At 37.5% G+C, this 559,309-nt stretch overlaps 6 protein-coding genes across 9 annotated transcripts; 5 read left to right on the top strand and 1 right to left on the bottom strand.

Annotated features, from left to right (window-relative positions):
* Window positions 1–64,188: 64,188 nt before the first annotated feature.
* Window positions 64,189–321,409, bottom strand: Dync2h1 (dynein cytoplasmic 2 heavy chain 1). 3 transcript variants are annotated; one of them, XM_074066819.1, is made up of 91 exons: window positions 321,051–321,409; window positions 320,503–320,631; window positions 317,838–318,008; window positions 317,231–317,366; window positions 315,466–315,584; window positions 314,830–314,974; window positions 309,770–310,002; window positions 309,192–309,326; window positions 308,984–309,097; window positions 308,761–308,872; window positions 308,012–308,136; window positions 306,692–306,867; window positions 303,957–304,152; window positions 300,113–300,208; window positions 297,213–297,365; window positions 296,478–296,576; window positions 295,310–295,449; window positions 294,967–295,195; window positions 293,823–293,950; window positions 289,404–289,519; window positions 288,666–288,793; window positions 285,553–285,702; window positions 284,396–284,601; window positions 283,479–283,634; window positions 283,271–283,385; window positions 282,563–282,733; window positions 280,577–280,959; window positions 279,185–279,317; window positions 278,968–279,085; window positions 276,248–276,360; window positions 275,416–275,535; window positions 272,483–272,633; window positions 270,438–270,640; window positions 268,983–269,165; window positions 267,893–268,075; window positions 266,017–266,240; window positions 265,230–265,345; window positions 264,135–264,334; window positions 263,076–263,340; window positions 261,095–261,302; window positions 259,462–259,591; window positions 258,007–258,162; window positions 255,571–255,830; window positions 254,276–254,522; window positions 252,680–252,831; window positions 250,485–250,629; window positions 249,610–249,712; window positions 248,806–248,973; window positions 243,631–243,761; window positions 242,220–242,468; window positions 235,128–235,236; window positions 230,381–230,494; window positions 229,521–229,663; window positions 226,792–226,873; window positions 225,465–225,619; window positions 223,150–223,287; window positions 219,366–219,479; window positions 218,641–218,801; window positions 217,414–217,537; window positions 216,549–216,670; window positions 212,249–212,335; window positions 210,816–210,942; window positions 207,704–207,845; window positions 206,148–206,257; window positions 203,752–203,772; window positions 202,279–202,377; window positions 201,438–201,561; window positions 196,478–196,641; window positions 193,731–193,850; window positions 193,034–193,168; window positions 190,710–190,853; window positions 187,091–187,180; window positions 170,563–170,628; window positions 168,906–168,956; window positions 167,961–168,038; window positions 166,263–166,394; window positions 165,306–165,378; window positions 156,468–156,628; window positions 154,896–155,021; window positions 151,397–151,507; window positions 149,693–149,848; window positions 145,665–145,740; window positions 138,928–139,136; window positions 135,179–135,283; window positions 112,624–112,740; window positions 105,408–105,617; window positions 86,417–86,506; window positions 76,420–76,529; window positions 75,037–75,118; window positions 72,500–72,616; window positions 64,189–64,700 (listed from the first exon to the last, which is right to left on the bottom strand). In XM_074066819.1, the coding sequence occupies exons 1-91, from the start codon at window positions 321,243–321,245 to the stop codon at window positions 64,542–64,544; spliced, it is 13,068 nt and encodes a 4,355-aa protein (XP_073922920.1). In that variant the 5' UTR covers window positions 321,246–321,409; the 3' UTR covers window positions 64,189–64,541. The 3 variants fall into 3 exon arrangements, with proteins under 3 accessions (XP_073922920.1, XP_073922921.1, XP_073922922.1); XM_074066820.1 differs by lacking the exon at window positions 320,503–320,631 and having other exon boundaries at window positions 64,190–64,700; XM_074066821.1 differs by lacking the exons at window positions 203,752–203,772; window positions 320,503–320,631 and having other exon boundaries at window positions 64,190–64,700.
* Window positions 321,410–338,014: 16,605 nt separating this feature from the next.
* Dcun1d5 (defective in cullin neddylation 1 domain containing 5) lies at window positions 338,015–375,233 on the top strand. Of its 2 annotated transcripts, XM_020168019.2 has the most exons (8): window positions 338,015–338,402; window positions 340,405–340,496; window positions 345,685–345,755; window positions 346,157–346,248; window positions 359,416–359,524; window positions 359,611–359,715; window positions 363,269–363,371; window positions 365,343–375,233. In XM_020168019.2, the coding sequence occupies exons 1-8, from the start codon at window positions 338,317–338,319 to the stop codon at window positions 365,396–365,398; spliced, it is 714 nt and encodes a 237-aa protein (XP_020023608.1). In that variant the 5' UTR covers window positions 338,015–338,316; the 3' UTR covers window positions 365,399–375,233. The 2 variants fall into 2 exon arrangements, with proteins under 2 accessions (XP_020023608.1, XP_020023609.1); XM_020168020.2 differs by lacking the exons at window positions 338,015–338,402; window positions 346,157–346,248 and having other exon boundaries at window positions 340,430–340,496.
* Window positions 375,234–436,492: 61,259 nt separating this feature from the next.
* On the top strand, window positions 436,493–447,940 carry Mmp13 (matrix metallopeptidase 13). The gene is made up of 10 exons (XM_020168071.2): window positions 436,493–436,638; window positions 436,727–436,968; window positions 437,563–437,711; window positions 437,881–438,006; window positions 440,003–440,164; window positions 441,569–441,686; window positions 442,632–442,765; window positions 443,703–443,862; window positions 445,837–445,940; window positions 446,638–447,940. Exons 1-10 carry the CDS (start codon window positions 436,519–436,521, stop codon window positions 446,736–446,738), a joined length of 1,416 nt encoding a protein of 471 aa, XP_020023660.1. The 5' UTR covers window positions 436,493–436,518; the 3' UTR covers window positions 446,739–447,940.
* A 43,081-nt stretch (window positions 447,941–491,021) lies between these two features.
* Mmp12 (matrix metallopeptidase 12) lies at window positions 491,022–501,062 on the top strand. Its single transcript, XM_020168074.2, has 10 exons — window positions 491,022–491,168; window positions 492,282–492,526; window positions 493,068–493,216; window positions 493,302–493,427; window positions 495,999–496,160; window positions 496,602–496,725; window positions 497,491–497,624; window positions 498,088–498,247; window positions 499,728–499,831; window positions 500,598–501,062. The coding sequence occupies exons 1-10, from the start codon at window positions 491,061–491,063 to the stop codon at window positions 500,696–500,698; spliced, it is 1,413 nt and encodes a 470-aa protein (XP_020023663.2). The 5' UTR covers window positions 491,022–491,060; the 3' UTR covers window positions 500,699–501,062.
* A 16,889-nt stretch (window positions 501,063–517,951) lies between these two features.
* LOC109689285 (stromelysin-1-like) lies at window positions 517,952–525,882 on the top strand. The gene is made up of 10 exons (XM_020168076.2): window positions 517,952–518,134; window positions 518,885–519,129; window positions 519,236–519,384; window positions 519,502–519,627; window positions 521,189–521,353; window positions 521,480–521,624; window positions 522,395–522,528; window positions 522,914–523,073; window positions 524,259–524,362; window positions 525,377–525,882. Exons 1-10 carry the CDS (start codon window positions 518,030–518,032, stop codon window positions 525,475–525,477), a joined length of 1,434 nt encoding a protein of 477 aa, XP_020023665.1. The 5' UTR covers window positions 517,952–518,029; the 3' UTR covers window positions 525,478–525,882.
* A 12,425-nt stretch (window positions 525,883–538,307) lies between these two features.
* On the top strand, window positions 538,308–547,558 carry Mmp1 (matrix metallopeptidase 1). Its single transcript, XM_020168077.2, has 10 exons — window positions 538,308–538,571; window positions 539,041–539,285; window positions 539,374–539,522; window positions 539,759–539,884; window positions 540,590–540,745; window positions 540,902–541,019; window positions 543,286–543,419; window positions 545,143–545,305; window positions 546,441–546,544; window positions 546,999–547,558. Exons 1-10 carry the CDS (start codon window positions 538,470–538,472, stop codon window positions 547,106–547,108), a joined length of 1,407 nt encoding a protein of 468 aa, XP_020023666.1. The 5' UTR covers window positions 538,308–538,469; the 3' UTR covers window positions 547,109–547,558.
* Window positions 547,559–559,309: the final 11,751 nt, after the last annotated feature.

Here is a 559,309-nt window from a genome sequence, read left to right on the forward strand (position 1 = left end):
TTTGTTCCCTTGGGGTTTTCATCTCCTTGTTAGTCCATTTGCTGCCTCTTTATTCACAGCTGTCTCTTTTGGTGGCGATACTAGTGCCCCACTCTAGCAGAAAGGATTCCGCTCCTCACTTACATATCTTTGCAAGTCATGGCTCAGGCCCTCAAACATTACCATAAGGACAATCCTGAAGCCTGTAGTACAAGGACTGCTCTCAGAATATTTTGCTGAGGATCCCTGTGTAGGCCAATCTTTATGCAGCAAGCACCCCTTATCTAACTTCTGGGGTCTCTAAGCAGCTCCATTTCCCCCAAGTGTAAGAACAATTTGGAGCTAGATTTTTCCCTACATAATTAAATGGAATTACAGGTGGTAAGAGTTTGTCATTGGGAACAGAAACGCTTACAACTTTTTAAAAAGTTTTCCGCATCTTCAAAAAATATTTTTTCAGTCTATTTTAGGCATTGCATGAGATATAAACTTATGGCCTAATTTTAGATGGAGTGTTTTGAGAGCCATTTCTAAAAACTAGTGTTCTGGGAATATATTTTTGAAAAAGCTAATATATGAAATATAGAGTTACTATATTCACCATAGAAATATTATTACCAAGCATAAAATAACACAGTTATTCTCAGTAACCCATATTAGATCAATGGTAGCAGACTATACACCTGTCCTCCACCCCCCAAAATGATTATGATTTGAAAAAATCAAATATGGAGCAATCACACTGAAGCTTATTTGCAATTCTAAATTCAAATACAAACTGTAGTCCCTATGGAATGAGGCAGTCCTTTCTGAATGAAGGACAGAAGTACATTGATAGGTTTGATGATGCACTCTGACTAACGTCTGGTAAAATGACTAACAAGTGTGAAGTCCCTTGGTCTAAAAGTTTAATTATTCCTTCATGTTTATGTCAAGACTCCGTAATTCCAGGAGGAAATAAAATTCAATTTCAAAAATAAACTTTGCAGTCTAATATGAAAGCAGGCAAGCTTTTCCGTTGTGTAGAAAAGGCTCTTTCTAAGCTACAGTGAAATTAAGTAGTTATCAAACCATTAACAGTCAAGGCAGGACATTGGTTGAACAAATACACAATGAGAACTCTTCTCTGTGGGACCCATCTCACTGGAAAGGGTCAAGAGTAAAGTCAAGAAAGGTGTGGTGAGTGCCTCATAATCCAGACCTGCTTAGGGAAGAGAACAGGAACACCCAACAGGAACAAGTAAGAAAATCTTCCTCAGAGACAGCATTTGAACTGGATATTAAGTCATTCCACGAAAGAATCAGAGAATCTTGGGCTTGGGGATCCAGAGGTAGCAAACTCAAATGCCAGACTGGTATCATAAATACTAAATGTGAGCCAAAGACAAAATTGCAGGTTGTTTGCCTTGCCTAAAGGAAAAACCCTGTTCTTATAACAACCAATTCCCAAAGGGAATACAAGCCCACTGCTACCATATTTTCTGATTTTTCCCCACGAAGAGTCAAATTTCAGATTTTTATGTGAACAAAGTCCATCCATTTTCTAGCCTCAGGTAGACCATCTGGGGCCATGACCTATATGCACTTGACACCTCCACTTTAAGATCACCCGGTTCAGTATTTGCTCATTTCAGAATCCTTGGGTCTCTCCCATGAGTTTTCCATCAAGTAGTCATCCACCTTCTGCTTTAACTCCTGCCCTGCCAAGGCAAGATGACAGTTGGAACTTTCTTGTATATGTCCCTAATTTTGACCTAGTTTTTCCCACTAACTTACAAAATTCTTCTACACAAGTGTGTTTTAATTTTTGGAAAACAGCCATTGTGTTCCTTATAAGTTTTGTCTCCCCTCTTCAATTTTTTCTCAACTATTATGACATTACATTTCTCTCCACCTTGTCACTCTAGATATGTTCAGAGCTCTGTTCTCCTCGAGGCATATACCTAGAACACAATAAAGTAATCTAGCTGAAGAAGGAATATAACCACTCTTCTTGTAGTTATTACAGATTTTATCAGTCAGGTATCAGTGCAGGAAACCAAAACCACCCTAGATGTTTTAGGTAGAAAGGGATTTATTTACATAATGCAATGTGTTCTAATTTCTCCAAACCCTCAGCAGCACTTGACATTGTCTACCCTTAGTTGTGAATATCGTATTTTTAAATATTTAAGTATGTTTCATGTAGATTTCACCATGGAAAGATAGATGAATACAATTCTTACTCTATCAACATTTTTTGTAGATATTAATCTGTGTTGAATTGATAATTTTGTTGCCATTACACAAGCAAAATAGTAACTCACTCCCTTTTAGCCACAGGAAACTGCCTTACCAACAGTTTTGCCCCATTCAAAGGGCAGTCCATGGCCAAGGCACACAAAGCTTAGTCCCCTTGTCCTAATTTGGGACAATGCTATTGTCACCTCAGAAACAAAGATCTCTCTAGCATTGACGGAGGCCTCAGTTTTGATAGTTTGAAGGTCACTTCCCCACCTGCCCAATCCTGTTACTGTAATATTTTTAGAGGTGTGTCTCCTCAGAGCACTCTCTAATAAGCTTTCTACAGTCTAAGAAACTCAACCTTTCTAGACTACAGTCCTGTGATGCATTAAAATGGTTATAATAAAATTTTCAGTTACTGTGAGTGGAAATTTGTCATTCTTTTAAATTCCCTTCTGGTTTAAAAAATGGGTAGAAAGTAGAAAGGACCTCCCCAGATAGGAACTGAAATTATTAGACAGCTATTTTCCTGACACCAAATGGTCACCAATCTCTCATGAACGGGTGGGGCAGTGGTGGAGGCAGTGGATGAGGTTTCTTAGTGCAGAAATGACAGAAATATTCATGGTAGAAGTAGCTGCTGCAAAGTTGATTTTCTAACATACAAATGGACAGTGGTGTAGCAAAATGTAGTTTGGGCAGCAGTGGTAATCTTTCTCATCAGATCACTTATGAGGTGTATTTTTCTAGGTAGTGTAGCCTTGAGCCTGATTCTGTAGCCCTCCACAAGTCTTTCTGGTCTACCCAGAAAGCTAAAATTCTTTTTTTATCTTATTTTATTTTATCATTTTTACATGTACTCACATGTGTATACACATGTGGAGGGCCACCTTCCCTCCCTCCCCTCCTCTGCTTGGGGGGCTGAACCTGTTCTGCCCTCTTGTTCTATTTTGTTGAAGAGAAAACCTTATAAGAGATATTAAGAAAGGCATAACGTTTTTGCTAGTTTGAGATTAAGATAGCTATACAGAGAGATTCCTAGCACTGCTTCCACACACTTGTGTATTGCAACCCACATTGGCTCATCTCTACCAGACCTCTTCACTATTTCCTGGTCCCCTTCCCAGAGTGGCCCCTGCCAGTTTAAGATTACTTTATTCTATTCGCTCCTCTACAGTGAGCATATCAACCACATTCAAGTTTTAGGTTTCCTTCCCTTTCCCTATTCCTCCCGTGTGCATTCTCCCCTTAGTGTGTGACCATGTCCAATAATATCACTGCATTTTAAAACTCTTTTTTAATTTTCAAAATTTTCAAGTCTGCAGAGTCAGTCAAAGTTGGCATCTGTCATTTGCAGCTAAATACCAGATCGATGCAGTCAGGACTGCAGTGTGTTAACTATGCAGAGCATGTTCCATTACACTCAATATAAGCACATGCCAAGAGCTCAATATACTGCAAGTGTACAATTTGTGATGACTGCGTAACTTACAAATCATGGCTTTGGCCATTGTGAGGAGTAACTAATAAATGGAACACACTAGGACAACAGCTTGTGCATAATAATCAAATAACACACATATCGCAAAATTATTGTTCTCTGAACATAGGATCTTCCATTCACACTAAATTGTCAATTTGCACAAAGTGCAGGAGTCAGGGGCTTGGACTGAACCAAAAGCAATGTTTTCTGTTTAATCAGTGATCCGCTACCAAGTCTTACTGTCAGTCTTTATCCCTTGTATTTGAAACTGTAAAAAAGAGCATTGGTCTCTCTTTACTCTGCAGCCATGGGCTGCAGCGTCACCAGATACCATGGAAGAGGTGCAGACGTCTTCCAAATGCATTCACATGGATGAATTTACACGCTTCCTATGTGCTTGGAGGCTCCAGAAAGAGCTTGACATTTTTAACATTTCATACTTAAGACAAAACTGGTTTAAAGATTTTTTTGCAGAAAAGTGTGCAAACCAAACATTTGGACGTTGTCTCTGATGACTCCCATCCTAGATTTCACTAAGAAAACCTTTTGTTTTCTAGAAAATGCTTCAAAAAAAAAATTTTTTTTTTTTTTTTTGCTTCTTGAGATCTGAATTTACACAGAGACAGTTTCTCAAGGTCGGGAAATCAATCTATACCATGAGTCTTGATCAGAAGGCACCATTCATCAGTCTTCATTTTCAGTTGTGTGACGAGGAAGACAATTTAAACAGGAAGAGCTCGTTTCCGAATGGAATCTGCCCATCTCCAGCACTCAAAGCTGAGGATCTGCGGAAAGAAGTGATTTAAGTGGTAACTCTGTTTGGGTGGAAATTTTCATAATCAGCTGCACTGAAGTGCACGCAAATATCCCTACACGTAATATTTTATGTGTATGATGGTGCATGCGCTTTGAATGTGCCATAATTATTTTCTCCAAACAAGCTCAGTTTTGAAATTATAAAATAATGGTGTATCCTGCTCTGCTTCCTGTATTTGGTGAGTGATTAGCCTGGGAGTTTTGGACTTGGTTGTCCAGCAAATGGTGTCAAGGCCATTTTATCAGCTGCCCAGAATGGAGACAAACCCATGATTTCCATTCCTCTAAGGCACATCCAACAACACTAAAGGAAGCATGTGACCTACATCTGTCCAACTTCTAGGTATGTCCTTCTTTGTTTTTTGGTTTTTTTCTGGTACTGGGAATTAAAGCCATGGTCTCGATCCTGCTAGGCAAGCCCTCTGCCACTCGAGAGAAACCGCAATCCTTTTGTTTGTGTTTTGTTTTTGAGATAAGGTCTCCCCGGTCTGGCCTGAACTCGTGCTCTTCCTGCCTCTTCCTCCCAAGTAACTAGGATTACAGCCTGTGCTACCTTACCCGACTCCAGGTACATCTTTATTAATTAAAAACTCAAATAGGAGCAAAAAGTGTAATTTTTCCTCTACAACATAGACATTAAGGTCCTTGATAACATCCTTGAATTACTGAATTAACCAACCTGAGCTCCAGCCTATCTCTGAACCCCAGGTTTTGTGAAAGCAGAGTTCAGCATTGCTTAAGCACTTGAAACCAAAAGCAAGTGAACTGACACACATAGCATGCTTCCAAATCTCTCACCAGGCCCTCTTCACTTCCCTGACTTTACAGTACCTACCATAAAATTCTTACCCTCCTATATTTTTATCCATTCAGAAAGGATATTTGACCATCTTCTGTTTCAGGCATTCTATTTCCTATAGGGTGTCACATTCAAGAGGACTCACTGTTCAGACAGAGGAGGGTTAGTTCCAGAGCAGGTTGGAGAAAAGTGGAGAGGATCCAAAGCAGTGTCTTAAATGCCCCTCGAACTTGTTTTATTGGACAGTGAAGGGATGATACCAAAGAAGATATTTGGTTGGGAAAATGGGAATCTGAGAAGGTACTCTCAGCCCCTCAAATTAGAAACTTCAAAATTGTAATTGACTTCTTCCTCCCCTTTAGTCTAAGTGCCCAAGCCAACACACACACACATACACTGTGTATATGTATGTACATATATATGCTGGTAACATGCATTACAATATATTACTATATATTACTATACCACACATTAATATAACACAATTAATATATGATAACATATTTTATGGATTATAGATCCTACTCACATGTGCTATCTGCCTTACCTTCCTTGCTGATCTCGTCTCCTGTCTACCTTCCTCCTCCATGAGGGTTAACCACACTAAATTATTGTTTACTATTAATTAGTCATGCTGGCACAAAATACATGTTGATTGAATGAAGGTTATTAAATAGCTGCCTATGCCCCAAAGCCCTGAGCCACAGCTATGACTTTCTGTGTGTAAAAGACATCCCACACAGTGTCTTCCTGGGAGCCGATCTTACTCACTACCTCAATTGCAGGTCCTGCTCTGTGGTGCCGTGGGTGTGTGGCAAATCTCGCTACTAGCTCAGTACAATTATCTGCTCACTGTGATAGGAAATAGAGAAGTGATACTTCCATTTTTAGGTGGAGAAATGGTTGTAATCAGAGGTTTCCAACTTCTGGTTGGGGCTTATCTAAAGATGTTAGGTAGAGGTGGTGGTTATTTTCCATCCAACAGTTGGAGACATACAAAAAATGGATCTTTCTCCTTTCTTTCTTGCTTGCTTGCTTTTTTCTCTTTCCTTCATGCTCTCCTTCATTCCTTCTTCCTACCTTTCTTCTCCCCGTCCCTTATTTCTGAGTTCTTATTTTGAAATTGGAACCAGGCACTGGTGTCTCACACCTATACTCCTAGTAACTTGGAAGGCTGAGATCAGGAGGATCCTGGTTCTAGGCTAGCCTGGGCAAATACTTTGTGAGACCTAGCTGGAAAATAACCAGAGCAAAAATGGACTAGAGGTAGGGCTCAAGTGGTAGAGTGCCTGCTTTGCAAGCATGAAACCCTAAGTTCAAACTCCAGTCTCATAAAAATGAAAGAAAAGGAAGGAAGGGAGGGAGGGAGGGAAGAAGAGAAGGAAGAAGGAAGGAAGGAAGGAATATCTTATCACCATTTTTCAATCTCAGATATTTCTAAAGAAGAACAGATAACAAATCCCCAGATACACAGCAGCATTACTCCATCTGTTCCTCTCAGACATTAGTATGCCTTGCAGACTTTTCATTATTATTCATTATTCTTGACCAGAGCTAACTCTCCCCTGCCCCTTCTCCTGCCCCTACCAATGCATGGAATTTGGAGAGGTGAGCAATTTAATTATGCTCTCTTTTGAAAATCTAATTTGAGGAATTATTTTTATGTTATCCCATTATGTGACTATAAAATGAACTTTAGAAACTAATAGGCTTGGGTGGACCCCATTTCCTCCATCCCTGGAAGGGGTGGGTGAGCTCAGCAAGAAAGCAGGTGGCTGATGGTGGCTTCTCCAAGGCAGAAGCAGACCGGAGGGCCAGGCGGTCCTTACAGAGGGAAAGAGCCTCTATCACAAGTTACTATGAATCAGATAAGGGCTTATAGTGCAATAACTAACTCACTTGCTTCCTTTCTAATCCATGACCCTCTTTTATGAAAAACAAAATCATAGGAGTCACCCTCCTTCCTGAATCTGACTAATTCCTACATCACACAGAGAGTAGGGGCAAGATGGATCTGAAGTAAGGTTCATCTGTTCACCTTCCCTATCACTCTCACCTCTTCAGTGCCACGGTAACAACAGTGCTCAGACTTGTACCTGTGACTCAGAAAAGAGGGTAAATCCTCTGTCCTTAATGACATGAACCAGTGGTATTAAATTCCTTAGTTTGTCAGAGGGCTAATTCTACATTCTTACAGTAGGCCTTATTTCTAACTACCCAGCTGCCACCATCCTCCTCCCAGAACTATCCTCTGCAATTCTGTTTTCTGTCTCTGTGACATCTTTCTCCAAATTTCTTCTGTCAGAAAACATGAAAGAATGCTTCTCCCAATATTCATTATCTTGTATTTTGTGATCAGAACCTTTCTCTCATGTTGAGGAAATAAAGGAGGAAATAGCTTTTGTACATTTCCTGAATAAGGAGTCTGCAAATTTTTAATTTAAGTGAAGATGGAGAATGTAAGAGTCATGCCGAGGGCTATTAAAGAATTGGAGTTCATGCTCCCCAGTAAGCCTTATCTGTAGGAAAAATGCATTTGGAAGAAAGAGTACTATTTACTATAGAGAGATCCACTGGAAATCATGACAGATAGAGCAGTTGATGGTGCTGGCCTGGTAAGTGATGAACAGAGTCAAGTCCCTTTGAGAGCAGAAGTACAAAACATGCTAATGTGATTACTTTTGGGAACAACCCCCACCCCCAGTGAAAATGCCTATCTTTACGTACAGTGCTGTTTCCACCTCCAGACGCCAAGAATTTCATCAGATTCTGTGTTGTGGTGTTATATGCAACTCCCCCCAACTAGCGCAGAAAGCCCTCTGGCCACTGCAGCTTCCAATCTTGGACCTCTGACATTGCAGCTCCTAGGTTACACTTTGCCAGCTGCTCATTTTAGCAGGAAGTGAATAGTACTCCAAATGCAATCTAATTCTGTTCACAGAAGCACAATGATGAAGCTTCTCTTGCCTCTTTCTGAGGAAGGCGAGAACCTCCTCTGGCCCAGGGACACCTGGAGGAAAGATGCAGCTGGGAGGTGCAAGCCTCAAGGAATTCAGAGAGACAGAAATAGTCAGCAAGCTCACTTCCTAAGAAGTTCTAGCTCCAAGAGCACAACTAGAACTGACAGCAAGCAGGCATCCCAGCTGCTGACACAAGTCATCCACTCTCCCGCTCAGCGTTCTCACCCTAGCACCCCCACTTCCTTGGCTTCCAGACTCCTCTGTAACTCAGATGGGCTTTATGTTTAACCTCCACCAAAGCCACACCATTGCCCCTCCCCACGTTCTCTCTCTTCCTTTCTCTCGTTTCCTGTCTCCCCCCTCCCACTAGAAAATGCACCATCTTCAAGTTCTAACTGTAATGTGCGTTGACCTTGCTGAGCCTTCTCCTGTCACTTCCTCTCCTCCCAGCGCTTCACCACACAACCTGGTTTAAGCAACTTTCCTCTTGGTTCTATAAATGCAGAGCAAATCACTTCCTATGTTGTTCGGGTGCATCGTTCTTACCTGAAATTTTTGTGGCCAAATATGTTTTGAAATTCATAATTTCTTATATTATGAGACAAACTTTGTAGTGGGCTTGCAGCAGCAACTTCTAGTCAAATACTTCCTTTGTGAAATACTGAAATATTCACATTGTTATTTAAACATATAGAGACTTATATTAGTTCAGGGCAGGTTTTATTACCAAGTATATTTAAAAAAAAACTGTCAGAGGGTTAGAGGTGTGGCTCAAGTGGAAGAGCACGAGCCTAGTAAGTATGAAGCCCTGAGTTCAAACTCCAAGACCACCAAAAATAAATAAAATGACTGTCATTTTTCAAAGCTTATTGGGTTTAAAATTTGCAGAGAAGGTGTTGTAGACCAGTTGTCTTGAGTGGTAAGATCACCTGACTCTTCCATTGGTATTGAATTCTTTGAAGATGACGCTCTGCTCATGATGTACCCTTTCTGCCTAGAACACTACAGATTCTCTAAAGACAAAAAAAGCCACGCTGAATTCAACACACACACATGATGACCACCACCGCCATCATGATTGGGGTAACTGAAATAGCTGATAATTCTAGACCCACATTTGTTTCTGGTAAGGTTGGTGAATCAGAGAACACCTTATACCTCTGTCTTGATCAAGTACTTGTCTGAGCTAACAATTCTCCAGTTACTTTTAATGAGATTTGGTGGTAGGGTTGGAGTTGAGACAGAAAATGGGATTCTCAAAAAATATTAAATAAAGGTCTACAAGTGTGGCTCAAGCATTAGAGCACTTGCAAGCAAGCATGAAGCCCCAAATGCACATCTCAGTACTGCCAAATAAAATTAAATATAAAGGTACAAATTAAAACCACTGGAATATACAATCAATCCATGATATATCTCTACAATTTTTTTTGCCACATTCTATATTCTACCTAAATTACATTTGGCAACCACAGTTTAGACAATAATTTCAAGTTTATAACTATGTCCCATTTCACTTCGTGCTTCTATAATGAGACAAAAATATCATTGGCAATGTATTGAATAATTTCTTCATCTAAATAGTGTTCCGATTAAAAAAGAAATTATTTCATCACCCATCTGTTGTTCTTCTGCCTTGTTTAATATACGTTATCTTAGCATTTCATTGAAGATATTGAATTTTTACCGCTTAAGAAATTTTCAAGGTCAATAAATGTTTAAATATTAGCCTTATTTATTCATCAGAGAAGATTTCATTAATATTTGAATGGTTTGGTGATGACAAAAATGATGCTAAACTTTTAATTAAATTCATCCTTTGGATTAACTAAAGTATAAACAAGAGGAGGAAGAAAAAGAATAAAGAATTCATAGATCTTCTTTTTATTATTTTATTATTATATGTGCATACAAGGCTTGAGTCATTTCTCCCCCCGGCCCCCACCCCCTCCCTTACCACCCACTCCGCCCCCTCCCTCTCCCCCGCCATCCCCTCAATACCCAGCAGAAACTATTTTGCCCTTATCTCTAATTTTCTTGTAGAGCAAGTATAACCGATAATAGGAAGGAACAAGGGTTTTTGTTAGTTGAGATAAGCATAGCTATACAGGGAGTTGACTCACATTGATTTCCTGTGCGTGGGTGTTACCTTCTAGATTAATTCTTTTTGATCTAATCTTTTCTCTAGTTCCTGGTCCCCTTTTCCTATTGGCCTCAGTTGCTTTTAAGGTATCTGCTTTAGTTTCTCTGCATTAAGGGCAACAAATGCTAGCTAATTTTTTAGGTGTCTTACTATCCTCACTCCTCCCTTGTGTGCTCTTGCTTTTATCATGTGCTCATAGTCCAATCCCATTGTTGTGTTTGCCCTTGATCTAATGTCCACATATGAGGGAGAACATATGATTTTTGGTTTTTTGGGCCAGGCTAACCTCACTCAGAATGATGCTCTCCAGTTCCATCCACTTACTTGCGAATGATAAGATTTAATTCCTCTTCATGGCTGCATAAAATTCCATTGTGTATAGATACCACATTTTCTTAATCCATTCGTCAGTGGTGGGGCATCTTGGCTGTTTCCATAACTTGGCTGTTGTGAATAGAGCTGCAATAAACATGGGTGTGCAGGTGCCTCTGGAGTAACCGTGTCACAGTCTTTTGGGTATATCCCCAAGAGTGGTATTGATGGATCAAATGGTAGATCAATGTATAGCTTTTTAAGTAGCCTCTAAATTTTTTTCCAGAGTAGTTGTACTAGTTTACATTCCCACCAGCAGTGTAAGAGGGTTCCTTTTTCCCCGCATCCTCGCCAACACCTGTTGCTGGTGATGTTGCTGATGATGGCTATTCTAACAGGGGTGAGGTGGAATCTTAGCATGGTTTTAATTTGCATTTCCTTTATTGCTAGAGATGGTGAGCATTTTTTCGTGTGTTTTTTGGCCATTTGAATTTCTTCTTTTGAGAACGTTGTGTTTAGTTCACTTACCCATTTCTTTATTGGTTCATTAGTTTTGGGAGAATTTAGTTTTTTAAGTTCCCTATATATTCTGGCTATCAGTCCTTTGTCTGATGTGTAGCTGGTAAATATTTTCTCCCACTCTGTGGGTGTTCTCTTCAGTTTAGAGACCATTTCTTTTGATGAACAGAAGCTTTTTAGCTTTATGAGGTCCCATTTATCTATGCTATCTCTTAGTTGCAGTGCTGCTGGGGTTTCATTGAGAAAGTTCTTACCTATATCTACTAACTCCAGAGTATTTCCTACTCTTTCCTATATCAACTTTAGAGTTTGGGGTCTGATATTAAGATCCTTGATCCATTTTGAGTTAATCTTGGTATAGGGTGATATACATGGATCTAGTTTCAGATTTTTGCAGACTGCTAACCAGTTTTCCCAGCAGTTTTTGTTGAAGAGGCTGCTATTTCTCCATCGTATATTTTTAGCTCCTTTGTCAAAGTTAAGTTGCTTATAGTTGTGTGGCTTCATATCTGGGTCCTCTATTCTGTTCCACTGGTCTTCATGTCTGTTTTTGTGCCAGTACCATGCTGTTTTTATTATTATTGCTTTGTAATATAGTTTGAAGTCAGGTATTGTGATACCTCCTGCATTGTTCTTTTGACTGAGTATTGCCTTGGCTATTCGTGGCCTTTGTGTTTCCATATAAATTTAACAGTAGATTTTTCAATCTCTTTAATGAATGTCATTGGAATTTTGATGGGAATTGCATTAAACATGTAGATTACTTTTGGGAGTATCGACATTTTTACTATGTTGATTCTACCAATCCATGAGCATGGGAGATCTCTCCACTTTCTATAGTCTTCCTCAATCTCTTTCTTCAGAGGCTTATAGTTTTCCTTGTAGAGGTCTTTCACATCTTTTGTTAGTTTTACACCTAGGTATTTGATTTTTTTTGAGGCTATTGTAAATGGAATTGTTTTCATACATTCTTTTTCAGTTTGCTCCTTGTTAGCGTATAGAAATGCTAATGATTTTTCTATGTTGATTTTATATCCTGCTACCTTGCTGTAGCTATTGATGATGTCTAGAAGCTTCTGAGTAGAGTTTTTTGGATCTTTAAGGTATAGGATCATGTCATCTGCAAATAGGGATATTTTGACAGTTTCTCTATCTATTTGTATTCCTTTTATTCCTTCTTCTTGCCTAATTGCTCTGGCTAGGAATTCCAGGACTATGTTGAATAGGAGTGGAGATAGTGGGCATCCTTGTATGGTTCCTGATTTTAGAAGGAATGGTTTCAAATTTTCTCTGTTAAGTATAATGCTGGCTGTAAGTTTGTCATATGTAGCTTTTATAATGTTGAGGTACTTTCCTTCTATTCCTAGTTTTCTTAGAGCTTTTATAATGAAATGATGTTGGATCTTATCAAAGGCTTTTTCTGCATCTATTGAGATGATCAAGTGGTTTTTGTCTTTGCTTCTGTTAATGTGGTTTATTACGTTTATTGATTTTCGTATGTTGAACCACAGCTGCATCCCTGGGATGAAGCCTACTTGGTCGTGGTGAATAATCTTTTTGATGTGTTGTTGAATTCAGTTTGCCATTATTTTGTTGAGGACTTTTGCGTCAATGTTCATTAAGGAGATTGGCCTATAGTTCTCCTTTTTGGAGGTGTCTTTGCCTGGTTTTGGGATAAGTGTAATACTGGCTTCATAAAATGTGTTAGGCAGTTTTCCTTCCCTTTCTATTTCATGAAACAGTTTAAGGAGGGTTGTTGTCAGTTCTTCTTTAAAGGTCTGATAGAATTCAGCAGAGACTCCATCAGGTCCCGGACTTTTCTTTTTGGGGAGACTCTTTTTTTTTTTCTTTTATTATTCATATGTGCATACAAGGCTTGGTTCATTTCTCCCCCCTGCCCCCACCCCCTCCCTTACCACCCACTCCACCCCCTCTCTCTCCCCCCACCCTCTCAATACCCAGCAGAAACTATTTTGCCCTTATTTCTAATTTTGTTGTAGAGAGAGTATAAGCAATAATAGGAAGGAACAAGGGTTTTTGCTGGTTGAGATAAGGATAGCTATACAGGGAGTTGACTCACATTGATTTCCTGTGTGTGGGTGTTACCTTCTAGGTTGGGGAGACTCTTGATTGCTGCTTCAATTTCATTTTGTGTTACAGATCTATTCAGGTGATTAATTTCCTCTTGGTTCAGTTTTGGTGATCATATGTATCTAGAAATCTGTCCATTTCTTTAAGATTTTCCAATTTATTTGAATATATGTTCTCAAAGTAGTTTCTGATGATTTCCTGGACTTCCATGTGTTTGTTGTTATCTCCCCTTTTGCATTCCTAATTCTACTAATTTGGGTTCTCTCCTCATTTTAGTCAGGTTTGCCAGGGGTCTATCAATCTTATTTATTTTTTCAAAGAACCAACTTTTTGTTTCATTAATTTTTGTATGGTTTTTTTGGCTTCTATTTTGTTGATTTCAGCTCTTATTTTTATTATTTCTCTCCTATTTGTTTTGGGATTTGCTTGTTCTTGTTTTTCTAGGAGTTTGAGATGTATCATTAGGTCATTGATTTCTGATCTTTCAGTCTTTTTAATATATGCACTCATGGCTATAAACTTTCCTCTCAGGACTGCCTTTGCTGTGTCCCATAGGTTCTGGTAGGTTGTGTTTTCATTTTCATTGACTTCCAGGAACTTTTTAATTTCCTCTTTTATTTCATCGATGATCCATTCTTCATTAAGTAATGAGTTATTCAGTTTCCAGCTGTTTGCATGTTTTTTTGTCTTTACTTTTGTTGTTGAGTTCTACTTTTACTGCATTGTGATCAGATAGTATGCATGGTAAAATTTCTATTTTCTTATATTTGCTGAGGCTTGCTTTGTGCCCTAGGATATGATCTATTTTGGAGAAAGTTCCATGGGCTGCTGAGAAGAATGTATATTGTGTAGAAGTTGGATGAAATGTTCTGTAGACATCAACTAGGTCCATTTGATCTATTGCATATTTTAGATCTTGAATTTCTTTATTGATTTTTTGTTTGGATGACCTATCTATTGATGATAATGGGGTGTTTAATGTCTCCCACAACTACTGTGTTGGAGTTAATATATGCTTTTAGGTCTTTCAGGGTTTTTGATGAAATTGGGTACATTGACATTGGATGCATACAGGTTGATGATTATTATTTCCTTTTGGTCTATTTCCCCTTTTATTAGTATGGACTGTCCTTCTTTATCTCATTTGATCAATGTAGGTTTGGAGTCTACTTTGTCAGAGATAAGTATTGCTGCTCCTGCCTGTTTTTGGGGGCCATTGGCTTGGTAAATCTTCTCCCAGCCTTTCATCCTAAGCCTATGCTTATTTCTGTCAGTGAGATGGGTCTCCTGTAAGCAGCAAATTGTTGGATCTTCCTTTTTTGATCCATTTTGTCAAGCGGTGCCTTTTGATGGGTGAATTAAGTCTGTTAACATTAAGCGTTAGTACTGATAGGTATGTGGTGATTCCTGTCATTTAGTTGTCTTAGTTGTTTGAAGGTTTGATTGTGTGTACCTAAGTTGAGGTTACTCTCTACTGTCTTGCTTTTTCTTTTCCTGTGATTTGGTACTGCCTGTCTTTTCATGGTCATGTTGGGTTTCACTTTCTGTGTGCAGAATCCCTTCCAGAATCTTTTGTAGTGGTGGCTTTGTGGTCACATATTGTTTTAGTTTCTACTTATCATGGAAGACTTTTATTGCTCCATTTATTTTGAATGATAGTTTTGCTGTGTAGAGTATCCTGGGGTTGAAGTTATTTTCATTCAGTGCCCAGAAGATCTCACCCCATGCTCTTCTTGCTTTTAATGTTTCTGTTGAGAAGTCTGCTGTGATTTTGATGGGTTTCCTTTGTATGTTACTTGTTTTTTCTCTCTTACAGCCTTCAATATTCTTTCCCTAGTTTCTGAACTTGTTGTTTTAATGATGATATGTCGTGGGGTAGTTCTATTTTGATCTGGTCTGTTTGATGTTCTGAAGGCCTCTTGCATCTGTATGGGAATATCTTTCTCTAGATTTGGGAAATTTTCTGTTATTATTTTGTTGAATATATTACACATTCCCTTCACTTGCACCTCTTCTCCTTCTTCGATGCCCATGATTCTCAAGTTTGGTCTTTTGATGGAGTCAGTGAGTTCTTGCATTTTCTTTTCACAGGTCTTGAGTTGTTTAATTAATAGTTCTTTGGTTTTTCCTTTTATTACCATTTCATCTTCAAGTTCTGAGTTCTGTCTTCTGTTTATTCTATTCTGCTGGATTGGCCTTCTGTTTTGTTTTGCAGTTCTGTTTTGTTCTTTTTTCTGAGGTTTTCCATATCCTGCATGGTTTCCTCTTTAATGTAGTCTATTTTTGTCCTGAGTTCATTTATATGTTTATTAATTGTGTTCTCTGTTTCACTTTGGTGTTTATACAGTTCTTCTATGGTTTCCTTTATTCCTCTTTTGCTTTTTCAAATTCTCTATTTTTGTTGTCTTGGAATTTCTTGAGTGTCTCCTGTACATTTTGGTTGACCCTATCCAGTATCATCTCTATAAAATTCTCATTGAGTACTTGTAGTATGTCTTCTTTTAAATTATTCTTGTGGGCTTCATTGGGTTCTTTAGCATATTTTATCTTCATTTTGTTGGAATCTGGATCTGAGTACCTGTTTTCCTCATTCCCCTCTGGTTCCTGTACTAATTTTTTGCTGTGAGGAAACTGGTTTCCCTGTTTTTTCTGTCTTTCTGTTATTGTCCTTGGTGTTGTTACTGTCCCTGTACTGTGTGCAATTAAGTATTTTCTAGCTTGTAATAATAACAATGGTGATATTTAGAATGGAAGGATGAGAGGAGATGGAAAGCCACAAGTTAAAGAAATGTGAAAAACAAATAAACAGAGAAGTAGGAAAAAACAAAACAAGGAATCAAACAAAAAAGTTTCAAAGGTATCAACAGGGAGCATTAGTACACTAATCGACAGTAAGCTGAACAGGCATTAGAGAGACATAGGATTGAAAATAAAAAATAAAAAGTATAAAGATAAGAATAAAAATAAAAAATAAGTAAATGAAAGAAATATATATATATATATATATATAAAATAAAACAAAATGAAAAATAGAAGGAAAAAAAAACCTCCAAGTTCAAATGCAATGAAGTTTCGGTCTTAATAATTTTTGTGTCCGTCTCAGTCTCCATTCCTGGAGATGGTGCCTCAGATGTTGTTCTGTAGTTGCTCAGCAAAGGGGACACATGAAGTAGAACAAAACTGCACACAAAAAAAAAACCCACCAAGTGTCCCCAGTTCAAATGCAATACACTTTCAGTAAGTTTTTCAGCATGCAGGTGTAAATCGGTTGTTCTCTCATCAAAGGTAGGGAGAAGAAGAAAAAAAAGAGTCTGGAGACAGTTCTGAGAATGGTATCTGCAGCTGTGGCTTGCCTGCCCGCTGCTGTCAACCGGCTGTTGCTTGTGGCGTTATTTATGCAGATCTCTGGGGTGAGCTAGCACTCACCTGGCCCTGCAGGCTTCGTTTACTCAGAGTTCTCCTGTGCGGGAGCCTCTGCTACAAGCTTTCCCCTTTCCAAGCACACTGGGGAGGTGACACTGCACCCACTTTCTCTGTCCTGCATGTTTATTTACAGCTCACATGGGAAGTGGGTCTTCCCTCCTCTCCTGTGGAGTTTTCCTCCCTCTGCCACTCTCACAAGCTTTCCTGCCCCTGGTTGATGGGCGTGCGCTCCTGCTCCCACCAGAGCCTCTCTGGCCTGCCTGGCTTGTTTATTGACAGTTCCAGGAAGGAGTCCCTTCCCCCAATCTTCCCCACCCTCTGTCCCACGTGTCTTTATTGTTCATATTGCTTATTACTCAGTTTCTCTTATTTTCCCCGGTGGGGATCAGTCTGTCCAGGGGGCTATGCGGCTCTGGCCGAGGGTTGTCTGTGGGGCTACCGCGGTACCACGAAGCTCACCTTGTCTGCGTCTTCCCAAGCCATCTGGGCGTGGGCAACTGGCAGCCCCGGGGCCGGGGGCCCTCCTGGTTTCTCCGTTTAACGTGAAGTGGAGATTCTCTGCGCCGGCTGGAGGTGTGGAGGGGTCAAAGTTTTGCCTCTTCCCAGTGATTATGCCTGCAAAGTGTGTCTCCAGCATCTCCAAGATTTCACTATAGGAGGCTCGCTTTCTGCTTCCTCCCTCTAGCCGCCATCTTGGAATCTCTGAATTTATAGGTCTTGACATTTCTAAATTCCATTTATGACTGAGTAAATTTGAATAATTCAGTGGGAGAGGGCAGCAAACACCACCAAATTAGAACAGTTTCCATTTGAGCCTTTTCTGACAGGGCAGATTGTAGAGCAAGATTTCTTTTTGCAATCTTTATGGAAATTGTCAAAGAGAATCACTCATAGTCCATGCTTGGCTAGCAAAATCAGCCTAATTAATCAGCATCCTTGTCATGTTGTCCGTTTCACATGTTAATAAATTAATAAATTAATTTTACATACTCAATAGAGCTTGGGACTGTTACAATCTTATAAAGTTCAAGTGGGTTTTTTATGACTTAGGAATCACTTTTTAATTTACACCAAAATGCTGTTTTGAGCAGTTTCATTTTTCTGTATCAGCTGAATATTCAAGTTTTTAGTTAAGTTCAATAAAAAAAAAATCAATGCTGGAAATGGATTCTATAAAATCACAAGCTCCACATCTCAGACCCACACTGCTCTAAAATGAGAGCAGGGTGTTTAAAACCACAAGAAGAAAGTTTATGATCCTGGGTGTGTCCCACGCTGAACTGGATGTAAAACATGACTTCCACTCTGAGAAACCTTTGTGTTTTTAAAGAAGACTATGACATTTATCTTGCTCAATTTTGTTTTGCTTTTAGATTTCTGTTTCTAGGATTTCAGAAAACCTTTGAGATAGGGAAAAATCTGTAAGATTGCAAAATCAGTGTTAGCTATTATTCAAGAAGTCATAACCTAAAGCTGTTGGACTTCCTGTTTACTCAAGAATGAGGAACTGCCTGTGAGGCCACATACAGTCATTTACCAATGAGGCCCACTACTACTCTTCAACTCCTGGGCCCCTAGGGGACCCATCCTGACCTGAGAACCTGAGACAGGAAGTAAATAAGCATAAGCGTGTCCTCTGCCCTCACTCATCAGCCCAGCCCACAGACAGTCTGACCAGGATCAGGGGTCCTAATGGGTCTTCACTCTCCTGAATTTCAATCCCACAGTGACTGGAAGGGAAAACACTGGATTACTTTTTCATGCTACTGTATGCACCTATTCACACACCACTCTCCCCTCCCATCCCCACCATGTACTCACCCTGGTTCACACACATGCACCCACACATCCATTCAAACACACATGTTCACCTCACACCTATCCTGCAGTGCTATGGACTTCTTTTCCAACTTTGTCTACTACTTAACGTGACCTCAGTGAGGAAGGCAAGCGAGGCACACAGAAGTTCCTTGTGGCAATTCAAGTAAGGACTTCCCACTCTCCTGGGCCTTTGCAAGGTTAGTACTGTTATGCAGACTTGGTAAATGCACAACTGGTAACTCTTATTGGCAGTTCTAATCATACTTGAACCTCAAATAAACTCACCACTCTCCCCCAACAATGTGCTCAGTTCTATACTTGGGTTTCTTGTTCCATTCCAAAAGTTATTTCCTCTTCCAGTCCATGATTGATTCATCAGCTACTCAGTGAGACTGAGAGCCCACCCATTCCTTGAGGGTCTCTTCCTTTGTGGACATGCATCCATGTTATCTTCTGAACTTTTATACATGTCACCTACAGCCTCTTTTGGCAGTCTGTGGCACTTGGTCAACTTTCTCAGTACCTGTCATCCTATACAAGAGGGCCCATGCCCGCCTAACCTCCCCTGGACCAGCCACAAGCCATCAAATCCTGAGACATAACACCTGCCCTTAATGGTGTAGTCAAAAGAGACTCTGCCACTTCTAATCTATGACTCTGTTTATTAATAACAAAGGATCTACAAGCTTCAGATGAACAAAAAGTTAGCAATTACAATCTCTTTTTTGTTCACAATTTTAAGAATGAGACAACAGAATTTTTTCTTTTTTTATTAGCATATATTAACTGTACAAAATAATGGGTCTCATTGTGACATTTTCATACATGTATATAATGTATTTAATCATATTCCTCTCCCTCATTACCCTCACTTGTTCCCTCTCCCCCTCCTGCTGGCTCCCTTCTTTCCCAATAATCCCTCTTCTACTTTCACATCTTTTTTAAAATCTAGATTCTGCATATGAGAGAAAATATGGTACTTATCTTTCTGAGCTTGGCTTATTTTGTTTAACGTGATGATATCCTGTTCCATTTTCTTGTAAACAACATGATTTCATTCTTCTTTATGACTGAATAATACTCCACTGTGCATATATATATATATATATATATAAAACACATATATATATATATATATATATATAAAACACATTTTCTTTATCCATTCATCTGTTGATGAGCACCTAGGCTGTTCCACAACTTGGCTGTTTTATTTTGGAGAATGTAAACATAATCCTCAGAACTTTAAACTTTGGAAAGTTGAAAATCCCAGCTGTCCTCCTTTGTCTCTTGCCCACACAGTTCCAACTTTCTTTTCTTTTAAAAATGTTACACTTCATTCATGTCATGACAGCCACCTAACAGTTGTCAGGGGAAGGGAGAGTCAGAAGTAGGGAGAGAAATCTGTAGAAGGTGAATTTCCCAGCAGACTTGCTCACCAGGACAAGAAGTGTGGCCTTCTGAGAGCAGCTGAATTCTGTGGTTTGTTCTTCACACTCCTCTGTGACATCATAATACAACAAGCATAGAATCTATGATTACAGTTGAAGTCAACTGCCAGCATCAGTATGGTGACAAGAAAGGCTAAGAGCACGGGACTTAAGAAGCACACGTAAGTCTACAGCAGTGGATAGAGAGGCAGGAGAGGCAGAGCCCCAGACTCAGGAAAAAAGGAAATCAGTGTAGTTTCATCAGCCCCCTCAAGCCAAATTATGCAAAGGAAGAAAATCTTTTTAAGTGTTATTGACAGAAATTAAATTAAGAGTCACAAATCTCTATGGTGTAGATTTTACTGGGAATATTCTTAGCCGGTGAAGATCCAAACAGAGACATTTAACACCCTTTTGCAGCCTTCATTAAGCACTTACTGAGTATAGGAATTATATTGCTATTTTAAGGAGATTTGTGCGATACCACAGTTTCATTTCTCAAGGAGTTTCTTCTGTTCAAGGCTATAGCACCCATGTCACTGCTATGTCTACATCAGCTGTTACATACTGAAGACCACTCTTGGCGGGTGGAAGAACCCATGTGGCAGCCTCATTTATTTATTGACGATGAATCACGCAAATGTCCCCTATACCAACTACACAAATAGGTTGTGGTGCTTCTCAGCCTCCCTTTCTAAAAGGAAGAGATACAAGCCTTTCCCATTATTGTGATGCAATGTGTTCCTAAACTATATACAAAAAATGACTTTCTGAAAGTCAAAAGGAACTTTATATGTATACAGATGTGTGTGCTGCATGGGGAAAGGGGATTATTCCCATGAAACAAACATAAAAGTCATAACGGCTTCTCACCTTTTGGAAATATCTTCAACATGTATTTCCATTATCTAGAAAATGTCTAAATTTTAATTTTATTCCTTTCTTTATAATTAATACAGTCAGTCGGTTTAATTCACTAAGCATCTAATCTAAGCTAAAAAGTCATGGCTACAGCTGACCTAACGGTGACCTTGATTAGGTTGTGTTTATAAGAACTGTGCTGTTTGAAGATTATGTCAGCACTTTAATTTACCCATTATTCACTTATTTTTATTAACCAGGAAAGGCATTGAAATATCCAGATCCCTGCTCAAACACTGCTAAATAAAGATGGCCAACCATGCTCACATGGTCACTTCATCAGATGATGAAGTGCTCATCACCTGACAACCAAAGTTTGGATTTTGGAAAAAAAAAAAAAGCAGTGTCATATCAATGTGCAATGTATAGTAGGTTTCAAAAGTGCCTATTGGGGATCAGGAAGTCACTCAGTAACCAACCATAAATTTGGCAGTTCAGTTCACAAGGCATCTGTATTTGCTGTTGAGGGGAATATTCAGGGAACTTTGGGTATTTTTACTTCAACAGGTTAAACCGCCTTCAGCCATGCATATTCTGAAAGGCAAGCACATACTTTCACCTCAGAACAAGATCAGAACTGTGTGTATGTGGGATATAGCTTCAAAATCATGTATTTATTTTAAAAAAGAAAAGAATAAATCCAAAGACTTGATCTAGTATGGAGTCCTCAAAAATGAATTGCTCAAAGTGTACCTGTTGTGAGGCATAGGCAAGAGGATTACAGTTTGAGATGGGTCAGGGCAAAAGCATAAGACCCTATCTGAAACATAAAAACAAGCAAAGGGCTTGGGGGCCTGACACAAGTGGTACAGCACTTGCCTAGCAAAGCACAATCCCCAGTATCACCACCAAAAAAAAAGCCTACCTGTTATTGGGTGCCTTCCTCACTAATCCATTGATTTTCAAGTGAAGAACTTTCAGGTGACCGGGATAGGTATTAGGGCAGTCAGTCAACATACCCAAACCTTAAGGACGCACATTCTAAAGGTGTCTTTGTTTGGTCATGGTATTATTCACATTGTCTAATTGATTCATAATCTTCAGATGACACTATAGAGGGTATATTTGTGTGTATTAAAAGGGGTTATATTTTAAGAACTGCTGAGGAATCCTTCACTACTCCTGTCATATAGTGAGCCTTTGGGATGCTTCTGAGTCCCATAAAATTTCCTATAGGCAAGTTTTAGACAACCCATTGCATAAAAGCAAAAATGACATGTTATTTGCCAAGCAATCTACTTTGAGGTTGGTCTTTTCCCAAGCTTAAGTAAAGAGATGACTGAAATGCAGAATCTTATCTGGGATTTGGCACAAGGAAGGATTTCAGGGCCTATGAGATGAAATAATCATCGAATAATAGATGCTTTGGTTACTTTAGACTGATGAGGTAGGACACTAATCTAGTGCACCCTAACAAAGCCACTCCCTGTGAGATGGGAGTGTGTCGGGAGTAGGGAGGCTCCATTGCATAAACGCTGAAACATCACCACTGTGTCATCGATATTTACATCTCTTTACTCCCAGCTCCTCTCGATTTTTCCCTTATTTTTAAAGTAGTAAATCTTACACCCCTTGCCCTTTCTTCTTATATAACACTCTAACCCTACATACCTTCATTCTTAAGATCCTCCCTCCTCCCAAGGCACAAATGCAGCCCAGTATCCCTTTCTACACTGCCACATTTCATCAGAGAAGTTCTCTCTGTGCTGTGCTCTGGGCAGGGTCCCCCCACTGTTCACCTAGCTGGGGGGTGGCACACATAAGCCACAGACCTGAACAAAGCAATCCTGACCCCAACCTCATTACCCAGCACGCCTGAGGCTGCACTAGTGCCACAGATGGTCTGGCTGCAAAGCCACAGACGCCAATCAGGTACACTGTCGGCAAATGTGTTCTTTGATCAGGTCCCTTTCAAGTGACATCTGCTTCTCTCTCCCTGTAGGTATAGATAATGATGCAAAACCTGCACATTTCCTGTCACATTTGGGGTCTAGCAGCATGCTCACAGAACTCAGTTCCCAGTGCGGGATGGGCCAGCTCACCCAGGCTGAGACCCAGAGGCAGGCAGCAGGCTTTCAAGTCTTATGACCTGTGTGCAGACACTTGGTCCGTGTGTGTGCGTGGAGCTGGAGCCTGAGAGGAGCTAGAATGAAGCAGAAAGAGACAGTGTCGTGGATTTGTATAAAGTACTTGGTACACATTTTTAGTTCTGACATAAATTATTTGAAACCCAGTTGTTCCACATCATCTCTAGCCTGTTTAAATGTTTCCTGCCCCACATGATCGTTTGTGATGCAACCCACTTGATCTTCATCCCACAGGCCCAAGCTCAGAATACCTGGTGTCTGCTGGTCGTGATAAACCTAACGGGCAACACCAGAGCCGTGGAAATAAGTTCCCCCTTCTCACGTATTTTCTTTAATACAGTAAATTCGCAACCCTGAAGGGCTAACACCTGGGCACCCGCAAAAAGGTGTAGCCCTACCACTCATTGAGCACCCTGTTGTCCCCAGACTTTCCCTCCACCTCCTGTCGGCACCAAGACCTTCTCTAGGATATGTGAGTAGTGTTTCTTCTGTTTCATGGATTTTGGTTTTACCTCCTCATTGTGTCTCTCCCAAAGAACACACCCAAAACCAACATACAGCATGGTCAGTGTTCTTTTAGAAAATGGTTGTGGTTGTCTTTGCTAATGTCAACTCTTGACAGAAAGACCTCAAAACAAATTGGGATCAGGGATGCAGGATCAGGGATTGTTGACTCTGATCACAGAGGCTAGCTTAGGGGATTAAGGAAAAAAATACATTGCTAATCTAGAAGGGAATCCAAAAGAAGATATCCTTCCTTACACTGTGAAAGACCAGGCAAAACTAATCTAAACCTGTAGAATCAGGGTGGGCTTTGCTGTTATACAGTGGGGGTGACCAAGGGGTGTGAAGGACTTCCTGGGTGACGGGAGTGTTCTCCATCTTGATTGGGTTGTGCTCGTGTGAATACATACAGCTCTCCAAAGTCATCAGATTGATTACCTAAGACCTGGCATCTCAATTTCTGCACGTTACTTTACAAGAAAAATAATGCAATGTGTAAGATTTATTAAGACTCTCTTCCCCTCCCATGTAAAGTGCAAAAAAGTAATTTTTCTCGGCTTTTCTTGTCCTCCCTGCATGACCCACTACCCACACTGTTATAGACTGACAATTTACCTCCTTAGCTTTTTGCATAACTTTGTCAGTCTATAATATGAATTGCTGGTATACTTTTTAGCTTCCCTCAGTAAATTGTAAACTTTATGCAATTTTTATCTTTCTTTCTTGTCAGTGCTGAGGTTTGAAGTCAGGGCCTTGTGCTCACTAGACAAGTGCTCTTACCACTTAAGCCATACCTCAGCTCTGAAGTGTAAGCTCTATGAGAGCTAAGACCATCTTTTTCCCCCAATGGTGATTTATAACTAGCACAGTGTCTGACAGACACCTAACAGACATGTGATAAACATTCGTTGAAAGGAAGGGAAGGGAAAGGAAAGAAGGAATGAAAGTCATGCCTGTCTTTTGCCTAGCTGCCATCTTTGTTCCTTATAGTAGCATAAAGATTTTCAGCCTACAGGGCCAAGTACTACCAAATGTTAAATATATCAAATGAGTACACTTGACATAATGAGTTATAGATAACAGGAAAACGCCATGCTCTGGAATCTTGTCAGAACAACACAGTCTTTAGGATTTTGTAGGAGGCCTTGGTTTTGGACTGATTGGGCCATAAACAACTAACAGTTAAGCAGTAGCCAAAGGAGTTGTTTTCTGGGCCTCCTTCCTGTTTTGCTATAAATGATGTCAGATCTCAATGTTGTTTGCTGTTTTCAGAACCTGTTCTTGTTCTAGTAGCTGCTTAAAGTTCACAAATCATTTTTGGTTTTTTCAAAAACTCTAGTAAGTTAAAGTGATCTAAAGAATTTTCTTAACACAATAACTATGTATTCATGGGTCTCAATATGATGTCTTGATATGTTTACAACATGGAATGATTAAATCAGGCTAGTTAAAAACCCATCAGCCATGTACTTACCATTGTTTTGTAGTGAAAGGATTTAAAATCTACTCTCTTAGCAATTTTGAAAAACACAAGATCATATCTCACTATCCAGATGAGATATGATACTAGTGAAGTACAGTGACTAACACAGTGTGCCACCGTGTGAATCTTCCAATGCAATTCTTCACAAAAGGCTTACAATACTAGGACTGTCTTGTAAACATTTTCATGTCAAAAACTTGCTAACTCTTTAGCTGTATAAATACAAATTTTTTAAAAAGACTTGAAAAATGTGTATTGTTTTGAGTCTCTTATGTTACTTTGAAGATTAGTCCATTATCAGATGTAAGACTTGCAAACACTTTTTCCCAGTTCATCAGCTCTGTGATGAACATTGTGTAATTTTCTTTCTTGTGCAGCAGCTTTTTATTTTGCTTTAATATCATTTGTCAATTTGTGCTTTTATTACCTGTGCCTTTGGGGTCAAATCTTAAAAAAAAAAAAAGATCATTGGCAAGATCAATGTCATATAGCTTTCCCCTAAGTTTTCTTCTTAGAATTTGACTTTGTCAGGTCTTATTGTTTAAGTCTATAATCCATTTTAGTTGATGTTTTGAGTACGGAATGAAATAGAGGTCTGATTTCACTCTTCAACATTTATTGAAGCAATTTTCCTTTTCTCAGTATGGATATTGTCAAAAATAAGTTGTCCATACATTTGTGGGTTCATTTTTGGGCCCTATTTTGTTCCATTCACTGATTCCTTTTGTATGTCATGCTTGACTATTTTAATTACTGTTTTGTGATATAGTGAAATTGAGTACTGTGATGCCTCCAGCTTTGATCTTTTTTATAATTACCTTGGCTTCATGTTTTTTGTTTGTTTTTGGTACATCTATGTTTCCATATGAGTTTTAGGATGATTCTTCATATTTCTATAAAAATGACCTTTCAGATAGATTATGTTCAATCTACAGGTCACTTTAAGTATTATGGACATTTCAATAATGCCATTCCAATCCATAAACACAGGATGTCTTTCCACAGGATGTCCTCAATTTTATTAATGTTTTCTAATTTTCAATATACAGGTCTTTTCACCTCCTTGGTTAAGTTGATTCCTAAGTATTGCCAATTATTGCATGGGCATTTTTGTTATTTGCAGTATGTGCTTATACAAGTACACTACGGCCTCCATGACAACTTGTGTATAAGGCTTTGTGTGGACATACGCATTCATTTCTACTGGGGGAAATAGCTAGCAGCAGAGCACATGATAGGCTTAGATTGAACTTTGTCCCAGAAAAGTCAAACTGTTTTCCAAAGTGGTTGTACTCTTTCCATCCCAACTAAAAATGCATGAATATTCAAGGCATTCCTCATTTTCAAAGCACTTTTTGGTCAGTCCTTCTAAATTATGATACTAGTGAGTGTCTAACAGTATCTCGTGATTTTAATTTGATTTTCTAAAATAACTGAGATGTCAAATACCTTTCCATGTGGTGTTTGCCATCTGTAAAGCTTAGTGGAGAGTCCATTCCAAAGCTTCTCTTCTTTAATTGTGTTGCTTTCATATTGAGATGCAATAGCTCATTATTTTAAGTCATTTGTTGTGGGAGACTGAGGCAATGGAAGAAGGCCTTGACATGAGCACGGTGGTGTCAAGGGCCTCTTGGCTGATAGCCATGGACCCAGTGAAGGGGAGGCAGGGATCAGTGAGGCTGCCTTGCAAGAAAAACAGGACACGCTGACCTGGGCAGGATAGTTTGTACTAATAACCAACATACCACAGCTTCTCTGTTCCTGCTGCCTACGTGACTGGATCCATGAGAGCTTAACCTGCATTTCACCCTGCTTCCTCACATTCTGTATAAATAAATACTCTTGGAGATGGAGGGGGCCGGCATCTCTCATCAGGAGCATTGGACCCACCCAATCCCAGCTTTTCTCTATGTCCGTCTTTGTGTCTTTTTCTTAATCCCTAGTCACTCCCAAGTCAGGTCAACGGACCCTCTCAAGCTGGATGAGAGAATTTGTCAGATTTATGTTTAAGTATTTTATCATAGAGAAAGGTTTCTTTTATAGCATGTCTTGTGAGGAGCAGAAATTTAAAGTTTTTATGAAGTTAAACTTAAAAGAAAAACATCTTAAGTTTAAGGTTTTAGTCCTTCTTATATGGTATTTTCCATATCCAGGACTACTAAGAACATCTCTTAACTTTTCTTTTAACTAGTTTTATGGTTTTCATACTTACATTTAGGTCTGGGATCAATTTCCAACTAACTTCTATGTCTGTAAGAGGTAAGGGCAAGGGTCACTTTTTCTCTGGATAATGGCTATCTAGTTCTCCCACATTTTTATTGAAATGATTTCTCTCCTGTCAAATTGCCTTACCAATTTTGTCAAAAATCTACTGGCTGTATATTTGTATGTCTATTTCTAGATCTGCAGTATGTTCCAATAGTCTATATATGCATTTTCTGTTAATGTCACATTTTCATTATTATAGCTTCATAATCTTAAAATCAGGTAATATGAGCTCCAGTATTTATAATTTGAAGTTGTTCTAAGGCCTTTCATTTTCTGTACAAGTTTAGGATGTTTTAAAAATTTCTATCAAAGCCTGCTGGCATTTTGATTCGAATTGCATTCTAAGAAACACGTTTGGAAATACTGGCATCTTAACGATATCAATTCTTTCAACCCATAAACATATTAATTGCTCCATTTATTTGGGTCTTTAACTGCCTTCAACATTTTATAGCATTAATGAAAGTGTCTTACACATATCTGGGTAGGTAAACTGTTAAATGGGGATAAAAACCCACAAGCTGTAAGGTGAGGGAGTGCATCATAGGAACATGATGGCCCTACCACCAGCAACATGTGTCAAACAGCTGGAGAGCATGGTGCAGTTAAGAAAAATAAATTGGATATTTGTTTTAAGCACATTTAAGCACTATTTTAAGCACTACTTAACCAAATAATGACTTAGACTATTACTAAGTGTAGTCTGGTCCCAAAACTGCTTTCTTATATTGTTCATGTTAGAATAGTGTTATTCAACCACTGGTTAGATTGGTTTGTTCATTAATTCATTTCAGGAATTGATTTTAAAATATTTTTGAATATAAGTTGATAACTTTATGACTTCTTCACACACTTACTTTAGAATTCACCATCACTCACCTTCCACCCCCTGTCCTTTTCTTCAAGTACTATATTGTAGTCATTTATATTAGTTTATAGTTTTCTGTGTAATTGGTCTTTCTTTCAAAGTAATTCACTCCAAATGGAATTCCTAATATATATGACACATTATAAGGCCTTCTTTAAAGGAGAATGGAATAGTTTTGTTCTTTAAACATGAAAAGTTCAAAAGAAGATCTATGGTACATTTTGTGTGATGAGTTTCCAACCATATAACTATAACTTAGATAAACTACTTGCCATCTGCTGTAATAAAATAGGGCTCAATCAGAATAATCTAAGACTCTTGATGTCAGTCCATGGAAAGGGTACTTCTATTCTCTCCTGTGATATGAGTATTTTCCTCTGTAGATTCCCCAGGATCAAATACAGCAATGGGTTGTAAGCAATTTCAAAGGTAAGGCTTGTATTCATGTTTTCCCATTCCAAACCATTTTTTGTCACTGTTGTTTAAGTTCTTTATCTGACCATTTCTTATGAAATAGAAGGTGACCCATCCATTTCTGGCACCTGATAAATTCTTATGTATGCAAGCATTAAGGGAACTTCTGTCTTAGCTATTTTACAAGACAAAGTCATAATTTTTTCTTTCTCAAAATCTCCCTCAGCTTTCTCAAGGTAACATTACCACTTTGCAACACCTGAAAGATATTGAAGGGGAAAGGAAAAGGGTCTTCACCAGCCCACCCATAATCCTCCCTGGTAAGAGGTTGAGCAAGTCCACAAAGATTTCCTTCAGAGTCCTCTGAGCTTGTGGCTATTAAGAGGCATATTTTGGTGATAAAACTGGTCAAGAGAGGAATACATCAAAAATAACCCCTCTGGAGCATACAAACCTTAGTTTTTTTCTTTTGACTATAATGCTAACAGGCATTAACTTTGCAAGAAGTTAAATCTCAGGTAGACTTGCCTCAGAATTCTTGCTCACACACCAAAGTGCTACATCACTTAGACACTGCCAAGTTCAAGAATGAGGTATATATTCTCCTAACTTTTTCTCCTATACCTACTAGAAATTTCTAGAACTCTAAATCCACTCAAATGTCACCTTATCCCATTTTGCACTCATTCATTCAATTAGCCTGCTCTACTAGGTACTTGGGGTTTAGAAACAAGTCATTTCCAACTCTGACATTCACATCCTAGTTGAAGAGTCAGTCTGATCAGAACTTAAGGCTTTGACCACAAGGTGTGGTGGTACATGCCGGTAATCTCAGCACTCAGGAGGATGAGGCAGGAGGATCTTGAATTCCAACCCAGCCTGGACTACATAGAGAGACTTTCTCAAAAAAATGATTTAAAACCAGATGGTCTAGGTTTAAATTTTTGTTCCATTACTCATTAGCTATGTGATCTTGGACAACTTACTGTTCAACAGGCCAAAGTGAGAAAAGCGTGTGAGGGAGATTGTTTTGGGATATGTCTCTGTATCCTATATTGCCAATGTAATAAGCCCTAGTTTCCTCATCTCTTCTATGGAGATAATAAAATCACCTGTAGCATGACCTTACAGTAAAGACAAAGGGTGATAATGTAGATGAAATGAACATACAGCATTGAAGGAGTGTTAGCTGTATGATGGTGTAATCAGGGCTAGATAGGTGTGGTTTCGGGTATATGACTGAGTCAAAGGTGATATTTGAACGCATCCACACACTTGGCAGGTAGACTAGAGCGGAAGGAGAAAATATTCTTGGTGGGATAATATTTTTTCTGGAATCTGGAAAAAGGGGATAAAAAAGGGGGCAGTTATTGAAGTTTGTAGATGAAGTCAGAAGCCAGAATAGGAGGGTGTGGAACATGGAAACAGGACTCTTTGCTTAGACAACAGAAAATATCAAAGGTTTCTAACTGCGAAAAGATTGTGATAAGAGAAAATTGAGGCAGGTGGCCATATGAAGGTTATAACAAGAATATAAAGAGGCCTGAACCAGAATGAGAAATGTAGTATCAGAGGGGGGCAACAGCGCTTGGGAGGAATGGCTCTGGACTGTTTGAGGGTGGGGATTTCTGGTGAGTCACCTGAATCTGCTAATGGTTGGGCAATAGTAGGCACTCAACAAAATATTGAAGGAAGAAACAATGAAAAATAAATGAAAAAATAACCAGAAATAATAACATATGTGGTGAACCATAACAAGGGCTAATTTAAAATTAAGACAGATAACTTCCTTCACACTAAAGACATAAAATTTTCTTCAGCAGTCAAGGTTTCAAGCATGTGTGCATTTGTGTGCACAGGTACATGTACACTAAATGCAGAATGATTTACCATTAGAGAACAGTCTCATGAATGGCAATTTAAAAAATTACATCTGTAGGCTGGATATCATGGTAAACATCAATAATCCCAGCACTTGGGAGGCAGAGGCAGGAGGATCTTGAGTTTGAGACGAGCTTGGGCTACATAGAGTTCCAGGTCAGATAGGGTTTGTAGCAAAACCCTGTCTCCAAACAAAACAAAACAGAACTTACCCCTAGATACTGTGTCTTCTAATGTCATAAAGAATATTTCACTACTGGAAGGCAGGTTAGAGAACAGTTCAGCTGAGAAAAAGCCTCTCCTCAAGAGCATCTGAGTGGAAGAACCAGATTCATCCTCCCTAGGGGCCTCAAAGAGCCAGAGTGGGCTGATCTGCAAGGGGCTCAGCTTTAAGCCAATGAGAGAGGAAAGGGGCTGGTGACCAGGATGGACAGCATCTATTTACCCCACCTGTAGCAAGTCTTCCTGAAAAGACAAATGCTTTGCTCTGAGACCTCCCAAAGAAGGGAGGTAACAAGAGTGGCAAAGAGAAAAATGCCTTAGAACTGGGTAAAAGGCCAGATGGTTCCTGAGATCAGGAACAAGAAAAATTCTTAGTTTTGAAAACCTGGTGATCTGAGGATGAAGTTCTTGTGGAATTAGACCTCATGGGCTTCATATGGAAACCTCTTCCTAAAGTCTTGAGTTTATACTTTTAATTTAGGAAAACCAGGATATCCAGTGTGACATCCACAATTGCCATAAAAGGAATCTGCGCCCTTTGCACCCAAGGGGTATTTGACCAAGAGGATATGACATGCTGGGGACAGACATGGTGAGTAGTCCAGCGAGACCTGTCGTTGCCAGGCCAGCGTCACGTTCTCTCTTTAGCATCCTTCTGGGTTCTGTGGACCAGACTCCCACACCAGTGGTTACGCCACCCCCATAGTAAGGCAGGCAAGCTGTCGTCAGCACTGGAGCAGCAGAAAAGACTGGGCATGCAGGCCCTGCCCTCCGATCGCTGAGTTGCCCTGTGCTGATGAGAAGCAGAATGTACGCTTTGAGTTGGAGTCAGAAACCCTGGACTCTGACCTGGTTCTGATCCAGCTGCATTCTAGAAACTGGCTTGAAACCATCCACAGAACATCTCTGAACCTCAGGGGCAAGCATTCAAAGTGGCCTCATGGATTTATGAAGAGAATCAAGTAATGGTAACAGCCGACCGTCCATAGAAAGCGCTCTGTGCCAGGCATCGTTCGAGGTGGTCGACTTAAGTCATTTGGTCCACGAAGAGTCCTCGCGTACAGGTTCTGCCAGTCAAGTATTCCTCATCTGAAAACACATCCCCAAATCTAAAATACCCAAATTCAAAACTGTTTGAACACCAACATGACTCCAGAAGTGGAAAATTCCATACCCAATGTCATGTGACAGGTGGCAGTCAAAATGACTAAAAATACTGTTAAAATGTATCTTTTGTTTATGAAACATAACAAATCTTGTATTTAGCCTTTGGTCCTATTTCCAAGATCATTGTGTGTACTCAAATATTCCAAATGTAAAAAAAATCTAAAACATTTCTCATTTCCTTCCTTCCATCTTTCTTTCCTCTCCCCTCCCCCTTCCCCTCTCCTTCTGTCTCTCCCTCTGTCTCTCTCTCCCTCTTGCTCACTTTCTTTCTTGTTTTGAACTCGGGGCCTTGTGCTTGCTAGGCAGATGCTCTGCCACTTGAGCTATGCCTCCTGTGTGGTGGGGATGACCGGCTTGGTGCACCATTATAGGGATCTAACTAATTTTTTGCCCAGGCTAGCCTCAAAACCATAATCCTTCCAATCTGGGCCTCTCACGTAGCCAGGAGTACAGGTGTGTGCTACCATGCCTGGCCTTCCTCAAGCATTTTCGATTAGGCATACTCAACTTGTATTATTATCTCCATATTACAGATAACCGGGAATATGGAGAATCAGTAACTTGTACAAAGTGACAAGCTGATAATGGGCAGAGCTGGGTTTAAATCCAGAGTGTCTGCTTTAAGTGTAGGTCTGACCACTGAAAAAACCACAAAATCCTATTCAATCCGTTTCTACAAACTGATTTGCAGGGAGCAGATGGGTGTTAAAAGACTGTCTATGAACCAACAAGCAGCAGTTCCCAGGGCACTGGAGAAGTGCTCCCACCCTGAGGGGATCCTGCACCCACGATCACAAGTGTGCCTGTCCTGTGGCATTTCCTGTTAGATAAAAGAAAGGAGACACTGCGAGAGCACTTCCCTGTAAAGCAGTCCTCGCAGAACAACCTCGGCACCTGAGTTTGCCTCATCGGCTCTTTTCTCAACTAGTTTTCCTGCAGTGGAAACAGAGCTTTCAAGCTGTGATTTAATATCTGCTTTCCGAGTAGATAGACAGTAGGCACTTCCATTTATGTGTTCTTCCGCACTGTGCAAGCTCCTTGTCTACAGTGGGCTCTCAGAAAATCAATTTGGAGGGAGGCTGAGAGAGGGCAATTCTTGAAAGTCTGGGAAGGCTTGACACAGAATCTGAAAGAAGCAAGGCAGGCCTTGGCAAGTTTATGGTCAGTCAAGACACACACAGCTGCTTTGTAAGTGGCTTACTAAGCAAAGCAAAAGTGGATGGTTGAATCTACACATACCTCAGTGGAGTCCTTTGTATTCGAGTAAAACTTGTTTTGATCGGAGTGTGTTTAATCAAGTGAAATACCACTGAGGAGTGACAGCTTCCTATGCTTAATCCGCATTTACTTTTTTGAGAAAGGCGATAGGTACACATGCAGGGGGTCACACGGTGTTCTCAGGAATACCTACGTGTACAAGTTTGTAGGTAAAGTTTGACTCAGAGTAGACGTGGATTTAATCAGATCAGGAACAAAGTATTTCTGTTTTCTCAAAAAAACACATCCTCACATGTACACCTTCCCCTACAGTGTAGGATGCAGGCATCAGCAGAGGCTGGAGGGGCGTGGGGTGTGATGGGTTCCCAGCTCGAAGTGTGATGAGCAGGAGGCTCAGTCTCATCCCTTGTCACATTATTTGAAACAATATTTCCCCAAAACCATGATTCCAAAAACCTCCATGGCAGCCTTGCCAATTCTGCTGAAAGAAAATGCCACGACACTTGCCGCCACAGTTTTTCTTGTCATCGCCACTGTCCACTGATGCTGGCCCAGTGACAGGGCTGAAGGAGTCTGTCTGTTAATCTGTCTGAATGTCAAGGAAAGCTGGGTTGAGTTCTTGACATGTGAATCTTCTGTCCAGAAGGCGTCCTGCTGGGCTCTGATGGATGCAGAATTTGCTGGCAGCTGAGCTGAGTTTTGACTGACTGTGCTGGTGTGTACACACCAGCTCCAGGAGATGGGGTATTGTCAGTCAGCCATCTCCGGGGAGCTGAGTTCTCATTTAAGCTTTTCTATTTAACAGGAAACTCAGCGTTTCTCTTGCACTCTAGAGTTTCAAATGAAGTTCAAATCAGATGTAATTTACAGTTTTATAAAGGCTATGTAATATTTTCTGTCTCTGTGAGTAGCTCAGAAATGGAATTGTCTTTAATGATTATAACTTCTCATTCTGAAACTTGCATTAATGTGTGCTTCCTAACAAGATCAAAACCTCTCTCCACCAGGCACATCCACAAGTTCATGCATACTTGGGTCCCAGGCATGGGGTGACCTCACTTTGGCTCATGTGACTTAGCTTCATGGGATTCACTGGAACACAAATGCACTCTTCACTTCCTTCCAAACAATCAGCAGTTAGGTTACAACAGGCTGTGATGAACGTGGGGCACGTGTGGAAATGCAAGCTGACGTGCCTAACTGTTCAGCAACAAGCATAGACTCCATTGAATGCTCTGGAAACTAACATTCTCTTCAAAGACCAAAAGTTGCAATTTGGCCCTGAAGACCAGAGGCATCTGACAGTCCACGTGTTTGATTATTTCTCTCTAGAATAACTCTGTTGTTTCAATAAGAAAGGTTAGGGGTGCCCTGTGGATTGTTTTTTTTTTTCAGCAAAGTCATGACATTTGTAGTGTTGGTAGTGTTTTAGATGCACTGGAATGAAGTGTCAATAACCCTTAACATAAACTGTACATCTGGATAGAACAACTTCTGTAGGAAAGACCTGCTAGAGGAGCACTAAACTCTGAACGAGGTGAGAGCAAAGAAGGATGTTTGTCCTGTGTGGGTTTTGTTTTAACTGTTTTGAACACATCTCAATATTTAAGTTTCTAGCTTTCCTGTTTTGGTATCTTTTTGGAGAAACAAGTAGACTTTCCTGGCATCTCCTAAAAGACAATAGCACCCCTCTCACCTTAACAGAGATGTCTTCATACAACAGCTGACATGAGAGGTCAAATATATATATAAACAAGAGAGTTCTGTTATAGTCTACTCAAAAAAATAAAAAACATACCAGTTAATGTAATAAAAAAAAAAGATTTAATTTATGTGAAATGTGAAGCAGCAGAGCCAATGACTACAGGAGGCAGCTACTGAGCTGAAATTAAGGGATGAGGTCAGGCTTGTTAGAACCCACTGGTCTAACCAAAACCAGTTCACAGGGTGTAATGGAGCAGTCACAAAACACACCACACCCAGAACGATTTGGTACAATGTTCTGCAGTCATTACTTTATAGTTACTAATAATTTATGAGCTGGGGGGTCCCTCATTTTTTATTTGCACCAATCTCCACAAATTATGGAACTGGTCCTGGATTAAATCATATGAAATTGTTCCAGTTTTTAGATCAAAATATTGAAATATGAGCAACTTCTCATGATTCAACCTGTAGAACTGGGGTCAGTACAGGGAGAAAGGTATATCTCCTTGTTAAGGGATCGATGAGCTGACTCCAGGAATATAAAGGAAACTGAGATCTGAAGCTAACAACTATTGAAACAGCCACCCTACCTGGAACAAACAGTGTTACTGCGCTGATGCCCATGAGAACACACGGGTGCCTTCACCCCATCTAGTTACTGGGTCTGCTTTATGTGTCCTGCTACCAGCAGAACTAACTGGAGCTGGAGCTTAGAAGGGGTCATTAGGTCTTAGAGGCAGGACCCTTGTGACTAGGACTAGGGCCATAGAAAGGAGAGCCAGGATTCATTTCCCCTTCTGTCATGTCATTTGAGGACACTGAGAAGATGGCCAGTACGCAGATCTTCACCAGACACCAAACCTGAAGGCAGGCACTTCCATCTTGGACTTCCCAAGTTCCAGAACTGTGAGAAATAAATTTCTGTTTATAAACCCAGGCTACGGTGCTACAGCAGCCTGAAATGCTAAGCTAGCTGAGTCACCAGCTTAATAAACATAAGACAAGGGGCCCAGTAAGGACAGGTGACCCCTGTGGAAGTCAATGAAGAGAAGGAATGTAAGTCCAGTAACAATGTAAAAAGGTCCTGAGGGTGTTACAAAGTATAAGAATCTCTGGGAAGTTTAAAAATATTTTAAAATTTTACTTTTTATTTATTTAGGTGCTTGAACTCAGGGCCTTCACCATAAGCCACTCCACCAGCCCAATTTCAAGATAGGGTCTCGTGAATTATTCGCCCGGGCTGGCTTCAAACCGTGATCCTCCTGATCTCTGCCTCCTGAGTAGCTAGGATTACAGGTGGGAGCAAAAGAGACAAGATGATTACAAAGTCAAATTATGAGCGGGCAAGAAGCCAGGGGATTAAGTCATAGTCCAAGTTTAGGCGCAAAGGGACATTCATTAAGTTTTCTTGGCATAGTTGGCTATTCGTCTGGAAAAATTCAGAATTAGATTCTATATCATATCCAAGTAATTTGAATTAAAGTTCTGCTTGTGCAGAATGAAAATGGTTTAATTTTTCTATTAATATGGTTGAGGAAGAGGTACTCTTAAAACAGGAAACCCGGGATCCATAAAAGAAAATATTAAAAGATTTTGCCTAATTAAAATTAAATTTTACATATGCAAAAGGCATTGGAAAAATCCAAAAGCAAAAGATTTTTTGGGAAGAAAATTAAAAACATAGTAGACAGAGGGTGATAGCACTAGCATACCAAGGAAAATCTAGTCAAATTCAGTATAAAAAAAATGTTAGAAACTAAAATGCACCAAAGAAAATGTAAATAACTAATAAATGAACGTGTGTTAAATATCTTATATTAAAACAAGAATGAATCATTGTTATCAGCTTATCTGCAACAGTTGAAAAGATTGATTACATCCCGTGCTAGGGAGTGTATAGGAAAATGGACTGCTTCAACTTCTGCTGCTGTTAGGGTGAATTGCTATTTTGTTTTTGTAAATTAATCTGAAAGCATCTGTTAAAATTAAATAGGCATACACAATTTGGTTAAGCAATTTTGGTTGTTATCTAATTTAAGTAAAAACAAAATCTACCTACAATGATATTTTATTGGGCATTGTTAGCAGCAAAAATCTGAGAGTGAAGAAAACCTGAATGTAACTAACATAAAATGGTAAATCATATTACATGTAGACTATAGGATATTATTTTGCAACTATAGAAATGAATGCACTAGTTTTGCATATAATAGTCTGTGAAGTGTCCATGATACATTTTTAACAGCTTTATTGATATATAATTCACACACCACAAAATCCACTTATTTAAAGCATACAGTTGAGTGGTTTTCAGCATATTCACAGACTTGTGCAGCCATCACCACTACTTTCAGAATATTTTCATCACCTAGAAGCCCTGTACCCAATAGCGGTCACTAAGCATTTCCCACCCTCTTACCACACCAAGCCCTGGGCGACCACTAACTTTCTTTACTGTGTTAGTCCATTCAACTACAACAAAATCCCATGGACTAGATGGTTTATAAAAAACAACAGAAAATTTTTTCTCACATTTTTGGAAATCCAAGATCAAGGCATTGGCAGTTTCAGTGTCTGGTGAGAGCCTACCTCCTGGTTCACAGATGGCATATCTTTGCTGTGTCCTCATGGGGCAAGAGGGGCAACAGAACTTTCTGGGACTTCTTTATTTGGACTCTAATCCTATTCATGAGAGCTTTGCCCTAATGACCCAGTCACCTCCTAAATCCTACCTCACCTTGGGGATTATGTGTCAACATATGAATATGGGGGAACCCAAATGCCCCAAATAGAACATATAGGTTTAATTCTGGACATTTTATTTAAATGAATCATGTATGGCATGTTATGATTTTCACTTTACATGTCCTCACGGTTCATCCACGTTGGTCATGTGTCAGTATTTGGTTCCATTTTATTGCTGAATGATATTCCATATTTTTTAAAACCCCATTCATCAACTGGTAGGAAACTAGGTTTTAATACCTTTTAACTATTATAAAGAGTACATCTATGAACATCTATGTAAAAGTTTTTATGTAAACATTTGCTTGTCATTTCTCTAGAATATTCACCTAGGACTAGAGTTACAGGGTCATAGAATATGACTCTATTTTGACATACCAAAGAATTGTCCAAAAGGGTTTCCAGAGGAGTAGCATCATGATTCATTTTTAAAAAATAAGTAATTGCATAGCTAATCAAACTTCATTTTTAGTGTTACAAATTTAAAAGCCATATAGAAAAAAGTGCATGTTGGTTTATGCATGTATCAATCTACATGTGTACTTACAATGCCAGGGAAAAAAGATGACTATCACACTGTCAACATAAATTATAGCAGGAAGGAAGTACGTCTGCGTGGTTTGGATTGTTGCAAGGGACATATGTCACTGATAAAGTTTATGGGAAGTCAGTGTTTTGGACTGGTCTCCAGTAGTGGGCCCCAGTTGCTAGGCCAAACCAGAGTGGAGTCACTTGTGCTAAGTGCCATGTCATCAAATGGGACATCAAAATAGGCCAGTTTTCATAAAAACAACAGTAAAGGTGATTTTAGCCAACTCAAGTCAGTATGACAAGGAAGTACTTTCTGTTTTAGCCTTATAAGGAGATGAACTTTGAAGCTACTTCTGTTCTGTTTCTGCCTGTGAAGCCAGTTTCCTCTGCTCAGCTTAACAGAATTTTCCTTCCATTTTGGATCTTATAGAATCAGGGGTAGCCCAATTCTGGTATTGCAAATAAAAGCCAATTAGCTCTTTTAATTTTTTGTAGTTTTGTCTTTTGACATGGCTTTTACAATGATAAAGGACGTTCACAATATATTTTTGAAGAAAAACACCTTGAAAAATTACCGGATACAGTTAGACATGTCGTATTGTCATCAGCTAAGCAAGATTCAACTGAACAATACAAAGTCATTAACTACAGTCAACGTGCTAGATCCTTGGAACTTTTTTATCTTATAACTGGAGTTTGTTCCCTTTGACTAACATCTCCCCACTTCCCTCACCCCCACCCTGCCAACCTCCATCCCACTCTCTGCTTCTGCGGTTGACTTTTAAGATTCCAAATACAAGTCCATACAGTACTGGTGTCTCTGCATTTGACTCATTTCACTTAGCGGAATGTCCTCCAGGTTAATCCATCCATGATGTCACAAGTGGCAAGATTTTATTTTTTAAAGGCTGAATATTCTGTTGTGTATATATATAACATTTTCTTTATCCTTCCCTTTATCCACAGACATGTTATTGGCTATTATGAATAGCACTAGAATAAACAAGGTAGCACTTCTATATCTTTGACTATAAACCAAGAAGTAGGATCACTGGATCACGTGGCAGGTCTATTTTCAGTTTCTTGAGGATCCTCTATACTGCTTTCCATAATGGCTGTACCAATGTACATTTCTCCCCAGCAGTGTGCAGGGCCCCTTTTCTCCACGTTCTCACCAACACTTGATATTTCTTGGCTTTTTCATAATAGTCATGTTAACAAGTAAGAGGCAATATCTTACTGTGGCTTTGATTTGCATTTCCCAGATGATTAATGATACTAAACATCTTTTTACTATACTTGTTGGCCATTCGTATGTGGTCTTTGGAAAAATGTCTACCCAAGCCCGTTACCCATTTCTTAATTGGGTTATTTGGTTTTGGGCTACTGATTTGTATGTGTTTCTTAAATGTTTGGGACATTAATCCATTATTGTAAATATGTCTGGGAATTATCTGTTTCTTTTGTTTTTATTTTGTTCTGTTTTGCTTTTTTTTTCTTTTTTGAGACAGGGTATTGCTATGTAGCCCAGGCTGGTCTTGAACCTGTGAGCCTTTTGTCTCCCTCTCCTAAGTGCTGGAATTACTGATGTGCACAACTGTACCTGACTTGATTGCTTCCTTTGTTGTGCACTAACTTTTTAGTTTAATATACTCTCACTGGCTTATTTTTGTTTTGATTGTTCTTCTCATGTTATATTAAAAAATATCACTGCCAAGACCAGTGTCAAAGAACCTTTTATGTTTTCTTCTAGGAGTTTTTCAATTTCAGGAGCTACATTTAAGTCTTCAGTCCATTTCAAGTTAGGTTTTCAGATAGTGTAAAGTAAGGGTCCAGTATCATTCTTCTGTGTGGATATCCAGTTTTACCAACCTATTTATTGAAGAGACTGTCCATTTCTCATTGTGTATCTCAGAGCCTTTGTAAACGGTTTACCATAAATGTGTGAGTCTATTTCTGGGCTTTGCATTCTGTTCCACTGGTTTATAGCCTTGTTTTCATGACAGTATCATACTTTCATCTCTATTATCACAGCTTCATCATACAGTTCAAAACGATAAAATGTGATGTCCCCATCTTCTTTCTCAATGTTTTTGCCTGTCCAGTGTCTTTTGTGGTTCCATGTGAATTTTAATATTGTTTTTATTCCTGCGAAAAGTGCCATTGGAGTTTTATTAGGTAGTACATTGAATCTGTAGATTGTTTTGGGAAGTAGAGATATTTTAAACATATTATTCCATTACATGAACATGGGTTATATTTCCACTTGTTTAAGTCTTCAAATTCTTTCATTGATGTTTTATATTTTTCAATTTTAGGTCTCTAACCTCTTGGTTAAATTCTGAGTATTTAATTTTATTTATTTACTTTTGGTGGTACTGGGGTTTGATCTCAGGACTTCACACTTGCTAGGCAGGCACTCCAGCACTTTTGCTCTGGTTATTTTGGAGACAAGGCCTTGCCTTTTGTTCAAGCTGGCTTCCCACCATCTCTGAGATGACAGGTATGTACTACTACGTCCAGTTTTTTGTTATTGTTAAGATGGGGATCTCACAAATTTTTCCTCCTGGTTTGGCTTGGAACTGTGATCCTCCCAATCTCAGCCTCCCATGTGCTTGGATGACAGGCATGTATCACTGTGCCCAATTATTGGTTGAGATGGGGTCTCACCAACTTTTTTTTTTTTTTTTTTTTTTTGTAATCCCAGGTCAGCCTTGTGATTCTTTCAATCTCAGACTTCCAAGTAGCTAGGATTACAGGCATGAGCTGCCAGGTCCCAGCTTTGATGGTATTGTAGGTGAGATTTGTATTTTTTTTGTCAACATATAGAATTGCTACTGATTTGCTTGTTGATCTATATCCCACAAGATTACTAAACTCATTTATTCTAACAGTTTTTTGGCCTATTTCTTAGAGTTTTCTATCTATAAGTGCATCTACTAACAGATAATTTAATCTTTCTGTTTTGAAGACTTTTTCCTTGCTAATTTCTGTCTGAATAGTGGTGAGAGTGGCTAACTTTGTCTTGTCTTAATAATAAAGGAAAATACTCGGTGTTTCTCCATTGAATAAGATGTTAGCTTTGGGCATGTCACACATGGTCTTTGTCAATACCAGATACGTTTCTTTTATACCTAATTTGCTTAGAGTTTTATTATGAAAGGATGCCAAGTTTGTCAAATGCTTTTCCTGCATCTTTTATGTGGGGGGAGGGTTGTCCTTTATTCGGTGTATTGATTTGCGTATGTTGAACCATCCTTGCATCCCAGGAATAAATTCCACTTAATCATGGTGTGTGATTCTTTGCATATGGTGTGGAATTCAACTTAATAGTTTTTTTTTTTTGAGAATTTTTACATCTGTGTTCATGAAGCTCATTAGACTGTGCCCTGATTGCTACAGATAGCAGGGTGATGTTGATCTTATAAAATGAGTTTGGAAATGTTCCTTCCTCTTCACCTTTCTTCCCTTTTTTTTGGAAGGATTTGAGAATTATTGGCATTGTTTGTTGAATACTGTGGAATTTGCCTCTGAAAACTGGTCCTGAGTTTTTCTTTGTTGGGAAGTTTATTGTTGAATCCCCTTACTCATTATTCTTCTTTTTCAGATTTTCTGTCTTCATGATTCAGTCTTAGTGGGTTGTATGTTTCTAGAATTTATCCATTTCTTCTAGGTTGTCCAGTTTCTTCAGTATTTAATTATAAACAGTAGCATTTTATGACCTTTCGTATTTCTGTGATACTAAGTGTAGTGTCCCTTTCATTTCGAGTCCTCCTTTTTCCCTTGGTTAATCTAGGCAAACATTTGTTATTTTACCTTTGCAAAAAAGCCAGCTCTTAATTTTACTGGTGTTTATTTTGTCTTTTCAGTCTTTATTATCTTTCTGTTCCAATCTTTATTCCATTCCTTTTGCTAACTGTAAGTTTAGTGTGTTCTTTTTCCCAAGTTTCTTATGAAGTTGTACATATGAAATCCATTTTCTTGGTGCTATAAATTTCCCTCTTTGAAATGCTTTTTCTGCATGTTAACAGTAAGATCTGAAAGCATCTAATTAACTTGATTAAATCCCATAACAAAGTATAAGTATTCCTTTAGGATCATAAAAAATCAAGAATCCAAAAAGATAAAATTTAAGTTTGGAGTTTAATCAAAATTACCAGGTGAGGTCTAGGGGCATGACTGAAATGGTAGAGCACCTACCTGGCGAGCACAAAGCCCTGAGTTCAAACTCTAGTACTGCCAAAAAAAGAAAAAAGGGAGAAAAAATTACCAAGCAAGTTTTTAAAAATCAGTCAGTTACAACTCAGAATTAAAAGTGACAGTAAGTAAAAGCTGTCGATCCACAGATCTAAAAAGCTCAATGAACCCTACACAAGAAACATAAGGAAACAAGATCAAGTCATATTATAATACAAGGGCCTCAAATCTTTATCTTTTGTTTGGTTTTGGTTTTTAAAGCATTTAATCTGTTGAAAGCAATAAGATGAAAAAGAACAAAACTGACTGGGAATTTTTAGTCATGTAGTCTAGACCGTGTTTTGGTTTTTCCCCCTTCTTTGCTATGGGCAGAATATTAAAGGCTCCTATTCATTGACTTTCCCATGAGCCTTTAGTTCGAGCCTGTGTAATGGAGCTCTAATAAGACTTTGCCATTCACATTTGTCTTTCGTTAAGATACTTCTTCAATCTTTGGAAGTGTTCTTGTTTTTTTTTTTTTTTTACTTCTGTGAAGTTTTCAAATCTTGTTTCTAAGTAAACTATGTATAGTTTTAGAATATTCAATACTACACAAAGGAAGTCTGAGATTTAATGAAACGCTCTGTGGCTGCTATTGGCACGCTATTAACAGTGCCATCAGTTGCTATCAGCACCTCCAGACCTCACACTCATTTGTAGTCTTGAGGTCCCTTCTTGATCTTCCATCTGACCCCTGTAAAGATAATTAATATGTTCATGTTTTGGTAAAGGAATCAATTAAAATGCAGTCATATTATTTGTCAGCTTGATTTTTTTCTATTCTTCTCAACTGTGATTTATTAGAGTAAACTCTAAACTTATATATGTTATTTCTTAGGACCATAATTGGGGGAAAAATTGGATGAAACAAAATATTTATTTTTCCACAAATTTAACTAAAATCACCTCTGTCTTTTATTATGCATTTGCAACTATATATACCAAGTATTAAAACCCTTTTTTATTCTCATTGCCATTAAAATCACTCATTAAGATTAGGCTACTTGATTGAAACTTGTGTTTCATTGTCTTTTACTTTGGATTGGGAATTTCACCGCCTCCATCCTGAGTCTCGTGCACTGTGATCGCCACAGTGTGGCCATCATTGTCATAGATTGCAGGCTAAAAAGGCCAAATAAAATTCAGACTTTGAGTGTAGTCATAGATTTCTTCTCATGTCTACCACAAGGCAGACAGCACAGCGTCATGCAAGATTTATGCCTGTTTCTTTTCCTATTTTGATGGAGGCTGGTAACAGAATTGTTTCATTTATAGAAGACGACAGCTGTCAACTTGATTTTCAAGGAGGAAATAATGAATGAAAAGTTCCAGAAGCCAACACTGCATAGTGCAAGGCACAAATGGGGATAGGTTTCCTATGAAACAGAAACAGAAGAGAAACACAGAGCTTAAGTGGGTGTGATGTCTGCTGGTTGAGCACTGGAAGTAAAGCACAGGAAAACCTGAGTTGAAGGGTTCCTCCATGGGGTGAAGGTGCCGGTCACACGAGGCCAGATCAGTCTGGGTTTGGTCCCAAGCCTTTCTGCAGTATGGGAAGATGGTGGTATCTCTGCTGCAGAGTGGAAGGAAAGATGGCCTTGAAAAGAAATGAAAGGTGGGTGAGCCATCTTTGGGGCTTGTTTTCTCTGTGGGATTCTGAGGTTGTCTCTGTGACCCTACAATATCAGTAACATGCAGGAATGAGAGGAGTGAAGCATTTCACTCCCTTACAGAGAATGGCCCGCAGATTCTTGTGCTGGAAATTATGTCAAACACACCCAGAGAAATGAGAAGGTTCTAGTAAACTCCACCAAATGGAACATGCCCCATGAAGAGAGATATCAGGCAGGTTTGGATCAGTCTTTCAAACAGTGCTAGAGTTTAGCTATTTCTGCATTTACAAATTCAGGTCTAATAAAGTTCTTCCTGGCTGATCATATCCATGTTATTAATGATAGCTGCCATTTATTGAATGCCTATCATTCCATGTACCAGGGAATGAATAACACATACTGTCTGCTACACTGGCTACAGCCCTGAAAACTGAGGATGGTTTTCTCCATACACCAGAGAAGGAAACTAGAGATAAAAAAGTAAAATAAGTGGTCCTGACTCACACTGACTTGTGACAAGGATTTTCATTCAGAAGCTTCCAACTCTACAAACTACACTTGTTGCTTTGAACCTGAAACCTAAATGTTGTAAGCATGTTTTAAAAGATTGTGTTTTTAAATTTCAACTTCTATTGGCTTTCTTTCAGTATTTTACAAGCCATGTTGAAATTGTCTTCGCTTGAACACGTGCTTTGTTACTATTTTGCACCTGTCGTCTCCTTCAGCCTGGACATTTCCTCTGCTCCCTTTACTTACGAGACATTAACATTTGTGAAGAAGACAGCCAATGAGTCACTTTTATGGCTGCTTCTTTTCATGCAGACATTCTCCTTTCAGAGCTTTTGTTCTCTCGAACTTTGAGGGGTTTTACAAGTGGCCAGTCAAGGATGCAATCAAATCATAAGTGTCAAGGAGATGCTAAAATTTGTGGGGAACTTCCCTGAACAGAAAGGCCTCCTACAGTAAGGGGAGAGTGAGGTGGAAGTTTTTGATAGTAGGTTCTCGCTCTCTTGCTCATTTCTCTTTCTCATACACTCACAACATCCTTTGAGGGGGGGTGTGTACCCATATGTATACATATACACGTACACACATGTATACACGTACATACACAGGATGGGGATGGATCAGCATGCACACACATTCAAATACTATTTTCAAAACGTATTAACAGGTCAATTGCTATTTTGGTGAAAGTGACATTGAGTCAGCATCAGAGCTGAGGTTAAAAAGAGGCTTAAAGGCAGTGCCAAGACATGGTTAACTGCTGCCTATTCATTCCCAAGTTCTCCAAGGATTGATTTTAATTTTTTCTTTCCATGAGCTCCAGGTCCACAGTCTCAAGAAAATTTCCATTGCTAGAGAAATCAGAAGAGAAAGGTTGAGCAACAGAGCTGGGCAGTGGGTCCTTCCCACTGGACGGTGGTGTGTCCTTACAGCTGGACAGTTAACTGGTCTCAAAGGTGGAACTTTTGGGTCCTGAGTTTGGACAAGGTGTTCAGCCTTCTTAAATCTTAGATTACTCCTTTGACTAACACCTGGCCTAAGCCCTCACAGGGTTAAGGTGATAGATGCGAGTGCACCGTACAAGTGATAATGCATTGTAACTTCCTCAGTTACCTGAACTAGCAATCAAAACCTCCTAGATACTGAAATAACTAACTTATAAATGTGTCCTTATGAGTGTCAGTTCTCTTAGCTATTTCAAAATTGTTTATAAACTTAGTAAGATTTTACCTTAAGATCATAGGTTTGAACTTATCCAATTTTACATTGTAAGTTAATCATATAATTTAATAAGCCTTATTTTATTTAACATTATAAATATATAAAATACCAGTTATTTACATTTAAAACTTTCTATGCATAACCTCAAATCTTCCCAGAGTTATTTAAATATGTGTGTGCTAGGGAAAATAGTCACATCTAGCTACCCAAGGTTGAGCTTGACCAGAGACCTGGCCCTGGCAAAAGCCTATACTGTAAGCATAAGACTCTTTCATCTTCTCTGTCACGTGCCAAGCCCTTTTCATTGTCACTATACCAAGAGCCTCAAAAGTGCCCTTGTCCATGGTTAGTTGTACCCATTATTTGCTTTATTACATACTCAAAAAAGTCAGTAATTCATTTCTTGGACATGATTGGATTTTTCATTACTTTGGCACCGAGGTAGTTACGTGTGTTTTCAGTATAACCCTAAAGACATTTGAGCTTGATATCTGAAGACATAAATTTTCTATTTAACAATGAAGATCAGCTGAAATTGATGTGTCAGTGTGATTTGTTGCTTACCACTGGAGAAAGCCAATGCTTGGAGGATAAGTTGTTGAGAAGGAAAATGATTTACTTGGAAAAGTAGCAAACCATAGATGATGGAGGCCTGGCCAGTGAAGACCATTCTAGCTTAGGGTCTGCAAGCACACAGCTTGCTAGACAGGGAGTTATGGGGAAGCAGATCACATAAGGGGGCACCAGGATGGTTAAAAATATTGGGTAGTTCACTGAAGGTCACTGCATGTTATGGGTTTTGTAAATTTAAAGACAAGTTACTGATTAGAAAGCCTTATGACTCAGGTCTTTTTAGTTCCTTTTCCCAGGAGTAGTAGTTTTACCTTGCTATAGAAAGGTGTATTTTCACCCTAGAACAAGGGAAGATAGCCAAAGGATACTTTTCCCCAGGTTCTGAGGGAGGAGAGGGGGAAAAGGAACTTTCCCTAGGGGAACAGGAGGAGAGGACCTTCACTGGAGAACAGCTGTTAACTCATTAGGTGGCCTCAGAGGTATTACCTACAGCAAAGCTAGTGGGAGACTAATAGTGTATGGCCCACCTGTGACTTCCAAAATTTGTGATTTTTTTTCCCAAAAAGATGTAGAAATTCATTGTGACAAAGAAGCCTGAGAATAATAGTTAAGCATTGCTGGTCAGTGTCATATGGTGAATAAATAGTATCTGAGTGGAAGACAAATTGGATCATGTCCTCATAAGACACCTGAAATCATCACAGAGGAATCCTAAAGAAACTACATCTCTCAAGACCTCTGCAAGAAGTCACCTTATCTTCCCGATACCTGAATTTGAATGTGCTTTACTTTAAATATAATTACATTCAAACATATGGCATATCTAAATCTGTAACTTGAATTTAAATTCTTTTTTTCTTTTATAACTTTTTTGTTTCCTTTTTTTTTAATTTCTTAAAACTGCTTTGTTTTTGAATTGTCACACATTAATAATACAAGGGGATTTCACTGTGCTAATTCCATACGTGAACACTGCACCTTGGACAAATGCACCCCCTATTATATTTCTGTTACCTTTCCTCCTTTTTCCTCCTTTTCTAGGCAGTGCTTAGTGGGTTCCATTAAGCTGTCTTCGTGTGTACACATGCAGTGCACTTCGACCCTCTTCACCTGTGGTTCAAGTGGTAGATTGTCTAGCAAAGTTAATGATTTTTTAAAAAATCGTTGGGTGCAGTGGCTCACGCCTGTAATCCTAGCTACTCAGGAGGCAGAGAACAGGAGGGTTGAGGTTTGAAACCAGCTAAGGAAAACAGTTTGAGAGACCCTATCTCCAAAACGCCCATCACCAAAAAAGAGCTGGTGGAGTGACTCAAGATGTAGGCCCTGAGTTCAAACCCCAATACTGCAAAAATAGATCAACTAAATGCCATGGAGAGTTTATTTAGTTTTCCCTCAGTAACAGGTAGATTCTTAAAATATGCAAGTGTGTATTACTCAGATAAAAACAAAGACCTTAGAACTGAGAAATCTTGTGCTTAAAAAAAAGAAAAAGCATGCACAGACAGGCAATTATATCTGAGATTTGGTGAGATTGCTAGAGATCAGGAGGTAAAGCCATCATTACTCAGAAGAGTGAGTAGAGTTGGTGACAAAATAGACATATGATAGCAAAGCCTGTGACTCCACTGTGCCTTCCGTGAACAACCGTATATTCTAAGCCTAGTGTAATCCTTGAAGGCTTTTGTGGCTTTCAGCTTTAAAAGCCCTGCTCCAACCATCTTCTCCCAAAATCTTTCCCACAGTGACATCCCCAGTGGGTTTGTACAAATCTTCCTACCTGGAAGTTAAAATTCTGAATAAAGCCCAATTTGTCTTAGAAACAAAACGGAAATTAATGGTATGGTATAGTTGGAAATCTGTTTGGTCTTTTCCCCAGGTTCCTGTCACAGAGCACCTGAATTCTTTCAAGCTACCTGAGCACATTTCAGATGACATGGAGTTTCTGCCAATGAAGTGACTTATGTTCTGGATACCTCAGGATGGGCTAGTCACCAGAAAACATGATTAGATGATTGGGGGCTCCAAATTTCAGCCCCATCTGCCAACCTCCAAGAAGGGAGTAGCTGAAGAACAAGCTTTAAAAAACTCTTGAACACTGTTTTGCAAGTTCTGCAGAACTCATGAAGGGACCAGGAGGATGGCACTCCCAGAGAGGGCATGGCAGCTCTGCTACACCCTTCTTCTCCATCTTTTTACCTGGCTGTTCATCACATGCTTTATCATATCCTTTAGAACGAACTGATAAAGGTAGTGTTTCTCTGAGTTCTGTGAGTCTCGAGTTAGCAAGTCGAACTTGAGAAGGGTGTAATGAGAATCCTGGATTGTAGTTGGTCTGTCAGAAGCACAGGTCACAGCCTGAGGCCTGTGATTAGTGTCTGAAGTTGGGGAGAAGGGCAGTGGGCCTTCTAGGAGACTGAGCTCTAAAACTGTGGAATCGGACACTATTTCTAGGTAGATAGTGTCAGAAGCGCATTAAATTGTAGTATACCTCATTGGTGCCAGGGAGACACCATTCTCAGTGTGTGGGTAGCCCTCATCCGCCAATCTGGCCACAGAAGTGTTCCCAGCTGACTGTGAGAATAGGAAAGAAAAACGTTTGATTTTTTTCTCTTTTCTTTAGAAATGGACTCTTACATTTTTTTAGAATCATGCCCCTATTACAGAGATATTGAAAAGGATGTGCAACTGAATTTTGGATTTGCATACAACTTTATCTGACTTAAAGGTACTATCTAGGGTCATTCCATTAAAAAAATCAAATTTTTAAATCTATAAGGAAAAATGTACATCTTATTGATCTTATTCTGGGAAAACATAAACCATAGGGGAAAGGCTGAAAATTTCTGCATTTGAGCTAAGCTTATTTGTTAAAAAATACAACATAAATGAAAAGACAAGCCGAAAACTGGACATATAATTGACAATGCAATCTACAAAATATACAGGTTATGTAATTCTTGACAATCAGAAAGAAAAGACTACTCCATAGAAAAATAGCATTCCACAGAAGAAAAGTCACGAATGGACAGTAAACACAAAAGTTGCTTAGCTTTATTTGAACTTAGGAAGTACAAATTAGATGAACCAGATTTTCAGAAGTGCTAGGTATTGATGAAAATAATGAGTATTCACATACACTGCTGTGGGAAATGGAGTTGGTTCAACCACATTAATAATTATAATAGTGAACTTAATGATTATAATAGCTAGGCAGTCTCTCAAGTGCCATTTATATCAATCCCTCAGAAAACAATTTAGTGTTATTTAATTAACAGCATTCCTAGTGCAGACTCAGTTGGAACTAGGTGTATACCCTAGAGGAAGTCTTATAAGCACATGTCAGGAGACTTTTTAGTATTAAAAAAGCCATAAAAGCTGCATGCTGGTGACTCACAGTTATAATCCTGGCTACTCAGAAGGCAGACATCAGGAGGATCACAGTTCAAAGACAGCCCAGGCAAAAAGTTCTAGAGACCCTATCTTGAAAAGCCCATCTCAAGAAAGGGTTGGTGGAGTGGCTCAAGTGGTAAAAGCACCTGCCTAGCAAGTGTGAAGCCCTGAGTTCAGAGCCAGTGCTGTTAAAAAAGAAAAAGCCACAACAATTCAAATGTCCATCAAAAGGAAACTGGACAAAATATGATGAATTCATATGTTCATAATGAAAAAGTGAGTCATAAAATGTATTCAGTAAATGATTTACATAAAGATTAAACTATAAATGTGGTGTGCCTACTTCAAGATTGGAAGCAAATATTTGTCAAGTACAGTCTGTTGTTTATAAGAGACTCACATTATTGACAGAAATAAACACCGGCTTAGGGTGAAAGGCTAAGAAGATTCACCAAGCCAATGTCCTCGAAAACAGAGGGGAGTAGCAACACTTATAACAGAGTATAAGTATAATACTTATAACAGCATATAAGTTTGACCAAATTTACATTGGTCAAATGAGACAAAGAAGGATACATCATACTAATAAAAGGGGCAATATATCAAAAGGAAATAACAATTATCAACCTATACAAGTCCAATGTCAGCATACCCAATTTCATCAAACATACAGTAATGGACTTAAAAGCAAATATAGACTCCAACACAGTGGTAGTGGGAGACATTAATACCCCCCATCATCAATAGCTAGGTCATCCAAACAAAAAATCAACAAAGAAATCCTAGAACTAAATGACACCACAGATCAAATGGACCTAACTGATGTCTATAGAACATTTCATCCAACAACAGCACAATATACATTCTTCTCAGCAGCCCATGGAATTTTCTCCAAAATAGATCATATCTTAGGACACAAAGCAAGCCTCAGCAAATATAAGAAAATAGAAATGACCCCCTGCATTCTATCTGATCATAATGCAATAAATGAGAACTGAACAACGAAAACAGCAAAAAAATACACAAATAATTGGAGGCTGAATAACACATTGCTCAATGATCAGTGGGTCATAGAAGAAATAAGAGAGGAAATCAAAAGGTTACTGGAAGTTAATGAAAATGAAAACATGACCTACCAGAACCTATGGGATACAACAAAGGCAGTCCTAAGGGGAAAGTATAAAGTCATGAGTGCATATATTAAAATAACAGAAAGATCTCAAATAAACCACCTAATGCTACATCTCAAACTCCTAGAAAAACAAGAACAAACAAAACCCAAAACAAGCAGAAGGACAGAAATAATAAAAAGAGCCAAAATCAATCAAATAGAGATTAAAAAAAATACAAAGAATCAATGAAATAAAGAGCTGATTTTTTTGAAAAAATAAACAAGACTGACAAGCCTCTGGCAAATCTGACTAAAATGAGGAGGGAAAAGACCTGTCAGTAAAATCAGAAACAAAAAAGAAGAGATAAAAGCAAATACCAAGGAAAAGCAGGGAATCATCAGAGACTACTTTGAGAACCTATATTCCAATAAATTGGAAAGTCCTGAAGAAATTGACAAATTTTGAGATACTTATGACCATCCAAAATGGAACCAAGAGGATATTAGCCACTTAAACAGGTGAAATTTCACATAATGAAATTGAAGCTGCAACTGAGTCCCCCAAAAAAGAAAAGCCCAGGACCTGATGGATTCTCCACTGAATTCTAGCAGACCTTTAAAGAACTAATACCAATATTTCTTAAACTTTTCCATGAAATAGGAAGGGAAGGAACACTGCTTAACTCATTCTATGAAGCTAGTATTACACTTAATGTCAAAACCAGACAAGAACACATCCAAAAAGGAGAACTACAGGCCAATCTCCTTAATGAACATTGATGCAAAAATCCTCACTAAAATAATGGCAAACGGAATCCAACAACCTATCAGAAAGATCATTCACCATGACCAAGTTGGCTTCATCCCAGGGATGCAGGGGTGGTTCAATGTATGCAAATCAATAAATGTAATACAGCACATTAACAGAAGCAAAGAGAAAAACCACTTGATCATCTTAATAGATGCAGAAAAAGCCTTGATAAGATTCAACACCATTTCATGATAAAAACTCTAAGAAAACTAGGAATAGAAGGAATGTACCTTAATTTTTTAAAAGGTGTATATGACAAACCTACAGCCAACACCATACTTAATAGAGAAAAACTGAAACCATTTCCCCTAAAATCAGGAACGAGACAAGGATGCCCACTATCTCCACTCCTATTCAACATAGTTCTAGAATTCCTACCCAGAGCAATAAGGCAAGAAGAAGAAATAAAAGGAATACAAATAGGAAAAGAAATAGTCAAAGTATCCCTGTGTGCAGACAACATGATCCTATACCTCAAAGACCCAAAAACACCACCCCAAAACTCCTAGACACCACAAACAGATTCATTAATGTAGCAGGATACAAAATCAACTTACAAAAATCAGTAGCCTTTGTATACACCAATAATGAACAAATTGAGAAAGAATACAGGAAAAACAATTCTATTTACAATCACCTCAAAAAAAATTAAATACCTAGGAATAAACTTAATTAAGGATGTAAACAACCTCTACAAGAAGAACTACAAACCACTGAAGAAAGAGATTGAGGGAGACTACAGAAGGTGGAGAGATCTCCCGTGCTCACGGATCGGTAGAATCAACATAGTAAAAATGGCTATACTATCAAAAGCAAACTACATGTTCAATGCAATTCCCATCAAAATCCCATTCATCACAGAGATTGAAAAATCTACCCTAAAGTTCATTTAGAAACACAAAAGACTGTGAATAGCCAAGGCAATACTGAGCCAAAAGAGCAATGCTGGAGGTATCACGATATCTGGCTTTAAACTATACTATAGAGACATAGCAATAAAAACAGCATGGTACTGGCACAAAAACATATGAAGACCAGTGGAACAGAACAGAGGACCTGGATATGAATCCACACAGCTACACCCACCTTATTTTTGACAAAAGCACCAAAAACATACAATGGAGAAAAGCCAGCCTCTTCAACAAATGTTGTTGGAAAAGTGACTATCTGCCTGCAGAAAACTGAAACTAGATCCATGTTTATCACCCTGTACTAGTATCAACTCAAAGTAGATTAAGGACCTTTATATCAGACCCGAAACTTTACAGTTAGTACACAAAAGAGCAGGGAATTCCCTGGAAACAATAGGTATAGGCAAGGACTTCCTCAGTAGATCTTCAGCAATCCAGCAACTAAGAGAAAGGATGGACAAATGGGACTACATGAAATTAAAAAGCTACTGCACAACAAAAGAAATGGTCTCTAAGTTGAAGAGACCACTCACAGAGTGGGAGAAAATACTTGCCAGCTATACATCAGACAAAGGACTGATAGCCAGAATATACAGCAAGCTCAAAAAACTAAGCTCCCCCAAAATCAATGAACCAATAAAGAAGTGGGCAAGTGAACTAAACAGAACCTTTTCAAAGGAATAAGTCCAAGTGGCCAAAAAACACGTGAAAAAATGCTCACCATTCCTGGCCATAAAGGAAATGCAAATCAAAGCCACACTAAGATTCCACTTCATCTACCATCAAGAACAGCAAAAAACTGAAACTAGATCCATGTATATCACCCTATACCAAGATTAACTCAAAATGGATCAAGGATCTTAATATCAGACCACAAACTTTTAAGTTGATACAAGAAAGAGTAGGAAATACTCTGGAGTTAGTAGGTATAGGTAAGAACTTTCTCAATGAAACCCCAGCAGCACAGCAACTAAGAGATAGCACAGATAAATGGGACCTCATAAAACTAAAAAGCTTCTGTTCATCAAAAGAAATGGTCTCTAAACTGAAGAGAACACCCACAGAGTGGGAGAAAATATTTGCCAACTATACATCAGACAAAGGACTGATAACCAGAATATACAGGGAACTTAAAAAACTAAATTCTCCCAAAACTAATGAACCAATAAAGAAATGGACACGTGAACTAAACAGAACTTTCTCAAAAGAAGAAGTTCAAATGGCCAGAAAACACATGAAAAAATGCTCACCATCTCTAGCAATAAAGGAAATGCAAATTAAAACCACGCTAAGATTCCACCTCACCCCTGTTAGAATAGCCATCATCAGCAACACCACCAACAACAGGTGTTGGCGAGGATGCTGGGAAAAAGGAACCTTCTTACACTGTTGGTGGGAATGTAAACTAGTACAACCACTCTGGAAAAACATTTGGAGGCTACTTAAAAAGCTAGACATCGATCTACCATTTGATCCAGCAATACCACTCTTGGGGATATACCCAAAAGACTGTGACACAGGTTACTCCAGAGGCACCTGCACACCCATGTTTATTGCGGCACTATTCACAATAACCAAGTTATGGAAACAGCCAAGATGCCCCAGCACTGACGAATGGATTAAGAAAATGTGGTATCTATACACAATGGAATTTTATGCAGCCATGAAGAAGAACGAAATGTTATCATTCGCTGGTAAATGGATGGAATTGGAGAACATCATTCTGAGTGAGGTTAGCCTGTCCCAAAAGACCAAAAATCGTATGTTCTCCCTCATATGTGGACATTAGATCAAGGGCAAACACAACAAGGGGATTGGACTTTGAGCACATGATAAACGCGAGAGCACACAAGGGAGGGGTGAGGATAGGTAAGACACCTAAAAAACTAGCTAGCATTTGTTGCCCTTAACGCAGAGAAACTAAAGCAGATACCTTAAAGCAACTGAGGCCAATAGGAAAAGGGGAACATGTACTAGAGAAAAGGTTAGATGAAAAAGAATTAACCTAGAAGGTAACACCCACGCACAGGAAATCAATGTGAGTCAATGCCCTGTATAGCTATCCTTATCTCAACCAGCAAAACCCCTTGTTCCTTTCTATTATTGCTTATACTCTCTCTACAACAAAATTAGAAATAAGGGCAAAATAGTTTCTGCTGGGTATTGAGGAAGGGGGAGAGGGAGGGGGTGGGGTGGGTGGTAAGGGAGGGGGTGGGGGCAGGGGGGAGAAATGAACCAAGCCTTGTATGCACATATGAATAATAAAAGAAAAAAAAAAAGAACAGCACCAACAACAAATGTTGGCGAGGATGCGGGGAAAAAGGAACCCTTGTACACTGCTGGTGGGAATGTAAGCTAGTACAACCCCTGTGGAAAACAATATGGAAGCTACTTAAAAATCTAAACACACAGATGTGCCATATGATCCAGCAATCCCACTCCTGGGGATATACCCAAAGGAATACGACTCAGGTTACTCCAGAGGCACCTGCACACCCACGTTTATTGTGGCACTATCCACAATAGCCAAGGAATAGCTGAGGAAACAGCCAAGATGCCCCACTGCCAACGAATGGATTAAGAAAATGTGGTATTTATACACAATGGAATTTTACTCAGCCACAAAGAAGAATGAAATCTTGTCATTCGCAAGTAAATGGATGGAACTGGAGAACATCATCTTAAGTGAAGTTAGCCAGGCTCAGAAGATCAAAAATTACATGTTCTCCCTCATATGTGGATTATAGACCTAAAATAAATGCAGTGATATTACTGGACACGGGTCACATGCTCACAAGCTAAAGGGAGAATGCACATGGGAGGAATAGGGAAAGGGAAGGAAACCTAAAACTTGAAAGTGTTTGTTGTGCCCACTGCAGAGGAGCTAATAAAGTAACCTTAAACTGGCAGAGGCCACTACGGGAAGGTGACGGGAAGTAGTGAAGAAGTCTGGTAGAGATGAACCAATGTGGGTTGCAATACACAAGTGCATGGAAGCAATGCTAGGAATCTCTATGTAGCTGTCCTTATCTCAAACTAGCAAAAATGTTATGTCTTTCTTATTATCGCATGTTTTCTCTTCAATAAAATCGGAGAACAAGAGGGCGGTACAGGTTCTGCCCAGAAGTGGGGTGAGGGGAACAACGGGAGGAGGTGGCCCAAAGAATGTGTACACATGTGAGTAAAGGTAAAAATGATAAAATAAAATTAAAAATTTGTCAAGTAGACAAAATATGGTTTAGGAATTTATTCATATTTAGAAAAACTATGAAGAAACCCTCAGGTGTTTTAGGGGTCTCCAGAAAAATAGTACCAGTGGATATACACAGATGCTTAAGAGATTTATTATGGGAATTGGCTCATGCAATTTTAGAGGCCAAGCAATCCCACGATATGCTGTCTGTAAGCTGGAGAACCAGAGAACCAGTGTTGTTCAATCTGAGGCTAAGAACTGAGGGCCAAGGATAGATTAGTGAGTTCTGGAATCCAAAGACAGGAGAGTCAAGGATGCTCCAGTGTTCTAGGGAGGACAAGATGAATATTCCAGCTCAAGAAAAAGATTTTGCCCTCCCTCTGCCTTTTTGTTCATTCTGAGCCCTCAACAGATTGGACAAGGTCCTCCCACACTAGTGAGGCATGCTCTTCTCACTCAGTTTATGGTCTCAAATGCCGATCTCTTCTGGAAAGACCCCCACAGACACACCCAGAGTGATAATACCAGCTATCTGGACATCCCTTAACTCACTCAATTGACACAACAATGTCCATCACACCATGGGGACTAGACAAGACTAAGTCAGGGTAAATGTTGGTTCTGGGTAGAGGGTAGGAAAGGGGATGCTGAAAATATATCTGCAAGTTTACATGGCATTGGCAAAGTTCTCTCTCTTAAGCTACAGGATAGGAACAAGCATGAATCCTATTATCCTTTATCCTGTGCACACACGCACACACACGCACACACACACACACGCACATGCGCGCGCGCACACCTGTCTGTTTGAAATGCTTCATAGTGTTCTTTATGAGAAATGTGAGTGGTAAAAAGTGGTTTTGATTTGATAATTTCTCTTACGCAGTGAAGAATGAGACTGTCTGAGAGATGCTAGGGTCCCCTATGCGTGCTGAGAGCCCTCTGTTGGGGTGAAGGAGGCTTGGTTGAGAGCTAAGTTCACAATTCAAAGCATCTTCCCTGTATTCTCTAAGTTTAACAGAAGTGACTCTTCAAGGAAAACATACAGTGTAACATATGTTGACTGTCATTTCAGTTCATCTTAGCTTCTTCCCAGAAGCTGTGCTATAGCAAATATTTGTCAAGATGAAGAATTGATCAGCATGTGGTTCTGAAATATCCCTGCTCATCCAGCACGCTCTGCTCCAGGATGATAGGTGTTAGAGAATCCAGGTTGCTGTCTTTGTTCTTCCGTGGGTGTGTGGGATAAGAGTTTTTCCTTTCTAACCACTACCAATTTATTAGCTGAAAAAAATCACTTAACCTCTGTCTCAGTTTTCTCATTAGCTAAATGGACTAGTGATGGTAAATCACTTGGGGCAATGCCTTGTTTGCTGCATCATCATTTTGTTATTATTGGTCTTATACAATCTATTGGGTTTTGAACAGAATATTGCAATAGGCGCCATTGTGTTAAATTGTAGTTCATTCTATGAAAACAAAGTGAAACTTTATCACCAGAAATGTAATCATAACTAGGCCAGGTAATGCAAAGCTGAGAATATAATTAAATCTAAGCTTACATTTTTATTTCTACATGGTAAGTTAATACTTACGATCTTTTGAAATCTTAGCATTTAAATTCATATCTAATTTCAAGATGACAATGTAACAATATCTTAAATTTAAAATGTATAGATCATATAAAGTTATCATAGGGCATTTCATTTGTCTTCAAATCACAACTTGAAGTGGGAATTACTTATATTTTTTAGATGAAGAAGAGCTCAGATCAACATATCTCAGTAAAAGTGAGTTTCAGGCTCACAAGAGCTGACTCACCACTTTTCTGATCCTTACAGATATGGAACTTTAAAACTGCAATATTTCTGATGGTGGATAAATGCCAAAGTATAAACGCCATATTTGCTTTTCATTTAAAAGAATCTTACCAAATGTCTTTTATGTACAAATGCCAATGAACCCTCATTTGAGGTTATAAAAAGTTGAATGAAATTAACTTCAATAGTAGGTCATTTTACAAATGCATTATAAAGTTTGCAAATAAATGCTGAAGATAATTATCTTATAATATGAACAGGTAATATTACACCCTGTTTATGTTTATATGTTTATTTATTCTGGGTGGGGGTACACTGTGGCATTTACAAAAGTTCTTATAATATATCGTACTTGAATTCACCCCCTCCACCATTCTTCTCCTTTCCCCTCCATCCCCATTCCTGGAATAGTTTGGACAGGTCTCCTTTGTTCATTCGGATTCACGTATAAGAGTATTTGCACTGTAGTCACCCTCCCACCTCTTGCCCCTCCCACTGCTACAATCATCCCTCCCTCCCATGCAGGACCTGTTCTGCCCTTCTGTTTTCCAATTTTGCAAATGAAAAAAAATGACATTTTTGTTTAAGATTGCTACACAGGGATGTTTCCATGTATATATGTATTACAACCCAAACTGGTTCACCACTATTTTTTTTCTACCTTAGTCCCCTTCTTATAGTGGTTTCCACAGATTTAAAAATTCTATATTCATTCTTGTATAGAGAGTACATTAAACATCCTCACCTGCTTAACTTCCTTCTTTTACCCTCCCTCTCTCATATGTGACCTCCCCTTAGCGTGATCTGTTTTTCATAACATTGCTGTATTTGAATTTGGTCTATATTCTACATACGAGAGAAAACATGTAGCTTTTGGTCTTCTGAACCTAACTTCACTTAAGATGATGTTCTCCAGTTCTTTTTAAACTTTTAAAAACTAGTGTTTTGTTTGGATTATGAAACTAATACTTGTTTTCATCATGACATTTTTTTAAATGTAAAAATATAACCCAAGTAAAAATAAATTGGTGTTCTACCCAGAACAAAATCATTTAAATAAATTAAAATGAAAGATTTATAGTTTGATGGTATGTATTACATTATATGAAATATTTTCTTTTTCACTAACATTATAAACATTTTCTTAAGGATCATATTGAGAGCAAATATAGTCGATCTAAGAAATGTTTATCCAGAGACACAAAATCAACATGACAGTCATGGACAGTGAGGAAGGCTTGCCTAAATGCCTTCCAGGGCTGAGATAGTGTTTTTGATCACTACAGCTGAAGCCAAGACCACGTTTCCTGCCACCCTTTAAAGTTATTATAAGGAAAGCTCCCATAAGCAGGTGTACATACATAATGAAAGTTGTTCTTCAGGAATCTCCACCAAGCAACCAGGAGTAGGCTTATTTTGGAGAGATCTCTGAGGTCGTCTGAGCGATCAGTGATCTGTGGGTACTTCCTTAAACCCTTGCAGCTCTCTTGGATCTGTCTGTAAGGTGTAAGTGCCCTGGGGAAGGAGATATGTCATGCTTGGCTTCTGATAAGTGCAGTCCCAAATGTGCACGTGGTGGTTCTTGAGAGACAGTTTTGTTTACAATTGTTTCCTCCCCCACCAAGCAGGACCTGCCTCAGTCAAAGGGCATAGGTTCAAAGTCCTTCCAATTTAGGGTTCCTAAGCTGTGTTTGAATATTTAGGTCTAGCCCTTGTTTTTGGAGTGACTGTGGACAATTCTATTTGTCGATATCATCACCAGCTAATATTTTGTGACCCTAAGCGGGGATGAAAATCTCCCTATACAAATGAATTCCAGAGCCACATGGTCCAGAGGAGGCATCTACCAAGTCTGAGAGACTCAGATCCGAAATGGCAGTGTCCATGTTCTAGGTAATAGAGGAAGAGAGAGAGAAAAAAAGGTATATGGACCATGACTTGTAAAGAAGGATCATGGAAACTGCAGTAGGATGTCTGTGTTCACATTCTTTGGTACAAAAATGAGTCACATGGCCACACTTGAACATAAAGGAGATGAGCGACTGCAGTCCTTATTCTGAATGTGCATTGGTCAAGCTGAGCACTGTAGTACTATGGTAGCGTGAGAGAACGAGAGTCGAGAGACAAGCAGTCTCTTTCAAGGAAAGGACTGTGCTTTAAATACAGTGGCAGCAACCTTAAAATCACAAGACAGCAGCCACAGCACTGTTAGGGATACTATGACGAGCTGAGCCAGCAGTGGGTTGGATAAATTTCTATTTAATAATAATTTATTACAATTAGAAATGAAGCTAACTTTAAAAAAATAGGTGTTAGCTTAAATAAATCATCAAATTTTGTGTTAGGCTATATAATTTCATTGCATTATTTTTCTATGTTTTATGTACCTTCATTGCCTTGTGATGTTCTCATAAATCCCAATGTTTATTCCTTATCCTTATTTTTCTAACCAATAAGTAATCCACTTACAAAAACCTGAGAAACTGAAGATCTAGTCATGTTGAATCACAATGCATTTGACCTTGTTGTCTCCACTTTTACTTGGCTTTTATTGCCTTAATCACTTCTGAAAGGGTGTATAGGAGTGGAAAAGTGGGGAAGGGTAATTTAGGCACAGCCCTATCGACTATAAATGGTTGTAACTTATTTTTCCCTTTTCTTTTGTAAAGAAAAGCTGACCATGTATATATGCATGGAAAATACCAGTGATTGTCAATAAGCTTACTTTTCCTTTCCCTCAGCCTGGCTTTATTTTTTTCTGTCCTTCCACAATAACTTAATTATTGGGATGCCTTCAGTTTTCAGTGAGAAACTGCAGTCTGGAAGGGCTTCAGATGTACTATGGAGAATGTCGTTCCAGTTTTTAGGCACGATGGTACGCTTCTATTTCTTAAACCATGGATGTCCCGATTGCCCAGCATGAAATCCACTTCACATGGGACTTCCTTTAACTGATTTTTCTTCTAACTGAAGTGGTAGTTTGCAAGGCACTGTAAATCATGTCGGAAGGCACGACTGTAAAGTAAGAGTCAATCAAACAAAAACTCATCAGATCATCTCAAAGGTCCTTTTGTTTTCTTCACAGTGATTGCATGGAGACATGGTCTACTAAGGCTAGTCCCCTTGCTCAGATTTTTGGAAGTTCTCTTTCAGATTTCCTTATTCTTTGAGTAGAATCTTCACTTGTCCTCAATGATGAAATACACTCATTCTCTGAAGTTCAGTTTGATTTTTGGTGAACAGTCTAAAGTCATTTGGAAACAAATTAAAGATTAAGTCATCTAAAAATAATTTCTAGTCATTGATTAAACAAAAGTGTATTAAGCTCCAAGATAAGTTAATACCATAAACAAAAGCATAAATATACTTCCTGGTCTCAAGATACCTAATGTGTTAGCAGCTCAAAAATAAGGAGGAGATGATTTTGGTTTTGTTTTTATTTTTTTAAATTGTTGTGCTGGGTTGGGGTACATTGTGGCATTTTCAAAAGTTCTTACAATGTATCAGATATATCATGCTTGAATTCACCCCTCCACCATTCTCCTTTATCCCCTCCCTTCCATCCCCCACCTCCCCATTCCTGGAATAGTTTCAGGGACGATTTTCTTGAGTTCAACATTCCTCATGGTGGAGTACTTTGTATTATGTGTATCACTGAGAGATAAGCCTTACACTTTGTGCACTCTGTCCTCGTCTTCAGGACAGACTCCTTTGGGTCCTTTATTATTCTCTAAAATGGGTGGGTAAATGATAAATCATCCCAAATTTATTTTGGCCAAATTAAAATGAGTTGATTAAGTTGAGTAGAAGTAAAATGGAAGAAGCTGTTTCAAATGAATGGAATGAGTTTTGTTCTTATTTTCTTGCATTAATCTTTATCTTCTGGGAATTGTAGGAAAAAAATCTCAAACTCAAACAAAATCCCCAAAGAATTGTTGTTTAGGAACATTTAGTGCAAAGCTAAACTTCATCTGTCCTTGAACTCTTGGGTGAAAAGGCTGTAAAACTTGAAAGAAGAATGGAGTGTTGGTGGTAGGAAGCATGTGAGTGCTAATATTTTCTTTCCCAAGAATATATTTTTTCTGTTTTTGCCTTTTCAGCTCTTTTGCCAACTCTCTGCACTGGGTAGAACCTCTCAACAACACTGAGTAGAGAGATGAGCTTAGTTTTGTTCTTCATTTTAAAGTGAATGTTTTTTCACTGGTTTATTGTAGATTTAAAAATAGAGATCCATTATTGTGGTTTCCTTCAATTCCTGGTTTGCAAAGATTTTTGAGAGGTACCATATTGTCAATTAAGATGAATACACTGCTATTCTATATTTTGTGTTGTTCCATGGCATCATCTATGGTTTGGAAGCCCTAAAATTATTGTTTCTGTTTCAAAGTCTCTAATAGTGTATCTTTCTGAAGATTTGAGAGGCTCTTTAAAGCTCCTATTCATCAAAAAAAAATAAACAAAACAATAAAAATAAACTCCTTTTGTTTTTGGTTATATATTTTGCCACAATATTAAAGACCATGGACTCTGTGTACAACAAATACATGTGAGTGGTGCCTCTGAGGAGGAAAAGATTAAACTCCTCCAAAAGGAAATGGGAAGAACGTCTACTGAATTTGGCATGATCTCAGATATTTGAAATTTGAAAAACAAAAATCCAAAGCAAACATGACAATAAAATTTGACTATTTGGAGAGGCTGATAAATGTGTTTATCTTTATAACTTGCATTTTCAAAGGAAATCTTTAAAAAAGGAAATAAGTTAGTCTATTCATAATTCTTTATGTGCATTTTCTTTCAATGTACTGTTGCCTCAATTAAAAAGTACAGTAAGCTAAGAGAAAAGGTGGTATGGCAATATTACTATGAGGTAAAGTATTGCAGTGAAGAGAATATTTTTTGTCTCATTGTCCTATTGCCATTTAAAGCACCTGAGTAGAAAGAGTGCATTGTTCATCTTTGTATTCCTGGGATCTGGCTGCTATCATTTTGCTGCATGAGAGCTATATACAGGTTCCTCTTATCCATGGTATCACTTTTGGTCTCAGTTTACTTGCAGACAACTGAGGCTTAAAAATATCCAATGGAAAATTTCAGAAATAATTCATAAGTTTTAAATTATATTATGTTTTGGGTACCATGATAAATCCTCACATAGTCCCACTATGTCCACCCCAGGATATGAATGAGCCACTTGTCCGGTATTTCCACGCCACACAGACCACCCACCCATTAATCACTTAGTAGCTATCTTAGTGATCAGAATGACTGTCATGATATCACAGTGCCTGTGGTCACGTAACTGTTATTCACTTACTAAGGGTGTGCCAACACACAAGCAGTGATGGCAATTTAGAAAGGTTTTGCAGAAGTTACAAACTGCTTTAAGTTAAAAAGTGAAAGTACAGTAAGATATTTTGAAAGAAAGTAAGAGATACCATTTACCCTAATTTTAATTGTAGTATATCATGACTCTATTAAGCTCTTACTATGTCTAATTTATAAATTTTTTTCACAAGCATATATATATGTGTGTAGTAAATATAGGGTTCAAAACTGTGCAGTTCTTTTATCACGGGGGGGTGTCTTAGAACATATCCCCCATTAATAAGGAAGACTACTGTAATTCAAAAGTATAGGGTTTAAAGACATAAGCTTCTTAACCTTAAGCAAATCTGCCTCTGTGATGGATTGAAATCCTTTGCTGGGTGTGAATGTGGCAAAGACTTAGGGCCTCCAGCTGACCACACTTCAGCTCTAACGACACCTCTCCCAGTTCATTCCTTTCTAACTGAATTCCCATAGGATCTTGTTACCTGTATTTCCTAAATCACTTAGCACATAGTGGGGTAGTTTTATGTCTGTCCCTTTGGTAAAAGTATTCATTCAACAAAAATTTGCTCTGACGCCATGTGTTCAGCACCGTTACAGGAAATAAGGACATGGCAGCGAGTACGGCCAGGATTTGTTTTAGGAGTCCTAACATCTCCACTGCTTAGCACCCATATCTGAAACAGGCCTGATAAATATGTGTTCACTGAGTAAAGCTAATTAATACTTGCTGAATGCCTAGTGTGTTCGTAGCAATGTACTGTATCTTGAATCCAAATTCACGCTTTGATACGTGCTCTGCAATAATGCACAGAATCCTTTAAGCATTCCATTAGAATACTCAATATAGCCAGGGCACTGTAGAACAAAAGGGCTTCTCTGCTGGTCAGTAGGTTGGTGGAGTAAAAAGGCACTGTACTATTTCCTATTTCTTTAGGATTACCTTAGATGCTATTCTTGATTTAATCTTTTAAAAATATTTTTCCTTTCATTTCATCATTTATTTATCCTCTAAATTTATAACCTCAATGACATGACTCATTTGTTATAAATACCTAAGAGACACAGGCATCAGTGCTTAGAACTTATTTCTTGTAAGTGTATAGCCAGAGCTAACTGTATAGGCTATAGGGATGCCCATCTGTCAGGGATGGTGTTTTTGGTTTCTCTGATTCCAGATAGTCTTGCAGAGCTGAAATACAAGCTCTACAACTACAAAAAGCTGATTTAAGAAAACAACCAGAATTTATGCTTCCATTACTTTCCATCTGAATTATTCTTTGATACCTTAAAATATTAGCTATCATATTAATATTTAATGCATCATATTAACATATCATGAATAAATAATTTAAAAATATATATTAAGTGTTTAAAAAGAGTGGGTGTATATGTATTTTAAACAATGGAAGACTGAAAAATTAATAATCTTATATTTTATTAAATAATTACACAATGGTATCCAAAAATAGTACTGATTCCTTAAATACAGCATTTAAACCTCTTACTTAAACAAATATTTAAGCCAAGAAAAAGTAAGATTCTCATAGAAAATTTAATGCTATCAAAGGAATACCATTTTAATATTAACTCCATTAAGTTGTTGTTTTAACAGGTGTACAGTGCTGCTATTACCTGTTAGAATAACCCAGGGAGAACAATACAGGATAACCACATGGTAGTATGTGAACTAACATTTCAACTGTAGACTGACTCCATATTACATTTCAACTGTAGACTGACTCCATATTTTAAAAAGCTTAAACAGTAACTGTCACTTCTGCTAAGGCGTCCTTTGCTGTGGTTGGTCTACTGATTTTTCAGAAACAGAGCCGCCCCACACTGGATCCACTGGTCTTGGCTGGCCCCACATGGCACATCAATGTTGGTCACCACACGTTCCCGTTCAGCGCTCGTGTAAACGGGCAGAGAGATGCACTCATCAGAGGAGTAGGGACCGTATGCACCCTGTATAAAAAAAAGTTTTAAAATACTGCAATATACTGTTCAGAAGCAGTTATCATTAGATAACTAAAGAAACAAACATGAAACCTTCCAACTGCTGTTTTATTTAATATTTTATTAGGAAACATTTTAAATAAAGGTTACACAAACCCAGTCTTCCTACTGGATCACTCATGCTCAACTGTGTTTCCTTTATAAACTTCCCTTAGCACCAAATTATAAATTTTCATCTATAAATACATATATCTAGAAATGAAATATAAAAAACATAAAATTTTCCTAATATCAAATATCCTGACTGCCTTATCCCATTATTTTAAGGTTTTTGGTTAGAATCATAATTCAAAAACACAGCCTGTACCTTCCAGTTTGTCACCTCGTGAGTCTTTTAGATCTAGAGCTGTTTTCCTCTTTTCTTAGTAATTCTTGTGACAAAACTAAGCACAGCGTCTCCCATGTTCTGGCTTTTTTGGTTACACGCCCATGGTGGAATAGCCCTCTTCTCTGTACTCCTAATAAACTAGACCTAGGGTGAGCTGAAATTCTTGGAAACACACCGCATAGGCGGTATGACAAACTTCCACCAGGACACATATGATGTGTGATCGTATCTGTTTGGATATTAGAAGCTAATGATTATTATATGCTAATGATGCACCCACAGTTGTAAAGGCTAAGTATTTTAGTATATACACAAAGAGAAAATAATCTTCCTTGTAACTCAAAAATCAGTTTAGGAAACAAAATACACATACAACAAATATCTCAATATAGTTTTTGGAAAAGTGTGTACTTTCAAAAATCAAACATCACTCCTCTGGGATACGTTAATCTAAGAAGGGTTCATGGAGACAGTGAATCCTGAGTGGGGCTGCAAAATGAGAAGGGGTACGGACTGCAATAAAGAGAATTCTCAACCAGCATATCCTCGCTGACTTCTCTTCCCTCTCAAGGATGCTCAACTGGCAAAGCTTTAGGATCCAGAAATTACTGTAATTGTCACAGCTCCTTAGCCAATTCTAAGGACAGCCACCTAGTGCAGGCTTTCTTCTGGTGCTGCTGCTACATTATTTAGCAAAAGCAGGCAAATAGCCCATATTTGTTGACTGAAGTGATCCGAATCTGTGAATGCTTATTTTTAATGTCAGAAAAGGTCTTAAATTATCTCCCTCTGCCACCTGATACTTGTTTTGCTTCCCAGTTCTTTGATCAAAAATGAAACAGAAACTTCATAGTGAAATGCCTTGCTTGCTGCTCCTTACTACTCAGGAGATCATTCCTGTCACTTCATAGTACCGTCAATAAAATTGCCTTTTAAACAAGAAAGCAGCAATAATGCAAAGTCCCCTCTGCACATTTACTATCAGTTACTAGGCTTTGGATCTGTTTCCAAACCTTCTTGGACTCTTAAGCTTTGCTTGTTTTAAAGTGAGGTGAGGCTGGTGGAGTGGCTCAAGCATGAAGCCCTGAGTTCAAACTCCAGCACCAAAAAAAAAAAAAAAAAAGAGAGAGGACAAATCTTTCTCACCTAACCTATGGCGTTTTAAGAGATTTTGGGAATGCCAAGCAAAATGCCTTAAGTGGTAAAAGTTATTGCTTCTGGGAAAAAAAAAATTAAGAGCACAAAACAAATACTGTTAACTATTCGGTCAATTTCAGTCACCATAAGTAAACAGTCAAAGTGGAAGCAGACCAGGTGTTTCTGGCATTCTCATGCATAGCGCAGATTATTAAAATTCTTCTGACCCAGTTCCCTCTTCAAGATGTTTATCAAACATTAGGCCCTGCTGGCTAAAATATTTAAATAAAATTAACTAGTAACAAATACACTGGGCTCAACCAATGCTAAAGGTATGTTAAATTAATACTACAAATATTTCACATTAATAGTACATGTAAACAAAGTATTGCGTAACTAAAGCTTAATAACTAACAACTGTGTGTGGTTACACTAAAGTGGCTAATGTCATAAACTATGCTTTTAGAAAATAAACTGGTCCACTTGGCTCAGTTCAATAATGAAGCTACAATGTGACATTTTATCTGGTTGGGCCAATTAGATTTTAATAGGTAAATTTTTTATGGGTAAGCATGATGCATAATTTTTCTGCTTTATAATGTCTCCAAGAAAATTTTGAATGTCTTACAACAAAAAACTTTCCCAAACCCCAGGGAAAGTGATTTAAAAGCACATGTGAGCTACAAGTAGAAAGCAATATGCTAATTATTTGAAAGCAGGCAACACATATGACAAAGGAAATATTGTGATATTAGACAGAACTTGACCAACAAACCAAAGAAAACAACAAAATAAATAAGCCACAAAACAAAAAGTATTAAATATTTGGGCCGTTTCAACTCACCTTCATTAAAATAAAATATATATGAAGATAAAAAAAATTTCCTCTCAGTTTACCATAGTCTAACTTGTTCTAAAAATGTTTTCTGAGTATTTGAGTCAAGTGAACAAACGGTTTTTTTAAATGAAAAGACTGGAAGAAACAACTGAAGCTTACTGTATGTCTAAGTGCATATATTTAATAGTGCAAAATAAGTATCTTGAGACAAAGCAACTTGCCACAAATGAGTACTTTGTGTTTTTTTATTTATTCACTTATTCATATGTGCATACATGGTTTGAGCCATCTCTACCCCTCTGCCCCCGCTCCCTCCCTTTCCCCCCGTCCTCCTTCACTTCCAGGCAGAACCTGTTCTGCCCTCACAAATGAGTACTTTGAAAGACATTCTAAGTGTAGCTACTTTTAAAAATATATTCTGGCAGATGCTTTGCTCATTTCAACAATATAATTATTATAAGTTCATAAAAAAACAGAGTGTATATAAGGTAGAGCATGTTTGTGTAGCATGTATGTTCTAATACACATGAAGATATTTTAGTATCTATAAAATATAAGGTAGTGACTTTCTGTGAGTGGCTTGTGGAATCTTTTTATAGTCATATTTTCCCTGAGAATGAAGTTTTCTTGTAGAGTTGTCAAATAGGATGACTACTGTCTAGTCCCTTGGTTGATGGTCAGGCTGGTTTGACTGTTACTGGGGGCTGACAAACCCTAAGTACCATTCTTTCCTGGAAAAAAAGCAAAGGCCAACTGACTTCCTGCAGAATGCCAGGACAAATGATCTACACCATAAAGCAGCATTTTCCAAACTGTATTATGTGGCCTACTCGATCCTGATGGAGTGTGGGGTGTAGGTACATGAGAAGTTTGGTAATTTAGGGGACTTCTCAGTTTTTAATTTCCAAGGGAAGAGAATACTGTAGCTATCAAATGTGTTTGCTGAACAATTTTTTGCTGAGAATTAGCATAGAGTAATGCTGCATACAAATATGTTGGGAAATGCCTTGGACAAAGATGGTTTTTATAGTAAAATCCTGAGGAATATCTCAGTTAGGATTTAGTATTAGTTTGACCAAGAATGCTGAGCCATAGCTGGAACACTTAATCTGCATCATGCCAGTGGCTCATGTCTATGATCCCAGCTACATGGGAGGTAGAGATCAGAAGGATCCTGGTTACAGGCCAGCCTGGGCAAAAAGTGAGATCCTACCTCAAAACCAGATCAAACAGAGGTGTAGGTGTGTCTCAAGCAGCAGAGTGCCTGCCTAGCATGGGCAAGGTCTTGAATTCAAACCCTAGTATCACCATAAAAAAATCTGCATTATGAATCAATGAAGGTATAAATGAATGGCTTGAGCACAGGTTGTAATACTCTTAGCATACAGATGAGGGTGAACAAAAACACTAGAAAATAGTTCAGCAGCATTTTATTTCCAGTTTTCCTTGAAGGCATAATTCCAGTTGTGTTCCTTCACCACATTACACAGAAGTGGTAAGAAAACTTCCTCTTCCCTCTGCCCCAATTAAATTCTTAGAACTGGTTGTTGGTATCCTTTTGTTAAGTACTGCACATATTCTAACAATGTCAAAGAAGTTCTTCAATCTTTACAACCCAAAATATTGCTCTTTGAAAACATGGAGGCACTGCTACTATGAAGCACTATTGTATAAATGAGTGAGTTAGTGGGCAAGTTTCTGGTGGAATGAAGCCATCTGAGGTGTTTTGGTTTCAGATAATGTGTAATTTGTGAAAAAAAACCTGCATCTGGCCTAAAAGGTTAGTCCCCAAAGTTGTGAACTATATTCTAGGCTCTCTGCAACACAGTAGCTGTAGGAGTGAAGGCAAAAGCCACTCTTACTGGCTAACATAAATTAATGATGATGCTTCCTTTGATTTTATGCTGGTTCGGCCCCACTTACAAAAAATATGTCAAAATGTTGATGCTCCTTTTCCACTCCACATTCTATAAAACTTATTAAAGATAGCCACATCTGCCCTAATAGAAGGTGATGAGCATAATAGTTTAGACTGGGTTGGCAAGCTTTATAAAAAGCTAGAGTCAATACGTTAGGATTCCTGGGCCACACAGTCTCCCAACATAACCACTTTGTGGTGTAGCCTCAGAGCAGCCAGATACAATATGGGCGTGGCTGTTTTCCAAATAAAAGTTTATTTGTGGACATGGAAATTAGAATTTCATATAATATTCATGTGATAAAATGATATGAGTTTCTCCACCTTTTAAAAATGTAAAACCTATGCAATGTTTATGGGCTATTCAAAAACAGGAGGTAAACTAGATCTGATGATTAGGCCATGGTTTCTAAGCCCTGGTTGAAATTGTTAGGGTGGCTTTGGATTAAGGTAACAGTTCAGGAGAGACAGACCTGAATTTGAGTCTAATTTGCCTACCTATTAACTATGTGATCTTGGGTAATCAATATGATCTTTTAAAAAAGGAGATAACAATTCCTGCTTCAAAATTTCTGCAATGCTTAAATAGCTTATATTTTAAACCCCTCACACAGTGCTTGGTCATAATCAGTGCAAATAAATGCTGAGTATTACTATTTAAATAGTAATGTGTTCACAAATATTGTTGTGACTGATAACAAATCACTTACAATTCTACCAAGCTCATAGGACTGTTGTGAAAGGCGAGTATAATTGTATTTCACGCTGTGCCAATCTCCTATCCACCCTCTCCCTGCTAGATTGGTTTTCCCAAACTGCAGATTATATCAGGCTCCTATTATAAATTCTTACTGGTTTTATGCAGGCCACAATGTGGTCTAAATTCTTTGTCACAGCTACTCAGTGGGGCATACTTGGTCTTGGCCTTTTCTGATCACATCCCTACCAGTCTTCCATATACTCTAGAGGCACTACACCTGCTGTTCCCAAAATAACCTTTCTTTCCTGTCTCTAGGCCTTTACATCTACTGCCCCTTCTATCTAGAATACCTGGTCTCCTACCTTTTTGTTGAATTTGTCCTTGAACTGTCATTACTTGCATTTCAAGTCACAGTTCAAGAGCTGCTTCCACCTCTTGCTGAGGTCATCTGATTTCCCCTAGCTGCTCACACACGGCAGATTTGCTCCCTCATTTTAAATTTATTTAAATCTGGTATGTAACAATTCAGCAAGTATTTAATGACTGAAAGCACCCATAAACTATAATGTAATACATGAAGTAAGACAGTTATTATTCTATACTAGAGGGGGTGAGCTTGCTCAAAACTTGCTATGTGAATATATGGAATTTTCACATGAAATGCTCTGTACTATTAAAGAATCCCAAATAAAAAAGCAAAGGATCATATTGGCAATAGGGTATTAGACTTGGGCTGTGAGACACAGTGTTGGTTTTTCATATACACAGGAACTTGCCCGTCATCACCATGGTCCTATAGCACCCTTACAGCTTCCATTTTTAAGTGAGGACACAGGCTGAGGTTGGTGCCTTTGCCCATATGTCCTACTTCATAATTTGGGGAGCTGAGGTTGGAGCTGAGGTCTGTGTTTGGAATATGAGCAGTATGTGTCAAATTCTTACTACAGAGGAAACAGTCCCAAGCAGGACTGCATGAAAAGAGGAAGACGGGAGAAGCACAAGAAAATCATTCTGGTGCAGGTCATGCAATAGCACAAAAGCCTAGGGGGGAGACCCTTATATAAAAGTAGGAAAACATTTATATTCCCTTTTAGCCAGTCTTTATAGGCATAAACTCAATTAATTTTGAGTCTCTACATGAGATATTTTTCAAGTTATTTTTAGCTTTTTATTTCAATCCTGATTTTTTTTTTTTCCAGCAGTACTGGGGTTTGAACTCAGGGCATCATAGTTGCTAGATAGGCACTCTACCACTTGAGTCACTCCGCCAGCCAATTTTTTATTTTTCAGGTCAGTTCTTCCATTTTTGCCTGAGGCCAGCTCAGACAGCAATCCTCCTATGGAAGACCTTCCACGGAGCTGGAACCATGCCCACCTTACTAGTTGAGATGGGGTCTTGCTAACTTTTTTCCCCAGGGTTGGCCTCAACTGTGGCCCTCCTCATCCCTGCCTTCTGAGTAGTTGGGGTTACAGAACGGGGCCACTGCACCCAGCCCTCAATCCTGATACTTAAGTATGAAGAATACAACTGAATGGAAATGATACAGAAGGTGCAATCTTGCAAAGGTGTCACTTCTGAACCTTGTCAGGCATGGGGTGCTTCTCCGGGTCATCTTCTTCTAGCTTATTCTAGTCATTCGCCAAGCTCCATTTTTATTGCTGGGGTTTCTCCTTCAGTGAACCAGTGAGTACTTTTCAATATTTTTATTTCCCCATCAAAGCTAGTAGGTGGATTTCAATTTTATCTGACAGAGAATTAGCACTTCACATAATTTGGATTCAGCAGACTTCATCCAGGTCATATATGACTTCATATGATAGAGCTAAAACCCTTGGCAAACTCGAACCTTAGCTTTTGGGCATGAATTTCAGTTTTTGTCACAAACCTAAGATCGAACGCACACAGTCTGTAATTTTTTAACTTTGGGGTACCAAATTTCCTGAAGGAATTAATAGGAAAACTTAAATATTCTTACAACATCTTTCTTCATCTGTCAGTCACTCTAAATTAGGAGAAAATGAATCTGAGCTGGGTGGAAAATAGGAGGCCTCACAGTAATGTAGTTCTTTTAAGTCAAGGATGCAATTCTAACCCTCTAAGGAGTTATTGCTACAGCTTTATGGTTTAAATATTTAGATGCTTTTGATTTTTAAAGTAAATGATAACTAGAAAATTAAGTGCATTATTTCTCAATGAGAATTCATTTTTCTTGGAGTGAGCAATACATACTTTTTCTTCTTATTAGATACAGGATTATAGTCTATTCACACAGTCTCATTTGCACTCTTAAACTTCACAGTTAAGGTTACACGCTTCATCTGTGATACATTTATTTTAAAGGCAAATGGATGCCTCTAACTTCCATTGTTGAAGGTTCTTTCAACAACTGAAGGTTTTATTCCTCATCTGCCTATCAGATATGATGTAATATGAAGCCCCAGACATGTGCCAAATTTTGGGAAGCCCTGTGACACGTGGGCATGTCTTTACTCATGTGAACACAGGAAGAATATCTGCCTTGCACAGCAGCTTTGGAAGCAAATGAAGCACCTCGCACAGTGTTGAAAGTACATGGAACACAACATGTGTTGTTAATATTTTCTTAGTAGGTTATATTTTCATAAATTAAAATTGTTATTTCCAAACAAAATGGCTTTAAAATGTCCTAAACATCTTAAAAATTATAAAAGTAAAACATTTTGACTGTAAAATCATTTGGGTAAGATTAGAAAACAAGCAAAAAATACATAGGCCAAGAATATCTCATTAAAAAAAAGAATGTAAGTACACTGATGAAATAAACTGTTCCTGTTAAAAATGCATTACCTGTGGAATCCAGCCCATAAAACAAGGCAGAACTGTTGACACACTAGGAGAATCATGCTGATTTTCAGAAAGCTGATTCCCATCAAAAGTACATCCTTCCAGCAATAAGCCACTGATCTGTCATGGAAACAGACAAATCATTAACATATGTATAATTCTGAAATGGCCAGGAGTTAGCTTATTCTAAGTAAGATCAAAGGTGACATGTTCTACTTCGGCTCTGTATTCCACACTATGAAAACAGATTATGGCAGCTTATTGGAGAATAAAGAAGGTAAGATTTGGACCAGTAATTCATGGTGAAGTTTCTTTAGACTGAGTTGTCATTTGTAGCTATTATTTTAAGAAAAAAACCACAAATGTCATCAGTTATATAACCACAAGTGCCTTGTCATTTGATTAATAGAAATATAATGGCAAATCCCAAAATAGTTATGCTTTCTTCATGAAGAGGAGATTAAAAGAAGAGCAACGTGCTAAAAAAAAAAAAAAAAAGAAGAAGAGAGCAACATGCTCCCTGGTTGGATTCTGCGTCATCTTTTAAAGAATGGGACAAAGCTCAAGAAGTTTAATGAGAAAAAAGTATCTCACTCTAAGGCATCACTGATGGAGACATTCTGAAAATGAAAACAGTTCTTTTGGTAATACTACCTTTGTATATTTTAATAGTCTTTCTTTGACTTCCTAGAAGTCAAAGGCATGCAAAGGCATGAGATGTAGACTCTGTATTCTACGTTAATAGCTCTTCCAAAACTCTGCCTTCATAGCCACATCTATATTCCCAGTTTGTACTTGATAAACAATATAACCAATTATAAATATTATATAGTGCCTTCAAGTTTTACCATACTGTATGTGGTCTGACTTATGATGGTTCAGCTTATAAATTTTCAGCTTTAGTGCAAAAATGATCCATACTTTAAATTCTGTTTCCTCAGGGTAGCAGTGTGTGGTAGGACGCTTGTGTATGGGTGAGTAGCAGGCTGCAGCTCCCAGCCAGCCACATGATCACAGAATCAACAACTGATATGCCACAGCGTACAGTGTTGATAAGCAATGATGGTCAGGAGGTAAGGTATACTGATGCATTTTTTACTGAATTTTGACTTATGAGTTTATTGGCACACAACCCCACTGTAAGTTGGACATCTGTAAACTACGGACTTTAAGGTCTTAAGCACTGTAAGATGGAAGAGTTAAGATCATCTTCAGCCAGATTTTATACAGGAAATGGTTTAAGTACTAGGAGAAAATATCTTAATAGTTTCAAATAACAATTTCATTAATTCTAAAGGTGACTAGTGCACAGAAAAATAAGCAACTCAAAGTGAAGGAGCTGGGATAAAAACAGAAGAAGTACTTACATCAGATTCCTTCTACTATACGCAGATGTACTACGAAGAGTGCTTTGAGAGTTCTGAAGTATTTTGGCATTAGAAAATTTAAGTTAATGTTTAGAGAGGCATGCTAATCTCAGTGCTAGAAACTCTCCAGATAAAGCAATTCTTACAAGGCCTCTTGTAGAGATTCCATCAATTCTTAAGCTTTAGTAGAATAGTGTGAATAGAAATTTGCAAAATAGACTCCACTGATGCTACTACGACTTGTTATGTCACGTACAGTCTGTTTTGTTTGTGATATAATGTATCACGTCATTTTCTATAGGTGAGTAGCATCTCAGTATCACTATCAAAGGGTTCCTCCATTCTCCCAGTTTGCAATGCTTGCCACTTTTATCATGTCAGTTTCCATTCAGGTTTCTCTACTGTAGTACATTACCCTCTGTCTTTCATAATATTGATAACATACTGCCTCAAATACTGCAGCTTAATAATAACCATAGTACCATGGTAGGTTACAAAATATGGCCAAATTCCTCTCGTCTTACTGTGCACTCTTTGGCATGCAAAAGCTGGGTTTCTTTTCCACCCCTCAAATTTAGATTGGGCTTGTGACTGACTTTGAGATAGAATGTGGTAGAAACACTTTAAGCAACTTCTAAAGCTTTCTCTTCTAAAACTTCTACAGCTTTTCTCAAGAATGCTACAGAGATGGCCCAGAAGGAAGCTCTTTAAGTCTACTGCAGTATGAAGTGAGATCCCTCCAGGCCACAGCACTGACCTGCCACGGGAGGGAGGCCCATGTGCGCCTTCCGGTCTAGGTGACCTAGCTGAGTATACATGCAGGGTCTGGGTAGAGTTTTTATTAAAATTGCATTAAAATTTTAAAATTGATTTTGGAAAGTCTGGTATCTTTTAAAGTAGACACACCATATACACGAACATGATTAACCTTTCTCTATTCAGTTCCTTCTTATTTTTTCTTCTCAAATTACCTATGTGGTCAGGATTTTTAAATATCATACAACTGACTTTATTTTAATTGGTAGGGTTCACATTTTGAGTTACAGTTGTCATGTTAAATCTTAGCATATTTAGATTGTACCACCTACATGGCATGTAATACTGAGACAGGCATTTCAGAATCTCTTAGCTGGTGACACATTCTGAACTCAGATGGACACCTAAAGTCGCTACCTTAATTTGCAGCTTTGCTTCCTGAAGTCGTCCTTTCCATGAGGCTACAAATTTCAGACTATCCACAGAATGACCCATTGCCCTATAAAAGTAAAGTGTCAAATGTTACAAAGAAACAGTTCTTGGGGGATGTGGCTCCAGGGTAGAGCTAGTGCCTAGCATGCAAGAGGCCCTGGGTTCAATCCACAAAACAAAAATCCTCAAATTAAAATGAGAAAAACAAAAATATATTCACGTTTATTTTAAATTGAAATATTTAGAATGTACAAATAACCTGTATTAAATTATGCATACTATGTAGTTTGAAAAGTGAACTGCTCAAATGCTACAAATGTCTTTAAGTAGATGGCCTGTAGCCTTTACACTCTCCATTTTGACCATGATCCTAAAGAATAAGCACATAAGTGCTCGGTAAGCTGGGCTGGCACAGTGGCTCAAGTGACAGAGCACCTGTCTAGCAAGTGTGGGCCCTGATCAAATCCCAGTGCCACCAAAAAAAAAAAAAAAAAAATGCTATTAGCTGAGCCAAAACACTGATGTTCTTATATACTAATATCCTGCAGTGATATGACCTGACATAATTTTTCTCAGTTTTATTGGTAGTATCTCTTTCATTACATTCTTGTTAAAAGTTATGGTCTATATACAACATGGTTGCCTGCCTCTGGTGCTGAAAGGAACTTGACTTAGCCATCAGATACAGCCCTCCACTAAGAAGCGCAGCCAGCACTGTACAATACATTTTCTATAGAAATAAAGATGTCTCGATGCAGTCCAAAGCCATGCTAGCATGACTTGAGAAATTGAACTTTTGTTCTTTGGTGGTACTGGGGTCTGAACTCAGGGCCATGAACTTGCTAGGCAACCACTATACCACTTTGAACCATGCCTATGCCTTTTATTGTTATTGTTGTTAACAGTGATTTTACAAATAGGATCTTGCTTTTACCCAGGGCTGGCCTTGATCCTTGACCCTCCTACAGATGCCTCGCACATAGTTAGGATTACAGGTACCCACCCCATAGCAAGTTTTTTGTTGAGATGAGGGTCCTGAAAACTTTTTGCCTGGGCTGGCCTGGAACTGCAATCCTCCTAATCTCTACCTCCTGTAAAGTATTACTCATATTTAGCTCTAATTCATTTAAATTTAAATGGCTCCATATAACCTCTGGCTACCATTTTAAATAGCACATATCTAGATAAATAACCAAACTTTAAAAATTACACTTCATCTTTATCAATTCTAACAAAATATAGTCAAATGCAGTGTTTTCTAAACTAAAAGTTAAGTGTGGTATTAAAATATTGTGAATAGCATAACTATTTAGAGCTCAAACTTCCTGAGAAAGCAGTCACCTTCAGGAGTAGCCCATCATCACTTACCTTGCAGTTTCCTGGCGAAGGGCATTAAGAAATGTGTCTGGATGGAAGAGCTCTGACAGGTCAAGTGTATCAGACAGCAGAGCCTGCTTCTCAGCTTTTTCTACCCAGTTCTAGAGGAAGAGGGAGAAAACAAACATTCAACACACATACCCTCTTAAAAACAAATCAATTAAGGAATTGTTAGCATATACCACTGGCACTCAGAGTTAAGCACTTAGTTTTCAAATGCTCTGAAATAGTGTCTGGAAAAAGACAGGATTTCCATTTTATACTGGAAAGCCCGACATAGTAATCTGGCATAATACCCACCCCTCATAAGTTTCCTTGTACAACCTTTTGCTGGTTAAAATCTCCATATACGATGTCTGAAATGTGAAAAGTAATTTCACTTGTAGCCTTTCCTTTGGGGCTGCATTGCCAGTGATGACTAATCTCTCACCCTCACTGGCGCTCCAGGCCTAGCTCAGGAGTGCTCAGATCCTCAGCCCTGGGAATGAAACTGAATTAGGGTTCCAAATATAGTATAGAGCAGAGGGTCATGTCCAAGAAGAAAAAATTCTTTGTCATCTTCTACTTATCTGCCAGCATAGAAATCAGCTCAAACTCCATTTGGAGCAATACACACCAATGTAAGTATTTTAAAAGTTGCCACTTGGAACAAATAACAAAAACAAAGTTTTGTGCAACACTTATTTTATGCTATGCAGCCCTACAAGTTACCAACAAGGAAATGGAGGCATAGGAAGGTGGAAGGTTTTGCTCAAGGACAAAGAGTTAGGAGGTGTTAAAGCCAGGAAAGAAACTCGGGTTACCCTAAGTGGTTTGTTTCTCTATTGTAATTCCTGCAGATGCCAATATGCTTTAATAGACAGATGGTATGCTGGTGATTTCTGAATCAGTCTTATTTCAGCTGGTACACAGAGACGTACTACAGTAATTCAGCTATTAAACACTTACAAAACTTTCATTTACTCAGTAATTCATTTTGCACAATTTAAAGAATCCAGAAAGAACTGTGCTTACTTAATTTATTATTGTTAGAGAAAGGATGTGTTTAGTGAGCTGTAACAGCCTGTCATCCAGTTAAGCATTTGCATCTCTCAGCCAGGAGAAATTGAAATCTTCAAAGCTGCCATGATTGCATTAATATCTTAATGCATTTGACTGGTACTCAAATCCTACGGAAAATACATTTTTATATCCTTCTTATGATGGATAATGCTCATTTTATTGGTATAAAAGATTTTTAAAAAGATATCCTTTAAAAAGTATAGTTCTTTCTCTTGCATGTTATCCTTTATAATAACATTTCACAAAATATTCTCAGTTGAATAAATTATATATACCAAATATTTTACTCCCTATCTTTTATTAGCTAAACAGTCAGGTTATTCCTAAATGACATTCCACGGAGATAAGGAAAAAATATTTAATGCTAGCTGTAATACAGAATTTATTAATTCAAATTATATTCATTCATTTAGAAGTATTTACTGAAGGTGAGGAGCCTATTCTATATACCTAGGGGAGAAGAGACATCACAAATGACTGAAAAAAGGTAGTAAGTGCAAAGCCATGTAAGAAATGAATAGTATTAGAGTTTGAGTCCTAAATGACCCAATTATATAGAATTTTGAAGAAAATTCTATAATGCTACCTGAAGAATATTATATCTAATATATTTAGTTGTAATATAATCAGGTATCACTTTTTTTGTGGTACTGAAGTTTGAACTTGGGACCTCACACTTGCTAGGCAGGTGCTTCTCCACTTGAGCAACTCCACCAGCCCTTTTTTGTAATGGCTTTTTCGAGATCAGTCTTGTGAATTATTTGCTGTGGGGAGGGGGGCTGGTTTGGAACAGCAATCCTCCTGATCTCTGCCTTCTGAATAGCTAGGATTACAGGTGTGAGCCACTGGTACGCACCATTATCTTTACATAGGCCATAGTTCAGAAAATAAATACATCACCTCTATCTTTTTTCTTATTTTTTGCCAGTACTGGGGCTTGAACTCAGGCCTCGAACTCAGGGACTCATGCTTGCTAGGCAGGCACTCTCCCATTTGAGTCCTGACAGTCCCACCTCTATCTTTTTTAAAACCAATTACTCAAATGTTCTCCAACTCTTTTTATATATTAAAACTAAGATCTTTAAGGAGATGTAAGTTAGAATATAAGTAATGAAATTGGTTAAATGTAAAAGATTATGTGCCTTTGATTTTATTATAGTAATCAACTGTGGAAACAGAATCAGAAACAAGAAATCAGGGTAAACTTAAATATACCAGTTATATCCCACAGGGAAAAAAATCCCAGTGTATACACACACACACACACACACACACTTATGAAGTACACATCCAGTCCAAAGAAGAACATGTGCTTAGTGCTTAGTCTCAGATCATAAGAAGTAAACTCGGAGTTCAGTTGCATAAAGGTAGCATCATTGGAGAATGAAAAAATTCTTCAATAAATGGTGTTGGGGAAAAATTGCTGTCAGAAAAAAATCCAAACCTCACTTTAACTTACAGCTGAACTCCTTAACATTAATTGTAGAATGACTCCACTGGGAATAATAATTTCCCCACCAATCAAGTAATAATTAGTGGGGAAGAAAACATTATATGGCAAAAGAAAAAGGAGATTAGGTAGTTGATTACAGAATTGACGGAATTTGTTTAAAAAGAAAGGAAACCGGTGGCTCACGCCTGTAATCCTAGCTACTCAGAAGGCAGAGAGGAGGAGGATCACTGATCAAAGCCAGCCCCAGGCAAAAAGACCCTATCTTGAAAAAATCCATTACGAAACAGGACTGATAGAGAGGCTCAGGTGGTAGAGCGCCTGCCTAGCAAGCATCAGGCCCTGAGTTCAAACCCCAGTATCACTAAAGGAACATTTTCAGTACATCTGGCCTATTTATGATTATCTTTGTTCCCAGGCATTAATAAACTGATGCAATTTTATTCTTTTAATGCACTGTGTTTCTTGAAAAAAGTGTTTAATGAAAAAAACTCACTTAGACAACCATTCTTCTCAATTATTTAGTATAACTTTAGAGGTTTAGGGAACTGAGAATAAATTCATGCAGAACTAAAATCTACATTACCCAGAATAAAAATAAGTACCTCAGTCATAGTTTTGACTGGAGTAAACAAAACATTCAAAGTTATCAGCAAGTTACAACCAGTTTCTCAAACCACTGGATGACTAGATGGTAAGAAACTGCAGCTCATCAGCAAGGTAGATCACCAAGAATTACATGGGAACCAAAGCCTCAGAATCACAAAGACAGGTCCCTCCTCTGAGGAATGGCAGGGATACTAGAGATACTGCCATTGCTTAAGTCTAAATTTCTCCTGCGTCCAAACTTTCGTTTATGTGACTCACATCTTGTGCTAACTATTGTTAGGAGAAAACAGAAGAAACTGTTTTCTTTCAAAATTTGGAATTCAAAATAGAGTTGAACTAGTTTCCTAGACATGTAGTCATTTTAAACTACATGATCGTTAAAATAATTTCCTGCCCCATGTACTTCATATTCATGTCACTTTGCCTACTAACTTTAGAGTTGTTTTAATAATGTGTACTGAACACATTAATATAAATACTCTGTCCATTAATGTGCTCCTAATCAGTTACATTGAATTTGCTTCTTCACTGCAACTCTCAAAATTTAATTGAACAAAAGTCAAAAACAATACATTAATCTCTACCTTTTTGATATCTTACGAGGTTCACAGGTTGTCTAAAAAAGCTTTCTTTTGGTTAGTGTCAACACAATGTATGTTTTCCCACTACTTTACTTTCATAGGTCTTGCTTTTATCAAGATGGACAAATTTTCCCTTTTAGTTGTTGACCTTAAAATATTTATTAACTTTTAAAAGTGCTACTTAATGTTTTAATATTTAGGAAAAAGTGAGCTTGTACATTGCTATATTTTTTGTGATACTTGTCCCTCTGCCTGAAACTCTCTTCTACCAGATGTCTGTGTGTGTCATTAATCCCTTACCTCTTCAGGTCGCAATTCAGATACCTGAAATGTCTTTCCTGATTCTACCAGTTTTAGCACAACAAATTTAGCTTTATATTTAGAGAGCTACATGCTATTAATAGGTATTAAGAAAAAAGGGGGAAAATACTACATGGTCAAGTCAAAGGTTATATTTTCTCCCCCTGGAAAAATTTTCCTAAGTAAGGACTTTTCTGAGGCTCTGTTAGTAAATCTTCAAACAAATATAAATGTTCATTCCTCCAATTTTTTAGGAAATTAATCTCAACCAAAGAACTCTGAAGAAAGACTAGTATTATACCTGTAAAGCGATTCTGGTGTTCCAGGCATTTCTCACTTCCACCAGGTTATGCTCAAAGCTGCGTATACTACAAAAATGCCCTACTGTGGAGTTCTTGCAGTGCAATTCCTCTTCTAGGGCACAGATGTCTTATTTTGACATGGGACTTTGTTATGGTATTTTAACCTTATTGTAAATTCCCTACAAAGATTCTAACCACTGTGTAGAATGCTAGGATTAGCAGATCTGGAATCATAGAAAAATGGGTGATATTTTCCTGTGGGATATCTTTTTAGAGATCTTTAAGTTAAATAGGAAATTTTTCCCACACTAATTTATGAACAGAGCATAATTTTGATAAATGGTATTGTGGAAAAATGAACACAGACATCCACTCCAGTGGAAAGCACAGCTCCAATAAGCTCCTTCCTTTGCTCCCTATTCTCCTTAAACTTAACTTGATGTGGAACAATTAAGATGTTATTTTCTTCCTTATTTAACATTTGTCATAGTAAGCACAGAACCTACCCCCACTGAGATGAAAAGAACATTTTCCAAAAGCGACCTGCTTGCTGGTCTAATTTTTTAAGATCTTGACTACTTTTTGGTTAGGGATTAACGGTTGGTTCCTCATATTATTTAGCTTGAATTTTTTAAGATGTACAAAGGAGCTGATGGAGACTTTAAGCCTCCAGAATTGTTTCAAATGAACTAATATTTGCTATGCACAAGTTTTGTTATGCTATGTCCAAATTAATGGACATGGGCTTGTCTAGCTGGAAATATACTGTACCTTATCTTTTAAAAGGGAACTCTTACTCTTCTCTCTACCACTGAGTAGACTACTGGAAGTCCAGCTGAACATACAGTGTCTGTGTCTGGGTTTCTAGACTCAATGTTCAACACAAGAATGTACTTTTTTCAATAGAACCTTGTGATGCTTTTCTAGCACCTTATAGAGAATCTGGGGAGAAAAGCTTCATTATTTATGTTTTTATTGACCATCTCCCCTGACTTTTCCAAAGACGGAAATGAATTAAGTTGGTGCTAATCCCAGATAGGATTAATGCAGAAACTAAACCACTGTAACAGTTACTGGAAATGGCACACAGTACTTAATTTTTGATAGTGGTAAATCAGGAATTCACATTATCTACCCTACTTATAGGTTCTTTCTTAAGGATTTATTATAATTTGTTTTATGAACAGTCAAAACTACATGACATATAAGACATTGAATGTCTTGTTATATGCTAATAAATTATGTTCAAAGAAATGTAAGAAAAGTCTCTAAATGGCAAAGAAAAAAAATGGCTAGATGAACCAAGGAAAGCCTTGAAACACTATTTTACAAATACAAGTACCAACAAGACAGGCATTACTAACAGTCACTAGTTAATGGCAGCAAAAATAGTGTGTTTGCTAGAATTTGTAGATAATCTTTAAGAAACTAAATGAGCTGAAATATTCACCACATTTTCTGCTGTAAAGATCCTCTTACTATGCTACTACCAGAAGTGCTCATGTTGGTGTGGATGTGATGAAGCCTGCAGTGCAGACAGGAATTCGGGAAAGACTTTGCTATCTTGAGAGCCAAGTATGCTGCTGTGCCATTGTATTTCTAGAGCCAAGATAGATTGTCTGCAGACAGTGCAAACAGCTCTGAGATTGCATCCACAAAGCCACAGACCACCAGAGATTACTGTTTAGTATTCAAAATGCACAAGACAGCTGCCCACAGCAAACACTTGTCAGCTGATAGTGCCGGCCAATTACTGTTCTATATAAAGTTTGACTTTGAAAATTCTGTTGGTGGTAATCAAAAAAGCTTGACTATGTATTAATCCTACATTTCAGGATTTTGTTCAAAATATTTTTGATGCAGTTCTAATATTTTTATCTATAATATTCAATATAACATGCTAAAGAGCATCATGGCAAACATGCTAGAAACTGGGTGCTTGAATATTAATTTAAAACAAAAGATGAGAAGGAGCAGCTCCTCGGAACCCAGGAGGGAGTATGGGCTGATAGTTACACTACGGAAAATTCGGCTTCCTTGTGTTATGACGGGGAGAAGCTAGGAAGAAGCCAACTGGGAGAAGGGACACTTTCGCATTCCGATACATAGTACCCAACTTAGACCTAGTTCTTACGAAATGCAGGCCACTGAAAGAGGACCAATTTGGAATGAAGGAACAGGTGCTATCACTAAATGCTGGTAGCATGTAGTACTTATGTTACCTGCTTGTGTAATGTTACCTTTCTTTTATTGCCTAAATTTTCCCAGACTTCAAGGATCCCAACAGCAGATGAAAAGATTCTGTCATAAGGCAAAGTGACAGGATTTGGTGGTATATCAGTATATCAGCCATTGGTTTGAGTCAGGCCAAGAGATTAGGTGAATTTAAAGGAGACAACACTATAAATCTTAGATATGAAACCTAAGCAACAGGTCAGTTTTAAAAATAAGCATCAAAGCTTGCCATTAGCACCTAGCACTTTTAATTAGCAATAAGTAGTAGAATATTGGATCAGCTTAACATACTCAAGCCTAACTGGGTTATGGGGGTGAAGTCTCTCTGTACATCCTGGCTTTATGAAAGTCAATGCAGAAGCTAGGATGGAGCAAAACTTGCAATCGTAAGGTCAAGAACCCAATTATGAGACGTTAATACTAGGAAAAAGGAACCAAGGCAAATACTGATAAGGTAAGATTTATAAACCTGATAGAGAACACAATAGAATTCAGAGTGATCACTATGGAAGAATCAGAATATATTGCTTCTGAGTTATGCTACAAGCCAAAGAAAAAACAAAGAGTGGAAATTAGAAACCAGAGAAACTCTCAGAAGATGTTTTAGTAGGAAAGTTATTAATCCATTCATTTGCTAATGCTTTTGTTCATTCATTTACCAGTGTACTAGGTATAGGAAATATAGTAGACTTTAAAAAGAAAAAAACCTTGCTCTAAAAGATCTTACAGAGACTGCCTTCAAGACTCTTTGGCTGAGATCCTTGGGTACCTGAGGTTCTCTCTCTAAGTTACCAGCCTTCAGAGGAGAGTCTTAAAACTTAAGACTCTGTGTTGCAGTCAAAATGACCCCTCTAAAGCATCATGTGACTTCCTTTACAATTGGTACCTTTTGCCCTTAATATCAAATACAATTCTTTAATATATATCATGATTTTGCCCTTTATTAGTTACTTTTGCATTGCTATGACAATTTAAAAGAGGAAAGTTTGTTTTGGCTCATGGTTTCAGAGGGTATCATCCATGATATGAAGAGGGCATGGTGGAGCAGAGCATATCAGAGCAGCCAGGAATTAGAGAAAGGGGAATGTAGGAAGACACCAGGGCCATGTATAGCCCTAAGGACACACCCTCATTGGCTTACTTCCTTCAATGAGGCCCCACCTCTTACCTTTCACTACCTCCCAGTAATGTCAGAGCCCTCACCATCAAATTGTCCCTGGAAATGTCAGAGATATGCTTTACATCTCCTAGGCATTTCTTGATCTAATCAAGTTGACAGTTAAAATTAATCTTTACATCCTTCCTGTTCTCTGAACAAGCTCTGTCTTTCATGTGGCACATTCTTTTCTTTCTTACTTTCCTTCTAAGTTCTCAGTTAAGCATCAGTCCCCTGACCCCCTCTAGGTTCAGTCCTATGGCTGTGTTCTCCTTTCTCACTCTTATTGTTTATTCAGTTCTGTTTCTGATAAGCTGTAAGGACAAGATGTAGATCTGTTTTGTTTACCACTCAACATTCGCCAACCTCACTATTTGGCACCAAATAGTGCCAAATAGTTGATAAAGTTTTACTATTTGATAAACGTTGATAAAAGTTTTACTTGCTACAATGAATGAATGCAAGAACTATACACTCCCTGAGGCAGGACCTAACTACTGTACGTCCAGTACTTCATACAGGGCTTGGAATGTAGTAGATGCTCACGGTATTTTTGAATGAATGAATAAATGCAATGCTTGACCCTGTAAGTCTACCTTAGTTATGTGAAGCCCCTATAATGAACCAGCTCTACACGACACTCTCAGTAGCTTGTTCTCCACCACCGGCTATTACACCCCAGAATACAAGGCACTGGGATCTGAGGCTCTGGCTGGATCTGGGCTCAAGCTGCTGTATACCTGTTCAGATTCAATCTGATCATTCGCTGCCATAGAAACCACCGCTGCCGTTTCCATGGAACCCTGCAAACAGACTCAAATCCTGCTTATTCTCTCTGCCTATTCAGGCACCATTCCTTTCTAGTCCTGCTCCAACCCTTGTAAACTGCTCTGGATATATAGCTGTGAAACTGGACAAATAGAAAGTAAATACCAAACATTAAAGCTCATTTTCTATATTTACAATTGATAAAAGCATTGAGCCAAGGAAAAAATTAATACAAAATTATCCCTAAGAGATGGTAGAAATGAGAAATAATTTATATTCCCTGATTAGAAGGATAGAAAATAAACTCTACTCAAGCCTAGAAGTTATCTTGAGAGTTAGGAATGTATTTTTTTTCATTACAATTAAGGCTAAATGCCTATAAAACTTTCAAGAAATCAACAGAGGAAAAGTGTTCAGTTGCTGGCCGGTATTTGTTGCAAACATATTCCCCATCGTTTAAGAAAATCTAAAGCGAACAATACTGAAAATATGTGAAGGGGTGGACTATCACAGCTATGTAATTATAAAAATCCTTGAGAGCATTCCCATACTTTTCTAAGATTATTGATGGAATATTGTCCCCCCTCCTTCCTCATTTATTGAAAATGTCTAGAAATAACCACAGCAGATAGAAAAATGAGCAATTCAAAGTCCCTCCCTGGTTCTTGTCCACTGTTAATTTTAACCTCATTTTCCATTCTAGTAGTCTGTTCTCCAATGATCCTACAACCCAGAGAAGTGGTTGTTACAATAGAAGCCAAACACACAGATGGATTCAGATGGGTTCTGATGCATTCGAAGGGTCTGAGATGAAAGCAGATGGAGTCACGTTCACAGGATTAGGGAGGATTCTTAACTATGTAGGTGATTTTTCTTTAGAGTAGAACAAAGGCAAGAGTAGCTTCAGACAAATTTCTAGATGCGAGAAAAGGGTAGGAATTTGCATGTGCTCCGTTGCATGGCTTGAATTTTCTGTGAGACAGTTAGGTATGGTTGTTGTCAATGAGTGTACATCTTAGGGGTTCAATAAAGTTAAATACTGAACGTATGAGAAAATGTTAGTGTGGTGAGCAAAGTCAGTACAAAGGCAAAAAGACAATGGAAAAACACACGGCAAAAGAGGAACCTTGCACACAATAATGACCTCCAGGGAAACACTCTTACACGAGTCACAGTTATGAACTGGTTTCAGTTAGTATCTGTAGGACCCATCTATATTAAAATTGTTGACAAATGATAAAAAGTGCAAAGAAAGAATATACTTTTTCTTTTTTGGAGGTGCTGGGGTTTGAACTGAGGGCTTCACACATGGTAGGCAGGTTGCTTTTACTGCTTGAGCCACTCCGCCAGCCCCAAGAATATACTTTTTAAAAAGACTCCTATGCAAAAATCACAAATGGTAGACTACAAACTGGATATATGGTATTTTATGTATGGAATCATGTCATTCTCATCAGCAAGGCTATTTCCATACGTATGTCTATAATATGATAGTCATATCACACTAAAAAATTACTAGTCTTACCTGTATTGCAAGGGCACGAGCTACAAGACCTCTAAGGTACTGCAAGGGGTCTTCTGGGCCTTCCCACCTGCTCTGCCATGTGAGAGGACACTGCAATTTAAGTTCACATATACAATATTAAATACAAAAGACTTCAACGTTATTGGGAGAGATAAAGAAATCTTGGTCTCTACAGAATTTCTTTCAACTATGCATAAAACAACATAATGGTCAGTATAATAGTAAAAAAGTATATTGAAATATATGATACAAAAGAAATAAAAAAAGAGTAAGTACCCTAAATAAAAACTAATAAATAAAAAACAAAGCCACTCTAACAATAGTTGCTTTATAGAAGTTATCGTCTATAAAGAAAAGACTTACTAACTGGTATTCTCTATTAATGCATACTTCCTTACTTCACAAGTATTCTATAAGTACATATCTATTATAATATACCTTTTCTGTGAGAGTTTCTGGATTTTTCATGTATTTTATAAATATCAGTAAACTTCATATCTTTTCTGAAGTGTGGTAATGAGAATATCAACTTAATACACTCAATCACTGTCTAATTATATATCCTAGCCCATAGTAGTTTCCAAACTATATCAATAATGCACAGAAAATTGGAATTATATAATATCCAAACTTAGAGAAAAGTGCCCTAAAAAACACCAAATCTATTTTGGATAAGTTTATAAGAGCCAAGAATCATGAGCACCAGAATGACAAGCTGAACTAACACAGATGGGTGATTTTAATGAATTTCAATAAACAACCTAATAATGCAATTCAAGGAATTAGGAAATAAACCAAGCCCAAATCTAGAAGAAATAGAAAATATCATACAGAAATAAATGAAATAGACTTAATATGAATGAACAAAGCAGTGTAAATATTTTGAAAAGATAAAGTTAGATTAACTAAAACTCAATCAGATGAAAAAGACAGTACAACTGATATCGCAGAAATGCAAAGAATTATTATGAATATCTCTATGCCAACAAACTGAAAAATCCTAAAAGAAATAGCTAAACTTCTGCACACATGCAATCTCCCAAACTTGAGCCATGAATAGACTAATGGCAATTAATGAGACTGAACCAGTAATATAAAATCTGACAAAAGCTCAGCACTGGCTTTACCCAACTTTTAAAGAAGGCTGTGGTTGAAGATGTAGCTCAGGGGTAGAGTGTTTGCCTGGAACACATGAGGCTCTGGATTTAAGCACTAGCACTGCAAATAAACATTAATACCAGTTCTCCTCAACTATTCCAACATATGAAAAGGGAGGAAACCCTTCCAAGGTCACCTTCCAAAGTCAGTAGTACCACTACCACAACCAGAGAAAGACACAACAAAAAAACTATGAACCAATATCACCGAAGGCCAAAATACTAGCAAAGTGAGACCAACAGTACATCATAAAGTTTATATACCATTTATCCAAATGATACAAACATGGTTTAACATATGCACATAAGTAATATGTTACAGCAACAGAATTAAGAAAAACCAAATGATTATCTCAATAGGTACAAAGAGAACATTCAGTAAAACTCAATATACCTTTCATAATAAAAATTATCAACAAATTAGATATAAAAGGAATATATGTCAACACAATAAGAGTTATATATAACAAACAACATACTGAAAGGGAAAAAGTTAAAATTTTCCTTTAGGATCAGGAGTGAGACTTGGATGTCCACTTCCACTACTTTTATTCCAGACAGTATTGAAAGACATAGCCATAGCAATAAAGCAAGAAAAAGAAATAAGGATAATCTGAACAGGAAAGGAGAAAGTTAAATTATCCTAGCAGACCACATTTTATATACAGAAAAACCTAAATACTCCATAAAAAAACTGTTCAGCTAATTTAATAAGGTTGCAAGATACAAAATCAACATAGAAATCAATAGCATTTTTATACAGCACTAACAAACTTGCTGAAAAGCATGAAGGCAATTCCACTCATAATAGCTGCAAATAAATAAAGTACAGGGGAATAAATTTAACCAAGAAGTGAAAGACCTCTACAAAGATAATTATAAAACATGGATGAAAGAAATTGAAGATTCCATAATTCCATAATTGAGTAGTGATTTCATTACCAAATGACAGAGGTGAAATTGCCATTTAAATAAGAAATTTACAAAATCAAAAAGAATGGGTATTTTAAAATGTCCATAATGCTTAATGATTTATAGATTCAATGTAATGCTCATGAAATTACTAGTTGTATTCTGCACAGAAACAGAGGAAAAAAGAGCAATCTTTAGAAAAGAAAAAGTTCAAGGCATTATAATACCTGATCTGAAAATATACTACAAAGTTATAGTAATCAAAACAGTGCGGTAACAGCATAAAAAATGACCAATGGAAGGGAATAGTGATTCCATCAATAAATCCATGCACCTACAGTCAGCTGATTTTCAACAAAGGTGCCAAAAACACACTGGAGAAAGGACAGTCTCTTTAATAAATGGTGCTGAGAAAGTTGGATATCCATATATACAGAAAAACAAAACCTTTATCTCTGACCATATATTAAAAATCACCTCAAAATGGATCAAAGACTTAAATATAAGACGTGAAACTATGGAACGAGTAGAAGCAAACATACAGGGGACATTTTACGAGATCAGTATAGGCAATATTTTTTGTTTATTTATGTTTTGGGGGTCTTACTAAAAACAGACAAACTGGATTATTTCAAACTAAGAAGCTTTAGCACAGCAAAGAACCTTAATAAAGAGTAAAGTAGCAACCTGCAGGATGAGTGAAAACTATTCATCCAACCAGGGACCGATATCCAGAATATACAAGAAACTCAAAAAGATTCAACAGTAAAAAGTCAATCTGACTAAAAAGTGGGCAAATGACCTGAAGACATTTCTCAAAAGAAGATATGTGCATGGCCAACAAGTAAGAGAAAATGGGAACCTGCTGGTGGAAACGTAAATTAGTACAGCCAGTATGGAGAATGGCATGGCTCCTGAAAAAGCTAAAAACATAATACATGATCCAGCAATCCCACTCCTGTGTATATCCAAAGGAAATGAAATCAATATATCAGCATCATCTGTACTCTGTTCAATGCAGTACTGTTAACAACAGTCAAGATATGGAACCGACTGAGGTATGTTTACTAATGGACAAATGGATAAAGAAAATGTGTGCATAGATACATGTGATATTATTTAGCCATAAAAATGGACCATAAGTTCTAATGGTCCACAGCACATAGGATTATTTTTTATATATTTTACAAAAACTAGAAAAGAAGAGTTTGAAAGTTCCCAACACAAAGAAATTGTGTTTAAGGAGACAGAAATGCTAATTATATTCATTTTATTATGCAGTTAGACAAGTATTGTGTTATTGCACTGTGCCCACAAAATATGTAAAATTATATCAATCTAAAAAAAACTCATTGGGAAAACATGAGAAATGACTAGTCTATTCTTTCTGCTATGCCAACATGGTATACTGGATAATTCAGCCTTACTGAATATACAGACTGTGTGTACTCTTCATTCTTCCTATCTTCAAGATCTGGTAAGGAGAGTCCCTGATAAATGTTTATTGTTGCAACCTTTCTTTTATCCAAAACTTGCCTCCTCCCCACTCTCAGACATGCTGAAAAACACAGCTGGAGCATTAAGCGTGGTGAGCATGCATTTACCCAATGACTAATGATTTCTTTGTCCCAGATTTCCATGCAGGCAGTGAGCTATTTCACTCTCAATCCTATACTGGTTTGGATGATAAATTACATAGTCCTTGTAGTTAATTTTAAAAATTTGACTAAATTCACATAATTTAGAGTTGTAGTTAATTTTGTGACTGAATATTGAAGTCGTTAGTATTAAAATTTAAGTTAGCACAGAATCAATAAGGCAATGAAACAATTAGATGGACAGCCAAAATAATGCTGGTGGGAAAAGTAATGCTGTACACTGAAATAGTAAAGATGCATTGAGAGAAGAGAAGTGCCTGGTGGATAGGGTGGTTAATTTTGTACATCACCTTGACTGACCACAGGGTGTTCAGATTAAACATTACATCTGGGTTTGTTTGTGAGGGTATTTACAGACACAATTAGCATTTGAATTGGTGAACAACACATGTTATGTATGTATATATAAATAATGGTTTTTCTAAAGACAACGTTAATAAAGATGATAAATTTGGCTCAAACTGTGTATGTTTTTAAATCTACCTAGCATTGCTATGGACTGAATTCCCACACCATTCATATGTTGAAATATTAATCACCTTTGGGAATTAAATAGGTCATGAGAGTGGAGCCCTTATGGCAGGAGTCCTTATGGCCTTATATACAGGAGAGTGTACGTTTTTTCTCTCTGCTTCCATTTTGTGACAATACAAAGAGAAAATGAGGCATCTGCTAACCAAGAGGCGTGCTTGAGCCTCACACCAGCTCTGCCAGCACCTTGACCACAGACTTCCTCAGCTCCAGACTGTGACAATTTCTGTTGCTGGAGCCACTCAGCCTATGGTATTCATCTGCTGTATACTATACTTGTACATTGAGACACAAAAATATGTAAGAGTAAAGATTAGCTCTGGAGATAGAGATGTCTATCAAATATGTCCAAAAAGTAAAATGATAATCTGTAAATTTTCTTTAATGAAATCTAAACATACATTCAATGTGTATTGTCTTCTGTGGATTTTTATCAAGATAACATTCAATCTATTTATATACCTAAATAGTTTAAAAATTTGTAGATAAACCCTATATTACATTAATTTAGTCCAGTATCATGATGCCATACTTAAATGTAGGTGAACACATACATGCAGGCATCTTGGGCTTGAAATAATTCATTGATATTTTATCAGATTTTAACTGAGTACACATCAAGACCAGAGGGGTTTGCATCAAAATTTGATCTACAAACATAAAGCTAATAATGAGTTTTCAGTTCCATAGTTTACTATTCTAACCATGTAAAATGAGCCACTGCAATAAAATAAAACTAACACATTAATGAGTTTTAGATAGAATTTAAGCTATTAGGGATTAATTCAAAATGGCATAATACTTTATCAGTAATTTCTCAGCTCAGCATAGTATGAAGTGGTTAGTAACAGAAAGCAGAACACGATGAACCAATTCCTAGGACAGACTTAGTAATTTCTGGGCAATTCATTGGCTTCAGGTAAGACAAGAATACGAGTTCAAGGCCCATTAATTTGTCATAAACTTGATACTAAATAACTGAGCTATTAGCTGAAGCATAAATGAAATTACTAGTTTAGGTTGTGTTTATGTGTATGTATGTTTAAAAATAATGCATTATATTCTTAGAAGCTATATTAAAAGTTTGATAAACCAGTCCTAAATTAAATACACATTCAGATGGGGCAAGAAGTTTTTTAACTTGTATAGGATAAACTCAAAATATAACCAGAAATTGACAGTATGTTTGTCCTCCAAATTTTTCCAGTTTCTCTTCATAATCCATGTATACACTTTCAGAACAGATGCTACACAGAAAGTCATGATTATACAGAAAGGAATGAAAAAAAAAAAAACCCAGTCTAGCAGAAGAGATTTTAACATTGAAGACATCCTGAAATTATATAGTTGAGCTCTGTATGTACATGAATAGGCATGTTTTAAAATAGTACATCCCTTTCTTTCAATTTTTAAAGTGTCAGTGATCCACAATAGCCAAATTATGGACTCAACCTGTGTTTCGATCAATAGATGAATGGACAAAGACAATGTGCTATAATGTACACAAGGGAGTTTTATGGGCTGACCATTAAAACAACTGCAATTATGTCATTTACTGGGAAATGGACAGAACTGGATATCATCCAGTTAAGTGAAATAAGCCAAAGCCACAAAGATAAGTATCATGTTTTCTGTCATTTGTGAAAGCTAGGGGGAAATAAAACAAGGTCATGAAAATAAAAGCACACTACCAGGGAAGGGGAAAGGAAAAGGAGGAGGGGAGATAAAGTAATAAGGGGTAAATATGATCAAAGTATATTCATGTGTGAAAATATGCTGAATCCCCCCTTACAATGTACAACTTAATATGTGACTATAAAAAGAAATGTCAGTGATGTGGAGACTTGTTTTGATAAGACTTAGGATCCGTTTGCAGTTTTGCAATATTGTTTGGGAGTCCCTGATTTAAAAAATTAAGAAGCCATTTAGTATTGTCAACCAGTATGTTAGGATGTTGGCTTTGAAAAGGAGTCAATTAAGATATATTTTAAAAAAGCAATACAACCTATTAATATCTTCTAAAATGGAATTGTCCTGTAGTGATTATTTAGTGGGAATGATAAAGCAATTTGGCACAGTTTCTTCTCAATCTTGTTGTATCTTCTTAGTTATTATTTAAAGCCTTATTCTAACATGTAAAAGAATGAAAGTATTTATGTTTCATTAACAAAGTATATGCACTGTGCCTTTTTTATTAAAAAAGAGTAAGCTTCAGAATATCTCCAGAAACTGCAAAGAAAATGAAAGTCATAATTCTCCTTAGGAAAACTCGTACCCTCATCATGTCAGATACTTTGAAGAAAATGTCAAGTACTAATATATTTCCTAAATTACATTCAATTATATAACATAAAACATGTCACATTCAAATGTAATAAAATTTCTTATTCTGAAATGAGGTAGTAGTGAATTTTTCAATTTTGTTAAAACTCATTAGAAAATAAATGGCAGTTTTACTGATCTTGTTTTTGTGAAAGTCAAACTAGTCTGAATTTCAAACACTCTAAACTATCTCCAAAAATACTACGAAACAATTTAAACATGCCTTGCAAAACACATTTTCATTCTCTGAAAGCATTTTAACAAGTTCATTTTCACACAAATAATGAAAATGTCAAAGGTAGTGGTATGTCCTGATCCTCTATTCAAGGTGTAATATAACACTCTTAATAAATTACATGTTGAGATTATCATCTATATCCTACAGAAACACATTTTAATGAAGAATTAAGCCATCTGGTTCTGCTGCTATGCCAAATAGGGAAATACTTACCAGATCATAACAGTTCCAGAAAAGGAAAAAATATTACGAAGAATTAACAATTTATGACCCCGTTCTAAAGTACTTTAGACTTAATCAAATAATTTCAAATAAGTAAGCCCTATGAGTGCTTTATCTTCCAAACTGTCTATGGTAAGCTTCGTTATATTATATTCATAGGTAATGACTGAATTACTCATCTCTTTCAGTTGTTCATGGCAAAGATCACACAAATGGTTACTGGTAGAAGAAAAAAAGAAACCAAGTATGTGGTGTGTGGGTGGGGGATGGCGAGTTACAGCCTTTCCATGACTCTTAAAGAAAACATAAGGCGCTGGGTGTCAGGGAGAGGTAAGCGGCAGGGGAGTGTAACCGCAGACAGCTGAGAATGGGTGAAATCCAGAAATACTGAGCTTTAGATATGTAAAAGAAACAACAGACCCTAATATCACACACGAGGATGATGTTAAGGAAGGGAGAGAATCTCCCTCAGCAAAAAGGAAAGCCCCTGAGCTCTACAGGTGCAGTCTGTCACTCTGCACAGACAGACTTAGACTAGCGATCTAAGGTCCTTGTAGCAAGTAGACCCTGGAGAAGGAAGGCCTGCATTGCCTAGCTCACTCACTGCTGCAATGGTGAGGGATCTCTTAGGAGCAGTCTTCCACTCAAACCCTTCAGACAAATACAGCAGAAGACCCTTGGTGGTACCGGGATTTGAAATCGGGACTTCACACTTGCTAGGCAGGTGCTCTACTACTTAAGCCACTCCTGTTTGCTCTGGTTAATTTGGAGACTGGGTTTTACTTTCATCCAGAGAGAATCTGGATCCCTATCCTCCTATCCTAAGCTTCCCGCCATAGCTGGGATGGCAGGCATGTGCTACCACACCAGGTTTCCCATTGAAATGGGTGTCTCATGAACTTAATTTTTTCCATGCTCGGGCTTAAAACTGCAATCCTTCCCATCTCAGTCTCCCAAGTAGCTAGACTTACAAGCGTGAGCCATGGGATCTGGCAAGCCCCTGCATTTTTATATTCCTGAACCCCAAAGAGCTCCCCATCTCCACTGGCTAGGTGAGTGATTGCCCCAGGAATCCATGTGGGTCTAGGAAACTGGTTGTGACCTGGATGCAGATTCACAGACACGGTCTACTTTGTGAGAAGCGAGGACCACACCGCATGAGAAAGCAGAGGGGTTACAGCTGTGAACTGCTGTCAAGAGGAGGAGAGGATCAAGACAAGACTAGTGGGGTCTGGGACAGAGACCAGCACAGCCAGGACACACTCTGCCAGCACACTTTGCTTCAGTCTCAGGGCCCCAGAGACATGGTGGAAGCCCAGCCTGCTCAGGCATCTCCCATGTGCACACGCACTGTCACAGTGACGCTGGCACAAGGCTCAGTGGCTAGGAACAATTTGAGGGTGATTTCACTGCACTGCTGACCTGATAAAGGAAAACACTTGCAGGAATTCAGCCCAGCAGTATTCTTACTAAAAACTGCCCATCAGGAAAGGCAGGGTGGGGTCAGCCTGTAAATAGCCTAAACTGTCTGCACTGGACAGAGAAAACAAACTGCAAAAAGACAAACCTTACATCTCCTCAGGAAGGAAGACGGAAGAAATATTGACTGCTATTTCTTTCCCTGTTTTTCTTTGGCTGGGGGAGGGAAGTTACTGGGATTTGAACTCACGTCCTCTTGCTTGCTAGGTAGGCAATCTACCACTTGAGCCATGCCCATAGCCTATTTTTCAGATAGGGGCCATCTTCAACTGTGATTCTCTTGCCTATGCCCCCTGTGTAGTTGTCGGTGTCTCACTAACTTTCTGCCTGTGCTGTCCTCAAACTGTGATCCTCCTGCTGTCCAACCTCTGCAGTAGCTACAATTATAGGCATGAACCACCATGCCTGATCCATTTTTCTTCTGAGATTATTTCATTTTGCTTTTTTCCTCAGTATTCCATATACTTTTTCTGTCTTTCCTATTTTGCTTCTTTTTCATTTCTCCATCTTTTCTTTTTATTGAATAATTATTAAAACTTTTGCCTTTAAAATTTTTTAAACTTCTAGTTTATCCCATAGGTATCTAGCTCCTTTTTTTTCTATCCTTATTGGGGGTAAAGTTGATGTTGCCAATTTTGTTTTACTACATTTAAAACTCAGCTTGTTTTTGTACCGTTATTGTTGCTGTTTGCTTTCTTTCTTCTGAATGGGAGTGAGGATTTACCTCTCAAGAGAAGACTGCCCACTAAGAAGACCCTCATGTAAAAACTGGATCCATCCCAACAGATGCACAAATTGAGATGTGGGAACAAGAAATATGGAAATGCAAAGCAGTATGACTCCTCCTAAAGTTCTTAACTCCTCAATTACTAACTCCAAAGATACACAAATAGTTAAAATGCCAAATAATTAAAAAATATAGCTTTACAAATAATCAGTGACCTCAATGGGGATTTAAATAAACAGATGAATGAAACATGGAAAAGAGTTCAAGACTTGGAGAAGACATTCAGCAACTTGCATGGAATATTTAGAAGAGAGTCTGATATTCAGAATAAAAGAACAAGGAAACAGAATTCTTGGGGATGAAAACTCAACAAATCAAATGAAAAACTCAGTGGAAAACACTGCCTTTACAATAGATCAAAGAAAAAAGAATATCACGAATTAAAAACATGGTTGAGGAATTACTACATTCAGACAGCAAAAAAGAAAAAAAAATAGGAATCATGACCACACTTTCAAGAATTCTGGAACACAAGCGAGAGACCAAAGCTAAGTAAGGGTGTATGGGGTAGAAGGACTGAGATCAGAGCTAAGGATGTATGGGGTAGAAGCACTGAGATCAGAGCTAAGGATGTATGGGGTAGAAGCACTGAGATCAGAGCTAAGGATGTATGGGGTAGAAGCACTGAGATCAGAGCTAAGGATGTATGGGGTAGAAGGACTGAGATAAGAGGTAAGGATGTATAGGGTAGAAGCACTGAGATAAGAGGTAAGGATGTATGGGGTAGAAGGACTGAGATAAGAGGTAAGGATGTATGGGGTAGTAGGACTGAGATCAAAGCTAAGGATGTATGGGGTAGAAGCACTGAGATCAAAGCTAAGGGTGTATGGGGTAGAAGGACTGAGATAAGAGGTAAGGGTGTATGGGGTAGAAGGACTGAGATCAGAGCTAAGGATGTATGGGGTAGAAGGACTGAGATCAGAGCTAAGGGTGTATGGGGTAGAAGGACTGAGATCACAGCTAAGGATGTATGGGGTAGAAGGACTGAGATCAGAGCTAAGGGTGTATGGGGTAGAAGCACTGAGATCAAAGCTAAGGGTGTATGGGGTAGAAGGACTGAGACAAAAGCTAAGGGTGTATGGGGTAGAAGGACTGAGATCACAGCTAAGGGTGTGTGGGGTAGAAGGACTGAGACCAAAGCTAAGGGTGTATGGGGTAGAAGCACTGAGATCAGAACTAAGGATGTATGGGGTAGAAGCACTGAGATCAGAGCTAAGGGTGTATGGGGTAGAAGCACTGAGATCACAGCTAAGGATGTATGGGGTAGAAGGACTGAGATCACAGCTAAGGGTGTATGGGGTAGAAGGACTGAGATCAGAGCTAAGGGTGTATGGGGTAGAAGCACTGAGATCAGAGCTAAGGATGTATGGGGTAGAAGCACTGAGATCAGAGCTAAGGATGTATGTGGTAGAAGGACTGAGATCACAGCTAAGGATGTATGGGGTAGAAGCACTGAGATCACAGCTAAGGATGTATGGGGTAGAAGGACTGAGATCACAGCTAAGGATGTATGGGATAGAAGGACTGAGATCACAGCTAAGGGTGTATGGGGTAGAAGCACTGAGATCAGAGCTAAGGATGTATGGGGTAGAAGCACTGAGATCAGAGCTAAGGGTGTATGGGGTAGTAGCACTGAGATCAGAGCTAAGGATGTATGGGGTAGAAGCACTGAGATCAGAGCTAAGGATGTATGGGGTAGAAGCACTGAGATCAGAGCTAAGGATGTATGGGGTAGAAGCACTGAGATCAGAGCGAAGGGTGTATGGGGTAGAAGCACTGAGACCAGAGCGAAGGAAGCTTACAAAACCTACTCCATGAAGTCACAGCAGGATGTTTCCCACATTAGGGAAAGAAGGACATCCAAGTATGTGAGGCATTGGACCCCAAATCCTCACTCTAGAAAAGAACTTCTCCATGTCACATTATAATTAGTTAAGATGCTAAGAGTATAGAACAAAGAAAGAATACTGGAAGCATCAGGAGAGAAGCTTTGACTAACAAAGGCAAACATCACAATTAAATCCCCAAAACCTGAAAAGCTAAGAGGCAGAAAAGCATGGAATGATATATTTCAAGACCTGGGAGTAAAGAACAACCAGCCAAGATGAATATACTCAGCAAAGTTACTCTTTAAACACGCACAGGAAAGTAATGTGAGTCAACTCCCTGTGTAGCTATCCTGATCTCAACCAGCAAAAACACTGTTCCTTCCTGTTATTGCTTTATACTCTCTCTTCAACAAAACTAGAGATAAGGGCAAAATAGTTTCTGCCTGGTAGTGAGGGGTTGGGGGGGAAAGGGAGGGAGCGGGGGTGAGGGAGGTGAGAGAGGGAGCAGGGGAAAGGGGGGAGAAATGACCCAAGCCTTGTATGCACATATGAATAATAAAACAATAAAAAAATAAATAAATATATAAAAAAATTTTAAAAAGTCAAAAAAAAAATAGATAAAAATTGAGAACCAGTAAAGAATCAGACATGTTTAATTCACTAAACCAGCAAGTCCCCAAAATGCATCAGGGAGAAATAAATGAAAGGATATTTAAGCCAAATCAACCAGGTGTCTGTTGGGGAACATTAGAGAATTAGCACATACTTAGGTCTGATGAGTAGAAGTCAAGGAAAAATCAGAAGAGATACCACTGGACATAAAGAGAAAGGTCCACACATAACAGCAATGGTTGCTTTCAGTATCCACTCTCATCAACAGATAGATCATCCAGACAAAAAATTACCACAGAAATGTCAGAGTTAAACCATATCATACATCAAATGGGCTTAATAGACATCTTTAGAATAGTCCATTCGACAGCTGAGAAATACACATTCTTCTCAGAATTCTATGGAATTTCTCCAAAATAGATCACATTTCAGGCCATAAAACAAGTCTCAACAGGTATCAAAAAAAAAAAAAAAGCTGACATAATTTCTTGTATGTTGTCAGATGATAGTGGAATAAATCTAAGAATCCACAGTAAAAGAAACTACAGAAAATACACAAACACAGAGATTTAACAACACACTTTAAATGAACAGTGTCACTGAAGAAACTGGAAGGAGGAATGACAATTTCCTTAATCAAGTGAAAATGAAAACACAACCTAGCAGAAACTATAGGATACAGCTAAGGGAGTTCTAAGAGGAAAGACTGCAGCTATGAGAACACACATAAAAAAATCAGATCTCAAATAATCTAATGATGTGCCTCAATGTCTTAGAAAGTTAGAATAAGCCAAACCCAAAACTAGTAGAAGGAATGAAATTATAAAGATCAGAATTGAAGTTAATGAAATTATAACAAAAAAAAAATGCAGAGGATTAATCAAACAAAAAGTTGGCTCCCTGAAAAGAAACAAGACTGACAAACCCTTACCTCAAACTAATCAAAAGTCAGAGAAAAGACACCTATCAATAAAATTTTGAAGACAGAAAGGAAAATACTATAACAAATATTACTGAACTCTAGAGGATCATGGAAAATGTTTTGAAAATTATACTCCAGTAAACTGAAAATCCAAAATAAATGGATAAATTTCTAGACACATGAACTACCAAAATTGCAACAAGAAGATATAAAAAAATTAAACAGGGCCTGGGCATGACTCAAGTGGTAAAGATACTGCCTATCAAATGCAAGGCCCTGAATTAAAAGCTCATTACTGTCAAAAAGGAAAAAAAAACCAAACAACAAAAAAACCCCAAAGAGATCTACAATGAATAATGAGATTAAAGCAATAATAAAGTTCCCTAACAAAATCTCAAGAATGGATGATTTCACTGCTGAATCCAACCAGACCTTTAAAGAAGAACTAGCACCAAGGCTCTTTAGGCTATCCCATGAAATGGAAAAGGAAGAAATTCTTCCAAATTCATCCTATGAAACCAGAATTGCCACGATACCAAAACTGGTTGAGGACACAATGATGAGAAAACTATAGACTAATTTCCTTGATGAACACAAACACAAAAATCCTCAAAATATTTGCAAACCCAATTCAAAAACACTTTTAAAAGGATTATACACCAAGTTGATTTCATGCCAAGAAGACAAGGATAGTTCAACATATGCAAATCAATAAAAGTTACACAGAACATAAAGAATCAGGGACAAAAATGACACAATCATCTCAATAGATGATTCAACATCCCTTTATGAAAAAAGCCCTGAATAAACTAGGAATAGAGGACAAAACCTCAACACAGTTAAGCCTATATATGAAAAACCAGTAGCAAACATTATGAGCAGAAAAAATGAAAGTATTTTCTCTAAAATCACAGAAAAGGATGTCAACTGTGACTGCTCTTATTCAATATAGTGCTTGAAATCTTAGCCAGAGCAATAAAGCAAGAGAAAGAAATAAAAAGATACAAATAGGAAGAAAAGAAGTAAAATTAACTCTGTTTAAAGATGATATGTTCCTATACTTGGAAGACTAAATTTTCTACCAGAAAACTCTTAGATCTAATACATACTTTCAGAAAAGTGGTAGGGAAAAAAAAATCAACATAAAATGCACCAATAATGAACATGTTGAAAAGAAGTAAAAAAAAAATCCAATTCTCAGTATCAGAAAAAAAAAAAGATCTTAGGCATAAACTTAATGAAAGATGCTAAAGACCTCTAGAATGACTAAAGAAATTGTAGAAAACACGAGAAGATGGAAAGAGCCCCCATGTTCATGGATTGGAAGAATTGATATTATTAAAATGGCTGTGTTATGAAAAGTGATCTTTCAATTCAATGCAATCCCCATCAAAATCCTAATGATATTCTTCATAGAAATATAAGAAATAATCCTAACCCAAAAAATACCCAAATAGCCAAAGCAATCCTGAACAAAAACAGCAAGACTGGAGGTGTAATATCTCACTTTATGCTACAGAGCCATAGAAACAAAAACAGACGGTTAGACCAATGGAATAGAAGGTCCAGAAACAAGCGCACACAGCTACAGCCACGCGATTCTTGACAAAAGTACCACAAACATACATTGGAAGAAAGCTTGTTTAGCGAGTGGTCCTGGGAAAACTAGATATCCTCTGTGGAAGACTGAAACCAGATTCCTCCTTCTCACACTGTGCAATAGTCCAAGGGATCAAATACTTCAATGTAAAACCTCAAACTTGATACGACTAAAGAAAAGCATTCAAGCCTGGCTCAAAAGACCAAAAATCGTATGTTCTCCCTCATATGTGGACATTAGATCAAGGGCAAACACAACAAGGGGATTGGACTATGAGCACATGATAAAAGCGAGAGCACACAAGGGAGGGGTGAGGATAGGTAAGACACCTAAAAAAACTAGCTAGCATTTGTTGCCCTTAATGCAGAGAAACTAAAGCAGATACCTTAAAGCAACTGAGGCCAATAGGAAAAGGGGACCAGGAACTAGAGAAAAGGTTAGATCAAAAAGAATTAACCTAGAAGGTAACACCCACGCACAGGAAATCAATGTGAGTCAATGCCCTGTATAGCTATCCTTATCTCAACCAGCAAAAACCCTTGTTCCTTCCTGTTATTGCTTATACTCTCTCTTCAACAAAATTAGAAGTAAGGGCAAAATAGTTTCTGCTGGGTATTGAGGGGGGGAGCGGGAGGGGGTGGAGTGGGTGGTAAGGGAGGGGGTGGGGGCAGGGGGGAGAAATAAACCAAGCCTTGTATGCACATATGAATAATAAAAGAAAAATGAAAAAATAAAAATAAAAAAATAAAGAAAAGCATTCAAGACCTGGATATAGGCAATGTTCTTGAATAAGAATCTATTACCTCAGGAAATATCAAGAATTGATAAGTAAGATTACATTAAATTAGAAAGTTTCTTCACAGTAAAAGCAACAATCCTAAGAGTGAGGAGACAGCCTACAGAATGGAGAACGTCTTGGACAACTGTTCATATTGTGGAGTTTAATATCCAGGATATATAAAGAATTCAAAACAAACACAAAAGAACAAGTAACCCAATCAATAAATGGACAAATGAATAAACATTTCAAATGGAGTACAAATGGCTAATAAATACATGAAAAAATGTTCAACATCTTTATTCATCAGGGAAATGCAAATCAAAATTACATGGAGTTTCCATCTAACCCTAGTCAGAATGGCTATTATCAAGAAAAACAAATGTTGGTGACGATGTAGGGAAAACTTATACAAAGCTAGTGGGAAGGTAAACTTGTCCAGCCACTAAAGAAATCAATGTGGAGGTTCCTCAAACAATTAAAATTAAACTACTATATGATCAACTATACCATTCCTCAATTAAAAGTAAACTACTATATGATCAACTATACCATTCCTCAAAAAATTAAAAGTAAACTACTATATGATCAACTATACCATTTCTTTTGTTTTGTTTTGTTGTATTTTATTTTTTATTTATTTTTTTTCCTTTTTCTTTTATTATTCATATGTGCATACAAGGCTTGGTTCATTTCTCCCACCTGCCCCCACCCCCTCCCTTACCACCCACTCCACCCCCTCCCTCTCCCCCTCCCTCAATACCCAGCAGAAACTATTTTGCCCTTATTTCTAATTTTGTTGTAGAGAGAGTATAAGCAATAATAGGAAGGAACAAGGGTTTTTGCTGGTTGAGATAAGGATAACTATACAGGGCATTGACTCACATTGATTTCCTGTGCATGTGTTCTGACCGAAGAATCAGTCAGCTTATTGCAGAGTTGCCTGCATGCCCATCCTTATTGCTGGCATATTCACATTAGTGAACTTATGGAATCAGTCTAGGTGTCCATCAATAGGTGAATGGATAAGGAAAATGTAGAGTATTTTTAAGCCACCAAGAAGAATGAAATATATAATTTGCAGGAAATCATCATGTTAAATGAAGTAAGCCAGTCTCCAAAAGACAACTACCATGTATCTTCTCTCATGTGGAATTTAGGCAGAAAAAATAAAAAGGACATGAAAATAAAAGGGTAGCAGGGATATGGAAGGGCAAAAAGGGGAAACAGGGGGAGGATGGAAGAGGGTCACAGGGGGTTTAATAGCTAAAGCACATTATATGCGTGTATGGAAAAGTCTTACTGAAACCCATTACTTTGTACAATTAATATATGCTAATGACATTGTCAACAGAGAGGAAAAAAAAAGATACATCCTTAGGGTCATGAATAATAAATGCCAAAAAGTGGTCTATGTCACATGAGGAACAGAAACAGGGGAAGAAAGATCAAGATTCTTCCAAAAATCATAGGAATCTAAAGACATTTTTGACTGGTTACTATTACTCAGATGAATATTCTATAAACTACACAATGTCCCTACTTCCATAAACTCATTTTGCAATATTCCTACATAAATGCTGCAAAAGCTGTTCTGTACATAATGAAATTGTGCAGCAACAGCAACAAAGACAACATTCATAAGCAATTTTCTATGTGCCAAGCACTTTATCCAGAATTTAATTCTCAAGACAATATCAAGAAGTAGGTTTCCCTGTTATCCTCATGTTGAAAATGAGAAAAGCAGTTTAGAGCTGTCTCGGTAACTGCCACAGGGTTCAAAGCAAAGTGATGAATTAGGATTCAAACAGGTCCACATGTTCCTGAGGTCATTTTCTACACAAAACATCATTATTGGTACAGCATTTAATCCAACCTCCTTTCTTTGGCTCTGAAGGCTGCTTATAATCTGATTCAATTTTGTTGTAATTCTTTGTGTGCTAGTCCCACTGGACTTACCTACTGTTCCCTTCTACACAGTCTTGTTCTTGTGTCATCATTTTTTCCTTTCTTGAATTCACTAGCAATTATTCTATACTATCCATTTGCATATAAAATTTTCAAGAAATACATTGTGAAGAATATTTCTCTTTTACCATGGCAACAATATCTGTCCAGATTCAAACGCTGACTCTTCGTTTGCAGAGTGACTCTGGTTATTAACACCTGATCCTCTGGTTCCTCAAGGTTAAACAGTGGTAGCATTAGCAGTACTGCTCATGTGTCTTGGTAATTAAGCACACTGAGTAATACATAGTTCTCTCATACTGTGAAGCAGCAGCTGGGGAGAGAGGAGGCAGCCCTTAAGGAAGCACAGTGGCTGCTGGTGCATCAGCGTCTTTAGGAGCCTTAGAAATGACACTTCTCCAGCTTGGGGGAAGGTGGTAGAGGAACAGAAGTTTCCTGAATCAGGCCACATGAATAAGAGTTTGGATAACAAAGAAGAAACCACATACTGAGGACCAAAGACAGGAAAACACAGGGGAAGCATAAAAGAGTAAATGGACATCTGAAATACACTAAAAAAGACAGCACAACCAGTTTGCAGTACCACCCTGCTGGGAGGGAAAGACTACCAGAAGTAGATTCTCCACTCGCTCAAAAAAGTGAAAGGACCGTTAGACCAATGGATGTGCAATACACAACGTGGAAATTTAAATATGAAAAACCAGGCAATGTCTCAGCTCCAAACTCCCACAACATCAACATCTGAATCCAAGGATAATGAATTGGCTAAAATGTTGAAGAGAGAATTAAAAGTTCTCAGAAAGTTTTCTTTCTCACTCATTCCTTCTCGGTGCCAAGAATCTGACAATATTTGAAAATTTCACTTCAAATTAAAGTCGAATTACAGTAAGTGGTACAATATAGTACTACAGTATTCTGATAAGTATTGATTAAAAGATACTAGCGTATATACAAAAAAGCTATTTAAATTCAGTAAACACCATAGAAGTGAGATTCTTTTCCAAGATAAATGAAAAAGATGCAGGAGGAATTCTTCCTATAGATATGGAAAAGCACTGGATATCTTCTTCATGTTAGTCTTTTAAGAACATCTTATATATTTTGCTATCTTTTTTATTCATATGTAAAGGAGTTTAGGTTGACTATCAGAAATTTTTTATACTTAGTGCCAATAGCAAGAAAGAAATATGAAACTCTTAATTCTTAGTCCTAGTGAAATCTTTTCCATATAAACTTCTATAATGTTTATATTCTCCAAAGAACCAAAAAACCACTGCAGGACATCCCTTATTTTTTTGTTTCTGTCCAACTGATCTGAACTACATGGATTTCACTGTTCTCTAAAATGGTCTAATTATTTACCAGAATTGTTGATTTTCCCTTCTTCTGCTGAATATATCCTGAATTTCTGTTGAGTGATCATATTTCTCTTAATCTCCATATATGTGTTAAAAATGAAGAGAAACCCATCTCCAGCTTCTAGAATAGGCATTTGGGTGAAGCCCTAGTCAGTAAGAACTTTGCACATCTGCCTGAAGAATTAGTACAGACACAGGCACAATACACATCCCAATTGGTTTGGATAGAAGGGAATTCTGAGATTTTCCCTTAAGATACTAGGAACCAGTGTTATTTCTGCTGAAGTTGGAATTCAGATGGTGTAAGACTTGGGCTGGGAAGATACCAACATGTACAGAAGACCTGCCCGAAAGTGCAATCAAAATAGATTTCATTACATAAGCAATGGAAAGATAGCCAGATAGCATAAGCTGAAACCTTAAAGACAATTATAAGGTCCTGCATCTAATTAATGTTAGCTATCACCAGACTTACCTCAGTCAATTAATTGCTATATGGCTCCTGCCAATTTGACTGGTGTTCTGTTACTATTAATTACAAGATTCTTGACAAATGTATGCATGGAGGAAGAACCTCTTAAATAGTGGAATAAAAACACAAAGTTACCATTGGCTTACCTTTTGGTTTAACAAAGCACTTGCCAGTTTTTGTACTTCTGAACTCAGTAAGGTAGTTCCTCTGATGACTTTGCTGAGTGCAGCAAGAGACTGATGGACACTCTGTACTAAGCGAATGGCATTAAACTGTTCAAGAATGATGAATGATAAGATTGGAGATCCTTGTCTGTCATTAGGAGGAGACACTTTCTGATGAATCAGGTTTGAATTCTAGAAGAAAAATGTCATATTTACTAAAAACACATGTCACTGACATAATAAAATACACCAGAATTTATTAAAACCTTTCATTGTTCTATTTTTTAAAATGGTTTTGAAATACTCTTTTTTATGAATAGCCAAAATTATGAAGTCTGCGAATACAAAGAAAGGGAATTCCTCCTCCCCCATCCTAGAGTAGTTTCAACAGGACTTACTGTTCCATTTTCATGCAGAAGTACATAGTACTTCACCATATTCGCCCTCCTTTACCCTTTCCTTATGTCCTCCCCTCCCACTGTACCAACCTCCAGAAAGGACCTGTTTTACTTTCTTGCCCTTCATTTTTGAAAAAAAAGACATTTTTGTTTAAGATAGTTCTACAGGGAGTTTCAATATGACATTTCCATGTATATATGTATTATATTCCAAATTGGTTTGTCCCCTCCTTTCTACCTTAGTCCCCTTCTTATGATTTCAAAAGATTTAAATATTCTATACTGATTCTTGTATAGAAAATACATCAACCATATTCACCTTCTTTCTTCTTTTACACTCTTTCTCCTGTTAGTGCCTTCCCCATGTACTTCATTGGTTAGGTGTCTGTTCATATTCAGTGGGACTTGTGCCTTGGTGTTGTACCTGTACATGCACTGTGCTTAAATCAATCTAGCCCTGCTCCATGGCACTTCCTTGTGCCTTTTCCCCATCCTGTGGTTTTTAACAGTTTTCAGTATGTTTCATTGTATCTTGTTTCTACAAAGATGTGATGTATATCATTATTCATTTTCTTTCCTTTCCTGCTCCCTTAGACTCCTCTACCAGTCCCATGTTTGGATACATTCTCTGTACATATTTTTATGTATATATAATATTGTTTGTATTTGTATTGGGCCAATATTCCACATATGAGAGAAAATATGCAGCCTTTAACTTTCTGAACCCAGCTAACTTCATTAAGATGATGTTCTCCAATTCCATCCATTTACCTGCAAACAACAAAGTTTCATTCTTCTTTATGGCTGAATAAAATTTCACTGTATATAAATACCACATTTTCTTAATCTCATTCATCAGTAGTGGGTCATCTTGGCTATTTCCACAGCTTAGCTATTGTGAATAGCACTGCAATAAACATGGGCATGCAGGTGCCATTATTCCTGCATGCCCATGTTTATTTCTGACTCACATTCCTTTGGGTATATCCTAGGAAAGGTATTTGTGTATCATATGCCAGTTCTATTTTTAATTTTTTGAGGAGCCTCCCCACTGTTTTGCATAGTGGTTATACTAACTTCCATTCCCACCAGCCATGTAGGAGGGTTCCTTTTTCCCACCATGTCCTCATCAACATTCGTTGTTGTTTGTGTTTTTGATGGTAGCCATTCTAACAGGACTGAGGTGGAATCTTAATGTGATTTTGATTTGCATTTCTTTCATGGCCACAGATATTGAGCATTTCTTCACGTGGGTTTTTTTTGGTTTGTTTGTTTGTTTGTTTTTGCCATTTGGACTTCTTTCTTAGAAAAAGCTCTATTCAGTTCATTTGGTTCTCTTCATTAGATCACTGATTCTTTGTGATGTCAGTTTTTGGAGCTCCCTATATATTCAGCTTATTAATCCTTTGTCAGATGGATAGCTGGCAAAGATTTTCTCCCATTCAGTGAGCATCCTCTTCAATTTAGTGACCATATCTGCTGTTGTGCAGAAGCTTTTTAATTTCATGTAGGGCTATTTGTCCATCCTTTCTCTTAGTTGCTAAACCTTTGGAGTTCTATTTAGGAAGTCATTGCCTATACCTATTAGTTCCAGAGTATTCCCTCTTTCCTGCACTAGTTGTAAACTTTCAGTTCTTATATTAAGTTCCTTAATCCATGTTGAGTTGATATCTACACAGAGTGAAAGACATGAATTTAGTTTCAATTTCCTGCAAACAGATAGCCAGTTTTTCCAGCAACCTTTGTTGAAGAGGTTGTCTTTTCACCTTCATATGTTTTGGGCCCATTTGTCAAAAATCAGGTGGGTGTAGCTGTGTAGATTCATACTGGGTTTTTTAATTCTGTTCCATTGGTTTTTCATGTCTGTTTTTGTATCGGTACCATGCTGTTTTTATTGCTATGGCTCTGTAGTATAGTTTGAATACTGGTACTATGATACCTCCAGCATTGCTCTTTTTGCTCAGTATAACCTTGGCTATTCATGATCTTTTTGTACTTCCATATGAACTTTATGGTTGGTTTTCCAATCTCTGTGATGAATGTCACTGTAATTTTTATGGGGATTGCATTGAACATGTTTATAGCTTTTGGCAATATAGCCATTTTCACAATATTGATTCTGCCGATCCTTGAGCATGGGAGATCTATCCGTCTTCTGAAGTCTTCGATTTCTTTCTTCAGTGGTGTAGTTTTCATTGTAGAGGTATTTCATTTCCTTTTCAACTTCTATTTCTAGCAGGACTAGATACTGCTGAATACAACTAAAACAGTTGAATGTAAGCATCTTCTTAAATGCATCCAAATGCAACCATGGGCCGAGAAGGAATAAACATTCAAAAAATTAAGAATTTGGTTTTTTTAATCTTTGTCTTCATTAACTGCATCCTGAGTACATAGATTTCCTATTTACCTCACAGTAAATAAGTATGTTGGCCCTAGATCATTTCTGGAGCAGCCAGATGAAAGCCCTATCAATTCACCTACCCAAAAGCCAGATATTCCTGTTGCCAAGATACAAGAGATAGAGGAAGAAGGAGGCAGCTGTCCTTTTTCCCTACAAAGAGGCTCTCCTAGAAAATGTAACATAATGTGCTTGGATTCTAACAAAGTATGTAAATGTGTTTTATGTAAACAAATTTATTCCATGGGTCAGGTGACCTAGAGAGGATTCCAAACTTTAGCATTTTATTGCTTTCAATCTATAGATAACTAAAGAGACAAGGCATTATTGTCTATAGTATCCTGGTATTTCATATAGGGATATATCCATTGGTCCCTCGCTCAGAGAGAGAATGGACTAAATGTTCCATTAATGAAATGATCAATTTTAAAGATATTTTAATTTTAAAAATGTAAGAAAGTTCTACTCCTGTTAACTATTTCTGCCCTCTGGATTAGGTTTTAATTTTATTTAACTTCAATGAATTCTTTTGAAATTAAGCTATTCTGAGTCTATAAGCTTGACTGATACATGAATCTACTAACCGGCATGGACAAATAAATAGTTTGTTCAACTTCTGTTCAGAAAAAGCCCATCATCTCTTTTTTGCTCAATAAATTCTATCAGCCAAAAAGATGGCTTTAGATGCATCTGTTTTGAGTAATTTAAATGAGAATTAACAGGAGTGCTGGTGCTACATGGAGTAGACATAAATTGGCAAAATGTTAGTAATTCACAGTAATTCTCACCTACAGCCAGGTACTAAAAGTTGCTCTGTGGTAGCTCTTATGTAATAAAAATTTTAAAGCAAGGACTGACCTTTCAAATGCATGCATGCAGAATATTTAATGAGAATAGATTCTTTGTGTATTATACCTTTCAGTATTTTTGCTTTACAAATCACTCTTTTGCAAACTTACTGGGTTTTGGGATATGAGGGAAGAGAACACAAAAATGAGACACTTTACTGTGCATTTGATAAATGATATAAAAACAAATGAGTTAATAGTTAGCACAAAGTACTGTTAAAAGTTAGAGTTACATATTTGTATTATATAGTTTCCTAAAAAAATTAATCACTAAAAATATAAAGACATAGTCTTAACATTCAAGCATGAAAATCTAAATTAATGAAAGATCTTGAATATGGAAATATTATAAATACTACTAGAAGCTGGTATACCAAGCAAAAATTCACAAAACTTTAAAGAAGTAAGAATAAGGTGTAGTACATATGTTCACATTCTGACTTTTTATTAGATCCTTTGAATAGTCTGTGAAGATTAATTCTAACTTTGAAATCTTTTGGCTCTTCTCCCACTTTATAGTCACACTGCCACAATACTCAGGGAAGTCTCCAGCACCTTGCTCTTAGAACATAACTTCCTAATTCATTTTCAGGTCTCTAATAGCTTAACCTAATAGACAATTTACAACATTATCAATTTTGCTATTATAAAACACAAATCATTTCCTATCACCTCACTGCCCCCTTATTAATTTTTTCCCATCCCTACTACCTAAAACATAAAGTGTAACCTCTGCAGTATGTTAATACCTTTCCAAAATGGTCCTGATAACTTTTGTGACTCCAGTTAGATTACAGTAACAAACATAAGCACACTTTCTTCCTCCCTGGAATACTGGTCCACCTGTTTTTGACTAGAGAATTCCTTACTCAATGAGTAACCTCCAAAACTCGGCTTCCTTAACTTTCTTCTGGGCTCCCAAAGAATACTGTAACACCTTTACTTTCTGTGTGTTATTATAATTGCTAACATAATCTCTAATATTAATCACTAGCACCTAGCATAGTGTCTTTCATATAGTGGTCCCTCAATCCATACTGATAGATGAAGGATAAAAATTTCCTTTTGCCATGATAAAGAAAAAAGTCCAAAAGTGATTCAACTAAGGTTCAGAAACTACTTACTCAGAAACGATTAGAATATGCATGACTTATTTTCATCAAAATTAATTTATTTTCATTGTTGAAGTACAGTTTTTCTTTTGAAGTTTAGCTAGCAACTAACCATAACCCGATAAAAACTCTGAAACTTGAATGTAGCATTAAGTTCTTCCAATTAAACATTTACAAAATTCTTAAACTTTCTCAAAATAAAAGAATTCCTACCATTCAAGTGCCACACCTTAACTTGTCCAGTTGGAAACACAACTTTAATGGAAATTGTTACTTAAGTTAGAAGTTGTTTTTACAGAATGCGGGGACTTGACCTGGCCCTTACTGGTTTAGCACAGACTGGAGCAGGTGCAGATGCCCTATCTGGAATAAAGACCAAAGCCTTCAATGCCTAAATGACATCACAGGTGAACAAGCAACAAGAGCCGCCAAGAAACAAGGGACCTCCCTGTAGAACTAATGTAAACAAATAAAAATGGTTTGTTTTTCAAAAACAGAACAGGAAGGTAAAACAGGTCCCGTCTGGAGGTTGGTACCAGTGGAGGAAGGGGTGGAGGATATAAGGAAAGGTGTAGGAGGGTGAATATGGTGTACTCATGTGTGAAAATGGAAAAATGACACCTGTTGAAACTATTCCAGGAATGGGGGAGGGGAGATAATGAGAATGACGGGGTGAATTCCACTATGATAAGAACTTTTGCAAATGTTACAATGTACTTCTAGTACAACAATAATATAATAATAAATGAAAGCTAATACCATGATAAAAACAAAACAAAAAAGAGCTGCAACAAAATCACTGAACTCACCTAAAACTCAAAAAAAAGTGCTAGAAACTGATAAGGTAGAAGTGAGCATGGGAAAGCTGTTAGATAATATAGAACAGCTATTCTAAGGAAACAGGCTTGAAGAAATCACTGAGAAAGTTTTCGATACTCTGCCACATAAATTTAACAAAAAGAAGGAAGCAATCGAAAAACCAAACGGATATCCTTGAGCTGAAAAACACACTCAGCAAAATTAAAAACAGAAAAGAAGGCATCAAGAGCAGGATAGATCGAACACAAGAAACATCCAAAGCAAAGTGTTCTGGTAATCTTTGAAACAACAGGATTCTATGTAGCCCATAGCAAGGAGAGAAAGTGCCACAAAATTAATCCTTCAGAAGGTATTACACTAAGAGAAGTAGTTCCATCAAGCTTCCTAAATCTATGGTAAAAATATTTTTAAACATATTTAAACAGCAGGAAGTTTTTATATTTATCACTGATGCAGTATCAGAAAAATAGTAACAGATTATTATCTACATTCCAAATGAGGGTTTGGGGAAAGGGAGAGAAGTAATTGGAGTTTCTATTCCTGGGTTGTATCCTGGGAGACAAAAAATTTACATATAAGTCCTTGAAGTCAATTCACGGTGGCCTTTGTGTACTAGAAAAAAATTGTCAGAATTACAAAGAAGGTACGTATGGGTGGGAGTGGAAGGCAGCAATAAAACCAGACAGACCTAAAGAAAGAAGCAGGTGGGGCAAGGAAGATTATACACTACACATCCCAGGAAAGTTCACATGAAGGGGAGTCACTTTAGGAAGTGTCAAAAAGTCTTGAAGAATGTAGCACAGAGGAAAGTTAGTACAAGGCCACATACTAATGTGAGCTCTTCCTTGTAAAACACGTGACTGGATTTCTTGAAAAAAATAAAGATAGAAGTTGTGTTTCAAGGCCAGATTCAATGTATGATAAAAACAATAAAGGCAGTGTAAATTCAGAAGTAGAAACAGAAGATCACAAGGGAATAAGGCAACAAAACTATGTAATAGTCTTTGATCTCTTCCAAACACTGGAAGTTGGGTCAAACTAGTTCTCTTATATTTCAGAAAGACAGAAAGTTGCCAAAATACCCTCTGATTGTACACTATGTCTCTAGAATGTAAGAAGATATCTTTGCCACAAGTAATTAGGGTTACTTTAATCACTGGCTTGCAAATCATTCACCTTGCATCTTGTTATCTAAGTGGACACTGGCAGTAACAGTGTATTATTCTCAGAGCAAACAGCTGCATTACAATGACATACCCCTATTGATACACACATGTGGATGCACATGCTTGTACATGGTTACAATTCTGAGAACTTCATGGGCTTGGAAAATCATCAGAAAATTTAAAACAGCCAATGTCCTTTGTTGAAAGTTGGGAACTGGGCTCTAATACAGTAATAACAAGTTCCATCTTGAGAAAATGAGTATTACCAAACAATAAGGACAGAAGAGCAAAGAAAACTGACTTCACTGTAAATCTGTATGAAGAATGACTGCAGGCCAGGACTTCCTAGTTAGGAATTTGTGCAATGTGATTACTTGAGTGGCTCAGGCAGAAGAGCAGAGCATAGGTTAGGAAGCTGGAGAAAAGAAGAGAGCCGCAGTACTTCACTACTAACCTGGTTTAGTTTCTTCCAGAGGTTGAGGACAGGAGAAAGTTCATTAGACCAGATTTCTCTATCAAACTTGCAACCAGCTGTTACTGAGCGTCCCAATATCCTTAACTGTGAAATAACCTGAAAGAAGACAGTAAGTGGAAATAAATGAAAATAACACCCTAAAGACTGAAATGGCACAAAAACAAACTTGACATTTATTTCATAAAAATAAACATCAAATATAAACAAGTTTTAGCCCTATTATCTCTATATAGTTGGCTCTGTATTTTACTGATTTATTTAAGTAGGTAAAAAAACAAAAACAACCCCAAATTATGTAAAGTTGAGGGAGACCATTAAAGAAATTACACTCTATCATGGCTTCTATTATAAAAGCTGCTTCTTTCTGCAGAAAGTACTCGTTATCTATTATTGATAATCTCTTGTATCTATTTGTTCACTTTTGAAATCCATATTGTTTTTTCAGTTGGATTTAAATCCAATAATTTCAAATACTCAGTGATAATTTTTTTCTTTGCAGCATTACTGGGATTTGTCAGGGCCAAGCACTTGCTAGGCAGGAGCCCTATGGGAGCCATGCTCACAGCTCTCACAAAGATAGTTTCTCTAAAATAGAAAATGACAAGATAGTAAACAGCATATAAACACTGTAAAATATAGCAATTTTAAGTAATTTCTGGTTAAAAAAGTATTCATAAATCTGTTTTAATTCCCTAGATTAATTTTAAGTTATTTCAATGTTTTCTCCACAGACCAGGCTCCAATGAGTGAAATATCAGTAAATTAATTGAATTAAGTAAATTAATTAACACAAAGCAAGATAAATATTCCTAGTTACTTTCACTTCTGTAACTTCATTATTAGTTTATCATTATTCTCATCAAAATCAGTCCCTTACAGTTTCTTTTCTAAGATAGTGTTTAATGGCTCCCATTTTAAGAACATCAATTAAGCTCCTTAATCATGTGCTAAAAATATTCAGGATATTACTGGGTGTGCTAAATACTGGATCACAGATCTTATGGTATGTGTGTGTATAAAATCAGTGAGGCATCCATTGATCATTGAAATATTTCAACTACATATTAAGATTGTCTTATCTCACTGCTTATCTAACAAACAAATGAGTTAAAAAACCCAGGTGCACGTTTTTCTAAGGTATTAAACCTCAATATGTGCAGTATTTTGACTACTTTTTTGTTTTATCTTTTTGAGAGATGGAAGTTGGTTTTTCTTTTTAGCATATTGGGATACATATTTCATATTTTGTTAAATTCTCATATTAGTAAAGTTTGTATCTTTCAGCATGGATGTACTTCTTAAACATCTACAGTTAAATTCAGAAAATTCTTAGAGAGCTTTTGATTGATTTTCTCATGTTAAAAAACTGTGGCAATTCTGTGTTTGATTTTCTTTGTTTTTCTGATAAATTATTTTCATTTGCTCTAGCTGAACTCTGCAACAGCATCTAATTTATCAGCTTTGCTACACTACAGAACATCATTAGTTGGTAGTCAGAAGATGTGCTGTTTTAACGTTGGTAACATTTGCTATCACTTATTTGTGTTTTAAATTTGTCAAACATGACAGAAAGCAAGACTGCAAAGAGAATTGTAAAGGAAAAAAAGCACAGATACTTTTTATACATGATGCTAAAAACAATTTTCGGAATAAATTGATACCAACCCAAAAAAGGTCATGTTTTCTGTCCTAGAAAAATACTTGGTGCTTACATTCTATGTAAGCATTGTGATCTTCAATGAACAGAGGGCAATAAAAAATGATTTCAAATATATATTATTACTAGTGAGGAACAGAGTTTCAACAATGGACCTGCATTTGTTTCCACAAATTCTAACATACTTATCTTTCCATAGAGTATTGATGCCTTTTTTATTAATCATATTTTAAGCTAGTTAACATACTTTTTCAGTAAGACTGCGTTAAAGTGGTGTCAAGTGGATAGCGTTACATTATTTACAAGGTCTACCCACTCTTACCAGTTTGCATCATGCCAGGGGCACTTTGGGGAAGATTTTAATTCCTATTTCACCTATCCTTATTTCAGAGAGCAATGAGGGACAGCTCAGAAATACCTGTGCCTCTCCTGAGCTGCTAGTCTGTTTTTATCACAAGATGTGCGGTGGTCTGTGTGTGGCTGAGTGTCCCCAGGGGTCTGTTAGGACTAAAGGCCTGGTCCTCAGGATAGTGCTGTTGGGAGGTAGCAGAACCTCTGGAAGGTATCACCCAGTGGGAAATCCTTAGGTCACTGGGGGGATGAGGAAATTCACAGTGACACGTGGTTTCTCATGAAACCCCTGGACTTTTTACAAGAGGATTGTAAAAAGGAGCAATTCCATTTTCTCTCTGTTGCCATCTGAGATACGACCAACTGCTTCTCCATGCATTCCCACTGTGAGATGCAGGCATCCATTGCCCTACCCAGAGTCTAAACTGACAGGACTCACCCCCATCTAGTCTTGGACTTTGAGGCCCTCCCTCCTGTGACCTAAATAAGTTTTTTTCTTTGTAAAGGTAGTTGCCTCTGGCTTTTTGTTATAGTAACAGAAAGCTGATTAGCACATACTAAATTTTGTACATAATTATAATTTCCTTTGGATATTATGAAGTACAAAGAATACTTTTCAATGTAATGCTACCAACCTGACAGAACTTCAGAGAACACTTTTTGGTTGATTGGTTTTGTCTTCTTTCAGCATAAAGTGTTGCAGTCCCTCTTTTCCCACCCTAGGTTTCTCTTTGGCTGATTTCCTCAACTACTGATTATTTTGGAATGAGAGGAAGTATAAATACTCATTCCCATGAGAAAATTGATTGCTAAAGAAATTATCTTCCTTTTTGCTACAGACTAAATGTCTAGAGAACATTTCAAAATTATGAATAAGCAACACTATCAATAAAAATACTGTAAAAGGTTACAACCAGGTACCAAAATAACTAAGGAAAACCATTAGAGACTAGAGTCAAAGAGGAAAAAAATGAAAAGATAAAATAATAGATTTTTTTAAAGCTTAAGAAAATGGGAAGGTTTTATATATACCTAAATAGAGTTCTGTGAGAATTGATAAAATGAAAGCTTCTTTGAAAAGAAATTTTAAAAAGTTAGTGAGAGACAATATTCCCCATATTCAGAAAGTTCACAGCCACTTAGGGTGACTGAATCATCTGTCACAAAAATGAAAATTAAGAATGCAGAGGAAAAAGACTAGAAGAAGCTAAGAGGAGCCATGTGTCATCACAAAGAAACAGCTACAAACTGTCAGCTACTTCCTAACAGCAATAATGGAAGACAAAACAGGGAAAAGGACTTTCAATCACAAATTGTTAAGCTAGCAAAATCATTTTCTCAGAAAAAATAAAATAAGGATATTTTGAGGCCAAACTGAAAGAGATTAAGCAATGCCCAGGAGAAAATGGATAAAACCCTCAACTATGTTACTTCTAGGGCACTTCTTTTGGGACTCCCCCCAACTCTGGGGGTGCTACTCTCCCACTTTATAATCTCAATAAATTCTTCTGCTTTAAACAAGAAATCTAGCATTATGTGGGACACTTCGATATGCCTTTTGGGGCAATTCAAACTAGAAAACTCAGAACACAATCAACAAGCACCATCTAACAATGTATTATGCACCCAATAACTGGAAAACACCTTCTTTCAAGCACACAGGGAACTTTTAACCATGCTAACAACTGAGCCAAATTACAAATTACAAATATGAGAACACACATGAAAGTAAGAAAAAAGAATTACATCAGACTTAAAAAAAAAAAAAGCCGAGGTTGGTTCACCAAAAAACTAATAAAATTAAGAGATTTATAACCAGATTGAGTTAAAAAAAGAGCTAGCTGATGGATAAAATACAAGACGAGGCAGGAGGATTACAGGTTCAAGGCCAGCCAGGGCACAGTTAGCTCTCAAAAAGCAGAAGCAAAATGAGGAGGGCGTGACTCATGTGGTAGAGCCCGTGCCGATTAACTTAAGGCTCTAGGTTCAACCCCCAGTAGAAAAAAGTGGGGCAAAGTTTCATTTTGAAATTCTAATTTTAAAGGGATATAAGTACAGAAATAGAAAAAAAAAAAAACCCTAAAAGACAGTATGAGACATTCTGAACTTTATCCTGTAAAAAGTTGCAAATTCAGCCACTGCAGAAATCAGTAGGAATATATAAACCAGTAAGACAGTCTAAAGAATAGAAAAACTAAGTGGGCCAATAATATTTTGTTCAAAATATTAAATTACAAGTTAAAAATTGTTTTTCTAGAAGAAAATTCCTACAGTTCACCAGTAGTTCTCATGTAAGTCCTATTAAAAGTGTGGCATGATCATTCTCTCCTGCTTGCTCTTAGTTTTTTAGAGACTAGAAAATGATTTTCCAAATCATGTTATAAAGTCTACTAAAAACTTGAAGCCATAGAAAACACAAATTCAAAGAGCAGTCTTCTGAACACATATGGAAACAAGGAATGAGTGTGCAGCGATGTTAAGAAGTACATACATGATGGCGTTTTATGTCTGTCTGGTTAACCACAGAAACTGTAAGTCAAACTCACCACATAAGTTAAGGAGAAAAACTGTATAATCCCTGGCAAAAAACTGTCAGCTAATTTAATAAATTCTTTACAAACTAAGGCTAGCAAACTTAGCAAAGATGCAGAGGTCATTTGACATGTGCTGCCTTCCTGCAGTCACATCTTTGCAATGTAATATTGCTCTTCCACATCAAGAGACCTATTTCTCCAACACTTTGAATCTCTCCTGGTCTTGTGACTAGCTTTGACTAATAGAATCTGAAAAGAGTGATGCGCAATTTACATGGGCTTAGACTTCAAGAGTTCATCTCTTGCTTTGGACCCCTGAGATATCATGCTAGATGAAAGGCCATGTAACTGAGAACCAAGTGAACCCAGCCCATAGCCAGCACCATCTGAAACATGAACCATCCACACCAGACCACTCTCTAAATGAAGGTAGGCCTGAGTGTGAGATCAGGTGAATGCTGAGAGGAACAATTCAGAATGCCCAGAATCATCACAAAATTATAAAGCACTGTTATTTCAAGTCATTGTTTTGGGATGATTTACTATGCAGCAAAAACTCAGGGAAGCACCAGAAATATGTGGAAGCCAAGCCTCTTTAACCTGTGCTATAGCCTGAATGTCTGTGCCCTCCCCCTTCATATCCTGAAGCCTTAACTCCCAGTGTGGCTGTATTTGAAAATGGGGCCTTTAGCAAAGTAATTAAGGTTAGAGGTGATAAAGATAGGGCCCTGATCACATAGGACTGGAGAGTCGTTGTAAGAAGGGACACTAGAGAGCTAGCTCACTCTTGTTCTGTCTGTACACATACACTGAGGAAGGACCTAGAGAAAAAGGCAGGTACGCCCAAGCTAGGACCTTTAAATTCAGTGCAAAAGAAGGGTGCCAGCTATCACTACTTTTATTCAACTGTGATCTAGCTCCCCAAGAAAACAAGTAGAGACAATTCAAAGTTCAAGGATAATAAAGGTAAAAAAGCAAAATAATTTTTCTCAGAAAGAATTATAGTTTGTAGAGAAGAGAATGTATAATATTTTATTATTATACATATATTGATACTACACATTTCTTTCCTTGAAATGAACAGAAATTCATTAAGCAATGTCATAAATTCAGTCCGAGGATCCTTTTGTCAGTGATTATTTGTGAGCCCTGGAGTTTACTTAGTCAATACACTCATCACCCCTCAGCATTTTCATGTTCCTTGGAGGTGCTTGCCCAGGTATGGTATGTTTATCCAGTTACCCAACACACCAGGATGTAAGGCACCACATGAAACCTCCCCATATACTCAAAAAATGAAATCATATATAAGCATGTTAAAGTGACACAGGACATAGAAGAACATTCAGATGTTTATCTCTAACATTAATACATTCAGGATAAAGGGGGAAGCTTTCTCATGCCCTTTAATAAAAATATTTATGGCAGTGACACACAAGACAAATTGTAGGTTATACTAGTGATTTGTGAGATGAGATTTCACTCAAGATCAAAAGTGAAACAAACAGGCAATTTACCATGTGAAGAAATCACATCATTGTTTTTCAGGTCAATATCGTATTAAAAGCCTGAAAAATAAATCTCAGGATATCTACTAGCTTGTTCAGTTTTACTAAAAATGAACCTCTCTTCGAAAGATGTTTAAATTTTCATACGTAAGCTAGTGAATATATCAGTTTTCAAATACTGAAATATATTATTGGGAATAACAGGCTAAACATATCATTATATAAATCATACATATTAATGTTTTATATATAATTCTGGTTAATACTAAGTAACTGAGACCTGATATTAAGCTGAGTTATATGAACTGTTTCATCTGCCTAGGGAGGTATAATTAGTGGCTCTAATGGTCTTATTTGCTGAGAGTAAAATCATATTCTTGTTATTTATGAAAGAACAAATAAATGGATTATATAATTGTATATTTTGAGTGTATATATGCATGTGTATTTGCATATACACCCAAATACAAACACGAGATTCTTATCTCTCCTAATACTTTGTATTGTTTTAAAAATATTTATTGTACATTGTACTGAAAAACATTTTGGCAGTTCATTAAAAAATTAAACATGCCTGTCATATGGTCCTACCATTTCTACTACTAGGTATTTTCTGAATATTTTATGTTCATACAATGATGCAACATGTTAAAAATGGAGCTGGCAAGAATAGCTCAAGCAGTACAGCTCCTGTCAAGGAAGTGTGAAGTCCCCACTTCACACCCTGGTACTTCCAAAAGAAAAAAAAAAGCTAAAATGTTCACAACAGCTTAATTTTAAGAGCCCCACTGGAAGTGATCGAAGTATGTTTCAAAGAGTGAATGAATAAACAAATTGTGGTACATCCATCCGATGAAATACTGCTTAGCAATAAAAAGGAACTGATTCCTGATACACATAAGAACGTAGACGAATCTTACAACAATTATGCTGAATGAGATGGAAGACAACCGTATAATCTTTTTATATAAGTCTATAATGTACAAACTAATTTGTACTTATCGAAAGGAAATCAGCAGTTTCCTAGGTATAAGGGAGAAGGGACAAGATAAAGGGGTTATGAAGAGACAAGGCAAACTTTAAGGACAGAACGGGAATATATTTGCTCACTACCTTGACATGGCGATGTCAAGTGTACACAAAGGTCAAACCTTGCCACAGCACACACTCTACACATGCTGTTTACTAAATGTCAGAATAACCTCAATAAAGCTGTGAAAAGGGGGAATAATTATTAAAACAATGTTAGATAACTTACAGAACTACCAGGAAAGTTAAAAGGTTGCTTAGAGCTAGTTAAAATATTAGTTATTTTGGTAGGACAAAAAAGTAAAAGTTGATGCTGTGACTGTTATGGTTTATGTGGAAAGTATCCTCCAAAAGGCTCATGTCTTGAAGACTTGGTCTCCAGCTACTGGATCAATCCTTGAGAGGTGACTGAATCATGAGTGTGCTAACTTCATGAGTTGCTTAATCAACTGATTAGTTCACACTGAACAGGCTACTAGGTAGGGCCTGATCGGAGGGGATAGGTCACTAGGGACATGTCTTTGAAGGCTATGGCTTGTCTTAGCCCTGCAGCTCTGCTCCATTACACCCTATATTTCAAAAAATCAATTTACCAGGAACTGGTGACTTTCTAATAATTAATGAAAAGCCATTTGAGTCAGGATAACTGCAGCGGCTGAGCGTGAGGAACCACAGCTGCTGTGTTCATAAAAGCCATTCAAAGCAATGTTGCTAAAATTATCATACTAGCAATTAACCCCCCGAACACTACATTTTAAGAATAAATACATTTTAAGAATTTTCCTATAAAATTGCTATCAATTCTAAGATAATCTAATAACATTCTAAAACTTCAGAGCATGCTTAGAAAAAAATATGCTGTCAGTACTTAAAGAAAAACATGGAGCGCTTATGGAAAAACACATAAAACTTCTATAGAACTAAAGCTACTTTGTACCTTTGATCAGTAACACCTGCTTCCCAACACCTGCTACCGTTTTTGAGCAACAGCACTACCTAATCCAATTGCTTTCTAACTTAGCTCTTTGCTTTAATTACTGCTCTCCTGTTGTCCAGTCTCTACCAGCTATGCATTGCCAGTGACCCAGTTATCTCCATAGTTCACAGGGCTCACTGTTATCCAACACTTCATCCTAGCTAGCTCCCATCCTGATACCTATCCACAGTCCCTCCCCTCACCATGCTTCAGCCACATCTGCTTACTGTCTTTCCAATCAAAAAAGCATAAATGGTTTATAAAATATGGAAGGATGTTTAGTCTCATTAGTAATCAAAAACACTATTCAAGGAGGAGCTACCTGATCGGCAAAAAAAAAAAAAAAAAATGGCATCCAAATTTCCAAATATAATGGAATGAAGAGGCTGTGGATGTTATACACTGGTGGCATGAGATTAAGGTATTCAACCAATAAAAACAATTTCTAAGTATAAGCTCTAGAGAAACTCATACACATATGTATCAAGAAATATATCCACAAATTCCATATAACACTGTTATAAGAGCAGTTAAGTCTGGAATAAATTAAATATCAACAGAAAAATAGCTAAACAAGTTCTGTAATATTTACACAATGAAATATTGCACAGTAATAGCAAATATGGAACTATATCCAAAACAAAAACATGAATATTCTTAGAAAAGCAAAGTTAGAGGAAAAAAGCAAGATCCAGAACATCCCATGCTATATATGGTTTTACAAAGTTCAGAAAATAAGGAAAACAAAACATGTGAGTGTGTGTGTGTGAGAGAGAGAGAGAGACAAAGTATATAATACATTTCATAAAATATAAAACTATTAAAAAAAACAGAAATAGCATGGTTGCTCCTGTGTATAAAAGCAGAGTAATAAAAAAATCATATATGCTGATCCAAGATATGATAATACCTTAGTTCTTGGGTAAAGTTGGTTCATTGGGTTTTACCAAGTCATCATGCTTCTAATGTTTTAGTTATATATACTAATATATTAATGTTACAATTATTTCAGATATATCAAATGAATTTTGAAAACAATAAAAAGGCATTAATTAGTCGTCTAGAAAAAAACAAAGCAGATTAAGGGAAATACAAGACACTGAGTGTTGAAGCGTATGCCGTCATATATAAATGCTCAAAAGAAGGTGTGTCTGTTTTGGTGATATTCGGGGACCTGGCGTGAGGAATAGACTAGCCACATGGAGGGCCAGGGTGTGAGCGTCAGGATGAAGGTTGTGGAGCAGGAAGGGTCTCGGGCAGAAGCTCAAGGGCAGTGTGACCAGTGTGCTGCACAGGGTGAGCTAGGGAAAGAGGGTCAGATGCAGGCCATGAGGGCACACAGCCCATGCACGTGGGATCTTGCAGACCTCTACAGTGAATTCGTTAGTTGACTTAGATGGATGTGACTGGAGGAAAACAGCTACTTCTATGACCATCTCCAGAACATGAAAATGCCCATCTTTCTGTTAGAAGATCTAATTTCCTGACAGAGTTGGACTGACCTAAGGAAGTCTTTGCCCAGAGGTCAACTCCTCCTTGCCTGTTTCTAAAATCTCTCTGGAAAAGTTTAAAGTGCTTATGTAAACACGAATTCAAAGCACAGTTAACTTTTTTTTTTACTATATCATCCATGATACTGACTAGATCAGAATGTAGGAAGTATTTGCACCAAAATTTCATTGTGATTATCTCAGATTTCTCCAGAGATTCATCAATTTCTAAACAAGTCAGCGAATTATTTTGCTGGAGACTCTTCTAAAAATTATACTTTACCATTTCCCTGAACTTATTAAGTCCACAAATCACAGCACAAAACAGCTGAAGTGTAAAGTCTTAAATAAGATATTCAATAATATGGCATTTCTTTTTTGTAGCCACGGAACCAAATGACAGATTCAGTTCAAGTGAAACACTATTTTTTTGTATGTTTCAAATGAAAGAGCAAAATTAACAGCTCTCAAGTTCCAGAAATTCCTAAGGTTAAGGCACTCATTTGAGGAGGAAAAAAAGCTTTAAAGAACCAAGTCCATGGAAATAACCTGAGATGGTATGAATTTAATAATTCAAAAAACCTTCTTGAGTGCTTACCAGTTTATACCATTGGTACTCACTTAACACTGTAACAAGTTTAAATAAATTATTTTAAAGATGTGTCCTACCAGTACAATACCTGGATAAGTTATTTTTTTAAATTTCTGAATCTACAGTAAAAAGAAAAATGTGACAACTTTTTGACAAGATTGATGAAAAGAATTTGACATGCAAATTTAGTGTCACTTAGAATGCACACACAGAAAGAAAAACAAAACACTGTATTTGGAAAAACAAGACTCTGAAGTCCCACTTCCATCAAGGCTAATTTCAAGGACCTGGGATGGTATCTAAGAACCTATCTTTTGGACAAACTTCTCAGGCCATACTGATGTAAGTGGCCAACATCACCACACAGAGATATTGCTCGAGGTTTAACTTAGCTGGACAGGGAATCATGACAGATTAAGGATTACGTCAAACAACCTACACCTGCAATTGTGGGTTGAGAATTTAAAAAGACCCAAAACCAAGCAGGAGTCATTATACTTATATCTGAAAAAGCAGACTTCAAATAAAAAATAGTTCAAAGAGATAAAGAAGCTCACTGCATATTGATAAAGGGGACAATCCATAATAGAACATAACAATTACAAGCATATATACATCAAATCTCCATGTACCCAATTTCATTAAACAAGCACCACTGGACAGAAGAGCACAGATAGAACCCAACACCTTAATACCCCACTCTCATCAATGGATAGATCACCCAGCTGAAAAACCAATAAGAAAACGTCTAATTTGCATGTTCTAATACTATAGAACAAATGCACATAACAGACATCTACAGAATATTCTAACTAATAGCCACAGAACATACATTCTTCTTAGCAGTTCATAGAACTTCATCCAAAACAGATCATAGTTTAGTACATAAAGCCAGTCTTCATAAATACAAGAAAACTGCAATAGCATTCTGAATGTCATCAAATCACAATGGAATAAAACTGGAAATCAACAGCAAGAGAAACTACAGAAAATATTCAACACATGGAGACTGAACAACTTACTTTTGAATGATCAGTGTTTCACTGAAGAAGTAAGTGGGCAAATCAAAAAATCATAGAATCAAATAAAAATGAAGACAAATTACTAGACCCTTTAGGACACAGCAAAGGTGGTGCTAATAGGAAAGTTTATAACTATGAGTGCCTACATTAAAAAAAAATCAGAAATCAACAATAAATTAACAAAGCACTTCAAACTTTTAGAAAAGAGCAAGATAACCTAAAAGCAGTAGATGGGAAGAAATGATAAAGATCAGGGCAGAAATTAGTAAAACAGAGACCAAGAGAACCACACAAAGAATAAATGCAATGAAGATAAAGAAGACTGACAAATTCTTTAACCAAACTAACCAAAAGAAAGAGAGAGAAGACTCAAATTAATTAAACCAGAGATGCCAAAAGGGACATCACAACAAATACTATTGAAATTCAGAGCATCATTACAAAATACATTGAAAACAAGTAATCGAATAAACTAGAAAATCTAGAAGAAATGGTTAATGGCTAGATCAATATGACCAACCAAAATACAACTAAGAGGATATAAACCACATAAATAATCTATAACAAGCACTAACATTAAAGAATAGAGTCTCACATAACAACAAAGAAGCCCACGACCAGATGGATTCACTGCTGAATTCCATCAGACCTTTAAAGAATTGACACCAATACTCCTCAAACTGCTCCATAAAATAGAAAGGGAAGGAACACTGCCAAACTCATTCTATAAAGCAGTATTATCTTCATGCCCAAACTGGGTAAGGACAGCACAAAAAAAGAAAATTAAAGACTGATTTCTGTGATGAACATAGGTGTAAAAACTCTCAAATACTTTCAAACCAAATTCAACAACACATTAAAAAGATCTTTGCACCATGAAGTTGGTTGCATTCCAGAGATGCAAGAGTGGTTCAACATACACAAATCAATAAGCATAATACAGCTACATAGAATCAAGGAAAATCACAAGATCATCTCAATACATGCAAAAAAGGCTTCAACAAAATTCAACATAACAGCCTTGAAGAAACCAGGAATAGAGAGAATATTCCTCAATATAATAAAGCTAGATGTGGTAAACCTATAGACAACAACATATTAAACAGGGAAAATCTGAAACCATTTCCTCGAAAGTCAGGATGGAGACAAGAGTACCCACTCTCTCCACTCTATTCAATACAGTGTTTTAATTCTTAAAACAGTAAGGCAAGAGAAAGAAATAAGAGGGATAGGAAAGGAAGAAGTCAAATTGCCTCTATTTACAGATGATATGATCCTATACTTTAAAGAACCAAAAGACTTCACCAAAATACTTTTAGAACTGATTAATACTTTTGGCAACAGAGCAGGATATGAAGTCAACATACAAAAATCAGTTCTTTTCTTACACCAACAAATAGACTGAGAAACAAAAGAGAAAAACAATCCCATTCACAATAGCCTTAAAAATTAAATACTTAGGAATAAGTCTAACTAAGGAGGTGAAAGACCACTACAATGCAAATCATTAAACTTTGAAAAAATAAATTAAAGAAAATACTAGATGGAAAGATATTCTATGTTTATGGGTCACCAGAATATTGTAAAAATGGTTATATTACTGAAAGCAATCTACAGATTCAATGCAATAACCCATTAAAATTCCCATGCAATTTTTCACAGACATAGAAAAATCAATCCTAAAAACTCATATGGAAGCACAAAAGATCCCAAATAGCCAAAGCAATTCTGAGCAAAAGAGAAATGCTGGAGATATCACTATCCCTGACTTCAAACTATACTACAGAGCCATAGTAACAAAACAACATGGTACTCACACAAAAACAGGCATGTATATCCATGGATCCATAAATAAAATCATACAGCTACGGCCTTCTGATTTTTGACAAAGGAGCCAAAAACACATACTGGAAAAAACTTCAACATATGGTGTTGAGTAAACTGGATATCCTCATGTAAAAGACTGAAACTAGACCTCTCTCACTCTGCACAAAAGTCAATTCAAAATGGATCAATGATCTTAATGTAAGATCTAAAAATTTGAAACTACTATAGGAAAAGATAGGGGAAGTACTTGAAGATTGCCTGTTGCACAGGCAACAAATTTCTGAATAGGACATCAAATGCTCAGAAACTAAGAGCAAGAATTGACAAATGGGACTGCATCAAATTGAAAAGCTTCTGCACAGCAAAGAAACAATCACTAGAATCTAGAGAAACATACAGAATAGGTGAAAATCTCTGCCAGTTATTCATAGGATAAAGGGTTAATATCCAGAACATATAAAGAGGTACAAAAATTAAACACCAAAATAATAATCCAAAATTATATGGGCAAATGAGCTAAACAGACAGTTCTCAAAAGAAGTACCACTAGCCAATAAATATAGGAAGAAATGTTCCACATTCTTAGTTATAAAGGAAGTGTAAATCAAAATGACACTGAGATTCAATTTCATCCCAATCAGAATGGCAATCATTAAGAAAACTAACAACAAATGTTCCTGAGGATGTAGCGGCAAAAGGAACCCTTATACACACTGGAGGGCCTTTAAATTAGTGTAACTACTCTGGAAATACATATGCAGTTTCTCAAGAAATTAAAACTAAAACTACCATATGATCCAGCTCTACCACTCCTGGGACATAAGTCTGCCTACAATAGAGATACTGACCATAATTACTGCAGCACTATTCATAACAGCCAAAGTATGAGTTTGCAATATATATATATATATATATATATATATATACACATATACATATATATACACATATACATACACACAATAGAATATTATCCAGCCACAAAGAATGAAATAATGCCATTTTGAGGAAAAACTCATCATCTTGGGCAAAGTAAGCCAGACTGAGAAAGACAAAAATTGATTGTCTCTCTCATATATGTAATCTACACCTGCACACAAAAAAACCCAATAACATGAACATAAAACAGGGACTAGCTGATGAGGTGAATCAGTTTGTGGGAAGAATGACAAAAGCAGAGGATGGTGGGAGGGGTTGAGTGATTGAAGTATTTTATATACATGTATGAGAAAAGTGAAACCTGTTAAATTATTGGATAAAAAGTGGGGAGAAAGTATAAACAAGAGCGATAAAGAGGGTGAATTTAATCAAAGTACATTATGTGCCTGTATGGAAATATCACAATGCGATGCTTTTGTATAATTAATAAACACTAAACGAATTTTTAAAGAGGGAAAAAAAAGAGAAAAAAATTATAAAAAGATTCCAGTACAACTTTTATGATGACATGCAGACAAACCTAGGAAAGAGAAGTAGAAAGCAACAGAGTGATTTAGGTTTCCTGCTAAGATTTTAAATGAAGTGATTCCATAAAGAACTGCAGCATCCAGGCAGCAGCTGGGCACAGGGATGAGCTCACAGCTATTCAGCACAGAGCTTCAGAGCAGCCAAGTAGACAACTGTGTTCCTTTGACTGTTGTACTCTAGCTCTAAGTTTTCACCAACACATTGAAGGCTTTGTATTCCTTACAAATTCTGTATATTTTATGTCCAATTTCTGGTTGGGATTTTAAATTCCTAAACTTTATAAATATTATGAACTTTCTGTATCGTTCATATCTTCATACTCACTTGCTTTACAACAATAATTTGTTTTTTATGCCACTCCTTTGTTCTTAGCAAAGTCAATCAACAATTCCAGCAACTCCCTGATCTCCATCAGCATCAAAAGCCAGTGAAGCTCTACCTTCTGAATATTCTAGCCAACTAGTAATTAAATGGTTCTTGTAATATAGCCTAGAATCCACAAGTATAAGCTATCATAAATTAAATATATTCAGGTAACAAAATGTTCAAATCAGCAAGGAATACAAATCTACCTAGTCTTTTAGTGATACTTATTAACTACTACTGAAAAGTGGTAATTACATTAAATGTCAAATTGTCTATTTTGTACAAATTTTTATTTGTGTATAAAAATTTTTAGTCTACTGGAAAGAAGTTCAATGAGCTGAAGGGTCACTGACAAGAGAGATTAAAAGATTTCAAAGGCAACTGACTTACAATATTTCCTTTAAGATTCTTTAGATTTTCTTAATTTTGAATTTTTTTGTATTTATTTCTTATCCATAGTACCTCCCTATCTGTAAAATACATTAAAACATATATTTGTAATTAAAATTTGACCTTAGCTCCTAGGTCAACCAGTGATAAATGTATAAAAACAGTATTTTAATAAGTACTCTTGTCTGCTGAGTATCTTTTTTTTTCTTCTCCCTATACCAAGATTTCTTAACAGAAGAAAGCTCCAAATGGAGGATTTATCTTTATTCTATGAATGTGTCATAAATGCATGAACTAGTATTCAGTAACAACTAAATTCTAGTTAAGTAACTTACTAAAAATATGATCTGGGAAAAAATAAGAACATTCTTGAGCCTCAACTTTTTCAAATATAACATGGGTTTGATAAAACACCATAGTCATAATTACTCTGAGTGTGAAATGAGATAAAGACTATTATAGAGAGCACAGAAAGTATCAAAACCACCACCTACAACATCATAAACACAGACATACTATATATATCCTAAATAACTACATGTAGAAAATCTCAGTTTTAACAGAGATCTAAGTAAAAAAACTTGACTGATATGGCTTAGTTGTAATAAATGATGACTGGACGGGTAATAATACTTCGTATAAATCTAATGATATAAGATTTATAACACTGAGGTAAAAGCAGAGAAACTCCATCTATAGGCTCCAGTTTTAAAAAAGCAATTTTTCAGTTACATACTTTTCTTCTTGGCTAACCTCCTAATCAAGAACTGTTTTCTCCCCTCCAAACTTCTTATTTTTCTCCCTCATTCCTAGATCATAATTTTCCCATAGCTTCTAGCTTCTCCATACTTCTACTCTGAAATCTAGTATAAGCCTGTAATTGAAACATACCATATAAACCAGGACAGGGATGTGGTGAAAGGGATCAAGAACCGAGTAGTCATTAAAGAGACAGGGAAGATATGTCATAGGCCTTCTGTCAACCTCCAAGTTGTCTTTCTTTCTTAAAAGAAAATGTCAACATTGACCTAAGGAAATAAATTATAAAACGTCAAAAGATGTTTTAAAAATGCACCATTGGATGCAAAAACAAAGAACTGTCTTGGCAGAATAAGTGAAAAGCAAAATGCTTCTTGAAAACATTTTCCAGAGAAGGTATCTGATCTTCAGCGTCCTCATATGCACAGAAACTGTGGCCAACATATGCTGCCAGACTGAGCTGGAAAAATGATTCCAAATTTCTCAAGGCAAGTAATTAAGGACACTTGGCTTTGCTGGAGGATCCTCTGCTGCTTCTGATGTTGCAGAGAAGATCTCCAAAAAACAATCCCCTTTCTACAGATTACTGCACTGTTCACAGAAAATCTTCCCATTCTGCAGTTTTCCATGTCTTTGTTTTACCATCAGTAAGTGAGACTATGGATCAAAAATTTTCTCTGCCTTGATTTAAAAAATTTGCTAACCTATCTTCAAAATATTTAAATTGATGGACCTGAAATAGTTAATGTGTTCTAAAGTTTATCAAGGAACTTTTGCTAACATAAGAGTTATTAATTGTAGGCACTTTATAATGACAATATATTAAAAGCTGATACACAGTTTGAATTAATGAAAAGAAAAAGAAAGTACCAACTGATATTTTGGTAATTCAAAGAGAAGACGTCATTACGTGCAATTACTAGAAAGACTGAAAACCAAAGTGTATGTTTCACAGTCACAGCTGATGCTCTGTTCTGCACATCAGGGAAGGACAGCACTGGTTTCCCAGCGTGTTCTTCCTGTCCTCCTTGACCAGTACAATCCCCCACTGTCGTGCTTGACACACAGTTACCAACTTGACAGATGAGATCAGACTGTGTGCCTCAGAAATTAAGAGGTGGAAATTCTTTTTAAATTATTCCAAACCCATTTAAACTATTAAATGAATAAAGATATTACCAAAGCTAAAGTCTCCCTATATTCAAGCCTTTTGCTAAGAGCCCACTTCACCCCATTTTCTTTCTAAGAAACACGCTGTAACTTTTTTAACCTGGAGAATGTGCTGTCACTGCATGATTTTTAACAAATGAAAACAGAAAAAGGAAAAACAAATTAAAAATAGGTAAAAATACAAATGTTAAATGAAGCTATACTATTGAATTAAAAGAAACCTCCTAGAGTTGAGCTTATCAGAGGTTTTTCAACTTAATTCCTTTAAAAGAGAAATAGGAATTTCCATATGAGATTAAATCTAAATTTCCATAGTCTATTAATGATTATGGTAAAATAATTTTCCGTTAGCTTTATTTAGTGAAATTTTTGACAGATAAGGTATAATCCACAAGAATTAAAGTCCACGCTTAGAAACAAAGGTCATAAATCAAACCTGAACAAATATTTAATAACTGGAATAATCTCCTGTATCTATCCTAACAGACTGTAATGGAACAAAATTAGAAACCAATATCAAGGAAATCCACAAAAATACCCAAACTCACAGAGATTGAACAACACACTTTTGAATGATGAATGGGTCACTGAAGAAATTAGGAAAGAAATTAAGAAATTCCTAGATGCAAATGAAAATGAAGACACAACTTACCAGAACCTATGGGACATAGCAAAGCCTGTCATAAGAGGGAAGTTTCTAGCCATGAGTGCCCTCTTCAGAAAACTAGAACAACTGCAGATAAATAATCTGATGACATATCTCAAACTATTAGAAAAAGAAGAGCAAGCCAACCCCAAGAGTAATATACAGAAAGAAATTACAAAACCAGAGCAAAAACAATACAATAGAATCAATAAAACAAAAAGTTGGTTCTTTGAAAAAATAAATTAACTAAAAGAAGAAAGGTGGAGACCTGAATTAATAAAATCAGAGATGAAAAGGGACCATTACAACAGACACCAATGAAATTCAAATGATAATATGGTAATACTTTAAAAACCTATACTCCTACAAATTGGAAAATGAGGAAAAAATAGGTAAATTTCTTGACACATGACTCACCAAATTGAACCAAGAAATCACTAAAAACTTAAAGAGATAATATAACAAGCAATGAGACTGAAGCAGTTATAAAGAACCTCCCAACAAAGAAAAGTCCTGCTACATTCACTGCTGAATTCTACCAGACCTTTACAGAAGAACTAACACCCGTACTTCTCAAACTGTTCCACAAAGTACAAAGGGAAGGAATGCTATCAAACACATTCTAGAAGCCAGTATTACCCTAATACCAAAGCCAGGTAAAGATGCATTAAAAAAAAAAGAAAGAAAGAAAGTTATAAGCCAATATCCCTGATGAACACAGATGCAAAAATCCTCAATAAAATTCTTGCTAAAAGACTCCAACAGCACATTAGAAAGATCATACACAATGATCAGGTAGGTTTCATTCCAGGGATGCAAGGATGGTACAAATACTCAAATTAATAATCATAATGCAACACATAAACAGAATACACAAAAAGCTTTTGACAAAATTCAACATCCTTTCATGATAAAAGCTCTGAAGAAACTAGGAATAGAAGGCACATTCCTTGACATTATAAAGGCTATGTATGACAAACTATCGCCAACATCATACTAACTGGAGAAAACTGATACCATTTCCTCTAAAATCAAGAATGAGGCAAGGGTGTCCACTCTCCCCACTCTTATTCAACATAGTGTTAGAATTCCCAGTCAGAGCATTAAGTCAGGAGAAAGAAATCCAAGGGATTCAAATAGGGAAGGAAGAAGTCAATGTGTCCCTTTTTCCAGATGATGTGACCTATACTTCAAAGACCCTAAGAACTCAACTCAAAACTCTCAGATCCCATAAATACTTTCAGCAAAAGTAGCAGGATACAAAATCAATACACAAAGATCAGTAGCATTTCTATACACAAATAATGAACGCTCTGGGAGAGAAATTAAGAAAACAGTATCACTCACAATACCTTCAAAAAAATTAAAATACCTAGGAATAAATTTAACCAAGGAGGTAACAAAACTATACAATGAAAATGACATGTTGCTAAAGAAATAAATGAAGACATCAGAAGATGGAAGGACATCCCATGCTCATTCTGCTCATGATTGGCAGAATCAATACTGTGAAAATGACTACACTACCAAAAGGAATCTGTATGTTCAATCCATTCCCTATCAAAATTCCAATGACATTCTTCACCAAGATAGAAACGTCAATCTTAAAGTTCACATGGAAGCACAAAAAACTTCTAATAACCAAAGCAATCCTGAGCCAAAAAAGAAATGCTGTAGATATCCCAATACCTGACTTCAAACTATACACGGAGCCATAATAATAAAAACAGCATGGTACTGTTTTTATTGACGAAGACCAATGGAATAGAAGTCACACAAACCCATGCAACTATAGCCATCTGATTTTTGACAAAGGTTCCCAAAATATGTGTTGGAGAAAAGGCAGCCTCTTCAACAAATGGTGCTGGGAAAATTTCCACCTGAGAAGACTGAAACTAGACCCAAGTTTCTTACCCTATCCTAGCACCAATTCAAAATGCACTAAAGATCTTAATGTAGGTCTGATATAGGAAAAAATAGGGAACACAGTGGACCACAAAGACATAGATAGTAACTTCATGAATAGAACTCCAATAGCTCAGCAATTAAGAGAAAGTACTGACAAAAGGGACTGCATAAAACTAAAAAGTTTCTTCATAGCAAAGGAAACAGTCACCAAACTGAAGAGACAGCCTACACAATAGGAGAAAATATTTGCCAGCTAAACATCTGACAAGGGATTAATAACCAGAATACACAGGAACTCAAAAAACTAATCGCTCAAAGAATCAACCCACTGAATAAATGGACAAATGAAATGAACAGACAATACACAAAGGAAGACATAAAAATGGCCAATGAACATAAGAAATGCTCAACATCTTTGGCCAAAAGAAAATGCAAATCAAAACGACATTGAGATTCCACCTCATCCCAGTCGGAATGACAATCATCAATAACATAAATGACAACAAATGCTGGCAAGAATGTGGGGAAAAAGGAACACTTCTGCACTGTTGGTGAGGATGTAAATTAGTGTAACCACTATGGAAAGCAATATGAAAGTCCCTCACAAAACTAAAATTAGAACTGCCTTAGGCTCCAGTGACATCTCTCCAAGGCATATATCCAAAGGAACATGCTTCAGGATATGAGAGAGCCACTTGCACACCCATGTTTATTGCAGCACTATTTACAATAGCCAAGCTTTAGAAGCAGCCCAGATGCCCCACAACTGATGAATGGATTAAGAAAATGTGGTGTATATATATATATATATATATATAAACACAATAGAGTTTTATCCAGTCATAAAGAAGAACAAAATTATGTTGTTTGCAGATAAATGGATGGGACTGGAGAATTTCCTGTTAAGTGAAGTAAGCCAGGTTTAAAAGGTCAAAGGTTGCATATTTTTCCTCATATATGGAAGCTAAACCTATAAGTTAAATGTATATATAGATACATATATGATCATTTATATAGTGAGAGAGAACAAAATTGTATTTGTGAATCTGTCTGAGGAGACTACAGGAGGTGGAAAAGGGAAGGAAAATGTTAGAGGATGAAAAATACTGAAACTCATCTATATATGAATATAATATAATGTCTGTACTGTAAGCTGTTGAGTATTGGGGGAGCATTGGTGATAACGAATGAGTAAGTAATGGGGGTATTTTATTAAAGCACAATATATACAGGCCTGAAGTACCAAGGTGAAACTGCCTTGGACTGTCAATATACTGTTTAAAAAAAAAAAAAAGGGCAGGAGGATAATAGGTCTTTTCTCGGGTGATTACCAGTGGGAGGTAGGTGGGCATAAGGAAAGGGTGAATGAGGATAAATACAGTGGATGCATTTTGTGTTCATATATGAAAACAGAAGAAGGAAACCTGTTGAAATTGTTCTGGGGGGAATAGAACGATAGAATGATGGAGGGTAAATCTGAGATACACTATAAGCACATACGCATTCCCCTATACAAATATTACATGCCAATAAATTTCTTAAAATAAAATTTAACGCTGTAGATTTAAATAGGAAAATATAATCTAACTAGAATGCCTGTAAATAGCAAAAGTACGCAGTTGAGGCTGTAAGAGTTATCTGCATATAGATGCCACAGTGAACCTCATGTGATGGTCCATAATTCCCCACACACAATATTTAGCTCCAGCACAAGGTGAAGAGGACCACATCTTTACTTACACAGCCTCAACTCTAGTTCTGCCTCTGTCTCTATGATCTTGGTTGTGTTATATCATATGTAACTCTATGTCTCACTTTCCTTGCCTGTTAAAAGTGAAAAAGTAATAGTTCTTACCTTACCTCATAGAGTCTATGCAGAGTATATAAATTCCTAGGCATATAGCATTTAGAACACTTTCTCATACACAATGAGAAGTCAATAAATGTTTGTTTCTCTTAATCATTTGGTATCAATCATTCTAGGTATCAAAAGAACCTAGAAAAGCGTTTTTGCTGGGTATTGTGGTGTGGATATAGTGTCTCCAGCTCGTGGTGCTACTGAGATGTGATGGACCATGAGGGTGCCAGCTTTCTCAGTTGATTAACCCACTGAAGAGTTCCTAGCTAACTGAGCTGTTAGAAAATGCAGCCCAGTTGGATGAAGTAGGTCTCTGAGGGTCTTTGAAGGGTACCTTGTCCCCTGCCCTTTTCTCTTGCTTTCTATTTCCAGGCTGCAGAAATAGAAAGTGAGCAGATTTCCTCCACCCTGATCTTCTGCCATGATGCTTCTGCCTTGCCACAGGCCTAAAAGCAAGGGAGCCAGTTGAGAATGGACTGAAACCTCTAAAACCATGACTCGAAATAAACCTTTCCTCTTTTAAGTTGACTTGCTTGGATATCTGTCCCAGTGATGGAAAGCTGACTAGCACTATAGATAACAGTTCTCAGTTTCAGTGATTTGAAAATTCTTGCTTTCCATAATATTCAATCATGAGTAAATTAACATTAAAAGTATCTTATAAGCTAATATACAAAGGTAGATTACATACCTATATCTGGCACCTGTCCTATAAATACTGAATTTAGTGACATATTCAACTGTATAAGTTAATCACAAGAAAATATAACAGGAACAAAAAAAGTACATTTTAAATGACATTGAAAGTATTTGATATTATTTTACTAATTTTAGTAAATACCTTAAAACTATTCGACACCTTTAAAACTTAAGGTACAATTGGGTGGAATGTGTTGGCTAAATGAAACAGAAGTTTTAAACTTAAAATTGTTTCTGTGAGAAGTAACATTTCTCCAAAAGAAATGCAGATATCTTCTTCGGTACCTGTGAGCTGACCATGCGCTGAGATGAGCGAGCAATGTTAGCAGGGAGACCAAAGAAACTAGGTTTATCATCCTCTGGAAGTTCTTCAATGACAGCACGATAGTCCTAAACACAAAGAGGCAAAAAAGTTTCCATCAGAAATTAAATTTACCACCAACAAAATCAGGAAGAATAGATATTATAAAGTATTAAATTATTAGGTATTCATATTTTATATTTTCTCAATAAATCTCACTGTCCTTTAACTCAGTTTTCTATAGGAAATATTCTACAGTTGACATTTCTCTGTGAATTAATTATTTTATACTCTATTTTCTTATCCCAGCTCTCACATTGAAGGGACCTGAACTGATCAAAACAAGCACATCTCAGGAGCTGTGCCTGCTATATATAAGATACTGTTTTAGATGTTTTTAGAAAATCTCTGAAACTTCTTTTCCCACAACTTATGGAAGACCAGTCTTCAGAGTTCAGCTCTACTTGTGTAGAATGAAGACAAATATTCTAGCAATCTATTCTCAAAACTTAAGAGTAAACCTAGCCATGCATCAGTGGCTCACACCTGAACTTCTATCCATTTGGGAGGCTGAGATCAGAAGGATCTGGTTCCAGGCCAACCTGGGCAAACAGTATGCAAGATCCCATTGCCAAAATAGCCAGAGCAAAATGGTCTGGAGGTATGACTCAAGTGGTAGAGTGCCTACTTTGCAAGCACAAAGCCCTGAGTTCAAACCCCAGTCCCACCAAAAGTAACAAACAAAAAACCACTTATAGAAACCCTGTAAACCTATGGGATACACTCTGGTATTCAAAAACTGCTTGTAAATCACTCTATCCTAAAGCAGTTCCACACTTAGTCTTCAGTTTGCTTGTGAGCTGTGATGAAATACGTTGGTAATCCTACCATGTCATCCTAAGACTCACTCTAAGCATTGTAGAAGCTTGCCTTGTTGGAAAGTCATCTGAACACTTGTCCACTCGTGCCTTTAGAAAAGTAAGCTAGGAAGATTTACTTATTTTGGCCCAAAGGAAATTCTTCTGTTTGTTTTCATAAAGAGATAGCTATTTTAGTTTGCCCTGAGCTGTGTTTGCCAGGTAGGGGGCGGAGATCATCCTATGACTTCCCTTCATCCTTGGCAGCTGTCACAGAAGTATTTTCCAGGACACAGGTGACTCCAGGAAGCCCAGGGCCTGTAAATGTGTCTTATTTTGGAAAGACAAGACATGGTGTCCTTTGAAATTCTTCTGTTCCTTAAGCTCAACAATTGTAAATTCCATGTTCATTCACAATGGATAGCAGTCTATGCATAATGGGTACGTGAACATGTACAAATCACATGGGTTCATTTTTTCCCCCACCCTGGAAAGCCAGCATCCTCCTCCTATCTGATTGTCATAAATCCTATAAAGTTAAAACTATTACCTCTTGGGTTCCTGGTTCATTTAAAAATACCTGTGAATTCTTATCTAAATTGGTTGGAGTCTTCTATCTGCCTAGAACATTACACTGACATGTTGACTAAAAATCTGACAGCCACATATCCAGACTAACTTATCTTCACTTGGCAACAAAAGGAGAGTTACTATATGATATCATTTATGTAACCAGCACAAAAATAAGCAAAATTAATCTAGGCTATTAGAAATCAGTGTACTATTCCCTTTGTGTGTGGGGGTGGGGCAGGGTAGGTAACAACTAGAAGGGAACAGAAGAAAGGCCTCTGGGGAGCTAATAATGTTCCATTTCTTGATTCTGTGCTGGTTATACTCATGTTCACTGATCAAGAATTCACCACACTTACAGTTATCATGTTCATATGTCTGCATCAATTTAAACTTTAAATAAGAGAGGAAAGACTTGTCAGGGTGCACTACCTTAAAATATTGAATAAATAAATGTGATATGGTGTTTTATTATCCACTCTCAGATTCTCCTAATAGAAAGAAAACTCTGCACATACATCCACAATGCTTAAGTAGATGTGCAGTGTATATTATTGAGTAAATGGGCAAATAAAAGACATTTAAAAGAAAAAATAGATGTGGCAGTCATTAACAAAAGATATTCAAAAAGAATAATACATTTAACATTGATTTTCAAACTCGAGTTTGTGACAACAAAGAATTATCTTTCTTGTGATTGAAGCAAGAACTACCTCAAAATATTCTGGGGAGAAAAAGCACAAAAAGAGAGACTACAGAATCATATATATACATATATGTCTTTGTAATACATGAAGAAATATAATACTTGATATAAGGCTGGAGACGGTGGTACATGCCTGCAATCCCAGCTACTCAAGGGACAGATTGAGACAATCACTTCAAGGCTACCATGCAAAAAGTTAGCAAGACCCCTTCTCAACAAATAACCTGGGTGTGGTGGTGTGTGCCTGTAACTCCAAATGTGTGGGAGGCACTGGCAGGCAGATCAATGTCCAAGGACAGCCTGGGCAAAAACAAGAGACCCTATCTGAAAGAGAACTAAAGCAAAAAGAGCCAGGGATATGGCTCAAGTCTTAGAGCTCCTGCCTAGCAAATATGAGGCACTGAGTTCAAACCATAATCGTGCCAAAAAAATTTGATGTAATAAAATATTTGGGCATTTACAGAAATATAGGTTTATGATAAACTGGAATTAAAATCGTTGGGCTATGTTTAATACTATTTTCTGGAGAAGATGGCTGCATGCATTCCAAGAGCCTTTCATGTGGTGCCTTGAAGCAAAACTGCAGCTTGCTAAAGGAGACACAAATGTTACAGACAGGTAAAGTGAATTCCTTTGATACTTTTAGACCTATTTTAGATTTATAGGCCAGAAAGCAAAGATGGTATTTGTTAAGGAATGTCTGACTTCTTTTGTATTCTGGGATGCATCAGAGCATGCTCACGCCTATTAGGAAGTGGTATATCCACCCATTCCAGTTTTTCACTGTAGCCCTACATTCTTTGAGTTACTGCAAGATTTACTGACACACTAGCCTATTGACCCTATGATCAATCAGTCTTCAATACATACCCAAGAGTTCACAGGGCTCTAAACTTTACTACAGTTTAGAGAATCAGGCCATATAGTGACAAAACAAATAATATGTACTGTGAATAATTACTTATACTTTTCAAAAGTAATAATCTAACGGTGCTAAGAATTGATTCAAGAATTCACAATACCTGACTTCAAACTATATTAAACAGCAGTAACAATAAAAACTGCATGGTACTGGCACAAAAACAGACATGAAGACCAGTGGAACAGAATAGAGGACCCAGATATGAAGCCACACAACTATAACCAACTTGTCTTTGACAAAGGAGCAAAAAATATACAATGGAGAAAAAGCAGCCTCTTCAACAAAAACTGCTGGGAACGGAGTGGGTGGTAAGGGAGGGGGTGGGGGCAGGGGGGAGAAATGACCCAAGCATTGTATGCACATATGAGTAATAAAAAAATAAAAAATAAAAAATAAAAGAAAGACTGAGAAGAGATGGGAAAGAAGGCCATCAAGAGAACACTTAGAAGACAATATGCAACAAGCATTTGTACTTACAATCTTAGCCATGGGAGAAAAATAAAATAAGCACAAAACATCAGAATATAGTATGTAAACTGTGTTAAGTTAGACCTTGAATAGCACTGTTTTTGCTGAGAAAAATGTGCTGTGGGAAAATAAAATAAGAACACCCCCCCAAAAAAAAAAAAGAATTCATCTGATACAAGTAACAGATTGAAAAGTATTAATTTTACCTACCAAAATGCTGCAGGATTTCGGTAGAGATATGGAATATGGAAAAATACTTTTCTTATTCCTTTGGTTTAATACATCAATTACTGAAGAATTAAAAAACTGTTTCAGGTATGATTGAAGAACTCTAAGGTCAAAATAGTTATCTATACGTCCTCCATAAATAGCATTTTCAAGTAAGCCATGTACAAATTCCCACTGTACATCTTTGGCACCTATAATTTAAAAAAATATTAATATCATTTTAAAATGTTAACTAAATTACTGGATATAGTAACATTTATAGATAAACCAATATATTTAATACAACTAAAATATTTCTTTAAATGATCAATATTAACAGTAGCTAATATTTAAGCAAGTAAAAATTTCCAAATATTTTATGCTTATAAACTCAGTTTTTGCAAACACACGAAAAGTACTAATCAGAGAAGTAAACAAATGGAGAAGCTGAGGTATAAGTGAGTCACCTAAATGAGGAAAATCACATAGTCCCATGGATCTGTATTGGAAATGACGTATTCTTAATACAGAATCATCCTCTTTTTTTTCTGCCACACAATACTACTTACTTAAACTGGAAACTCCTTAAAAGAACCTGTCCAAAACAGTGTGTGGTATTGAACGAATGAGCAGAGGAATGTCCTATTCCTCCCTATTGGGTTTAATGAAACATTCAGTTCATAAAATTGTCTAAATGATTAAAAGTAGGGAAACCCTACAAAGCACTTTCACACAATAGCCTTCTATGTGGTATGATTTACATAGTCAACCGTCCATTTTCTAGTCTAATGGAAGAGAAATTATTATAGAAACACAATGGGCTGGCAGAGTGGCTCAAGTGGTAGAGCACCTTCCTAGCAAACTTGAGGCACTGTGTTCAACTTCCCATACTGCCAAAAAGAGGGGGGAGGGAGGGATGACAGGGTATGTATGTGAGTGGCAGGGTGCTTGTCTAGAATGTGCAAGGCCTTGGGGAGGGGAAGGGTTGATCCTCAGCACCACAAAAACAAAACCCCCACACAATGGTTTTGTTTATGATATGGTCTTATATTGCAATAGAGACATTCTCATATTCACAATTCAGTGATAACGTTGAAGTATGAGAACTCCCAGACCTCCATAAATATAGGAAACACATGACTATATTTAAACTAGCTAGTTAACTTTTTGTTAGAATTGCTTCTTCAGTTCTATTTCATCTCTATAAAATTCAGAGAGCCACAAAAATTGATAGCAATGCCTTAGCACATTATATTGAGATTTATATTGTCTCTGGCAGGATAAGGGTGCCTATACTGTAGAGGAATAGTTAAAATTGCTTCCTGCCTCTATCTTAATCAACAGTAACTAAGTAGAGGACTCCAGCAATATTCAGTTTTCTCAGTCTACCTTGATATTTGTGAAATGGAAGGTAAGAAATAGATATGCAAGTCACTGGTAAGTAGTTCACCAAGAAATACAGAAACATAAATGCACCTTTTGATTTATAAAATAGAAGTGGCCATCATGTTTTATGGAAATTTTATAAGAAAATCTTATTTTTTCTTATACTTATTGTTCTCAAAACAAATTTCATGTTATTCGAGACAAAAGAGACTGAGCAGAATTCAAATTATCATAACAATAATAAAGACCACAATGCTTCACCCAGACCTTAAGTGCAGAAGTGTCAAAGGCCTGTGTGGCTTTTCCCATCTAAACCCCACAACAACTGGGCAAGCTGAGATAAAGCCTACTGTTACTTCTATTTTACAAACCTGAAGCTGAGATTTAAAGTTAAGAAACTTTCTCTAGGTTACACAGCTATTAATCTCTTTATCGATTGCCTTGATAGAATTTTTTTCCTTTTTTGAACTTAATTCTACAGATAAGGAAATTTTATAATCTTAAGATTATACAATTAGAATTTTACCATGAGATTCACTATCATTTTAGAGCATCTGACTTTTATTTACAAATCAACAGTGTGATAAATATAAAAATCACAGGATTCAATCACAACCTAAAAACACCATGATAAATTGTCCAAACTCTGTGCTTTTGTTCCCTCATCTGTAAAATAGTGCTAGTAATACTTGTCACTTGGTGGTACTATACAAGTCTAAAAAATGTTCAAGAGCATTTTGGAAAATTACCAAGTTTCTATGCGGGTATACTATTAAGGTATATCCTTCAAAAAATGTCAAAATGAACATTAAAAGCAAGAACTCAGGGAAGCCAGGCATGCAGCAACCCTTGCATGAGCTGGAGGAGTGCTGGGTCTTAAGTAGACGGGAGTTGGAGGAGGTGCTCTTGGAATGGTGGCGATTATCTTTTCAAATTTCAGACCAGATAGGTTCAGTTTCTGAAAATCTGTGTGAAGCGTACATGTATGTACATATTTCTGATGTATGATTCAAAAGTTTTTAGTTAAAACTCACTTGGAATATTATTTGGTATTAAATATTAGTGGTGAACAAATGCAAATCCTATAACCTAGGATTCCACTCCTACATGTACACTCCACAGAATGTATCCATACATTCATACAAAGCTACAGTGTATTACTCAAACCCCAAACTGAAAACTGTCCTGTCCACCAGCACTGAGACTGGACTACAACTACATGCAGCTGTGTGGAATGAACTAGCACACACAGGGTTAGCTAGAAGAACCTATTCCCTGAAGCACATATGCCGTAGGATTCCAGTTTTACAACAAGCAGGAGAAACTTAGCTATACAGTTACGTATTTGAAGTCTGCTTCAGGAGCAGCACTACATGAAGTGTAATCTGGCTACTGGAAATGTTCTATTTAGATCAGGATACTGGCTACATGGGTATGTTCATTTAACTGTAATCTTATGATATAAATCACACACACACACACACACACACACACACACACACACACATATTACACTTCATTTAAGAGAGTTTGTAACCTTCCATATAAAAATTCAAATGGGACTTGGTCATATTCTAGGTGTCCATCCTTACCATTTTGCAAACACAAGCTGCAGAATAGTTTCTAATACCTGTGATAGACTAGATACTGTTACAGCTGTTAAAGATACAGACAGTAAACAAGACAAACACCTTGCTTAATGTAGATTACAGAGTAGATTAATGTAGATTTCAATGTAGTGGGAAAAGAAACAAAATAATAAAACAAATAAATATGTCAGGTAGTACTAATGCATTAAAACAACAAAAACAAAGAGGATGAATAAAAGATTAATTTTAGTTCAGTGCTAAGAAAAAGCCTTCTGAAGAGGAGCCTGAGATGCAAATGACAGGATGAGGAAAGCACGTAATGACTTGAGAGAAGAGCATGTCAAAAGACAAAAGGACCATGCTGTTTTTTATTGTTATTGCTTTGTAATATAGTTTGAAGTCAGGTATTGTGATACCTCCTGCATTGTTCTTTTGACTGAGTATTGCCTTGGCTATTCGTGGCCTCTTGTGTTTCCATATAAATTTCACAGTAGATTTTTCAATCTCTTTAATGAATGTCATTGGAATTTTGATGGGAATTGCATTAAACATGTAGATTACTTTGGGGAGTATCGACATTTTTACTATGTTGATTCTACCAATCCATGAGCATGGGAGATCTCTCCACTTTCTATAGTCTTCCTCAATCTCTTTCTTCAGAAGTGTATAGTTTTCCTTGTAGAGGTCTTTCACAGCTTTTGTTAGGTTTACACCTAGGTATTTGATTTTTTTTGAGGCTATTGTAAATGGAATTGTTTTCATACATTCTTTTTCCGTTTGCTCATTGTTAGTGTATAGAAATGCTAACGATTTTTCTATGTTGATTTTATATCCTGCTACCTTGCTATAGCTATTGATGATGTCTAGAAGCTTCTGAGTAGAGTTTTTTGGGTCTTTAAGATATAGGATCATGTCGTCTGCAAATAGGGATATTTTGACAGTTTCTTTACCTATTTGTATTCCTTTTATTCCTTCTTCTTGCCTAATTGCTCTGGCTAGGAATTCCAGTACTATGTTGAATAGGAGTGGAGATAGTGGGAATCCTTGTCTGGTTCCTGATTTTAGAGGGAATGGTTTTAATTTTTCTCCGTTAAGTATAATGCTGGCTGTAGGTTTGTCATATATAGCTTTTATAATGTTGAGGAACTTTCCTTCAAAAAACTGAAACTAGATCCATGTATATCACCCTATACCAAGATTAACTCAAAATGGATCAAGACCCCAAACTCTTAAGTTGATACAAGAAAGAGTAGGAAATACTCTGGAGTTAGTAGGTATAGGTAAGAACTTTCTCAATGAATATCAGACCCCAAACTCTTAAGTTGATACAAGAAAGAGTAGGAAATACTCTGGAGTTAGTAGGTATAGGTAAGAACTTTCTCAATGAAACCCCAGCAGCATAGCAACTAAGAGATAGCATAGATAAATGGGACCTCATAAAACTAAAAAGCTTCTGTTCATCAAAAGAAATGGTCTCTAAACTGAAGAGAACACCCACAGAGTGGGAGAAAATACTTGCCAATTATACATCAGACAAAGGACTGATAACCAGAATATACAGGGAACTTAAAAAACTAAATTCTCCCAAAACTAATGAACCAATAAAGAAATGGGCATGTGAACTAAACAGAACTTTCTCAAAAGAAGAAATTCAAATGGCCAGAAAACACATGAAAAAATGCTCACCATCTCTAGCAATAAAGGAAATGCAAATTAAAACCACACTAAGATTCCACCTCACCCCTGTTAGAATAGCCATCATCAGCAACACCACCAACAACAGGTGTTGGCGAGGATGCGGGGAAAAAGGAACCCTCTTACACTGTTGGTGGGAATGTAGACTAGCACAACCACTCTGGAAAAAAATTTGGAGGCTACTTGAAAAGCTGGACATCGATCTACCATTTGATCCAGCAATACCACTCTTGGGGATATACCCAAAAGACTGTTACTCCAGAGGCACCTGCACATCCATGTTTATTGCGGCACTATTCACAATAGCCAAGTTATGGAAACAGCCAAGATGCCCCAGCACTGACGAATGGATTAAGAAAATGTGGTATCTATACACAATGGAATTTTATGCAGCCATGAAGAAGAACGAAATGTTATCATTTGCTGGTAAATGGATGGAATTGGAGAACATCATTCTGAGTGAGGTTAGCCTGGCTCAAAAGACCAAAAATCGTATGTTCTCCCTCATATGTGGACATTAGATCAAGGGCAAACACAACAAGGGGATTGTACTATGAGCACATGATAAAAGCGAGAGCACACAAGGGAGGGGTGAGGATAGGTAAGACACCTAAAAAACTAGCTAGCATTTGTTGCCCTTAATGCAGAGAAACTAAAGCAGATACCTTAAAGCAACTGAGGCCAATAGGAAAAGGGGACCAGGAACTAGAGAAAAGGTTAGATCAAAAAGAATTAACCTAGAAAGTAACACCCTCGCACAGGAAATCAATGTGAGTCAATGCACTGTATAGCTATCCTTATCTCAACCAGCAAAACCCCTTGTTCCTTCCTATTATTGCTTATACTCTCTCTACAACAAAATTAGAGATAAGGGCAAAATAGTTTCTGCGGGGTATTGAGGGGGGGAGTGGGAGGGGGTGGGGTGGGTGGTAAGGGAGGGGGTGGGGGCAGGGGGGAGAAATGAACCAAGCCTTGTATGCACATATGAATAATAAAAGAAAAATGAAAAAAAAAAAAAAAAAAGACAAAAGGAAGGGCACCTGCTAAAGCCTACAGGTAATAAGTGCAGCCATAGAGGAAAAAAAGCCAACAAATGTGGCTATAGGTTTTAAAGAGAAAAACTATATGCTTTTGTGTACTTTTCTATTAGATAAATTAGTGTGCAGTAAGGAGAATGTCTGAATGGGTACCTAAGTAGAAAGAAGAACAGGGAAGAAGTTACAATGTATACTACTAAGGCTTTCAGGAAGTTGAAAAGAAGTGAACAGAATCACAATGCAATTTGGAAATGGAAAGGACAGAAATTACCAAAGCACTGGGTGTTTAAGTAAGAGGAAAAGAAAACAGGGTGGTTACAGGCTTTGAACTTGGAGAAGTGATATGAATGTGATGCCGTGCACTGAAGCGGGACAGACTCAGGAAGAGTGCTTGGGAGGTGGCAGGGTTGGAAGAGGGTGTAGACAGAGTTCTCTTTGTGACATTTTTAAAACTAAGATTTCTACCTATCTACTCTATTCTGTAATCCATCGTTGGTATAAACTTTAGTGTCCCCTTGCCTGAGCCCTGTACAGTAAGCCTTGGGGATTAGACTCCTACTGACTTGAAGGATGCAAAGATCAAATTATATGGTTTTATTTGCTGCACTATTTCAGTGTATCTGTACTCTAGTTCTTAATAGTCTTAAGACTCTAGAAATCCTTGGCACTGACTTTAGAGAACTATACTCCTGAATTTTAACAGTTCCCTTAAAAGAGACCTAAATAATTCAGCTGAAGTCTGAGCCTTTTGTAAGTCACAAAGTGATGATGAGGTCTTTCTAGCTTTCTGCTTCCTGAGAGCTACAGATCAACCAGAAATGTGACGAGTGTTTATCACAACCAATGACCATAAGAGGCAATACAGGAACCCTCAGGTAACAGATGTGGCAGTCAGGATATTAAAAAGCAAGAAGAAAAAAATCAAACTTGTGATAGGAACTTAAGACATTCTTGAAATAACACATTGTCAATAACACCGCAAGTCACAGCTATTGTTAACACGGAGATGGAAATTCCCATTGTTAGGACTCACCATCAAAGAGCCTGTCAATGATGTTGTACCCAGCCCGAAGATCTGATAAAGAAAACTCATAAAATTTGGTCCAACCCTATCAAAAGAAATACAAAATGTAGTAAAGATTAAGCTGTGTTCAAAGACATATGTATACATCACTATCCTCATAATTTTAAGGAAAATGTTCAATATACACTAAAAACATAACTTCTGAGACTTTTTAATAAAATCAATATATATTTAAAATAGTAAATTAAAAAAATCTACTGACCTCTGAAGCATGAAGAGTACTTTATGATATCATATTTACTTTTACCATTTATATACATATGCATATATATATTGCAATAATTATAGAGAGCAGGTTTCTTATTCTACATACTGTGTGCACATTAACATATTTCCTGATTTTATGCCGTATAGCTATAAATTTTACCTGTAAAATATGGCAAAGAAAAAGAGTTCCAAAAGCATTTAAAACTTATTTTCTATATATTCATGCATATTGAATCCAGAAAACATTCCTATAACTAAGAGCTAAAGTGTTTATGTAAAAGAAGATTCATAGTGTTCTACATTGTATATAGAATAATATGAAACAAAAACAATTTTTATGGACATACATTAATTATAAGAAATTATGTAATAAAATAAATTCAAACTAAAATGTTTTAGACTTGGATAGTATTAGTATTTAGGAATACAAATTTCATACATTCATCATTCAAAAACTTTCTGAAACATTTACTACAGGTGAGGCTCTGGGAACATAAGAATAAACGCAGTGTAAACATTCTCTGCTTTCATGTAGCTTTCAGTCAAATGTAGGGATGCATGAGGTGGAGACAATCACTCCAATACATGCATGACTACAAACTTAGTACTTCTGATAGACAGAAATATACTTGGTATATATAAGAATGAGATATGACCCAATCTAAGAGGTGAGGAAAGCCGCCCTGATGGGGAGGTGAGTAGAACAGAAAGACAAAAGAAAACAGAATTAAGAACTTGTTAGGAAAAAATTAACAAGTTGTATTGGATTGTAATGGATGGTGAAGATACCAGAAGGAGAGCTGTTAAAAGAATGATCCCTAAACTTATACTAACCCTGTGTACTCAATGAGTGTTGGCTATTCACTGATAAGAATACCAAATGAAAATAAAGTCTGAGAAGGAATGATGACATCAAACAATGAAAGTTTTACAATATTTTTAATTTTTTTGCAGGGGTGCAGGTTTGTTTTTTTTTTTTTGACATGCCAGGGATTGAACCCAAGATCTCACACATTCTTGGGAAGTACTCTATCACTGAGCCGCACCTCTGCCCAAGAAAATTTTAAAGCAAAGTACACTCAGCAAAAACTTTTTTCTGTTGCAAGCACTGTTTGGTCAATGACAATATGTGCTCACATGAAGCCTGTATTCTAGGACTTGATCCAGAGTAGAAGGATTTTCAATCATTTTTGAGCTATCCAAATAACTCAAAATAGCTCAAAATTTTCTATGTCAAATGAGTCATTGGATATACACACTCAGACCTTAAAGAAATGATCTGAGCTACACCTGTACAGGGCAAGAGAATTTGAATAATTATCTTAAAAAGATTAACATTATGAACATTTTGAAATCAAAAGAGATTTAAATCTCTAAGTTACAAAATGTTTAGGAATTAAAGATCTTTAAGGGGTATGTTCCCACCAGCAGTAAATTTTCTAAAATATTTCAACCAAACTTTCTACAAACTTAGTCTTAATAACATTTATTAATCACTCTATTAGACCATGTTTGTGAAAAAAAATTTTTTTTAAAGATCTACTTTACTTTAAAAATGAATACATTAAAATCCCCAAATGAGAAGATTGCTGCTATCAATATTATTTAATATATACATAATGACATGGTCTCAATTCTATATTCTATCTACTTTTACCTCTAATTTTATGATTTTTATGAGAGAGACTGTGTGGAAAAAGTGACAATCTCAACTTTTTTGTGTGGGAAAGTGAACTGATTTGTCTTCTGTGACAAACAACTTGGCAATATTAATGAATTCCAAAAGATTATATATATAATCTCTCTCTCTATATATATATATATAGAGAGAGAGAGAGAGAGATACACACATTTAGGACATTACACATTTAGGAATTAGCTAGTATTCATTGCAACAGTTTCTCATAGTAGCAAAGGTTGAAAAGAATGTAACTTAAAAATATGTACATCAATATAACATAATATAAACATTTATAAATACACATTAAGAAGAAATACACTTGATTTGTAAGATATGCTCTTTCAAAAAGCTGCAGAACTCTGTCATATGATGATATGAGTTACAAAGAACACAAATGCATACATAATCAAAAAATGTTTTCATATTTATACAGTATTTCTGAAGGACAGTCAAAAAACTGCAGTGGTAACCCTTCAAACAGAATCTAGGTGACAGGAGATAAGAAGGGAGAATAATTTTTTAGTGCAAAACTTTACAGCTTTTAAATTTAAACTATATGCATGTATCAATGCATAATGAAATTTACTTTTTAAATATGACTCTTATCAATAAAGTTATATCATCATCATTATTCCTCATCTATCAATTAGTACTAATTGCTACATTTGGCCAAGGGCCAATGTCAGAGAAGTTAGGAGAAGGTAGAAATGGCCATTTCAGAACGAATTCCTGAAAAAGTTGACAATACTAAAGTTCGTTTTCTTTAGTAAAATGAAATTAATAAGTATACATTCCCCATTAGTGTAGTATGCAAATTACATGAAGAAATGTAATATGATTATTATTTACTATGTCTTCTATTGGGCAAAATATTTATTGACAGGGTATATGCCAGACACTGTATTAAGAACTTCCAAATATACACTATTTCATTTCATTCCATCAACAAATGTAAATATTATCATAATTCCCATTCTATAGTCAAGGAAACCAATGTTTATTGGAGTTATAGTGGTTTTTATGAGATCACACAGCTAGGAAATTCTAACCAGAACTCAAACCCAAGTCTGTCTAACTCTAGAACCTATTCTCTTATTTTGACTTGTAACAAAGTAGAGAAAGAAGATAATGGGTGGGAGGGGGCCCAGCAGAAGTGGGCAAAGTTGGAAAAACAAGCATGGGAAAAATGTGAAGATGGGAGTGTGATATAATTTGTGGCTGAGGTAGGCACACAGCAAGAATTGAGCATTAGTACCAACTGTGACTGCCAGGAAAGTGCAACTTACTCTAATATTAGTTCACAGCTAGAGCTTATGGGAGAGGGCTTGGTGGAAATCAAAATCTTGAGAAACCAATCATGACTGACGAGTAGAGGACACTTACGATGAGGGGCTTGAGAGGAGGCTGAAGAGATGAGCAGATCTTTTCTCTAACCTTGGTAAGAAATTTGCGTAACTTCCCCCAAGTATAATAAAAATCCTTTTAATGAATTTTCAGCCAAGTAATGGAATAATCAAACTCACAGAAAGGTAGTTCTGACAGCTGAATGCAAAAAAAATAAGGATGAGCAGCTCAAAGGCAAGCTCAGAGAAGTACTACAGGTGGGAGTAGATGAGGCTTGGGAAAAAACAGGTTAGAGTAGTACATGGATTTGAATTATATTTTCAAAGTAGATTGGTACTTGACAATGGATTGAGTAGAGACCTTAACAGAAATATATAAAGAAAAACTCCTAGGATTCTACCCTGAGAAAGTAGGTGGGTATCAATGCCTTTTACTGGGAATATACTAAAGGAAAAATAGGTTTGGGGATTCAGCTTTTGAAGTTTGAGATGTCTGTGAGATATAAATCATAAGAGTGATATCTAACACTCATTGAGTGTTTATGATGGGTCACAGATTGTTCTTAATACTTTAATTCAATGAGATGTGAAGTAGATAAGTATGTACAATCTAGAAGATTATCACAAAAGGTTAAATTTATGAACCAGGAGCCAAGTTATAACATTGTAGCTATTTACACTAAATTGTAAAAATATTGTAATAAAACACACAGTTGAGGCCATATCCAAAACATGTTCTTAATTACCTGTGGAATGTAATTTCTTCTTTCTTGACATGCAGCGTGAAACCAAGCAAAACTAAACAAAGCCTGAGCTCGATGGATATTGTCCTTCTTGCTAATTTGCTCAGGAGTCCAAGACTCATAAGTGCGCATTAAATTCTTTTTCAAACCTGGAGGTGACTGAAAAAAGAAAGGAATATATTTTCTATTGCCTAAAAGATTACAAATGAAATGAATCCATATTTAACATATTTGAGAACATGTTTTAATAAAGAAAGGTTTTTACCACTTGTCAAGTTTAACTTAAATTATTTTGTTACTTTGAAATATAAAAACTATAAAACTAAGTTTTAAACACCTTACATCTAGCAGTTCATTTCAATTACAAATCTAGAATATTTTTCAAAATAAAGTCTATTTAACTAATGGTATTCAAAATAACCAAGTAAGTTTTTTATTTTCTGATGGTTGACTGACAGAAAATCACTCTTTGCAATACTAATGTTATAGTGATTATTATAGGGCAAGTACTTTTGAGTTTAAAATACCAGATATCCCTCACAAGTTGCTCCTTGACTAAAACATACAGGTTATATACAATGTAAATTAATTTTCCTTTGACATTAGTCCTCTAAAGCTGAAACGGTTATTTCTGATATTGTTAGGCAACTAAACACAAATACCAACTCAGGAAATAAAAGTTTATATTGAATTAGCATTCAGTCAAAAATACTCATTCACATGAACCAGATCTGTTATGTGTGTGTGTGTGTGTGTGTGTGTATTGTGTATTATATATGTAAAATATCAAAATGATAAAAGAATTCCAATACTTAGAAAAATAGCACAATAAATCCCCCTTCAAAGAGAATTCTAATGTAAAAACAAAAGTCAGATTATTAATATGGATATGTCTGCCTAATTTAGCTTATTTTAAAAGTACAATCTTTCTTCCAAAATAGGATTCCTACACAAGTACAATACTAGTTGGTAGTTTAAGAATACTTACAAAGGCCAGACAATCCTTTTTGCTTACTGAATAGGCTTTTTCATTAGTATTTCTTAATTACCTTTTTGTTCTAAATAAATATACATTATCATATAAATAAGTATCTGTTAAATTTATCATTTTAAAATGAAATGTTGTTTATTGATCATTTACAAAAACTGATCACCACGATTTAATAAAGCATGACATTAATAAGAAATTAAGCAACCACACCACAATCTTGAAGAGATATATCCTCACCTATGTGTACAGTACTATTTATAAAGCCCATCAATGGATGAAAAAAGAAAATGTGATATATATATATATATACAATGTAATATTATTCCAGCTTTAAAAAGTGAAATCATGTCATATGCTAAGACATGGGTGAACCTTGGGGTTATTCTACTAAGTGAAATCAGCCAGTCACAAAAGATAAACACTGCATGATTCTACTAAACGAGATACCTAAAGGAGTCAAACCTTCAGCAGTAGAGAGCAGAATGGTGGCTGTCATGGGTTAGGGGGAAGGAGAGACTGGGAATTATTTAATGGGAATCTACTTTTGGGTATGCACCTGACTGTGTCATCTGATGTTATGTATATTACACCTCATCTAAGTATCACAGGAAGTTTTTATAGGTTTTGTATAATAGACAATATTTACAAAGTTTTAGAAGGCATGGATAGATTACTGCTGTCAAGCAACTAGTGTCCCAAGTTGTAAATCTTCCTACCTCATATGTTATCTTCAAACTTGACTGTAGTAAAATAGGAGTAAAGTTGGGATGAACTTCTGCAGTGAGCCAAAGACGAAAGGTATCTTTAGGTTGAAGAGTATTCAATTCCTTACAAAAACAATACAAGTCTACTTAAATATATACACATTTCCCTTTTAACAATTATTAATAATCAAATTTTCTTACTAAAATTTGTGACATTCTAATAGTTATTAGTGTTCTGATGATACTTCCTTTAACTTTCTATCTTCCATCTTACTAGTTTAGTATAATGAACGCAGGATAAAAGTCCTTGAGATCTGTTGAACAATGTAGTACATACATTCAACCCTCTGGTCTAGACACATAAACCTAAATGGTAAAACTACAGTTACCATTTTAGTGTAATGGATAAGAAGTTGGACCTGGAGCTGGTTCCACTCGGTTAAAATCCAACATTTGTCATTTATTTGCTGTATGACCTTGGTCTTTTTTTTTGACCTTGGTCTTTATGACTTACACTGTCTCTAAGCAAGGATAATAATTGTAAATACATAAGATTGTATAAAATCCCTAAAAACAACCCTTGGTATGCCATAAATACAAAATAATTGTTAGTTAATTATAATGGCAACACCTAAACTACTAGCCATCTTGAGGCCTTTGGGGTCTCATTGTTTCAATTCATGCTTCAACAGAGTTATTGATAACAGTATCAATTCCCTTACTGACAACTTTTAGTACTACAGCCTGCAACATCAATCAATACTTCGCCATGCAAGTTCACCATTCCCCTCATATCAGACGCGCTCATCCAGGTATGCCCTTGTTTTCACACACCCCTTCTGCTAATCACTCTCTCGATACCTGACAGCTCTTACTCATCTATCATAACACAACTGTGATGGGTTTTGGGACAGCATCTTGTCCAGCTCTTCACCTCCACAATTTCAGGAAATCACCCATGCCATTTTGTAAATTCTCCTTTGTAGTATGCATCATTACTACAATACAGTTATTGATTATGTGGTGTGTCTCTTCCAACTATTTCTAGAAAACAGATACAAATTCTGTATGACAACAGCTCCTGGCCCAATTCCTGGTTTGTGTTTTTTTTTTTTCTGTAATCAGCAAGTGTGTGTAAATTGAATAAATGAAAAAAAAATAGCTGACAGCATTAAAAGACAGTGAAGATTAAAAAATATTTTAATATACTATGACATTTTCATTGTTATTATGTAAAATGTAGAGGTAAAAAGACAAAAAAAGGAAAAAACTGGACATAAAAACACCATGCTTCTTAAAATTGTGAATGATAAAATGTATTTCTGTTCCATAATTTTAAAATATAAAATTCATAGAAAAATTTGCCTTGGTATAGCACATCTAAACAAAAGACAAGATAAAACAATAAATTTGTGATTTGGTTGGTTTACAATAAATTTTTAAGTTTATATACAATAATGCATCCAAAGTTTCCAAGAGAAAAATTAAATAATCATTTTTAAACTTTAATACAATCTACCCTACATGCTTCAAAAAATCCTAATTAAGATTTTCTTCCAAGGTATTAACACACTTATATTTTACATACATTAGTAGCTATCAGTGAACTATTTAGAACAGAAAGTAGGATTCAAATATTTACCAAGTAATTAACCGGTTGCTATATTTTAAGGCATATATGATTCATCACACAAGAATTTTATATTTTTATATATTAGTGACTTTTACAATAGAATTATATGCATATATTATTGTAGTAGAATTATATAATATTTACATATACTTCAGTTCCAAAATCTATGTCTTCTTGTGATTACAAATAATAAAAGATCATGGTCCATTCACTCAGTCATTAGCTCGTTCAAAGATTTATTGATTACCTATTTTGTGCAAGGGTTGCATTTGTCCATTTATTAAGACTGCACAAATTTAAACCTCACAAACTTAACCCTTGAGGGCTATCCTCAATCTACTCTATTCTCTTTGTTTCTATTATTTTGATATGGTATACAACTTCTGCCAGGTTAATTCAATCATTTAGTTACCAACCCCTGCTAAGGACCTCCTCTGGCTCTCTAAGTCCCAGGCTAAAATTCCAAACTCGGCAGCATCCCTAGGGTATCCCTAACCTAGCCCCTTCCAAATCACCTGACTCCCCATCCCCTCACCCTTTTTTTGACAAAATGATCAGTTTTTTTTTTCTTCATTGTTGTGATGGATGAGGATACATTGTGATATTTACGTGGGTTCTTACAATGTATCAAATATACATGAATTTACCTCTTCTACCATTCTCCTTCATCCCCCTCTTCTGATTCCTGGAATAGTTTCAACAGGTATCACTTTCCCATTTACGTGCATGTGTACACATTTTTTGTACTGTCACCCTCCTACCACCTTTCCTCATCGTTCCCCCACTCCCACTGGTGCCAGCCCTCCCTCCTGGGCAGGACTTGTTCGCTCTCCTGTTCTCCAATTTTATAGAAGGAAAAAGAGAAAAGATAAAATGAAAGACATGACATTTTAGCTTGTTTGAGATAAAGGTATCTACACAGGGGGAGTTTCCTTGTGATATTTCCATGTATATATGTATTATAATAAGCCCAATTGGTTTATCTTCTCCAACTTTTTTCATTCTACCTTAGTCCCTTTCTTATGGTACTTTCAATGGGTTTAAGATTTCTATGTTCATTCTTGTATAGAGAGTATATCAGTTCTATTCAAAAGTTCTTATTTTCCCTACCCCTCCTGTGCGTGACCTCCCCTTAAACCTGACTGCATCTGTCCACACTTCCTTGCCTGCCCTGCAGGACCCTCAAGCACACCCCTTCCTTCTCGAGCATGCACATTTCCAACACTTGTGCTGCTAGAATTAGCCATCATACCCTTTCTTTGTCTAACTAGCTAAATTCCATTCAGTCTTCAAAGACCATCTTCTCTTAGGAGAATCTCTACCCAAGACTAAATTATTTTTCTTAAATGAAAAGAACAGCCTTAAACCCAGATTTGCATTCAAAACCTATTCAGTGATTTGTTTTGTCTTAAGGTTATTTTTTTTCCTGGAGATGTTTTGGTTAAATGAGAGGGTTTCACATCTTAGCCTCTTTAGCACCTACAAAGTTCTGCCATTTCCTCTGACTCCCCTTCCCTTACAAAAAAAACAGAACATGAGCATAAAGGTAAATAGTGGTACAAATCTGTCAATCCTTTAAAGCATCCTTATTATCCTTCTGGAAAAATTCTCTAAGTGTCCCTGTCAATCTTGATTAATAATATCTTGACTTTCCCTATGCAACCCTACAAAGACAAATTCTTATAAAGTTCCTATTTAAAGACCCAATTTGTTTGGTACAAATGTACTTACTTCAGAAGAAAATTATTTTAAAATTATTTCTTATCAAATATTAATTTTAAAAAAATCATTAAGTAGTGCATGATATTTGAATACTGATGCTCCTTCGTGATTACTGAATGATATAGCAGATGTATTTGTATGCTTATCTGAATCTACCTTTTCCAGAACTGGAAGCCAGGATACCACCAGATGCAAATTCTTCAAACACAGCCAATCTCCATTTCGGGCACATTCTTTTAGCATTTGAATTGCTAGATCAGCTTGACCTTGACCCATGGCAACCTACAAAAATAAAAAATAAAATTAAAAACACCGTATCTGCCAAATGTTCTTATATAACCTTTCTCTAATGCAGCCATTTAATGTTAATAATCTCTAAACCTCTGTAACTGGCTGTAATAATAAGTTTGAAAAACAGCCAAACTAGGAATTAGTCATCTTTTCCAAGGACATTAAATAACTAAAAGTTAATATGCATAGCATAATCTTCCTGTCAAAGTTACTGCTAACAGATACAACAGGTAGAAAGGGCTCCTGGCCTTAAGGCTGCTCACTGATAACTGAATATTTTACTAATGAACATATAAACCTCTGCCAATGGATGAATGAAAAGTTCTAGTCAGTGAAAAACCTGCACAACTGAGCCTAAATGCGCTGCTGTTTTGCTATCTTCTATTTATATTATTCCATGTAAAATTCTTGCTTTTCAGGTTTTAGTTGCTATGAAGTATTTGAGTTTTAAAATCAGTAATTAAGTTTCTAATGAAAAAGATTTATTCACTTGCCAAAAACTAAGACAAAACTAATTTTCAAACACAGATGCAAGTTAACTTTTAAAAAGGAGGCACTCAATCAGAACAACAAAAAGCTCCTCAGGAAGAAGTACAGTTTTACATAGGATAAATTTAATTCAGAATGTTTATGTGTTTCTCTCACTTTAGATCAAGAAATTACAGGTAAATATTACTGTACTTTATTGTAAAAGCATCCAAATAAAGTTTTAAAGTCAGGACTGGAGGTATGGCTAAAGCAGTAGAGTACCTGCCTTGCAAGTGTGGAGGCTTGAGTCCAAAACCCCAGTACCACCAAAAAAAAAAAAAAGTAAAGTTTTAAAGTCATTCTCAAAAGTTAAGCATAAATATTAGTTTCCTATTGCTGCTCTAACAACCTACCACAAACGTAGTGCCTTAAGTTATCTGAGACTTCTGGAGGTCAGAATCTAAAATCTAAAATCAAGGTGTCTGAGTTTAAAAATTAAGGTAGTTCTACACACTCACTTTCTTTCTGGAAGCTCAAAGAGAAAATCTTCCCCTTCCCTTTCTCAGGTTCTGGAAGCCACTTAGTTCCTTTTTGGCAACTACTCCATCTTCAAAACCAGTAATGTAACAATGTAACATCTTCTCTCCTCCCTGATCTCTACTGCCCTCTTCACAACTCTTACCTTCAGTGTGGTGCCCCTCCCCACCCAGCCGCCTTATAAACAGGCTTGAGATTATACTGGGTCCACCTGGACAATCCCAGATAATGTTCTTATCTCTAGATTCTTAATTACATCTGGAAAGTTCCTTTTGCCATGTATAAGACAACATATTCACAAGTTGTGGGAATCAGGACAGATACACTTTTTAGGGCATTTATTTGGCCTACCACACAAAAATGCCCATTTCACTAATGGGATCTAGTGTGGCAGCAACATCAGGGGCAAAGAGTGGGGCAATGTGCACCCACCTGGTGATAGCACTCTGCGCTTCTTTCAGCAGTAGCAAGTTCTTGAAGTTCCTGAGAAGGATCTGCTCCCGGGGAAATAATGATCAAAATGGGTTCAATTTCTAGTGTCTCTTTGTATAAACGTTTGAGATTTAGAGGAAGTGGGGACAACTCTTTCAGTCCTAAAACATACAGTAAAGAAATTTAAAAATATAAAGCACCATACATCATTAAAAAGTTTACTGAAATAATTACATGATACATAACAGACAATACCTGGGTAAGTTATAATGTCACATATTACAATTTTTCACTGTAAAATCATCCACATACTAACAACTAATGCTTAAGGACACAGGCATTTTTATAAAGGCTTTCCATGTCTAGTATCTTCTGATCATTACAATGCTAACAGGTATATCCCAACTGACACATTTAACAGCTAGAGAAATACACAGCCAGCATCATGGTCTCGATATACAATTCTCTTCGTACAAGGGAAGACTGAACCCATTCGTCTGTACAATTCATTAATTTACAGGACAGCTGTGCCATGTATATGGGGACTCAGACTCCAAATTATCTGGGAAAACAACTTGGCTGTTACAATATAAAATAGGTATTTACTTCTTACACTGAGTGGCCCTGTGCAAATCACTAAAAGGCACAATGCCTCAGTTTCCTCAATAGTAAAGCAGAGGTAAAACAATCCACAAGACCCTCTGGGGTTAAAATAAGCCATAACAATTATAACAAATTCTACTTATTCTCCATCTACTGTATGCTAAGCACTGTATCAAAGAGCTTATTTACCTGCTGTCTAAACCATAAACAACCCTGAAAGACAAATGTTATGCTCACTTTATGTATAAGAAAACTAATCCTCCCACTAAATGTTTTGCCAAAGGGTGCCCAGCTGCTAGTTGTAAGCTGTATTCAAACACAATTCATCTGTGCTTTTTCCACTCTGCAATTACAAAGTACTAGTCAAATAACAAATCATAACTTTCCTATTATATTGAAATCTCTTCTGCTAAAACTTGAATGCTTCCACTATTAACATTGTTAATGAAAAGCTGGAATCAGCCCATTTCAATTAAAAGTTCAAGTATACTTGTTTGAATTAAGCTAAAAATGTAACACAAAAGTTGAAAAACAAAGGGAGGATTAGGAGAATGCAATGTCCAACAGGTGACTACACAGGCAAGATAGGGCTTTGCCGTGTCTGTCCTCAAAAAGAGAAATGACAGACAAGACTACACCTTAGAAAGACATTCTTTAAAATAGGAACTCAAATGCTATCAAAATAAGCCAAGAAGGCATTTCTAGGAGTGAAAAGTCACATTTCACATCTGAAATACCCTCTTCTCTTCACAATAGCAACCTGTAGTGATAAGTAAGAATTTTCAGACAGAACTATTCCTGTGACCAGGTGAAATTTACCCCCACCCGCCACTTAAAATTGGTGAATTGCTTCTAGAGGCATATTTTATGAACCTTATTTTGAACTAATTTCAAATTGCTAACAATCATGTAGTTTGGGGAGAATAAAAAAGAAATCTTTCCAGCAAGGGGGAAAGATTGACCAAACAATGTATATACATATGAATAAATAAACCAAAAAAAAAAAAAAGTGAAACACAAGTTAAAAGAAAGAGAAAAAAGTTCTTGCAAAAAAAGAGAAAAGAAACCTTTCATACTTGTAGCAATGTAAAATGCTTATTTGGCACATGCTGGTAATCCCAGCTACTTGGGAGGCAGAGACAGAAGAACCAATGGTTTGAGGCCACCTGGGCAAAGTCAGTGAGCGCCTATCTCAAAAACAAACAAAATGACTGGGGTGTGGCTCAAGTTATAGAGCTGTTACCTAGCAAATCTGAGACCCTGGGTTCAATTACCAGTACCAAAAAAAAAAAAAAAAAAAAAAATATATATATATATATATATATATATATATATATATACACACACATATATATATATTTCTTTACTCATGAACTCAATAAACATTTCAGGGCAATTAAATATATGTGGCAGCAGTAGAAAATTAATATACATTTCCTTATGTCTTTCCTTCCTCAGAGACACAAACTTCAAAAGACAGGTTAACAACTGAAGCCAGATGCACATGACAAGAATGAACAAGAACCTGAACAAAAGAGGCAGAAAACCCTCAAACTAGGAGAGTTGCAGTTCAAAAAAATAAATAAGTAAATAAATAAACCCCTTTTGATACAGAACCATAAAGGTCTCTGGTTCCTGTGCAACACCTGTGGGAATATTATCTCTTGATATTTTGATAACTCAATCCACATAATATAACATCCTTTTCATCTATTAAGTCACAATTAAATAGAGTAGCCACAATGTTTGCACTGGGCAACACTTTTTAAAACACATTAGTAGTAAAATGTAGAGATTAATGAGTACGTAGTTTTGCTTCATAGGGTTATCTTAAACTGGCATGCCTAATATTTTGAGGATCGATCTATTAACTTTGATCTTCATATCATATCTGCTTTCATAAACACTTTTATAAGCTACTATTTTAAGGTTTATAGATTATAAAAAGGATTAGTAAAACTTAGTAAGAACCATTTGAATGATGCTTGAGAAATTATATTTGAAATCAAATCTCTATAATTAGATTAAAAAGAGATGTGTTTATCGTTTGCTACCAATTTGAAATTTTAAAATTGATGCACATAATAAAAACTCCAATTTTACATAAAAACTTTTATTTATAAAACTACATGGCCAAACACAAAGTCATTCATTTTGCCTAGAAATAGTATGGTTTAAGAAGTATATTAAACTTTCAAAATAATGGCAAATCGAATTCAGCAACACATCAAAAAGATTATTCACCACGACCAGGTAGGCTTCATCCCAGGGATGCAGGGGTGGTTCAACATACGAAAATCAATAAACGTAATAAACCACATTAACAGAAGCAAAGACAAAAACCACTTGATCATCTCAATAGATGCAGAAAAAGCCTTTGATAAGATCCAACATCATTTCATGATAAAAGCTCTAAGAAAACTAGGAATAGAAGGAAAGTTCCTCAACATTATAAAAGCTATATATGACAAACCTACAGCCAGCATTATACTTAACGAAGAAAAATTAAAACCATTCCCTCTAAAATCAGGAACCAGACAAGGATGCCCACTATCTCCACTCCTATTCAACATAGTACTGGAATTCCTAGCCAGAGCAATTAGGCAAGAAGAAGGAATAAAAGGAATACAAATAGGTAAAGAAACTGTCAAAATATCCCTATTTGCAGACGACATGATCCTATACCTTAAAGACCCAAAAAACTCTACTCAGAAGCTTCTAGACATCAATAGCTATAGCAAGGTAGCAGGATATAAAATCAACATAGAAAAATCATTAGCATTTCTATACACTAACAATGAGCAAACGGAAAAAGAATGTATGAAAACAATTCCATTTACAATAGCCTCAAAAAAAATCAAATACCTAGGTGTAAACCTAACAAAAGATGTGAAAGACCTCTACAAGGAAAACTATACACTTCTGAAGAAAGAGATTGAGGAAGACTATAGAAAGTGGAGAGATCTCCCATGCTCATGGATTGGTAGAATCAACATAGTAAAAATGTCGATACTCCCCAAAGTAATCTACATGTTTAATGCAATTCCCATCAAAATTCCAATGACATTCATTAAAGAGATTGAAAAATCTACTGTGAAATTTATATGGAAACACAAGAGGCCACGAATAGCCAAGGCAATACTCAGTCAAAAGAACAATGCAGGAGGTATCACAATACCTGACTTCAAACTATATTACAAAGCAATAACAATAAAAACAGCATGGTACTGGCACAAAAACAGACATGAAGACCAGTGGAACAGAATAGAGGATCCAGATATGATGCCACACAACTATGAGCAACTTATCTTTGACAAAGGAGCTAAAAATATACGATGGAGAAATAGCAGCCTCTTCAACAAAAACTGCTGGGAAAACTGGTTAGCGGTCTGCAAAAAACTGAAACTAGATCCATGTATATCACCCTATACCAAGATTAACTCAAAATGGATCAAGGATCTTAATATCAGACCCCAAACTCTTAAGTTGATACAAGAAAGAGTAGGAAATACTCTGGAGTTAGTAGGTATAGGTAAGAACTTTCTCAATGAAACCCCAGCAGCACAGCAACTAAGAGATAGCATAGATAAATGGGACCTCATAAAACTAAAAAGCTTCTGTTCATCAAAAGAAATGGTCTCTAAACTGAAGAGAATACCCACAGAGTGGGAGAAAATATTTGCCAATTATACATCAGACAAAGGACTGATAACCAGAATATACAGGGAACTTAAAAAAACTAAATTCTCCCAAAACTAATGAACCAATAAAGAAATGGGCATGTGAACTAAACAGAACTTTCTCAAAAGAAGAAATTCAAATGGCCAGAAAACACATGAAAAAATGCTCACCATCTCTAGCAATAAAGGAAATGCAAATTAAAACCACACTAAGATTCCACCTCACCCCTGTTAGAATAGCCATCATCAGCAACACCACCAACAACAGGTGTTGGCGAGGATGCGGGGAAAAAGGAACACTCTTACACTGTTGGTGGGAATGTAGACTAGTACAACCACTCTGGAAAAAAATGTGGAGGCTACTTAAAAAGCTGGACATCGATCTACCATTTGATCCAGCAATACCACTCTTGGGGATATACCCAAAAGACTGTTACTCCAGAGGCACCTGCACACCCATGTTTATTGCAGCACTATTCACAATAGCCAAGTTATGGAAACAGCCAAGATGTCCCACCACTGACGAATGGATTAAGAAAATGTGGTATCTATACACAATGGAATTTTATGCAGCCATGAAGAAGAACGAAATGTTATCATTCGCTGGTAAATGGATGGAATTGGAGAACATCATTCTGAGTGAGGTTAGCCTGGCTCAAAAGACCAAAAATCGTATGTTCTCCCTCATATGTGGACATTAGATCAAGGGCAAACACAACAAGGGGATTGTACTATGAGCACATGATAAAAGCGAGAGCACACAAGGGAGGGGTGAGGACAGGTAAGACACCTAAAAAACTAGCTAGCATTTGTTGCCCTTAACGCAGAGAAACTAAAGCAGATACCTTAAAAGCAACTGAGGCCAATAGGAAAAGGGGACCAGGTACTAGAGAAAAGGTTAGATCAAAAAGAATTAACCTAGAAGGTAACACACACTCACAGGAAATCAATGTGAGTCAATGCCCTGTATAGCTATCCTTATCTCAACCAGCAAAACCCCTTGTTCCTTCCTATTATTGCTTATACTCTCTCTACAACAAAATTAGAGATAAGGGCAAAATAGTTTCTGCTGGGTATTGAGGGGGGGGAGCGGGAGGGGGTGGAGTGGGTGGTAAGGGAGGGGGTGGGGGCAGGGGGGAGAAATGAACCAAGCCTTGTATGCACATATGAATAATAAAAGAAAAATGAAAAAAAAAATAAAATAAAAAAAATAAACTTTCAAAGCATCTGAATATAAATTTGAATATCATGAGGTTTTCAGTTAATGCTGTTAAATCTTATATGTCATCTGACCTAAAGATAAAATAGTATCATTAACAGAGTTATTCCCAAGGCTTGGTAGACGGTCAAACTCAAGATCCTCCTGCCTCTACCTCCTATATACTGGGATTAAAGACGTGTACCACCCCACCTGGCTCCCTAGGATTTTTGATGGTGAAATTGAGAGGGAAAATTTTTTTCCCCTTTAATCACGAGCTTTGATGTATAATCGGGGATGTCAGCAGCCTTATCTACCAGAATATGTATAAACTCTTGAGGCTGAGGACAACATACAGGTAGAAATTAAGATGAAATTCTACAAAGCAACATGAAAGACAGAGAAGGACAGACAAAGGGAAAGGGAGAAACAGACAAATGTGGGCAAGGTTAGAAAGAGAGAAACTACAAGTCTTCCTCATCTAAGAGTCTGAGTCCATGAGGTTGGTTGGCCCAGAGGCCAGCCTTACTCCTTTCTTTCTGAATACTGGTTTCCTCAAATAAAAAAATCGCTTTTTCATTTAAGTAAGTTTTACACAGGTTACCTGCCACTTGCAAACAAGAGTTTGGAAGATAAACATTCTGCCAAACGTGAGTAAACAGTATCTGGTAGATAAATAGTCTATCAAAAACAAATAAACAGGGACATTTCTTCACCATATGTAAGGAAAGAAAATCAGAGTATTTCTAGACCCATTCCATATACCAATCAGCGACACCCAACTGACCAGTCTGAAAGCACATGTATATGCATGTGTACATTCTGCTGGAGGGTGAGGCAGAGACAAACATTACATGAAACACTGGGTTGATAATGTTATGTGTTGAATTATGTCCTCCAATAAAAGTATGTAAAAGTTCTAACCCTAGAACCTCAGAATGTGACCTTACAGAAATAAGGCCATCGCAGATGTAATTAGTTAGCTATACTTGAACAGAGTGGGCTCTTAATGCAATACGACTAGTGTCCTTATAAAAATACAGCCATGTAAAGAAAACACATAGGGAGAATGCCACACAACAAGGAAGGCACAGATTTGAGTTATGTACTTGCAAGCCAAGGAGCATGAAAGATGGCCAGCAAAATTTCAGAATATAGGAGGAGGCAGGCCAGGAATCCCCAACAGGCATCAGAGGACGTGTGAGCTTGCCAACACCTGGATTTCAGACTTCAAACCACCAGAAGTTTGACAATAAATTTCTGTTGTTCTAAGCCAGCTGGCTTGTGAGCTTTATTATGGCAACCACAGGAGGCTGATACAGTAGGTTCCAGTGGAGATGGGTGCATGCATAGCATAACCTCATTTAAAGCTTAAGGAAGCTTCTGTGTTAGCACTTGACAACAGTATCTCTGAAACTCAGAATAAATCTGACTCATGTCAAGTTTTGATTCATGTTAAAAACATGTGCTTTAGAGTTGCATTTGAACTCCATCATTTATTAGCTGTGGATCATGTTTCCTCACCTTTAAAAAGGACATAAAATTACCACCTACCTTGTAGGACTGCTGTAAAGATCATAGGAGCTGATGCATAGATGGTACTCAAAGGAGTCTCTGGCACTTAGTGAGAGCTATTTAAGTCTCATGTTGACATTATTGTTATGAACATTCAAGTTTCAATGAAAAAAATGTGTTGACTAGGATAAAATTGGTCATCTGAAGTTAAAAGAGAATTTCTCTAAATAATACACTGATATATGCAATTATAATAGCTTTACATACCAACAAGGGGATGATTATTCGGTACTGCAAAGTTTTTCAATAATTATGGAAGGCCTTTATTTATTTACGTATTGTTTTAGTGGTTCTTAGGTTTGAACTCAGGGTCTCATGCTTTCTAGGCAGGCACCCTGCCGCTTGAGCCACTCCACCAGTGCTATTTTATTTGTGTGTTGGGTATTTTTGACATAGTGTCTTGATTTTTGCTCAGGTTGGGCCTGAACAGTGATCCTCCAGATCTCTGCCTCCTGTAGGATTACAGATGTGAGCCACTGGCACTTGGCTAGAAGGCCTATTTTTTTCAATTTCATGAAACTCTGTGCTAGCTTGTTTATATGAGAAATTCTAATTTATAGAAAATGTGCACTTGATGCTAATATTACTTGATTATAACATATGTGACAGCTGAGAAAGTTTTGATATAAAATTTCACATACATAAAAAGTTAATAGAAATGAAGGATTTCTACAAAAAAAAAAAAATGTCACCACACTATTGTAACTATGCCAGGCTTTTCATCTCTAACATAATTCTGAAACTTCCTCTAACTTAAGAATAGTAGAGATCCGTTATTTTTGGATGATTCTGGACTTGAAGTAAAATTGATTTTCTACTCTTTCCCAATAGTTTTTCCCAAACTTTTCTCATAAAAACAAATTACTTCAGATGGGTATAACTTTCAGTTCTTCAAGGACTTAACAAAACTATACTATGAAAGTAATGATCTAAAAGGCAGACAAATTTCCAACTTTTTGGTTTAGATATGTCAAAAATTACTAATTTTGGAGACTTAATTTCCTAATTCTATGGTGTCTGTGAACACATTTTACTTTGTCTAAACTTTCCACTGAAATGTGAATACAATAGTGCTTACTGTTAGGTCCCTGGCATTCTTGGGGCAAGTGGAGGGTCCTGAGGCAAACACCAAAGCCAGATCCCCCCTGATTTATGAACGCTTCCAAAACTCTCCAGCTTGTTTCCCTGCTTGCAAAACCACAGGAATTTCCCATTTCTCAACTAGCTATGCATGTCAACCCGTTCCATCTGGTGATCACAGATAAAAGGAGGCCAGCAGCCCGGCTGCTCTCTGGGAGGAACACTCTCCCTCCCTCACAGTGTGGCTCCTCCTATAAAGCCCCCTATCCATTCCAGCTGAGCTGCTGCCTCTGAACCCGAGAGTCAGCCCATCAGTCTGTGCTTCTAATAAATCTTTCTTTTCTACACGTGGTGTGGTCTGTGTTCGGCAGTTCCTTACACTTACACAGTACAAATTTGACACAAATAGTTGATTATATTCTTTATAATCCTCATCAAGGACAATACACAGAATATTTTCACAATAAAATAATTTTAAGATATCAAACACATTTACTAAATATAGGATGTCAATTATGAATTGAATTGAATTCAACATTATACATAGCTATGTAAAATAGAATTATTTTTCTAAACCAGACAGAGATTGTAAGATAAGTAGAATGAATAAAAGAAGATAGTAAAACATTCTTAAACTAAGGTCAGCATAAAATAAAAGCCAGTATTTCAGGTTGTCTAGCTCTTAAAAAGTATTGCACTTACCCAGCGTTTTACAGGCAAACAGAGTCATGGCACTCTGCAATCTGTCGGGTCTTAGAGCCTGCACTACAAGAACCTTAAAATAAAGAATGTTTTTAAATAATAAATTAACAATAGTTAATTTTAACTAATTAAACAAATGTTTATAAAAATGTGTGAACTTATTGTTCCATAGTATTTAAAATCCTTCAAATTGTCATAATAGGTATATACCAAGACATCTCTTTCATTTCCAAAATTTACTGAAACCCACTTGCTTCCTTTATCTAACATCAAAAGTAAACATATGATTAACTATGTCTTCAAGGCTAACTGGCAGGTGAAAATGTTACTTCTGGCAATAACAAACAGAAGCCCAGGAATCCTGCCTAAATTCTTCAAATCATTATTTTAGATATTTTAGAAATATCTATGATATTTCTAAGAAGCTTAAATTTTCATTCTTAGATGCTTCACTTTTTTCTTATTTTTTAAACACACTTGGTAAAATAGAATTCACTTTACATGAAGACAGAGGACAGATTGCACAGCTAACAGTTTAGAGAAGAGATGAGTAGGAGGGTCAGTTCCTGGAGAGTTCTCCCACTCTAGCCTCTTGCCTCATCAAAAAAGTTAAGTGAACCTACCCTTTCCTCAAAAATAGGACTTTTCTGTAGATATAACCAGGAAAATGAATAAAGAGTCTCTGTATCTTAGTTGCCTTCTAACAGACATTTTTCCTACTGCAGGATGCCATTTGGAGCAAACACAGAGAGAATAAGAAATGCTGCAGTGGGAGACCCTACTCAAAAATGTTGCCAGTGATCTGCCTGAATTTCATGACAACAGCAGAAAGCCCTTTCTCCATATGGCACTATACATTGCCATAATGCCCAAAAGGCAAAGCTTTCATTTAAATGCATTCTGAATGACAAAAAAAACCACTAAAATCTTTTGCATCTGGATAACAGTAAATTTTACCTGCTGAAATAAGGAAACTTTCTTTACAAGACTAGATGGAAACTCTTGTTCACAGGTTGAATTGTGATAATAAGTACGCCATAGAGCTACATCTTCAAAACAGAGGGTCTGATAAAGACTGGGGAGAGCAATCTAAGAAAATAAAAAATAACAAACATAATGAACTACAAGTGAATATACACACATGTATATGTTTTAATCCAATCTAAAAAACAATTATTAACAGATACTTATTACTTGTTTTCTACTTTGTGTTGGCTTGTCTAATCATTTCTACATCAGAAACAGCATGGTAGACATATCCAGTGTTAAGCCCAGTATTAAATAAAACATTTCCAAAATAGTACTAATTCAGTTGTTACTCATTAAAGACATCTTTACATAAAAATATTTGTATCTAGCTATCTCCATTTTGAGGAGAAAAATGCTGTCATTAAAAGCAACTGCAAATTTTAATGATTGCCACAAATGAAATTGCAAATATATGTCAAATTTGATATCGGTATCAAGGACTCTATTTGACATAACTTTGGTCAGACTCTGTTGAGCTCTTTTGGTTAGCTTCAACCTTAGGCTTCACGTCCTTCCTTGTAGATCCCAGTTTTAGAAGAAACTTGCTAAATCAGTTTAGCAAGAACCCCACCCTCAGAATGCCATCAAATTCCTTATCCCCAGCCCTTCGTATCCAATCACCCTCGTCAGCCTTTGGCGAGAATACTGCTAAATGGAATTCTCCTTTGCCTCAGTGTTTCCTTTTGCTACCTTTCCATCCAGTGACCCCCATCCTGCTCCTTGACTATGAACTACCACTTGTTCGTGCCGTATTTGGAACTGAGCCCAATTCGATACTGAGATCTCTTTTCCCCAAACTGCAACAGTTATTTTTTAAAAAAAATTTATCTTTACAGATTTAGTTGCTGTCTAGTTTTGTATTTTTTTGTAACAAGAGCAATTCCTTAACCAAGCATGTCTTCTACTAAGCCATATCCCTTTATGCCTCTATTTGGAACATGTTGCTTCTTTTGTCTCTAAATGTTCTAACCCACTTTGCTACCTCATGAATATCTACTCAGCATTCAATATCTACCTTAAACAATATCACCTCTCAGAGGTTTCCCAAACATACTCATTCCCTCTACCTCATGTTCCATCCTCCAAAACTTTCTCCAGGAGTGGGCAATACAATCAGAAATGTAAATCTGTACAGATGGAAAATTTTCACTGAAAACAACTGCTAGCTATTCTTATTGAATTCACCAGAGGTTACTTTAATACTATAATAGTTGTGAAGAAAAGTGGGAGAATGGAGGGAAGAAAAGAAACATAGACAGATAAATAGATAGACTTTGGGGAAAATATGTTTGTCTTTTATCTCCTGTAAAAACAATACTCTGGCCTAAGTTGAGAGAAAGAGAAAATAACTGGAAGACCAACTCTTTGAAGGCATGGTATTTCATGAATGAGAATTAATAAATTAAATATTGACTAAAGAACAAATCACAATAAATCCTTGGTGTTTTATAACTGAGAGATTTTGTATGCTATCAACAACAACAAAAAAAACCCAACACTTAAGAGAAAAAGAACAAGAAAAAAAAACCCAACACTTAACATGAATAGACAATGCCTACAAAATGTCAGCTGACTTGACCAAACTATACTAAAATTAAAATGTCCCTCAAAGCAGGAAAGGAATACCTTTAATGTTGCCACTGCCCAGCTTCTTTCTTGGTCTATCCAAGATGGAAGTTGATCACGTATTCTTTGTTGAGAGTCCTTTAAATAAAGGTAATTATTTTCCTTAATATTTGGTAAAATTCAGACTTTAAAAATAGCAATTGACCAGCAATTTTAGGAATATTATTTTTTAAAAATAATCATTCAACATAATAATTCTTTGTACTTTATGAGCCAGTGGGATAAAAGTCTATATAACATAGGTATGGAGAGAATCACTTAGACTAAGTGTGGCATTAATTTTCACTGTGCCTAATCTTTCATGAAACTTTAGAGCAGCTTAAATGTCATAAAAAAACTACCATAAAAGTTACATTGTTTTTAATTACATCTTGCTTTGCAGATACAATCTAGGTTCTGGTTTATATTTTCAGTGTACTTATTTGGAGGATATTATCTATTATTCAACTAGAAAATTACTAAAGGAAAATCTGTGAATTTGAATAAAGTTATTAAAAGGTTTAAAAGGTAATTTTTTTGGCAGTACTGGAGTTTAAACTTGAGGTCTTGTGCTTGTTAGGGAAGTGCTACACCACTTGAGTTATGCTTCTAATTGTAAAAAGTAATTTTTTAAACTTAAATTTTGCTAGTTATAATACAAGGTTTTATTTTCATAAGGATTATAAAATTTTTCTTGGAATAAAATACATATACTGAGATAAAAACAAGCTATATTAATTTCTTAGTAGTTAGCATTATTCTCAAAAGAATATGTTTTCAATATTGAATATTAAATATATCTAGTATTAAATCCATTTTTAGTAGGGCAGCAGTGGCCAGGACACACTTCTCTAATAAAAGTATAAATTTCAATAATAATTTTAAACTCCTCTGAAGCAAATTATATTTCATGAAGCCAGGCAACTGTTTTCTCTGAGAATGAAGTAAGATTTTACTTTAACTTACAGCTTTCCGCAACATGTCTCCTACAACCATGCCCGTAAAAGTATCCCATTCCTGTTGAATAAAAATGTGGGGAACACAAAACACACAAAATACCAACCAGTCAATAAAAGTGTTTTCTCTTCCCTGTGAGATGGCTTACAATGTACCTAAGAACATGGGAGAGGAACTCCTTCCCACTTCTTCTAGGACATTAACAGCTCATAAGAATCAGTTCATAGACCAATACAAGACATTTATGTAATCTACTAGGAGTAACTTCATTAAAACAAAGCTCTAACTACATTACATATGTTAGACTCAACATCTAAAACTTCCATGTTGTTCTTTCATATGCTATATCTCACTCACATGAAAGCAGTAAGGTATACCAAAAATTTAAAAAATGTGTATGTCAGGTAAAATTAAGAAAAATATTTCCATTAACTTATCTTTTCTTACTGAGTGAAGTAAGACTTCCATTAATCCTTTTTAGCCACAGAATCAAGACTGATCAAGTTTAATAGAATCTATTGCTTTCTGTCCTAGGATTTCCCCAAATTAGATAATAATAGGAACTACCACAAACATAAAAATCCGAGAACAGTATGCAATAACTACCAAGGAAATATACTTCCTTCTTCCATCTATCCTGACCAGCTGCTCTTTCTATTAGAATTATGCAACCACACATAGGTAAAATAGGGATGATTACTACTAAAATATATGTGACTCTCCCAATGATAATTTATGGTCCAAGAGGAAAAAATAAGGAATATAAGACCTTATATTACATGAGACACACAGATCATTTAAAAAATTATATAGGAGAAAAGAAATAAAAGGAGCTAACTTTAAAAATACATGAGCAACTACACAAGTGAGTCAGAATATGTGGATTAAGGAAAAACAAAAAAGAACATAGATTTGTGGATGGCCTATGTTCTTTCTAACTATTTGAATGAGGGAACCCAGAAAACATTGAAACCTGATCAAGTACAGTTAAGGCTGCACTGCCATGGACTCATGGCTACTGAATTCTAACCTATGACAATCACACAATGATGAGAAAAATCACTTGCAAAAAAAATATTTTTATATTAGAAGCAGACCAGAGATCAATTAGTTAGCTCCAGGTCAAATGAGGTTCTTTTTGAAGTTTCAGAGGGATTTATATGGCAGACCAGAAATGAAATCATGGATAAAGAAGATAAGTTATAATACATGAAGAGATTAACATAACACTATAGTTTCAGGAAGCTTCTGAGAACTACCTACCCTCTTGTTTCACCTGCTGACTCCTGACAGACAGAGGAGGTCATAAAAATGTACTTGTCTACCATATTGTCTCACACATTTTCCATTTATTACTTCTACTGATTAGACCAGGAAAATAAAAAGACTGACTTTTCTTGGGTCCTGAGTTAAAGGGCCTGGGCTCAGAGAAATGGAGGCAGCTAAACTACTTAGAATTATTTTCTTGCCATTGATATGAAATGAGATCACCAACAGGAGAATAGAACTGGAAAATGGTATCTTACCCTAAATTTCTAACTTAGTAAAAAGGACTAAGAAGTTGATACACAATTTCTAGTCTAAAAAATTCTCTAATCTAACTAAAAATCTACCCTTATCAAATTTATATGTAACTCTAAAATTTTCATCCCTCAATTCAACTTACATTTTCTTGAAAAAGCTCAGGATGCATGCCTCGAACAAAATGCAAAGCAAACATCAACTGGTCAGCCTGCAAAAAAATAACAGATGTCATCTTGCCTTTTCTAGGCAGGCTCTATACCACTGTGCCATGACCCCAGACCTCATCTTGCCTTTTCTAAATTTATGTTTTAGAAAAGCATAGTCCTTAAATATTGGTTTATAGAAGTCTATATTGTCTTTAAATTACCTACTTTTATCAATATAAGAAATGACTATTAAAACTACATCTACATAGAATTAACAATTCCAAGTTAGGAGTGGAGGGATAGAATAAGTGATATTTTTTAGAGAAAAAGCCAATGGTGAAACAGGATATATAATAAAATAAAACACTAAGTTACTTAGCCAGCTAAGATTCAGTTGTGAGCTTTCAATGAGTCATTACTAACAAGGTCAACAGCATATATTAGCAATCTTCAATTTATCATTGTGTAGGTTTAAACATACAGGTGACTACATGCAATTATCATAACTACAGTGTTTTCTCCTTCCTAGTATTGACTAAATTCCTAAATTAAACAGGCAACTGTAGTGAATTCTTTATTTTCCCCCTTAATAAGAAGCCCTATCAACTAAGTCCAAATAGTAAATAATTCTATCAATGTGTTATTCCTTACAGAATAAAAGCAAATTTAAAGCATGACTAACTAATTAGTTAAGACAGAAAAAATTACCAAATGACCCAACATCTTACAGGAAAAAAACAAAAGCAGAACCAAAAATGGGTATATCAAGAGATAAGTATAGTAATCAGAATTAACATTCTGCCTGTGGAATACCACAATTACCAACTTGTAGGGAACACAGAAAATTAGCAATTGGCCTCTCGGTTTCAACAATATGGATGATGGAATACCAAAATGGCAGTATTAAAACTAGCTGTGGATGCCATGAAGGAAAACAGCAGTTACGATAGTCTAGAGGTACGCCTTACCAGAGACGCTATAATAAGGGATATTAAAAATGAAATCTCTATTTAAAACTCAGGTCCTATGAGAGTTAGCACTATAAGGAAAACTATGATAGCCATGATTTCAGGAGATAACAAATTCACCTGGAATCTAGGCGAAAGACAAGTGTCCTATGAACAATTTAACATTATACTCAGGCTTAGCATAGACTTAAGGATAAATTTTAATTATGGGATTGAGAAGAAAACTCTTTAACTAACAGAATCCATACAGGTTCCACTGTTCCACACTAAGAGTTTAGGTAAGCCTCCCTTAGGTAGGGACTCCCATAACCTAGAACACTGATTCCAAGTCCACCAAGAGATAAAGATTTAATGAGATAAAATGTCAATGAAATTCAAGGTCCAAATTTATCAACATGAGAAAATAATCTGCCATGAGCAAGCATCAATAGATATATCAAAGAAGAAAAATAAAACCCCAAGAATTTCAGATAATAGAACAATCTGAAAGAGACTCTCTAGCAAGTATTATTAAATAGTTAAGGATGTAGGAAGCAACAACCATACGGCAGAAGTAAATAACATTTCAAAAATAGCAGATTAGAGAAAGAGAAGACTACTACTGGAAAAAAGCACACTTATTGAAATTAGACCCAGATGAAGAAAAAAAATTAGTAAAATATAAGCAAGATGAAAGAAAAAACTAAAGAAATTACCCGTTAAGATAAAACTGAAGTTAAAAAAAATTGAATAAAAAACCCATACATATGAAAATTTTTATACACATTTTGCATAATGATATAAGCACAGATAAATTTGCAAAGGATAAAACCAAAATTTTAATATTGGGTATATAACTTTTGGGGGAAGGGGTGACTTAAGTTGGAATGGGGACAAGAAAGGAGACTCTTTCCTTAAATACACAAATAACTTGTAACTTAAAATTTAAGTGGACTAATTTAAAAGAAATATATTAAGGCCAAGTACTTTATAAAATATCCAGAATTAATGATAGAGAATTAAAATTCTAACATATTGCTGGCAAGAATAAAGTTGATGTAATAATTCTTGGAGATAAGCCTCTACATGCCCCAAAATCAAGAAATTACACTTCTAAGAATTTATGTAAAGGGATCATGCATATGTTCCTAGCTAAGAACTAAGGGCATTCATTGAAGGCAGTGTTTATAATGTGGGAAAGCTGAAATGACCTAATGTACAAAGTCTATCATATGCTTTTTTCCAGCATGTATCATGAGATGTTGGAGGTTCCCTACTGCATCAGCAAGGGGAAGGCCAGTCTAGGACCTTTAGTCGACAGAAAAAACATGCACTGCAATTGCCTTCACCTAGTTTAATTAGAAAAACAAGAGTTCTGGCTAACCTGGTGGAAGCTATCAAGACCAAATACAATGATACACGTGGTGAGATCTTCCATCACTGGGGAACTGATTCTGGGTGCAAAATATGTCACTTACATTGCCAAGCTGGAAAAGCCAAAAGCTAAAGAACTTGCTAGTTTTCAAGTTGTGAAAAGACACAAAGGAGCCTAAGATGTACATTACTACATGATAGAAGGCAATCTGAAAAGGCTGTATACTACACAATCCCTATTAAATGGCATTTCAGAAAAGGCTAATCTGTAGTAAAAGGATCATTGGTTGCCAGGGGTTGAGGAGGGTAGGGAAGGATGAAAAGGTAGAGTGTCAAGGATTTTTTAGGGCAGTGAAACCACTCTGTAGGAAAATATAATGGTGGGCACATGAATTTATATTTGTCGAAACCCATAGATCATACAACCAAAGTGGACTTTAATAAAACTATGGATTTCAGTTGATGATGATGCATCCATCATCAGGTTTGTTGAGAGTAACAAATGTACCACTCTAGTGAAGAACTCTGACAGCAGGAGGATGTGCTCTACATGGGGGAACAGAGTATATGGGAAATCTACATCTGCTGCTTAATTTTGTTTTGAACATAAAACTTCTTTTAAAAAGTCTTTTAAAAATTCATTCACAACAATAACATGCCAATGAGTGCAAAATATGTAAATAACCCCCCAAAATATGAAAATTACAAGTAATTGTGGGTTTTTTTTTTAAAGTTACCACTAACTACCATGTAAAAGAAAAGTACCACATGATTTAGTGTCCTATAAAAAGCAAGGCATATCTTTTCGGGAGATGTATAGTATTCCTCGATATTAGAAGATGAGAATTCTGGTATTTTATTTACCCATAGGTTAAATATAATGATTAAGATAAATAAGACAACAAATGTATTACTTTGAAGTCTTTATCATTCAATTACATATTTAATTTTTTTAACAGATATGTACACACAAAGTTACACATATTTTATTTTAGTCATTTCCTCAGGGTCTTGAAATTGCTAGGCAAGTGTTCTACCTCTTGAGCCAGCCATATTCCCAGCCATCACTTCTTCCTTTGAACTGAGAAAAAATAATGCAGTTTCCTAGTGTTAATGGAGAGAAGGAAAGCCTCTGCCAGTCTATGATCCTCAGGTTACCACTGGACTCTGTAAGCCAATTGCTAATTATTACTGAGATCAAACTCCAAAACGTTGCCAAAAATTGGCATATAACATGGCCAATAAATGAGAATGGGTATTTACCATTCTCCTCGTTTTCTGGTCACAGAAGACAACCTGACCTTAGGGATAAATATGCAATTATAGTGTTATCAATCACATTATATCACTCCACAGGTAGTGACACAGTGCTGCCACCCGACCTAAGCTACGCCAGCTACAATCTCCTTCCATGCTGGAAATAGCAGAAGAAAGTTCCTTCACCATCTTTCTGGTTGCCTAGCTGTAACAATGAATCCCTTTAGTCATAGTATTTAAAAATTATGTTTTAAGGAAGATCAATGATTCCAGTATAAAACTAAAAGCACAATTTACAGAGAGAGAGAGCACATATGTATAAGCACATGGGCACATTCTTTCCAACTAATGTATTAGAAGTAAAGTTACAAATGAATGAATCTATCTTAAGGATTATTAATTATCAATATTCAAAACTGAGCAAATATTTTGGTGTGCCTAAATCATTGATCTACTTTCCTTATCAGGTTAGAAAATTCAATCATTTTAGTTTAATGTCATATATGTCATTATAGTTGAGTTCTACAAAACAATATTTTAATAGTAAGGGAATATATAATAAGCAACATCTCAACTCATCATCTAGGTGATGAACCAGTGGATAAACCAAAGAGAAAGCCACTGTGTGGTATAAGTCAGTCACACCTCCCAGAGCATTGCATGCAATGATCTAGTAAATATGCAGAGTAAACTATTAAGACCAGGATTAATGTGATATAAATTTTATGTATATCAAGGTCACAATGGTTGCATCCTATTAATAAAAAAATCTTCAGCAACAAGCAGAATGCAGTATCCTCTAACTCTGAGTAGAGGAAGGGGCTTAGCGCTAAATCTTAGTTTCCCCCTCTATATAAAAGGGATGTTGTAGGCATTAAATGGCAATGCGTAGGAAGCACTTATCAAAAGGTAAAAGACAGTAATTTCCTTTGATATTAAAACATTTTCGAGTAGGAAGAAAGACATAGTGATATACAGTAAACTGATATATAATGTTAGAAAGGAAATTACTTCAAAAATACTCCATAAATCCTGTGATTGTCAAAGAGGCTAAAAACCAGCAGAAAATGTAAGTAATTCATTCCTTTTATTTCCATCCCACAGTATTCATATTTGAAAGCATGTTCAATGAAAAGTATAAAGTAGATTTTAACGTAGGAAGAAAAGCCCTGCTTTAATCTCAAAGTTATAATATACCATAGATCTTGAACCCTCACATTTGGCCTTGAAGCTAAGGCATACAGTTTAATGGGAAATTCCATGCACATTCAATTATGCTTTAAGGGGAAAAGGCTAGATATAATACTAAAAGTTTCAAAGTCATCTAAGCAGAAGAACATTACCTAAATTTATAAAGATTTACTCTAACAACAACAGGTTATAAAGACAGAGAACTTCTACATTTTTAATATAAGAAAACACATTTTAATAGGAAACATGTCATAATCAAGATTAAATTATTTATACAATAAACATTATCATGAAATGTTAAAATACTTTTTAAAAATTTTTTTATTCATTTATTCACATGTACATACATTATTTGAGCCATTCCTTTCCTCTGCCCCCCTCCCCCTCCCCCTTCCCCTCTACCATCTCCCCTCTCTTCCAGGCAGGCCCTGTTCTGCCCTTCTCTAATTTTGTTGAAGAGAAGACATAAGCATAATAAGAATGACAAAGCATTTTTACTAGTTGAGATAAGGACAGCTATACAGAGAGATTCCTAGCATTGTTTCCATGTGTAAATGTGCTACAACCCAAGTTGATTCATCTCTACCTGACCTTTTCCTAGTTCCTGATCCACTTCCCATACTGACCTCTGTCGCTTTAAGGTTTCTGTATTAGCTCCTCTGCAGTGGGGACATTAAACGATTTCATGTTTTGGGTTTTCTACCTATCCTCATACCTCCCATATGTGCTCTCCCCTTGTCATGTGACAAAGTCCCACAACATTGCTGTATTTGCCCTAGATCTAAAATCTGCATACGATTTTTAGTCTTCTAAGCCTGGTTAACCTCACTCAAAATGATGTTCTCCAGTACCATCCATTCATTTGTGAATGATAAGATTTCATTCTTTTTCATGGCTGAGTAAAAATTCCATTGTGTATAAATACCACATTTTCTTAACCGATTCGTCAATAGTGGGGCATCTTGGCTGTTTCCATAACTTGGCTATTGTGAATAGCACTGCAATAAACATGGCTGTGCGGGTGCCTCTGGAGTAACTTGAGTCGCATTCCTTTGGGTATAACCCTAGGAGTGGGATTGCTGGATCATATGGCACATCTGTGTGTTTAGATTTTTAAGTAGCCTCCATATTGTTTTCCAGAGTGGTTACACTAGCTTGAATTCCCAACAGCAGTGTACGAGCATTCATTTTCCCCTGCATTCTCACCAACACCTGTGGGTGTTTTTTTTTTTTCCCATTTTTTAAAATTGTTTTATTATTCATATGTGCACACAATGCTTGGGTCATTTCTCCCCCCTGCCCCTACCCCCTCCCTTACCACCCACTCCACCCCCTCCCTCTCCCCCCTACCCTCTCAATACCTGGCAGAAACTATTTTGCCCTTATCTCTAATTTTGTTGAAGAGAGAGTATAAGCAATAATAGGAAGGAACAAGTGTTTTTGCTGGTTGAGATAAAGATGGCTATACAGGGAGTTGACTCACATTAATTTCCTGTGCGTGTGTGTTACCTTCTAGGCTAATTCTTCTTGATCTAACCTTTTCTCTAGTTCCTGGTCCCCTTTTCCTATTGGCCTCAGTAGCTTTTAAGGTTATCTGCTTTAGTTTCTCTGCGTTAAGGGCAACAAATGCTAGCTAATTTTTTAGGTGTCTTACCTATCCTCACACCTCCCTTGTGTGCTCTCACTTATATCATGTGCTCAAAGTCCAATCCCATTGTTGTGTTTGCCCTTGATCTAATGTCCACATATGAGGGGGAACATATGATTTTTGGTCTTTTGGGCCAGGCTAACCTCACTCAGAATGATGTTCTCCAATTCCATCCATTTACCAGCAAATGATAACATTTCGTTCTTCTTCATGGCTGCATAAAATTCTATTGTGTATAGATACCACATTTCCTTGATCCATTTGTCAGTAGTGGGGCATCTTGGCTGTTTCCATAACTTGGCTATTGAGAATAGTGCTGCAGTAAACATGGGTGTGCAGGTGCCTCTGGAGTAACCTGTGTCACATTCTTTTGGGTATATCCCCAAGAGTGGTATTGCTGGATCAAATGGTAGATCAATGTTTAGCTTTTTAAGTAGCCTCCAAATTTTTTTCCAGAGTGGTTGTACTAGTCTACATTCCCACCAACAGTGTAAGAGGGTTCCTTTTTCCCCGCATCCTCGCCAACACCTGTTGGTGGTGGTGTTGCTAATGATGGCTATTCTAACAGGGGTGAGGTGGAATCTTAGTGTGTTTTTAATTTGCATTTCCTTTATTGCTAGAGATAGTGAGCATTTTTTCATGTGTTTTTTGGCCATTTGAACTTCTTCTTTTGAGAAAGTTCTGTTTAGTTCACTTGCCCATTTCTTTATTGGTTCACTAATTTTGAGAGAGTTTAGTTTTTTAAGTTCCCTGTATATTCTGGTTATCAATACTTTGATGAATAGCTGGCAAATATTTTCTCCCACTCTGTGGGTGTTCTCTTCAGTTTAGAGACCATTTCTTTTGTTGTGCAGAAGCTTTTTAATTTTATGAAGTCCCATTTGTCCATCCTTTCTCTTCGTTGCTGAGCTGCTGGGGTTCTATTGAGGAAGTCCTTGCCTATACCTATTACTTACAGAGTGTTTCCTGCTCTTTCCTGTAATAACTTAGGAGTTTTGGGCCTGATATTAAGGTCCTTGATCCATTTTGAGTTGGTAATAGTATAGGGTGATAAACATGGATCTAGTTTCAGTTTTTTGCAGATGGATAACCACTTTTCCCAGCAACATTTGTTGAAGAGGCTGTCTTTTCTCCATCATATATTTTTGGCACCTTTGTCAAAAATAAGGTGGGCATAGCTGTGTGGATTCATATCCAGGTCCTCTAATCTGTTCCACTGGTCTTCATGTCTGTTTTCGTGCCAGTACCATGCTGTTTTTATTGCTATTGTTTTGTAATATAGTTTGAAGTCAGGTATTGTGATACCTCCAGCATTGCTCTTTTTGCTGAGTATTGCCTTGGCTATTCGCAGTCTCTTGTGTTTCCAAATGAACTTTAGGGTAGATTTTTCAATGTCTGTGATGAAAGTTATTGGGATTTTGACGGGAATTGCATTAAACATGTAGATTGTTTTTGGTAGTATAGTCATTTTTATATTTTGATTCTACCAAACAATGAGCATGGGAGACCTCTCCACCTTCTGTAGTCTTCCTCAATCTCTTTCTTCAGGGGTTTGCAGTCCTCCTTGTAGAGGCCATTCATATCCTTTGTTAAGTTTACTCCTAAGTATTTGATTTTGTTTGAGGCTATTGAAAATGGAATTATTTCCATTTATTCATTCTCAGTTTGTTCACTATTGGTGTATAGAAAAGTTAACCATTTTTGTAAGTTGATTTTGTATCCTGCCACCTTGCTGTAGCTGTTTATGGTGTCTAGAAGTTTTGGGGTCAAGTTTTTTGGGTCTTTAGGTATAAGATCATATCATCGGCAAATACGGATATTTTGACAGTTTCTTTACCTATTTGTATTCCTTTTATTTCTTCTTCTTGCCTAATTTCTCTGGTTAGGAATTCCAGGACTATGTTGAATAGTAGTAGGGATAGTGGGCACCCTTGTCTCATTCCTGATTTTAGAGGAAATGGTTTCAGTTTTTCACCATTAAAAATGATGTTGGCTGTAGATTTGTCATATATAGCCATTACAATGCTGACGTACTTTCCTTCTATTCCTAGTTTTCTTAGAGCATTTATCAAGAAGTGGTGTTGGATCTTGTTGAAGGCTTTTTCTGCATCTACTGAGATGATCAAGTGGCTTTTGTCTTTGCTTCTATTAATGCGGTGTATTATATTTATAGATTTGCATAAGTTGAACCACCCCTGCATCCCTGGGATGAAGAATTCAGTTTGCCATTATTTTATTGAGGATTTTTGCATGAATGTTCATCAAGGAGATTGGCCTATAGTTCTCCTTTTTGGAGGTCTCTTTGTCTGTTTTGGGGATGAGTGTAATACTGGCTTCATAAATGAGTTAGACAGTGTTCCTTCCCTTTCTATTTCGTGGAACAGTTTAAGGAGGGTTGGTATTAGTTCTTCTTTAAAGCTTGAATAGAATTCAGCAGAGAATCCATCAGGTCCTAGACATTTCTTGTTTGGGAGAGTGTTTATTGCTGCTTCAATTTCATTTTGTGTTATAGATCTATTCAGCTGATGAATATCCTCTGGGTTCAATTTTGGATGGTCATAAGTATCTAGAAATCTTTCCATTTCTTCAACATTTTCAAATTTATTAGAATATAGGTTCTCAAATAGTCTTTGTTGATTTCTTGGATTTCTGTGGTCTTTGTTGTTATCTCCCCTTTTGTATTTCTGATTTTACTGATTTGGGTTTTTTCTCTCCTCATTTTAGTCAGATTTGCCAGGGGTCTGTCAATCTTATTTATTTTTTCAAAGAACCAGCTTTTTGTTTCATTGATTCTTTATAAGGTCTTTTTTGTTTCTATTCATCAATTTCAGCCCTTATTTTTATTATTCCCCTCCTGCTTGTTTTGGGATTTGCTTGTTCTTGTTTTTCTAGGAATTTGAGATGTAGCTTTAGGTCATTGATTTGAGATCTGTCTGTCCTTTTAATATATGCACTCATGCCTATAAACTTTCCTCTTAGGCCTGCCTGTGTCCCATAGGTCCTGGTAGGTTGTGTTTTCATTTTCATTCACTTCCAGGAACCTTTCAATTTCCTCTTTTATTTCATCAATGACCCACTGATCATTGAGTGATATGTTGTTCAGCTTCCAACTGTTTGCATGCTTTTTACTATTGTTTTTGTTGTTAATTTCTAGTTTTAATGCACTGTGATCAGATAGAATACATGGGATTATTTCTATTTTCTTATATTTGCTGAGGCTTGCTTTGTATCCTAAGATATGATCAATTTTGGAGAAGGTTCCATGGGCTGCTGAGAAGAATGTATATTGTGCAGAAGTTGAATGAAATATTCTGTAGACATCAGCTAGGTCCATTTGATCTATGGTGTGATTTAGTTCTAGAATTTCTTTATTGATTTTTTGTTTGGATGACCTATCTATTGGTGATAGGGGGGTATTAAAGTCTCCCACAACCACTGTGTTGGAGTCTGTATATGCTTTTAGGTCCTTCAGAGTATGTTTGATGAAATTGGGTGCACTGACATTGGGTGCATATAGGTTGATAATTGTTATTTCCTTTTGGTGCATTTCCCCTTTTATTAGTATGGAATGTCCTTCTTTATCTCGTTTGATCAATGTATGTTTAAAGTCTATTTTGTCTGAGATAAGTACTGCTACTCCTGCCTGTTTTCAGAGGCTATTGGCTTGGTAAATCATCTTCCAGCCTTTCGCCTTAAGCCAGTGCCTGTTTCTGTCAATGAGATGGGTCTCCTGTAAGCAACAGATTGTTGGGTCTTCCTTTTTAATCCAGTTTGCCAAATGGTGTGTTTCAATGGGGGAATTAAGTCCATTAACATTCAGTGTTAGCATTGACAGATATGTGGTGATTTCTGTCATTTAGTTGATTTTGTTGTTTAAGGGTTTGATTGTGTGTAGCTGAATCAATGTTACTCTCTACTTTCTTGCTTTTTCTTCTCCTGTGGTTTGGTACTGCCTGTACTTTCATGGTTTTGTTTGCTTTCATTTTCTGTGCACAGAATTCCTTGAAGAATCTTTTCTAGTGGTGGCTTGATGGTCATATATTGTTTTAGTTTCTGCTTATCATGGAAGACTTTTATTGCTTCATCTATTTTGAATGCTAGTTTTGCTGGGTAGAGTATCCTAGGGTTGAAGTTATTTTCATTCAGTGTCTGGAATACCTCATTCCATGCTCTTCTTGCTTTTAAGGTTTCTGTTCAGAACTCTGCTGTGATTTTGATGGGTTTACCTTTGTATGTTATTTGTTTTTTCTCGCTTATGGCATTCAATATTCTTTCTCTATTCTCTGTTCTTGTTGTTTTAATGATAACATGGCATGGAGTAGTTCTATTTTGGTCAAGTCTGTTTGGTGTCCCAGAGGCTTCCTGTACCTGAATGGGCATAGTTTTCTCTAGATTTGGGAAATTTTGTGTTATTGTTTTGTTGAACATATTACAAATTCCTTTTGCTTGCACCTCTTCTCCTTCTTCAATGCCCATGAATCTCAGGTTTAATTTATCTCCCTATTTATAGTGTTCTCTATTTCACTTTGGTGTTTATCTAAGGCTCCTATGAGTTCATTTATTTGTTTTTGTGTTTTCTCATATTCTTTGTTTTTGTTGTCTTGGAATTTCTTGAGTGCCTCTGTACATTTTGTTAACCATGTCTAGTATTATCTCTATGAAATTTTCAGTGATTACTTATCTTCTTTAAGGGTGTTCTTGTGGACACTGTTGGGCTCCTTGTCATAATTTATCTTTGTTTTTTTGGAGTCCAGAACTGGGTACCCATTTCCTTCATTTCCCTCTGAATCCTGTATTAGATTATTTTTTGGGGTAGGGAATGGTTTCCATCCCTTTTTATTCTTCCCATCATTCCTGTTGGTATTGTGTAACTGTTCTTGATAGGCTAGTTGGTGGTTTCAGTCACCTATTTTCTTTGCCTTGGTTAAATTTTATTTTGTGGCTGTATTGGGTTTTTAGCTAATTGTGTATGTGCTGTTTCTGTCCCTGGTTTCAGTGTAATTTAGTATTAATTAATTCACAGTGATAAAACAAAAAAACCAAAAACAAAAAAAAAACTCCAAGTTCAGGATCAATAGAATTTCAGTCTTAGTTTAAGTTCGGTGTTACTCCTCCAGTATCCACTCCTGGTGTTGGTATTTAAGCAGAAAGTCTGTCTTAGTCTTGCCAGGTGGTTGGCCTCTGTGTACTGTTGTTTTTTTCTCCTTCTGTTTTTCAGCAGCTGTTGCTTGGTCAGCTTCTCCCGCAGTGAGGTGTGACAGCTCTGCAGTCTACTAGTTGTCCTGCTTTGGAGCTGGCTATCTCTGTGCTTGTTTAATAGGGGCTTGTGTCTTTGCCTTGCCCCCTTTCCCTGAGGCAAGGGCAAGGTCAGTGATCCTTCAGCCAGCTGCTGCTGTCAGCATGTTGTGATGGTTCACTGTGCTGCAAAGCCATCTGACTGTGGGTGCCCAGGGACTGGGCCTTGTAGTCTACCGCCTTCGCACCTCCCTACTTCAGGCAGCGACCTATCACCTGCCCACTGTCAGCCCTCCTGCCTTTGTTTACTGACGGTTTTGTGAGTCTGGCTCCTTGCTCCTCCCCCCTTCTCTGGTGTGCTTTCAGCAACCCCCCCACCCCTCTGCTGTGCACTGGTTCTCAGTGCCATTGTTTATTCAGTTTTATTCAGTTTTACTCATTTATTTTTGCAGGTGGGATCAGTCTGTCTAGGAGGGTCGTGCTGGTGTATCTCAGGGCTGGCTGAGGGATATGGCATGACACTTGGCGCTCATCTGTTTGGTCTGCTAGAGGTCTCCCAAGCACGTCTGGAGCCAGAGGCCACGGGCAGTGGTGGCGGCGATGGCGACAGCAGCATGGAGGTGGCAGCAGCATGGAGGTGGCAGCCCGCCTGTTCTCTCAGTGTGTCGTGGCGTGGAGAAGCCTTCCATGGGCTAGGGGTTGAGGGTTCCAAAGGTCCAACTCTCCCTGTGCTTCACCTCCACCAAGCGGGGCTCCAGCGTCCCAGCAAGGCCCCTGATTCACAGAGTTCGCGCTGTCTGCACCTGTGTCCCAGTCGCCATTTTCGGTCCTCCTCAGTAATACTTTATCTTAAAGCAATATCCACCTGCTGTTACTCAATGAGCAAATTCATTTGGAAAGGGAAGCGAGGTGAGTGATATAGAAAATATTTGAGGGATCTGCATGAAAAATTTATCCTCATAGCCCACACATCCTTTCCATACCATTTCAGTTCTCCTTGAGATAATATTTCCTAAAGAGGAAAGACAAAAATGGTTCTCCCAATCCTCCCTTCCAGCCCTCTTGGATACACTTCCTCATCATAGTTGGAAACAATCCAACAACAGTTTCCATTATTTTTATCTATTCCAAACAAAAACTGAAGACATGATAAGCAAAGGCACTCACCTGTACACAGCTTTATAATAAGCCTAAGTTTGGGGACCTGAACATGTGACTGACCCTGTAATTGTCTAAAATACTTAGGGAGCCGAAATAAAAACTTTCTATCTTTTGAAGAAAAATGAATGTCATAGCTACTAATCTAAATGAAATTGCTAGGCAGTTTTCTCTATTTGGTTTAGTTTACTAAAAAAGACTAAGATTCTGCTACAAAACAAGTCAACTAATTTTCTGTTCCATGTCAACTTGTTTCAGCTCAGTGTGACCTGCATACTAATAACACTAGTCTGTCTCTATGTCAAGAGTCTATTGTTGTCATATTGCTGTCACCAACACAACAGCACAATCAGCAGGAGGCAGTTTAATGGTATACTGATTGCTAAAAGCCCAAAAGCCTTTCAGAAAATGTGAAATTGGTTCCATCCTCAGTAAGGTGATAGTGCTGAATCTTAAGAAATATATCTCCATTGCTTTATGATTAATGTGCTTTCTGAATCTTTACTCACTACAGAAACTATGGAAGGCTGAATTCATGTAGCATAGGTTTAATATTGTTCAAACAAATGATTTTATAAAACAGAGATTCCACCATCAATTAAAAACATGTGTAAGCCACAAATATTTTTGTGATTTTTCAATTGTTACAATAGAGGGGTATTAGACAAAGAAAAACCCTAACTGACCACTAAAATATTAAGGAAGTTAAGCTTCTCAACCTCTATTCCTGGTGTAACAAAATACGGCCTTTAACCTAACTGAAATGTATTTTTGAAAGATAATGTAACTTCAAAGAAATTGCCCTCACTATATTTTATTGATATGTTAAATCATCAGGGCATTAAATACTTATCCTTCCATAATTATATTAGAAAATATATGACATAGGATTTCAATCACACCAGAAAAGATTTTGTATTACTAAAAATAAGAATACATAAACTGAAATACATGTATTCATTCAAAATAAGCAGGAAACTAATAAGAAAAGCTAATAATCTTTAGATGAATAAGAAGGAAATGTTTATTATCTTTAGAGATAAAACATTTTTGAAGAATAATATTTATTATATACCCACTTTCCAAAAGGATCTGGGATAGCTAAACGTGACAGTTTCATGAACCGCAGCCTATTTTAATGTAGAGCTCTTAGGAAAGAGAATTAAAAAGCATTGAATATGTTACTGATTTTGACCAAAATTGACTTTTTGTGGCTTATTATATTCACTAGAAAATAAAAAAGATTAAAACTACATTTTTTAGAATCTACTCACAAATTTAATAATCTAGAAACAAATTTTTAAAAAAGTAAATCCAATGATTAAAAATATATAGAAACAATGATTACAATAAAGTAGACTTGTGCCACAAAAAGCAAAAGCTTACTTCTTAAAATACCAAGAAAATAAATAACTATGGCAAGAAAAGGAAGGAAGATTTAAAAAAAAAAAAACTTTAAAAACAATAAAGAAAAGATATAAAACTGATACTTTTTACAAAACTGAAGTTTGATAAAAATTAAAAAGATGATAAGATCCAGGGTTGGTAAGTATGCAAGGAAGGAGGTACCTTTACCATTTACTCTGGGGTGGGAATATTAATTGGATAAAATTTTTGCAGGAGACAATCTGATAATATTCAACAAGATTTAGAACATATAATCATTGGACCAGCAAATACTCTTCTACCCAGAAATCTACTAAGTAGAAATAACTCAACTCACTTCAACATGTACATAAAGATGAATGCACTGTATAGGATATTCGCTGCAGTCATTAATAATGACAAGAAAACATATATGTACATTAGATTATGTACATGTATATAAATAATCATAAATATAACCTAATGTCTACTATCAGCACTGCATATAAAGTTGTATAATAGGTTGAACAACAATAACCTGTAAACCCAAAATCCCAAATCATCCAAAATCCAAACTTTTTGAGCACCAATGACTGCACAAGTTGAAAATTCCACAACTGACCTCATGTGACAAGTCATAGTCAAAAGTAGGTATACTAAAAATATTGCATAAAAATTACTTTTGGGCTACATGTACAAGGTGAATATGAAATATAGATGAACTTCATGTTCAAACTTGGGTTCCATCCCAAGATACCTCATTATGTATGCAAATATCCCAAAATACTAAAAAATCCAAAGTTGGAAAGGTTTGTGGTCCAAAGCACTTTAGATAAGGACACTCAGCCTGTGTACCCATATTATGGAATACCACACAACCATTAAAAGAATGTTAATATATTTATATTCATGGAAGGTCTTTAAGACCTATTACAACAAAAGAGAAGTACAGAACAAAATACACAATAAAGAAGACTTCAAAACCTCTATCTGTGCACTTATGTATACAAACAGGAGAGAAGAAGTGGACTCTCAGAAATCAAACTTAATCAAATTAGTTTAATGAAGGAGTAGTCAGAGGACGGGGGAAATGAATCTTTAAGGTTTTGCCTATTTTAGTTCCATAAACTTTAAAATTTCTGAAAATATTTCTAAGTTTTATTTATTTACTAAAAAATCTTCAATAATTACATGAGATAATATACTATACAAATGCTGAGGATACCATGAGATCTATAACTGATGAGACAGTACCAAAATAAAGGCTATCCTCACATCCAAGACAATTAATTTTAGTGTCAAAATGGCTTTGAGATCATTTGCTTACAATTCCCCACTTTATACATGTTAAAATGGAGGCCTGAAAGGTAAGTTTTAGAATCATAGTTAGCTAATTATAAGACCTTTAAAAGAAAAATATAAAACCACAGTTCTCACTAATGGAATTCTACAGAAATGCTCAACTATAATTATTTGAACTCCCAATAACAACCCTTGTCAAAATAATAAAATGTATTTTGAAGGATGTATTCTTCCTGAAATAAAGATCCTCAAAAACCATTAAAAATCACTATCCCTTTTCTAAAAATATATATTAATTACATTTCAAGATTTGTTAAGTTGTATAATTGAACTACAATACTATTCTCATCCTTAGTTGGTGACGTTTATGAAGCTCTTCTTAAGCTACACACAGACTGATTAGAAAAAAAATGGCCTGTGTTTTCTATAATGTTTTAAAAAATTCTAAAATACTGCTCACTGCCTGATCCACTTCTACATCAAATTGTGATCCTAAGTCAGAAGCAGGCATTAGCTTGCCTCATAATTCTAGCAATTGAAAATAATCTTGTCTCCCAAGCCAGTGGACCTGAGCAATATTTAGAAACGGTTTTGAGTGTCACAAGTGAGGGATGGGAGACAGACTGCTACTGGGATCAGCTGGCAGAGGCCAGGGATGCTGCTGAACACTGAAATGCACAGAACAGCCCCACCCCCAACAAAAAATTACTTGATTCAAAATGTCAGTAATGCTGAGAATGAGAAAACCAGGCTAGACAAAAGCTACAAAATCTACTGCTACTCTCTCTTTCAGTGACTACTGGAGTGCTCCGAGCTAAGGAGCCAATCCAGGGTTTTTTCTTTCCCCTCTTCACTTGTGGATTTTGAGACCACTATATACTAGACTGCTCTAAGACATTCCAGTTAATAATGAATCTTAATCTAGGAAAGTATCAAAAATGCCCATTGCAACACCTTCTGAGTAAGTAAATAGTTATATACCTGTAAACACTTAAGAAATCAGGGATCAAGTAGTATTTTATATCTAAAAAATAAAATGCTTCTTACCTTAAATAGACATCGGCATATATATTCATATACCATATGTTTTAATAAGTTGATAAGAGACTGTATCCTCTGTTCTGTATTTTCAGAATCCTGTAGATTACAATTTGAAAATTAAGAGCCCATTAAGAAATTTCTAAATATATAAAGGAATTTAATAGTTTAATCATTCATATATTATTCCTCCAGACTCAACGCTAATTCTGGCATAAATATATTTAACCATAAAACCCAAGAGACTAAATAAAAAAGTGAATTACAATTGTACACTAATACAACATAAAAAAAACTGTTTTTCTTTCTTTTTCTTTTTGAGGGCAGTACTAGGGTTTGAACTCAGGGCCACACTACTGATGTATTTTTCTTAAATGTATAAAATTAAGCTTTTAATAAATGAAAATCACAATCAAATATCCAATAATATTAGTTCAATTTCACCATACCACGTTGATTCCTCCAGCATTCAATGTAGGTCAAGGCTACTGAAATTGCTAATATGTATTATAATTAATTACCAACCAAGCCCTAAAACAGTATGACCAGAATCACCCTATGTTTCTCAACCTCAATAGGAAAACCTAAACAATCTTAAAGAATGGATAAGAATTGACAATGGTTGTGAAACTGGTAACCTCACATACCCCTTTACTTTTTCAGTTGATTTGGTACTTCTATTGTATGAGATTGCCATGACTTGGAAAGACGGCATTAATGGCTATTTCCCTTGATTAAGAAAAATTGCTGAGGATAGAAATGGAGGCAGGGAAGGTTGTACAGGCTGCATTGGAAGCACACATATCCTGCAAAGTTCAGTTCTGTTATAATAATTAGACTAATTGGCTTGCTTCCTTGTGCTTATAACCAAGAAAGAAAGAAAAAAAAAAAAAACCCTAGGAAGTTAATTTTAATGATTCAGAAAAACACATCCAGGATTAGCAGGGAAATGTATGCTATGTATGGTACAAAGCATAATAAACATGTACTCAGATGCATCAAAACTGGCTTCTGGCCTTATTAGTAGCATGTTCTAAGCAGCAAAGTTGAACATTCACATTTCAGATAATAAATACTCCTCCTCATGTGAGTTTAAGAAAGATCACATGTGAATCTGGGACTGATATTCAATAAGATATGTTCTACTACAAAGCAGAGTACAGTTTCTATAAAATCCAGTAGATTTTCAAAATATTTGAACACTAGCATTTTTCCCTATACATTTAATATTGTATTACCTTTTAAATTAAATTCAAATGTACACACAATTACACACACACACACACGGATCAATGTTTTTTATAGCCATACAATCTATTGGTAGTGAAGAGAGTATGAATTACTAGCTTTTCTAAAACAAAGGACAGTCAATGTACTTATTCAGTTTATTTGAACTTTTAAACTACTTACCAGTTCTTATACGATAGCTTATAGTTACTGACCTTCCAATATTTATTTTTTGACCAAAAAATAAAGAGTAATGAAAAATACTTATCATCATACATTTTCTAAACTTGTAAGAAATTTTGGTACAAAAGCATAAGCATGAATTGTCTTTAATTTTATTGGTTGAAATAGGATCAATCAGATATAATGTAACTCTCAAAGACTTTATCCTATTCTGTATGGTTTTGTAAAAATCATATACTTCACCAGCACAATATTTTAAATGATTTGATTAAATTTAATGTTTCAAATTTTATAATATTTTTTAAAAACTAAGACCAACAACTATTTATTTTTCAGCATTTCCTACCACCTTGAAATAGTGTTTGTCCAAAGAAAAAAACATACACTGAGGGAATGCCTATCTGCCATGACTGCCTTGGCTGAGCAGACGATGCTTTGCTAACAAAACCTGGCTCCAAAGCAGAAGCTACTTATTAGAAACAATTTTAATTCAAATCTGAGTTTAAGAACAACATCAAATGATATGCTTTAGTGGAAAAGACATTAGTAAAAATCGAATTGTTATTTACAATCAAGTAAAGGGCTTCTAAGACAATTTGCTGATGAGAACACTACACAGTACACATCAATGAAAACAAGGGTGTTTCTTCTTTGTTCTCTGCTGTACACCCTCCCCCCAAGAATCCAGAAAACTGTCTGGCACATCGTGGTGAAAGAATAACCTTTCCTCAGAAAAACAGATTTAAGTAAACCTACTTTGCTCCCTAACTGAACTATAAAGAAAAGTTTATGGTCTTTCAAAAATAATTTTTTAAAATATTAGAATCATACCAATTACAAAAACTATGAATAATAATTTTTGATAAAATTGGAATTACAAAAATGTTTTTGAGATAAACTAAAAAGGCAGATACTTAAAAAATATAACAAAGGCTTAAGGTTCTTACTATATAAGGATCTTCTAAAACTTCATTTTTAACATATTAATAACATAAAAAAAACCTAAGGATTAAAAAACTAAGCCAGGAGCCGGTGGCTTAGTCTGTAATCCCAACTACTTGAGAGGCAGAGATCTGGAGGTTCACGGTTCAAAGACAGCAGAGGTAAATATTTTGTGAGACCTTATTTCAAAATTACCCAACACAAAACAGGGCTGGCAGAGTGGTTCAAGTGATAGAGCATCTACAAAGCAAGCCTGAAGCCCTGAGTTCAAACCCCCCAGTATCACACACACACACACACACACACACACAAAGTAGTCCACCGAAGAAAAAAGACAAATATCAAATAAAATATTTGTCTTACTTGATATTTACAAGTAATCAAAGACTTTCAGAAACAATGAAATGTTTTTCAATTGCTTAATAGGAAAATTATTAAAATATACATATCAGTTGTGATTATGATGCAGAGGGAAAAGGTACTCATATCTATTAACACAAAACTAACGTATATTTCTGAAGGATAGCTAACACCATCTGCCCCTCCCTCGCCCTCTTCAGAGGTCCTAGCTGAGCTCCCACGCAGTGAAAGAGAAACAAACCATCCCTGCTGTATCCTAACCCAATTTCTGGCACAATTGTAAGAAAATGGTTTGAATCTGCTTGTTTTGGTGGTAATATTATATTCAGCAGAGACAACTAAAACAATGTCCAGATGGGAGGTTAAAGTGTGATATAACAACACCATCTCTTAAAACTATCAGGCAGGATTCCATTCATTGACATGGAAATTGTTCACAATATACTGATGTGTTTCTTAATTACAGCATGACACCTTTTGGCTAATACGGTATTTTATTGTACCCTTCCTGCAATCAAAATACAAACTTGCAAAGGCAATTTACACTCCTCTGCCTTCATTATCTAGAACAAAACTTGGCATATATTACGGCCTCAAAAAACAAGGATATATCTCAGAAATTGGGTTATGTACATAATTTCTCACCTTTATGCCTTTAGGAACCATAGGGGTTTTGTGATCATGTATTACCTATTAATTTACTGTTAGAACATAAATTGTTTCAAAAGACTATCCCATTGAAAAAGTTTGTTAAGAATTTAAGATGAAAAAGAAACTGATTTCTTTTAAATATAGTTTAAAGTGTTGCATGTGGACTTCCAAAGCATAATTCTAAGTTTTCTCAGGAAATTACTATCTTAAATTAAGTACCTGAGTAAAGTGAGCTAATTCAGCTGCAGGGTAGCCAACGGCTTACCTGTTTGTTCTGCAGAGCTCGTTGGAAAATCCGGAGAAATGAAGCCAAACTAAAACGGTACATATTATTAATTTTGGATAAGTCAGAGATAATGAAATACATCTTGCTGGCACTCTCAGCCAGAGGGAGAAAGGCATCCCGCTCCTGTGGATCAGTGGAGGACAGAGGGAAACACCTTAGTACTAGTGTTGTACTACCACCTACAGACGACTATGCACATTGCAAGCCACAGCCCTACTTTTCTGCACACACCAACAAATCAAGATGACAAATCAAAAAAGACCCTGTAACTCAAAGAAATAGCATCCTTATTTTTATGAAGCTAAAGGCAATATATGTCTTAGTCCATTAATGGACTACTATAACAAAATACACAATAAACTGGTTCTACTGATAAATAATACAAATTTATTTCTGTCAGTTCTAAAAGCTAGCAAGTTAGATTAAGGCATCCACAGATTTGGAGTTTAGTGGGGCCCATTTCCTGGATAATAGAAATTGCTGATTCTTGCTGTGTCTTTACACAGTGGAAGATACAAACAAGCCCTCTCAGCCTTCTTTTATAAAGGCACTAATCCCATTTCAGGGGGATTCACCCTCATGACCTAATCACTTCGCAAAGGCCCCACCTCTTAATATAATATGCTGGGGATGAGGTTTCTACGTACAGCTGCAGGGGAGGGAGTTACATAAACATTCAGACTAAAGAAATGTATCTCAAATACCTTCCTCCTCCGATGATGATAGAGCTAGAAGTAGTCCACAGGTTGGTCTTAATGAGGACTAAGAATTTTTGGGCAAAGAGGGTAAGCAGTTGGGATCAGAGAATTGTCGTGCAGTTCTACATTTCAAAAGAGAATCAGCACAGGTAATGTAAAAAGGCATGGACTACTAGGCCATCGTGAAGTAAAGGTCAAGCTATGCAATCAGGTTCTGGGACTGGTACTAATGAGAACACTGTGGCAACAAGAGGTAGAGAAGACGATGTAACAGTTGTGCACATTAGGATGATAAAGCACCCAGCACTGTTTATGGGAAGTGATGATTATCGGGCTTTCCATCTGACTGTGGTAAAGAGTGACAGAAATGGGACAATCATAGGATTAAACAGCCTCTAGGTTCTGAGTGGAACTAAGACAGTTCTCCATATTGTTATGATCAAAGCACTACAATTACCAATTGATAAACTTATGCCTGTGGTTTATCAATGTCTGTTAAGTAAGAGAAGGTACAGAAAGTTCAAAATTCTTTTTGCAGAAAATTACAATCATGACATCTGCAATGTCATGAAAGCAGCAAACAATAAGTGAAAAATTTGAATGAGAACTGAAAAGCACTGGGGAAAAAAGGAAGGAGGGAGGAAGGAGGGAGAGAGGGAGAGAAGGAGGGAGGGAGGAAGGAAGGATGGAAGGAAGGAGAGTAGATAGGTAAGTAGGTAGGTTGGTTCCATGAGTGGTGCTATAATTTGGATTCAAATTTCCCTCAAAGGTCTGTGTGTTAAAGGCTTGGATTCTAGCTCAAGGTGCTATTAGGTGGTGTTAGGAACGAGATGGGGCTAGTAGGAGGTCACTGGGGAGTGCCTTAGAAGGCCAGTGCTCTCTTCCTCTTCTCCTCTCTCTTACCCTCCCCCACCCACACACCCCAGACATGACTTGAGCAGTTTCACCTCACACCACAGCCATGATGTACTGCTTCACCACAGGCCCAAGTGACCTTTACCTTGGACTGAATAATCTAAAACTATGAGGCAAACTAAACCTTTTCTTAGGTATTTGTGACAGTGATAGAAAGCTGATTAACATGAAGGACAAAGATGCTCTCTAGTCTTCATCCTCAAAAAAATTTTTTTTGTGGTACTGGGGCTTGAACTCAGGGCCTTCACCTTGAACCACTCTACCAGTCCTTTTTTTGTCCAGTCCTATTTTTGTGAAGAGTTTTTCAAGATAAGGTCTCTCGTATATTTGCCTAGGCTGGCTTCGAACCATGATCCTCCTGATCTCTGCCTCCTGAGTAGCTAGGATTACAGGCGTGAGCCACCAGTGCCCAGTTTCTCATTCTCAATTTTAGTAAAGAATTACAGCACTGCCTTAGATATCACTGTGCCACCGGGGTGCAATGATCAGCAGTCTGTCTTCGTGGGCCCCACACCCTGACTTCTTCTTGTAGTAAGATTCAGACCCAAGGCTGTGGTGGTTTTGAATGGCTTCCTTTTCTTGACACAATCTTTTCTCCTGAAGATGTGGTTCTACATTTTCTATTATACTGACACATGAGTGTTTCTTTTTAAAATCTGACATAAAATCACAATAAAAGGAAGTAATTACTTGATCAAGGAAAATCTGGAGTTTGTAAGATTCTTTAAGTGAGTCTTGAATAAGTGCACTGCTTGCTTTTGTCTGATTCAAAGATTCAATTAAATCCTTATTTTCCAAAATATTGCCTTGAGATGTAGCAAGTGTCTGTAAGAAAATTTAAAAAATAATATGAACATTATTATACATATTAAAATAATCACTTAAAGGAAGCCCACATTATACATATCACTAATTTGATGACTTTTATGGGAACTTACATTATTTTAAAGGAATTTCAATATTTTTTGGCCTTCCTATATCAAATGACATAACACATGTTACATGATATTATATCATTATCAAAACATTATTACAACATTATCAAAATATCAGTATATTAATTTTATCAATCTAATAAAAACCACATAAAATTTATAGATTCAACCATAATTTCATGCTAACTTTTAATGCATTTTGATATTCTGAGTATATAATATAAAATAATAACAGAATAAAGAAATTATTAGTTCAAATTATCTTATTTAAATATAACTCCTTTTATCTTATATTCTAAAAGATATCTCCTTGTTTTCTGTTTGAATGTCTTTGAAAAAAAACCAAAACCATTCTAAAGGTACTACTAATTTTTTAAAAAGACACTAAGTTTTATATTTATTAAAGATAAAAAGTAATGTGGAAAATCATATTCTGAATTGTATAATTTTACCTCTAGAAGAGATTCCTCAAGCTTGGCAAGCTGTATTTTCTTATCTTCTTCCTGCTGTAATAATTTTGTTTTCTGTTCCTCCAAATCAGGTTTTTCATGTTGAATGGTTAAAGCCAAAAGCTTAAAAAAAAAAGATAATTCTAGCACTAAAGTTAAAACAAAACAAAACAAAAACTTCCTATGAACAGGCTTTGTATTTCAGCAGACCTTACAAGTATTCTCACACTATGTTACTTATTTGATTCTTCTAATAAAACTTGAGAAACCTTCACAATTATATCTGATTAAAAAGATAAAATGAATAAGATGATTAATAAAATGTTCACTGTTACAGGATAGCTATAAGAAATTACATGACTTAACATGCCAATATGGAATATTTAGCTCCAAAGATAGGTTAAATATATTAAAAATATGGACCTAGTATTATCTATTGGCAAGTATTCATTTTAAAACAAAAAAAGGATTACTTAAAATATTACATTAAGCTAGGGTTTGAACTAAGGGCCTCACACTTGTTAGGCAGGTGCTCTACCACTTGAGCCACTCAACCACCCAGTTTTTGGATTGGTTATTTCCAAAATAAGGTCTTTTAAACTACTTTGCCTGGGTTGGCATTGAACCATGATCCTCCTGATCTCTGCCTCCCAAGTAGCTAGGATTACAGGCATGGACCACTGGCACCAGCTTGAACTGTACAATTTGAACTAATAAATTATATAATATGAATTGCATGTGTTAAGGCTAAAAGGCTCTGACTATCAATTTACTGACTTTGAAAATTAAAATAGGGACTGACACTGATATAAAACATGTAACTCAGAATCTGCTGTATAAGCCTATTCCTGTAGTTCTCACTAACATGAATCCTACATAGCTCCTTTGAGAAATTCCTGTTGGAGAGCTTTCAGATGGAAGGAGCAAATTTGCCATCTCTGCCATGTTTTGAGTCACTGTTCATTTTTTTTATTTATAAGAAGCATCATCAAGTCAATCAAATGATATTCATAAATATTTACTCAGTGACTCTTATGGTACAGCAAGAATGGTTCTAAAAATTACAATAAAGTAATAATTGCAGCAAATATACTTGTAATCATATAAAGTAAAAGAGGAAAATCTATTGTTAGATGTGTTTTAAAAAAAAAAGGATGACAAGTGGCCAAAAAACACATGAAAAAATGCTCACCATCCCTGGCCAAAAAGGACATGCAAATCAAAACCACACTAAGATTCTACCTCACCCCTGTTAGAAAAGCCATCATTAAGAACACCGCCAACAACAGGTGTTGGCGAGGATGTGGGGAAAAAGGAGCCCTTGTTCACTACTGGTGGGAATATAAGCTAGTATAACCACTTTGGAATACAATATGGAGGCTCCTTAAAAAAGTAAACATAGATCTGCCATATGATCCAGCAATCCAACTCCTGGGGATATACCCAAAGAAATGCGACACAGGTTGCTCCAGAGGCACCTGCACACCCATGTTTATTGCAGTGCTATTCACAATAGCCAAGTTATGGAGACAGCCCAGATGCCCCACCACTGACAAATGGATCAAGAAAATGTATTTATACACAATGGAATTTTACTCAGCCACAAAGAAGAATGAAATTTTGTCATTCACAAGTAAATGGACGGAAATAGAGAACATCATCTTAAGCAAAGTTAGCCAGGCTCAGAAGGCCAAAAATCACATGTTCTCCCTTATACGCAGATTTTAGAACCGAAACAAATGCAGTAATATTATTGGACACAGGTCACACACTAAGGGGAGAACACGCATGGGAGAAATAGGGAAAGGAAAGGAAACCTAAAATTTGAATGTAGTTGATGTGCTCACTGTTGAGGAGCAAATAAAATAATCTTAAATTGGCAGAGGCCACTATGGGAAGGAGGCCAGGAAGTAGTGAAGAGGTCTGGTAGAGATGAACCAATGGGGGTTGCAATACACAAGTGCATGGAAGCAACACTAGGAATCTCTCTGTACAGCTATCTGTATCTCAAACTAGCAAAAAAGCTATGTGTTTCTCATTATCTCTTATGTTTTCTCTTCAACATAATCAGAGAAGATGATGGAACAGGTTCTGCCCAGAAGGGGGAGGGAAGGGTGGAGGTGGCACAAACAATGTATACATGTGTAAGTAAATGTAAAAACAATAAAATGAGAAAAGAAAAATAAATAAATAAATTTTAAAAAGGATGATACTCAAAAAACCAACTGGCAGTATAGCCTTCAAGAGAAAAAAAATGAGTAAATATGTAAGTAAAAGTCTAGACATGAAAAATCATTTTTAAATTCATGTAATAATTCTAAATTGTGATGAGCAACATACAGATAAATTGAATTCAAAGCTGCATAGGTTCTAGTGATTTAAAAAAATAACAGCTCAGGAAACAAAGACCATCAACTATCTGAATATGTTGCTTAGCTTCGATTTCCACAAACTTCACTTTTCTCAATTTAAAATAAAAAAGATCTTAATCTCTATGAAACATGCATCTCTCAAATCCTAGGACAGAAATAGACTTTAATTAGTTACATTAAGAAGCAGTTTGACGTTACCATCAAGTCTTACAAGTGTGAGATGATAAATGAAGTAAGACAGAATGCTTTGCTTCCTATTATATTTTCAAAATCATAAGCTTAGATACTGATCAGCTTTAAAAATATATTCACAGTAAAAATGTCTAATCCACCTACAAGGCTACAGTGGTTCTAAGGTAAATGTTTGTGTTCATGTACCTGGCCCCGTAATCCACTTCTTGTTGTAGTAAAGTTAACCTCAGTAACGATGGAAGCTGCGTCGGGTGGAATAAAGGGGTTTGGGTTTCTCGTTGACAGAAAGAGGCGAAATTCTTCATTGTAGTCGATAATTTTGTCACCTATCTGCACCACATATCGTGGTCCTATTCAGAAAAAACACACATGCAATTAGCCTTAATGTGCTGTATGTTGCTACATGATCTTTAGAAATATGACTTTAAGTACTTCTAAATGTATTATGGGCTTTTTAATACAGTCCAAAAGACTAGAAAAGTTAGGCTGCCCAAGATACACTGGACAGAATGCTTTACTGACAAGACTTACATAAGCAAGGACAGACAATATTCATTAAGATGATCCTGGGACACTGAAGCATCAATATCTACTGATATTCACTATGGGTTTAATATTAACTAGATGTTTCAAATTCCAAATTTTTCTGAAAGAGTTGATTAGAGATGACAAAAGAGACACTATCAATCATGTATTATCCTTTATTTCCAAATTCATTCTCTGAAGGGTATTTATTGTACTAGTATTTAAGATATAACACTTGATGGCAAAAACCTAGGAATATAAAAATATAAGTAATTGCAAAGATATCCATCATGAGCAAAATGAAAAGATGATCTACAGTATGGGAAAAATATTTTCAAACCATTTATCCAAAGACTTAACATCCAAAATTTATACAGAATTCATACAACTTAAGAGCAGAAAACCAAATAAGCCAATCAAAAAAAAAAATGAACAAAGGACTAGACCAGACATTTCTCAAAAGAGGACACAAAAGTGACCAGCAAGTATATGAAAAGAGGTTCAACATGACTAAACATTAGGGAAATGAAGATAAAACTACTACATCATCTCATGTCTATGAGGGAGACGGCAAACCTTGGTGAGGGTATGGAGAAAAAGGAACCACTGGTGGGAATGTAGATTGGTAGTCTACCAATCTATTGGAAAATATTATGAAGGGTCCTAAAAAATTAAAAATAGAACTCTCATATGACCAGCAATTGTTCTTCTGGGTATATGATCCCCCCCACCCAAAAATGAAATCTCCATGTCTAAAACGTTGCCTAAGTTGGTTCATGTGTTAAAGGCTTATTAAAGCTGATGGGCTTTTGAGAAGTGACTGGATCATGAAGCCTGTGACCTCATCAGTGGATTAATCCACTGATGGATTCATAATTTGATGGCATTACTGGGATGTAGTACAAACTAAAAGGTGGGCCTACTGAAGGAAGCCAGTCACTGGTGGCAGAAAAAGTAACTGATACAAATAGTCCATAAAGTTATTATAACATTGTGATAACAGAACTTAAGATATGAGGCACTTTGAGATACAAAGGACATTTAATAATGATAAAAAAATTTAAAGGAAAATAATACATCTCTAAACTTGTATGGATGTAATAATGCAACTTCAAAATATTTAAAGCAAAAATTGACAGAACCCAGAGAAAAACAGACAAATTCAAAATCATAAAGTTTTTAAGATATTTATCTCAAGACATGATGGAGCAAATGGGAAAAAAACAGTAATGATATGAAGATGTGAACATCACAGTGGAGTTAACTTTTATGTTCTGAACACAAACCCTACACTGTACTTTAGAGCAGGAAGACAGAATAACTGGGCTCAAGCACAAGAGTTGGTTGCCTGTTCTCACTGGACTTAATAGGAAGTCCCAACTTACATGTCTATTGCTTGTTTTCTGAACCTGAATCCTGTTCAGCTATTTTGTTGTATTTTATTTTGGTCAACATGTATAACAGATGTGGACATTTAGGATGCTGTTATATATGGATATGTTAATTGGATACATTCTCTGTGATGCCTTTGGTGACTTTTGTAACAAGGAGTCAAGGATTCAGAAAAGATCAGCCTATAAGATATGCCTAAATCCTGCCAATATTTACAGTTGAAAGAAATGAACCAAGCTAGATATGGTACTACACAATTTTTGCCCCAATTACTTGGGAAGTGGAGGTAGGAGGATCACATTTCAAGGACAGACTGACAACATCTGAAAAGCAAACTAAAAGTAAAAAGGACTAAGGGTGTGGTTCAAATAGTAGAGCACTTGCCTGGTAGGTGAGAAGCCATGAGTTCAATCCCCAGAACTGCAAGTTAATCAGTTAATTAATTAATAATAAATTAACCATGCCAGAAAGTGAAAAGGCACCTGTACTTTCACACCAAGCGTGCACAGCACAACTGTATCTGTTTGGATTTTGACATGAATGCTGTTTGAAGGTTTACTGTGACCCCTAAAACTTAAACCAGGCAGTTGCCCACAATTGTTTCCACAATACTCAATGGAGCAATGACTAAAAAACTTGCTACCATAACTGACACTGGTATGCAGACTGGGATATTGGTAATGATTACTAAATCATTGCATTTGTTATATGCAACACACCTTTACAGGTCCAAATTCTTCAGAAGTATATCATCAACTGAATTAGATAAACGCAAATACCACAGAAACTGCCAAATTCCTTTCCGTTATATGGGCATATTTTGACAATGGTGTCCATTAACTGTTCATACTGTTATATACCATTCAGGCACCGCTAACTCAAAACTAATGGTATTTAAATGAAGACAACCCTGCTACCCAAATGAATAAAACGGACACGCCCAAAGAGTTTTCCAAAGCTCATTAAAGATAAACTGTTGAAAGAGAACAGCCTCTTGGTCTGCAAGCAGCCACATATTCCATAGTGAAAACAGCCTCTCTGATCAACAAGCATGTGGCTAAGCTTGAATAGCAGCTCCTATAAGAGGCCACTTTGGAAGTAATCCACACAGTCATAAATCAGCCTTTGCCTTTGGTCTCTATATCGTTCATATGCACATAATTATAAATATCTGTAAATAATCCCACAGATTAGCAAAACCAATGCAATGTTATAGCCATCTACTAGCCACAGATAAAATTTCTGGCAATAGATACCATTGGATATTTTGAACAATGAACTGACTTACAAGTAGTGCACTTGCTACAAAGTATATTACTCTGAGACCGACTAAAATATACCAGTACAGAGACTCTTGGGTCACAACTACTAAACCAGATTAGGGTTTCTCAGTCTCAATGCTACTGACAATTTGTGTTGGAAAAATCATTTTTGTGGGGAGAGGTCCTGGGCATTTTACGATGTCCCCAGAACAAATCCCCTCCACACCAGTTGTGACAAACAAAAACTCAGCAGACATTTGCCAAGTCTCTCAGAGGATAAAATAGCTCCTGAAAGAAAAGCTTTGGTCTAGTATTCATCAGGCAATTGGGTACCCTGACCCAACTGGAAGACCAGAGACATGCCCACATGGAGGGTCAGCTACTGGAAATGGACAGAAGAAGCACAATTTATGCTGGTTTATGCCACACATACATACTTCTATCAGAAATATGTGCCTAACAAGAAGCATCTTGACTACAAGAGTCAACCAAGAATGTTCCGCTATCATCTCTACTACAACTTCAGGTTCATACTCAAATCCAACATGAAAATAACCATAGAGAAATAGAATACTAAAAAACAAAAAACTCTTGAGCTGGGTATGTGTTACATGCCTGTAGTCTTCCCATCGAACGGTGAGGGCAGGAAGATAGGGAGTATAAGGGTAGCCTGGGCTACAAAGTGAGACAATGCCTCAAAAAATAAACAAAAATCCCCACCCCTTGATATTTACCATTGGTAAAACTTAAAAGCATTTGCCAACACCACCAGCCTCTCCCTAGCAACTTCTAAGCAGGGAGCTGGTCTGAGGGTCTTTACCAAGTGCAAACGGCCACATTACCTTCTGTCTGAGCTGCTCTCCTAGACACACAGTAATAAGGAAGTTTAAAAAATGAGAATCTGGAGGAACAACTACACCTTGTTGTTCTTTTGATCCAAACATAGTTGAAGGGATGCTTGAGCAGTATAAGTTAATGGAAGAGACTGCATTCTAGCCTAGCATTTGTCTCTACTTTGACCTCAGTAAGTAGAAAGGCAGTTGACGTTTCACACATTAAGGACACAAGGACATAAAAGAACTGGGACACAGACTATTTTTTGTGGTTCTAGGATCACCAACCTCTCGCCGCAGAGATAATGTCTGAGAACAAAATGGCAGATATTACCCTGTGGAAAAGGGTAATCAAGTCCACCCAAAAGGAGAAAATAGACTAAAGAGGAGAGGTGAAAAAGTACAGTAACGGTAGGGACTGACTCAGCATGAACAAACGGCCTCGCACAGTTATCTTCAACACTGTTCCTAACATGAACATGGCATGATGCAGAATTTATCACTCTTACTAATGCAACTTCAAAGAACCTTGTCAACCTCCCACTCTCAGAGAAGACAACAGATACTGCTCAAACCTAGCACCAACCAGAATTTATTGCAACTTATATTTGATGAGCCCTCCAGGACCAGAAGAAAGAATGAAAAGGAGTAAATCCAGATGGTCTCAAAGGTTCATTCCCACTCATTGAAGAGGCACAGTAAGAAGCTAGCTCAACAGATCTGTTGATGTTTGCTCCAACAGAACAACAGAGTGAGACCAGAGATAGCTCTGGGAGGCAACTCCTTTCTAGCAAGGTCATGGTCCTAATTAGAAAGCTTCTGTTACAGATATTCCTTTCCTTTACCAATAAATATGTTAAAAAGGTTAATGTTAAAGAGACAATGTCCTCTCAAGTTCTTTGCAGAACACACTAGCTGCTGCCAGGCCCATCATACCAGCCTTTGAGATAACAGATGATCAAAGCAGAGCACATGCTTGGCTACTTCTCTGCTCTGCCCTAATAATTCCAACACTCTGTTAATGAAGAGTGAAGCCCTTCTGCAACCTCCCAAAGGACAATTGCAAGCTCGAAGCTGGCTTCATAACGTTGGAAATCTTAAAAGTAGGCACTCTCTGGAAGCTTGAATATTTACCTTGAGCGACCAGATCTCGTCTTAAGAGTGGATAAAGAACAGGTTCAACACCATCCACCTCTTGTATAATAAGGGTTTTCCCAAAACGTACTGCCAGCTCAAGAGCTGTGATAAAGTTGCTATCCTATGAGAAAAAAAAAAAAAATACATATTAGTTCCTTTATTATCTCAATATTTACAAAAGTCTTTAATAGGAATAATATGAATATTTAAAATGTAATATGCATGGTAATAATGCAAATTATTCATGATCTTTTTTTAGTTATAAATAATTGGTTATGGGCTGGGCAAAGTGGCTTATGTCTATAATTCCAGCTACTCTAGATGCAGAGACCGGGAGAGGCTATCAATTTGAGACCAGCACAGGCAAAAAGTTAGAGACGCTCATCTCAACAAATTAGCTGAGTGTGGTGGTACATAACTGTAATGGCAGCTATGCAAGAGGTATAGGTAGGAGGACTGAGTCTATAATTGTGTCAAAATCAGAACTTAATTAAATGCTTATTTAATTGCTTCTCTAACCTATTAGAGTGTCATCTCCAAAATAAGAGGAACAATGACTACTCTACTCACTACTAAATTCCCAGGGCTTAGATCATTACATAGCACCAAATAAAAGCTCTTATCCTATATGAGGGAAGTTACAGTGCTCAGTCATGAATATATGTTTTCTGACTATAGACCCACAGTTACTTTCACCATAAGATGCTGTTTGTAGTTGGGGTCTAAATTATAATTACGTAATACACAGGCAGAAGGCATGGCTCAAGCACAAGGCCCTGAGTTCAAACCCCAATGCTGCCAAATAATAGTAAATAAATAAATAATAAGCAATACACACCTGCTGATTAATAACTTCCAAACGTGATTCTTTCAAATGTGCCTTCAACCATTCTGTGGCTTGGGAAGAGGGGTCTATAAGAAATGGGCACACTCGACTCTAGTTAAACAAGAAAAGGAAAGGTATGTTTTCTAAGGTCTCATATAAATAGAAATAAATTTGTAACAATCATGAATTGATTACTACATGAGCTTTTCTTTCTGGCTTTGCAGAACACAAATATACAACTATAAGGAGAAAAGAAAGGTACAGTTTATATCTGTACCAGAAGCCACTCTAGTGAGTTTTCAATGCATAGGAATTAATAGTAAGTAATTAAATTTCATCACAGTAATGTAAGCATAGTCCTATTTCCTACAAAATAGCCCCAAAAGTACATACTAACAATACGCTAAGCAAGTGCTCCAGTCCCATACTCATGCCATTTGCAATACTCTCTGGCTTTTAAAATAATCTATCAGTTTATTTCCTAACTTTATGTATCCTTTGGTTGAATAAAACATAAAAACCTTATAAAAGATATATGAGTTAATCACAGAAATACTGCTGAGGTAATCATCAGTATACTTTATATTTTAAGGCATTAATTTCTTCTAAAGCAATACATATCTACTATTACAAAAGGAATATCCTAGAGAAGAAAATTGCATAGGTTGTAGGTTCAGCTCTGGCTAACTAAAAGCCAAATCCATTCTTAACTAGTAATGACTAGTTCCATTTAACTAGTAATGACTATACCAGTTAAACTCTAGAGCAAACAGGAAATAGTTCATGTACAATGCACTTAGCAGACCAAAGAAAGCCACGGTCTATGTATAAAATACACATCACATGTGAATAAGTTTAGAAGTATGGAGTAATCATCACTACCTAGTAAATCTAATTTAAACAAATATTGAACTAAGTATTCTTAAACTTTCCCACCTACTTGAAAATGTAATTGTATGCTATAGGAATATGAAAATCAGAGCAAAATGCAACTTAGAATTGGGGTACATCTAATAAGAACACGTGATTTCCATGGCACATCAGGAGGGAGAGAGATGGCAGGGATTATGTGCCCTGCAGATGAACAGCTTTTTATCATTAATACTATTTAGCACTGCCAGCAATGGTGATGACAAAGACATGCCTGGCTTTAAGATAGCTTGATTATAGCTTTAAAATCCTCTACAGACAAGGAACTCATTTTTCTTTGCTTCCAAAGTGAGCTACTCTCTCACATGACATATCTCCCACCATGACACCACTGCGTGATCTTCACCCAGCATCTATTTCTCAAGGTTTCGCTTCCTGCTCCAACATATAAAGGTACTATTTTTAACAAAACGACATGGTTAGTAGATGGTCTCCTATGTGTTACCATTGGTTTTAGTTCTAATTTTGTTAGCATTCAATAGTAAGTACTTTACAATTCTACTAAATTTTTCCTAACTAGAAAATAATTACTTTAAAACATGAAAGAGTTCTTACCCGTGATTTCAAATCAATGATCTGATGCAGTTTAAAAAAAAAGAAGAAGAAGAAGAAAGTGGCCATGTTTTAAAACCTCTTATTTTTAGCAAGGAAAGTATGTCTAACAAATTGAAAGGAACTTACAAGTTTGTTTTTATCTCTCTTCTGTAGAGAGATTTAGGTAAAATTTCTAAGGTACATTTTATCTCTGTTGTTCCTTGATAAAGAAGTTACATTTAACAAATTATAATTGGTTTTAAAATGTGGAACTTTCATTCATTTACTCATTCTTGCCTTCATCCACTCATTCCTCTACCATATGTTAGATAACAAGCACAGTAATACAGTACGAGGGGTACAGAAATAAAGAAGATACATTCCCTTACCCTCAGTGACTTCACATCCAATAAAGAAGCAAAAATGAAAATTCCATTGTCAAGAATTGTACACAATGCTACAGAAGGATGACAGGTGTAGTCAGGAAGGGCCATTAGGTAACAATTCAAGTCAAAGTAAGCCAAGGAAGGTAGCGAGGCAAAGAAGGGAGAAAGTATTTGGGGCAAAACCACTGCCGTGGTGAGGCAAGCAACGGGAGTATTTGGAAAACTTCCCAGTGCAGACAGCTGGATTTAAAAAGCGCAGGCAAATGCAGTGGCACAAGTAATGTGCATTCTGTCTCATCGTGCAGAGCCTGCTAAACTGTGTCTAAGAGTAACGGTATCTTCATCCGATAGGCAACAGGAAGTCACCGAAACACTTACATGAAGCAATGTTATGATCAATGTTTTAGAAAGATCATTCCAATAGCAGTAAAGGAAGTGATACTGGGGGAGGACAGCATAATAACATATTTGTCTAGGCACAAAATGATGAAGTCACAAATGAAGCCACTGGGCAGTGAATGTAGTTAAACAGGATGAATTCTTGAAATATTTGAGAATGTATTTGCTATGACTAGCTGAACAATGTACTGAAAACGTAAAGAGGCAGAATGAATCACAGATTTGTAACACACATGACTGGGCCAAGACTGTGATAGCCCCAGTGATAGAGAATAAAAGAGAGACTGATGGAGGGAGTGGGAGAGGAAGAGAAAAGTGTTTTATAGTGTTTTGTAGAGAGGAGCGTCACCCTGTCTGCCCCACTTAATGTATTTCTAATGGGGTTATCAGTCATCTGAACTGTACCCAAGGGATAAGCAGTGACCCACGCTAGCTAATCAGAATCCTTTTGGAAGACTCACATATATGCTGGGGGTTGGGGAGGAGAGAATGACATGCGTTTAATCCGTAAACATTAACTCTGATTATAGTGACCCTGGGGTCACTAACAGCCAGTACCAAAGAAGGGTACAGACAACCTAGCTGAGAATGAATCTGTCTGTTAAGATGGAGAGAGAGATGTGCTGGTGATATCATTTGAATTCTGGAGGTAGCCCCAACTTGTGGACATCTCAATTACATAAAAGTATAAATCACTTTTTTTTTTCTTTTTTTGCTTAAATGTACTGTAATTGGCCAAATATTCTTGACTTTAAAAATGTCATACTTAGTTAAATACAGTTAAAGCTGAATTGCCTAGGCGGAAATATTTAACAGGTAGTTTGAATTATAGGTCAGGAACTCAGAAGAGAGGTCCAAGGCTAGAGATATATCATACCTATTTTAATTCTTCTTTCTTTGTGTGTGGGCAAAGACTGTAGGGAATTTTTGGAAAGAGATGACTTTTAAGGCATTTAGAACAGTTTATAGTTTTATTTCTATTTTTAATATCTACAAATGTTATAAGAACAAAAAAACTTTATAAACAAAGCTAAAGCCTACCTTTTGATTAGCTAGGGAGAGTTACATTAATGAGAACAAGACAAAACAAATGAGGCTCAGCGTGCACACACCTAGGAGACACATTTGCTGCCGATAAGGCTAAGAAAACACTCCATTTGAAAGAACAATTTCCCAAAATATACATATTACCATACTGATAACCAAAACTTATGTTCTCCTTGTATAATTTTATTTTTCAAATTAAAATATACTTATGAAGTTTTATATATATACATATATATATGTATATATATAAAACTTCATAAATATATTTATATACTCTAGATGAAGGAAGTATATAACCAAATGAACCAGGTGTCTGTAAAAAACTTCTATTACTATGAGGAAGTTTATTCTAGAATATTTTGCCATCAACAAAATGGCTTATTAGTTTATATTTATATTAAGGTAAAAAAAATTATATTGAAATGTATACATTCAGTAAAATACCCATTCATAAATGGATTTTAATCAGCAAACTATTTCCCTTTCATGTAACTAAGAACAGCTGTGAAAGCCTCAGAATTTCAAGAACGTATTTCCTGCAGCGAACTTCCCAACAGACATTTCTGAGACGAGTAAATGAACTACCTGCAGTATAACAAGGGCATTTTCTATGGAAAGGTCATCTGACGGCAGGCCTTCACTTTTCCATATCAACTGCTCACTTTCAGTGCAAAGAAATCTCCTCAGATCAAATTCTGAAAAGTGAGAGATAGCATAGCACTTCACTACAATGATCTAGACTGGGCAAAGGGATGAGAATAAAGTTGTTTAAATACACTGAAGCAAAAGTCTATGACAATTCTTAATTTGAAATCCATTCATCCACATATAGCACCCAAACCCAAGAGGAAAAGTGTTTTAAAAAGTGTTAAGATGAGGACTGGAGGCATGGCTCAAGTGGTAGAGCACCTGCCTAGCAAGTGAAAGCTCCTGAGTTCAAACTCCAGCTCCACCAAAAAAAAAAAAAAAAAGTGCTAAGATGATATACACATATCTGAAATACCAAGGCAAAACCCCCTTGAGCTATCAATATTCACTTAAAAAAGATGGAGACAAAGGTAAAACAGTTCCTATCCAGAGATGGGTCCAAATGGGAGGGGGGAGACCATAAAGAAAGGGTGAAGGAGGTTGAAAATGTTGGATGTATTTTGAATCATGTTTGAAATAAAACATGAAACCTGTTGAAATTGTTCTAAGAAGGTTCTGAGAAGGAGGAGAGGGAGAACAACAGAGGGGGTGAATCTAATTAAGATATATTGTGAGCACATATGTAAATGTCACAATATATACCCCCTGTACAACTATTACACACTAATTTAAAAAAATAAAGTGCTAAGAGCCAGGCATGGGTGGCTCGTGCCTACAATCCTAGCTATTTGGGAGACTGAGACTGGGAGGACTGTGGTTCAAGACCAGCCCAGACAAAAAATTCTCAAGCCTCCATCTCAACCAATATTTGAGCACAGTAGCACATTCCTGTCATCCTAAGCTATGCAGGAGGCTGAGATCGGGAAGAACTTGAATCTGGCCAGCCCAGGTAAAAATGTTTGTGAGGTCCCATCTCAACAGAAAAATGCTGGGTGTGACAGCATGCTTCTGTCATCTCAGCTGTGGTGAGAAGTGTAAAATAGGAGGATCGAGGTCCAGGCTGACCTGGGCAAAAAGTGACACCTTATCTCCAAAATAACAGAGCAAAAAGGGCTGGTATTAGGGTGCCTGCCTAGCAAGTATAAAGCCCTCAGTTCAAACCCCAGTACCACAAAAAAAAAAAAGAAAAAGTAAGAAGAACTCAAATCATATTTTTTCTCAGTGAATATTTAATAACCATAATAATTTTGTGAAAACCACAAATTCACAAGAAATTTTAGAGTCCCTGCATCATATTTTATGATATAAAATTATTGTAAAAAGTTAAATTTTTAGCTATATTAATGAAATATTAAAAATAATTCAGGAGTCTCAGTTTATTGTAGTAGTTTGAGAATGATTAAAACGTTTGTGAAATCTGGCAAATCTAAAGTAGTTATCATCTCCTTATAACCCCAGAAAACTTTTCCCATTTAGAGAAAGTACAATAACACAGGTCACAGTGTATTTTTGGTACACTGAAATTTAAAGTTCACAAATAACTGAATACAAACTTTCAAGGCCAGCTGACTTGGTCCATTCTTCCAAACAGCTTTTTCTGAGAGACTCGGGAGCAGCAGAAAGATAAGTAATAAATGCAGCAGCGAGTTGAGCTCTTTTAGGAAGAGTAGCTAACTCCTCTGATATCTCTGCAACCTGGAAAAAGAGAGATGGCTATGGATATGTTCTATGGAAGAAATAACAGCTTCACAGGGTTTTGTCTATGAAAAAAACTTAATAACTCCTAGCCAGGCATCAGTGCTCACAGCTGTAATCCTAGCTACTTGGGAAGCTGAGATTGGGAGGATCTCAGTTCCAGGCCAGCCTGAGCAAAACACTTCATGAGACCCCATCTCAACAGGAAAAAGCTGGGCATAGTGGCACATGCTTGTCATCTCAGCAAAAGTGGGAAGCTTAAAATGGGCAGATCACAGGCCACACTGGCCTAAGCAAAAGCCAAGACCCATTTCCAAAATTACCTGAGCAAAAAGGGATGGGGGTGTGGCTCAAGAGGCAAAACGCTTGCTTAGCAAGCCTGAAACACTGCATTCAAACCCAGTAATAACCCCTTATCTTAAATACAATGGTCAAAATTTTAAAATATCAATAAGAATCTGGCATGGCGTGATTTTTTAAATATGAAAAGAATGAAATCCTGATACATTTATAGAAATAAACATATATTCCTAAGGACTGTAAAGAATGCAGAGTTTTCATTGTGCCCACAGTTAAATGTGAATTTGTATCACTTTGTAAAATAACATCAAAACACAGTGTATGAGCAAAGGCACAAAACAAAACTAACGCTTGGAGATCACAGGAAACTTCATTGTGGGTAAACTGTAAAATGGAGCAGAACAAGTAGCGATATAGAAGAACAAAGAGAGAGGCAGAGGATTGGAGGTTGACTGTGAGAGGCTTTCTTTGCAACGCAGATTCTGTGAACCTGTGGCACAAGCCATAGGTCTAAGAAGCCATGATAAATATAATCAGGATGGGTTTTAAAAGCCTAACTCAGCTGACAACAGAAGGATAGGATACACAGTGGAGTTGTAGTGTTAAAGAAGGATAAAATTATGCTCTTTACAGGTAAATGCTTTGAACTGGAGAACATCTTGTTAAGTGAAGTAAGCCAGGCTCAAAAAGTCAAAGATTGAATGTTTTCCCGAAGCTAAACTTGTAAGTTAAATGTATAGGTAGATACACACAATCAGACAGATAGACACACACATACATACATATATGCATACATACAGTGAGAGAGGACAAAATTATATTAGTGAGTGTGTTTGAGGGGACTACGGGAGACAGGAGAGGGAAAGAAAATGTTAGAGAATGAAAAATATTGAAACGGCCCATCTATATATGAATAGAAGATAATGCACTGTACAGTAAGCTGCTAGGTATTAGGGAGGCATAGTGACAGAGAAAGAGGGATTAGTTTGACTAAAGCATGATATATACAGTCCTGAAGTACCAAGGGGAAATCCCTTTGGATCGTCAATATATACTTTAAAAGAAAACACAGGAGGGTAAAACAAATCTTTTCCACTGGCAGGTGAGTACCACTGGCAGGTGGGTGGATACAAGGAAAGGGGGAATGAGGATAAATATGGTGGATGTATTTTGTATCCATATATAAAAACAGAAGAATCAAATCTGTTAAAATTATTTTAAGAAGTGGGGAGGAGGGAAAAGGGAGAATGATGGAGGGGGTGAAACTAACAAAGATATAAGCACCTATGTAAACATCACAATGTACCCCTTGTACAACTATTATATGCTTATAAAATTTTTTAGAATAAGTAAAAAAAGAGGATCAGCTAAGAGGGAGACAGGTGGGAAGACTCCAGGTGAGAGAGAGAAAGACGGCACTAAAACTGGAAGGCAAGTAAGAGCATGTGTGATGGACATGATGCTGAAGCAGAAGAGTCTACCACAGCCCACATGGGTTTAGTTTTAGAAGAAACATGACACCAGTGAATCACCCATTAAAGGAGATTTAGAAGGAGAAAAGAAAACAAGTTAATGTTGACATGTTAGATTTGGGTTCCTAAGTGGCAACTCCTCTGCACAAATGTCTAAAGTGTAGCTGGAAATATTAATGTTAAACTTTGGTCGTCATCATCATGATTGAAGTGACACTAAGACCAGATGAGATAAAGATGACCCCTGCTCTGCTTCAAAAAAAAAAGATGGAAAAAGGAGTTGAAGAAGACAATAATGAAGATAACCAACATTATTGGGTAAGAAGATGATAAACATTTCTTTTTTTAAATTTTTTTTAGTGATTAATTTCCACTTCCTTTATTGTAAAAATCGGCTTACTTTAGAGGTTTGTAAGTAAACTATAGTCTTTTTTTTTTTTAACCTCTTTGACACCTTGGCTGGCTTTGCCAAATATTTTTTTTTTCTTTTATTCATATGTGCATACAATGTTTGGGTCATTTCTCCCCACTTCCCCCCACCCCCTCCCTTACCTACCCCACCCCCTCCCTCTGCCCCGCTAACCCCTCGCTAGATGATAAACATTTCAATAATGAAATGGTCAACAGTAGGCAGAGTACAGTGGCTCATACCTATAAACCCAGCTACTTGGAAGGTGAAGATCAGGAGGATCATCATTTGAGGCCAGCACAGGCAAAAAATTAGCAAGACCCCACCTCAAACAACAAGTTGGGTGTGGTGGCATATATCTATAATCTCAGTTATATGGGAGGCACAGGTAGGAGCATCATGGCCAGAGGTCAACCTGGCAAAAACATGAGACTATCTGAAAAATAACTAAACCAAAAAAGAAAGGAGGTGTGAGTCAAGTGGTAGAATGCCCTGAGTTCAAACCACATACCACCAAAGGCAAAACAAAACAAATTTAAATAATTTTAAAAATTAACAGGCCAACAGTGTTGAACCCTGTTTTGGTGAAGCTGAATTTTAAAAAATCTCTAAGGAGTGCTAAGCTTCCACTGGGTCATTTTCAACCTTGCTGTCCTCAATAGCCACTAAAAGGGGAAGAGGCTGCTTTGGGAAAACCCATCCATGTAACCCACTCATGTGCTGACCACGGGTACCTGGACCATCTGTCTACACCCCTCCTTTGTGCCCCCCATCGGAGGCTCCACACACCTGTGCTTTCCACCTCTTGTGTTCTCTGTCCAGCTGGTGAATTAAGACCTCTGCAGCTTTGATGGTTTCTTGTGCTTTGCTTACTTCTGCTTCCAGCTTCGCAGCTTCTGAAGTCCTACTCTGAAATCTTTGAAAACATTACATTGTCATTAAAAACAAAAATGATTTCAGAGCTATTAAATAAAATTATCCTTGGGTAGCTAAGTATTCTTTTATGCTAGAACGTCACACATCATATGTGTGTGTTAAATATCAGTAATAAAACAGACAAATGTATCAACACACTTATTTAAAGAAAGTCACTGTCTACCTCAAGACTTGACAGGACCAACACACCCTACTCAATACAGCATTCAGGCCCTGTCCCAAGACCGCGCCAATATATCTTTCCAGTTTTCTTTCTCTCTAGGCCAATCCAGCAAAACTACATGTCAACATCTGAAATTTTTTATGCTATCAGAAAATACCCTATCCTCATCTCCTGTGCTTATCCAGATGCTCCACTTGCCCAGAATCCCCCAACCACTCCATTCGCCCCAGCTCACCCCTCAGCCTCATCTGCTCAAGTATCTACTACCAAAACCATAAATTCCAAAATTCACCTCAAATATCCAGTCCATTACATATAATCTCTCTTCAGTGTCCACTTGCTAGAGTTTATCTCTTTAAACTGTTCTTCTTGAAAAGTACTTGTACAATTTTATTAGGCAGTCAACCAATGTATAAGCACTTATAATGTGACCAGAATTGTAACATCCCAAAATAGCATCTTATTTAATCCTCATACCAATGGTTCATTTATTCTTCAGCACTCCAACTTCTCACAAATTTAAAGGAAGATCTGCCCACATTTATAGTAATTCCTATATCGATATTTTCTAACCTGTACTAAAAGTAGTGGCAATCAGAGAGCCAAAGATGCATGAAAGGTTTGAGGATGAGTCATATTCAGAAATTATCCTTAAGCTCAAGCAAGCATAATATTTGCATGAGGAGAATTTTTAGACAGCAAGCAGAAAAAATTCTAATGGAGAGAACTTGTTTTAATGTGCTAGGAGCCCTGGGAAGATTACAGGCTGGGGTAAATCGTGACAGCATCATCTGACATAAAGGAGCCTAAAGGCTTAAAAACAAAGTGGACCCATCAAATGTAAATGGTCCTAGAATTACCTACTGGCTCAACTCCGCAGCCTCAACTTCTCGTGAGGACTTGGGACATACAGAGTGGTAGCTATACAAACCAAGACAGAAGGAGTTTTATTCTCACCAAAAATTTTCTCTAAGCAGAAATGCCTGCTATGTCATTAGACAGCCTTGCCGCCTTTAGAGTGATATATTACAAGAAGTAGAAATAATGAACTAAGACTTTCAAAATTTTAAAAATCATGAGGTATGTTTCAAATATCCAAAATGCATTTCAAAACTTAACTTACTTCTCTTTGAGTTCTGACACTTTTTGGCCAACAGAATTAAGAAGCTCCTCTAGTTTCCTTTTTCTGTCTTCAGTTTTCTTCAAATTCCTAGAATACAACCTCAGTGTTATAAAAGTCATTCTAGTTTAGATCTCAACAGCAAAACAAAGCAGCACTTTAAAATGTAAACTTGTAGTAATATGTGACATTGAAAACCACCAACAGTTCAACACTAGAGCACTTTTGCTTACAACTGAAATTGAGAAGCAATGCCAAAATTAAAATGCGTTCTTTGATCCAACCATATCACTTTTAGGAATCTAAATTTAAAAAATGCTTGTGCATGTGGACAGCTGGATAAATACAGACAATTAAGCTGGTGGCTCACACCTGTACCCCTAGCTACTTGGGAAGCTGAGGTCAGGAGGCTTGCAATTCAAGGCCAGCTCACTCAAAAAGTCCATGAGACCCCATCTCAACCAATAGGTAGGCACAGTGATATACACTTGTCATCCCAAACCATATGAGAGGTTGAGATTGAGAGGATCACAGTTCCTGCCCAGCCCAGGCAAGAAAGTCTGCAAGATCTCATCTCAATGGAAAAAGCTGGCGTGGCAGCCTGCGCCTGTCATCCTAGTCACAGTGACAGAAAGCGTAAGATGGGAGGATCATGGTCCAGGCCAGCCTGGGCAAAAAGTGAGACCTTAGCTCCAAAACAGCCAGAGCAAAATGGGCTAGAGGAGTGGTTCAAATAGTACAGCAGTGCCTCACAAGCACCAACACTGAGTTCAAACCCTAGTACTGCCAAAAAAAAAAAAAAAAGGAAGATTAAACATATTCATTTATATCTCTCCTTTCCAAAACCTTATTAAAATGAAAACAAGAAATTCCATCCCTGGGTTTGAGTCCCAGCACCACAAAAAATAAACAAATGAATAACAAAAAAGACAATTTTGTAGCTTGTAGAAAAGTATTAGTTTCTCAAAACAGAAAGCCACCATAACACTTATCAAATCATTAATTCTGCAGCTCTCCATAGACAGACAGATAGATAAATGATAGCTAGACAGATAGATGTAGCCAGACAGACAAATAGAGTTACACACATATGCTATACATCAAGGACAAAGAGAAAAGTGTGCCAAAGGAGAAGTTTCAATACAATCTGAAGAGTTAAGATACCTGACACACCAAGACACATAAAATCAAAAGCTAAGCATCTGCTGGAAGAGGTCATAAAAGAAGCAGAATTCCAAACACTCAGAAAATACAAATAATAGCCATCTCTGATGGTAACAATAAAGCCAAATGCACACATTTCATTGTTAATATTATTAAGAGTTTGACCTCAAATTCCCTCCTCCACTGAAAACACACTTTTTCTTAAAGCAACTCCAAATGTAGCAAGTTCAGTTTACATCCAGCCAACTCCATCCACCTCTACCATACCCTATGCAGATAATATGAGGATTCTTTTAGAGAAAAATAAAGGACACCCACACTCTGAAAATACCTAGTTGATCTACACTTGACCACATCCAGTGAAGCTCAACAGCCAAGGAGTGTAGAGCTGCCTGTCAGATTTCCAGTGCTTCATGATTAATGAGCAACCTACAGCCAGGATCAGTTATGACAAGAAGCTTCCTAACTTGAAGGAAAACAAAACAAATATGGAATGGATTACAGAGGGAATTATCAAGGACAGGAGCAGAAGTAAAATTAAAAAAAAAAAAACAACTGTACCATCCTGAGAGAGAGAACATACTTCATGTAAGAAATAAGTAGCTGGTGTTACTGTTACTTTTTGTAAAAAGAAAGTGAAATTCAAAAAAAAATAGAACTTTGGAAAATAAAACTAAAAAAGATAAAATAAAGTAGTATAAAAGTAGGAAAAGACATGAGACAGATGTGGAAACAGCAAGGCTGCTGTGTCCTGCTGGGTTTGTGCAGGGCACTTGAAACCGTTGGCTCAAGGTCTTCTCAGAAGCAGAGCCCTTGCCTGTTTTGCACAAAAGGTGCTTTAATTGCTAGCAGAACCCTGAGATAATTAGAGCAGATACAAGAACATATTAAAAGACTGGTCACGTATTCCAACGAAAGACTAATTTAAGTTTCTGATAAAGAAAATGAAGACAACCCTTCTACCTATAATTTTCTTTTCAAGTATACCAAAAAATTTACTCGGGTGTGCACTCCTCCCACACCCAGGTTGGGTGTCACCTAATTGTGACAGGTAAGAAGAAAGAGGGCGATGGATCATATCCTGGGACTCTTCTTAGAAAGACATCATTGTTCTTAAAAAGAAGTCTCTCCTTAAAGGTTAACAGGAAAGAAGGAATGTTTAGCTTAAGCTATACATCATCTTGTCTGAATAGAACCCTAGTAGTCATTTGCAAACAAACTAAGAATGTCAAAAGGTGAACAAAGAACTATATCCTTGAAGGCATCATAGGAGATCATAACTAACCACCCTCTCAAACCAACCCTCTTCAGAACTTGCTGTTGGTAATATAGTATTGTTGCTTTACTTCTTAAAGCCATTTTTAGTGATGATTTTACTAATCTGCAGCCAAAAGTATCACAAATGATGCAAGAGAGAGAAAGAAACTATGAAAGGAATGATGCAATAAACTTTCCCAGAATTGACACATGAGTTTCTAAACATAGAGTGGACAGTGTCTAGGTACCACCAAGAACTGTAAGATTCCACAATGCCAGAAACAAAGGGGTGGGTAGAGATGATTAGAGTTGGGTGGGATGTAAGCTGGACGTGTTGCATTTTGAGATGGTTTTCACAAATAACTCTACTTTCAACTGAGGAGTAAATCTGAGGTCAAACTCTTTATAATACAAAATTTTCCAAAGAGAAAAGCATAAGGGTAACCTTCAAAACACTGGGCATTAGACTATTTCAAGAGGAGTGCTGGGCTCTCAAAGAGAGCAGAGCAGGTGTCTGAAACTTCATTGCAGGAAATCCACTGGAGGTGGTGTTCAAATACAGTGTGCAAAGCTTCACACACATACACACACACACACACACACACACTTACTGAGTCAGTAAGTCTGAGTAGAGCTCAAAACTCTCCACTTTGAGCAAATTACTGATGTTGCTGGCTAGGGACCACTCTGAATAAATAGAACAAGCCCTTCAAAATCATTATATAAAACCCACCCCAATTGCTGACCACATATGATGAGGTAATATAGGTACTTTTAGACAGACAAGATCTCCAAATATTTTCCATGCCAAATATTCTTTTCCAGGAAGCTACTGTGGAGTATGCATTATAGAAAAATGAGGAACTAAACTAAGAAAAACAAAAATTCGTAATAATAAAAGAATACAATGCAGAAAAGAGAGGAAGGTAAGTCCTAGAACAACGGTGAAGAGAAATCCCTAGGTAACAGCTCTAAGCAGCCTAGAGAACAACCAATCCAGATTGGAAGGGCAGACAAAAGAATTACTTCAGATTGGAAGAGAAAGACACATGGCTCTAGGCGGGGATAATGCTAAGAAAAAAACAAATAAAACACCAAGTATATTTTAGGATTCTAACAGAGAGACTACAGATAAATTCATTATATGTAAACAGAAAAAGATAATCAATTGAAAAATTAATTACTACTATTAAAAATAACAAAAAGATGTAAAGAAAGGAAATATAATCATGAAACATGATATATCTCAGCTATGAAAATATGTGGTCAAAATTTAAAAAATTTTTTTTATAATTTAACCCAAAAATGTCATGCAATTGTATTAAGAGCATTAAAAAGCTAAGAGAGCTTACATCTTTGGCCAGAATATGATGCTACAGGTCATGTCACAAATCGAACAGTCAAGCACACAACAAACCTCCTGGTAAAACGTAACATTGACTTGGTGACAATAGCAAAGTGGATGGATATCTAAGCTCCAAGAGTCACTGGTTAAACCCTCCTCCTGCCTGCCCAGACACTGCTTGGAAAATACATGCTATGCACTTCCTGGAACTTAGACGCTGAAAACATAGAGATAAGCCCTAAATTCCACAATGCTCTTTCTGTACTTCAGTATTATTCCTTTATAAAACTTTGGCTCTTCTCTGAAGGAACTTCTACCAACTTGTCCTTCCAACAGCAAACGACAGAGAGAAGAGAGATGGTGCTGCAGACCATCTTCTAACTGCTTTTTTTGATGTTTTTTATCTTTTAATTTTCAGTTTTATATTGTCAGCTGCCTTGTAAAAATAGACACAAGATAAATGCTAAACACTAACAGTAAAACTCGCTCATCAACAAATGGCAGTGTTAGGCTTGTCTGAATTTTACGCGTACTTACGATTCTAACCCCGCCTGTTCCGTTTCCAGAGGCTGAATTCGCTCCAGGACGTGGGAATATTGAACGTTGGCCTTAACCCAGGCGGCCAGCGGGGCAGCCGCAGTACTGGCCCGCTTAGCATTCTGGAAAATTCACTCCGCATTATCCAGTGACCTGACTTAACTTCACATGCGTGCAATGTTAATTCATCATATTTTATTTATGGATTTCTTTACAAATTCAGCTTAGTAAATTTAATGGTTTGCAGCTAAAATAAAAACATAGTAGACTACCATTCTGATGAAAAGAACTATATAAGAACTCTTTTTGCTTAAAAATCTTTTAGCCCCACATAGAATCTTTAGCATAAAATATTTTCTCGACATAATTTCTCTATTAGTCCCACGTATAAAGAACACATGTGCCATTCACAGCAATAATGAAACGTCAATTCTTTTTATCCGATACAGTGATACACTTTGATTAAATAAGCGCAATTTTGAAGCCGTTGAATTGGAGTCCAAGAAGACATACAAAATATTTTAAAGAAGGGATCTAAAATACCAGAATGGTGGAATTTAAGCTGTTCAGTAAAGCCTGATACAGCTGGCCTACACGAGGCACCTACTACTGTATGACAAGCACACAGGGAAGAAGCATACCAGAGGAGGTGGGAATTTAACACTGGCAGCACACACTAAGATTCAAACACCATTGCTGGGGACTCTAGATTACCTAGTTCCCCACTGAATACCTACCACTTACTTCTTGCTTAATCTTCACTTTGAGGCTATCTAAACAATTGACAATGACAAGTCACCCTATATTAAAAAGTGGAATACTACAGCATAGAAAAGAGAATTTATGGTATAGCTGTTAAAATTACCTTTGGATCAAAAGAAGCTTTATTTTTAAAAAGAAGCTCTTCAACACTCTCCCTTATTTCCTTTGGAATATTTCTAGCATCAAAGGTTGCTATGTCTTCTCTCACACCTCTTTTGGCAAGGAAACTAAAATTGAGGCAAATTAATTCAAATAAGAGTAATTAGAAGTTGATATCTCTAAAAAAACAAATTAAACGGTATGATATAATAATATTTTAATCACTTAACAAAAATAGAATACTAAAATTTTTAAGCTTCTAGTAACTATCATTTTTATAGAGAAGAAAGATCATTCTTAAAAGATGCAAAACAGTTTATTCAAATTCCTATGAATAAGCTAGAGCAAGAAGTGAAATGTTAGAATCACAATCTTTTCAGTGGGACTGGGGTTTGAACTCAGGGCTTTATGCTTACAAAGCAGGTGTGCTATCACTTGAGCCACACCTCCAGTTGGAATCACAATCTTTTCATTCCATCTACATCTTTACTTGTGAACTACTGGGTTCCCATATATATTCCCTCATCTTAAATGTCCTCACCTATTTTCAGATATAAAGAAAGGACTTGCCCAGCACCAGTGGCTCACACCTGTGAGCTATCAGGAGGCAAAGATCAAGAGGACCGAGGTTCAAAGCCAGCCCAGACAAATAGTTTGTGAGACCCTATCTTGAAAAACCCATCACAAAAAAGGGTTGGTGGAGTGGCTCAAGGTTTGGCCTTTACTTCAAACAAACAAACAAAAAAAAACAAAGCAATTACTCATTACTATCACCCTAAGTACCAACAGAGAACTCAATAATCACAAAAGCCATACTAATACCAACATTATAATGAGCCTGCATGGCTGTTTGGTGAACACTCACTCTTGTCTATCTCCAGCTCTCTCTCTTCTCCCTCCTCACCCCAAGAGCAAGAGTACGACTCTGAAAATAGTAACTCTATTTTCTTCATCAGTAAATCACAGTAAAATCACACTGCTCTCCTACTATGTAAGGATCAAATAGAATATAAAATTTGGTAATTCTTAAAATTTTTAAGGCTTTCCTTTCCTCCTCTTTTGTCACTATTAACAATCACGTACATTTTGATAAGTGATTACATAGAAATTTCAGGGCAAAGTGTGTAACCTATATTTAAATAAATGTCAGCTAAGAAATGATAACTACTAAAATATGAAAGAAAGTATGATTTATTACTGAACTAACATTTTAGACACATTCAAAACTAACCTTTTCATGCTCACCCAAGATGTATCAAAGATCCCCATCAACCTTAAAACTCCTTCAAGAATATCTCGGATGACATCAGGCGGCATCCGTAAGGAACGAATTTCTGAAAGAGACTCTGGCTTGATGTTTCCAACAGCTAGTTTAGCTTCATTAACTAAAGGCTGAAAAAGAGAAAAAAGCCAGCTTACTTTCAAAATATATGTTTTTTATCATCAATTACTCTTTACAAATGCGCTAGAATTTATGGTCATTTTACTCAAGGGACTATAATTGCTAATGCCCTCAAAACACCAAAATCCTTTAACACAAAAAGCAAAAAGACCTCTTGTCACATAAGTGCAACATTCCAATTTGGCAAATCAAATTTATTTTGAGACAAACTGCCATTTTCAAGCGGCTCTTTATATTTTAGAACTACTTGGGAAATTTAGTCAAGTCTAGAGAAAAAGACCTTAACAGTTTACCAATAATATATTTTTCCTTCCCCAAAAAACAACAAAGCTTACAGAAAACAAAGATTGCTTTTGGTTACCATCAGTTAATTCACTTATTTTCCCTACCAGGCTTTCTTGCTTGCTTCTCTTTTGTAAGTAATATTCTGATTGAAAGCCACATTTGATAAAACTGTTAGAAAGTAAGTTGAGCTACAAATAAAGTTTAAACTCCTATGCACAACTAGTAGTCAAAAATGGAGATAGGTCTTAAAATGTCTTTTTTTAACTTACTTGCACTTCTTTTAACTCATCATCAATTTTGTTTTTTCTTTCTTCAATTTTAACAACTTCTTCTGCTATTCTGAGCTTCAGTCTTTCGAGCTCTGTCTTCTGCTCACTAGCATCCTGCAGGAAATATACTCAATATTTAGAAGCATGATAGTAACATATAATTTACTTTAAAATAGCTTTTCTTTTTCATTTTTTCCAATATTAATTTTGAATCTCTGACGTGAGAGTTCCCAGAGCTGGAAACCAGCTTAATCTATACTTAACTACCAGAAAGATAGTTAATTTCAATTTGTAATTTTTCCATTAAAGAAAGCAATAAAAGCTTATTATATAAAGTTTAAACAAGTCAGAAAAGCATACCTGTTTAAATGATTACAACAATACCCATGTAAGAGTTGAAACAACGCAGAAAGTTCAGTACTGGTGTGCTCACTTTATAAATGCCTTCTATAATTAGAGACTAACAACTCTTACAAACTAACTTGTAGGTTAAAAGCTTGTGTTTCTAGACTTCTATCTCAGACATAAACTAATTGATGGTAAGCACCTGGAGGAAAAAGTAAAGATTCAAAGAATACTAAATGACATAATATCATCTTAGGACCCTTCGCTCATGAATGCAAACATCAAGGGCATTAGACCCCACATACATGCAAAACATCTGCATATTATAAACATACCTGTGAGGTTTATTTCTGCTAACTGAAAATCAGAGAAGAAATTTATTAAAACTCTTTCAAGAGTCCTTATCATAGTGTTCTCCACCATATTATAATCACTAGGGAAGACTTAAAAACTGCTAATGAATGACATCCTCACAAAGATATTGATATACTTGATCTGAGTCCAACAAGGGTGCAGAAATTATTTCAGCTTTTATGTATTTAATCTGCACTTTCTTTTTCCTTAGGTTTTTTACTAAGCTAAAATTGCAAGCTTTCCAAGCTGCAGTTTGGGGGTGAATACAACTGTACTTGGGAGGTGGAGATAAGCAAAAGTTAGTGAGACATTATCTCGAAAACAAAGTGGGCACGCAAAAGCTTGAGGTCTTATCTGAAAAGCAAACTAAAAGCAAAAAGACTGAGAGTGTAGCTCTAGTGGAGAGTGCTTGCCTAGCAAGAGGGAGACCCTGAGTTCAAGTTCCGGTACTGCCAAAAAAAAGTTGCCATTTGGTATTTAAACTGTATCTACGGATAGTACTTTTTGGAAAATACCAAACAGAACATAAATTTATAATTTAGCAAAATATTACCCATGAGACACAGTTACTCTTTTTCTGAGTCTCTGCTAGGTAATGTAATTAGCCAGTCTTAGAGCTATCCTTCTTAGAATGACTCAGTGAAGAGCAGCACGGCACTCAATGTGCTCGCACTAATGTAAACCAGGCCTGAGAGTATTCAAGGCACACAGAAGGCTGAGTCTTTGCCTTATAGAAACACAGTTATCAACACTGTTGGCCTTTATGTAGCTCTTACTTTTTTCTTATTTAAGTTACGGCTTTAAGGTACATGATAGACCATAAACAACGGTCTTTTAAATAATAAACATTGGTCTTTTAAACAATAAAACTGGCTTACTGTTTAAATAAATATTTATATTAACTAAGTTCCTAGAGAAAAAATTATGCTAAAGTTGTATTATATAAAAATTATGTCTTATGTCTGATTTATTACCTACCAAGTCAGGTAACCACAAGTCTGATTTCTATCATCACAGTTTGCCTATCCTACAATTACATGAAAGGAAATCACAGAGTATGTAGTATGATGCTTCTGAGATTCATCACATTGTTTTCATTTTTTCCTAGCTGACAAGGTAAAACTGAGATTGCTGAGTTACGTGGTAATACATCTAACTTTGTAAGAAACTGCCAAGCCTCTGAAAGGGGGTGCATCACTGTGCAATTCCACCAGCAACAGGAGCATGTTCCTGATGCCCTACCCCTGCCTGGCCTCTCAGTTCCACTGAGGTTTTGTCTTACACTCCCTTCAGGGCTGCTGATACTGGCCCTACAATTTCGTTCTTTGTGAAGTATCCAGTCAAATCTTTTGCCCATTGTTAAGATGGACTTTTTGTTTTACTATTGTTGAGTTGTAACACTTTTTATATATTCTAGATACAAGTCCTTTATCACACACACACATACACACACACACACACACACACGCACGTATACATTTATAGATAGATATGTCTATCTATACATGTATAGCTAGATATCTAGCTATATGTTGTAAATATTTTCTCCAAGTCTGTGTTGCTTGCCTTTTCATTTCAAAATTTACTTAAAAGAGCATAAAATTTTAATTTAAAATGTTTACTAGCATATATTAATTATACAAAGGGGCTTCATTGTGAAGCCCCTTTTCACATATGCTTATAATGTACTCTGATCAAATTCACCATCTTTATTATTCTTTCATATCACCTCCCATCCTCTCCCCCTCTTTTTTTTTAACAGTTTTAGTAGGCTTAATGAAGCCTAATTTTTTACTTTGTTACTTTTTTCTATTTGGTATCACACATAAGTCTTTGCCTCACCCAAATCACAGAGTTTCTCCTGTGTTTTCTGCTAAGTGTGATAATTTAACATTATGTACTTAGACCTATGATCCATACCAAGTGAACACTTGTCTAGAGTTTTTCCACTCTACACAGATACTCAATTATCAGCATCGTTTTGGAAGAAGACTGCCCTTCCCTTGCGCTTGGTATTGTGTGTATAGGCCTCCTGGATGACATGTTGTCCCAGTGATCGCTACACCTAACGCCACACCAACATCACCCCACCTTATCTACACAGCTGTGTGGAGAATCTAAGTTTTCCAACTTTGATATTTTTAAAAGACTTTGTGACATTTAATTTTAAATTGAGATACATACATTAGTCTGATGAATATTAAACTTAATTTAAATAAGAGTCATTACACTAGTAACCAGTCATCAGCATGGACATGGGTAATGATACTTGAGACATACCCAAGGAGATAGAAATGGCAGAACCTAACAACTCGGTGCATGGATGGGATGGTGGAACCAAAGTCTAACATCATTTATAAGCTGCCTGGAGCACAGCTACACTGTAGTGCCATACCTGAAGAAAAAAATGAGGTTACTTTCAAACCTATTTCGAATTGCAATGCCTATGTAGTACTTCTAAAATGGTTTCACAGATAGCTGGATAAAGAAGGGATCTAAGCTAAAGGACAAAAGAGAGAGAGATGGATTTTTGGACAGTGATATGTTCTCAGTAGAACAAAGCAAAGTAATGGACAAAAGCACATGGACAAAAGCAGCAGGCATAAAAGAATACCTGGGCAAAGAACTCAGAGCAATCTCCTTTGAAAGAGGTCAACAAATGAAAGGTAACGGTTAGAAAGGGATATGATTGAGTTATAAAATACCATGAATGTCTTAAAACAGTAAGTAAAGACTTGTTTCGTAAGTCTTGTGTTAAAAGAAGAAAAAACTGTCAAAGTCTGAGAGAATTTTAAGAAAAATAAAAGTTAATACCAACTTAACTGCCAGAACATGAACAAATAAAATCAGTTACAGACAGATCCACAGCAATTTAAAATATGAGAAGGGCTTAGATGTGTAAGCATACAGTCAATTGAGAGCACTGAGTCAAGACTCCATAAAAGCTCAAGTACACAATACTACAAATCTGACTAGGCAATAGTTTTAAATCCCTGTGAGCAAAGGCAGTGTTCTTCCCAGGTAGATGGCCAGGGAGACATGCTTTCCCCATCTCTTGTACATTTGCACTCGCCATAAGCATTACCTGCATTGATATGGTGATCTCCTGAAGGGCAGCATCGGCTTCATCCTGCTTGGTTTTAAGTAAGATGCTTTGTTCTCCAGCTTTTCTGTTCAGTTCATCCACAAGGGCTTTGGCTTCATTTAGTTTAGACACACCAGCCTATGTCAATAAAATATTGGTTGGCAATACAGAAAAGAAATTTACACACACATGCACAAACACAAGAGAGAGTAAATATAGTCCTATAAGAAAGAACTGAGCAAATATGTAATTGGCTACATTAAAAACAGTAGTAAGGAAACTTTTTCTTATTGCTAATTAAAATGATTTATTAAACATAAAACCCATTTAAGATGTAGCAAAAGACTTCACAAAGGTTTTAAGGAAAAACAAATTTTAAAACACTGCAGTAATACTAAGCAGTTAATATTTATTTGATAGCTTAAACACTGGGCTACATACTTTTATTGTGTGGGGGGACTGGGGTTTGAACTTGGGGCTTTGCACTTGCTAGGCAGGTACTCTACCACTTGAGACAACCATCTAGCCCTTTGGATCTGGTTCTTTTTGAGATAGGGTCTCATTTTTTTTGCCTGGGCAAGACTGGACTATGATCTTCCTATTTATGCTTCCCACAGTAGCTACGATGATAGGTGTGAGCCACCAAATTCAGCTTTTTCTGGTGAGATGGGTCTCATGAACCTTTTTCCCATCTTGCTGGAATTGTAATCCTCCTGATCTCAGCCTCCCAAGTAGCTAGGATTACAGGCGTGAGCCATATACTCTGTATACACTGTGGTAGATAGGAAAGAAAAGAGAAACCAAAGAAAAACTCAGTAAACCATTTCCAATTTTTAGTCCCCCTGGGCAAAAAGAGTCAAGGGTCACTCTTTTTTGTAGTAGACATGACTTGGTTTTGTCCATCTCACATATGGTTCTGGTGAACCCTCATTCAAAATTCCTTCTTGCTCTCAGGAGGGTATTTGATGCTGTGGTACCATATCCCATTGCCCAAGCACAATCCAATGACTGGACATGAAAAGAATTCCTTCTCTTCTATAACATATATTAGGTGTTACTCACCTAACAAATCAGAAAGAAATGCAAAGAGCATTTACTGAGCACCTAGTAGAAGACAGGTATCAGGCTAGGTTCTTCACTTAGGATTTTACCTAATATACTCACGCACAGCTACCATTGACCCAATTAAACTGAAACTCAGGAAGTTTAAGTAATTTACTCAAAGTAAACTGAGTAAATGCAGAACTCAATCAGGAAATTAAGTCCTCTTAAAATAATGTATAGTTAGTGGTTTAACATAACTGAAAGTAAATCATTAGAAAGAAGAATGAAAAGAATCTTGTCGAGTAAGTTGGATCCCAGTTCATTACCCTACAGCAAGAATTCAGAACCATGAGAGGGAACAAATGTTCCCTAACAACTTTGGAGGCTGGCGTTCTTGCCATCGCCTTTAAGTGAAAGCTCCGTGCTTAGAGAAATACAGGAAGAAAACTGTTTGGACTACACTAAGTGGAGTGGAATCCATAAAAGTAGTACTTTATAATTTCAACCTCAAATATAATTTCCATATTTCTTTTAAAGCATAATTTTAACTTCATAATATCCAAGATTTATAATAATCTTTAAACAGAGATTAGTCAATTTCTAAAAATGCTTTGCTGTGAAAAAGACTCTTGAAGTCAACCACTGAAGCTATCAAAAACAATGCACAGTATCCACTAAAGAAAGGCATAATTAGGAGGCTGGGTGGGGGTGGTTCATGCCTATAATCCCAACTACTCAGAAGGTGGAAATAGAAGGACTGAAGTTTGAGGTGAGCCCAGGCAAAAAATTACCAAGACCCCCATCTCAACCAACAAGCCAGGAGGGATGTTATTACACTGTAAACCCAGCTACCTGGGAGGCTATAGGTTGAAGAAAGATGGTCTGAGTCTGGCCCCTGACAAAAACTCAAGACCCTATCTAGAAAAAAAAAAAGTAAAGCAATAAAGGGCTGGGGTGTGGCTCAAGTGGTAGAGCACCTGCCTAGTAAGCACAAAGCCCTGAGTTCAAACCCAGTACCACCAAATTTTTTTTAAAGGGATACTCGTTGAATTAAAAAAAAAAACTACTATAATCTAGTAGACAATATAGATAAGGAAGTGGAATTGTCTTCCAAGGCTTTCAACACAGCACATTATTTATTTATACTAAATATATGTCACAAGCAACATGGCATTGTGATTTATATAATCCTTTCCTACAGATAATAAAATAATTCAAGATAAAATAATTTTGAAATAATCATAAAGGTTATCAGATTACCAACACTGTACCTGTAAATGACTCTGTCTTTTTAACAATTCCTTCTTCTTGCTGCTACTAATGGCAGAATATACATGCAGAAAGGTCATGTATCGGCTTGGTGTGGCCCCATATGCTTTACAGGACTCGTGGATTAACAAAAATGACTTTAGAAAGTCAGGATCGACTAGACAAAAGCAAAAAATAGACCACTTTGTACGGATAATTCATCAAGAATTAGACAATCTTAACTCTCCTTATTTTCTATCAGATACTCCCACTCTATATAATTATAAATATGAGGTCACTGTGTCTTAAATGTGTGTTCACAGCTTCTCTTCTCTGACGGCTCTGAATGGTACAATTTCAGTGGTCTCTATCCTTCCAGTGCTGGACATTACCCCTGAGCATTTTTACTGCTGCAAGAAAGATAAATCTACATGTTGTCATGACATATACATTAATTAGGACTACATTACACATAACCAAAAAGTGTGCACAATAAAAGCTCCTCAAATAGAAGAGAGCCCAAACCAAATAATGCCTCTCATTCCCAAGTGATAAAGTGGGAAGCAAGACTTCAAAAAACAAAAAGTTCACATGAGATTCAATATATCCATGAGCAAGCACATTAGCGTCTGCTCACTGACTCAGTTTCCCTCTGGGTTCCCTCCTGCAGTGAAACGGAATTAACTTCTAACGAGTTTCCCAAGCCACAAGTAAGAGAAACATCCTTCACTCCTCCTTCTTTCTCTTCCTGCTACAGTCGTGGCACAATCAACTTACTATCCCCTCTTTTTTCTTGTTTTGCTTTCTTTTTTTTTAAGACACAGTCTCACAGGCTGTCCTCAAATTCAACTTCCCAAGTACTGGAATTACAGGCACTTACCACCACCTGGTCCTTCTCTATTGTGACCTCTACCTTGGTTCAGACCTTTATTGTATCCCTCTTAGGTTATAGAAATAGACTCCTAAAGTGGTCTAGTTGCCCCCAGGTTATCTCCATATGAGTCTATTTCCCAATAACTGAAGAGAGGGATGGGCCCAGAGATTCCAGCTTCTAAAACAAGACTCTATTTACATCTCTGTTACAATCTTACTAATGCCAGATCACTCACAAGTTAGAATCCAAAGTCAGCCTAAGGTGGAAGGGTCTTCATTACCTGGCCCTGCCAACCTTTTCCTTTTCATCCAGTATTCATGCATCCTGTGCTTCAGCCCTTTAGGTTATCTGTAGTTCCATTTAAATGCCTGTATTACTTCTCTAAGCCTTTTCCGTGCTATTCATTAAAGCACTAGGAAAACAGCAATGACTTCATAAGTAAAAATTAAATAAAATCAATTTCATCAGAATACTACCTGAATTTTTTTTTTCTTCCTTTCTTTTTTTGTCACTACCTTTTTCTTCACTCTCTGTTTCACAAAGCAACATTTCAGGTATCTAAAACACAGAGAACATTTCTTCAAACTCAAATTAAAGCTGGGAGTGTAGCACAGTAAAACAGTACTTGCCTAGCATGCACATGGCACTGGGTTCAAAAAAATTAAAAACTCAAATCAGTATGAAAAGGTTTAAATAAATCCAGTATCGAAGGTTAAGAACTTTTAACAGAAAAAAGACAGTATCTACTGCACAATCAGAAGAGTACCTAAAACTTCCCAATCCACACCTGCCTACCTTCCTGGATCTGTGCACCCTTCTTCTACCTCATTTCATATTATTACAGATGACTCTTCCATTCTCCCAGAAAAAGCCCATCCTTGTGTTTTCCAGTGTGCCCTAAACCCATTTGCTATCTGCTTCTCAATACTACTGCTCAAGCAATTTTTCTGTCTTTCCTGCATATTTTTTTTCTTTGCTACTAAATCATTTCCAGAAACACATACACCATAATCAGCTAAAAAAAAAAAAAAAAAAAAGTAAAATATTTTTGTCCTACTTCCTACAGGTACCATTTGTCTCTTTATACAAAATTCCTCAAGAGTTGATCATATTCAGTGTCTGAAATTCTTTCTTTTCTCTTCTTTTCTGACACGTACTGCAGTATGACTTTCCTTCCACTAGTTGTGACTGCTTTATCATAGTCACCAATAGCTAACAGCCATGTTGCTAAATCCACTGGTCAACTGCCAGCCCTCCTCTCCTTTCACATGCTGTAGCTCATGGTTCTTTCCTCCTCACAAAGGCTGTCTTCCCTCAGCTTCTAGAATACCATGTTTTCTGCTTTCCCTCTTATTTCCCAGTAGCTTCTTCTCAGCCTCCTGTGCTGGTTCTTCCTCTCCATCCTTCCAACTTCTTTTGGTGATACTGAGATCTAAACTCACAGCTTTGCACTTGTTGGACAGGTGCTCTACAACTTGAGCCACACCTTCAGCCCTTCTTCCTTTGGTTATTCTTGGATATTGGGTCCCACTTTTTGACCAGGCAGGCTTGGACAGCAGCCCTCCGTCGCTGAGATGATAGGTACACAAAACTGCACCCAGATATTGGTTGAAATGGAGTCTTGCTAACTTTTTGCCTGAGCTGGCCAGAACTGCATCCTCCTGATCTTGGCCTCCCAGGTAGCTAGGATTATAGGTATGAGCCAAGGGGCCAGGGTCATCCTCCCAACTTCGTAATGTTGTAGTGCCTCAGGGTCCAGTCCTGGGATCTCTGCTGTCTTCTGTCTACACGCACTCCCTATTCATATTCGTTCTCAGGCTTTAAATACCACCTATATGCTGACAATTCTCCTTTTTTTCTGTATGTCTGAACCCTGGAACTCCAGATCCATACATCCAGATTCCTTTTCAATCTTGTAACTTGGTAATACATCTAAACCTGAACTCCTCATGTTCTCCTCTATGAGATATCCCTATTTCACAGCCTTCCCTGCCTGAGTTGATGGTCATTTCATCCTTCCAATTGTTCAAGCCAAAATACTTGGAAGCATTTCTGCCTCCTCGCTTTCTCTCACACTTTACTACAATCTGCCAGCAAATCCTGTTGTTTCTCTTGCAAAACATACACGCAATTCCACCACTCCTCAACACCTTCCTGCTAAACCCAGATCCCAAGCTACGCTTTCCACTTACTTGGGTTATTGCAGTAGTTTATAACTGCTTCTACCCTTGCCTCCTACAGGCAGATTCCAACACAGGAATCAGGGCAATTCCACTAAAACATGAGTCAGAAGTTTTTCTGTTTTTTGTTTTTGCTTTGATTTTTTGCTCAAAAGTTAAGTTCAAAGGAAAAGCTCAAGTCCTTATAATGGCTTCTCAAGCTCCACCCTAACTGGTCCTCCTGGCTTCCCTTCCTTTCCCCCTCCCCCTCCACTGCCTGTGGAGAGACCCCTGCCTGCACTGAGAATCATCAGTCTTCACTGAGCAAGGCTTGTGACAAGAACATAAAAACCCATAATCTACCCCCTCTGCATCCCTCAGCATGCAAAGCAGTGCTATCTATGTACTAAGCAACTCATGATTACTTTCCTTCATCAGTACCGCCATTTCCATAATCTCTGGAGACTACTAAAATACCTTTTCTCTCCTATATCTACTTACTGAAATCTAGCGAAAACACAATCTCATCTGTAAAACCTTGCCATGTTTCTGTACTTGTTTTACAGAAAAGTAAAGAAGATAAATATCATTCAAAGGACAATGTTGAAAATTGTTATTTATTCAAATAAAGTGAAGGAGGAGGCTTCTACTGAAGAGGGTGCTAGGAATTCACAGTTTAAATTCATCTCCCTCCAAGCACAGCATAGCAATGATGGATTTTTTTAAAAGATTTAGAATTCAAACTTTTCAATTGAAAAATTTTTTTATCCTAGGGTAGCCTCTTCTTGGCTAGTAAATTAAAGGCATATAATTTTAAAGTATGATAATTGCCTTTGGTCCTTAATTAAGAACAATCCTTGACCTAAAATTCTAAACTAAACTATCAAAAATAAAAAGAAAATGGAGACATGTTCAAACAGAAGTGTTCAGTGCCACAATTAAACTAATGTTAAAGTTAACATCAATGAGAAATTATAAAAATCACTGACTTCAAAAATAAAATGTGCTCAAACTTTCCATTGTTCATATTTAAATGTTAAACTTACTTTCTTCATACTGCTATCTGACCAACCCTCCATCCACAACACCTGGCATTTCTTATGCAAAGCTGGATTACTCTCACAGTTTATTATGAAGTTTAAATTTGCAGAATCCATAATCAAGACAATATGTAAATTTTGTTGAATTCCTAAAAAATATATAAGAAAATTATAAACAAAAAAAATTACAATAACAACAGAAACAAGAAATCTATATAGGGTCTGATTTAATAAGTTCAAATTTTTTTGAAATGGAATAATAGGAGCTACTTACTAAAAAAAGCAAATTAGGATGATTTTTATATTGGTTAAAAAAATACTTGCATATATGTGTATTTGTGTGTGCATGCTAAGAAAAGAGTCAGAAGGACATCCATGAAGGATATACTTGTAGCATCTTCTAGATGGTGTGACTACTGCCCTATCTTTTACTTATTTCTATTTTTTTCCACAGTGCACATAAAACAGCTTTTGTAATACTAAAAGATTATTTAGTACTTTTTTAATAATTACAAAGTCTGGCACGATCTAAATAGTTCAATAGTTTCTACAATAGGAGATACTAAAGTAGCACTAATTTTGTCACACTGAAAATAAAGGAAGCAAGGCAAATACTCCAAAGAATGTCTCCCCACTTTCATCATGCCCCTTTGCTAAAATTTTGCGAAGGTATTTTTATTACAGGCTACTTATGTGTTACTTTATAAAAGTATCAAAAAAAGAAAAAAGAAAAAGGTATAAATTACCAAATGTATCCATAATTTAAGATACCTTTGCAATCCAATGAGAAAATAAGGCATGTTAAGGTGGCATTTATTGCACTTGAATTAGAACTTAGATTCAGTAATGAATTCTGTATCACCTACTATATGTGAAGTAATTGAAGACTGGCCCAAAGAAACCATCTTGGGAAGCTTGATCTTTAAGAGGCAACAGCAAGGGCTCTAATTCTTCAAGAGTATAGAGTCCTGGAACTTCACCTGCAGAAAAATATTACATTTCTTCTTTATTTTAGCTGCAATATGCTAATTCAAAACACTTTTTATGCTTTTCAATTTTTGTATTAGTCTGCCCCTATTTGATCTTCCCTTCCAAAAATATACAAAGCTATGCCCTCTGCATGACTCCAAATGTCCATCTACAGCTTCATGTAATGAAATTCAAAGCAAGCTGTCCACCATCTAGCTGTCTGCCGCCTTTATAGCTCTACTTCCCATCCTCCCTGATGCAAGCTGTGTTTTAGCCTTGATGAGCTTCTTTGGGTCCACAAATACAATGAAAAACTCTCATCTGCTACAACGCGCACCCACATTCCTGTGACCCTACCTTCTCCCTATTTTACTGCTTCCTCTTCAAAGCACAACTGTGCCAACTACCATGCCCAAGAGCCTTTGCAAACTATACATGTGCTGAGTAAAGCACACTTTTTCTTTCACTGGAGCGAGCTTTTTTCTCTCACTCCCTTGTTACTACCAAACCTAACTGGGCCTAGCTGGGGGCGACCAGAGATTCAGAAAAGACACAGGATAGACAGACAGAAAGTTGGGACCAGGTGTGTTGGGTGCTCAGGTGGAGACACACAACCCCATTGCTTCTTTTCTCTATTCTCTTCATTTTACTCTGCCTCTTTTCTCTGTCTTTATTCTTTAAGGCCTTACTCCTTTACTGCTCTTTAAACCCTTGCTTCTAAAGTCTTTCCTTAAAACCTTGCTTTTAAACTCTTCTGTTCTTTAAAGTCTCTTTCCTTTGAGTCACTCTGTCCAATGTTTTCTCTTAGCTGTTCTTTAGCATAAGCTCTCTTAAAGTCTTTGCCCCAGGCTTGCACAGTCCCATGTTCTTTCTTTAGCTTTCTGAAAGCCTTGGTGCTCAGACTTGCATTGTCCCGTGATCTCTTTAGCTTTTCTCTAGCTTAGCTTTTCTAAAGCCTATGTATGAAGTTCTCGGTGTAGACCCACACTGTCCCTTGTTCTCTCTTTAGCTTTCTTAAAGTCTCGGCCCGCAGACTTGCTAGCAATTCCCCTTTAGCAATTCTCCTTCAGCCATTCTTTTTCCCCCTTCAGCAATTCTTTTCCCTTCAGCAATCCTTTTCCCTTCAGCAATTATTTTCCCTTCAGCAATTCTTTTCCCTTCCAAAAGCCTCCCACACCAAACAGCCAAAAGCCAAAAGCAAAAGCCTCAAAGTGAAAGCCCCTAAAGCAAAAAGCAAAAACCTCAGGTCCTCCTTCAGTGAGTCTTTTATATCCAGTGGTAGATACAGTGGAGCAGCAGTTCTCAGGGAGGGGCGTGATATTGTAACAGGAGAATTCCTGCCTCTCTGAACATAAACAACTTAAGAGAAGCAGCTGATCTGCATTTTCCTCTTCTGTGGCTGGGGCTGTGCCAATCTTGGCCTACAGATAAACACCTTAGGAAAAGTAGTTGAGCTGCATCTCACCTTGCTTATGTCCAGTTCTCATAGGCTTCTCATAATCCACTCTCCACATTTCACGAAAAATCCAAGTATGTCACTGTTTTCCATTTATTATAACTAATGAATTCCTTTCCTCTCCACCTCAATTTACTCTGAATTCCCAATGCACAAATATTTCATAACATACAAAATTAAACCATGAAGAATTCTTAGCAATGTATCTTGAACATAAGTATTTGTTAAATGAATACACAAGTGAACTTGTTTTAGAAATCAGGGAACCTATTCCATGGCCTGCTATACTGCAGCTAAATGATAAGCAACAGATCATAATTGATAAAGACGACCAGCATTTGATAGAGGACCTCGACCATGCTTTATTTACCACATAGATCCAGTATTTAAAGTTGGCGCCACACATAAAAGGTACTTAATATTTGTTAAATCAACATATTTATAAGTCACAAGGAACTATAATAGTAAGTGAAAATTCTTTTGCTGTGCATCCAAAGCATTGCATTCCTGTAGGACTCAACTAAGAGGCACCAGAATACTTCAGCCCTTAAATGCTTTCTCTCTCTCTCTCTCTCTCTCTCTCTCACACACACACACACACACACACACACACACACACACACAGAAACACCTGCTTTGTATGTCTTCTTTAAATGTTCCTCATAACACCATATTTTTGATCTTTTAAATTTAGCAAAGAATGACAGCTCTACTTACATTTTATACTTTAGGAATAACAATTTGAAATAGAAAAACAGATAAATACTTAGTGAATCCTTTCTCTGAAAACAAACTACCAAAATTTAAACTTTACTTCTGGTGTCTTGCAGTTGTGAATTGATAATAAAGACTGTTGTATCTTGAAACAATAATGACTGGATTAATGCTTATCTGAGTATTATCTTTTTCTCTCTCTCACAAACACATACAAACACACACCGCGTAAACAAAACACAGCTGTGCGTCAGTTTATACCAGCCAAAAGAAAAGGTCTCCATCTAGTGATGTTAAGCAATATGCAGGAGTGTACTCCCTAAAAAGATGAAGCCAGGCATGGTGGCACATGTCTGTTAACACGAGCACTGGGGAGCCTAGGCAGGAACATGAGAGGTTCAGGCCAGCCTGAGCCATGTAGCAAAACCCTGCCCCCTGCCCCCACAAAGAAATCAAAAGCCATTATTCTTTTATAAAATCACAAACACTTTAAGTCTGCTCAAGAGTACCATGTTCACCAAGCCATCACCTCTCTACTCTCACAAAAATTGACCTACCACCTGTCTAGAGAGTCTTGGTCTCATTGGGCACATAGATAATACATATTATAAATTAATTTTAACTGAAGTTATAAAATTGTGAAAAACTATTTTACCTCAGGGTCCAGAAAAACAAGTATTTATTAAAAGCTGAGTTGAGGCTAGATGCAATAGCTTTCGCCAGTAATCCGGATAATCAGAAGGTGGAGATTGGGAGGATCGCAGTTCAAGGACAGCCAGCACAAAAAGTTAGCAAGCCCCACATCTCAACCAAAAGCCATGAGTGGTGGTACACACCTGTGATCCCAGCTACAGGGGAGAGGTATAGTTAGGGGAGATCCCATAGCTACAGAGTGCTGAGGCCAGCCCAGGCAAAAGCATGAGACCCTATCCAAAAAAAAGAAAAATTCAAAAAGGAGTGAGGTGTGACTGAAGTAGTAGAACACTTGCCTAATAAGTGCGAGAGCAAGGCTGAGTTCTAAAATGCTAAACATCAGCTTCATGTAACTTTGTCTGTGGGTCTTTCCAATAGAAACCTGAAACTAATTTCAAACTAAGTTTATTTTATATATAAATAACAAAATAATCTTGGCCAAAGTTTAAAGCTAAGCTACCCTGTATCAACTGTAGCAACAGAAATTACTCATTATAAAAAGATTCTAAAATGCTTCACATTTCTCCAGAAAAGGCATAAATAAAGGAATTTATACATATCTGCCCCAGGAAAACAAGCAATAGTTCAGGTGACACCATAAACGAGAAGAGAGTATCATGTGGGGGTGTGGGGGGGAGCCAGCAGAAGTGTAGGCAAAGCACAAGCACTGCTCAACAGTCAGGTGAGGGTTCTTAGCTCCCACTGCAAAGAGTGAGCCAGGAAGTCTAAGCAACCAAGTGCAGCCCCTAGCGGCATGAGTAGATGTTCTAGGCTGGTAGCAAAGAACTGGTTTTAATTTTTTTTATTTCTCCAGGACATTCAAATGTACAGTTAGGGAGGAGTGCTGGGGAACAGAAACACATCTAATGATTGGTGTCTTATCTCAGGGAAAACAAGTCAGGAATGTAAAATGAAAGAGTGGTTTTCAAGCAATAAAAATCTTGAAAAAATAAAACAGTAAACATTTCTACAACCTACAAAATTCCATACATATAAAATGGAATTGTAGCCATAAATTTCTAGAAAGTATTTATTTTAATATGGTTCTCTTTTAAAGATATTCCTCTAGTACATAAACACACAATTAAAGTTCCTTTTTACCTTAAGAATAGTTTTAATATCTCTTTTAAAAGGTGAGGTTAGTTACAAGTTGTAAGTAGCAGTGGATTCATCCTAATCAACTAAAGAAACAGAATGTGCATCGTTCCAAGTTTTTTAGTATAGGTATGTTTTAAATACACATGAAATGTGGGCACCAAAGTATAGAATTCTATGGAAATTTACATATCTGGGATATATTTGTATTCACATATCCATACTATGACCATAACATAATTACACAATCATTCCACACTGCTGATAAAGGTTCTACCAAATTTTTGTGATTAGAGATTGTACTACATATATATTGGTTTTTTTATTTCTGAGGGTTAAACTCCTACAGATAACAGAATGCTGTGTCAAAAGGTATGGTACATTTTTGGCTAAGAACTGGTTTATAGCTTTCCAGATAATAGCCCGTTGAAAGCATATGAGAGTACTGATTTTCCTGTACATTCACTAATATTCAATAACTCTATATAATTCCTAAATTCTTGGTTTTATAAAAATGGAGCTTCTCAATTCTGTAGCTATAAGCATGTTTAACCAACCACATCCCCTTAAGAAAGAACTATGTCCAAAGGTCTCTGAAACACAGGTGAACTTCTTACAAGAAAATTTTACTTGAGTAGTTTTTATATTATTACTATTTTTTCCTTGAGTACAAACCATTCACTTGCCTGAAGACAAAAGGCTATTGATCATCTCCAAAAATGTAGGGTGTACAAACTGGTAATCCTCAAGAAGTAAAACCACCTGCTGTGCTTCAATTCCTGCAAGATGCAGCACCTGCAAAAACAGAACATATTTACTGGTTCTCTTTACATATACTGGGGACAGTTAGAAATTATAAGTCTCTATGTAAAGTATGTCACAGTCATTTATTTATTTATTTGTCTGTTTACATGTTTATTTAACTTTGAGTAATCAAAAATTAATCAGGGAGATTCCAAGATGGAAGGAATTCCAAGATTCCAAGAGGGAGGAAGCAGAAAGCATGCTTCCTAAAGAACAGTCTTGGAGAGACTCTGGAGATACACCTTACATGAAAAAATGACCGAGAAGAGGCAAAACTCCAACTCCTCTGACTCCTCCACACCACCAGCCCACGCATAGCATCCCCACTCCACAGTAAACGGAGAAACCAGGAGGGCTCCTGCACCTCCAGATGTCAGCCCACCAGCTTGAGAGACGCAGACACCAGGTGAGCTAAGCGACATGCAGTACTCCCACAAACAACCCTGGACCAGATCAGCATAGCCCCTGGACAGACTGACCCCCGCCCAGGAAAAAAAGAGGAAAAAACCAAACTGAATAAACAACAAGAAGAAAAAAGACACATAGGAAAGAGGGTGGGGTGCCCTGAGCGCAAAGGGGGTGGAGGGGAAATCCCTCATGGAACTTTAAACAAACAAGCTGGGCTGGAGAAGGCAGGAGCGATGGCGCCTGCCCAGCAACCTTGGAGCGGGAAAGCTTTTACAATTGGCAGTGTGAGGAAAACTCCACTGGAGAGGGGAGAAGGGACACTTACCACGTGAACTGTAAATAAACATGCCAGCCAGAGAAGGCATGTGTACTGCCACCTCCCCCAGTGTGCTTGGAAAGGGGAAAGCTTGTAACAGTGGCAGTCGTGCCCAGGAGAACTCTAAATGAATAAAGCCTGAGTGGCCAGGTGAGTGTTAAGCTCCTTCCTGAGGTCTGCAATCAATAAAGCCTCCAGCAACAGCAGGCTGACTGCAGAGGGCAGGTGAGCTGCAGCCTCAGATAGCCATCACAGAACTGACTCCAGACCCTTTTTTTTTTTCTTTTTTCCTTTTCTCTTACTTTGATGAGACAACAACTGAACTACACCTGCATGCTGAAAGACTTACTGAAACTGTATTGCATTTGAACTTGGGATATTGTGTTGTGTTTTGTTTTTTTATTTGTTTGTTTTGTTTTTTTTGGGTTTTTATCCCCTTTGATGAGACGACAGAACTACTTCTGAGACACCATCTCCAGAATTGGAGGCTGAGGGACAAAAACCAAACTTATTAAGACTGAAACTTTACTGCATTTGAAATTGGGGATTTTTTTTTTAATCCTCTCCATGTCTCTCTAATGCTTGTTTAGCTTACTGTTGATTAGTACACTATCTCTTCCTGTTTATTTCTTTGACACTGGTTTTCTTCTTTTTGTTGTTTGTTTTACTTGTTTGTTTTTCCCTTTTTCTTTACCTTCTTTGCTTTCGCTCTCCTCTCACCCTTTCATTCTAGATATCACCATTGTTACTATTACAAGCTAGAAAATACTTAATTGCACACAGTACAGGGACAGTAACAACAACAAAGGCAATGATGGAAAGATGGAAAAAACAGGGAAACCAGTTTCCCCCCAGCAATAAATTAGTACAGGAACCAGAGGGAAATGAAGAAAACAAATACTCAGATCCAGACTCCAACAAAACGAAGATAAACTATGACAAAGAACCCAATGAAGCCAACAAGAACAACTTGAAAGAAGAAATCCTACAAGCAATCAATAAGAATTTTATAGAGATGATACAGGATATGGTCAACCAAAATGTGCAGGAGACACTCAAGAAATTCTAACACAACAAAAACAGAGAATTTGAGAAAGCACAAGAAAAATAAAAGAAACTATAGAAGCACTGTATAAACACCAAAGTAAAGCAAAAAACACGATAAATAAAGAGATAAATGAACTCAGGACGAAAATAGACAATACTAATACTAATAAAAGGGGAAACAGACCAAAAGGAAGTAACAGTTATCAACCTATATGTACCCAATGTCAACACACCCAATTTCATCAAACATACCCTGAAGGACCTAAAAGCATATACTAACTCTAACACAGTGGTTGTGGGAGACTTTAAACACCCCACTATCATCAATAGATAGGACAACCAAACAAAAAATCAATAAAGAAATGCTAGATCTAAAACATACCATAGATCAAATGGACATACTTGATGTCTACAGAACATTTCATCCAACTTCTACACAATATACATTATTAGCCCATGCACCCTTCTGCAAAATAGATCATATCCTAGGGCACAAAGCAAGCCTCAGCAAATATAAGAAAATAGAAATTATACCATGCATTCTATCTGATTACAATGCAATAAAACTAGAACTCAAGAACAAAAATAAAGACAAAAACATGCAAACAGCGGGAAAATGAATAACTCACTGCTTAATGAACAATGGGTCATTGATGAAATAAAAGAGGAAATTAAAAAGTTCCTGGAAGTCAATGAAAATGAAAACACAACCTACCGGAACCTATGGGACACAACAAAGGCAGTCCTGAGAGGAAAGTTTATAGCCATGAGTGCATATATTAAAAAGACTGAAAGATCTCAAATCAGTGACCTAATGCTACATCTCAAACTCCTAGAAAAACAAGAACAAGCAAATCCCAAAACAAATAGAAGGAGAGAAATAATAAAAATAAGAGCTGAAATCAATGAAATAGAAACCAAAAAAACCATACAAACAATTAATGATACAAAAAGCTGGTTCTTTGAAAAAATAAACAAGATTGATAGACCCCTGGCAAACCTGACTAAAATGAAGAGAGAAAAAACCCAAATTAATAAATTAAGGAAAGCAAAAGGGGAGATAACAACAAACACCATGGAAGTCCAGGAAATCATCAGAGACTACTTTGAGAACCTATATTCAAATAAATTCGAAAATCTTAAAGAAATGGACAGATTTCTAGACTTATGATCATCCAAAACTGAACCAAGAGGACATTAATCACCTGAATAGATCTATAACACAAAATGAAATTGAAGCAGCAATCAAGAGTCTCCCAAAAAAGAAAAGTCCAGGTCCTGATGGATTCTCTGCTGAATTCTATCAGACCTTTAAAGAAGAACTGATACCAGCCCTCCTTAAACTGTTCCACGAAATAGAAAGGGAAGGAAAACTGCCTAACACATTTTATGAAGCCAATATTACACTTATCCCAAAACAGGGAAAGACACCTCCAAAAAGGATAACTGTAGGCCAATCTCCTTAATCAACACGGATGCAAAAATCCTAAATAAAATAATGGCAAACTGAATTAAACAACACATCAAACAGATCATTCACCACAACCAAGCAGGCTTCATCCCAGGAATGCAGGGGTGGTTCAACATACGAAAATCAATAAATGTAATAAACCACATTAACAGAAGCAAAGACAAAAACCACTTGATCATCTCAATGATGCAGAAAAAGCCTTTGATAAGATCCAACACCATTTCATGATAAAAGCTCTAAGAAAACTAGGAATAGAAGGAAAGTACCTCAACATTATAAAAGCTATAAATGACAAACCAACAGCCAGCATTATATTTAACAGTGAAAAACTAAAACCATTCCCTCTAAAATCAGGAATGAGACAAGGATACCCACTGTCTCCACTCCTATTCAACATAGTACTGGAATTCCTAGCCAGAGCAATTAGGCAAGAAGAACAAATAAAAGGAATACAAATAGGTAAAGAAACTGTCAAAATATCCCTATTTGCAGATGACATGATCCTATATCTTAAAGACCCAAAAAATTTTACTCAAAGCTCCTAGACACCATCAATAGCTATAGCAAGGTAGCAGGATATAAAATCAACATAGAAAAATCATTAGCATTTCTATACACTAATAATGAGCAAACTGACAAAGAATGTATGAAAACAATTCCATATACAATAGCCTCAAAAAAAAATCAAATACCTAGGTGTAAACCTAACAAAAGATGTGAATGACTTCTACAAGGAAAACTATACACTTATGAAGAAAGAGATTGAGGAAGACTATAGAAAGTGGAGAGATCTCCCATGCTCATGGATTGGTAGAATCTACATAGTAAAAATGTCTATACTCCCAAAAGTAATCTACATGTTTAACGCAATTCCCATCAAAATCCCAATGACATTCATCAAAGAGATTGAAAAATCTACCATTAAATTTATATGGAAACACAAGAGGCCATTAATAGCCAAGGCAATACACAATAAAAGAACAACGCTGGAGGTATCACAATACTTGACTTCAAACTATATTACAAAGCAATAACAATAAAAACAGCATGGTACTGGCACAAAAACAGACATGAAGACCAGTGGAACAGAATAGAGGACCCGGATATGAAGCCACACAACTATAACCAACTTGTCTTTAACAAAGGCACTAAAAATATACAATGGAGAAAAGACAGCCTCTTCAACAAAAACTGCTGGGAAAACTGGTTAGCAATCTGCAAAAAACTGAAACTCGATCCATGTATATCACCCTATACCAAGATTAACTCAAAATGGATCAAGGATCTTAATATCAGACCACAAACTCTACAGTTGGTACAGGAAAGAGTAGGAAATACTCTGGAATTAATAGGTATAGGCAAGAACTTTCTCAATGGAACCCCAGCAGCTCAGCAACTAAGAGATAGCATAGATAAATGGGACCTCATAAAGCTAAAAAGCTTCTGTTCATCAAAAGAAATGGTCTCTAAACTGAAGAGAACACACACAGAGTGGGAGAGCCTGCTACACATCAGACAAAAGACTGATAACCAGAACTCAAAAAACTAAATTCTCCCAAAAATAATGAACCAATAAAGAAATGGGCAAGAAGAACGAAATGTTATCATTCGCTGGTAAATGGATGGAATTGGAGAACATCATTCTGAGTGAGGTTAGCCTGGCTCAAAAGACCAAAAATCGTATGTTCTCCCTCATATGTGGACATTAGATCAAGGGCAAACACAACAATGGGATTGGACTATGAGCACATGATAAAAGCGAGAGCACACAAGGGAGGGGTGAGGATAGGTAAGACACCTAAAAAACTAGCTAGCATTCGTTGCCCTTAATGCAGAGAAACTAAAGCAGATACCTTAAAGCAACTGAGGCCAATAGGAAAAGGGGACCAGGAACTAGAGAAAAGGTTAGATCAAAAAGAATTAACCTAGAAGGTAACACCCACGCACAGGAAATCAATGTGAGTCAATGCCCTGTATAGCTATCCTTATCTCAACCAGCAAAACCCCTTGTTCCTTCCTATTATTGCTTATACTCCCTCTACAACAAAATTAGAGATAAGGGCAAAATAGTTTCTGCTGGGTATTGAGGGGGGGAGCGGGAGGGGGTGGAGTGGGTGGTAAGGGAGGGGGTGGGGGCAGGGGGGAGAAATGAACCAAGCCTTGTATGCACATATGAATAATAAAAGAAAAATGAAAAAAAAAAAGAAATGGGCAAGTGAACTAAACACAACTTTCTCAAAAGAAGAAACTCAAATGGCCAAAAAACACATGAAAAAATGCTCACCATCTCTAGCAATAAAGGAAATGCAAATTAAAACCACACTAAGATTCCACCTCACCCGTTAGAACAGCCATCATTAGCAACATCACTAACAACAGGTGTTGGTGAGGCTGTGGGGAAAAAGGAACCCTGTTACACTGTTGGTGGGAATGTAAACTAGTACAACCACTCTGGAAAAAAATTTGGAGGCTACTTAAAAAGCTAAACATTGATCTACCATATGATCCAGCAATACCACTCTTGGGGATATACCCAAAAGAATGTGACACAGGTTACTCCAGAGGCACCTGCACACCCATGTTTATTGCGGCACTATTCACAATAGCCAAGTTATGGAAACAGCCAAGATGCCCCACCACTGACGAATGGATTAAGAAAATGTGGTATCTATACACAATGGAATTTTATGCAGCCATGAAGAAGAACGAAATGTTATCATTTGCTGGAAAATGAATGGAATTGGAGAACATCATTCTGAGTGAGGTTAGCCTGGCCCAAAAGACCAAAAATCGTACGCTCTCCCTCATGTGGACATTAGATCAAGGGCAAACACAACAAGGGGATTGGATTTTGATCACATGATAAAACACACAAGGAAGGTATGAGGATAGGTAAAACACCTAAAAACTAGATAGCATTTGTTGCCCTCAACGCAGAGAAACTAAAGGAGATACTTTAAAGCAACTGAGGCCAATAGGAGAAGGAGACCAGGAACTAGAGAAAAGGTTAACTCGAGAAGAATTAACCTAGAAGGTAACACACACGCACAGGAAAGCAATGTGAGTCAACTCCCTGTATAGCTATCCTTATCTCAAATAGCAAAAACCCTTGGTCGTTCCTATTATTGCTTATACTATCTCTTCAACAAAACTAGAGATAAAGGCAAAATAGTTTCTGCCTGGTAGTGAGGGGTTGGGGGGAGGGGTAAGGGAGGGAGCAGGACGGGGGGATAAGCGAGGGGTAGAGGGGAAGGGGAAGGGGGTAGAAATGACCCAAACATTGCATGCACATATGAATATAATAAAAAAAGAATAAATAAATAAATAAAACTTTAGCCATGTAGATGGGAAAGTACATCGAATTCATGAATAAATACTTTAGAGAAACTAGTTATTTTAATGCTAGTGCATTTAAACAAAAACTAGGAGATCACTTTTATACTTTTAGATACACCCACATATTTCCTATATGAATTCTACCCTTTTGTTCATCACTCATGCCCATCTAACATCCTATAATCTGGGCTTCCTGGAACCCAGAACTCCTCATAGGCATCTCTTGCCTATCTATAGATAAAAATGTGATTTTTCTAATAATTATGAGAATAATAGTCATCAAAATTAAAATGAGGACTACATCGTATGCCTGAGATTTAAAGGTTTTCAAAATATTTAAGCTAATAATTAACACGATTTTCAACAAAATAAAGCAAAAGACTGTACAGAACTCACATGTTTGAGATCATTTTTGAACTGCTTCAATTCGTAGCCTCTGGAAATCTTTGGGGAAAACAGCACTGCCCCATGCATGTGGCTGACTAGAGAAGTGACCGTGCGGCGGCCAACACCGCTGCGTCCTGCCAGCAGCAGTGAACCCCCAGGGAAGCTGAGCACTCTGTCCACCCTGGACATGTATTCCAGGACCTCTTGGAAAAGCAAGATGTCCAAGTTCTGATTATCTCGCCCATAGTGAATAAGACCCTTGTTAAAGACACAAAGAACAGTTTACAGTTAAGTTAAAGCCACTACACAATGACAATGTTACTTATTTAGAGTAAAAAGTTACATTTTTTAAATACATTCAAGAAAAGGGGTGAAATGACTGCATGTCATCTCACATCCATATTTTGCTCATCTAATAACCCAGTTTTGTAGGCACTCTCTAAGGGAAAACTCATTTGATGTCAACAGGTTCAAGGGTGCAAAGAGATCCGTTACCTTTCGATATTAATATTACCAATAAAAAGGAGAAGGCAGGTTAATTTCAGTAGCTTCAAAAAGCCCTCAAATTTGCTTGGTCATTACAAATCAGTAAGTGGAAGAGACCATGAAACAGTTTCAAAACTCTAGAAACCTAGTACCTAAAATGTCTTTTGTGAACTCTTGTTCTTTTGTACTGCTTGGGAATGAATCAAGATCCCACACAGGTACTACACCAGGCCAGGAATTGCACTGAGTACAGGAAGACAGAAAAGATAATTACATTTCTCATACTTAAACTTTTAACTTTCCCAAACTTTGAAATACCCTTCCAGTTAGGTCAGTCAGTTTACTAGACCATGAAAGACTTCCTGACAGAATATCTGCACTAACTTTCAACATAAATATTAATTTTAAAGCAATCATATGCAACATTGCTTCTTTATTACAACTAAATCAAAAGCAAGAAAGAGGGAGGGAGAAGGGAGGGAGGGAAGGAGGGAGGAGAGGAGGGAGGAAGAAAGGAAAGAAGAAAGAAGAACAAGAGAGGGAGAAACTGCAGGCAGTGCTACTCAAGTTCCTGTGGACCCGGGCATAAACAAGCTTTGGGAGCCTGTTAGGAGCCTGTTAGGAATTCGATTCTCTGATCTCACCGGGAGAGTCTGGCACTGGAGATGGGACCCAGGATTCTGCATCTTTTCTACTTCTCCATTAATATTTCCAACAACAAATGCCTTCCTTCAAAATGCCTTGGAAATTTGACATGTATTAGTATATGTGCATCTTGTCCTGTCTGCCACAATGGACTAAACTCAAAAAGAGCAGAACCAGTTTTGTCTACTCTAAGGTCTTTCACCTCCATGCTCTCGAAGTGTTTCCAATGGTCATCTGTAAATTACTCTAATCACACTCGGATCTCGTCCAGTCGTGGCTCCCAGCTTACCTTTTTAATAACGTTCTTGAGGCCTGAGGAGCTGAGCTTCCCTAGTGGTTTCCCATGTGGAGGTAACGACTGTCCTGGAGCTGTCCACGCTCCTAGGTTGTGCCGTGCTCCCCACGTGACATAGAAGCTATCTGGAGAGTAAAAGGTGACACAATCCGTTAACATAATGTTTTGAAGAGATCATTAAGACTCGAACTCGCACTGTGAAATCTACCTGAGGACTGGCTAAGTGAATCCTTTTCCCTATTCCGCCCCACGTATCTCTCTTCCGTTGAACTGACTTCTTTCTACATTTCCCCTACTATTCTCCCCTACTATTTCTCCCATTTTCCCTTCTCCATAATCTCCACATGAAATTTGTAAATTAAAAATAACTTACATAAAATTGACAAATAAAACAATCTCAAAATTCCCCTCATGGAAGGACATAGATTTATTACTACCATCAAGGGCCCTGACTTTTAAAATAAAATTAATAACCAAATTTATAATTAAAAAACAAAAATTTCCCTACAGCAATATTCACAATATTCACATGCAAGAAAAATCCAGTTACCACTCTGTTGACACTTTCCCCTCCCAACTTCTGTTGAACACATGCTCAGTTCTACCACTGACCAAAACAACAACCACGAGAGCCGAGTGACTTCGCACTTCTCTCCTTCCATTCCCACTCATATTTCTCACACTATTTTCTATCTGTAGAGACCAGTGTACTAAAAATCCTACCTGTGAATAGCAATGAGGCTCTAATCTCCAAAACCAAACCTTTGCATCCGTAACCTCAACAGGACCTTTTGCACCAACTCCTTGAAGCTTTTGTTCCCCTCCAACTATGTGGCCCTACTCATCAACCCCTTTTAGGTTTCTGCTTATCCCTCATCAATCCCTTATCTATTGATGTGCCCCTATATATTAATGTATCTACTGATGAATCTATTGAATCAGCCTTTCACTTAATTCTAAAGAGTTCCCTCTAGCTTTCTTTTCCTGTAGATTAAATTACCAGGCATTTATATACCCTAAAATCCCTCAGTACTTACTTCTAAGCCAGTCTCCCAAGCTCTAGTCTAGCCCCATGTTTTCAACTGCATAACAGACATGGAATTCACATATTCATTCACTCACATCTACTGAACACATTTAAATATTGTACTTTCTATTTGATGTAAGTAGTGACTGAGACAAAAATGATTCCTACTCTCATAGATGAGAGACTATATGAAGATTTCCAAAAGATGCTCAAAAGGCTTGCAAATATTCAAGCCTAATACCATAAATATTTTAAATAACTAGCATTATCATCGTGACTGCATTACCTTCACATCTCCTTGTTTCTCACATAGAGTACTCCATACCTCCTACTTTACATCCCTGCTGGAAGGCCTCAAGCATGTCCTAATTGCTAGTGAACTGACATGTGCCACTCCAATATCACACACAACTTCCTAGGGGGACCTCTGCAACTATCCACTGACAGTTCAGTCTCCATTTTCCGCACTGACAGCATTATCTCCCTTGTCCTCTACACTGCACACCAACTTTCTCAAGCCTTTGCTCCTTTGCTCATTCCCTTTTCCCTTGTCTGGAATATCCCTCCCCTCTTCTTCACTTAATATATTCATCCTTTATAACCCACTTTGACCACTTATAATTGCTCAAAAAATCCAAAATTTAGGTGTAAATCTAACAAAACACATATAGGACGTTTATGCCAAAAATTACATAGCATCAATGAAAAAAGGGCAAAGAGAGTCTAAATAAGTTTATGATATACTATGTTTATGAATTAGAAGACTTCAAAGTAATCAATTCTCCCAAACTCATATCAGATTTAATGCAGTACCTATCAAAATCCCAGCTGCACTATTATAGTTAAAGCAATTTTCAGAAACAAGTATAAAACAGGGAATCAGTGTACCCAAATTTGAGATTTATTATATAGTAGCTGTAGAAATAAAGACAGCATTGTACTGGTGAAAGGACAGACACATATATCAGTGGGACAGAACACAGAACCCAAAAAGAGATCTACATTACTAATTTTTGTTTTTTTGAGACAGGATCCCAGCATGTAGCCCAGGATGGTCTCACACTTGTCATCCTCCTGCCTCAGCCTCCCAAGTACTGGGATTACAGCTGTGCACCAACAAATAGGCAATACACTATTGATTTTTGATAAAGATGCAAAAGAAATTCAGGCAGAAAGCTTTTTTCATAAATGGTGCTGAAGTAAGTGAACATCAATAGGCAAAATAAAAAAAAAAGGAAAAAAAAACTTTGACTCAAGTTTCACTCCTTATACAGAAATTAACTCAAAATAGACCAGTGATTCAAAGTGAAAACATAAAAATATGAAACTTTCAGGAGAAAACCTTTAGGATATAGCACTACGTGAAAAGACCTTAAACTTGACACTAAAACATCCTGAAAAGGAAAAAGTGATAGGTTGGACTCAGCAAAATTAAAGGCCTTTTATCTGTGAAAGATTCCATAAGAGGATGAAGAGATGGCTACAGAATGGGAGAATGTACTTCACAAACCATATGTCTAACAAAAGACTGATATCTACAATCTATAAATATTCTCAAACTCAACAGTAAAAAAAAAATCCAATTAGAGAATGGGCAAGAAGAAGTTATTTCACCAAAGAGGATATAAGTACATCAAGTAAGTACAAGAAAGGATGTTCAATGTCACTAGTCACTCAGCAAAATGCAAATTAAAGCCACAACAACATATCATTATACATAGCCATCACAATGACTAGAATAAAAAACAGGACAACAGCAAATGCCAGCAAGGACATGGAGCCACTGGGTCACTCACATCTTGCTGGCACGAATGTGAGATGCACAGCTGCTCTAGACGCAGCCTGGTAGTAACTTTACACACCGAGCACACAATTGCCATGCAACCCTGCACCCACACTCCTGAGCATATATCCCAGAGGAACATAGCGTGAGTGCACGGAACAGCCTGTGTATGAACATCTGGAACAGTTTTACTTCAGACAGCCCAAAACTGGAAACACCCGAACGTCCTCAACAGGCAACACTTCGAGGATTGAGGGCACACCCACAGCACGGATGATCCATGTACTCAACAGCACAATGGAACAGACTATGGAGACACACAAGCACATGCATCCCCAGAGAACTCAAACTTTGTTTAATTGAAAATAACTGTGTTGAATGACAAAACGAAAAAAAAGAACAGGTGAGTGGTTTCCAGCGGTTGGAAAGGAAGGGGGTGTAGCTACAAAAGAGGAACATGGTGAATTGTTGAGGTGACCTAATGTTCTACACATTAACTGTCAATATCCAGGTTGTGATGTAATGAGTTTACAACACAAACTCATTACAACACAACCATCAATAACATTTTAATTGTTAAATGTTTGAGTGTAACTTCCTCAAAAAAGAATTAGTGTCTATCTCTTCTGCAGCCCTAGAATCTAGCATTTATCCCAACAACATTCAAAATTATATTAATTAAAACATTTCATGCTCTGTTATAATTACTAGTTTAACCATCTGCTTACAGCATCTTCATGGCATCTAAACACACCAGCAATAATTATGTTTACAAGCAAGATTTTCAAGGTTGGGTACAATGGCTCCCACCTGTACTTGGGAGATGGGACTAGGGGGAACACAGTATGAATCCAGCCTAGGCAAAAATGTTAGAGAACAAGCCAGGCATGATTAATTCTTATAATTCTTATAATCCCAGTTACTTGGAAGGCATAGATAGGAAGACTGTGATCTGAGCCCTATCTGAAAAATAATGAAACAAAAGGAAAATGGATTTGGGGGTGGGCACGGCTCAAATGGTAGTGCACTTACAAGGCTCTGAGTTCAAACCCTAAACAAAATTCCTACCTGTTTCTGTCATTAGATTGCAAGCTTCTCAAGGAGAGTAATAATCTAGTTTATTTTCTGTGTGTCCAAGAATTAAATCTTTAAGATAAACCAACCTTTCACTACGTGAAAATCCTGTGTATCCAGACCACCATGTGACATCTGTACTTCTAAAGGACACACCCCAGAGCTGGGGACAACGCTCACTTGACAGCGCCTGCCCAGCATGTCCAGCCCTGGCTTGATCCCTTGCACCTCAGAGAGGAAAAATTAAACAGCTCACATTATTTATTGATTCTCATCACACAGAGAACTCTGAAAGAACCAAACTGCAGAGAATTGAGACTTCCAATAAAGTGTCGAGGCCCCCTGTGCTCAAGTTTGTAAGAAAAGACCCGGCTGACGTAAGGTTTCAGGCTGAGAAAGAGGGCAGTGGTGAGGGCCACAGCCTCTGCACACAAAGCCATGAGAGCCACGGGGCCTCCCTCAAATCCCAGCCACCTCTGAACCATGACTGCCTCTTAACTCTCCTGAGCCCGCTTCCCACGTCCACGCCTCAGGAAGTGCCTGGGAAATCCCTCTGCCAATCTCAACAGCCTTCCACCCAGTACCTCCTTGGCTCTAGGACCAGGATCACATCACATGCAACGTGTGACAGGAAGTGTTTTGAAGCCTAGCTTGACAGTCTGAACGAAGGAACACATCTTGTAACCTGAGAGCAGCGCCATCAGGAAACGTTTCTACATTGAGGCCTTCTTTTAGCTGAGGCCCGCTCACCATGATTTTCTGTTGCATGCACCACTCCCATACCTACTTTCAACACGCAAATTGCTTAGTAAGCAGTACTAATTCTAAATGCAGCATAGCTGCTTTGATTGAACACTATGCTCTGCTTACCATGAAAGTGGATGGTGCTGGTAATAAGAAAATGTAACAAGTTCTGGGCTAATGACATTTTGGGTAATGACAGGAAAAAGAATGGTCATTACCATTAAGGAAAAAGTCATCATAATCAAACATGGACTTTCTCAATGATCTTTGTTTCATTAGTGAAAATCATTCAGGAAAAATAACTTTGTATTGCAAATGTAAAACAGTAGGCCTGAATCTCTCTTGTTAAGAAAATCATGACTGTCATTATATTTTGTTTAGAACATAATTATGGAGATTTGACAAAAACAACTTGTGTAAAAATTAACATTAAAATTATCCACCATTTTATTTGTTTAAACATGAAATCATCCTACAGGTAAGAAAAGTAATTTCACCTTCTGATAACCATAAAGTGTTTACATACAGTCTCCTGTATTACCTGCCATGTTGTCTAATATATCTGAGCCCCAATCTCCCTGAAGCACCGATGTCAAGATGCTGTCAAACAAATGAAGTTCCTTGGCACCAACGATTTTGTCACGGAATAAGCGCCGGGCTTCATACGCCACAATTTCCAGCACATAATCTAATGGGTGGTTTGAGGATCCTGAGAAAGGCAAAAGTTTCTTCAATCATAGTAAAATTCAAATAATTTGAAATGGTCTATTGAACATAGCATTAGAAAGCAACGAAGAACAAGAATCTACATACCATTATTTTGCATCAGATAAAAAGAAGCAATGGAAAAAGAAGTTAAAATTCATTCTGTTAATATGCTAATATGTATTTTTGATTAAAGGCTACATTATGCACTATCATCTCTACTTGGTCAATAAAAATATAATTTCCAACAAGCATATTAAACATGGTTTGGCTACTAAGAACAATGATTTCATCTTTCCCAAAAATCAAGTTTTAATAGTCATAAACATAAAAAGCTTGGAAGAAGAAATATAATATCCTTTTAATAGTAATATTTAAAAGTAATATTTAAATTTAATATCAATATTATAATTTTTAATTTGTCTCTGTTTTATTATTTTTTTTTTTGGTGGCACTGGCTTTGAACTTATGGCCTCACGCTTGCTAGGCAGGCACTCTTACCGTGTGAGCCACTCTGCCAGCCCCACAATATTTAGATATTATCATTACTGTTCAATACTCATTTAATGTATCTATCATAAACATACTACATGGCATAAGTGCACACACACACAAACACAGACACACCAGCAAAATTTACCTCCTTCTAAATCATATCTGAATAAGCCAAGAACCCACTGGGTGAGAATGCATGGCGTAAAGAAATAGTGACTATAATCATCAACCGTAAATTTAGCCCGCACCTGAAAGAGAAAATGTAGAAAGAAACAGTCTGTCTACTTTTGCACACATAATCATACTATAAAGTTCTCTGGTACCTTAGACTTACGCAGCAGTACCCATTTCGTTCCAGTACCCGAGGGTGGAATCTGATTCAACAGAACTGACTGTGTTAGTTATCCTGTGTATTCTACCCTATCCATTTTGAATATTATCCTAGGAAGGATACTATGTTTGAATAGACTGCCAAAGATTGTCTGTTACAAAAAAGAAACAAGTTTAAATAGACCACTAAAGAAATTCAAGAAAAAAAGCTAACCTGAGCCTTATAAAATAATGCCTGCAATTCCAAGGCATGTTCACATCTAGGTAAAACCCACTTCTAACAGTGAGAGCCTCAGCTCTGTCTTAGGTTCAAGAAGTCACTGAACAAAGCAAAGACCCTGCCCCTCCCACTCCAGGAGCACAGCCATTACTCTTCTTGTGATCTTGGTCATTTACCACCTGAATTACATGTTTAAAAAGTGACTTCTTGCTGTCTAACTTACCCTTCCCTACTTCTACCCCAGGATTACAAAACACACTTTCCACAAACCCTTCCATAACTTGTGCACACTGTTCCCTTCACCTAAGATCTCTCCTCCTTACGCACATCCTGTCATTGCCTCATCAGCTGTGCTGCAGTAACAGTGGAGGAAGCAGAGCCCAGACATCAACACCAGACAGAACCACAGGTGGTCCTGAAGATGACACCAACCAACAGGCATGGCAACTGCAACATAAGCGCACACCTACCTGCTCATACACCTGCACCATGGATCCTGCCAGGAGGTAGATTTTTGATGAAGAGCCCCAAATAGAATGATTTTTTAGGTTTTTATGCAGAACTGCTTCCAGATATGCTCCGTAAATTGTTTGTAATTGCTCTCTTTCTGGGTAACTAAAAAAGGCACAGAACAAAGAAGAAAACTGAAGTATTCTAAACCATTACTTAATGCTAAGTTACAGCAGTGTGGGCTGTGCTGCTCTGAGGCTTGCCCAGGGGCTAGGATGAGGTCCACCACCCCTGCTCACTTTAGATAAATCAGAGCCCTCAGTGTCCACCGTCAAACACTGGCAGGCCTAGTAGATGATCCCAACAAAATTATTAAAGAACTGTTTAAAAAAAACACTAATCTTAGAAAATGCCAATAGGGAAATTTTACTTAAGAAAAAGCATTTAAGTGTAGCATGCACAGAGGGCACCAATCCAATTCAGAACTATAAAAAGAGACTAACAAAACAACAAAAAATCAACCTGCTTCTCCCAAAGCAAACTTTATCTCAATGCAGCTTAACTGGGGCAGTAACATTTCAGAAAGAAGAATGTTCACAGGTGAGGTACAATTAGCATGAAAGCATAAAAGCAAGGTTTAGAAGATAAAGGCATCACAGAGGAGACAATCGAGTCCCCAGAACAATCATGAATCACAGAGATGGACGGATGTATTAGAGCCCATGCCATCAACATTAAAATGGCCTAGCACTCGCTTGTTTACATTTAAATTCTCATAAAACTTAATATTTTTATCAAATACATTAAAACATTTAAATCTAAACGAACTCAGGGTCTTATACTTGCTAGGCAAGCCCTCTACCACTTGAGCTACACCCCTGCCCTTTGCCATTTTTATATAGTCAAAGGAAATGAACTTGTGTGTCAAAGAGACATCTGTACTCTCATGTTCACTACAGTACTGTTCACAACAGCCAAAAAACAGAAATGACCTAAGTCAACTGATGATGAAATAAAGAAAATGTTGTACATACATATAATAGAATCCATAAAAAAATGAAATCCTAGCATTTCCAACAACATGAATGGAACAGGAGATTAGGTTAAATGAAATAAGCCAAGCACAGAAGTCCATGCATAATCTTCTTGTATGCAGCATCTAAGAAAGCCGACTTCAGAGAAGTGACAGTAGAATGGTGGTGACCAGAGGTTGGGGAGAACAGAGAGGATAGATGGAAAAAGGATGACTAATGGGTACCAAGTTACAGCTAGACAGGAGCAAGAAGTTCTGGTGTACAACTGCACCGTAGGGTGATTATAGATGATAGCAAGGTACCGTAAGCTTCAGAACCCTAAAAGAGCATTTAGAGTGTTTTTACCATAAAGAAATAGAACCATCATAAACAAACAAAAATGTCTTTTAAAAAATGAAGGACAGGAAGGTAAAACAAATCCTGTCCAGGGAATGGTACCAGTAGGAGGGGTGAGAGCATAAAAAAAGGGGTGAAGGAGGGCAAATATTGTAGAAGTATTATATATTCATGTACGAAAATAGTACAATGAGACCTGTGGAAACTGTGCTAAGAACGGGGGAGGGGAGATAAAGGAAAAAGATGGAGGGGGTGACTCTAACTAACATATACTGTAAACACTTTTGTAAATGTCACTGTGTATCCCTGGTACAACTATAATATGCTAATAAATAACTAAAAGAAAAAAATTTAAAAATAATAAAATCTATTCTGAGTCTCACAAAAAAGGAATAATACACTTTTGAAAAGATACATGCATAACCCAATTTAAACATTATATAAACATGCATCTACCAAAACATTACATGGTACCTCGTTAATGTGCAGAATTTTTATGTTTTTATGTATCAATCCAAAATAAAATTGAAAAATAAAATTAAAATACACCATTTTAATTGCTATACTGGTATTTTAGAACAGACTATTCAAAAAGTTCCTTCATTTCCTTACATGTTTCTAATACACAAGATGCTTTGATGAAAGCCTGTCTCATCCTAACTTACTACCTATAGCTTGGATAGGGCAGAGAAAAAAAAGTCAGAGCTTAAGTTTGACCATTTTTATATTCTGCTGTTTGAAGACTATAAACAGATATTGAAGGATATCATTAATGGGTACCTTTAATAAGAGGCAATTACATACAATGTTTCTCCCAATTAAAGAAAGCACACTCAGATACATACTCTACAGCACACAGACGGACAATGGAGGTAAATCTAGTGGTGAGCTTGTGTCTTCCCAGTCTTCCTCCAGCTGACATGGATGCCACAATTTGAATGTTTTCTAGACCAACCCATTCCAAATTTTCATCATAAAATCCTTGATACGTCAATACCTATTTTAAGATAAATGTTCTTAATAGCACAGAAGTTGTTGTGTAGACATAGATTTTCATTTCTTTTGGGTACATACCTAGAAATGGAACTACAGTCATGTGGTCAAATTTAACCATACTTAATGACCAGCTGTTTACCAAGCTGGCTGCACATTTTACATTCCCAGCAGCAGTGTAGGAGGGCTCTGATTTCTCTACACCCTCACCAACAAGCTATCATTGTCTTTATAGGCACAGCCGTCCTAGTGCATGTGAACTGATACCTGATTGTGGTTTTTTTGTTGTTGTTGTTGTTGTTTTGCGGTACTGGGGCTTGAACTCAGGACCTACACAGTGCGCCACTCCACCAGCCCTTTTGGAGATAGGATCTCATGAACTATTTGCTTGGGCTGGCTTCGTACCACGATCCTCCTGATCTCTGCGTCCTGAGTAGCTAGGATTGTAGTTTTGATTTGCAGTTCCTTGATGACTAATAATGCTGGATACCTTTTCATGTGTCTAGATATCTTTGGAGAAATGTTAGTTCAAATCTTTTGGCCATTATTAAGTTGAGTTATTTGTCTTTTTAAAAAATATGTCTTCTTAAATACTTTAGATTTCCTAGCCATAATAAGATTTTTTGCCTAAATTTCAATTATTTCCAAGTGGTAATCATCATCTTCTACCTAACTCAAGAGTTTAATATAGAAATGTATTTCAAATTCTTATACCACTGAAAAAAAAATATTGTTCAAATCTACATTTCAGTTGAATTATTCTCATTTTTAAGTGCTTTTCTCTCCATTAAACATTAAAATCCAGATCCTATTATAAACCTACTAGCAATTATCAAAAAAAGTATAAGGAAAATGTTTTGCATTTTTTCTATAACTAGTTTATCATTCTGCAGTTACAGGACAAACTAAATTAGGACTCATAAAAAAATATAATGAGCTCTAAAAATACAGCTTCTAATGGGATGTAAATAACTTGAAGAAAAAATCTTCCACACTGAGTAAGAAAGTATAATTTTTGAATCTTTACATAGGCAAAAAAAGAGACTAATGGCTAAAGCAGCCAAGAAAGGGGATGACTGAGCTCAACTACCACCAGATGGAGCAAACCTAAACAGATTGTGCAAAACCTTCCAACTCCAGCACCATCCACAGCTTCTGATTCTCTCCATGTCTCAGGAAAAAGGAATAGGTAGAGAGGTAGAGAAAAGGACTTACTCTTCTGGTCATATATTATTCTGTATGGAACACTAGCTTCTAAAGGAAAGAAGACCAACAAATGCAAGCTTGAGAAAGACTGAAATGTCTCCATAATTTAATTCCTTTCCATGACACAAGTTGGAGACAACACTGGCCCCAAAGAAGGACAGCAGATTTGTTATCTGTGAGAAAAGCTGATGGAATTAAATTGTTTCCAATTACATGCAAACACATCAAGTGATAAGACCTACCTGCTGTAGGAAAGCTACCAAGGTACTGGTCCCCCATTTATCAAGCTTGGGTAGGTTGATATCTTTTAAGTACAAAACAAGTCTTTCACAGTCTTTTGGTCTATACACCCGACCTGTGTTAGTACTGATCACCATGCAAGTCTGGCTCAATTTCTGCAGGAGGTGTCGAGAAGTAGTCTGTGCACTACAGTGAACCGTGGCAATCTGAGTGGACCGGAGCTGAGAAAAGGCATACCTGAGCAGCATCCTAGAAAAGATGCATGACGTTCCATTTTAAAATGCAACCAAGGAAATACTCTTGGTACTCAATACAGAATTTCTATCTTATAAATATTTCAGCTTCTAAATCATGTATGATAATGATGGTTAAGAGGAAAATGACAAATATGGTTATGGTTTCTACATTATCAAGGTAACTTTCTGACTTTGTTTTTTTGGTTGTTTTTGAATTACTGGGAATTGAACCCAGGGTCTCCCACATGCTAAGCAGGCACAATACCACTTGAGCCATACTGCCAGCTCTTTTGTTTATACTTTGGTTTTGAGAGAGTCTTGGCAACTTTGCCCAGGTTGCTCCTGAACTCCTGATCCTCCTGCCTCTGCCTCTCAAGTAACTGGGATTATAGGCATGCACCACTATACCTAGCTTTCTAACTTTTAGATTGAAGAAACAAATTCATATGTAAAGATATTGTCTGGACACTTTTCAGCAAAATAAATAAAAAGAGTTGTCAAAGTAATTTAGTATGACAAAGTATATACAGACTATAACAACTGTTTTGCCATAGTTGGAAAACTTTACTTCTCCTAGGTTAAATATGTGCACAAAACTAAAATTTTACAAAATTTTTAATCAACTGTTCTCCTAACAGAAATGTAAAGCTAATAATTCACAGCATCTTTATTTCCAGGAACTACATTCTATAGACACTAAAAATAGATTGCATTGAATTAGAAGGTATTTTAAATACAGAGGTAACTTCAACATTCACATTTTATAACAAAAGTGATTTGTGAGTGTCTAGGTATTCAATTTTTATTGTGACCAAATGCACAGACTCTTTAAAAGTAGCTTCTCAGACTGTTTTCTTTTCACCGAAAAATCACATAACCTAGAAAGAAAAGTACATACCCCTTGCCATACTCATTATTTTTAAAAGTAGTGACAAGGAAATGTTTTCTCCATGAGAACATGAGTGCTATTTTAACCAAAAGAAATGTATCAATAGTTGTCAACTCATTGGGGAAGTGGGACATAAGTTAACATCATGAACCTCTATCAACATTTTCCTTACCCTTTGCCACACCCTTCGGGTCCTACGAGAATAAACGGTTGTTTAGTGTCAGAATTTAACCAAGGTTTGAAATAGTCTAGCCCACGCTGCATGTCAGGAGTCTGAATGACTGGAAGTGTTTGGCCATTGCTGAAATCATCAGCAGTCAAGTTTTCTGGCTTCTTCAGCACATAGGATTCTAACTGTCCTCTCCTTGAGTCGTAGTAGGTGTCCATGGGTTTCTGAGGGTCTGGAGGAGATTGCCGTGCCCAGTTAAAAACCTTAAGAGGGAAAAGCTATAATGAGTTTTTAAATATTCCAAACAGTATGTGAAATTTTTTAATTCTTCAAGGTGTATATCCCTAAAGTGAATCACCTCAGCCCCTCCCAAATAAATTGCTTAATAAACAAAGTAGAATTTTCTCCTTAAATGATCATTTAGACAAATAAAAGTTTATATGAAGATGCCAACTTGGTAGAAATTTATACACCATGATTTAAAACCATATTCAGCTTTCAGGGAGTGCTCATAAACTTAGTATTTAGTAGGTCACTAATTGTTGAGTATAGGAATCCTAAAGCCCTTCGATTCCAGCAGAGTTACCACCACTGCCCTTGTGTTAGTCTTCTATTAACATTGAAAGCTACTATTTGTTTTTTTTTTTCATTTTTCTTTTATTATTCATATGTGCATACAAGGCTTGGTTCATTTCTCCCCCCTGCCCCCGCCCCCTCCCTTACCACCCACTCCGCCCCCTCCCTCTCCCCCCCCCAATACCCAGCAGAAACTATTTTGCCCTTATTTCTAATTTTGTTATAGAGAGAGTATAAGCAATAATAGGAAGGAACAAGGGGTTTTGCTGGTTGAGATAAGGATAGCTATACAGGGCATTGACTCACATTGATTTCCTGTGCGTGGGTGTTACCTTCTAGGTTAATTCTTTTTGATCTAACCTTTTCTCTAGTACCTGTTCCCCTTTTCCTATTGGCCTCAGTTGCTTTAAGGTATCTGCTTTAGTTTCTCTGCATTAAGGGCAACAAATGCTAGCTAGTTTTTTAGGTGTCTTACCTATCCTCACCCCTCCCTTGTGTGCTCTCGCTTTTATCATGTGCTCATAGTCCAATCCCCTTGTTGTGTTTGCCCTTGATCTAATGTCCGCATATGAGGGAGAACATACGAGTTTTGGTTTTTTGAGCCAGGCTAACCTCACTCAGAATGATGTTCTCCAATTCCATCCATTTACCAGCGAATGATAACATTTCGTTCTTCTTCATGGCTGCATAAAATTCCATTGTGTATAGATACCACATTTTCTTAATCCATTCGTCAGTGGTGGGGCATCTTGGCTGTTTCCATAACTTGACTATTGTGAATAGTGCCGCGATAAACATGGATGTGCAGGTGCCTCTGGAGTAACAGTCTTTTGGGTATATCCCCAAGAGTGGTATTGCTGGATCAAATGGTAGATCGATGTCCAGCTTTTTAAGTAGCCTCCAAATTTTTTTCCAGAGTGGTTGTACTAGTCTACATTCCCACCAACAGTGTAAGAGGGTTCCTTTTTCCCCACATCCTCGCCAACACCTGTTGTTGGTGGTGTTGCTGATGATGGCTATTCTAACAGGGGTGAGGTGGAATCTTAGTGTGGTTTTAATTTGCATTTCCTTTATTGCTACTATTTGTAAGATAAAAACAGCTTTAGTTCCCCTTATCTGAACTTTGGCAAGAGAGTGCCTGCTATAAAACATTCTATAGGATGGTGCTAAGTGAGAACAGTGAGAAGCATCTGGTGCAGGGACCACAGAAATCCATGAAGGAAATCAGAAGAGGAAAAGCAGCAAGTGAGACTGTTAAAGCAGCAGCCAAATGGCAAAAGAAGCTGGAACACAACGCTGGAGCCATGCTAAAGAATTACATGCTCAATCCTTTCCACAGAAGCCAGAAAGGAGAAAACCCCTCATGGTGTAGGATTCAGCTATAAAAACAATTGGCTCAAATATAATCTTCACATATATTAAAGAAAAGATTCACTAACTATTAATCCATTCTAGTATTCCTAATTGCTAATACTGTTATGTTTAAAAGGATGAAAAAAATATCATTCTGAGATTCAAAATAAATAATTATATTATTCAAATAGTTTAGTAGGTTCACAAATGTATAATGTATATTTTATGTTCTAAATGTTATCCTATTAAAATAGTGTTTTATAAAAAATTATGAATATCATCAAATGTCATCAATTAGCTCAAAGGAGAAGAGTATATATATACACGTATATTGTATATCTATATACATATATATATATACACATACACTATTACACTCTATTGAATGCATAAATTCAAATTTTAAAAGTTCTATGCCTTATAACTACAAATCACTGTATTTTGGTAGTCAAGGGGGTCACAAAAAGCTAAAGAAAACTGTGATTAAATCAGGTTGAAAATATGCATTACCTCCTTGGTGAATTCCAGGCGTGATTTCATATTCAGATTTCCACCAAGTCCCCTTATGAGATTAATGATAAATTGGTCATGATCTTTGCATCCATGGAGATGGGATAAACCATTCATCACAGTCCCAACCAAACTTGTTTCTACTACATAGTCATTCTGTTGATTAAAATCCATGGAACAGACAGACAAGGGGCAAATATTAACCAGTAAATCTAGAACAAGTTGATATTCACATATCTTTTCAAAAACTACCTTTAAATTTATCCCTCTAATCATATTATTGAAAGTTTGGATTTTATTCAACTTACGTATATCCTCTGAAAATAAAAAAAAAAATTACATATTTTGTGCTTGAGCATTGGTTCAAAAAGAATAGTTGTTCATTTCTTCTTGCTGATAAAAGGAAATTAAAAGCAAGAGCCAAACTGAAGGCCATGGGGAACTCAGGCATAAGTGAGAAATGACTTGGAGCTCTATCAATAAACAGAATTTTTATTCATTTTTATTTTATTTTTTATTATATTATTCTTGTAGTGGTGGTACATTGTGACATTTACAAAAGGTTTTTACATATATTATAGTTGAATTTACCCCCTCCATCATTCTTCTTTACCCCCCCATTCCTAGAATAGTTTCAGCGTGTCTTATTTTTCATTTTCATATAGAAGCACATATTTCCACTGCCTTCAGCCTTCTTCACCCTTTCTTTATAACCTCACTGTCCCACTGGTACCATTTCCCAGACAGGACCTGAACAAACATAATTTTTAAGTGAAACTTTTGGACTAAAGTTATATAGATGATTTTGATCTGTAGATCTCCAGGCCCTGGTATCATGATGATCTTTTTACATGACATTTTCCTCCATTAGATAAACCCTGCGCAAGGAAAGGAACTATCTTACTAATCTTCAGTTCTCAAAATCTCTCTGGCATTATGTTTGACATACATTAGATACTCAATTCATTTTTGTTGATCAAATGTTTCAAACATGGGCTGGAGGCATGGCTCAAGTGCTAGAGCACCTGCCTAACAAGAGCGAAGCCCTGAGTTCATACTCTAGTACCAACAGAAAAACAAAAATGAATGTTTCAAACATGACTGTAAATAATTCACTATCTTTTCCACTTGGTATTAGCTTAACACTGCATTAAACAGTATACTTGTCTGTATTTATTAACACAGTAAAATGTGACAGCAAGATGGTTTTGCCAGTGAAAAACACAAAGACATTCAAATATTCAAGATTTTTTGGATAAGCCTGGAGAGGTATTGTAGATAGGAAAATGAAAGTGTTTTAAGACTAATGTCATAAAAAGTTATGCCAAAAGATACACAGGGACAGCAATGAGGATGTCTACTTCTCGCCGTGCCACCAGGTTCTCTACCGCTGGGCAGGAATATGTAAGCCTCACTTATGTTCCTCACCTCAGTGAAATACTATGGTCAACTTACCTGCTTTAGAACCCACTGTAAAGCCTTTTCAAAATAATCTCCAACCCAAGTTTCAAGATTATCTCTGTATTTAGCAGGCTGATTCCTCAACCAAGATCTTATCAGAGAATTAAGATCCGTTTCTTCATCACTGAAACAGATAACCAGAAACATATAAATTATTTAGGAAAGAAATTATCAATTTACTTTCAAAAACTTCTGCTTCAATAAACATTATTCCACACATGTATTTTCACCTGGTAGTACACAAGAGTTGGCGCTGCTTCCTTCTGTATGTATATGCATGTGTAACAGTATGTATAGCACTCCTTTCATTTTAAAAGTCCACACTGGGCCTATTACATAGCAAGTGTGCAAGCACGTGCTGAAGGAATGAATGAAACCTAACACTAAGGCACAACGTGCACACAAAGTATTCATATTTACATAAAATCATATATATTCATTATGCCTCTCATAACCAACACCAGCTTCTCTACCAATTTTACAATTCCTATGAAGTGATATGTCATTTTTTTCTGTTAAATATCCATGGCACTCTTACTTATTGCTTATTTCATTTATATTATGTATTGTATTATAATTATTGCTGTATTTATTTTATCTCTTCTACTTCAAGGTATATTCCAAAAAGATAAGCCATCCATAAATGCTAGTTTTACTCCTAAATTAATGTCATACACATAATATATATTCAAAAAACTTTTAAAGATTTAACTGTAAACTTACCTTTAGTCTAGTTTTCCTATAAGATTATAAGAATAAATTGAATAAATGATAAACTGTATATAAATGCTGCCATGAAACTATAAGCCCAAAGTTATACCATTTTGAATAACTACTGGCTCGTAATGTCAATTGAAGTTCATGACTAAGTCAATGTAAAAGTTTCCTACAATACTGTCAAAGAAGGATCCAAATAATTTCAAAACAATCTGAACTGAAGTGATTACACTGCCATGTGTCATATGCTACCTAAAATAGTTCGAATATACTACCTAACATAGCTTCAAATAGTCCTAAAACAGTTGAGTCCTTTACATAGGCTGCTAAGTAACAATTTCTAAACATAAACTCAAAAATCAAAATAAAACTTTCTTATTTATACCAAACTATTTACTCATTTTGGGAAAACTAGTTTGTGTCCATGCTCTGGTATGTGATAAATAAAATTAGATTGTTGCTCATTTTTGCTCCTTAAACCTCTTCTAAATACACTGGAGAAGAAAATAGTAAAGAAGCCTTCAATTAATAAAATGTACAGGTTAGACTACAGGATCTGTTAAACCTGGCTGAGCCCTAAAATTCTATGAATTTAAGATTCTATAACTAATGTTTTACAAACATTTTTAAATGTTTGTAAAAAAAAAAAAAAGACAAATATTTGCTGTCTCATTTAAATAAACAAAAATATTATTTGGTAGTTGCAATATGACTCAACTGCTGAAATAACTCAAGTACAATAAAACAGGAGCTCTCTGAATGAACTAAAACCTAACAAAAAAGAAAGTTAATCGTAAGCGGGCAAAATAAATATTTATTCATTATTCACATACATTATATTTATCTTAACTATAAAACCAAAATAATAATTGAAGAATCTCCCAATACATGTAAATGCCCTGTGACTTACCTAAGAAATATCATTCCCATTCTAGACACAGTGGCTGGCGAGGCACAACTCAAATCATGAGTTTCAAATACAAAGTTAACATTGGGGCCAAACTGAATCCTTTCTCCACTGGGCATAGTGAGCAGTCGATTATCATCCAGGACAGAATTCAGAGATTCAATCCACTCAGGATCAATGTCACCATCACAGATTATCCACGAGGTGACATCTATTTCCAAATCACAACAGTGGACAAAGAGAGAAGGCAGAGAGACAGAAATTTAAACATAAGAAATAAACTATCTCTTATTATTTAGAACTGATTCCCACCCAAATACAAAGGACAAAAAGTTGAGCAAGTTGAAATTTTTCATATCAATTTGTCCTGGAAATGTGCTACAGAACCCATGGGCAATTCTGGTTCACCTGGCTCAGTTATACACCATCTGATGATGCCTTACTTATCTAGAAACACACAAAACTGGTAATCTCCATTTAAAAATGTGGTGTGTAAAACCCATGTATTTCTTTTTTTTTTTTTTGCAGTTGGTTTTTGTTGTTGTTTTCAGGCAGGGTCTCAGTATGAAGCTCAGACTGGTCTCAAACTCATGATTCCCCCTACTTCAGTTTCTTGAGTATGAGATTACAGGCCTCTATCATCAAGCCTGCAGACTTGGGTATTTCTATTCTAATAAGATACCTATAAAATATTCTTCACATCTTTATTTTCTACCATGTCATGAGAATATATGTCACATGCTTGCTATGTGATACCTGTATCAGAAAATAAAAAAAAACTAATTTTCAGTGCTCTTATATGAAAAATAAAACATTGCTTTTTTTTTTTTTTTTAATGTATAGAAAAGACGACCTCGCCAGGCTCACGCCTGTAGTCCTAACTACTCAGGATGCAGAGATCAGGAGAACCGGAGTTCAGAGCCAGCCCAGGCAAATAGTTTGAGAGACCCTGTCTTGAAAATTCCCATCACCAAAATAGGGCTGGGCAGAGTAATTCAAACAGTAAGAGCACCTGCCTAGCAAGTATATGGCCCTGAGTTCAAACCCCAGTGCCACCAAAAAAAAAAGAAAGCAAGCCCTCAAAGGGGAAAAGTAGTGTCCAGAATGTACATAGAGTCTTCTTAGGAACAAACATGTTATTCCTTCCTGGAATGAAAAGTGGTTCACATTGTATTGGTGCAGTTGAAACAATTCAAAGAGGAAAATGCTACCAACAAAAGTTTGAGAAATAAGTGAAGGTGATATCTGATCTTTACTTAATGTTATATTGTATAGAAAATGAAGGAACTACATTGAAAATTCCTTCCAATGTCTTTAATGTTCTTAATGTTTCACTCACTGCCTGAGAAAAACAATTATTAATGAAATTATGATCCAGCAAAAAGTAAGACCCTCCTCTGATTCCAGCCAAAAATCTGTTAAAACCAACTAAAAAGAAATGTAGACCAGAAAATATTTTACCACTTAAATTTTCAAAATTCTTCAGAATATATTCAAACTAGAAACACTATTTGAATACACCAATTAAATTGCAAGATTTAATTCTAATACCAATTAAGCAATGAGCCAAAGATTATATACTACTCAGTAAATTAGTTGTGAATTACAATTTAATCAAGTTACTCTGAGTTCCAATCATATTAAAAGTTGTTATAGAGTGTAATTCAAAATGATAGCATAAGTTGGGCACAGCGGCACACCACTATAATCCCAGCACTCTCAGAATGCTGAGGCAGGAAGATTACAAGTTTGAAGCCAGCCCGGGCTACAAGGTAAGGTCCTATCTCCAACTATCTCAAGCAAACAGAAAAAGGAGAAAGAAAAGAAAAAAGATAGCATGTCTTAGTAAAATGTCAAAAGAAAATTATTATGAGGCAATTTTATAGCCATGCATAAGCCTTGATGAGAACAGAATTATAAGGCAGATTCTGTTATTCTTTGAGAATTATTATGTAAAACAATGAATTACACAGTAGAGACCAACCTTGAGGTTCCCGAACTACTTGGCGAGCACTGTTTGTTAAAACACCATCGGACCACTCTCTGGTATCCATGTCAATATGGCCTAATAACTGATGTCTAGACATGGCTTTCGGATTCATGGTATATGTTTTTACTACTTTGCCAGTTTTACAAAGTGCTGCCCGTAACATCCTCCAAAGGGTGGATTTGCCTGCACCACTTGGACCAACAATAACGACTCCCATCCTCTGGCGTAGTTGTTCATACAGTTCTAAAGCCTTTTTAATCTGATAGAAGAGAAATGGTCATGTGTGATTTGTAACATTCAGCTCTGCCCAGTTCTGCTTTCATTCTGTAACAAGTGTTGCATCTCAAACACATAAATTAAGACTGATTTCTTCAGTGGAATATAAAGTAGATTTAATAGAATAATAGCTAGACAAATCTCAACATATTTACAATGTGATCCTTAAATTATTTGTTTAAAAGAAACACGAGATGCTTTCCACAGACCTGACAATATGTCCATTATTTTCAGGGCTAGTGAAGTGACTAGTATTTTCTTTACTCATTAATTCATTTGAATACAATACATTATGCTACACTCGCTTTTCATTTATTCATATATATTCTATTCTCTTCAATAAAATTCTTAGGGAAAAGTGTTCATTTGAATAATTATGTATACTATATAAAGAAACCCACTAAAAACAACTAAGAAATTATTAAAGTGAAACTAAATCATGTGCAAATAATTAGCAAAAGTATATGGATTATCAAAAGACAGATCTATTACAGCCCAGATAGTGTGATGGGCACCAGAAATAAAAATGGTGAACAAAAAAATCAACTTGGCTGCTGTCTTTCAAGGAGATTATTATCTGATGGGAGAGAATCAATACTCATCAAATGCACAGACAGTAAACAAGCATATATGGTAGAGTGAAGCATATATGGCGTGAAGGAAGAGTACCTACTCAAGACTTGACAATCAAGAAAGGTTTCTCTGAGCAAGTAAGATGAAAGGTGAAAGGTGAATGGAAAAGGTATTAATATCTCATAACATAATCTCGAGAGTTACCTGGTTGGGTATGATTTCGTAATTGACCTCCTCAAAGACTTGGTTTAACGCCGCACTGAGCTCATCATATTCTACCTCTTTAAACTCAATTCCAGGGAAGACATCTTTAATCAGGGCATCAAACCGGATGCAATCAGCAAACGTAAACTTTGACATTGTATTAAGCCTCAATGCTTGCACCACTATATGACTTTCATTAGCTACAGAAAAAGTTGCATTTAAATTATTTGTACCAATTTAATGATAAGAAAAAGCTTTTAAGTACTCTATAGACTTATATGCATCATTAATTATTAAATGATATGTTAGAAACATTAAAAGACATATTAAATCATAGTAACTGGCAAGCTTACCTTACTATCTTTAAATGCTAAAACATGTCACTAAGTAGAATTATGAAATCTGTCTATACAATGTGAACCCTACAATGCCCAGACTTCAGCTAATGGTAACAGTTATTGTCACTTATCTTTACATAATACTTTACCTGTCAAACTATACGATGCAATCCTTAAATAATTCTATAAAGTAGGTGAGAAAGTATTACTAGTGCTGCTCCAGTCATACAGAGGAAAACAGTAAGTCTCCGAAGACTCAAATGACTTGTCTGAGAAGCACAGCAGAAAGTACTATAACTGAGTGATAAGGTGATGGAAATTTTTTCTCTGATAGGGTCTCACTATTTAGCCCAGGCTAGTATCAAATACAAGCTCCTCCTACCTCAGCCTCCCAAACACTGGGATTGCAGGTTTCGCCTTGACTCCTGGCACCACTAGGTGATTCTAACAGACTAATAGTAAGCCTAAGAACAAGTCCATTAGACTATTCCTTTATATATTACAACTATTTTATATTTAATGCACATTCAAAAGTTATTATAGCATGTTAACTATAGAGAAAATCTGGATTAAATATAAGCTATACTTAAAAACAATATAATAATAGCTGTGACAAATGTAAGATGCTAACATCATGCAGAACTGGGGGCAAGGTATACAGAAATCATCTATACCATATCTACAACTTTCCCATAAATGAGACTATTCTAAAGTAAAGTTTATATTAAAAAATTGTAACTGGAATAACCAGTCATACCATTCTTCTTAGTGCCATTTTTCTTCAACTGTCTAAGAAGATTTCCACTTCCTCTCAGAACAGTCTTCAAAGCTCTCAGTCCCCAGTCATAATGCTGCTGAGGGGTCAAAAGCTCCCTGAAGTTAAGACATGGAAATCTTAATGCACCAAATCCCTTTTATCCAAAGAAATAAGAATATAACTACTGATACATAAATCAATTTCCTATTGATTTATATAAGGAAGCCAATCCACAAAATGATCACTCAAGTAAGCTGTTGAAGACAGAAGGCTCTCAGGAACCAGGATAAGCCTATAATGAATGAGCAAATTATCCTAATGGAAATATGAAATGGCAATTACTTCTTACTTACATTTACTATTATATATTATTCCTAATGTCTTTGATCAATCCGTCTTGCTCTCCATCTCTGACACTAGTTCCCTATTACCTCTTAAGTGATATAAAAGTCAATCTCTATTACTAGAAGACATATAAAAAACTGCAAAAGATTTCCCCCAAAGAGCAATAACCTTTGAGTGGTCAATTTAATAAGAATCACTTAACTAGAGCATTCCAATATAAATGTTTTGATGAAAAACATGATCAAATTAATAATTTAGAAAAATGAGTAGTTTTGATTCAAATGTTTTTATTATTCAAGGTAAAGTCTTTCAATATTCACACCTTAAATACAATAAAATCATTCACATAGAAATCACTGCATAAATTGTGAAAATGATCACTAGTAATCATAATCAATCATTGGAAACAAAATATAAAAATATTTGAAACAGGAAAATTCACCTAGATAGGTTGAAAATAGATACCAACTTCCTGCCCAACTCCTTGGCATCTTTAAAGCCTTCTGAATAGAGGATAACTTCTGCAATCAGTTCATTGTCTGGACGAGACATAGCTACTGGCCTGAAGAGCTGTTTAAGATTATCAGGCAGTTTCTGTCTTCCTCCATAACCTTTTCCAGCAGGATTCATAGTGATAAAAATTCCAGAATTAGAATTTATTTCTACCTGAAATATTAAATTAAAATATAGGCATCAAAAGTTTGAAATTATAAATACATATATTGCCAAGAGAAATATGATTATGACATATATCATAAGAAATAAGTCTTATGTCTTAGCAAAAAGTAACCTCTAATGTGCTAACCATCGCCATAGCTTACATAGTATACAGCAGAGTTCCTTCATAATCAGTATTTCTAGGCCTAAGTTTAAGGGAGGGCAACTAATTGAAATGTCCATTCACTCATCCAGTATGTATTTACTAAAAGCCAGTTTTATGCTAGATACTTTGCTAAGCACACAGAGATACCTTTGCGCTAAAGCTAGTGGCATGCATGCCCTTCTGGAGCATGGATCCAGTCTATGTACTGTTACAAAAGCTATCATAGTGGGATGAAGGTCAGGTCAGGGAAGAATAGAACATCATGAGAGCACCCGGTAGGAGCATTTTCACAACACTTAGCAGCTGTGAAATGAAGACACAATTAGTAGGTAGAGACATCTAGAGTAGTAAAACCAAGAAATCTGCCTAAAAAAAAGAGCGCAAGAGAAAGCAGGAGACGGAAGAAAAGATGAATCGAGGAAAGATTTGTTTGTTTTAGTTATTATAAAGATGGAAAATATATGATTCATTTAAAAGCCAATAAGGAATCAGTAGAAGAAGGAAGGTTGAAGTTATAGCACAAAGTGTCTAAGAGAAGTCCGGGAGAGGAGATTCCAAAGCATAGATGGAAAGATTCCTACTGTTTGGGAGAAAAGAAAGAAAATGTGGTAGAATGACCCAAACATTGTATGCACATATAATAAAATAAAAATTTAAAAATAAATAAATAAAAGTTGGGATCTGTAACTGAAAAAAAAAAAAAGAAAATGTAGTAGAAAGTAAAATTTGATAGTAGAGATGGAATTGTCACTGAATCAAGTCTTTTTTCTTTGTTCAGAGCTCTATCATATGCATAACATATTACATAGGTAAATCTGGTCTTTCTTGGGCTATCCAAACAAATTAGTATTGTGAAAATGTGATTATGGATAATGGGAGTTTCACAGTTCTTATAACTTTTCATGTGCTCTCCATTATATATATAGAGAGAGAGAGAATGTGTGTGTGTGTGTGTGTGTGTGTGTGTGTACACAAGAAGGGAGAAGTTTACTAACAAATAAGTTCACACTCCATGGGAGGACAGAAGGATGAGTGCTTATATATAACTGAAGACAACAGAAGTAATTATCTATGTAGCACTCATATAGAATAGTGACTAAAAACACAAACCTGAATTCACCTCCCAGCTTCACTACTTTTATCATCAAGTCTTGGTTTCTTCACCTACAAACTAAAAACTGAATAATAATAGTATCTACCTCAAAAGGTTGTAGTGAGAATAAGACAACACATTAAAGTACTATATGCACAGTGTCAGCTCAGATAAAATAACGATATAATATGTAATTTAATTATGTAAATGCTATTATAACTGAATTATTTAAAGTTAAAAGTTTAGAGGTGATTATGAAAGTTTGATCACAAAGGATAAGACACCTCGGAGACATTTCATGGGTAAAAAGATGTACCACATTCATCACAATGTAAAATAAACCTAGAATGGTGCTCAGGGATTAGCGACAACAGGTCTTATGGTTCCTAGTACAGTCTCTACCTCTTTGCCAAGCAGTTCACACACAGTTCTATGATTCTTCAAAGCGTCTTGGATTGTCTGGATTTGCATAGATACTGCTGACAAGACAGATTCTTCCAGTCTGTTGAATTCATCAAAACAACCCCAGGCCCCACACTTCACCAAACCAACAAATATTCGCCCCATTGACTTCACATCGATGCCCTTAAAAAAAACAAAAATAATGTTCACTAAAAATGATTAAAATCTCCAGTGATAATTTAATATTTCATGTCTTTATTGATGAAGTATTTATTTCATCACATCCCTCTTTTTTCTTTTAAAATAGGATTAAGCCAGGTATGTACCACATGCTTGTAATCCCAGCACTTAAAACTGGGGAGGTACAGGCACAAGGATTACCAGTTCCAGGCCAGCTTGAAATACATAGTGAGACCCTGTCTCAAGTCCCCAATAAATAAATAAATAAATAAAAAGGCAGGAGAGAGGATGGTATTATATAGTTACTCTTTCAAAATTCAGGGTAGTTTCAAGGAATAAAGTAATTCATGTGAAAGTGTTCTCAGAAGTACATAAAACCAGGGCTGGGGATATAGCACAGTCATAGAGCACTTTACATGCAGTGCCCTGGGTTCCATCCCTAGCACAGCACAAACAAAAAGTATAGCATACTAAACAAATATAAGGTTTCATTTTAGCTATTCTTTAAGCCAAAATAAAATCTTACACAAAATGTTTTAAAAACAGAAACTTCAAATGAATTTAGAATTTTTTCCTTTTTTATTTAATACTGTCCTTACTAAGAATATTTTTCTCCAATGTAACATTAAATCTTAATTTTGCATTCAAAATTATTTTTTCACAATGATTCTCCTTAGAAAAGTCTTAGAAGTACAACATACTTCTCTATATTTAAGTTTTCAATTAAAACAAATTCAGTCTCCAAATGATTTAAAAGTAGCGATTTTTAAAACTGTGCATAGTGGTACATGTCATCACAAACTGAAGATAAATAAAAGAGTGATTTCAAAATAGAGCATTTCCTATGTCAGTAAATAGCCAAACATTCATTTAGCACAGTATTATGTACTTTGGTGATTGGGTACTCTACCTCATCACAATTAAAAACCAAAACTTGTCTCCCAAGAAGTCCGCCTAAAGCCTTTACTGATTCGGTTTTCCCAGTTCCGGCTGGTCCGTAAGGGTTTCCCCCAAGCCCCATCTTCATGGCTTGAGTGAGCGTCAGGTAGCACTTGTCTGTCAGTGGAGTGTAAACCAGCTTGGGAGCATTGCCCTGCACAGGGGAAACACACTGTCAGAGCACTCACCTTCTCATGACAGTAAGAGCATCACACAGGGTGGGATTCTAGCTAAAAAGCTAAAAATGGGGCTGGAGGCATGGCTCAAGTGCATAGCAAGCACTTACTCCTGAGTTCAAACCCCAGTACCACCAAAAAAAGAAGGCTAAAAATGCATAAAGCATGTTAAATTTTTTAACATAGAAAAACATTCAAAATTTTTCTTAATGAAATTTCTAAAGCACAAATAGGACTCAAGTTAGTATAGGCTCAAGCATATATTTCATTGTTCCCTGAATTACCACACCATTAGGTTTCCAAATAGCCTCTCTGTTTGTTTGATAATGGCACAAAGATAGACTTCTAAGACAAATAAATACAAAACTGCACTTTACAACATATTTCAGTTCATATTTTAAAATTCATATAAATAATTTCCTGAGATCTCAAAGCATAATCAATTTTTAAAATTCCATATGAAACTAATTTATTAAATAATTCTCAAAATTTCTACTAAACTATAGGGCAAATACAGCAATCATTTACAGGATATTTCCTCAATTTAAGTATACAGATTTGAGTTTCAAAACACATTTCTTTTTTGAAAGAGCCACCGGCAGCTCTCCTGACATATGCTAATTAACAAGACTGTTAAATGCATTCTGATGACTGATCCACCTTGATAGAAAAAGGCAGAGAAGATACAGCTGGATTCGTTCAGACCAAAGCACATGAAGTAAGTTTTATGTTCAAAAATACCTTTACTTTGCAAACTGAAAACATTTATCAGACACATCTCAGCATATTTATAACTGCAGTAATGTTGGTCTTATATAAGGAGGCACGAAGTAAGTTGCTTCTAGTGAGGTTGCCTATTCAGTTCTCCTTGAATATAAATTTCAAATTCTAAACAACTGTCACACACAATGCATGATTTTAAAAAACTCAGTAACACACTGATAATATTTCAACATTTTTATAAATAGAATGATGCTTTATTTCTTCTTACATATACCTTTTAAATTCTGGTGAAAAAGAAAGTAATGCAAAACAAGATATTGAAGTTACTACTGAAATAAAAATAATTATTTTTTGAATAGCAAATTTCCTTTAAATAATTTATAACTAAAAAAAATTAAACATTTCTGCCATAAACCATATCTGGTGCTGGCGGAGTGGCTCAAGTTGTAGAATGCCTGTCAAGCAAGCATGAGACCCTGAGTTCAAGCCCCATTACCACCCAAAAAAAGGAAAAAAAAAAATCTTACCTGGTACTCGTAAGTATACTGAAGTTCAGAATCCACCATTTGAACATAACATGAGTCACTTTTCATGTAAAATCTAACTTGTTTTTTCCAAGCCCAATCATCAGTTGTATGAACTTGAACTTGGTTTAACTGCTTTACCACATCAATATTATGAATAATGTGAAGAATGAGTGCTTTAAGTTTAAGCTCCAGAATGCCCGATTCTGCACACAAATAAACAGGAAAAAATGTTAGCCTGTGACTTATGTACTTCTTGATTATGTGTATAGTTGATATCTGAAAGAACTTAAATGGTAATTTCATGACATATCTGAAGAGTATGGTAAAACAAATCACGTAAGCCAAAAAATATCAGTAAGAAATAAGAAAAAGTCGTAAATTCAGTAGAAAAGGCGTTCTGGATTCTTACTCAAGGAGTTAAACACACTCCACCTTGTTCTCCCTATAAATGCAGATTTACAAAAACCAAGACAACATGCATGGAACTGCTATTTACAAGTCTAAAAAGTAAAAGGTATGCAAACTGGAGAAGAGGAACAGAATTAAAATTGTCTGCAGCCAGTAGCAAATTTGACTGTTTCCCTAGTCCTGTGGTCAGAAACTCAGATTGGGGGAGAGCTCTCCAGGAGAGGCCTCTAGCCTCTCAGGTTGAGCAGCAGGAAGGGCCTCCTGCTATGTTATAGCACTGGCAGCTAGGACCCAGAAGTACCTTAAATTCTGAGAGAAGGGAACCTTCCTCTGAAATCAGAGGAATGGTGATCCCAAGAGAGAAGGACAAACTCCAATTGTGCTTTTTTCTCTGTTCTCTCCTCAGTTGTCCCAGTAATTGGACACAGTCAAAAAAATGTGCAAGAGAGTAAGATACACAAAAGTCCAACTTTCTGGCCAAAGGACCAAAAAGAAAGCATATGGGGAACAAAAAATTGTAGGAAGATGATGGAGAAGGAAGAATTTGGAAAAATTATCCCATAAATGTGTTTATTAACTCCAGGGCTCACCTCCAAGATGGATGTGATCTCATTCTATTAGTAAACCAAAGACTTCGAGAACTGCTCATGTGTGGCACACATATGGGACACATTCAAATAGCAGTGCAAAGGTATAAAAACAGAAACTAACACTTGAACCACGAACATAGAATCTGTGAATGAACCCAGTAAGATAACTTGATGAAACAAACAAACAAAAAATCAGCTTCTCCAGAGGATTTAAATAAGACCAGATCCTCATAACACAATATCCATGATGTCTAAGACACAATTCAAAAATAAAAAACCTGCAAAGAACCAAGAAAATAACTAGTGCTATAACTTCAGAAATAAAGATATTCTCCAATGAAGGATGTGAAGTCCCAGCCTGCAAACCTACTCTACAAGAAACATGAAAGGAAGTTCTTTAGACAGAAAAAAGATGGTGCCAGAAGGAAACTTGAAATATCAGGAAGGAAGGAAGGAGAGGAAGAAGGAAAGGAGGGATAGAGCAAGGTAAGAAGGGAGGGATGGAGCGAGGTAGGGAGGGAGGGAAGGAGGGAGACAGTGAGGGAGGGAAGGAAGGAGAGAAGGAGGTAGGGAAAGAGGGAGAGAGGGAGATACAGAAGTGGGAGGGAGGGAGTGAGGGAGGGAGGGAAGGGCAACAGAAATGTTAAACATTTAGGTATGTATAATAGATTACTCTTGTCCTCTGAGTCTTCTAGAATATGTTTGACGGCTAAAGGCAAAAAGTATAATCACATGGAGTTTTAGAGTCTGCAGACATAATATGAAGATAACTACAAAAATAAAAAAGGGAGGGCAAGGAAACCTATGTAGGGTAAAGTTTCTTCATCCCATTAAACGTTGGGCATTGTTGATTCTACATACAATATAAAAGGGATATATTTATACATGTTTATATATATGTGTATATTCATATGGTAATCACCAAAGCAGATAGACAGACAGATGGATACACAACAGAGTCAGGAACACAATAGATGAATTAAGACAGAATGCCAAAATAGTTCAAATAATCCCAAAGCTGGCAGAAAAGCGAACACCCTTCCATACCAGTATTCCCTGGATCTTCAGAACTTGCATCGATGCTGGTACAGTACTCTAATTTATTCACCAGCTGTGTTTCGATCTGATGCAGACTATGATCTTTGATGGCGTTTTCTATATCTTCAGTGAATTTAATCTGCTCTGCCAAGCATAATATCTATTAAATAAAGAGAAAATTTACTTTAAAGAGTGAGTTTACTTGGAAATATTCTATAAACTTAGGGAAAGACACCTTTCCCAAGTTGCCAGCTGCATGCTGGATGGCTCGTACCTGAGTGTCACAGTGGTGTCTCAAATACTAGCAAAGCAATGCAGTTACAGAAAAACCACTGTTGTGCAGCCCGGCCAACTTAAGAACTCATCTCATGCTACACTCTGCTACAGGCATAACTTTTAGTCCTGGAATTCAGCCTTTGTATTTTCATCTTTCGACTTTCCTCCTAAATTCCTTGTTTTCAACCAATAGGATGCAAAGATACGAAAATACAATGCATCCTATTTAACAAAAAGGCAGACTTCTAGCATTTCAAAATAAAGTCTACAATATCAAAATTCCAATTTTCTTAAATTAAGATGTCTTAATCTTTTCATCTAATACCCAGAAACAAAAACTAACTATAGATTAAAGTAGATACCTTGATATAAAACCTGAAATATTAACACTGTTTAAGAGGTTTTCGGTAACAGTCTGGTATAACAAGGCTACTGATATAAAGCAAATTACACATTTTGAAAGCATATGTCAAAATAGTTCCATAGAGTCCTTACATGAACAAGGAAAACCAACATCCTTCTTTACACTACTGACACGATCCCCCACAACTTATAAAAACACCACATCTGTCGCCCATTTGCTTGTGGTACAGCTGTTTTTCTGATTTCATCAGATATCTCTACTATCAGATTAACTCGGTTTTCCACACACAAGTGGCTAACACTATAGCAGACCAACAGTTGTCTTGCTCTAACTTGAAGCATCCTATAACACATTAAAAGTCATTTTGTGGAAGAGAAAGCCAATTATTAACTCCTTTCTGGGCAAAGTTATCTTCCCCTCTAGAGAGTATAGAAATCATCAGCTTCTTTAATCAGGGTATATGGTTAAGCATATCAGCAGATCTAAGTCTGCTTTTTGAAAAAGACCTTGCTCTTTAATTTTCACGTGAAAATGTTCATATACTCCCTCCAAACCTAGTAAGTGGATTTTAGTTCAGGCGTTATTACTGAGTTTCTTAATGCACATCAATAATCTCAATCTGTAACAGTCTGCTATATCATTTTTGTGAGAGGCTAACAAAAGTGATAGTCAGGACACAGTCTTGGATTCTCAAGTCACATTACCATTAAGGCATCAATATCATTGACCTAAAGTGTAATGGTCACCAAGGGCACTCTGCAAACATTTTAGAATAAAATTTAAGTATGACTATCCTCTCGTGTCAAAATGTCTCAAGCAGAGAATAGCTGAAAAAGGCAGCATTAAGCCAACCTGTCTCAGATTCTTTCCACGTCACCAGGCAGCCTCCTTCCCAGGGCCTTCTCTACATTACTCCAGGTCCTTATAGAAAGGTATCTGAACTATCAGCACATAATAGCCTGTACTGGGTATCCACATAACTAATTATACTACTCAACCTCTTTATGTTCTCGAGACACACTTGTCATGGCATTGATCTGCTAGTAAACTAGAATTCTTTGTGTGGTACATAATGAACTAGTTATAGCTTTAAGAATTCACATGTTTAATTGACTTTTTTTCTGTGGTGCCGGAAATTGAACCCAGGGCTTTGTACATGCAAGGCAAATACTCTAATGCTTGAACCATGCCTCTAGCCCTTTACTTGATTTCTGAAGAACCTAGAAATAATTTTTAGGCTCAAATCCAGAAACTTCCTCTAGCCTATGTCTACTAGTATATCTCCTTTCCTTAACCCAATTATTATGCAACTTTCACTTGTGTGGATTTTTCTACATCATGTCTTTCATTCTAAGTCAATTTAAATCCTATCTGGAAGATGACTGGGAATCAGTTTAGAGGTAACAAAGCAGCTTGACTCTCAATCTGCAGTGCACTCATGATTCATAAATGATACTTTTACTTTTCTCTAGGAACTTAAGATTTTTTAAACACATTTTGGGTTGCCTCAAAATGCTAAAAAATATAAAAGACATGTAAGACACAATGGCTCAAATCTAAAACGCCCCATGCTTCATACTTAACCCCTCATACTTTGAGAAAACAACACAGAGAACCTGCTCCAACAGCAACTAAGCATCTTAATCTGAAAAGCAAGTAACTGTGCAAGCTGTTGAGTAGATTCTCCCGAGGACTCACAGCACATGCCAGTGCCTGCCTTCCACAGCCCCTGAGAACTGAAGTTCCTAATCACATACACCTATAGCACTCCTCTTGCCCGAATCCTAAATAAAACAGGGTATTTTACACAAATCTCACTAGTAACATGTGTTGACAAGGCCTAGAACAAGCACCCAGCGTACCAGGGATGAGCTGCGGGCCTCTCTATCCCCTCATGTGATCTCGCTTCCAGACTCCCTGCCAGTGCCCCAGTGCTGTGAGACTTCAGACTTCTGCCACTCCAGCCTCTCAGATGATCCCACAAGAGGGGTGGAGGCGGAGGTGGAGGTTGCTGTGCTTCCTTGATAGCAATGGACTAGTCACCTGGAACCAGGAAGCTACCACAGGCCTGCCTCCCTCCTTTCACCCCATTCCCCATGGCTCTGGTTGCTTCCCTCTCAGTCTGCCTTTCTTGGAAGTACCTGACTAGCAAACAGCTGAAGGAACAGAGATACAGAAGCTGAGCATTTGCCCATACGGAAGAGAGGACAGAGCTGCCCATTATCTGAGTCTCCCGACCGGCAGGTAAGGGATCTTCCCATAGCACCATGCCTGCCTGTGTTGCAAACATGAGCTCCCTTACCTGCGAAGGGAACAGAGACGGGTCCACAGCACCTTCTGAGCTTTGCCCAGCCGTAACACATTCCATCAGCAACTGTTTCAAAGTCTGCTTCATTTCCAAGGCCAAATCATTCAACCAAGCCTGAAAATAATATTTACAAATCATAAAATAACCATCTATTGACCTACATATTCTTTTATTTCAGAAGGTTAATATTTCATATTGGCTCTCATACTTTGCAATTGCTAATAGTTCAAAAGACTCTCCCCATCTCCAAAACAACCAGAACAAAATGGAATGGAGGGTAGTTCAAGAGGTAAAGCACTTGCTTTACAAATGTGAAGCCCTGAGTTCAAACCCTAGTTCCACCAAAAAGAAAAAACACTGAGACAGGTGCAGTAGCTCATGCCTGTAATTCCAGTTACTCGAAAGTTGTATATCAGAATAATCACCATTCAAGGCCAGCCCAGGGAAAAAGTTAACAAGACCCCATCTTAACAAATAAGCCACTCATGGCAATTCACATCTATTATCCCAGCTATGTGGGACTGAAGTCTGAGGCCAGCCTTGAGCAAAAAAGCAAGACTCCTTTTGAAAAACAGCCTAAAGGTAAAAAGGGCTGGCCATGTGGCTCAAGAGGTACAGCTCTTGCCTACAAATTGGAGTCCTGAATTCAAACTCCAGTACTGCTAGGGAAAAGAAATCAAAATACTCTGAACCTAACAACTATTTTTGAAGAGATAAGAGAACTAAAATACCTATATTAACCAACTGTACTTACAAATTGACTAAATTGTGTTTGACACAAATTTCATAGTTAATTCATTTTCGTACTTATAAAAGAATTACTTACCTCTACATTATTTGATAGAAGAACTTTGTTTTTAAAAGGTACAACTTCTCCCTCTAAAGATTTCATTGCAGTTATGTGTTTTGATTCCTCATCAAAGCACACACTGTTGATACCTGTTACAAAAAGCAACAATTAAATGCAAAAGGATTAAAGGGTAATTATTAGACATCATCACACACAATACTTACTGTATACCACACAGGATATATTATAATGCAAAGAATTATAATGTATATCACAAATGTGTGTACTATTCCTAGTATTTAAATGCTCTATTATAGGGGAAAAAGAACTTTCTTCATTTTGGGGAGGTTTGCTTTTTGTGGTGCTGGTATTGAACCCCTGGGCCTTGTGCATACCAGGCAAGGGCTCTATCACTAAACCTCATCCCCAACCCAGTCCATATTCTCATCTGTATCTGGTCAGCATGATGGTTTCCCAATGCCCACAGTGTATTCATTCATTTTTTATTTACTGCTGAGTAGTACTCCAGTATTCGACTCTGCCACAATTCATCCGTTAATATGCTGATGAGTTCACCTGTTGGGTCTTAGGATTATTTCCAGTTTGGGGTTTACATGAACAAAGTCCTTGTGAACATTCATATAAATCCTTTTGTGGGCATATATTTTTATTTATATTATGTAAATACCTGGTGGTAGTAAGTGTACATTTACTTTATAAGAAACTGCCAAGTCATTTTCAAAAGAAATTATAACATTTTATACTACCACCAAGAATTTGTCAGGAAAGTTTTTACTAAACAGTATGAGAATTAATGAATAAATAAGCAAACATACAAATCTAAATAAATAGTAAAGCTATCAGTTAATCATGTCATATGTAGTTAGATTTTAATAAATATTTTAAGTCAATAATAAGACTATCCATCAAGAAAGAGTGCATTAGAGCTTTATTAAAGTTCTAGAAATGACAGAAACTAATCTATAGTAATACAGATCAGATCAATGCTTGCCTGGGACAGAGTAGAGTGGAATGGTGACTGCAAAGCAGCAAGGGATCCCCTGGACCCATGGAAATGTTTTGTACCTTAGTTGGAGTGTAGTTACACAGGTGTATATTTTTGACAAAAATCATCAAACTATATACTAAAACTATAAGCTCTGCTACATGTAAATTGTATGCCAATAAAATTTATCTTCTATTAGCAAAAAACTTTCCTAGAAAAGATATATACATGATCCTTACAGATAATATTTAGATATGAGACAAAAAGGTAAGAGGAAAGGGGGTGGATAGGTAAGACTTCCTCACGCTGGATGTCAGCGGTTCATGTCTGTAATCTTAGCTACTTAGAAGGAAGAAATCAGGAAGATCATGGTTCGAAGCCAGCCCAGGCAAATAGTTCAAGAGACCCTATTATGAAAATACTCAACACAAAAGTCTGGTGGAGCGGGTCAAGTGGTAGAATACCTGCCTAGGAAGCATGAGACCCTGAGTTCAAGCCCCAGTACCACAAAACAAAAAAACAAAAAAGAACTTTCCCCCAAATTTGCATATCACTTTATTACTTTATATCATATAAAAAAAACTTGCACATATGACCTACTTTTGACTCAAAAATAAACTAAAAGTTATTTGCAATATAAACAGGGAAACTAGATTTTCAGAGAAATAACTAACTAAATAACCAAAAGAGAGTTTGAATGCAAGCCTTCTGATTCCAGAGCTCTCTCCACTACTCCCATAGCCCAAATCATAGCTCTAGTTACAAGCATCCTGAAGCCTCAGATACAGAAGGGTCAGCAAATATATCTGTAAAGGACTAGAGAGTGAAAATTCTGTATTTGATGGGCCACATGGTTTGTGTGTCAATTACTCAACTGAACCCATAACACAAAAGCAACTATAGACAATAGGTAATATGTAATAGGTAATGGGCATGGCTATGTTCCAATAAAACTTTATTTAAAAAACATACTTGATATATTTTAAGAACTTTTGTAAATGCCACAATGTACCCCCACCCAGCACAACAATAAAAAAAAAATAGTGAGACAGATTTGACCAAGGTAGTCAAATTTGATCCCTGATTATAAGTGAAGATATGTATATATATATATATATATATATATATATATATTTACTTTTTAAGGTTAATTTGAAAAAACACAGCTCTTTTCCAAACAAATGAAATACTTTGAGGAAAAAAAATGATTACTTTTTAACAAATCCATTGCATTTGCCATAAATACCCAAATAAGTGACTCAGCAACATTGAGCCATATGACACTAACTACACTTTTCCCAAGGAATCTCTCCTATTCCCATATCTTAGTTATTTCTTTACAGGTAACTCCCAATCTCCATCCTTACTTCAGGGCTCTGTGCACTGTCTTTCATCATTGAGATCGTGAACTCAACACTGAAAGCATCGCTCTCCTGTACTTCCACCAAGTCTCGGCACAGCTGATTCCCTCGGTCTGCCCACCTTTCTCCTCTGACCTAGATATTCTTCAGATCTCACCTTAGTCATTTTCCCCATGCTGCCCCAGAACTGAGCTAAACTCCTTCTTAGACATACATATAGCACCACATACTATGTCACCACAAGAACCAGCAAACTGTATTTATTAACATGCATCAACTTACTGCCGTGTATCCTCCATGAAACTCTAAGTACTGAGTGTACGAACTGTATTTTACCCAATAGCCAAACATTATGCCTGGCAGACTGCTAAGTGAGAACTGAATCCTACCAGCAAAGAGCTTCTTAAGGTGAGACTGGATCACTGATGGGTTAGTAGACTGGCCAAGGATTTCTAGTAAGTCATCATCACCAATAAAATAAAACCTTGGGAATGCTGACCTTTTTTCCTAAAAAAAAGAAAAAAAAAGTTTTCTCTCTTGCAAATAATTAGGATGAGTACTTTATAATTTATTATAAATTATTAAAAAAAAAAAAAAAAAACCTGCCTCCAAAAATTCATTTAATGATTTCTGGCATCTTTGAAGCTGATCAAGTATTGTCAGCAGAGCATTTCTGATTCCTGCATGAGTAGTTAATGTTGTAACTCGATTATCTTTCTTGATGTCAGTCATTATTGATCTACAAAAGAAAAATTATTTTTGCATATATGTTAACTAAGACATTTATTTTTTTCATCTGCTTCAAACACACTAAGGTAACACTATCATTAATAACAATTCATTATGATTCCAATAAATCATGCTAAAATTAATAATTTTCATTCTTCCCTTATTACAAATTCTCTTACTTTATTCAATCACTAAACACATATTAAGTCCAATCTCTCAGAGCTAGTGGGTCAATGATAGAGAAAGACATTAAATAATGTCTTAAAATATTTAAATAAAAGTACAATAAATGCAAAGAAGGAAATGTATCACAGTAGCTACTAGGGTAACCCATCCTTAAAGACTTTTTTTGAGGAAGTAATTTAGGCTAAGATATAAAAGACAGCTAAAAAGGAAAGGTCAGTAAGGAGAGGGAAACAGTTTCTGGTTATGATCCTGGAAAGAGCTACATGGAGTCACTACAGGACAGGACAACAGCAAGAGGAGAAGCTGAAGACACAGACAGGAAGCAGAACACGTTTCATCTTGAGAGCAGTGGGAACCATCTGGAAGGTTTTCTTACAGGAGTAAAATAAGGAAGTGATGAGACTGTACTTATGAATGGTTGTTCTATCTGGTGAAGAGCTTATTCTAGAAGACAAGAGCAAGTAAGAAGGTTCACACAGAAGTCCACACGAGAGATAAACTCCTTTAGAATTGAACTATAGAAGAAAAGGTGTAAGAGGTGTTCAGTTCCAAATATACTAAGTAGGTTAGAATCAACAAAATGTGGTAACCCAATGGAGTGAGAAATACAAATATACCCAATTTGCTTCTGCATTTGGCAATTCATTGGTAGCGTATATTGAGATAAGAATCAGAGAAAGATCTGTGTAAAAGGCTTGGGGGTTAGCTCAAGAATTTCATTTTGTAGGTGTGTTCAGTAGATCTGGAGCTCAGAAGAGACATAAGGGCCACACATACAAGTTGAGAAAACCTCAGCAAACAGAAAAGAGTTTGCTCCGACAGCAGTTAAGATTTCCTGAAGAGAGGATACGGGATAAGAAAACGACTGCAGTCTAAGGCCTGGAGAATGTCCACATCAAAATCTCTCCTGAGGTCTAAAGAGAAGGAAATCTCCTGAAATAGACCCTTACAGAAGGATCCACCAGAGAAAGAGACTGAATGCACAATGATACCAGTAACGTAAATGCAGTTACTTGTATTAAGCACGTCTCAGTATGAAAAAAATACGCCGTGTGTGTCCATGTCCTACGTAGCTGTACTGACCTAAAATCTTCATCAACTCTGTTGAAGCGTGTCTGTTCTTTTGGTAATGCTCCGCGGCCAAATATGGGTTCCAAATACACCCATTTCCTCTGAATATGATTTAAATTTTGCAGGTACTCATCTAATTCTGCAAGTTTTCTTTCCCAAATTGACACTTTATCTTCAAATCCTTTATAATATGGAGAATCCTTTAGTGATTGAAGAAGGCATCTATTATCTCCAACCTGATTTACTACATCTTTCCAGTCTTTAATCAGCTTGATATTTCGATTTTGGCTGTCTTCATAGTCAATCAATGTAAACACTGCTCCAACTCCCCAAAGATCAAGTTCACGTAAAGCTTCTCTGATTGTAACTTCACCTTGTGCTCGGCTATTTAAATCCTATTTAATACAGAATATGTTTAACACAGAATATTGACACTTACTATTTCAAAATCAATTACATGTAAATAAATATACTTTATAAGGAAATAGAGATATATGTATTTTTTTGTGGTACTGCGGTTTGAACTCAGGGCTTTGCACTTGAGAAGCAGGTACTCTACTGCTTGAACCACACCTCCAGCCCTTTTTGCTGTGGTTTGTTTTGGAGATAGGGTCTTGCTTTTTTCCCAGACTGGCCTGGACCACGATTCTCCTATTTTAAGCTTCCCACCACTACTGGAATGGCAGGTGTGTGCTATCACACCCAGCCAAAAAAATATTTTATCTGACATTTCACCATAATAGACAAAGTTAAGTAGATGTATTTTATATATAATCCATGAAAATAACTGGCTATTATATCATAGAATGTCAGATGCTAAGCATTCATGTTCACATGATCAAAGTAGTACAAACTTCTGTTTTATGCTTTTCACTTTTACAAAAGAAAAAGAGAAAATTCAAGCATTTGTCACAGCAGACAAAACTAATCTGGCTTATTTATAGTTTTACAGACAAAAATGCCAAGATTTGAGAGAACACAACTATAGAAACGTCACAGACATCTAACTGAAAATTCTCAGACACTAGAGTGATTAGTGATCAGCTAGAGTTACCTCCTACAGTAGTCACGTTTTTCAGTTTCTCAGAATTATCAAGCATGTTCTAGGGTTGTTTAAGGTTTACATTTTGGATAGGAAATAAAACAATATGGCATTCATTTATAATGAATGGCCAAAACACACCATACAAAGTCTGCCACTCATGACAGAATTGTGAAAAGGTTTATTTTTACCTGAGATTTTTTCTAAACCTGATTGGTAAGCTAGTTATTGGATCAGCTCTCAGGAATTTTGTATTCTATCTGTAACATACCAAAATGATGTAAAATGCATTTTATGTAAAATGATTTACATTTGTTAGTTTGGTTTTTTTTTAATTAAAGATGGTTCCCTTCTTAGAGAAAGGATTTTTTTATTTCACATTTTTTCTCTTTAAGAAGGGATTTAGAGCTGGGTGTGGTGGTTCAAGCTTGTAATCCTAGCTACTTGGAAGTGAAGATCAGGAGGACTGTACTTCAAGGCTGGCCCGGGCAAAAAGTCCATGAGACACCCCCCATCTCAACCAGTGCATGGGTGCAGTGACTGGCACCTGTCATCCCACCTACACAGGGAAGCACAAATAGGAGGATCACAGTCCAGACCAGCCTCAGCAAAGAGCAAAGCTCCTGCTCAAAAATCACCAATGCAAAAGGGGCCAGTAGAGTGGCTCAAGTGGTACAGCACCTGCCTAGCAAGCTCACAGCCCTGAGTTCAAACCCCAATACTGTTCCCCCCACAAAAAAAAAGTGGTTTATATTATTGTTTCTATAATCCAAACACAGTGACAGATTAATCCCCATACATTACCAATAGAAGAATAATGGAACATTGTTACTATTTTACAGGAGGAAAAATATTTTACTTGCTGCTTTATTGAAAGAACAGACTATGAAAGCAATTGTATATTAACAATTGTATAGTAACAAAGATTTATGAGATATTTATCAAAGTAGTCTTACTTTAAGATCAGAAGCTTTGGCTACAATTGCATCAGCTACTTTGAGCAGATCACCAAACAATAATTTCTCTAGACTAGTCCCTCTAGGAAGGCCAAGTAGACGAAAAAGGTCAAGCCAGTGATCTGGAGAAAGATGTTCCCCTCTTACATATTTCAAGATAGGAATTACGATCTGTGGGAAAAAAAAAAAAAAGAAGCAAAGGGCATATGTACACACATATGCACACACTTGAAAATAGAAATTATTATTTATTTTCATTATAATAATAAATAATTTACTAATAATGTAAGTAAATTTGAAATAACTATTATTTCAATTTTTAATTACTCTATTATCTTATTTAACAATCTTGAAATCATATTCTTAAACAGAATTGTATAAAACTTTTTATTAAACATTACTATACATACATGTAAATTTCCTTCTGTGGTTTCACATGACAGAACATTTTTATTGTTATTTTAGGATATGACCCATGTTATATAAATACTCTATAATTTTAACTATAACTTTCTTAATAACAACTTCTTTCCAATTGGTAGCAGAAACCTATCTATAAATTCTATGGTTTATTTTATATTTCCTATTTTTCATTTAATAGAGTAACTAAAAAATATACAACTTAAAATTATGATTGACACTAAATAATAAAACGATAAATTAAAGCTCCAAACATTTTTAATTAGCAGAGTAAATAAAACATCTTACTTTATATCTGTCAACTTCTGATTGCAATTTCACTGTCATAACTGAATGTTCTTCAATCTTCCTTAATCTATCATGCCAGTTCATCAAAAATTCCTCAAACAGGTAAGTCTTAGTCCTATAAAATAATAAGAACATACCTTAAAGTTCACACCCTCCAAAAAAAAACCTACCAAATTATAAGAATCTAAATATTGTTTTTTAATCAAACCGAAAAGTAATCCAATCTTCTTTGGCCATTTCCTGAAACCCTTGCTGGAACTCTTCATAAAGGGCCCAAATTTGCGCACAGCTCTCAATGTCTTTGGAGATGTCATATGCCAGAGAGAAAGAAGGCTCCTCTAGTCCAAAATGGTGGCAGTCATCACTACGGAAATAAATACAGAGACATTAAATTTAAAAAGCAATACTATTAAATATCAAGTTATTCAACTAAATTCTCTGTGTATGTGTTTATTAGTGGAGATACAGTAGGAGGCGGCCTACTTTGCATGAGAATTTTGCTTTACTTATAAAAATGGGCATTTTTTTCAAAAGAGTTGGTAGTATATAGAGAGATATTTTATGTTCACTATGTATCACATATAGCATATACAAATTTTATGATTTTATAGATCTTTGGATTAATCTGAGATTAGTCTTCTCAGTTGAACATAATACATTCCTAATCTAATCAATATAATGACATTTATAAGTATGGTATCAAAACATCCCTCAGCTATGAAAGAAATTACATTATAGATACATTTACTTAAATAGACAAAACGCACTCAAATCTAATACTTTATGAAAGATAAACCAACACTCCAGGTTTTTCTTTGAAGTCTTATTCTATTACTTATTTCGTTACATTTATTTTTTTCAAAGATGCATTAAAAGTATGTTTTCCAAATTTTTTATATATTCCATTTTTAAAAACAATGATATCACAAAAAATGAATATTCTAATCTCTTAATTTCACCTGTAAGTAAATTTAAATTTCTATTCTATTTTAAACCCTTTCTTGAAATTTGCTTCATCTTGATATCCTTATATAAGCCAAACAAAACTCCTAAGAAAGCAGAAAGCAAAGATATACTATTTGTATTTTAAAAACTTCCATGATCAGCTTTAAAGATAAAACATACACCAGCTTTTTTCTTATGACTTCAAGATCATCAAACTCAATTTTTTTCTCCTTTATTGACTTTGCACATTTATCAAGAGTATCAGGTTGGCCAGTTTCAATGGCATCATCACCAGGTTTCAGTTGGTCCCAGCGAGCTTTAAATTTTTCCAGTTCTTGATAATAGATCTGAAGACGTGATTTCACATTTCCTTTCATCACTTCAATCTATAAACCAACAGAGTTTAAGTAATTTAGCAGAGTAAAACTACACTTTAATATTTTTATTTCCAATATTTTCTGCTTATAGTGAAAACAATCAACACTAACTTTAAAAATGATTGTTTTTATGTTAACTACTGACTTCAAGTAATAAAATAATTCAATGACTTAAAATTAGAACATAAGTTTACAATAATGAGATAATCCTCAACCATCATCATTATGCAAATCATTCCTGTGATTAACAGCACCAATTTCAACTATCAACAAAGGTGATATATTTAAAATAAGATGTCCAAAGACTGCTTGTTATTCTACCTGAGTATATAGATGCTTATTAAAGAAGACATCTCACTGTCTTCCATGCAGCCACTGGGCATAAGACTACCTCAACAGGCTGTATCTTTAAAAGACAGATGGTATCCCCGTTCCCTCTCCCTCTTCCCCTTCCTTTTCCCCACTGGATAGCAAGTGAATATGGTAGCAAAACATCTTGAAAGTATGCCAGAAGTGATGGAAAATTAAATTGAAGAAACCTGAGTCCCAGACAAAATTATAGAGTAAAAGCATCATTTCAGTTTGCAATCTAACTTGAGAAATTTAAGCTATAACTCTGAGGATCTCCAATAGACAAACTGATATCTTAATAAATTTAGTATTTAGAAATATATGATTTTAAGAAAATAACTTAAAGTATATATAATAGATAAACAATTCATAAAACTGAAAATAAGATTGCATTTAAAAGGGTCTATTTTCTTCTGAGTATGGTAGAAAGTAAAGGCAAACCATGTGAAACAAGTATTATTTAAAATACTATAAAGTACTGAGGGAGGTCAAGTTCAATAGCAACATTAAATTCTCATAAACCTAGGATATAATGGAATAAATGTAAGCAAAAATTTAAGGGAGTTTTACCAAGTTTCCACTTTAGTAAAATGACTAAAATGTTCTTACCTGATCTTTAATCATGAGTTGGTGACTTTCCATCATTAATTCAAATTTATCCCACTTGGCCTTCAGATTACTAATTGTTTCTAAACCTCCACCTGCCACAGTTCGTAAAAGTCTATTTTTATCTTCAGCTTCTTGAAATAAGGGCAAAATCTAAAGATTAAAAAAAATACAGTAAATTATTTAATCAAATCTTTCAAGATTTCATTCATTTTAATTCGTGTTTCATGATTTGCTTTTTTAAAAATCAAGATTTTTGCTTTTAAGTAATTTGTTAATTCCTATATGTAAACTTTCTGAGACTTACTTATTATTATGCACAAGCTCACCTAAGGCACAATAACATCAGAAGCTAAGAAGAATAGTAAAAATAATAATAGGAGATTGAGTGAAACAATAAATCCATCAGGACAATAGCCATAGCTGTTCGAAGTAAAATTCTCAGTATAAACATTCCATTAATAATCAAATCCTATAAAGATCTATGATTATATGTTCTAAGAGATCTATGATTAGTTATTATCTAAGAACATGGATTAAACAAATTATGCTACTTCATACAAAACAGAAAGTCATAGAAAAATTGCTTAGGAAATAGAGAACTTAACAAGTGAAATCAAACTTCTGCATCCAGGGTTTCTAACTGGAATGCCCTAAAAATGTGTATAGTAAGCAGTTTGTTAAAACAGTCTGGACACAGGCTGATATATGCCAAACTCCTTGAATTTTTTCTTTTAAAGACTGTAAAACAAAACTGCCCTATAAACAATGTATGTACTTTTACTATTCAACCAATCAATAAAATCCATTGAAAGATATTTAAATATCACCATGCATATAAAACAGACAACAAAAGAAATTCAAATGTATCTTAATGATCCATAAACATGATCAGTTAGTTTCATCTGAGAAACAGAGGACATGTTGCCCAAGGAGAATCCATTAGAAGAAAAGTAGAGTAAGATTTTAATCTTTTACCTATGAACCAAACTTAGGCTGGCCTATAAAGACATTACAACAGTTTTCCAGTCTAGCTGCCTCCAGTACTAGCCTCAAATACACATCAACAGAGACATATCAAAACGATTCTGTGACATCTTGCTGCATAAAATGCAGCAATGCCTCCCCAAGGCCCACTGAGCACAGCCTAAGATTCTTAATATGACTCATATGAAGTAGAGTCTGCCTTGATTTTTCCATTTCATACATTACCTTTTATAATATCTAATGGCTTGCTATTCCCAGCAAACAATACCTATTTCCCCTCTTAGCTTTCGTCATGTTATACTTTTATGTCTTTGCTCCTGCCTCTTTCTTTCAGTCTGCTTTACTGCCTTTTCCTAGGCTTAAATTTTGCCAGGCTCAACCTAGGTCCTATACCCTTCATTGTTTGTTATCTACCAGAGGGTTTAAGCCAATCACATTGCTTAAATATCATGGCTATGAAGGTAACTTTCAAGTTTGTGTCTCTAGTCCTTACCTTTGCTCTAAATTCCATATTCCTCATTCAATGTCTACCAGACAGCCCAATACCCACCTTTTCCAACCTCTAGTTCCTCCTTTAGTCATCCCCATCTCAGATAGTGGCACCAATACCTCCTCAGCTGCCCAAACCAAAATCCTGGAGACATTTTGATCTCTTTTTCTCTAACCTTCTCTGCCTAATGCATCAGAAGAGACTCTTGGTTTTAACTGTAAAACAGTACATCAGTCTCTCCAGTTCTATCCACCTCTACTGGTACTACATGGTACAAACTTCCATCATCATTCCTGTATCATCTCACAATAGCCTACAAACTGGCCTCCGCTCCACTTTTGTCTCACCCTAATCAATCCACAGAGCAGCCAGAGTCATCATTTCAAAATATAAGCCACATGTGCAACTTCTTTCCTTAAAACCATCTAAAGGCTTTCTCTTATACTTAGAAATAAGTAATAGAAACTCCTTCTAAGTGTCCCAAAGTAACTTAATAATCTGCCCTTGCCTACCCTTCCAATTTCCTATGGTAGCATATTATGCTTTTTTTCTTCTCTTTTTCTTGGGGGGGGAGACAGTCTTGGGGTTTGAACTCAGGGCTTTGCACTTGCTAGACAGGCAATCTACTACTTGAGCCACACCTCCAGCCGAATATCATGCTCTCTTGATAACTATGCTTGCTTGATAGATTTATAGCCATTCATTTCTTGAGCACAACAAGCTCCTTCTCTACCTTTAGGTCTTTGCACTTGCTATTCATTCCTTTCAAAATAGTCTATCCCCAAATCTTAGAATGTCTGTCTGTCTCCTTATCTTTAGGTCTCAGTTCAAATGTCATCTCTTAGAAAGTCTCCTATGATTACCCACCCTAAATGGTACATTCTTTAGTCCAACATATTCCCTCGTTTTCTAACTCTTTTTATCTCCTCTCCTTTCTCTCTCTCTGAAATGAATGAGTGAATGCTTCTGTGCTTTTGCTAACTGCCATAACTTATAATCATTCTCCTCTTTAATGGTACTAGATAGGTACCATACTTTATTCACCTTGAAACCCTCTTGTACACTTTGAAGCCTATCACATAAAAAATTATAATTCCTTTCACTAGACGGTATATTATTTTTTACCTTTAAACTCTCTTTACAACTTTAAGTCTATCACACAGATACATAAAAGTTTATGTACTGATTTAAATTATTCTTCCTTCTTGCTATAAACATAATGAAAATCATTCATGGTATCTTTTATAAAACTTTGCCTTGCTTATTCTCAGTTCTAATGTTCTGGGTACCGTTTTCATGAATCTTTACCAGTCTTTCATCTTTCATCTTTCAGCTATATTCATAATTCAGCTTTAACTTCATTCTTGGGCATCCTAACATTATAATTGTGAAGGTAACTCTTATTCTAGTAGGTCACGTCATAAAACAGACTGCAAATACTTCTGAGAACAAGACAAAGCATTCTTGTTACTGTTTTATCATACCAATATAGCATCAAGTCCAATCAGAAATTGACCAGTTAGACCAAATTATATGGACCTTGTAATGTTGAGATTATACATTTCTTAATAATCACATAAAATACCTAATTTAAACACCTACAGTACAGTAAAATAATAATGTTACTTTGTGATCTTACCTCTGGCTTCCGTCCTTGCAGCTTACTATACCGTAAATTTGCATCACCAATCTCTTCCACAGATTGAGGCATAACTATTAAGACTTCCATAGCCTCAGTAACAAATGTATCAATTTCATGTATGTGAGCTGATAGGTAACATTGAAATAAAAAACACTATTACCACCAAAACATATTCAACTACATAATTGCTAAATCAAGAAGTGACAGAAGTAACCATTACATAAAATACACTACATTCTAAATTATTATTTGTTTTGATACAACAAAATTTCTAAATGTGGACTAAGTAAAACAAACTTCTTCCCCTGGTAGTTGGGTTGTTTCATATTGTACTTAAAATTTTTGAAAAACAAATTATAAATTTATTCATTCTCAGTAAACTTTACTAAACATTAGAAAGTCCCTCAGTGTTTTAAATAAAATGTTAAATATCTCAATTTATCATTTGAAGAGTTGAGGAGAAATACATTATGCCAGAATTATGTACATTCTTAATATGCAACAAACTGATACTAGCTCAGACTCCAAGTAAAAATGTCTCCAATTTTTATATCTCTTAAGGAGGAATGAAAGCTTTCCTATCTTAAAATTATTTAGAGCAAATTTCACTTAATACTGTTTTCTAGTTCAATTCTAATTTTTAATCATGATTGAGATTCATATTTTTATAACAATCAAAGAGCATGCCACTACATACAAAGTGAGGGAAAAAGCAAACTTAAAAGGTATCCTTACTCTGGATGGACTTCTTCAATGAGAGAACAAGCATATCAAATAACTTCTGGATGAGATCATCAATCACAGTCTTCACAGGGCTGCAGTTAATATTTAAGCAATCCACCTTGACAGCACTGAAAAATGCCAATGGACATACTTGACATAAAAAACACTATGAGGGGGAAAAATTCTCATTATATTAAAACGATTTTGTATAATACATTTCAATATGTGAAGTCAAAAGTATTACCATAATCTTTAAACATATTTAGATTTTAAATTTTTTTATTTATTCACATGTGCATACGTTGCTTGGGTCATTTCTCCACCCTGCCCCCCCCCCACTTTTTCCCCGCTCCCCCTGCCGCCTCAGTTCCAGGCAGGTTCTGGGTCCTGTTCTGCCCTTATCACTAATTTTGTTGAAGAAATGATATAAGCATAATAAAACAAAGCATTTTTGCTAGTTAAGGATAGCTATACAGAGAGATTTCTACTATTGCTTTCATGTACCCATGTGTTATGACCCATGTTTTAAATTTATTTTAGCAAATTACCTTATACACACTTTTTTGAAGTTTGCCATTGAAGATTTCATATACAATTAATGATTTTTTTTTTTGGACAGGGTCTTATGTAGCCAAAGCTGACCTTGAACTCATGATACTCCTGTCTCATCCTCCTGAGTACTGGGGATTATAGATGTGTGCCACCATGCTAAGTTTATAGCTCTAATTTTTAATCATCCGGTGTATCAATTTTAAAAAATAGCAGCACATTATGAATTATTAAAGAATCAACAGAATATATTTAAACATTTACATGGTCTAGTTTTCAGAGTATATAATATACTTAGATATTTATCAAATAAATGTATTAGTCTATAGACAAAATATAAATAATAGTGATAAGGAAAAGAAAACAAATATAGATAGAAAATGAGTATAGATTATTAAGGCAATAAAACAATAAAACTATGAAATATCATTTTATGCTTATAAAATTATCAAAAATGTAACTAATGGCTACTTTGTATCTTCAATTGGAGGCAAACCAAGAACTCTCAAAATTGTTGATCAATGTAAAAAAATTTAAGCTTTGTGAAAAGTAACTTGTATTATTATATAGTTTTAAAATAAGCATATTTTTTGTCTTAAAAACTCTACTTTAGAACTTGAATCTTTGGTTTGGTTTTGTTTCATCCTGTGATAAGGTCTCACTTTGTAGCCCAGGCTGGCCTTGCTCTCCTGATCCTCCTGCCTGCAGCCCTGAGTGTTGGATTATGGGCATGTGCCATATCATCACCTACCTTTAGTTTTTATCCTATGGAAATTTCAAGTCAGACTCCAAGATTTATATACAAGTATCTTCATCAAAGCATTAATTATAAGAGTGAAGACTTATAAAAAGCTAAGTACAGAATGGCTAAATAAATTACACATCTAGATAATTAAAAATCACATTTTCAAAGAGTAGAAAACACCATAAATACTAAAAAAAAAAAAATTGTTAAATAGAAATAGAAGGTTACAGTGTGACTTAAATTTTATAAGTATGGGGCTTGTCCCCCAAAGTCTCATGGGTTGGGAGCTTGATCAGCAGGTGGTGCTATGACAAGTGGTAGATGCAACCTTTAAAAGGTGCAGCCTGGTGAGAGGTAGTTAGCTCAACTGAGGTAGGGAGGAAAATCTACCCTCAGGAAGCACTAACGCTGGTCTCAGGGAGTGAGTTAGCTCTTAAGAAAATAGGCTATTATAAAGAAGCAAACCTTTCATCTCTCCATGTGACATTCCCCCCTGTCCACTCCTCCATTCCTGCCTCTGTGACACCCTCCTCCACGAGGTCCTCACCAGGGCTGAGCCAAGGCCAGCACCATACCTTGAAACACCAAAACTGTAAGCTAAATAAACCTCTCTTCTGTCTACTTCACCCAGCCTCACGTGTTCTGTACAGCAATGGAAAAAGGACTACTGCAAGGAAGTAGTATATCCAAAACATCAAGTATTAATGCCACTTATCCTAGTAATTTCCAAAATTTTAAAAAGCTAAAACAAGCATACTACTTTAGTAATCAGAAAAAAGGCATGAAGTTTGAAGACTAATTCTTTGCTCAGTGTTCTAAATGTAAATTGTGATGTTCTAAACAAAGAGTCAAATTAGACTCACTCTTCTGGAAAAAGTCTTGCATTTATCTTAAATTATACAAAATTGAAAAAAAATCTGGAAATTTTTGTCATAACCATTACTTAGAAAACAACTGCCCTTTTCAAAAAATAGAGCCAGGTGAAATACTTAGAAAACAAGTTATATGTGGTAAGTTCTTATGAGTTTATAAGTGAAATATTATTTTTTGGAGTTTTATTCATTCATTCTTAATCACATACTACCTGTAGAGGTCTAAGCTACAGTTCTTAACTACCAAGAGATTTATGAACTGATTTGCCTAATAAATGAAGTTATATGATTTCTAAAATCCTGACATGTAGAATAATGATTTCTGGTTACTGATACATGAAGATAAATGATTTTGGGAAACATAAAAAATTACATCATAGTGTATTTTGCTAATATATTAATATAAAGTAGCATAACTACAGTAAAGAACTTACAATCACTGACTATAGAAATATTGAGTTGTATGGTGGGATAAAGAGAGCCTACAGGCAGATAGGCTAGTATGTCAGTCATCTAGAAGACTAGTAACAAGTCATTGAATTAGGTTGTTGGTACCAAAAATGCAGAGAATGCATTTTTTGTTTTGTTTTGAGAGAGTCTTACTGTGTAGCTCAGGCTGGCATCTAACTCAGGATTCTTCTGCCTCATCCTCCTTTCATTTGAAAATATTGGTTATATGCAACCAAGGTTCCTTTCAGTCAAGGATAGAATGACTAACCCCAAAATTACCCCCTACTCATCTGAAATATATCACTAGAACAGTCTTACAGTATACCTCTAAACCCTGCCAATAAAATAAATGTGTGTGTGTGACTGGGTTAGGCATGTGTGTAGTAGCCTAGATGAACACATGCTGATTCATTAGCAAGAAACAGCAAAACAGAAAATGGAATGTGGGGCAGGCATTCTTTTTTTGTATTGTTTAACCTTGGCAAGGAAATGTAAATAGGAAGGCTGTCCACAGTAAGGGATAAACAATAGTGGAGGTTACAGCAGAAATTCTTGAGCAGTCAAGGAGCAACATAAAGTTAAAGATGGAGAATCTAAGACAGGACCACAAAGGGAAGAAAAGCCCCGTATGCAAGCATTACAAAAGGACTATTCCTTAAACCTAATGCCATGACCTCAATTCCCAAGCCAAAACACTCAAGTCACTGTCTCCAATAATTATGACCGATTAGTCCTTCATAATTCTGCCTCCTTAGTTAGGCATGCTGCTTCACACCTACGAGCCAAGCACTCAGGAGGATGGGGCAGAAGAATCCTGAGTTCGATGCCAGCCTGAGCTACACAGTCAGACTCTCTCAAAACAGAACAAACAAAAAATGCATCGGCCCCATTTTCAGTACCCACAACCTAATTCAAGGACTTGTTACTAGTCTTCTAGATGACTAACATACTAACCTATCTCCTGCAGGCTCTCTTTATTACACCATACAACTCAGTATTTCCAAAATGACCTTCTAAATGTACCTCAGTGTACTTGCCTTAGTCATTAAGTATACTTGTCTTAAGTATATTTACTCTACAGAGTAAGCAGCTTGATCTCGTGTTCTCTCTTCTTTATCTTTGTACTTTCACAGCACAAGGTTTCATTGCTATAAATGCTTACCAAATATTTATTAAAAGAGTAAGTTAATTAGTGAAAGCGATGTCATCTTTTGTGGGTAATACATGCACTATCACACAAGTGCTTTCATGGAACTTATTGTTGAGGATAGTCCTAGGGTAGGAATTCCAGGCAGCAAGGGGGATATATGCTCAAGAAGCTAGGTTACAAGGTGCTGGCCCCTCAGAGGCTTTGGTCCACTTAGAGCAATACTAGATGCAAGAGCACTACATTGCATGCCTCGCCGGGCACTCTGAAAGAAAGCGGCGTGGTGTGACAGCAGAGTTAAATATCACGAGATTTACATTTTCTAGTATGCTTTTGCCAGTAGCTTCTTTTTTTTTTTTTTTTTAATGTTGAAATTGTTGGGTTTTTTTTGCCAGTAGCTTCTGACCACAGACTGTGCTGACGCATATCAAGCGTTAGCTCCCCATCCCAGACCTGAGCAGATGCCTCTTCCCCCAGAGTATTCCACCTAACTACAACCTGGCCAACAGAGGCTCTAGAAGAGAAACATCTTTCACCCTCTGCAATGCCCTACCCAGATGGTACTTCAAAGGTCACAGCTGAGTTAATTTCAATACCACTAAGTAGAAAGTATCCTACTATCGATGTCAGAAATTAATGTGGTACCTAAGTAGTACAATAACCAATACCTTGGAAGTCGCTCTACTTCCTTCCCTTTTATTTTTAGTGCTTTAAAGTTTTTCTCCCAGTCATGGACTGTAAAAAGATGTTTTTCCACCAGAGCTTCCATGTCAACTTGCCCAATTACGATCCACTCCTATTTAAAGAATGAAAAACAAATTAAAGAAATAGAACTGATAAACTGGTATTTAAAATTTAGGATCCAGCTAGTGGACCAAAAAAGAGAAATTATGGGGTACTCATGTAAATGCCAATTTAAATAAGTAAAATGTAATCATTACTGCATAACCAAAAGAATGAACAGGAAAAAATTTAATATGACAATGTAGCAAATATAATCTTCTTTAAGGAGATAATACACTCTTTGGATTTTCTTCTCAAATTAGATGTTTATAAATTACAAACACAGAATCACTTTAACAAAGACAAAACTTACTATATATTAGGATCTAGGAGTGTCCAGATTTACCCCATAGTCTAGAAATCTCAAATGCAGAAGCATACAATAGCAGTTAAGGAGCTGAACAAATTTTCAGCACAGGACTCAGGATCAATACAAATGAGAAGTGGATTACTGCTTATATTTGGATTAGTTGGTATAATGCACCTAGTCATAAAATAAGTAATCATTTCTACATACTACATTTTAACCAATGACAAACCACATATATTACAGTCACTACACCATACAGCCCAAGTGGATCATTGGCCACATACACCAACTAGGTTTCTATAAACACATACCACAATATTCTCGCAAACACAAAATTCCCTCAGTTGACACATTTCTCAGAACGCACACAAGTTGTTGACATGACTATCCTTAAATCACTCAATTTCATTAGTATTTGAACATTCCACTTCAAAATACATCTTCTTAGGACAATTAAAATTGACACAAGAGTCATGTCACATTCCAAGTTGTCACATCATTTTAAAATAAAGCTCATTCATCTTCACAAAATAGTTAAAAAACAAAACAATTTAATTTTTTTCATTTTCAGCATAAATCTAAATTGTATAAAAATCTATAAATCAGGCTCTCTGGTTTGCCATATTTTAATCTTATTAACTATTAATTTGTATGTTTAATGTTAATTCAATCAATCAAGTGAAATTTTATGATAGGATAAAAAATTATACATTCTGTACCTTATGCTGATGTAAAACAGCTGACAATCTTCTAAACAGATCTTCTGCTTTGCTGTAAATAGTCAGAAATCCACTTGCATTTCTATCAATCATAATAGAAAAAATAGATTCATCTCCTGCCTCACCCACTCCCTTGAACTGGTTGGGAATGCTGATGAATCGCTTCATTTCCCTGTAATATTTAGCCCGGATCTCTTCAAAAGGAGGCCTAAACTGTAACCGTCCTTGTCTGAAAATAAAATATAAATTTAACTTTATAATGTAAATATGTATGTATTTTAACTTAAAACACAAGTATTAGAATGGTAAACTGGAAATTAAGCTGGGTTTGAAAGCCCCTCACTTGTATGTCAGGTCTATGTTGATCTCGGGCAGGTTCTCGTTGAGGGCTTCCAGGCCCATCTGGTACTGGTGCTCCAGGGCCTTGTATAGCTGGTGGTTCCAGTGCTGCTTCCATGCGTGCATGTCACTTGCCTTGAAGCCCTGAGGCATTACATTCACATTGTTTATGTAAGAGTTAGAGGGCACAATAGAGTTTTCACTCAATACTTTCATATCACATAAGGTACAATTTGTTTTAAATATGTTAAAACACGCAAGCCCTAGATGCCGTTTTTAGCAAGAAATTTTATAGTGACATATATGAAAATATCTAACCTCATTCTTTTTCTTTTTCTAATCTCATTCTTATAGATAATACATAAAAGCATCACCAAAATGAAAAAAATCAAGCTAATATTAAATGGATTTTTATATTTAGCCTTTACTTTAGAATGCAATGCCAAGCAATGGTTTACCTAAGACCATTTTCAAGAACTCTCATATAGTATACCTCTTCTCTTACCTTCTAGCCCTTAAAAAATCCACTGGATTTTTAAAAACAGAGAAATTTAAAATATTCCAAGGCTCAGAATAGTTTACATACTTTTGCTTCCACAAATATATCATCAATTCTAGTACTTTGGGGGTTTTTTTCTTAAAACTCTAAAAACTGAAAAATACATAAGATGGCTACTATCCCATTATCACTCGCCATGTAGCAGGCTCTGTGCTGCCACATCATCTCTCAAATCTAAAAGTAAATACACTGAAATTCTACCCAAAGGAGGAAAAAATTGTGGCATGAGGGTTATTTCTGTCATTAGGCTCTGCCTAAATTGAACTCTGTGCTCTACAGATGTTACAATCACCTAAAAGCAAATTAACAAGTGACAGATATTTAAGCACCAAGTTAAAAAACTATAAACTCTGACTTGAGGGACTTAATTTTTCATAAGACAATAAAAGCTTTATACAGTTAATATAAATTCATTGTCAATTTATAGCATTTATATATGATTTAGTCAAAGAATTCCAAATTTATTAGGATTTATCAATAAAGAATTAAAGACAAACTATAATGAACAAAAGAATGAAAGATAACCTGTAATGAACACCTCCATCAATATGCACATTCACATTCTGAAAACATGACATTTCAAATTATCAACACAAAGTCAAATGTACTCTACCTGTGCCTCTACGCTTGCTAAACCAGTTCTCAACTCTTGTAATCCATCTTTCCAACGCTGTTGCTGCCGAAGCAGATCAATATTCATAAGAATGACCACCTATTAAAAGTTAAAGCATGATAATCTCAAATTATTGCTAGAAAAATAGCAACTGTTCAGTGAGAGGCACCCCCTTAGCCAGGTGATCCAGTACCACTCAACCTATGAAGGTGTCAACACTTGTCTGAGAAGAGAAAGACACCACTTCTATATTTCTGCCAAAACTGCAAGAGAAAAAGATCATATAAACCAAACTGACCAGTACTCATCAAAAGTATTAAGGTCAGAGATAGAGGTGTGGATCAACTAGTGGAGTGCTTGAGGCCCCAAGTTCAAATCTCAGTACCACAAACAAAAAAAGACAGAGAAAAGTATCAAGGTCATCAAAAGCAAGAAAATACTAAGAAGAGACTAAAGAGATTCACAACTAAACACAAAGTAAGAAACTGGATTATGTCATGCAAAAGAAAAAGGGTGCCTTTTCTACTGGAAATTAAATTCCTGGTTTTGATTATCATTCCATGGGTATAGGAGTAGTTAACATCAGGGAAAGCTGAGTGAATGGTAAATGTGAACTCCATACTATTTCTGCAGCATTAAGACTCAAATTATTTCAAAATAGGACTTTTTATTATATCCTAATTACTTTTTTATATTACTATTCATGGCAATCTCAACTTTATAAACAAAACACACCTTTTCACAAAACGTGGTATGCCGTTTTCTCAGTTTTCTATTTTCAGTGGCAAGTCGTTCCGCGGCATTTTGGAGTTTCAGGATGTAACCTTCTAATTCTTTAGGATTATCCCAAGTAATCTGTGACCTTCCTCCACTTCCTGCTTTTGAATTCTATGATACAAAAAACTCCATTCACTATTTAGATTCAATTTTTTTCCAAAATATTTAATTCCATACAAGTCCAATTATCCCCAACAGACCTATAATAAGAAAAGCATATAATAATTTTCCATTTTATAAAAGATAAAGCCGTCTGGTCAAAATCCAGTACCTCTGTGTCTTCCAGTTTCTCCCTCTTACAACTAAAAAAACCTGAACATAATGCAGCGAGCACAGGAAGACAAAAAAGGTAGAACAAAAAGGACAGACAGTCCAGAAACCTCAAGAATTAAGGAACCACATGCACAGGTTTCCTTCTCATCTCCTGTATGTCATAGAGAAGCCTCCAATATGGAACCACTAATAAGCACAAGCCAAAAATGTTCCCCTTAGCCAGAGAATTAGGAAAACAGCAGCCTAACCTGAGTATCTTTTAGCAATATCCACTCAATTGCAGCCAAACACCAAAGCAAAAACCACCTCTCTCTGCACTTTCAGTGAAAAGAAGTGCAGAGCTGATCTTCCGCCCTCACTTGCAAGGCAAGCAATGCTCCAATTCCCCTGCTTTATATTATAAATGGGGCTGAACAGGGAGCAGAGCTCCCACCTCCACTTCCCAGCCACAGAACAGTGTGAACAAGTCCACTGCTCCACCTCCCTAGAGTCCAGCCAAGCCTGCACCCCTGCCTGAAGACAGTGAGATACAGTACAAATTGATTCCTCACCTTCACAGGTAATCTGTAGGGAAAAAACTTCTACTCTTTCCACTCATCACTTATTAGCAATGAAAGTATAAATCAGTGTTCCAGGATAATACTTGCAGGTCCAGCAGAAAGAGGAAATTAAACACTCACCCTGCCTCATACTGTACCTCAGCAGAATGAGTATTACTCAGGTATCATAATATGATTTCTAAAACGACCATGATGTAGTTGAAAATCATTCATGTTACTAAAAACTAGCAAAATCAAAATGTGAATAAGAAAAGGCAATCAACAGACACCAGTATTGACAGAAATTAGATGTTGGGATTATCTGACAAGGATTTTAAGATAGCCATCATAAAAACTCTTCAAAAAGTGATTACAAGTTCTCTCCAAACTAGTAAGAGAAAAAGAAAAAAGAAAATTTCCAGGGGTAGTAAAGAATAATAAAATACAAAATAGAATGCATACAACTGAAAAATACAATACAGAAATAAAAACTTGCAAGCTGGACTCAATAGTAGAACTATGAGAAAACAGAATCAGTAAATTTGAGGGGAAATCAAGAGAATTTATCCAACATGAAAAACTGAGAATACAGAAAAAAATGAACAGAATCTCAAGGCTCTCTGAGGAAAAAAGGGCCAATATACACATTATTGACTTCCTAAAAGGGAGAAGAAACTGAAGTAGATATTCAAAGAAACAGTGAAAATATCTCAAATTTGGCAAAAGACATAAGCCTACAGATTTAAGAATCTGAGTGAACCCCAAAAAAGATAAACTTAAAAATATCTCATGGTAAGCCACACAAACTTCTGAAAACTAAAGACAAAAATTTTTGAAATCTTGAAAGCGGCCAAAGAGAAACACAATGCTTTACTTTAAAAGAGCCATAAATTTGAATTCCAGTGGGTTTCTCATCTCAAACCATGGAGGCCACAGAAGTAAAAGAACCTTTTAAAGTGCTCAAAGAAAAACACATCTGTATGTTTCAGAAATGAAAGGAGATAAAAACATTATCAGACCAAGGGAAGTTAAAACAACTTGTCATCTACTCTTAAAGGGTGTCTAAAGGAAATTCTGGACACGAAAAGGAAATGATAACAAGAGAAGCAAGGAACTCCAGGAAGGGATAAGTAGTAACACACATCCTGCATACATATGTGTGCACACCTGAATAACATGGCTCACGCCAAGCACTTTCTCTCCTTCAAGGAGCCTGTGTGCTCAGCCCCCCGCATTCACCGGAGCATTGACTGTCTGATGACCTCATGTAGGTAGCATGACAACATTTCACATTTACAATTCGCTGCTGAGGTAATTAAACATGCCAAGTGTGACTCCACTGAGAGAGGACTTCTGGACGCTTAAGCCTCATTTCTTGGAACTTCAACCCATGCACCTTTCCGCATACTGGTTTTGCTTTGTACACTAACTGAATAAGTCATGGCTTTGAGTATGACTAAGTTCTGAGTATTCTGAGTAAAACTATACACTAAGTCCTGTGACTCCTCCTGGTGGCTCACAGGATGTGCGAGTGGTCTTCAGGACCCTGAATACAACTGGTAATCCACTTTCAAATAAAAGAACAAACGGGTACATTCCTCCTCTCATTTTTTCAATTATTTCATGTCTATAAAAACTAAAAATTTAACCACATAGTAATACACAGTTTAAAAGCTATTTTAAATTTTCCTAATTTCACATGTGCAGATATTTAAATAAGCAGACAAAGAGCAAATAAGCCTTAAATCACAAAATCTGGAGATGGCAGAAAAGTGCTAATGACCCTCATAAACAAGAATCTCAAACTCAGCAGCATATAAATTGTACACTATCTATATTAATGTAATTAATCAAAATAAATGCCAAGATACAATTTTTTAAATCTATAACTGGAAAAATATTACTCGTTAAGAGTGAAGGATGGCATTGAGAAGCAAAAGAAAGTCTAGGTCAGTGGCTATGGTGAGCACAGAGGTGTCCTGAGACACTAAGAAATAATGACTTCACATGTAAAATCTAATTATAAAGAATAAAAAGCCCACTTACCTTAATTATCTGTTCAAATGCTAAGGCAGATTGTAACATCATTGGCCTCTGACTCTGAATCATTTGTTGGTCGATAGAGTTGTAAAAATGTGCCACCTACAGAGTAAAAGTCCAATTGGCAACAATTGAAAATAAAAACAGACTGTTCTCAAATTTCAAGTTTCTTCACTTTGAGTTGTTTGAATGGAAATAATAACTTTTCTCAACGCTAAGATTAAACAGAAAAAGGTTTTCATCTCCAATATGAGATTTATTAATAGATATACATAATCAACACAAATACGTTGAGTTCCCACAATTTGTCAAGTCATATCCTGATGCTCATTAAACAAAGATAACGAAACCTAGTCCCTGAAATCAGGAAGCTTACAGCCACATAAGGAAAAAGGAACCCAATGAGCATGTGAAGTGCTTAAAAGAGAACTGAGTTCCCAACTCCTGAACCTCTGGAAAACTGCTCCTTCCTTTTTCAGTACATACCACAGTGATTTATCCATTCCCACACCAAAACTTATTTGAGGTGTCTTTAACTCTTCTCACACATCCCACATCAGCAAAACATATCTTGAACCCCACTTCACCTTACCACCTCTCTCAATCCCACTCTACCGCCTGCACTTCATTCCTTGGCAACACCAGCGAAAGTCTCGTATTTAGTCTCCCTGCTCCCAATCATGGGCTCCAGGAGTCTACCCAAAACAGCCAGAGTGACAGAGTTCTTTTCTAAGACGCATGAAAATGTACTTTATTTGGTGAAGAATAACCAATAACTTATTCAAGATCACCTATGTAGGCCCAGGATGGGGATAGATACATCTCAGCATTAAGCATGAGCAAGGTTGGGCTCAATCCCCAGCACCAGAAAACAAAGTGATACAAAAAAGCCCAGAAAAGCACAATGAGAAAAGCTAGAAGCAACAGAATACATACTATCACAGCAACCTGGCCACACTGCTATTTCTCCAACATTCTATTTCATACTCGCTACTCTAGCTAAATACCCGCTCATAAGTAAAGGGTTATAAAAATAGATTTTCCCAATTGTTTTTCCAAGGGTAAATACAAATAACATCTGCCCATTCATTTGCTGAGCCCCTATTGTGACAGACTAAATACTTAGGGTATAGCAGTGGGCAAGCCTCTCGACTTTTGATTAGGCAATTGCTCCAACTGAAATGACTGCTCTCTTGAGAGAATACAAGAATACTCATCTAGATGCCCATCAAACATCAATCCTCTGTAAGACTTATCTGCTACTACTTCTAGGAAAATTTCCACCTCTATGTTCTCACAGAACTTTGACCATCTAGAATGTAGCATTTATAATACATTAAACATTGTATCTGTTTGTTCACATTAACTGCCATCACTATATGGACTGTAATTAAATAAATATGGCTTTAGAGACAGAAAAACTTGGTATAAAATACTATCTGCAGCCAGGTGCCAGTGGTTCACACCTATAATCCTGGTTACTTGGGAGGCTGAGATCAGGAGGATCATGGTTTAGGGCCAGATCATGGTTTAGAGACCACATCTTCAAAATAAGCAGAGCAAAAATAGACTGGAGGTATAGCTCAAGTGGAAGAGCACCTGCTTTGCAAGTATGAAGCCCAGAGTTCAAATCCCAACCCGCCCCCCAAAAAATCCTAGATACATAACTTACTAGTTACTTGACTAGTAACTAGTCACACATGTGATCCCCGATTAGAACAGCAGCAAAATGGAAGAGCAAATGAAATATAGTAATTCCCCTTGATACACAACGGATATGTCCCAAGACCTCTGGTAGATGCAGACAATAGTGAGCCATATAAGTTAATGTCTTTTCTATCTTAATTAAGCATTTATCAGGTATCATGGCTATAGTTTTTGCAGTTTGATGACTGCAAAACTAGCACCAATTTCTTTTTCCTTATTTGCAATTTTTAAATAGAAGATTCATTCTTCACTGTGCATCTTCCCAACTTCAACACAATTTTGTTCTTTCCTTACTAAGGTGAGAATGTCCACCTTTTCACTTAAAGGGAATACTTTACAGCATATCTGAATTGCCAGCATAACTATTCTTGTACTTTGGGACCATTTTTAAGTAAAATAAAAGTTACTTGAACACAGCACTGGATTGTGCTTGTGTATCACAATAATCAGATCTGATAACTAGATGTCTACTGCAGGCTGGTAGCACATACAGCATGAATACACCAGATAAAAAAATGATTCACATTCCAGGCAGGAAAGAGTGGGATGGAATAAGATTTCAGCATGCTACTCACAACAATATGCAACTTAAAACTCACAAATTATTTATTTCTGGAATTTAGCAGTTAACATTTTCAAAATGCAGTTGACTACAGGTAAGTGAAACCAGAGGAAGTCAAACTGCAGATGGGGGAGAGGAGCATAACTACAGTAATATAAATAAGACATCTACCATGAAGCCTGACATTCAATGACTCAATGTTTAGTTTATTCTCTCCCCTAACCAGTATTCCAACTGTAGCTGATTTATAGCCCAGAAGATACCTGGCAATGTCTAGATAGCTATTGGGGGCAGAAGTGCTGGTCCAAACTATCAAAAGCACTGAGGTAGGACTGTGCCAGACTGACAATGGCTAGCAGAGTAGGTGCTCAATGAATATTTGTTGAATCAAAGAATAAATAAAAGGCCAAGTATACTATTCCTTCCTTCTATGAGGAATGCTATTCTTGCCCTCTAACATCTTATAATTCAGTGAAAGAAAAGATTAAAAAAATCCAATACAATATGATGTGTTAGAACAGTGATTTTCAGACCGTACACGCATATGGAATGGTCAACTAAAAGAAGACACAACAGAGAAAGTGACTTTAAGGTTGGGAATTAAGCAATGACACTGAATGGTCTAATCACACAGCATGGATTTCAGTGCCTGGAGACATGCTGAGAGAAAAGTCAATTATCATGTATCAAGATATAGGGCTGCAGTTTGGAACTTAAATGTCCCTCCCTATATGTGAAAGGCTTGGTTTCCAGGAAGACTCTATAAGAAGCAGTGAAACCTTTAAGAGGTGAGGCTCAGTTGGAGGTCTTCAGGATTTTGGGGATGGGCCCTTGAAGAGGACTGTGTGACCCCTCACCCACTCCCAGAGTAAGGTAAGTGGTTTACCTTACCACATGCTCCCACATGACAGGCTCCCTTGCCACAAGCCCAAAAGAAATGCAGCAACAGGTCATGGCTGGAACTTTCAAACCTGTGCCAAAATACATTTCTCTTATAAGGTGATTATCTCAAGTATTTGTTATAGTGACAGAAAGCTGATTAACAAACAGAGGATACAAGATAAGAGGAGAGGTTAGGCAGTGAAAGCCAAAACAGGCTGCTTAGCTGGGACAAGATTAAGGAGAGCCTTATGTGCGATGCTTAGGGTACAGACAATAGGAAATGACATGGAGGCACTGTGAAAATAGCTTCAAATTAGAGAGAGGAAGTGACTAGAAACAAATACCAATCCATCTCTATGAATCTGCCCCAGGGAAACAGGTAGAGGACTCTTTAATTAGATCCTTTAAAACCTTTGCAAGTAACATGAAAGAAAGAAAGAGGAAAAAAGAAATAATAATATTCTATTTTTCCAAATGATTTTAGAATGAAAAGCAGCAACAATATCTTAAAATAATAAATTCCTATACAAGTCTTACAAAACAAATTTTATAATGTAGTCATTTAGCAGACTGTAATTCCACAAGGTGATGATCTATTCTATTAGTCTAAAAAAGAACAAAAGTAGAAAACAAAGTGCTCAATATATTCTAGTTTAATTTAAGGAACACAAGACTGTTTTCAAAAATATAAATTCATACTTGTTTAAGAATAATTGCTTGCTTGCAGAATTTCTGTGCAATGTTCGCAACTTGCTGTATTTTGGCAGGAATAACGAAGCCAAGGGCAGACAGCTGCCGAACTTCTCTCAGAAGGATCACCAAACGATCTGAGTAATGCACTTTCAGTGACCCATCATTAGGGTCCAATTCCATAATTCGACTATTAGCCTCAATACTGCAAAAATGAACATTTTAAGTTTCATGTTTTCACTCTTCTGACAATACTTTTTACAACTTCTCTATAAATCTAAAATTAAAGTAAAAAACATTTTAACTGAATTTTAAGTTACAGGGTTTTTTCACAAACATGATTTACACCCAGATTTTAGAAATAAACTGCAATATCCAAGATACATCATCATATAAATAGTTCAATCAGTTTTAAAGTCAGAAAAGCAAATCTCTTAACTGTCAACCAAGACTCAAAATTGAAATACTGCCATAAAGGAAGGTTGTGATTCATTTTCTAAAGATACCTAGATTTTTTTTTTAACTAGTCTACTTGTTTCTTTCATACTTTTCTTAAAAGGTCAACGATTTTTAAATATCCAAATAAGCCTGGGATGTAGCTCAGTGGAACAGTGCTTACCTAGCACAAACATTCAAGGCCGTGGATGTAGTCCCCAGAACAAAGGGGAAAAAAATAACTTCTCTAAAATATTTAATCTAAATGGTAAAAGTAGAGATACTCAAATGTTTCATTCTTCTACCTTTTATTTCACTACCTTAAAAAGAGGGGAGATTTGTCATTTTTCTGTTTCTTGTAAAGGCTATTCTAATAGCTAATATTACTTTGGAGTACACAAATTAGCATGAGATGTAAAATGTCTGCCTTAATTAAGCATCAGGCTTTCACCACATTCCTTTTAGGACTGGGTTAATAAAATGTTCATTCTTTCAAATCACTTTCATAATTAAAAGGACTCAAGTCTTAGAAAGTAACTGACTAAAAACTGGGCTCAGTAGCATGTAGCTGTTATCCCAGCTGTGTGAGAGGTTGAGACTGGGAGGATCACAGTTCCAGGCCAGCCCAGACAAAAAGCAAGATTCTGTCTCAACAGAAAATACTAGCCATGGTGTCGTACCTGTCATGCCAGCTAATGCAGAAAGCATAAATAGGAGGATCATGGTCCAGACTGGCTGAGACAAAAATCAAGACCCTATCTCAAAAATAACCAAAGCAAAAAGGACTGGAGGTGGGGCTCAAGTGGTAGAGTGCCTGCCTCACAAGAGTGAAGCACTGAATTCAAATCCTAGTGCAGTTAAAAACAAACAAACAAAAAGAAGTGACTGAAAAGCAAAAAACAAAGAAAAAATCTATTCAACCTATTTAAGAACACACATAATGAAGTATAATATACTGTAAAATGCTTTAAAAAGACAATTGAGCCCAAACTTTGCTATGTATACACAAAACCTGTCAGAAAACCACAATGCTGACTCTTTTTGCCTTTATTCAGGATTTATCTTCAAAGTTAGTTTATACATGCCACCATTTCCAAAAATGTGCTCAAAAATGCACTGATGATTCCATGAGACAATAACAGGTTTTAACCAGGTAAAGGCAGGAAGGAGCTTTCATTGCCAAATGGGAAACACTGGCTTAAACAGACTCAGCCCTGGATGTGCTACAGTGATGAAGTGTTCCAAAAATGTTCCAAAATTACTTGGTTAAAGCAATCTTTTTTATTTATTTATTTTTTTGGCCTGGAGCATCTCTCATGTTTTAGGCTCAAAGTAGGAAGAGAAAGAGTTAAATGGCATGAGTTACAATCACTATGCCACAAAATCTTTTGGTTCCTCTATTATTTTTCCCGGGTCAAAATTCTAGAAAAGAAAACAAGAATCACTCATTCAATTTAAGAAGCACCACTTGTGGCCTAATGAGTCTTTGCAGCAGTATAAAGCAATGAAAAAACAACACTTTATATTATGGACAAAGTGACCTTTAAAGAGTCATGCTTGGGTACGGTAGTATATTTCTGTGGTCCCAGTTACTCAGGAGGCTGAGGCAGGAGGACCACAAACCTCAAGCCATCCTGAGCAACACAGGGAGACCCTGAATCTTACAGGAAAAATCAAAACAATGGGCTGGCAGTGTTGCTCAGTGGCAAAGTGGATGCCTCAGAACTCTGATTTTGGTCTCCAGCACAAAAAAAAAGACATGGTAGGTTTCTAAAAACACAAATAATAATAAGCTGGAGAAAGTTAATCCTAAGTACAAAGAAAATGTGACTTTTTCTAGACTATTAATTTTGAATCCCATTAGAATAACATTATCCAATCAGTACATTCAGTAAAGCTCAACACATAAATCATTCACCAATGGCTTAGTATTTGGGGTACCATGAAAAATACTCCATGTCAGAGAGTTTAAAATTAATATAATCTGAGTGTGTGTGCACACTCAATATTAATGTAAAAAAAGTAGAAAAACATATATGAATATGAGTAACAAATAACCATGAGAGAGGGAAAGCCTAATTTCCAGGTGGGAATCTGCAAGTCCAGGAAATAGACAGTAGAATCCAGTTGGAAACAAGCCATTAACCTCACTAGTCATCAGTTTCCAATCTAATGAAGTAAAGTTCATGCTCAGCTGACAAACAAGCAAAATGCAAAGGAGGACCAGCAAGTTTGGAGAGAGGAAACAGATGATTAATCCCATCTTGCACTTGGTTTTGCATTTCACAATTTCCTTTATTTATACTTACCACAAACCAGATTTGGAATCAGACACACCTGACTGAATATCCCTGGACCAGTCATCAAATTGTTCTTGTTCATACAACTTAAATTGGTCTAAGAGATCTTCAGCACTTCGATGGAAAGATCGAAATCCTAGCAGGTCAGACAAAAGAGCCTCTGCAATCTTGATAGTATCATCTACCTTAAAAAGTCAAATTACAAGGATATGCATTATTTAAGTCCTAACAAAAGTAGCATAAAATAAGGAGACCCATTCTCTTTTCATCTCTGCACAGTAAAATAGATGATTTTTCCATGAACATAAGGCTATCAATCCCTGCTCTACTTCTGAGTTATAAAAACCTAAGAATCACAAAAACACAAGAGCATTACTGCCCAAACAGCACACAGTATAAAGGATAAAATAAAGTCAGGTCTCAAAATACTTGTGCCCCACTGATATTCAGAGGAAACTGCCCAGAGCTTCAGCAATACTACTAAACAGATACAGCAATAATATCGGCCCTGAACTAGTTACTCAGATTAATAGCAAAAATAGTAAGTAGGCCAATTTGAATATCAAGAGAGAACAGTGCCTTTCTTCCATAACTTCACAAAGAGCACTGTAGTACTCTAAACAGAATGAGGCAAAATATTGCAATAAATAAAACATCAAAAATACAAATGAATAACCACTATTAAAAATGCTAGGTTTTATAATATTCTATACTTTCTTGCCCTTAGTTACAGACTATCTTCAATTAAAATTTATTATAAGAAGTCAAAGGCAAGGCACTGCACATACTAATAGTAGGCCCATAAAAGTCTTAGGTCAACTTTAATAATATTAAAATAATAGTCCTTTAAATCTATAAATTTCTGTCACTGCCTCAGACAATGCTACAATTACCTTTCACCTTTCCTTTAATTTTTCAACCTAAAGTGATATGGTTATATAAACATACTTAGGGCAGTAGTGTGCATACCTAGCAAGTGCAAAACCCTGAGTTCAAACCCCAGTATGGCCAATAAATAAATAAACATACATGCAGACAGACTTTATAACTACCAACATTTTGCAATTATGTTTCTTCTTGCAGCTTAAAGGACACTTCCTTCTTGAGTAAGTTTTTAAAGGCACTAGCCTAGAATAACTGGAATGATAAATGATTTGACAAGTATCTCTATATAAGGAATGGCTAGAATCGTTAGACTTTGCACACTTTTTCAGAAAATTAGTGGAAAACAGAATATTTTTGCTACAGTTTTAGAGTGCCCACCACATGCCTTAATTTTTTGCATCTTGAATAATTAGTATTCTTCGACTTTTATTTTTAAAAAAATACCTTCAATTCCAACTGCCGAACCCAAACAATATTGTTCACAACTTCTGAAAGATTTTTGCCAGAAAGTGGTCCAGATGCATCACCAGGAGTTCCTCGACACCGATTCTCAAAGTCTAATCGAAAATCTATACAATGGAAATCAAATAAATGATTACAAAGATGTGTCAAAGACTGCCCAAATGTCTTCCATTACCAAGCACCATGCAAAATATTGTGGGTGGAAAACTTAGTAAGAGTCAGTCCTGACCCTCAAGAACCTTACCATATATCAAGTCAGACAGAGAAGAAAATAACCTACTAATTCAAATAGTATGTCATTTATAACAGAAACAAATTAATATTTGGCATAAAAATGTCAGAATATGTATTCTTTTTTATTGGCAGTACTGAGTTTTGAACTCAAGGCCTTACACTTGCTAGGCAGGAGCTCTATCAGTCCTTTTTGCTTTGAGTTATTTTTGAGGTAGAGTTTCACATTCATGCCTGAGTCAGGCATATTTATGCTTCCTGCGTAGCTAGAATGACAGGCAGGTCAGCCCTGATATGGGGGTCTTGCTAACTTTTTGCCCCAGCTGGCCTTGAGCCACCATCCTCCCCATCTCCACCACCCTAATAGCAGGGATTACAGGCCTAAGCCACCACCCCCAGTCTAAAATGCCTATTTTTAATCCTAAATGATATGAAACAAAGAAAAAATAACTTACAAAAATATTTTCTCAAGCAAACACTCTAATCTCTGATAAACTTACCTTTAACTGAGTCCACAAGTCTTGCCAATAAAGTTTCTCTTTCCAAAATCAATTCTTTGCTTATAGTTGGACGCTTAACCAACTCTTTGTATTTCAGAAATGCTTGAAGAAGCTAATGTAAAATAAAACATGTTCATCTCAATTGGTTGACTTAGTACATGCATATGTGTCTCCTAAAATAGCTTAAGAGAAATATTAAAAGTGAAATATTTCAATATTTTACCTGCTGTGGACTGTCTTGAATTTCTGAAATATAATTTTTCAATTTTAATGCTATTTTTTGTTCAGCAGGTGCAATAATTTTTTCATATTGAGACACTGCAGCTTTCCATAAAGGCTAAACAAATAAACAACATTATAGGGCTTTAATATTTTTGAAATGTACCTTTAAAACAGGAAAGTACAAAGACACAAACACATGTATACTTGACCTCAGTATATGGGTTATATTGCACAGGATTCAGGCCAGTAAAAGGTTCAAATACTCGAGACAGGCCTTTGACTTTCTCTTCACTGGAAGGTAGGAAATGGAGAAGCTTCTCATGAATTGTCCTCACAGCCAAGACCTAGAACACAAAACAATAAATAGCAAAATTCACTTAAATCAAAAAATCTGAATAGGCCTTAAAACATAAACATAACAGGCAAGAATTTTCCTAAACTAGATTCTCTAGTGAATAAAACAAAATTATAATCCTGAGATTACTACTTGTCAGTAATCAAGCTGATGTCAAAGACATAATTCTATCATCATACCACCATTCGGGTGCTCAAGCATAGCAAAAATACAGGAGGTTTAGATACCTTTAAACTCTGTTTAAGGCTCATTTAAGAAATTCTTAAGGGCCTATCCTTAATTTAGTAACAACTGCTGAGTTCCACTAGGGGCATGCCATAAATTATCTCACAGAATCCTTAACTTCTCGTCTCTCCCCAAACTGCAATTTTTTCAGACTTAATAGTGTTTTCAGTTATAAAATACATTCACAAACAGGTGAAGACCTGATACCTCCTCAAGGCGTTTGCCAAGTTTGTCAAGTGTTTCTGGGAAATATTTCTCATTTTTCCATGGATGAGGAACATAGCGCTGCCACACCTGGCCTGTTAGATGACTACAGACCATCACCCACTGTTCACAAACTGAGATACCAGCTCTCAGACTCTCTTTCACAACATAGTAAGGATCTTCCCAGAGGTTAAAAGTTCCCAGCTTTCTCTGAACAAACCTTCCAAATGAACCACCTAATAAAACATAAAGCAAAGATTTTAATGTCTTCTTACAGGATTATAAAGTATAAACTTACAACAATTAAAATAGTATACAAATTACCAAACTAAGGATCTATGAAATATCATGTGCATACTTGAAGACTATCACTATCCATGTATTTTTTAAATACATGGATACACATTAGTAATCTATTTAGTACAAATAGATAAATACAAATACAAATTAAATACAAATTAGTAATTTATTTAGTAATTAAATACACACATACACATTAGTTTGCATTTTTGCATCTTTCAAGATGTTGCATAGAAGTACACACACAATTTTTCAAGGTTCATGGCTTATTGCATGGAGCATTATGTAAATAATTCCCAATTGCTATTTTTTTCCTCATATTACAAACAATGCTGTGATAAACACCATTGTACATATATCTTTATACTTACCTGATATTCTTTAGGATAATAATAAAAAGGATATTTTCTGGGTCAAAAACCTAATAGTAACAAATAATCCAATATATTTTTCATAATTTTTCAGTTCACTTAAAAATAAAATACAAATTAATATATGCATGAATATTAAAGCTATATAAATGTAGCTCTATTAATGGTCAAGGAATTTGACACATACAATCTAAACCAGCTATACACAAAGATCCATGTAGGAGCCAGACAGGAGGTGGAACTCAAGAGCCAGGAGCAGGCAGTCCTGATCACAATGTAAGAGGTGTTCCTTCACCACATAAATTAAGACTCCTGGACAATTTCTCTAGACTGAGAAACAATAACCAGAGAGATAATTCCAGCCCAATGAGACCAGGAGGAGATAAACACTTTATTCAAGACTTGACAAGAATTTGCTTATGACTTTAAGAAAAGAGAATTATTAAAAATAGCAAAAGTGGAGGATCCAAGATGGCGACTAGAATGCAAAAGCAGACAGCAAGAGCTCCGTAAATCAAAAATTTTGCTGAGACACTGGAGCCACATTTGGAAGAAAAAAGGCACCAAGAGGAATCAGGGCTTCCATACCCTGGACCCTCAGAAGGTACAAAGCTTCTCTGCACATTACACTGAGAAAACAGGAGGGCTCCTGGGCTGCCAGACCCCAGCTCCAAACCTGCTTGGGAAACATGCAGCAGACCACCAGGTGAACAAATAAGCATCATGTAGTGTTCCCTCAGCCACCCCTGAGATAAACCAGCATAGCCCCCTGGACAGACTGACCCCCTACCCTGCAAAAAAAAAAAAAAAAAACCTAAATAATAAACAAGGAACTGTAAAGGAACATGCAGCAGAGGGGGTGGGGTGCTCTAAGCACACCGGAGAAGCGGGGAGGTGCAAGGAGTTATCTCCACGCAAACTTACAGTAAACAAGGGGTGGAAGGGCAGACACCAGACAGAGGTCCCGTAATAAGCTGCTGCCTGAAATAGGGCAGATAGCGGTCCACAAAGCTCATCTCCTGAGCCAGTGAGCAACATCTGAAGTCAAACAATGTGCAAAACTGAAACACAATCAGCAACCAGCATAACACACTAACAACAGGGAGCTAGAGGACAGATCTCTGACCTTGCCCCAGAGGAAGGGGGCAAGGCAAAAAGAGAATGGCTGGTGAACCATGGAGCTGATCTCTGGAACCTGAGGACAAGCCACACCCACTGAGGGAGGAGCTGACTAAGCAGCTGCAGCTTAGTCAGCTCCTCTTAAGGAGGGGTGGGGGAGACCAGAGAGTCTCCACAACCACCTGGTGAGACTAAGACAGAGCTTCTGCTTAAATACCAACACCAAGACTGGATGCTGAAGGTGTAACACCAGAACTACTAAAATGAAATTCTATTCTTCCTGAACCTGAAATTTTTTTATGTGTTCATTTGCTTGTTTTGTTCCCTATTTGTTTGTCCACCACCTCTCCCTATTGATTTCTTTGTTTTTTTTTTTTTCTCTTGCTTTCTTTGTTTTGTTAGTTTTACTACTGTATGTCAGCTAATACTAAATTACCTACAGACCAGGGACAGAAACAGCACCAAGTGGAGCGATGGGAAGACGAAAAAAGGATGGAAACCATTCTCCCCCAAAAAATAAATACAGGATTTAGAGGAAAATGAAGAAAACGAATACCCAGTTCCAGACTCTAACAAAACAAAGATAAACTATGCCACAGAACCCAATGAAGCCCACAAGACCACACTGAAAGAAGAAATCCTGCAAGTAATCACCGAGAATTTCATGGAGATGTTACTAGACATGGTCAACCAAAATGTAAAAGAGGCACTCAAGAAATTCCAAGACAACAAAAAAAAAGAATATGAGAAGACACAAAAACAAATAAATGAACTCATAGGAGCCCTAAATAAACACCAAAGTGAAACAGAGAACACCATAAATAGAGAGATAAATGAAGGACAAAAACGGACATGTTAAAGAGGAAGTGACTCATGACATGGAAAACCTCAGAAAAAAAGAGTGAAACAGAAATACAAAAGACAATGGAAGGCCACTCCAGCAGACTAGAACAAGCAGAAGACAGAATCTCAGAACCTGAAGATAAAATTGAAATTAAAGGAAAAACTGAAGAACTATTACTCAAACAACTCAAAACCTGTGAAAGGAATATGCAAGAACTCACTGACAACATCAAAAGACAAACCTGAGACTCATGGGTATTGAAGAAGGAGAAGAGGTGCAAGCAAAAGGAATTTGTAATATATTCAACAAAATAGTAACAGAAATTTCCCAAATCTAGAGAAAACTATGCCCATTCAGGTATAGGAAGCCTCCATGACACCAAATAGACTTGACCAAAATAGAACTATCCCATTCCATGTTATCATTAAAACAACAAGCACAGAGAACAGAGAAAGAATATGGAAGGCTGTAAGAGAGAAAAAATAAATACCATACAAAGGTAAACCCGTCAAAATCACAGATTTCTCAATGGAAACCTTAAAAGCAAGAAGAGCATGGAGTGAGGTATTCCGGGCACTGAATGAAAATAATTTCAACCCTAAGATGCTCTACCCAGAAAAACTATCATTCAAAATAGATGCAGCAATAAGACATGAAGATCAGTGGAACAGAATAGAGGACCCAGATATGAATCCACACAGCTTTGCCCACCTTATTTTTGACAAAGGCCCAAAAACATATGATGGAGAAAAGACAGCCTCTTCAACAAATGTTGCTGGGAAAAGTGGTTATCCATCTGCAAAAAACTGAAACTAGATCCATGTTTATCACCCTATACTATTACCAACTCAAAATGGATCAAGGACCTTAATATCAGGCCCAAAACTCCTAAGTTATTACAGGAAAGAGCAGGAAACACTCTATAAGTAATAGGTATAGGCAAGGACTTCCTCAATAGAACCCCAGCAGCTCAGCAACGAAGAGAAAGGATGGACAAATGGGACTTCATAAAATTAAAAAGCTTCTGCACAACAAAAGAAATGGTCTCTAAACTGAAGAGAACACCCACAGAGTGGGAGAAAATATTTGCCAGCTATTCATCAAAGTATTGATAACCAGAATATACAGGGAACTTAAAAATAACTAAACTCTCCCAAAATCAATGAACCAATAAAGAAATGGCAGCTGAACTAAACAGAACTTTCTCAAAAGAAGCAATTCAAATGGCCAAAAACACATGAAAAAATGCTCACCATCTCTGACCATAAAGGAAATGCAAATCAAAACTACACTAAGATTCCACCTCACCCGTTAGAATAGCCATCATCAAAAAACACCAACAACAGTTGTTGACAAGTATGTGGGGAAAAAGGAACCCTCGTACACTACTGGTAGGAATGGAAGCTAGTGCAACCACTCTGGAAAAGAATATGGAGGCTTCTTAAAAATCTAAACACAGATCTGCCATATGATCCAGCAATCCTACTCCTGGGGATATACCCAAAGGAATGCAACACAGGTTACTCCAGAGGCACCTGCACACCCATGTTTAGCAGCGCTATTCACAACAGCCAAATTATGGAAATAGCCAAGATGCCCCACTACAGACAAATGGATTAAGAAAATGTGGGACTTATAAAAACAATGGAGTTTTACTCAGCTATGAAGAATAATGAAATATTATTCTCAAGTAAATGGATGGAACTGGAGAACATCATTCTGAGCTAGGTTAGCCAGGCTCAGAAGACCAAGAATCATATGTTCTCTCTCATATGCAGACTTTAGATCTAGGGCAAATACAGCAATGTTGTTGAACTTGGATCACATGCTAAGGGGAGAGCACACACGGGAGGAATGGGGATAGGTAGGATACCCAAAACATGAAAGTGTCTGATATCTCCACTGCAGAGGAGCTAATACAGAAACCTTAAAGCAACAGAGGTCATTATGGGAAGGGGATCAAGAACTAGTTAAGAGGTCAGGTACAGATGAATCAATTCAGGTTGTAACACACCTGTGCATGGAAGCAATGCTAGGAATCTCTCTTATAGCTATCCTTAGCTCAACTAGCAAAAATGCTGCGTCTTTCTTATTACTATTTGTCTTCTCTTCAACTAAATTAGAGAAAAGGGCAGAACAAGTTCTGCCTGGAACCAAGGGGTGGTGCAGGGGCAGGGGGTGAAATGGCCCAAACAATGTATGCACATGTGAATAAATTAATAAAAATGAATGAAAAAAAATAAATGAATAAATGAATAAAAATGAATGAATAAAAAATTAATAATAAAAAAGATCCATGTAGGTAATTCTACTTGATTTGTTTAACGATTCTTTATGATTATCAATTACCACATTAAGGTGCATTCTAAGTAAGAACTTGCAGGAAAGCAAGTAAACAACATAAAGTCAGGCTTGAGATATTGCAGTACCTATGATGTCTAAGAGATGCAGCATCCGAGACTCGGGGTAGGGGTCGTGCTCTGTTTGCCTCCACACATCATCCACCACATCCCGAGTTGTCTCCACCAGGTCAACAACCTCCAGTAAAGACAGACTGTCCAAGTTATAAAATTCCTAAAGCCAAAAAGCAATCAACATTAGACATAATTATATCTATACTTTAAGTCAAAACGTTTCCAGACTTTTTCAACTGCTGTAACTCTGTTATTTCCCATATTATCTCTCTTCCTTTTTCTATTAGAAAATTACTTCATACAAAAACCCTCTAAAAATATAAGAGCTAATTTGAGTAATATGTTAAGAACATATTACCTCTACATGGTTAAACCTCTGTTAATATGTTAAGATTGTCTTTTTTACTAGGTCCCTGCAGAAAAGTAAATTTGTCTTTGAGAAAAATTATTTCAAAGTGATCAGAATTTAACTTTAATGCTTTAGATTTCTAAGTTTTACCCATTTTAAATGCACATCTTAAGAAACCTTTGCTACATATGAAGTTATATTTTGTTCACAATCAAGTAGACTTAAAACAGAAAAATGTAGTGAAAACTGAATCCTAAAGTACTTTTACAAGCATGAAATATAACTATGTTAGAATCACATACCCTTGCAATTGTTTCAAATAATTCTTTAAAATAACTAGCTCTTTCTTTATTAATCTGTTTACTGCCACGGTGAACTTGTTCTATCCAAAACTGGAACTCATCACTTGGTGTAAGAATACCTGTAAAAGTGAAGAGGAAACCAAAAAAACAAAAAAAAAAAAGCTATGAATGGACAACAAAAAGCTGGGAGGTTATTTGATTTGCTTCTTTTTTTTTTCCTTTTTAGTTTTTTTGGTGGTACTGGGGTTTGAACTCAGGGTCTTACATTTGCTAGGCAGATGCTCTAACACTTGAGCCATTCCACTAGCCCTTGGTTCATTTCTTAATTCTGATTATGTCACATACATACACATTTCCTATGCTCTTGAAGATATACAGAAAATAAATTTCACGCCCTCTATGGTCAAGGAGTTCTTACTTACATCTACTAGAAACACTAGCAGCCCAAATTTATACTTAAGTTTGTTGCTCAGTGTGATTCCTGTCTGCTTTTGTAAGCCATTCCTATTGATAGTTATTTTGTGTCTTGTATCTGAGAGTTTGCTCTTAGATTTCATCCTTTCTTCCAAACAAAACTAATTATAATTTAATCAATAAATGTTTTAATATAATTTCAAAATATAAATGAAATAGTTTTACTTTTAAATTTGCTTTTAAAAAACTGGATAATTTCTACTGGCTTAATCATATATTAGAAATAAACACACTACTCTTATTAGGGCCATGAATTGTCAATTAGTATCTAGTTCATTATTTAAGCAAAATATAAAACTACATCCAATATTTAAATAATATTATTTGCATACTATTCAGCGCATATTGATTGCTCATGTGAACAGTAATTTATGTACAGCCACGATAAAATTATAATTGGCTTCAGATAAAATACATTTGAAAATAAAAGTTAAAGGTCTATTACCTTTGCAAGGTATACAATCAGTCTGTATTATTCACATACTCTGTATTAGAGCTGCAAAAATTTTGGTCTCTTGACATGTATATAAGATGAGGTCACACAAAGTAATATTCTCATTCTGTAAACAAAGGTCCTTTTTGCAGACTAGTCAGTGGCCTATTTTTCACATTTTTAAGCTTTGTGTCGATGTCACTATTTACAATGACCCCAAGCATAGTGCTAGAGTGCTACCTAGCATTCCTAAACCCAAGGAGGTTCTGATGTTCCTCACTGAGAAAATACGCGTCAGGTGAGCTTCACTCAGCCACCTCTGTACACCTGCGCTGTTGCTCATAAAGAAATGTTAATCACAATATTTATTAATGGAAGTGTCTTTAACAGAATCACACACGAAACAAGGTTATGTACGGACAAGGTGAACAAATGTTGTAACCAGGACCTCAACAGGACCCTTTCCCTGTATTTCCCCCGGAAGCAATAGTCAGCGCTCACTAATTCAGAGCTCTTCATAGGACTTTATCGGATGTAACTACCGCAAATATGAGAATCAACTATACTTTCGTTTCCATAAGTTACACAGCATTAGAAAAAATATTTTCCTCTTCTCCAAATTATACAAATCTTTTCATTGAAAAACAAAAAGCTTATTGGGCTGGGCAAGCATGGCAAAAAAAAAAAGCTCATACTCAGAGAAGTTACAAAGGCATAGAAAGAAATTCCTGAACAACTACATTAATTTACTAATGTACTAATGAAATAATCATTTTGTACTTTATTAAGCTACAGATGATTATGAAACTACTTTGATAAGTGCCATGTGAACATAAAACATTACATATTGTTATATACCTCTTGTGTCATCTTCCTTAAGTTTCAACTTTGATAAGTTAGTGTCTGATCTTCGTAGAACTACACCCAATCCGGCCTCCAGTTCACTCAAAAGATTCTGAAGTTTGGGATCAAAGTTTCTGCTCCATTCCTGATCCTAAATAAAATCAGAAAACAACAACCACTCAGCAAGTACGGCCAACAAAATTTGCTGCCCAAAACCCTGCCCAAAGAACTAAGTCCACAAGCCTGTTTCCCTGAAAGCCGCCCCACTTCCCGCCCTCACTACCCACCAATCTCCATTTCTCAACAGGGTGAAAAGTCCTGTGAACAGTGAGAACTTCATAAAAACCATTTGTCACCACTCTGTGCCAGCTGATGTCGATTGCGTTTTATACCTTTCTCCAATTCTTCTATTTGTCAACAACACTTAACTTTAAAATTAGAAGTTAAGAAAAGTTTGATAACCCCAGCGTTGAAAACCATAAAAGAGAACGATTTCAATCAAAAAACTAAACCCCTAATTACATTAACAGTAAATTAAGTAATCTTATGTTTCTGGCTAAACATCTGCAAATATCGAGGTTAAAAATCAGTAAGTTAATACAAACGCAGCTACTCTGCTCACCTTTAACAGCATGGGCGCAAACACCTGGCGCACTGCTTGGTAAAGGGAGTTGATGGGTGACTCCAGCATAGATGAAACGAGAATGTTTTTATGCAGATTCTCATCCGTAATTACTTCAGGTCGCAGCTTGAAAAACACCAGTACTTTATCTTTTGTGTCACCAAAATCAATCTAAATTGATAAACATGATTTTTAACATCAGATACACAAAATTTAAAATTTGAAAGACATGTTGCACCACTGTAATTATACACCCTGGAAAAAGTAGTTGGTCTAAGAATAAACGTATTAAAGCCAATCTGTCTTCACTACTTAAGAATACCTGGGCTTCAAAATGGATTCTCACTTAGAAGGGATATCATAAAGCTGTCTTGATAAGGAATTCATGAGGGTAAACACTGCTAACTGTCTCACTCCAGCCAAATTCAGTAATCTATAGCAAAGCTGAATTACCTGTCACACAATGATGAGTACTTCTCTACTACCCCCAGAAACTCTGTAACAAAGAGGTTAATTGCCCTACAACTGGAAAAAAAAGCACCTTAAAAGATCCTTTCTAAATTTTATGTATACTCAAAATTGCCAAAATGAACTTGTCTTTCTCCTAACACTATTTTTACTTTCACCAAAATTTTTTCCTTAAAGAGTTTGAGCAACAAACATTTTTATTAAATTGTCATATAAATTCTTTAAAATTGAAACCAAGCCAGGCATGATAATTCAAGCCTTTAATCCCAGGACCATGAAAGGTGAGACAGAAGATCTGAGTTGAAGGCCTGCCTTAAACATAGCAATACCCTGTCTTAAAACAACAACAACAAAAATAAACACAAGAAAAAAAATAAAATTGGAACCAGATGAACTTAATTGAAATTCACTGAAGTCATCTTGCTTGAAATAGTTCCATTCATAGAAATCAGTTTATTAGCCAAAAGTAGACTATTCAAAGGAAGTTTTTGTATTATAGACACATTTTCAGTTATTCTCATTTCTTTTTCCAGGAAGAGAAGTCTATGCACTAAAAAGTTTGTAAACAAGACTATGGTTATGTATGAGGAACACCTCATGAATAAGTGAGTTTCATGTCATTTGTCTTTTATCTTAATTATTATAATTTGTAGCCACTAGGAAAGAAGTGACATTTCTCCAACTCTTATATTTCATGACATGAGAATTTTATGAAATTCAAATATCAGTCATGCCCATAAATAAAGTTTTATTAGGACACAGCCACACTTGTTTACTTATATGGCTTAATCACGTAGTGCCTTCTCACTACAAAGGCAGAGTAGTAATTGTAAACAAAGACCTCTGGCCTGCAAAGCCTAAAATATTATCTGGCCCCTTACAGAAAGTTCACCGACTGTTGTCCTAAAGCACAAAACAGATCAGACCTATAGCAGATACACAGTAAGCACTTGTTGAAGGCTGGGAGCAGTAGCTCAAACTTGTAATCCCAGATACTCAAGATGAGAAGTTAGGGAGGATGGAAGTTTGAGGTCAGCCTGGGCTAAAAGTTAGGGAGAACCCATCTCAGTAATCCCAGGGGAGTGGAGCATCCCTGGAGGCATAGGTAGGAGTACTGCAGTCTGAGGCTGGCCAGACAAAAACATGAGACCCTGTCTGAAAAATAAAGCAGAAAAAGGCTTGGGGTGTGGCTCAAGTGGTAGAGTGCCTGTGTAGCACTGCAAGCAAGGCCCTGAGTTCAAACCCTAATACCATCAAAAGAAATAATAAACAAGTATGAGTTCACTTATTAACTTATTAAATCATGCTGACTCTCAGACATCTAAAGTAGACCTTAAAACATTACAAAATACTTTCAAATATGACTACAAACTTGTAGTGTGGTGGGTGACTAAAACTAATAGCTATATTGTTGAGTTCTACAAGGATTAGCTTGAACTTAAAAACCAAAAAAAGTTACAGCTTCGACTTCAAATACACAAACCAAGATACATTTTCACAAATCTAAACCCCTCTTCCCACCTTTCCCCCTGGGTTCTTTGTGTTTGAACTTCCAGGAACATTTACAACAGTGTGCCCTGATTCTACCATTTGTCCAGCTTGTGTCTCCTACCTACCCTACTGCAGGGGCAATGTGGGAGGCAGAAGCAGAGGCTGCATTCTGAATCATACTCTTAGAGAACAGGACAGCCACACTTGGGATCTGACCCTTGTGCCTTGGATGTCCTCAGCCATAATAGCTCCAATCTTACAGTGCTGTGGAGATTAAATGCACAAATCTATAACGTTCTTATAACAACGTCTGACAGTGTAGAGTGAAAATAAACATTAGTGATGACTATCTATCCTTTCTTAATCTCTGTAAACCTACTGGGTCTGGCAAAGAGCCTTTCACATACTGAGCTCGCAGTTTCCCGAGTAGAACGGAGTGACCCCAAGAATAACGATTGCTGCTGAATGGGTCAGCCATCCCGAATGCCTGCTGAGTGTCAAATCCCCTGCTAGACTTGGAGATCAGTGTGCGCACACGAGGAAACATGTCGGTTCTCATCTATCTACTGAACCCTTTCAAATGCGCCAGGCGATTTTCTCTTGCTTTCCTTTGAGGTTTCTCTACCTGAGTCCTGGTGGCAAATGCGACCGTGTTTTAAAGCAATCCTGCCAGTGGAGGGAGCAGCGGAAGAAATAAAATACATACAGGGGGAACATCACAGAAGAATTCGGACTTCATTACGGAATCCGTCACGTCGTTCTGAGTCCTAATGAATCTTTCCCTCAGGCAGTTGCTAAAATCAGTGCAGAGCCCAAACCATTCACCACAATTTGTCTCAAAAGGAGAAGAAACGGGGAGAGAGGGAAAAAATTAAAATAAGCTCTCCATACTTATAAACTATATGGGGTCTTAAAAAATAATAAAAATAATTAGGAAATAAGGGGTGGGCGGCCCAACCGTACTCCCAGGTACTCAGGAATCCGAGCTACTGGGACAGGAGGGTCGCTTAGGTCTGGGAGTTCGAGGCCAGCCTGGGCAACATAGCAACACCCAGGCTCCAAGGAGAACAAGTAAATAAAATGATAAAAATAACAATAAACCTCGATGGCCGCCTCCATCCCGACGCGCGGACGGCGCGGACGGCCCGCGCGAGCGCAGAACCGGCGGGGCGAGGCCAGGCGGGGGCGCAGCGGCCCAGGCCCGGGAGGCTCGAGGGGGCCCGGCGCCCCGGAGGAGGAGCTCAGCGACCGTACCGTGTTGGAAAAGGAGAGGCCGGCGTCGGATCGCTGCACCCGCAGCAGCGTCTGGTTCCCGTCGTCCAAGAAGTTGTTGATTTCGAGACTGTGGTACAGCAGCGGCTGCTCCCAGAGCTCCGCCATCAGTCCGAAGTAGTTCTGCGTCGTGGTGAAGATGAAGAGCTTGCGAACGTCCCCGGGTCCGCCCGCCATGATCTCGCGGACAGGGAGAGGAGAGGGGAGGGCGGGAACGACCAAAGAGAGACCGGGGGAATAGCGGAGCTCGGCTCAGACTCAGCGCGGCCCACTTGGCCGCAGCGCTTCGCGGTTGCCAGGGGCGGTCGCTATGGCGACCGAGCGTTTCCGCAGCGGCGCGAGGCTGGCGTATTGTCCCGGGCACGCGCACGCAAAGCTCACTCGGCCTGGGGGGCACGCGGCCGGCGCAAGCGGGCACGCGCACGCAGAGCTCTCTGCAATCTAGCTGCTTGGAGCTGTTTGGTGGCTCTTTTCCGGTCATCAATGATACTTTAACAACCTTCCTCTGCTGGTTAACTTCTCCATGCTGTTTTGATGTTTTTAATCTTTTATTAATTTGAGGAAATTTTTATAACTATTACCCTAACACAAATATGTTCTAACCCAAAGATACAGCAGCATGGGTTGTTTTATTTAGTAACAAGCACTGCCAAATACTGAAGAAAGACAGAAATGAACACAGTTTTCACATTTTCCTCCCCATAGCATCTCTAAAAAACCATTGAACTGCTGATCGTTAACGATTTGTCATTCTTGCACGTAAAAAAAAAAAAAGTCTTCCACGAAAACCCACGGCTAGTTTAGATTACATCTCAATCGTATGAGTTTTCCGTTAGGCAACCATTAGACTTCAAAGCAGCAGAAATGCTTTATGGTATTCCATTTCTTCATCCAGAATATTGAAATGCCTTGTAGCCCGGGTTCGAGATTTGATAAAATTAATAAAATTGACTCCTTCATCAAGGACACTTCACGGACATTCTTCGATTCAAGGGACTCTTCTCCAGGGAAGAATAGAGAACCCTAGTGCACTTCGGAAACCTAGCCTTGAGTTGTGTCAAGGCGCCAGCTGTTTTCACCACTCTACTTGATTTCCCCGGCTGCATAACAAGTCACTAAAACTTAGTGGCTGAAACATCCACTTATTAGCTAATAGTCGTACAGGTCCGGGGACAGGTGCTGAGTGTCTGGGTTCTCTGCTAAGCGGCTCACAGGCTTCAATCAAGATGTTGGGCAGCCTGCACTCTTATCTGGAGCACACTCTTGTAGCTGAGGCAGTTGTAAAAGTGAGATCCCCATCTCCTTGCTGGCTCAGCTGGGGCCACTCAGCCATTAGAGGCCACCTATATTCTCTGCCTCCATCTTCAGAGCCAACAATAGAGAGCTTTCTCACACATCAAATCTCCCTTGTGCTTCCCATCTTTTTGACAGAAAGGATCCAGTTCCTTTTGAGGGCTCACCTGATTAGTTCAGGCAGGAGATAATCTCCTTTTTCACTAATGAAAAGTAAACCGATTAGTAAACTAAGCATGAGAGTGGTGGCCCATCATAGTCACAAGTTTCTCTCACACTGAAGGTTAGGAGGTTATACAAGGTGTGTACACCAGGGAACAGGAACTTTGGGGTCCTCTTCAGATCCATGAAGGGGCCAGATGGAACAAAATGGCAAGGAAGGACAAGTCGGCTCTTTCTTCTTGACCAGGAACCTATCTTCTCCTGCTCTCCAGGCAGAACTCCAGGATTTGGGATTTCAGACTTCCAGATTTACACTAGCATCCCCCTAGGTTCTAGGGTTTTCAGCCTAGGACTGAGAGTTACACCATTGGTTCCCCTGATACCCAGGGCTTCAGACTCAGGCTGAATTACACCATTGACTTCTCTGTTCTTCAGTTTGCAGATGGCATATTGTGGGACTACTTGACCTCCATAATTGTGTAAGCCAATTCTCGTTTTAAAAATCTCATACATCTCTGTATGTGTCCTATTGGTTCCGTTTCTCTGAAGAACACTGACTAATACATTTTTCATATTGAGGTAATAATCAGCAGTTTCTATTCTTAGACGGTGCTGGCTGCAGAACATGAAAGCTTGTCATTCAAGAACCTTAGCTGGAACGCACTCTACAACATGGTTTCTGCAAATTTCTATAATGAGAATAGTGAAGTATATACTTGCTGTGGTCTGAATGTTTGTGTCCCCTCAAATTCCTATGTTGCAACTTAGTCCCCAAATGTGATAATGTGAAGAAATTGAACTTTGTGAGGTAATTTGGTTATGAGGGCAAGGATTAATGCCCATATACCCCATATAAAAGAGACCCAAGGGACTCGTTTGCCTCTTCTGTTGTGTGAGCACACACAGTAAGCAACATCTATGAGTAATGAACCCTTGCCAGAAGCCAGATCTGCTGGCACCTTCATCATGGACTTCCCAGCCTCCACAACTGTGAGCAGTAAATTTTCATTTTTCATAAAACCCAGTCTAATGTATTTCATTACAGCATCCCAAACAGACTAAGACTGTGCTTTAATACAAAATTTAATGTTCAATTCAAATACTTAAATATATTTATCTCTGTACATTTTGTCAGTCTCCCTGTAGAGTCAAAAGGATTTTATTTCTTGTAACTGTTTTCCTAAGTCAGTGAATAGTTGTTACCATGACTCTTGGGTCTAGTAAGGAAGCGATTGCAGTCAATTGTGCAGAAAAGATAATGAGAGAGAGGAAGGAGATGTGTAAGCAAGTGAGTTAGCATTTACTGGTTTGTAGCATTAGCTGAAGATAACTTTTACATCTGCATCCCTACTATCCCCTCACCAACTAATCCTGAACATAATTGAGAAGTGGAAGAGTAGGACAGAAACGCAAAACTATGAGCAAGTGTTTTCCTTCTATATCTCACAGTTAATCTAAAATACACTTAATGGCAAGTATTGCAGAAGTATAGCAAAGATTGTATTTTTAAACTTCTCTTTTAAAATAAAAACATGAGTTTTGGGATAAATATAAAAAAGTATAGCTTTGTGATGCTGTATACTTCATGGTAAAATTTTCTCCTTTTTTTTTTAGTTTTTTTAGCACTAGTGAGTATTGAACCCAGAGCTTCATGTTTGGTAGGTAAGCACTCTATCACTTGAGTTATGTCTCCAGTCCTTTTGTTTTGTTTTTCCAAGACAGTGCCTTCCTCACTTTGCCTGAGCTGGCATTGAACTTGTGATCCTCCTGCCTCTGCCTCCTAATTTTTGGTTATAGTTATTTATATATGAGTTCTCTTAAGTCTGTTTTTTTTTTTTTTGTGGTGGTACTGGGGTTTAAACTCAAGGCTTTGGTGCTTCTTAGGCTGGTACTCAACACTTGAGCCACATCCCCACCCTCACACATCACTCTCCTTCATGTTTTATTGGCCAACCAAGTCACATAAATATGCAGGTAAGTTCAACCATATCTCATGTACAAAATTAGAGGTAGCTATAGAATATCTGAGACCAGTTCTAATGATTGTCACATCTCAAATTAATTTAAAAAAAAAAAAAGACTGCTTCCACTAAGTAAAAGAAGCCATGCTTCCTTTTTCCTCTGCCACAGTAACCAATAATGTTCCAGACAGCTGTTTTAATGACAAAGAATGGGGCCTAAACTGACCCTTTCCAGGTAGTGTGACCAAGAAAGATAATTCTGTTTTCTTAAACAACTGAGGTATTAGTGGTTTTGCTGCTCTGGCCTAATGTAACCCATCAAAACTGCTGGCACTTACAGCTCAGCCACAGGCCTGCCTACCTCATTGTCTTATACCTAGGCCACTTCACTAACTTACATGATCCATGGGCCTCATAGACTTGGGAGTTTGTAAAGCTGCCTTGTGTAATACCACCTAAATAAAGTTTGCTGATTACATGATTATATGATAATCATGTTTTTGATAAAGATATTACTTTAAGTTTGTCTTTTAGGTAATCTTGTCTTTTAGTTTTGCTACCAAAACTACTCTGCTAAGGCCCTTAGCCTAAAAAGTTTCAAAACCTATAGATAGGTACTCTTTTCCCCTATGTGATTCACTAGTTATACTTTTAGAGAATTTAATGCTGCTTTCTTTACTATGTCATGATCTAGCTAGCAGGAAACAGTCTGGCTTTGATTTAAAACTGAATGCCCTTTCATGTCACTTTAAAAATACATCCCCATTGATGGAAAGTGCTAAAGCTTTCTTTACACCATGGCAACTATTAATAAAAATGTTCACATAAGTAGTTATTTTGAGTCTTCATTTGTATTTCCATTTTTATTTATATAAAATGATTGCTGAATAACATGCAATTAAATCAGACCCTTCTGCTTCATAGCCTGGCATCTTTTTTGGATAAATTCTGTGATAAAATAACCCTCTGACATCACAGCCTATTGCTATGAAAATAGAACATCAAAAATTGTCAGTGTCAACTTGCTCAGTAGGGTAGCTCAGGATGAATTTAAAGGAAAAGAGGCCACATTTCAGCTCCCGTTTTTTAATCATTGGCCTGGCACCGTTAATTCCTAATGGAATCTAATCAGATGTGAAATTTACACCATTAAGTAACATTTACTGAATCCACTGGAAATAATTCCTACCATGTATTTCATCTTCTTGTCGGGAATGAGCTGTGGAGTCCATGAAAACATATTTGGGGGAGGCTTTCACTAGAGGAAAGAAAGATATAAGATCTCCAAGCAATACATTCTTCTCATCAGGTTCAACTGAGGCTTCTGGAAGCTCAGCAATTTAGAAACTAAAAAGATAACTTATCTGAGCTTCTTGCTGGGGAAACTCTGGAAGCAAGTGATTGCCTGAAGGCTCATACAATCAAAGTCTTTTATAGTCCAGGCACATGGTTTCTTTTATAATGTAATTTTTTTTTAAAACTGAGGCTTACTGATGTATTTGCTTTTTCATATTCCAGCTCTTTCCTATGTATAATGCTCAAGAGTTATTTGCTTCCCCATGCACATATCTCTCTCAAACTGATGGTCATCTTGATGCTAACTGAAACAATAGTTTTATTATGGCAAGGTTTAGCCTGATCCTTGCTCAAAGACTGTGTCACTTGTTATTTAAACCAAGAGATACTTTCACGCCTTTGACACTTAAAACTTCTTTTTTTTTTTTTTTTAGGTTGGACACAGTGGCTCAAGCCTGTAATCTTAGCTACTTTGAAGGCAAAGATCAGGGGATGGTGGTTCAAGGAAACGCAAGACCCAATATTGACCAAGAAGCCAGGCATTATAGTGCATGTCTGTGATCCCAGCTATGCAGGAGGCATGAGTAGGAGGACTGAAGTTGGAGGCGAGCCCAGGCAAAAAGCTCTCCAGACCCCATTCCAACCAATAAAAGCTGGGCACGGTGGTGCATGTCCATCATTCCCGCTATGTAGAAGCACAAATAGGAGTATGGCAATCCAGGCGTAAAGCGAGCCCCTACCTCTAAACTAACCATTTCAAAAAGGGCGGCGGCATGGCTCAAGTGGTAGAGCACCTGCCTAAAAAGCATGAGACCCTGAGTTCAACCCCCACTACTATCATTGCTTAGGTCTGGGAAATGTCACCCAAGGTCTCTAATCCTCAAAGACTTTTGAGGCTCTACAATTTTTTCATATCCTTCCATCCTTTCTAGAAAATCAGCCAGTTCTCATATAAGTTCATCTCTTGCAATGTCTTGCTATAGGCAGACACTGAATATTTTCCCAGGGCACACTAGGGCTCTCCAGCTAACTATTCTCCTAATCTGTTCTCTGCTGCCTGCAAGATGACTACTAACTCCACACAACATAGTTTATGTTTCTGTACGACAGCATTCTTTCTTCCAAGCACCAACAGTTGTAGTCATGTGATAAGCCATTACTTCCATCCAACCAAGATTTCTAGTTCTCCTTGTTCTTGGCAAATAATATGATTCATTTCCATGTGACTTCCTTTGACATTAAAAAGTATGTAGCAGTAATGTGTATGCACTCATCGGGAAATTTAATTTTTTTTGAGACATCTCACTACATAGCCAAGGCTGGCCTCAAATTCTCAATCCTCCTGCCTCAGCCTCCTGAGTACTGGGATTACACGCATGTATCATACCACACCTGGCTGAGGAAGTTCAATTTCCCTCTGGAGGTTTGATCATTTTAGTCTATGAAATAAACTGACAATAGAAGATTAACAGCAAATAAAAAGTGTACACATTTATTAATATGGAAACCTGGGAGCTGTACACAACTTATGAGACTCAAAGAATGAGCTAGATGGTTGAAGCTTAAATAATGTTTTGAACTATGGAAACAAATAGGGACTTGAGGCTGCAGAGGAGGAGGTGGCAAGTTATGGAAATATGAGGGAAAAAAATGCACCAACCAATAGTTGTGATATTAGGCAGATAAAGTCTCACAGGTAATATCTTCAGAAGACTATATGACATGTCTGGGTTGATCCAGGTAAGGCAGAAAAGATGAAACACCAGACACAACCTATTTGCAAGCTCTGTGTACTTTTATAAAGACACAAACCTCCCCCACAAGAGGACATCTTTCAGACCTGTTCCTGTATCTGCAGCCCCTGTCAGTGACCATCTCAAAACATGCTATAGAATTGTGTTGGGGGCATGACCTATTTTGATCTCCATCATGCAGAAACCTTAAAAAAAGCAATGTATACCTTACCATAGTTCTCACTGCCATGCATAATCATGAAAGTATAAGTCATGATGAAGTTTTTATCAGCCTAGCTCCAGAAGTAACTCTAATGACTACAGTGTTCTTGATAACCTGCCACAGAAAAGAAATGTGTCTCCCAAAATACACATTAGAAACTTAATCCCAATGTAACAGTGGAGCTTAATAAGAGATTGTTAGGTTATTAGGGTTCTGCTGTTGTGAATGAATTAACATTGTTACACTACAGTGGTTTAGTTATGCAAGAGTGGGTTTGTTAAAAAAAATACATAATGAACCTGGGGGCCAGGCATGATTGTACATGCCTATAGTTCCAGCCATGTGGGAGGCAAAAGTAGGAGGATCATGGCCCAAGGCCAGCCAGGCAAAAGCAAAAGACCCTCTCTGAGAAAAAAACTAAAAATAAAAGGACTGGGGGCCATGGCAAGTGGTAGAAGGCATGAGATCCTAAATTTAGGCCCTAGTACAATGACAACAACAAAAAGTTAGTTCAGTCCCCTCTGGCTCCCATGTGTGTGCTCTCCCCCTTCTGCCTTCTACCACAGCATGAAGGCTCCCACCAGATATAAGCCCCTCCATCTCAGACTTCCTAGCCTCCAAAACTGTAAGAAACAAATCTCTATAAATTACAGTGTGAGTATTCTGCTTCAGCATTAATAGTGAACTAAAACTAGTTGAAATTGAGATTTTGGTGTGGTTTATTGTTGTAACATAGCCTAGCCCTGATAGAAAAAGGCTAGGCATAGCCAATACTATGGTTTTTTAAAAAAATCACAAAAATTCAGTGGCTTAACCTAAGGATTTTATTTCTCCTTCACTTGACAGTCCAATGAACTGGTATTGGTAAACAGTCTTCCATGTGATAACTCAGGAACCTTCCTCTTTCGTTTTTCAGCTCTACCATCCCCAAGGACTACAGAATTCTCCCCTGGGTTATGTGAATCTAGTTGGATGACAGGGATTTTATGGCAATTCTTGAATGCAAGGGAGGGTGAGAAACATAATCCTACAGTGTATCCCAGAACAGGACAGATGTTTAGTCAACACATAGCACTCTCTGACACAGGGTACTTTACAGCCTGGTGCTCCATGGGATGAACCTTCAGGTCAGTCAGGCCTCAGTTGCTTTTTAGAAGTATGAAGAGCTGGCTTCATAAGCACGCCGCCTGTGCAGTTTCCTAGGGCCTCAGGCTCAGAAAGACCTTGCCCTTGGATTGTTTTGTTCTCACAACGCACTCATCTTTGAACAGGGGCTCTGCATTTTTGTTTTTCTCTGAGTCTCAAATTATGCAGTTGGATCTAAATGTAGGTTATAGCAGGATTGCAGAGGAAAGCCCTGGCTGCATGCAAAATGTGGAAGAGTTCAATGCAGATTGTCTAAGAATTCCCTGCTTGCTTAACCTGTAGAGATAATATCTTGAAAGAATTTTCCCTGTTTTTTTTTTTTGCACATTCTTGTTCACAACCATTATAGTCAGTGTCATTTTTATTGCCTCAGGGAGAATTACGACTATAAAATTTAAAATGTAGAGAAATAAGGTTGGTTTAGTTTTTTACTTCAAAAATATGTTCTTGGAGTCTCTTAATATTTTTAAAAGTGCTAGAGAAAGCCAAAACTTTTGATTCACATGAGCCGTGTTTTCTTTAGGTATAAGAAGGCTCTTGTAAATTAAAAGTCTAGGCCCTGAAAGAAACAAGAGCATAAAGTTTATGCTATAAAAATTAAAGCTCATCTTAACTAGGTGAGGGGTTCAAGAGTTAGACAGGCCTGGAACTTGAAAGGGGTCTCTGTAAGGCTAGAGATGAGGGAAGCAGACCTCTGGAGAACACATGAATTGGCATTAAGAGACACTGAACCCACTGTCAGTGCCAGCAATCAGAGCAAGGTGCCTAGTGAGTGGCAGATTACTTGCACATCATTAGCTGCCTTCCTAGGCACCAGCACCTCTGCTGCCTTTGCTGAAAGTCAAGTGAACCAATCTAAAGATCCCTGAAACTTATGATAGAATTGCTGAGCTTCAAAAAAGGTGGTAATGATATGTCAGGGAAAGCCCCATTACCATAATGTGGGTGGAGATGGAAAACAGAACAGCTCTCAATGTTCGCTCAACTCCTTTTGCAACTCCTTCTTTCTATTCTGTATATACTTTAAATAAATACCTTTGGTAGATTACAATTTGTTTTTGTTTGATATACCCTAAAGACCCTAACTGGTACATAACTGTGTGCCCCTTGGCAGTTTAGATAACAGCCATTTATTTTCTTTTTTCAACTTTCCAATGCTTTGATATCCCAGATAAAGCAGATAGTTACCTTACAGATAGCAAAACTAAGTCACAATAAGGCTAAATGTTGTACCAACATTGTTAAAAAGGCAAACCCATGAGGTTCAGTGGCTCATGTCTATAATCCTAGCTACTTGGGAGTCAAAAATCAGGTGGATTGTGGTTCAAGGTCAGCTCAGGCAAAAAAAATTGTGAGACCTCATCTCAACCAATAGCTTTGCACAATGGCATGCACTTGTCATCCCAGCTATGCAGGAGGCTGAAATTGGGAGGATCACAGTTCCAGGCCAGCTTGGGGAAAAAAAGCTCTCAAGACCCCATCACAACAGAAAAAGATGGGGGTGGTGGCACACATCTGTCATCCCAGCTATGGCAGGAAACATAAAATAGGAAGATTACAGTCCAGGCTGGCCGAGGCAAAAAAAAAAAAAAAATGAGATCCCATCTCAAAAATAACCAAAGGAAAAAAAAAGACTGAAGGTAGAGTGCCTGCCTAGGAAGCTCAAAGTCCTGAGTTCAAACCCTCGTACCACCACCACAAAAAAAAGGGAATCCATCAGTCCAATAGTTGTTCTCATCTTAAGAAAACTTTCTACTATGCCACCTTTCCAATAGCATGTTTGAGAAGTATGCAGTGTAATAAAAGTACAACACCCATCTAGCAAAGACCAGTTGTGAAAACACTTGAAGAACACACCTAACACAACCTGGATTCACTTTTTTTGTTTACTCTGTGCATTTATATATATTTTTTTCATTTATTCATATGTCATTACAATGTTTGGGTCATTTCTCGCCCCTACCCCCAACTACCTTCCTCTTTCCTCCTCCCCCCTCCTGGGCAGAAACTGGAATTTCTAATTTTGTTGAAGAGAGAGTATAAACCATAATAAGAAGGACAAAGCATTTTTGCTAGTTAAGATAAACATAGCTATACAGGGAGATTCCCAGCATTGCTTTCATGTACATATGTGTTACATTCTAAGTTGATTCTTCTCGAACTGATCTTTTCTCTAGTTCCTGGTCCCTTTCTCCTATTGGCCTTTGTCACTTTAAAGTTTCTGCATTAGTTCCTTTGCATTGAGGACATCAAATACTATCATGTTTTTGGATTTCTTGCCTATCCTCATACCTCCCTTGTGTGTGCTTGCTTTATCATGTGACCAAAGTCCAATCACCTTGCTGTATTTGCCCTTGATCTAAAGTCCACATTTGAGGGGAAACATTCGATTTTTGGTCTTCTGAGCCTGGCTAACCTCGCTCGGGATGATGTTCTCCAGTTCCATCCATTTACTTGCGAATGGTAAGATTTCATTCTTCTTCATGGCTGAGTAGAATTCCATTGTGTATAAATCTGGATTCACTTTTGATCTTCTTGACTACCTCATCCACACAGAGAGAGAGTTCTCTGCAGCATGTCACCAAATGATGCCCCTGACAGTAACTTTGGTTGTGCAAACTGCTTTTCTTCACTGGGGCACCTGTCTGCGTACTGGAAGGTAAATCAGGACTACTACTTGATATGACTTCCCTCTCAAGCATTTGCTGGTCTGAAGTTGGGATTCCTGACGAACAGGGCATTACTTTCTACCTATGATCCTAACCCTAGAATTTTATGAATTCTGACCTTCCCAAAGGCATCCAATGTAGGTGGCTCTCCTTGACTTACTCTTTCTTCCAGTACCTCATTATTTACTAAATTTCATTTTTTTTGTTCACAGTTTCTTTTTAAATGGTTCTTAACATTTTACATTTTCAGGAAATCTGCAGAAAGTTCCCATCATCCCCTTAATAGTCTCTCTTACTATTAATATCTTACATTATTATAGTACACTTGCTATAATTAATGAACTAATATTAACTAGTTCATTAGTAGTAGTATTTTTGTTTTGTTTTTGTGTTTGAGACAGGGTCTTACTATGTAGCCCAAGCTGGCCTCAAACTCATAATCCTCCTTCCTTAGCTTCCCTACAGCTGGTACTATAGACACGCATCATTATACCCAGCTTGGACTCCTATTTTTTGTGGTACTGGGGTTTGAGCTCAGGGCCTCATGCCTGCTAGGCAGGCACTCTACCACTTGAGCCACTCTTCCAGACCTTTTTTTGTGTTGAGTGTTTTCAAGATAGGGTTTCACAAACTATTTGCCCCGGCTTGCCTTAAACCTCGATCCCCCTGATCTCTGCCTCCCTAGTAGCTAGAATTATAGGTGTGAGCCATCGGTGCCCACTGGACTCCATTTTTTTGATAGGGAATGGCTAGGTTCTAGAAGAACATTGAATTGTGAGATATTGTGACCATGTTTGGAAAATACCATCTGATATATAAAGTTTAAGCAGAAACCAACCTCTGCTTTTCCCTACTGCTGTTTAAAACTGTTTGTGAATCCATTCTTCCCTGTAGAACCCTTTCTTCTCAGTAGAATCTCATACTGTAGTAGTCTGTATTTGGTGTCCCTCTCTGCAGGAACGTCACCTGAGAAAGGAAAGGGAACAAAAGGATCCCCAATAAGAGAGAAGGTAGGAAAATCTTAACTCAGCTTCCCAATTTCCATGACAAAAAGCATTTGAGAGGTTTCACAAAAAGAGAAACTCACAGGTTGAAGTTTAGCAAGGATTTATTTAGAAAAGCAGTATGAAAATGGGAGAAATAAATAAGGAAAAAGAAGGACATGCAGAAGATAGGAGCAGAGGTTCAAAAAGGCATTCTTTGCTTCAGGTATATACATACCATCCAAGCTGGGGATTCCAGCCTGAAACCCAATCTAGACTCTTGGTCACCTCGCAACCATCATTTTGCTAGGTTCCTGTTTTTGCTATTACTCCAACATGGATAAAATGGACTTAGGATGAATCTTACTGGGTCAAGAAGCCTAGTGTGGGTTTATTATTATCCAAAACATGGAGACAGTAGGTATAACATTTAGGGCATTCCTTACTGGTGGAAAAATCCAATCATTAGACTTGCCTTCTGTTATGGGTCTTCTTAATTATTCAAGGAGATTGCAACTTAATATCTGAAAGAGCTTACTACTTTTGGTGATTTTCAGCTTTATGTCCTGGTTCTGCCTTAATTCCTAAACATGGCTTAATTCTAGCTAGCTATATATAGACAGATATACATATCCTTATCTATCTATCTATCTATCTATCTATCTATCTATCTATCTATCTATCTATCTTGCCTCAGTATTATACATTCCTTCCCTGGTAACCTCAGTTGTAGCTATTTGACTTTAACAGGAATGATGTATGTCACTTCAGGACAGAGCTGTTAACAGCCAGCATTGGGTTCACTGTATTTTCTTTTGCCTCTGTCACGTGACAAGCAATGTTCCAGATCATAGTTGCTCTCCATCTGGGTCCCAGAGTGAACCACACTCACAAGGCAGCTCCAGTGGATGTGGCCTTGCACACTGCTGTAGGACGGATGGGCTAAGTGGCAGGGGTATGTAGTTCTACACCTCTGCACCTCTCTAAAACACTAATTCTTATGTGCGTTAATGAAACACCAAAACAGAATTTCTTGATTTGCCATCTTACTTCTGAAGTTTCTTTCACAGTCAACTTTCTCTGGGCTTGTATATATGGAAATATTTCATAAAACTTTGACTTACAATGTTGTTTTGAAAATCAACATTAATGTGTGCAAAGGTGAGCATTCATTCGTACAGATCCAGGACCACAACTTGTGGTATCCCACAAATCCTTTAAAATCTGTGTTGCTTTTCTGGTAAGTGTTAAAAAATCCTATTTCTAAAGAGGTGCTAGGGAAAAAAAAATCTATGTATAGAATGTATAAATCAACACGTCTTAGGGCACTATTTTTGTCCACCTTGATACAGATGTAACTATTTTTAAAGCTCTTTTTCATGGCTTTGTTCCATAGTCCCCCAAAGCCAAGAGATGTGTGTTATGACTAAAATGCCAAATAGATGACAGAATTATGTCTCAGTCCTTTTGCCAATTTCCCTATTCAGCGTAAGTATTATGTCCACTGTTATTATAGACAGATCATATTTAGTTGCGAAGGTTTTTTTTAAACATCTTTTTATGTAATAGTAGAATAAGATGGAGGATAAAGATAGGTATGTGCTTTTCCTAAAGTTACTGTCTTCTTTGGATCTCAAACCAAGACACATGATTCTGCATCACTAAATACTTCTTCCCTGCCTTTCCTTCTCATTACTTTCATTTAAAAATATTTAGTTTAGGCTGGCCTTGTGCCAGTAATCCTAACTACTTGGGAGGTAGAGATTGGGAAGACTACAGTTCCAGGCCAGACAAGCAAAAAGTTCACAAGACCCCACTTTAACCAACAAAGCTGGGTATTGTGGCATGTGCCTGTCATCCCAGCCACATGGGGAAGCACTAAGAGGAGGACTGTGGTCCAGGCCAGCCAGGCCATAAAACGAGACCCTATCTCAAAAATAACCAATGGCTGGTACAGTGGCTTAAGCAGTAGAGTACCTGACTAGCAAGCAGAAGGTCCTGAGTTCAGCACTTTGTACTACAGAATTTTTTTTTTGGTACACAACAAAGAACTATAGTACTCTGTCATAGTTTATTTCTCCATTATAGGTACTTTTGGATGAAAACCCTGGATTACTGATGTGCTGGTAAGAAACAGAAAAAATTAAAGCCATACAACTAGGCATTTCTATATTGCTTATTGGTAGAGGGGCCACTTTCAGGAGAGTAATTGCAATGATGGAGAGATGACTTTGAGAATGGAGATATGGTGGTGGCAGCAGGTACTCAACAGACAAGGTAAATGAAGAGGCAGATGATATGAATGGTCTACTCCTTTGCTATCACTGACAAGCATAGGGTATTGATCCTATTCTTTATTCACAAAATTCTCTTAGGCAACATATGTGTCCCCTTCCAGGTTTAGTTCCATGAATTCAGGAATCATATCTTCCCTTTTATGTCCTTAAAACTCACCACAGTTTCTGGTTTAAGTGGTCATTCAATGTTATTTGAACAAGAGTGAATGAATACTATATGTAAATATACTTTTATCTTTTTTTTTTTTTTTTTAGAGAATTCAGTGTATGCAAGTAGGCTCCTGTGTAATCATCACATTCAGCTCAATGCCCAAAATTTCCAGGTGTGGTGGGGTCTTCTTTAGGTAATTCCATATGGCCCAAGGATCTATGAACTAAGGAAATTATCTGCTCCCCACTCTTACCCAATTTATAATGGTGGACACAGGGCATGAAAATTACAATAAGAATTCCCATTTAGAAAAGAATGGAAGATGTGCAGTAGCCCTGGTCTGTAACAATGCTGGTATTCTACTAGACAGACATTGTGAGGCCTTGAGTCTGTTCTGTGGAAGAACATCCCTTGAACTTTGTCCTCTGAGTCATTTGTCTCCATCTTTTAGGTTTTATTCCTTTTCCTTGGTCCTTTTTGGGAAAGGGGGCTGTTCAGCTTTTGCAGCTAATTTATTGAAGGAATAAACTTGACCCTTTCTAAGAGTGTTTTGTCATTATCATCTGTTTATTTTGTGCCTTCTTTTGGTTTGTATCTCTCACATAAAGTTTATTGAGTAATAATGTTCATTTAATTAGGGGCATCCATTTCTAACATACAATTCATTGTATGACAAATATATGTACTACCACCTTAATCAAGACATAAAATATGTCTATTATCCAAAAAGCACCCTTGTACTTCCTTGCAGTCAGTCTTCTCCCACAACTCCACACCCTTACCAGCCCCAAGTTGTCACTGTTACCTGTCACTATAGATAAGCTTTACATGTTCTAGAATTTCATCAACTATCCAGCTTGTTTTAAAAATTACAATTATCCCATGTCATAGTATTGTGTGTATTGTTTGAATTGAAACTCAAATAAGTACCATATAGGAAACGATTGGGTACAGGGCTCTAGCTCAGTGGTAGAGGGCTTGCCTAGCGTTCCAAGCCCTGTAAAGAAAATGAATGACACATCCCTTAAATATCTTCTAAATTTCTTTTCCCTCCTCTCTTCCTAGTAATTTGTTGCAGATTCTTGGTCATTTGTCCCATAGATTTTCTGATAGTCTAGATTTTGTGTGTTTAAATTACTCCTCAGTCCTCTCCTTTCTGTAAATAGTTCTATAGACTTGATCTGATTGAGATTGGAGTTTTGGGGCCCATGCATTTTTAACTGAGTTGAAGGATTACAGGTTTTAACATTATTCTGGTTGTAACAGAATTTAGCTACATATGCAAAATAGTGAAATTTATTGGCTCACATAACTGAAAATTTCAGGGTATATCATGAATGTGAGACTCAGCACATAATCATGTCTTAGCCCTTCTTTTTACGTCTTTCTTGAGTAGCATCCTCAATTTTATTTTTTTCCATTTTTATTAGGATACACTTGTTGTACATGGGGGATTCACTGTGACAACTCTCAATAGCTTTACATTATACATTGGTTGGATCACCCACACCCTACCCCCGAACCCCTTCCTGCCCCACTTAAAGCAACTGCAAGAGGTTTCATCCTTCTGTTTCTTTCCATTCTGCTTTGATTCTGGTCTTTCTGAGTTTTGGCTTCGTTCCCCACACCTTCTCAGATCAAGTCTATTGAAAATAAATGGCTCAATTTCATGTCACTAGCACTAATTGGCCTGGCTTGGGCCAAGCATTCATCCTGAATCAATTAATAGCGCTAAGGAAATATGACTGGCTAGATTAGGGTGCCATGAAACAGGCAGTCTCACCAGAACCACACTGATTGTTCATGAATTTAAAGAAACTTGAAGGTGGGTGGTCGTGGCTCACGCCTGTAATGCTAGTTACTCAGGAGGCAGAAATCAGGAGGATCGCAGTTACAAGTCAGCCCCCAGTAAACACTTTGCAAGACCCTATCTTGAAAAAACCCATCACAAAAAAAGACTGGTGGAGTTACTCAGGAGGCAGAAATCAGGAGGATCGCGGTTACAAGTCAGCCCCCAGTAAACACTTTGCAAGACCCTATCTTGAAAAAACCCATCACAAAAAAAGACTGGTGGAAAGACTCAAAGTGTAGGCCCCTAGTTCAAACCCTAGTAAGGCAAAATAAAGAAACCTGAAGTCTACCATCACAGTTGGTTTACAGAGATTAACTTACTTTTCAAATATATTTACTAATCACCTCTTGCTAGATAATTTTACATATAATCACCCTCCCCCTTTTTTTGGTGGGACTGGGGTTTGAACTCAGAGATTCATGCTTGCAAAGCAGGTGCTTTACTTCTTGAGCCACATCGTCGGGCCATTTTGTTCTGGTTATATTTTGGAGATGGGGTCTCGCAAACTATTTTCCTGGGCTGACCTCCAACCGCGACATTTTTTATCTCAGTCTCCCAAGTAGCTGGGATTACAGGCAGGAGCACTGGCGCCCGGCTAACTAGGCCTTATTTATAAACATCATTTCCACTGAAATGGACTAGAGTGATCACAGTGTTCTCGGTAGTAAAGACTGGGGAGAGATCCTCAAAATTGAGCGAATGCCCCTGCCTCCTATCCGAGAATGAGCTCTGTAGAAATAAAAATGGTAGTGCTTACGTTTCAATACTGAAGAAAGTAATAAGCAGAGGAAGGGGACGACGGAGAAGCGGGGTGAAGAAATGGGAAGCCGACCTTCCGCCCATAAGGAAGACCCACCTGCAGGCCACCGGGTGACCGTACGGTTACGGGGTGGGAATTTACAATGAAGAGCTCAGAAGTGAGCCATTACCGGCCATTGCAGAGGACTGGTGGTTTCATAGAACATTTCTTGGTGGCGATTATTAGCATCAGGGTTTCATAAGAAAGGTAAGAACACTCTGGAGCGGACACCAAGTTTTGTTAGCGGTCAACAAATTCGGTTTCTACTTAGGTAGCGATGAGCGGGCATCGCTCCCTCTGGCCGGAAGCATGCAGAGGGACGACAGGGGCCACGCCCCTTGGCGCCCGGCCCCGCGCGTGCGTCACTTCCGGTCCCGGGAATGCACATCCGGGTCAAGTGAGCCTCCTGCGCTCCGTGACTAGTGGAGGTGCCGCGCTGTCCGCCTTATTTCCTCCTGGTGAGAGGTGGCCGCGGCGTCCACCGGCAAAGAGCTACCGGTGTCCCAGGCAGAGGGGACCTGGGGACGGGCAGTGGCGGTGCCACGCTGCTGTGGGCTGGCGACTTTGCCGCTCCGCTTGCTGCTGTCTCTGAGGAGCGGTGGCCGCGCCGCGCTGAGGGGCCTCCCCCAGACGGCCACCCCGTTCCCCGGCTGCCCTGCCCACCCTGCCGGGGAGGGTGGAAGATGCCAGTGAAGAAGAAGAGAAAATCCTCCGGGGTGGCAGCGGCAGTAGCGGAAGACGGAGGCCTCAAAAAGTGTAAAATCTCCAGGTACCCCCCTCCCCCGCCCCAAACACTTTCGGTCTTCCCTTTCGGACCTCGTGTTTGCCGGTGCGCTTGGGGAAGAGCGGGAGTCGCCCCGCGTCCCAGCTGCGTGCCTGGGGGGGGGAAGAAAGACTCATGCACGACTAAATTGCAGTCTTCCCCTCCTCCTGCCAACCTCTGCCCCCTCAATCGCCTCTCGCCTTCTTTCCAGACCTAGAAGTGAGGGTAGGACCTACGAGAGGGGTCACTGCTAGAATCTCTTTGTAGCGTGTAAAGGAAGGAGCAGAGCTTGAGGAATCTTTTACCATTGCCCGGGGCACCGTGGAAAGGAAGACCTTGCTAGATGGCCTCCAGAGTTAGTGTTTGGAGTGGCCCAACCTGGACGGTCTCGGCAGGAGACATTTTGCATTGCTGGAGCTCGTTTGCTGGAAGTATTGTGGCTCCAACCTGTGCCAGTTCCCTGCATGCTTTTGTGTTTCTAGCGTTCAAGACGCTGTTCACGCTCAGTATGACTATTCATAATTTTGGAGCTGTTGTAATCTGCATTCCCTTGGAGAAAAAGCAGATAGAACTGTATTGAAATAGTTCTTTGATGCCCTTGTAGCGTATCATTCAGGCATTACAGAAACGTATGCTACAGAAAGTCATCGCAATTCAGGTGTGAAAGCTGTGCCTCTCCCCCATCTCCTGTGGTTGTCTTTGTATCAGTGGCTGACACCTTAGATGCTACTGTTAAAACAAGACAGTAGCCACCATTATAATAGAGCTCTCCTTAAACACAGATCTGTGGCTTAAACTGTGACTTGTATAGCCTATGTCTTCCTCTTTGTAATTCAGTTTTTTCCTTCATTACTGTGTTTTGGCCAAAGGAACACTTCTGGGCTATTAATGTGATAGTTTCTTATGTCTCTTGGTAGCTAACATTCTAATTTGATTACTAGCTCATGTTTTTATGAAACATAGGCAAAATAGGTTTTTGATTTCTCTTTTTGCCATCATTTTGGTTTTTTGAGTCACGGGCTCACTAAATAGATCAGGCTGGCCTCCAACACAAAATCCTCCCATCTCTAACCTCCCAAGTGCTGGTATTACAGGCATGTACTAGCACACCTGGCACTTTCTGCCATCTTAGGTTTATAATGTATCAAAATGAAATATTTAAGCTAAGCACATTAAAATAGCTGAGCAGGCAGTATTAGAATGCAGGTGATTCCTTGCTCTAGCCATTTAAAATTTAAATATGGCATCTTTACATTATGCAATTGCAGAAATTCCAGAGTTTTCCTACATTTTGTGATAGTCTAATTATATGAGTTCTTCAAAAAAATGTTCTCTGAAGTCCATTAAATCTTAGAGGCCATTTTTGAACTTCCCAGCTTTTAATAATTTTATGGAAAAACATCTGGAGTTAAATAGCTTTGATTCAATTATTTGGGCTATTACTAATTATTAACTTTTAGGAATTTTGGTGTGTTTTTTGATATATTAATCTGTGGAGTTTAATATACCTTTTAGGTGCCAAGTCACCATTTATCGTTAAAAATCTATTTAAATTTGATATGTGTTACATAAACAACTCTTACTATATCATTTTATTTTGAAATATTAAGTATCAGTATACTTTGTAAGATTTTCTTTTCAAATGTATACAATTATATGAAAAACCCACACAATTTCCATGCAAATCAATAGCAGAATCACAAAGATTTATACTTTCCCAGTTCTGCTTTGAGACATAGTCTGTGTAGTCTTAAAATCTGGGGAAATAAATTTTAGTTGATGTTTTGGAATATGATGGCAAAGAAAGTAGCATTTGGATTTTGTTAGTCAGAAATTTGTATGTATAAACTATTTTTTCAAATTGCAACTACTTAACTCCATTTTTTTCTTGTAATGCCAACTTAAGAAAAATACTGTTTCATATGAATTGTAATAACTCTTGTTGGACTTAGTTTTTCACTAAGAGTTGAGACTTGATAAATATCTTAGGCATTGTGTGTTTTCTAAGCTATTGCAGATCCCAACCCCCTGCTAGACTAATAAGTGGAGAAGAAGATTTTTCAAGAAAGAAGTGCCTGGCTTGGTTTTATGAGTATGCAGGTAATAAAATTAATTTAAGATATCTGTCAGATACTTTAAAAAAGTTTGTTTATTTAACTATTTATTGCAGACCTGCTGTATCTTAGTGCTGTGTGCTGGGATCAGAGTCAGGACTAAGGATTGTGGAAAGGGTTAAGAATTCATTGCCATTTCAGGCTGATATTTCTTTAAATATAGGTTCAGTATATATTTAGTAGAGGGGAAAACTCATTTACTGTTAGTATATAAATAGTCACTAACATGTACATCCATTGGCTGATGTACTATTCTAGAAAACAAAAGTATATAAGACATTTTTCTATTCAGCATTCTTTGTCTTAAATTTTCTGAAGCAGAACATAATATATTCTGAATCTTTTGAGGAGACATCGCAAAAGATTTAAACCTCAGCTATATCATTGCACACACTTTTACCCTTTAATGATACTAATAAGAAAGTCAGTAGATTGGTCTTAATACAGGGTGGTAAATATTAGATTAGGAAAGGGACATTAAAAATTTATAGGAGTAATATGTAACCCTGCCTTGAAAGTGTCAGGGCAGCCTTTTTGGAGGCGCTAACTAACCTGAGTTAAATCCTTTAAGTGGAAAAGCTCAAGGTGACGCCATATATACCATAGAGGTAAAAGTCAATGCCAGCTGAGACTGAAGCCAGATGAGATTGAAGACTAAGTAAATACATGGAAAAGGATGTTTCGTATTTATTAATAACTTTTACATAAGTATATATTACAATTTTTTCCCCTTAGAATAGTTTTGGTCTTTTAGAGTTACTGATTTTAAGATAACTGTTTTCTTTTCCCTCTTTTCCTTACCTGCCTTCCAGTTTTTATTTTTTGGTTTTCCTCTTTTGTCACTCTCAAAGTTTTTGCTTAAACTAAAAGCATATGTAGTTATTACCTTATATTTAGGTAGGCTAACTGTATAGAAAGTTACATTGCTTTGAAAAGGGGACAGCAACTTTGCTGTTGTGATGAACTGAGTGATCCCAAAAGTATAATTTGGAAATTGTTTAGTAGCAGAACAGATTCTTTCTAGACCAGGAAAAGAAATTGCTATTACTAGCATCCCAAGACAACCACTAACCCAATTTAAATGAAGAGAATTCATTTTCTTACTGACCTCTATTTAAAATGTTGACCCATTATTCAAAATGCCAATTTTACTTGTATGCATGATGTAGAATCAAAAGGTCACTCATTATTTCACTTACAGAAGTTACTAGCTACTATAAAAATAACTAGTACATTATTTTTTTTCTTTCATGTTTGTTTTAGCCTCCTGAGAACTTTTTCTGGGTGTTGTATGATTCAAATTAGTTAAGCATTTCTTTCCTGCATCAGCATTTTGATAGCCAGCATAATAATTGCTGTCATTATTCGAGAATCCTGCTAGGTATATCATTTTTTTCTTATGAGTGTTCTCTTATATAGATGGTGTCACCCTAATTTTATGAATGAGAAAATTGAGGCTTAGATTAAGTAATTTTCCCAAGGCCATACAATCACAATAGCCAGGATTCAAATCCCACCCCACCCCCCAACAACTGTTACCCTAGAGACCATGCTTTTAATTACTGCAGTCCTATAAAGTGTATTTTTATATGTACATGACTGTACATATATGTACCTGACTCTTTGGTAACTAATTTTCACTTCTGCACAAAAAAAATACTAATAAGTACATTTGGGGTTATCTTCTGTCATTCATTCAGTGATTCAGTTAATAAATATTTAGTGCTTGTTTGTGAGTCAGGCTAAGTGCTTGAGATATAATAGTGAAGAAGTCAAACCTGATCCCTGCCTTCAGGAAACTTGCTTCTAGTAAGGAAACAGTTAGTAAATAGGTATGTAGGCAAGGTAACTACAGATTGTGGAGAGTTACATGGTAAATAGATGGTTCAGGAATAGAGAGTAAGAAAGAGTTGGATGGATTTTCAGATAGAGTGATTAGGAAAGGACTCTCTGGAGAGACTTGGGCAGAAACCCTCTTAATAGGGAGAAAGCAGTTGTTTACCAAATAAACAGTAACTTTTCTGTCTTATAATGGGGGTCTCTCTCATTAAAACGAGACAGTATTTGAGTGCAGTGAAGATGATACATGTACAGCCCCCTCAGCACAGTACCTGGCATGTGGTCAGAATTCAGTTAATGTTATTTATTAGAATAGCATTACCGCATTGGATATACAAATTGTGTCTTTTCTGTGTTCCAAAATTTACTACTATTATGTAGCTCATGGTGAAGGTGCTGTGTCATTTTGGGATTTGTTTTCCTAGCACCTGTTACGACTTGCATGGTATTAGGCCCTCAACTTATAATTGGGAACATTTCTTCATGGTTTAAAAAAAAAAAAAATCAAGAAGTTGTCTTCCTCTGGTTTTGAAACAATTCTATTATAGACCACGTGATAAACCTGATAGTTTTCCCCTTTCACGAGACCTGTTATTCTTGAGTGATATTTAATTAATAGAGTTGTCCTTCTTTACTTACGGGAGATTGGTTCCAGGATAACCAAACCACAGATAGCAGAATCTGTGGGGCTAAAGTCTCTGATTTAAAATGTTGTAGAACTTGCAAATAATGTACACACATGTTCCTGTAGGCTTTAAATTGTCTTAGGTTATTTATAATACCTAACACAGTGTGAATGCTTTGTAAATATTTGTTTAATGATGAGAGAAATAGCCTGTACATGTTCAGTACAGATGGAGTTTTTTTCCTTCAAATATTTTTGATTAAGATCTATGGATGCAGAGCTTACGGATATGGAAAGTCAATTATATACTGGGCCTATGCTAAAGAAAAACAAGTGAAAGGCAACTTGTGAAGTCTTCAAAAGCATTTAAAATAAAGTTAGAATTGCATAGTTCAACTATAGAGTGCACTAGTGGGGTGAGCTAAACCATTTCTATGACTGCTTTATTTGAGTGGAAAACTGATTGCCTGACAGAATTAGTTTTAAATTCAGTTCCATGGATTTTACCCAGGGAGCAGTTTTATGGGAAGGGTTTGGTTCAAAAAGAATAACATTGTGTGTTAGGGAAAGAACTTTGGGCCATTCTTTACACTCATAACTGTTACTGTTTGCATCCTTTTGGGAAAGTCACTTATTTTTAAAGACCGTATCGATATTAGGTCTTTTATATATATATATTTTTTAATTGAGATGTGTTTTAATCAAATTTTAATCACTAATTAGGTTAATCCCCCAGTTTCTAGGGGGGGTGACTTTGTGTGATGGGAACTGATATTTCTTGACATAACCCTTAAGTTTTCTCTTCTAATTGCTGATGACAATTTTGAGGGCAAGTCTGATTATTGCATCAAAAAATTTTAGTATATTTATATCAAAAAAATTAAGATAGTCTTATTATGCTTTAAAAAAAATCTTGTTTTCATATATTAAATTTTTTAATCTAATTTTTATTTTCTTAAATCACATATGAGTGCATGTTCAGTTATGTATTTTTAAAAACTTACTGATTTTGTATGCTTTTTCTTTTATTAATATTTTAAAATTTTTTGTGTATTAACAGATAGTAGTTATACAGGGGGGATGCTACACATGTGCTTACAATATATCTTAGTTTCACCCCCTCCATTATTCTGTCTTATCCCTCCTCTTACTCCCTCCTTAGAACAGTTTCAACAGATTGCATTGTTCTGTTTTCATGCACAAATACAAAATGCACCCACCATATCTGCCCTCTTTCACTCTTTTCCCTGTACCCTCCCACTTATGCCTGCTCCAGGATAGGACCTGTTTTAACTTCCTCTCCATTTTTAAAGTGTATATTGATTGTTCAAAGGGATTTTACCTTCATATGTCATATATGTATGTATCGTGCTTTTTGTTTTTTATTTACTCATTTATTTTGGTGCTGAGATTAAAACAAGGGCCTTATGCATGCTAAGCACACTATGATTGAGATATATCCCCAGCCCATATTGTATGCTTTACAAATTTAACACATGCTAATTAAAACCATTTTCTAAATATGTAATGTTAGGTGTCATCTTTTAACACCTAATGCACCATTAGTACTTATTTAAACTTGACATTTACTATTTTACACAAAAATTTTTTTTTAAAGTTTTGGTTTTCTAATGTATAAACATCATCTTGGCAGCCTGGGTCTCATGTCAGGCAGCAAGAATGTATTCATCACCTGGCTGCATTCTTCTGTTAAGAAAAAAGCTGAATATCAGCCTCATGTTGTGCTTGTAACATACTCATAGCACTATAAAATCCACTTGAGCAGGGTCTAGTCTATCACTTACAAGGATGGAGTATTTTTAGTCATTCAGAAAAGAAAATAAAGGCTTCTCTTGACTAATTTAAAAATATTTCAAGACTTATATTTTCATAGTGGTAAACACATTTCTATGATATTTTATGTCATAAAATCCGTTTTAGTCTTATCCAGGCACAAAAGAGGCTTAGTCTTATCAAGCCACAAAAATATGTAATTACTAAATTGGGACTCTGATAGCAAAAAAACATGAGAATTGTATTGATTTATATTTAGTAATAGGGAGTAAAATAAGGAAAAGGTTAATTCTTGGGCAAGTGATAGACTTAGGTAATTGAGAGTCTAATTGTTATTTTGTTTCTATATATGAAGGCTGTATAACTAATGCCTTGCTATCTATTTAGAATCAATGTATAAGGAAAGTACCCCCTCTGATAATATAAAATTTCCATAAGTCATTTTTAAAATATGTGCATTTTTTCAAGAATTAAATTACATTTATTTTAAGATGGTAATGAATGATCTTATTTTAGTAAGTAAGCAGGTACTCTTTCATTGCATTGAACTGTGAACCTAAGCCAATCGATTTAGAAGTACTTTATTCAAAGTAGGCTCTTGGCAAATGTTTAATAGGTTGACTAAAGTTTTTGTAGAAACTAGTAATTGGTACTAGTGGAGTATTTCTTTACCGCTCCATTTTAAAATTTCCTTAATTTCATACATATTGTAAGGTGGTGTTCAAAGACTATTTCACAAGTTTAAAGTTCTGAATCATGTAGCAGATAGTTACACCATATCAAAGCTATGCCAAAATTCAAATTCAGTCACTTGTAAAATATTATGGGTGTATTAATGAATGCTTTTAGCATAACAGCTTATTTTATGTTGATACTGAATTATAATAAAATATTTAAATTATTTTTGTCTTTGAAGGTCCTGATGAAGTTGTAGGACCAGAAGGAATGGAAAAATTTTGTGAAGACATTGGTGTTGAACCAGAAAATGTATGTTTTATTTCTAAGTAGAATGGAATATAAGTGGGGTGTAGCATATTCACAAATTTCTATAAATTGAGACTTTAATCTTACATGAAGACTTTGTTTCTTCATATTTAGTATTGTAAATTTTCACTTAGAGTATTTTTAATCAGCTTAAGTTGGACAAGTGTTCTCTGGATGCAAATTTCATTTGTAATAGAGATTCTACTTCATAAAGTGTTAGAACTTTTTACTTTTTAAGAAATTTGTACATCTCAGTATCTTCATAATTAATAATTGCAGAGGTTGTACTCTTTAAAAGTTGAAGGTTGGAAATAGTTGTATAGAAATGCTCTCCGTGATAAATATAGCCATGATTATCTCTATGCTGACTTTTCTCCTATCCTTTTATGTTCTGTTCTTTCCAGATTATTATGTTAGTTTTAGCGTGGAAATTGGAGGCTGAAAGCATGGGATTTTTTACCAAGGAAGAATGGTTAAAGGGAATGACTTCATTACAGTAAGAAATTTTCTTAAAAAACAAATTTGATGGCCTATTTGAAGAGCTTATTGATATTTTGTGTTTCATCATTTTCAGGAGTAAGGTTTCACCTTAAAATAATCAAAGTGATTTGATCTACAATCAGCTTGAGAATTGACAAAATTATATTATGGGCTTGGCAAGTGAATAGTTACACCATCTTTAATATTCTGTAGGAAAGACCGTCTATAGAGTCTAATTGGAACTCTCTTGAGTGAATTAGAAGTCTATGATCAAAAAGTTACTTGTTCACAGGCTGTTTGTGTATTTTTCCCACTCTAATTATAGAACTCTATAGTATGAAAATATTGTTTATTGGATAATCCTAAATTCTGGGGCCTCCTCACCCCTCTTTAATACATACTTTTAAGTAGTTTTTTGCTATATGAATCTCAAAGAACCAAAGTAGAAATGTTCTGCAGAAGTTTTATAGTTCTTTCAGTTTAAGATGCTGTTTTTGAATATTTTCATAAGTTGTAGAATTGCTTCATTAAAAAAAATTGATTTTAGCTTTCTAGAGTAAAGTGTTTAATTTCAGACTCAATTAGGAATTATGTGATAATTTTATATAAGGTCATATCCCTAATGCTCATTCAGGATGTTACTGGTCAGCACTCTAAAATAGAAGAAGAATTAATTTATATTTTTCTTCTGCATGCTTGCTTTTTGAGGTGCTTATGACTGAACCCAGTGTTGCACATTTGCTAGGAAAATGGTCTACCACTGAGCTACATCCTCAGCCTTAATTTATATTTTTAATGTGGAAACTGGGTATTAAGTCATTTGGTTTCTTGTTTCGATTATACTGCTTTTAACACACTTAACTATTCTTAATCCTTATATGCCTGTCCTTCAGTTTTTTAAAAAAATGTTTTGGCACTTAAATTTTTATATTTGAATTTCCAGCATCTAGTGCTTTTTTTCCCTTCTCTTTTCATACCAGCATTAACACACAGATACTTCATATTGTTTTTCCCTTAGGTAAAAACCTTTCCTCAGATGAACCAAATAATAACTTCTATAATAGTACATAAAACCAACTTTCCATTTCCATTATTTACAAATGACGAATCTGAGACTCAAAGAAGTTAAAACATTTGGAAAGTTTACATGGTTCTTTAGTAGTAGAGTTAGAATCTAGAATTTAAATTTCTTGGTTACAAGTTTGCCATACTATACTTTTTTTTCACATGTTGTCCTTTTATATCTAAATTAGATTTTTTGTAAAATAGAAGGCCATTACTAACTTGAATTTATAGTGTTTGTAACTAAGAATTCTGTCAGACATTTAGGTGTCCTAATCTCAGTTAAATACAGTAATTGTGAAATTTTGGGGCTATTTTCTGCCATTTAATTAGCTTTTTAGAGAAAGACTAAGATGTACAAAGGAATATGCAATGAATATAAACTAATTTTAATACAACTCAGTCTGTTCCATTAAAATCGTTTGGTGTAACATGGATTATTGTAAAACGTTTTATTTGTTCATTTTTATTAGCATACATTGTACAGGGGGATTCACTGTGACATTCCTGAATAGACTTACATTATAAGTTAGGTTCGCCCCCACCATCTCTCCCCCTCATCCTGTCCACCTAAAACAATTGCAGGAGGTTTCATTGTTCTATTTCATATTTGTATACAAAGCACATCAACCGTATTCACCCTTCTTCATCTCTTCTATTCCCCTTTCTACAAGTACCTCCCCCACCCCATGCCCTAGACCTGTTTTACAGTCCTTTCCTTCATTTTTAATTCCAAAGTGTTCAGAAGGGTTTTCTCAGTGTGTCTCAGCTGTGAATATACTGTACTATGGTCAATTCAACTCCCTCTGTTACTCTCTCTTACTCTTTTTATCTTATCTCCTGCAAATTGTTATGGCATCTGTTGGCACAGATGCAATGTATTTCAATATTGTTGACTCTCTTATTCTGTTTTCCTTCCTTCCCGAGTTCAACGTGTTGTCTATGTAAATGTGTATATGATCTTGCTTATTTTTGTATATATGTTTATATTTTGGATCTGCTTTCCACATGTGAGAGAGAATGTGTGACCTTTGTCTTTCTGAACTTGGCTTACTTTACCTAACATGATGTCCTTCAGTTGTATCCATTTAACTTCAAACACTTGGTTTCATTCTATGTTATGGCTGGATATTACTCCCTTGTGTATATATACCTCATTTTCTTAATCCATTCATCAGTTGTAGGGCATCTGGGCTGTTCCCATAGCTTGGCTGTTGTGAACTGTGCTGCAATAAACCAGTGCAAGTGTCTCTCTATTGTATCCTGACTTACATTCCTTCAGGTATATGCCAGGAGTGATATCACTGGGTTCTCTGGTAGGTCTGTTTTCATTTTTTTTAAGGAATCTCCACACTGCTTTCCATAATGGTTGTACCAGTTTACATTCCCACCAACAGTATATAAGAGTTCCTGTTTCTCCACATCCTTTCCAGCATTTGTTGTTGTTTGTGTTCTGGAAGATGGGCATTCTAACTGAGGTGAGGTGAAGTCTTAGTATAGTTTTGATTTGTATTTCTTTTATGGCCGGGAAAGTTGAAAACTTCTTCATGTATTTATTGGCCATTTGTACCTCTTCCTTTGAAAACTGCATGTTCAAATCATGTGCCCATTTCTTCATTAGGTTGTTGATTCTTTAGGAGTTTAGGCTTTTCAGCTCCCTGTAGATTCTGGTTATCAGTCCCTTACCAGATGAATAGCTGGCAAAGATTTTCTCCCATTTTGTGGGCAGTCTTTTAAGTCTAGTGACTGCTGCGAAGAAGCTTTTTAGTTTGATGCAGTCCCATTTGTCCCTCCTTTCTTTTAATTGCTGAGTCATTGGAGCTCTATTCAGGAAGTTATTTCCTATGCCTCTGTTCCAGTCTACTCCTTTCTGCAGTAGTTTCAAGGTTTCAGGCCTTATATTAAGGTTTTTAATCCACTTTGAATTGATACTGGTACAGGGTGAAAGACAGGGATCTAGTTTCAGTCTTTTACATGTGGATATCCAGTTTTCCCAGTAAAAATACTTTATTTGACATTATAAGTAGTTTTGTATTTAAAACCAAAAGTTTACAAAAAAGAAAAAAACATAAAAACCAAAAGTTTCTTGTTGATGTTTTTGCATAAGTTGATAGAGCGTTTGTGTAATTAAAATGTGTAATCATAGGACATGTCTTATATTTACTCCTCAATAGTTAGCATGTGGGTCTGAGTACAAGAACAGGTGTTACTAGCTGTGAGCTTGGTTTTCAGTAGCATACCTTTCCCATAGAAAGTTCACAGGCTATACAAAATAAAAATAATTATTCAATATTCAAAATTATCCCAGAAGTTTACCTTTCACTCATTTATCATCTTTTTACTCATTTGCATTGAACAGTATATGGTGGAGCTGTGCAACTACTCAAATTAGTATTCTTGGCTGGGAAAATTGTTGGGTTTTTTCCTCCATGATCTCGATTGCTATGTGAAGGATCTTTCCTCAGTTGGCCAAGTCTTTTTATTTCCTTAATATCCTTGTGATAAAGTTGCTAAGAATTAGATAGCTTGAAATTTGAGATTTAAATCAAGACCAAAAGTAATTTGTATGTCTTAACTTTAAAATTGATAGTTGTTTAATGTACTTAATTTTAAACAATAAAATATAAAACTTTTTACAATCTCTATTCCCTACATATATGTTTTATACTTTTAGAATTTAATTTAACCTAGGCATCTTCAATAATTTTAAGATAGTTATTCATTTTTTTCCAAAATAATTTAACCTGCAGAATACTTTAGGAGAATGATATTAAAAAATAGGAGTAGTCTGGTAGTTGAAGCATATCCTGTGGTGGAGAATAGAGTAGACTGTAATAATCTTGATTGATTATAATCTGCATTATTTTCAGAGTATCATAACTTCGTTTGTTTTAAGGTTGTCTATTCACAGATTTTCTGTAAATTAGTTGGCTCTCCATTTTGTGTGGATGTGTGTTTATATTTATATACAGCTGGATTTAACTTGGCTATTTTGTAAGTTTCAGGGGCTGAAATTACCATATCCTTTCCAGATATTTTGCTCCATGTTGTTTTCATTTTTAACAATAGTAAGGTTTCTCCACAAATCATACTTAATTGTACAGACATTTATATAAATGCCTATGTTATATGAAGTATTGTACCACTTACTGATGATCACAGTGTGACATAAGACACAGCATTTGACCTTTAGTTGCATTCTAACAGGGTAGAAAAGACATTACAATACTTTAACCGTAAGTCCAGATCAGACGTAACAGCTGCTAGAGTAGAAATGCAAAATACTGGAAAAGCAAAGATACTAACTAATGAGATTAATTTCAGCTGACTGGATAAAGATGTGGCATTTGAACTGGAACATTAAGAATGATGAGGATTTTTTTGGTTGAGGATATGGGAAAATGTTTCAGAGGGGACTTAACAGAGCCTTAAGGAGAGAAAGCGTAAGTTCAAAGGAGGGAGTCTGATTGCTAGAATCATAGGGTACAGGATGGGGTTAAAGGAATATTGGTTACATTATGGAGTGCTTTTGTTAACATGTTGAGGGTGTTTAAACCATGTTACAGCTATTTGGATGCAATCAGATTTTTGAACATAGGCATCACAAAGATACTGGGGTAGTTTTCACTGGGCAGTTGTTCTTAATGTTTTAAGGTCATAGACTCTTGAGAATTTTATGCAAACTGGACCTTGTCCTTATTAAGATGCTCTGCATTGCTACACACCAGATTTTTCATACGTTAGCAGGCGGTTGTGAATCTTTCCCTTCTTCCATCTACAAAGTTCTAAGGATACTTGCAGAGTTTTGTTCTGGCATATTGTACTGGACTGGAGAACTTCCTCACATCTTGAGCTGAAAGTTTGGTGTTGGAGCAAGAGTAAAATACCATGCTGATAGAGGAAACTGAAACTGAACTGAACATCCTTAAAGACGTTTGAGGATGACAGTACTTGAATATGATAATGCAATAAAAAGACAAAAAGGGGGATACCATCTTGTAACAGTTGCCTGCCAGGAGGGTACAGGTTGTACATTTTCTGTGTTTCATATTGAGCCCTGGACTTTGACCATTAAAGGAATTGGGCTGACTTCACTTCAGAAAAAAAGGAATGGGGAAAACATTTACTCAGTTTTTGGGGAGTGGGGGAGGGAGGGCAATAGTGGAGTAGATGAGATGCTTTGGTGGGTGTGGTATGTGACTGTTCTTCATTTGACGTTTGGGGCCCAAGTAACTGCCATTAGCATTCCTTCTCTCTTTCCTAGGCAGATCATGGCAGTCTCAAAATACCCTTGATATTTCCAAATACTCTTAGAGGTACACTGTATTTGTCCAGTTGATAAACCTGATTTAGAGAAAGCTCTAAATCTAAAACTGTGTCATAGCGTGCTTAGTGAGATTTACTCATTAGGAAGAGAAACTCACTTAGATCTTATATGAAAATGAATCTTTCCTTTCATTTTAAAAGTCTTTTATAAAGCAGAAATTTGTAAGCCTCCCTTGATAATCAGAGTTTAACAGTCCCCAGGAACTTAATTCCAGGTCTTAATGTTGAAATTAAACCTCATTTTGTTCTCATTTTAAACAGAATGACCTTAGAGAGTGGTTTATTTGATTGTTATTCAAAAACTGTCTCTTGCTTCCTATGATATGCCATTTAAGTATGCATTTCTCAGTTCACATCCCAGTCCCACCAAAAACAATGCAACCAAAAAAAATGTATGTATTTCTCTCAAGCTTAGAGGAAATATTCTTTCTAAACTTTCCAAGTTCTGAGATACTGATGTACTTAACTAGTGAGGTTTATCTGGGGGTCACATTGTGAGACTGACACACACTGCACTAGCAATGCTCCTTGGGTACCACGTTAAACATAAAAATTGTGTTGGTGTTAATGACTGTGACTGCTTGAGTGGTGTGTTCGCTGGTTTTGCTAGGTCTCTTCACAGTCTTTGTGATACTGGTAATAAATTGGAGGTTTGTACTCTTAATTTTTTTCACTCTAAGAAAAAAATATTGTTCTGTTGGATACTGTCTCTGCTCAAGGGTTTATGGTAGGCCATTAAGAATGGTAGAACATAGCTTGGGCAGAAGTTTGTAGTGTAGGTGATTTTTAATTCAGAAGCATTATTAAGGTAAGAACTGTGCTTAGTATTTCACACATTTATTTCCATCTAATCTTCACGATTATGCTTTGAAATTATTGTTACCTTAAAAATTAGGAAACCAAGACTGAAAAGTTTAATTTGCCTTGTGATTGTCCTATGAGGTTATTATTGTTACCATTAGGAAACTGATTGACCAAGGGTAAGTAATTTGCCTAAAGCCACATGGTTGAAAGTGGAGAATTCAGAAGTTTAACCAGTCTGACCTGAGTCTACTCTTCCCTTCACTTTGTCTGTTTTAAGATTAGATTACAAAAGTCATGTTTTGCTGTGTATATACATGGAATGCAAAACATTTTGAAAAGATTGTATTTCTTGGATTCTTATCTCCTGAGAGACTTCTCAGTCACTGTGTGCTTTTATGGTTTTTGTTTGCTGTATACATACTTTCTCACTAATTCCCCACAGAAGGAATTTTGAACCTTTTGTAACATATGGTCTACCTTGTGGTTTATTTTTAGTATCCATACATTTATTTAACAATTTTTTTTTGTAGTGCTTCTGTATGCGAGGCCTTATTTACACTATCACACGGATTTTCAACCTCTGATAGTAGGCAGGAGGAATGGAGTAATTTTTAGAATGTCATGGAGACATCTTTAATCTTTTTTGTCTTCTTGAATCTCAACTCTGTTAAGACTACATATTTTGTGTGAAAAGATAACCCATATGATTAAAAAAAAGTGAAATAATATTGTTTGAACCTGCAAATATGTAAGAGGGCTATATGTAATAAGGGCTGTATTTAAGTCATGAATATAACTACTTAAAATGTATCAGCCTTTGAATATTTTCAAGTGCTCAGTCAGATCTTGAAGACTTCATCTCTTAATTTCTAAACATCAGAGCATGTAATCTGAGAATTTGTTTCTTTTGCATATCATCAAGGTAGGAGTTAACTTATTTTCAACTTTCATTAAAGCCCAATTTTTCACTTAGGGAATAATTTTACTAATTGAAGCCACTTACTGAAATGGTAATGAATTTCAAATAAGTAGCATATTGTACATTCATTCATATAAAGAACTGGACCCCTGCCAAATTAAGATTACCCAAACTTTGGTTTCCATTTCTGACAATATGGCAGATTAACTGCAAAAAATCCATTTCTTATGTAAAGCACTTAAATGCTAGATAAAATACAGCAATGTATTTTGAAAAGCATACCTGGACTTGCTTATAAATTAAGGAAAATAATCATGGGCCAGAAATGATGCAGGAAAGTTGCATAGGCATTTATATTGCTAGCATTTACCCTGAGAAACCTCTCTATTCCTGCTCACCTGAGAGTTGGCTATTAACCTGTCGTGTATGTTGAGAACGGGACAAATTGTAAGCCCAAGTAGAGAGAATCAGATCAGAAACTCCCATATAAAGACATTGTGGACAAACCTGCCCAGTAACTGGAGACTTGATTGCCTTGGTTTGGGTCTGCATTCATCTGGAGGTGGAGTTTCATTCTGAGAGAATTCCTGGTCATAAATCATGTGGATTTGAGGCTGCAGTTCACTTTTGTATGACCCAACCTGGAAGTTATTTTTAAACTGTCCCAGGTAAGGAGGACTCCCGTATTGCAGTGGAAGCAATTCTATAGTACAGAAATGCATTTCAAACAGAAGCCTCAGTTTTTGCAGAAAAAGGTTCCACAATCGTTAGTTTATAATAAAAAAAAAAATCACTAAATATGCTGACAAATTAATCTTAAGAAATAGACCAAAATCAGAACTGTTAAGATTAGATTTTTGAGTTATCAATATTTTAATATCGATATATTTAAAAGGAAAATGGTCCAAGTTGATCAGATTTCAAATAAAGTTTCTGAAAGTTAAAAATATAGCAGATCAAAAACTTGATGGATTAGCTGGGTGCCTGTGGCTCATGCCTATAATCCTAGCTACTTGGAAGACTGAAGTCAGGAGGATCACAGTTTGAGGCCAGCTCAGCAAATAGTTCAGGAGACCCCATCTCCAAAATAGAGCAAAATGGACTGCAGGTGTGACTCAAGCAGTAGAGTGCCTGCTTTGCAAGCATGAAGCCCTGCGTTCAAAGCCCAGTCTCACCAAAACCAAACAAACAAAAAACTTATCAGATGAGTTACAAGTGGATAGCTACATAAATCAGTGGACTACAGTGTCTGAGAAAATTAGTGCAGAGAGAAAATAAAGAGGTTAATGGATACAAAAGATAATTCTGTTTTTTACTCTTAAGTTTTGAGAGTTAGTTCTTTTTGTGTTGTAGGTATGAATATGTTGAGTATGTGGTTTGGAAATATTTTTCTCCTTCAGTAACTTGTGTTTTAATCATTTCAACAAGGTTGAATCAACAAAAAATTTAAAAAGTCTAGTTTTATCGGTTCTTCTTTCTTGGTGTCTAGGCAAAAATTTTTTGCCTAGCTCTATATCCTGAGAATTTTCTCTTGTACGTTTTTCTAGAAGATGTATATTTTTGACTTTTACTTTCAGTCGGTGTATTTTGAATTAGTTTCTGTAAAAGATGTGAGACTCAGGAGTCTTGTTATTTCCATTTGTTGAAAAATTATTGATGCTGTTTATTGAAAAAGATGTCATTCCTCTATTGAATTTCTTTTGCACCTTTGTCAAAATCAGGCGTATTTGTGGGTCTATTTCTGGGTTCTTCATTCTGTTCTGTTCATGTATCTTATTTATCTATCTATTTGGAGGGTACTGGAGTTTGAACTCAGGGATACTCCACTTGGTAGGCAGGCATCTTACTGCTTGAGTCACAGCTCCAGCCCTTTTGTACTCTGGTTATTTCAGAGATGGGGTCATCCTTTTTTTTTGCCATACTGCCCTGGACTACGATCCTCCTAGTTAGACTCCAGCTGTCTTTGAGATGGCAGACATGTGGGATCCCACCCAGCTTTTTCCATTGGACGGAACTGCCAGCCTTCCGACCTCAAGTCTCCCAAGTAGCTAAGGTTACGGACACGAGCCACCTGCGCTTGGCCCATTGATTTATCTTCACCTTGTCTAGATACCATGTAGTGTGGATTACTGTAGCTATATATATAGTAAGTCTTGAAATCAGATAGACTGGTTCTTTTTTTTTTTCAAAATTGTTTTAGCTGTTTCTAGCGCCTTTGCTTTTGCATGTAAATTTTAGAATATTCTTTATATGTACAAAAGTATCTTGCTGAGATACTAGTTAAACTACATATGAAGTTGGGGAGAATAGGCATGTTTATTATTTTGAATCTTCTCATACATAGGAAGTAAATATGTATTTTAAAACTACATTTATTTATGTGTGCATTCATTTATTTATTTTTGTGGTACTAGGTATCAAACCCAGGGCCTTGTGCATGGTAGGCAGGTACTTTCTTTGAATTCCCACACCCAACACTAGCTTTTTTTTTTCTTCTTTCTTCTTCTTCAGATATTTGGCTTCTTTCATCATTCTATATGCGTGTGTATAATAATAGTAATTAATTTCTGTATGTTTATCTTGTGTCATATGACCTTTACTGAGCTCATGTATTTTAAGATTTTTTTTTAAATATATATTCCTTAGGTTTTACACAAAGACAGTCATGCCATCTGCAGCAGAGACACTTCTTTTCTGTTATGTATGTCTTTGAATTGATTTACTTTACTTGACTTAGACATTTGCCAGAACTTCTTTTCACTGTGTTGAATAAGAGTGATGAGAGTGGACATCTGTTCCTTACTACTCATCTTAGAGGGAAAATTTATGGCCTTTCATGAGTTAAGTCTGTTAGCTGCAAGTTGCTTGTGCACGGTCATCATGTTGAGGATTCTTCTCTTTTTACATTTTTTTTGAGAATTTTATCATGAGTGAATGTTAAGTTTTTGAATGCTATTTCTGCATTGGTTATGTGGTTTTTCCTTTCTTACATTGTTTTTCTCTGGTTTTGATATGAAGGCAATACTGGCCTTATAAAATGAATTGGAAAGTTTTTCCTTATATTTTATACTTTGAAAGTGATTGTGTAAAATAAGTGTTTAAAGGTTTGGTATAATTCGCCAGTGAAACTGTGTTAAGCCTGGAGATTTCTTTCACGGAAACTTGAATTTTGAATACAGTTTCTTTAGTAGTTATATGGCTTCTCAGGTTATCTGCTATGTAGTATGTTATGGTGATGTGCTTTTCAAAGAATTGGTTCATTTATCAAATTACTCAGTTCTTTATAGTATATTCCCTTATTGTCCTTTGGATATCTTTGGGTCTGTGATGATATTTCGTTACAGAACCTCATCTGTTTTAACTGGCTTACTGCTTTAACTTGTTTACTGAAATACCACTGTGGAAGAAGTGGAGACTACTGCCTCATTACTGTCAGGTGCAGGTAGAAATTAAAGTTCTTGTCCTGTGCTGCTTGACACCCAAGGTGGGATGCTTCTTTTTACTGCTGCGCAGGAATGCAAGTTCCAGACCCCCTGTAAGCCTCCATGATGTCTTCCTTCAGAGGGGTAGAAGTGCCTTGTTTTACTGCTCCCCATGTAGTCTTCACTAACCCCACTGGGGTAAAGGATGAAAGCCTTGACTCTTCACATTGCCAGCTCTGTACTACCACAGGGCAGAGGAAGATTGACTGCCCTGTTACTACGTGGTGTGAGTAGAAGTTCATGTCCCGCAAAGTTTCCACACACCGCAGGACTTAAGAAACAGTAGGTGGACATTTTAGGGCCCCATTATTGAGTCTTCAGTGCTGTTGGTGGGAGTTGCCCACAATATTTGGTGGTGTTTGAGTGGAATAGAGTATTAAGTTTTAGAGCTTTCTGTCTCCCTAGGCTGTTCCTTTCCTAATCTTTTTACTAGAAAAAAGATCAGGCGTTGGGGGGCGGGGAGGGTGCTTTTTCTGTCTGCCTTCATTGACATTTCTGGCTTACTGGCTGTTTTGTTTTGTTTTTTTTTTGATTTGGTGCTGGGAATGGAATCCAAGACCTTGTGCATGTTAAACAAGCACTCTACCACTGAGCCATATCTCCAGCACAACACTTGGTTTTTTTGAGACAGTCTCTGAATGTGGCTCAGGCTGGTCTCAAATTCGTGAGCCTCCTCTCTCTGTCTGAAACTGAGGGAACTCACCACCATGTCATCCCTCAGGTCTCCACCTTTCAGAGCCTTTTAATGTTTGCTTTACGTATAATATCAATGAGTTTTAGTCATACATAGTGGATTGGGGGGGAGAGAGTTTTATTCAATCTTGACAAAATTAGAAGTTACTTCTTTTTTCTATTTAAAAGAAAAATTTGCAAACCTCTGTCCCTTTGTCCCATTCAAGTTCATACCTCTTTTTTCTGTGCTAGTTTAGAAGAAAACCTTTAAAAAATAGTTGTCTATACTTATTTTCTTCAGGTCCTCTCTTCTCATTCTCTCTTAAACCTATTACAGTAAGATTTTTATCTCCTCTAAAACAGCTCTTTTCAAAATATCATTTACAAATGAATAACAAATGCAATAATATTACCAAACTTGTGGTTACAGCTCACTTTGTACTAAGAAGGCAGTCTTTGGTCTCAAATGCTGTATTAAATCAAGCAAATTCTGGTAAGACTGGGTAAGAAAACAGTAAAAGACAAAGATAAATAATGTAGACTAGAAAATATTATAACTTTAATCAACATTTAAATCAGATTTTACGTAAAATAAATCAGTGAGTAGAAAAGTCTGAATGGTCACATAGCCATTACAGTTGTTAAGTAGTTAAAAGTTTTATCTTTGCTTCTTTGGTAAAAAGGCTCAGATGATTTTTCATTTAAGTTAGGACAATGGCTAAATTTGGCTTATTCTAGATACATTAGAACTATATCTAAAATATATACAGTTAATGGAATTGTAATTTAGTACACATCATGTACCCTCAGGTCACTGATTTAGTATAGAAAGCCTTAGTTAAATTTTAGAACACCGGGTGTCTGTGTTACATCATGACTATTAAAATTAGGTTTTGAGTATTTTGGGTCACACTGGGTGACAGAGGTAATTTGATTAAGGAGAGTCAGATGGTCTTAGAAATGGCAGTGTGAGCTAGAACTTGATGAGTTACATTTTATCAGAATGTTGGGGAGAACATTTCAAGTGCTGAAGCATAGCTTTGTCATTTGGGAATGGCAAGTGAAAAATAACGAGTACTAAGGACACCAGGAGGTGACAAGAAGATGAGACTATAGATTTGTGCCATCTTGTGGAGGCTTTGTCTGCCTTGCTTCATCCTCTTAAAAGTGGAACTTACTAAACCAGTGAGAGAAGGCCAGTCAAGAGTTCTGAGATTCCATTGATTTAGTTACTTCTGTTAATGTCTTTAGAATAACTTGTATAACTTGTCTGCATACTTTTGTATATGTACCTTATTTGAAGTTAAGTGCTTCTGTGATTGACTTTTTGGTCAGTGAAAGTATGGGAATCTGGGTTTTTGTCTGGGCCACTTTAATGTATTAACTTTCTGTATTGTATCCCAAACTTTTAAAGCCATTTATGGCTAATCTCCTTCACCAAGCTGTTGCCTAAGAACTTCTAAAAAAAAAAGTATATGGCAGAGGCCTGATTAATTCCCTGTGCTCAGCGTTTTTTTCTTTTCTTTATTTGTGATAAAATCATATTTTACTACATCTGTTTTAAAAGATACTCATTCCTGTGTTTTAGTTTTCTTGGGCAGTACTGGAGATCAAACAGGGCCTCGCACATCTTAGCACATTTTGTGATTTTGCTAGATTATTTTGATTGAGTTGTATTTTTTTTTGTAACAAGTTATTGATGTGAACTTTCATTGGTTGTTAGGTTTTCTTTTTCCTTCTTTCTTTTTTTGTTATTACATTGATAGATACAAGACATGTTTGTTACTCCAAATTTGTGAGTTAAAGAATTTTAAACCTAAATTAATTTCCTAAATGCACTTACTTTTTCTTAATGCATTCCTTCTAACCCCTTAAAATGCTTTAATTTTCTTGATTATATCATTTTTTTTAATTTAAGGTGTGACTGCACAGAAAAGTTACAGAACAAATTTGACTTTTTGCGCTCACAGTTGAATGATATTTCATCGTTTAAGAATATATACAGATATGCCTTTGATTTTGCAAGGGTAGGTGCAGTTTACATGTTTAGTCATTGCAATAGTTTTTCATCTTCCTATTGTACTTAAGAAAAATTTTTTCTTTTATATTTTAGGATAAAGATCAGAGAAGCCTTGATATTGATACTGCTAAATCTATGTTAGCTCTTCTGCTTGGAAGGACATGGCCACTGTTTTCAGTCTTTTATCAATACCTAGAGGTATGTATTTTTTTTCCCATATTTTAAAGTTTAATGTGATTGAAAATACACTTAATTGAGGAACAAATGGAGTTTTTAATATTGTACTTAAAAAATCTGCTTGAGAGCCAGGCCTGGTCGTACATGTACAAACAAGCACAAGATCCTATTGAAGAATAAACTAAAGCCAAAAGGGATGGAGGTGTGGCTTATTTGGTATAGTGCCTAGTAAATGCAAGGCCCTGAGTTCAAACCTCAGTGCCACCATCCATTGTATGTATATACACATCCATGTATATGTATATACACTGGTGAAAAATTCTAAAATGTGTATATATCTGTTGCATTTTTAGACCTGAGTTTATGTTAGTGAACATATTCTGTACATAAGATATTTTAGGAGCTAGGGTTGTAGCTCAGTAGTAAAGTTTATGCTTAGGAAGTTTTAGGCCCTACGTTTAAACCTCAGAATCACATTAAAAAAGAAAAGATGTTTTCATTCCACATAACCCCCCTCCAATAAAAAGAGAATTCTAAGCAATATAATTTAACATATACATTCTTTATGCAAGATTAGTTTCTTGGGCTTTTCACAAGAGATAATTGATGCTAGCAACAAATTTCAAGCTTCTAAGTTTTGTTTCTTCTGGTCGTTAGTCTGAAATGTACTTAAAAGAGCCTATTGTGGTAATAAAACTTTCCTTTTCTACTTAGACTCAATATGAAGAAGTAGAATAAAGCTTTAATGTTTTATGTCCACAAATATGAGAATGGCTATAATAATGTGCTTAACTATACTGATTACTAAAAAATGTATGCTGAATTTATGAAGTAAGTATTCCTTAGAAGGTTTATCTTAGCATCTACTAGAGGCAGTGGTTCTAGGAAGATATGCCTTTATTTCATTGCTTTCTTTGTCAGGTTTTATGTTTTTGTGCCTTTTTAATTTTTGGTATAACTTTCACCTTTTTTTTTTTTTTTTTTTTTTTTTTTGGCAAATTGACGTCTCACCTTGGAAATAATTTCTCGTACAACTGATTGCTTGTCATAGCAAGTTCCCTAGAGTAGTTTTATTTACAGCTTGTATGAAAAGGTCTTGTGTGAATGAGTGTTGTGTGTAGTTAAATCTTTAAGCTCAATAAATAGATATCTTTAGTGAATAACATCATTCTCCTATGAGTAGTTGTGGTCAAAATCAAATTTAACTGGATGTACAAATATGTATCTGTATGGGGAGCTAAGAAGAACTAAATATTTTCAGACACTTGGTATGTGCAGGCTAATTTAGTCATTATTACACCATTTTGATGTAAGTTTTATCCTCTTTTGCAGTTGAGGAAATGGATTCTAATTTTTTTATAAATTTTTTATTAGGGTATAGTCTTTATGCAGGTGGGATTCATAGTGACAATTCCGATTAGACTTATTATACATAAGTTACATTGCCCCCATCAGCTCTCCACCTCAACCCCACTTGAGGCAGTCATAAGAGGTTTCTTAGTTCTGTTTCATACAGGTATATGAAGTCTATCTACCATACACTGTCATCTTAATCTCCTTCATTTACTCTCCCTCCTCCCATTAGTACCCCCCCCAACACATACACTGTACCTGTTTTACAGTCCTGTTTATTGTTTGTAATATTTAAGTTGATGTTCAAAGGGGTGTCTCAATGTATGCCCACTGTGGGTGTGCTTTACTTTGGCCCATTCAGCCCCTTTCATTACTCTCTCTTACCCATTTACCTCTCACCCCCCATTTTCAACAGCTTTCAGTACACATTCTTATTTCCTCTACCTTCACATCTTATGGTATGTGATATTACTGATGCTCTATCATTCTCTTTTACTTTCCCTCTTTCCTTGAGTTTTATAGAGTAGTTCCATTATTACAGACATGTTCTACATTTGGGTCTGTATATGATCATACTTGTTTTTGTGTATATGTTTGTCTTTGGATCTACCATGTATGAGAGAAATCATGGGGCTTTTGTGTTTCTGAGGCTGACTTCACTTAACATGGTGTCCTCCAGTTGTATCATTTACCTTCAAACCACATGTCATTACTCCTTACGGTTGAGTAATACTCCATTGTGTGTGTGTGTGTGTGTGTGTGTGTGTGTGTGTGTGTGTGTGTGTGTGTATGCATTTTCATGATCCATTTATTAGTTGTAGGACAACTGGGTTGTTTCCAAAGCCTGGCTATTGTGAATAGTGCTGTGATGAACATCGGTATATAGGGGTGTCTATTGTATCCTGACTTACGTTCCTTTGAGTAGATGCCCAGGAGCAGTGTCACTGGATCATATGGCAGTTCTGTCTTTAGCTTTTTGAGGAATCTCCATACTGCTTTCCATAGTGGTTGCATTAATTTGCATTCCTACCAGTAGTGCATAAGAGTACCTGTTTCGCCACATCCTCACCAGCATTCATTGTTTTTGCTCTTCATTATGGCCATTCTAACTGAGGTGAAATGAAATCTAAGTGTTGCTTTGATTTGCATCTCTTTTATAACAGGGGAAGTTGAAAAATTCATGTATTTACTGGCCATTTGTACCTCTTCCTTTGAGAATTCCATGTTTAATTCATGTGCCCATTTCTTCATTGGGGTGTTGATTCTTTGGAGTTTTTTGAGTTCCCTATAGATTCTGGATATTAGTTCCTTATCAGATGAGTAGCTGGCAAAGATTTTCTCCCATTCTGTGGGCTATCTTTTGAGTCTGGTGACTGTTTCCTTTGCTGTGCAGAAACCCTTTAGTCTGATGAAATTCCATTTGTTCATTGTTTTTCTTAGATGCTGAGCCTTTTGAGCTCTGTCTAGGAAGTCATTCCCTATACCTATCTGTTCCAGTGTATTTCCTACTGCTTTGTGGAATTTCAAAGTTTTCTTGAGAAAAGGTTTCACTGTGTAGCCCAGGCTAGTCTCAAACTCAAGATCTTCCTGACTCAACTTCTGGAGTGCTGGGGTTAGGTGTGTTCCACCAAGCTAGGCTTAGGTTCTGTTTTATTTATTTATTTGTTTATTCATTCATTTACATATTTTATTATCTAATTTATTTATTGTTGGACTGGGGTTTGAACTCAGGGCTTCATGGTTACTAAGCAGGTACTCTACTGCTTGTGTCACACCTCCAGTCCAGGTTGTATTTTTAAGTAACTTTCTCAAGGTCACTCAATTAAGTGACGGGTGGGATTTGAACCAAAGCCTGTATTGTTCCCACTACCTTCATAGATACCACTGTCCCAAAATGTAGCTCATGAAAAGAAATGATTTATAAGGAAGCAGCACAGGGGAACTTACTGAATATAGGAAATGATTTAGATCTTGATCATGGTGGTGTTTAAATACTATTAGTACTCTTGTATTTATATTACACCTTAATGAAAGAAAACTGTTAGAAGAAGTGGATGATTTTAACATGCAAATGTTCTTGATTCTTCTTTAGAAACACAATAGAGGAGTAAATGTTTTATGAAAAAGCAAATCACAAAAAATTACAACTAGATTTATTAAAGTTAAGCCCTAATAAGTTATGTTTGTTCTGTAGTCCAAATGTTTATGTCATTTTCCACAGCAGTCAAAGTATCGTGTTATGAACAAAGATCAGTGGTACAATGTATTGGAATTTAGCAGAACAGTTCACACTGATCTTAGTAACTACGACGAAGATGGCGCTTGTAAGTATGATAAAATGCATTCCTATGAAAATAAATGCATAAAAATGTTCAATAAGGATACGCATTTGTGTAGCATTAACATCATGGTTTTCAAATATCATAACAATAATTTTTATTTAACCAGGGTATAGGGGAGGTAATGAGAGAGCTTAGATTCATCAATGTTATGAAATGTGTGCTAGTAAATGAAATGTTTCCTAGTCTTCAGTGAAACCTTACATAAACTAAATCGCAACTTCTGCATCCTGCCTTTCCTGTGGAAGAAAAATGCAGTCATGATTTAAAAATTTGAGGCAGTCAGCCACAATAGGACAGCTATAGTACTCACCACAGTATGGCAAGTAATGTCAAAATCATTGCCCACTGGGAATTTCAGATTGGTTCTGAGTAAACTGGTAATTAAATACGTACAGTTTCTTAGTGCTTCAAGTGTAAATATCTGTTAGTATTCTTCAGTGGAAGGGTTAGAATGCCATAAAATAATGAGATGATTTTTTATACTCTAAAATTTTCAGTTTCTGTCATTTTGGTTGCATGTGTTATTGTAATATTCAGAAGGGTTACATGGAAAAATACATTCCTTGTAAAAGTCCACTAACGTTAGGGACTTTTGTCTGTGACATTGAAGAAATAAAATACTCTCTCTGTATATTATGTTCTTACTCTACAGGATAGCATAAAATTTAATATTTTAAAGAAATAACACTTTGTGGTAAACTGGCAGCCCAAAGGCTACACATTGCCTGCAGATGTGTTTATTGATATATATTTACCCAATTTAAAACTGGGAGATTTTGTGTAGAAATAAAACTAGATGTGTTTGAATAATCAGAAATCTAGCACAACTGCACCTGTATTCTTCATAGGATTCGGAGGTTGGAGCCATGTGGTATTTTATGGTGAACTTGCTTTCTAGCTTGACAGTCCACGCAGTACACCAATACCTAGGCTGTTCTTAGTTGCCATTTATTATGCTTGCTTGCTGTTTTGGTTTTTTTTTAATAGTCTATTAAAAGCAAGAGGGAAAAAAAGAGACCACCCAAGGGTTTTGTGTTTTTTGTGTTTTGAGAAAAATAAGACAAGCTTTGCTTACATTAAAAAAAAGAAAAAAGAAAAACCACTGAGCTCATTTAAATTGCCTACTTGGCAAATGTTTAAACTCTGCATTGTAAAAGTATCTATTTTAGAAATGGGATTTAGTCATGTGTTTATTAGCCATTTGCTTTATGTCCATCTTGGTACTATGTCCTGTTTTGGGGAGGCAGTCTTCAGTGTGGCCAGTCCTCCTTACATAATTCTTGGGGAGGTAACAGAAATATTACCATAATCACTTTTCAGGTTTTTTAATAATTAAATGCCAGAATGCTATGTATGGAAGAGGTTAATGTTGACTCATTTATTGGAAGGTTCATGAAATACCTTTTTTTTTTTTAATCATATCATTGTACTGGGGATGTATTGTGATATTCGCAGAAGTTCTTCCAGTATATCATATTTGAATTCACCGCCCCCTCCATCATTTTTCTTTGTCCCCCTTTCCGCATTCCTGGAATAGTTTCAACAGGTCTCATTTTTCCCATTTTCACACGAGAACATAGTACTTCCACCATATTCACCCTCCTTCACCCTTTCCTTATGTCCTCCCCTCCCGCTGATACCAATCCCCCAGACGAGACCTGTTTTACCTTCCTGTTCTCCATTTTTGAAAAGACATTTTTGTTTGTTTAAGATAGCTATACAGGGAGATTTTTTTTGTGACATTTCCACAAGAAGGAAATTGTTACAGATTCCTATTGTAGAAAGTCCCTTCATGTTTTTTAAGGGTAAAAAGGAAAAAGCCAAGAAAGCACTGTTAAATGAGAGAGGAGTGGTTAGAAGCAAAACACCTAGAGAAAGGCCAATCCAGGTCATCAAAAAGCTTATAGGGAGTTTGCTGTAAATTCTAACAAAACTTGTCTTTTTCTTCCCTAGGGCCTGTTCTTCTTGATGAATTTGTTGAGTGGCAAAAAGTCCGGCAAACATCATAGCAAGAAGTATTGTGAAGAAAATGCATACTTTTTTGATTCCCACGTGTATACAAGCTAATAAGATGAGGGAAAAAATAATCCAAAGGGTGCATTTTCAGTCATATGAAAGACTTCTCATAGTAATTTTTTTCCTTTTTTTTAAAGGAAGTTTTCTTGTTACATGTGATAGGCATTGAGCCACACCTCTTATGAGACTGAATATTGATGTTTTTGTTTCAAGTTATGTTTTTAACATTTATTTCAGAACAATAAAGATTGAGATTTGTGACAAAGGCCTTAAAGTGGAGATGTCCCTTGAGTGTCAGAGTGGTATTTATTTTTGTAAATTTGAATTCTTGAATTTTTGAGGTTCTCAGTTACCATGGATTTATGGAATTATAAAGATTGTAAACCATGGCATTGTGTTCGGCTGATGGTCTGGCTCCTCATATTCATCCTTGCACAGCTGGGCAGAATAATTAACCTTGACTTGTGGGATAATGATTTTTTGATGCAGCTACTAGAAAACATTTTTAGATAATTGAAATTGCTCCAACCTTTGGTTCTGGGTTTTTGTAAAAGTTGCCACGGTCTTATGCACATACTTTACCTAAAGTGTTGAGAATTGGAAAGATTATGTCCACTTAGTTAATTTCCTGACCATTAAATAGTATTTTCAATAAACATATTGAGAATGCTTAGTGTATATTCATGTATATTCTTAATGTGAATCTTAAGTTTTCTGTATTTGTAAGCGAAAAAGTTTCAATTATACTTGAAAGAACAAGGTTGGTGTATTAATGATTTCAAAATTAGAAATCCTTGTGAAAGAATTAGGAGAACATATTGAAGTTGCATTCTTATTGCCATTAAGCGCATGCTTATGGTCTTTTAAACTGTCATTTTATGATAGAATTTTGTTGGGAGTGCTTTCGTTTGTCTTAAGAAAACTTTGGCCCCAATGTTGTAAACTTAGTTAAGATCCACACAGAAGGTAAAAGAATAAGGAAGGAATCATGAGAGAACTCTGGATATAGCTAAAACCTGAGTAAGATCATTTACTTTTTTTTTTTTTCTTAAGCTGGGGACCAAACCCAGGTCCTTGTGCATGCTAGACAAGTGCTCTACCACTGAGCTACACCCCAGCCTCAATGAGGCTATTGCATCGGCAGTCACCGTTTTGCTGTTTTATCATCATGTTTTGACTGTTGGCAATAAAGTGTCTTGAGATGGCAATCTGTCCTCATTCACATAAAAGGCACCTTTGGAATGAGCAGCAGGCCTGTGTATCAATTTCTTTTCAAGCCATGTAAGATCCCAATGATGTGAAAACTTTGTTCACATTCACAGTCCAAGTCACAACCTCAGTATTCCTATGTCATTGTATGTTTGAAGAGCATAGGTTATTTTTCTGTAATTTGTATTGAGATTCAAGGTAAAGATTGATTTTTGGTAGTGCATTTAATAAGTGATTTTCGGTATTGTTTACTTAAGGGAGAATAATATTTAGAATCTTTTTATTGTTTGCATTTTGGTTAATGAACAGGGAAAAAATAATTGCCAGTGGTTTACTTGCCTTAGGATTGCTTTGTATAGTTTTGTAAAACACTGATACAATACTGGGAAATAAATTTTTCCCTAAATGTCTTATAGATAAGGATAATTTTCTTGGAATAGTCTTCTTATATATATGAGTGTCATTGAATTGTTAGAACTGGGCATACCAATAGTGTTGTTATTTAATATCACAAATGACTTCATATCAAATTCATAGGAGGAAGCATTTAATATTTGAGATTTATAACTTGATTGACTCTTCTTTTTAAGGCAGAAGTTGTAAACTTGAAGAGTATTGTCAATTTTTGTTTAATCAAATCAATTTAAGTGAAAACTTGTATGATGTCATTTTATAGCCTGAACTAATAACAGTAATTAAGATTTTTTTGAGTCTGAAAATGAAAATTAAATTTACTTTCTTTTTTCCTTGCAGTCAGCAGCCCAGTCTCACCCTGGTTATGCCTGCTGTACTCTCTTGCTCCATCTATTTTTCTCACCTTTAAAGTCTTAATGTTGACCTACTTCACAGGCACATTTATTCTTCCTCATCCATCTGTCAGGGTGAGGGCTGTGTCCTTTCTCTCCTTCTTAATTTATAATAGTTGAATAACATTTAATTTATTGGGAAACTTGTAATCAAGATGTTAAGTGATTAAGTTGTTAAGTAGTCAAGATGTTGAAGACAGTATTAAGGAGTCCACGATATAAAATAGAACTGTCCTAACCATTACAGCTCCTTTTTTGACTAGTTACAGTGCCTTCCCAGGAATCCTGCTATAAAACTTTCAGATGTATTTACTTTGTATGAGATGAAATACTCTATGGTGCTTTGTAACATGCTTCTTAGAGAATAGTACCAAATGTAATACTGCTGGAAGAAAGCAGAGCCAATTGTTGGTTCTCAACTGTGGGAGGATGGTGCAGTTGCCCCTCACAGTGGGGTCAGTAATTTTTATAAAAAATTGCCAGGGATTCAGGTTGATTAAAAAGTGGTGTACTATGTCTGATCTGAATCTGTATTAACCATATTTGTCTCACTGTCTATAATGATTTCTTGTTTTTTAAATGCTGCTGATAAAACTCTTGACATAATACATTTTTCATAGTTGTATTTTTATGTATGATACATTGATTTTCTTGATTGGGGTTTTACTCTGAAGTACTCTGGATTGTTAATGGAATGGGAATTTGTGGGCCTCCCATGAGGATCTATGAGCTCTTAAATACAAAATGCCTTTTCACCTAGCAAACCAAAAATTTGTCTCAATAGTATTGAATGCCGTGACTTGGGGTGGAAGGCGAGGGTGGGAATAGAGTTCTGAGATCAGTGAAGTGTTTAAGGTTCATGAGGCATGTGAAGTTGCTCAGATTCAGGACACATGCATTGTATCGTAGCGTACATTTCACTTCCAACTACTTCTTCAGCAAAACATGACCTTTCTGCATAATTGCTAGTGTGAAACCATGAAAGGATTTGTTGAAATTTACTATGTGCTTAATTTAGAGGAGCAAGTAGTAAGAATGCTGACTTAATTTGTTTTACTGCTTTCTTGACGTTAATAACTATTGTGATAACAGTTCATAATCTGATTAAAAAGTTTTTCTGGCGTTCGAGGCTCCAATAGCCTAAAGTTTAGAGTACATCTCTCATATGCTTCCCAAATGTCTAAAGCAGAAAATAGGTTGAGAGTATTTTAATGTGTAACTTAAATGTATTTTTTAAAATAAAAGGCAAAATCTATCAATCTTTTTGCTACAGAAGAATTCTTATTCCTAAATCATTCTCCCTTCTTGAGAAACTGTCATACATCTTGAGTGATACTAGAAATCATCACAAAAGCACGTTTCAAAGATAGGAGGAAAGAGAAGTAGCAAAATTTCATTTCCTCAGTAGAAAGGCTAATTTGAATTAACCAAATATTCTGGATCATACCATCTTTCATGAATATAGTTTTACTAATTTCATGAATACTTATAACAATCAGAAAAACAGACTGCTTAAGAGACTCAGTCTTTTTTCTTTTTTTTTTTTTAAGTTAATAGACCTAGTTATCTGTGGTTACACTGTGGAAGCCCAAAAAGTAGTAACTTGTATGGTACTCTTTCATAGATTGTGAAAAGATGAGTTTCCTCTCCAAGCCTGAATGTTTAATGGTAAAGATTTCTTTAGTGAACTTTTACTTCATTGGAGCAAATCTTTTGTTTTTGTTTTTTTTTAAACCACAACTTACTTACCTTTCCCAAGCACCAGTCTTAATAAAACTAGTCAGGCATATGTTGTACCCACCTTTCAATCTAATGTATTCTTTAAGTATGGATAGCGTGTTTCCTCAGCTCCTTTCCCTGATCGGTTGTTGGTAACGTGAACATTCTCTCTTTAGAATGGATGAGACATTTTGCTAATGTATTTTCTGAAATGTGCTTAGAACCTTCCGTAATGTGGTTCATTTTTACATGGGTTAGCCATGGGTTAAGTATTGTTTAAGTACCTGTGATACGCTAATGAGGTAGATTTAACAGGACTATGCTTCTTGTATTAGAATGCCAATTTTGTTGGGGCGTTGTTGTATTTATTTTATGGGTCGATGGTCCATGAGTGGAAAAGTTATAGCAAAAATAATTCATTAAAAGTTTCTTTACTCACCCCAAAATTATGTAATTTTGAAGTAGTGTTTACTTTTGCTTTTTAGCTTTAACTCAAAAGTATCAACAGATTTTTCACCTCCTTTGGATTTTAAGTTAAAAAATTGTGGCTTTTAAAAAAAGTTATTAAGTATGCAAAATAAATATATAGACAGCTAGATTTCCCCCGAAACTGTGGGTTGTATGTGTGCATGTAGAATTGAGAATATGCTCTGTCTTTCTTGTACAAAATAGATCATGGAGAAAAGTCCTTCACAAATTTGGAAAGTCAAAGGAAATTTTGCTTTTATATGATCACTATCAGTTGCATTTGAACCATGAGGCAGGAAAATGAAATGGCTTATAGCAAGTTCATACACATTACTTTTATCTACAAGTATAGAAACCCTGAAACTGCTTTGAGTATTGCAAAATAGTTTACAGAATAGCTGAGAACCTGAGTTTATTTTCCTTTTTCCCACATTCCTGTTAATATATTTTACTTTTAGACAAGTTACTTGACCATTGTCATCTTCAGTTTCTTCTGTAAAGTAGCAATAATAATGCCTACTGGTATTGTTAGCAAGTTCAAACAGGGTCCTAACCACAGGACTTAGATGTTAAATGAATATATCATAGTACACGAACAAAAAGTGATTCAATGTTTTATTTTTCCCCCAGCAAATTTTACCATCCTATGTAAACAAGTGCTGGGATTGTTATAATCAAATTTATTCATATTCCTCTTAGACTAGCTCATTAATTCAACAAATCCTATCTGCTATACACTAACAGTTATTCTAAGCCAGAATTTATAGCAAAGCATAGAGTGCACAATTCTTTGACCTGTTAAGGAGTTTTAATTGGTATTGAGAGGAGAGCATTCCAGGCAGAGCTAGTATGTGCTAAGGTCATGAACTGGTATAGTGTGTGTGGTGTTGTCAAACAACCAGGATGTCCTTGTAACTGGTGAGCAAGAGAGTATTAATGTTAGAAAGTGAGGTTGGAGTTATTGGGGTTAATAATTGATTGTAGGTAATTATGTAGGGTGTTTTAGTCTCTTCTAAAGACATGACATTGAAGTAAGAAGCAAGTAGCATTTTGATCAAGGAAAGGAAGGATGAAGGTGAGTAGAATAGTGATAATTGAGTAATCCAAAGGAGGAATGGTACAGTTGTTGGAGAGGCCGAAGACTAGAAATAAGTAGTCAGGTTCTGAATACAGAGTATTTTTTATTTTATCATTTTTACATTTACTTACATGTGTATACATTATTTGGGCCATATCCCCAACCCCACCCCTGCTTCCAGGCAGAATATTTTAATGGATTTGGTGTGGGATATGAGAAAAATCACTCCCAAGATTTTTGGCTTGAAGACAAACTCCATGAATGAAGTTGTCGTATACTAAGATGGGAACAACTTAAAGGAGGTTTGCGGGGAAACAAATGAGAATTTAGCTTTGGACATACTCTGGTAGAATGGGTATGGGATGTCCAGAGGAAAATGTAGAGAAGCAGTTGGATCTGGAATTCAAAGAAGTCTGGGCTGGAGATAATATTTGAAAGTTATCAGTGTGTATACCTACTTTAAATGAGGACATGGATGAAATCACAGAATAAGTGTAACCAGAGAATAGGACTGAATTGACATGATTAGTGAAATTTTAGAATCACTTTTTGTTACTTTCAAGTAAAAATGTAATGCTAACATTTTCCACCACATACACAATTACTTTATAATTTGTAGTAGAAGCCCTGAGATTCTAAAAAGCAATATTGATAATACCAGATATGTAAGCAAATGGCAAAATGACATCTGAATGATGAAGTCTTTTGTTTTAAATAATATGGTTTTTATAGCTAAGAATATATTGCTGCTACTTCTGGTAGTTGTAAATTGCTGTTCTGATTCTATTTGATAGTTTTAGCACTAGAGGGCAGACTTGCTTCTAGATTGTTTAAGTGAATTCTTTCAACCAAACATAGTACCTACATTAAAACCCAGTTGAGTGCATTTGTTTCTCAGTGATGTTTCTATTGCTGAGAAAGCATAAAATAGTGGGTGATTTTTAGTCTAGGACTGGTAGTTGACTTAATACACCTTTTGCATATGAAGTCCAAGGAAACTCAAGTGTGGCTTATTACAACTGAATTCAGACATGGTCATAAATATTCATATATTCACATATATATTCACACAAATACATATGCACATAAGAGAATTTAAAGCCAGTCAGAAGGACTCTTGGATGTGAAAACATTGATTCAGGAAATTTATTGAGCTGCTAACTCTGTTCTGGGCATTGTGGTTAGAGTTGGGCTGCAAACATGAGTAAATTATGGTCCCTGTCTAAATAAGCTGTCGTAGTCTTCACAGCACTTTGCCGTGATGGGTCTATTTAAATGTCTTTTTCTCTTCAATAATTAAAGGGACCCAATTGTCTTTAGTGCCTCCAGGTACTGTTAGAGGTGCCTGGTATTTAGGTTAGTACATAGTGTTTGAATAAGAATGAAAAGAATTTGAGTTGTAAAAACCTATTCTCACACTTTCTCCTTTATAGACAGGCTTTCTTACTTACATGTCTAAAGTTTATAGAGATGTTACCAGTGCTGCTGTCATCCCCTTTCTGATCTTTATACAAGAACAGGTAGTAGAAATTCCTACTGGCAGCCGTATAGTGGAAGGTGTAGCCTGTTCATAGTCACTACAGTGAAGGGGAAAGGGAGGCATAGAAGCTGAACGGCTCCTGTCCGGCTTGTTTCAGACAGAAGTTTGAGGTGAAATGGAACCTTCTGGTGTGAAGGTGCCCTCTCCTTTTCCCCTAGAAAGTCTTCCCACTTGTGGGCCCCATGCTTCCTGATCATTTTAGAATCCCTATTTCTACATCCTAGTTCTTTGATTCCTTTGCCTATAACACAAGGACAATATTCTTTACCTGGTAAGATTGTTGGGGATAAAACGAAATAATGCACGCAACAAATAGTAGCTACTCTGCTGTCCTGGAAAAAACAGATCAATTGGACTTTATAGGTTGGATTTGTATTCAGTAAATGTTGGCATATAGTAGAATCAAATGAGAAAAAGGTGGTTCCCTAATACCCTAATACAGGTATATTTAGAAGTGCAAATCTTAGGAAATGAATGTCAGTCATGTAAACTAAGTTGTATTTGCTGTATTAATGTGTGGTATTGTCAAAAGGGCCTTCAAAAGGATGTTAAATGTGACTAAATGCGATTATCAATTCAAAGTGTGCTTCGTACTAAGTTCTCAGTAACAATTTATGTAACTCTTTCAAAGGGATCAACTTGACTTCATAAAAACTTTTTAAAAAGTTACAAAATGAAAATACTAAAATATCTTACCACTTTGTTGGATTGTTTTAAGTTCTTTTATTTAAAAAAATTAAGTAGTAAGACTTGCAAAGGAAATTTTACCTCAAAACACAGTATTTAAAACAGGTAAAATGCTGTGATTGGGGTAGGAAGCTCTGTGTCTTCATTCAACATTCCCACCACCAATATCCATTCTGAAGAACCTCAAAGGAAACCCCTAGCTTTCTAACTAGCATAGTTTGAAAACAACTGCTTACACATTTGCACCTTGACATGTCAAACATGAACAATGTAATAGTGTAAGAAGACCAATGTATTTCTATTTAGAAATCCTCTGTATAAAGCCTAGATGTAGTAGCTGGCATTGTTTTGGTCTGGAATAAGATGAGAAACATTTCAAGTATCATTGGGAATATTTTATACTAGAATACTAAGAGTATGATAATCCCATCTTTAAAACCTCATTATCTAGAGTTCTAAAAGAAGGTGATTAAAGAACTGCCAAAAGATTTGGAATCAACCTACTGATGAATGAATGTCCATGGGCTAAGGCTTCATCATGGCCCCTTACTTCATAGGCTAAAAAAAAGAACATAGTTCCCACTGTTGTCTTTTGAGGATTTCAATCCTCAAAGATGGAACACCTCTGTGAGCAGGGGTTGTTACTCATTGATGTTCCCTATTTTGTGTCCACCTCAAATGTGCATTTAATAGATGTGTTTTTGAATGTATGGAAATTTTGCATGTGTTTTGCCTTCTAAACTGTTTCTTGAAAGGCAGACCATGTTTCATGCATATCCAGCAAATAGGAGTTTGCCTACTGAATTGAATGAATTAGTAAGTGTACACTTACACAAAATATTTACATAACCTGCATTTCCCACATAAACTATTTACATAGTCTCTATTTCCTTTAGACTACGAGTTTTGAGGAGGGAAACTTATCTTCAGCTTTTAACATAGTGTGGTTTAAAAAAATTTTTTTATATATTCACATGTGCATAACAGTGTCTTGACTTACAGTAGGTTGTCAAAAATGTTTGCAGAACTGAATAGAATTTGAGTAGTACCAGAATAGTCTCCTAAGCTCGCACAGTGTCTTCTACATAGACACTAAACTTATTTCAGGATTGAAGATAAGATCCCACTAAGCATTTTCCCAATTAATGCCAATTGAATAATGTGAGCAGCAAGCTATGGGAGTTCAGTGGTGAGTTCTGTGCACTGAAATGGTCAGGATGGCTTCGCAGAGCAGATGAGACTAGATGAGTAAGACAACCAGAGAGAAAATAGCCCAGGTCTGTACTAAGTTCTTGTTTTGCTTCTTTATGTCTATCAACTGAGATGATTACTTTGGCAAGGCAAAATTGATACGCATATTGGTAATGTATTTAAAAGTGTACTGTAAAGAGCTACATAAAAACCTAATGCTTTGCCTTGAATGTAGTGCGTTCCAAACATTTGTTGAATAACAAAAATGATACTAATGAGAAGAATGGAAGCCACGGAATGTCAGCTCCTGTATCTGCCAGTAAAGCTGGGAAGAAAAAGAAGAGTTGTGAAGCCACTGACTCTCATGATGGGAAGAGACTTTAGATCAGTTGGAATCTTCTGTGACTCTAAAGTTATGTCAGAGGTGAATAAGTCACAGGTTTTCATGCCAACATTATTTCTAAGGTTGCTGCTTTGTTGAAAGAAGCAAACCACAAAACAAACCATGCAGAAAATCTGTTTTAAAAAGCTTCCTGAAAAATGGGTACTTCATTTGCTCTTAACTGCTTGCCACTGTTCATACTAACAAGTCATTTTTTCCCTCCTTAACTGGTAATTGGTTTTAGGTTTTGTCATGATATGGTCAAACTGACTATTCTACTGTTACAAAATACTTTTTAAAAGATTGACAGGCCACTATTGAAGAAGGAAAATCCCATTCTTTGAAGTTAGGATGTGTGGATGGTGATAGTAAGGTTAGTCCATGTAATGTTTGACTGAATGTATTGGAACTTGCAGTGTCTTTCTGTGTCTCTGGTGCCTTTGTAGTCATTGAGGGGCCCCTTCCCTATGCTGGATCTGGTTATTTAAAACAACAACAACAACAAAACCCCTTTCCCTCCTGCCCATTTTTGAGCCACTACTAACCTTGTATATACTTGAGTATTGATAACACTGTGTAATAGCATACCTACATATCTGTTTTCTTAACCAAACTGTGAGCTCCTTGAGAGCAGGGACTGTATGTTTTGCTTTATTCTCCAGTTCTCAGAACTGTACCCCGTATAGGAAAAGCACTCAATAAATGGAACAAATGAGAATGAACAAATAAATTGACTTTGCTTGTGTAAGATGTCTAATATTCCTTTGTGTATTCTTTGTTCACTACATGACAGACATTCTAGTGTAGACCTATTTTAATGTTGATCCACAATTTAAAGAAATGTAACTAAAAATATTTAAAAACAATTATGATATTTTTACCTCCCAAAATGGCATAGATTTTAAACACTGATAGTGCTCATTGATGGCACAGGGAATAGGAATTTTTCTGCTTTGCCAAAGGGATAGTGAATTGGCATAGCCTTTTCTGGAAGGCATTTTGGGAGATACATTCAAAAGCCTTAATACTTTTCATACCTCTTACCCAGCCATTCTATGCCTGAAAATGTATCACAGAGAAAAAAGTAAAATTTGTGAAAAAAAATTTTACCATAGCATAGTTTAAATGTTTCAACATAGGAAAATATTTTGTTAAATTTTAGCACATTCATACAATGGATTACTATACTATCTTTAAAAATCCATGTTATATTAAAGGAGTAGGAAACTTATTTTAAAGCAGTATGTACAATGATAGCATATTTGAAAACAGTTTATACTGAAAGGCTATGCACCAAAATGGAAATAGTAACTTGGTGACAGAGTTGCCAGATGTTTTTACTCTACATCGTGTATTTTCTGTAATACAATGGTTCTGTATTAATTTTCTAATATAAAAATAAAAGTTAAATAAGGAATATGTACTTTCTCCTTTGCTGATTATAAATATACTCTCAGAAGGAGGACTGATTGTAAAAGAGCAATTGTCTCCTATAAGTAATGCTGCAAACCTCTTCAGCCACTGGCCCATAGTAGTCACAGGGCCCAGTGAAGTCACAGGACAGACACTCATTCACTCAGAAACTGTTTGCTGAGAGCCTACTGTGGTCTAGGAATGTGGGATATAAGGACAAATGTCAAATTCTTGAATGTTAATTGTATCTTGAATTTTATTCAACTGAGAATTAATAGTCCAAAAGATCTCATATTTTTCCTCATGTGGAAGCTAGACCTAAAAGATAAATGTATATATAACTACATATATGATACAGAGAGAGCACATGACTGTAATAGTGGTACTTTATGAGAGAACTAAAGGGAGGTGGGAGAGGAAAAGGAAATGATAGTAGATAATACCAAAATACATTGCATCTGTGTATGAAAATGGCACAGTGAAACACTCTGAAAGCTGTTGAATAATAAGGGAGGAGGGATAAAGGAGAATGATGGAAGGGGTAAGTCTAATCAAAGTACATTGTCAGCATATATGGAAGTGTTTGTTGATAGGATGAATAATGAATGATGGAATAAACAAATTTCCATACCATGTTAAAAAGTAAAGGCTAGTTTGGAATGAATTGCTCTTTGTGATCACCTGTTCCTTCTATTTATTATTATTCATTAACTTGGTCTACATTATCCTGGATTAACATAGGAATCACCTGGCTAATAGTTTGGAGAATTCATTTTCCTTATTTTTGAAAACACAGGAAAACTGTGTGCCCATAGAGTTCTGTAGCAGTTGGCCATCTTTCCCCTCTGCCTTACAGCCTGTGCTTTGGTTATCACATATCTATGTTCACTGAGAGTTCAAGGTTCTATATCCAGATTTGTTTCAGAGGGGCCATGTTGTATAGAGCTATGATCACTGCACAGGGAGTTGAAGAAGTGATTCTAGTGCAGATGGAACTCCTGATTCCCTGGGTGTTCTGTAGTCACCTATCATCCAAGACCTTTAACTTCTCATCTGTAAACTAAAAGCACTGGATCCAATAATCCCCTAGGTCTCTTTCCTCTCCAGAATTCGCTCAAATTTTAGTGTGTTCTCTTAGAACACACTAGAAGCATGACCTGGTCCTAACTTTCAAAAAAATCTAAGAAAATTGTCTTTAAAGGTTAGCACTCAACCCAACATAGAAGTTGCTTCTGTGACCCTCTGCCTTGTTCAGCTCTGCTTGAATATTTTCTACATCTTGATATTACTGTCACAAAAAGCATCCAATTCTGGTTGAAATGACCATCATTGCAAGTTTCTCCTGACATTGACTCCTGATACTTTTCTCTGTAACTTCCATGGGTTGATTCTAATTTTGCCCTATGGAATTGAATCTTCTTTTCCATAGGACAGATTTACAGATATTTGCAGACAACATTGATGCCATAGCCATAGTCTCTTACTCTTCAGGTCAAAAAAGTGTAGTTTCTTGAGCAGTTTCCGACATAACCAAATTGTTTTTTAATTCTGATGCAGCCTCTGTGTTTTTGCCCCTCAGGGTCATTGCACTTGCCATCCTCTCCTGGCAAGACTGCGTCTTTTTCTGTACACTGAATTGCTCATCTTTCAAGGTCTAGCTCAGACCCTTTCTTCCAAACAAATGAGTTTTTCTCTCCTTTGTTTCAGAAATGCTTCCCTATGCTTTCCACACTTTTTCTATAGTTGATCTTCATACTGCATTTTCAGATTTTCACTTATCTGTGTGTTCCATAATAGCAGAGACCTTAGCTAACTTGTCCACAGTTCCTAGGTCATGATAGGCACACAAGAGTGAATGAATGAGTGAATGAATAAATAATATACTTTCTAGTGTGTGCTATGGAGTCTGACATATCATAGGTGCTCAAGAAGTATTTATTTTAGAATAAATAAAATCATGGATGAACATGAATAAAACGTGGTTTTGGGATCCTTTGAAACATAAAACGAGAGATATGATACTATTGGTGCAAGATGTAGAAGGTCTTACACATTCTCAAAATTAGCTTTTTAAATTTCAGATTCACGTTCTTGTTAACAGAGGAGACACAACTAAAATGGGGCCTGAGTAATTCTGTGTTCCATCTGTACTCAAAGCGACACCCACCAGAAGTGGATCCATGCCTTTTCATCTCTCTTACCATGAACACAACTGAAAAAGCCCTCCACATTTTGCACATCCTGTAGGTTATTCTGACCTTTCATTTTATGACAGTACTCTCCACTGCTCTCTGAAGCATTCTTGCTTTTGTCTTTCACTTTTGTGCCATTTTCATAATTGTCTATGTAAAATAGGCTTCCCTCTTTGGCCCTTCAAGATCCTGCTGACACTTGTAAAAGATTTTTATATAACATAATGAATTTAATTATCTGTTAGACTTGAAGAAAAGTGATCCTGTTATGATTTAAAGTGATATAAGCTTCCTGAAAAGCAACAGCTGTGGTTTAATGCAGACTCCTATACAGATTTATGTGTAATTGCATAAATTATAGTTTGCCCGGAACTACTTAGAATGTTACTTCCTTGTGATTCTTACAATGCTCATCCCTTCCATATCTTTCATATCTTCTTCTATTTCTAACCAGATTGGTTGAATCAAAATCCAAGAGAAACCAAAATATAAATATGGGTTTGAGTGTGGGAATGATGGCGGAAGGCAAAGGGAAATGACACCAACTATTGCTATAGTGCCACCACCTGTCTCTGAGATTGGAAAAAGTCGTGAAGAAACCAGCAAAGTTAAGGAAAAACAGGCAACTCATTCCGACCTCTCATAGTGGTAAATAGGATGGAAAAGCAACAAAACAAGAAGTACTTGAGAACTGTAAGCAAATACTTATTTTGTTACTTTACTGGAAAATTGTGTTCACCAACCAAGTGGAGTAATTAAATGGAAAGAATGACATGAGGAAGAGGAAACTATTGTGTAACTACAACACAGCCTCCCACTGCTTCACATGTGAGTTAAGAAACATCTCCCAATTACTTTAAAAAGAGAAATGGTCAAGAAAAATTTCAATAATACCTTAAAGTAAATGACAGATCAGTAGAATCAATACTGTGATCACTCACTGCTTTTAAATATAAACTTGCACACTTCTGAGAGAATGGTCTGTCCAGTGTTTTTATGATTGATGAGTTGCATGCAATAGGTGAGTTTGTGTATCAGCATTGTGGAGTTGGTTGAACCCTTCCAAAAGATGGAAAAAATGGGCTAGAAAACTTGCCTGTTAAATACTGAAAGTTCACTGTACTCTTTGCTTCCCATAACACTTATGGATTAGCAGGAGAAAGAACTCTGGGTTAGAAGCCAATGATTGGCCTGGATGATTTCCATGGTTGCCACAAGTTTCTGATAAGATAAATCACAGGAAAGCATTTTACAGAACCTAATGTTCTCGTCAGTAATTTCAAGTGGTATTAACATCGATACTATACTGATTAAATGTGAGCAATGCATATGCCTAATTATGAGTTCATAGAGTTAACATGAGTAGACATGTTTGGAAATTAATCCAAGGAAGCTGTCATCTTATTATTTTCTACAACTGTGATGACTACTGACTGTTTAATATTTAAGGCCACATAGTAGTTTCACACCAATTCAGTTAATGAAGAGACAGCTTCTTGAGTGTACTTGGGAAACCAATTTCCCAGAAAGCCATTGTTGCTTATGTTAGAGGGAAACTTGTAATTACTAAACAGGAATTTGCCTTTAGGTCATTAATTTTTGCTCAATAAATTTGGAAGAAGATCAGAGTTGTTTGAAATTGTAGATATAATTGAAAATTCACCCTTTGTTGGATTTTCTGAATTTCTGGGAAGTTTCTATGAAAGAAGCTGTAATTGAACCCACTTGATTTGTTACAGAGGGAACAGGGCTGTATGCAAGATTACCCAAGACGCACTTTCCCGGAGGTCACTTGTTTAGTCTTTTGGGCTTCTTATTAAAATCTTAAGTGTCTTTCTTATAATATTGCCCCAAGCTGCCTCTGCTCCACAGTGACTTTTTGTAATCTTAGACTGAGGTGTCATTAATACTAAGAATTCAAAAACGCACACATGAGGTAAATGTAAGTGTGTATTGAACATCAATGGGGATTTACTGATTATAACTCTTAAAATTCACATTTCAACTGATAGAATAATCATTCATAGAAAATAAAGGATATTTCCTAGAGCCAACCTCCTAGACAAGTAAATAACCAATGACACATTCATTTCTCGGTAACAGCAATATTTTTTCTATCTGTGCCTCTTTGCCAGAGACTTTATTAGAATAACCTAAGAGAGTGGTAGCTAAGAAGAAACTCATAAAGTGTGTGGTAATTTCACAATTTGTTTCTTTATTTGTTTGCTTATGTATTTGGAGGTTTTTGAATTCTGGGTCTTGTGTTTGGCAGGCAAGAGTTCTACCACTTGAGCCACGCATCTAAGGCCTTTTTGTTTTATGTTATTTTTCCACTAGGGTCTCACGCTTTTGCCTGGGCCAACCTCATACCATAATCCTCCTACCTATGCTCTTCAATATCTAGGATTACAGGAGCGTATCACCACACCTAGCTTTGTTTGGTGAGATGGGGGTCTTGCTAACTTTTTGCTCAGCTGGGCCTCAAACCATGATCCTCTCCATCACTACCCCCAAGTCGCTAGAATTGCCGGCATGAGCCACTGCAACTGGCTAATTTCATAGAGTTTAGAATCCTGAGAAATTCTGTTTGGGTTCCAAGACTGAGAAAATATGAGTACCATAGAGAAGAAACCAGAAGACAGCACCAAGCCTAGACAGGAGACCAGTATATTTCAGCCACTTCTAAGAGCTCTGGGAGCTCCCTATACCTAAGACTGTGAGAAGAGAAACAGAAAGTGGTATGCCAAAGGGGCAGATCAGCCCCACCTATCAGGAGGCCACAAAGTGTAGCCAAAATATAAGTCCAACATGGTTTGCTGTGGTCACAGAGGGGAAGCAGCCATCACCCAAAGCTGAGGGCACCATTTTGTACAGTAGGTGCCTCATTTTGAGGACAGGGAACCTGGAAAGTGCTTAGAGATTGCTCCAGGGCCAAGTGGATCTGGAAGGACCCCCAGGAGAGCAAACCTAAGAGCTTTTACTTAATTGTAATTATTATCTGTTGAGCAGCCTGAGAGTGAAAACAGTGTGCTGTGTTTTTACTAAGCCATTTTCCTCCTCTGACAACCTAAATTCTACTTCTCCTGCAGGTGGCGCTTTTCCTAGATCAGTTCTGGGAGCACTGGTATTTGCTGAACTCATCTAAAGTTTATATGATCCATTTATTATTTCCTGAATATAACCTGTTGAATTTCATGTGTTTTTATATTTTTCTCTTAAGAAGGTATTTTAGGTTTCTCAAGAGCTTAAACCTGGTTAGGCATGATAGTTCATGACTGTAATCCCAACTATATAAGGGGCATGTAGGAGGAATGAGATCCCAGACTGACCAGGGCAAAAAAAGTGAGCCCCTATCTGAAAAATAAACCTAAAAGGGCTTCAGGCATGGCTCAAGTGGTAGAGCACTTGCCTAGCAAGTACAAGGCCTTGAGTTCAAAACATCAGTATCACCAAAAAAAGAGGGAGGGACGGAGAGAGGGATGGGGGGGGGAAGAGAGAGAAAGGAAAGAAAGAAAGAAAGGAAAAAGAAAGAAGGAGAAAGAAAGAAAAAGAAAGAGAAAAGAAAGAACAAGTGTCCACTATCATGTTATACACATAATAGATTCTCCTTAGGAAATGCTTGCCAAGTCAAATCACCCTACTCATTCAGATGCTTGCTTGAGATCATGGTGTTTTCACTTAAATATGCCAGAAAGTTTCTCTAAGAGATGATCCTACACCATTCTGTGTGCAGTTGATTTTCCCATCTGAAAGAAGTAAGTGTGACAATTATCATGGTTAATCACTTTGATTTTTAATTCTTTATTTTGCTGACACTGGGGTTTGTTTTGTTTTATTTTTACATTTATTTAAACTGAACGATTCAGTGCTTGCTATCAAACCTACTGAAACAGAATGCCTTGATGTTTAGGTAGAAAATTTGAATTTTAGCAAGTAGTTCTTGGGTATTTGTGAGTTGAGCATTGTTTTGGTTCTTAATATGCTAGGAAGAGAATTCCTGTTTCACATTCCTTGTTAAATTTTGCATTATGTAATTTTAGCTCATAATTTATATATTTTATTTTTTAATTGACATTGTTATGTTTTTCACCTGAAATGTCCTGCAAAGGCCCATGTGTGGAAGGCTTAGTCCTCAATGCAGCAGTGTCCAGAGGTGAGGCTTTTGGGAAGTGACTGGATCATGAGGGCTCTGATCTCATCAAAGGGTTAATCCATTAATGGGTTCAAATTTGATGGGCTTGTGGGAGAGGATGAACACTGAGGAGGTGGGACCTAGTTGAAGGGAGTGGGTTCTTGGGGATAGGTACTTGGGGGCTATAGTTTGTCCCCAACCCCTTTCTCTCTTGCTCTTTTTTGCTTCCTGACTACCAAGGGAAGCAGCCCTCTTTGTCGCATTCTTTTGCCATGATGTACTGCCTCAGTGCAGGCCTAAAAGCAACCTGGTCAAATGACCATGGACTGAAACTGAAACTGGAGTTTTGTACTCAAGGCCCAAAGTCCTGAGATTCCATATGCCAGGTCCACTCACCCACCCCTAAGTGCCAAATAAAGAGGCATGGTGAAGGCAGAGAAAGAAGGTTTATTACACCTTGGGACATGTGGTGGGAAGAGGCAGAATGAGCACTCAGCTCCTTTTCAGCCATATTTGGGGTGCAGACATGAGTTACAGGTTTAAGGAGACAACTGGGGGCAGGGGGCCAAGGTATGCAAAGTGAAAGAGTCCAATCACAGGTATGGTCTGGTTGGTCATTATTTCAGTCCTTGTTCTGGGAGAGGCTCCTCCTCGTCATAAAGATGTTATTGATCATTCCTGTCCGTCCTTGATTCCAAGGTGGTTGTAAGGTAACTGCAGAGAGAATGGCTTAGAGCAAAGACAGATACAAAATGAAGGAAAAATACCTAGCTTCTCCTATTTTTAGTTAATTCGTGGGCCTGATTGAGGAGTCCATGCTTTTCAGCCAAAGCAGTTTAAAAGCCTCTTACAAAACCTTTAAAAATGTGACCCGAAATAAACCTTTCTTCCTTTTAAGTTGATTTTGTCAGGTATTTTGTTGCAGTGACAGAAAGCTCACTAACACATGCATAGTACTTGTACTCATTTATGCGATATGGTGCTGTAATTTGATGCATGCATGCAAGGTAGGGTATTGCTTGGCTCATTTAGACAATTTGCTTTTCAGAACTGGAACCATCTCTTTGTCTCTCCTTCCCTATGTATAAAGACACTCCATGTCATCTTGTCATAGCCTCCTGAGAGATGCATGGTCCTTAGCTCTAACCAAACCCATCTAACATTGTACTGTTACTACAAGTCTTCCTGTATCTAACACCTCCTAGCGTCACAGGACTGGGCTTCGAAAGGATGGTGTATATAATATTGGGTACACAGCAGTTGTTGTTAGGAATAAATAACACTGAATAAATTTGATATTTCTATTTCGCTACTTTATGCATACTAAATATACATTTTCTTTTTAAATTTACTTTTAAAAATTGTACACTGGGTTTATTTATTGCGATGTGTCCTTACATGCATGTATTCACCCCCTCTATTACTCTTTATTATCCCCTTTTTACACTTTTTAATGTTTATTCTATTTTCCTTCATGCATATAAAGGACTTTGCTTATGTTCACCTCCTCCTTTTACCCTCCTCACCTCATGCTGGTTCCTCTCCCCAAACAGTACCCCCCTTTACATTCCTGTCCTTATTTTTGTTTTGTTTTGTTTTGCTCTAGGTCTAGAGTCCCCACATGAGGGAAAACATGTTATTTATCTGTCTGAATTTGGCTTCTTTTGCTTAACAAAATGACTTCTAATTCCATTTCTTTTCCTGCAAGCAACATAATTTCATCTTCGTCATGATCACTGATGCTCCCTTGTATGAATATGCCACACTTTCTTTATGCATTCCTTGGTTATGGGCACTTGTGCTGATTCCACAGCTTGGGTACAGTGAACAGTGCTGCTATAAACCATCTCTACTGTATGCTGACTTAAATCCCTTCCCATAATCCCAGGAGTGGAAATCCATACTGATTTCCTTCATGGCTGCACTAATTTACACTCCCACCAACAGTGTATAAGGTTTCCTTTCCCTCTACATCCTCACCAACATTTGTTGTTTGTTATTTTGCCTATAGCCAATCTGACTGGGGTGAAATGAAATCTCAATGTCATTTTGATTTACATTTCCTTTGTGATTAAGAATGTTGAACATTTCTTCATGTATTTGTTGGCCATTTGTACTTCTTTGGAGAATAAACTGTTCAATTCTTTTGCCGATTTATTAATTGGATTATTTGTTCTTTTTGTGTTTAATATTTTTGAGCTATTTATATATTATAAATATTGATCCCTTGTCCAAGGAATAGTTTGAAAAGATTTCCTACCTTTCTGAGCACTGACTCTTCAATCTGTATATCAAATGTAAAAAGCTTTTTAATTTGATGCAATCTCATGTGTCAATCTAGTTATTTTCTGAGTTTTTGAAATCCTCAGAAAGTTGTCCCCTATGCCTGTATCTTCAGTGTGTTCCCTATGTTTTCCTCTTAGTAGTTTCATGGTTTCAAGCAGGGGAAACCTAAGCACAGATTGACATTTTGTTCTTTTGCCATCTTTTACTTCTGAGTACAGAGTAGGAGTGTGATCTGAGTAAACCAGTTCTACCTTTTAGTAAGATTTTACAGTTTTTGTTAATGATTTGAGATGAGAGTTGAACAAATATTTAATGCTTCATGTTTACATATGAAAATAAAACAGGAAAACAAAGAACAAAACAAACCTTTACCAAGCCTTATTTCTGGAAAAGTGGCTCAGCTGAGCTGAGAAAGATTTTGCTTACAAACCTGGCTTTCCATAGCCAAAAATTCTTCATAACCAGCTGAGCCTTTGTCTCCTGATATTCTCTTATTTCTGGCCAGAACATGAAGTTGAGAAAATTATCCAAAATATCACATTCCAAACCACTCTAGTTATAGGTAAGAAGCCCAATTTTCAAAGAGAAATGTGTAAGTGGTAAATTCACTAAATGAAAAAATCCTTTTTGTTAGATAAGTACTTATTATTTTTCTCTTACTAGAAGCATGTTTAGGTGGACATTGCTCTGTGCACATGAGTCAGTGCAAAGCTGTCTCCCATCAACTTTCTCCTTCTGTGCACTCATGTTCGCTTCTTTCTGTGCCATCTTCTCATGTTCACAGCTTTTTAGATGCATTCTTGAGAATAAGTCCCTCGTTATCTGCAGTTCTGTTTCTCTTTTCTTGCCTGCCTATCCTGTTTCCTTCTGGACCAAAGTGGAATAAAAATATATATTTAAAGTGTGTTGCATAACATTTTGCGCTCCCAAATCTTATCGTATAAAAAAGAAGACAGAAACATATTTGCTGCCTAAACAACACAAAATGTCTCCAGCCAATAAAATTACACTTTATTTGAATTCCACTGACAAATGAGTGGGGTAGTTATCTCCAAAAGCATAGCTTTTTTCTTCTAGAGGATTTGCTGCAATTTGGGTGATCAATAAGGTTCCAAGCATAAATCTTTCAGAATTATTATTACGTGTGATATTTCATATGGCTAGTTCTATTTCCTCTACAAGACCTAGAACAGGTTCATGAAATCTATTTAATGAAACTTATTAAATCATTGTGAACTCTGTCTCATTTTCCATCCACTTTGAGTTTTTGAGTCATAGTTTCGGTTTTACCAAAGGAGAGCTAGGATTGTCTTTCGCTAGTTTTCTAGGAATGGAGTTAAATGGGGTTTCTGGTCAGCATTTATGTTTATGTCATGATGTTAAGCCTTAGTGATAACCAAGACATTGATGTCATCCTCTTGTTTGCTAAAACCATATACAAATCCTCTACTATTTCCTGTATTTTGTTAACTAGTAACATCTTTCTGAATTGGAAAATATGTGTCATTCTTTTAATGGATGTTATAGAGTGAATTATGTTCCTGTAAAGTTCATATATTGAAGCCCTAACATCTCATGTGACCATGTTAGAGATGGGTCCTAAGGTTAGAACCCAGATCCCACAGAACCAATGTCTTTATAAGAAGAGAAAAAGGAACTTCTCAATTCCAAAACCACAAGCTACAGCAATTAGCCAGTGTGGTGTGGCATAAGGCTAGGTGTATAGACCAAGGGAAGGGAACTGATGTCCAGAAATAAGCCCATACACCAATAGTCAATTGATTTTTGACCAAGGTGCCAAATCTATTCAACACAAAGAGTAGTCTCTTCAACAGATGGACAACTGGATTTCAAGACTGCTTCTCCCTAGTGCAGTTCTAGGAAATTCCATATGAATTTGAAACTGACTTTTCCATTTTTGTAAGCACTGTGTTGACATTTTGATAAGGATTGCCTTGTATAGTGTTTATATCTTAACATCGTCTTATATACACGAACGTGGGATGCCTTTCCACGTCTTTACGTCTTTAATTTCTTTAAGCAGCCTGTTGTAGTTTTCAGTGTACAAGTTTTTCATCTACTTGGTTAAATTGTTCCCAGGCATTTTATTCTTTTATATGATTAAAATGGAATTGTTTTTCTTAATTCCATTGCAGATTGCTCATTACTGGCTGACAGAGACCTAACTCGTCTTTGCATATGTTACAACTTTGCACAGTTGGTACCTCTCGTGGATTCTTCAAGATTTTCTTTTTTTGGCAGAGCTGGGATTTGAACTCAGGTCTTTGCACTTGCTAGGCAGGCACTCTAAAACTTGAGCTATCCCTCCAGACTTTTTTTGTTTTTTTGAGATAGGTCTATGCAGCCCAGGCTGGCTTTGAATGCAAGAGCCTTATGTTTCAGCCTCCCAAGAGCTGGAGTTACAGAACACATTCCTGTACCTGGTGAGACTTCTCTACACATCGCATCATGGTCTCTGTAAAATAGATAATTTTATTTTAACCTGTCTAATTTCAATGTGTTATTTTTTTCTTGTATTTCTTCATAAAATTGATCTTACTGAAACCTTTGGTACAATGTTTACTAATGGTAGTGAAAGTGGGCATCTTTGGTGTTCCTGACCTGAGAGGAGGAGGCTTTCAGTCATTTGCCATTGAGTATAATGTTAGCTGGGCTTTTCATAGGTTTCCTTTATCATGTCAAGGAATTTTACTTCTATCCTTAGTTTTCTGAGTGTTTTTGGCATGACAGGATGCTAGATTCTTTCAAATGCCATTTCTTTGTCAATTAATATGATCATGTGTTTTTCCTTCTCTATTCTATTAATGTAATAAATTACAATGGTTTTATTTTGAGACAGAGTCCCCTTATGTATCACAGGCTAGCCTTGAACTAGCAATCCTCCTGTCCAGGCTTCTGAGTACTGGGATTACAGGCATGTGTCACCACACCCAGCTATTACATTTTCTTTTCTTCTCTTCAGTTTAGTTTAGTTTTCTTTTCTAAGTACAGGTATTTGAATTCAGGGGCTTATGCTTCTTACGCAAGTACTCTACTACTTGCTCCATGCCTCTAGTCCTTTAGGCTTATTTTTCAGATAGGGTCTTGTGCTTTTTGCCTGGTCCAGCCAGTACTGTGATCCTCCTATCTATGCCTCCAGCATAGCTGGTATTACAGATATACACCACTACACTCAGATTATTTGTTGAAATGGGGTTTTGCTAACTTTTTGCCTAGGCTGGCCTTGATCCTGCTGATCACTTCTTGTGTAGCTGGGATTACAGGCATAGTCCACTGCACCTGGCCCCACTGATTTTTCTTATGCTGAACGACCCTTGCATTCCTACAATAAATTTTACCTGGTCATGGTGTATAACACTCTTAATACATGTTGGATTCAGTTTCCTAATATTTTCTGGAGATCTTTGCATCAATATTCACAAGAGACATTGTTCTATAATCTTTCTTTTACTTGAGATGTCTTTATCTGGCTTTGGTATCAGAGTAATGTTGACATCATAAAATTAATTAGGAAGTGTTTTCTTTTATCTTCCTTTTTTTAATAGAAGAGTTTGAGAAGGATTGGTGTTATTTTTTTAAATGTTTGATAGAATTCACTAGCAAAGCCATCTGATCCTGGATTTTTCTTTGTTGGGAGTTTTTTATTAACAGTTTAATCTTTTTCATTTGTTTTATATCTGTTAAGATTTTAATTCCTTTAAATTTTTTTATTAGGATATATTCATTGTACAGGGGGATTCATAGTGACAATTCCAATTAGACTTATGTTATACATTGGTTACATTGCCCCCATCGTCTCCTCCCCTCAGCTCCCTCCCCACTCCACTTAAAGCAATTGCAAGAGGTTCCTTAGCTCTGTTTCATATAAATATATGAAGTCCATCTACCACATACCCTCACCTCAATCTCCTTTCTTCACCCTCCTCCTCCCACTAGTACCCCCCCATTCTGTACTTATTTTACAGTCCTGTCTTTCATTCTTAATGTTTAAGTTGATGTTCAAAAGGATGTCTCACTGTGGGTATACTTTACTTTGGTCTGTTCAGCCCCTTAAGATTTTTATTTCTTCTTGAGTCAATTTAAGTAGTTTTTATATTACTAGGAATTTATCCATTTCATCTACGTTATCTAACTAGATGATGTATAATAATTCATAATAGTCTCTCAATTTTTAACTTCTGTATGGTTGGTAGTGAAGTACTCCCTTTTATTTTTGTTTTAGATACTTGCATGTTTTCTTCATTATTTTTCAGTGCACATTTTTACTCCTCTTTTTCTGTCCCCTTTGCATTTTACCTTTATTCTCCCTTCTCTCTTTTCCCACCTATTTTTCCCCTCTCCCTCTCCTTCCTCCTTTCCTTCCTTCCTTTCTCCTTCCCTCCCTCCCTTTGTCCCTCCCTTCCTCCCTCCTTTCCCTCCTTTCTTTTCTTCCTCTTCTTTATTCTTGACTATTTCCAGTAGAAGGCTAACATACTATATAATCTCCCACTTTAAAATAAAACCCTCTCCTGACTGTTTTCCTCTAGCTACTGCCTCAGTGCTCTTCTCTGACAATACCAATGGTCCTTGAAAGAATTGTGGTATATTAGCTATGGTCATTCCTCTCCTCCAATTCTTCCCTAAAGCCATGTGAGCAAGCTATCTCTGAAGCAATTCTTAGTTTACTTACTAGGTAAATTACTAAGTTACTAATGACCACCTCCCATTGCCAAACTCAGTAATCACTTGGTGTACTTGGCTGATCAGCAACATTTGACATAGTTAGCTAGCCCCTATCCCTTGAAAGACCTCTCTGTTCACTTAGTTTTCAGAATTATGTACTTTCCTGATTTCCCTTCTACATATTCATCTCTCCTTCTCAGGCCACATTGCTGGTTGCTCTTTACCTTGCTGACCACTAAGAATATGACAGCTCCCTAACCTCAGAGCACCTCTTTTCCTCCATTGTGATCTAACTTCATCACCTTAAAACTCCAGCTGAACATGGAGGACTCCCAAATGTGTATCTTCTGTCCTGACGTCCCCTTTTCTAGACTCTAGGACCTCCATATGACTTTCCAACATCTCTGTTTGTTTCTTAAGAAACCCTTACTCTTCCTCCTCAATCCTCTTCCTGCTGTCTTTCCTATTTCCATTGAGGATGCCAGCCCTGTCTTTTTAGTGCTTCAGACCAAAAGAAGCTTAAAGACATTCTTAACCCCTCTTCTTTGACTCTGCATCTAGTCCCTTAACTAACCCTGCTGCATTTTTAAAGTATACAGATTCTGACTTGACCTGCTCTGCAGTTATTTCAATCCAGGCTGACACCATCATGCTTCATTGTAATAGCCTCTTGAACAATCTCTCTGAGTCAGTTTTTTTCTCTCTACAGTCTGTTCTTCACAGTGCGCAAGGGTGTTCTTTTTGGAAGGTAAGTTGGTTTATTCTTTTGCTTAAAATTCTCCAACATTCTCTTGTTGCAGATGGGAAGGGCTGGGGAGGTCTTGTGGAGAGAGACCACATAGAGATCTCTATTCAGTATTTCCAGGTTCTTGTCACCATTGGAGATAGAATTCTGAGAAGAGACAAAGCAAGGAATTGGGAGGATGTTTTACTACAGACCCAAAGTACCCACTCAAGGGATGCGTGCTGGCTTCTCAAGAAAGAGTTGCACCTTACCAGGTTTTCTTGATGGGCTTTACACTAAACCTAGGGATATTGTATTAGTTACATAAATTGTTTTTGACTACAGTGATTTACCAAGGGATATTTCATTTTTTGCCAAAGTTAGGTATGATGTCTACAGTTTGGTTGTTTTTCTTACAACACAAAGCCCAGCTTGGTGGCTATCAATTCTGTGTCTAGATACTATATGGTTTGTAGGTTCAAGTTCTTGTGTTTTCAATAGCCAAGTTATGGAAACAGCCAAGATGCCCCACCACTGACGAATGGATTAAGAAAATGTGGTATCTATACACAATGGAATTTTATGCAGCCATGAAGAAAAACGAAATGTTATCTTTCGCTGGTAAATGGATGGAATTGGAGAACATCATTCTGAGTGAGGTTAGCCTGGCTCAAAAAACCAAAAATCGTATGTTCTCCCTCATATGTGGACATTAGATCAAGGGCAAACACAACAAGGGGATTGAACTTTGAGCACATGATAAAAGCGAGAGCACACAAGGGAGGGGTGAGGATAGGTAAGACACCTAAAAAATTAGCTAGCATTTGTTGCCCTAACGCAGAGAAACTAAAGCAGATACCTTAAAAGCAACTGAGGCCAATAGGAAAAGGGGACCAGGAACTAGAGAAAAGGTTAGATGAAAAAGAATTAGCCTAGAAGGTAACACCCACGCTCAGGAAATCAATGTGAGTCAATGCCCTGTATAGCTATCCTTATCTCAACCAGCAAAAACCCTTGTTCCTTCCTGTTATTGCTTATACTCTCTCTACAACAAAATTAGAGATAAGGGCAAAATAGTTTCTGCTGGGTATTGAGGGGTGGGGGGAAGAGGGAGGGGGCGGAGTGGGTGGTAAGGGAGGGGGTGGGGGCAGGGGGGAGACATGACCCAAGCCTTGTATGCACATATGAATAATAAAATTAAAAAAACAAACAAACAACAAAAAAAAGTTCTTGTGTTTTACATTACTTTTTGTTTTTCCTCAAGTTCTTCTTTGACCCCTTCCTGCTCCTACTATGACCTTGTCTCACTTCTGTCTTGCCCTGAGTAAAAACAAAGTTCTGTAAAAGTCTACACAGTGTGTGCCTGGTTACACCTTTCACCTCATTTCTTACTACTCTCTGCCTAGCATTCATGCAGTTGGAGCCTGCTTTGGCGCTTGCTGTTCTTGTTGGCAGGCTCTCCTAATAGCCTTGGCTCATCCTGCAGGTATTTGGAGGACTGCATCCTGGAGTCTGGAAGTCCCTGCCCTACCCTTTTCTCTGCAGTGTGCCTCCCTGTCTGTCATGCTGTATATTTTATTTATTTATTTGACAATAATTTTCAGCTTCAAGAAGGCAAGAACATATACCTGTTTAGATTTCTTTTTTCCCATTTTATTCCTATATTCATGGCAACTAGAATTATGTTTGACTCAAAAAGATAAATATTTTGTTCAATAAGTGAATAAATTGCATCCTAATGACATTACCTAAAGTAACTTTACTGTTGCTAGTAATAATTTTTTCTGCCCTCTGTTTTCCATCTAATTTATTAACTTTTGTTCAATGTTCGACTCAATCATTTTACAATTGAAGAAACAGAACTTCCTGAATTATGTGACTTACCTGGGGTTATGTCAGTATTTCTGGACAGAGTAGTGGTCTAGGAGAGGTAATCTTAACAGAGAAAATGCCAGAGAGTGAGAGAATGATGAAGAATTATGTAACTCTTTTTAAAAATGGTTTGGCTTCTAACCTCGAAGATCAAAATTATTTTGGTTTGGGAATTCAGACTCTCTGCTCTGACTACTCTTTACCCTCTGTCTTCTTTCTGTGTCAGAAGTGATAATGTTTTTCTGTCCACAGTGAACAGACTCATTTCTGTATTTTTCAACTGAGCATGAAACCACTCCGGGCTCTTCTATTTCCAGGGAACATTTAGGCAATTCCAGGCAGGCTGCTAACTCATGGGTCATTTGAGACCATAAAACCACCAACTTGAAGGAAACAAGGAGCTCTCCCAAGCCAGCCTTGAGTTACAGCTGACGATCTTGAAACCTGGGGCAGGGGCAGGGAGTCTCCTTGCTTTATGGGCAGTGTCATTCCCACCAGCTCAGCTTTCTGCCAATTACCATTTTTTGTACTTGTTCTTCTTAATCAATGATTGAATCTCTTTTGAAATGGAAACTTAACTTTTATTCTTCTATTTCAGGCCATAAATTTGTTATCTAGGGAAGAAGGTTCCAGTAGTGTTACCTTGGTCAGGTCTTGATTAGCCAAGATGAATGTTGGGCTTCAAGGATTTGGGAGCCTCCTGTGCCCTGGTCCTCAGACCCTCATGAAAAAGAGGGCTGGTCCTGTGGCTTAGGGCCTGAGGGTGAGCCCTCTTCCCACAATCATCACTAATGGCAATGCCACATGACTAGTTTAGTAATTATAGGTCTTACCAGTGTGGAGCACTTGAAAGTATACAGACATTCACACAAAGCATCATTTAACTTTACGGGTAATTCTGTGAAATAAGCAGAGTGATAATATTAATTTATAGAAATGGTGAGAGACAATACTTAGAATGTCATGAAAGTTTCTGAGGGCCATTTCTCTTGCCATTTAACTGCAGAATGACAAGAGAAGGGCTAGACCCAGGACTTTAACTTCAGTTCAATTTTTTATTCCACTGCAGTGAAATTGTGATATGTTTTGGGTAGCATAATAGCCAGTTCTCAAATTGGCCAGATGGCTGCAGTACCATCTGGTTTGCTTTTATGGCTATGAGCATTCATTCAGCCAAATTTATTGTGCACCTACTGCAGGCCTGCATTTTGCTAGGAGCTGGAGATGTGAAAGGTGAGAAGAATTCTCACCTTGCTGACATTAGACAGGATCAACACACCAACAAATAAAAACAGCAGTAAGAGAATATGATAAATACCACAATAGAGAAATTATAATAAAGCAGACCAAATTTTAAAATTAAGAAAAATTATTAGTTCCATAAATGAAATTGGAGTGAAGAGAAACAGTAGTGAAAGAAGAGAGTTTAATCCAAACAACAAGGTATGTACATACAAAGACAAGGAGGGAAGAGGAAACTTTTTAACAGAATTATAGATAATTTAAGTGAAGCACCTAGCAGAAGCTAGTGCTTAAGGAAGGTACAAGTGGGGTATGTCACTAAAGGATTTGACACAAAAGAGGTCAAAATTACTCTAACTAGGCTGGAAAAGAGTTGGGAAGTCCTGTAAGACAGGAGCCAAGAGAGTGTTAGTGCAGTGATACAGAATGACATGTTCTATGATGCTACAAACCACTGCTGAGGATCTGTGAGCTTTTCTAAGACCTATGAAGAGGTTGGAGAATTTAAAAGAAAAATATGATCTCTAAAATATGAAAATATGCATAATAAAAGTTGATTGACTTTATTAAAATCTCTACAAAAGGTACATTGTGTCAATTTAATTATGAAATCTAGTAGTGACAAAAATTTCATTGCTTTCAGAAAAAATTAATGGAGTGGTAACAGGGTGGTTTTTCTCATAGCAAGAGGTGCAAAGAATGCAAAATTATTGCTGAAAAATCATAACCCACCAGAAATTGTTATCCTAAGCCAATAATTTCAAGAGGAAATTACAAAAAAAACCTTTGTACATGAAAGGAAGTTGGGTTTTGTTTTGTTTTGTGGTGCTGGGGTTTGAATTTAGGCATTTGCACTTGCAAGACAGGTGCTCCACCATTTGAGCCATGCCTCCAGCCCAGAGAAAGTATATTTTTGGAGTCATTTGTGCCTTTTCATGTGTTACATGCAGTGAAATGAGGCCCCTGAAAAATTACAATGTCCAGGATTTCCAAGGTGAAAATGGTCCCGACATTCTGGCAGAGGAGCTAGGGAAATATGAATTCAGTAGACAAATTTAGGAGACAGAATTATTAATGTAGAACAGGTTTTTTTTTTTTTTTTGGTTTGGTGCTACTAGTTGACAAGGAATGCGTGCTCATGTGGAAAGAAATCTGAACCAAGAATTTATCTGTGCATTCTAGTTTGGGTTCTGTCACTGGCTGCCAGTGATTTTGGGAAAACCACTTTTCTTATCTGTGCCTTGGTTTCCTTCTTTTTTAAATGTGTGGTTGGCCTGAAATCAGCTTGCGTGTGAGCCACAGAAATAACTGACTCAATGTCATTTTATTTTGTTTTCATTAAAGTAATACATATTCAGATTCAAAAGTCAAATAATTCTTGGAGGTTTGTAATAATAATAATAATAAAGTAGTTCACTGCTTCCCCCCGCCTTTGAATCCTGCTTTTAAGAGGCAGTAACTTTGTTTCTTCCTTTCTCTCTCTCACCTCTTTCTCTCTCTCTGACTCCTCTCTCTTTCTCTCTCTCTCTCTCTCTCTCTCTCTCTCTCTCTCTCTCTCTCTCTCTTTCTCTCTCTCTCATTGGCATGTATTTTATTTTTGGCTTATGCACACAGTAATGGGTTTGCCATGACGTTCCACACATGAATATACCATGCTTTTTTTTTTTATCATTTTCACCCCTTCTGTTACTCTTTCGCATCCTCCCTCCTCACTCCCCCTTGTCTCTTCCTCTTCCACTTCCTTAGTAGTCCTCCTTTTACTTTCATGATCCTGGTTTGTTTTATTTTGTTTTTTTCCCCATAAATGAGAGAAAATGTGATACTGTCTTCCTGTGACTGGCTTATTTCACTTAGCATGATGATCTCGAGTTCTATCCATTTTTCAGAAAATGGCATAATTTCACTCTTCTTGAAGGCTGAATAAAAATTCATTGTGTATATACACCACATTTTCTTTGTCCGTTCTTCCGTTGATGAGCAGGTAGGCTGCTTCTGTAATTTGGCTGTTGTGAACAGTGCCATGATAAACATGGGTATTCAGGTACCTCTGCAATAAGTTAACTTTGATTCTTTTTGGTATATAACCTGAAATGGAATGGCTGACTTATATGGGAATTCTATTTCTAATTTTTAAAGGAATGTCCATACTGATTTTCTTAGTGACATGACTGATTTACATTTCTGCCAGCAGAAACTAAGAGTTCATTTTTCCTCCATCTTTACCAGCAACAAAGGTGATGGGTGCGTGCCACCTTGCCCAATTTCCCACCAAGTGGTAAAAACCTGATTTGTTGTGCTTTCTGCCTTAGAGACTCTCTCTGCATGCCAAGGCTTTTGATGTGGATAAACCCTTACTCTCCAGCTTGCCTGCCAGTCATGAGAGTTGTTCCATAATTCCCCAAATCATGCCTTGTGGCCTAGTGATATTTTGAATTCATAATTTCCTCTGGAAAAACATCTGCAGAAAACAAATCTCACCAATTTCAGTTTTTGCTTTTCTCAGTTCTCAGTGGCATTCCCTTACCTTTTCCTGGTTTAGGTGCCTGGGCTGTCTGTATTTACACCACAATCAACTGTACTGAATCTTTTATTGCACTTGATAATCGTCAGTGTCAGGCACAGGGTCCAGTGGTGTGGCTCCTATAATACGCCTCTTCTACCTTAGACAGACACTCCAATTCATACCCTCTTCAAAAAGCAAGTTTTATGTCACAGAAACCCACCTCACCCTCCACCTTGACTTTTTTTTTTTGACTTTTTGAAAATCTTCTCAGTTTCTTTTTCAATCACTGACTTTATTCATTTGGATTGGCTGAAGAGCAAGTAGTGAACAAGAACAGATGAAAGCTGTCTTCATGTGTTAAGAGATCTTTCTATGGAATTTTCAGAGTATTTTCAAATTGTATTTAGCTTTGAAATGGATTAATCAGTGTGTCAAAGAAGGTACATCTGGAGCATGGTCAGAGCAAGTATCACAAAGCATTCTGTCTCATTTATGAGCAAAAACAGTTGTGGGGAATAGGTTGCTTGCCTGGACTTGAAGACTGACTTCATCATCATTCCCCAAGACCATGATTAAGGAGCCCAGAGGTAAGGGAAGAGAGAGAGGCATTGTGTGAGCTTAGGAAGGAGGAAAAGTCATCACAACTTTCCCAGCAGGGAAATCCTGAGATTTTAGGTTTACAATCTCCTTCTTCTAATGTTTTTCTTAGTTTATCGACTAGCTAACCACCTCACCTATCTGAATCTCTGTCTGTGAAGGGCTGGAGTTTTACCCTAGACCTGTGCCACGTGTGACTCTTGAGGACTTGAAACGTATCTAAGCTTAAAGTGAGATGTGCTGTAGATGTAAAATACACGCCAGATTTTGAAGGAAGTACAAAACCCGTAAAATGCGACATTAATAATTTTGTTCATTATATTGAAATATTTTGGATACATTAGCTTGAATAAAATATTACTAAAATTAATGTCACTTTAATAAAGTGTGATCACTAGAAAAGTCAGAATTATGCATGCATCTCACTGTGGACCACATTCTATTTCTGCTGAACACCAGTGCCTTAAGTCCCCCTTAGCTTTCCAATTCGGTAGTTCTCAATGGTCTTTAAACACTGATCCCCTGCAGTTACTCCGGAGAGAAAATTGTATTCAGAGAACATTTAAAATAATTCTTGACTTCAAGAAGCTCAAAATCTCACTATACTTACAAGTAAATTTTAAGTTCTTGATTTGACCTTTGAATTATTAGCACTTGGTTTAAGACTTGCTCTAATGTCTGTCTCAGAGAACAAACATGAAGCAATCGAGAATAATTGGTTTGGATCACTCCAATTCAACAGGATGTAAGTCAAAGCAAGTTAGTCTTGTTGAACTCAATGTTTCATTTTAGGGGAATTCCTAGTGCACATTGAATTTTCAAGCATTTTTTCTGCTGAGGAGGTGAGACACAATTTCTTTTCCTGCCTTTGACCACTACACTACTCTTGACTGGTGCTTACAAATTGAGAAGAGAAAAAGAAGAGAAATTTAGAGGCAGGAGGTTGCACAAATACTAACAAATTAACAAGTATCACAAAGGGATGATTTTAAATCCTAAAAACATGCCTAATATCAAAACACATAATTTTAGAAATTTTATATGCCATCACCATAGTCATTATCAATATTCAAATAATGTATGACACAATTTGCATTTGGGGGAGGAAGAAAAACTATATAGTCATCTCAAATTGACTAAATATTACATGCAGGGGCTGGGATGTCCCTTGGTGGTAGAGCACATCTAGCACGGGTTTGTCCCCAGCAACACACACACACATTATATGATAAAGTGAAATGTATAGTATATTAAGATTCTGAACTAATTTTCTGGCACCTTTTGGATTTTCTGTTGAAAACTTCAAACACATTTTTGTTGATTTTCTTTTTTTTTGTTTATTTTTCTGTTGTTGGATTTTCGTAGCTTTAAATTTTTCTTCACAATGTAGAGAATACAAAGTCATTTCTGTAATGGAAAGACTGGGCCAGATTTTTTTCATTTAAGAGCAGAAATGCACTTTTTCATTTGGATAATGACATTCAAATCATTTCCTGCCCTTTAATAATCTTCATATTAGCTTATTTAGAGCAAACCATACTTGGTTTCTCAATAGCTGGAGAAAATGATCATTGATGTCCACTCCAAATTGAAAAAAAAGAGTAATCCACAGAGATGAAGGTATTACTTACTGTCTTTAGAGAGCCATTGGCTTCCATCCTTGTCCACGTCCCACTCAGATACTTTTTTGAGGAAAGAATAATGCTGTCTTTCCTTCTGATGTAAGAGATCGCTGAGTCCCCACTCTCCTGTGATGAGCTGAGTTGGGCGTAGCACATCTTCTTACCTACTTTTCCTATTCTTATGAAAAGAGGTGGGGAAGGCATGTTCCCGACAGTGGTACGAACATTCTGAGGCCAGGAACTCATTCATCTTTTTAGTAAACAGCATAGTATTTGGTGCACATAGAATTCACTAAATAGTGAAAAGAAATAGAATTTATTTTAAAGAGATTTTGGATATAGCTCTACATTTTCTTGAACAAAGCTAAAAGATAGGTATTTTGAGGAAAAAGTAGTTTACATGAAGATTTAGAAGCAATGAAGAGCAGTTTCCATGTTGTCTACTACTACAAGAAGCTTCTGAAGACAGCTGGAGAACTGAGCTATTTCAGGTCAGATGGTTAAGAGCAAAACATAAACAGGAAGAAAGCAGCCAGTGGCCTGTGCATGTTGCAATGACAGAATTCAGACATCACTCAGAAAAACAACTGACTGCAAATATTCTTCTGACTAAGCAAAACTGGAAGCTGGGGAAGACTTCTGAAAACACTCATACTGGGACTTTTCACAACTTTCCCAACCTTGGAGGTTTTAAGAAGGATGTTTTATGTGGTTATTAGCCTCTACTTTTTAAAATCTGGCAGCCTATTCTTGAACATAAAGATATGTTTCAGGATGTCTGATGAGTGATTAGTGGTCTGCCTTCCAGACTCTTCAAAATATATAAATCAAACTGATCAGAAACCATTTTTCTTCTCAAGGTCAATAGCTAATACTGAGCTATCCCTCAGTATTCGCTTTCTGGTTTCTATTCCTGCTTACCATCTAACAAGACTTTCAAATGTCAAGAATAATATACTATTTTTCAAACAACAAATCCAAATTTGTGTATATCTTCTATGACCTTCACATTCCAGTTTCATCATTGTTTTTCCATACTTTGTGTGTGTCTTTCATAGGTCCTCTGTGCCTTCCTAGCTTCTCTTATTTCTCAGGCTCAGTCTTGATCTTTTGTTCTCCTCTCTGCAGTCTTTTCAAGAAAGCCAGTACACTCAACCATGTGCCTTTCCCTGTGGAGATGCTACCGAAACTGTATAGCTATGTAGTCCCTGTTTTTACAGGACATTTCGCTCAGTCAGTTCTCCCTCAACTCTTCAAGTCTAAAGCAGAACTCATTATTTTAACCTCCAAACCAAGATCTCCTTCCAGCTGTTTTCAATAGGACAACCATTCTCCTACAGCTACTTCTTTCCCTTCATTTCTTCTGCATAGCAAGCACCCAATCCCAAAGACTTTTCCACTGAAATATCTCTTCTTGCCTCTTTTGTGTATACTATCATCACACAAGTGACCTCCTTATTATTGCACCAGTTTTCTGGCTGGTCATGCAGGAATCATTAGTGAATATACTTGGTCTCTTTCTTCTTTCTGATGTAATTGTATCATGGTGCCTACCTGTTCAAATACCTTTACTGACTTTATTTTCTTCTATTGAAAACCTTAACCCTCTGTGGGTTCAGTGGTAAATTCCAGGAACTGAAAGTAGTTGGATTAGCAAGGTTAGGGAGGAAGAGGGAAGGAGCAGATGTACAAGATAAGGCATGAAAGTATTGAGAGCCACAAGGGACATGCTAGGAATTCTGGATTTTGTCCTCCTTTGTATGGAGCCTCTAACATATTAAGAAGTGTGTATACGTAACATGATAAGTTTGCATTAAAAAAATCCACTCTCATTGCAGAATAAAGAATGGGTTATAGTGAAACAATTGTTGCAGAGAAACACAGCAGGAATCTGTTGCAATTGTTTGGGGAAGAAGTGATGATGGCTAGGGCAAGGCTGGTGGTGAGAGAACTGGATGGATTTAAGAATTACATAAAAGATAAAGTTACAAGGCACTTACTATGTAGAAAGTGGTACTAACATAAACTGGCAATAGGGAGAGAAAGGGTGGGAAGAGGCACATACAAATTTCATCAGTGGATCAAAGGACAGGTCCTCAACTGTAGTTCAAGTAAATCAGAGAAGAGCTCACAGAGGAGGAAGCACCTGAGTAGGGTCTTTTAAGATGACTAAGCATTAGCTGGAGCAGGAAGGAAAAGAATATTCCAGGCAGAGAGAGGGAGGAGACTTGCAAAAATCAGAAGGATAAAATGTTCTAATATGTTCAGGAAATTCTCAGTATTTAAATTTGGCTAACATGTAGGGTGTAAGGGCAGAGGTGGTGATAAATACATCTTGACAAGGATTAGTGTGCCCATTGTAGAAGAATTTGCTTGGCTCTTATACTGTGGGGTGGGAAAGTCACTGAGGATCTGGGACAGTGGAAGGTCAAGGTAATTCTTGCATTTGTTGCCATCACTTCAGTGGCAATGCACAGTAGGTCAGAGGAAGGATCGATGGGTCATGAAGACTAGAGGGGGAGGTTCCCAAGGTTCTCTAGGTTAGAGATGATGAGGTCAGGAATTAAGGCAGTAGCAGTAAAGAGAGTGAGTAAAGAACAAAATAAGGCTAGGTAGATGATAAAATGTTCTAAGTAGTACACATGGGGAATTAAGGAGAGGGAGAATCTAAGCCCCATTCCAGGCTTCTGGTTTGTTGACTGGGCAGGGGATGAGGCCAATTAGAGATACACTTAGGGAAAATGATAATAAATTTTATTTGGGACCTGTGAGGTCAATGGTCTCTTAGAACTCTACATGGAGATGTCTAAAGATGGTTGAATAAAACAATATGGAGTTGAGAAGTCTGGATATACACACCTACCCACCTACCCACCCACCCACACACCATAGATGCTAAGTGCAGAAGCCACCTGAAGTCAAGAGTCCTGCTCCTTCTGCTGGGTGCCAGTTGCTCACACCTGTAATCCTATCTACTTAAGAGACAGAGATCAGGAGGCTCACAGTTTGAAACTAGCTTGGCAAATAGCTTGAGATACCCTATCTCTAAAAAAACCCAACACAAAATAAGGGCTGGTGGAGTGGCTCAAGGAGTAGGTCCTGAGTTCAAACCCCAGTCCTGCTCCTTCTAATAAATCCCCTGCTGTATCCCTTTAGTTCTTTTTGTATATGGTATACACTCAATAAATAGTTAAGTGATAAATGGATTCAACTGAATTTAAGAGTAACTCACATGAGTACTTAAAATCCACAAAAGGCAGATGGAAAAACTTCTAAAATAACAACTATACTATTATCACTGATTGTTCTTGTCTATTTTTCTGATCAGATTATAAATCCCTGAAGAGAAGTATGTCTTCTTCCTCAAATCCCCACTTACTGCCTTATGTCTTAATATTGAATACCCATCTGATAAACTGATTTTGAATGAATGAACAAATAGAACTTAGAGGATATAGGAAGGAGTATATGCAGAGTCACTGCATGAAGAAACTGAAGTGAGTTCTGATAATTACCATTTTATGAAATCTTTCTTGGTAACTTTTCAAAGTGTACTGAGATGGGGAACTTGAAGGGCTCGCCTCGCCATGCTTCTCTGTATGGTTTGGTGGTCCATCAGCAAGCTAGAGACATCAGCATAAATTCAACTGCTTTATGACCTCCCTAAAATGTACCTTACAGCTTTGTCCAAAGACATTTTCACATCTACTGTTGTCATAAGAACATGTTCTATGTGGATTTTAAAGCCCGTTAAGACTCTATCAAGTTCATAGTAGAGAAGGTTAAATCTCTATGCAGCAGAAGAGAAGAAGCCAGCATGGCAAATCTTAGGGCATTTAAAATACAGACATAAGGTTATATCCCATGAATCACTCATCTTGTTTTACAGAGAATTGGATGGCAAACTTTTAGGGAGTAACAAGTCATTTGTTACTAAAATTGTTCATACTTGCTTGACAGGTGCTCAGCTGTGTTGTTATAATACGTAATAGAGTCTGTCACCATGGTTTTAAAGACAAACACCTTAGGCAAAATCAGAATGCATATGTAAAAGGAATGATTGGATTCTTACTATTTTCTTACTCTGTACTGGGTGAATTTTGAATGCCAGAGTTTGAGTCACAAGATTAGAGAGAAGACTGTAATTCAGACATGGGATCTCAGAGCTGGCTTTTTAAATGTGAGTGTGTGGATAGATCACATTCCACAAGGAGATTTTCCTAAGGCTGAGAGTACCTGGATATAGAATAAGAACTCAGCATGAGGATGATGGTGATGATGCTGCATTATTTTATTTAATTCTCATGGTAACCCTATTAAGTAACCCTTATTACTATGTCTATTTGCAGATAAAGTAAAAAGAAGCTATAAAACAATGTGCAAGGTTGCACAGCTAGCAAGAGGTAGAAAAAATTACAAATTGGATATGTATAATTATAGGACTATTTGTCATTCAGCTGTCAATTTTTTGTTTGGATGATACTTGTGTTTGAACTCGGGGCCTCTTGCTTGGTAGGCAGGAGCTCTACCACTTGAGCCACGCCCCTAGCCCTTTTTGCTTTGGTTATTTTTCAGATAAAGTCTTATCATAGTACTTGATACAATGTGCTATTTAAAGTATTTATCAATCCATATAGGACTGCCAGTGATCAATGAGAAGGTGTGTGCTATAACAGAAGGGAGCCAGTCACTTGTTCTGGTGTATAGTGGCTAAGTGCCTGTGATGCTCAACATATGAAACGTGTAATTGTGGTCTTTTGCCTGATCAGATTCAGTCTTTATCCTGTTTCCCTTTGAGCTACTGAAGAAGCATATAAATAAGATATTTTAATTCTTGGAACATTCCTCACCTTCACTATAAGATGAGGAATTTTGTTCTCTTTACTTTTATGCATATTTTAACCAAGTCATCCAGCAGGGCGGGAAATAGAGGTCACGTTAAGTGAAATAAGCCAGACCTGGAAGGACAAGTATTACATGTTTTCCTTCTTATGTGGCAGGTAGAATTTTAGGTAGCAGAGGGCCTACTAAGAAAGGCAAGGGGATTCAAGGGGGTGGAGGAGAGAGCAGAGAGGGTAGTTTGAGAGTACATGCTCTCAAAGCACAATGTTTGCATGCATGGAAATATCATAGTGAAATCTCTAGCAAGGACAAGTTACATGCCTCAATAATTATAATAAACAAGATATACTAATAGGACTACACCTGGGGTGGGGGACTGCGTGGCTGGGTTACAGAGATGAGGGAAGACCTAAGTTTTATTATACTTCCTTTGCACTTAATACATTTCATTTCAGTATATTACTAATTAAAAACAATTTGAAATCTGTTATCACCATCAATAGCTGCCTGATCTGGGTTTTCAAGTTGATAGAATCTTAGACTTGGAAGGAACTTTAGAGTTCTCTTGCCCAGTCTTTTCACTAATGCAGGAGCCTGTCTACCACAAGAGAAGCAGATGCTCTTTCATGTTCTTGAACATCTTATTCATGGGAAATTAATTCCTGTAGAAAATTTCTGTTCTACTCTTGGATAGATCTAAGTCATTCCTTCATTGATTGACTTTGACTAATACTTACTAAATACCTAGTTGGCACTTGGCATTGTTTGGCTGTTTCAATTCCTTTGTTATGTAGACTCCAATATATCTTTTTCTTTGGCATCCATTTATTTTACTTTTGTTTTTTCAAAAGGTCAAATGGGTTTCCTTTAGAAACTGGAGAATCCTTATTCTGTGTGAAATATACTTTGCTTCCTGTTCTGTTCCTCATATAAAATACAGAATAGATTTTAGTCTGGTAAAAGATATTGAAATTTTAGTACCTTCTGTATTATGTGTTCTAAGCTGATTCCAATAATTTCAGAGTGGTCAGATGAGCACAGAATACGTACATTTTTATTTGAACTCCATGTTTTATTAATATAGCCTAATATTATGTTAACATTTTTAGCAACTTTGTTAAATGGGTCCAGTTGATTTCACAGGCAAAAAGAATAAGTAAAAGTAATTTACTTATTTATACAGAAATTATATATGAATGTTCATGGCAGCATTACCCATAATAGCTGAAAATGAAAACAAATGTCCATCAACTAATGAATGAGTAAATACAGCATATGCATAATGGGATATTATTTAGGATAAAAAGAAACGAAGTATTGATACATTTTTTAATGTGGATGAAACTTAAAAAGTTATGCTAAAAGTCCAGGCACAAAAAGTCATATATTGTACAATCAGAAAAGCCTACAGACGGCATATTTAAATATCCTGTAAGACTTCAGGACTCTCTGGCATTTTTCTGATCTTTCAATTTACTGTCTTGCTCCCCAAAAGTAAGAAGAGCAGAGTATAATGAATCTGGCATAATTTTTGTCTGTAAGCCTATTTTTGTGTCTCAGTCATCACTTACTTCTTTTCAACTGCCTAAAAGTCATCTCTTAAATAATTTTTCTGGAACTTGATACATGGATTGAAGGCAGCAATGAATTGTGAATAACAATAAAGAAGAGAAGTTAAAAGAGAGGGAGTACAACATGGCAGGCCATGTACAAAACTGAGTTCAAATTGTTCATAAATCTTTCTCATGCTCTGTGAGACAGTGAGTTTACATAGGATTCTTCTTCCTTTTCTTCTTGCTTAAAATCATTTTGCATTTTGATACTTGGTATTGAAATACTCCCATTTTGCACAGCCATATTACCTCACTTACTTTTCTGAGAAACTGAACATTTCTTAAAACAGTGAGTCTTCCCTTCTCTTCTGGTTCTTTTGAAGCATACATGCCATCTTCATTGCTGTCTTCCATTTTTTTCTTGTACATTGATCACTCCATCCATAACACACTCCCCTTCAAAATCCTACCCACCTTCAAGACTCATACCATGTAACTAAACAGCTTTCCCCAAGACTGTGACATAGAGTTTAGTGTTTCTGATCTGAACTCCCCTGATACACTTGTACTTTTCTGTTTTTTTTTTTCCCAGGACTGAGATCAAATCCTGGGCCCTATGCATGCTAAGAATATGCTCTACCATTGAGTTGCTGTAACAGGTACTTAGAAACTGCTTTTGCTAAGAAGCACTGACTCCTCACTGGGTCCCAGAAGGTGACTGAAGTATGATGTAGCTGTCTCCTTCACTTTGGCTCAGAGTCCTGCTCAGCAATGCCCGTAGGCATGGTGATCACTCAAGGAGTGTTTGTATAACAACCATTGATACCTACCCCATCAAGTCCCCCTTCAAGAATGAAGGTTTAGAGATAAGAACAACTGAGGCGCCTTGCTGTCAGCTTTTATAACCTTCTGTTCTCATGCCTGAAAAGGTGTCTAATCATCTCCAGTCAATTGTTGTAAACCAGCAGTTACTTTTAGATTCCAGGAACAGCAGAACCTCCCAGAAAGTCCACCCAATGCTGAGATCAGGCCCCCAAGCAGGAACAATCATCTCATGGGAACTAGATTTGTCTCCAGAAGCAATAAGGACTTCTTCAGTGCCACCTTGGAGGACCAGAGCTGAGATAGTGACCAACAAGGATATAATTTGACCAAGACTATTTAATCATGTATACCTCTTACCTACTACACCAATTCTTCCTCTATTTTTAAAATTTTAGGTTTACCTAAAGCTCATGTCAGTACCCCAAAGATGGGCTGAAATGCTTAATTTCTATCTTCCAGAAATGACCATTTTCGATTAAAATCCTTTCCTTTCTTTTCACAATGACTTTTCTTGCTTTCTTGGGGTGAGTGGCTGGATCTGACATGCTAGAATTCCTGGAGTCAGGCCTCCAGCCTAGGACTCAAATTATACTGTAAACCCAGTCTCCTGTACTTCTCTTTTTACAAGTAAATATTTTGAAGAACAGGCATTGCGTCTTTGTTATTCTTTTTTATCTACCCTTACCTCTAATTGGCATGGCCTAGTTCTCTGTATATTGTACTTTTTCAATACATTTTTTCTTATAGGATATATAAATATGTCATATTTAGCTTGAAGTGGTAAGTTGCAACAATGTTAAAATGCATTGTTGTTTTGCAAATGGTGAAGAATAGCTCACAAATATTCACTGACTTTCTTTAAAATAAACAATTATAAAGGAAAAGGTATGGAACTAAAACCTGTGCCTGATAGTTAGTAAACACACAATAAAGATTGTAGAATAATTTTCATGCCATAAGAATTGAGTCCCTACTAACTGTCAGACACAGTTCTGAGTGCTAGGGATTCAGCAGTTAGTGGACAACACTCTCCTGACAATATGGAGCTTATCCACAAGTGAAGGAGACAGGGAATAAATAAAAGAGTAGATAGTTTAACAGAGAATAATGATGTTGGGAAGGATGGGTGGGTGCCTGGGAGGAGGAGGACTGTGGTTTTGACATAAACGTTAGCTGCTAAGGTTCGCATAAAACTTGGAAGAGTTAAAGAAGTGGGCCATGCACCTATCTTGAGGAAGAGTGCTCTAGACAGAGGGAAAAGCCAGAGCAACGGACTTGAAACAGAGACATCCTGCACACGTCTAGGAACTGAAGACTTGTGTGATGGAGACGAAAGACTATAGGAGGGAAAACTGCTAGAGATGAGATCAAAGATGTGGACATGGGCCAGACAAAGTAGGGTCTTTTGACCTCTTAAACACTGTCTTTTATACTGAAGAGATAGAAAAGTGTTTGGTTAGAGGTATTTTCTATTATGAATTCTTTTTTTTTTTTTTTTTTTCATTTTTCTTTTATTATTCATATGTGCATACAAGGCTTGGTTTATTTCTCCCCCCTGACCCCACCCCCTCCCTTACCACCCACTCCACCCCCTCCCGCTCCCCCCCTCAATACCCAGCAGAAACTATTTTGCCCTTATTTCTAATTTTGTTGTAGAGAGAGTATAAGCAATAATAGGAAGGAACAAGGGTTTTTGCTGGTTGAGATAAGGATAGCTATACAGGGCATTGACTCACATTGATTTCCTGTGCGTGGGTGTTACCTTCTAGGTTAATTCTTTTTGATCTAACCTTTTCTCTAGTTCCTGGTCCCCTTCTCCTATTGGCCTCAGTTGCTTTAAGGTATCTGCTTTAGTTTCTCTGCGTTAAGGGCAACAAATGCTAGCTAGTTTTTTAGGTGTCTTACCTATCCTCACCCCTTCCTTGTGTGCTCTCGCTTTTATCATGTGCTCAAAGTCCAATCCCCTTGTTGTGTTTGCCCTTGATCTAATGTCCACATATGAGGGAGAACATACGATTTTTGGTCTTTTGGGCCAGGCTAACCTCACTCAGAATGATGTTCTCCAATTCTTCTCCAATGAATTCTTTTTTGTTTGTTTGCTTGTTTTTGAGACAGGGTCTTCTAGCCCGAGCTGGCCTGTAATTCATGGTTCTCTTACCTCCGCCTCTTGAGTGCTGGGATTTAGACATGACCACAACACAACCCTGCCATGTTATGAACTTTAAAGGATTCTTCTAGACTGCTGTATTGAATGCTTAAATTGAAAAGGAGATAAGACCTAAATTTTGTAAGTCAGAAGTCTTTTTCAGTAATCTAGGCTAGAGAAACGATGGAGGCATGGACCAACGCAGTAACAAAGGCACTGAGGAGAAGAGATCTGAGTCTGGATACATATTCTAAGATAGATAATTGCCCTAATTCCCCACCCTCAGTAGCAAAGGAACAAATTAGGAAGTTCAATAGGACTGACTCTAATAGTCCATATAAGTTATCTGTACCTTAAAAAATTCTAATGATACCAAAGAATTGCATTAACAATTAATCCCTTCCTACCTGAGTGGCAAGACTGGGATAGTCAATTATATTAATCCACTGCTAGTAGAATGGACATGGACTTTGACGTTCTGTAGACCTGGGCTTGAATCCTGTCTTCATTGTGGCTGTGTGACTCAGGCAAGCAACTCAAAGGCCCTTCATTTTCCTGTGTAGGAGTGGTATGGCGATGAGATTCAATAACATCCATATAGAGTCCAGCATAGGGGCTGGGATGTAGCTCAGTGGTAGAGCGCTTGCCTAGCATGCGTGAGGCCCTGGGTTCGATCCCAGCACCAAAAAAAAAGAGTCCAGCATAGTGCCTTACACATAGTAAATATTCACTCAATTTAGTACCCTTTTCTCTCCCTTCCCTATACTGCCCTCCAGCTCTGTCTAGAAATCTTGCCCATGTACACATTGAAAAATGGAAGTCTTAATTGTAAATTTTTTCACTTTTATAATTATAGAAAATGCATTTTGGAAACAGGAGAATAGAAAATAAAGAAATATTTTCATGATGTAATTTCCTGGGAAAATGTTTGAGTTTGATAAGAACTATACTGTCTAGTTTATTGCCAAAATTTACAATTTGATTCATTACTTTAAATGGAAATAGATCCACACTTTCAGAAGTAGAGCTATCTTCCAAAAAGTCATAGGGTTTCATTAAATGTATTCCTTTTAGATTAAGATCTTTTTCCTAAATACTAAGATTTTGTAAAGGTGAAACAAAGGTTAAGGTTTTGTGGTACATTTGGAAAGTTAAGCTAGGTCATTTTATATTCTGGGAATAAATTAAGAAAATATGCCAGCCATCACTTTTAAAAAGCCAACTGTGTAACACACAAACCTCAACAATTTCCTCTTACATTTATGCTCATACCGCACTTGGCTCTCTCTTTTTCTCCCTCCCCCAGTACACACACACTTATAAGCAAGCTCTGAGGAAATGTAATTCTTATGTCACAAAACACTATATTTGATTCAGGTGGTTTTTAGAATGTCATACCAGAACAACTTCCTATTCTATACTTCTATTCTATTCCTTTTCAAAAGTTCCTGAAAGATAGCTGTGTTTCTGTTATACCCAGATACCAAATTAGTAGATGAAAAATTAGTCCAGTTAGTCTGTACAAACAAAGAAAACTTGCTGGATAGAGAGTTTGCACCAGTTACTACTTTTTGGACATATGCATTCAAGACTGTTCACCACCAGGTCCTTTCTTGACCAATTGTACCCATTTTCTGCTGTAAAGGTACTTCCCACTGCAGCTAGGAGAATCTGTTGGTGATCCAATGCACGTGGCACAACTATCCCTTCTTTTAGGTTAATTTTCCTGATCATAGCCTGTGCTGAATTTTTTCCTTATGTCTCTTCTTCATGCTATTTCCTTTCTTACTTCAAAACAGTCCTCGAAACTCCATGTGGCCTTCCCAGACTAACCTGCCTATAATAAAAATAACCCTTAGAATGCTTGCATCTATATTAAAAGTGATGCCGCTAGGCCTCTTAACACATGAAGACACAGATGATATTTCTAGCACAGATTTTGGGCCTGGAGTACAGCTTACAGATTATCTAGTGTGATCCCTTTATTTTCCAGATGACGAAAACAGGTCCAGAGATGTCAGAACTCCTGGTCCTGTGCCCTTTCTACATACACCCTTTTGATCTACATCCTTTTGTAGTTCTCTCTAGCCCCAAGTCCAATCATTTTAACCTGGAGACTAGCACAACTCAACCAGCTATGGGATATTCTTAGAGCTTCTAAGAGCTTCCATCACTTAATAGCTGTTAATATTTGGAAGTTATTAACCTCTGTAAGTTTCTGCCTTTTCAGTTGTACAGTGGGTGTAGTAAGAGTAGTGATCTCGTGGGGCCACTGTGAGCATAACTGAGATGATCTATGTACCTGGCATGTGGTAATAAACGTTAGTGGTGTTGTTGATGATGAATATAGTGTGAGTACAAAATAGGATTTGTACCTGGTTGATTTTATTTGTTCTTTGGTGGGCTCCTAATTCTCCTACCTTCCTTAAACTTCCCTTCTTCTTTCTGAGGCTCTCACGAAGGGCAATTTGCATCCTTACTTTCATTATGGCATGAACCAAGAAGGTCATCAATATTTGGATTAGCCACATATGCGGTGAGTAGGTATGGAGCATCTGGCTGAGATGATGATAGAAAAATGAGCAGGACTTGATTCTTGCGTTCAGAGAACAAGAAATTTAGAGTCAGATCTAAACCCCAGAATAAAGTGTACTTAAGCACCCAGCCTTTAAGTGACTTGTTGTGCAGCAGGTGATTGAAAAAAGAAGAGGTAAACCTGGACTTCATTGATCAAGGAAGAGTTCAAGGGACTTGAGTCAAGGGTTGGAGTCTAGCATGGCATAGAGGAGAGTTCATACTGTAGAGAGGGAGCACTTGGCGGAAAATCCTAGGAACACGAAGGAGAGTAGCATGACCAAAACCCTGGCATCACCATTCAGCTTTAATTTACTGTAATGCAAATCTCTGGCTCCCTTCTCAGACCCTCCTTACTCTTGGATATGATTATCCAATCAACTACTCTCATGCTTCCTACGTCTACGACCATTTTCTCCACTAAAGCTCTCTCTCATCCCTTCCTGCATGAAGAGAAGCACAGATCTCCTCTAGTCAGTTTATCTCTAGTTTCTCTTGGCTTCTGTCCACCCTTGGCACCGTTAGCAGATGCGTCTTCCCAAGTCACAGCTCTGATGATAACAACAGCAACTAGTTAATCTCTATAGCAATCCAGAGGTAGCATTATTTATTTATCACCTCTTTATCAGAAGGGTTCAGTCTGAGAGAAGTTAAGTGATTGGCCCCAGGTTACCTAACTGATGAAAATTGGACCCAGGATTGAGACCTCCCTCATTCTGACTCCAAGGTCCATGTATTGCCTACACCATATAGCCTACATTGCTTCAAAGAAATGGAGCACTGCAAATTCATGGCTGGCTTCTGGTCCCCTTTGTCTCTAATCCCACAACATTGTTTGCTCTCTCTTATTCCTGAACAAAAACCTAGGCCCCTTTCCCAGGTTATACTCAACCCATGCATGCGTGAACACACACAGACGTACAACTATACAATCCATGTGTGCACCGACCAAGTCGTCAACTTAGAACTTCTTTTTTCTCTCTCCTGTTTCAATCTTAAGTGCTTAAGTACCCCATCTTTGACTCTGAGATCAACAAGAAATCTTCTCTCTTCTTCTGCACTGAGCAGTGTTCCCCACATTCAGGCCACAAAGTAGTCTGTGCTTCAAACCCAAGAGGAATGTTTGGTGAACATTTTCTCCCTCTTCCTCCATTAGGAAGAACAAACCGCTCTACAACCCTGAGGTTATTTGCAGATACAGTTATAAGTAGAATGAAAACTCAGACTTTTGTCTAAAATATAATGACTTCCTATATTCTGACACCCTTATCTTCACATTAGTTTATTTGAAAACTTCAACGGGGAATATTCTAGGGGATGTGAAGATAAATGTTTCCATTCGGTGCTCAAACTGCCAGTCTTGTGGGGGACACGGTCCTATCAACGGATAACATCACTTTATGTTCTACATTAGGAGACTATAAATATTTTATATTTATACTATACAAATGTATTTATAATACATTATGCAAAGAGGAGATAGGTAAACTAACTTGAGAGATCAGACTTCGTGGAGGAAATGGTAGCCAAGTTGAGTTTGAAAGGTGTTGCTACCCAACTTCAAAGGATAGGAAGTGCACCCAAGGCAGATGGAACAGCTCAGCAAAAGCAAGGAGGAATGAAACAACGTGTTGTATGTTAGAAAGGCCCAGTTCACTGTTTAGAAAAACCAGCAACCCATGACTGGAGAGCTTGGAAGGTATCCAGTCTCCGAGGGTCTTGAACATCCTGGAGAAGAAGGGGACCCAGTGAAGCCTTCTAAGCTAGGGAATAAGATGCTCAGATTTGTAATTTAGGTCAGTCAGTTTCAGCGAGCATCTGTAATGTGTAAACCAGATTTGAGGTCTGGAGGCTAACGATGTTGGGTAGATTGAGATGGACTTGGAACTAAGAGGTAAAGCAGAGAAATGCGGAGGAGATAAGATTGGCAGATGTTAGTAAAGGGATGACTGTGGCAGCTGATGAGGAAGGAGAAGTCAAAGTGACTTGAGAGACCAGAGCATGCTGGGGCCTTTCTCTACCCAGGGAGCACAGGGTTCCTAGGTTCTGATCATTCAGAATAAAGGTGATGAGCACAGTTTGAATGTGCTGACTCTTAGCTGCACTTGAACCATTACCATTGCTTTCTAAATGGAGAAATCATCATTTTTCCTCTCTCACTTCCATCAGTCCTTTTTTTTTTTGGTTGGTTTGTATGTTTGTTTTGGTGGTGCTGGGGTTTGAACTCAGGACCACAAGTGCTCTCCCACTTGAGCCATGTCTCCAACCCTTTTTGCTTTAGTTATTTTTCAGATAAGATCTCATGCTTTCTTTTTAAACCAGGAATGATCTCAGATCCAGATCCTCTTACCTAGCCTACCTTGTAGCTGGGATGACAGGTGTGTCCCACCACTGCTGGCTTGTTCTTTCAGATAGGATCCTGCTAACTTTTTGCTGAAGTTTACCTTGAACCTCCATCCCCCTATCTCCAAGTAGTTAGTATTGCAGGGGTGAACCACCATGCCCATCTTTCCTTCAGGTCTTTACTAAAATATCAAGTTCTCAATGAACACACCACTCACTCCAGCAGTGACTCTCCCTCTGTCTGTCCATGCTGTTTTCTCCACAGCCTTTATCACTATCTAACATACTTATTACTTTAAAGCTGTTTTTTAGTTATCTGCTTTCCCTCACCAAAGTGTAACCTCCTTTACAAAGGAATTTTTTTTCTATATGTTTCCTACTAATGCTTTGTTATCTACAGATAATGACTAGCTCACTGTAGGCATTCAATAAAGACCTGAGGAATAAATGAAAGAGTGGTTAATGTCAAAGAATGCAGGCAGTTGATTTTATGAGCTGTTGGGAGGGAGCTGAATAGCTACCTGCAGATAGTGGCTTCTTGCGAGCGTCTGATGCCTGTCACCTAAGAACACTCTGATGTGCCGCTTCTACCCTCCCTCTCCTCTCAGGAAGAACTCTTCCTCTTGCTTTCCTGTCTACTTAGTTTCACAACTTTACAGTGACTGTGGTTCTGATTCCTGGCAAAATCAAAACCTCTGGGAATCTGACCTACAGTTTTCTAGTGTACACACAGACACCCTGGTCAGTTTTTGGTTACTTTATTTTTCTAAAGTTGGGCAAATTAGAGTTTAAATAAACAAAGAAGTATGCTGCTTGTTTTGCATCTGAGCAATTGGTCTTCAATTTTTCCATCATAACCACTGGAAGAGAAGAATTTGTTGCATTAAAATGTGAAATGTTTGTAAAATATGCAAACTGAAAGGTAATACTGCTTCTGTCTTTAGTTGTGCTTGTTTCTCTCCTGTGTTTCAGAAGTGGAGCTGCTTTTTCCACAATGAATGCTTCTGCCTGTGCAATGGATCCCTTCTCCTTCCTCCTCGATCACTCTGAGATCCTCTTGATCCCTTGCCTGGATCTCCTCATTGCTTTCCAACTGATGTTCTTGCCTCCAGGTTCCATTCCTGCTCCAACCGTGCTCACTTTCTCATGCATGACTCTGATTCTGACATACTATATCTATTTACTTGTATAGAAATTGTCTGGATATGTCCTGATCTCCTTGACCAGAAGGTAAACTCCCAGAAGTTTAGTAGGACTTTAAACCAATGAGTAATACAACACTTGTTTCATAACTCTATTCAAAATTCTCTTCTTGTATCCCATACAATAATAATAATACTCATTTAAATGTTATTTCAAGTCCTCTGTTATTTCACCCAACCTGCTTTTATTCCTTTTTTTTTTAATCACCATCTCCTAATTTACACTTTCCCTACTTTCTAGTACATAAAGCAGGGTGATCTGACCAAATCTATCTTCAAAATGGCCATGTCAGAATCTCAACTGCTATTATTTTAATTACCAAGTGACCTGATATCATATATCCCTGCCCCCGTGTTTAACACTCCTGTGGAATGAAATTCAAGGCCTTTACTTGAAGGGCCATGATGAAGTACAATGGCAATTTGTCTGATAATTTAAAAGTTGGAAGGTGTTTGCTTTTAGGCCGTACAGAAATCCTCCATATCAAACTTGGTGTATATAGTGACCTGCTCAACGCTGCTGGATGCTCGCTGTTCCCTGAGCTCACTGTGAGCTGACACTGGTACCTCAAGTCATGTTTGTCGCTTTACCCAGTGCTCCATCCCCACCTGTTCTTGGTTAGACCTGTCCAAATCCTACATATCTTCTCAACACAAGGAACACCTGCCTCTTCTATACATTCTTCACTGCCCTCAGACTAGCATTCACTCCTTTGTCCTTTGTGTCTCCACAGGGTGGTGTTATCGCCCTTTTTTGACTAGGTATCTCAGTAATCAGTTGTGATGTCCCCTGATGTGTGTGTGTCTTTTCTACTCATGGTTTCCACAAGGAAAATTTTTCTTTCAAAGTCTTAGCCTCTTGCTCTTCAGTTTTCTTTTTCCCTTAAAGCAGTGACCTGCTTGGTGAGTGATGACATTTGGTCCTTGTTTCTTATCTGCGTGGTGTTAACCCATCAATGTTCCTGAGGTCATACAGTTGGTCTTGTTTGTTTGTTTGTTTCTGCTGCACTTTGACCAGTGGGAGGCAAGTCTGAAGGTTAATGTGTCTATTTGAAGATGCAGACTGTCCCCCTGCTGGACCATTCCAAAGTCTAGACTACGGGTAGGAGAACAGGAATTTTCAGTGTAGTTTTCATTAGTAATAAAATTTACATGTAATTTATCTATTTTTTTCTTTTTTTTTTTTGTGGTACTGGGTCTTGAACTCAGGGTCTATACCTTAAGCCATGTACCAGCCCATTATTTTTGTGATGGTTTTTTTTTTTTAATTTTTTTTTTCTGTGACCTTGTTTTTTTTTTTTTTGTTTTATTATTCATATGTGCATACAAGGCTTGGGTCATTTCTCCCCCCTGACCCCACCCCCTCCCTTACCACCCACTCCGCCCCCTCCCTCTTCCCCCCACCCCTCAATACCCAGCAGAAACTATTTTGCCCTTATTTCTAATTTTGTTGTAGAGAGAATATAAGCAATAATAGGAAGGAACAAGGATTTTTGCTGGTTGAGATAAGGATAGCTATACAGGGCGTTGACTCACATTGATTTCCTGTGCGTGTGTGTTACCTTCTAGGTTAATTCTTTTTGATCTAACCTTTTCTCTAGTTCCTGGTCCCCTTTTCCTATTGGCCTCAGTTGCTTTTAAGGTATCTGCTTTAGTTTCTCTGCCTTAAGGGCAACAAATGCTAGCTAATTTTTTAGGTGTCTTACCTATCTTCACCCCTCCCTTGTGTGCTCTCGCTTTTATCATGTGCTCAAAGTCCAATCCCCTTGTTGTGTTTGCCCTTGATCTAATGTCCACATATGAGGGAGAACATACGATTTTTGGTCTTTTGGGCCAGGCTAACCTCACTCAGAATGAGTGGATCCTTTGAAAAAAATCATACTTCTCAATTTTCCCAGAGTTCTGGTGGGGGAAGAAGGTGCTAATTTATTAGATGCCTTTGACCTTGTATTCTTTACATTATTTATAAATTGTTTAGGGTGAAACTATGTTAAGTTCATATAACATTCCCCGGTAGCGTCTGTCTCTGAGACTACCATGACCCCTGCCCAGCAGTCTGTTTTCAAGGGTATCCTCAGAGCCTCACGAGAATTTGTGCATATGGATGTTTATTCCACCGTTATTTAGATGACTCCTTTCCAGACTGCACTTTTAGTCAAGTGGTGGAGGCAGAAGTCGATTGCAGCGATGAGTGGGTGAGGAGGAAATGGAGGCAGAAGTGATGAGTGAGGGAGGAGGAAATGGAGGCAGTGGAATTGGGGAGAGAAATGTGACAGAGCCTTAAAAAGAACGGCAAAGCTCCCCAGCCAATGGGCAGAGGAGAACGGGGTGGAGGGAACGCAGGGGTGGACGAAGCTGAGGCAGTACAACATAGGCTTCCTATACCAGGAAAGGGAAGGGGATTTATTTTGAGCGAGGTGGGAATTAGATGGAGGCTTTTGTTTTTGTTTTTTAGAGACAGAGTCTCACTATGTAGCCCAGGCTGGCCTCAGACTCACAATCCTTCTACCCCAGTCTCCTGAGGGCTGGGATTATAGATGTGTACTGCCATGGCTGGCCTTACTTGGAGGATTTTAGCTAGGAAGTGGTTGAAAACATTTGCGAGTGTGGTTTGAGGAATAAATTTTAGCAAAAACGGTGTACCAATATGAGCCAGTTATTAGGTTATTTATTACAAAAGACCGAATAGTCAACAGTCTGCTTGGATTTTCCTACAATTGTAATTTTTACCAATTTCACTAATATTGCAATAAACATAAGGGTTGTAAAATTTTACTTTTTAAGCTGTTTCAGATAGAATGCTTGAATTAAAATGACTGAATAAAGACACAATCATTTCTCTTCCCTTTAAACGTGATCTATAACAGCACTACTCACAACAGCCAAAAGATAGAAACAATCACTCAATGGATGAGTGGATAAACAAACCATCATCTGTGCATACAGCGCAATATTACTCGATCATAATAAGGAATGGCACCACCTTGTAACAGGCACCAAAGTGATGAGCTCCAAGACATCATGGAAGTAAAAAGAAGTTAGACACAAAAAATTGCATCATACATGATTTCATTCATGTGAGCTTCTCAGAAAGATAAATCTGCGGATACATGGTGGCTGCTAGGACTGTGAGAGGAAGTGTGGGAAAAGACCCCCATGGGGTCCTGGTTTCTCGTTTGGGAAGGTGAAGATATTTGGGAACTCAGTACAGATGTGGTTGCACAGCGGTATACATGCACAAAATGCCACAGAATTTACCCTTTAGAATGGTTAATTTTATGTGAATTTCACCTCAGTTAAAAAATGTGTAGAAATGGGGGCATGGGTCAAGTGGTAGGGTGCCTGTCTAGCAGCTTGAGTTCAAGCCCCAACACAGTCAAAACAATGTTTAAAAATGGTCTGTACAGTTCTTAACTTTGAGACACTTTGAGAGCTGCACTCTTGGAAAGAGTTAGCGATCTGCCCTTATGCCAGCAAAGAATCAGTGTTCCAGTTTTACTGTAGACCACCGGGTTGTGTTTATAAATAAGACTCTAGTTAAACCTTTTTGTTTATTTGCTCCTTGGTCACATTTCCTTGCCTTAAAAAAGTGGTATTCTTTTTCTTTTTGTCGTTTACTCTATCTATTGAGGTCTTATTTTTCTGTTATTTTTTGTATATGCCTTGTGAAATGTATACAAATATATAAAAGGAAATCCTTTTCTACTCGGTTCACTGTGCATATTTTTCCTCATTTTTGTGTCTTTTTTAAAAATTATGTAGTATTCTTTACATTTTTCTGCCACCATACCTATTTGTCTGTTCCCGTTACAGTTTCTCTTTTTATGTGGAGGCTGAGAGATGCATCCATTTCAAGAGGCCTGGTTAATATTCAATTGTATTTTTTCTAGCTTTTCTAGAGTTTCGCCCATCAGATTTCTTTATAAGATTTTCTAGATGCAAATGAGAAGTTAAGACTTCTTGTTTAGTTTTTTAAATGTTTTTATTAGCATATGATAGTTAAACAGGGATTTTTGTCATGACATTTCCATATATGCATACATTGCACCCCTGTTTGGTTCATAACAGAATGATATAATTTTGAAATATTTTCTTAAAATCAAGCAACATGCAGACTACTTTTAAAGGAAAAAAGAGCAGCATTTTAGAATTTAATTATGACAAATTACTTCTAGTATCCATATTCGTGTTGTGGATTGAGTAATTTCTCCCCCGAATTTATATGCTGAAAATCTAACCCCCAGAATATCAGAATGTGATTTTATTTAGATATACGATCATCAAAGATGTAATTAGTTAAGAGGAGCTCATAGTAGAGATGGGTGGATCTCCAATCCAGTAGGCCTGAATTTCCCTTTTTACAAAAGGAGAAACAACCACAGAGAGAATGTCAGGCGAGATTGGAGCTATGATGCCACAAACCTTGGAGCTACCAGAATTTAAGAGACCTAGAACAGGTCCTGTCCAGCTCCCCACAATTCTTTTGACACCTTGCTCTTAGAGTTTTAGCCATTAGAACTGTGAGGATAATAAACTTCTGTTCTCTAAGCCATCTAATTTATGGTCTACCCAGCAAACTAATACTCGTACTTCTCCATATACAAACTGTGACTCATTATACATTCCACAAACTTACAGTTCTAGAGGATTAAAGCAAAACACCCTTACAAAATTCATGCATTCAATATTTTAAATCCAAATTTGAAGTGGTGATCAATGCCATCCTGCTGCACCTTGATGGGGCACTTGGAATGAATATGCCCTAAATATCCTGGTTCCAGAACCTTCCTTCATATAATGCCCATAATGCTACTTAGTTTTTACTTGCTGTATCCTCTGCTCTTTTCTCAGCAATTCTCAACATTTTTTATGGCAGAGATCATTTGTAGATTTACTGAATCCACTGGTATACCACCTAGAATTTTTTTTTTGACAGGACTGGGGTTTGAACTAAGGGCCTCATGCTTTCTAGGCAGGCACTCTATCACTTGAGCCACTCCACCAGAAAACTCAAAGTATTTTTAAAACACAACAGCAAACACACTCCCTACAATTGTGCCACAGTTCCTGTTTGTAAGATGGTCATCCAAACAATCCAGGACATTGCTTTTACATGACGACTACAATGAAAATACAAAGTGAAAAACTTCTCCAGGGAAACTTGAAGACTCCTAAGAAAACACGGACACATTCCCAAGCACTCAGTTTGGGGAAAAATGCCATCCTGAAGGGACTTTTTTGTGGGTGAGGCTTCCCTTGAGAATGGCTCTCTCTCTCTCCTTCCTTTTTGGTTAATGACCTGGGTCACTGGGACAGAGGTATCTTCAGATGTCCTCACTCTGGTGTTTTGCTGTGCTAGGTTGACTTTTTCAAATCATGTTCCCCAGAAGATGCTATGACTGCTTATCCAAAGTCAGCCTCCTTGCTGCCCTTGGCTCTAAAAATATCAGCTGTGAAAAGGGTTTAATGCAATGTTCTCATGACCTAGTGCCAAGGTATTTTTTAATATAAATAGCCCCAGTTCAGCCCAAGGATGTAAAGTTCAGCCCAAAGACCTACAGGAAAGAATGGATTTGCACAAGTCTTTACTGACAAAACAATCCCAACAATGTAAATCTAGACTGCTGTGGTCTTACTTCCCAAAACGTCTGGAGTAGGAACCGGAAAGCCAGAAAACCACTTCTCACGGTCTATAATTTGGAAGGGAAGAGAACTAGATTTCACATTGTGTGGACACCTTTGCTCAATTATAAGCACATTTCTCCCAAATTTCTGGGAAAACTAACATTCCTTGAAAATGAATTCAATATTTTGCCCAAATGTGGACCAAGTAGTAATAATAATAATAATAATAATAATAATTTATTCAAGGTTTATTGTAGAAACAGGTATCACAATCTCTGAAACATTCCAAGTCAGTCCTACCAATGCTTGCCAGTGGGCTAAGCAGACTCGTCCATGCTGACTGTGTCCTTTATGAATCACCACATCCTAGGGCAGGATGACAGAAGCGATGAGAGCACTTAGCTGATCTCTTCCCAAGGCAACTTTGAAATCCAGATGACCCAGTCTCTCTCATGCATAAACTGAACAGTCTGTGGCACAGGGAAAGAAAAGTAACCGTGAATCCTGAAACACCTGACATGGCAAGTTGTTACATTGTCTTCTCTCTGGCTTTTATATGTATAATTTTTAGGATATTGTGAGCATTGATAGAAATTAAATATGTAAAGTGCTTCTGCTTCTCTCTCTCTTGCACATACATGTATACACACATTAGGTTAAACTATTTGAAATTGACAATATAGATCATTTTTAACATACAAAAATGGTAATTTATCTGGTTTGACCTCATCTGTGTAAAGAATTGTGGGCATTAGCAAAAATTAAGGAGGTGCTACTTCTGAAGTAAAGCAAGCACAGGTGATGCGTATAGCATGAAACTCACGATGCAGTAAGACAGACATACAGATGGTTCAGCAGATGAGGAAATGACAGGGCAGAGAAAATAGCCATGTGCCTGTCCCCACTACGTATTTAGGAAAGGGTATAAAAAGAGAACTGACCAAGGCATAAAGCCTCTTTTGGCATATATATGATGTACTAAAATCAACTCTTCAAAAAGGTCATTTATGAGCCAAAAAAAGGAATATGCCCAACTTTCCAAAGCAAATTAGAACTACATCTTGATAAACCAGGCATGGTGGTATGCACCTGTAATTTCATCACTTGGGAGGCTGAGACTGGAGGATAGGGAGTTTGAGGCCAGCCTGGGCTACATAATAAGATCCTGTCTCAAAACAAAACAGAAATACTCTTTGGTGGTGTCTTAACTCTTCCTTAACCCCGAGGTGTTGTCTAATGTTGATGCATGTCAGTGCCAGGATGTGAGTCATCTGACTTTGCTCAGTAGCCTTTATTTGCTATCATGATGGAATGGTCTGGCCTGGCCTGGAGATGTGAAAGATTGCAGTTGTTTTTCAGTTTTGCAGACTTGCCATGAAAATGTTCTGTGTGCCACCCCCACATTCAGCCTCCTGGAAGTGACTTGCCACCTTCAGGTTTTGTCTCTTGACTAATGGTTCAGAGTTACTTTTCACTAGGTGACTTTTCTACCTGGTGGCTAGATGGAGCCCTGTGGCTTTGTTCAGTGAGGGGACAGGTTGACCACTAATAGGAACTGGGTCAAAATGGTGAAGACTCAGGTCAGGAGTGGTTTATTTATGGTAATAGGGCAGGACTAGAATGAGGTCAGACCAGTTAGTGGCTGTGTGGCTTCTTACCTTTTGGGTTGAAAAAAAGCAGAGGTCAAAAGTGTAGCTTCCTGAGGGCTAGAACAAGGGGATGAGTTGTCAGGAAGGAAAACTCAAGGGTAGTTTCTATCCCTGTTCCTGTGAAATGCATGAGTTCTTCTGGAATTGAGTTGAGGGGAACCCTTTAGCAGTTCCACAAAACAATTCCATCAGGCTTCCTAACAAACATCTGCAGCCCAATGCGTTGCTCAATGTCTGCCTGGTAAAATTCTATGCCGTGGAGGCAACAGAGGAAAAGCCATAAATTGGAGGCTGTTTCATCCCACAGTGGAGTGGTGCCAGTTTCAGCTGGTAGCTTCCAGGAACCCAAAGAAAAATATTTTCAACTGTTTCCCCATTGTGACACATTTTCTTTAAAACAGAAACAGTGAAATGTTTGACCCAATACTAATATCCTAGGCCTTATAACAGGATCCCGGATGGACCTTTAATTATTTTAGTTTGTTGTTAGTCTCTTGTTTTTCCTGGTTGACTTGTTGATTTTCTAGAGAATGGGATCTAAGTGACAAGCCATCTTTATTTTGGCTTGGAATTTGTTCTGCTTAAGGTTGGAGAAATTCTGCCTCAGTAGTTACTTAGGAAAGGTTTACCCAAAGGCAGATAAAGGTGTAAGGGTAAGCAGTGACATAATACATGTAAGAAAAATCAATATCCATTCTGGGATGTTATTTTTAATCTGGAAAGTTCACGTTTTCTATAAGACAAAATCTGCACCATCAAAATATGCCATTTTGACATAAAGATTACTTTGAACTGATGGCAACTGGGAAGAAACAGATAGAAGAGACCTCTGCCTTCCCCTCATTTGCCTGAAAGTGGGATATAAACTTTTACAGGCATCTCCAGTCCTTTCTACTAAGAAGGACAGATGTTCATAGCTGGCGACAACTCTAGACCTTTATCGGTTCAGAGAAGGCACCAGAGTAATCTAAGTAACAAACCTTGCCCCCTTCCTTCCTCATATTTATTTATAAATTTATTGTTTTGTTAAGATGCTATCAACTCCAAGCTCTAACCATCCTTTGAGTTCCTCATCACTGAGTGCTTCTCCTGTGCACACCACAGTGTACCTGTTAGTGCACTTCTGTTTATTTTTCTATTGCCTTTTCTTTCTGTAAATCTGCAGGGCTCCTGTTCAGCCTCAGAGCTTTGCTCCTGCCTCCCTCTACCTAAGAGGGTAGATGGGGAATGTTCTTTTCCTCCCCTATACTGGCCTGGGACTCTTCTTTTTTAATCTTGAGTGTTTACTTCTTGATATTTTTCCTTCTTTGATCTCTAAAAAAATCTTGTTTTCCTGCCCCACCCCCACCCAGTGGGATGCCTATCTTGTTTTACTTCCCAAATTCTTTTTTTAACTGAGAAATGCTACAGGGAATTGGCTGAATCCCTAGATTTTGGTGCTCAGAAGAGCTAGGTTTAAATCTTGCACCTAACATTTGCAGTATACATATTTCCTTATCTGTAAGAAGGTGATTGTGGGGGCAAGCAGAGAGCTAGGACCATGGCTTGGATGTTGATAAGGAGTCACATCTTAGACAGCTGACATTAATGGAATGGACTGAGACATACAGCAGGGTCTTGCTGACTCTCAATTCCTGCAGCCCCCAAAATAACCAAAATGGAAACAGAAAGATAAGGACCAAACAAGGGGGTAAAAGAATGTCACTGAAAGATTGTGGTAGGGTTTGTGATGAAATATAATAAGAAACCCAATACTGTTGTGACAAATTTATAAAAGGTCTCTAAAACTTCTCCTTAAGCCCCAGTAAAGTTGGGACACAAAAAGTAAATTATCGATCTCCTCTCGAGTCTTCTTGGTCTCCTCTATAAAAATGTATCTTTTCTATTCTTAATAAATTTTGCTATTACTTTCACCATATCTCACATCTTGCTTGAGAGCCTCTCTTGTGAGAACACAAAGATGGAGGACCCCAACTGAAACTCCTAATAACAAAGGGAATAATAATTAAACGACATCATTAGATCAGGTTACCAAGTAAGCATAAGCTGTTATCATCACCATCTTCCTCCTCCTCCTCCTCCTCATTTTATTTGTGTATAAATGCAATGTATGGATCAGTTAACCAGCAGAAAAATTACTTGTAGAACAATGATTGATTTAAAGAACATTCTTTTGGGAATTGTTAACTTTGGCTACTGCTTCTTTTTGTTCCCAACCAGCATTATCTTTCATTTTCTAACAGGAGGACCAGGCAACCTTAGCACAGACTGGGAAGCAGCTGCAGCATTTTGGGAGCGTTAACAACTTGCTCCTTATAGACCAAGCCCACAGCCCCTTTCCTGGAGAGACTTCTCGCTCACTGGATGCCATTCTTTATTGGGGCCACTGTCCCATTATCCTGGCCACCTAATTAGAACCATTGAGCAAAAGTAAGCTATCTACAACTTGCAGAAAACTTTATGCAGGAACAATAATTCTATATTGGAGAGTATCTGCACGAGTTAATCAGATCCTCTCAGCAAGTATATCACAATTGTGTACATGTGCATAAGCTCACACACGGAGGCAACGAGAGGCAATGGAGAGGGAGAAAGACCTACAACTAAGAAGGTAATAAACAGACACTTTGAGGCAGTAGAAGCTTATAAAAACAGAAAGAAGCAGAACTTGAAGAGTCAGGACTTAGTCCAGGGAGTAAAGTTAACCAGGAACAAAGAAACAAAGAAGAGAAAGAGGCATGGGGCTGGCGGTGACATTAGATTACTCTCTGGCTTTGGTGAGAGTTTCTCCAGAGCTGCTGTTGGACAACTAGAGTAACCATAGAATCAGGGAAGAAGTTTTAGTTCTTCATGAGGACTAATTTGATGATTGTAAATATTAGAAAGCCTGTGTGACTCCCTTCAAGAAATCCCAGAGAGTCACCTTTTGGCCTAACTTTATATGAAACTCTAGCCCTCATCGGTGATCCTACAGCCCAATTTCTGACTTCATTTTTCCCTTTTTTCTCTTTTCTCCAGCTAGTAGATAACCTGCCAGCACTTGTTGGTCTCTGCATCCAGGCATTCCAGTAGCCCTCAGCCCCATGTCAGGTTGGTCTTTATTGTAAAACCCTGAAGCATTATATAGAGACAAAGATCAGTGAGGAGGTTAAACTGAAGAGTCCTATGGATGCATCAAAACAAGGAAGAACACAATTCATCAACTGAAAAACAGCTCATTTTTATCTCTGCACACCTGCCATGTATGCCATTTCTTCTACCCAAATATTATTTGCCCTTTTCTCTGACAATCAAGTCCCTCACCAAATTTCTGTACAACCTAATCAAAACTTACCCTCTTCCAGGACTGTCTTCTATACTTCTACCTGATATGTCCTGAGCTCCTGATTTCTGTTGCCTATCTTAAAATGTGGTAAGAGAAAGTACAAAGGATTGTGCCAATTTGTTTTCTCTTGTTTTGTGTCTAAGAGATTAATCTTGTATGTCTTGCATGTCTCATCAAACTTTAAGTATGCTTCTTCATGCATACTTGATGCTAATAAATCTTAACTGTCTTCAGGAATAACAACAGCAACAACTGGCATTAGTGATAATAACTGAGAACTTGCCGTGTGTCAGGTAAAGTGTTGCTACTTTACTTACACTGTCTCCATTTCTCATACTGATATAAATGGTGAATATTTTTTATTCCCAGTTTACAGGAAAGGAAACTGCAACTCAGAAAGGTTAAATAATTTGCAGAAGTCATACTGCTTTTAAGTCACACCATCAAGATAAAAACCAGTGATTCTTCCCTTTGCAGCAATGGTTAACATTTTCAGATACACAGCGAAGCCTGTGTCTCAAATACCACTATTGCTCATAGACTGAAATACTAGTTTTTACAATTGTCTTCTTTGTTTTGAAAACACTTTGCACGTCTGAAGAAAATTTTTCTTCCTTAAATGGCTTTAAAGGAAATAAGAAGTCATTAGCATTTTTTTTATCTGTAGGTTTTTGTGTATATGTGGTTGTGGAAACCCCAGAGGTGATTCATAAAGCAAAATCAATTTCAAAGCTTTTCTTAAAGGTATGCAGCACCCTCTTCCCTGCCCCAAGGACATGGTTCACAAACTCTTCATATCATTTATTTTTATTTAATTTAAGCCACAAGTACTGTCTAGAGTTGAAGCCAGACATGAACATGACTCATGCTATTAAGTGACTGTATTTTAAAATCTTATCAAGTTAAAATATTCTAAAAAATTCTTCTATTTGTATGTATTAATTTCAATAATAAAATAATATTTAGAGAACTAATATATTAACTGAATAAGGCTTCTTCTCATTCAAACCTGATTTGGGCTTAGTTAACTTTTCTATTTTTCATCAACCAAGTTGTTTTTGAGCATTGATTTCATAGAGCCAAGAGTGAGAAGATAATTGCGAATGGTATGTAGCTCAAGGAAAAACATTTAGGGATTCCAAGAAGGTTAGGTTCATAGACAACTCTCTTCAGGTCACTAAAAAGAATTCCCTAAAGCCTCCATCTGATCAACTATATCCTGATCAAGGACTTGCCGGTGTTATATTTTGTTGTACTTGTTTTCCTGAGACTCAGACGTGCATGTAGCAAAAGGCAATTTCAAGTATAGCTCAGAACAAAGAAACAGGCACATACACCTTACAACAGGTAACTGGGTCAGCTGGGTTTGGTGTGGGAGGCGAGCACGCAGTTCAATGAGACTACCATCATTTGTCTCCTTAGATGTCTACTGTGCTGACATCCTTCACCCTAAAGATCATCTTTAGTTCAAGGCAATTCAATATAGACAAGAAACTGACACATGGGTGCTCCAGTGTTAATGAACAGACAAACAGACTGCTGGGCAAAAATATTCTTAGAGGATTGAATCCAATTATTTGTATACGTTGTCCATTGAGAGACACATATATGAGGAATATAATCCACAGCAGAGGTTTCCTTAGTTTATCTGGAGACAGCAAGGGACACTGCAGGACTTTAAAGGATGGTCCCTCAAGCCAGGTTACTCCTGCCCCCACAGGCCACCACACACCCCTGGCAGAACATGCTAGACAGTGCCACGATGTCTGCCAGTCCTTAGCCTTGTCAAAACTATATAAAAGAAATAAAAATTGTATACCCTACCAAAAATAAGAAAAAGGAACTCATTATCACTGGAGAGGTTTAAATAAATGAACAAAATAATAATTCTGGTGTTCTGGTATTTATTACAAGATTTTGTGTTTAATACTGGTCTTTTATTTTTGGAAACACATTCAGAATTCATATTTTAAAAAACTATTGAAATTAAGTAAGTAATGCATTTCAAATAAGATATATAAGTGTATTATAGAACATCAAATTTATAAACGTTTTCAAAATATGTATTCTTTCTAATATAATCAAAATAAATTATTAAAAAGATATTAAAATAAGAAAAGTATGTAAAAAGAAGAAAATGTAATCAATTATGAAAAATTAAAACTAAAATAACATTGATAGAGCAGTTCTTTTTGGTTTTGGGTTTTTTTTATTTTTGCAGTGCTAGGGATCAGACCTAGGGCCTGTGCATACTAGGCAAATGGTCTACCACTGAACTATATCTCCAGCCCTTGTTAGGTCATTTTTAAAGACTCAGTTTGAAAAAAAAAATTGCTTCAAAGGTTTCACTCCAAGTCATAAAAACTGATAGATTTTCCTGTGCTGAAAGCTTTTTCTGACCCTACTTTAGTCTGGGACAATTGATGAGATAGCTATAAGCTAACTCCAAGTCATTGTCCTCTCATCCTTTCATCTTAAAACAACCCCAGCATTTATTTCATAATATTGAAGATATCCTTAACCTACTCCATCTGGGTCATAATCTTTTCACTATAGTTTCTATTTCAAAGAGAGTACTTTGTGTTTGTCTTTTTAATTTTTAGTTCATGAATAGGTGAAGATTTCCTATCTTCACTGAATTTCCAGTTTTTTTGACAGTATCATACTCATTTTCTACATTTTTGGAATTATCCTCCACTTTGGTGTCATAATGCCTCAATTTATCTCCATTGTGCAAAGCCATTATGAGGAATAATAATAAAGTGCTGATTTTTAACGATTTACATTTTGAAATTTGTTACTTCAGATCCTAAGTTTTTTTAAATGACAATATCTCTCCCACTGCTTTCCAGTACATTGGAGGGAGAAGTGGAATTACATCTGAGTCCTTGTGACATTCCAGGGCACTGGCACGAATGTAACTCATCCCTTGGGACAGCAGGAAGTAGGTGGAGAAGGGCTGACTTTACCTAAATCTCACCAGAAAACAGTGTTTGGCCATCACTGGAACCGTTTCTTGACTTAATGCCTAAGTTTTCAGGAGCTTCATTTTAGTTCTTGGCATTGTGGTGTGCCCCCAGCCCCATCTACTGAGGCGCTTTTATAATAAGAAAATGAGTAATGCTGAAGTAAACAGGTTCAAAGTCATCAGTTTAATTTGGTAAGACAAAGTATCTTAGGGCAAATGAAACATTAGGACGAACGTCTCAGTTTTAACTAGTTATGCAATGTACTCAGAGCCCTCTGCAGTCAGCCAGAAGCTGGCAGGTGTAGGACTTTCCAAAATGTGTAAAATATTTATCATTGGAGGAAGAATGGACCAAACTCAACCCCTTATTGGGCCAGTTTCATCAGTTGTATACGTATACAAGAAAAAGTCCAATCTGCCTAATCATCCATGCTTGCCAGTATTTGGAAAGTTGGGAAAGAATTTTGGTTTTGGAAAAAATTAGCACATATCCTCAGTAGTGCTTCACCAGGAAAATGGCTCACTTCCTACATATGGATTTTATTATCCCATTTGGATCTGGACTCATGATGAAAATGGTCCCGGCAGCTAGGTGAATAAATTCCCATTAAAAAGTGAGGTCCTTGGTAATGATTTGTCTGAAAAATTCTTCCTCATCCTATAGCCCCATGCAGCTCTGTACATATTTTTTTTGTACATATCTTTATTTAAGTGTCTAGTATGGACTCACACTGGTCTTGACCACCCATTAATAAAGGACAGTGCCTAGTCCTTTGTTTCGGAATAAATACCATTTCTCTACAAACTTACCTCCCTTCCTTTTTCCTCTATCCCCTGCCTCATTCTGCCTCTTCTTTTCTTCCATCAGAACACACATTACAAACTTCCTGCTAATTCTAGAGTTAAAATCCTCAAAAGAGCAAAACTTACATTATACATTCAAAGTCACTTGACAATAGACGAAGCCTTTATTTCTATACATAAACTTTTACTTTGGGTAAAAGAACGTGCTATTTTTGCTTTGTCCTTGAACAGAAAGTAGTACAAGTGGGGATAAGAAATGAATCATATGCCAACACTTTGACTCTGTAAAGACTTAATTAGGTAAAGGTCCAAATTATCTCCCTCCAGAACCACACCCTCAAATGAAGGTCTCTGAAGATGCCCCCAGACCCCACCCCATCACCAGAGGCACCATGTTTGTGCAGATGACCTGTTTTACAATTCTGTTACCTTTCTGACTGCTACCAGTCCCCTCATGTAATTCTAGAGAGCAAAGTTCCCTCACCAATGCAGAATTGCTTCTGGCAGAGGTAACACCCCCTCACCCTGCTGTCTTCCTAATTTAGCATGTAGCCTTTCTATTTAATGGGTGTGGCTATGTGCTTTCTTTAACACTATTTGAAAGCCATTTATCAAATTCTCTTGGAAAAAAACCACACAGGCAGAAGAGAAACAGCACCTCAGGAGCAGATGCCAGCATAGTTAGGCTTTCTTTGGTCTAGAAGCTGATGCAGAACTAGATTCAGAAACTGTAGACCTGTAATTGTTTTCTGACTTCTCTTTTAGATCATGGTAATTCTTCCCGTCTGATGCGCCCTTGAAGGCAGCCAGCCCAAGACTTTTCTCCTGATAAAAGATATGGAAGGCAAAGGTCTGCAGTTAAGGTTGGCGTCATCATTGAACTTGAGGGTGGTAAAAGTTACAGAAATCTCCCATTTGAGAGAAAATGACTTTGTCTTATTTTCATAAGTGGTTAAAACATTGGGCTTTCTGTCTTCTATCCCCCAAACAGCAATTAAACTAACAAGACAGAATCAACCAAAATGCTTCTTGAGGTCTTGGAGGGTTAAGCTAACACCACAGGGGTTGTGTGGTAACATTGTAAATAAGATTTGACCTGACCCAGTTTCTCTCCCCCATCCCGGTGGTTGTAGAAAGTGTGACAGTTTACCAATTAATTCTTTAAACTACAGTGTGGTGAACATGTTTACGGTGAGTCACAGTATTCCTATATTCAGCTCTAAAATGATTTATTTCATATTTTGCTCCTTTATTTTACATTTCTATCTCTTTTCCTTCATTTTTATTGATATATTGTCCATACAGAGGGGATTCACTATGACAATTCCAAAGATGCTTACATTGTGCATTGGCTAAATGACCCCCACAATCTCTCCCCTTGACCTGTCCCCACCCCACTTAAAGCATTTTCCCTAACTTGGGAAATTGTGGAATTAGGAGGAGGAAGTGTGTGTGCATGTGTATGAACTGCATACTAATAATTATGTTTGCCAAAGACTGAATCAATTGTAATGATTGAAATTGGTATGTTTATCATTTTTATGCAAAGGTGCAAAGTGCTTTGAAACAACCTAAAGCCTGAGATTTGAATTTCCTTCCTGTGTCTGTTATTGCTTGAATCTCAGCAATTGTTTTCATAGTGCCAAAATAGTACTGCTCTGGCCACCACAGGGAAACTGGAACGCTCATCCCAGCCCTCCTGTTCCCTGTCCCTTTCCTGTTCTTTTACATGGTATTGTCCTTTTAATTACATCTGTCTATCTCCCCACCAGGCTGTTAGTATCATAAAGGTCAGAATTTTGATGTGTTTATTCACTATTGTGTATCCCTAGTACCTAAAAACAGTTCCCAGCATATGATTGACTCTTTAATAAATATTCATTGGATCAATGAATGAATGAAAAAATCAGTCTGGTAAGTGATGGAGCCTGAAATTGAACCCAGGTTTGGGCCTGCGCACTTCCTCAGTGTGTTAAAAACTGCCCTACTGATGCTTATTCTGACTGGCAGCTGCTTGCCTACTAAACCATGGTAGGCTTCTCCTGTTGATATCATAAACATTCGTATCTTTTGGCTTCTCTGATGTCAATTTCATAAAGACCTTATAAAATTAAAAGAAAATTATGCTCCGGACTTCTATTGTGGCTTTGTGATGATCTCTTATCTCCAAGTCATACGATCTAGTTACTTTATCTTGATTTCTAAAACTTAGATTTTTCAGGCATAGTGACCTCCTGTTTCCTGAGGAAAAGCCATTGCTTCTCCCTTCATTTTGGCCAGGCTTCCCAACTGGATCCATGAAGTTTATGAAGAACTCATGAAAGACCTTATATTTCTATTCAGAAAGGAGGGCTCAAAGTGGGAATTGTTGCTTCTGGTCTGAGTTTACTGTCTTCATGGAAGGCTTTCAGCTCACACTGGGCTCTCCATTATAATTAGGGCGCCTCTAACCATCTTTGGAATTCCATTACTCAATATTCAATTCTTTGTTCCCACTTCTGGGAGTTGAAATTCTTGGGGTGCCGGAAGCTTGTTATCCTTTTAATAATTACAAACAATCTCTGTAAGAACAATGACTACCATGAGATTTCCACAACTGATGGGCACTCAAGGAGGTCAGTGCTAAAGATAAGACTACATTTTTGAGGGAAGAAGGATGGGAGATAGAGAGTATACAGAGATGGACTACTGGGGTGTGCGACAGATGAAGGCTGATCTAAAGTTACGAGAATATGGTATCCCTCACACTAGAGTGTCAGAGCAAGAATTTTATGTGTTTTTGTTACAGACATTCTTTTTAAGTATCGAGAACCAAGAACAGAGAATGAATGGTCACAAATAACCTTCCTCATAGGACATTTAGTGTAACTTGGTGACTGTCATCATGACTGGTAATGACTCATGGAACCTTGTAGTAAGTTTAGCTCTTTGTTTGCTTTATCTCATAAGGGCCTCCTTATCACTGCCAGAGTTGGAAAGTGAGGTTTGGATTCAACAAAATGCCCAAAGTCAGGGATTCTGGCTGATGTACTGGAGACTTGTGCTCTTAAACCCTTTGTGCTCCACTGATTTAGTTAAGGGCCAGATCACTGGAGAGGTAAAAGAAGCAAACTTCCATCCTGGAGTTGACAGCTTCAACTTTGTATTCTGATGTTAGTTTGTCATGTTCCTGGCCTTAGACATATTTTACTTGCTTGGTCATAACTTTTCTGTCAAGACGAAGGACCATCTGTAATTCTATTTCTAACATGAAAAAAGTCGGGGGTCTTACAAGCCCATGTAGTGCCAGATGGCCACCCCAGGGAAGTTAGTGAATGTGAGTTCCCAGGATACACCCAAAGGGTAGATGCTGCTAAGAATGACCCTGACACTGGGACGAGTGCCTTTTTCACTGGGGACAAGCACTGCAGCTATGAAATCATCCTGGAAGCCATTGGGATGGAAGTCTTTGTTGGCAGTTGATGGTTACAGTGAATTACCGACTATCATGTTCTGAAATTAACTAGCTAGAGCATATTATAGAAAAATTAAGTATTAACCTCTTTACTACATAGTATTGTTAAGCCATATTTTGTGCAAATTTCTAGTTCTTTCTCAACTTTCTGATGGGTTTGATGGAGACAGGTGAACTGTGAAAGATGACTACTACAAATTCAGGTAAGATGGTTCCTCTGGCATGGAAAATAAAGTGGATACAACCTCTCCAATGACATGATGAAATTCTTTATTCTAGAAAGTACTGCTTTAAAAAGTCTTTAAGATAACTATAGACTCAATAAATCAACTTTAAAGATATATAGTGTAGTGTTTGGGAGATTATCTTAAAATCCCAGGGTGTTAAAAGAGTTTGTTTTCTTCTGAGTTTCCCTCCTTTCTAAGCATTATGTAATAGCACTGTATAATTTGTATATTACTTTTTAAAATAGAAAATAACATTGTTTAAAAATATACAACTTCTAAGGTGAAGTAGTAAGGGTAGAGGAGGTTGCTTTAAAAATAAAATTTTACTTCATTATTTAAATATTAGGGATTTTTAAATGTACTGAAATTCCTTGTTAAAACCACTAAGGTTTTTTTTTTCTTCATCTTTCCAACTTGTTTTCATTTCTGTTATTCACTTCATAATAATCTAGTTTTATCCTTTTCAAAGAAACATGGGCAGGCTTGGGCTGGGACGTGTGCTCTATTCCTTTCTGTCTTCTCTTAGAGTATTTGGCAGAAGTGGACATTAAGGAAACATTCTTTTTAATGAATCACAATAAAAACTAAAATTCATTAGAAAGTACACAAAGGAAATTAAGTATTGGCTTTCAGATGTTATACTTCAGCAAAAATTTAAAAAAAGATTTCCTTAATTTCTTACGTGGTCTATTAATTTCTTTTGTGGATCAACCCACAATGGATACAGCACTCCTGAAGGGCCTATGATTCAGATGTTAAATAAATGACCTCAGAAAGTGCTGACCTGCTTTGCAGCTACAGGGTCTAAAACAAGTCCTCTGTTTTTAGCTCAGACCTGTAGATTGTGCCCTGATTAATTAGGCATAAGCAGGTTGTGGGGTGGGGCAGGTTCCCTTGCACCTTATTCTAGGGTGCTAAATTCAAATTTAGCTCTCCATTTTAAGAGCAATTAAGCTCATTCCATGGGATTATAGACAAAATGAAATCAGAAAGTAAAATAAAGCAAACTTTACAGTGTTTTCTTTTTTAAAATCATACAGTTTCAAAGTTAAACCATTTACCTTTTAGGAATAGATACCACTGACATTGTCACCGTAGATGATACATCTATACAATATTCTAAACAGAAGCCAAAATCTTGATCTTAAGGACTCTTTGGCCTATAGAATTCTCATAATTTGAATCCAACTCAAATGGCTAACTGTGTGTTAGTTTTAATCTGGGTCCACATTGTGCTTTACTAGATGGTTTTTCATGGACATTTTTGTTTCTCTCTGGGGTGATGTTTTGAACTTAGAAACTGATGATGACTTATGTTTTAGAAAGTCCCATATTGTTAATGTCTGAATCAGAAGTAGGTACACACTCCTCATTTATTCCTAAATTTTATTTGCTCGTTCTCCAGGTTTTCAAATTTCCCAGTGATTTGAATGACATGTTAAGATCATTTTTAAACACCAACTCAACCCCATTGTTTCAAAGAGGGCAGTTTAAAACCACAAACCATGTGACTAGTGATAACCAGAAGGCCTGGCTTTCATTTTAACAATTAACAACCTGAGATAAGGACTTGTGTTGACAAGCAATTTGCCACCACACTACAGAGTGATGACACATCTGGGATGCTGTCTAAACTCACTTCCCCATGAATAATATCCTATAGATGGGTTGGTTATTCTCTTTAGGAACTAACATCTATTTTAATCTTCTGAGGAATTTTCTTTATCTCTTCTAAAGAAAATTACAGAATATGTAAGAGCACGTTTTCATTAACTCTTCTGTGCTTTTCTTTTGTTCTGTTTATGTTCCTAAGTGGAACAAGAAATTAATAAAACGCTAAAACTGTTTGATAATAAGCACTACTTTTAAAGTTGAGAAAGAATGGCATTAATCTTCTTTGGTGGTGGTACTGGGATTTGAACACAGGGCCTCATGCTTGCTAGGTAGGTGCTCTACCACTTAAGCCACTCTGCCAGTCCTTTGTATGCTGGGTCTCACAACTATTTGCCTGGGCTGACTTTGTACTGTGATCCTCCTGATCTCTGCTTCCTGAGTAGCTAGGATTACAGGTGGGAGCCACTAATGCCCAGCTAATGTTTGTTTTTTATTATAATATTTCTTTTGGGCTCTTATTTTACCCTTTATTCCATTTCCATAGTGACTACTGTGGTATCCTGCATGGTCGATGTTCAATTAATATTCATTGATCTGATAACTGAAAAGCCTTTTTGTTTTTGAGACAGGGTCTCACTATACAGCTCAGGCTGACTTCAAACTCAAGATCCTCCTGCCTCTGGCCCCCAAGTCTTGCTGAGAATTTGGGCAGGGGCCACCATATGCAACAAAGGGCTTCACTTTTTTAGTTTAAAGAGGTAACATTTCTACAAATACATGAAAATCTATGAGAACGGTTAGCTCTTTGATTCTTTTTCCCTACTTTCAAATAAAATGTTATTCAATAAGCTTATTTTTAAGCTTCTTCAGGGACTTACTTATAAACTAATGAGACTTCAGAAGAATAGAAAAACTTATTGATAAAGACTAATGTTTGCCAATAAACTAATTTCTGTAAGTTTAATAGATGAATCAAACTTTTGGATAGTTTTTCACTTAATCTCAAAATTAAATAGTGTGACCTACAGAAGAGACTTAAATTGTTTTGTATTGCTGATTGAGCCAAACCTAATCTTGAACTCATTGGAAATAGTCGGTTCTAAGGATATGTTTGGCTGTATTTTGGATAAAAGCAAAATAAATTTCCTTTAACTGATTTCTTCTATTCTATAGGCTTCTCTGGTTTATTCTAAGGTCCTGGCCACTCTAGATTGCAGTATTTTACCATATGTTGGGATTTGCTTTTCCAACCCATTCTAAGCCATTATTCATGTTTCTTTTCTTTGTCTTTATATGTTCTTGAACTAAACTTCAGTTTCTTCTCTTAATCATTTAAATTGACTTTCATTTCAATCATTTATTAAGTTCAATGAATGTGAAGAGTATGAACTATATTGCTCTATCTAATTATATCTACAGAGGCCAAAGGTGGTGCTTTGATTTTATAGTACTAAAGATGTGAATTTTTGAAAAGAATAATGGTCTGACAATAGAGGCCCCTAAAACTATTTTTTTCTTACTTGTGGGACCAATAGTACTCCTATTGTTTAAACTTAAAAGTGAACACTGGAGTTGTAGGTCAGCGAAAGAATTCTTGTCTAACGTGTGCAGGACCCTGAGTTCAATTCCTAGCACTGCAACACACACACTTAAAAATGAAACTTGAGAAACTAGAAGTTGACCATGTGCCTACCTACAGCTTGATTTCCTGGGTGCTCCCAGAGGTATGGGAACCGAGCATTTCCGTTTTTAAGAGAATATCTGAGAATGGACAGTACAGAAGCCATAGTAGATGATGGTTAAGAACATGGGGTCTTTCCAGGTGCTGACATTCACACCTGTAATCCCAGCTACTTAGGAGGCTGAGGCAGGGGGATTGTGAGTTTAAAGCCAGTCTAGGTAATGTAGAAACAGACACACACACACACACACACACACACACACACACACACACACACACGGAAATAACAACATAATACAAAAAAGAACATGGACTCTTGAGCTGAATAGCTAGTTCGAGTTTAAATCTTGGTATTACTAGTTACAAGCAAGATAACCTTAAATAAACATTTAACATCTCTGTGTCTCGGAGTATTCTCCCATAGTATCTACTTAGGCTTTTATAAGGGTTAAAAAAGATAATGCCTTTTAAATATAGTATGGAGTAAACCCTTAGCACATACTCTTTTTTTTTTATGGTGATCATTTTTTTTCTTTTATTATTCATATGTGCATACAAGGCTTGGATCATTTCTCCCCCCTGCCCCCACCCCTTCCCTTACCACCCACTCCAACCTCTCCCTCTCCCTCTCCCCCCCACCCCCTCAATACCCAGCAGAAACTATTTTGCCCTTATTTCTAATTTTGTTGTAGAGAGAGTATAAGCAATAATAGGAAGGAACAAGGGGTTTTGCTGGTTGAGATAAGGATAGCTATACAGGGCATTGACTCACATTGATTTCTTGTGCGTGTGTGTTACCTTCTAGGTTAATTCTTTTTGATCTAACCTTTTCTCTAGTTCCTGGTCCTCTTTTCCTATTGGCTTCAGTTGCTTTTAAGGTATCTGCTTTAGTTTCTCTGCGTTAAGGGCAACAAATGCTAGCTAGTTTTTTAGGTGTCTTACCTATCCTCACCCCTCCCTTGTGTGCTCTCGCTTTTATCATGTGCTCAAAGTCCAATCCCCTTGTTGTGTTTGCCCTTGATCTAATGTCCACATATGAGGGAGAACATACGATTTTTGGTCCTTGGGGCCAGGCTAACCTCACTCAGAATGATGTTCTCCAATTCCATCCATTTACCAGCGAATGATAACATTTCGTTCTTCTTCATGGCTGCATAAAATTCCATTGTGTCTAGATACCACATTTTCTTAATCCATTCGTCAGTGGTGGGGCATCTTGGCTGTTTCCATAACTTGACTATTGTGAATAGTGCCACAATAAACATGGGTGTTAGCACATATTCTTAACCATTAGTTATACTATAACATAATTTTTCTACCTTTGTCTGGACTTGTAGGGAATTCATACAGGACTCCCTAGTCATTGAAAAGCCATGTCCATGTGTTTAAATTCCACCCATAGGAATCAATTCCCTAAATACCTCTGAGTCTTCAGGCTTAAGTTCTGGTGCAATTAAACAGTCCTCAGGTAAACACAGTATTTCCCTTCATAGTTTCTCTAGAAAGACTATAGTTGAGAACTCACCCAGACTAGGTCTTTCTTTATGGGAGTCAGTGTACCATCTTGATATTCTTATTATCTGAAAAAGTCAAAGTAGCTGCCTTCCTGCAGAAGGAAGACATTTTTGCTGAGTGAAGTGAAAATTTTACTACTCTCTGCTTCTTCCCACAGTATCCGTAAATATGCTGAGGTGGTTTATTTTGCCAGATGGATGTGAGACCCTGGTGAAACAAGAGATGCTCTCATTTTGTATTGCCCTAAAATTCTGCCACAAAACCACACTTGGGAGGAAAGAAAAAAGTCACCATGTAAGCATATTTACCTTCAACTGACTAGGAAGCTGAAACACATCCATGCATGACTCATCACTGCAGGCCTATAAAAGCCAAGGTACTTGACTGTGGAAAGACAAGTCTCCAGCACAGACCTGCAAGATGCACCCAGGTGTCCTGGCTGCCTTCCTCCTCTTGAGCTGGACTCAGTGTGGGTCCCTGCCGCTTCCCATTGGGGACGACGACGATGATTTGTCTGAGGAAGACTTCCAGTTTGCAGAGGTACAGTATCTTGGCCAGTCCTGGTGCTGTGGTACATCTCTTAAATTCGTATCTCTCTGAAAAGTGGGTCATCTTGCTCTTTTTCTAGCACTACCTGAAATCATACTACCAGCCTCCGAATCTTGCGGGAATCCTGAAGAAGTCATCAGGAAGCTCCATGGTTGACAGACTGAGAGAAATGCAGTCTTTCTTTGGGTTGGAGGTGACAGGAAAACTTGATGATAATACCTTAGATGTCATGAAGAAACCAAGATGCGGGGTCCCCGATGTGGGTGAATACAATGTTTTCCCTCGAACCCTCAAGTGGTCCAAAATGAATTTAACCTACAGGTAAGTCATAGGCTCAATATTTCCTTAATATCTGTTAGTTTTTTTCTTCTAGACTTAAATATCTAATATTAAGCAGGCCTTTTTGAGTCCAGGAATATGTTAACACCATTGCTGAGAATGTCGCTCATAAAATCTATTATTGTAATCAACTCAGCACTATTTTTCAATGGACATCTTAAAATATTTTTTAGAAATGAAACCAAAGTAGAAGCAAAAGTAGATTCAAGAAAATAGTACATCAGCTGTATTTATTAAAATAGTGTTGAAGATGGAGGATTCTATTTTTTCTAAAAACTTGAAAGATTTTATTTAATTTGTCTTTATCAATAAAATTCCATATTTTCAGGATGCAACATAAATTAGATTGTACATCTGGATATTTTAAGTTTAATATAGCACATGGCCAGTTATTTGGAGATGCTTAAATATCTGAATTCTTGCCTTTTTATCCTTGTAAGGCATCTAATAAATTCTACCACTAGTAGTAGAACTTTTTAGGAAGCCACTACATTTTGACTTGAAAAGCAGTATTCCAGACTATTCTAAAATAGCTTAATCTTCCGCAATGTAATCGAAACTCTCTTTAATGAATAGAATTGTGAATTACACTCCTGATATGACACATTCAGAAGTGGAAAAGTCATTCAAAAAAGCCTTCAAAGTCTGGTCCGACGTGACACCTCTGAATTTCACCAGACTCCATGAGGGCACTGCTGACATCATGATCTCTTTTGGAACTAAAGGTAATTATGAAGAATTATTTTTAAAACATTTTCATACTCCAGCTCCTAACTGGCTCCATTTTAAAATTCCTTCTTGCAGTCATCCATTGTTTTTACAGCATTCAGCAACAATTCACCGTATGCCAGGTACTGTGAGGCGTAGTAGATTCTGACTCTTGTGTTGTTGTAGAGCATGGTGACTTCTACCCATTTGATGGACCCTCTGGTCTGCTGGCTCATGCTTTTCCTCCTGGACCAAACTATGGAGGAGATGCCCATTTTGATGATGATGAAACCTGGACGAGTAGTTCCAAAGGTAATGTTTTTATGAAGATATAACTCATGGATTACTAAATTGGGCAATGGATTCACTGATACAAAATTAAGAAACATAAAAGTAAATTATATTAGTATTAGGTTGTATTTACTAAAAATAAAAAGTTAATTTTACACTTACTATTTTTTCTATAAGAGGCATTTCTACAAATCAATGTTAAAAATTGAAAGTAAATAAAATCTACTTCATTATTGTGGCTTGAGGAATATTAACTAACTTGGAAATAGAACCAAAGTGCTCTCTTTGTTAGTAAAGGGATTGTGACTGTAGGCTACCTTGAACACGTTGGAGAAGTTTAGTTTATTATAAATATATATCTAAAAACTAGTAGGGCTAGATCTGTTTGCCATAACTGAATTGGATGTGAACTGAAATAGTTTTTCCTTGGTGTAAATATTATTGACATAAGTTCAGTCAAATTTCTGTTCCTCATCAGATGAGTAACTTGTTTCAGACTTGCCTCTAGCACTAATCATAGACACCATTCTGAGAAACCAAGATAATGTCTTACTTCAAATAGCATGAGACACATAAAATGATGGATGCATTTATGAGAGTAAAATAAAACTGAGTGTTAAATGAATTCATGTAGTAGTTGAATCTCAAGGCTCCAAGTAACTGGAATATTAATTTAGTAAGAAAAGCCATAGATTGTTCCAAAGAAGGTTTAACTTTGGAGCTGGGGAGATCCTTAGTTCAGACCACTTGACGCACTATTCACAGACATCCAAGTTTTATTATTTATGTAAGTGAAAAGAAAGCTGAGCCTGGTGGCACATTCAAGAGGCTGAGGCAGAGGCCAACTGGGTGATATAGTGAGACCCTCAAAAAATTAAAAAAAAATTATTTTCCCCAAGAGTAAAACTAAGCCTTAAGTGACTAATGCCTAAACTCCAATGCCTTCAATCTTCCTATGGAAGGAAAGGTGAGAATTTACATATTCACGTTCTTAGCATTTCATAGGTAAGGGTGAATTTAGGAAGAAGAATAAAAGTTCAATATGATTAAGATGAAGTCACACTTTAGTCTTAGATTTAGATTCCTACATAAATTCTGGGTATGAAATCTCTAACTGAAATTGATGGAAACATCCACAAAAATCTAGACTTAAGTTTTCAGTTGAAGGCCAAGAATTATAGCGATTGCTAGTCATTGCAATAAAGAATTACCTATCACTCAGATTATGTGACCTCTGATTGCCCTATAATGTGCAAGACTTACTATGTTAGTTCATTTTCTTCATGACCAGACTATGACAGCAAACAGGATTTAATGTTGAAATGAAATCACTGGCTCCAGCTTTTATTATATTCTAAGCAGAAGTAATAGTATCCCTATTTTCTTACATACCTTATTTTTCTTACTCTATTTTTTCCAATTTAAAATGGCAGGATTAGAAGACTAAGAATTGTAGAAAGAATAGCTGGAAGAAATAAGATATGGTGACAAATTAATAGTCTAGAGAAAGGGTAGCCAGTCATGTGCAGAGTTTCTGTTTTTCTAAACTGTAGAGTCTAGAAAGAATTCCTTGGTTGGAATTTCTTCCCAGTGTACAGCCAGAGGTCCTATTTGGTGTACCTTCCATACTCAGTTATTATCCCTTTAGGTGCTGCTCCTATTTGACTGATGTGCTAGGCTGCACCTTGCTAGACAGGACCCGATATGATTTCCATACTGCACTTTAAGGTTCTTTCTGTACACTTTGCTCACCTGCTCTGGGAATACAAATTATATAGCAATCTCTTGGCATTGCTATAGGTAATGAACTAACTGTGTAGGCATCTATAGTCAAAGAGAACAATAAATTATTGACAATGATTAAATCAATACTTTGAATCTTCCTTCAAGCAACTGAATATTAATTGTAAAAAGTAAGTTAATGACAAAAGAGAAAAAAAAGATGGAGAGCACAGTTTCTTTCATTACATGGTCATTGGAGTACACAGTTTCGTCATTGTCTCTTTGTTTCTTACAGGCTACAACTTGTTCCTTGTTGCAGCCCATGAGTTTGGTCACTCCCTAGGTCTTGACCACTCCAAGGACCCGGGAGCACTCATGTTTCCCGTCTACACCTACACTGGAAAAAACCACTTTATGCTTCCTGATGATGATGTACAAGGAATTCAGTCCCTCTACGGTAACTCTTAATTTATCAGTTATAAAAACAGAGTACAATCAATTTAAAAATTAGTTTTATAAGCAGAACAGATACATATATTTACTTCCTAAATCACTGCTGAATTTACCACTGCCAATAATCTGTCATTGTTTTGTTAAAACCTGAGAAAAATATCTCTTTATCTTTCCAAATCATACTATTTGCTCAAGGAGAAAATATTCCATTTTCCAAAATTTTCAGGATATAACTCCTCATACTTGTATTTTTTCCCATTGCAAGATACATTTGATACTCACAAAATATGTGTCATAAGAAAGGAAAATATCTTTTTCCCCATTAAACTAAGGAAGCAAGTAAGCCGTGTTTAAATAGTATACCTAAGTGTACTACTTAATAGTGTACTCTGTTACTGTTTGAAGTCTATGAGAGCAGCACAGTTTATGGTGAAAGTGAGACCTGAAGCAGCTTTTATAAATTCTGGGTATTTTTCCTACTACTCGAATTTGCCACAGTAGAAGTCACTCATGTATGGCCTTTGGTAGTTTGTAACAACATCAGCAGTGACAGTGTAAAAAAAAAAATCTTTCTTTTTTTCTTCCAAATTTTAATCACATTTTCAAAATAATTAAACCTCAACCCAAGTGTTATTTATGGACTGCCTACCCTAAATAGAGAAGCCACCATGCCCAGTCATCAGCGTAAACATGACTGGAGCAAAGAGCTCAGAAAACTCCCTCCCTCCGCTACGTCCCAGTGCGTCTCTTCTGGATTTCAATCTACTGTCACTGCTAGTGTAAGTGAGGGCGTGAGGGCGAAGCAATTCTTACTTCTACTCTGTTGTGACTGAGGGACTGGGATAGAGTTGGATGGAGAAAAAGCAGTGTAGGGTTATTATTTAGCCCTGCACCCCTGTCCACACACAAGTGAGCTGATGGAAAAACGACAAACACAGGCAAGTCACATGAGATTGCTGAAGGCTGCTGGTCACCGAGACCAGTGGAGCGTGGCAAGCATTTCTGATGTCAGGAGATGGAGCTGAGATGAGGAAGTCCACAGGGATGATGTACCATAGAAATGGCTTTTCGAGAGCCATCTGTCAATCTTTGTGCAAAGGGTGGGAGAAATGTTCTCAGTCTTTCACTTTTCCTCCCGTGTCTATCATCAAACTCCAAGAATCTGAATTTATAGCTTAAAAGAATCTGAAGGGGTCCTGAAGGACGAAAGAAGAGGGTTAACCCTTGGGTAGCTGGAGGAAGGAATTAGAAGTACCAGGTGTTTGCTCTTCTGTGTGGGAGCCTCAGGGTTTACTGGGCCACTGCAGGGAGCCCTGTCCTGCTCTCTATCAGCACCACCGGCCTTCCCATGCGTGGTTCATCAGGAAGGTCACCTCAGTAATTTCTCACATTCATTTCATCACTGCAGGTCCAGGAGATGAAGACCCCAACCCTAAACATCCTAAAACTCCAGACAAATGTGACCCTGCCTTATCCCTTGATGCCATAACCAGTCTCCGAGGAGAAATGATGATCTTCAAAGACAGGTACTCCTGAGATCCCTTCATCAAGTGACAAACACTGGCACAGCCATGTCTGAAACTGCCAAGCTATGCAGTTAAACTTCCAAAGGTTAACAGTGAAAATAACAGACTTTGGGGCGTTTATTAACATATTTCAGATCAAATAAATGATGGATAAACATTTTACTGTTCAATGGATAATATTGTGAAGTTTCTTTTACACCTTGACTATAGCTTTTTTTTAACAGAGAGAGTAAAATAAAATTAGAAATCCAAGTTATTTGAGAAACAAATGTTGAAAGCAATTACTGAATTAGTAAACTATTATTCACAAGTGTCCACAGGAACTCCTTTTGGTACTGAAAGTCTTTGATGCTGGATATATGTGTGGGAATTTGAGAAAGGGAGTGCTTTACAACCTAAACTTATAGGTAATGCAAGGCTAAATATTGTTAATTGATATTTGTTGTTTTATGCATTTGTTTATTTGTTCATTTCTTTCATTAATTCCACCCCCCCTCCTTTTTTTTACTTCCTCATCTGTGATCCAGTAGCATTCCTACCACCTCTGTAATGACTTACATTGTTCCCCAGGTGTTTTCTCATGGATCAGATTCCCCAGGCCATGAAATCATGGAAGACACAGTTTGTGAGCCCCAGACAGTGCCTGGCACATTTGTTTGTCATTTGCAAGATACGCAAAATTAAACAGAACCTGGTCTCAATCCATGGAGGACTTAGAGGCTTCCCTAAAGTTCTGTGTCATTCCAAGAGTGAATGCTTTAGGCTAGACTTAGCCACAACTTACAGCTGGCACTGTAAGGGGACGTGGAATGTTTTTCTGCCTTCATGGGTATTAGTGCACGGTCGCATTAACTTACCTCCATTGGTGTGGAGAGAGCTGGCTGGCGGAATAGGAATATTGCACTTAATGTGACAGAAAACTCTGTATTTTCATTCTTGCATTAGATTCTTCTGGCGTCTGCACCCTCAGCAGGTAGATGCAGAGCTGTTTTTGACAAAATCATTTTGGCCAGAGCTTCCCAACCGTATTGATGCTGCGTACGAACACCCTTCTCATGACCTTATCTTCATCTTCAGAGGTAAGCCTTCCATAGGTGAGACCTCCCTCAGGGCAAGGGTAGGCAGTGATGACCTTGACGTTGTCAGAAACTCAGTAAAATGATCAATACTGAAAAATATTCAAATCAGGAAACGAGGACAGCCAATGGAAACCAGAAAACACCTGAAACTATTCTACCAAATGTCCCTAAATTTGAAATGTACAATGTCTGTCTACATTATTACTTATTATATTCATTCTTTGATTTATAATGATCACTTCATTTCTTTTCTTAGTTCTTAAAAGTACTGAGAAAATATTACAAGGCAAATTTTGAGAGTAAAAAAATATTAACCATAATTCCCCATTCTATACATAAATTTAATTTTCTCACTTTCTTTTCTAGTTATTCATCACATTTAATACATACTTTACACAGTTAATTTTAAAGTGAAGATATATTGTTAGATTCTGCTTGTTCCTTTGACATAAAAACATGGGCTATTTCCAAATTGTCACTGTCTTCATGATCATAGTTTAATGGTATTTTTACATAGCATTCTATGGTATTTCTTCTATTGACTACTATAATTAATGTTACAACAAAGTTACTTTTAAAAGAAAAAAATACCTTTCTAGCTGGTATAAAGTTTGAGTTTTCAGTCTTATTTACTGCTCCATGGTGCTAATTTTTCATGCAGAAATTTAAGAGTATTTTTGACCCAGTATCAAACTTAATATTCCAAGGTAATAAATTGGCAGATGGATTGTGGTATTTAGTTGGATATATCCATAATGAGGAAACTAGTATCTTAAATGCTTTGTCATTGGAAAAATTTCTATGTTTCATAAACATGGTGACCACAAACAGTATTTTATTTCTTAAATATAAGCTTAATTTGTTTAAGTAAATGCCTACTTATGTAAGTCCAAATAGATACTCTTGAATAATAAAACTGTTCTTTCACTTATTAAAGGTAGAAAATTTTGGGCTCTTAATGGATATGACATTCTGGAAGGTTATCCCAAAAAAATATCTGAGCTGGGATTTCCAAAAGAGGTCAAGAAGATAAGTGCTGCTGTTCATTTTGAGGACATGGGCAAGACTCTCTTCTTCTCAGAGAACCAGGTCTGGAGGTATGGCTGCAGTAGGCACCAACCCCCTGTACTACAGGGAGCAAAGTGATCCTCAAGCATCTGTTGCTAATCTAAATTGTTGTCTCACACATCATTTTAAATGTCACACCAGTCATTTATTCCTGTTCCATGTCAGCTCCCTCAGCAGACCCTCAGACATGCATTTTTAAAAAAAAAATCTCAAGGTCTCTTGAAAACACGCACACACACACACGTACATTACACACTTCTTCCTTATCATTCGATGTGCCTTAACTATAGCAAATACTATCCCTTTTATTTCGGGATCTTCATTCCTTTTCATCTTTCCTGTCACCCTCTCCATTTTCAGTGGTTACAGAGGACACCAGAATGTACATAGGTAAAGACTGTTGGAGAAAAGACTTCATGTTTGCAAAGTCACCAGATCTATGGAGAGGTTGGCCCAGAAGTTGATACGCACATAATTTGTAAAGCTAAAATTTCCAAAGGGCAGATAGAGATGGAATATTTAAGATACTAAATATTTTTAATATTTAATTTAAAATTAAGGCTGAGGTATGTAGCTCAGTGGTACAGTGTTTGCTTAGCATGCCTGAAGCCTGAGGTTTGATCCCCAAATTAAAAACAAGGAAACAAACAAAACATACAGCAATTCAAGCAGCATTGGCATAGCAACATTTGGGAGCTCAGATCTATGGGATTTGGAATGAGAATGTGTTATAATAACTCACCATTTGAAATGTTCAGAGCAGAAGCTTTATTCTAGTTGTGCATACAAGGCATACACAAACTCACATGCACAAGTACACATACACAAACATCCCTGTACATATCGTCTTTGCCTTTAAAATTCTTTATTCTTGAGTGACATTTACACCTCTTTAAAAATGACTGACAGCTTCTACCTGGTACTGCACACCATCTCCTACGCTTCATAAGAATTCCATGGTTCAGTCATGATGGGTTCTCACCCTATCTCAAATACACTGTGCATTTCCAACCCCTTTGCTTCTCTTATGCAATTTTCTTTTCTGGGAAGTCATTCCCCAAATCTCTCTTGAAATTCTGCCTATTTGAAATATTATTTAATCTGCAAAATTTTTTTTAATTACCCCGTTCAGAGGTTGTGTCCCCTTTCCTGTTCTTCCATAGCATTATATGTTTACTCCCCCATGATGCATAACTTCTGTTGCCTGGTTTTGCAGTTATGTGCACACACATCTAAGCTGTCTTGATGGCTCAGTGGTTATTACCTTTACCTATTGGAATACAGCTCAAGAATATAAAAAGCTCTCCCCAGTCATAGCAGCAGCTTAGAGGAGCCTCTTCTCCCTGATTAATTACTGGATGTGTTTGGTTGTCCAGGTGTGGTGAGAGCAGGAAAGAAGGAGGATAGAACAGGAAGTTGTGGAAAGGGAAAGCCATGCTCCCCTTTGCAACTTCAGTACTACTGTATGCTCCTCTAACTTTTTGCCGTAGACATTAAACCTTAACTATTTTTGTATGCATCGCCATACTTAGCAAGTTGTCTCACATGTAGTGGGAGATCAATATGCATACATGTATTTGAAGAACACTTCCTAGTAACATACTTTCATAACATGCATAATTGGTGAAATGGAAATGAGCTTGTAGCTATCTTTACAAAGATGGTCTTTAAACAAGGTCGACAAATCAAGCATCCTTTATACTCTTAGTGTAGTAATTCATAATTTTAAAAAGCTACAGGATGTTTTAAATGCACTTAAAACTTTTGCCAATTCTGAAAGGTGCAGTTATATTCTTTGTATTATTTCTAAAACAATTTAGAGGTAATTTTAAGATGGGGTTCTTGCTCTGTTTCCCAGCTGGGCTCAAACTCCTGGGCCTGAGCAATCCTCCTGCTTTAACCTTCTGAGTAGCTGGGATTACAGGTATGTGCACTTGCATCTAGTTCAAAGTAATTTTTAAGAAATGCAGCTTATTTAAGAGTTTCTTTTTCTTATTAAATAGGTATGACGACACTAACCATGTTATGGATAAAGACTATCCCAGACTCATAGAAGAGGACTTCCCAGGAATTGGTGACAAAGTAGATGCTGTTTACGAGAGAAATGGTAACTAGTTACATTGTGCTCACCTTTAGAAGGGGCTTCTGTGGCCCCTCAAAACTTTCCTGTTCAAAGGATTTTGGGACTGAAGGTGTGGCTCAAGTGGTAGAGCACTTGCTCAAGCATTAAGCTCCGAGTTCAAACCCCAGTCCCACCAAAAACAAAACAAAAAAGGATTTTAATAAAGGAATTAGGCGTGTTAATAAGTGTGACTACTTTGTAGAAAGAGCAAACACAAGATAGCCCTAATGTAGATGAGAATTTTGCTTAATTATTGCTAGTTCTATGAATGACAGACTCTAAACCTTATATAGGACTTAAATGCCAACAGCGAAGTGTATTGCCAAAATTCAAACTAGTGGAGTGAGGGGTAATTTACATAGAAAAACTAATAACTATATTGTGACTTTTTGCATTAATTATGAAAAGAGATATTATTCATAACTTACAACAAATAATTAACATCAACATTTCTGGCATCACAACTGGAACGCATGACAAGACAATTCTAGGTGATTTAAAAGATCTGACAATATTTATCCTTTTTTTAAAAAAGAACTACAAATAACTACAAGTAAGATTTTAAAAGATAAAGCTCAGTTGAAAAATAAATGGAATTTAACAGATTGGACCTTTAATATTTGCTGTAGTAAAACCTTACTATTTGCAGCCTGAAAATTTCCTTATGGTCTTTTTCTCATAGGTTATATCTATTTCTTCAACGGACCCATCCAGTTTGAGTACAGCATCTGGAGTAACCGTATCGTCCGTGTCATGCCAGCAAATTCCCTACTGTGGTGTTAGTGTCTCCTAAGACTTTTTATTTAAATTCTGGAGCGCAGTTTGGATAATATGCTCTCCAGAAAGGTGGGTGTGAGGGGAGGAGAAGTGTCAGGGGAAAGCTTAGCTCTGTGAGCAAGCTGCAGTAAGTTATCTTTGACTATGAGTGGCTGGAACCACACTGAAGAATTTAAAGTAATGAGAATGAATATCTCCAATGATCACCTGGTTCTTGTGTGCTGTGTAGAAGCCATCAATCATCGAGGATATTGTCCACACCAAAAATGGGTTATAAGTCTGCCAACAAAAGCATGGTTTTTCCATATGTAAGGAACTCACAAAGGCATAGAAATAAATCACATTTATATAATTTGGAATCATCTTTACTAAAAAGCATACAAAGTAATGTAAACATGGAGATTTGGGGAAGCACACTGTAGCTATACAAGACAAAGGGAAATATCAGTAAGTGATAGATCACAGAAAACATCCCAAATAAATAATCTGAGATTTGCACTGAGAATGTCTCAGCTGTACACATCTCTCTTCACACAAACACCAAGACACTATCGGTCACTTGAGGCAGTAGATGTGGCTTTGGATTCTTTTTAATTTCTACTTTTGGCTGCTTTTAAATGAGACAAATGTTCCTTTGCATAAAATAATAGAAGATAAAGAGAGAGCTCTGCTTTTATTAAACTATTTCATGTTTTCAAAAAGTCAGGCAGTAAATAATTAAAATTGTTATAAAGAGTCTAGGGATAGCATCACTTTTTCATAAATCATTTGATTCTTTAAGGCTAAAAGTAATGTTTCAACCCTACTTTATGCACCCAGTAATTTTAATTATCTGGGTTGCCTTTGCTATGTAAGCTATTTTCTAAAGAATTATAGAGCAGGAAATAAAACATATTTTATAAATTGGAAATATATATATGTTAAAATTGAGACATTCAAAATAAATAAAATAGTTTACTAAACTGTAATCCTCTTGAGATATGGGACTTTTTTTCTCTACTCTTTTACTTTTAAAAGAAATTCCTCAGCATTTATCACAGTGCCTGACACTGGGCGGGGCACTTGGCATTTACTGAATGGGCACCCAGGAGGACAACTGTGCTAAGACACCTTGTTCATAAAAACTCAGGCGAAGAAAATGCGTGCATATTTGCACAATGTATTAGAAAGGGTTTATGTTTCTAATAAAAAGATATTTTCAACAGTCATTGCTATGTGAGACATTTTATCTTTGCTCATACAAAAAGGATTTATTACCAGTGTTTCTTGGTGGATATAATCCACTCAGTCTTCCTTCCCTCCTTCTTCCTTCCTTCCGTCCCTCTCTCCTTCCCTTTCTTCTTTCCTTCCCTCCATCTGTCCTCCCCCTCTTACCTTCCCTCCCTCCCTCCTTCCTCCCTTCCTCCTTCCTTTTGACTAAACTGAGAGTTTAGAATTCACTGTAGCAGGCAATGTTAAGAGAAGTTCCCCTCGAGTTTGGCCAGCCTCGTGCTGATGGGCTCCTCTTCCCACACGTTCCTCGGAATCCTTCCTGCTCAGGGCATTATTTGGCAATAAATGGGAAGAGCAACAACACAACTGGAGCCAGGAGGATCCACTTCTAATCCTGGCTCTTCCTTGAACTCTGCAAGTGGCTTTGTGCAAGTCATTTAATCTCTGTGGGCCTTACTTTCCTCATCTGTAAAAGGGACAACCAGCAGCTTTGGTGATTTGGGGGAAATATGGAGGAGGCTGGGAGCTCTAATAAGGAAAGCAAGAAGACCCAGGGCCCCCAAGGTTGAAGAAATTTGGTCCCTTGTTTTCCTAAGCTTTGCCTGTCCCCAAACGTTTGATAAGTATCTGTTAAATGTCATTCACTAGCAAAGAAACACTTGCTCTCCATCTCCTAAAGTCCTACTGTGGTGACAAAACTAAGGCAACAACTAAATTTGGTAGGTTTAGTGCTCTTTTTGGGAGGCAATGACCACTTGCTGTAGAAGCAAAAAGGACTACTGATTTTTTCTTTCTGGTGCACCCCAAAATTAATCTGCATTCTTTTCATCATTCTTGGCAATTTAACAGGATTCCTGATTCCTAGTTTGTTATTAGACTAGAACATAGTCCATCCATCCATTCATCTAATAAAAGTTGAACATCTATCTTGTGCCAGTAACGTAGGCAGAAGCTGAGGAACGAATGAAGAGCAAATCACATTACTTTCTTGGAGCTCACAGTCTAGTTGGGGAGACAGACAGACAATAGTCAAATAAGTACACATTACAGCTATGATAAAAGCTGCAAAGAAAAGAATGATGGTGCCTCGAGAACATCTAACAAGAGGAATTTTACTGTGTATATGGGGGAGGGGACACTGAGATACAGGAGGGAGGCTCATGGCAGGCCTTTTCTAGAAGAGGTACCTGAGCTAATGTCAAAATGAATAGGAGTTAACTGGACCAGTGATGGGAAACTAGGAAAGGGCTCCAAGCCCAGCCTTCCAGACAGTAATGAATTTCTTGGAACTCAGTAGAGAGTTGTAGGAGTATTTTACGATGATTTTGGCATAGGGTGAATTGGGTAAACTACCAAGAAAACCTCTGGATTCAACTGTTCTTCCCCTCCCGCCATTTTTCAAGTAAGTTACCGTGCTAAATATAAATCTATATCTTTCTCTGTTTCTGTTCTCTCTCTCTCTTTGAAGGAAAAAAAAGTGCTTAATTTTGTGCATGATTTTTAAACCATGCAAGTTTAAAAAAATAGCATGGATCATTCCTTCTTGGCAGTAGCAGGTGTAGGTCTAATTCTTGATAATTAAGTCAGTTGTGGAAACATTTAAGTTTTTGATTATATAGACATCAATATTACTCTGAAACACTGTCTGCAACTATATCAATAAGAGCATTGGGGAAATTCTTTGCTGGTGAAGGCTTCTCTCCAGATCTAGAGGCTGGTGAATTGTCCTGGTGGGATAAGATGCTGCTGGCTCTCTTTGGCCTTCATCTCAGGTGAATGACTTACTTCTCTGAAAACTCTGGGGGGGTGACTTCCATTTCCTTTCTGCAGAGGAAAGATTGCTTTAATATTACTTCCACAGTGTGCAACCAGCACATCAGCACTACTGGGGCAACAGGCAGAAACGCATGGCTCTGCACCATACCTGGCCTACCGGGCCAGGAATGTCCACACCTGACCTACTGGGCGAGGAATGTCCACACCAGGTCCCACAGTTACTTGGGAAGCACCTAAGGAAGTGTTCGTTGCCGCATGTTTCTGAGAAATTATACAGCTGTTACCAGAGTCTAAGACTTCCTGGTAAAACCAGTCCTTTCAGGATGCCAGCTACATGTAGTCCTGTGGCAGAAACAGGGCTTACCTTTGCTGTCCCAGGTTTCCAGGCATAGAGTGTGACATGTTGGCTATTGTTCTCAGGAGGAACAGAGCAACAGACCGTACATACAATTCTGACGAATGTTCAGAAGCCAAATAACCCACAGCTGCCGTTTGCAAGCTGGAGAGTGAGGGAAGCCAGCAGCTGTTCAGTCCAAGAAGTTGGAAGCCTGAGAACAAGAAGGACCAACGGTGCAGCCCAGTTCGAGGTGAGGGTCCGGAAGCCAAGTGGGGAACTGCTAGTCCAAGTTCATGTCCAAAGGCTGAAGAATCTGGAGTCTGATGTCCATTGGCAGCAGCAAAAAGTGTACCCCCTGGTGAAGAGTTTCAAGCTTCACCTCCTTGGTTTTTTTTGTTGACCCTCCATCCCCCGCCTGTTGGATGTTGCTGCTCTCCTGCAGGGAGGGTCCACATGCCAATCATCTCTGGAAATGTGCTAACAGATACACCCACCACATATCAATCATCTCTGAAAACAGAAGTGTGCTTTACCAATTTTCTAGTTGTCATTCAGTGTAGTCAAGCAGTCAGCCAGGATTACCTACTATACTTTCTTTTTCTCTTATTTAAAAAGATTAGTTTACCTTGACTTCAGAAAAAACTTTCCCATTTGCTTTACCATTTGCTTGCATGGTCTGTCTCTCTCTGTCCTTCTCTCTCTGTTTTGCTCTCTCTCTGCGCCTCTCTCCATGTCTGTCTCTCAGATGAATAAGTAGACAGATGTATACACAGATAAAGTTACTATATAATGCATAAATATTTGTAGTCAGGATTATTTCCTGGCCCCATCTCTGCTCCAGTCTCAATGACAAATTCCTAGCATAATTGATGTTACCTGTATTGGTACCCTACCACCGTAGCCAGAGCATCAAATTCAAATTGTGCCAAGTGTCTATTTAGAGCTTAACACTGGAGATCAGATGGTATTTAAGAAAATGCTTATATGAGTTGAGCAGGTAATCTTAGTGGGAATCTTCTATAAAATAAATTGTACGTAAAACACAGATAGGTTATTCCCATAATGTTCCAAAACTGGGGTGACGAGTCCAAATGAATATTTCATGAGAAGCAATGTGACATCCACAGAGTAATGTACTGGATAACTGCGTGCACTGGAGTTGAGTTACAGCTAGCAAAGGCCTCCTTGTCAACTAGTGGGAGTTGAACATTTGAAGTATCCTTCAGGGTTTGCTAGCAGCCCATGTGAATTTGAGAGGAAAAACTGACAAGACCTGACAGTGCTGTAGCAAATTTTGCCCTTGGAATCATCCTGGGAGAATTTTCATGTGAAATTAAAAATATTATCCTGTATCTCCTTCTTCTCATGCAGAATTAAGACACCAAAGCAAACAGAGCAGACTTTAGAGAAAGACAGCCACCAAAACAAGCCACCAAACTTAGGCCCTGGGCACAGGATTTGAAGGATTTATCATAAGGTGTTGGATTGGTAGTTCCACTAGGTGGCACCAAACAATACCCTTTTTAAAGAATGGAAATGTTCTGTTAATTTGAATTAGTCACAGAAGCACTGCTTTGTTTTTAATGCGGGGATGAGGAACTTGACCAAATTGCTGACTGTGGTTCCTGATTTTATGTCATTGGCACTCATAAGGTTTAACAGCTTTTATGAATTCAAGAACAGTTTGCTTCACCTTTCTTAATCATGTCTGTATCCCTGTCACTTGTCTGAGAGTCAGGATGGTGTGTCATGTAAGGGCACCAAACCTTGGGGTCTTTAACCTTGAAGTTGGGGGTTTGTGAGTAATCACAGGCTTCTGAGTGACAGACTCCAATGTGAGTCACAAACCACAAAAACCCAGAATCAGTGCCTCAATGACAAACTAAACTATGAATGCTTCAGCAGCAAGAGGGAAGAAAATTCAAATTATCCTGCATGATAAGTCTTATTTCTCAAATAAAAAGAATAATTACCCATCACCTAGGGACAATGTCAAGTTTACAGGAAGAGAATGTTTTAAGGTTTCCAAAGTTTCTTTCTCAAATGGCTTAGTTTTTTCTAACTTTGGGAACTTCGTAAGTGCCTGATGCGCTGAAGTGCCTGAAATTCCAATTTAGGATTGCTTGATTGGTGAGGTGGCCTCCCTGCTTGGGAGGCACTCAAATTGCAACTAACAATGAACTCTAGGAAAGACACAAAGGTGTTCTGAGTTCACAAGAATAGCATGAGCGTTTTTGTAAGAGTTTAACAGAATGTCTTACTTGACTTAAATGACCCAAACTGCGACTTGACATTAAATTCTTTGAGAAGGAAAATTTCTTTCCCATGTATGAACCTGAAGAGGTCAAACTCAATCACATAAGTGCTACTTCAATTTCATATGTACATACTCAAAATTCATTATAACCCACTCTAAAATTAATCACTCGATAATGTTACCACATGTCAAATGGGCAAGGACCAATTAAAAATACTCAGTATTCAGAGAATTCTGAGTTGCTTAAATCTTGGTTGTAAGGGATTAGAATCTCATGATTTCTATATGCCTGTTATTGCATAATTCTTTACAAGCAAGTATGCCACTAGTCCCATTTCCATAGCTTTGTGCAGGATTAAATGACATTAATAAGGCACATTTATCTGTGTCCTCATCTGTTGGTACCAAAAAGATTTAACATTGGTAGCTAAAAAAGACTCTTGGGTTGATTTGCTTTTAATGGGTGCATGGAAAGTAGCCTTCGTTTTCTTGACAACCTATCTTCCCTTTTGTAAACCGGGCACTAAAAAGACAGTACAGGTCACAAGCACATCATATCCTATGACCCTTCCTACTGTACCTGAAAAGGAGGTTTACTTTCCATGGTTGAAGGCCTGGCCTTCCTGAGTTTTGTGCTTCACCTAGTCTGAACCTCAGTTCAGTAAGTTCACAGTGTCTAGTGGCTTCACTTCCAAAATAACACAAGGAAAAAGGAGTTCCACGAGCTGTATGTGCCTCTGAGTACTGGGGTATAGAGTATAAGCTGGCTCAGTTTCTGGTTTGAATCATTTTGATCTGAGCAGAGGGCTGAGATACAGCACCACTTCTGTCTCGGGCCAAGCCCACCTTTCTGAATTTACTTATTGAGCTTTGTCCCTTAATAAATAAGATCTCTTCTGGGTAGTTATGTTTCCTATAGGAAACACAGGCTGTGGTTGGAATAACAGAAAGATAAAACAAAGGCCAAGAAAGCAGGGTGAAGAGGAAGTGAAATACTGATAGATATTTTGCAATAGTGGTGATGGAAGTACAGTGGTTAGCAACAAAATCTCCCAGAAATTATGTGGGATTAGTTGGAAGGGGAATTAAGAACTCAGAGCTATATTATTAGAGTTGCATTAGACACTTTGCTGAGTTTTTACATTTAAGCCCAAAACATTTCTTAAAATCTTTCAGTGTGTCAGACTTTGGGGCTAGGAAGATCTGACAATATTGTATATCCTGTACTTATGTAAGATTAAAAAACTACATAAACAAATTAGATGATTTGATTTCAGTTCCTTCATTTTACAAACAGGAAACTGAGGCCAAGGGAAAAAAAAAGATCTTTCCAAGATCATTCAACATGTTGGAAATTAGCCCATAAAAGTCATCTCACCTTTCCCCTTCCAGCTGTTACTTCCTCTACTGTTTTCCACAGGGCAGAACATTGTGTGTTTAGACATCCATTATTTATTAGGGGGCACCAAATACATTCAGTTGTACTTGTGAGAGGATATCACCAATATGACAGTACCCCTGACCTAGGGTCAACAGAATCTGAGTCCGTGTGTCCATGTTATCTTGGATGAATGTCTGGCCCTACCAGGTTCTCCCCATCTTCACCTTATGCAGAGATCCCTTGACCCTGACTGACTATAGTCAGGAGAGGTTGAGGGAGCTGTGGCTCAACCGCTTGGTACTCAGTAAAAAATTTTTATTTTATATTCTTAGCTTCTGTGTTTTCTCCAAGATGACTCCCCATTTTTGCTACAGCATAACAAACTAGACACTTCTCTTATTCCCTATTGCAGAGCCCAGACATTTCAATATTCTGTGACCTGTGAGTACTCTTTTTGAGAACTGGGGGGTCTCGAGTTCTGGTCCATGCATCAACCCAGAAGCTGAGTCTCACAAAAGGCTTCTGCCTTTTGCTTTCAGTGAAGACATAATTATCAAGGCATATATTCAACTATCTCAAATTTTGCTCTGTCCGTTCCAAACATCTTATATTTTCCCTCTCTTGCTCTCAGCCATCAAGTTCACATCTTACTTCAGAAGGAAAAGAGCTGTCAACTATACCCCCACCTTACTTGAGCACCTTCCCTGTAGCCCCTGCCCTGAATTTGATCAGTGTGAAAGCCAATCACAACCTCTGTTCCAGCTCTGTCCTTTCCTACAACTGTACATGTTCTTTGGCCTCCTCCAGCCCACCTTTACCCACATCTGGGCCTGTCCCTAACATTTGAGAGACCCCTCTTCCAAGCTGGTTCTTTTTCCTTTCCTATTTCTGGTTCTATCCTGCACTGCGAGGGACCCCAGAGACATGGTGGTAGGCACCCCAAATCTGAGATACAAAGCTCAACCTCAAAACCAGATATTGAAGTCATTCTTTCAGGTTTATAGCTGCCTACCTTAAGCACTTCCTCTGTTCGTACAACTTGTAAGCTACTTCTCTTCAGTTAGCCAAATGACTGTGTTTTTTCTGCATTTTTTGAAGACATAACATTCTATTTTAAAAATCCTAAGAAAGAGCCCCTAGAATTGAAGATACAACATGAATCATCTATATCTTTGCAGCTAGGAAGTCCTGCTTCCCTTGGTTTGGTTCTGGCAAACAGAATTCCTCCTACATAGATGGTAGCATCCAAAGGAACTCTGTCCTTTGGGAAGGCCATCTTGTCAACTATTGAACTTCATATACCAATAATGAATATTGGCATGGGTTATGGGAACCTAGAAAATGGTAAAAAGTGTCCAATAAAGAATACATCATTGTACATTATTATTATATTTGTCCATGGAGCACAGTTTAAGATTTTTTGAGGAAATCATTTTTCTTTACTAGAATGTCTTATTTAGGATATTTCTTAAATGTGTATTTCCTGAGCATATGCAAAGCCAAGGAAAAAAGTCCAGTGACTCCTAAGTGGCAAGAAAGATTAGCCAGTCATCAAGAATTTCTTTCAAGGAAGGATGAAGACCAAGGTGAATGACAGAGGCACTGTACTCAGGGGTACAGAGGTACATGTGGGATTAAAATACTGCTGAATGTTCAGTGAGCATGGTCTAGCCCCTTCCTAAACCTGTCCCCTTCCTGTGCTTACACAACATGACCATGCCATATGATCCAATCAGTGGGAGCACAGGTAGTCATTTTTTTCCAGTCACTTGCTTGATTGTATTTCTACATCCGTAACTGAATCAACTCAGGATTCATTCAGTACCCAAAACACCAAATTCTCTGAGCCTTCACCCATTGTTTTAAAACCACACAGAGTAGATGTAGTCATTCCACAGGCAAGATATGGTCACACCCTTAGGTGACACTATTGTAGGTGTGTCTCCTGTTACCTAGAGGATATACTAACCTCTCTGCCCAAGTCCAACCTCATAAGTGACAGTTTATGCTATCAACTCTCAATCCCTTTGCCTTGGGGAAGGAAGAAGATCATTTAAGATGTTTCCTTTGGTGGCGTAATCATTAATGATGATTACTTAGTGAAGAAGAATTAAGAGTTCAGACCCAGGGGGTAAAAACACACCCAGTGGAAGCATAGTTTTATAGCAGCTGAACATGAAATCATGCTAATTGGACTGAGTCAAACTTGAGAAGGCTCTTGGTATATGCCCTCAAGACTAATTCCCAGAGTTGGAACTCTCAGGAGGCTGGAAGGCTACCATTGGTAAAAACTGTCATCTGATTTCTTACAATAAAGTTTAACTCTGAGTTTTCATTTATTGGTTCTTCGTCCACCAAGCAGAGGAATACTGAAAATACAAGAGTAATTCTACTTGCTGAGGTTGTACATAGAGTCTTCAGGATGGAACTACAATTAAGTTTAGGATTAAAACTGGGTCAAGACACCCAAGTGAGAAATTCAAGTAAAAAGTGCCTAGACAACTCTAGTCAATCATGTAAACTGACTTGCAGATTAAGAGTTACAAGATGTCAGAAGATTTGGTCTAGATAATTTCATAAATTCTGGTTAAACAACCTTCCAGAACTGAACAGGTAAATATGCAAAGTCCCTGACCACTGGGAATAGAGTTGGTAGCCAGGGGAAGAGTGTTTGAGGGACCAGCAGATCCCTGAAAGTATGCATATTTCTACTGGAACCCCCAGATAATCACTGAGTTAAGAAAAGTGGACAGGTGCACACTTCATAGCACCAAACAATTTCAATCTTTACTGATAGATTGTGACAAAAGACAGTGATTTCAATATGCCCTTCCAGGGTAGTGGTCCTATGGCTGGTAGTTCCTGTAGTCCTGGCCATGGGGAGGTGACTGTCATGATCACTCATCACTCACAGGCCAGGGCTAGCTGTATGACCTTAACTGAACGTGGTAGTCATTCTGCTTCAGAACTAGTTGTGTTGACTGCAAAACTCCCCAGGTTCATGGACCTATGCTGACTCAGAAACACCCTTGTGTATGAAATGCTATTCACTGGCCTAGGGGAAACTTGGACAGCTGGGATTTGCAAATGGCCAGGAGAATGGGAAGAGGAATAGGAGGAAAGAAGGGGCCTCAGATTGAAGAGAACAGAAAGACTGTCCTATACACAACTATTCACTCTGCTACAAATTGCTATGCCCTAACAGCATTTGGGAAACATGCCTGCCCCAAATAGGACATAAATCAAACAGTACAGAGTAAGATATGCTGTCTGGGTGTGTTCATGTATGTGCTCCTCAGGAGAGCTATTATAACCCCAAGTCCCATCTTCCTGCAGCAGGGGCCACGAGGAGAGCACGGTGTGGATGGCTCCACCTGGAGCAAAATGGCTGGAAGATCCACAGCCCAAGAACAGGAATGGTCTCAGAACCTCTTCAAACCTCAAAATACACATTGAAATCCACTCTTTGGAGATATCCAGAGTTTCTTTTGCTGTTTTAGCCATGGTAGCACAATCATCAAATATGACGATGCAATACAGTGGTGTTTAAAAAAGAGTTTGAATTTGAGCTCAAGCACTTTTGAAGTCAACAAGTGGCCCACTTGCTCTGTATTTCTCATTCCTCTGCACTGAGCTGAGGATAAAAATACTTGCCTTGTCTACCTTCAGGGTTGTTATACAGATCACATGAAACCGCTCCTTGACATACATGTGGAAGTGATGCTTTAATGTGACCATGGTTAAGTGTTCATAGACCTCACTGTGCTCCCTTCCTCCATTTTGTCTTCCTTCTTTCCTACAAGTATTTCTGTAGTCTTCTAAGAGGTCTTAGAAACACTGTGCAATGGGGATTTTGTTTGTCATCCACTCTGAATAACTTAGCCTATACTTCCCCACACAAATCCCAAGGAATCATCAACTAGCAAATACTGAGGGGAAGAACAGAGCAACTGTAAGTTCACATGTTTAAAGATGACATTATATAGGAAAGTAGAAACATACTATCTTTCCCTTTAGTTTTGCAGTTCTTTAAACTCTATTTCTTTAAAAGCTCTGACTTTTGAGCAAATCATTTTCCCAATAAATTTTGGAAAAGAGCTCTGCTATTACATGATAACTAAGCTAGTCCAAACTTGGCAGAGGAAACATGGCTTGGGAATGAGCTAGGTCTTGTGTTTCATTTGGGGTTTTTAAAATGAATAATTTGTGGGAAAAGGAAAACCAAATATATTATAAATATATTACAGAAAAGAGCTTTAAAACAGATGCATGCTTAATTAATAATCCAGACATTATTGCTCCATTCACAGTCTCTTTTATCATGTGGTAGAAATGTGGTTTATTCACTACCCTTGAAGATCTGTTTTATCATCAAGTTCTGGTTCCAGGAAATGTGATATGAGCCTGAAGATGACGATGAGCCATATACATCTGAAGTCCAGTGTCACTCCAAGATGCTGATCTTATTTTAGTGGTCAAACACTTGTTGAATTGCTTCCTAATTTGTCCTTAAGCCTAGTTGAATGAAAGAGGGAGGTAAACCGGTTAGCAGATGTGCTCCATTGGTCTTAATGACTGAGCAAGACGGCTTAGTGAAGGCCTACCCAACCTTCTATACACAACTGAAATGCCAGTGCTCCATGAATTCAGTCTCTCCTTTTGTGAACTTGCTGAGCACATTGTCTTTCCTTTTCCTCCAGCAATGCATTTTGTTTTTGTTTTTTTTATTCATATGTGCATACAATGTTTGGGTCATTTCTCCCCCCTTCTCCTACCCCCTCCCTTACCCCTCCACCCCCTCCCTCTCCCCCCACCCCCTCCATACCCAGCAAAAACTATTTTGCCCTTATCTCTAATTTTGTTGTAGAGAGAGCATAAGCAATAACAGGAAGGAACAAGGGTTTTTGCTGGTTGAGATAAGGATAGCTATACAGGGAGTTGACTCACATTAATTTCCTGTGCGTGTGTGTTACCTTCTAGGTTAGTTCTTCTTGATCTAACCTTTTCTCTAGTACCTGTTCCCCTTTTCCTATTGACCTCAGTTGCTTTAAGGTATCTGCTTTAGTTTCTCTGCGTTAAGGGCAACAAATGCTAGCTAGTTTTTTAGGTGTCTTACCTATCCTCACCCCTCCCTTGTGTGCTCTCGCTTTTATCATGTGCTCAAAGTCCAATCCCATTCTTGTGTTTGCCCTTGATCTAATGTCCGCATATGAGGGAGAACATAGGATTTTTGGTCTTTTGGGCCAGGCTAACCTCACTCAGAATGATGTTCTCCAATTCCATCCATTTACCAGCAAATGATAACATTTCATTCTTCTTCATGGCTGCATAAAATTCCATTGTGTATAGATACCACATTTTCTTGATCCATTCGTCAGTGGTGGGGCATCTTGGCTGTTTCCATAACTTGGCTATTGTGAATAGTGCCGCAATAAACATGGGTGTGCAGGTGCCTCTGGAGTAACCTGTGTCACGGTCTTTTGGGTATATCCCCAAGAGTGGCATTGCTGGATCAAATGGTAGATCAATGTTTAGCTTTTTAAGTAGCCTCCAAATTTTTTTCCAGAGTGGTTGTACTAGTTTACATTCCCACCAGCAGTGTAAGAGGGTTCCTTTTTCCCTGCATCCTCACCAATACTTGTTGTTGGTGGTGTTGCTAATGATGGCTCTTCTAACAGGGGTAAGGTGGAATCTCAGTGTGGTTTTAATTTGCATTTCCTTTATAAGCAATGCATTTTGTATCTGAATAAATACTAGGCTGACCCAGATATGGAACTGTGGGGCTCCATATCACACACGAGCTCTACAACACACCAATTGTGCCAGTGTTTCTAAGTGAGTCAAGCCTGCCACAGAAACAGTACCCTGAATAGTTTTGTCACTGTCACATTAAACATTAAACTTCCGGTGTGATCAATAGTGAATACACTTGATTTTGATAGGCTCCCACCCTGTCCTCATCTTTCCTCTCCCTTTCTCTATTTCTAAGTAATAAATTACTTGAAGGTGGCGGCATGATTTTTTTATCCTTATCATTGGTGATTCCTTTCTTATCTCTCTGTGCCCTAATTCAAGTGATGCAGCGGCATATGCAAGTGCTCAGTGCATGATTTATGAATGGAACTGAGTCCTATTTCTGGCTTGTAATTCACTCCTCAAATTGTTGTTACTTGGCTTCAACCTAAAGTCCTATCCTACTATGGAGTGTGTCCTTTCAAAAGTCTCTGGACAGCTGTGTTTTCCTAGTTGCCAAGCACAAGAGTCTTTATTCCTCATGTCTGCCCATGGCTTTTTTTCGGGGGGGGGAGATGCATGGAAGGAACGGTTGGGGAGTGGAAGCTTTGACACTGGTCACACTTTCCCTTGTTTTGAAGGTCGTGGCATCCATGGCTTCAGTAAGTTTGTACATAGTTGATGATTCTCTTAGTTCTGTGATTCCCTTGCTCTTCCCATGAATTTTTCCTCAGTTTCTCTCTTTGACTCTTTTTTCTTTTTCCTTCCACTCTTAGTTTGGCTCCTTGATGTCTCATGAAACTTTACCTCTAGTTTGAACTTAATATGTATTTCTAGTGGCCGTTGGACCTCTTCAGTCTTGGTGGCACACCAAACTTCACAAAGGTGACACATAATTGGCCTCCATTTTCTTCTCTGATGTCACTCATGTCTTGTCACTGATCGCAATTATTTGCTGCTCTTCAGCTTTAACCAGTGCTGGTGACTTCTTCAAACAACTCAAACTCATGCTTGTTGAAGGGTCTTTGCAACTGCAATTGGCTATTGGAGCCTACTTCCCCTAGTTCTTCACATAGCGTGCTTCCCCTGACTCTCATCCCATCTACCCCCAGTTCAGAATACCCTCTCTCTCACAGATTGTGCTATTTCCTCCTTGTGCTTACCACTCTCTGAACATAGCTCACTCACTCGCTTGTTTACAGTGTGGGTTCTGTGAGGACAGAGACCAAGTCCATCTTCGTCACATTGGAGCCTCAGCACCTAGCACAGGGCCAGCACACATTAGGTAGTTCTTTAATGAGCTATGCATTAGGAAACCTGTGTTTTACTCATAGATTTGTTACTAACCAGCTGTGTACCATTGGGGAACTTATTTTGTTTTCCTTAGACAATAGTTTTCTTAATCATAGGAAGATAGAGCACTGTTTTCCAATAATTTTCCCATACATCATCTGAGTCCTCTTTAAGCACACGATGGGGAAGGAGAAGAAGTAATGGGAAGAGCCTGGAGTGGGAAGGCTCTGAGACTCACCTACCCAAGCCTACCTCAACAAGAACAGATTTGCTTTTTTTTTTAAACTACACATATTGGACTTCTGCTTATAATTTCCCTTCCAGAAATTGACATTAAAATTAAAAAAATATATTTATAAAGTCGCAGGACCACTACTTCTGATCATTATAAGGCTCCAAAGCAGAATTTATCCTTCTTTTCCTCTCACAACCTAATTTAAATATCCTATTACAATTTTTGACTTTGTCACACAAATTGAGAACATCAGAGTTATTTTTACCGGATCTTTGTCCTTTCCCTCCTAGGGAAGGCCTCCTAAGTGGCCTAGTTACTTTATTTGCCTTGCTCATCAGCTCCTTATTTCATTCCTGCTGCCTATGCCCTAGGTCAAGATCTGATAACCTTGTTTATCTGGACCATTAAAATAGCTTTCACACCGTACTCCCTGCTTCATGTGCCAGCAATCCTTTCCCCACACAATTATTAAATGATCTTTTTAAACAATATTCTAGTAGTCAGGCTGAGTTCAAATCCTTCAGTGCCTTCATTGCTAACACAGGGAGTCTGTCCTGAATACAGCACTATTTGTGATTACCCTGTACAAAACCTTCTCTTCAAATTTCCACACACAGGGTCACCATGCTCTGTGACATAGGATACTATTGTGCTGGCCAATGAATAAGACATCTAAAGTCCGAGCAGTGGCCTCTAAGGCAGTCTGGAAGAAGATCTTTACCTAACAGGTGTTCTGTGCTGGATGGCGGTTTATTGACTAAATGGATACTGTCTCCTGGGGAGAATTTAAGTGTAAGATTTGAGGGAATCTGCAGACATTAGAGTAGATAACAGTGAAGAGAAACACAGAGAAGAGGTGTGTGAAAGAATCCCTGGATCAGGAGTCATAAGCAGGAAGAACCCCGAATGCAGAGAGAACAGAGAGTGTTCTTTGGTAGCAAGAATAGAAGTGAAAATTGAGATACAGAGTGACTGACCCATCTGGATGGACACCTGTTGTATACATTACCTCCTTCCCGAAGCCTCTCCTCATCAAGCTAGACTGAAGCCATCTGCCTTCTGAACACTAAGCCTGGATTTTATGCCATTTTGTACCTTTGGGGCTTTTTGAGTACAAGCAACAGAACTCGCTAAGGATTCTGGTACTTCACAGAATTGAAAGGAAAGCTAAACTTGTAGATACCAGGAAGGACAGGATCCAGCACAGTTCTGCTCTCTCAGGAATAGAATCCAGACTTTCTGTGAGCACACCACTGAACTGATTATTCCCCATCTTACATTACGTCTCTCAAGAGCCCGCCCAGGAGGAGAGTGATTTCTCTCAGCTTAAAACCCAGGACCACTCTTGGTGGTGATGAACAGTACTAGGCCCAAATTGGACAGTGCAAAGCATACCGACCCTGTGAGATAAAAAGATAAAAGTTGGGTGCTTTTACTAAAAGAAATAAGAAAGGATGTTTTGCAAGTAAAACAAACAACACAAAACAAAAACAGATGTGAAGTATACAACCCTCATATTTTATGGTTATTTGAAGAGTTGTCTTCGTCTCACCTTAAAGAGACAAGTACCTCATTTTCCCTCTCAAGGCTGGGTGCCTTTTCTTCGCTTGCGTTTGAGTCTTTAATAATCTCAATGTTGTTATTAATACCTGACGATTGTTGAATGCATACAGACATATACTGTCCCGACTGTCTGATGCCATGATGTCATCTGAGCTTCTTGAAAGACAGTAGTTCTACCGTGAAACTCACTTTATAGAAGAAAAAAGACATGGATGAAGGAGGTTAAGACCTTTCCAGAAACACAGCCAGAGCTGGGTGTGGTGGTGCACACTTATAATCCCAGTACTAAGGAGGCTGTGGCAGGAAGATCAGGAGTTGCAGACCGGCCAGGGCTACATTGAGAGACACTGTCTCAAAACACAAACAAACAAACAACAACAACAACAAAGCAGCCCCCAAAAAGTAGATCCAGAGCTTAAATCATGGTCTGTATAACCCCAAGAATCAAGCTGCTTGCCACTGTAATAAAACTGAGTCCACAGTATGTAAGATGATCAAAGCATCTTTTCTTGAAAGAAGATGTCACAGTATCTCACAGGCTGGCCTTGAAACCCTGGGCTGAATCGGTTCTTCTGCCTCATCTGCCTGAGACCTGAAACAACGGTCATGTGCCACCACACCCAACTCTAATGCATTTTTTAGTAAAAGTATTTTGGACCTGAAGTACAGTCCTCAGCACCAAACCAAACCAACCCCTCCCCACTCGAATAGGACTGGAAGTGTCACTCAGTGATGGAAGTGTCACTCAGTGATGGAAGTGTCACTCAGTGGTGGAGGTGTCACTCAGTGATGGAAGTGTCACTCAGTGGTTTTAGCATGAACAGGTCCTAGGTTTGCTTTCCAGTGCCAAAACTAAACAAACGTTTTTCACGCATGTTCAAAAAGTGTTTTATTATTCAGCTATTAGAAAGAATGAAATCCTGTCATTTGTGGCAACGTGGTGAAACTGGAGCACATTATGTTACGTGAAATAAGTCAGGCCACCAGAAACCAGATACTGCATGTTCTCACATGTGTGGGAGTGAAGAAGTTGATCTCACAGAAGTAAAGAATAGAGGAGCAATTACCGGACATCAGGAAGGGCGTGTGGAAGTGGAGGGACGGAGGGAGTGTGTTTAAAAGTCTGGGAGTGCAACTGAATAGTATGATACCTTCTACTGCTCCGTAGCACAGGAGGGAAGCTATGGTTGACAACTGCATATTTTAAAATAGCTAATAGAGTTTTGAATGTTCCCAGCACAAAGCAATGATAGTATTTTAGGTGATGAATAAACCAATTATTGTGATCTAATCATAGGTAATGTTGCACATATTGAAATACCACACAGTACTTCATCAATATGTACAATTAAATGTCAATTGAAAATTTTAAATACATAAAAGATTTTAATATATCATGTAGTCCTGGACCCAATTATGAGCTGGAGAAGACTTAGAGAAATGCTACTGAGAAACAATAAGATAACAGACAAGTGACCAAAGAAAGGCTGAAAAAAGAAATCACGACCCTCATTATGCAAAACCCTACAGTGTGTGGTCAAGCCAATCCCATTGTCCATGGACTAAGAGAAGCACTACACTATGGGAGGTATATGAAACTACCTACGGGGACTTTGGTAGGCTGAAAGGCACCCTGTAAAGAGAGGACACTGTAAGGCTGGATATGTAGTTTCATGGGAGAGCACTTGCCTAGCATGCACAAGGCCCTGGGTTTGATCTCCAGGACACACACACACACACACACACACACACAGAGATTGAGAGGGAGAGAGAGAGAGAGTGCAAAGAACAAACTGAAATGTAAATAAAACCAACAAGTTTTAAATAAATGTTCACATGAAGCCTCACACACACTCTGGTTTCTCTTTTGCAGAATGAAGTTGATGGAGTGCTCCACTTCCTGACCCGGCAGATTGGGCCAGAGGTGACTTGAGTTTGCATCACTTTCTCATTCTCAAATTGCTGGACTTTGCGTGTTGCTGCTGTGCGTGGCTGCTGTAGAGACAGGATTGCTTCAAGGGGACCCCCATTGAGTCATCTGTTCCTAGAATGCAGGCTTCAGGAGGAGAGGAAAGACATGGGCAAAACTGAGCTGACAGGAATGGGGTTCAAATACTCTTAGGGATCCAGGTGGCTATTGTGGGCCTTCACAACACGGTCATGGTTGTATCCCTTTGTGGGTCCCAGAGCTGAGGATGTATGCTAAACCAAGGTCACCCACATCAGAAAATATGATACTCTGAAGGTGATTCCACAGAAGCCAGGGATTTCCTACATACTGTGACTCATCCAACCCATGTCCTGACTAGACTGCCATTGGCCTGTGGGCTCTTTGAATGATAGGGAAATGAAATGTCCATTCTTTTCTTTTCATTATCTCTGCACACTGAAAAAACACCAGAATATGGAATTTTAAAATTTCTTTGTTTTGTAGGAGGTATTTTTTAACCAGTTCATTTTACTTAGAACGTTATCTGTACAAGGTCAAAGCATTGCTTCCTTTTACTCCATACTTAGTACAAATCCATTGCATTCTTTTATTTATTTATTTTAGTTTATGTTTGGTAGTGCAGGAGACTGAATTCAGGGCCTCATGCTTGCTAAGCAAGCACTTTATCACGTGAGCCACCCAGTCCTTTCGATTTTAGTTTGCTTTTCAGATAGGATCTCACATTTGCCTGCACTGGCCTCTAACCACGATCCTACTATCTCTGATTCCAGAATAACTGGAATTACAGGAGAGCACCACTGTGCCTGATTCTATTTTCTTTTATTAATAATTCATTAAAAATTCCAAAATAGTCTAAAGTAAAGACATACACAGGAGACAGTCACCTGGTAGTCGTAGGTATTTGTTCAGGGAGGAGAGGCTAGGGTCTAGTGACTTCCTCCTTATTTAACAATGTCATTCTCTTGCTTAAAACTTGTCAAAGGGTCTCATTTACTCCATTTTGTCCTGGCCACAGCCCAGCATCTGGCTTTCCTTAATGCACCCACACTCAGGCTTCAGGCTGCTTGACCTGGAGGCTGGGTTTTGAAGGATGGGTCATGGTAGATGGGATAGAGGAGGGAGGAGAAGGAAGTTACGTGACTTTGGCCTCCAGTCTGTGAGAGTTACATCTGGCAATAAGCTCTAGGTAGCTGGGTAGAAATAAGAGCTGAAACATGGGCAAGGTTTGATGAGTAACTTCTAAATGTGTTGACATATAACTGGGTCTTCACGTGGATTCTTAGCTTTTACTCCACACACAATAATCGGGTAGCCTAATATCTAGCCTTGCTTCAGAGTCAAATTCTCCTGTGCTGATTGGCACTTCCAAGTGGGCACCAATATTCCCTAAGGACCAACGGTTTATCAACGGGTGATGTTTCCTATCGACGGGTAAAACCAACAAATAAGAACTGCATACAGTCAAGGATACAACTTGATTGTCAAAAAGTGTTGGTGCTGGGTGTTGAACCAGACCCAGGATCTTGGCATACTAAGCACACTCTACCACTGAGATATGTCTGAGTCCCTTGATATTTTGATATGTGCATATTTTGAAAAATGATTATCACACGTCTGTCACCTCACCAGTTGCCTTGTTTTTCTTCCCTTCCTCCTTTCCTTCTTTCCTCCTTCATTCCTCCCTCCCTCCCTCCCTTCCTTCCTTTCTTTTCTCTTCCTCCTCCATAGCGAGAACATTTAAGATCTAGCTGCTTAGCAACTTTCAAGAACACAACTCAGTATCGTTCACTGTAGTCACCATGCCATACACCAGCTCTTCGGAGCTCATTCATCTTGCTGCAATGAAACTTTGAACTCTTTGACTGTGCCCTCATTTCCCCTCCCCCACTCCTAGCGACCACCATTAAGCTCTCTGCTTCTATGAGTCTGACATTTTCAGATTCCTCCTGTGAGACTGTATGATATTTACTTTTCTGTGTTTATTTTGTTTAGCAGAGTATCCTCTGGAGTCACCCATATTGCATATAATCACAAATGACAGCATTTCCTTTTATATGGACAAATAATATTCCCCATTTTCTTTACCCATTCATCCATACTGAATATTTAGATTGTACCCATAAATTGGTGTTGTGAACAATGCTATAATGAATGTGGGAGTTCAAAGATATTTCTTTGAAATCCAGATAACATTTCTTTTGGATTTATATCTAGAGGGAGTCACTCACCTTTTCAGGTATGCCTGTACTGATTCTATTTCTGCCTGTACTGACTTACCAACCTGCTCACATTCAAACCTCCTCTGATACAGGATCCCATTGTTGAGTCCCTGCTTGGTATGGAGCTCCTCTGTTGGACAGGCCTTCCTGACACGTTGCAGAGACCATTTGCCTTCCATGAGTGCCTTGAGTGAAACATCACTCTCTGAGATGGCCATCTGTGGTCATAATGGCAGTTGTCCTATCCACATCAGCCTGGTTACTGTTGCCAAGGAAACCATGTTTGACAATGGTTCTGAAGATGCTTTGAACAAAAGAGTCCCCCCAGCTCTGAGCCAAGAATGTGATATTTCCTGTATTCCATACTACCCATCCAGATTACTGACCGCTACTTCAATACTAATTTTGAAGAAGTCATTCACACCATTATTCTCATTCCCAAATGAAATACCAGCTAGGAAAATGCATGAGAATGTAAATTGAAACGATTCTGATCTTTTGCAAAAGAGGAAGAGAAAATAAGAACTCTTTCAACTTTAATGCATGACTTAATTTTTCACTTTATTTAGGAATGTGTAGGCAGTTTATTTTGCTGTAAATGTACTATGATTTCTCAGCAGTACCTCATTTGTCTGGGAATGGTATCACTTCCTTTAAATGCTCAGTAATGTCACAATAAAGACAGTGGTAAAAAAAATAGTGTCTATATGTTGACAACAAGCTCTTTATTACACAATAGTCTGGGGAAATTTTAGTGACTGTTTTTGTATAATCTATACAAAAAGTTAGTTATAGAGCTTGAACAATCTAGTCAGTAAGCTGACCCAAATACTGAACTGGCTCTTTTGTTCAGTCCAGCAGTTTGGTCACATGGACCCAGTTATCCCTCACAATGACGTGTGGTTCCTATCAGAGAGTCATGCTATGCATAAAAGTAAACCAGGGATAGCAGATGTAACTCAGTGGCGGGACACTTGACTAACATTTGAGAGGCCCTGGTTTCAATCCCCAGAACCCCTAAAAAAGAAAAGAAAGAGAAAGTCAAGAAACTGAGCTCAATTTTTTCCTTTGGCTTCCTCTCAGGAAGATTCCCAGGATCCTTCTGAGTTAGGGGTTCTGAGTCCCTGAACTTCGTCTGACAAAATGTGCATGAATGTCAAAGGCTTCTCTACAAATCGCCTGTTTCAAAGTCTCTGTTTTATCCTGGAAAAAGAGAAGAAAATAGATGAAAAAAGTGAAGTGTTTCTTCCACACTAGAGAATTCAAGTTGTTGGAGTCAGGGAGAGCCTGAAATACTGAATTTCTCAACTCGGTTGTGCATCAGAGCAGTCCTTTCCTCCCTCCCGCTGTTCCTCCCTCTTTCTCTTCCTGGTTCTCTTGGTCGTACTGGAGTTTGAACTCAGGACCTTGTGCTTGCTAAGCAGGCACACTATCACCTGAGCCATGTCCTCAGCCCAAGTTTTATTCTCAGTGGCTCTTAGTGTGATGCCCTTTCCTGTGAGTATTTAGATCCAGACAGGACAAAAACCAGCCCCACAGAAAGTCTCCTGAAGAGTCTGAAAGTTGGATGTTACCATCTGGCCTTCTCTTTTTCTCCTTTAGGAGAAGCCAAGAGCTGGGACTTTTCTCCTGATGATTCTGTACTAAACTGGGAGGAGAGACAATAGCAAGTGAGTGCTATAAGCTTCCCACCACCATCAAGAGGCTAGTTTTACATTTACCTGGGCTGCAGAAAGCTGTTACCTGACTTCTGGATTCCTCACAAAGACATCTGGTCCATATATTCTTGTTGGATTGGTGTCTCCTTACTGGAAAGGAGCATCTGGGGTTTCTTATTCTGCTGTCTTGCTAATGCTACTCCTCAAATGGCTGTTGTATTAATGTATTGTTAGTTCGTACACTTTTAGCAAAATTTACTACAATATAAATTTTACTGTATGAAATTATGCTTCAGTGTAATTATGTATGCAAATCATATCACAATAAATCTGACTAAAAATAAATTAATGAAAAGTTAATACAACAAAAACAAAAAAATTCCAAATAACTATATGGACTAAACTGCTCCTTAATATTCTCCTTTGATATTCAGCAATGTAATGCCATTAAGCTTCATGTAGAGCATGGTTTTGTATGGATAAAACTTGCTTATATATTTTATGTGCTCACTTTTGCTTTGAAAAGAATTCTCTTTCTCTCAAGGTTGACACTAACCATACTCTGAAACTTTCAACACAGTGGGCAAATCATCACATAGGATTGTCATTACCAAAGTCTTCACTGTATTCTCAGTGCCTAAAGACATCTAGTACATAATAGACATTCATTCTTAAATAAGTAGAATGTCCTTTGACAGTTAATGGTCAAGGTGATTATTAGCTGTTGGTTTTAGGCCTTGACTTTGACAGTTAGGAGACATATACCTTGGACAGTCTGAAGTTCATGACTTTCATTTGCAAAATGGATGATGATAATAATAACATCTAAAGTGTTTGGCACATAATGAGAGCTTTATAAATGGCAGCTTTTGGGCTGGTGGAGTGGCTCAAGTGGTAGAGCGCCTACCTAGCAAGCATAAGGCCCTGTGTTCAAGCCCCAGTAGCACCAAAAACAAAACAAAACAAAACCCCAAAACAAATGGCAGCTCTTCATTGTTGAAGTGTAGTAGTTACCCAAATAATAACTTCTCCTCAACTCTTTTCTACCTAATAGTCTTAATTGGATAATCACTGACAATTTGTGTTATTTCTAGTTAATTTTCAGGAGCAGACTTAAAAAAGTCTACTTAAAAAAAAGCAGACTTAAAAAAGAGACTTTTTTAAACATACTTTTTCTCCCAAATTTAATTACATCACTCATTTGCATTTTTAGTGGTTGGCTGCACCAAGCTGTGTATAACATAAACTAACCATTCACTAAATGTCATGTTTTTAATCCCATAGTTATACTGTTTGTTTTCATTTTTTCAGCTCACTGTACAATTCACGAGAATCATGTGAAGCAGGACCTAGCTGGAATAACCTCCTCTCCTGTAATCACCTCTTACTCCACTTGCTTCCCTCTCTACAAGCCTGACTCTAGCAGTCTTGTGGCCCAGTTTCCTCCAGCTCTAGTTTTTGGAAGGGAGATAGCTTCTGGCTCTAGTCTTTGGCTTTGTTTTCTTGATTCCCTCCTCTTGGCTCCCTTACAACTATCCTCACTGTTGATTCATAAGACTTCTTCCTTTTCTATCTGTTATTCAGAATTTATTGTCATACTTATCATAAACAGAAAATATTAACACATATTGTTGAAGTGTCTCCTTACCCATAAGTCTAAGAGTTTTCTCTTTGAACTAGAAGTTGGCTCATTGCTTCAAGGTTATGCATACATGACTTGGTAAAATTTAAGTAGCTCCTGAAGTGCCTGGCTTTGTGACAGCCTAGGAGTCCTTTTCTCTCACATCTAGCAGAAGGATGGCTCTGTGTATGGGACCACACAATGACACGATGAGAACCACTTATAATTTTATGCTTCCTCTTTGGCAACTTGTTCACTCAATCTGGAAGGCACTGTGCTACTCGAGTCTTGCAGAAATCAACAAAGCTTCAGGAAGCATTTCTGCTGCTCCCCAACAAGACCTAGAGAATAACACTCACTTTTGCATTATGAAAGCTAGAGACAGATAGCCTTGGTCTATGGAGCCAAAAACTTTTGCAAGAAGACTGATTTCCTTCCTTTCCATTATTCCTCCCTTGGGGAAGGAAAGGTTTTTAAAATTTATTTTATAGCATAATATTCAATCTGTGCTGCCTTGAGATAAAGTCAAAATTAGCAAGAGAAAGTTTTGCTTATCTTGTAGTTTCTCCATCTAAAGAGGGACCTAAAGTTAGGTCTGAGCAGGAGTTAATGGGATAATCAGGGACAAGAAAGAGAGAAGGAAGTACCTAGTGGGAAGAAGGGACCTGATGGTTTCTATTCTGATGCAGGCTCCATTCAGATGGAGAGGTGACTGGACAACAAAATGGAAGGACTATTAAGCCAGTGATTCTCAAACTTTAACCGATACCAGAAAACATGGTAGCTGGGTCCCAGCCCCAGAGTTTCAAAAGTCTTAATTCTAGGCCACTGGATAATTGCATTTCTAACAAATTATCAGGTGTTGCTGGTGTTGCTGGTTTGGAGGCCATGCTAGGAGAGCCACCATGTTACAGCAGTCTTGGTACTCTGGGTCTACACGTGAAAAATAACATAAAACTTTTGGGGTGATAAACTGAGCCTCCATGAGCTCCTAGAAATGATCATAGCTAAGGGATTATAAATTGAATAGGATTATTTTATTTCCCCTAAAGTCTTTTAACTTATGCTCAAAACCCAAACTCCTGTCATCAGATTTAAGTCTCTGAGTCTCAGCTCTCCTTTGTCAGTGACCTTTGCTTGAATCACTTTCCAGACATTATTAGACAGCAATACAGGGAAAGCACAAATAAAACTGGGATCCCATTAACTGACTGATCCAGATTCAGTCTGTCACAGAGACACTGAACATTGAAAACAAAAGGGTTTCTTACTGCTGGTGCCATGCTACATACTTGCTGCTTTCATGCTTCCATTGTTAATGCAGAATTTCTTCCACCTTTAAAAATGATGTCATGCACCTCCAAAAAGGAGAACTATAGGCCAATCTCCTTAATGAACATTGATGCAAAAATCCTCAACAAAATAATGGCAAACCGAATTCAGCAACACATCAAAAAGATTATTCACCACGACAAAGTAGGCTTCATCCCAGGGATGCAGGGGTGGTTCAACATACGAAAATCAATAAACGTAATAAACCACATTAACAGAAGCAAAGACAAAAACCACTTGATCATCTCAATAGATGCAGAAAAAGCCTTTGATAAGATCCAACATCATTTCATGATAAAAGCTCTAAGAAAACTAGGAATAGAAGGAAAGTTCCTCAACATTATAAAAGCTATATATGACAAACCTACAGCCAGCATTATACTTAATGGAGAAAAACTAAAACCATTCCCTCTAAAATCAGGAACCAGACAAGGATGCCCACTATCTCCACTCCTATTCAACACAGTACTGGAATTCCTAGCCACAGCAATTAGGCAAGAAGAAGGAATAAAAGGAATACAAATAGGTAAAGAAACTGTCAAAATATCCCTATTTGCAGATGACATGATCCTATACCTTAAAGACCCAAAAAACTCTACTCAGAAGCTTCTAGACATCATCAATAGCTATAGCAAGGTAGCAGGATATACAATCAACATAGAAAAATCATTAGCATTTCTATACACTAACAATGAGCAAACGGAAAAAGAATGTATGAAAACAATTCCATTTACAATAGCCTCAAAAAAAATCAAATACCTAGGTGTAAACCTAACAAAAGATGTGAAAGACCTCTACAAGGAAAACTATAAACTTCTGAAGAAAGAGATTGAGGAAGACTATAGAAAGTGGAGAGATCTCCCATGCTCATGGATTGGTAGAATCAACATAGTAAAAATGTCGATACTCCCCAAAGTAATCTACATGTTTAATGCAATTCCCATCAAAATTCCAATGACATTCATTAAAGAGATTGAAAAATCTACTGTTAAATTTATATGGAAACACAAGAGGCCACGAATAGCCAAGGCAATACTCAGTCAAAAGAACAATGCAGGAGGTATCACAATACCTGACTTCAAACTATATTACAAAGCAATAACAATAAAAACAGCATGGTACTGGCACAAAAACAGACATGAAGACCAGTGGAACAGAATAGAGGATCCAGATATGAAGCCACACAACTATAAGCAACTTATCTTTGACAAAGGAGCTAAAAATATACGATGGAGAAATAGCAGCCTCTTCAACAAAAACTGCTGGGAAAACTGGTTAGCAGTCTGCAAAAAACTGAAACTAGATCCATGTATATCACCCTATACCAAGATTAACTCAAAATGGATCAAGGATCTTAATATCAGACCCCAAACTCTTAAGTTGATACAAGAAAGAGTAGGAAATACTCTGGAGTTAGTAGGTATAGGTAAGAACTTTCTCAATGAAACCCCAGCAGCACAGCAACTAAGAGATAGCATAGATAAATGGGACCTCATAAAACTAAAAAGCTTCTGTTCATCAAAAGAAATGGTCTCTAAACTGAAGAGAACACCCACAGAGTGGGAGAAAATATTTGCCAATTATACATCAGACAAAGGACTGATAACCAGAATATACAGGAAACTTAAAAAACTAAATTCTCCCAAAACTAATGAACCAATAAAGAAATGGCATGTGAACTAAACAGAACTTTCTCAAAAGAAGAAATTCAAATGGCCAGAAAACACATGAAAAAATGCTCACCATCTCTAGCAACAAAGGAAATGCAAATTAAAACCACGCTAAGATTCCACCTCACCCCTGTTAGAATAGCCATCATCAGCAACACCACCAACAACAGGTGTTGGCGAGGATGCGGGGAAAAAGGAACCCTCTTACACTGTTGGTGGGAATGTAGACTAGTACAACCACTCTGGAAAAAAATTTGGAGGCTACTTAAAAAGCTGGACATCGATCTACCATTTGATCCAGCAATACCACTCTTGGGGATATACCCAAAAGACTGTTACTCCAGAGGCACCTGCACATCCATGTTTATCGCGGCACTATTCACAATAGCCAAGTTGTAGAAACAGCCAAGATGCCCCACCACTGATGAATGGATTAAGAAAATGTGGTATCTATACACAATGGAATTTTATGCAGCCATGAAGAAGAACGAAATGTTATCATTCGCTGGTAAATGGATGGAATTGGAGAACATCATTCTGAGTGAGGTTAGCCTGGCCCAAAAGACCAAAAATCCTATGTTCTCCCTCATATGCGGACATTAGATCAAGGGCAAACACAACAAGGGGATTGGACTTTGAGCACATGATAAAAGTGAGAGCACACAAGGGAGGGGTAAGGATAGGTAAGACACCTAAAAAACTAGCTAGCATTTGTTGCCCTTAACGCAGAGAAACTAAAGCAGATACCTTAAAAGCAACTGAGGCCAATAGGAAAAGGGGACCAGGAACTAGAGAAAAGGTTAGATGAAAAAGAATTAACCTAGAAGGTGACACCCACGCACAGGAAACCAATGTGAGTCAACTCCCTGTATAGCTATCCTTATCTCAACCAGCAAAAACCCTTGTTCCTTCCTATTATTGCTTATACTCTCTCTACAACAAAATTAGAAATAAGGGCAAAATAGTTTCTGCTGGGTATTGAGGGGGGGGAGAGGGAGGGGGCGGAGTGGGTGGTAAGGGAGGGGGTGGGGGCAGGGGGGAGAAATGAACCAAGCCTTGTATGCACATATGAATAATAAAAGAAAAAAGAAAAAAAATGATGTCATGTAGCTATGGAGCAATTTTTTTTTAAATTGAATTTTTTCCCTTCTTTCCTTCTTCCTCTTCCCCCCTCCCCATCTTCCTCTCCGCCCCCTTCTCCTCCCCCTCTTCCTCCCCTTCTCCCTCCTCCTCCTTCTTCTTCTCCTCCTCCTTCTCTGTCTTCTCTCTCTCTCATTCTCTATCTCATTCTACTTTTTGAGTCCAGGCTGGTCTCAAATTTTAGATCCTCCTGTCTCAGCTCCTTAGTGACCTGCTCCACACAACGTCTTTCCTATGTGCCAGGTGCTGTGTGTATGCTTTACAGGTATCAATTCATTTACTCCTCATAGCAACTGTGCAACAGGGGCATTGCATTTAATAGAGGAGGAAACAGGTGCAGAGAGGTTGAGGGATGTGCTGAAGGTCACACAGCTAGTAGTGGTGAAGCTAGGATTTGAGCCCAAGCAGCCTGGATCCACTCAGAGCTCTAAATCACTAATATCTGCTACTCATCATGGTTCCATGGCTAAGTACCGTCTCTGGGTTTGTGCCTTCAGTTTCCCTTCCCAAACTTGGCTGTCTCCCCATGCACTCTGCTCAATTTCAGGGCTGAGATGGACTGACCCGTTCAGAAATTTTCCAGAATGTGAGTTCTCATAGCGCATAGCACTCCCCCCATGACACCATAATCAACTGATCGCGTGCTCCTTTTGGGGGACTCTTTCAAGAGAAATGCCTTATTTTATTCCTCTTTTACTTCCCCAACTACATACACTGGACTTGGCAGGTAGCAAATGACAATTAGCCTAGAATACATGACAAACCTTTTTTCTACACTCTCTATTCTCTTTCACTGCTTCATTTTTCTTCACAATGCAGTATTCCCACCACCACCCCAACCGAAGGGTGATACGTTCCAAGACTACTAGTGGATACCTTAAATTATAGATAGTACCAAATCTCGTGTATAGTATGTCTTTTCTCTCTATTTGTATATATATATATGATAAAGTTTAATTTATGAATTAGGCCTAGTAAGAGATTAATAACATTAACTAATAACAAAAGAATAGTTAAGACAATATACTCTGATAAAACTGTCAGAGTCACATTCTTGCACATTGGGGCCCTCATTAAGTAAAATGAGTAAAAGCAAGGCCTTTAACAGCTGGTCTCATAACCAAGATGGCTACTGAGTAGCTAATGGGCAGGCTTAGACATTCTGAACAAAGGAATCATTCATGTCCCAGATGGGCCAGAACAAGACAGTGTAAGAGTTAATCGTGCTACTCAGAAATGTGCATGATTTAAAATTCATGATTTATTGATTTATTTCTGGAATATTCTCTCTTTTTTTGTGGTACTGGGGTTTGAACTCAGGGCCTCATGCTTGCTGAGCAGGTGCTCTACCACTTGAGTCACTCCACCAGCCCTTGGAATTTGCCATTTAATAATTTGGAGCTAAGTTGACCATGAATAACTGAGATGGTGGAAAGTGAAACCATGGTAAAGAAGTAATTCCTCCTTAGGGATGTGCTTAGAAACTTAATAAACTGTGGTTTTAAATTTTTAAAGTTTTGTTCAATGATCAGCTGTAAGACATATTTACATTTAGTTTTAATAAAAAAGGAAAATTTTCCAAAATTGTTATGCCAATTTATACTCTTACTGGCAATCTCTGAAGTTCCAGCATGCTGCAAGTCACTGTCAACCCTTGATACTGACAAGTCATTTTAATTATGGCCAGTTGGTGGCCTGGGGCACAGGCATTTCACTATAGTTTTTTAATTAACACCTTTTTCATGTATTATTGGCCATTTGAATAGCCTCTGTTGGAGTCATTTACTTATTTGTTTAAAAATTGAGTTGTTTTCTTATTTATCTATAGGGATTTTTCATATATTTTGTATTTCAGTATGTATGTATATCACATATCTGTGTATATATACTTACATATAAAATTGACCTAGCCAATTCACTCAGAGAAATTAGTAGTGTGCTTATATATATATATATATATATATATATATAATATATATACACACACAAACAGGAATGTTCATAGAAATTTTATTTTCAATATCTCAAAAGTGGCAATATTCCTCAGGAGACTGGGTTACAGTACTGTGCTATGTTCCTAATTTGGAATACCGTACAACATGAAGACTTATCTTAGTTACATGGACAACACGGTGAATCTCACAGATAAAATTTTGAGCAACAAAAGTGAGACAAAATGAGTGCATCTCATATGATTCTTTTTACGTGAAGTTGAAAACTTGCAAAACTAGCCTGTATCGATAGAAATAGGAATAATGGTACTTTTGGACATTTATGACCTTTGACCTTTGAAAGGAATTTTTTTGTGGGAGAAAAAAAAATTCTGACTGTATCTTGAGGCAGTTACACAGTTGCATAAATTCATAAAAGTTAATTAACTGTAAGCGCAAGATTTATATGCTAACCCTATGCGCTACACTCCAATTAAAAACAAAGCCTTGAAGGAAAGAACTTTTAAATTTTCCTCGTCTCTTCCAACTTGTCCCCTGAGGGTAAGGGTCTTTGTTTTGCTCACTGTGATCTCTCCATATCTAGACTAGAATCTGTCATGAGGTAGGCACTCAAAGCTCAACCAGTGAATAAGTTAATTAATGAATGTGCCTGTTCAGATTTTTATGTTGAAATAGCACCCTTCATTAAGCACCGAATGGAATTTTATATTGATCTACTTTCCCTTAAATATAATATCTTGCTGTTACTTAAACCATACATAGAAAACATTAACCTATGGGAGGCGCCCACTCAAAGACTCCTGCGAGAAGGAAAGCCACTGTCATATTGTCCCCTGAGAGGCAGCTGCACACCTCTGTTCTGGGGCTTCGGGGAACACCATGGCACGCTGTCCCGAGCACGTGTCTAGACAGCTTGAGTCACGAACCACACACGTCACAGGAACCTGAGGATCCCCTGGCCTGTAATCAAAGCATGGGTTGCAACAAGGCTTAAAATTTAATCTAGAAAAAGGAAGGAGAGTGAAAAGGAAGAGAGACTAGACAGGAGAACTGTATATTAGACAAAGTGATATTTTTATTCTTGACAATTAATTTGAAAAATAGTACTGACATTAATAGCTATGAAGAAGCAAAGAGTTAGTTTCCTATTCACCCCTTGTATAAAATTAAATTCTGTATGGCTTGAGGATCCACATGTAAGAAAGAAAATGTTAAAGATGTTACAGGAAGGTCTGGCAGAATGGCTCAAGTGGGAGAGTACCTGCCTGGCAAGTGTGAGGCCATGAGTTCAAGCCCCAGTACCACTGAAATAAATAAATAAGTAAAGATCTTAAAGGAAAGTTGAGGGGAACAAACCTATAATTTTAAGAATAAAGGAGACGTGCTCAGGTGTCATAGGAAGTCTAAAACAGAAGAGAAAAGATGGGTGGCACATATTTACTTTTATTTATATGCATATCTGTGTGAATATTATAGGCAAAGAGCCAATTTATCATATAGATATAAGAGAACTTTTATAGATTAATCAGATGGTAATTTTTAAAAAAACAACAGAAAAATTAGCTGAAAAGCTGGATGAGGAGTCACAGACCTGTAATCCCAGCACATGGGAAGCAGAGGCAGGAGGATCACAACTTTGTCGTCCCCAACACACCTCCCCCCATAAAAAAGGAAAATGGGATTAATATATCAGCAGCAAATTCAAACAGTTCATGAAGCTTCTAGAATTCAAGTGCATATAAAGAAGCTCATTCTAGTGGTGAAGAAAACGCGAATCAAAACTAGAAGATGCTCTTTTATTTTTTATTTAACTTTTCATGAGTTATACAGGAGGTCTTCATTCATTTATGTATTTATTTTTACATTTACTCACATGTCTATACATTGTTAGGGTCCCCTCCCCTACCGTTTCCCCCTGCCCCCCAAACCTTCCCCAAACCCCTCCCACCTCAGCACTTCCAGGCAGAACCTGTTCTGCACCTCTTTTCTGATTTTGTTGAAGAGAAAACACAGGAGATAATAAGAAGGACAAAGTGCTTTTGCTAGGTTGAGATAATGATAGCTATACAGAGATTCCTAGCATTGCTTCCATGCACGTGTGTATTACAACCCGAATTGGCTCATCTCTACCAGACCTCTTCACTACTTCCCGTCACCTTCCTATAGTGGCCTCTGCCAGTTTAAGATTACTTTATTCCCTCCTCTACAATGAGCACATCGACTAATTCAAGTTTTAGGTTTCCTTTCCTTTTCCTATTTCTCCCAAGCACGTTCTCCCCTTAGTGTGTGACCCATGTCCAATAATATTACTGTGTTTGTTTGGGGTCTATAATCTGCATATGAGGGAGAACATGCAATTTTTGGCGTTCTGAGCCTGGCTAACTTCAGTTAAGATGATGTTCTCTAGTTCTAAACATTTACCTATGAATGACAAAATTTCATTCTTCTTCATGGCTGCATAAAATTCCATGGTGTATAAATACCACATTTTCTTGATCCATTCGTCAGTGGTGGGGCATCTTGGCTGTTTCCATAACTTGGATATTGTGAATAGTGCCGCAATAAACATGGGTGTGCAGGTGCCTCTGGAGTAACCTGAGTCACATTCCTTTGGGTATATCCCCAGGAGTGGGATTGCTGGATCATATGGCAGATCTATGTTTAGTTTTTAAGAAGCCTCCATATTGTTTTCCAGAGTGCTTGTACTAGATTGCATTCCCACCAGCAGTGTATGAGGGTTCCTTTTTCCCCTGCACCTTGCCAACATTTGTTGTTGGTGGTGTTCTTGATGATAGCCATTCTAACAGGAGTGAGGTATGCAGGAGGTCTTATCGTGACATTTCCATATATGCTTACAATGTACCTTGGTTAGGTTCACCCCCTCCATCACTCTCCCTCATTCCCCAATCCCCTGCTTAAGATTCTCTTGAAAGGTTCCATTGTTCTATTTGTGTAAGTAGATAAGGTACATTGACCATATTCACCCTCCTTTAACTCCTCTATTCTCCTCCCTTCCCACTAACACCCATCCCCTCACAGAACCTGTCTTACCATCCTGTCCTTCATTTTTAAGTCCACACTCATTGTCTGAAGGGTTTCATGATGGCATTTCACTGTACTTCAGTGAGATTAACCCTCGGTATTACTGCCCCTTCCCCCCATTATTTAACAAGATGCAAATTTTATTGACAGCATTTGTAAACATGAATTCATTTTTTCATTTCTTTGATTCTTTCGGGATTTTTTGACATTCTCCTTAAATGTCTTAGGAGAGTAACTGAGACTTAAATATCCTTTGAAACTGGAAGACTGCTGATTGAAAACTTTGAATAAACAGTGTGTTAGAAATATGACTGCCAGGTGTGGTGTTATATCCCTGTAGTCTCTGCTATTTGGGAGGCTAAGCAGAGGATCACATGAGCCCAGTTCAATATCAGCATAGACAACATAGTGAAACTCCTGCCTCAAAAAGAAAATGCCTCCCGGTTACTCTCTTTCCTAGTTAATAGGCTACAACCCAGGTATTATTAATGCTGCTTTGTAATGCCCATCCTCAATTTTTGACCCCAACAGCTTATGTATATTTTTTTCTCTCAGCATTTGCTGGGAATGAAATCTTAAAACAATTCTTGGGACTGGGGCTTTATTAAATTAGGATACTGCTAAGGGAAGTGGTGGACAGCTGAACACAAGGGAGTAATATTGCACACGTATGAAGTTGTGGCAGATTTAGTAATGCAACGAAAACAGAAGTGCCCTTTCTGGCAGGAGGGTGGGCAGACTGAAGCGGGAGCTCTGTGCTGGAGGTTCCAAGACCTCAGAGATGGGAGTGGTCAGTCCTGCAAAACTGGTTAATTCTCAGACTGGGCTGCATGTCAACAACTCTTCTTGTAGGTTGGGCAGGGGGTGGGTGGCCTTGGATGGTCAGACAAAGGCTGCTATTTTGTCTGGGCTCTAGGAGCTGCAGGTCAGCAACACCCTATGTCACAAGTCATCCAGTTAATGTTAGTGGTGCAGTGCTTGCCTAGTAAGCAGAAGACCCTGAGTTTGAGCCCTAGGACAGCAAAAAAACCAAAAAAAAAAAAAAAAAAAGTGGTGGGTAGTACAATGTTGTAAGCTGATACTCCAGGAAGGATTTGAGAGTTCACCTATGTATAAGAAAACATTTCCTTGCAGAAAATGGCACCAACCTTGCCACAGACACCACTTGACAGTATGGCCATCTCAAGACAGGTATTAAGGCATTAAAGCGTTACAGAAAAGCAACAACAATCATAGTCAAAGATTGGGACTGCCAGAGGGCCACCAGATGGGTGAGGAAGGTGATTGCTGGATCAGGAAAGACTTCCCAGGAAGTCTGGCTCATATTTTTGATGTATCATCAATGGAAATAAATGCATCTTGAGTTCTGCTTTGTGTGGCTCTGTGATGGTGGTGGTACAAGATGATAAACAGCAAAGTCACAATTCCTAGGGGTGCCACTTATGCAGGAAGGAGGGGAGGAGCGATGGGACAATGGTTGCAAGTATCCATCAGGCGGAGCAAGGTTAAGGTCTGTAGAGATCAAGGAGGGAAGAGGAAGAGGAAGTTCTTTGGAAGAACCAAGGACAACAGCAGAACAAGGAAAGGGATAAAAGGATGGCAGTTTTTGTGTAAGGGAAGTAAAGAAGAGGTTGAAAAGAAGGTGGGGACAGGGTATAGGGACTTTGACAAGCAAAGTAATTTGACTTCTATAAAGTGGGCTCTGTCTTTGCCTTTCTCTCATGCGGCCTTTACAAGGTGACCAGAATGACATTTTTAACTACAAAATTGTATTTCCCCTGCTTAAATTCTCCAGGGGCTCCCAGTGCTGTCAGCATTGAATTGATATCCTTAGCACTTCTCCTACATTCCTCTGCAGTTGTGTCTCTAGAGCCCCCTCTTCTCCCATCACACCCACACACACACCCTTTTCTTCTCCAGCCACTTTGGCTTGGCCCTCCGAAAGGGCTCACAATGTGCCATGCTCCTCTTGGGCTTTGCACAATGTCTGACCTCTGCCAGCTTCTTATCCTTCCCCTCTGCCTCTCCCCACACTTACCTGGTTTAAGATTCCCCTTGGACGTCTCCCAGGAAGTCTTTCCTGATCTGGCAACCACCTTCCTGACCCAGGTGGTGGCCCACCTGCGTGCAGTCCCAATCCTTTACTCTCCATTGTCCTTGCTTTCTCCTGTGAGGTCCCTGGGGCTAGCTAACCCAATAAACATCTTCAGGATTGTTATGATCTGTTGACTTCTCTAATATCCTATTTAACTGAGGGATTCTTGAAAGCTGTGTCCCTAGAACCAAAACCATGCCTGGCACACCATTTGTGGAATCAATGCTTGAGATGCCATTTTTTCAGAGAACAGTATGGATTAGAGTTTTGAATAGAAACAAATCCATAAAATTCAGAGAATACACAAAAACACAAAGAAGGAAGCAAAAAATCACTTGTAATCAGGGGTAACCTTGACTTTTGAGAAAGAGAATGTTATGTAAAAAGTAGAAAGTAGTAGAAGATAAAGATGTGCATCTTGCAGAGAAAATGGAATTAAAGACTAGTTAAAAGTGTATTTAAGACTCAAGGCATGAGACGTTAAACTACTGGAGTAGATGGAACTAGAAAAAAGAAATAGGCAAATGTGATAAGCAGGACATGAAGCGATGGACTTGGAAAACTGGTTACAGGTGGTGGGGGAGATAGAGGAAAGGAAGAATGTCGGATGACATTGAGAGTTAATAAGATTTTGAGATAGGCTGAGGCGATGCATCCTTCACTTATTTATTCCTTCATCAGATACCTATGTCAGGCCCTGGTCTTTGTATTGGGGTACATCAGTGAACAAAATAGCAAAAACCCTGCCCTTCCTGGACCTTTGGTTCTGGCACTGGGAATTATGATAACATTAGGGATAAATAGGCAGATTTAGACTGGGAGATTAACCAAGGAAAGTTAAAATGTTGTAAAAGAGTTTTAAAAGAGCACATGTCTTCCTTTAATTTCCTGAACATTTGTGTCTAATAATACGAGTAAGCATTTTTAAGGCTGTCACACGGTAGTGAGCTGGGGTCTTTTTGTCCCATGAAGAAAGAAGACAGTTGCTCCAGAAAGAGGTGCAAAACCCCCTAATTATGCAATCGCTGGTGTTAGATTGGTGCCAGATGTAGGCATGGGCTGAATTCCTTCTTGATGAAAACTAGAAATTAGTTTCCTCTCCTAAGAGATGTCCCTTAATAAAAAAAAAAATCCATTTAATGAAGAAAGAAACATAGTGGTTAGGAAAACCACAGAACATTTAAGAAACTCCCAAACTCCCACTAAATAAATAAAATGGCTTGATTAAGGCTACATAAGTATATTCACTTTCTGAAAATTCATTAAGATATCATATTTTTTTGGTATATATATTATATGTCAATAAAGTTTTTACCTAAAAGTATTACAGTTCCTTACCTTGCTGGCTAATCTCAAATTTCTCATCTGCAAGATGGAAATAACACCAGCATGTTAGAATTGTTATGACATAATTGTTGTTATTTCATTGTTGTTGTTTCATTCAATAAAATAATGCACATAAAGCATCTCGCCTAGTTCTTGCCCTATATTATCCTCACATTCATGTTGAGTTCTCCAACATCTCTATTTTACACCTTCACAGACTTTCATAGGTTGTGTAGTTCCCAATGAAGTCAAAGGGAAATTCAGTGGGCATGGCTGAAGAACAGATGAGACTGTGAGGACATCTGTCCTCCATGAGCAGCCAAAGCCAGCTAAGCCCTGATATTCTTGGGTAACAGGGGAAATGTGAAAATATAAAGGATCCCTGACAAAACTGAAAGCCAGCCAAATGATGCTGCTGAGGTGCCAATGATAATAAGAGGACCTGTAGCTGAAATTACAGTGTTTGCTCACTGTGCAGATTCTTCCCCCAGAAAATAAACGGGTAAGTTAAGCAGCCAGCAATATGAAATATCAAAACAGTGGGATTCCCCATGGGATGGTCATAGCAGGGGATTTGAGTTTACTTTTTGGTACCAGTCTTACAGGAATGTTTTGGTTGACTCACTAAAAGTCAATCAATGGCTACTTTCTTATGTGCCATCTTCCAACCCAGGAGTTGGGGAAATTGAGAGGTTCTGCTGTAAGAAGCAAGTGGCATTGACTTACTTTTCTTAAATTGGAATGCCTCAAGTTTTCCATTCTCCTTGGTGTGGTTCCCAAGGTAACCTGGCCAATGTTCATTGAGCAAGAATATTTGCACGGTCATTTGCAGTCAAAGCTCTGACACAGCAGCTTTCCTCCCTCTGTGTTTTAGTGTCCTCATGGCCTGGATTATCTTTGCTCTTCACTCACACCCAGCCCTGGCATGAGGCTGCACTTGTGGCATTTACCTGGTTACTTTAGGAATCCCCTCATTACACAAAATCACTTCAGTGTACTACATCGATATTTTTTTGGGGGATATGCAGGCTGTGGTTTCTATTAACTATTGTACCACTCCAGACCCATGAGAGTTGTATTTTCTTCTTTTATGAATTTCTTAAATGCAAAGTAACAATCCATCTACTTGTCACTTTAGCAAGAGGACATTTATTATTTTAAACTATCTATTTCTTAATCTCAAAAGATACTTGCCCCAAAAGTGATGTCATACAGAGTGGTAAAGATCCAGCCTTGACTCAGTAGAACATCTGACCTTGTGGCCAGATGCCTCATGGCACTGGGCTAGCCTCCAACATTTAGGATACAGCAAGAAAAAGGGAAAAGATGTAGTCACCTCCACAGAACCCAAATTCACATGACAGGATGCAAAGCAGCAACAAGTCCAGTGGCCTATGAGGCTAACTGCACCTCCACAGAAAAGTGCATCTGGTTTGGCTTTCCCTTCTTTCTCATGCAACAAGTCTATAAGCTGTTCTTCATCATCACGGGAAGAAAGAGATTTGGAATTTGAGGGGGATTATCAAAACTATGAGAGAATCTTCTTTGTTGTGGAAAGTTTTTCTCAAATTCAGGCATCCATCACCCAGATCCAAGGCCACTAAAATTATATGCAGTTTTTAAAAATGTAAGTACATTTCTCAGTAGAAGTTTTACCACTGTGATGACATTTTCCAAAGGAGTCTTGATCTCCAAAAGACTCAACTAGACTCCATTCAAGTCACTTGACAGTGGAATAAAGAGAAAATTATTTTCACAATCTGAAAGGGAAAGGGAAGAGAAGTGTTACATAGCATAGACTTGAGTTTGCATTTCCACTGCTGTGGAAGCTAGAAAACTGGATAAGAAAATCTTAGAAATTGTGATACATTCAAACTATGGAGTATAAAGTGGGGTATTTTTTAGGATGAACAAATTTGTTCTACACTAATTGACTTCAAGAGCTTTTGGTTACATGATCATTGAGAAAAGCAAGAATCAGAGAAATGTTTGTAATGTAATTCCATTTTTACAGAACAAATCATGATAAACCTCCTTCCTTATTACACATGTGTATGTATATGCAAAATGAGCAAGGAGGAAAAATATAGAAAGTCATATATCAGATTGTTAATGAAGAGGAGCCAGAAAGCAGGAGAGAATGAGTGAAGAAATGAAAGGAGAAAAGGATATATATATATCCTTGTTTTATATATATATATATATATATATATATATATATATATAACAACAAAAGACCCACTCTATTGAATAGGAAGGTGTCTGTTGAAAGGATTGCATGGATGAGAGGAACTTATTTATATGTTAGCTATGTGTGCATAATGCATAAAGAGAAGCATAGATGGATGGTGGTTATAATGGTGGTGGTCTCATGAGTACAGTATCAACTGAGATTTATTCTTTATATTTTATACATTGACACTTAACTTTTTCCTTTTTTGGTGCTTCAAGTATTCTATGGCTTGCATGCATTACTTATATAAACAGAGAAAATTTAAATACTCATGGTGCTAGAAAGAAAAAAAAATGCTTTGTGCAATGGCATTTTACATTCTCCATGCAAATACAAATAAAGGAGACACAGAAAGTGATTCTTCCTTATCATGCACTGCTAACTGTACAGAGTCAGCAAGGACATGGCATGCTCAGGTAGGTGCTTAGAAGTTCAGAGGAAAAAGTCCTATTAACTCTGGGAAAGAAGTCAGAACGTAAATATTCTTTTCAGGGTCACATATGCTAAGACAAGGAACACTGAGACTGCTAGTTTCCAGAGTAAGGCTTGAAGTGGAGAAATGGGTTTCATTGAAGTAAGCTGACCAGAACTGGACCCTGGAGCACAGGTAGTCCTTGGACTAAGGAAAATCACAAGCAGACAAGAACGTAATTAGAGACATGAAGGACTTCTTGAATTTCCTTGAATTATGCTTAGGACTCAGCTGTTTAGACATTGTTGTCATTCACTGTGAGATATTTTTCATTCATACTGAGTCCTCAGCGTGATTCACTCTTCTTTGAATTGCTTATTAATCATCTCATGGACCTGGGGTTTGAAAGAAGGAAGTTTCTTGCTCTCTCCACAGAGTGGATTTTCTCAGAGCTGACTTGGGTTGGAAAATCCCAAGAGATTTGTTATTCATAATGAAACTAAGATGTGAAACTTCGGTCATGAAATGGCTTGGTGCTAAGGAAGGGCCCCTTCTTTACCTGAATGTATCTGAATTAGGTAGCCATTCTAGGTAGAAGGTATTCCACTTCCTGTTTAGGGAAGCTCCACCCAAGTGGTTCCATTCTGTTTATGTGCTTCCTTTTTGTTTTTTCCTCTCCTTCCCTTCCTCGGATCATACTTTTTCTCTTCCTCTGTATGGGCCTGTGTGTGTGATTCTTCTGCAGGACTTGCACGGTTTATTTTTTTGTCAAGATACTGGCAAAGATTAGCTTTGAGTATAAGAGCATTCTCTCAAAAGCTATTTTCCTTATGAGCAAGCCAAGATTCCCGAGTCTTTCAGTAGAAAATCCATAGATTTCCACATTTTCCAGTGGAAGCCTTACTTCAATATTTGAAATTACAGCCTCTGGCTCCTCTATGGCAGTGAAAACATCCATGGTAAAGGGAACTCTTCCAAGTGCCATTGGAAAATACTTTGAGGAAAGATTTGTTGAAGTGCAACTGGGAGAAAGAGAGGTTTGTCTGGATGAGAATGGTTGAAGAATTGGTGTAGGGACTGCAAAAACTACTTACAATTTTGCCCTAGATTACTCCTTATTTGAGTACATGCGTGGAAAAGGGACGAGCTGCTGCAGAAATGTGATTACGTGTCTATGCTGGTCCAATGATGCCACCTCCATATTTTCATTTCAGTTCATTAAAGTCAAACATCTATTTATTAACTGTCTAATGATGCTATTCCTTTGTGTCTTTGAAGGCTAAAAAAGGGTCTGCAATAAAATATATCAGATAAATTGCAATCACATAAATTCATGAAATATATACCTTCTTGAAAAATAAGACAAAAGATTCAAAAAACTACACTTAAAATATTAATAAAGTGATGATAATGATGGAATAGTACACCCATCAACTAGAAAGTTCCATGCTGAGTATTTATCCTGGATATGCAGCATGTATGAATCATAGTCTAGATGTGGATTTTCCAGACATGTTGCATTTTTCCCACTAAGTTTAACTTCAAGTCTAAGCCCCTACATCATTGGGCTGGAAGGAAATTCAGCCTCAGTCATCCTAGAGTTCCATCTCCTCCTTACTGATCCACCCAGCCTGCATATCTTTTCAGTACTAACTGCTGCTTCCATGCCACACTTGCTTCAGAGATGTTAGATGCACAGGGCCAAGGATCTCACTTCTCTGTTGCCTCCTGTGGTTAGTTATTCCTTCTGTGGTTCCACCACATCCCTCAGTTCTTCCATGCAGTGGGTTTCAGTTTATCATGATACCCAGAATCCATGGACTCTCCCACCACTCTCAATGGCTCTGCTTAAAAGAAATCCCTCCCTCCTCCCTTCTTCCCTCTCTCTGTTTTCTTTCTTTCTTTCCTCCTTCCTTCCTTCCTCTCTCTTTCTTCCTTCCTTCCTTCTTACCTTCCTTCTTTCCCTCTTTCTTCCCTCCTCCCTCCCCTCCCATCCCCTCCCCTTCCCTTCCCTTCTTTCTCCACTCTGACAGTTGAACCCAGGGCATCGCATGTGTTAGTCAACAGCTGTACCACTGAAGTAAACCCTCAGCTACTAAAATCACTCTCTCCTTAAAACTATATTCTCCTTAGTGGATTTAGGCTCTTGGAAAGGAGTCAACATGTGAACAATGAGCTCAGGTCTCAAACACTGAGGCAAGAAACACAGAATCTGCTAGCTGTTGAGAGGAGTTTGAAGGAAAGGAGAGAAATATAGGAAAAAAATAATTTAGTAATTTAAAAATTGTCTTGCCACACTCTTTTTTCCAGAACATTGAGTAAGATGTCTTTTTATTTTTAAATGAAAAAATTACATTCCCTCTTTTGAAGGAGCTTGCAGGTGATGATTATGGAGATGAATGACCCAATAATTAAAGACAACGTGATAAGCAGCGTAACAGTGGAAACCTCAGAGATGGCAGTTTCCTTCGGGCCCAGTGTTATGCATGGCATGAATGTCAGGGAGGAATCAGAACTCTTGCTAAGCTCTTGAAGAGAACCATGCAGTCTTTCTGATATATTCTCCTCTCTCTGCACACTGATTGTCTTCTTTGTGAGTCTGAGCAACAATTATAGTTGATCAATTTTTTAATAAGAATGCCACTACTTGGCTTTATGGGTGTCTACTTGAAAACATTTATCTATCCCCTAGTCAGATGTATATGGAACTGGTGTCATGGGTCACCTACTGACTTAGTAGTATAGAGGATAAAGTTCCATATGACATGCATTCTAAATGGGGTCATATGGTCCCCAACCAGGTGAAAACTGGTCATAAGAGGCAAAAACATCTTACGATTTTTTTGTGTGTATAAAAAACAGATATACATACAACACACAAACAGATACACAGTATTTCTCTGGCATTAAAATATCTCAAATACTTCTTTATGGGTAGCAGTAATGAACGCCATGTTGAGAAACATGCTCTAAATGTAACAAAGGAAAGAGAACCACTATGGGAAGGCTGTTAATGGGTCAAACACGATACTGAGTACATTCAGGTATTCTCTTATTTAATCCTCATAATAGTCATTTATGGATAAAGACACAACATAAATAATTCAACTACAGCTTCTAGGTAGCATAGCTGAGGTTTGAAGCCAAGTCCATGTTCAAAGCCTTGCTCTTTCCATTAAACTAAGCCACAAAGTCAAAGTCAGTTAACATGTCTGAATCATTATTGCTACCCTTATGTATTTAACTTGTTGGAGAGCAGGAATAGGAAAACGTTAGGCTTCTTTATTTTGCAAATTTGTTTCCAGTACTGGGGAGTGAACCTAGGGCTTCCTACATGCTGAGCAAGTGCTGTACCACTGAGCTATGTCCCCAGCCCCAGAAAAGGGAAATAAAAAATTCACTAACAGCATATATGTATTTATCAGTCCATTGTCTCTACGTTATGTTGTACACATATAACCTCTGACATTCTCTGCTTTAGAAAGGTAAGCTGAACGGCAGTTCCTTGCAAAGTCATGCTCTAGTTCTTTGGGGCAGGAGGGGCCCTACGAACCTGATCCATCATCAACATTGGCTATCTCCAAGACAGTTTTGTCATTGCCATTGACCCCTTGATTGACACTTCCCTCAGCATCTCTCCTGGGATTCTCAGCTTCCACTTTGGGTCTGGATCATAATATTTTTGTAGCTACTTTACCTCAGGAGAAAGACCTGAGCAGGTGGTTGATCTCCCTCCTTATCCCCATTACCAACTGCTTTAAAAATACCTTACAGAAGAGTGCAATAAAGGAAGATAGCAATCATTGAACCCTTAAGGAGTTTCAGGCAGTCATTAAATACTTTCCCTATATTTAGTGTAATCTTTATAATATCTAGAGGTAGAAACAATTGTAATTCAAATGCTAGGTATGAAAATACTGTCTTCAAGACATTGAAGTAATGCTCAAGGTCATAAAATGATGGAGCCAAGATTCTAAGGTAGATTATAACCACTGCAATGTCCTATGGCTATCCAATGGCCTTGTTTCCTCATATTTGACCCATTTGGGGCACTGAGTGAGTCAAGACCCAGACGGAAATAAAATTTGGGTGTAGCAGTCTATTTTTACTTTTTATGAGGACATTCTTTCACTTCTTTGTATCTTTGGTAGTATTCTTACATCCTACACTTAAAGATACTTCCTGTAAATCTTCCAAGAACCATATTTCTTCCTGCCATAGTCAAGACCAGTTCTTGCTTTTAGTAAGACTTAGGACATGTCCACTGTGGAACGATTGCTCCCGCTAGGGAAGCTCACCCCCAATGACCTTAGCATTCTCCAACTAGATTCACCACAGTGCTTTTCACGTAACTCCTAACTTCAAGGTAGTTTCAACACCAGCAATGCAGTGGTAGAGAGCCAGCTACTCTCATATTTCCCAATAAATCTCATCTTTCTGCTTTCTAGCCCGACTTTGTTGTGTTCCTTTTATGATTCTTGAACTGAGTTCAATATTTGAAAGGCTTACCCCAAATTTTTCTAATGTGATCCTCCTCTTCATGAATCCTAGAGCCACATCTGGTTGCAGCCTTGATTTTCTCCTTTAAGGTCAAGGGAAATAAAATGAATATTAGTGAGCAGCCATAATAGGTGCTTTACAACTCACTGTCTCATTTGATCATCCAAAAGTATAAAGAGGCAAAGGTTGTAATCCTCATTTCAATTGGAACACCTGACAGTTCTAGAGGTCAAACCATAGAACTTGGAAAGGCAGAGTGTGGAGGTGAAATTCCAGATGAAATGTGGAGGGCTTCCTTTTCTTCCTACTTGAGAAGAAAATCTGTTTCCTGGATTTGAGCCTCAGAAACATACTTAGGAAGCTGTCAGCATTCTCCAGGCTGGGCAGGGGTCAGAGTAATAATTAAATTATAATCTATTATTATGCACACCCTCATCCACTAGACTGTTCATATAGAGTCAGAAGACAGTTAAGCTTGGCGTGGTGCAAAGGTGTGTTGAGTAAAGATTTTCCCTACATAACTGTCTCACTCCTTGCCATTTTACTTTTCAGTGTTCAAACACTCTACTAACTAAGAGGTAGATTCTGTGGAAACAGGACAGTTAGATCAGGGGAAGGAAGCTGAGTTGATAAGGACACGGAGAGATTCAAGATCAAACTTTTCCTACCACGCAAGGTTGCTACCAACATCAGGCAATTGGGATGTAGGCAAAGTTTGCCTCTGGAGTCTCTACAGGTGCACAGTTGGGATTTGGTTTCAGCTCCAGTGGCTGAAGGTCTCCAGTAATATAATTAGGTTCTAAGCCTGCATAACACATAGAACAAATATCAAAGCAAGACGATACTGTGAACTTTCCCTTGCTAAATATGAAATCTCTGCATCAGAGTTCTCTTTTGAGCTAGATTCAGCTTTATTCTAGAAAAATTATTCTAGAAAAAAATGACGTGATCTTTAAACTTTAAATACATATTTTATCTATAATGAATATAAGGAAAGTACTATAATGAATATTGAGAATACTAAGTTTTCTAGAAATATGTTTTCAGTTATCTTTATATTTTAAATGTTTGGTTTTTCAGTGTTTTGTTTTTGTTGTTTCTTTGTTTTACAGGGACTTTTTGTATAGATTAGGTAGAAGTTACTTATTTTTTGGAAGAACTGTACTCTGAGATGCCTACGTGAGTGATCCACTGTTAGTTGAGTAAGTTCATGCTTTTATTTGCATGGTTTCAAGATAAATCAAAGGATGATATCAACTGTGAGTCACTCAAAGGAGTTCATATTCACAGAGCCTGGCCTAATGGCTATATAAAGAAGGACATTTTAAGGAACTTGTAGTAAGGGAGCTGAGTAAATTGAGCTGAGCTCTTCTGAAGACAGACGTTCACAATGAAGTTTCTTCTGTTGATTCTAGTTCTGCAGGTTCCTGCCTCTGGAGCTGCTCCCCTGACCCATGATAATAGAAGCATAGAAAAAATTGATGTGACATTTGCTATAGTAAGTATTGACATTATAGTATTGATCAAGCCTGGTTTTTGTCTTTAAGATTTGTTGCATTTACAAGTTTTATTTTTGAAAAGGAGTATTTGAAAACTGAGCTAGGAGGCTATTTGCTTCCAGTATTGGTTTTTCTTTGCCATAGAGGAATATTAAAAGGAAGTATTGGTTTTGAAGGAGTATTATGAAACTGGTGAGGAATATTTTTCTTTTGTACTAAAAGGCTTTGTCCAAGGAATATTAGTTCAATATAATTGTAGCTCACTTCTTTTACAATATTTTACATTAGTCATTTGATGCCAGCAAAGAATCTGAGATTAGAACGATGGCTTTACCAGTTTAGCCTCTTCAGGCTGCCATGATCATTTTGGCCTACTTCCTTTGTCATTCATCTGAGATATTTCTCCATAAGTATTTTTGAAATTGAATATCTTTAATTCTTAACTTTCCCCTCATTAAAAGACTTTAATGTCCTATTTTCTAAAGCTATCATACTTTGTTGTTTTAGAGCAGGGTTTTGCTGTCTTGCCTAGGCTGGCCTTGAATGTGGGCTGAAATGATCCTCTCACCTCAGCCTCTGGAGTACACACCCAGCTCTGTTTTCTAAAATTATCTTTACACATTTTTTGACAGTGCTGAGGATTGACCCCAGAGCTGCTAGCATGTTAGACGAGTGCTCAACCACTTCAGCTAAGCAATGTTTTCATTCCAAATTCAATTAACAATTGAAGCATTTTAACCAGAAAGATTTTGCCACTTGAATGTTATGATGGGCTAGATGCTGAAGTAGCTTCTAAAAAGTAGAAAGAAGTTGAAGAAGTAGAAACAAAAAGATTTTTCTACTGGACTTCTGGAAACAAATCTGGCTAATAATTTTTGACATGCCTTTTGATAGCACAGAAGACAAATTTTTTCCTTATTATAAATAATTAGGAAAATTAGCAAAATTTGCTAATTTTATTATTTGGATTTATGAAATAAATAATAAAAACCTAACCTTCAATTACAATGGCTGGTTCAAAAACCTCAGTGTGCAGCTGATTCATGTATGCTGAGCTCCCAACAGAAATTTTCTGCATATGATTATGCATAACTGAATGTGGTTTTTTTCAGGAATACTTGTCAAACTTTTACAACCTTCAGGATGGAACTCCAATGACAAAAATGAAAATCAATAACAACTTCCTAGAGGAAAAAATTCAGGAAATGCAGCAGTTCTTTGGGTTAAAGGTGACTGGGCAGCTAGACAGCTCTACGCTGGAGTTGATGCACACACCAAGATGTGGAGTGCCTGACGCTCAGCATTTCACAACAATGCCACAGAGGCCAGTGTGGAACAAACGTTCTCTCACCTACAGGTAATAAAAGCGTTGGGAGCCATGTATTTTCCTACTTTCCCATTGGTTTGACTTCTAGAAAGCTAGACATGCTATCACTCATCTCTGGAAGTTATAGATGAGTAGTAGAGTTCGTTCACACTAACTCTGTTAAAATTCAGTATCTCTAGAAGGAAGGGTTGTTCACTCAAAGAAGAGTTGTAATTGCTTGACTTGCCAGTCATTCTAGAGCAGAGTAGAAAAACAGCAAAAGAACAAAGCTGAATTGACTGTAAGTAAGAGAGGTTTAGAGTATTCGAAATGGACAAATGTGGAAGTCTGGGAGCAGGAGAAAAGGGTGTATTCTTCTGAGAAAGTAAATCCTTCACAATGATACCTGTAAGTCATAAATAAGGAGGAATTAAGTTAGATTTCTGTTAAGGAAAAAGTTGTCTAAGGAAAAATGGTTTTTTACTTAAATAAGCAAGTTTTTCTTATCTAGATTCTTGATTTAAGAAATAATTCATCTTCCAACAAAATTGACAATGGTTTCCATGTTTTTTCTCTCATTTTTCTGATAAAGAATCCATAATTATACTCCTGACATGAAGCGTGAGGATGTTGACTATGCCATCCAGAAAGCTTTTCAAGTATGGAGTGATGTGACGCCCTTGAAATTCAGAAGGATTAATGCAGGCGAGGCTGACATTGTGATACTTTTTGCATATAGAGGTAAAGAATGCAGATTTCTTCTGCATCACTTATCAGGACCTATGACATGCATAAAAGGACTCATTTTCTTTCCTCTTTTAAAAAGATCATGGTGACTTCAATTCTTTTGATGGCAAGGATGGAATCTTGGCCCATGCTTTTGGACCTGGATCTGGTATTGGAGGAGATGCACACTTTGATGAGGCAGAAACGTGGAGTAAAAGCATCCAAGGTAGGGGGAAAATAAACATGACATAAACAGAAACTAAATCTAACAAAGTTTGAAATATGTCCTGATTTTTGAAAGGGTGCATTCTGATAAAAAATTACAGCATGACCTATTTTGATTGTAACTTTGCCTCAAAATCAAATTTAATATTTTACATGTATCTCAATTTCATTCCCTAAAAACTAAAAGTATTAAGCCATATTATCTTAATGATCAACTCTAAGAATATATGAGCATCCTATGAACAAGGTCACTAGTGTGAACTCATGGAGAGGTAAAAGCCATTAGTGTTTTATCAATAAACTCAAAAGCAAACACAAACACTAATATTCTGTGTTCCAAGTCATAGAATAAGGTGATTGTGTGTTTCACTGTGTGCTGACAATTTGTTAGGTTCATAGTGACACAGAAAGATAAAGTTATAAGGAATTTAGAGATTCCCTAGGGAGAAACACAAGTCTGTGTGACCCTGGGATAAAATTTTCCGAAAGTCCAGCTAATCAACAAACAATACCTGTGTGCACTTAGAGAAGGCCTGACTGTAACTCGTCAACCCTCTCAGGGTAATTAAGCTTGCCTACTATTTGGGGAAAAAAATCATCAGCATGGGAAAATTCAAACCATCCTATCAGAAGCCTTCCTAACCTCTGTATTGGAAATTCTAGATTATATGGGTCACTCATGCAGACAATAAATAAGTCAAGAATGTGATCTACCTATCATCCCCCTTCTCTGGCTGATTTTACAGGGGTCATATGGCAATATTTTTATAGACAGACCATTATAGAAGGGCCATTTTAAACTAGCACATCACCTAAGACTTATCAAATTTTTGACTGTCAAGGCAAATCATGTAGGATTAAGTCCTCACTGAACTACAAATCCTCAGCCAGATGTGTTGCATGTATCTAAGCTGCATCCAAAGTTATCTGAGGGTTGTAAACACTTCATCTAAAGTGGGAGGTTTGTCTTATTTAGCCTCAAAAAAAGTCTTGGAATTCTCATGGATCTTAGACTCAACACCATTGTCTTCAGATAGAGAAAATTGAGGCCAAGAGGTTACTGGCTAGTGTCTGGAAAAGCTGGGGCTGGAACATGCATTTCTTGCTCTGAGCCCTATTTACTAAAAAATTGAATTGACTCTAGGCTTTCAAAAAGTTAAGCTGTTTGTGAATATCATAACTTAAAATACTCATTCTTGGCCTAAAATTTCACCCAGTAAGTTAAATGAACAGTTAGGGCAATGCTTACTGAGTTTCCATTATGGTGTGGTTAATAGGGTGTTTAAATACAGAGATGAAAAGGACACAATACAATGTAGTAGGAAACAGAGCACACAGAGAAATCCATTATTTAGAGATGAGGACCAATGGTAGCAGTTCCTACAAAGTGTTAGGAGATTTGACTATAGGATATTTTATTTATTTATTTACTGTTTTATCCATTCACATGTGCATACATTGTTTGGGCCGTTTCTCCCCCCCTTGACTATAGGATAAATTCAGGCTTAAGCCAAATTGTAAAATATGGAGTCTCACTGTTTCCAAGCCCAGGCTGACCTCAAACTCCTAGGTTTAAGCAAACCCCTTGTCTTAGTCTCCCTACTGGCTGGAACTGCAGGCGTATATCACTGCACCTGACTTTTAAAATGATTGAGGAGCAATGAGAATGACTGAACACAGCTATCACTTACTCTAGGAATTTTCACGACAATATATTTCACTTGTTTGGCTCTTGACCGCCAATTTTGCCCCCAAGGGGCCATTTTGACAATGACTAGAGATATATTTTGGTTATGTAAACTGGAAGGGAGTCTGCTACTTGCACTTAGTAGTTCAACCAGAGATTGCTGAACATCTGCAATGCAGAGGATAGCTCTGAAAACAAAGAAATATTTGATCTATATTGTTAATAATACTAGGGTTGAGAATGTCTATTTAAGAAAGTAGGGAACTAAGTAAAGGATTCTTAAATGCTTCTCTTTCACTGTGTTAGATGTTGTGTTGTTGTCTTCAAAATGACGAAGTAATAGATGGAAACAAGTGTCCATGGATAAAGAATGGTACATACACACAGTGAAATACTATTCAGCCATAAAAAGATGAAAACCTATCACATAGATGGGACTAGAAGTCATTATGTGATCTGAAAAGGTCAGGCACAGAAACACAAGTACTGTAAGGTCTCATTTATAGGTAGAATCTAAAAAAGTCGGCCTCAAAATGTTGAGAGTAGAATGGTGGCTAGAGAGAGTGGGGAAGGAGTGTTGATCTATGGGTACTAAGGTACTCTCAGGTAGGAGCAAGGAGTTCTGGTGTGCTGTTTTACAGTAGGGTGACTACAGTTAATAATCATGGACTATATATTTGAAAAAGGTAGAAGAAAGAATTTTGAATGCTTTATCAAAAGTGCTTAATATGTGAAGTGATACATTTACCCTGATTTGAACATTATCTGATGTACACACGTGTCAAAACACCACACGGTTCCCCATAAATATGTATGTTTTATGGCAGTTAAACGCGATGCCAGTGTCTGGCTTGGCCTTACCCCTTTTGCTCGATTCCCTCTCAGGCAAAAACTTGTTTCTTGTTGCCGTCCACGAGCTTGGCCATTCCTTGGGGCTTGGGCACTCCAGGGATCCAAACGCCATAATGTACCCCAACTACCGTTACTTTGACCTCAACACTTTCCACCTGTCTGCTGATGATGTACGTGGCATTCAGTCCCTCTATGGTGAGTTGACCCTCATTATCATTCTGCATCTACAGCTGCTCTTATGAATAGTCTGATAGCATCTGGATTTGGGTAAAACTTTCCTATCTGTCTTTCCTCTTGAGCCCATGACAATCCTGTGAGCTAGGTGCAGAGCTATTTTCTTCATTTTAAAGATAAGGACAAAAGATGTCATGTGTTGATGTCAGGCAGAATCTGAGACCTCAAGTCTGAAGTTCTTTCCATCCCAGATAACATGACCCTGTTGAAGAAAGCACACAAAAAAACAATTTAACCAGAAAAAAACACCCAGATAGAGAAAATCATATGCTTCGTATGAATTTTATAGAAAACTTAAATTAGCTTTCCAACAAGAAAACGGAAAGTTTTAAAGAGAACTGTTCTTCTTCTTTGAACTAATGTGCAAATGTTTTCTAAACACTTCTTGAAATGTTTTTTCAGGAGGCCCAGGGACACACCAACCCAAGCCAAATCCTGATGGTTCAGGACCAGCTGCCTGTGACCCCAACTTGACTTTTGATGCTGTCACTACAATGGGAGACAAAATCCTATTCTTTAAAGACAGGTAGGAGCATTTTTCATATCTAACCAATATTAAGGGTTCTGTCCTTAGGGTTTTTTTTTTTTTTTGATCAAAGAATAGTTGCAATGAGATAGATGAAAGTTATAGGCAGGGATTTGGATTGACACAGTAGGCAGTGGAGAAATCTTGAAATTTTTGAAGAAGGAAAGCAATGTGATTATTTTTGTACTGACTAGAAAATTGGTGTGCAAAAGATCAATTTGCAGTAGGAGTCCGGGTTGGGCAATGAGAAGACAGGAAGTAGAATTTAATTATTTAAGCCTAGATAAAAGTGGTAAAGTTTGGAAGTAAGGCTGTAAAAAGAGTTCCTGTGTAAACATTCTTGGTATACAAAAGACAGATCCAGGATGACTTACAGTTTCTGTTTCAGAATACAGATTGAGGCAGCTATTGGTAGGAGAAGAGCAGTGGGGAAGATTAAGATGTGGTAGGTAGGACAAATGTTCCCCATTTTTAACATTATTCAGCAGACACCTGAGATTAGGTGACTTCCTTTTGGTTACAAAATTGGTGAAGGGATTGTAGGGCCAGACTAGAACCGTAGAACCTTGGGTTTCAAACTCCAAGGTATTATCAAAGAGTTGAGAAAGAGAGTCTCTATGATGTCTATAGCATCACAGAGATCAGTGGAAAACAAGGTGAATGTAATGGAAAGAAATATTAAGTCTTTTCACAAGTTCTTCTCATTCACACTTCAAGGTACTCTGGTCTGTAACAATTTTTAACATTAAATGTCTTTCATGTCAGGTTCTTCTGGTGGAAGTTTCCTGAAGGTACAGCCACCGGCATTAGTTCAATTTATTCTGTATGGCCAACATTGCCATCTGGCATTCAAGCTGCTTATGAAGTTAAAGACAGAAATCAAGTTTTTCTTTTTAAAGGTAATTCCAGGATTTATTTTTACCATTGAGAATACTTTAATGAGAAGAACAAATTAGGGAAATATTACTACATTTTGGATAAAGATCAAAAAGCACTCCAGATATTCTTAATGGTAGCTCTGCACTACAAATTAAAGTAGCCGAACTACACAGAATATATTCACAAATCCTGGGGGAAGTTTGTAAAATATAATGTGGTAATACTTACAATTTAAAAAAACATGGAACTACAGGACAGAAACCTTGTTTGACAACAAGAAATAGAACGGGGTGTAGCCCAATTGTAGAGTGTTTGTCTAGTATGAATGGGGTCCAAGGTCTTATCCCCAACATTTGGGAAAAATAAAACAAAACAAAACAGAAAGAACAACAAATAACACATTTTAGAACTCTGGGAAAAGAATGGCGTTGTTCGTAGTATGTCAGTGTTTTCTCTTTCTCTATAATTTATTTGTCTCTGCAGATGACAAGTACTGGTTAATAAGTGATTTAAGACTACAGCCAAACCCTCCCAAGCGCATACATTCCCTGGGCTTCCCTGGGTCTGTGAAAAAAATCGATGCGGCTGTCTTCAATCCATTTCTCCATAAGGCCTACTTTTTTGTAGATAACCAATATTGGAGGTGAGATTTAATGGTTGATGATTTGTGCCCCACACATGTAAAACAGGCACAGAATGGAGTTTTCCTAAAGTTAGTTTTTATGTGCAAACTCTAAAAGGTCATTCACCTTCTTGAGAGAAATATCAAAAGAACACAGTACTGAAATACTTAACTGCCAAGCTAGTTTTTTTCTCTGTGTTTTGGGGTTTTTGATATAAGAGATAGCATATAATCTCATTTAAAAAGAAACACTTCAAATAAAACATCACGTTACACTGAGAAGGCATGGTAGATGTGTGAGGCCTACTGTTTAGTCTACAGTCATTTGGAGGGTGTCCAGATTTCTAGACTCCTTTCCATAATCTCTGGACCCAGAAGGCAGAACGAGGACACCAGTCTCTGAGTGACAGTAGATCCTACAAGGTCTTCCCAACAGGAAACCAGATGGTCAGGCAATGCCAGTAGCTCACCTGAGTGGTTGTCTTCTTTGGTCTTGTTTCTATTTTTGATTACACTGGATTCTTTCTATGCTCTTCCAAAGAAACCAAGCATTTCCCAAATTTCTTGCATGATTGAGAAGAAGCATGACAAAATGCATTCAGGTTACATTATAACTTTTATTTTTTCTTGAACATTTAAAATTCAACATCTAATTTCAGTTGAATACCACAGGCTTATGACATGAGTTTGTTCACCAAACTTGTTTGAGAAATAGAGCTTTTGATTTTTAGCAAATTGGACCCTCCAAAGAGCCCACAAACTGGAGTAGTTTATCACAGCCTGACATTACTAACACTGACAGACCAGCGGTCCCATTTACTTTCATGCTTCCATCTGGGCCAGGATTTTTCTTTTCCTTAAAGGTCAATGGGATGGTGCTGAGCAAGCAATACATACTTGGAAAACTAAATTGACTAAAAATAAGATGACAGTCACCTTCAATTGCCACCTGGAACTCTAGAGAGAATCAGAATTCTTTTCATTTGCTGGTAAAAGAGTATTTAGGAAAAACACTAAGGCCTGACTATCTAGACTGGATGTGATAAAAGGGTTTGCTTTCAGTTCTAACTCGTATGGCTAAAACCCTTTGTCTCCATAGCTCTTTAACCCTCACGTTCTGTTACCTTTTGGCTGGAAATCATTGATTTTTGTCTCTGTAGATAGCTTTGGAAAGAGGCAAAGACAGGCAAAAAAATAGTTGGATCAGTGGGGGCCTTCCCTGCACCAAATCACCTTCAATGCGAGGCATCTATCCAGGAGGACTGAGCACTGGGGAAGAATTGGGGGTGGTGGGGAAAGGCTTGACTGGAGCCAGGAAGCCTGGGTTTTGAGTCTGACAGGAACTTAGCATAAATCAGTGAACTCTGTAGTCTTTGGTTTTCATCATTAGTACCATTAAAACCCTTTGAAGAAGAGCCTTTCAGGAGAGAAGATGGGTTGGTGGTTTATGTTATAAAATCTCCTTTCTTATTGAGTTCCTATGGGTTATTTCCTTGCACAGGTATGATGTGAAAAGACAGCTCATGGACCCCACTTATCCCAGATTAATTAGTAAATGGTTTCCAGGAATTAAGCCTAAAATTGATGCAGCCTTCTATTTCAAAGGTAAGTAGATTAAGAGACCAATAAGTTAATAGAAATCCCATTTTAAAGCATTATAAAGACTTTAAGATCAGAGAATGAGGTCTAAGTTAGAAAGAGACAGGACTCTGGAATTCTCAACAGAGTCCCAGAGGGAAAACTCACACTGCACCAGGCTTAGAACAGATGGAAGAGAAGAATGAGCAACGGGAAATACCACCAATGGTGTATCTCTAAGGTGGTCTGGAAGGCAGAGGGAATGTGATTGCTGCTATTTCCTCTGGTTGAGTCTTTGGAATATTCTGTGACCATGTGTACTGAACCATAAAGCTGCAAATAGCAGCCAAAAGACTCAGGCAAGCCTGGTGTCTCATACTTCCTTGTTTCTTTGCATTCTTTACCTGTTTATTTCAGTCCTTTTCCTCTTAGAGGCCCCCACTGACTGGGACTGTGGGTGAGATGAGACAAGCTTGAGTTTCTGTTGTGAATATCTTCACACTTCAGTTTAAGCAAACTTGTTCATTGGACCAAGGGTTCCTGCCAGTCTCTTTTCCTCTGTGCAGGACCCTGTGTGCCCTACCCGGGCCCATTACCTTCTGTGAGTCCTCCACCCAGAGTCTGACTGCCTGTGGGTAGATAATTGGGGTAGAATACACAGCCAGGGGTCCCCAGCACTTATATTCTCAAATCACATCTCATATAGTCTAAGTAATTTATAAAAACAGTTCTAGTTTTTTAAAAAAGAAATACAGGAGGAGAATTAAACAATTTAATTTATTTTCACTTTTAGGTCATTACTATTTCTTCCAAGGTTCTAATCAACTTGAATATGATGTCCGGTCACAGCGCATCACCAAAAGGCTGAAAAGCAATAGCTGGTTTGGATGTTAGAAATGATATAATTAATGGTATTTATTAATTCACTTCAGTTTAATAAATATTTGTTATGTATTTGCTATGTGCTTGGGGTACCACTACACAGTGATATGTAAAATATCATAAAATAAGACAAAATCTATGGGCCACAGAAAAGTGATTGCATATATGACTATACAAAATATAAACTTGTATTGTCAGTTTTTATTTGATTCTACTATTAGGTTTGAAAATATAGCCCTTCAAGGGCCAACAGACTAACTTTTGAAGGTGCTCTGTAAATCAGTTCCTAACAACCTTGGACTGAGAAATTAGAATTACTGCTCTAGATTAACTTTTAAACATGAATATTTTTGCTCAAATAAAAATTTTAAAGAGAGTACTTTGTTTTTTAATATTTTCTCAAAAAGCAGAATATGTTTGGAAAATAACTCTGAATTTACTTCCAAATACAGTGCCAAGGAGTGACTATAAATATGACAACTATAAAAAGAAAAGGCTTAGATTCCTTTTGATCACTTATGGAAGGATACCTGCATCCTTGGTCTCTGTACATCACCTCAAGGAGTAACTAGAGAAAGAGCAGGAATAAATGGGAATTTCCATTCTTAGAAAATCTTCTGTTGCAGCTCAAGTTTCACATCACAACATGGCTGTGTAATTGCTGTGTGAACTTGAGAAGTCTAAGCTTCCTAAAGCTTAGAAGGAAATGTTACTGATACACACTCAGAGGTTTATTGCAGGAAACCCGCCCCCCCCCCCCATAAAATACATGGTGAGCACACCATGTTGGTAGCATGGCCTGTCTCCTATCAATTCTCTTTACTACCTTGGCACCTATTCTCCTTATCTTCTGCAGTGAAGATTGTAGAGTTCCTTCTCACAGCTTTGGGGTTTGTGGAATGCTTCTAGTTTTTAAACTCATTGAGGTGCTCAAGATGTTAAAAACAGTTAAGCCTATATCACATCACAAACATTCTTAAAGACAGAAATGAACTGAAACTAGGGCAAATATGAGGAACAGAAACAGTCTAGATGGGGAAGGAGCTCTTCGTCCTTCATGTCTTATGTTCATTCTCAACTCAAGTCGGTGCTTCTTCAATGTACTAATTCTAGAGTTGCCTTCACAAGGAGAAAGGACAAATCATCCCTTGAAGAAACATTAGTCCCCACAGGAAACTGGATGCTGGATTTCCTTCAACAGAAGGGACCTCCCTATAGGATCAACACTGAAAGAATGGTGCCTGGGTTGAGTTGTATTTGGCTTCAGGTAATTCTGGAGGAAGTAGTTTCTCCTAAATCATATCTCAGGAGTGAAAGCCCAGAGCATACCATTGTGGTTGACATAAGTGTTCATGAGCAATGCCTTCAAAGATTTAAAAAGTGAACCTATTTTCCCTTAATTTCCATCTGTCTTATTTTTTCAAATTTTTTAAAACAATTCCTTATAATGTGAAACATGTGTCTGGCACTGATCTAGGTGCAAAATACACACACACACACAAATAATCCATTTAATCCTCATCACAAACAAGAGGAATACTATAATTCTCACTTTTCAATTGAGGGAAATGAGGCATGAAAAATTTGACTGACTTCCTCAAGGTCACATAGCCTTGGAACTGAAAATCAAAGAATGCACGCAGCCCCTGGAATTTATGTTATTAATTGCCATGAGATCTTATCTTTCAGCTTTATAAAGTGCAAAAATATCACTCAGATCAAACTCCTGGCACTCCACCCTATAAAACTTTGCATTTTTACTTGATTTTTCAATTAAAAGCCTTTAAAATGCCTTAGTTCTGTGTATGTCCAGTCTGGGAAATATTTTCCTCCTGTATCTTCTGATGCAGGAAAAATGTCCCCAGGCTTGGAGATTGCAGGAGCCTTTACAATGAAGGGCTGGATGTCTAGCAGATCTGGGGGGTAGCTGATTCTATGAGGGTGTACACCTGCGACTAGGCTATTTTGAAACTCTGTAAGGATTTTCTAGATTATAGCCTGGTGGTGTTCCAAACATTAAAACATTTTAAGATGGTCATACTATACAAAAGAAAAAGGATTATCCTTACTCATTCAGGAAAACTCCTACTTCATGGGGATTAAAATCCAACCGCTTTTATTTGTTGATGTATAAAAATAACATCTAAGGATCACTTTCATTTCTGGCCATGTTAGAGAAACCAGTACTGGATTTTTCTTCCCGGTGTGACTGAAAACTGGAGAATGTCTGAAACCTCTGATTTCAGTCACTGGGTATTAGTGACTGAATATATATGGTATAGAAATATGGTCAAGGAAAGAAGAGAAACAAATTATGCAAGCCCCCAGATCTTCCCTCCTTTCTACTTTTTAGGTAATTTCCAGACCATAGCACAGGGGAAGGGAAACCAGAAAAACACTGTGGTGTTTTTTGGTACTAGGGTTTGAACTCAGGGAGTCCACACCTTGAGTCACTCCACCAGCTGTTTTTGTGGTGGGTTTTTTTGAGACAGGGTCTCGCAAACTATTTGCCTGGGTAGGCTTCGAACCAGGATCCTCCTGATCTTTGCCTCCTGAGTAGAAGGGATTATATGAGTGAGTCACTGGCACCCAGCTCACCGTGGTCTCTTGAATTGAGAAAAGGAGGATTAATATTCAGGAAGGTAAAGGTGGCTATAATTTTTAGGGAGGAATGTGAAAGAGGAGGGAGCTACCCAGAAAAAGTGCTCCAGAAATTGGGGCAGGAGTTCCCTTGAATCTATCGATAGACACTAAACCCCATGCGCACTGCCAGGAAGCTGAAAACAGAACTGTTCTCAAGGATTCCACAATGATGGGAGAAGTTTGGGCTTGATCTATTCAGAGTGGCAAGACACCATTGAACTCCTGGGACAATCAGAAAAGTGCCCTTAATAGTAGGCTTAACTAGCCCTGGAGTAAAGGCTACCCTAGACTCATCCTACAAAAGCTTAATCAAATGTTGAAAAGTTTAAGCTGGTCCGAAAATTACTTCCCCACTTTCCAACATTAAATTAGACACTTAAACAGAAAAAAAATTTAAAGAGTCTACACACCTAACAATTTAACACCCATAGTGTTCACCATCTAATAAAATTTCACTGACATTCATAGAAATAGGAAAATGTAACCTACAACCAGGAGAAAAAGTAGTCAATAGAAACATGTAAAAGTGACACCTGTGGTAGCATAAGCAGTAAAGGGATTAGAAATATTTTAAAAGAGTTAGAAATTTTTTCAGGGGTTTAGTAGAAAACTTGAACATGATGCGGAGAGAAATGAAGGACACAAAAATAAACAAAAGGAACTTGAGCCGGAAAATGCAAAATTCAAAAAAGAAAAACAAGCTGGCTAAGGGAAGCTAGAGGCTGCAGAAGTAAAAAGTAAGTGAAATCGAATACAATTAACATCCTGAAAGAAAAAGGAGCGAAAGTCTGAAGAAATAACTTTTCCAAACTTGATAAAATCTGTAAACTCAAAGAGCTCAATAATGTCAAGCTGAACAAGCACAAAGAAAACCACATCAGAACAAGTCATAGACAAGTTGATGAATACTCCTGATAAAGGACGATCTAAGGAGGGGAAAAACTTTAGAAGCTCTTCATGATTGAAGAACTCTTTTTCAGAAATGATTCAATCAGAAACCAATGAAGTGACATATTTAACACATTGAAAGAAAAGAAGCCATCAACCCAAAATCTTGCATCTAGTGAAAATAACTTTCAATTTTTTTAAGATGTAGACTTTTCTTCAGCAAAGAAATTACTGAGAAACATTTGTCAAAGACAAGTCCTGCAAAAAATGTTAACGTTCTTTAACTGTAAGGAAAATGACAACAAACATGACTTGCACCAACACAAATGAAGAGCACAATGATTGTTAAAGTCCAAGTAAACAGAAAAGACAATTCCTTAAAAATAATTGACTATTTGAAGCAGAGAAACAAAAATGTATTACAGAGTTGTTTTACTTGGATAACAGATATCCAAATAGAAGGAATGATAACATACCACAAAGGATGTAAGGAAGATGTAATTGTAAGATTCTTATATGGGAAGGCAAACTCTCACAAGCTAAAGATGAAAATTATGATCCTGAAAACATTCACTAAAAAAAGACGAAAGTGCATAGTGATTAAGTAACTAAAGCAGTAATAGTGATATAATAGGATGCTGAAAATTACTCATCCAAAAGGACTCATGAAAAGAAGAAAAAGGAATAAAGAACAGACAGGGGAAGCAGAACACAAAAAAGCAAGATGGTAGACCTAAGTCCAGTCATATGAATAATTACATTAATTATAAATCGTCTAAACATTCCTACTGAAATAAAGAAATTGATAGACTGAAACTGTTTCCCACCTATAAGAAATTCTCTTTAAAAGGCATTGATAGGGGAATGATTCACTCCATGTGAACGGTAGTCCTACAAAAGGCAACGTAGATGTATTAATCACAGACACAGTAGACCACAGAACAAGGACATAGATGGAGCTCTGTTTCTCCAAGAGAAGCCCCTGGCCCAGGAATATCAATATCCCTTGGCAGAAATTTATTAGAAATGCAAATCTCACGTCCCATCCTCAGCCTAAGTCTGTATTCTTAGGCCTTCCAGGTGACTGGGCTTCATGTTAGTTTGAGAACCACAGATAAAGAGAAATATTTCATAATTATAAAGGGTCATTCATTTAAAAGACCAAATAAGGATCCATGTTGAATTTTAATTCCAGCATTGCTATCAATTTGACCACACAATCTTGTGAGAGTTAATCATGTTGAACTTGGTTTATCCATGTGAAAGGTGACTATTAACTGCTAGAGATTACATATAATCTGATATGGAAGCACTGATAAATGAATGGTGCTGCTAGGAGTGTGGTGACAATTCCAAACATTTTCACTGATTCTCCCGTCATACCAATTCCTTCCTTTGTACATTTGCTCCTGCTCTCTTCCTGTAAATGCTGCACTCTGAGTCTCATTCCCAAATCCTAACCACCTCTTAGTCCTCCTATGATCTACTTTTTATATTTCATATTTTAGTGATTATACACAGTGATGCCCTTGTACATCTTTTAATGTATTTTATTTTTATGATATTTAATAACACCAAATATACTTGCAACATGTGTTTTGATGCTTAATAAAGTTATAAAGTAGTATATGAACACACTGCCATGTATCCATTCTACTGTCCAGTGATTATTTGATGTATTTCTGGGTACCCTGTAAAATCTTGCTCATGTTTAGCTGGCTGTAGTGTCACAGACCTGTTATCCCAGCTACTCAGAGGCAGAGACTGAGAGAATTACAGTTCCAGGATAGCCTGGGCAAAAAGTTAAATGAGACTCCCGTCTCAATCAATCTCAATCAATAAGCCAGGCATCGCAATGCTGATCTCAGCTCTGCAGAAGGTGTATGCAGGGGTGTTGTAGAAAACACACAGACAGTATGACTGACCAGCAAGAATAAGTGTCAAACCCAGGTGGTTGGAGGAAAGGAAGGTTTATTATGCTGGATATCTCCAAAATGGCACAGGCCCGAAGCTCAGGGTGGCTGAGGTTTTTATACTGAGAAAAGCAGCAGCAAGCAAGCAGGGAGTACAGACTTGGTAGTTAGTTGTTCAAGGTTACAATTTATCATGTCAGCACAGCTGTGGACGAAGGCCGTCCAATTTCTAACAAGATAGCTAGATGCAGGAGCCCGGGCTAAGGGGAAGGGCTGTACTTGTCTTTGATTCTTTTCCCAGCTTTGATCTGGGTTTACTTATCAGGAAGATCAAGGTCCAAGTCTGGCCACAGGGGAGAAAAGTGCAAGACCCTATCTGAAAAATTACAAAGGCAGAAAAGGCTAGGGGCATGGCTCAGGTGACAGAGTGCCTGCCTAGCAAGCATGAGACCCTGCGTTCAAACCCCAGTACCACTAAAATGAAAATAACTATCTTTTTCATGCTTCAAGGCGACCAAGAGCAAGAGTTTCCCTATGGTGGAGTCTATATATGGAATGGTTGGGTTTGGGAATGGTCAACTGTTTGATCATTCAGGCAGCTCTGATATTAAACTGCCCCTGACTGCTTTCGATAAATGTCTTGGGATGACTCAGGTCAGATAAAGATAAGCCTTGTGAGTGAAGCATTCTAAATGCTTCCAGACAGGCCAAATCATGGCAGTTCTTTAGGTTTTCACAGTGCTCTAACCTTATTCCGACTTCAGTAGCTAGTAGGTCCTCTATACTTGTGGCCTGTTTATGTACAAAGCCACATGGAGATGTTCTTCCAGAGATTCTGACATATCTGCTTCCTAGATTGTTGCAAGCCATTGATTAATTTTAACGTTACAAGCCTTAGGATCCTCCTCCACCTCCTTCTCTACCTTGTAGATCATTCAAGATTTAGTTTTCCCAATGTCCTTCTGATATAAACCTCATCCTTTTGGAATTTCCTTTTCTCCTAGATTGTTTCTTGACTACTCACTCATTCCTAGTCTGGTTTGAGTTCATTCTGTGTATGCACGCATATGTATATAAAGGTGTGTGTGTGTGCACCTACAAAGAGGAACTAGGGAAGCCCAAAGATTTCCATTATCTCCTGTAAGCTCGGGAAGGTATTGAAAACAGGTTTTATTAAGACTACAGTTTCATTGTAAAAGGGCCCTTCAGAATACATCACTTGTTACACCGCAGGAAGTGAAGGTGTGACTTATCTCTTGACCTTGTAAATATCATGGAAGGGAGAGTCTGGGCAGTGAGTGCTTGTACAAAGTCCATGGCATTGATAAATTAGAAAATCTGCTTTGTGACTCACCGTGTGATGTTAGGCAAGTTAGTTGACCTTTTTGAAACCCAGGCAAAGTAATTCTTCCTCTTAGGTCTGTTCTGAGGATTCACATAGGTGAAAGCCCCAGCTCTTAGTTGGCACTCCACTGAACCTTGTTTCTCCCCAGTCAAACTTCCCCTTGACTCATACTTCCCCAGCTTTTCTGCCCTTCTCAATAGGTACATTCACACTCCAATAAAGAGCCCATGCAGTCCTTCTCCCATTTTTCCATGTTTCCTTCATTGACCACTACTAAAGACCACCCAAAGTCAGAAATGTTGTCATCTAACTTCTTACCGTTATTCTAGACATCTAATTGTTATGAATAGTAATGTTTATTATATTCGTGAAGTTGCATATCATTTCTGTTATATATATATGAAATTCACCAGATAGTTACTTTTATTCCCACGTTAACAATGAAGAAAATAGGACGCAGAGAAAATAAGCAGCTTGTTTAATGTAACAGAATTAGGAAGTACAGAAGCTGGGATTCAAAACTCACGCTCTTTCTGCTCTGACACTTTGATTGTTTTGGTGATTATCTTATAACTAACAAGGAGTATGATTTTACACTGTTTGGCTTAACTGTTAGGTACAAAAATGGTTAATAAATCATTAACATCAGAAGTCCTCTTCTCCACTGTACTTTTGGAGCAGTCGAGTTGTCATAAAAACATTGTCAGGGAGATGTGTAATAAGTGAGGCTTGAGAAGTTTTTTCCACATATGCTCTAAAGTCATGACTTCAAACAGCGTGTTCCCATCTTCATAATTAAATAAAATATGACTTTTAAAATAGGGATTGTGAAACGTGTATCAAACCACAAAGGTACGGATCGTGTGTGTTTACTCAGATCTTTAGCCACGAGCAGCACTTAGGAATTTGTGACCAGCAAAACTTTGCTTATTTTTCCAGGTTTGACCAACCTTTGTGAGTGAGGAGGTTTGGAATATTTTGGGATCTTAGTGACACACGGTGAGTGTTCACAAGCATGTGTCCTAACTGGGTCACATCTGGGTGGCATGAGTAGAGGATGATGGGTGGAAAAGATTGTTTAGAAAGGCGGGAAGGAAGTCAGAAAATAATGAGAGGTGCCCCACACTGATTACTAATTACCAAAGACGAATTAAGAGACATAGCCATGGTTCAATTGCTAAAAATGTGAACATTTGACACACAAAGTTTGTGAGACGTGTTAAGTCTAGGTTGTAAGAATGTTAGCAGATAGACTGAAGGGGTTGGGATGGATCCAAAGACACATCAAACTTATCTTTGTTTGTTCTGGCTTTGATTGAACAATATTATACCGCCTCTGCTACTTACTGTTGACGTGGACCTGAACAAACATTTTAACTCTTTCTGAGCTTCAATTTCCCGATCTGTGAAATGGTATGCTAATATCTACCTTGTGATGCAGACAGAAAGATTACATACGATTTAAGCAATATATTGGGAACATAGTAGACGCTTAACATATGGTAGTTTTCTCCTTTCTTAGGGCACAAATATGGATACATGTATGTTTGTGTAACCACGTGACATACTCTGAGAAGACTCAGTGGGTAGTTTAATTACTTAGAACTACATAAAAGGCTAGATGTTCAGCCTCTTGGTTCCCTTTTTCACAGAGTGTGGTTTTAAAGGGTACTAGACTGGCATACCAACCCCAGCTCAGTGGAGTTGTGTGAGTTAGCTCAGCCTTGGTATACATCCCTACTCAAATTTTGGCCATTATATAACTCACTTTCATTCTGTCATTCTTACGTAATGTAATCCATGTCAGCCTTAAACAAAGTCATGACTCAGAAGAAATGTCCCTCAGAGCAGTGACAAAGCAGTACTTAAGACCATTATCACACATTTGTCATGGTAATGACCATTACTGATTACAAGTATTTGAGAAAAAAAGGAAGAAAGCTAACTTCTATCAAAAAGCACTTATAAATTAGAGTTTAAGTAAAACATATGGTCATTCAGCCACAAGAATACCTGACTTTCATCTATTATAGAGGTACAAAAGCTGTGGAGTTAACAGACAACTTTTCCAGTGAGAGATTCAATGTGCTAATGGCCAATGGCCAGATGCTATATAAAAATAGAACTTTGATCCACAACCTCTTGCAAACATTCCAGGAAACCAGTCCCTTTGTCTGTTATAAACAGCCCAGGAAGCCAGCCTGCTATAAAGCCAGACTTTCAAGAAGCCAGTTTATTAACTACAAGGTAAAGTACAGTAACTTCTGTCACAATTGGCCCCAAGTGGTCAGGACTTAATTAATAATTGGCAGCATCCCTGATTTTTCTTCCTACTTCCAACTAGGACCAATGAAGGAAAGTTACACATGCACACCAAACCAAATTACGCAGGGTCCCCCACTTCCGGATCATCTGCCTGCGCTCCCCCTGCCTACAGCCTCCTGGCAGGCAGATTTGAGTCTCCCTTTGTTTCCACTGTGAAGCCTTCTGGCCCATTTTGAGTCTGTCAAAACTCAAGTGACAGAGGCTGACTCCCTTCTTATAACAAGTTCTGACCAAAGAGCCTCTGCCTTTTCTCATTTCAGTGGCCGTTGCTTATTTTCACATCAGACAAAGATCTACCAAGTCACAAGGAAAGGAACCTGAACTTAACTGCAGACGAGCTAGTTTTCAGTTCCTCTCAGTTGGAAGGACTCAGTGTCATGCCAGGCCTTTCTCATCCTGCCTGTCTTCTGTCTGCATTGTCTCTTTTCTGTATAAATTCTTTTTATTTATCTCTGCAGTCCTTTAGGCTGTGTGTGTATGTGTGTGTCTGCGTAACCCAGGCTGTCCTTGAACTCACGGTCCTTCTGTCTTAGCCTTCCCAGTGATGGGACTATATTTGAGCACCATGATAACTAGCTCAGGTTGCCGTTATACCTCACTTCAGTTACAGCCTCCAACCTACTCCACTCCACTGTCTTCACATTCCCAAAATCTACCATAATCACAGCTGCCATAACAATCTCACACAAGCGTGGTTCTGATGTCATTTATCTGACCAAGAACATTAAATGAGAAAGCTTTCAGTCTAAAAAGACAACTGCTTGGTAGCCACTGAGACAGCTAATTCCCCAAAGTTGCACTAGAGCACATAAAGTGAAAAAAAGAAAAAATTACGGCATTGAATACAAAGTTGCTCATTTTGGGCTGAATTTTCCCACTTGTTCCAGGGATGGTAACAGTCTATTGGACAAAAAAGATTCAGAAACTTATCTGTGTTTGTCTTATGAAAACTCATTAAACTCTGGTCATCCAAAGAAAGATATTTTGCTCCACACAGAGGACAGGACACATATTTTTTATCAACTAGAAAACACTGAAGGTCTGGCTCTTGTAGATGAGTGTTGATTATGGAAGAGAGAAAAAGACTGTGACCCTGGAGTTCATACTCACCCATGATATCTCACATAGAAGACAAGAAAACCTGTACTCACACATGCTGCCGGAACTGGCTGGTTCCACTCCTGAACCAGCCTTGGGGGAAAATTCCATAAAGGCACAGCATTTCCAACAGACTAAAAATGAGCATTTCAAGAATGCATAGATCCGGCTATGAAAAGCTTTGTAGAATTGTCTTTGCTCAGTTGTTTGACAAAAAGTTGGTTTTCTGATTGAAAGATGGTTCATTAGTGGATTTTGAAGGTTGAGATAAGTTTGGTGCGTAATGCATCTGACAGCTCTTCCCCTGGGCTTCCACTCTAATCCTCGTATGAAAAATAGTGTTGCTTTTGTATTTTACAAAATAGAGGGTTTCAGTGTGAGCTTTTCACGCATGAGTACATGCATGAAATACACTTTCCTCCCCTCTCATTGCCCCCCACTAGTCCCCTTGGGCACTCATATCTTAAGAAAAGTGTTTCTTAAACAACATTTTTTACCCCACAATCAGATGGGATATACTGTCTTTCTAAGTACCATTAAAACATTAATTTATGTTATTCTGTTTTGCACAATCAGTACATTTATGCCAAGAATATTACTAAATGCTCTTCCCACCATAAAACCAGAGTTGCCTGGAGCCACATAAAAGCCATTGCCAAGTGCCAAAGAATTTGAATGATGGATTTTTAACATTTTTACTACTCATGTTAAGTGGCCTGAGTCATTATGCTCTTTTTAAACAAAAATGATGATTTTTTTTCATTTTCCATTGTTTTGAAAACAAATGTAATTCAGGATTTTATTTCACAAGCCTCTTTCATTTCTATCACAAAAGTCATGACACAGATAGTATCTGTTCCAAATATCCATTGTTCATGTGTGTGTCTACCCTGTATACACCTTAAGCTTTTTCCACTGTCCCAACTAAATAGTATTATTTTATCCTCCACATCTGAAATATGTAGCCTAAAGCCAAACAGGAGAAAGCTGGGTCAGTACTTCTTAATCTATGCCTTTTGTTAAGTCATTTCAGAAATGGTAAGGGATGATCTACTTTCTCCATTACACTCATGGATTGTGACACACAGAACAGTAAATCAAGTAGATTCATGTGACACCTGAGTGTATTGCCTCACTTTGGAAAGCACATTTGCGAATGATCAGATGAAGAGTACCGAAAGACCCTCAATAAATAGGAATAATAACTCTAGCATAAAACAAGTTTTAAAATACAATTCCAAATAATCCATGAGTACATTATTCATTCCAGCAGGAAGTCTCCAGATTTTTACTCAACTTGGGGTCACATCCTAGTTCTAGATGATATACCAGGTAGGCTAATCAGAAGTCCTGCCCATTTTAAATCTTGTATACTGGGAAAAGAGTCCAATGGTGGATGTAAGCACAATACTTTCAATTAGAGCAGTGGCAGCCTAAGTGGCAACCCTTCCATGGAGATTTTGATAGTAAAGGATAGCTTCAAGTCTCTCCTTTTCTCAAGAAGCCAGTCAGTGACCCATTGTGAACAAGAATTATTAAATATTCTACCCCATCAGATCCCCTCCTTCGTAAAAAGTTTTGGTCTCTAAATTCATTTAACTGAGCCTGGATTATCAGATCAGTATTGAGTGAGAAATGCTTGCCAACACCACATGATAAAATTCTTGAAAAGAAAGTCCACTGCAGGAAGAGCTATCCTGTTACCCAAGTGATAGTCTACCAGTAGCTTGAAAAACCCCCTTTCATGAGGAGTAGTCTTGGTAGGACACGAGTCAGGGAACTAAGTAGAAGATAGCACATTATTTAGCTGGAAGAGAAAGTTTCTTTAGCATAAGGACTGTATATCATATGTTCACACCAAAGCCACTTTGCATTATCCTACATGAAAGCGGAAATGATGCCATCAACAGATGCTACAATAATGTGCAGGTTTTTGTGCCCTCTCAGTACCTGGCTTTCCAAATTATGGATGAGATGGGTTCTAAAGAAGAATCTTTGTGTTTCATCATCCCATTTAGCTGATACGACACACTTCAGAAAGTACCCAGAAATTGAAGATGTCTTCTGTTGTAGATTTCAGACTGATTCCAAGAAAGAAGCTGTGATGACAACATCAATAGAATCTTTCAGCCTGGTTGTTCAAAACCTTTCCAGTAAGTATCTCTTAGAATCCAAACCATAAAGCTCAGTGTTGAACCCAAGGACTAATGGTAGCATACTTTTAGGAAATAATTTTCATATTGTCGATTCAATTGGTTTAAGCTCAGCATAAAAGAAACAAGAACCTTGCTATCACTATGTCATACAAAGTTTGCTGACCCAGTTTGGCTCTTGTTAGCTTCTGCAGTTTTTTTATCCACAGTTATAATTTCTTAACTGCTAAGTCACTTGCTTATCTCTTTTCATTTTCTTTGCAAACTGGAGTTGAAACTACTCAGTTCTGAGCTATAATCTTTGGGCTGGCTGAATATGACTGTGTTTATATCCTCTTCATAGTCCTGTGCAATGTTTTTATCACCCCCTGAGCTGAAGCACAATAATTCATTCTTGCTGTCAGAATGTGACTTTGGAGCATTCATCTTTTTATTAAACTACAGGGTGGTGTTGACAGAAATCTACTTTTGTCATTGCTCTTCAGCTGAACTTTGTCTGAGGCAGAAGGTCCTATTCTACTTTGAGGAATGTTTATAATTAAAGGACCATTCTTCAAACTTACTAAGACACTTTTTCTTAGTGTTTTGTTAGTTCTAAAGCTAGTTTGACCATCTTGCAAAGAGTTTTCTATTCTGAAAAGAAGTAGCTTCATTCCCACCTTCTGGAGCAGAGCTGATTTTCAAGGATTAGTCCTGGATGCTCAGGAGCTTGATACCTGCACTGATTCAGCTCTGGTGAAGCCTCCTTGGCTCCATCAATGGCAGATGACATCCTGGTGGAAGTACATACAAGAGGGAGAGACCACATGGCAGGCAGGAGGCTGAAGGCCCCAAATCATTGTGCTATTACAGATGAAAAGGGACTAAACCACTCAGGTGCAGACATTATCTGTTCCAATTCCCCTCTTCTCCCTCTTTTTTTTTTTTTTTTTTTTTTTTTTTTGCTGTGCTGGTGATCAAACCCAGGGTGTTAAGCAAACTAGGGAAGTGGTACACCAGCAACACTTAATCTCTTTTTAACTATTCTAATTTACCTTCCCACTAGAATACTTGGGAATTTTTATGGCAATTAGGCACAAAAATCAGTACATGTGGCCTGATTTCAACTGTGAAAAACAATGTGAAAAAAACATGTAAGCAATAGTTTATCCTACAACTCATTGCTTAAAAACTTCTCTCTGGGTAGCAAGATTCAGATTTTTGTAAAAACAAAAAAATAGATGAAATTTCATAAATTGCCATGATCAGAATGGTGTAAAAAATAATATACAGGAACAAAAGTTAGAAGAAAGTGCATACTTAATAGTAGTTTCCTCCTTATGATACAACTAAAGATGATTTATTTTATTCTTTCTATTTCTTGTACACCCTAAATTTTCAAAATAAATATTTAAAACTTCACTATATTTTGCAGAAACATGACACCATCAATAACAGAATCAACTGTAAATAGCTCAGATACAGAACATCAGTCTTCTGTGGTCAACCTCCAACCTAATCTTCTCATGCTTTATTTTTCACATTTTGTTGTTATCTTTCATTTCAAAAAAAAAAGTAGCTGCCACCTTCTACACACTCCAGCTTTTTGTTTTCAGTTCTGGGAATCAAACCCAAGATCTGATTCAGGGTAAGCAAGAGCTCTACCACTGAGCTATGTCCCTAGCCCAGGACTCTAGAAATTTCTTGACTCTGGGTCGTTGTCTATACTACTCCTAAATTTTCCTCCATGTCTAAATCATTACAAATTCATCATATTTGCTGCTTGATCTACGGTTTTTTCTAAAGTAAGCACCTTCTGCTCGACTCCTATACAATTTCTTATAAAGAAATTTTCCCTTCATTTTTTGTTTCTTCCTTTGTGTGGTTATTTTTTCTAGTTTTGGAGAAAGCTAATTTTAAATTAATTTGTCACTTTTTTCTAAATTTCTCATTTAATTTTTGTTGTTGTTGCTGTTTGAGACAGGATCTCACCATGTAGCCCAGGCTAGCCTGGAACTGACTATCCTCCTACGTCAGTCTACCAAGTGTTGGAGTTATAGGTATGCATCACCACCCTTGACTTTCTTAAATTTTATCACCAAAGGTTCGCTTGTAATCTGAATATTTTGAAACATTTAAGATTCAAATACTTGATAAATTTGTGAATAGTTGGATGATTATATCTGCTGGCTATAGTAGGGAACAAATGTCACGTCTGACTAGTCACAGAAAAGTCTGATAATCAGGAAGATTAATCAGACAGAACGTTATTTGAACTAACTGCAGCTTTGGAACTCAAGTTTGGATCTGATTGAATTTAAGCTTAATTCCAGGCCTCTGATCACTGGGAAATCAGATTTATAAAACCATCCACTCTCTACCCTTATATATACTAAGCCATGTGATAAATGATTACATTTTCATTTCTGATTTGAAAATGCCATTTTTTTCTCTAATGGTCACAGTTTCTTTCTACATTTGATGTTTTAATTCATCCTCCCCCCCCCTTCCTTTTCTGCTTTCCTTCTCCTCCCTTCCTCTCCCTTCATTCTTCCACTCAGTTCTTTAATGTACTCATCCCTTTTCATTAAGGAATTGCCTTTCAACATTTAATCAATTATTTATTTCATTGTTAGAAATCTCCCAGTTCCTACCATTTGAGTTTGGGTATTTTGAAAACACATGAATGAGGACTGAGTCTTTAATTTGTTCTTTCATCAGAAAAATTTAAGATGATAGCTTGAATCTTTTTTCTGTGGAAACAGAACTTTTAAAGATTTTGTTATTGGAGATTAGAAACATCTGCATGGTTTATAAATTTTCTAACTTGTAATTTATCTATTCAACTTCTGCTGTGTCTTTCATCCATAATTAATATATTAATTAATTCTCTGGGCAATTTGTTGAGTACCTACTATATGGCAGATACCATGCTCAGTGCTGTGAACATAGAATCAAGGAGACATGGCTTGTCCCCACAGGACACCTTGAGTAAAATAGGGGAGAAGATAAGTAAACTGGTATACTCCAGGTCAGTGTGAAAAATGCACTAACAGAGTCAGGTGAAAGGTGCTAGGGAAAACTAGGTACTAAATCTTCCTGAGACTCAGAAAGACCTCTCAGGGAAGGCTTTGAAGCTATTTTAAAAGAAGTACCATTCTACATTGGGAGATTTGCATTTGTCTCAGGAACATGGCCCATTTTAATGATCATATCTGGACAATTGGGAAAATAAGTATGACATCTTTCATGATTCCCTCTAAACTTCAAATATGTTTTGTTAGTTATAGTTCCAGAGAAGACTTAGGAAGGAAAACCCTTAGTCTAGAAGGAATTGTGGCTGCCACAGACCTTCTGCATTTTATTTCTCACTCCTTTATCTATGTGGTTCAGTTGCTCCTTCCTGGAATTCATATCTGGTACCTCTTACACTCTCACCCCCTTCTCCTCACATTGGCAGGGACAAATAATTCTCCTTTTTTTCATCCAAGACAAAATTCAGAACTTTTTCCCTCCAAGCAATAGAGAATTATAGAACACTGGTTTTGAACTGTCTTTACACAGAACCCATCCCCAAAGTAAATGATTAAATTTGGAGTGTGGCCTTCTGCTAAGGGGCCATAAGGCCTCTGCTTTGCACCGCTAGTGTTAGAGACCTCACTCCCAACAAGGAATCCTATTAGATTTTTCATATATAATGGGTGAAAACATTCCAATGATTATCAAGAATTATACAAAATAAAACAAAAAAGGAAAATACAAATGAGATGCAAATGGGAGGGGCAAATTTTACACCTACCAAGTGCACAATGCTTTAATTCATCATGCCACTTAGTTCTCACTCCCAACATGTTCTGCCTTTTTGCAAACAAATAATCAAACAAGCAAAGAAAACTCAAGCAATATGTGGTAGCCAGGGAAGGGTGGAGGAGGTGGGCAGGAGCAGGTGGTGACAAGTGTGAAAAGTTTAGCAAAATTTTTTCCTCTGCGAATGTTTCATTTGTTATGTACCAATGAAGTGACTGACACTAATTGACAAAGGCAAGGCAAGGCAAGGCAAGGCAAGAAAGGGAACAGAAAGGGAAAAAGAAGAACAAGCAGTAAGACCATGAAGTAAAAGCTTAGGATGGCTTTTTAAAATGTCAAATCATCTACTAATTTGAATTTAAGGGCAAGGGGAAAAGATTGAAAGAAAGTATATAAGATAAAACCAGGAGAATTTCAGTCCAGTGAGCAATGTAATTCATCTTAATTCTACAAATATTTATGGACTTGCTATTATGTGTCTATCATCCATTACCAAATTGGGTACAGAATTAAAGTAACCCAAAAAAGCAAGATATTCCTTGCTCTTTCCTGCCTAGCAGATTTTCCTTCTTAAGGATTAGTAAATCCAAACAGAAATCAATTGTAGGTATTTTAAATCAAAGACTCAAAAATGAATTTCCTCAAGATATTATGTCCTATATTAATAGAAAGTAGTAGCATAGAGTATATACTGTAGCTATATATGCACAACTTTTCCATTATGTCTTATTATATTCACTTTTAATATAAGTTCTTCCTAAAATAGAGCTGCTTGTAAAGTTTTGCACAGTTCCGACTTTTTCCACGTCAGTGTGCTTCTCCAGTCAAACACTCAAAGTATAAATTGTTTAGGGAATTCTAGTCAATTTTTCCAGCATTGGAAAAAAAATGTTCTAGTTTTCTCTTTTGCCAAGACAGGAAGCATTTCCTGGAGGTTAATCACTGTTTTGCCTTGCAAAATTGAGAAGGTTGAGAGAAATTAGTAGATTGTATCATCCCATGTTGAATTTGGAATTTCTGGAAATGGTCCTGCTGCCGTTTGGATGAGAGCAATGATGACTCAAGATGTGGGTGATCTAAACAAACACTATCACTCTATAAAAGTTGAGCTTGAGCTCTGGAGTGTAGACCTAGGAGATAGGCAGAGAGCAAGGCGTTCAGGCAACGTTAAGGCTCAGTGTAGCTGGTAGAAATGAGGACTCTTTCCTTCCTACTCTGGCTATGTGTGGCAGTTTGCTCAGCCTATCCATTGGACAGAGCTGCAAAGGACGAGGCTGACAACATGGAACTTCTTGAGGTAATTAATGGAAACAGCCGTCACACTTACTGGCAGGGCATAGTGGGGAGACCAGCTCTGGCTTCCATAGGATGGTTTGACTTACTACGCAGGAATGCTTCTGGGGTGGAAATGTGGAAAGGTCTCAGGGTCACACTACTTGGGTTCCTCTTTTATGTAGGAAGAAACAAAGGTCAAAATCATGAAAGATTTTATTTCTGAGGTATTTCTGATCCTAACAGAAGCAGCATTAGACGAGGCACATGAATAACAAATGAAGACTATTAACTGTTTTGTCTTGGCACCTTTTTGGGTATTTTAATCCAATGTATTTTTAGCTAAGTGTTTACAGTGTTGATATCATGTTTACACAAAGGAATTTGTCCAACTTCTTTTTGTAAGCCAGGTCCTTGTGAGGAGCATAAACCGGAAAATTGAGGAAATTAAATAGATTTGCCTGAAATATACAAATATGTTCAAAGAGGTTTATTGGTCCATTTTGTTTTTCATCCTTAAGGGCACTAGATATTACCCTCAATTTTCCACTTCACTTTCATTGCTTTGGTAGCAAACTAAGAAAGCAGAGACATTTATTTACAAAAGTAAAGCAGAGGTAAGGGGCGAGTCTGTCACTGAAAAGTTAAGTGAAATATGATATTTATTATTTCAGCAAATTAGAGAAATAGTTCAAATAAAGAAAAGTGAGCAACTACAAAAATAGCAATTGCCAAAGATTATAAAATGACCTAAAAACTATACTTATTTCATTAGCGATACCTAGAAAACTTCTACAACCTTAAAAAAGACGTAAAGCAATTTGTTAGAAGAAAGAACAGTAGCCCTGTTGTTAACAAAATCCAAGAAATGCAGAAGTTCCTTGGGTTGGAGGTGACGGGGAAGCTGGACTCCAACACTTTGGAGGTGATACAGAAGCCCAGGTGTGGCGTTCCGGACGCTGGTCAGTTCAGTACCTTTCCTGGTACGCCAAAGTGGACGAAAACTCACCTGACTTACAGGTAATGGATCTAAAGAGTTGTTTTTTTTTTTTTTAACATAATGTTGAAATTTTATAAGGTGTAGCATTATAGAAAGTGTTACCTTCCTCACTTTTTTCTCACCCAGGATTGTGAATTACACACTGGATTTGCCAAGAGATGTGGTTGATTCTGCCATCGAGAAAGCTCTGAGAGTCTGGGCGGAGGTGACACCACTCACATTCTCCAGGCTGCAAGAAGGAGAGGCTGACATCATGATCTCCTTCGCAGTTAGAGGTAAAAATAAATAAAAGCAAAACCTAACAAAACTCACATTTCTCTGGTAGTTTTTATTGAGAAAGGATTAGAGAGATCCCAATTACCTCTTTTTCCAATTAAATCTTTTCCTATTAGAACATGGAGACTTTTACCCTTTTGATGGACCTGGAGCAGTTCTGGCTCATGCCTATCCACCTGGGCCCGGCATTAATGGAGATGCTCACTTTGACGATGATGAACAATGGACAGATGACACAACAGGTTAGACACACATCTCACAGAAGGATTTAGCATTCTTTCTTTTAATATTTAAAAACTCCTAACTAATCCAGAATACTGAAGAAATGATATGTGTTGGATTTTTCAGTGCCTCAAGGATCAGTAGAATATATTTTTATGTTAATCATTACTGAGTGCATTTTCAGATGCTTAGAAAAATCTATCCCCTGCCCTGGTAAGCACAATATAGGAAATATAATTAGCTCATTTCTTAAACAATTGTGGGTATTGTGTGATCTGGAGGCCACCATTATTTAAAACAATGTCTCCTTACATCTAATTCAGATATGCAAAGGATATATTGCACCGAATCTATATTAAAATGAGTCCTGGATATTGCTTTTGTATCTCCCTCCTTATTTTACTTTTTAAAACAGAAATCTGAATTAAATTTCAGAAACTGGGGTGCTCCTTTTTAGTTTCTTCTGGCTAAGCTAACATTTTTGCTACCTCTAGGTTAAGAAGAATTTTTAGGGATTTCTGAAAGAAATGAATCCCCAAATACAGTGTCCAAAGTGCTCAAGTAGAAGAATGCTTCTCAGTCCATAACTTTGGAAAACAGCTGTCAATGTTTTTGATAATTTGGCTACAACAATAGTATTACTTCTGAAATTTAATTGGGATTTATAATTGAAATATATACAGGAGATCTGTAGAAAATAGGAATGTGTTTCATTATGTATAAAATTTGTGTTTTGGTTGAATTTACATCTTCCTGCAAAGGAACCTTCCCTCAAAGACTCAAGTGAGAACATTCTTAGGCTCACAAAATATACAAGCAATATTTGCAAAGTAAAGTAGATTTATTTGTTATGTCAACCGCAATTACCCAATGCCTTCCAATTTTAGCATAGTGGGTTTTTTTAATATACTGTGAAGAAAAACATCTGAATACAGCTGGTGTTCCTATGTTCAGAATCTCTTTTGTAACAAATTCTAGACATGATTGGGCATGTTATGTCTTAAACCAATTTTGCAAATCCTATGACATCTATCATTATTTGTGTTTTTGGACACCTTAAGTATGTACCCATGATGAGGTTGAAAAACTATGCAGGCAATACTCCAATAGAAAGTAACAGGATTATGGTTGTTTACAGATTTCAGGATTGAGATGAAAACTCTGGTCTTTGTAGCTGAGACTGCAACTGGCAAATGCCAACACACTGAGACAGTGTTCATCTTTTCATGAACAAAGAAAGAGAAATATTTTTGATATGCTAAATATGTGGGTTTATTCCATTCTTGAGCACAAGACAAGGGACCTGGTCATCCTAGGGTTAAGAGGCCCTTGAGACTGGAGGGGTGGGGGGCAGTTGGATATGCTTGTGTACTTTCTCTCAGAGACTGATTTCAAATGTGGGTCTTAAGATACACTTGACTTTCAGTTAAGTATATAATCTGTCAAATTTCCCAAGCAAATAATCATGGTGAATAGGAGCCTGAGTGGCTCTAGAAGTAAATAAACGCGTTGCACAACTGGCCTGTGCAATATGCATGTATTTAAGGACTAGGAAATTACTAGTAATGATTGCTTCAATAGGGACCAATTTGTTCCTGGTTGCTGCTCATGAACTTGGCCACTCCCTGGGTCTCTTTCACTCGGCCAACACTGAAGCTTTGATGTACCCAGTCTATAAGTCTGCCACCAACCTGGCCCGGTTCCGCCTTTCTCAAGATGATGTGGATGGCATTCAGTCTCTCTACGGTGAGTGGAACTCTGCAATGAAGCTTTTGTGACGAGGCTCTCAGCCCCTTGAGAACAAGAAGCATGTGAATAGACAGACACTCCATGTTTCTCCTAACATTTGCCTGTCTAATCTGTTCCCCTTAGGTCCTCCCCCTCCCTCCTCTGCCAACCCTGCGGTGCCCACCAAATCTGCCCCTCAAGAATCTGGGACACTAGACAAGTGCGATGCTGCTTTGTCCTTCGATGCAATCAGCACCCTGAGGGGAGAAATCTTGTTCTTTAAAGACAGGTCAGTCTAGAAAACCATGTTTCCTCTGTTCTTATGATGTGAGATGCTTAGACAGCACCACAAATGGATGCTAGATAGAGCTTGGAATCATTCAGGTCTACTGATGCTCTTCCTAAACTCATCAAGACCATTTTTGAACTCAGGATGGTCTGATTCTTTTTCTTGAATGTTGCTTCCAAGTCTCCTAAGTTGTGATTTCTTTTCAAAAATGATCCCAAGATAAGCGTGGCATGCAATCAATGAATTCACTTACTACTGGATGAGTATGTCTGTGATAAAACATTCACACTGCACAAATGGAAGCTAAATGCTTCGGTGCTGTGGATCTTCCTATATTCATCCACATCCAAGGCCTCTTGTCTCCAGACCAGAACTGCTTCATGGCGTGAGAATGTACTTACACACCTTCGCGCGCACACGCTCCCACACCCACATGCACGCTGTCCATCTTTCCAAAAGGTGTGAATTATAGTTTAGCTAGATGCTGTTTTGGGTGACTTGAAGGTAGTTAAAAGCTTACATAGGCTAATTAGCTGGCATGGGAAGATAACTTTGCTTTCACAGAAGATGCAGCTCTGGAATGCAGCAGGTCCACTTCAGTCTTCTGAAAATGAAAGGAAAGATATTCCTATAAAAGTTGTACCTGATTTCTGTCTGCCATTGACCTAGAAGATGAGGGATGGGAGAACCTGGCAGAAGCAGGACAGTCAGGGAAAGTATGCGAGAGATAGAAGAGTAGTTTTCACTTCTCACTTCTTTTCACGTTTCAGGCATTTTTGGCGCAAATCGCTCAGGATCCTCGAGCCTGGGTTTTATTCTATCTCTTCATTTTGGCCATCCCTTCCTTCTGGCATAGATGCTGCATATGAAGTTATTAGCAAGGATACTGTTTTCATTTTTAAAGGTAAATTGTTATATAAACATTTCTTTCACTTGCTGATATAAACCCTTTAACATGAAAATTGAATAGAACTTTAATTTTCCCTGTCTTGTCAAAATTTGGCTACTATGGTCCTTAGCCAAAAGTATGAAGAAATAAGTAGGACTAGTATGCTTTTGTTTATAGATTTTATCGACTGAAAATGAACACAGGAAGACAAGTTGCCCACCTGATCTTTTCTCATCCCTTCAATCTACAAATTTTTATTAAAAGTCCACTATTGAACTGACAACTAAATCTAAACTCTAGCTTCCTCTCTACTATAAAAATCGAAGGGGTTAAACGTATCTCTCAAACTAAATGACTTACCTGCTGTAATTTCAATATGACTGACGTTTTTATTAAACAGGACATGAATTCTGGGCCATCAGAGGGCATGAGGTCCAAGGAGGGTACCCAAGGAGCATTCACACGCTGGGTTTCCCTGCAACAGTGAGGAAAATTGACGCAGCCATCTCCGATAAGGACAAGAAGAAGACATACTTCTTTGTAGAGGACAAATACTGGAGGTAAGACACAGTAGGAATGGCTTTGTCTGAAGGGAAGTTATTTTCTTTCTGGAAGAAAACCCTCCGCCCTTCCCTCCTCCCAGCCTCCCTCTCTACAAGAGGGAGGACAACTGTGGGGACATGCTCACCTTGAAGCAGGCAGCACCTTGAGAGAGCTGTTTCTTAGACATATCTGTTTTGAGTTCCACGTTTAATAGACTGGCCTGTCCTTCTGCACTGTCACCACCTGCCTGGAGTCCCCTCTTCTCTCCTCCATCTCCTGCCCATGCTTCAAGCCCTGGGTTAAGTTACATCTCCACAGAGCCTTCCTGAACTCCCAGCTCAGCTGCCTTTTCTTTTTCTGAAGGAAGATGGGTTGAGCATGCCGGCCAGAAGTTCACTCGCTGTGTCCCTGGGTTATCTTCCTGGCATTAGCATATGATTTGCAAGGGCTTCATTTATGCTCATCTGTCATTTCTTCTGCCTGTCTACGGGAGAGGCAGCGCGCAATGACCGTCCTGTTTTATGGGTACAACTCAGGACTCACAGGCAGGCTGGTTCTTGGGTCAGATGCTAAGACATTGGCAGACCATCCATGTTCAGCCAATGGGAAAAACACATTTACTGAGCTTAGCTGCTCACCCTAATCCCTTTGCCTAGGTGGCTGCCACAGAACATTTCAGTGTGCAGGGTGGAGAGGCAGGTACACAGAGGTCAATGACGTTAGAGAACTGTTTTTCTGTTTTTGTTTTTTTGATACAGGATCTATTACATAGCCCAAGCTGTCCTCACACTCGTGCTCTTGCCTATATGTTCTGAGTGCTGAGATTATAGGTGTGTGGCACCATGCCCGACAAGAACTAGAAGTTGTATTTTTGATGAGTGATTTGATTCCATTCACTTCACACACACACACACACACACTTATGCCTTTGTGACAGAAAGATGAGGTTCTTTCTGTCCAGGCATAAGATACAGGACAGCGAGCAGCATCTGTTATAGTAGAATATTGCTCCTGTGCCAGTGGAACTATGATTTTAGGAGCTGGATTTGTAGTGCTATTAAAGTAACATAACTTCTGTACTCATCAATATGCTTGGCATGTGTTGACAGTAGTTGGAGAGTTTGGTAAAATTCCACATGACTTATGATTTGGGTAACTGGCCTCTGTGCAATGCTGAGCTGAGTTTCTTCCACTCCATATAGATTTGATGAGAAGAGACGGTCCATGGAGCCAGGCTTCCCCAGGAAGATAGCTGAAGATTTTCCAGGGGTCGATTCCAAGGTCGATGCTGTCTTTGAAGCATTTGGTGAGAGGATACTTGTTCTGTTGGCAAGGCACACTTGGAACTTTCTATGGTATAGGAAGGAAGAAGAGAATGGAACAATTTTTAATAACAACATTTCTTAAAAACTCACTTCTCTCTCCTCAGATTTCAATTCATCTAGTTTAGTGCCAGTTGTAGGACTGCTTCATATGAGTTATTTTGAATCATAAAGACAATTAACACAAACCTCTGTTTTATGCCACATTGAAACCCAAAGTGCTCAGATATCAGTCCCTCACATGTGGCACTGTCCCCTTTCCTGAGCTGTATCCTAGTATAAAAATCCCAGCAGGCGATGTGGCCAGGCTGAATTCTGGCTGCCTGACCCTCTCCTCCTTCCCATCCTGTCCTTACTTAATCTCAGGGAGATTTTCTCTGTCTTTCCCAAATCACTGACTGGCCACATCGGTGCATTGCAAATACTTGCACCCAAAGCTTAAAAGTAAAAAAAAAAAAACAAAAAACTTGTGCCTACCGAAGGGAGTGAGTGGAAGTTGACAGTCTTTATTGAAAGGTAACATAGACACCATGTTTGAAGAGAAGGAAAATGTCCTCGGGTGTTTTGAAAGAGCTCTGTGCTTCCCTAGGGCCAGAGATGCCCCCTCAGGGTACAATGTGGAAGAAGGGGAAGTGTTGGGAAGACAGAAAATAAGAAATCACCGTTCTCTTCTGGTTGGAAGAGAACATCCTAAAAATGCAGAATGTGGCTTTGCTACACGATGCTCTCCTGTTCCTTCCTTGTTGAAGGGATTGAGGCAAACCCAGGAATGTGCCTGACCCTCAGCTTGTTCACCTATACATGGAGTTAGGTGTACTCACCTCACAGAGATAGTCACAAATTATTTTTGAAAAACTCATAAAATGTTTAACAATGCCCTGGCACTGAGAAGAACTCTGTGAATAGATTCCATTTTCAGATATCTATTATTCTGAGTTTTATCAGTTGCCAACTTTCTTCTTTTAAACAAGTTCTTTTTCTCTTGTCTGTATTTTCAGGGTTTTACTATTTCTTCAGTGGATCTTCACAGTTTGAATTTGACCCAAATGCGAAGAAAGTGACGCATGTTTTGAAGAGTAACAGCTGGTTTCTTTGTTAAGAGAAATGGGGCGAAGGCACAGGGGGCATTTTGAAGGAGGAGAACAATTCCTCATCTAGTCTCTGTGGGTTGAAGGGGGTTGTTTGCTCCCGTACACACTTTCAGAGGATGTGAGTGACTGCTCTGCATCTTCCCAGTCACTTTCACATTATTTTTTTGGTGGTACTGGGGTTTGAACTCAGAGCCTAGTACTTGCTAGGCAAGTGCTCTACCACTTGAGCCATGGCCCCAGCCCTCATCTCCACATTGTTACAGAGCATTCAAAGGGACTGCTGGCTACTTTCTTCTTTGTCACAGGAGCTTTCATCCACTGGAGACGGGGAAGTGCTCACCAGCAGCAGACAAATGACTGTATCTATTTAGACTATCTGCTTGTTATTTAATAAAGATTTATTGTTTGTTTAATTATGGTATCTTGTTTGTTTCAAGAACACACTGTTCTCACCATATGGGCATAGACTGAGCAATAGACAGCCTGCTATTTTGTGCCATTGGGGGTGACTGGTTATGGTCTCCATGGCTCATGTCTTCTGAAGAGAAGCTACCACTTGTCCTTATGCATTCTACAAACAAGAAGCATACCTCCCCCACACAGATATCCTATGTGTTCCCACATACCTAAGGAGAAAGATATAGCGGGCTATGAAGTGAACCCTATAATCACAGAAAATCACCTAGTTCACACATCTCATTTTATAGGTGGGGAAATTAAACTTGCTCATTTTTCCTTTTACTTATATACTCCTTGAGTGGAGCCCCTCCTTGCTTAGCAAACAGATTTCCTTCCCTCTACCCTATTCACCCAGGAGAATATCCTCTTGTGCTCATTTTGTATCTGGCTGTGCCTGCAGGCAAGTGACAATGCTACAACAGGTTTCTCATGCCTAAGTAGCATCTCCAGCAAATGCCCCGTGCCGGGTAAGAGCTCACTCACCCTTTAAGCTTATCCACTCATTTGAGAAGAGTTTACTAATCTTCCATGTACCAGGCATTGTGCTGGTTGCAGACACAGGAACTTGTCCTGCCTTCACTGAGATTACACTCTAGCAAGAAAGAATACAGCAGATAGTCTCAAATGTGAATACGCAGTTGCAAACTAAATAAGAGAAATAAAGAAGAAATAAACTTCCTTGATAGACTGGTTTAACTAGGTGGCTTTAGAAGAACTTTTTGAGAGAATGACATTGCAGGTTGGAGACCAGGTGAGGGGATAACGGTGTTCACTAACGTGATCAGAGATAAGAATGGAGCATATGTAAGCAAGACAGGCAGCAGGGTTCAATAAGGATTAGAAGTCCTGGGTCATTCTGGATTCCCAGGTAGCTTGCTTAAGTACAGGGATGGCTAGTGACTGCCTTTACTGAGCAGGAGGAAGGCATGGTGGAGGGGGAGATTTGTAACAGAAGGACAAGAGTTAGGATGAGTTGCTCAGTTTTGCCAATTGTAGAAATGCCTGAGATAATCAGGTAAGCCAGGAGACAAACTAGTTTGGAACTCAAAAAAGAGGCTATGAATATGGGGAAGTTTTTAGTACTTAGATTGTCCTTAAAGTCACAGGATGAGAAAGTATAGGGAGATTTTAGATGAAACTCTTCTTTTAAAAAAAAAAAAGATTTTGCCAAGAAATTAGTATTTCTTTATTTTAAAAATTGCCTAAATTTATTTAGCTTTTTTTTGACAGTCCTGAGGTTTGAACTCAGGGCCTTGTACTTGCTAGACAGGAGCTCTACCATGTGAGCCACACCCAGTGTCCCATTTAACTTAGTTTTAATGCTACTATGTAGAGACAATACAAATTTAAAAGGTAAAAAAATATGATCCAATGAAAGGCAATTTTTCTCTTACCCTTGTCCCCGATAGCTAGTTCCTTTTCTCAGAGGCAACACTAATTTTTTGCAGTCCTTCCAAAAGTGATTTATGCTTCCAAAGCACTAATATCATGGTTGTAAATAAAAGTAACAGCATGCAAAATCACTATCCTGCCCTTTTTTTTCACCTAACGTATTTTGGCAACCATTCCAAAATATGGGTACATGTATAACTGTGTCATTTTTTATGAAGGTACAGTGAATTTGCTATTAGGCATGCAACGCAGAAGTCCCCAATACAATGAAGGAACACATTTGCCCATGAAAGCCAATGACAATTCTCTTTTAACACGGGATGCAGCTTTAATGCTGTTCACTCCTGAGAAAGATAAGGCAGTGAGTCTCATCAGCGTCAATGTCCTTGTACAACGTGGAAGTGAAATGACTGCTTATGATGCTTCAGTTCGAGCCTGCAGTTTGACACCACATCGCCGTGTGTATACAACTCAGTGCGATTACCTGCAGTTTTCCACTCAGAGAACAAAGTGCCAAGGAAAACTGCTTTGATTCATGAGTCAGTGAAGTCAAATGTCCTCTCCAACTAAATGGTGATGCATATGAGCTACTTGTATTGACATCTACTACTTGATTCTCTCGTGACTGTTAAAAATTACTTGTTTTTCGATTAACCCAGCAAAATTTATCTCATGAGAGTTTTGACCCAACAGTTGAACAACAACGCTGAAGCTCTATGTTCCTGGTAAAACTGATACCCGGTGTTTCTAAGGCACTGAGAGTAAGAAGCAATGCCTAGTCCACGTTTACGTTTCACTGGAATCCTACATGCTCAATTTGTAATGTAAAAATCTTAGTTTCCACTCCTCCAAACTGCTGAAGACACAGCGAGCCACACAGTTGAGACTTCTGTTCTTCACTCTATTTTCTTCCAACAGAAACATTTCTCAAGCATCTAGAATGGGGTTTTCAAAGCCACTTCTTTTGAATAGTCTGATTTCATCAAAATGCTGAAGCAAGGGGACCAGGAAGAGAAAGGAGCTGACACATGAGGTTCTCCTGGTTTCATATTAACTATTATGAGCTAGATCATAAACAACAGATATTTTCTTTGTCCTGGCAGACCTGATTTGTAGTTCTTATGCATGTTTCTGCTTGGTTGGGCAAAAGGAATTTAACAACTTTGTATTTACTGAACACCTGTTTTGTGTCAGGCACTGGATTGGAGCCGGGTATATACTATTCATTTATTCCTCATAACAGACTTGGGTTGGTGGTTTTTTCAATAGTGCACAAATATGAACTTGGAGTGACTGAGTGGTTTTTCTGTGGTCACCTGGTAAGTACTATGGTCAGGTTCTAATTTTATATCATCCTGGTTTCAAGGATTCCATTCTTATTTTGTCTAGGGTAATAGACAATAAACCAGCCTGGTGGCCTTATCTTACTTAGTTTTGACTCCATTCTGAAGCAGAGGCTCTGCAACTTACTGCATGACCACAATGGGGTTGAATCTTTCTCAATCTTATAATTTAAAATTTCCACAACCCAAGAGCCAGGATTCCTCCATCTGCATCAGACATATAACCCTGTTAAATCACAGGTTATACACAGAGAAGAGTATCGGTTTATATCACTTAAAAGTACAGGATCAAGGCAGATTTTTGTGATAGACAAAGGGAAATTAACATCTGCTCTTATTCTGTCTGTAAATTCTTATTCCTGAAGGGTGTGTGTGTGTGTGTGTGTGTTGACAAGTCATTCATCATCAGCATTTGCTTGGCACCAACCAGAGGCCAGGCATGAAGCCCATTTCAAGACTAGACCAGCCCTATGGGTGACATGATGCTGAGTCCCTGAATGGTGTTTAATAACTGGCTCAGTCCCCTTGCCTTGGGCAGCTTTGGCCCTAAGTATGTGCAGTTCTCTTGCAGTGACAGGAAGTGATCCAGTGAGTGAGGCTGGGAAAGGAGAAGGAAAGCAGAAGCTGAGCGTCGGATTGGGACTTGGTCATAAACCATCAGAATAGTGGATGTGCCACAGATGAAGAAATAAATGATGACCATGCAGAATCTTGCCAGTCAGTGAACAGCTGGATTACAATCTCAGAAGCATTTATGAAGTCAAATAAATTTGAGTACTATCATCCTGGAAGCAGCACCAATGTCCTTAAAAGCACAGCTGGTAATCCACATGCATAACTGAAATGCCATATTGGACCTGAAATAGGGATGATTTCCCCTTTAGTTGGAGACAAAATTGGCCATTTCTAGAAGGAAGATCTGTATATATGGAGAAAGAGAGAGACAGAGACAGAATATCAGATACAATATTGAGACTTTTACTTAAGCAGTGTTGTTATGCAGTGATGTGCTTTAGTCAGTCTGCTGTTTTGAAGACTTTTTTATGTTTTTAAGATGTTTGAAAAGTATATGAGAAATGCATTCACTTCTTTGATTTATTAGATTAATAGGAATTATTTGAGTGTTTAGAAATACTCTGCTTGTTGTATTTTAAATCTGCAAAATAGATTTGAATTATTTGAAAGAATTAGCTACATTAAAGTCATAATTATAATTTGAGGTACTGATGAAAATGTTATTTATGAATACAAACTGCATTGAATGATTAAGGATAATTTATATTTTAACTATATGAATTGATTAAGTATGGAAGAGCTAGAAAAAGTGATTATACAAACATAATACATTAGTAAATCAAATGACAAGGTCAGAAAGTTGAACTTAAGAGCTGGGAGCATGGTTCACGTGGTAAAGCACTTGCCTAGCAAGTACAAGATCCTGAGTTCCAACCCCAATATTGCCAAAAAACAAAAAGAAGTTGAATCCAAACACTTGACAAAACTTAACTTTTTAGGAAATTATAATAGAAGTAAAACTCTATAGGTATGCAAAAAAGAAACTCCCTTGGATGCTAACAAATCTAACAGAAAAGCTAACATATGTTACTAGTCCTATTTTAACACAGAAGAAAAACAAATGTTTTATATATTTTATCTCATTGAATTCTCACCTATGAGGTAGACATTATTAAACCCATTTTACAAATATAGGGCTGATTGCTGCTGTTCAGAGAGGTTGTGCAACGTCTTCAAGGTCAAACAGAAAGTAAATGGCAGAGTCAGGGATTTAATCTGTCTTGCCTGACATCAAGCTTACGTTTCAACCACTCTGCAGCAGCCCTACTTTTGGGTGACATGAATTGACTTAGAAATGTGATTGACAACAAGAGAGAGAGCAAGGAACAGACTGACTGCAGTAAGACTGATTAACAGACTGACTGAGTTGGAAAAGAGATAGAGGAAGTGGTTAGCTCTTTGAAGCAGATTGAGTCAAAAAGGGTAAGTTGAAGTGATTTAGGAAAAGACAGATTAGACACATTTAAAATCAAAGCTTCACAATCTTAATAAGGATTCAGGCTATTATTTCAAAATTTGGATAAGGCTATTAAGAAATCGTGGCAAAATATGATACCATAAGGAAAGGCATGGGTGACTCACCAAAGAGCATTATGTAAGGTTCCACACTCCTGAAATAAGTTCTTCATCTGAAATTGACAATTTACTCCTTAAAGTTTTCTGTATGTGAAATTCTTTTGAATTTCTTTTCCCCCAGAATCATAGTGTGCTACCTTTTGATTCAGGGCAGATGAAGCAGGCTCTTTTCTTTATGCTGTCAGCCTGCCTCAGTCTTGTGACTATTGAGATTCAAATTACATCCTGCTGAATGAGTGATCAGGCATCTTATGGGAGTCATAACCACAAGACCACAGTCTCCAGAAATTTAGTCAAAACTCTGCTGAGAAAAACAGAATGCCTTGTACTATTTTGAAGTTCACAATTTGCCACTAATATGGAGATGAACATAACTGGCAGAAAATAAGCAATAAATATAATGAATAAATGCACTGCATCAACAATTAGGAGTTAGTGCTGTGGAAGAAAGAAGAAAAGTAGAGTGAATTGCACGTGAAGAGGATGGGGTGGTGTTGAGTTGCAGTATTGAATAGGAGGGTCCAAGCGAGTCTCCTTGAGAAGGTGATAACTGAACAAAGACAGAGGAAGCTAAGTGATTGCCAAGTGATTGTAGGGGAAGAGCATTTCGGGCAGAGAGAGCAGCTAGAGTGACCAGCTCGAAGATGGAGTGTGCTCACAGCAATGAAGTAAGTGGAGGAGGTGGGATAACCGGATACATGAGAGCTGCGGTAGGGAAGATTCTTGTGGTGTTGTGGGAGCCAATGTAAACACTTTGACTTTCATCAGGAGTGAAATCGGAGGCCACTGGGGAGAGTGACACAAAAAGGCCTCTCATGTTCTGCTACATTGGTTTGTAGGGGAGAAAGGGAAGGAACAGAAAGGCCTATTAAGGAAGCTGTTGAAGAAAGCCAAGCAAGAGAGGATGGTGGTAAGAAGCGGGGAGAAGAATACATCAGAAGGTAGAAGCAGATGGATTTAACAATGCACTGGTGGTGACGTGTGAAAAAGAGAGTTTAGTCTGATTCCAAATACTTTGAACTGAGCAACTGGAAGGATGACACTGCCAAGTTACCATCACCTGAGGTGCAGAGGACTCTGGATTAAGTAGGGTTTGGTGGGAAGATCAGAAGTTCAGCTTGGGACCTGTTGAGTGTTTGAGAAATTTGTGTGAGTTCCAAGTAGAGATGGATTGATGATCCTGTGGTTCATCAAAGGTCTGATTTAGAGGTAGAAATTTGAGAGACATTAGCATATAGATGGTTTCAAAGTCTTGAGATTGGATGATATTTAACAATGATATAAGAATATACAAGAGACAGCATCCCAGGGTCAAGCCCTGGCGCACAAAAATATGAGCTGCAGAACGTATGAAAAAGAAGTATATATTTGACCACTCTTCCACAGCACCATAATGAATTAAAGCAGGATAATAGGTGTATTATCTATACTTATAGATTGCTTCTTATTGCTGTTTGTAAGAGTAAAGAAAGTAAATTATTATATTCATATAGATATGTCTGAGAGGGGGAAAGGAGGTGATATGCTGGTGGTATGGACAGTTCGGGATAGGAATGTGTGAACCTAATAGATGATCCAAGGACGAGCAGGTGAGGAGTGTAAGTAGGTATGTTTCAGCAGGTCGGGGAAGGAAATTGGAAAGAACCAAGTGGAGAAGGAAAAAGACGAATATGTCAAAACACAGAATTGCATTTGGTAAAAGGCAAAAGAGTATATGATCTGAAGAGAAACCAGAATCGGAATTGCATTTGGAAAAGTAATCTAGATTGGTCATGTAGGAATAGGAAAGGGGTAGAGAACATGGAGGAGAGAAGTGTCTGGAAATAATATTCATCCATAGTCCTAGGGTTCAGACCCGAGGACGTGCAGTAGGGCTTTACTCCTTAAAGACAGGGATTGAGAATGCTCTAGATCTAACTAAGAAGCACAACCTGACATAAATGAAAATCAGACTCTAAATTTCTATTTCAAGCAAGGAACTGGGTGTTTGCTGGTGACTTGATTTGTGTCCTTCTCATTGATTGATTGGTTCCTGACATTTTCTGTTTCTAGGCAATATGCTAAGAACAAATATGCATTCAGAAATGGTTTCCTGGGCAAGATAGAAGTGTGAATGGGAAATCAGAATAGAGATAAGATGTGAGCACTGAAGTGGCCAGGCACACATTGCTGGAAAAATACACATCAACCAACACAGTCTTGGGAGGTTAGGGAGGCGTTTCAGAGGAAGTTCATATAAGCTAAGACTCAGTGGGCACATGTTTAATTAGTCAAGGAGTGGAGAGATGATATTACTTCCAGACAGAAGATATAGAATTTGTGGAGGACAAGAGAGGAGAGAGACCTGGCTTTTTATTTTCTTCAAGTCCTTAAGTAGGCATCCAAGTCCTTCATAATTTCATCCCTAGTCACTGTTCTCTCTCATCTCTCGTTATGTTCTACCCCAAATATAACACTCCAGTCATACTGAACCACTTAATGTCCCTGTATACCAAGTTCTCTTCTTCCTCTGTTGCGGGTGACATATTTAGAACATATGCTCAGTTGCTTTCTTTTCTCTGGACATGTCCTCCCAAATTTCCTGTGGATGTGATGCACTAAGGAAACCACATTTGTATCAATAATCCCAGTTATGGCCAAAGTTGATTGGATTAGAGATGGATAGAAGAATAATACAGATCTTAGCAGACATCCTTTCCCAGAATTAGAAACAACAGGCTCAGAACCCAGGGTCAGACCATGTCAGGGACTGGGTCTACAACATCACGTGCAGGTTGATATCAATCTTGAAGAGAAACTGACCTACAGAAAGAAAAAAAGAAACAGTGAAAACATTTGGGATCAGAGTAAGTACATGAAGGTAAAGTATGAGAGAGACATACAGAGAAAGATAGACTGATGGAGAGAGGGAGACAGAGGGACAGGGACAGAGAGAGTTTGTAATCTCCACATTTCTCAAGAAGACTGTCCTGAGTCTGGATTCCTTGAGATTTGAGATTCCCCCCCACCAAGTTCTTTTATTATCAATACTCTGTAAATAATCTCCCAACAAAATGACTCTAGGTTTAGACATAAATTAAGAGTGGGTTAGCAAGCTATAGACTTTTGGAGACTGTATAGACTGTCCATGGGCTCCCAGCAGAGCAGAAGAAGGTGCCTTGTCATGGTGAAGCCAGCAGTCTGTGCAGAGAGGAGAAAAGCAACTGCTTTAATTGCCATCTGTATCAAATTGTCTCCCGGAACCCAAGCCATGGACTTCTGAAGATGAACTTTTAGGATCTTTAATGAAAATAGAAATGTCCACAGGTGCTGGTTACCCCTCATTGCCTAAAAATCTATAAGGAAAAGGACATACTACAATCCAGGTTTCCTTCCTGAAAATAAGGAAATAAGTAAAAACAGTAAAGAAGCCGTCCTTCACAGACTGCTATTCATCTTCTGACTACCCAAGACTGGTCCAGAAATTATTCACGCTCCTGGCTGAATTGCAGCAGTGCAAACCTCTGCTACACCCAGGTGCTAACAGCAGTGGTAGTGTTCTGTGTGCTGAGAAGCGGGATTGGGGCCAAGGAGAAAAGCTGGTGGAGGGGATGGAGAAGTTAACTCTACCAGCCCAGCCCTCCCTTCAAAGCACTTCTCATTTGTGGATTCTGTGAGATTCCCTGATTCTTTAAGATAAACTTCCGTTTAATTCAGCTTGTCATCCCTCCCATCAAATGGTTCCTGGTGAAAACAAACATGTACTTCTCCCAGCTGACTTGCCCTTGATGACCCAGCTCAGGGTCACCCTCCCTAATAACTTCCCCATCCTGTTCTCTAGCTGTTTGGTCTTCCTCTCAGGTCATCTATGAATACACAGCACATATGGTGGCCAGCGTCCACTCAAATCAATCCACGTGGGCATATTAGACAGTGCCAGTGTCATGCCTGTGACTTAGTGCTCATTAAACACCTGTTGGATGAATGAGTAAATTTGGAAGAAAAGGATACTTATCGTAGATAGGAAGAAGCAGTGCCAATCTTAAGGTTAGAAGGCAATAATTACAATACGTAGTCATTCATTTTACAAAGTGCCTTTAATTCAATTACATCATAAATTACTGACCTAGACAGGTTTATTTCCTTTCTACAGATAACATCCAAGGTTGCAGATAACATGCAGTCAGCGGATATATTCTTCCTATGATAATTTCAAGAAATAAGAGCCTATACGCAAGCATAAGGACCTTTTGCAGACAACTGTGCCTAATAAAACTCCCTGTGTCATTTAAGTATGTCATCATTGATTTATTCATTCATTCATCAACAATTATTTATAAACACGTACTAAGTTGAGGTCATATGTATAAACTGTAATTTGAGGAAGTTTGGCAAAGGAAATAAGGGAGATTGAGTGGTAGCGTGAGGGGAAGTAGGAAAGGTTATTTCCAGGCAGAGGGACAGGGTGGTGGCATGGAGACTTTATCGGAAATGTGAAGGAGTCAATGTAACAACAGTCCTAGTGTATTTTGTCCCCCAGCACTGGTGATTGGGCCAGGGCCTTGAGTGTGCTAGGCAAGTGCTCCACCACTTGAGCTATGCTCCCAGACCAGGTCCTAGTGTCTAGTGTCTTGAAACACTTTCTTTCTATTAGGATTCAAGATTTCTATAACCAGACTGTGTGCATGCTTACTTGGGAACACAAAGACTTGTTTCCAACAGGTGACTCTAACTCTATCGGTTACCTGCGGGGACGGGGGACTCATGGTTGATGGGTGATTTCCATCTGGAGGGTAATCCCAAAGATAGAAGTAACAATGTGTGACGAGTATCTGACACACAGTGTTAGCCATCAAGCTTCCACATGGCCATAGGTGGAGGAATATTATAGAGTGGGACAAATTTTAAAACAAAACATCCTTATATATTTCAGGTTTCTGGGTAAAGAACAATTCAAGACTTACAGGACAAAAAAAATTGAAGAAAAATGTCTGATACTCAAATGAATTAATAAAATTTAAAAGGCTGAATGCCAAGTATAAAACCTAAGAAATAAGATTAAAATTTAAAAACTGAATTTAAGATGGAAAATATGATCGCAGTGGACGTTTTTCACATAGCAGCTGGCATGAGGAAACAAGAAAATCATGGAACAGTTTGCCTGTGTGGAAAATCAGAAGTTGGTTGACATTGTCACGCTTACAAGAGCTCTCGTATGCCTGTCATTCTCCCATGGGACAAAGGATAAAAGAATAATTTCCACAAAATTACATTCAAAAGAGGATAACAGAGGAGGAAGATGCTCCCAGGGAGTGTTAGTGGGGAGGCAACCTTCTGGATGTGAAGAATAAATAGAATTTTGACATGTTTTGATCTTGGAAACTAAGTCCAAGCATTGCTAGTATCTGGTAGGATTAAATCCTTAGCTGTTTGTTCTAGATTTTTATGGTTTCTTGGAAACTATACTAACTTCAAGCATTGCTAGGGTTTGGTTGGACTGAATCCCTCACTTTCTGTTCTAGATTTTTATGTCTTCTTTTTCACTCTCAGATAATTACACACTAGCACAAGCCAGAAATTATATGTATATATTATGAATACCCAATGAAAAAAATCTCAAGATTCAGAACTGCGTGAGCCTGTGGAACTGGTTACTTAATCAAAACTCAATTTAAAAATTCTTTGTTAATTTAGAAGGAAATTTAGCAAAAAGCTGTTTTAAACAATGAGTTTCCAATCCATGTCAGCAACTCCAACACGTGATGAAATATTTAGAGCATTTGGGGCAATGGATCTGGAGTAGGGCCAGGAACAATGGTGGGCTTGACTAAAGAAGGAGGGAAAGCAAGCAGGATGTGGGTGGGACTCTCACAGCTCACACTCCCAGCACCCATCAGAGAACTTCTGTGCTCATCTGGTCTACAAATTGGCTTTCAGACTGTGTTGAGGTAAGGGATATGGTAGTTTATGAAGTTGGCAAACTGCTCCATTGCAGAATATGTAGACTCCTTCCAGATTGGATATTCTATGAGACTCTTCCAGGATGATATTTTATGCAATTTCTTGCCCAATCCCTGGTGGTCACATGCTTCTCTCCTGAGTTTATTTAGTAACGCTTGTTTCCTAAGTCCCAAGGGAACTGGGGAGCTACTTCTTCATTGCTACCAGAATCCCTAATAGTCAAGGTGTGTCAACCACGCCTTGACTTTTAAAACACAGTCTGTGTTCAACTTCTAGCAAGCAGAGCCCCTCTCACTATTTCCCTGGCCTGTGCTGGAGTTGCTTCTCTGCAGTGTTCCTTGGTGTCCCTTCTCCCACCTGATGCCTGTGGGAAGGAGAGGATTTCATTTTCGTGAGAGTTTCTTCCAATTCCTCTTACCCTCTGGAACTCAACCTTACTCCACTCAGATGAGGAAGTTGTGGTTACATGATTAGAGAGGAAATGAGTGCTTTCAAGTCATTCAAAGACACTTTGAAGCATTATTTCTGAATGAGACATTGTTCTTGATGTGGTGAGGAAAATAGAAGTCCTAGGTGAGAAAAGCGAACCTGACACAATGTGGAAGGTGGGAGACATCATGACACGCTGAAGCAGGAGAATGGAGACCAAGGTCTCGTTCAATGGCCAAGGGTGGAGCAGGAGTAGAGGAAGCTATAGAGACAGGCCAGCATTCCTCCCCAAGGGTGGTGTGGATATCACAGGGGCATCCAGCACATCTTCATGTGGAACATGAGAACATCTTTTAATAATTAGATGTGCATTTACCTTACGATGCAGGAAAGCCTAAGCATCTTTTCAATGGACGAGTGCACAAAGTACATAGATAAATGCAAACATAAAGAATAAACACCTGCCACCTACCCACAAGAAGCAAAGATGTGCTCGCATAGACAGAAGCAAGGATATTAAAAATAAGATCCCAGAGTCACACTTGGCCTTCTGTCACCTGGCACATTCTGACAAGAATTTGTTCCATGGTGCTGATGGGTAGGGTCTCCACAGGTCAGGAGTTAGTTCATCGCCCACCTGTGAATGAGGGGTCTTCTTGGGCAGGGGTGTCAAATCCTAGGTGAGAATAAAGTTGAAGGGAGCCATGGTGCTGTCGCGATAGCATACCAGATAGCTTAGCAAAGGCAGAAGAGAACATCAGAGACGCTAGGAGAGCCAGTGAGTGCTTAAGGAGCTGAAGTTCAGTCAATGCAGGTGCTGAACAGCCAACTGGCAGGCAGTGTTGGCAGTTCCACCCTCTGCCCTGGGAGCAAGGTGTGTGCAGACACCGGGAACATTTTATGACCAGCAGAGTCAAGTAGCAAACCTGGTTTTTCAAAGACCATGGAGAACTCTGTGTGTACAGCAGGGGTCTTCCTCAAATAGGATGGATGTGCCCTGGAGAAAACAGTTTACGTGCTGAGGTCTCTTTCACACACGTCCTGTTTGACATTAATCATGGATTGCAACACCAACTAGCTCAAATAATCTGCTTGGAATCACAGTTCTTGATGACTGCTGAGGCTATTCATCACTAATCAAGAGGATGTTATGAAACGTGAGTCAGACAGCCTCCAGCTCTTGGAAGTGAAACGCTATAAAGAGGGAGCTTTCCAGCTGGGACGTTGGAGCACAGGCGACAGGAGGCATCACTTGTCTTGCTCTGAGAAGGAAGACAAAGGCCGGCATGCCTGGCTTTGCTCTGCTGCTGCTGCTCCTCTTGGGTGCAGGGCGTCGTGGCCTCCTGGCATCTCCAGAAACACATCAGCAAGATGTGGAGGTGGTCCAGGTAAATCTGGCATTACACATGCAGGGAAAACGGGTTTCTCGTTGCCTTTCTCTACCATAGTAGCTGGTGTTTATTTAAGGGTGGGTTTCCTTCACAGAGAAATGCTTTTTGCCAGAACTGGAGCCCTCCCTCAAAATGTGCATAATCAAACATAGACTCCCCCTTTCTAGGTGGAGGTGAAAGGGATCCGAAGAAACAGGGTGCAAATCTCACTCTATAAAGCGAGACTTGCAACAGCATGCTAATCTCGCTCTAAGAATCTTGAGATGTAGTGTGACATTTAGACTTCTTTGTAATTAATCGTGGGAAGATTTTTGTTCTGAAATTGCATTTTTCTACCAAAGATCATAAAATTTAAGCAGAAGCTTTAAAAGTAGTTCTCTATTTTGGCTAAAACTTCATGCTGTCATTTTTTTTTTAAAGTGAGATGTTTCCCTTTCAGTGTTTTGATAATTTTGTCTTTTACCAGAAATACCTCGAAAACTACTACAATTTGAAGAATAAGGTGAGGCAGGTTGAAAAGCGGAGAGACAACGCCCCAGTGGTTGAAAAGCTGAAGCAAATGCAGGAGTTCTTTGGGCTGAAGGTGACGGGGAAACCGGACGCCGAAACACTGAAGGTGATGAGTCAGCCCAGATGTGGGGTGCCCGATGTGGCTCAGTTTGTCCTCACACAGGGAAACCCTCGTTGGGAGAAAACAGATCTGACCTACAGGTAACCAGACTGGGCACCAAAACGTGGCGCTATTTCCCATTACAGTGGTAAGGAATCAGATCCATTATGCCTCTAATTTCCTTCTAAGGATTGAAAATTACACGCCAGATTTGTCAAAAGCAGATGTGGACCACGCCATTGAGAAAGCCTTTCAGCTCTGGAGCAATGTCTCACCACTGACATTCACCAAGGTCTTTGAGGGTCAAGCTGATATAATGATATCCTTTGCCAGAGGAGGTAAGCAATTCCTAGAGCATGAAAAATATTCCCACCTTAAGTTCCCTCAGCCTATCCTTAAATCTCTTCAGTTTTTCAGCTTGAATTCCTTGTTGAAGAGCACTGTTAATTTTTTGGCATTAAGGAAGTAAATCACAACACATTTGATAAAGTGTTGGCTTCTTAACAAAGTTTGCCCACTGAGTTAGCCTAAATGAGGACCAAAGGAGCCCTCTGATGAATTCTGCTTCTTACAGATCATCGTGACAATTCTCCTTTTGATGGATCTGGGGGAAACCTTGCTCACGCTTTTCAACCTGGCCCAGGTATTGGAGGGGATGCTCACTTTGATGAAGACGAAAGGTGGACCAATGATTTCAGAGGTAAGTCAACTGATTTGGATTCTCTTGATTCACTCACCTCTTCTGTCTCATTGTAGTGTTGGTTGACCTAAGTGACAGAATGCTTTAATAGATAGAAGTAGGCACTTTTCTATTAGCACTCAAAAAATAAGTGGTACATTTAGAAAAGTATAAAATAGGGTTTTTTTCTGCTAGTATAGCATCTCATTGGTGACAAATGGACCACTCTACAATTTCTATTAAGAAAATGTTGAAAATTTTAATGTTTTACTTACGGACATCTAAATGGAATTTTCTTTACTAGAAAGATACGACAAAATTTAACAGTGATAATAAGTTTATGTGGAATTTAAAGGAGGGAAAGGCAGCATTAAAAATTTATCCATTTTGTAAATAAGAAAAATGCTAAATGTTAACAGAACTTTATTGTTCCTCTGTGACGTAACCAATCATTAATAAGTTTGACTTAGCTGTGCTAGGCTCCTAGTGAGTTTGTCTTAATTTTATCAGTGCAATCCCAGAGTTTAGGCTTGAATATATCTTTTCATTATTTAGAAATGCATACCTGCCTTCAGAAAAAAAGTTTTATATACAATTTATTTCAAAAAGTCACCAACAAAATTGGAGTATTAGTTCTTGGAGAGTTGTAGATTTTTTTCCTTAATTAAAAACTTCAGAACTGAGCGCATTTCAAATAATTGCAAATGGGTTTGTTAACTGTTCTAGATTACAACTTGTACCGTGTTGCTGCTCACGAGCTGGGCCACTCCCTGGGGCTCTCTCATTCCACTGATATTGGAGCTTTAATGTACCCCAACTACATCTACAGTGGCGACGTCCAGCTAGCTCAGGATGACATCGATGGCATCCAAGCCATATATGGTGAGTGAAAAGGAGATGTCATGAGAGGAAGCTGCCTTGTAGTTGTACCCATTTCAAATCAAGCAGCCATTTGCTGTGTCCTTTCAGAAGCGTTCACAACTTGTGCAGTTTTCCAACGCTAGGCAAAACTAATTCCTGGTCTCTTATTTTCTTTAGGACCTTCCAAAACTTCCAACCAGCCAGTGGGCCCCCAAACCCCCAAAGTGTGTGACAGTAAGCTCACCTTTGATGCTATCACTACAATTCGGGGAGAACTGATGTTCTTTAGAGACAGGTAAGATATTGGCTCCTCTTTGTATTCTGCATTCACTACTATGCAGTACAGCTGTGCTTCATGTGTTAGTCTCACATTCATTTACATTTTAATTACATTTGTAGAAACTGCATTTGTAAAACACAATGCACTTATAGCAACTTTGCTTTCCCATGTAGGTTAGGTCATTTGATTCTCAGTAAATACTGTTGAAATAGAAAATCAGTAGCTATAATCCTATTTTAAAGATCAGTAAAGTAAGGCAGAGAGAAGAGAGTCCCTTTTTGGGCACACAGCTCACTGGTGACACAGCAGTTATTGGTCTTCTGACCCCAATCCAGGGTTCTTCTCGATGTGCCTTCTGTATGACGAGGAGTGTATTGGTGCTTTCTTAAGAGAAATCAGTCCTTTTGCAGCACCACCATGCCAATGAGCCTTGGGCAACTACTCTTTAAGCCTTCCCTCTTCCATCCTCGAAATTATGGTCCTTCCAAAGTCTCTGCTTCCCCTTGTGGACTCAGAAAAGAGAAGGGAAGGAGCCATTGCTGGGAGAATCCTGAGTTCATGATGGAGATCCCCCTTCAGGCAGGTGTGGACATCACAACCTGGTGCTTCCCTCCTCAGAGGAGGATACTAGATCTCGCTCTACAGGGTGAGGCATCAAGGAGACTGTAGTCCTCTCACATGTAAGAAACAGGCCCACTCTCCACACTGCACTGGTTCCTAAAGGATAAGGCAAACTAGTAATACACTTGCTCATGTACAATCCAGTTCCCCAAAAAACAGCACAGAAAGTAGGGGAGGTCTGAAAGGCTCACTTCTCCTAGGCTGTCTTCTCTGCGTGTGGCTGGTGCTGCTTCACTACTTGGCGGTCTTATCTATTCCAGAATGGTTCCAAATGCTCTCCATCCTCATCTTTACTACTTGTCAGTTGAAAAGATAAGGCCAGATGTAAACAGCACAGGACATGGCTCAGTGTTGATAAAACATGGTCTTATATGACAGGATAGACCAATCAAAGCAAGCACTTGAGGGACCACACCAAGCAACCGGAAGCAATTCTATGACTCACAGGGACTGAAGGAAACTGAGATCATGTAAATGTCACCACATCAGGAGGACACAGAGGACAAGAGATAGTAACTGACTTACCCAAGTTCTCACAGCCATGAAGAGGCAGGTCTGGTCCTAGACATCGGGTTCTGACTGCCAGGGTCAGAATCTCCATTATGGATCCAGATCCACTGGGTCTGTGGAAATCTCTTCCATTAGCCCACATAACAATCTGTTCTGTGATGTCACCCTAGCCCTGTGAACTGTGGAATCAACTTTGTGAGCTAATCAAAGGATGACAAAGGGAGTGGCTTTTATACTCCTGAGTGAAGTAAAAAATTAACTTTTGCCTCTTACTAGCTGTGTGGCCTTAAACACCTCCCTTACTTTGGCTAACCTCAGTTTCTCATCCCTGAGATGGGAGTCATACTCTCTTGTAAGGTCTTTGTGATAAGGCCTGGTATAGATAAGGGGCCTGTTATGCTCTAAGTACAGCTGGCCCTCGTATTTGGGAGTTCTATACCTGCAGATTCAATTGCTCACAGATCCATGGATCTAACCAATATTTTTTTAGTTGCAACTGTATTGATTTTTCTTATCATTATTCCCTAACTGTTTGCATAGCATTCATATTTTACTGTGCATCATAAGTAATCTAAAGATGATTTAAGTATGGGAAGACATGCATAGATTGTATGAAAATGATACTTAAATTCACGTAAAAGACTTGAGCACCCGTGGATTTCGGTATCCACAAGGGGTGTTGGAACCATTCCTCTTCAGAGACGCAGGGACGACTATATTCACTAAATATGGGATATTCGTGTTGGGTTCCAGTGGATATTGTGCTTCAGGTGGCTCCTAATGGCTCACCAAAGCTTACTATTACATTTTGAAGAATTATGAACCACAGACATTATTAAAAATTAAATTATATAAACAATTAAATTATATTAAAACCAAAGATCATAAAATAAAAACTTATCCCTTTGTAATTATTTTACTATTTAAGTTCTTGAGGTCATTTATGTGTATTGTATTTGCATGGTGGAAATACCACACAATGGCACCCTTTTGTGACTCTAAAACGTTTCCATGGAAACAAACAATTGTTATAAACCAGAACTTTCCATGAGCCAGCTGTTTCTTTGAGGAGCCAAAGAAGGAGCTGGACGTCAGACAGAGATTGCTAGCGATTAGATTAAAACCTTGTTTTCATCTCTCTCCACACCAGGTTCTACATGCGTGCAAATTCCTTCTACCCAGAAGTTGAGCTCAATTTCATTTCTGTTTTCTGGCCAAGTCTGCCAAATGGACTTGAAGCTGCGTATGAATTTGCTGATAGAGATGAAGTCCGGTTTTTCAAAGGTAATGTTTCTGATTACTTTTCACTGTTTTCATGAGTTAATTTTTCATTCCCTTGTGTGGGGGGGTGGGGCTACATTCTGTCTACAAACTTTGGAAAATCTAACAGCCATCAACCAAATCAGTAGGAGTCCACTGTTTAATTTTAAGAAGGTTAATGACTGGAGATAGAACTTCTCAGGCCTGTTGAGTAATCTGGATTTATAAATGTGTCTACTGTGCAAATTACACATTACCCCTTCCTCATATTGCTGGTAGTTCTCAGAAACAAAATTGACAGATTTGGGCTAGTTCTACAGAGGATGAAACAAAAAGACTTTGGAATTTCCTAGACCCTATTTTAATATGAACTGTCCCCTTGAGAGAGGGACAGGCCATGACTAAGCAGCCAGATGGGGCACTGCTACTCTAATCTATCTTCAGGGCATGGTCCTCAGACCAGAGAGATCAGCATCACAGCAGTCTACAGAATCTCAGTCAGGTGTGGTGGTGTACACCTGTAATCCCAGCACTCAGGAGGCAGAGCAGAAGGGTGTGGAGGCAGAAGCCAGCCTGATCTACATAATGAGATCCTGGCTCAGAGAGAGAGAGAGAGAGAGAGAACAAAAGAAAATACTATTGAAGTAGAAAATAGTAACTATAATCCCATTTTATAGATCAGTAAAGTAAGGCTGAGAGAAGGAAAGAGAGTCTCTTGGAACATAGCGCTTACTGGTGACAGTTACTGGTCTTCTGATCCCAGTCCAGGGCTCTTTTCAGTTATGCCAATCTGCATAATGATGACTGTCAGTACTTTATTAGAAGTACCTCATCAACATGGGATACTTTTCCTAGTTGATGAGACTATGTCTCAAAAACAAACAAAAAATCCAAAAACAGAATCTCTAGTCCTGTCCCAGACCTTCTTTGACGGACTCTGAATTTTAACAAGTTTCCTAGCCCATTCATGTACACATTAAAGTACGAGAAGTCCTGAATTATTGTGAATCAAGTAGAACAAGCTTCTCCAATTTGACCAGAATCAAAATGAGCATAATGCCCCTGGTTTTGTGTCAAGCGTAAATATTTTTGCAAATATGTTTGGTATAAACTTCAAGACCCTTGATCCAGTCTCATACTTAAAGAATCGAATGTAGTTTGGAGGGGCAAAATGCTTTGAAGCAGGATTTAGTGCTTTTATAAAATGGGGACTAAGAAAGCATATTTGTGAACGAGAGAACCTTTGGCTTCAGGACAGCAGCTACTTTTCTGAGATGTCAGGCTTACCGAGCCTCGCAGTACAGAGTCTGAGCACAGCATAAACTCGCAGATTTGGAATTCTGGTCAGATGCTATGATTGAATTCAGGGTTGTAAGTCATTACATGCCAGGAGTCAGTACGGCGCTCGGCCCTTTTGGATGTTATTGGCTTGAACTCAGTTATCCCTGAGGCAGCATGACAGAACATCTGCCTTTGGAAAAAAAGCCCTAACTCAAAAAAAAAAACAAACAGGTCATTCTCAAGACTTGCTGTGGATTAGAATCACATAAGGAGCCTCAAAACCTACTTAATTGATCTGGGGCAGGAGCTCAACATCAGAATTCTCTTTAAAAATATCTCCCTAGAGGTTCCAGCCTGCAGCTAGGCCACGGCTCTAGCACGGCGAAACTAAGAACTTCGCTGGCAACGCAACTTCCCGTCTACTGGAGCCCCGGGCAGTAATTTTCACGGTGCTTTTGATTGGCAGGTAGTAAGTTCTGGGCTGTTCAGGGGCAGGACGTGCTGCGTGGATACCCCAAGGACATCTACAGCTCCTTTGGCTTCCCTAGAACAGTGAGGAATATCGATGCCGCCGTTTCTGACGAAGACACTGGGAAAACTTACTTCTTTGTTGCTAACAAGTACTGGAGGTAAAGTGAGCACACCACACACACACACGCACACACACACGCACTCACTCACACACATGCACACGCACTCACTCACATGCACTCACTCACACACGCACACACACATGCACACGCACTCACACACACGCACACACATGCGCACACACACATGCACTCACACACGCACACACATGCACACGCACTCACTCACGCACTCACGCACAACACTCACACACACGCACACACTCACACACATGCACACTCACACACACATGCACACTCACACATGCACTCACACACACACGCACTCACGCACACACGCACGCACTCACTCACACACATGCACACACTCACACACATGCACACGCACTCACTCACGCACTCACGCACAACACTCACACACACGCACACACTCACACACATGCACACTCACACACACATGCACACTCACACATGCACTCACACACACACACGCACTCACGCACACACGCACGCACTCACTCACACACATGCACACACACTCTCACACATGCACACTCACACACACGCTCACGCACACACTCACTCACACACATGCACACACGCACACTCACTCACACACACGTGCACACACGTGCACACACTCACACACATGCGCACACACACTCACGCACACACACACACACATAAGGAAACCTATCCTTTGTATGCAGATAGATTCAAGATGAGTTTAAAATTGCCTTGGCCAGCTGCCTTTCCTGTGAACAGCTACAGCCAGTCACCATCCATTCAGACCACTGGCCAATACTCATCACACAATGCCTGTGCTGGGAGTCCACACAGCATGCAGGGCTGAGTTTGGAAAAGATGTAAAAAGGTGGATGCTCATCTTCACAGAATTACTTTGGCCAAAAGGAACTTGTCTTTCATAGCATTTTACTTTATTAAGAAATGGTGTGGAACTTACTAGATAGCTGAAATTAAATGGTGGATTTAGAGGGAACTTACATGTCTTTTAGCCCACCCAACATTCCACCTTCCTCATCCAACTTCCTGTTTTATTATCACTAGAATTAAAAGTTCTCAAATCCACACTGGTGTGTTTTTCCTGCAATGATGTTCAGAAGTCTTCATGTTTAGCAGAAGGCTCTGACACTTCTTATCCCTTTTTGAACAGATATGATGAATATAAACGATCCATGGATAAAGGTTACCCCAAAATGATAGCACATGACTTTCCTGGGATTGGCAACAAAGTTGATGCTGTTTTCAAGAAAGATGGTAAGTAAATATAAAAGTATTTCTTCCCTTTTGCTACCATAGTAATTGCATCAGTTGCTATTTGAAACAGTAAATACCAAAAATGTTTGTGCTACACACAGGAAATCAATGTGAGTCAATGCCCTGTATAGCTATCCTTATCTCAACCAGCAAAACCCCTTGTTCCTTCCTATTATTGCTTATACTCTCTCTACAACAAAATTAGAGATAAGGGCAAAATAGTTTCTGCTGGGTATTGAGGGGGGGAGCGGGAGGGGGTGGAGTGGGTGGTAAGGGAGGGGGTGGGGGCAGGGGGGAGAAATGAACCAAGCCTTGTATGCACATATGAATAATAAAAGACAAATGAAAAAAAATAAAAAATAAAAAATAAAATGTTTGTGCTAGTGACTTAGTATGGCCAAGAATTAAAAAACTACTTGTATAACTTAACAAATGTCTCTTTCTTTATTTCTAGAATTCTTCTATTTCTTTCATGGAACAAGACAATACAAATTTGATCCTAAAACAAAGAGAATTCTGACTCTCCTGAAAGCTAATAGCTGGTTCAACTGCAGAAAAAATTGACAAACTGTTACAAAGTGAATGGAAAAAATGTATTTTATGAGCCCAAGGAAGGTGTTTTCCTGAAGAGTCATATATTTTTCAGTATTGTATTTTATTTAACTTCTAGAATTATAGACACACAAAACTAGTAATTCTAAACTTATTTATACCTGATTCTGCACATTTTTATAATTTGCAGTGTAGTGTTTTATATACTAATACAATTTAGTTCCACAAATGATGGCCATAGAATGTCAAGCTCATGGCGTGTGGATTCACATAGACCAGAGTTGCAAGAAGGGCCTTTCCACAGCGTAAGACTCTGGCATCATCCGGGAGACCAGCCTGTGAGAGAGAGTCAAGAGATTCCAACCTTCCCAAGAGGAAGCGCAACTCAAGAACACAAGAGCGGATGTGCAAGAACAACTCTTCATGCTCAAAATAAAGTGATAACTTAGTAGAACAAAGTCATCCTTGCCTCTACTGTTTTATGCGCTCCCTAGAACATTTATCTTATTGCTATTGCCTAATGATAGAGCTACACTTAACAGAGTCATTTTCAAATTTAAAATGGAAAGTAAGCACAATGCAAAACATTCATGTGGAAGATTAGTATATCTAAAAAATTTCAAATTTCTATGTTCTCGTAGAATGCATGTTACAAAGAGAGGAGAAAGAAATCTATACCCCTGTCCCAGACAAAAAACCCAAACCTGGTTTTAGGCAAAATAATTGAAGGCCTGATAGAGTTTTCCGAGGAGATGTCACTTCCTCTGCTGAGCATGTAGAAGGTTACATTTCCCCAAAATCCAACACTTCGCTGTTGCAGGGGGTGAAGGTGGTGGGCAGTGGGTTATCTAACTAGTCCTGGCCAGTAGGTTGTGTGAAGAAGTGACACCATCACTTGCAACATTTCTTTGCTGGTGCAAATGTCCCTGAGTCCATTCTGCTGTGGTGATTATAGAAGCACACCAGGAAAGGATTGTCATGAGATAGAAGAAGCTGGAATTATTAGGCTCCCACTTCAAACAGCTACTTCAAACATCAGTAGACTTTGGTCCAACAAGAAATAAGCCTTTATTGTGCTAAGCCACTAAGACTTTAGATTTTGTTAGTGCAACATAATCTACCTTAGTAGATCATGACTAAATTTCTAAGCCCCTGAGTTTTATTAGTGCTTCATAGGATGCTCAAGGATGTTTGTAGGCTTTCTAAGTACATAGAGAGTCTTGAAAATATGGGGTACTAGTGATTTGGGGGCAGCCCTCAACTCAAGAGTTTTGGAGAGCAATGCAAATTCTCTTTTGACTAGGTGTTGGTTTGTCTGTTTCTTAAACATTATATATTGAACTAAAACATAAACACAGAAAATACACAAATTATAAATGTTCATATCAATGACATTACAAAGTTCAATTCTCACCTATGCAATTCTCACCGGTCATACCAGAGAACATTACCAACATCAAATTGGTACCCCTCGTGTCTGGTTCACTAGAAGCAGCACCTGAAACAGAATCTTTGGTGGGGTCACTAAGGACAGAGGAGAAGAGGAGGGAAGAAAACATTTGAGAGCAGGGGAAAAGTTCAAGAATGGGGATTGCTCTGATCTCAGGAGAGGGCTGTGAAATAAAAACTGAACCACAGAGTTAGTCCTACCTTGAGGGACAGAGGCCAGACTTCCCACACAAGGTACTCCCATTTCGCAAAGGAATGGGCAACAACTGTGAGATATAAGCAGCTAACTCTTCGCAGTCGCCAGAGGACAGGTGCCCTGATGCTAAAGAGGCTCTGAGGAGGCCACTAAAAGCATCCACTCTACATCCTCTATTTCCAACCATAACCACTATGCTGACTCCCAACCTTAGGTTAAACTCACCTATTTTTAAACTAAATTGGATCAAGCTCGTATTCCGTGTGTACCTGTGATCAACATTCTATTTCTATACTTCATCAGTTATTGTGGACTTTGAATTGTTACCATTTCAGGCTTTTTTATAAGGAATGCTGCCCATGCATTCCTTATGCCAACAAGTGCAGGGGCTGAACTGCAGAGATTTTCAGACTTCTTCAGGTTCTACCTCAGCCTCATCTATTGCTCATCTATTGTTTATTCCAGCCACAGCAGTGGTTCTGTACAGGTCCTAAGAAAGTTTTTGTTAGGTCTGTGCAGGGTCTTCTTGCTTTAGGCAAGAAGCTTTTCTGTTTTTCTGTTGATGCTGCACCAGGGTCTGCTGTGGAACTAAGAACTCAAGCACATGTGACCTAAAAGCAAGAGAACAATCCTTTGTGGAGAAAATATTTTATCAATGTGAGAAGACCAGATGAATGAATCCATCTCCCTTTCTTTCCTTAGAAAGGTGTTTGTAAGACATGTTTCAAGAGGGTCTTCAAACAGTTCCATACTGACCACTGCATTTCTCCCGTCTCTGTCCTGTTGACAATTCATCTTTGTGTTGTCTCCCTGCTTGCTCTTCCTGTAAGAACAGGAATCCAGCTCCCTGGAGCACAGGTGCCACTAATTACTCATACTTTTGTCTCAGGCTCCTCTCTCTAAGAATGCTGGATTAAGATATTTGTTCTGATCGTGGTGTGGTGATACTTCAGTATATATGTAGCATCGCAGATTCTTATTTGTGGTTGATAGGGAAGAGATAAAAGTGAATGTTGAGGGCTAGATTTATCTGGTGGCTGTGATCAGTGGCATAAGAGCAGTGATAATGGGGCTGTTTAACTGTTCTGGAAATTTGACATAATAAAGCAATATGTTCATGGAAGCCAAATATCAACTCTAGATACGTGGCAAAAGCCAACAGACATTTATAGAAACATTTAAAGAAAACCCCATCTATTGTAAACTGTGCTGAAAATCAGTCCCAGGTCGAATCTCAAGGTGGGGTAATTTCTAGCTAAAGTAATGGGTAGACAAACCTAAAAATCTTGATCTCTTGCATTTCCTAGGAAGTTCCACACAGGCAGAAGTAGCATCTCTTACTTCTCAAAAAAGGGCAACACACTCTTGCATAGAAAACTGACAAAGCTCTTAGTTGAGACTGTACCTCACAAGATAATGCTTGTCCTCTTCCCAAAACACCTTCCCCACCCATCATTGATTGCAGGAAAACAACAGAATAGTTCAAATGCTAGTTAGTTATAGCAGGAAATATCTTACAAACCAAAGGAAGTATCAGACCTGGACATCATTAAGTACCATTAGGAGCAAGGATAAGTGTATGAAGTTAATCTTAAAAGCACTGGGCTGGACAGGGAAGAATTTACTGACACGGGTCCACTTATCTATGACTTGGGACTCAATATTCTGGAAAGAAAACCAGGAGGTTATCTAATATTCTGCTAGTCTAGATTCTCAAATCTTGAACACAATGATGGTTCATAGTATGAGATAGTTGCTAAAACTTCTTTTGAATAGCATTGAGGAAATAGTCAGAAGATGGAGGGAGATGAAAACTTCAGAATTGCTTTATTCCATGAGAATGAAGTGCCCAGTCACAGGTTCTGTTCTCTAGGAGAGCCCAGAGGGTACCTTTTTCACCAAAGCAGTAAGGGACACAGTAGAGAGGGGACATTGGTGTCTCAGAGATAGGCAGTGGTGGTTGCTGTCTGTGGGCTGGGGTGGAAAGTGTCAGGTGTTGCTGTGGAATTGGGCTTTTAAGTATCATTAGGGATGATAGGGTGTCAGAGTGGTGAAACGGCAGTGCTAAGCCATCAGGGGCACAGTGGTCACAGCTAATTCTAACAGTGAAGTTGAAGTAGCTATCAGAGTACTATGGTCTGCATGGTCCTGGGTTTCCAGGATTGAGAACATATGGGAGGGGTGAGAGAGAGTAACTACATACTCATGTTGTATGTGTGTGAAATTATTCCCCCAGAAAGGAGTTGTGATCATCTACCAGGATAACTGTGTACTGGGGTAAGAGGAGTACTCAGATTTTGCAAAAACAGATGACTATTAGAACTATCACTGGTAGCCGAGGTCTTAAAATAGCATTATGGTCTGTCCATTTAAAAGAGAAGCTTAGGAAGGTAAGTGATAGATAGGACTCTGACTCAAAGTTAGTAACAGTCCACAGGCATTCTGTGATTGCTCTCTTAGCCAAATTCTTCCCTTTGTTCCTGACTTGTGCAGTAAGATCTTCATGGTAGGAAGGACCAAATGGAAGCCCCTAAAAGTGGTTCTCCAAAACTTTCAGGTTAAGATAGTAGGTTACAAGCATTAACTGCCCTCCCCCATTCTAGCATCCTGGAAGGATGGCACAGACTGCTGATGCTATCAAAGACTTAAAAGCAAGAGTGAGGTGATCCCATCAGAATATCAATCAACTAATCCCTGAAGCCTTTCCATGAACCAAACAGATCATGGTGGATGTTCGTGGACTTCTGTAAACTTACCCGTTTGGTAACTGCCACTGCAGTTACTGAGTCAGACATGCTTTCTTTACTAGAACCTTGATATGGAGTGATACGGGAGGAGTATTTGGAGATTTCTTTATTATTTAAGAACCCAAAAATGCATTGAAAAGTGGGATTTTTACTTGTTTTTTTTAAAGAATTTTCATCAAAGCTCTTGATTTTCTAGCTAGAAGGTTCAAAAGAGTTTAACCCTAACACTACTATAAGGGGAGCAGTTACTCTTTTCCAGACCTGCACCTTATGTCTTGAAGAGAAAGCTTATCGACCAATGAGTTACAGTGCAAAACTCAAGCATCTGCTCTGCCACTCAGCTCTCTGATCTGAAGCAAAGGATCAGCCTCTCTGATCTTCGTTTCCTTTCTTTGATAAAGGGAAAAATACTACTAATTTCTGGGGTTGTCATGAGGATGGAAGAGGGAAAGTCATATGGCATGCTGCCTTCCAAGTAAAAAACATTCAACAAATGATTATTGCCTTCTCCTTCTTACATTTGTTAAAGGCCAGAATTTTTCATTAATGCTACTCTCCTTCCCAGTTTCCTTCCCAGACACACTAGCCAAATTTATATAACATTAGTTTTTGTGTTTAGCTATTTTTTTATTGTTTTATTATTCATATGTGCATACAAGGCTTGGGTCATTTCTCCCCCCTGCCCCCACCCCCTCCCTTACCACCCGCTCCACCTCCTCCCTCTCCCCCCTACCCCCTCAATACCCAGCAGAAACTATTTTGCCCTTATCTCTAATTTTGTTGTAGAGAGAGTATAAGCAATAATAGGAAGGAACAAGGGGTTTTGCTGGTTGAGATAAGGATAGCTATACAGGGAATTGACTCACATTGATTTCCTGTGCGTGGGTGTCACCTTCTAGGTTAATTCTTTTTGATCTAACCTTTTCTCTAGTTCCTGGTCCCCTTTTCCTATTGGCCTCAGTTGCTTTTAAGGTATCTGCTTTAGTTTCTCTGCATTAAGGGCAACAAATGCTAGCTAGTTTTTTAGGTGTCTTACCTATCCTCACCCCTCCCTTGTGTGCTCTCGCTTTTATCATGTGCTCAAAGTCCAATCCCATTCTTGGGTTTGCCCTTGATCTAATGTCCGCATATGAGGGAGAACATACGATTTTTGGTCTTTTGGGCCAGGCTAACCTCACTCAGAATGATGTTCTCCAATTCCATCCATCTACCAGCGAATGATAACATTTCGTTCTTCTTTATGGCTGCATAAAATTCCATTGTGTATAGATAGCACATTTTCTTGATCCATTCGTCAGTGGTGGGGCATCTTGGCTGTTTCCATAACTTGGCTATTGTGAATAGTGCCACAATAAACATGGGTGTGCAGGTGCCTCTGGAGTAACCTGTGTCACAGTCTTTTGGGTATATCCCCAAGAGTGGTATTGCTGGATCAAATGGTAGATCAATGTTTAGCTTTTTAAGTAGCCTCCAAATTTTTTCCAGAGTGGTTGTACTAGTCTACATTCCCACCAACAGTGTAAGAGGGTTCCTTTTTCCCCACATCCTCGCCAACACCTGTTGGTGGTGGTGTTGCTGATGATGGCTATTCTAACAGGGGTGAGGTGGAATCTTAGCGTGGTTTTAATTTGCATTTCCTTTATTGCTAGAGATGGTGAGCATTTTTTCATGTGTTTTCTGGCCATTTGAATTTCTTCTTTTGAGAAAGTTCTGTTTAGTTCACTTGCCCATTTCTTTATTGGTTCATTAGTTTTGGGAGAATTTAGTTTTTTAAGTTCCCTGTATATTCTGGTTATCAGTCCTTCGTCTGATGTATAGTTGGCAAATATTTTCTCCCACTCTGTGGGTGTTCTCTTCAGTTTAGAGACCATTTCTTTTGATGAACAGAAACTTTTTAGTTTTATGAGGTCCCATTTATCTATGCTATCTCTTAGTTGCTGTGCTGCTGGGGTTTCATTGAGAAAGTTCTTACCTATACCTACTAACTCCAGAGTATTTCCTACTCTTTCTTGTATCAACTTAAGAGTTTGGGGTCTGATATTAAGATCCTTGATCCATTTTGAGTTAATCTTGGTATAGGGTGATATACATGGATACAGTTTCAGTTTTTTGCAGACTGCTAACCAGTTTTCCCAGCAGTTTTTGTTGAAGAGGCTGCTATTTCTCCATCGTATATTTTTAGCTCCTTTGTCAAAGATAAGTTGCTTATAGTTGTGTGGCTTCATATCTGGGTCCTCTATTCTGTTCCACTGGTCTTCATGTCTGTTTTTGTGCCAGTACCATGCTGTTTTTATTGTTATTGCTTTGTAATATAGTTTGAAGTCAGGTATTGTGATACCTCCTGCATTGTTCTTTTGACTGAGTACTGCCTTGGCTATTCATGGCCTCTTGTGTTTCCATATAAATTTAACAGTAGATTTTTCAATCTCTTTAATGAATGTCATTGGAATTTTGATGGGAATTGCATTAAACATGTAGATTACTTTTGGGAATATCGACATTTTTACTATGTTGATTCTACCAATCCATGAGCATGGGAGATCTCTCCACTTTCTATAGTCTTCCTCAATCTCTTTCTTCAGAAGTGTATAGTTTTCCTTGTAGAGGTCTTTCACATCTTTTGTTAGGTTTACACCTAGGTATTTGATTTTTTTTTGAGGCTATTGTAAATGGAATTGTTTTCATACATTCTTTTTCCGTTTGCTCATTGGTAGTGTATAGAAATGCTAATGATTTTTCTATGTTGATTTTATATCCTGCTACCTTGCTATAGCTATTGATGATGTCTAGAAGCTTCTGAGTAGAGTTTTTTGGGTCTTTAAGGTATAGGATCATGTCGTCTGCAAATAGGGATATTTTGACAGTTTCTTTACCTATTTGTGTTCCTTTTATTCCTTCTTCTTGCCTAATTGCTCTGGCTAGGAATTCCAGTACTATGTTGAATAGGAGTGGAGATAGTGGGCATCCTTGTCTGGTTCCTGATTTTAGAGGGAATGGTTTCAGTTTTTCTCCATTAAGTATAATGCTGGCTGTAGGTTTGTCATATGTAGCTTTTATAATGTTGAGGTACTTTCCTTCTATTCCTAGTTTTCTTAGAGCTTTTATCATGAAATGGTGTTGGATCTTATCAAAGGCTTTTTCTGCATCTATTGAGAAGATCAAGTGGTTTTTGTCTTTGCTTCTGTTAATGTGGTTTATTACGTTTATTGATTTTCATATGTTGAACCACCCCTGCATCCCTGGGATGAAGCCTACTTGGTGGTGGTGAATAATCTTTTTGATGTGTTGTTGAATTCGGTTTGCCATTATTTTGTTGAGGATTTTTGCTTCAATGTTCATTAAGGAGATTGGCCTACAGTTCTCCTTTTTGGAGGTGTCTTTGCCTAGTTTTGGGATAAGTGTAATACTGGCTTCATAAAATGTGTTAGGCAGTTTTCCTTCCCTTTCTATTTTGTGGAACAGTTTAAGGAGGGTTGGTATCAGTTCTTCTTTAAAGCTCTGATAGAATTCAGCAGAGAATCTATCAGGTCCTGGACTTTTCTTTTTGGGGAGATTCTTGATTGCTGCTTCAGTTTCATTTTGTGTTATAGGTCTATTCAGGTGATTAATTTCCTCTTGGTTCAGTTTTGGATGATCATATGTATCTAGAAATCTGTCCATTTCTTTAAGATTTTCAAATTTATTTGCATATAGGTTCTCGAAGTAGTCTCTGATGATTTCCTGGACTTCCACAGTGTTTGTTGTTATCTCTTCTTTTGCATTCCTGATTCTACTAATTTGTGTTTTTTCTCTCCTCATATTTGTTAGGTTTTCCAGGGGTCTATCGATCTTGTTTATTTTTTCAAAGAACCAACTTTTTGTTTCATTAATTCTTTGTATGGTATTTTGGTTTCTATTTCATTTCTTATTTTTATTATTTCTCTCCTATTTGTTTTGGGATTTGCTTGTTCTTGTTTTTCTAGGAGTTTGAGATGTATCATTAGGTCATTGATTTGGGATCTTTCAGTCTTTTTAATATATGCACTCATGGCTATAAACTTTCCTCTCAGGACTGCCTTTGCTATGTCCCATAGGTTCTGGTAGGTTGTGTTTTCATTTTCATTGACTTCTAGGAACTTTTTAATTTCCTCTTTTATTTCATCAGTGATCCATTGTTCATTAAGTAATGAGTTATTTAGTTTCCAGCTGTTTGCATGTTTTTTGTCTTTACTTTTGTTGTTGAGTTCTACTTTTACTGCATTGTGATCAGATAGTATGCACGGTATAATTTCTATTTTCTTATATTTGCTGAGGCTTGCTTTGTGACCTAGGATATGATCTATTTTGGAGAAGGTTCCATGGGCTGCTGAGAAGAATGTATATTGTGTAGAGGTTGGATGAAATGTTCTGTAGACATCAACTAGGTCCACTTGATCTATTGCATATTTTAGATCTTGGATTTCTTTATTGATTTTTTGTTTGGATGACCTATCTATTGATGATAATGGGGTGTTAAAGTCTCCCACAACCACTGTGTTGGAGTTAATATATTCTTTTAGGACTTTCAGAGTATGTTTGATGAAATTGGGTGCATTGACATTGGGTGCATACAGGTTGATAATTATTATTTCCTTTTGGTGTATTTCTCCTTTTATTAGTATGGAATGTCCTTCTTTATCTCATTTGATCAATGTAGGTTTAAAGGTTTGAAGTCTACTTTGTCACAGATAAGTATTGCTACTCCTGCCTGTTTTCAGGAGTCATTGGTTTGGTAAATCTTCTTCCAGGCTTTCATCCTAAGCCTATGCTTATTTCTGTCAGTGAGATGGGTCTCCTGTAAGCAACAAATTGTTGGATCTTCCTTTTTAATCCATTTCGTCAAGCAGTGCTTTTTGATGGGTGAATTAAGTCCGTTAACATTAAGCGTTAGTACTGATAGGTTGTGGTGATTCCTGTCATTTAGTTGTCTTAGTTGTTTGAAGGTTTGATTGTGTGTACCTAAGTTGAGGTTACTCTCTACTGTCTTGCTTTTTCTTTTCCTGTGGTTTGGTGCTGCCTGTCTTTTCATGGTTAAGTTGGGTGTCACTTTCTGTGTGCAGAATCCCTTGCAGAATCTTTTGTAGTGGTGGCTTTGTGGTCACATATTGTTTTAGTTTCTGCTTATCATGGAAGACTTTTATTGCTCCATCTATTTTGAATGATAGTTTTGCTGTGTAGAGTATCCTGGGGTTGAAGTTATTTTCATTCAGTGCCCGGTTGATCTCACCCCACGCTCTTCTTGATTTTAATGTTTCTGTTGAGAAGTCTGCTGTGATTTTGATGGGTTTACCTTTGTATGTTACTTGTTTTTTCTCTCTTACAGCCTTCAATATTCTTTCCCTAGTTTCTGAACTTGTTGTTTTAATGATGATATGTCGTGGGGTAGTTCTATTTTGATCTGGTCTGTTTGGTGTCCTGGAGGCCTCTTGCATCTGTATGGGAATATCTTTCTCTAGATTTGGGAAATTTTCTGTTATTATTTTGTTGAATATATTACACATTCCCTTTGTTTGCACCTCTTCTCCTTCTTTGATGTCCATGATTCTCACGTCTGGTCTTTTGATGGAGTCGGTGACTTCTTGCACTTTCTCTTCACAAGTCTTGAGTTGTTTAATTAATAGTTCTTCTTTTTTTCCTTTAATTACCATTTCATCTTCAAGTTCCATTTCATCTTCAAGTTCTGAGATTCTGTCTTCTGTTTGTTCTATTCTGCTGGATTGGCCTTCCATTTTGTTTTGCAGTTCTGTTTCATTCTTTTTTCTGGGGTTTTCCATATCCTGGGTGGTTTCCTCTTTAATGTTGTCTATTTTTGTCCTGAGTTCATTTATCTGTTTATTAATAGTGTTCTCTGTTTCACTTTGGTGTTTATATGGTGCCGCTATGGTTTCCTTTATTTCTTCTTTTGCTTTTTCAAATTGTCTATTTTTGTTGTCTTGGAATTTCTTGAGTGTCTCCTGTACATTTTGGTTGACCCTGTCCAGTATCATCTCTATAAAATTCTCATTGAGTACCTGTAGTATGTCTTCTTTTAAATTATTCTTGTGTGCTTCATTGGGTCCTTTGGCATAGTTTATCTTCATTTTCTTGGAGTCTGGATCTGAGTATCTGTTTTCTTCATTTCCCTCTGGTTCCTGTGCTAATTTTTTGCTGTGGGGAAACTGGTTTCCCTTTTTTTCTGTCTTCCCGTCATTGTCCTTGGTGTTGTTACTGTCCCTGTACTGTGTGCAATTAAGTATTTTCTAGCTTGCAATAATAACAATGGTGATATTCAGAATGGAAGGGTGAGAGGAGATGGAAAGCAAGAAGTTAAAGAAAAGGGAAAAACAAATACACAAGTAGGAAAAAACAAAACAAAGGGTCAAACAAAAATTTTCAAAGATATAAACAGGGAGCTTTAGTGTACTAATCGACAGTAAGCTGAACAGGCATTAGAGAGACAGAGAGAGGATTGAAAATAAAAAATAAAAAGAATAAAGATAAGAATAAAAATAAAAAATAAGTAAATGAAAGAAAAAATATAAATAAAATAAAATAAAACAGTATGAAAAATAGAAAAAAAAAAACCTCCAAGTTCAAATGCAATGAAGTTTCAGTCTTAATAATTTTGGTGTCCATCTCAGCCTCCAGTCCTGGAGATGGTGCCTCAGATGTTGTTCTGTAGTTGTCTCATCAAAGGGGAAAAATAAAATAGAACAAAACTTGTCTTCCCCAGCCGTCTGGGCGTGGGCGACTGGCAGCCTGGGGGCCCTCCTGGTTTCTCCATTTAACATGAAGTGGAGATTCTCTGTGCCAGCTGGATGTGTGGAGGGGTCAAAGTTTTGCCTATTCTCGGTGGTTTTGCCTGCAAGGTGTGTCTCCAGCGTCTCTCCAAGATTTCACTATAGGAGGCACGCTTTCTGCTTCCTCCCTCTAGCCACCATCTTCCAATGCCCTAGAGAGGACATTTTTTAAGGCAACTTTTCAGGAAGTTCCTCTGCCCAGTGGGCAGTGCCTTAAAAGTTGCAAGAAGACAACTATCTCGGCCGCTGCTTGACTTCAGACCCACAGTGTACCGCGCTCCAGTCGGGACGGTGTCTCCAGCCTGGGCTTTGACTCTGGTCCCAGCTCCCACCCCGCTTCAGCCACACAGCCCTTGTGTTTAGCTATTGTTACTAATAGTAGTTATTGTATATACAATAAATAATTATGCATTCTGTTCTTCACAACAACATGAAGGCAATGTTTCTGAAGTCTCTGTCATGCTCGTTTTGACCCTTTTCCTTCTTCAGTTGATAATTTTTCTCTAGCAAGAGTTGGTAATCCATAATACTTGGCTAAATGATCAGAAAGGATGTCTAAAAATTCAGCAATAAACTATGTTACTGTTTTGAAGCAGTCAAATTTAGAAAAGGGGTAAACTTCTCACTTTTTTAAAGTCTGTGACTTAGCGATATAACCCCAACTTGTAATAAAATCAGTATTTCCAACAAAAGGAGAAGTTGCAAAACACTGGTTAGTGCATGCCACATTTGACCCAGGATCATGTGAGTATGTGTACAATCTTAAAATCAGAAATTATTGGAAGTCAAAAAATATGTAGCTCACCAGTATTCCTGAGAACAGGATCACCTGGAAGTGGGGAGCTGTTAGGTATTCCTCAGTGTTATTAATAGGATGATAGACTGTAGAAAAATGTTTTGACAGACCACATCAGTGCAGCATAAGCCAAGAGGAATTGCAGGTGCCAGAGCAGGTAGACACAGATCAAAAGAAGTAAGTGGATTAACAAAATGATCAGATAGGAGAACCTAGCAGTAGCAAATG

Source organism: Castor canadensis, chromosome 2 (assembly GCF_047511655.1).
Source record: "Castor canadensis chromosome 2, mCasCan1.hap1v2, whole genome shotgun sequence".
Classification (NCBI taxonomy): domain Eukaryota; kingdom Metazoa; phylum Chordata; class Mammalia; order Rodentia; family Castoridae; genus Castor; species Castor canadensis.

Excerpts from the sequence above, each read along its gene's own strand:
- Dync2h1 (XM_074066819.1), bottom strand. The coding sequence starts at position 321,245 with ATGGCGGGCGGACCCGGGGACGTTCGCAAGCTCTTCATCTTCACCACG. Across the intron at positions 243,762-248,805 it reads TATATTAGACAACATGGCAG|ATAGCTTCTATGTCACGTGG; the intron begins GTAATACAGGAG and ends TTTACTCTCCAG. Across the intron at positions 75,119-76,419 it reads CTTCGCCAGGAAACTGCAAG|GGCAATGGGTCATTCTGTGG; the intron begins GTAAGTGATGAT and ends TTACTTTTATAG.
- LOC109689285 (XM_020168076.2), top strand. The coding sequence starts at position 518,030 with ATGAGGACTCTTTCCTTCCTACTCTGGCTATGTGTGGCAGTTTGCTCA. Across the intron at positions 519,130-519,235 it reads AAAACTCACCTGACTTACAG|GATTGTGAATTACACACTGG; the intron begins GTAATGGATCTA and ends TTTCTCACCCAG. Across the intron at positions 522,529-522,913 it reads TACTGTTTTCATTTTTAAAG|GACATGAATTCTGGGCCATC; the intron begins GTAAATTGTTAT and ends TTTATTAAACAG.
- Mmp13 (XM_020168071.2), top strand. The coding sequence starts at position 436,519 with ATGCACCCAGGTGTCCTGGCTGCCTTCCTCCTCTTGAGCTGGACTCAG. Across the intron at positions 438,007-440,002 it reads CTGGACGAGTAGTTCCAAAG|GCTACAACTTGTTCCTTGTT; the intron begins GTAATGTTTTTA and ends TGTTTCTTACAG. Across the intron at positions 440,165-441,568 it reads AGGAATTCAGTCCCTCTACG|GTCCAGGAGATGAAGACCCC; the intron begins GTAACTCTTAAT and ends TCATCACTGCAG.
- Mmp1 (XM_020168077.2), top strand. The coding sequence starts at position 538,470 with ATGCCTGGCTTTGCTCTGCTGCTGCTGCTCCTCTTGGGTGCAGGGCGT. Across the intron at positions 539,523-539,758 it reads GATATCCTTTGCCAGAGGAG|ATCATCGTGACAATTCTCCT; the intron begins GTAAGCAATTCC and ends TGCTTCTTACAG. Across the intron at positions 543,420-545,142 it reads TGAAGTCCGGTTTTTCAAAG|GTAGTAAGTTCTGGGCTGTT; the intron begins GTAATGTTTCTG and ends TTTGATTGGCAG.
- Mmp12 (XM_020168074.2), top strand. The coding sequence starts at position 491,061 with ATGAAGTTTCTTCTGTTGATTCTAGTTCTGCAGGTTCCTGCCTCTGGA. Across the intron at positions 492,527-493,067 it reads AAACGTTCTCTCACCTACAG|AATCCATAATTATACTCCTG; the intron begins GTAATAAAAGCG and ends TTTCTGATAAAG. Across the intron at positions 496,726-497,490 it reads ATCCTATTCTTTAAAGACAG|GTTCTTCTGGTGGAAGTTTC; the intron begins GTAGGAGCATTT and ends CTTTCATGTCAG.
- Dcun1d5 (XM_020168019.2), top strand. The coding sequence starts at position 338,317 with ATGCCAGTGAAGAAGAAGAGAAAATCCTCCGGGGTGGCAGCGGCAGTA. Across the intron at positions 359,525-359,610 it reads ATGCCTTTGATTTTGCAAGG|GATAAAGATCAGAGAAGCCT; the intron begins GTAGGTGCAGTT and ends TTTATATTTTAG. Across the intron at positions 363,372-365,342 it reads CTACGACGAAGATGGCGCTT|GGCCTGTTCTTCTTGATGAA; the intron begins GTAAGTATGATA and ends TTTCTTCCCTAG.